At 40.6% G+C, this 504545-nt stretch overlaps 2 long non-coding RNA genes across 3 annotated transcripts; one reads left to right on the top strand and one right to left on the bottom strand.

The window, feature by feature from the left end:
* The first annotated feature begins 17585 nt into the window (after nt 1–17585).
* On the top strand, nt 17586–254765 carry LOC309378287. The gene is made up of 3 exons (XR_014171998.1): nt 17586–17677; nt 86241–86356; nt 254542–254765. It is a non-coding gene; the product is annotated as an uncharacterized lncRNA (long non-coding RNA).
* Nucleotides 93190–94451, bottom strand: LOC309378052. 2 transcript variants are annotated; one of them, XR_014171813.1, is made up of 2 exons: nt 94381–94451; nt 93190–93443 (listed from the first exon to the last, which is right to left on the bottom strand). It is a non-coding gene; the product is annotated as an uncharacterized lncRNA (long non-coding RNA). The 2 variants fall into 2 exon arrangements; XR_014171814.1 differs by having other exon boundaries at nt 93190–93440.
* Nucleotides 254766–504545: the final 249780 nt, after the last annotated feature.

The following is a 504545-nucleotide window of genomic DNA, read 5'->3' as shown; positions in this document are numbered from 1 at the left end:
ATAAGACATCTATCTCCCATGCATTCAGTGAACATGTGAATGCAGAGTGTGATCAAGCCCACTAACTCCACAACCGAATACTGAAGTGCTCACTGGCCAATCAGAATTCCCACTCACATGGAGCATACATTTATATGCACAGAGGCTCTCTTTTACAGCACTGCAATGCAGACCCTCCAAGTGTCCCTATTTTCCAGCCCCAGATTTACAGAAGCCATCCTGGTTTTTTATTTGATCCCAGAATGTCCCACTATTTCTTAGGAAGTCCCTAATTTCATTGGAGAAATGTTGGTGGGTATGGAGTTATGTGGCCTCCAAGCCAAAGAGATAAGTAACTATATAACCTTTAGAAGACATCTGAAGGCAGCCCTGTATAGGGAAGCTTTTTTAATGTTTAATGCTTTGTTATGTTTTTATATATGTTGAAAACTGCCGAATGTAGGTAGGGCAGCCCAGTCAGATGGGTGGGGTATAAATACTAAAGTGATGATGATTATGATGGAATAAGACATCCCTATTTTCATTGGAGAAATGTTGGAGGGAATGGTAATGCAAAAAGTCCAGCTGTTGGGGATGTGGAACCAGGCACACTGGCATTAGGGCATGGCAAGCAGGTATGATTCTGTTCCCTCCTCACTGAATGCATTTGGCAGTGCCTGATGAAACCTAATGACAAATTCTCATGTGAGGTCCTGCCTTATGTGTCTGACCAAAAATATAATAGTAACTCCTGAAACTAGTTTAGAAAGAGGTTTGGTGGTTGGGTGGGCTACCAAACCAACAACAAATGGCCTAGCTTTGATCCTCTAATAATGTTTAGCTGTGTCCATGAATTAAATCTTCCACAACTTCTCCACTTTTTTTATTTGACATTTTTTATTTAAAAAGTTGCAATTATGATATATTAGAATCTTAAGCAAGCCCCGCTGCTTTTGACAGGGATCAGCTTCACTTGGGATCTCATTATCAGGAATTCCCAAGTCGAAGCGAGCCCTGTGGGGCATATATTTGGCACCAAATATAGACAGCAACAAATGCAAGACCGGTGCCAAGGAACAATCAAGCTCAGATTGTGCACCCAATTGCTCCTTGGCAGCGGGTTTCATTCAGCTGCTTTCAACGGGGATTGGTTCTGCTCGCAAGCTCTGATCAGGAGCTCCCAAGTGGAACCAATCCCAGCATGGCTTGCATTCAGTGCCAAATTTAAACAGCACCAAATGCAATCCCTGCTGCAAAGGAAGACTTTGCAGTTCCCAATTGTTCCCTGACAGCTGTGACTTTACCTGTTCCAAACCTGATGTCACATAGCATCAGGTGAGTGACATTTGAGCATAGATATAGTTTTCCTCCCATTTTTCAGGATGCAAATACTTCTAAGCCAGTCTACAGGTAACATAAAAATACCTTAATGAAAGAAGAAGAAAACCATATCAAAACATGTCATCAGAAGCTTTTCCATAATGCATTTGGTGGTAGATGGCCCTGTGGAAGGTTAGTCTAATGCCTGTCTCTCTTGCACACCTGTTTTTCACCACAATGTAGTTGGTGCCAGATGCCTCAGGGGAGAGCAGGCTCTGAGTTTTCCCTCCCCAATCATGTTTTGCATGGCAAGACCCCCAAGCCGACCCCCCATTAGAATAATGAAATTCACACAGACACGGATATTTTGTTTAAGGTTTTTTGAGGGAAATTTGGCCACATTATTGACTACAGGAATAAGAGCGGTATTGGCTTAGGCATTGGCAAGACTATATCTGACTCCTGCCCGCTTTGCAGGAAGTCTGTAAGGGTAAGCCACCCAAAGGGAAACTGCTTCGGGGGAACCCGCCTGCATCTACCCTGGTAGCCCCTTAAGCAGACTTCGGACAGGATCCAGGCCCCGGATTCCTTTAACGGAATACCCTTGAAACTGGAGGGGCAGGTGATGGCCCATCCCTATTCAACAATAAGCCAATGCCTAACCACCAAACCTTACAAGATTGTGATGATTGCTAAGAGGTAGGCAAAAACCAAGTGGCCCGTACCAATTTGCCAAATGGAAAAAAATCCTACCCAGTCCCCGACTCAAGACGGGCAACCAACCGAAGTACAAAGCAAGGCCAAAGGACACTTAAATTAAAGGGAGGGTGGGCGGGTGTTTGGCAGCGCGAAGCAGGAGCCTGGTACACATCGCGCTGCTGCTTTTATACTTTCCCCCACAATCACCCTTCATAATGATTGGGCAATAGCCCTAGGTGATTGTGGTGCCACCCTGGCATAAGGGTGGGGGAAACCGGGTTGAGGGTCTGCTTGCAACCAGGACCATCTATTAAAATGATCTAGTGAAACATACCACAGGTCGTGGCAGTAGTATGCATCTCAACAGCCACCCAGTGGAGTTTGTTTTCTTTACCCAAAGGCTTGGTTGCCCAATTCTACATCATAACACCATCACAGGGAGGGTTGGCATCTGTCTACCAACAGTCACAAAGAAGATAGAATGTTGCTGCCACCTTTGCAAAATATAGGAGGTAGTGAAGAATAGCAGAAAGAGGTTAATGGCTTCTGGGTGAAAGGGGAGCCCAAACCATCCTATGGTTTTGCTGGAAGTTTTCTTTGCAGCGTGTCTGGGTCAGGATTAGCTTAAAGGGAGAAAGATTGGGGGGTTGTGCTAAGGTCACTTTTGGCCACAAGGGATGAGGACTTTTCTGTAGTGGCCCCATGATTGTGGAATTCTGTCCTGAGAGAAACAGTGAGCCCCCTCATTCCAGACAACAGATGGAAGTTATTTATTTATTTATGTATTTATTATTTAACAAGATTTATATATTGCTTGGTTGTAGTAAAACATCTAGGCACTTTAATAAGATACTGTTGCTATTATTACTGTATTTTTTGTTATTTTGTATGCTTTTAAAAATGTATGTGTTGTAAGTGTCCGTGAAAAAGAGGACATTTTGAAGAGCAGCATATAAGTAAGCTGAATGAATGACTAAATAAACTTGTGTGACACTGAAAATTCATCATACTGGAACAGGGGTATAGGGATTGAAGGATTTTGCAAAAAGCCCCTCCTAGCAATAATCACTGTTGAGGTGCAACATCAGTGTAATCTTAGCAGAAGCATGGAAGCAATTTCTTCACCAAATCAATAAAGATTTTAATCCCAGAAAGCTGTGGAAAGGTATAAAAATATTATTTAGTGCAAATAAGTTTCCTTGCAGAACATTCTAGATCCTTGCTATGCAAGCAAGTAAATGATTAGAAAAGATGTTGGCTGCTGTGTCATATACCAGTTTTGTTTGTATATAGAATTTACATTAAAATGTAGTTTCTCTTCATTCAAAATAGTACTTAGTGTACATGTCACAATACTGAAATATGGAATTTGCTTGGCAGAAAACATATGCGGTCTCACACATACAAATGTGTTGAAAAGAACTTCATTGATCTTGAACATTTTGGCACATTCAGATGCATGTCACACAACTGTGTACTGAATCATTTCATCCATATTTTATTTCTCATTTATGTATATCACTAAGTCTGCAAAATTAAATTACTGATTCCCTTGTGATCTGCCCCATTTTTTTTCAATTTTCTACAGCACCACAGTCATTGAAAACTATCATAAAATTAAAGCAATATATACAAGATAATACTATATGCTAATATATAAAACAATTCTGTATACTAATAGCAAATTCGTTCTCCAAGTATGTATCCTTATGGAGCCAAACAGCACATCATTGACAAAAGGGAGGTGTTAACAGACTTGAAGAGTGTCAAGCTTTTTAGTGGAACAAAAAACTTTAGAAAAGGACCCTCAAAGGGGCAGTGCCAAAAATAGTACAATGGGAACTGAGCATGAACATTTTGCATGGAAAGCTGAATGGTGGCTGCAGGAGGTGGGGTGGAGATGAAAAATCAGAAGGTGAATGGGGTATCCTGTGAAAAGGTATGGCTGGCTGGAAACCTGACCAGGAATGCTTCGCTGCAACATTTTGTTGCACAGTTATTACTCCAAAGCTATAAGTTAAGTTGAAAATGGTATGTATCTGAAACATTAACAGAACAGTTTCTAACTTGTTTTGACAATTTAATTTTTTCATCACCAAGTAGCATTTGGTGTTGTGACCATGATATGTGGTTCTCCAGGTGGGACAGGGCCACTATGCTAGCTTCCTGGCAGGTTAGTCATGGTTGCTTATTGGGAGGGATAGGAAGAAGTGGCAGGGAAGTCTCTATGGTGCAAACACACTGGCAGTGTGTTGGATTGGCTCTGCTGGTGTGTTTGCACTGCACCAACCTCCCTGCTGCCTTGCACATCCCCGTCTGGGTAAGCCATAGTGATCCACCTGCCAGGAAGCTAGTGTGGTGGCTCCAGCCAACCCAGCAAGTGGCATCTGGTGACCAATGCAAAATGATGAACTGATTTGCACAACAGGGCATTGAAATCCAGTCTGAAGCAGTGTACCAAGGGTAATTGCACTAGAGCTACAGGAAGATGCTATTGAATGTTTTGGGCCCCAGAAGCAGTAGAGCTTCCTATATTTTTCTTTAAGAGCTCAGTTCCTTTATTGGTTTGTTTTCTGATATCCTGGGGAGAGACCCAAAGGCCAGATAGAGAGGCCTGGGCACATTCATCACCTGGTCTGACATCAGTGCCAAGTGGGAAGGAACTTGTGTAATTATTGTGTAGAATACTACCTGTATCATTAAAGTTCTGTCTCCCTCTTTATATTCCTAGTTTCCATGTAACATTGTGAGCCATTTTTATATTTTTCAAGTAAACTTGGTTTGTTGGCCTGTGAATGTACCATATATTTGCTGCAGATGTGACCCAACACTATAGATACAGCCATGAATCAGTCAGTAAGGCCTGGTATGTTTATGAGTGTGATTTATTTAGTAAGTTTATATTCCACCTTTTTGTGACATTCAAGGCAACTATCTGTCATTTTGTCCCCCTATTTCATATACCACACAAGGTAATATAACTGCTAATTTAAACACACACAGAGGTTTCATTGCTTGCCATTTATAACATTGAACTTTGAAGCCGAGTCCTGTTTTAAAGCAATTGGAGGTGTAGGACAGTACTTGAACAATGGCAAGTTTTCTCAGGAGAGGGCGAAAGAATTACATTTTCTATATAGACACTCACTTTTATGAGATGTGCTCATCAATAGTCATCTAATTTCTTTTAGACTACTGATTAATCCTCCTAGAGATCAAAACGATTGGCAACTTGGAATAGTTTCTCTCCCAGTGGAACAGAAGAGCCTGATAAAGGCGGAGGGGGGGAGAGAAAAGAGATGACTTAAATGTCCTGGGGGATCAGAATACTAAGATTAGCAAAGATACGTAGGAGGAATGAAAATTCACATATGCCTGTTCAAGAAGAAATGAATGACATTTAGGTAGTAAATTCACGATCTATAATTATTTTCTGGACATGCTGAAACAACGGAGGGGGTAAAGGAAGCCTGCGTAACCTAATTTGATAGCCTTGGATGTTCCACAGGTAACCATAAGACTATTTTTTTTCTAATTGCAGAACAAAAGGTAAAACTCTTTTTTGTGCTTTTCTTTTCATATGTGCATTTTCTGTTTTCCTCTGAGTTCTGGGCCTCTTTAAGTTCTGTCTCTGACAGTGTGACCCTATAAAGATATCTGCTCAGAAGTTATCCCCAAGGAGTTCTATGTGTCTTACTCTTGAGTATGTTTGTATAGGATACCAGAGTAAATTGCCTCCAACTTAGACACAAAACACAAAATTTAGAAAGAACAGTAGTAAAATACTAAAGTGTGTGGTTTGCTTTGACAGTAGGGATGTCATATTGGTTAAAAACTGTTTTAGTTTAAAGGGGTGGAGCTGAGAGGGTTTGAGGCAGAAAGGGAGGGGCCATGGACTCCACCTGTGCCCAAGGGCCTGTAGAAATCTGGGCTTGGGTGGCCTGGAGTATTTACTTGTCCTCTGGAAGGATGAAAACAGGGAAGTAGTTCCTTGGGATTTCACTGTGATGTACTGGTGTTCTATAAGTATGTCTATTGATCTAGAATGTCTTCCTTTCACAAGACTAGAAGCAGCCATGACAGAATAACTTTTTGCATTTATTTTTCATTTAACAGGATTTATATTGAAACCTCTAAGCACGATACATTGAAACCTCTAAGCACGATACATTGAAACCTCTAAGCACGATACATTGAAACCTCTAAGCACGATACATTGAAACCTCTAAGCACGATACATTAAACACACAAAAAAGTTACTTATAAAATTAGATGTTAAAAACAAGTTAGTCTAAACCTTTTCAAAATAAAATCAGCAGTTTTTAAAATGTACTATGCAGTTTTTAAAATGTACTATATAAAATAAAATTATCAATTAAAATACAACTCAGGTTTACATGACTTGCTTAAGCAAAGTAAAATTTTAGCTGATGCCAAAACTTGCTTGGCTCCTGCCTAACAATGAACATTTTGGGTATAAGTTAGAGTCCAGTACAAAACAAACAAACAAACAAACAAGCAAGCAAGCAAGCAAACCCCTTCAGTTGTGATTCACTTCTGCAGCAGGAAATCCTGCTCTGGAGGTATAAATAACATTGTACCACCTTGGAGTAAGATGAACAAGTTTACCTAAGGAATTCCCCATAGTTGTGTCCTGCTGACCTGCCCTAGAATCCCAGATCTATCACTGAACATGATGAAATGATCCAAGTGGACAAGAATTATAAATATCTGAGATGCTCTAAAATTGTTCTCATGCAGGCCAGGTATTTATGACTGCTTTTCTTACTGGAGTAGACAGTATTTTTGTTGTTATTCAGGAGGCTGCTAAAACAGGTCCATCAATCATAATAAAAATGGAGCTGGGGTGGAGCTTAAATTGCAAGTTTTTATGAGTAAGGCACTGCCAATTAATTTTGCCTGACTTTGAATAATTATGAGTTTCTGTTCTTCCTGCATTATGATCTTTTATCATAAGCATGACTTCTAGGAACAGCTCCCTGGGAAAAAAATCAAAGCATCAAGAATAACTGCATGTCTTTTATCAAAAGGGGTCTGAATGATAATTGTGTCTAAAGTTCTGGAAAGTAAATATGAATACATACTAATAGTTTTTCATTCGGTATTTATTTAAACAGAGATGCTATCAATTTGTGCACTATATTTTTAGTCACTTCTGCTGCAGAGCAGGGGATAACAGTATTGGAAACTGCATCTCAGTGAATTTAGGGCAGCACAACTGGTTGCACCGCACTGGGTACCAAGCCTATGGGGTGCAGCAGGACATTACAAGCATAACATAGTGAACTGAGGAGAATGGAAGGCAAGAGGTGGGATGGCACCATATTTGGGGGCCACTGAAATTTGAAAGACCAGTCTGCCCCTGCCAAACCAAGACCAATGTTAATGAAGTTTAACTGTGTGACATCTGAATTGACTAAGCATAATTGTTTGTGTTTATCTGCCTTCAAAGACCTAGAGGAGTCTGTAGAGAAAGAGGAGTACAGGACAGACAGAAAGCGAAAGAAGACAAGTGGCTGATGCCTTTACATTTATGAGCTAAATCCCCAAAGTTTGGCTCTTAACTTATATTGGTTAACACAAACCACGATTTGTGATGATGAGTGATTTGAGCCCTTGTGCGTGTGTGGAGATGTGCACACACACACACACACGTCTCAAACACTCTTAGCTTGGCTTGAAGCACTAGGAATATTGACGGATCAGCAAACACTCCTCTTAGATTTCTTGGAGAATATTCTCAGAGTTTTCTTCCATCTTGTAATATTGCAGCATGCATACAAGCCTGTGTCTTTTTGTGAGGCTGCTTGGCAGCTGTATGCATGAATGAGAGTCACTATGAAATTCAGTCACCATAATTCCACCAAAACAAACACATCTGGGGACAAAAAGAAAAGGGTTTTGAATCTCAATAGGGAACAGGAACTGCATATCAATTTCTCTCTCTCTCTCTCTCTCTGTGTGTGTGTGTGTGTGTGTCTGTGTGTGTATGTCTGTCTGTCCAGAAGTATAGATGTGTGATAATAGTGTGGGGTTTGAAAAAAAAGGTGCTATTCCCTTTTGAGTGGGCTATCCTTTTCTATTTTATTCCGCTTTTATGAACTGCATTCCACCTTTAAGAAATTGCCTACTCAAAAACAATCAAGTCAATCCAGAGTACTCAAGCTTGCCAAGAACAATCTGATAATTTTAAGCCTGCATTGGTTTTGCTGCCTCCATTCTCATCTTAAAAGCACACCAAATATATGCCCACTTTTCTGTAGAGACTTTGTGATTAACATTGTGTACATTTCAAGCTGTCTCCTGAAATTTGTACCAGAAAGAAACTGCTCTGAGAGTTTTAAAGAACAGGACCTGATGGGTAGTTACTGTTCCAGGACAGAGTGAAACTGACAGGTGTCACATTGAACTATGCATACAGCCTAATACTTATATATAATTGCCAATGCTAATTAATATCTTGTAAATTTGGATTTTTACCCGCAGGTCCAGGATGAGTTACAACATTAGAGACAAGTAATCAGAATACTTAACAAAAGCCTAACCACTAAAGGAATGCCTAGCTTACTCCTAGCAACCAAGTACTTGCATAAATGGAAAAGGTCTTACATGTCTTCTTGAAGATTATTGGGCCATTGTTTTGGTAGACTTTGATTTCCTGATTTTGAGGAGGGGCTAATAAGAGTGCCTATGCACTTGTTATTCAGGTATTGTGTATGCAGGTAGAAACTAAATGATATTTCTTGGCTGACCATGGTTATTTAATTAATTGGATTACAGGCCCTATGGATAATCAAATATACGTTGATTATTCTACTCTACCAACTATTCCTCACTACCAAAAAATGTCAGTCTGAGTAAAAATGCCTTACACAATTGACTTTGTGTTTGATCTTCAGCACATGTACACAGAGATTTTCTGATCCAGCTTTCCTTATTTGTGAAATCACTTATTGCTAATAGGACACAATTTGCTTGACTGCTATTATCATGGCCAAATCAAGCTATTTAAACACTAGCATACATGCTGCTGCTGTTTTTTTTTTTGCAGGAAAAAAACCTTAACACGTTAATAGTCACCTTTTTGCTGTACCACACGAACAGTGTCTATTCCAAGCTAATGATTCTGTGAAAACAGATTGTTTGTGGAAAGACTGGAACCCAGCTGAGACCCTTCTTGGAATAAATAGTTGGTCTTCAGTACTTGCAAAAGTAATTAGGAAAAAGAACTCCAACAATGCTATTGACCTCCAGCAACTGATAGATAAAGACAAAAATACCTCAGAGTTATTGTAGAAGACAAGCTATAAACAAGTTCATTAGCTTATAATGAGCAAACACTGTTTTTGAAGGTGTCATAAGAAATTGGCTGATAGGCCATATCTCTGATGCATATGTATAAAGGCTTTGCACTGATCATAAGAGTTGGTTTGGATCCCTATTTGCTGATTTAGAAGACAGCCTACTTTGATCTGAAGCACCTTCGAGACTGCCTGATTCAGCTCAGAATCCAAGTCTGAAAGTCCAAGTGTGAAAAACAAAACTACATTCTCTCTCGCTTTCTTTCTTTCTTTCTTTCTTTCTTTCTTTCTTTCTTTCTTTCTTTCTTTCTTTCTTTCTTTCTTTCTTTCTCCCTCACTCCATTCTCTATTATGGAGAAATCAAAATGCATTTAGTGGATAGAATTTGCATTCATAATAGCTCCTGCATGGTGCATACATCCTACTAAATTACAAGCAAATATCCTTCCCCCCCTTCCTCTTTAAAAAACGGATTCTCCCCAGTGAACTATATATAACTTTTTTTAATTTTAGCAGAATTGAATGAAATTTGCAGGCAGGTAGCCCCATCTGATTGGATTAATCCTGCTAAACTTCAGAATAATAGCTGCAGCAGTTTTTGCAAAAGAACACTCTTTAAAGTTTAGAGGCTGGCTGAAAAAGGAATCCCTTATCCCGCCACCCCCAGTGTTTTGTGGGTAGTTGTTTTGAATATAGCAGACATGAGAAAAGTGCCTATAGCTTTTGTTTTGTTTTTGTTTTTAAGAAGCTTGTCAAAATGCCTTTTTTGCCTAGGAGTTTATAAGCTGGTTTGCAGGGAGGTGAATAAAAGGGATTCCCTTCCCTTCCTGCTAAAACCTTTGTCTGTGGGCACTGATTCAGTCGTGTAGGTGGTGGTGAGACACGAGTGGCACTGTGATCTAAACCACCAAGCCTCTTGGTCTTGCTGATCACAAGGTCAGCAGTTTGAATCTGCACAACTGGATGAGCTCCTGTTGCTCCATCCCAGCATCCCAGTTTGAAAGCATACCAGTGCAAAAAAGATATATAGGTACCGCTGAAACGGGAAGGCAAATGGCATTTCCAGGCACCCTAGCTTCCATCACTGTGTTCTGTTGCATCAAAAGTGATTGAGTCATGCTGGCCACATGACCCGGAAAGCTGTCTGCAGACAAACATTTGCTGCCTCTGCTTGAAAGCAGAGATGAGGCCACACCCCAAAGTCAAATTCAACTACACTTAACTGTCCAGGGGCCCTTTAGCTTTTTACCTTGGTGTAGGTGGCCTACGAAATCGTACTGTGTATCTAGGACACATTTTTAAAAGACTTGTAAATTAATGCAAAAAATCTAAAATCTAGAATGGTAACATCATGTGGACAGGGTATGCAAGATTTTAAGCACTGGAATTATGTGCTCTCGGTAGTCTGTACTCATCAGCAGTCTAGCTGTAGCATTTAATAATAATAATAATTTATTATTTATACCCCGCCCATCTGGCTGAGTTTCCCCAGTCACTCTGGGCGGCTTCCAATCAAGTGTTAAAAACAATACAGCATTAAATATTTAAAACTTGTCTAAACAAGATGCCTTCAGATGTCTTTTAAAGAGAAGATAGCTGCTTATTTCCTTCACATCTGGAGGGCGGGCGCCACTACCGAGAAGGCCCTCTGTCTGGTTCCCTGTAACCTCACTTCTCGCAATGAGGGAACCGCCAGAAGGCCCTCGGCACTGGATCTCAGTGTCTGGGTTGAACGATTTTGCATCATCTGGAACTCCCAGTCCAGGCCCAAAGGTGGAGCACACTGCAACCATCAAATCTTCAGATGAACAATGCATGAATCACTGCAGCCCAATATCCTTGTAAAGGAACACTTTGGTTAGTGTACCAGTTGGAAATGGTAAAAGGCATTCCAACCATTGAGACTCCAGCAACAAAGATGAATCCAAGAGCATTTTGCAAACTATGAGCTTTAAGAAGGAGTGCAACCCCATCCAGACCAGGCAACTTGCCCAACTCCTGAATATGAGATCCACCCACCCACACTATCTCCATCTCCTCAGAGTTAGTTTATTGGCCCTCATCCTGTCCATACAGCACACAGACATTCCATTTCATACCCAGCCCCTTGGACTCAGCTCTTACGGATAAATAGAAATGTATGCCTTCTGAATATGATGATACTTTGTCCCCAAGCTCCTATTGACCACTTCCAATGGCTTCATGTAGCTGTAGAAAAGTTTATAGGTTCGAGCCAATAAGAAGGCAGTGGGGTTGTTGCTCATTTAAGTGAGGATTTAGTTATGTCCTTGTAGCCCATCCCATTAAAACATCCCCATCTAGAATATAGCACACTCAAGTCTCAAGGTTAAAAAAGAGAGAAAGAGTTGAACTGCAGTTGCTAGGTCCAGACAGGGTCACAGCCCTTTTTTTTTTTGCCGGATTTTGTGGTTCATATGATGTGCCAGAGATTAACCCACATTTTGTTAGAAACATTTGGGTTCTCTTATATTTAAAAAGCTTTTTATTGTAGCTTTCTTCCCGCACCCTGCAAAACTGTGTCAATTTAGATCTATGTTGTTTTATAATGTATCAGCATGGTTGTTTTTTCATGATGATAACGCTGCAATAAAAATAAGTCACTGCAAAACAAAACCATTTTCAAGCTAATTGAAACAGTCAAAGTGAACACAATGATAAATAAACGCTAAATGACAGCTCCATTATAGGATTCTGATGTATACAGAAGGACAAATAAGGGCTAGATTTGAAAAGCTGATAGCAGAGTTTCCTATGAGTATTAAACAAAGAACTGCTTCCAACAAGTGATGCTTGATGATAAAGTGTGTACTGTGAGTACTGTAGCAGTTTATTTAGGTCAATCATAGGGCAACATAATAAGGGCCATAGTATTTCCACAGAACCAAGCTTTCCTCCACATATCTTCAAGTAAGAAAATGAAAGCTAATGTATTCTGGAATATTCTTTTGAGCTTCAAGTAAATATGCAAAATAAACGAACCATTAAAAGGCCATGTGTACCAAAATGAGGGTTCTCTACCACAGTAATTTATAAACTGGTGTAAAGTTGTTTTCTTTTATTCAGATTCCTTTTGATTGGGGCTAATCTATAAATACAGAAATAACTGCATAACAAACATGGAAATTCATTGCTAAGCACTTATAGTATCATTAAAGAGGTCAGCTTAATCAGATTGCCCTGCTGCACATACCAAAGTTCCTATTGTTGCAGAAGGGCAAATTTATTGTAACGGTGCTGGTAAAACTGTTTTATGTCACACTTTGCCTCTTGGTTGCATGTATTCACAAAGGAGACAATCCATCAAGCATTGCAACCATGCAGCTTTAGTTCACAGGGGCAGTTTTTTGTGAATTGTACCCAACGCATTTCAACAAATATGAAATATCAATCTGTGGCTTTTGATCAAAGGCTTGTCAGACTGTTTTGGAGGTTTGGAAGTTGCTCATTCCCCAAGAGCAACTGCAAACACTGAATGTCAAATTACATTACATGCAAGCAAATGTGGAATTGTAACGTTATGGTCGTTTTATAATGGAAGAACCATTTTATGAGAGGAGCACGAGGACTGGAGAAGCGGTGGGTAGGGTGCTAAACCTTCACCTGTGCACTGTTATTCCAATCCACCTGCCATGTGCCCTTTCTTCAGCAGGCTTCAAATATTCATTTGCCCTTGAAAACATGTCATGAGAGAAAAGCCACTAGGAAGAGAAGATTTATAGTGAATTTAAAAAATCAGGGAATGGGTTAAGCCATCCATTGCTAACCTGGTACCCTCCAAATGTTGGATTATAATTCCCATTACTGCCAAAGAGCATTGTTTACTGACTGGGGCTCTTGGGAGTTGTAGTCCAACAACATCTCTAGAGGGCAAGAGGTTGGCAATGACAGATCCTATTTGCCCCTGCCCTCCCTCTTACTGTCCTCTCCACACTAGCACAACCCTGCTGCTCAAGCTGGCTACAGTGGAAGGTGGGGGGGGGCAGGATGATCAGGCCTGGATTGGGCCTAATGCTGTCACATGATTGTGAAACCAGTTGAATGTCCAGTGGATACTGAGCTGGCTCAGCCCCTTCCTGCCTCCAGAACACCCCATTTGGGGGGGGGCTTTCCAGCAGTGGCGTAGCGTGGGGGGCAGGGGGGGCCGGCCGCACCGGGCACAACATCTGGGGGTTAGGGTTAGGGGGCGCAAATCCACGGGTTAGGGGGCACAAATCCATGGGTTAGGGGGCACAAATTACTTGCCTTGCCCTGGGTGCTGACAACCCATGCTACGCCACTGCTTTCCACCGATTACTGTGAGCAGATATTCATCTACAGTACGACCTACACACTCATGTCAGCCAGTTGGCAGGAAATGTTCTTACCTAGGAAACCTGGATGGAAGGACACCTCCACATAATCAAACACCCTCAGCTTGGTGTAAGGGAGATTTGGATTGAATTGTTCTGCCCATATAATATAGCTGTAAAGTGTTATTAGCCAAGCATTTTCCTCCTGGACTGAATTTTTTGCCATCTCTTTCTTAAAATTAGGGATAGAAAAGCTGCCCCCCCCACCCTGACTCAAGTAAAAACAACCGAAAGGAAATCTGACCTAAAGACAAACATACTTTGAACTCAAAGTGTTCTGTTTAGGCAAAAGATCTCTAGAAATGTTGAAGTAAATTGCTATTTATTTGCCAGGATTAAGGAACTTTCTTAAGTGAAAGTTGAGGTAAACTTGCATAATTCTACCACGGTGAAGCTTCTGTGAGTAAATTTAGGATAAATTGCTTCATAAGAGTTTCAGAGAGTTACGTATCTATCCTTACCCCACCTTCCTCAAGCTATCGCAGTGTTCTTGAATTCACTTCTTTAAAATAATGGTACTTTGCCTTGTAGAAGTTTTGGGTATAGTGAAAGAAGTCTGTAATACCCTTATAACTCCTAGCATAGCATTTCAGGAGCACAATGGGGATTCCATTATAAATGTATAGATAATTTCCCCACATATCTCCCATCTGCGCTTTGTTCTACTGATACCCATGTACTTTTCTGGCATATATTTAATTGTTTTAATCTGTTTGTCACCCAGAGTGCTCTGGTTATCATTGGTGTTTGCTAAATGAGATAATACTGTAAATACATCATAATCACTGAAAAATACTGCTCATTTGCCCAACACCAGAGCACATACCCTCATCTCACATGCTGCAGATATTAAAGAAAAACATTAAAAGGTTGGGGGGGGGAAGATATTGCATTATGCACAGCATCAAATCTTCTCATCCCTTTCCCTTAATAATACACTGTTTGTTTCATTACTAAACTAGTCCCTTAGTTCCTTTTTTATTGCTTTTGCTAGCAATTTGGATGGAACATTACTCGCCTTCTAGGCCTTCCCTATTCCCAGATATCTCCCAATTCCTGTAAATATTTGTGGTTTTCCTAACACAGATGTTGCTGTATTTAACTTTCACATGCCCTAGTGATCAATGAAGTCTGTGGCAAAGCAAGTATGCACATAAACCGAAAATGAATTCTGACAATGTGTGGGATTTTAGAACATAGGGAGCTATCTTATACCATCAAAGCCCTGATCCATCTAGCAGCTAGTACTGCCTACACCTACTGGCTGCAGCACTCATTGGCTTCAAAAAAGACCATTTCTTCATCCTGCCTCTGGATTTCAGACATTAAGCTGTAATGCATTTTCCCCCGTGATCTACCTTTGAGCAATTAGATAATTTGGGGCTTTGAACTTACCTTCTTATGGGAGATGCACTTAGATGATGGTGTATATTACTTTATTTATTATGTTTTTATATATGTTGGAAGCTGCCCTGAGTGGCTGGGGCAACCCAGTAAGATATGTGGGGTATAAATAGTAAAATTATCATTATGGAATGGGGCGTCCCTGTTTTCATCAGAGAAATGTTGAAGGGTATGTAGTTAGAGTTCTACAGTTAGAACATGGCTTAGCTTTCAGGTGCAGAAAGCAAGGGGGGGAGAACATGGACAGGGCAGATAAAACTAAAGCTCTAATTCAAGTCCAGCTCCACTTTAGAGTCAAGTAACTAGTGTTACTGAGCATCTTGAGCTTGCCAATTGGAAGAACTCCATTGCTCTGTCCCAGCATCTGCCAACCTAGCAGTTCAAAAGCATACCAGTGCAAATAGATAAATAGGTACTGCTGTGGCAGGAAGGTAAACAGTGTTTCCATGCGTTCTGGTGCTCATCATGGTCCTCCATGTGCCAGTAGTGGTTTAGTCATGCTGGCCACATGATCCGGAAAGCTGTCTGTGGACAAATGCCAGTTCCCTTGGCCTGAAAATTGAAATGAGCACCACACCTCATAGTCACCTATGACTGGACTTAACCATACAGGGATCCTTTATCTTTTACACAATAGATTATTGCTCTAGAGCTTAGAAACAGTGTCAAGTTACTGACATATATTTTGGGAAATGCTGATCTTTCAAAAGAGTTGCATAAGCTTTCTGTTTGATGGTCTTTGATGGTTGAGGTTAACTAGTGTTGTGTGTGTGTATGTGTATGCAACAGCCTGAAGTGAGAGTGAGCTGCTCAGGTCCTGAGACAGTACAATGATCTGTGAGGGTAATAGGGTCTCATCTTTTGATAATGTCTTGCATAAAAATATCCATGTAGAACAGGCCACTTACCATTTTGGCAGTGGTAGCTGTTGCTGCCCAGCATGGCCAAGGGAGAGCTGCCCTCCCCCCCCCCAAAAAAAAACATTTGCCATGTGGCTGGTGGGTAGCAATATTAGCCTCAGCTAGCTGCTGCAATTACTGGGACTTTTACTTGATTTGAAGTGAAATAGGCCAATCACAGCAAATCTGGAGAGCAGGACTTATGAGGTGGACCTGGGAGTAGCCTACCCTTGGCTGGCTTCACTCAGGTCCACCTACACTTCATCTAAACCACCTGCACTTTCTTCAAATAGCACAGTCAGCAACAGTCATCCCACCCAGTAGGTTTTGGCCCTGCCTGAAGGTAAGTGGGTAGCACATGCACCTGAGCTTGCTGTGGATTTAGCCAGTCACCATATTCAGGGCCAGGGAGGAATTCACCTGCAGACAAATTGGGCCAGTTCTGTGATCTGTCTACCTTATAACTTTGCCAACTGTCACAACTTACTGGCGGAAAAGGGCATTGTGCTGGATCCTTTGTCTAAACAGATGGAGTGGGAAGAAACCTATCCCCTTCCTCAATCAATGTATCAGGCTACCCCAGTAAAGGGGTCCAGGGGAAAGTTTTCCATCTGAATGCCCAGATGGGGGCTAACAGGCCATAGAATTCTCCAAGTGGTATCTTGGAGGGATTGTCCATACGATGATCTTTGATCCACAATTGACCCTGAAGAGATAATCAGTCAGCATTTGGACTGGTTGATTTATGAAACATATCCAGTGCCTATTCCAAAGCCTACCAACATCAGTAATCAATGAAGTTGGGGCCAATTTGAACCTAAGATGTTGTCATGTCATTATTGCTGCTTCCAGCACCCTAGCCCCAGAGACCTCAAGCTCATTGTGCCTGGAAGGGGAACTTGCATAATAGGACATGCACTGAGCCTTTCTGTCTGAAGTGCATTTTTAGTTTTGTTTTATTTTCAGGATTTTTATTCCATTTTATTAACCTGAAAGGATGTTAAAAAATGACACATGTTTACTATCTCAGGATTCTATTGTCTCCCGACCCCTGGCACACCCAGGCATAAGTCCCACTGGTACACACAGTCCTAAGAGTAACACTAGAGAGTCAGACAATCCAAAAGGTCAAATACCAGACCAAGTCCAATACAATGAGCCAAGTTTAAAGTCAAGCCGAAAAGCCAAGTTCTCACCACCACAGAAGACCCAGAATTAGAAAACCTGGGGTAAGTCCTGAAGTAGCAGTGCAATAGCATTCATGAAGCAGACATTATGCGGTCTGTCAACAGAGAAAGTTGATCAGACCCTGAGTCTCTGCCTTGCTTCCCTTGTATCTTTCCCAGTCTTGATTGCTGCAGCTGAGTTTTTCTCCAGCTGAGCAGCTGTGCCTCTCCCTGTGACGAAGCCTGTGATCCTCATCTGCCCTGAGATTAATCCAGCTGAGTTACCACAAACCTCCTTCCAGATCTAACAAACCACATGATCGCCACTTGGTCCACTAGTTAGCTGGGCTGTGTTTCCTTGCCTGCCTCAGTCTCTTGGAATGCACTTCATGCTGTTCCCGATTCCTCAGAGCTTGCCTTGTCTATGGATATGGGGACATTTCTGGTTCTGGTGATTTGTCCCCCTTCCCTGGCTCCCTTGAACTGCTGGCTGCCCCTGTAACATCCTCTGATGTCCTGTAAGTACCCAGCCTCCCCTTCTCCTGCTTTAGCTTGTCCCAGTTTGTACCAATCATGGCTAAACCCCTCAACAGGATCCCCTTCCCTTCCTCAAGTGTTCTGCCAGTTTATGACACATTGCCTAATTCTGCTTATATGTACAGGCCCGGACATCCTTTTGTGAAATGATGAATGCATATTAGAGGAAGAGAACTTTATATATTATTGCTAATTAAGGAATATTGCTGTTCGAACTACATGTGACCGAAATGTTCATCAGTAGTGAAAACCAGAGTTTGACCTATCATCAATTTCATTTATTTATTTATTATTAAATTTGTTTACCACCCTTCAACTGTAGGTCTCAGAGAAGCTCACAGCATAAAAACTATCTTTCCTAGACTGGATTTCAAAGAAATATTTTTTAAAAAATCATTATGATTTGGGTCAAAGGTTGACAACGTGATGTGATTGAACTCCTTCTCCTATCAACCTTGACCACTGTCCATGCAGGCAGAGGCTGATGGGAGTTGGAGTCCAACAGCACATGGTGGGCACTATGTCGGCAAACCCTGCTTTAGTTAATAGCTTTTGCAAACCTGTGTAAAAAATCTAACTCCATTGATGTGCCATTACTGATGATGCATCACATTGCTGGGAAGAATGAAGCTTTCTCATAAGATTTCCAAGGTTTTCCCAAGCTAGCTCTCATCAGAGGAAGCTTCATCCCATCTATTCTCAATCACTTGTGAACAACTGGGGGTTCTCAGACAAATCCTTAGGCTGCAAAATGAAATCTACTAAGAATCATATGCTGAGAGACTGGGAAGCTTGGAAGAAATATTGATTCAGGATGGATTAGTTCTTTGATGAAGTTGCCAGGGGAAATGACGAACGGTTGGGGATAGCACTTCTCATTTATTCTCAGTGGAAGACTGAGCTACTGAGAAATGCTAGCAAACACTTTTCCGGGTCTTGCAGCTGTTCAGTTAAATCTAGTTCACCCTTGAGACTTTGCTGATCATCTAGGTGTGATTCATCTAACTACCACTACTTTAGAAATGTACTCTATTGAACCATGGATGGCTAGTGCAGTCATATGCACTATGGAAATAAGTCTAATAATTTCCCCCAAAGAAATATGCAATGGAGATCAGATATGGAAAACAGCTTAAGGCTCATATTATAAACCTATCAAACATTTGGAATAATTGTATACTAGTGCCTAATCACAATCGTATTGCAGGTGCTGTGTTTGAGCTAGTTTGATGATGTTTAGAGGTGGTAACAAATTGGGGAGAAATTCAGGAAGCATTGATGGTTTCTTGAAAAAAGAATTATTGCTCACCCTTTTGCTCTATTAATTGAAATTTTCTTTTAGTTGATTAGAAGTTTTAATGTTGATTAATCAAAGAATCATACTTCCCTTTTTATTATACTTCCTTTTTTATTAGTCCTGTCACTCTGTAAACTATATTTGAAGCTTGGACAGTATAAAAATTGTGAGTTTTTGCAGAGAATATGGTGTCTGTAGGTTTTAGGCATCATTCAGTTATATCTATGCAATTGTAAATTGTTTCTAATGCCAGGGCATTGATTTAATTTTTTTAAAAAATAAACTTTAAAACACAGCTTTTCATTAAGTTAAATAATATCACATCATTACTTTTATGAAATGATTGACCCAGAAGTGCTGAAAACAGGATAAGGAAGACCTAGGGCTTTAACAGGAAAAAACATTGTGTTTAAATTTTGATGCTGAGTTATCTGCATTTAACAAATAAGAGGAGACTTATTATGACATTAAAACTTCAGTCTTCAAAAATTCTAAAATATTTTCTACTCCTCAGAGGAGAAAAATCTTACAAATTAATCATTTAATTTGTACTAATTACACAATTACTGTATCTAAATATACCTGCATGCAAAACTTCTCTAGATTACACTTCCGAGTACTAAAAACTACTTCTAATTACATCCATAAACTACATCCTGTGTGTCTTACTGTTGCATTTGAGATGCTAATTAACTGTACACCTGGCCTGGCACAGCTTTTCACCATTCCCAAAGAGAAATACAGATGTTAAAAACTATAGAGTGCTCCTACTGAAAACAGTAACTTGTGACTCATCTCCCCACATCCTTGATGAGGTCTAGGGTTGCTCTGTAAGTAAGTAAGGGTTGCTCTGTAAGTGCTACCTATAAATTCCATCCTATGGAATAGACTTGGGTTGGGAAAATCCTACTGTGATTATGTGCTGAACATCCCCGAATAGTACAGGGAAGAAAGGAGAAAAAGACATGGTACTGATGTTTTCAGTGGCAGCTTCATGTTATTCGTAGCTCCACCATTTGCCTGAGGAATGCTTATGTGGCTGTGTTAATGTCCTATAAAATGCCTCTATGCCAATTCAGTGTTTGTTTGCAGCGCTGGGAGTTTTGCTGAAAAAGCAGGTGGAGCTCTTCTTCCTACAAGGGAATGTTTGATTTAGAGATGCTGCCCAAAACAATAGCCAGGTGTTGAATTCTTCGCCTTACTGGGCAAATGGGATTCAAATACAATGATAGCAAACAGACTTCAAAGAGGCTCTCTCTCCAAACCCATCAACAGGCACTGAGAGGAGATGCTTAAGAAGAAGTATAGTGCACTAGGGGGTGGGGTATCTCCACATAAGATGTTTGGTGTTGGGCGGGCAGGTCTGGTTTGAGGAAAATGATATTGAGGTCACAATTAGGACCCCTGGTGTCCTAATTAGGCCCAAGGACTAGAGATTCCTAACCGCCACTGTAATTTTTGACAGAAATACCTATGTTGTTTTTCATGACAGTTGCATGCGAAGCATCACATCTGCTCTGCCTTCAGTGGAAAAAAAAAATCTCCTCTGCATTGAAGAGCATGGGGAGGAGTACTTAAGTGTGTGTGGAGTCCCACCCTTGGATTATTAGGCACCATCCAAACTAACTTGTGTCCCATACCCATAACAAGGAAGCACACTGTCTGACAGCTGCTATATTCCTTCCCTCTCCTAATAGATGACTTGACAATTGACTGTATCTCTGTGTTTCATGTCAGATATAATAGACAATAGGGGTTATTTTCCTAAACTGCTGTAAAATACTCTAACAAACAAGTGGACAGTGGGTATTCTATTGACTGAGGCCCCTTTGTCCTCTAGATTTCAGATAATAAGCATGTGACCAGCACTTGGGTGAGATAATAGTGATATTTTCCCATGCCTGAATTTCAGAAATCTTTACTTGCTTCAACCCTCCTATTATGTCAGCATGTATCCATGCAGAAAAACTATATTTTTTTAAGAAAAGGACAATTCCATGCTAAGTCATGTATAAAAAGGGGAAGGAATGGAACAATTACAATTTTTTCACCCACAGGTTTAGCTATTAGAAATAATCTACAGTCCAATATTTCAACACTTGAAGAAGAGTAATTTCTACTCATATTTCAGGCAGGCTAATGCACATATTTTGCTTCACCCAAGTGACATTTTGCTGTCTTCGCTCCCACTGATACTCACTTCATACTCCAATTACACTTAGTATGGAGGAGTGTGCTGAGGCTGTTATACATTCATGGGGTCATTTTTTTGTTGCCATTCCCAAACCTAGGGTTATGGGCAAATTGATTTGAACTGGTCTTTCCTTCTGCCAAGTCACTGTTGAACCATTTCACGCTATTTGTCAAATTGCTATGCAAGTAAAAAAAAGAGTATAAAACCAGTTTCTATTCCCTGCCTTCTTATTTTCCTTCTGTCCTTTTCAGGTTATCGGTCACTGTAGTAAAATAAAATCATTTGAATTTAGCAGCCTATCGCAACTGGATGAATTTTTGGGAAATGTTATCACAGGAGAATACTGTTGGAAGGGATGGGGGGTCAAAGCTACTAGACCAGCTGGTTACTTACGAGTAGCTTGATTGGCAATTAGAGTCAGTGAGCTATGGCTGGGGAAAGGTGAGACTTGTGAAAAACTGCAAGCTTCCAGATTTCTTCCAGTGGCTTATAAATCTTGGAGTGTGCCCCAAAATAATGAGGCAAGGTGGAGTAGCTTGAAGTAATGTAGGGTTGCATATTTCAAAAAGTGAAATTCCTGACAAATTGTGATTTCAGAAACCCAACAAAACTGTTGAGGTGTTTTTTTTAAGGGATAACTCCCCTCAAAATAGGGGTTTTAAGCTTTTGGAGCTGTTTCCACTGCTTTTTACATCGCATTGCCATACGTCCCTGACATTTTGCTGATTTGGCAAAATTCTTCCCAGCGCCATTTTTGCACCCCAAAACCAGGACATGTCAGGAGTTTTCCTGATGTATGGCAAGCCTGTAACAGGGGGGATGGAAAGATAAGCTCGAGACTGCTGGGAAGGGATAAGGGAATCTACATTCTGTGCCCTTCCATCATGTGGAATCTGCCTATTTCTGTCAAACAAGACTGTGTTCTTTGTCAGGAGCCATTAGATCCTGCACTGAGGAAGAAAGTGTAGCAAGTGTCATTTTAGTGAAGGGCGGGGGAAGGGGGGGTCATCACAGAGAAAACAGGCTATGACTTTGCCCATTAATTTAAATTTGACTTGTGAGTAATGTGGAAAAATGAGGAGAGTATGAAAGGTCAACCAAACTTACTTGCTTTTATCTGCCCTTTCTCCAAAGAGCTCTGCTTAACTTATGCAGATTGCCACCCGCTGTTTTATTTTTGCAAAATTTTATTCACCAGCATCTACTTTTTACTGCTTGTTTGTCATTATTACTTATCTTGTTACTTATCTGTCTGAAAACCTAGATTTAAAAATAATAATTTTGTAGAGCTCCAAGAGAGTAACAAAAGGATACAATATAATTGATATAAGCCTGATTTATTCCTCATAGCTATGCCCCCAACATAATGCCTACTTCCCTAATGGATGATAATTACTTTCCTTTATTTCTTTGTGTATTTATAGGTGCATGCCACTCTCCATTCTGAAGAATGCCAGAGTGGCATGCAAAATAATCTATATTACGACCTCACTTTGTACCAAAAACTCTCTCTCTCTCTCTCTCTCTCTCTCTCTCTCTCTGTGTGTGTGTGTGTGTGTGTGTGTGTCTAAAACTTTGAAGAAGGCAGCCCTCAGATTTATTTATTTATTTTTTATATTTCTATACTGCCCTTCATCCAAGAATCACAGGGTAGTTTACAATATAAAACATAGAAATACAAAGTAACAAACAAAACAATACCGCCACACACAATCTAAAAGACCATAGATTGTTCAATTAGCCACAGGCTCGGGAGTAGAGGAATGTATTTTTGTGGCGCCTTACATACATTACACATGTTGCATGCATGTTGATATGCATTTCTTTAAAACATGCACAAACTACAATGTAGTGAAATGAGATGTAACATGCTGAGAAATTAAAAACTATGAAAGTGACAGACAAGAAATATACATAATACATTCTAGTATTATGAGACTCTAATTTTCACACAAACACACACATGCATATGCACTAGGTGGAACATGACTAGACTAGGTAGCATTTTCTTAGCTTTTTGTTCATGAGTAGGAAAAAAAAATCTTACTATACTACAGACAAAAGTACAACTCCCTCTTATTCATTTGCTTTTTCAGTTGTGTTTTGAAATTACATATTTTACTTGATCACAATATATCTCCTTCATTTCTTTTGTGTTGCTGCTCTTTTTATTTCCTGGATGCTTGTATGTACTGACAGTTGTCACTTGCCTCATTGACACTTCCATCTACAGTATTCTCCCCCCCCCCCCCCAATCTCCCTCAAGCTCTCCTGCAAATGGTAAACTTTGGCTCATGTATAATGTGCTACAATATTTGTTATGATTTATGCACTTTTAATGTTCTGACAATTTAATAAGTATATGCCACTTCTCTCCTGCAATACCACCAAACAATAACTACACTTGAAGGTTTGAATTTTCAGCATGTTATTAAAGGGAAAGGTATGCCTCTAGGCAGTTTGTAATAATTTTGCTGTCAAAAGACTGAAATCATAAGGGACAAAATTGATCTGACACCATTTCTGCTCATGTGAAACACTAAAGGTATTAACTTTATTTGTAAGGTAGACATAATTTAAGATTAAACATTACAACCTATTATGATTCTCCCCCACCAATAAAAATTGTGTTGTGAAAATAGAAATATGAGTGGTACTGAATAAAAGACTCAGATATAAACTTGGGAATGGGATGGGATGTGGCACGATCCTGCTGCTTTTCAGGGACAGTGAAGCAAGGCTACTTTTATCAAACCATGCTTTTTCTTTTTGTCTGAAGTTTTGGTCTTTCTGTTTGAATTTACAATTAAGGCCAAAGATATTAAAGGGCATCTGTGCCCCTGAGTTGTTTCCGTAGTGCACTACATTCAGCATTTTGCCTACAGCGTCTGTAATATGTCTACAGTGGTGCCCCGCAAGACGAATGCCTCGCAAAACGAAAAATGCGCAAGACGAAAGGGTTTTTCGGTTTTTGCGTCGCTTCGCTAGACAAATTTCCCTATGGGCTTGCTTCGCAAGATGAAACGTCTTGCGAGTTCTTGCGAGTTTTTTTCCGTTTCCTTAAAGCCGCAAAGCCGCTAATAGCCGCTAAGCCGTTAATAGCCGCTAAGCTGCTAATAGCCGCTAAGCCGCTAATAGCCGTGCTTCGCAAGATGAAAAAACCGCAAGATGAAGAGACTCGCAGAACAGATTAATTTCGTCTTGCGAGGCACCACTGTATTTATATATAAAAAAATCTTGCTTCATCAATGTAGATCATGCTTGGTAACAGATTTGCTAATATTTCTGCCCCTATGCAACACATTTCCCCCCTCATCTTGTCCTGTTAAAGAGATAAGCCTATTTGATTCTCGATTCTCTGGGTCTGTACCTGGTTCCGCTATCACACCAAATCATTTACATGATTTAGGCCCTGTCCTGCCAATCAATACACTATTAAACACTATTTGCATGTGGGACAATAAGGTTTCTGATGAATTTTTATAAAAGATATTGTGGTAGACAATCTAGGTCTAGTGCTTTGTGTGGTTTGAGTTTCTTAATTACTTTAGTTAAATCCTCCAGTGCTACTGGTGTCGCTAAATATTGTTTTTGTTCATCTGTGATTTTCTTAGGCATATTTATTTCTATATATTGTTGAACTGAGTCTAGATTCAAGTTCTCCTTTGTATGTAACATAGTACAAAATAATTTAAATCCATTTCTCATTAGAGTCAAATAATTTTTGCCTTGATTTTGTTTAATATATCCCTCCTTTGAAGAAAGGAGAGAGTATAAACTCCAAGTGGGTCTTTATCTAACTCCTGGTAGGAATTGCAGTGTGGTTTCTAGCATGCTTGCTTGATATCCTTTAGCTTTTAGAGGCTTATAATAGCTGATAGGGAAGATGTAGGGTCAAAACTAGCAGATCATTCCACCATCTTTGGCAGTGATGTTACCTTCCCTCCAATAAAATGTTCTTAAGGGACAGGGGCAGTATTTCTCTGAATTCCAGTTGTTGGGAATTGCAACAGCACTATTGTTCTCATGCCCTGCTTATAGGCTTGCTGTACACATCTAGGTTGTTTGTTGTTTAGTCGTTTAGTCGTGTCCAACTCTTCGTGACCCCATGGAGCAGAGCACGCCAGGCACTCCTGTCTTCCACTGCCTCCCGCAGTTTGGTCAGGCTCATGTTTGTAGCTTCGAGAACGCTGTCCAACCATCTTGTCCTCTGTCGTCCCCTTCTCCTTGTGCCCTCCATCTTTCCCAACATCAGGGTCTTTTCCAGGGAGTCTTCTCTTCTCATGAGGTGGCCAAAGTATTGGAGTCTCAGTTTCAGGATCTGTCCTTCCAATGAGCACTCAGGGCTGATTTCCTGAAGAATGGATACGTTTGATCTTCTTGCAGTCCATGGGACTCTCAAGAGTCTCCTCCAGCACCATAATTCAAAAGCATCAATTCTTTGGCGATCAGCCTTCTTTATGGTCCAGCTGTCACTTCCATACATCACTACTGGGAAAACCATGGCTTTAACTATACAGACCTTTGTTGGCAAGGTGATGTCTCTGCTTTTTAAGATACTGTCTGGGTTTGCCATTGCCTTTCTCCCAAGGAGCAGGCGTCTTTTAATTTCGTGACTGCTGTCACCATCTGCAGTGATCATGGAGCCCAAGAAAGTAAAATCTCTCACTGCCTCCATTTCTTCCCCTTCTATTTGCCAGGAGGTGATGGGCCCAGTGGCCATGATCTTCGTTTTTTTTAAGTTGAGCTTCAGGCCATATTTTGCGCTCTCCTCTTTCACCCTCATTAAAAGGTTCTTTAATTCCTCCTCACTTTCTGCCATCAAGGTTGTGTCATCTGCATATCTGAGGTTGTTGATATTTCTTCCGGCAATCTTAATTCAAGCTTGGGATTCATCCAGCCCAGCCTTTCACGTGATGAATTCTGCATATAAGCTAAATAAGCAGGGAGACACATCTAGGAGGCTACTGCAATAACTCTCCTTATGTTCTGACATCCTTGAAATAATTTCAATACAACCACACCCTATTCAGTGGGACACCCCCCCCCCTTTAAAAAGGGAACATTTAGAGCAGCTCCTCACCTCCAACTGAAATATACCTTAGTGCCTGCAAATACAAGGAAAATATTACTGCCACATTTGCAGGGCTTCTTTGTAGACACTTGAAAGTAAGCAAGTAAACATAGAAATATATAAATGCATGAAAAGATTTGCTCTCTTTCTTATGGACTTCTCATTAGGACAAATTATAACTGCAAATTAAGCCGCCTGACAGCCTCTTACTTCAGACCTACTGAACACTTTTATCTCACAGAACTGCATTCATTTAACATTCTGAAAATCCCAAGGAAAAAAAAAGACACAATGATTCATTCCATCAGGCATTACTCATCTAGATATACACCACATATTGATGTTTCCTACATTTGAGCAACCCTGAAAATACAAATGATATACATAATAATAAAAAAAATGCTTCATGTTCTTTAGGCACAAACCAACACATGCTTCATTTCCCCTGAAATTGATGAGATTTTGAAGTACCTGTCCTTAAAACTCTGTATTGGAAAGCTTTGTATATATTTGGCATCATTTGAGCATTATGGATATTTCTGAGTAAATGTTTAAAAGTAGTGTTAATTGCTGAAGCAATAAGTTTAATTTCAACATTATGGCGTCTTCTAAAAATATTCTCATTCTGAAAACAAAGACAGAATGCTTCTAGGCTCTTGGCTGTTTTTCAGTTTATTGTCAACTAGTCAGATTTGCAACCAGTGAGTAGACTAATTTTATTATGCATTAATTTTGGTTTTCATTAATGTAGTGTGCATTAATTTAACAAGGTGGGGGGGGGAAGGTTTCCATCAGTGGCATATCGTTCCCTATGTTTAAAGGATTAATGTCACAATCTCTGACTCCACAAGCAAACCAGAGACACAGTTGGAGGGATCAAGTTGAGGGCTCTCTGAAAGCAGGAGGTCGTCAGTGGTCTGATATTCCACAGCCCACAAGGGTTTTCTGCTGCCCGATGGGAGACACTGATCCTGAGGCTCCGATAGCACCCATTGTCTGAGAGAAGCCATTGATGCTGCTGCTTCTCCTGCCACTGCTTCTTCTCTGACCCTGCTGCTTGGGAGCTATCACTGCTGAGCAACGCCACCTGGAATGGGATGGAAGAGACTCAAAAGCTGGCGGTGGCTTAAGGGCTGCCTGCAGACCCTGGCCTGAAAATGTCAGATTGTGATTTCAACATATTGAAATCATCACATTGATGCCTAAATTGCCGTTCTCTGCAAAAAGCTGGGCAATGCTAGTGTCAAAGACTAGATAGTCACTCTTCGTGGTGACAATTGCAGGCCCTTTATGAATTGATCAAGGAGTTGCTTCCCAAGTCAATTTGTGCCATGCCTCCATCCTGCACCCCAACCTCCATCAGCAGGAGAGGAGCCGTAGCCAGGCCAACTGCAGATCAAGTAAAACATTTGCTACCACCTTCCTACTTTGCACTGCTGCTGCTCCCCCCTGAAGGGAGCAAAGCGATGCCAGAGCATCCCTTGATGGTCCCTTGATGCAGGACGCACCCACAGCTGGCCTAACTTTGGGGTAGTGTAAGGAGGGTAAAGGGATAATAGTTGTGTATCTGCTAATTAGTGAGTGAGAGTATTCTTTGTTTCTTATTTGAGTATAGTTAATGCTGTCTCTTTCTATAAATGTTTTTTTTTTTTTGCCAATTGTTGAAACCCCTTGAGAACTTTTATTGAAGGACAGTCTACAATTATGATAACTTTATCGCGCTTCCAAATCTGTCAGTGTCAGTATTCCTTTTTTCCTCCTTTTTTTACATTTTAGCCATTGGTGAGAGAAACAGCCACACCCACTTCTTTCCTAGCATGCGAAATACTCGTGCACTCCAGCTGAGCCGTAATGCACACAATATAACCATGGGTTATACAACTGTGACTGAACAGGAGTTGAGGAGAAGTCATTGATCATAGCCTGATAGTATTTCAAGGAACAAATCTGTTCAGGAGTTATAAAGTTGCTTAAATTCATTTTTTTTAAAAAAATTTGGGGGTAGAATTGTATAAGCCCTATTTTTGCTTCAAGCTAATATGCTATTTTGACGGGACGCAGGTGGCGCTGTGGGTTAAAGCCTCAGCGCCTAGGACTTGCCGATCGAAAGGTCGGCGGTTCGAATCCCTGTGGCGGGGTGCGCTCCCGCTGCTCGGTCCCAGCACCTGCCAACCTAGCAGTTCGAAAGCACCTCTGGGTGCAAGTAGATAAATAGGGACCGCTTACCAGCGGGAAGGTAAACGGCGTTTCCGTGTGCGGCTCTGGCTCGCCAGAGCAGCGATGTCACGCTGGCCACGTGACCCGGAAGTGTCTCCGGACAGCGCTGGCCCCTGGCCTCTTAAGTGAGATGGGCGCACAACCCCAGAGTCTGTCAAGACTGGCCCGTACGGGCAGGGGTACCTTTACCTTTACCTTTAATATGCTATTTTAGGCAAAATACAAAGAGTGCAGCTCTTTTAAGACATACTGAGCCCAACAAGTGGAAAGAACCGTACCAACAGAACTGCAAACCTACTAACTGGCATTGCTGAAGGCCAGGTGATGAGAGAGAAAACATGCTCAGATCTGCAAGGAATAAAGAAAGGGGGAAATGAGGAAAGCAGGTGTGAAGGACTCAAATGAGATCCATACTTGGGCACTGGGAAACTTGGAGTAGGTGCCTTAATATTTACCTGCCACCTAGCAATGTGTCCATGATCATATGCATGGGTGGGTGATTTCCACTAGGAAACTGGGTGAGGCAACTGCGACCTATATAGAGCCTCTCCCACAGCGTCTATTCATTTAAAAATACAGGATAATATTGGATAATCATGGATCTCCTACTATCATCTCTGGTTTTGCCACCAGTGTGACTGATTTTCAGGTTTTCTTCAGGACATGGAGGTGCATCTAGTAAACTTAATAATGAAACCTTTATAGCTTTGCTTCAATCAGAGAAAGGCATTGTATATTGTGGTGCCACCTCTTCCCACCATTTTGAATATTGAAGAGAGAAGATATGAAATTGTGGCTTGAGGCAAGGAGACGTTTTGCTAGATATTTAGTAACTGGCATCTAAGAGTTTCTACATTCCCATCATGTTGCTGTTTTTCAGAACCTTTGTGTTAGAGACACTGAATGACCACATTTTATTAAATGGGTATCATTAAAAAACGGGTATCATTGAATTTTCTAATACTCTAAATCCATCCAAGTTTGGAAATTCGACCCTCTCCTGGCAGAGAAAATGAGAGAGGAATATTTTGGAGATAGTTTGGCAGTTTGGGATTTGGGGACTGAGAGAGATGAAGCACAGCGTTTTGGCTGAAGCTGAAGTGCCTTTGGGTATAGTGGGCTCTCTTTGGGAATCTGATACAGGAATAGTCAATCTGCTGCCTGCTGCTAAGAGTCTTATTTGATACCAATACGTTCGGCTTTATGTTTGCAACCTTTAAAGCACATTCAAAGCACATTTCCCCCCTCAGTGAATTTTGAGCACTGTTGTTTCTCCACTCACAGAATCATGGTTCCCAGCAATCCGTATCAAACTCCAGTGCCCACCCAAATTATTTGAGGGGGAAATGTACTTTAAACATGCTTTGAGTGTCAAGTGTGTTTAATACAATAGAACAAATGCACATGTCCTCTTGCAAAGAATTAGAAGTAAATAATAAAATAAATATTACAATTACATGTGTTCCCAGTGCATTTTCATCCAGAAGAAAATGAACTCTTCTGTCTTGCTCCTGCCACACAAGGAACTTAATGGTGTCCCTCATCAAGGCTGTAATCATATGCATGCTTATCTTAGTGAATGTCCTATTGAACCTAATGACTTTTGATTAAGCACACATCTGATTACATAGCACATGTTATCCAATCATCAACCTAAAAGTAAAGGCAGCAGTGCAAGTCTTCTTTAAAGATTGTTCACAATGCAGAGAAGATTATGACAGAGAGCAGAGCTGCTAATCTTCTCCCCACTAGATTATGCCAACCAAATTATGATATTTCAGCTGTATTTAGTTACAGTCTGACTGATGGATGCAGCTGGAATGAAATCATAAACTGTGGAGCAGCATTGACTAGTATCATATATTTCAATTGCACACCTCAAAAGGTATGTGGTATATGGATTGGAACCAAAATCCCTAAAAAAATGGTCCTGTAGCACATGCTTTAGCTATTGCACTTCAGTGGTTAGATTGTACAAGCATGTGAAATATGAATCATATGGTACTGTTCCTTATTTATTTTTAATTTCCCACTGGTTCCCAATTTACCAAATTTCCAAGTGAAACTATTGTTCTTATGATTGCCAGTCATTTTAAACTCTGATGGGATCAAGGTGTTGGTGTTTAAAAAAATGCTTGAAGATTAAACAATGTTGTTCAATTTGCCTGTCATTCTCTGACTACATTGACTGTGACCTGCCAGAAATGTTTGAGACTAGTAGTTGTTGACAGTTACCACATGCTTCATTGTAAGGGAGAAAGCCTTCATTGTTGCTCTGTTTCCTTTTAATCTTTTGTTGTTTCTTCGCTTCTGCTTCAAGAGCTGCCATAAATACCACACAAGGAAATAAACATGAATTTCGAAATCACTGTAGCAATATTAGATGAGGGAAATCACGCATAAGAGGTAGGACAACGTAGGGAAATTAATGCCCATAAGGAGTGGCATTACAGTGACAGGCATCACTCACAACATAGGTAAGCTCATAGGAACATCTGGATTGCTGTATACACATGTGCATGTATGTGAACAGGTATATCCAGGGAGATCTTTGTGTGTGCAGTCAGGAGCCCTACAAAGACTCGCCACAGATTCCTAATAAAATAGCTTGGGATGGAGCCTGTCACTGCAATATTGCTTTTTCTTTATGTGAATTCACTTTGATGAATAGCTGAAAAGGATAAAATGGTGGAGCTATGGATGGTAAGCCCAATGAACAGAAATATAATTTTTAGCTGTTTGGAGTAGTTTGAAGAGAAGACTGTATGTCATAATTATGCTGCAAGGTTAAAAAAAGTGTGGCTTTGCAGGGTGTGGTATTGGGCTGGTAATCCAGCTCACTTAGAATCTCAGTGTCCACTTTATTAGAAACACATTCTTAGCTATAATGGCTGTGAAAATACCCGATCCCTATGAGTTGAATATGTGAGTGGGGTTGTGTGATCCAGTCCCACCTCCATCACTAAGACATGCAGTAGCTATGCCCCTGCCATTCAGCTGCTTGGCTGGCATGGGAAGATAGTCTATGTGCACTCATCAGCACATGTATAGAAGTTGTTTATATGCCAGCCACATCTGTGGACTGCACTGGCATGGATAGATGCACACAGCATTGTGAGCCCCACCATGCTTACTTTTCATGTGTGAGGGTGTTATCTCAACCCCTTACCCATAATTGATAGTAAAGGTAAAGGTACCCCTGCCCGTCAGGGCCAGTCGTGACTGACTCTAGGGTTGTGCGCTCATCTCGCTCAAGAGGCCGGGAGCCAGCGCTGTCCGAAGACACTTCCGGGTCACGTAGCCAGCGTGACAAAGCTGCATCTGGCGAGCCAGCACCAGCGCCGCACACGGAAACGCCATTTACCTTCCCGCTGGTAAGCGGTCCCTATTTATCTACTTGCACTTAGGAGTGCTTTCGAACTGCTAGGTGGGCAGGAGCTGGGACCGAATGACGGGAGCTCACACCATCACACGGGGATTTGAACTGCCAACCTTTCGATCAGCAAGTCCTAGGCACTGTGGTTTAACCCACAGCGCCACCCGCGGTCCCATAATTGATAGTATGATCTTAAAAACCTGTGGGTTCCTTGAATGAGGTTCAAAATAACATGTGATGTGACACGCATGGAAACATTTAACAGGGAAGCTTTGTATCCTTTCTAGTATTTGTGTGGAATGGGGCAAGCAGGATCAGGATTGAAGTACATGGGGAGAATGTCTTTAACTCTGGATGTAGAACCTCAAGCCCAGGGACCCCTTAAGCTTCTCTGTCTGCAACTCTCCCAGGCCACAGACCCTCTTTGAGTGTTTTTGCCTTGCTGGAATGTGTCCCTGAAATTTATAATGCATTTTGCATGCCTGGAGGATAGAGAGGGCTATGCTGAGAGTATGCAGAGGCTAACCAACTGTATAAAGATAAAACTTCCATTTGTTTCTCTGCCCACATTTGCCTGTCCCTGGCCACCAGTAGTAGGTGACTCCTGAAAGGTTGGTCTGGAAGGAATGCAGCCGCTGGCGTCAAAATGGTTTCCAAGCCCTGATTTTAACTCATTCTTCACATGCTATGGTCTTATTTAAAGCTGCTATTGTCCCAGAAGATATTTTCCATTGGCATTCTTACTGCTATACTTTAATGCCACATGTAGTTTGGTCTAAGATTGCCAGTGATTGCAGGCAGGAATTCAGAGCACTTCATATTTCCTTGTGAAATAGGTAGAAGCTAAATACTAGCATCAGAAAGAGGGGAGGGGGCATGGAAATTGTGAGCACTCCAGAATGGATTGTGCACAATATGAGAAGTCAAGCAAATTTCCACAATATGCTTAATTGATATAGATGGTAACTTTTCCAGTTCATAATTTGGATTACCGGTACCTTTCTTTAGAATTGTAATTATCATAGAGTACACACAGCTCTAGGAAGGATGCATAAAAGTGCTCCCAGCTACTGGTTGGCAATGCACCAATCAACTATAAACCGGGATCGTATTTGCCATTTAAAAACTGTGACAGCAAATGCAAACCACAGCTATAATGCATTTGAGCAGATATGGCACGAGATTCTAAAGGGAACTCTTTGATTTTATTGTTTGTTTCACAATTTGGATAGACTGTAAGATTAATAATTTTTCCTTATGTAATTCCATCTAATTGTTTTCGCGGCCCTATTGTTTTGCCCTTCAGTAATCTTCAGCAGGACTACTTGGCACACACTTCTTAGCTGACTGGTTTAGAATATCTTGTTAGAGCTGTCTGTGTCTTCGATGGCAGCCTTTCTGATGGACATGAGCCTACGGGTGAAAAGTAATGAACTCAGAAACTTGAGTGCTAGAGAACAGCCTGTGGAAAATATATGGCAAAAAATGACCTTCAAACGTTGCTAATATCGCCCAAGACAAAAGTTTGAAAAAGGAAAAGAATTTCGAAAGTTAAGACTTAAATACAGTGGGCTAAATGAGTTCCCAGTGTACCTGTAAGTCCACAGCAACTGTGAAGATCCACAAATGTAACCTCTAGCAAGAAAAAATGGAGACCTGTGTGCAGACATCAGCTTTGAAGGCCCTTAGAGAAGGTGAGGAATCCGTGTAGGCCAAACATATACACAGGTAGTCCAATATTTAATTACTTTTGTGCGAAATACTGGGCAGAATACTCTATCTATACACACCATCACAACAGATAAGAGAGCCAGAGCACAAACTTACTGACCCCCCTCCTGAATGCAGAAAATGAAGCAGATAGGGCATCCCTGAAGAGTCCAGAACCCCCCTACTTGTGGTTGTAGCCCTGGGACTTGAAATCTAGATCTTAGTATTCATTTATTTGCTTTCTAGCCAATTCTTAATTGATTCCAATATAGGTTACAATATAAAAATGTTTACCATTTTTAATAATGAAGAGTTTAACAATGGAAATTTCCATTGAGGTATACCAAAGCTAGAAGGAGCTGTTCAAGCTTCTAGCTGGGTTAACTGTTCATGTTATCTGTTCTTTCACGTGAGTGTTTAACCTTAAATCATGTGATTAAGGTATACACCTGCAAATCACCGTTTTGAATGGAGTTGCCTTTCTCTTTTTATTTCACATGTAGTGGCAGGGAAACCTGATAATTGTTCAACTAGTACCCTGTTTAATCACATAATTTGTGCAGAAAATTCTTCTGAAGTTTGGGGAAGGGTTGTAGCTCAGCAGTAGGGTATCTGCTTTGCATGCAAAAGATTCCAGGTTCATTCCCCAACATCTCCAGATAGGAATAACAATTTTCCCTGTCTACATTGTCAGTACTGTATAATACGGAGCTCAATGGACCAATGGCCTGGTAAAACAACTTCCTATATTCCTAAGTGTGTGTGTGTGCACGCATGCGTGTGTGCATGCAGATGCATGAGTGTTTGTGTGTGTGTTTTCATACACATACCCCACCACCAGGGCATCTTGTTTTTTCATGTGAGAGCACGGTGGCCATTTGGGGTGCCATGATCTTGCATGTTTTCTTGCTGTGATATCGCCCCGAAAAAGTGTGTGGTGCCCCAAAATGTGCATGATTCATGCGGGAGTGCATCCTGGTTTTTTGCTTCAATGAATTGGAGGGTATGCATGTGTGTGTACAGTGGTACCTCAGGTTAAGTACTTAATTCGTTCTGGAGGTCCGTACTTAACCTGAAACTGTTCTTAACCTGAAGCACCACTTTAGCTAATGGGGGCCTCATGCTGCTGCTGTGCCGCCGGAGCATGATTTCTGTTCTCATCCTGAAGCAAAGTTCTTAACCTGAAGCACTATTTCTGGGTTAGTGGAGTCTGTAACCTGAAGCGTATGTAACCTGAGGTACCACTGTGTATACACACACACACAGTAGTGTATATTGACACTGTAGTAAATCAGCTTCCAACAATGAACAGAAACATAAAAACACAACCAGATAAAAGCCAAGAGCAGCAGACATGCATATTCCATTGGGAACAAAAAACATCCAGCAGTAAAAAGCCTTTCTGAATAAAAATGTTTCTAACCTGGCAGTTAAATAAAAACCATGTCATTGCCCTGTATGTCTCCTGAGGCAGCAAGATCCATAAGGTTGGATTACTGTGCTTCAACATGACCTTAGAGTGGGAAATAGGAATGCCACAACTGGGGGAAAACCAGCAGATATTTATTTATTTAAAGCCTTTGATACCATTCTGTTCTGACACAAAAGTGTAATACAATAGTGTTAACGATTCACGACTATTATAACAAACAGCAGCAGCCCAACCAAATAATTTTTTTAAAAAAAATCTGGGAAGTTGAGACAGATGTGGAACGTGATGGCAGTGGACAGGGCTAAAGGGAAAGAAATGAAGTAAAGTAGCAGAGACAAAATAGACATGGGTAACCCATGACTGATATTGTTGATGTCCCCCTGCCAATGCACATTTGGTTTTGCTACATTCTGCTACATAAATCCACCCAGGAAAACTGTGTGCTGTTGCATTTTACAACAATGGGAGATTAAAGAATTCTGCTGTTTCCCTGATTTCTCCTAGTTTTGTAGTCACAGAGTTTAAATGTTTTATGTATGCACTGACCGTGTACCATTGAATGGTGCATGAAGATGTTCTGTTTGTTTACGACCACTCTCATAGAATTTTACTAAAGTAATTTTGTCACAGTAATTTCCTGCAGTAAGAGCAGGTCTCTGAGGCTTGTTCTGACATTGTTTCATTTGATCATGACATTGTAGAATATGGTCTCAACAGACTTTCATTGACAATATGATGAGATTGTTGTGACATCTGCAAGCCTCTTACAGGGCACTGTGCATTAGAATATCTAATGCAATGCAAGTTATCTGACGTATTTGCTCTGCTGTTCTTAGAATGGGAGTACAAAAATCCACTATTTTCAACTCTGTTTGCAATTTTATTTAAATTACTGAGGAATGACTCCAATAGACATAAAGAACTAGGTCAAAATACAGGTTTGGATGCTGCCTTATAAAGAATTAGGAAAGAACTAAGGATCTAAATCCTTTGCAAAACATTTTAGAAATTTTGGGAAGTCAGCTTATTGCTTAGAAAGACAATTTTGTTATAAATTTGTGGGTGCCAGACTCCTATAATCTCAGGATTCAGAAAGTGTTTGAATTCAATCAAGACTTGAGAGTGAAAATGGGTGCCAGACTACTCTAATTTCTGGATCTAGCAAGTGTTAAAAGCTAACCCAGACTAGCTTTCTCTTGAGGTGATGGGCCATTAAGAGAGAACAAAGGGGCTTGCTGTGGGATGGGAGAGGGAGAGGTTCCCTCATCATTCTCATTGCCTTCCATGAAAGGTTTCATTGGGCACCACTTTCCTAAAGCTGGACATGTGAGGCAACAGGCTTTGGGAAGGAAGCCTGAGGGCTCAGGCAGGGTTCTAGAGCCCTCCCATCTCCTTCACAAAGCTAGGCAAGCACTAGGCTTTGGGAAGGAGGCAGGAAGCTACCCCCTCGACTTGGTGTTTTGTGAGGGGGAACTGGTCACCCTGCCCTAAATCTGCCTCTGCTGCCAATGGTTTGTGGTACTTGGAAGAAATGTTGGCTTCAGGCTCAACAAGGTTCCTCAACCCTATACTTACAGCTTCATGGCTGAAGGCAGTGGAACAGGAATGCTCAAAGGAAGTCACCGTCACAATCCTCAAGAAGAGAACCTTGGAGAAGCAATAGCAAAAGGAAGTTAAATTTACAAAAGTGTAATAGAAATTGATATGTAATAATGTTGTTTTGTTATGAAAACTGGTTTGTGAACGAAATGAGGGTAAGGAGTTAACACTGTGATTTCTAAAAGAGGCCATGAAGATAGACTGCACAGGTGGTTTTCGGTTGGCAATCGTCCAAGAAACAGTTAGGCTGATACAGTTGAGGTGATTATGTGCCTTGCAAGGTTTTCCATTATGTCAGTTGACATTAGAGCCCATTATTTTTTATAGGGGACAGTGGAATTTAGAAAAGGTCAGGCTGTGGTAGGTCCTTTAGCAGACACTCCATTTGAACTCACTGCTTCTTAGTTGAAAGGAGGGGGGGATGAGATGTTGGATTGGCAATATCTCATTTTGTGTAACTTTTGATTGATTAAAGAGTTCTGTCTGAAGTTAACAAAACAGCAGCACTGGAATGGGAGAAAGGTATGGTCAAGAATCTGAAGCTGAAGAAGCAGCCAGATGAAGAAGCTGAGACAGGGCTGAGAAGCATTCAAAGTGAAGCATCAGCTCATATTACTGTGATGAAAGGTGATTGACAAGTGGGATGGCCTGCCTACCTGTCAACTTTGGCCCGCCAGAAGTTCAGGGGATAAAGCTCTTGCCCTATGGCCAGGACAGGTTCTTCATCCCTGTCCTACAGCTTCAAGTGTGACAAACAAAACAAACAAACAATGGTCTGTAATGTGATGTTAAGTTTCTTTTTTAAAAAAATCAACATCATCATCATCTTCATTTTCATCATCAACATAATCTCACACAAAAAGCCTAGCACGTAATTCATTAACGTTGCATATTGTATTTAAGTATCTATTATTGTTACTTCGGCTATTATTCAAAGACTACAATGCTATTAGTAGAAGGAGCAATGCAGGCACTCTTATTTCATTTATACTACTTTTTCATGTACATTAATTCAAAGTGGCTAACATCAAAAACACTAAAACATCACAATATTGCAGAGCCAAAGCATGTGTGAGTGTGTGTGTGTGTGTGTGTGAGTGTGTGTGTGTGTGTGTGTGTGTGAGAGAGAGAGAGAGAGAGAGAGAGAGAGAGTAAACTCACACTATCTCACTCACACACAGACACACAGAAAAACTCAGAGAATCTTTAAAAGTTATCATCAACTAAATAAAAAAAATAATAAAAAAGAAGAAGCAATAAAAATAAACTAACCCCAAGGCTTGCTTAAAGATTCAGGATTTACATATACTGTTGGGGGTAAATGAGCCTCTCTATGGACAGATAATTCCATAATGTTGGTGGTGCCCCTTTGGAAAAGGCCAAGCACCTAGTACACAGCCACCCAAATCAGCTAGTAGGAACACATGGGGCAAGGCCTCCAGTGCACACAGGAAGGTACATGTGGAAGAAGGAAGCCCTTACATTGCAAAGGTGCAACTCATTTACCTTTTTTTAAGTAAGAACAAGAACCTTAAATTCACCCCAGAAATTCACAAGCAGCCAAACACTTAGAAGCCATTTTGGCATATAAGTGGTATATAAATAAATGAAATAAACAACAGCAGCAATAGTACATAATACTGACAAAAAAAATACACTCATTTTTCAGTCAGCAACTTGGCAAGCTATGGACTAAAATGCTGAAGAATTCTCATAAGGATTAAAAAGAAATTGCTGCAGAAATGTGGAAAACTGTTTGAGATTTGGAAAACCAGAAACTGAGAGAACCAAGATTGACAGATCCTTTCATTTAAGCTTTTGAGACTGACAGGCCCTGAGGTCCAGGGGAAAAAACTTGTTGCCTGACCCTCCTCCTTAGTTGTACCCACCAGCAAGGTGAAGAGGGAATGTTAAATCATTTAGAACAGTGATTAGAGAAAGCGCAGAAAAGCCACGAAATGGCCATGCTTACTATTTGAGCTAGAAGGGCGATAAATTAACTATTCAAGGTTTTTAGAAAGCAAATTCTTAATTTTCATTAAAACAGCATGGGGGGGAGGAGGAGATAAACTTTCTATAATTCACACATGTATTTGTTTTTATTATATGAAATATAAGAGTTTCTCCATAGAAATCTAGTCATTTCAATAAAAATCCCCATTATTATTGGGCAGCTTTATAACAAAATAGCATTACGATGGAGAATAATATATAATGGCATCATAATGTTTATCAGAGGTTCTGTCTTATCTGGTATGTAATGTATAATATTAGTCACCTTCTCAAGAGGGGCTGGAGAATTGAAAGTGATTTGAGCATGATTAAAGGCATGGCAAAATTCACATCTTCACAGGGACTGGAAAGTTTGCAAATGTTGACCTTAACAATCAGACAAATTAGAAGCGGCATAGTTATTTATGCAACAATATGTGGAACGGATAGGAAGGACACCAGCTCCAAGCCTGCCTCATCTGATAACACAAGGACAAAAGGAAATGAATTTGCAAGATGGTCAAATCAAAACACAAATGGGAAAATTATCCACAAAACACATACAATTAGATTGAAAAGCTCATTGCCATGAGATGAGGCAGGGGCAGAGAATGCATAATTAGAATGAGGCTTTCGTTGTTGTATAAAAAAAATCAGAAAGAATGAGAGTCAAACACTATTTTGCTTGTTTCAAACTATTTTGTTTGATACTTAATCTATATAATATAGGAATAGTCATAATCATGGGTTTATATTTATGTTGATGGAACACAAAAGCATCTAAACTGACCCACTGTTGTTCGAGTCCTGCAGCTGAGAATTTGCCCTCCCTCCCTCCCTCCCTCCCATGAGAATTTTCCCTCCCTCCCTCCCTCCCGCCACCAAATCTTCCTTCTCAATATAGCCTGGGGTGAGAAAGAAACAAATCATATACCTACCGTACTTCCTATGTATTTCCTATGGCTATTTTTCATATATTCTGCAAAGGAAACCCAGATTTGCTATTATAGAATCACAGAACTACAGAGTTCTCAAGGATCCCTTCCAACCTCCTTCAATGTATGAATCCCAGCTAAAGCATCCATGACAGATGGTCCTCCAATCTCTGCTTAAAAACCTCTTTTGAAGAGTCCACCACCTCCTGAGGTGTGAATCACACTAGAATAATTGGTCTAACATCTTCTTGGTAGACCATCAAGTAGGGCCTCTGACACCAATTTCCATGCACAAGCAAAGGCATGTGGGTGAATGCACTGCTTATAACACTGTGAACTGTGCCCAGAAACACACAAGTTTCTCGTAAATGGGTAAAGGAATGGTGCAGTGTGTTCATATTTCGTAGTTGGTGAGCACCCAGCTGAAGTTTCCAGAACATGTAACTAGTGCATGCATAACTTTGGTGTCCACTTTCTCTGCATAGTGTCATGTTTAAGATGCCAAAGGAACTCCACACTGTTGTTGCCACATGTGCTTCCACGGAAAGTATTGAGTCCAGAAGAACTCCCAAACCGTGAACCTACAAGGAGTGCCAGCTGTGACAAATTTCTGCAGGCATGAACTTCAAGGGCACAGAGCAGTGCAGGGTACATTTTTCAGCCCAAACATTGCTTTCCTTTATAGGGTCACGTGTCAGTGGTGAGTGGACCAAAAGCAAAAGTGAATGGAGCAATAAATGTAAATGAAACAAGGAGGGTCATTTCTATAAACACACACACCTCCACCTTCCATCTAGGCAAGCAAGGGCATTAACAGAGTTGAGCACATCTCAGGAAGGTAAAATCTGCCAAAGTGTGTGAAGCAAGTGTGTGGGTCACTGGGAAGGGTGTGTTGCCTAGAGAGGGCCCAGAGAGCCAGATAGAGACTTGGCAGGCCACTGAGGTTCTCTGCCCCTGGTCTTTAGTATAGGTAGTAGACCCTCAATCCTCCAAGTAACATACCCTCAGATTGCACAAGGTAATAAGTGAAATAACAGAGCCAGATGGAGTCCCAGCTGCATTCATCACTAACTTAAAACCTAAGCCATCTTCAGTTTTAATGTGAAAATGGTCATTAGTAACTGCACAAAGGATGGTGCAAAAATACTTTATGGTAACACCTTTGGTTACGTACTGTCCTCCTTGCGAACGCTTCAGGTAACGAGCTCCACTAACCCGGAAGTAGTTGCTCTTGGAAGCGAACTTTGCCCCAGGATGTGAGCGTAAATCATGCGCCAGAGGCGCGTGCACAGCAGGAAACCCCATTAGTCAAAGTGCGCCTCAGTATAAGAACGGTTTCAGCTTAAGAACGGACCTCCGGAACGAATTAAGTTCATAACTGGAGGTACCACTGTATAACAAACTAAACCAACCATTAGGCATGATAAAAAGCCCACCAGAAATCTATCTCCTCAGTTGTCTTAGGGCCCAGCCTCTAAGAGTATTTCTGGGAGACCTGAACTAGAACGACCCCAGAACCTGGTGGAGGAAGCCGCTGAGGCGGCATGCCCAGGGGCAGGGCAAGCCACCCATAGGGGTGGGGCGCACCGTGGAGCCTCCAGAGTCTGCCTGCCTCCTCCCACTCAGCCACCCTACAGCTGGGAGGGGCAGCGGGGCGAGCCTGCTGTTTGGACAGCGCAGAGACTGCATGCGCCTGGGAGAGACACGTGGCTCGGGCGTGCTGCAGGCCTCTCAGTGAGTGCCACCCGGCATTTTGTCACCCCCCTCAGTGGTGACACCTGGGGCGGTCTGCACCCACCGCACCCCCTTCCTCCTCCCCTGAGTGAACGCCAGCACACATTGAAAAATATGGTCTGAACCCCTCAGCATTACAATACCACAATATCCTTATCTGGTGTATAAGAGCAAAAATACACTTGTGCTTCCACAATAATTAAAAATGTAATATTGCCCTTTTCTATAGAAGTCAAACTCAGATGCATTGGGGTTATTTTTTTTTTTGTAACAAGCACTGAAGACAAAAACCTTTTTTCCCTTTGGTAAGCATAATGTTAGGAAATAAAATCATATTAATTTAAAAACTACTTAAATTAATCAGCGAAGAAAAAGAGCTCTACAAGTCATTATATTATCAAGGTTGCTAAAATAGCTGATAAGAAATGTACTGTATTTATTTATAGTATTAAATCTTAGTAATCACAGTGATTGAACTGCCTTACCTAGAGACTAATGAATATCTGATGGATGAGATTTAATTAATGACCCTATCATTAATCACCAAGATATGCTATGCGCTAAGGTTATTTTTTGCTATTATCATAAAGAGCATATTAGAATAGGGCAGATACATTTCCCCCCTTCAACACTAGAATGCCTTTGCTCTTTCTCTTCTCTGAGCTCCCCCCCCCCCCCGCCACCGCCTCTGCCACTGTGAAAAGTACCTTGTTGAGAGCTGGTCATCAAAGCATCTTTAACTTCCCAAGCTGCAGGAGAATGGCAAACCGTTTATGCATTCTTAAACCTATGAAACCCACAATGCAATGTAAAGATCTTTTTCGCAAATTCCACATTCTTTTTACCAATGGATCATAAGGAGCATATTTGAATAGGGCAGATACGTTGCTTTGCATTTTTTATTTCATGTTTACTGTTTAGCTTCATGTTTTATTATTGCATTTCTATCCCACCTTTCATCCAGGTTGCTCAAAGTAGAATACATAGTTTCTGCAACTCTCCAGGTTATCTTTGCAAAACTCAATGACGTAGGTAAGACTAGAAGAGAGTGACTCACCCAAGGTCACCCAGTGAGCTTCATGACTCAATAAGAATTTGAATGCTGGTCTCTGAGGTCCTGGTATGGACTATACTTCACTGGCTCCTGAACTCCTTTAAATTTAAGGCTACGTGTCTTAACACTTATTATCAATGAACAAGCACTGAGCACATAAATCATGCAAGTACAGTGGTACTTTGGGTTAAGAACTTAATTCGTTCCAGAGGTCCGTTCTTAACCTGAAACTGTTCTTAACCTGAAGCACCTCTTTAGCTAACGGGGCCTCCCGCTGCCGCCGCGCCACCGGAGCACAATTTCTGTTCTCAACCTGAAGCAAAGTTCTTAACCCGAGGTACTATTTCTGGGTTAGCGGAGTCTGTAACCTGAAGCGTATGTAACCTGATGCATATGTAACCCGAGGTACCACTGTACATCTGGATGTTCTTCTGTGATAAGTTCTTAGGACCAAAATTCCTCCCTCATAACATGTTATAATTAATTTGTTTTTATTTAAATAATTCTATTACAATATTGATTGATGGACGGCCATCCCTGTGGGGACAAACTACTGCCAGGATACAACTTCTTGTTTGTGGGATTTGCATTGGCTGCCAATCTGCTACCAGGCCAAGTTCAAAGTTTTGGTGCTAAATTATAAGTTTCTATAAAGCTCAGGAACAGGTTCCTCAAGAGACTGCCTTATCCCTTACCTATTGAATAGATAACTGCATTCTGCAGGACAGTGTCTACTTCAAGAGTAGAGTATAGGAAGTCTGCACTACGGTAACTCAGAGCAGGGCTCTCAGTATGGCTGCCCTTGTTTTGTGGAGCAGCACAGCATCCCTGTTGAGATACAGAAGGCACCCACTACCTGCACTTTCTAGAAATAATTAAATATTTTTCCCCAATCTGAAGGAAAGGATACAAATCCTATCAGCTTCAGCAAGCATGGCCAAAGGTTCCCACACTTATTCTGCAGAAAGCAACTTTACAGTATAAGGAATCCTTATGACACTGGGATGTTTGAGGTTCACATTACTTCCTGGTGAAGCCAAAGGACCCGGTTTCCTAATATTCCCCTCACAGAGCTACCATTTTCAGAGTGGTGGAACAAGCAATCCCCCTTTCAAGGGAACTCTGAAAATTAGAGCTCACTGGGGGGAATAGAATCTCCTACGAACTCTCAGAAGCAGCCTTAAAAAGCTACAGTTCCCAGGATGCTTTGAGGGAAGCCATGACTGTTAAAATGGTATTACAGTGCTTTAAATGTGGACGTGGCCTCTGATCCCTTCTTTTGAGCTCCAGAAATTAAACCTGTTCACATTTTAGGCATAGTAAAAATGGCAAAACAATCTAAAACAGTCAACAAAACTTTGGAAAAAGTGGCCTTAATTTAGCAGAACAATAATTTTCCTATTAATTAGATGTGTATTGATTGGAGAAAGAGCAATTATTGAAGTTTAACAAGAATCAAATAGATTAATCTATTTCTAAAGTCTATGAGGAAGACGAATGTAAAAATAGGCTTTCCAGAAAGCACAGTATTTGTAAGGGAGATGGAAGATTTATTAATAAAAGGGAGGAAATTCTATGTGGAAAATAATTAATTGAAATTTAGGTGAGAAAGTCTGAGAGATTATTGTTCTAGTATATCACTCTTTATTATTCTTTACCTTCTTCTACCACAGTTCTACTACACCTTACTAATGTTGGTTGTGCTATATTAATTGTGAGTCATATTAAGTTTAATGGAACTTAATTCAATTTCATGTAATGTTAGTCTCACATAATGAGAATCAGGGGATGCCACAACTGCTATTTGGAATGGAGCTTGAGAGGTGGACGGGCACCTAATTTTGGCATCACACAGGGCACCACTGAAATTTGAGCCCTCAAGGTCTGGCACTGCACCATACCCAGGGGCGGAGCTTCATGCTTTGGCACCGGGGGTGGAAAGCAGGCAGGGGCGGGGCTGGCACAACCCACAGGGGCATAGCGCATGTCCTGGGGGCAGGGCACAGCACCTGCAGGGATGTGGCGCCCAACACAGGTGGGGGGGCAGCCACGATGGCACCCCACTGGGATCACGCTGCCGGGGGCGGTGCGCTCCCCCCCACTCCTCTTCCTCTGCCAGTGACCATACCACCGCCCATGTTGGTCAAGAGGAGAGCTGAGACCCTGGAGATGTTTTGCTGGGAGCAAGGGTCTGCAGTTAATGGTGTAGGGAAGCATTCCTTAGAAAAATAACGCAGTGGTACCTCGGGTTCAGAACTTTGCTTCAGGATGAGCACAGAAATCGGGCTCTGGCGGCTCAGCAGCAGCAGGAGGCCCCATTAGCTAAAGTGGTGCTTCAGGTTAAGAACAGTTTCAGGTTAAGAATGGACCGCTGGAATGAATTAAGTACATAACCAGAGGTACCACTGTAATTTTATTATTTATACCCTGCCCATCTCACTGGGTTTCCTTCTGCAGTCTTCTCCATCTTAACTAATCTTAGGGTCTAAGGCTCTCAGCCATAACATGAAATCTATACTATTTAAGAACTGTTCACAAATTTAAAATAAACACATCTTGTATTATGAACGTTATGCTACTGACAACAAAACAGGAACTTTAAAGTTGGCTTGGGCAAAGGCATAGGAAAGAAAGAACAGATTTGTGATTGAAATCGGTCTTTGAAAATGTATCTTTAAATACAATTTACCAGAGAGCTGTGTGAAAGGAAATTGCAGTGAAGATGGTGTGGAAATGCAAAACAAACAAGGCTGTTTGAATATTTGCTTACTTGAAAGTTGACTAAAATTTACACCATGGAAATCTGTGAAATTAGCTAAATTTTAAGATTATTCAGAATGTGCTTCTCCCTGCTCCTGCATTGAGTTAAAATACAAACTCCCACAGATTTCAATATTGCCAAGATCTCCAGAAAAAGAGTTAGTGTTTGCTTCAAGGAGGCAAAAACAATGCAAGGAAATAAGCCTCTCTAATGAAAGAACCTATTCAACAACTGAATGTTTAAGTGGAACTTTCCACAGCTGATGATTTCAGGGGCAACCACTGCTCTGCTCTACATTCACCCTACAGACAGGCAGCAGAGAGGGGTGTATTTTTTTTCAGAAGACCATAGCTTTAAAGGGGTCACCAGCTTGGTGCCTATGGCAACCAGTGCTACCACCAATATGTGGCTCCTGTGGTACGCATCAAAGTTCTCGGTAAATAGCCTCTTTAAAAAATCCATGTTGCGCATGCCCCACCATTTTGCGTTTCTTTGTTTGACACAGAAGATGTGTCAGTGTCGGCTCCTCCTCTCCTAGGGAATAATCCTGGGACCTTCCTCATGCAAAACCTGTGTACTAGCATTGAACGCCTTACTACTTTTACTTTACTTGAGGAATTTTGTAAAAATATTTGTTCGGCAAAGTAGTCATTTATGTGCTCACATAAATGCAGTTTGAAGTAGAGGTATGTACGAATTGTCGGTTTACTTATTCTATTTTTTGTGTGATTATAATTTCATTAGCTTTGTTATCCATTCATTTGCTTTTCATTCATATACAGGCCTAATTTGGAATCAGGTCCAATTCATTTTCATTTTTTCCCCAGTGACAATTTCAATGGGAGAGCTTGCCAGTATTCTGTTACAAGAGCTGTTTCCCATCCAAATGGCATGAAATATTCAGGTACTCTACTGCCCTCCAGGGCATCACACCTGCCAAATTTTAGACAAATTGAACAAAAGGTCCATGTTTTAGAGGCAATTAAAAAGGCACATATCCCATTACTTTCAGCAGGTGATTCAGCGGTTCGTAGCTTCTGCCTGGGGCTCCCCCCCTCTTCAAAATAGGGGTGGGGAACCTGTGGCTCCCTCATCGTCCCCAACCACTAATCTTGCTGGCTGAGACTGTTGAGAACTAGAGTCCGATATCTAGAGGACCATAGGCTTTGCACCTGTCATAATAATAACGAATGTAAATGGAAGGTACCATTAAGATTAAATTAAACATTGGCTGTTGACATGACTTAGTTGGAGCAAAATATAAGTCCTCTTCAGGCATTTTCCTCTGCAGAAGCATTAAGATTCAAGGGGCTGGTTGTGAAGAAAGGCCCTGGTCTGCCCCACAACTTCTCTACAACAGCCTGTCACAGATTTCTTGCCAGTTCTCTTCAAGTATGAAAAGGGTCTTAAGATGCCTACCTGAGAGATGTGAGGGACCACCTCAGCAACTGACTCCAGATCTCATTGTTTAGAAAGAGCCAGCGGGTCACTCCTCCCAGGAGTAGGGGGAGAGATTTTAAAAGCTGAGCAGCCCTCACAGTTGCATTCCCTCCCATCAGGAATCCAGGCAGGATTTTCTAGGAAGCTGAACTTGGAAGTAAACTAGAATTATTATTATGTTGTAGTATCTAGGCTAGGATTAGTCCAGTTTTAGAGCTGTGGTTTGTTTTGCATTCTGTTTTGACCTGCTCTTTGCTTTTCCTCTACCCTTTCCTTTTGAATTTTTTTTTATATAATTTGGCCACTGAAGTGTGTGTGATTGCCAACTCCAAGGGTCCAAAATCCCTGTGTACATAGACTCCTGGAATTAATGCTACTGAAAGTTAAGGATCAGAGTTTTAAGAGACCAGAACAGTCTTCTGAGATCTGGGAGAGACCCAGGGAGTGTGGGCTGCCTTTACACTCTAAGTAACTTTTAAGGAAACTGCCTGAGAAATGCAGGGTGTGTTGGGCTCAGGGTTCCTGGGTTTTAGGAGGTTTAAGGGGGGGGGTCTGCTAAAGACTTTGATATTGGACTAGAATAAGGCAGCTGGAAGCTAGGCCTGTTCTCCCCAGCATTTTGTTTGTAGGTTGAACTGAGGAGTGCTGGGTGCACTAATTCAGAGCCTTTTTAAAAGTAATTCCTTTGGTGCATTCCAGGTCCTCTCTCGTCTGGGGTGCAAGAAGAAGTGGGAGGGTGACTGCAGCTAATAGCAGAGGGTAAGACCCACTGGCAGGGCTGTTGTGTGGCAGATGGACAAAGAAGAGAGTTTTGCATATAGGTAGGTAGATATAGTTTTGTATACACAATCATTTTTTATATGCAGTGGTACCTTGGGTTACATACGCTTCAGGTTACATATGCTTCAGGTTACAGACTCCGCTAACCCAGAAATAGTACCTCGGGTTAAGAACTTTGCTTCAGGATGAGAACAGAAATCGTGCTCCGGCGGCATGGCAGCAGCAGGAGGCCCCATTAGCTGAAGTGGTGCTTCAGGTTAAGAACAGTTTCAGGTTAAGTACAGACCTCCGGAACGAGTTAAGTACTTAACCTGAGGTACCACTGTATACAGTAATTGTTTTAAATATTCTTTTATTATATTGTAAGTCATTTTGAGATGCTGCATAGGAAGTGATTCATAAATGAAATATAATAATAATGACTAATGTTCTCAAGTGCAACTCTTTATAAAAGGAAATAAAATAAAAGTGGCATCCTTTTGAAATTACTTCCAATATGGCCATTCAACTAAAGAGCTAATGTTCTCTAAACTATATATAGAAGACAAGAGGTTGCACAAAACTGCATCGACAGTGACTTGGAAATCTGCTTTATATAGAGATAATCAGACTTACATTTATGAAGAATTTTTCTGCCCCCCCCCCCTTTATGGAGTTGAGATAGGCATTCATGATTGTTATGAATTCCTTTTTCTTTTCTTTTTTGCTTCAGGAAATGACACCTGCCATTCCTTTCACAATGCTGTAAAGCTCACTCCCACACCAAATGGGAGTGCAATTACAACATTAGGCTCTGTAACAGCTGTCTGCTATATATAGTACTTTTTGAAGGTGTTGCCATTTTGTGATCAATAAATCTACGCCGTTATCACTAAGGACATGAGTTGGATGCTTTCTCCTGTATTAGCCCTCATCAGCTTATGTATTGCTCTAAAGAGATAAGTTAGTTGCACAGATGGAATGATTCACTGCATGTCCCTAATAGCCTCCCAAGCTCAGTCCACCAATCAATAAAGGCATGCTTAGTACTTTCTGCCACTCTTCTTGATGTTCACATTCTTCTCCCAAGGAGGAATGTCCAGCTAGTTACTGTGCCGATGCTGTTATTACAATTTATTATTCATTTAAAGTGTTTAAAGCCATAAAATAGGCAATTAAACCCTCTATTTTAGAGTTCAAAGGCCAAGCGAGAGAAAAAGCCGTTAATGGATTCGTCTGTCTATTTTTCAGTGAAGCTCACCCGCCTGGCCTTTGTGTGACTGTTTCTCTGGAAACACATTTACTTACACACAAATGGAATTAGGCTACAAAATATAGAGGGTGATCAATAGGATACGATTATCAAACTGTTAACCTTAATGGTAGTTTTCAGTTCTATTTTTAAACAAAGTTTGACTTGGATAGAAATTGTGGCCAAGGTAGCAATGAACTTGACATTCTTCCTAGTGAGGGGCAACATTCTTGTCAAAAAAACTGGAGGCTGGACCCAAACTGGAATGCTTTTTAGCCATATCACTGTTGACAATGAGGAGGAGGTGTTCTGGATAGAATGAGGAAAGAACTTTTTTTAAAAAAAAAACAACACCCTCGTAGGCTCCTAAATCCTACTCCAGCAAAATGTTAGGTTTGGCCTGCTTAAGCCCTTTATATCTCTCTCCCCAGTTTCCTTTTCCTTCCCAAGTGATGCTCATCTGCACTCAGTGTCTAAAATTTTCTCATGCTCAGTACCCATTGGATTGTGATGGTCCAGCAGCTCTGAAAGGCCAGTTTGTCAGCTGTCATGCAACTTGAAGCATTATGAGCTTCTTGCATTTTATTATATGTATAGATATATCATGCAATTGCTAATGGTATGAATAGTGTCATGTCTGTGGCAATTTATTTATTTTTTGGTTACTAAATCTTACCTATCCCGAAAACAGAAAAATAATTTTCTTCTAATTTCTTCAGCTACCAGAAGAAGTCACAGAATACAATGCATAAATACTTTGAACAGCTATTTACAGCTATTACTGGGCATGAAAAGTGAAATAAGTCGGGCAAACTTTATGGGAACAGAAAAGGCTACAAGTTGAAGCGCTGTGGATAGTTGAAGGAAACTTGTATAGGGTGCACTATGTATCTGAAGTTTTCCCATCCACTGTGCCAAGATTAATTCCGCTTGTAAGTGTTTCATCTGAACCTTTAGAAAGGTTAGAAATCAGTTTCTCAAAAACAAGTCACAGTAATTGGAATTTGCCCTTTGACTTTTAGCTTTTCTCTTTCTTCTAAGGCCTGCTGTTTTGTTTTTTCAAAAAAGTAATATATGTGTGTGGCTGGGTAGTTTGTTTTCTTGTTTTGTTTGTTTTCTCACACACAGAGAGAAAATTCCTTTCATTTATAGCAGAATTGAATAAAACAATGTTCTATAGTCCTTCCCAGAAAATAAAATATCCTCCTAAGTTGGGAGGCATATGGATAATAAATCTGTTCTTATTGCCACACATTACTCAATGGTTCACTAGCGCAATGCAGTATGCACAGGCTACCCTTAGATTTAACAAAATAAGCCCTCCATGTGCATGTGTTGAAGATGCACACCCAAGCACTTTCATCATACGTTCAACATAGGAGGCACTGTATTATAGTGGCTCTGCTCCAGAATACAAACACTTGGAGAACTTACCATTTATGCTATGGGCTTCTGCAAGGTTCCATCCTGACCTCAATGCAATTTAACATCTCTAATGAAGTCATTGGGATTGACCATTAGGTGACTGGAAACAAGGTGCCATCAATATGCAGATGGCACTCAGCTCTATTTCTTTCTGAGGTGTGAAAACATAACCAGATGCCTGTGGGATACAAGGGAGCAGAATATGAGCACAAGAGCACTCTCTTATCCTTTGGTTTTCAGCAACTGGTATTTGGGAGCCTTGTTACCTCCAACTGTGTAGAGATATAGCATAGCTAGTAGCTGTTGATAGCCCTTTCTTCCATGAATTTGTCTAATCCTCTTCCAAAGCCATCCATGTATGTTTCTGGACTGGCACTGTGGTGGCCTAGAAGAAGGGCAATTAACTTAATCCTAGCAAAACAAATGCCACATGGGAAGATATGTCACAGGACGAGGAATTAGAATGGTTGCCTGTTCTGGGCAGAGTCGCACTCACCCTGAAGGAACAGGTCATAGTCTTGGGATGCTCCTGGATCCACATTTCCCTTTGAAGGTATAGGAGGCCTTCATAGCTAGGAGTGCCCATTGCCATCTTTGGCTACATAGACAAATTCATTATGCTAATGTATAAAGTCCTTTGTTGCTTGCATTCTAGATATTTGAAGGAGCATCTTCTTCTAGACTTGCTTGTGTGTTAAGATCTATGGAGGAAACCTGTCTAGTGGTGCCACAGTGATCTGAAGTGTGTTATGCAGTATATGATTGCCCAGATATTTGATGGCTGAAAGACACTCTTCCTAGGAAACGTGAGATCATTGGCTGAGAATAATTTTAACTGTTTTTAGAATGTTTTAATTGTTTTTAATGTTTTATCATTCTGTGTCTGCTGCCCTGGAGTCCTTTGGGAGTAAGAGTAGGATATAAATTGAATAAATAAACCAAGCAGTTGATAGCCATCTGACATTGCCTAACTGATCTTACTCATAATCCTTTCTCTTCCTCCTCTTTTTCTTTTGCACTATAGCCTCTCCCCTCTTGTGCATATACTCAGGTGGTTTTCTTTTTGAAATGAAGCTGATAGCTTACTGGTTTAATCTATGTCCCCCCCCTTCCTTGTTGTTTTGAAGCAGTCTCTAATTAGTGTGAAATTATTACATGGATATAATGCATATATTGCCAAGAAAGCTTTTCAAATCTAATGTCTATTAGTGATGTGATAAGTCACTGTGTGGCTTGCTCAGGGGATCAGTAACACATGAATTTTCTAATGCAGAGCCAGGGATTAGAATCCAGACAGCAGGGAAATGTGATTGTTTGTGTGAACATGCCTATGTTTTTACTATCGGAGGCAAAGAGTTTTGGCTTCAGGGTCCTTCCCTACTACACCATTTGTATTGCCCATTTCTAAGTTTAATTTACAAAATTTTCTGTGTTAAATTGTTTACAGTGAACAGTGCAGATTCACTGTACAGTAAACTGTCTATTAATGTTATCATTATTACTGGTTTCTATTGATTTGTTGGTTGGTTTGTTGCCTGCATAGGGTGTTCTGGTTTTTTAATGTTTGACAATTTGTTGTATTTTCATATGTGCTGCAAGCCACTCAGAATGGCTGGGGAAACCCAGCCAGATGGGCGGGACATAAATTTAAAAATTATTATTAAAAATTATTATTCTTACGCCTATAATATTCAAACATGCTGTGCAGGGTATGATGTCAAGTCACGTATACTTGTGCACTTTAATTTGCACTTTATCACTACAATGATCCAATGGCACAAAGGGAGGTTTTGTACCAGTAAAGCTTCTGTTGCACCCCATCTCTTACACCTCTTAGTGGGGTTGAAGTGCTTCACGATATTGTGCCATATGGCAAGCACTGTAAAGCATTACACACAATATATAAGAAAGAACAGTGAAAACATTATTTCGGTCTCAATTTCTGTCTGCATATTGGAGGTAATTATCGTCATAGAAGGATGCAATGGAAATGGATTGTGAGGTAAAGGTATAGCACTGTAATATTGGCTCTTGAAAGCCCATTTTTGATAGCTTGCTATTATGTTTCATCTCCTCTAACACTGGAAAACTGAGCTTCATGAGGCACAAAATTTACTTTTAGCGGTCCTCTGCTGAGTTGACCAGCCAGTCCTCTTAAGGAAGAAGGCAAAATCTCTTATTTTCTTTAGATATTGTGTCAACGTTACTGTGTTTCCAACAATTATACTATATATTAGATTGTACTGTGTATTTTATTGAAATAAAATAATGTTTTGAATTGTTTGATACTGCTGTTGTGCATTGCCTATGTGTATGGAGATGTTTGAATAACTACAACAATGTGTTTAAAATATATTTACAGAAATGTAGTCTCTGAATTTTGTACCTCCTTCTTTGCTAACTGAGCAGAAGAAGTAAAGCTTTGTTGCATAACGAATGAAAATAATCAACAATATTTGGGGAACTGAGTTCATTTCCCCAGCTCTTCATAACTAGAATCAATAAAGGAAAGCCACCATTAGGGACTCTTTCTGGAAGCATTGACTAAAAGGTAATATGTAGGACTCTTGGGAAATTAGTACTGCATATTATATAGCCAAGCAAAACAAAACAGGAGGGGAAAGGTGAAAGGTCATTCCGTACTATCATGGGACAAAATTGGTGACCATCACTGTCACTTTTCTTTTTGTGTTTGGCATGCTGCATTGTGAATAGTGCCCCCATCACTGCTCCCTTTCCCAAATTGATTTTGCTGGGCTGCCTGCATAAGACAACAGAGAAGAAAATTAGGCTTTAAAGATTTCTTCAGAGTCTATCTCTGTTCACTACAAACGTCAGCTGAGCTTTAATTGCATTTGTCCTTTAAGGTGTGCATTCCAGGCTGGGTTAACTGGGTGAGGTGGGCTTTTTCTGCATTAATTATGACCCAGGTTAAGTAGTGCCTATTTCAGGACTAGCACAATCTTTAGCTTCTTGGCAAGAGGAGAAGCGTTAATTCTGCCTGTAAATGAAAAGAACAAGTGTTTGCCAATTAAATCAAGCAGCTGTTTCACAGTCAGCATTACTAATAGCCACCAACAAATCACCAAGCCATTACTCTTGATGGTTTAATGAACTGCTTTCAATGCACAAACTCTCACCCCTATATTTTATAATGGTATGCAGGGATTCAACAGTATATTTCCAACAAACCATAGCAAAGTTTTAACGTATAGTCAAGTGCTACAGTAAGCTTTGCCAATATGCTTCCAGTGTGGAGACATGGTGCCCAATTAAGGAGATTAAGGCTGCAATCCTATGCACACGTGCCTGGGAATAAGTTGCACCGAGCACTGCATAATTTACTTCTCAGTAAGCATACACAGGATTGTGCTTTAACTAAGAAGTGTGATTTGTGGAATTAAAAGAAAGCCTTCCTAAAATGGGGACTGTGTAGGAAAGGGGTCACAAAAATATGCAACGGATCCTTTTGATTTGCATGATGTGAATATTGCATTTAATGAATGCTGGGAAAGTTAGGAGGATGCTTTGGAGACTTCTATCAGTTTCTGCTGTATGAAAACATATTACTATGAGTTTGGGGAGGGGGCAGACTCTCCATAATCTCTAGATTCTGTAAAGAGCTAGAATTTGAGCAAACTCTTAAATTCCTGAAGCAAGCACAGTTTGGTTACTGAAAACAAAGCCAGGTACTTTTGCATTCAGCTTAGGATCACAAACCCAGGCAACTTCACATAGCTAGCTGGGGATAACCCAAGCCGCTAACATGAAAAAAGGTGTTGACGGCCGATCTATAGGAATTTTTGGGTTGGGCAGGCAAAGGTTGACAAAGTGATGTGAGGTGACAGGAAGAGGCTGTCCTAAGCAAGGAGTTCTTGGAAGAAGGGGTAAAACAAAGAGAGATTGCCATTTTATTCTGGTAGGGTTTCATCTCTCATGTGATGCATAATGTTTTTTATGTTTGGTTTCAACTGCTAATTGTTTCTCCTTTGTCGATTGCCATATTTTAGAAATGCAGTTTTGGTTAGGAATGTCAGCTGCTGTAAGTGCCACCTTTTTCATGAAAAGCTTGGGATATACATATTTTAAAAATGAATACATAAACCTTTATTTATTCTTCTGCTAATTTTGTGCTGGAAGGTTGGGATACATATGTTTAAATGAATAAATAAGTGTTTATAGGATTGCACTATCCCGAAAGTGTTCTATTACATCAGGGGTTGGGCACATTTTTGAGTGTGAGGGCCCCGTTCCCTTCTGGGCCACTTTCTGGGCAAAAATGTGGGCAGAGCAACATTTAACATTTGCTCAGTAGGCCAGTTTCTAGATGCACTTGCAAACCCCTCTCTATCATCCATCCAGGCAAGCAAGGAAGACGCATTGCAGTCAGGTAAAAAAAGCACAAGGAGGATGTAAAACAGGTCTGCTAGGGGGTCTGCTTGGGAAAGTCCCAAGGGCCACTTGGAGAGGCTTAGAGGGCCACATTTGGTGGCCATGCCTGAAGTTCTTCATCCCTGTCCTACATACTGCTTATGTTTATTGTAGCCAGAAATTATATAGGAATACAGCAGTGTCACATTCTCACAGGACAAAAAAATCACTATGTGTTTAATTGGAATGTTGTCTGAATATGGAAGTGATTTACAAAGCAGTTTAACTCCTTGTAAGATCTAGTCCCACGTTGCTGATATATACCTACATAAATGGATGCTAAGTGTTAGAAGAATTGGCTTCCCCTTATGTATAGCTGGAAAGAGTTTGGAAAATAGGAAGTTGCACTAGAATGATCTTGGTCCTTATTGTTAGATTCTCACAGACCCAATAAAAGCCTCCAGACAGATTTCCATTCTAGATCTTGACTACAATGAGAATTTTAGCATTTGTCTTCTCTCCTCACCTTACAGAGGTGCTTTGAATTGCCTTGGTAATTATACGTTGCAGAAAGAAATTAGCAGCTTTTTCAGTTTCAGACATTAAATTACCGTCATAGGAAAAGACTGATGAACCAGTATAATTGACATAAGAGGTCTAAGCCTTTTTCAGGCATGTAGTTATCTGTGGAAAATGAGCATATATGCCCCTCCCACCCACCCCCTCACCAAGAACACTTTCTGTAAAGAAAGGTAAGCTACAGAATATTTTAATACTATACTGTTCTGTTCCATTTGGAATAGTTTCACTTAGTTTATTATTGTAATAGTTTTATCTATTTTTATAATTGTATACTGTGGTACCTCAGGTTAAGAACTTAATTCATTCTGGAGGTCCATTCTTAACCTGAAGTACCACTTTAACTAATGGGGCCTCCCGCTGCTGCCGCGCCACCAGAGCACAATTTCTATTCTCATCCTGAAGCAAAGTTCTTAACCCGAGGTACTATTTCTGGGTTAGTGGAGTCTGTAACCTGAAGTGTCTGTACTTGTAAGGTTGTGGATAAGTACTGGTTCATGTGATAGGGATGGGAGAACTGTCTTGCCATCCCTATGTGAAGGGTATTCCGTTAAAGGAATCCAGGGACTTAACTTGGTTTGGTCAACCCCTGTGAGGGGGTTGTGCCCATGTCTGAGTCCCGGGGAGCATCTGCGGAGTGAACAGAATTTGTTTCCAGGCTTTTCACCTGCCTCTGGTGTTCACCCTTGGCTGACCTATGATAGAGCTCTGGGTCAGTGCTACCTGCAAGGGTGTAGGGAGCTAGTCGAACCAGAGCCTATGCAACCACTCACTTTTCTGTAATCAATAAAGTTGTGGCCTAAATTCTGCCCAAAACCAAAACTAAAATTGGAGTCAAATGTGTCTTTATTTAGGGGGGAGGTCTCTGGGTCTGAGCACGCAAATAGATGTACAGTATTGGGGTGCTGCTAATGTGACTCTGGCTCTAGCTCCAGCAAGAGTGGGAGGGAGAAAGGAAATAAGACTTGACCCTTTCTTAAATGGCTTCAGTGTTTCTGCAATAGCAAGACAGGCACCATGGGTGCTGGGCAATTATGTTTCCACAACACTTCTAATATCCATCAATAGCAGTACTCCTGGTGCTTATTCCATGGTATAGCAGGGGATGGGTGTGGAAGATCCAAATACTAAGAACACAAGCACACTGGTGGGAGAATGTCGGCTGAAATACAGAAAAACTTATGATAGTAAAAGTTGTTAAGAGAAGCCTAGAAGAACAGAAAACTCATTAAAGAACAAAAGTTCAAGGAACCTGAATGTTGGAAAATTCAGGACCAATAAAAGAAAGCACTTCTTCACTTCTCACATATGAAACCCTGACAGACTTCTAAGGACAAAGACATTTCCAGAAATGTCCATTTACTGCCACTGAAATATTTTGAGTGCCCCAAAGATGCACACAACAGTCATTTCACACTGGTCCAATTCAAATGTCAGCTGCACAGTGCTGGAAACAATTAACAGAACTTGCATGCCTTATTTGAGAAAAACAAGAGGGGCAGGGAAGCCAGAATATTTTGTTTTTACTTTTTAGCACAACAGAGAGTCATGTTGGAGCAGAGGGAGCAAAGTAACATTTCACAGCACCTTACCCAGCCTGACCATTTTAAGCACCATTTGGAATGGGCAGAGTTATCAATATGGCTTGAATGTCAGGCAACAATATATGTGACACATCAGGAAACGATGGCGGCAAGACGTTTTTAAATGGCTTGAAGTTGCAGTTCAATATCCTGGTCAGCAGGACTTGGCTCTTAAAAGCTCTATTGATAAACTTTATGAGCAGGACCATGGAGAATTTCTAAAGTGTACTGAAAAGCTCACCAAATTTGATCAGGTTGTGAGAAAGTATGTGCTAAGAATAAACAATGTTAAATTTCACTGGTCTTATTTTGGTAAAGTTAGTAAACTAACTTACAAATCTGATTTCACATAAATTCATTAAACACATTTGGAACAGCAGAGAGAGAACAAACGCTAATCCCTGCTTGATTATACCAGGGGATATCAGTCATATGGGACTGCTGACAGTTGCCATTCAATTTGGGTCAATAGAACAAAGTGAAATAAGCACTAAGAAAATAAGTAATGGAGAAAGTTTTTTTCGGTTTTAACCGACTTCATAATTCATGCTGCTGGCCTAAGAAAAATAGTCTGTGAGAACTGAAGTCTGAAAATCCTTCATGATCATATGAGGGTCAAGCTGCACATTATACCAAAATCTTTACCTTTTTTTACCTTATTACATCAATATGCACCAGCTACAGCAGGTGTGTGTGAGAGAGGGTGAGCATAAGTATGAGGTATGTGGCACACGGGATTGCTGCTTTGGTCACAAAGAGTGACAGAGAGGAGTAATATCCTAGCTCTGTTTTGCTGCCATGATAAGGACAAAACATGCCTCTCTCATGGTTGTGAGTCAAACCGAGGGGGGGGGAGGGAGGATTTTCATTGTTTTGGTTTCTGCCTCCCTCCATACAACCCAACCATCCTGTGACCCAAGATTATAATTATCATTTGAATGACAATGAGGATGGATGGGTTGCGTGGAGTGTGGCATATGCAAAAGTACTTGGGTCCATTAAAAACTAAAGAAGTCTTATACAAATTAAGTTCTCTTCCATACATAATAAGTCCACAGGGTTTAATGGTGTTATCCATAGATCCAGAAGCTCTCTCTTCCTTCAAATATTCTCAGTTTGATTTTTTACTATAATAATCATTTCTAAAAAAGGAAAGGTTGTGGCCATCAGAATTTTAAGTATTTTGAAATATGTTCTTTGTCAATATTACTTATTTGGGGTTTATAAACCATGTATGGAGATTAGTCATTTTCCCGTTGTGCTTGATCTGGCATGTTCAGCACATTAATGGGATGTTTGAAGAAACATATCAGCAATTTGCAAATGTTTGATCTGACATGAGACTATTGGAACTGATGCTCTTCACCCATTTAGATTTGGGAAACATATGGCACTCTCTCAGACATTGCCAGAAATTATGTGTTGGGTTATAGAATTCAGCATAGCATGGTTCTGAAGTCTTGGCAAGATGACCGCAGAACTTTAGATACCTGTGGTCCATTGTTAAAGCCCTTCAAATTTATTAATGGTGGCAACTTAGTTTACTGTCATCATACCAGATCATCTTACTGTTTTAGAGAATTGGAAAGGAGGAATAATATTGCTCTTAATTTGGTATGCAGAAAGCTGTGCCAGAAGCAAGAGACTTGGCATTGGAAATTGAAATTAAACTAGTGTCTCCCTGAACAACTTCTGTGCTCCCTGAACAATTTCTGGGGGTGGAGGAAGGAGACTGCTACATTGTGATGGAGAAAATGAACCCGTTAGAACAGAGATTTGGAACAGTAATTCCATATAAATCTTGTTTAACACTGTGCAGGATGAAGCAATTCAGTCCATCACTTATAGATTTGAGCAGACTGAACAACACAGTAAACATTAAGGTTGAGCCAAAAGTTTGTATCTTTGAATTTTTGGTTCAAATTCAGAGGGACAGACCAAACAAAGAACAATTTTTGGCATGGTGGGTGATGAAGAACAGCATTTTTTTTTGTATTAACCCCTGTCTCTGCTGCAGCCTCCCCCCATCACTTTATCAGCAGTTCCAGCAGAAATTTTGTCTACAGAGGATTTGCACAAATCAAATGATCTGTTATGAGTATGATGTCTGAATGAGGTCCTAGTCCATTTCAGTAAGGAAAAGTTATTTCCCCATCCACTGAATGAATGTGAAAACCCATGCTTGGAGAACCTGTGCATTCATATTTGTATGCATACGGCAATCTGAATGAACAGTGCATAGAATTAATGTTTACCACCCTCAAAATAAATGAAGAAGTGTGGGTTTGAAGTATTTGGGGATGTGGTTGGTTTTCGGTTTTCTGCTTTTTGTTTTAGTCACAGTGTAAAAGTTGGATGTAAGAATACTTTGGGGACAATCTCAAAATGTGTCAGAAGACACCACTTCTTTCTGATAGCCTCTTTTAACAGAGGCCAGATCCATTAGAGGCGTTAACTGTGAAGTTTAAGAATATTCAGAATATCTGTGGTGTCTTTTTATTTTGCTCTCATAGATCAGTGGTGTTTAGAAGTCTACAAACTGATAAATATGTTAAGATTTATTTTCCCCACAGGACCCAGCTCCTGGGGGTGGAGGGGTTTTCACTCCCCCCATAAAATACAACTCCCCAGTTGATGGGCATTACCATTCAAATGCTGTGCATGCTCCACATCATGTGATCAATTATGCAGGGTGGGGCTTACCTGGGTCCCCCCAATATTTTATTCAAGTTGTCACCCCTGATTTCCCCCCTCCACTCCCCACATTATTAGCCAATGTGTACTGCAAGAATATTATGAGCGGAAGGTAAAGAGTCAAAAAAATAAAACAAAACAGACTACTTTCAATCAACAGCAATTCTTTTCTGCCTGTTTACTGTCTTGTGAGCAAATCATATTAGGAAAAATTACATTTATGAGTGGACCAGGAGGAAGGGAGAGAGAAAGAGACACAAACTTCTGACTTTTACAGATGGCTGTTTTTCTTAATTATATAGATAACAGTTTAGAAATACCTAATTGGTCATGCTTCAGAAGTAATAGTTTTTCCAAGATAAACAAATGTTCACATTTTTCATACTTAATCAGAGAGTTTATGTGCAAAAAATGACCAAATGTATCATCTATTCTAAACCTCCTATGCTATTTTGCAATAAACCACCATCTGTACTTTGATTTTACTGAAACTCAGTGATGACCACAAAATCTGATTACATGGCAGATGGTTTTTGGTGGAGAAATTTGATTTTTGGAAGAAGGTGGGGGAAGCAAATACAAAAAGGTCTTTTCATTACTTTCGCTATGCCCTAAAGCAAGTTCCTTTGAGCAGGTAGGTATCAGTATGCGTTGTGAATACTCACACCTTTCTTGACTTTAGCAAGGCGTGCATTTCAAATGAAAGGGTACTGTTTGTGTGCCTCACTCAAAATGCGCAGCCCTTACTTGATCTGTTGGCGGCTTCTCCTGAGAAATACACATTCAGTTTTTCAGTTCATAATCTCTGCCAATTATCTGTTAACATATTAATTTAGGAATAAGAGAGCTGTGCATTGTGTCTTTTCCCTTAAATTAGCTGTCAGTTTTATGAAACTTCAAATCTCCATGAGGGATTTCAGTTTAAATGATTATCTGTTCTAGATTCCAGTGTTACTCCTTTGATGCGGAAAATGAGTTTGAGCTGAAGCTTTTTAGGCTTTTGCACTCAACAGAGGTAGTTATTCCATCACATCATCTGATCCTTAAAATTGATGACCAACCTGGCTGTTACCTTTTCCTGTAGGTGTACAGGATGCAACAGCTAGCTGCCTAATATACACATATGTGAAGGGTTTTTACCAAAATGCTTCATTTTTGTATGTATGCCATTTTCAGTAATCTGCACATTTTAAAGTACACTTTCTTATAAGATAGGCATCTTTGTAAACTTTTTGTTTTATTTGGAAAAGTGTGCATTTCAAACGATTGATGCATTTCAGTTCACATTTCTTTTCCGGAAGTGCAAATTAGGTAAGTAAAGGTAAAGGGACCCCTGACCATTAGGTCCAGTCATGGCTGACTCTGGGGTTGCAGTGCTCATCTCGCTTTATTGGCTGAGGAAGCCGGCATACAGCTTCCAGCCATGTGGCCAGCATGACTAAGCTGCTTCTGGCAAACCAGAGCAGCACACGGAAACACCGTTTACCTTCCCGCCAGAACGGTACCTATTTATCTACTTGTACTTTGAGGTGCTTTCGAGCTGCTAGGTTGGCAGGAGCCAAATTTGGTAGAATCCCATTAAAATGAAAATTGAACTTAATTTACCCCCCTTCCCTAGTTTCTAAATTGTGTTTGTCACTAGCACTGTTTTAAACATTGCTCTTTTTGCGCTGGCAGGGACCTCTGAAGTTGAGTCCATTGTGATGATACATTTCATCCTATGATTAAACTGTGCATTATTTTATGTATACACTGGCGAGTTTTTCATATGATGGCACACAGGAGACAAACTATCAACTTGACATTTGTCTTAACTTGTGTTTATTGTTCCCTTGCTAAGCGTATTTCACTTACGTCAAATAAACTTCACGAATTCCTTTCAATATTTGAAAGGAGGTAAACATAAATCAGAAGATTCTTCCTTCTTTGGGCTCATGATAACACCTGCTTAGAGACTTGCGCCTGGACTAAGAATTAATAAGAAAAGTTAGGAGTTGTGTTTTAATAAAATGCTTTGTCATATAACTGTTTAGATAGAGCCTGTAATCACTATTTGTGCACATAGGGGAATACTTTTTCAATTAAGAGCAGACTTAAAGTGCCCACCCGTTACTTGTTCAGCGGAATGAACTTATTTACTCTTTACACATTTCTCAGCCTGAAACTCATTGGGTGATCTTGGACCAGTCAGTCTCTTCATCCAAACCCACCCACCCAAAATCAGTGAGGAGGACGAGTGGTTGAGCAATCATCCTACCAACATATATTGACAGCACAGAGCAGTGCACAGCTACAAGCCTAAAGTGAGGAGAGAACATATTAGTTAATGATTGTTTAGGGCAGTGATGGCCAAACTTGGCCCTCCAGCTGTTTTGGGACTACAACTCCCATCATCCCTAGCTAATAGGACCAGTGGTCAGGGATGATGGGAACTGTAGCCCGAAAATGGCTGGAGGGCCAAGTTTGGCCATCACTGGTTTAGGGGAATTGGTCTTGGTATATACAACATCCTTTGGGAGTATGTACGAAGCCCTAATTCCTCCCTCTCCCACACACAACATAGGTTAAATTGGATGCGCACTCAAATGAAGTTAGTCCTCACTTCATTGCTTTCATTGGCACAGGCACTCTTGATGCACATTCAAATATTACCTCCTACACTGAGTTGCCCATCCAGTACACATCCAATTGAAAGCAATGCAGTGCGGATAATAGCATCCATACTTAAATACGCATTCGGACACCATTCTAATTTAAGCACACTGTTCTTATCCAGTGATATGCACAGGGATGATGCTCCCCCATAGATTGCATCCCCCATAGACTTGGATCTGGCAGTGTGGGTCAGAGTTGGAGACGTAGGGGAAAGGGAGGGGGGAAATAAAGTTACTCTTTTTATTCTGCTCCTGCTCTTCTTCCATTTATTCTGGAATATGGCACAGCAAGAACAAGAAAATGGAACAAATACCAAAACCACAAACCTTTTTTGTGGGTCGACACTTCTTAGGAATATTATCTGTCACAATAACTACTGAATGGTTTCCACTCCTCTTGAGCTGATGACAAATTATACTCCTTTGACTTGCAAAATCACACAAACTGAGCTAGAACCAAAATGTTAAATATTCATTATGCACCAATACATGCTACAGCATAATGTAGTGACAAAGAAAAATACCTTAATGGGCAGGTAGCCATCTGGAGTTTATTGGGGGAAATTAAGAGAATAATGATCCAAGCAGCCTCTCAAAATGAATCAACAGTTTAACACAGGAAGCAAAGCCTTGTTAGCAAGGGAGATGAGAAATCAATCTATATTTAGAATAGATTTGGTGCTTTCCATCTGAGGATGTTTAGTTTATTAATATGCTATGTGGAAGCACCACAGAGATAATATTTAGTGCAAACTCTGTAGGAGGGGAAAGGATGAGTATTTGTCCTGTAAATGTCCTCTGGTAAAAAGAAACTTGCTGCCAGAGTCTTAGTATAATGCTCAGATAATACTCAGTAGCTGCCTTTATTTTTAAAATATGTTTTGTATTATTCCTTCTTCTGCCTACACATTTCTGAGGTCTTCTCATCCAACTCTATTGAGCCCCAGTGGATCATCCACACTTCCAGTGGCATTAGTCCTGCAATGTGGGAATCCCATGTCTGGCCTAATAGACAATTAAGCAACCTTGACGCTGAATCATATAACATGCAAATATAATGATATTTGTTTCCGTTTTTCCGCTGAACTACAAATGTGTTTCAGATTAAAGGCAAAATTGTAGATTTATGTACACAATTATTATGCACATTTTTCTGGAATGAACTTGGCTATAGTTGAATGCTTAATTTTCTTTCACTTAATTTTACTGCCTATGAAATGAAATGGCAAAGGATCCCTCCTTGCAACGCCATTAGGAATAATGGGTAGAATACAAAGAAGTCATCTTCTGCTTACAGAAGGGCCACTTTACAACTTATGCTAGAACTTGCACGAGAAAAGTGAAATTTGCATGAGGATCTCAATATATGAGCACAGTGGAGACATTCTTATATGGACAAAGATAGAAAGACCTATTATTGTTTAATATGGAGGAATTTTGAGATAAAGTTGATATGTTTGATTAGAGAAAAATATTGCTGCCATTTATTGATAACAGTAATTAGATAATCCCTTTTGGACTTTTTGTGTGAAAAGGAAAATGAATGAATTTGAGACATTTGGCTATGAAGTTTGGGAAAATATTGTTCACCAGAAAGCAGAACAATTGCATGTCATCCTAGAGTGAATGTTTTGAACAATTTCTTGTATATAACTGACTTACAGAAAATCAGAAGTCCTTTTTATTTTTCTTTCTTCCTTCCTTTTTCCTTTGGTGTCCTCTGCTCTGAGCTGTTAATGGGGAGGAGGAGGAGGAGAAGAAGAAGAAGAAGAAGAAGAAGAAGAAGAAGAAGAAGAAGAAGAAGAAGAAGAAGAAGAAGAAGAAGAAGAAGAAGAAATAATAATAAAGAACTGGCTGTAAAGCCATATTGAAACCGAGTTAGATAATTTTGATCATTTAGCAAGTGGAAGCATAGAAGAACAAATATATTCTATTTACACAATAGATCACATAATAAATTATTCTAGCAAGAGCATGAGAATGGCTAGAAAATATGGCTAGAAAATGCACTGCATGGATTATTATGAATAAATATTTGCAGAGCATCACTAGCACCTTCCCCTCTTCCCCCCTTTTTATTCACAATTCTAAAAAGCCACATCTTTGCCTAACCCAAAATATGGTTCTTAAACAGCCTTGCTTCCAGAGCACCAGTGGGCTCAAGGTTGGAGATCAACATAAAATTGCATTAGGTTCAGAATTCTGTATTTATTTTTTGAAGGGGGTAACTTAATCTCATTGAGCTCCTTCAGTATTTCACTGCATGTAAGTAAGTGGATTATTTATCAACCTGTCACTGTTTTATTTAGGGTTCTCATTGATATTTTTACAGCTTCTTGTCCTGTTTTGCTTTTTAAAAAAAGTTGCTAAGGAAGTTCATAATAGATAATGATTCACCAAGCTAAAACTGTTGCAAAGGCACTGAAGCTCTCATTTGGATTTCTCAGTAGTGAAACCCTACTACCATTGTTGGCCATTTTGTTATTCTTTTCTGATTTACAGTTTTGTAGAGGAGATCAGCTTGAATCCTTTGGGACAAACTGGTGAAAGAAACATTATAATTTCCCCCTACTTTTCAATCAGTATTTTTCCAAGCATGTTCTTCAGAGTCTATTTAAGAAGTTTCTGTCTTCTGGAGCTTGAAAGAAAATGTATTATTCAGAAGCCTTAGCCCTATGATAAAAAGCTTGTTACTATTTTATCAACAGAGACATTTCACAGAATAAGCTAATTTATCTTGGTGACTGCAATATATGTGTGTCTGACAACCCAAGCAATTCCTGTCCCAAATTTGGATTCTACTCAGAAGCTCCCAAGTCTTTCCTTACCATAATGCTGCTAATGCCAGTAGTTTAAGAGACCAAACCTATTGGGATAGGTCAAAACTTGCTTGAAAGATGACAAAGGAGTGTTCACAACTTTCACTATCAGGCATCTTCTATAGACTCATAGATAAGCATGGCTTTTCAGGAGAGACATAATCCACTGACGACTGAACACTAGAGCAGATTATCAAATATTCAAAAAGGAGAGATATAGTAGTCATGGGAGACATCATACATTGCCAAGAATGTAAGGTCCAACAAATTCCTCAATTGCCTCAATGACAATTTTGTTTCCCAGAAGGTGGAAGAAGAAGAAGAGCTTGGACTCGATATCCCACCTTTCAGTTCCCTCAAGGAGTCTCAAAGTGGCTAACAATCTCCTTTCTCTTCCTCCCCCACAACAAACACTCTGTGAGGTGAGTGAGTCTGAGAGACTTCAGAGAAATGTGACTAGCTCAAGGTCACCAGCAGCTGCATGTGGAGGAGCGGGGAAGCAAACCTGGTTCACCAGATTATGAGTCCACTGCTCTTAACCACTACACCACACAACTAGGGGTCATCTCTCTTGGACCTAGGCTTCACTAACAGAGAGGAACTAATTAACGAAATGGAAGTACTGTGGACCTTGGACAGAAGTGATAACTTCCTCTTTGGTTTCATAATACATAGACAAGGGAAAGCTGAGTGTAGTCAGATATGCACTCTAGACTTTAAGAAGGCCGATTTCAAAAAGCTTAAGGAAGTTCTGGGTGAAGTCCTATGATCAGAAATACAGTACACAAAGAGAAGGGAGTCCAAGATGGATGGGAGTTGAAATAATGAAGAGTATGGAAACCAAGCGTTCTGGGGTATTCTTGAGGGAATTGGGTATGTTTAAAGAGGAGACTAAGAGGAGCTATGATAGCCATCTTCAGGGCTGTCACATGGAAGATGGAGTTTGTTTTCTCCTCTTGAGGGCAGGACCCAAACCAATGGCTTCACGTTACAAGAAAGGAGATTCTAACTACCATAAACATCAGGAATAATAACTTTCTGACAATAAGAACAGTTATACGGTGGAACAAACTCCTATGATAGGTGATGGACTCTTTCCTTGGAGGTTTCTAAGCAGAGGTTGGATGGTTGGATCATACATCTTTCATGTATGATCTAGTTGAGATTCCTACAGTTGAGAACACACTGCACATCCCCTCCCAGATCAAGCTGAGCCCCGAAGCAAGTGACCTTATCACAAAACTGTGCTGTGCTGCCGAAGAGAGGCTCGGGAGAAATGGAGCAGATGACCTCAAGGTCCACCCTTTCTTTGACTCCATGGACTTCTCCACCGATATCCGCAGGCAGGCAGCTCCTTACGTCCCAAAGATCAGCCATCCAACGGACACCTCGAATTTTGATCCCGTTGAGGAAGAAGGCCCTTGGGATGACGCTAGTGAGGACAGCACCAGGGCATGGGACCCGCAGACTTCCTCCAGCGGCAAACACACGGAACATGCCTTCTATGAGTTCACTTTCCGAAGGTTCTTTGACGACAATGGATACCCGTTCAGATACCCAAAGCCTTCTGGAATAGAAGTGAGCCAGTCGGAGAATTCTGATACAGAAAGCAAAGATGGGCTGGATCAGGCAGGAGCCTGTCAACCCGTATATGTGTAAATTATTGTACAGAGTTCTACAAAATTAACCCCTTTATCCATAACTTCCATCTGAGCCTGCAGATAGAAGGACTTGCAGACCAGGTCCTAAATGCAAGCTGGTTTTGAGTTTAGGCTCTTTAGGACTGTAAATAGCTATGTTAATGAGTGCACTTGAAATCCAGATTTTCAGCATCGATTTCCAAGGACAGGCGTGTTCTTAAGCCAAGTTTTCCTTCTGGGTCAGCGTTGCCCACTCTGAGCATTTACAAGCTTCCACAGTGTTGTGCTGTTTTATTTTATTTTCAAGTGAGCAGAGAGCACTTATTTTCGTTTATAGCAGGGTTCTGTTTATCCTACTAAATTATAGGGATTAATTCAGACAAATCATGCTGCTGTTCTTTTCTACATTCTTTTTTTTTTTTAATGTCCATCGCACTTATGTCACATTTTTAGGAAAATAAGTAAGACTGAAGAACGTGTGATTAAAGGTCTCTGTGCAATAATGTTTTAATAAGAGGAGAAAAAGTCTGCTGTCCTATATTTACCAGTGCCATTTTATTCACACCATAATAATCTATATGTACTTTCAATATCCTGACATCATTTTTGAAGCTGCTTTATTTCCCTTTTTTTAATTTTTTTAATTTTAATTTAGTGTAATCAAAGTGTGAGCAAGTGGCAATCGAAGAGTGGTTTCAGTGACTGGATTTGTGTAGAATGTTGCATGGAGCTGTGATTATGTTGTTTCTTCTGTTTTGAAATGACCTATTTCTTGCCATTCACAGGCAGGTCCTGTGCGTGTACTTGTACTGAGGATCTCAGCGACCCTCAGGACTTGTGTGCTGATAATGTATTGTGTGGATGGATCATACATCTTTCATGTATGATCTAGTTGAGATTCCTACATTGCTGGGAGTAGGACAATAAAACACTCAAGGTCCCTTCCAGCTCTACAATTCTGTGATTCTATGAGAGTTCTACCCAATGACAACTTCACTTTTGGTATAGCAATATTAAATAATTTCTTAGATCATAATAAGAAGATTCCAAATATTGCAATAGTTTACGTGCTATGAGTGATATGCTTCTTTCTGACATTAGATTCCTGTTGTTTTTATTTAGAACTTAATTATGAAAAGCATTGCCCGCTAATAGGGTATAAATGGTTGGAAAGTGTGGGAAGTGGGCTAATTAATACCTAGAAGCATTCTGCCTAGGAAGACATGTACTATTGTGTGTATACATTTTCATCTAACTTTGCTGATGATCCATCTGGAGTGTATATCATTTAGTAATTGCTCTGCATGCAGTGAATTTAGAGTAAACCTCATAAAGAATAAAACCTTGTGCATAAATGAAGACATATGTTTTTGAAACGCCCCTGCTGCTTAGACTGTCTGGCTTTAGAAGCTTATGTACTTGCTGTTGCTAGAGAATAATGTAATTGCATTTTTGAAAATATGATATATATTTTTAAAAGAAAAGAACAAAAAACCCATTCATACCCCAAATTCTATTTTATATTTATTGGAACTGTTAGAAGCAACTTTCTCTCTTTGCTGTTTCACAAACATGAATGGCATGTTTCACTTTCCCATTAATTTCAATAGGGGCTGTTATGCCTACCGGCGTGGTTGCTCGAGAGCGAACAGGCAAGATCCCCACTGGTCTTTTCAAAGGCTTTATTATTGGTGCAAAAACATTTACAGTGCAGAATGTCTCAATTCCATATCTTGCTCAGTCACTAGCAGAATCTGAGAGTGGGCGGTCCTTAAACTTTCCCCAGCAGAGTAGTCTCTTGACCCCCATCTGACGCCTCCCCTCTCTGCGTGTAAACCTACTGTGCAGAGAGGGCGTGGCTAAAGGGGGACCTGCCTCCCCCCCGCTTTGCTCATGCACAGTGTCTTGGCTCTCTCTTGCATCCTCCGAGCCCTGCATCCCTTCCCCACTAGAGGCGGGGCTTCCTTCCTCCGCGGAGGAAGTGCTGCTTCTCACGATCTTTGGAGGCTCCCTGTAACCCAGCCAGTGGTGTATCGTTGGGGTGCAGGGGGGGCCGTCCGCACCGGGCGCAACATCTGGGGGGGGCGCACTCGCACTCGCAGCTCTCTGCCCCTACCTGGCTCACTCACTCTCCATGGGTTAGGGGGCGCAAATTACTTGCCTTGCCCCGGGTGCTTACAACCCATGCTACGCCACTGAACCCAGCTGCCCTTCCACCTCTCACCTCTGAGCTGATGGCAGTTCCCTGACAGGAGCCAATCAGACTTCAGGTACCAGAGTGTTACACTAACCATGTCTTCTCAGAACTAAGTCTGGCTGAGTTCAATGAGGCTTACTTCCAGGTGAGTGGGATTAGGATTGCAGCCTTGGAAAATTGAATAGGATGAGGGGGCACAGCAGCACAACTGACCCCATAATTGTTGAAGAATAAATGGATTATAACATGCTTCAGGTTTATTAAAATAATAATAATAATAGATATTTCAAACAGCTACTGAGACCCACAAAGCATTAAAATTGGCAGCACTCATTATCTATACTGAAAGTGGTCCAATGACACAGGAAAAGGGATAATACACAGCAGCTTCTCCCAGAAGCTTCTGCATAATATGCCAAACAGTACAAACTAAAGATTGTTTGGCTAAGTCTTATGCAAATTAATTGACAATCACCCTTGATCATAAGGGATAAATGACAATGAAGCATCCAAATGTAGCACACACAACACTAAAGTCTGATAATTACATAATAACCCTTCTGAGATAAAGGAACATAGTTTGGGAATAAAAATTAAACCTGAAAGAAAGGATGTCACAAACACCATTAAGAATCTATGCAGCCCTTATGGCAACAGAATGGCTGACAAATGGCAACATGCATGTTAAAGAGCTTGAATCAATTAACGTCCATTAATCTAATTCAGTGTGAAGGACATCGCAGCAAGAACATCTTATATGACAATCAGCGGACAGTATTCCTTTCCCCCACAAGGAATTCATATCTGCAGTAACAGAGGCGTTTAAAACAATGAAATTTCCAACTGGATAAAAATTCAATGAAGAACAAAGATTAAAATAAACCCCTGTGAACTTTACTTTAAGTGCAGAAAGGATAAAAATTACTCACGTTGAGCAAGTACAGTAAGAACACACTGAAATATGCAGAAGAATCTGGGGGAACAGCATTGCCTGATAAACAAAAGCAGCTGTTGAGATCAGAACTTTAAACGTTCTCTAACTAAAAATAGTTCTTTACTGGCATTTAGAGCTGACCTCTATGTTTTTTGCTTAGCAGATTTATTGGTCATCATATCTGTAAAGAGTTGCTTTCTGACATTAGCATGGCATCCTATTATGTTTGACATTTGTGGTGACCCAATTCCTTTAACAACCTGGCTGCAGGTATGAGGTGAACACGATTTGTACATTGTGATAGGTTGTGTGGAAATGATAGGGACAGTTGTTTTGAAGGCAGGGCTGGATGGAATGATTGCATATTCTTCTGTGGGTTAGCTTTGTCTTGTGCTGAAATCTTTTTGAATTCACTTGGAGAATATCTAATGGCAGAAACAGTGCATGCACCGTCTATTCTCACTGCAGTCCTCAACAGGGCTGGCCCCGGACATTTTGCCACTTGAGGCAAAGCAAGCGATAAGTTGCAGTCTCTTCTTCTCCGGCTATGTACCGTGATAGTTCAACAGTTAAAAAATGGTGCAATTCATATAAAAATGAATCTATCTTACAAATTTGATAGAAAAAAATGAAGGTGGGCATTGTAATTTATTTTGTTCATATATTGTAGTGGCACTTTTGTTCTTTTTGTGCTTTTCTCTCATTCTGTTTTTGTGAGAATATTAAAGTCTTCAGAGAAGAGGAGGCCATTTAAAAAAAATCAAAGAGAAGCAGTCTGTGTACTGAAAGAGACAATCTGTGTTTATTCCTTCTAAAGTAAATCACAACGCAGTGGGCGAAATAAAACAGGTGCTCAATGCCTAATTGCCCAAGTGAAAACCATATATCATCTGTGCATAACTCCCACTAGAAAGCTGAAGATTCCCCCCTTTTATTATATTCAATGAGTTGTTAACTTTTTATCCTTTTTATTCTTTATACAAAAATGCTGGGGGTGGGTGGGGTTTGAACAAAGCTTCACATGACTACAAATGATAGACCGATTGGCAAATCTCTTTTAGTTTGTGGGAAATAAATTTGCAGCCTGTTCATGTTTACTTGGTAATAAATCCAATTTAGTTTAATATGACTTCCCCCTAAGTAAATGTGCAAAGTGCTGAAGCCTTTCTTTGCAAACTTCAGGCCGCAGAAACTTCTCCATGCTTCCCCAAAGCAAAATGAATGAATAGTCAACTAACCTTCAAACAATTTTAAGCCCAAATGAATGAGAAGAGTGTAACCACACTGCAGAGAGAAGTGTGTAATTTACAAACTAGAATGATAGTTTCTCCCCAGTCCAGCAGCAAAAGGAAAATGCATCCATTATGCATGCTCTGATGTGCACAGACCTTGATGCAAACAACTTCTCCATGAATATCAGGACCTATTTTACACATGCAATGGTGTCATATATGGAACACTGTTACCAGATGTTAATGGGAACCTCTTTCCTTGCTCAGATATCCCTGTGGGCATTACACCCGCATGAAACTTGGATTGAAAGCCCTGTAACACCAGGAGGTGAAAATCCAAGGATACTTATATGGAACTACTGGGAGGTATTCAACTAACTTCTTTTGTGATGCTGTAAGTGTGGTTGTTTATGGCATGAAGGTTGTCATAAAACAGATTTGCCTGGTACACTTCCAGCAGAGTGAACACAGTATGAGGCAAAAGTGAGTGCAATCACCCTTAGTCTGATTGACCAGCAACACAAGAGTGTTCTAGGCAGATTACTTTATTGCCCGTCATTAAGCCTATCGGTCGCTATTTACAGAGATAGTCCTTAACGGCTGTGGATTCCCATTGCGGTAGATTTGCTTGCATCCTCTCCGCAGTCAAAATGAAAGTTCTCTCAGTTGCTCACATAGTGCAATGTGCATGTACATGATTTTACTGACTTATCGTGCTGCTGTGTGAACAATCCCACTCCACAGCCAGAGTTCCATCCTCCATGCAAAAACTCACAGAGACAGTTTTCTGACAACGAATGACCAATACTCCCAACAGTAGGGGGAGTTCCCTCATCTCCTTCCCCTCTCTCCTCACATGCCCCATGCCATTCCCAAATTTGCTCCAGATGGTTGAGGGGAAACCCAGAGCATATTTGGTGGGGGGTGGGGGAAGAGATGAAGAGAATGCTCTGTCACTCAAACATTCACTTTAGCACTATGTTGACTACAACCCATGTGCTTGAAATAATTGGAATATAGAGCACAATCTTTCTGTATGGAGAAAATCCCAATATGGGGCCAATAGTGCCTTGTTTCTTTCCTCTCGGCACCACAGCATTGAAGTCGACATATGAAGTAACTCAACAGTTCAAAAGGAAAGGCTGGGTAAAGTTAATAACTCTGGTACCCTGCTTTCATGAATGCAGCAGTAGGCAGAATGGCAGGAATGGGAAACCTGTGACCCTTCTGATATTACTGGAGTACACCCTCTATCATCCTTGACCGTTGGTCATGCAAATTGTGGCTGACCCATCCATATGCAGGCATTCTATCCTCAAAAGAGGAATGTTCATGCTCATAGTTCACTTTATTGACAGGGTGTGTCTGCTTTGAAGTAGTTTCTAGAGAGTAAAAGCTTACAATGAAAAAGCTTTTGTAAAGTTAGCTATGTTTCAAATGCAGTTTCGGATATTTTTTAAAATTTCTAATTATACACTGTGTTTTGATCACCACCCTCCAGGAAGTGCTATATCTTAAAAATAGAAATGTAACACTAAACAGTGAGTTTTGTTTTGCTGTAAAATATTGAGGTTAGTTCTTATTTTCATGTATCATTTTTATCAAATGTGCAAGCAGCAAGGGTGAAAATTAGCCCTTCTTTTGCTATTTAGGTATCTGGAAGCTGTTAAACTTTTCTGTAGAGGAATAATTATTAACAACAGACAAAATTTTTTGACTATGTAGAATTGGCTTAAAATGCTTATAATGAGAACAAAAGTAATCACATTTATTTTTATTTTAACATAATACAGTTAATCTGGGAGACTTGTTATAATTATATTTGAAACATAATATTTTGATGGAATTCTTATGTGTTTCAGCATACCCTCTTAACTGGACTGAGCACCACTGAAATAAACTGAACCCACTTCTGAATAGGATTGTGCCATAAGCTGCTATCTACCAAAAATCTTCATGCTACAACAAAGAATAAAAATAGTTCATGTATAGGGAGAGAAAAGCACACATTATTATTATTTCAATTTTTTACCAGCACTTCACCATTATGACCCTGGTTAATACTGTAATTCAAAATACAATATTAAAAACATTTTTTAAAGTACAATCAGGAGAATAGGATGGGTCCTAAAATGCTGCTTATATCAGATATTCTCATAATGTCAAATCAGGCTTGAAATTTCAAGTATTTGATTCATTCAAGTTTTTCTCACAGTATGACTACCTTACAAACACCTAGAATTGACAGACCAAGATCAAGCAAAAGGGCTCACCATCAGTCAACAAAGCATATCTATTATATTCTATATGCAACAATTTTACAACCCACTTGTGTTTTTATACCCCCTCACCCCCAAAAACCCCCTCTTAAGCTCTAATGTGAATTGGGGAGGCTGTGATGGTACTTGGTCATAGTAGGAATGCTACAACAATAACATTTATTGCATTAGTCCTTATACCATAGCACAGAGCAAGCTAACATTTAAACCAGATGGCATATGGCCTCAACCCGTGAGTGCTATTCTGATACCACCTTTCACATCTTTTGCACCCATCTTTTACCCCTCTTCAGTTTCCAAATTGTACCTTAAGGCTCAGTTTTGCTTCTTGGACAAAACAATGAAGGCAGTGAAAAGGAAATGCACTGTTGCCATCTATTCACTTCTGTGTCTTTCCAGTATATAAGAACTTATTGACACTAGGGAGCAGGTATTACAGTGGTTATGAATTATCTGTGTTCACAGCGTGAGATAACACTTCCTCGTTTGCTTTGAACACTGCTATGGCATCATTGGCAGAATGCCCCATGTTCAATCACTGACCTTTCCAGTTAGGTCTGGGAATATCCCCTATTTTAAACCTTAGAGAGTTGATGCCTATCAGTGAGTGTAGGCAACCCAGAGCTAGACTGATCAGTTGTCTCTGGACAGGTTCTTATGTTCTTTTCCCTGTTACCGCTGGAACTGGGGAGTGAGTTGTGAGGATAGGAAGTTATTATCTGGCTCTGATCACAATCCAAGATGGGAAACAGCTATCAGAAGACTGATAGTTTACATCACAATACTAGGATATTTTATGAACACACCAAGTTCATAATACAAATCAAGACATTATGAAGTTTGGTGACAGACTGATGAAAGTGCATTCATGTTTGCTTCTACTTTCTGCCTGCCTACACCTGCCACCTTCACATAAAAGTGCTAATCCTGCAATATACAAAAGGATAAACCCCACCCAACTCAAAGATCAATACCAAATAGCAAGAGAGAGAACCAAATTCAGATGGAATTCACTACTCCACTGTTGGATTTACTCTTTTAAAAAGGCATTTCTTAAAAAGAAAGAAACAATAACAATAAACCCCCCCTCAGTAAGAATGATCTAGCACAAGCAAATGTAGCAACAACAGCAAAGGAGCAAAACAGTAGAAATTCATTTAATGTCACTCTTTATCCACCATAGTGCATGATACTATGGGCCTATCTTAACTCAGAAGCTTCTCCAAGGTTTTCATCAGGGATTCTTTCCATCCCTACCTTGAGATTTCAAATATAAATCCTGCAACCTTTTACATGCACAGCGTGTACTCTCTATCACTAAGCTACAGAACACCCCCCCCATGTAAAAGTGGCCCATTATCAAATTAAAAAGTGGTTTCTCATTCTGAGGAACCTGTGTTCTATTCTGCATCCTTTAGCAACTTGCATGCCTTCTGTATATCTAGAGATTTTATTGAATTGCACAGAGTTCTGGCTTTTGAGGTAGTGCAGAACTATTTGGGGCCAGCCCTGTTAACTATAAGTGTCTTTTATTTCATTCAATTTTCCTTAACTGAAAAATAAATATTTCTAAAGTTTGCAATGCAATCCTAGTTCTTGGCTATGTCACCTACACAAAAGAATTTTCTTCACATTGTTTGAGAACTATTGAATTATTTGCTCACTCTTTTAGACATGCTGCCAGAGCTGCCAATATTTTCCCGCTATTCTTTGTGAATGTGAATTGCTGTAGTATATTTTCCTTTCCTTTCCTTTCTTCCTCCTATTTTGAAAGGGACAGTTGGTGGTCAAATATAGACATGGCTTTAGCAGCCTGCAAGTAACATTAGTCTGAGGTCTTTCTCAGAAATGTGTGATGCCTCCAGATCAAAATTAAGGGGATGAACTCCTGATTTTGTGAAAGTTAATAGACTTTTCTGTGACTTTCCCAACAGACGAAGACAGCTTTACACATTTGAAGGGCAATTAGAAAAAAAGCTCAAAATTTCAATACTTTCAGCTCACCTCTTCAAGCCTAGCATTAGAAATGCAAATCCCAGCTGTCTTAAGTGTTCAAAGGGCTTGAGCAGGAGGGGGGGAGGGTGTTTTTGTATTATCAAATAAATAAAAAAGGGTTTATATTCTAGAGCAATATTAAATCTTTGTGAGATGAATGCAAATCTGTACAAAGGCAGCTGAGATCTTAAACCACGGCTACATTCAGGGTTAAGTCCTTGGCAGGAACTGGGATTTGTGTTTGGGGGAAATGAGATAGAAAAATGGCCCTGAATCCTTCATTTAAAGATCTCTGAGTGTTCCTTCAGATGAAATTTTGGGATATTATGCAGCATTGACATATCCATACAGAACTTTCACATGTAAAATTTCACATTTACATATACAGTTGATATTGGATTCCATTCTTTATCTGACACTCAATAACATAGGCCAGAGCAATAATTGCATGCAGAAGGTCCTAGATTGAACCACTGGTGTCTACAGGAAAGACTGGAATGGATGAGATTCCTGTCTGAAATCCTGGAGAGTCCATGCCAGCCAGTGAACTAGACGGACTAAGGTTCTGGTCTGGTCTGGTCTAAGTCTGCTTCCTTTGTTCCTAATGCCTTTGTGTGCGTCAAAACATGCAATTTCTCTATGTATGCCAAACCCTGGAATGAAATAATACTTTCTTCTGAATATATTACATCTTCTGTTTAGGTATATTTCCTGTCTTATTGTGATTTTTTTACTCAGCAATTCTTATATTTGCAATTTGCAATCAGACACCTTTGTCCTGTTTTTACATGCTGAGGATTAGAAAAAGTTCAAGGAATATAAAGCTAATTGCCCAAACTTCAACATTCCATTTATCTTTTAGTCTACCTTGCCTTCCCCCTTTCACGCAGATAAAAATGCTGGCCTGGATTGACTCAATGTATCACTTACATTTTTTTTTTTATGGTTAGCTTGTCACTGTAGATTTGCGCTGTATCACTCACTGACACAATGTAAAATAAAGTTAGGAATGAAGTAATAAGATTTGGGAACTGTCAGCCCCACTCAGACTTTCAACATTTTCATTGGCAGATGAATCAGAACATTGTTCATTTTATCCCCTTAGAACAGAACAGACAAAAAAGTTAGGAAAATGCATGACATTTCAAGCATATAGTCTCAACTAGGGAGAGTTCTGTAAAACCAGAAGTGCAGAAAATATCATGGAGAAAACATGTAGTTCCTCCCTCTACCTCAGGGCAAGTCTGTCTTAGAGAAATGCAGAATTCACTACCTGCCACCTGTGTTCAGTCTGGGTGTCACATGGGGTCACATGATATGCTAATCTTTATTTTAATTTTGCCCTGTGGCAGCTAGAGGGCAGTAGCAATTCAAATCAAACTGTACACAAATGTTCTTCAAACTATAGACATCCAGCCAGGCTAACAATAATGTCTCTTCTGATGTCAGCTTTAATTAACTTAAGATTCTTGGCTAAAGCACCTTCCCACAAGCTCCAATTAATAGCCCTTTCTGAAAGCAAGTCGTGTTCCTGCCCAGCTTCCAGTCTAGGATTTATAAACCTTGCTTAGAGTATAAGCGGTTCTTAGAGTGGTCACATTAGCTCATTGGAGACAGAAAAAGAGCCAACCATTTCCCAAGATATCTGTCCAGATATTGAAACGTAGCTTCCAACCAGACTGTATGCCCAGAAGGTAAAGTAACAGGAATTGCAATGTTGTTGTGACTTACATTCAATATGCCTTCCAAAATTTGTGAGCTTTTCTCAATATATTTGTTAATTCAGAGAGAGAGAATAAGAGCTTTATAAAAAGATGCTATACATCCAAGATAGGGGATCTCAAGATCCATTGAGTATTAATTTGAATTTCCAGTAACTGCAGCTGAATAATTCTACATCTACATTCCAATCCAGCTAATTCCTGTTCTTGGAGCAAACCTGTCCAAAGAAACTGTACTTCAACAAAACAGAATACAGTGGAGCTCTTTTGCCCCCCATTTAGCTCACACAGAAAAGAAATAATGAGAGAGAGAGAGAGAGAGAGAGAAGGAAGAAAAACTGTTGGCATGTAAGTAGGTTAGCCATTAGATTCATTTGACAGATACACATATTTGCTGAGGCCACATTTTGGTATTGTCAGCATCATTCATACTATTGAAGGTCCTAATATAGATGTTCCTAGTGCTGGTTTGCCAGACTATTAAAAACATGGTACAAGCTGCAGATGAATTCCATTAAAAAAAAAATGCAGCTAGGCATTTATATTTTGCGTATCCAGTATCTCTGTGTGTGAATTGGATAAGGGAAAGAATTAAAGCATGTTGTAGCTCCACTGGCTTTAAATGTTTTTGTGAGCATTCATGTGAATAACATACAAGTCATGCCTCTCAAGCACATTGCCCCACCTATTTTCCCCTCCTTTCCCCTTCCCATAACTGTCCCTTATGTCAACTACATTGTGTCACTCCTTGAGGCTTGAATAACATGAGAAACTGCCTTACATCGTTCAATCTAGGTCTATATTGCTCATAATGGCTAAGAGTGGTTTTCAGGGTTTCAGATGTTCCTAGTGCCACTTAGAGATGCCAGGGATTGAATTGGGGACATTACTGTTGTTTACTGGAACTCCATCACTTTGATTACAAGTAAATAGGCATTTGGGTGTGTACATGTGCACACATGTGTTATGTAGATGTCTCAAAGAGCAGGGTATAGATAGCAATGGTAAGACTGTGCACAAGTCCCCCAGAGCCAATCTGGGACCCAACCCAGTACTTTGGATAAGCTCCAATCTGACCCAGGATGCTTCACATTCAACCTGAACTGGATCTGAGCCCTAGAGCAAATTGGGAGCTGCCCCATCTGGGAAATGTGAAGTATAAATCAATATATAATAATTATAATGATAACCAGAGATTTAAACATTAGTCTGTGTCCCCTTCTCCTTATTCTCCCCCTTCCCCAACACATGTTTAATGATGACTGATATGAACCTGACTCGGGCCAATTTGGTTCGGCATCTAGGCTTTGGACAGATGGTTGTACAGCCCTAAGCAGTAGCCACTGGGAAAGCAAATCACCTCCCTTTATGTACCCCACTGTATAACACTTACCCTCACCTGGCTGATCCACCTGCAGAGCTGTTCCAGATAATGGGAACTGATTGTGTATATTTGACAGGCTCCCCTTTCAGACCTTCCTCCAAATGTGGGTTGCATGAGGAAGAGACTGGCATAGATCCATATGAGAGGCAGCCTCAGAATAAGCAAGCAATGGGTGAGGGAACCCACCCAGCCAGTCCACCAGCCCCTGCTGTTGAGAACAGGTGGACAAGTGCGAGGCTGGGCAGGCAGGCAGGCAGGTGCAGTGCTGGCCTTTCTTGTGCTTGCTGTGTGCAATGCCCACCTGGGAGCTGAGTGCCCGGTGCCAAAGGGAGCCTTTCTGCCATGCAGGCCCAGCAGCGCCTGCTGCTGCCACTGCTGCCTCCCTTTGGCCAGTCTCCAGCAGGCTTCTAAGGCTGGGGGCATCCTCTTTCTAGGCCCCTGGGGGGCAGCTCAAGGAGGCATCTCTATTTGATGTGGGGGGAATCTTAGAGACCAGCGGTGGTGGCAGCTGCTGCTCAGAGGACTCCCAAGGAGAAGAGAGAGGAAAGGAGGCTGAGGGAACACTCCACAAGGGAGGGTGTTCGAAAAGGGGTGAGGGGCTGCTGGCTCTGCAGGTAAGGGGTGACACAACTGGACTTCTGAGGCTCAGAGCACATTTCCCCATAGGTGAGCCACAAAAAGAATGCAGCTGGTCAAAGGAGCCATTGACTGAAAGAGGTTGAAAACCTTTAGGTTAAGGTGTCTCTATATTTTGAAGGCCATGGGACCAGAAATGATCAAAGAGTCCATGGTTGCTTGTTTATTTGCTGGCTTGCTTCTTTAGAGTGAAACTGCCAGACGGGCCTTGATGGATGAAGACAGTTGGGAGTGGTTTGCTTATTAACTGGCACTTTATACATTACACCTGTGTTCCATAGTCTGCATTGGTTGCCAATTGATTTTGGAGTGAGCATAAAGGACTTCATTTTGACCTGACATCACTCATGCAGCTTAGTTCCTGGCAAGTTTGCAGGAAACCTCTCATCTTGTTATCCAATGCTAGCTACCTTGTCCAAAAAGGTTTACATGCATTCCTGTCCTTCCAGTTTAAATTAGAGACTCAAGCAGGATATTTTTATTGATGGAATCTTATTCACGAAAAAGCATTTTGTCCTTCAGAAAAAGCACACCCTCTAACAAATAATTTTGCCACATCCAGCAGAGGACTTAAAATATATTTTAAGCATGAAAATGCATCTCCAAATCTAATTACATTGCTGAGAATAATGAGGTAATATTAAAACATGGAAGTCCATGTGTTAATATTACTTGTTATTTATTTGCTGATAAACAGTAACAATAATCCATTGTTCCATGTCTTGAACTGGAGAGCTCTGGAATGTAAGAGAAACATAGAAGCAAGTGAAATTCCTGAATTCCGTTTATCCATATTTTGGCAAACAATTTTTTGCTCCCACACTCACAAATATGATTCATGAGGCAAAACATGGAGTGGGGAAGTACAACAACTTGGAGGAACTGCAACCCAATTAGACAAATTTGTGAACTGTGAGCAGTTGATGATTTGGGGTACATTCGGATGTGGGGATTATTATGTTAGTTTTCCATGTTATAATGCTCTCCCAGTTTCTAACATACCTTTGAAGCTACATTCTTTGTTGCATTATGGAACAGTGGCTTTTTGATCGATATACTGTTGTGTCACACTAAATTTCATTCACACCAGTGGGCATGGTGTGACATAACAGTGGATGTCATTAGTCATGTTGCCACCCTTCATACAGACGTGCTTCTGTTCCCCCATGATTCATCTTTGAAAACGCTGGGAAAGAAGCATCATTCCAGAAACCTGAGGATGTGATGCAGCCAAAGGCTGTGGATTCCAAGGTAAGGATGGGGAGGAAATGATTCCCTCTTTGCTAGGTGTCACAGGGCAAGCTGACAGTAAATCACACTGTTGAAAGTTGGAGTTAACTCTTTATTAGCAAAACACAACCTTCACAAACTTGGCTGAGTATCAGGCCTAATGAGCACAGCAGCTCATCCCTGGTACTTGTAGGTATTACCCCAAGAATCAATCGCTTAGATTAAAAGTCTTGTCTCCCCACAGCTACCTAAGTCCCTTCCTCCCCAGGGCTTTCCACTAGCAATTGGAGACTGCACATGCATGCAGCCTGTCTCTGTTCTGCCCATTTCAGCCCTCTCATGGTTCTGGAAGACAGGGGGAAGGGGAGCTTATCACAGCAGGAGGGGAAGACTCCCATGACTCTTTACCAGCCTGACTCATCTCTGTCTCTTAGCCTCACAATCCTCTCACTCACCTGCTTCTGCTTCTGCCTCTTCAGCTTCTAAAAACTCCTCTTCGCCGCCTTTTCCCTCTGCTCCCTCAGACCACTCATTGTTGTCCCGCCACAACTCCCTGGGCTCTGAGACATCTTCCTTGGTGGTTCCCCAGCTGATTCTATTCCTCTGCATCCAGCCAGTCCATGACACTAGGTGAACCTTGGGTTTGAACCCAACACACGCACCCAGGCCCTACTGTCTAGCACTCACCCAAATTTTGCATGGTAGTCTTTAAAGAGCAGCCCCAGATTATCCCCAGGTCAGATGCATGATTGAGTATATAGATATATTTCTCCTCACTTTCCTTACCTGCCCAGACTCACAACCCCAATGGGCAACCAAACCACAACATTTCCAGGTGCTACAATAATTCAAGGAGCGGATGAAAAATGAGGCAACATAAAATCAATCAGTCACAGCTCCCCCTCCCCCCACAACCCCATCCCTTAGGGTGCAACTCTGACGTTATCTTTGCAGAAGGGGAGGTGGTGAGGGTAACTGCACCTCCACTATATAAGAGGGAATAATGCCTACAGTTTATTTCCATTGTTAGCATAAATTGTTATCTGAACTCTGGCTTTCTGAACTTGCTTTTAAACCTCTGGGCTGCTGGGCAAATGAATCAATATTGTGCTGTAAAAATTATTATCATCAACCAAAAGTATTTATAAATGTAAATGTGTAAGAAAAGTAATAGATGTCAGAAAAATTATAAAGTGTTTGGGAATAAAAGAGAGTGATCACAGTCCAGTGCTCTATCGTTAAACCTCTACATTTCTTTTCTTCCCATTTTATGGTTGATCATTTTCTTGTATTCATTTCTGGCATATTTATCTTCATATTTTCTCTTCTTCTTATGCACCAAACACCAGTCATGAATTCAGACATATGATTTCACATTGCAGTAATTAGATTGCAATCTACATTTTTCTTCCATATTTCTCATCTGTATTTCTTTAAAACAGCATGGCATAATCTCCATCTATTAAAAAACCCTCAAGCCCTCCCTTTGCACAGTACCCTAATCTAGAAATTATTGTGTAAAGATAATTGGGAAAATTATTAAAAGGTCAGACATTTATTGGTCCAATCTGTTCACTTGCTAAATACAAGTACAGCAGCCTGAGAAACTCACTTCCGTTTACTACATACAAATTATCTTCTTATTGTATAACACTTAGACATATTTCCTCACATACTGATTTCTAGCATTTGGTTAAATGACCATATTATATAATGAAGCATAGATAAGACACTGGTATAGGAGACAACCAAGATAGGCTTTATATCCTAATTTGCTCTTTTATGTGTTGTTATATGCTTACCTCTCTGCCTCTGAGTCACTTCTATTACACATAAGATGGATATTTGTCTGAAACAAAATGGAGGACTTTGGGGTATGTTTTCAAGATTTTTTGGGGTAGTCGTGTGTGTGTGAGAGAGAGAGATGAACAGAACTGTTTTTTAAACTTATAACTTAGAAATGTGTAGAGTAGGCCTGCAATTTACTCTGCGGTTACATCCCAGGGGTCCACACACAAAGGCAAAATTATGCAACCAGCCCTGCCATCCAAGGTCTTGTGAGATCTTGGATGGCTCCACAAGATACCACTGGAGCCTACCAGTGACCTTGTGCAATTGTCCCAGAGCCCTGTAAGTAAGGCACAGGGGTTTAAAAGCTGTTTCTGTAAAGAAATATCCTTCGGACACCCAATGATATCTCATGAGAACTTCAAGAGCCTGGTAAGCAAGGGTCTACTGTCTCCTATCCATCCATCATCTATCTATATCTATCTATCTATCTATCATCTATCTATCTATCTATCTATCTATCTATCTATCTATCTATCTATCTATCTATATCTATCTATCTATCATCTATCTATCTATCTATCTATCTATCATCTATCTATCTATCTATCTATCTATCTATCTATCTATCTATCATCTATCATCTATCTATCATCTATCTATCTATCATCTATCTATATCTATATATCTATATCATCTATATCTATAGTTATCTATCTATCTATCTATCATCTATCTATCTATCTATCATCATCATCATTATCTATCATCTATCTATCTATCTATCTATCTATCTATCTATCTATCTATCTATCTATCATCTATCATCTATCTATCTATCTATCTATCTATCTATCTATCTATCTATCATCTATCTATCTATCATCTATCTATCTATCTATCTATCTATCATCTATCTATCATCTATCTATCTATCTATCATCTATCTATCTATCTATCATCTATCATCTATCATCTATCTATCTATATCATTAAAAACAAACAATCTTTATTACGGTCCAGAGACCAACAAAACATTACAAATCAATACAGAACTCTATGAACTCTATCTATATCTATCATTTGTGATCTGCCTAAAGCTGTGAATGCATAAGAAAAATAAGTGTGAGTTGCAGACCTACTGTACTGTTGCACACCACCCCAATCTCAAAGTGGTGTGAAATTCCAGGGGTTCCAGACACTTACCCAGGTTAGGAATGAGGCACAGTGGAGACTGTGGTGTCTTTATCATATATGCTTTATATACACAACCTTGAATTCAAACAGAAATCAAGCATGGCTCAGGCTCTTTCTCCAGCCTGCTGCTTTTCCTGCAGTTCACATCATTGCCCAAGTCTCTAAACTCTGGCTTTCTCTGTTGAGGGAGGGGACCCCACCATTTGCCATCTTGCACCTAGCCCCTTAATCACCCATCACCTCACTAGGAAGCTAGCTTTGCTTGATTAGCTTTAAATGCTTGCTGGATCTAGGGAACAAAGGGGTCTGGTGTAGAGTTTAACACCCCAAACTCATAACAGTATGTGTAAGCTGTGTGGTTAATGTGGATAGCACCCAAGATCATAATTAGTTGTACCGTGCCCACTCTGAATTCCACCCATGCAGCTCTTTGTCAAAATGGTTTCTAAAACCCTGGAAGTCTTTTGCTGCTGCTTCTCCCTGCCCAGGTCTGCACTCAAGAGCTTTAAAGTCTTGATGCTTCTTAAAGTAAATTTCTGATTAAGCTGTAAGGGTTGCATAGACACATGTTTTGCTTAAAACAGGATGGCAAATCCTAAATCAGAGTCTAGAGGAGAATACTCACAACATCTAAATTTGTATTTTGGTTTTCCCAAATGGAAACCAGGGCATTTTGAGGAGACTGATGTCACTCTGGGGTGTGTGTGTGTGTGTGTGTGTGTGTGTTCACTGGGGCTGAGAAAGGATTTCCACACACTTCACATGTTAAAAAAATTCCCTGTGATGCCTACAGCAGATGGCTGCCACATTCCAGAGCAGCTCAAGTGACTAATTGCTTTAGAGAGGCTATTTACCTTTGATGAAGTTAAAAAGAATAATAATAAAATTAAACCCCACAGGCTACTTCACACTGATGTAAATGTATTTACTTCTAAAAATGTGTCCAAGCTGGGACCCTGATCTTTGAAGGGGAGTTCAACTCCATCCAATACATGTTTAATGTATCCCTTTGTCACCTGATGAATCACCCCTACCATCAACATTTCCACCATTTCTAGATAGATTTTTCTACATGATTCTTGCACTTTACCAGTTCTGAATGGCGGCAGTTGTGTAAAGTTTATTGTCCATCAAGTGACCATTTTCACTTCTTGGCCCCTGTAAATTTCTAAAGAAGACATTCCCTCTTTGTTCCTTAGCTTCACAGAATATTGTTTTTGCCCATAAATTTTATGGAACCCTCTGAGTCACACTGAGAGAATCTACGCAGGACTCGTTCAACTTTAATAAGTTTCACAGAAGCCTACTCATTGGCTGTGATTTCTTTTTTCCAACTTTGTCCCAATATGGTCTCTGTAGCTGTGTTTGTTTGTGTTTCATCTAGAGATGTAAATATGAATATGTGTATTCCGATTTTGGGGGGAAATGCATTTTGACATTTTTTGTTGTGAAAGCTTTCCTTTACTTAGCTTAAAAGGAGTGCACCTATTTGCCTTTTAGGGTACACTGTAGGATATATGTTATTCCTAAATGCTACCCATGGGTGGCCAGTTTTAAAAAATGCATATACAGGTAATGGTCCTACGGTGTTGAACAATGCTGCAAAGCATTTGCAACCACAGACACTGCTAAAAAAAGACTCATCAACCTCATCAAAAGCTGTAGAATATACAACAATAATAATTGTGTGAACAGAGAAATCAAAGATGCCCCGCTTTAAATCAGCACATAAAATGGGGGTGGGGGGGACTCAAGAGCTAGCCAAATCGGTTGAAGTATTTATCACCAGAAGAGCAGAGGGAGCCTGCAGGATTACTGATGATCACCTCAGGCTTGGCAGAGCAGCAGGAAATTTCTCCCAGTTTTCTACCCAGCAGGAAAACTAAATTTCATACGTTGGCAACCACTGCGTTCAACTCAAAGCTAATTGTTCCATGACAAAATAGCTGCAAGTATGAGACAGGAGGCAACAAAAACCATTCAGCACTAGTGAAATATTATCAGAATGTCACATGCTGGCAAGAATAATAATTTCTGTCACTTTCCCTGAATTTTAAGAAATAGCCTCACAATTTGAAAACACTCACAGAAGTTACAGCAATAATAATAATAATCTATCCCCTTCCCTGAATTTGACTGTTTAGTCATATTCAGATTTCTACTTTGGCTAAATGCTTAGGCATCTTCTGCCATAATAAAAGTGGCACTTGGTGTCTCTGCACTAAGATTTTATGAAATGTACAAATTTGGTTGTGATTTGATGAAAAAGCTCCCAGGTAAGGAATATATTGGCTGTTTCCAGATTACTGCCTTCGAGCAGGGGTCGGCAAGATTTACCTCTCCTGGGCCGGTTCACTCCAGCAGAGATCCCTCCGTGGGCCGAATCACTTGTGGCGTGAGCATGAGCGGCCGTGATTTCTAGCATCTGTGTCTGTGCAGACACAATTTCCAGCACCGTGGAAGCGAGTTCCCATGCCATGCCACACCCGTTTAGCACAGCGGGCGGCTCGGTTTGGGGGTGCCTCATGGACTGGTAAAACGACCCCCGTGGGCCGCTTGTGGCCCATGGGCCTTAGGTTGCCTACCCCTGCCTTAGACATAGTCATGTCCCAGGTCCCCAAAGCCTTGGATAGCAACTCATTTCCACTCAATGTATATTGTGTGCATGCATTCAAATGTGCTGTCCCTGTACCATAGAAATGCAGAATAAGCGCAAAATGGCTGCTCAAAGACTCAATGTGGAACCACCTCTCATAAGGCAGTGCTTTGGATGTGTCCCCTTTCAGTTTGTTGAACAGAAATCTATTAGCCACAGTACATTCTGGGCAACTTTCTGGGACCTGCATGCCAGTGGTGTAATGTTATTTACCTGTGTACAGTAGCATACTTTCTATACACACTTCTCTATCCTCCATGCAGGAAAGCAAGAGGCATTGTTGCAAGGATACATTCCAGCTAGGCAAAAACATTACAGGAGGGTGCAAAGAAGGGCTGGTGAAGGATGTGGAGGAGTGTGGCATATGAGACCTAAGGACATTATGCATTACTACTCTCTCAGGACTCATCAGGAATAGCATTTTGTTCTACCGTTAACTCAACCTTAACGTGAGTTTCTGTGTAAACATCAGGAGACAATGCAGTTAGTAGTCTGTCCCTTTCCCCCCAAATGCTCTGGAATACACTATATAAATGACAGTCACCAGAGGGACTTCCAGGCTTTGAGAGGACTCCCAGTTAAAGTATCCCCACCCCAAAATGAATGGTGAATGGTGTGAGGACAATGAGGTCTATTTATTATGTTGACTGTTTTCTTAAAAGAAAAACTGAACTAAATTTGCTCCTGTTTTTCATTCATTACAGATTAAATTGCCATTTCTGATAGCTGGCTTTCATGTGAGTCAGCAGTTAGAGGTTCCTTTCTGCCCCCAGTTTATCTGCCGTGCTGCTGACAAAAGTATGAAAATGAGCAAAAATAGGTAAGAGGTTGCCTTTTACTGTTATAACAGCGTGTATGCATTTGACTAACTAAGAAACCCTTACCATGCACACTAATGAGAGTTTGCATACATCTGTGTCCATAGAAATTGGTGCCATGGCATACCCTTTACAATGTTACATCTTTTAATTATTTTCTGTTGAAATAAATTCAATATGGCTTGGTCTCTCACCTCTAATTGGGCCATGGTTCTGATATATTCTCCACAGAAAACATTCTAAAACATTGCACTGCAATCAGCTACTAACATCCAAATGCTCTGTTTCGGTGACCTTTGATGCTGGGATAGGAATTTATGGCATAATTAGTCAGATAGGTATTTACTTATTTGACAGTAATGTCAAGATTTGAGCTCTGTGGTTATTGTGTGCTTTAAAAGGTTTAAAAATATATTTCTCCAGATAACTGTGCTACAGTTCCATGGATTTCATTATAATGGAATTGGTACCCCCTCCCTCCCATTTCAATTAAATATGGGATTCAGTTAAAAAGTTCACTTTTCTGGCAATTACTTTGTTGACGGTTGAGATTGCTAATCATGTTTACCTTCCAATTGGTTTCAGTCACTTAAAGGTAATAAAAGGTTGCCTAGGATCTATAGCCTTTTAGTGGAAATTCACACCTGAATCTGAGTCTGAAGAATCTGAGTCATAAAAAGCATGCTTGCTATTTTCAAATGTAGGAGCTTGGCACTATGCATTATGCAGTACATATCTAGGCATGTATATCAAAAGAAAATTCCACTCAGCTCAGTGCTTTTCCCAAATTAGTGTGGCTAGGATTCTAGCCTTAGGCTGTAATCTTTACCACACCTGGGTGTAAACCCCATTAAACATGGTAGGACTTACTTCTGAGTAAACATGCACAGGATCATACTGCATAGATCATTTGCCTATGGCAATAAAAGCCAGACGCAAGCAGCTAGCTCCATGTTGCCAGCTGTAGCTGCTCAAATTTAATATGCATGTCCAATAGTGGCAATTGTGAAATATGGTGTAGGAAACAAAGTGCAACTAAGTATTGGGATCTGATATATTTGCTGCGATATTCTCATAAAAACACAACCTTGGGTTTAATTCAAGACAGTTGGCATGCTGCCTCAGTGTCTCTTCCTGCTTGAAATTCTGTATTCCCCATTCATTATGAATGGGTATCTAAAAATGACCATCACAATTTGTACTTTTGGCCAAATTGGATTAAATTTATGGGCATAGGAGTCCTTCCAGAGTTGGTTACAACAAAGGTTCAGAGTCTTTATGTGGGAGAAAAAAAGGATTCACTTTCCTCCATAACCCCCAAGGAAGGTGGGGAGCAGGGGTTTGCCTCTAACTCTTTCTTACCTTAAAATAATTAAGAGGTGGCCAAGTGGTGTATTCTTGCAGAAACATTTTAAGAACTTTGCATCTTCATCCTGGACTTTTCTTTCTGGCCTCTTTGTTTCCCAATTGGCTTTTCATGTCTAAAATGTTGCCTACAGAGTTCTAAAGAGCTCCTTTTGCTTTGCTTTGTTTAAGCATAACAACATATAATTTTTTAAACATGTAAATGAAGCTTTTAACTTTTAAAAATATCCTCTGCTACTCTGATTTAAAAACTTTTCAGACAATATTTCAGATGGCCTTATTTCTTGCAAAGCCTTAAAGAAACAGAGAACTATAGAGCTATACATCACAGAAAAGGACAAAAATGGCAGGGGTCCTGAACCCTCATGGGAAGACAGCTGAAACACACTGATTCCCTCATTATTTGGCCAAAACACAATACCCCCTACCAGTAGAAGCCATGGACACTATGTTCCACAATCTAAGAGCCACCACAGTTTGTACGAAGTTTGCATTGTAGTCTGAGATGTAGAAAATATATGATAGAATTCTACAGAATAATCTGCCTCTGAATCAAACTAGTGTAGTTTCCAGTAGAACTTTTGAGTCTCCTGTTTTTGCAAATTATTTGGTTTCATGGTCTTTAAACCTGGGTTAGTGGAAATGGTATTTCTTGCCACTAATGCTTTCAGATATAAGTTTGGTTGCGGTTTCTTTATATATAGGTTTTATGGTGCCTATTATTTCATAATAAAGAAATTCCCATGGGGTATTTGGCTGGCATTCTGCTCATGATTTCCCAGCTTTGCTACAATGCTTGAGTGCACAAGCAGCAAGCAGAGAACTGCTGTTACATTATATGGGATATTTCTTGTTGCTGGATTGAGCAAGCACAAGCAAATGCAAAACACTTCTAGCTGTGTTTAGGCATATCGTGCATTGGCTAAGGGTGCCCATGACAAGCTAATTTATCTGGGGAAAGAGCAAGACACAGTGAAGAATATGTTTCATCTTCTAAGCTGACAAGATGGATGCTTAAAGCATTATGAAAGCAAAGAAATGGGTCACCCTGGAACAAATCTACCTTCACCTTTCTTTTCTAGGCATAGTTATCCTAGACTCCATTTCTGTAGCATCTGCAATATGTGTTTTCATGCAGCGTTTCCAATACAGTTTCCAATACAGTTTCATGCAGTTGTTGTAGACTTGGCTTCTTACATTGACACACTTCTGTCTTACATAGAGGGGTGGAAGGAGAGAACAATAGTTTTGTATGTTTGAATGAAGCGGGTATTGATGGTGTTTTCTCTCTCCTGAAAAGTACGTTCATGGCTATGCCACAATCCTTTTGTCAGATGAATCCTCCCCCCACTCTTTCTGTCCACAAGCAGAGATAAGTAAACAGGGCTGCAATCAGAAATAACTCGCCTAGTGGTGGAGCACTGCAGTAAAAGCCTCCTGGTGGCAGCATTTCTGCTACATCTTAGGACAGAGAGGGACAAGGTTGTGGTTGAAGCTGTGCAGATGTATCTGCAGAGCCCTTCCACACCCACCTATGTGCTACCAGCTTTGACCTCACCCCCATCTTGAGCCTTCCCCTTGCAGTTGGTGACAGTGGTACTGTTACCATGAAGCTACTGCTGTGACTCTACCCCATCAGAGAAGCTGCTCCTAGCTGCAAGCCTATACCCACTCATCTGGGGCTAAGCTCCACTGAACTCAGTGGGAGCTACTTTTGAAAAGACAAGTATAGGATTGCACTGTAAATCATAATAACATAGGACCATTGGTCCATCTAGTTCAATATTGTTCACATTGATGAGGATTGAGGGACACTTTCTACATCCCTTCATTGGGAGAACTGCCCATTTTATTTTTATTCTCTGCTTCCTGTTCCTGAACCAGTTGCTGATCCTAACAAATCAGTGCTTGGTTAAGGAAGAAGAGTAGAAATAAATGGACAGTTCACCCAAATAAGGGATATAGAAGTTGGAGTCCCCAAGGATCAGTATGGAGGTCTGTACTTTTCAACTTGTTCATCAATAATCAAGACTTGGGGTCAGCAGTGATTTAATTGCTGGTGATATCAAATTGTTGAGGGTGGTTAAAACAAAAAATTTAAAATGATTGTTGGGAGCTCCAGCAACTAGATGATTCACCCACTCTTGAATATTCACATGACTGAACTTGCTTGATCCATGCAGAGATTCAAGAGGTAATAGAGTCGGGGCCCAAAGGCATTGCTGTTTTTTGAGCATATGAAAAGCTAGAAGCTGGTCTTGAGACTTTCTATAGGCAAATAAACCATTGGGGCTCATTTTCTCATGGCTGCTAGCCTTGCTTTTAAGGAGCTGGGACCATGACAGTTTTTATTGGATAAGTTACAATTCAAAAACACAGCAGGAATAGATGTTGTAATTCACCCATGATTTGTAAGCACCTGATGTATTATATTAATCAGTCACATCTATGTAAATGTGTGTACACAAAGATTTAGTGCCACCTCTTACAATGTAGTATAGAATTTAATTTTTAATTTTTTTTGCTTGTTTAATATAAATGGAAATAAGAAAGTCTTGACATTAACAGTAGCTTAGCAAATCTATTTTCAGAGAAAGCTTTGATTTGCAATACTGTGTAAATCACTCATTGTTCTTTGAAAGCTATTTCTTCAGCATGAGAGGGTAATATTAAATGGTGATGGAAACTAGAATATAATCATCTCGGCCATTGAGTTATCTCAGATTTTCCAGATGATGCTAATTTCCTAGCAAAGAGGCTACAGGAATGCAAACAAGGCTAGAAGCTACGCAGAGCAATATCCGCCGTTTTACCCTTTAGAAGAGAGATTAGAGAAAAGTGCAAATAAAAGGAAAATCAACTTTAGTATATTAGCAAAATGCCTGTCATTATGATGGGTGAAAAGGGCCAGAAGATCACAGGGAGCTCACGGACTGGTATTAGCTTTGACACTAATCCTATTTGATCATTCAACAACAGGAGAGTGGAGAATGAAGTTACACTCACTTGCCCTTGTCCTGTGCCTCTGTCCGATACTGCCTATGGGATGAGGACCTGTCTGGAGCAGGACAGCGTCCTGAAATATACATAATGTGTCCTCATCAGCTGTAAATCTGGACACTCATGGTTCTAATACAACCTCCTGTTAACTCATGGACAGCCTTATGGAGAGGCCAGCATAGGTTCCAGAAGTGGGGGTAAGTCATGCAAGTGTAGCCCCTTCCTCATGTGAGTATCATTGTGGAACAGGGCAATTGTCACCCCTGTGGCAAAATTGAGGGAATGCCTTGTCAGAGGCAGTAGACCAGGCTTCCTCAAACTCAGCCCTCCAGATGTTTTTTGCCTACAACTCCCATGATCCCTAGCTGGCAGGACCAGTGGGCAGGGATGATGGGAATTGTAGTCTCAAAACATCTGGAGAGCCGAGTTTGAGGAAGCCTGAAGTAGACCTCTGAATACTAGTTGCTATGAAACACTGGTGGGGAGAGTGCTGTTGCTATCACATCCTGCTTGAGGGCTCGATAGGCATCTGGTGGGCCACTGAGAGAACAGGATGCTGAACTAGATGGGCCTTTTGCCTGATCCAGCAGACTGGTAACATTGATGTGAGCACTGATGGAAGATGGCACTCTTTAGAGATTGACTGTTTCCATTCCAAGTTGGTTTCAAACATGCCTATCCCTTCTGGTTTATGCATCATTCTGTTATTCTTTTTTTAAAAAAGAATCCACATAAATATTGCATTTAGATAATATTAAATAGATATATTTTAATGTATTTTCCCTCAAAACATAAATTACTAATTTATTTAGTCAGTGGATGGGCCAGATTAGTCTCTTCTTTGCCACAATGTTCTTCTTAGGAGCAACCATCCTGTAATTCTTGGTCCCCTGGCTAACGGCAGAGGCTAAAGTGTTTGGTCCTTCAGCTCCACAGTCACAGGACGACTGGCAGTTGAAACCAAGTGATCTCCCTGACAGGGCAGAAGGCTCACTGCAACCCTCCTTTTCTGACTGATAGACAATGACAGGCTGATCTCCCCCTTGCCATGATGTTATCCTTGGAAGGCAGGGGAAGCAGCATGCTTGCAATAAATTTCTCCTACTATAATGCATTTTTATATCTTTATCGCCACTAATATATTCATTTTAACACACGTTTTTACTTAATATCTGCATTTTGGGAAACATTGATTGGAGAACTACACTGCAAAGCCTGATTAGTGCAAATGTTCATGGATGTCTGTTTCAGTTCTTGTATTGTTTTGGAAAGTGTGAATTTTATACATTTGGTTTTGAATGTGAAATGAACTGAATTTCTCACCATCCCTAGAAGGCGTTCCAAGAAGTGCAGAGAGCCTTGCATTGGCTGAGTAGCATGGAGGTTATTCGAATCTTTAAATGCCAAGGGAAGAAAGGGGGAGAACTCTCAACCACCCCAAAGGAAGTAAATATCTTTTTCCCAGCCAGAAATGATTTTTGGAAGATTTTATTTTGTCCCCATCTACCCAAAGAATTGTTGATAAATTATTATCATCATCATTATTTTTTAAAAAGTTTTTTTACACTGCTCTAATTATTACAGTATATGCAAAAAATATGGTGGAAGCCAACTTTCCAAACCACCTGTTTTCTGCAAATGGTACAATTTGTTCCCTGCATGACAGACATGATGTTGCACACAGCTCTTCCTACACAGAAATTATCTTGATGTAGGGTGGGGGGGAATGACATGAATGATCCTCTCATAATGTATGCCCTGGGGATCAGTGGAATATGATTCTACTGCGCCTCTAACTCAATGTCCACAAGATATATTGCATCTATTCATTTCATTGTATTGCTTAAGAACCACATTTTGAAGAGTTCAAGGGCCACACGATGGTTTCTGAGCTATGAGCTGGTCATTACTTTTGCTATATCATTTGTTCTCTGCATAATATATATTTCACTTACTTTAATTCTTTTACTACACAAATCTTTTTCTCGTGGCATAAAACATGAACTTGTTTCTTGACATACTTTCTGAAACCAGTAGTTAAGATTTACAATTTCCATTATGAATGATATCTTGCAAGAGAAGAAAAACATGACTGTAAGGCAAGCATACATTTTCCATCACTGCACAGCAGTTCGTCTTCAGTGACTGATGTTGTTTGTAGTTTGGGAAAGTAATATTAGAGAAACAACAAATAAGAATTATATTTTAGCAGATACACTCATTGTTCATCCCATATTTTGTTCCATTCTCCAGTAAAGTGAGAGCTTATTACTGCCAATAATGAAGATAAAAAGCCAGTAAACCTTTTCTCATAGCTTAATATAACTATAAACATTGATGAATTACACATAATGAAATAGTCATTATGACAGAATTGTCTTTTAAAATGATGTATTTAGGGGTGAAGTCTATAGCACGCAACATGCAGATAAATACAGACACGATAAATAATGGAGAGACTGAAACTGTAAAATGTGCATATGTTTCTTTCAAATAAAAATAACAGCATGTACAACTGAGAAAGAACCGAGAAAGGCTTGTTGATTAAAGTTGGGCATGGAGGATTTGTAGAGCATGAATTGAGGGTCAGGTTTTGTACCTTTGAATCATCATATGAGAACGTGTCTCTGTTAGCTATTGCAATTCAGCCGTTAAAATATCGCCTTTGAACTTAGGTCATATCCAGAATGTTGATTTTGAACCTGACCCATGTCCACATTCCTGCTGAGAGAGAAAAGGGGAGGGGAAAACATCAAGGGAGCTCAAAAAATATCGATCAGATTTTGAAATGCACTTCTCTTCAAAAACATTTTTTTAAAAGGCATTGTGTTTTGTACTCTGCAACACTACACAATACCACACTAGGGAACCAGGTGGTTTTGAGTTTTTCTCCAGTTATTGGTGCCTTGTGTCCTATGAGATCTCAAATCCCTGTAAAGCTATGTCCCAGCGATGACAAGGGACAACCACTTCATTCCAACAGCGTCTACCTATAGGACTTCTTTGAGTTATTGGTGACAGTTTCCAGCTCCTCTGCATCTAATATTGCTAATCTGATGGCCCCACCTAGTCAGAGCCTAGGATGGTGTCTTGACACCGAAAAACTAACTGCTTGCAACCTCCACAGCAGTGCCAATCCTCCCTAGGCAGTTTCTGCCTGATTCAGCCTCACATTTTCTCTTGCCACCCCATCTAGTGACTGTGTTGTAGAACATCTTAAGTGAACCTTCAAAACCAAAAATGTGTGGGATGGGTGAGCTAAAACAGGACAACATTTCTCACAATGGTAGTTTTCTATACAAATTAAGGAATAAAAGTGTTGGAATAAAAGTATGGTTCACAATAGAAGATGCACTTATAATAAAATGATGCTTTTAAGTAAGTGACATATTCACATTGCTCTTTATGTGAAATTTAGAGATGTAAGGATAACAGAAATCCAAGACAAAGGAAGTATTACAAAGTGTAACTCATATGTAGCATTGAACCACCAATTATATGTGATAATTTCTTTGAACTACACTTTAAACTTTACTTTCTCATTTTTTGAGATTTTTGCTTAGAGAATCATTATACAGACTCAGGAAAATTTCATTCTTTTGTGAAGTAGATAGAATCTAAAATATTAGATTCTGAAATATGTGGTTTGCTATTTTCTTACCTTTGTATTTTTCCACTGGGGAAAAAAGTTGAATGGCCAGGCACCTTTCATTTGTCCTAGGATAAAATAAAGTGTTTGTTCTTTTCTTTTTTCTTTTCTTTTCTTTTCTTTTCTTTTCTTTTCTTTTCTTTTCTTTTCTTTTCTATTCATCTTCTGCACTTGGTCTCAGATATTGCCCCTAATTAGGGCTTCTCATCCTTATATGGTTACAGTGAAGTATCTGAATCAAGGGATTATTAGTTTTCTAGTGTTCTTTATGATACCTAGAGATACACAATCTCCTTTGCTTCAAACAGTAGAAGAGAACTTCTCCAGCTGACCCTCTGGGCTTTACCCAGACCATGCACCCTCCTGAATTACATCTCTCACCAGCCCTATTTTGCACCCTCCTCATTTTGCTTGGCTGGAATGTGTCCTTGAACTCTGAAACTGCTTCTTAATTGCCTACATGGAGGACAGAGAGGCAAGTGAAAGAATGTGGGCCATATATAGAAGCTAACCTACTGTGCAAAAGTTAACATTCACATTTATTGCTCTGCTCACCTGTGCTTGTGGCATGTGGCCTCTGTAAGGTTGTCTAAAAGGGAATGTAGCTTTCAGGCCATAGTTGCAATAATGCCATCCACCCTTTCATTACCTCCTCATAAAATTTATTTTGAGCAATAGAATTTTGGGTTTTGGGGTGGTCGACAGGTGCCCCTTCATACTACTGAACTGAACCTTTTCCAAACTATGCCTGAACTTGCTAACTCTTTCAAGTTAGCAGATCTATGATATGCTGCCAGCGTTAAGCATTAAGTGCAAAAACTGACTTAAATGTACCTTGGAATGAGAGTGATTGAGAAGCAGTATATATACAAAGGCAAATAGGGGAATGGAATCTCAAATATAAATTGTGCTGCTCATTTTGAGTCACAGGCTATTTCATTAGTCATTGTTGTGAAGATCTTTTGGAAGACAAATGAGTAGTTTTACAAAGTCTAAGGTGTTTTTGACACCTGAGATGTGTGTTTTCAGGGCCCAACCTATATTTGTAATCTGTTTTACCCTTTTTAGTTTTGTAACCCACCCTGATACCGACTGGTGCATGACTGGTAGTAAACAAAAACATAAACATAATAAGTGCAAAGTGCTTCGTACTTGTGCTAACCTGGAGTATTTACTTAGCAGAGATAACTAACCATTTATCCTCCAGGTGTTTTGGGTTCTGAATGCCATCAACTGCAGACAGCATGGCCAATGGTTGGGGATGATGGAAGATTTAGTTCAACAGCATTTGGAAGATCACAGGCTAGCACAGGACTCTGGATTTAGGGGATAGCCAGGTAACAGCAGTGCATATTTCCACTTATGCATAGCCAGGACTTTGGGGATCTTTTCCAGAAAAAGTGGAAGCTCACAGTTAAAAGTCAAGTGAAGTGTTGGTATATTCTGTAGGGAATTGAAAGTGCTTGAAAGACTACTCTGATACTTTAAATTAGGGCTGTGTGGAGGAAAACCTGGCTTGCCACTCCCCAACTGGCTACATGCTGCTATGGTAGAAGGAGCTGATTAAATGCTTCCTACCCAGCTGGAAGGCTGCAGTGATCAAAGAGCCTGTCTGCCTCTTCTGTCTTATCAAGTGGCTCACAAATAAACAATGCACAGAACAAGAACTCTGAATACTGCAGCCTGTCTAGAAGTAAGTGTCAGAAATGTCTGTGCCATTAGATGATTTTTATTATTTTTGGAGACTTGCAGATTGCCATGGTAAATGCTGTTCTCCATTGGAAATAATGAATAGAAGAATAAAAGTTGTTCATAGGGCAAAGCTTCTAGAGTGGACTCCATACACATAAAATTTTGTTACATTTCACCCTGGATTTTTCAAGCTTTAAAAATAACCAGTGAATCATGGAACTGTAGAGTTGGAAGGGACCATGAGAGTCATCTAGTCCAACTCCCTGCAATGCAGGAATATTTTGCCCAACATGGGGCTCAAACCCACAACCCTAAGATTAAGAGTCTCATGCTCTGCCAACTGAGCTACAAGATGAACATCACAGAACTTCTGATCTGCCTTGTATTAGACATACCAAGACAGCAAAGAAAGACATTGCTTAGATATTGAATTTTTTTGACATGTCATAGGATCACATGCTCAACATGTGCTTGTAGCTAGCTAGGAGAATTTGTTGAAGTCTCCCCTCCCTGCAACAAATTTATTTGTAAATGTGTGATTATAAGCTTTTCTTGTGTTACCAACCAGTGGACTTACATAGGCCTTCAGGTGTTTACTTGAAATGGGAATTGGTGGAAGGGGAAATGGTAAGTTGAGTAACTTTAGGAAAATAACAAGCTTCATAGTCCTAGTACATGAAGTATAATTCTGTCTATACGGTATCATAAAATATTTAGTCCTCTAGCACATCGGTGGACAGATACACCTGAGGACAACACATGCCCTCTCACTACTGGATGAAAACTGACAATGCTGGAAATTTCTTTGACAACAACTCAGGTATAGCAAGCAACAAGAAGTGAGCATCTCTGCACATATCTGGCCAGTGATCTCCCGTCTGCCCCAAAGCATTGGATGCCTCTATGTTTAGCAGGTCATTTGCTTTCACCATTGTACTTGTTTGGCTTCTCGCTACATTGAATTTTATGCCATTTTAAAGTTACCTGTTGTGAAGGGTCAAGTGAGCATTTGTGTTCGATGCAGTGCAGTGAAAGAAATTACAGCGGCTTGCTGAGTTTATTTTTACACAGATAAGCAGCATTTCTGGGTGGCATCTAACAAAAGAGGTATTTATAGCTCTTCTCTTGCAGCAGTGATGGATGACAGGGTGCAGTTTAACATGTACAAGTATTTTCACAACAATTTCATTTATATACCGAAGTAGCCATAAATCAGAGAATAGATGGAAGCTAATAGGATGAAATTGAGGAGAGACATACATTTGTGTAATACACTTTCCAGTGATGTCCAACCGTAGAAACTGTTTCCCCAGTGAAGAAATAAATAGAATTAAGCACATTGATTTGGGGCATTTCGGTGGCTAGAGAGACTATGCACAGCAGCAGATGAGTGTTTGGGGGGGCATCATGCAGCTATAAAAAACTTTCAATTTTTTTTGGAGGGAGGACTTTAGGGATGATAAACATTAACAAACTGAGCTTATGGTGTATAGCTAGGAATGTACGGTAATTCAGTTAAATATATATTTTCTAAGAATAAAGTAAATTTGCAGTTGGATTTGTTCTGAAACTGACTCACATCTTAGTAATCAGTTGGAATGCTTCCCCATGGATACATCTAGGCTTTGGGTTTTTGTCTTGTAATAAAGTATTTGTTGAATTTATTTCTTTATTTTTGGTATTTCTAAGCTACCTTTCCTGACTCTGGGCTCCACATAGAGTCTTAAGACAATAACCACAATATGCAATCCCCCCCCCCCCCGAAACTACAGCAATTCATTAAAACTCACAATAAAACAACCAAGTAATAAAGTTCAATAACACATCAACCTACACCCCAGGAACATTTTATACAATAAATCCTTTCCATTAAAATGTAAGGAAAACAGTTAAGTTGTTGTTGTTGTGATGGTGGTGGTTGTTTAAAAATAAAGATATAAATCGAAGGAATCAGCCACATCTCTAGCAGGTCAAAACTAGCATTTGTGTTGGGCCCAGACACACAGTTCAGCCTGTTCAGCTATATTAGATAGGATTACTATACATTATCCAAATGCTTTTTATACAAAAGCTCACTTATCCAAACATGATGAATTAGTACACAAATCTAGCTATACACAACAAAGATTCAGATATCCAAACAGCCAGATAGAAGGTGTCATATAAATGGAAGTTGCCACCTATGCTTTCATAGACAGCAACAAGTCTTGGAAGATGTTCAAGCTATGAACTTGATTCCTTCAGGATGGTGCAACCCTGCCCATTTTGGGTTGGCTCCCTCTTAGCAGATCAGCACATTTCCGTACACACAGGATGTCTATTGTGTGGATGCTAATTTATTTAGAGATGTAAGCAAAAGGTCTGCTTCTCATACGGTATGCTCTGAACTCTCAAACAAAGATGTGCTCTTCCAAGCCCATGTTCCCAGCATGTTTGCACTCCTGTCTCAATGACATCAACGCTGACTTGGTCATGTCCACAGAATGGAAGATGACAGGATCCCCAAGGGCTTGCTTCAGGCACAAGGCCCATTGAGCAGGTCAAAAAACAAGTTGAACATTCATGGAACACTCAGGTCTTCTGAACCAGTGCAACAATTTGTACCAAAAAGCCATGGGCATTCAACAGAATCCTAGCATTTCTCATATTTTGCAGGTTTAAGTCATTAAGTTAATTACTTTCTTAAATGGCTACCTTGCTGTCCTCCCAAAATTCATGAAATCCTTTGGGACCTTTGAAATCCTAGGGATATGGCCAATTCCATACACTATCTTGCAGGTTAATCCTAGTATTTCCTCCAGCCTAAATTGTTTTACTACACAGTCAATGGATACAAATTGCACAGCCATTTGAACATATGCTCCCTTCCCTAAAACTGAAAGCATTTTGCACCACATTCTCTAACATCTTGTTTAGCTATGCCATGAGACTTTGGTGTGCCACATGCTGCAATATAACATAATGTAAGCTCCAGCAATCTGGAAATGTAACAAAATGTCGAAAAGTTATTTTTCAAGTGCACAAAAACAGGTTGCAGTATTTACAGCGTTGTGGTTGTTCTCTTTGGTTTGAGAATCTAAACATTTACTAGGTGGTGAACAAATGAGATGTGTCTAGAAAAGAAATGTGATGACTGGGATTACGTTGAAGTGTTCTCCAATAAAAATGTGCCAACTTCTGTCGGTGGTGTCTGAGCCTCTATGGATTATCAGGCGGCTGCAGTGTTCATCTGATGAAATTTCACCACATGGACAAAGTTAAAAGTAACTATTATGCTCCTTTTCTTAGGTTAAAATGTTATTTTTTCCCCAAGTATTTCCTTAAAAATTATTTTTCATAAATTCTTTAATGGGCCAGCTCTATCGTCTGGCAAAATGAAGTCATTGTCTCAGGCAGCAGGCAAATTTGTGCTCCCTGTGCCTGCTTCTTGCTTGTTCTAATAGACTACCCAGCCATTTCTACCCACCAAGCCACCAAGTTTGTATATGGTTTCCAGGAACAATCTTTCTTCTGTGCTGTTGCCATGGCTTGTTTGCTCATCTTCCTGCCCCAATTGCTTTTCACTCCTCTGTACTTTCTAGCTATGGTAGCAAATTTTTGACAGCACGGGAAATTGCTTGGGCCATGTTGTCCACCCTTCCTCAGAGTAAGAAAGATGACAGGATCAGCCACAGTCCGATGCATGGCCAGCATTTGCAGCATCAAAGCAATGGGGGCTAGAAAGCTGTGGGCTGGGAGAGGAGTAAACTGGACAGAGGGCTGGTGGCATCTACATCAGGTGGCACCATGTCTTTTTCTGGCCCTGGGGTTAATAAACTTTGGTGAGATGTTTTGCTTCCTACATTGCAAGGGATTGGACTAGATTGCCCTTGGGCCCCCTTCTAACTCTATAATTCTACTTCTAGTCAAAGATCTTACTATTAATAAAAAAATAAAACTGCACAGAATTCACTTGGGCAAATGCAAATTATTTTAAGCATAATGGCCTGTTATCTGAGAGCCCTGGATTCTTTAAAGTTGATGTAAATATCATCTCCATATTATCCCCTCCCTCTGCCCTTTAATCATATACAGGTGTATCTGATTAGTTGCAGGGTCAGAATAACTTTTAGAATGTTTTAAATATCAGCACTAAGGCCTTCTGAAGAAACAATACCCGATCAAAACCTTATCATTTCTCTGAATTGCTTCTCCGTAAACTCTCCCATACTCAAATTGTATACCAGTGGCAGTCTTTGCTTGACAGCTAGTACTGCAATAACTTCCTGTTTTCCAAGTTCCAGTTAGATGAGCATTACAGTATTAGGCCACCATTACTACAATTGCTTACTGGTGCCTGTGAGCATGTCCATGCTTAGCAAGGACCTACCTTGGTACCCACAATTTCCCTCCCTTCATGCTGAAATTAGGCTTGAAAGCAGGGTGATGTTGTAGCCAAAAACATAGGTTGTGGTGTGTGCTTGGTTGTGGTGTTTGTGTGTGATGCTCAACATAGTTTATCCATTTTGCAGATATGCCCACAGGATCAAAAAGGTTTGGGGACCTTTTAGGTCCACATTTGTACACGTATTGAAAGGTATTACCAAAGTCTTCACACTCACTTGTTTGACAACTGTTAAATGCCTTGATTTTTTGTGAATAATTTAATTTTTTTATAGTATTTTTATTGGTTTTTACACATATCAAAGACAATACAAAACAAAACACAAACCTCAAAGACATACAACAAAAATTTGACTTCCCCAAACCTTCCCTTCGCTACATCCTTATTTTGCCATTTTTTCGAGCAACTCATCAGTCAGTTTTTAATCAAGTCCCTTTTAAATTTACTTAAAGTTTAAGATTTACAGTTGTAATTCTTTATTTCTTACCCCTTTTTGTGAATAATTTCTTACCCCTTTTTTGTGAATAATTTAAGTTGCTTCCCCACATTTTATATTAAAATATGCTATATATATTTTTTCCCAGGCTACTTGTTGGTTTGGACATTTTACACTGTTAAATCTATTATAACACATATCAAAGTATTTTAACCACTTTTGCAAATTAGGATGCAGTAAAGTTTAGTGAAATGCTTCAAACGTCCATTGGATTATTTTTTAATTTAATACTTGTTAATCTGGCCCTGAATAGAGAGGCATGAAATATACAGTATATAGAAACTACCTGTTTTGCAGTACATCATTACTATAAAGAGACTCTTGGCCCCGGCAGTCAGATTTTCAGAATTACAAAGGGATATATCTTCATGACTTATGTTTAAAACCATCAGGCTTGCAGTCTAAAGACATCACACAAAAGGAAAAGGCTTGGGAATGAGGAGGAAAGAAGAAAACTCCAAGTGTACATTACAGAAATAATCTAGCACTAATGTTAGTCTTAACAGCGTTAATAAACCTAGCAACCTTTCCTAATGACATTATATTTTCAAAGTATTTTCTAAAGCAGAAGAAACAGTTCATAGAATAAGAATACTGATGGCACTCAGAAATGGAGTTTTGGACCTTGATCATTCTTGTGTGGCAGAAACTAGAAGCAGTTCAAACACAGGCCATAAATACATAATGAGCAAACATTTGCATCAGATAAATATATTTCTCTACCTCTTTCAGTGTTCAGTGGCTGAATTGCCATCTGGCATGAATTTCAGATGACTAAAGCTGGAGCACAAACAGTTGCTGCCAACATCTAAAACCTACATGTAAGATGTTCAAATGTCACGCATGCCCATCAGATAACGGATGACTAATTGGCTGTTGTGAGTAAGGCAGAGGTTGGTAAAATTCAAAGGTGTTTCACCCACTTGCCACTTTTTGCCACTTACGAGCACTTGAGCATTACGGTGCATGTTGCAACTTGATGACCATTCTCTGACACTCTTTTGTTATCTGGAGTGCAGAAACGTCAAGTTTTGGAGACCATTCCACAGATTTTCACAAAGTTAATGAATGCTGATACGTTTCCACTATCAGAATGAAAAGGGCAACTATTCAGCACATTGGATCTCCTGTATCCAAAACAAATGCAAGAGAGGGAGAAAGAGAAATAGTTCATGCACACAATTTTGAAGTTGTAGGGTGCATGGGGTACATGTCTTCTTGCAGCCATGTTTAGAACCCAGTGGTTGCCTCCCTGAGTGGAGCAGGAACATGGGGACAGTCCAATTTTGGTGTTTTATTTACAGCAGGAGTGTTGACATCATCTGCTGTCATAGTATCTGCCAGTGGTGCAAGCTGGTTGCAGGTGGGTTAGAGGACAGATGTGCCATAGCTCACAATCCCTTTGTTAGATAGGCTAAACTTAGACACCGACTAGCCCAAAGGTTACCCGTTGATTTCATGACTGAAGTAAACCCAAGTATCCCCAGTCACCATCGAACCATTGCAGCAGCCTTTCCCAGATTACTATTCTATCACTGTCAGAATAACCAGTATTGGAAGCAGTCTTTAGAGAGATAGTTGACAATTTAACTCTTTGCGGGTATAAATCTGATTATTTGATCTGCAATCCATATGAAAAGCTCTCATGCAGTTAAAAGCTGGGAGAGGTGCAATATAATCCTGTCATGAAGAGTGGTGAGTTTTTATAGCACCTTGTAAATTTATTTTCTTTCTAGGACATCCAATTCATTTTATGCACACTGTAAATGCAAGCAGATGATGGTTCTATAGCAAAAGGAGAAAAATAATCAGATCAGACAATCCTTTGCAGGGGATAATTAAACAGAAGAGAAAAACACTATAGGTTTCACAAATGGACCTATTGGAGGAAATATAAGTAAAAAATATGATGAAGAAAATAAATATTCTATCCTTTGGGGGGGAGTTTAATTATTGTGAAATTTTAGAATAATCCACAATAATCCAGACACACAATATCCCCTATAATAAGCTATACATTTCACATTGCAATTTTAATTACACAGCAGATATTAGGTGTTTACTCTTCCCTCCAGTGGCTGAGTTTGTTAAGACATTTCATAACCTTTCCTTCCTTCATGGCATCTTTGGCTTAAAGAGCCTTCCCCAACTTGGTATGCTTAAAATGTTTCATTTTACTGGCATCATCCCTGACTATGTGGCCATGCTGGCTGGGCATGATTACAATTGTAGTTCAAAGTTTCTCAAGGGCTGCAGAATGGGGAAAGCTGCAAGTGGGAGTCACACATGATTTAATGTTATTCCCCTTCCTTCCAAACATAGGTGCCAACTCCCTGGGGCCCTGGGTGCCCAAGCACCCACAAAATTCCCCATGAGGGCGCTGGGCATAGGATTGCCATACGTCTGGAATTTTCCAGACGGGATACTGCAGTTGACAGCAGTATCTGTGTGGAAATTAGCGAAAATGTCTGGGAAGATTCAGATGAATGTTGGCAGTGCCTTTGTTGCCTACAAATTTCAATGCCAGGGCCATGCACGGTGCATAGCACCCAGGGCACTAGGCACCCATGGTCGCGGGGCTAAGTTGGCACTCCTGTTCCCAAAACACACACTGTTGCTACAATATATAAAACTAATATGTCTAATTTAATATTCTTTTCCTTACATCTCTATTTGAAGGTTTTTTTTCAGGTATGAGGGATGTAGATTAGCATTTAATCAAGTGAGATCCTTGTGGCTGTCTAAACTGGTACATCCCAAACACAGGTTGAGGTGAGAACTATGCTAGTATATGCTCCTTCTGTTTTTGATTTTAATAATAATAATAATTCAACAACTCATCTGAGTTTGCACTGCATGAAAGGGCCATAACTTAGTTTTAGAGCAAAAGTCCCTACAGATTCTGGCATCTCTAGCTAAGGCTGGGAGTCTCTCTTGAAACCCTGAAGGACTGCTGTTGGTCAGTGTAGACCAGATTTTCCCAACTTGGTGCCCTCCAGATGTTGTTGGATCCCACTCCCCCATCACCCCAATCAGCATGACCAGTGGTCAGGGGGAAATAGGAGTTGTATTCCAAAAAATCTGGAGAGTACCACATTGCAGGAGGCTGATGTATTAAGTTAGGTGGATCAAGGGTTGTAGCTCCACATACCATTCAGAGCAAGCCTCTGATCACCACATGGAAGGGGGAAACATCAGGAGAGACACAGATAGTTTGGAAATAAAATGATGGACTAGACAGAATTTTGGTATGATCCAGCAATGCTCTTGTTCTTAGGCTGACCTTGCTATTGACTTACAAAAGGGAGGGACACTGATATTAACATGAATATTGCAATAATGAATTTGAAAATATCTTTATATCTGAAGTGGAACATAATGCAGTGTACTGGATGGCAAAGATGATTCAGTTGGGCTTTTTGCTCCATGATTGTGTTATTGAAATTCCTTATTTATTTATTTATTTATTTATCTTCTTTAGAAAAAAAAATGAAGAAAGAGAAAAATATTTTGTCGCAGACAAGGTCTTAGCAAGGTTCAGGAATGTTAATAGCTCATATTACCATTCTTTCCCTGCTAATTGCAAAAACATTCAGATATATGTATATGAGCAAGTTTAAAATAAAGAAGAAGCAAGAAGTGCCAATTGCAGTGTTCAATCATAGTCTCCTTTAGTTTTGCAGTCAGCAGAATATTGCCATCATTTATAATAAAGAAGACTTTGTGTTCTGAAGCTGAAAACATTAACAGTATGCAAATTGGCAAAAATGTATCAACACAGCAGTTCACACAGGTGTATAATATATCTCCGAGTTAACTTCATAATCCCTTGCACGGGAAAAAACATTCTGGAATGTTGAGGAATTCTGCATGGTTTGGATATTTATCATCAATATAAAAATGCTACAGATTTTTTAAAAAGCGTTTTTATTTGGATAGTTGGTATTAAAAATCAGTGGATAATATATAGAAAAATAAACATATTTTATATAACCTGCCTAGAGAGCCTGCTTAGAATTGTACAGCACATAGAAAGATGCTTTCTTGGTCCATCTAGTTCAGTATTGTCTACACAGATATTCAGTGTCTCTTCAAGATTTTGGGCAGGGGTCTGTCCCAACCCTACTTGGATATGCCATAGATTGAACCTGAAACTTCCTGCAGATGAGCTATGGACCTATCTTGAGGCTGTACTCCCTCAGCCTTACTTTATCCTCACTTTATCCACCCTGGCCCTCCAGACACTGTTGGACTGCAGGATCCATCATCCCCAACTATTGACCATGATGGTTGGAGGTGATGGGAGTTGGGAGTCCTTTAATACAATCCATTAGTATGTATCTTCATCCATTTGAATGGTGTGTTCAATTCTATTCAAATTATGTTCATATATATACTGTATTCAAAAGACAGCCAGCACATAAGATGATTGGTAGAATATTATGCTGAATTTGACACCTGGATGACTTTGGAAACTATTTAGAGATGCTGGACTTTGTGATACCTTGAATGAGTCTGAAATTAATTCCCTAGATTAGTGAGTGGTGGATGCCATTATATTTGAAGTATGAGTGAGCACACATAACAGCATGAAGCTCAGAAATACCAAGGTTTCCTTGGATTTTTACCATGGACCAATCAAATTAATATAATTACAGTGGAAGACATTAGAATGAAATAAAATATTTCATAAGGTCATCAAAAATTAAATCAAGGTAGCATTTTATAGCAAGAGATTGATAAATGGAAATAAATAAATAAATAAATAAATAATAAATATTATTGCTAGTCCTTTCCTTATATGTGATCATGGAATACAAGGATCTTTCACAGACACATGGGACAGCCATTTTATTATATACAATGTCCCTGGAGGAGGACAGCAGGTCATCATGTCCCGTTATCACTCCTCTAGTCATTTGCAACCCCACGTTCAATGCATCATTTGTTACGTTTTTAAAATGTAAGCCTTGGGCCACCTTGCAACCTTCACCTTGCAACAGTGCAGGGTGTGAAGATGAATGACTTCTAGTACACACATTCCACTTTGGGATGTGGTCCTGGTGAATTCCTGAAGCATCCCCCTTGAAATCCAAGATGAAAACCAAAGAAAGAAGGCAGGCATTTCCCAAAAGGTTTTTTTTTTGGGGGGGGGGAGCAAATATGCTTTAGGAATGTGGATTTATGAAAGGGATAAAAATATTTACAAATTAATTGAAATACTGAAATCAGAAAAGGTATCAACATTTAATCCTGCCAACTAGCTCAGATTTCCCCATCCCTTTGGTTATTCATTTATTTATTTTCTACCACCTATTTAAGATTATGTTTTGCTCTCCTTTTATCCAGCCATGATGACCAGATTAACACTTCTTCTGTCTCCTTTTTTTTGTGGCTTCCTTCTTACCATGTGAAATAATGCTTTGTTAGGTGCCTGGCTTTCTCCACTATCTCTGCAGAAAAGCTACTGAAACAAATATTACTCTTTCCCACTTTGTCACATTCAAAGCTTTGCTACCGGTGCTGGGCTAGAAATGTAAAATGAGTTTCTAGCACAGCACTGACACTTGCATTGTTAATGCGCCTTCAGGCATGTAATTAGCCAAGGAATTTTATCTTTTTTGCTCTGTAGTTTGATCAGAATGCATAAGCTCAGAGGAACTCTAAAGTATTGACCAGCATCTTCGATAAAGGGAAGTTATAAGAGCCACTTGAAGGTACTTTCATAAACTTGAGTGCACATCATTAGCTTTCCACAACTATATTAGAGAGGAAGTGTAGCAATAATGATGATTATTTTGGTAGTTCAGCCAGCTCCAATAATGTCATTCGTTTCTCAATTTCCCTTCATTTGCTTTAGAAATATTGTTGGCCTCCTGTTCTTGGCAAATATGTCTACTCCAGCGTTTTAACAAGCTTAGGGAAAAATCCAATATCCACTGGAAGGGCAGCCTAGGGGAACAGGATGCTGGTACTTGCCTCTCTGTCAGTGATGGGCCAGAAATGTGGAATTTGGGTATGTGTGTCAGGCACGAGTTGAGGAGATCATGATCCTAAGCCTGTTTGTTCCCTTGTCACCCCTCCCCCCCAAAAAAACCAGGCTCAGGTCACCTCCAGGCTGCTACAATTTTGACAGAGGGATTCAATCACCTACCTGAAATGTTGGTTTGTACAAGTAGGACTTTTTTCATCTGGAACTCGCCAGAACTCAGTTCTGGCACCTCTCAGGTGGATGCCACTGCCATTATAAGAGAACAAAGGAGGCATTCATGGTGAGTTGTAGCACCTCTTTTTCTAGAAAAATAGCACTGCACAGAAATATATAAAAATCTCTCTTACCTTACTGAGGTCATTTCAGTAATCTGAATAACAGTAAAGTATTCCGCTTATTTCAATATGCTGAAAAGGCATAAATTATTTGAATTAGCTACATCTTGTGTCAGGGAATTAGGGTAGCATGAATGAAATGTTAGGAGGCCTAATGTTTGTGCCCCTCCACATTAAAGGATTATTATTAGCAAGGTCTGTGTGTCTTCAGCATCCCAGGATAAACAGTAGCAAATTACTTCTTGATATTCCAACCATAATACAAATCCACACTATTTTATGTTGGTCAAGTGCTAATCTTACATCAAGGGTTCACATTGAGGCAGGTACAGCAAATATTCCAAATGCCAATAAGTGCCTACTCCAACAACACCGACCCCAACAATAGCAGCAACCCTTGCATATAATTTTGCCCAAACTTCAAAAAGTAGAGAATATGCTTCCATTTCCTGTTGAAGTAACAGTAGACATCAGCACTCAAGATGGAACATATCTTGCCATATGTGATTGATGTAGGTGGAGTGTAATCACCAAACATGAATACTGCTTTCTTATAACGTAAGGAGTTGTGGCTCTAAAGAGTGCTTATATGAACTGAGATCAGTCTGTAAATCAAGGGGAAAATATGAAGAAAATTGTTATTTTGACACATTTTTGAGTAAGTAATAAAACAACCCCAGATGTTTTATTGTTTCTTTGCCTTATATGAAGTCAGAGTCAGAGGTGACATGCAATAAACCCGTTTCCAGAATCCTGTTTACTGAGCATTCCCTGTGCATTGGAGATGAAGTGACAATGATAAAAGACCAACGCCTGTTGATTACATTAGACAAGACAGGACAAAATAGCTCAAGATGTATTAAAGTTGAAGTGAATTTTTAAATCTGCCTCTAAATGAATGCAGGCAGCATGATTATAATGGAGGAGGGCTGAAGAAGAGCTGGGATGCCTGTAAAAGGTACCAGCAGCTGAGGGGCATTGCTCATGCTATATAATACATAGGCCAAGGCTATGCAACCTGAGGACTCACACATCTGACCAGAACCTACAGTGTGCAGGTTGTTTTCCAGTAGGAAATCTGATGGAGTTTCAGTGGGACTAGAAACGGGGAACCACTTACATAGAAATAACATTTAATGACAATTAATTGCTGCCTGCCAGAACCCCTGGGGCTCCTACATAGAGAAATATAGGAAGCTGCCTTGTACTTTGTAGAAAGGGTCACATATCTGGTGATGGGGATGACATCTTCTTAAAACCCTGAACTGCCACTGCCAGTGAATGTCTCAAGGGGCCTTGAATAGTTGATCTTGAATTGGGGGGTACCAAATAGAATAATAAGCATTGTTAATGGATGCTCTGTCTGGATTGGCATCCTGGTCAAAGATCCAATTTCTGGGGTTGCACACACTAAGTGATAAATATTTCTTCATTTGGAGAGTGCAAGCCCTTAGCTTATCCTGACAGCGCCAGTGACAGTAGACCAGTGGTTCTTCAGTAAGCCTTTTGAAAGCAACAACATCAGGGCCAGCAATGCCTTGCATGCTGAGTTAAGGAGGACAAGAGACAGAGAGGTTTTATTTTGGAGGGGTGGCAAAGAAGAAGGAAAAGGGGCCAGGGGAACTATTGGAGGATATTTAAAATAAAATAAAAAGGCAAATATTTTATATGTATCAACATCATCATCATTACTATTTTTCTAGAAAAGAGGTGCTGGAACTCACCATGAACATCTCTCTTGTTGTCTTATAATGGCAGTGGCGCCCACCTGAGAGGTGCCAGAACTGAGTTCTGGTGAGTTCTGGCTGAAAAAAGCCCAGATTATTATCAATCAATAAACTGGGAATGCAAAGGAAGGGGATAAGAGAGGAAAGCTGTTAGAAGAGAAGAGGTGAATGTATAAGGAGCTGGAAAGAAAGATGACATGAAGTGTCTGGGTTTTTTCAGGAGAAGCGGGCTGCACCACCATTTTGTGACTGGCAGGCCTATGTCATTTTCAACCAGTGTGTCACCAGAGTAGAAAGTGTGAGAACCCTGGAACAGGCAATATTGTCCAGGTGGACAAATGATCTGAGCTAGCATAAGGTTGCACCCTGTGCTCCTACGCTGCCTTAGTAACATTTCAAGCCTGTAATCACTGCCTTAAGAGCCACCTTAACAAGCAGAAGTGTCAAATTGTGGAGGAGGAAAGAAAAGCTACACAACACTTTTCAGAGCAAATAATTCCCATCAGAATTATGTATTTTAAAAAGTTTGTAGGCGGCATAAAGCAATGTGCTTATTAAAGCATTTTACTATCAGGAGAAATGACGGAGAAAGTCACAGCACACCTGCACCAACTTGAGGCAGGTGTGATATTTATCTCTCCCCCTCCACTTTGCTGATGTGCCCAGAACAGTGCCATGGTTGCACAAAGTTCAAAAGCAAACATGATTAAAAACTTTTTTGTTGAACAATCGGAAACATTCATGATTGACTCAGGGATAGAATGGGTGATAAAACTCATCCTGAAACGAAGCAGAACTTTTTAAAGAACCAAGGGTATCACACCAGCTATTGAAACACTAAAATATTCAATTGTCATTTCTGAGTGTCTTCATAAGATCAAATCAGGAGACCCCAAAATTATTGACAAGGACTGTAATGTTGTTTAAATGTCACATATGCACATCACATCGCAGTAGTTACCACACAATTATATTGAACTAATATATAGCCTGAAGCTATGCATGTTTCTTCAGGAGACAGCAAAGGACTGCAGACATAGGCCAAGTTCCAAAGACCTACTTTAGATATGCCCAACGTTTTACACATACCTAGTGTCATTTTGGCAACAGGCTTCCATGCCATATCACACACTGCTTATGTGGGGCTGCCTCTCTTTAGCATATGTAGATTGTTGCACAGTTGATTGGATTGAAGCCATAGAAAACTAAGACTTATTAATACTGGGTCCTATTACGGACTAATTCTGACTAATATATAGCTTCTCATGAGCCTCGAAGTACAACATTTAGTGACGTATTGTTTACACATCAGATGGCTTTATCATAAATCTGTGTTGGATGATATTTGACACTCTGTACTTTTTAGAACCTATTGTGTGATGATGCTTTTGCACCAGATACTTTCTTCCTCTATGCCTTGTAATGTAAATTTAAGAAACTTTCAGTCTTTCTCATAGGTATCAGAAAAATGTGGTGTTTTTTAATGTTTCAAATAAGGGAGACACAAGGAAAAAGAATCTGCCTTGTATTATCTTGGAGATGTTGATAAGGTACAGGAAAATGTGTGGCCACACTCTAAGCTATGATCTCTTACAAAATACTCGTATTGGGAAAATAATCAAATCATATTCCTCTCCCAGCAATATTTTAATGTATCAATGAGTATAGCAGAATTGGTCCATGGATACTCCTTATGCAAAACTGTTGTCAAAATGCCTCTCCCTGAAAGGAACTATCTTCTAAACTTTTCATCAAAATCTATATGGCATTCTACACATATTCAACCCCTGCTGTTCTTTGTATATATTACTGTGGATTCTGGAAATGTCAACCCACGATCACAGCTGAATGGATTCTATTGCTTGCACTGGCTGGAAAATGCAGTTCTTTGATATTTGCTCCCTCATTCTACTCATCAAACCTTTTCCCCCTGCAATATGTGAGATATGACTTGCACATCTGAGACACAGTAGCCCTTTCAGATGAAGTGTTAGCATGTTCAGTGAGTGTGTGAGATGGAGCAGGGTGTCCTGATCTATGGGGATCCCTATCACCACAGATAAGTGGTGGCTCAAGCATGGGGGAGGTGCCAAGGTTCAAAGCAGACAGGAAAGTTAGATAAGTAAGGCAGGATCAGCTCAGGGTTCTTTTCAGCATTCTGCCTCCAAGGATTCCTGGCCTGGGGTCATGACATAAGGATGTCCTAACATGGATACACCCTTCTGGCTATTTGCCCAATGTCTGTGTGTCCAGAACATGTTCCATGTGGTCAAATTGAAGCACCTATGCCTATACAGTGGTGTGCATGTGGGGCCTTACATGTGATCAGGAAACCTGTTTGGCTGGACTTCCTAATCCCATGCTTGTATGTTCACAGATGTATGCGTGCGGACCTTTTCATGCATTCAGCTGAATGTATGGATGCTGGGGCATGGCCAGACATGCATTCTGATATTGGGGTTGTACACCACCAATATGGCATTGAACTACTATGTATCAGAAAACAATACATAGGACAGAAGTAATGATGATTCCAATGAAGTGCATGTTATGCTATGTATTGCCTTTGTGTTGTGAGCAGGTCATCAACTTAGCTGCAAACTAAGTTGTGTTTGAGAATCTTTTACCCAATGGGAAGCTCGAACCCACAACTCTGAGATTAAACATCTCACGCTCTGCTGACTGAGCCATCCCAGGCTGAGCTCCTAAACTTAATATTTACCATCACATCACTTTGGGGATATTAGGGATCGAACCAGGGATCAGTTTCATTCAAACCGTGTGCTCTATTACTGATCTTTGCACTTTCCCTAGTCAGTTAATTAAATGCCAACCAGTTGCATTTATTTCTTGTACTTAGAATTAAAAATTGTTTCTGTTTTTCACTTTCTCCCACTTTTAATAATACTTTTAAAATACCAGGATGAGTGATAGGGGAGAAAGTGTGCCGGGAATGATGAGGTGGTTTGGAATAAGGTCACAATCACTGCCTACTGATCTGTGCTAAATTTGATAGAAATTGCATCAGCTAACTTAGAGGAGTTGCAAGAGCCTAGCCACGAGCTGAATGCAGATAAGCATAGACTGAGGTGGCGTCTCCTTCCCCAGTAAGCGACAAGATATAGCAAACAAATCTCTCCTATATTAAAGACTGCTTCTTATGTGAGTTTCCTCGCTAATAGTTTGGAAGTGCGTTTAGAAAAGCAAGCAGAAAATGTTTGCATGTTAGCTGTAATCCACAAGTCTGAAACATACATCATAGTGCAAAGCGTGAAGGAAATTTGCTTCCATTCACATATCTTAAATGCTCATACAACCATCCCTACAAGTGATTACTCGCTAGAAATTTTTCCTCAAATCTATTTTCAATGTCAGAGGTGGAAATGAGAAGCAAAATCAAAGGAGCAAGTAGCTTTCCACATATGCAAAATGTGCTTCCACTGTCACAAAGTGGTCCAAAGAAGGGATTCAGGCAGAATCCAGTTTAAATGGTTCTATACACAGAATTTGGTGGTTCCAGTCCATTCTAGCTTTGCCTGCATTAGACCATGACTTGCATCAAACACCCACTTATATCCTAGGCAGATTGATATTCTCAAGGTTTTTTACACACACACACACACCCTCTCACTCCATATGAACTAACCTAGATCCCACAATCATCCTCTGAAGCCCTTCTTCAGTACTTTCCCTGTGAGAGGTCCAGAGGACAGCACACACATGAATGGATCTTTTTGGTGGTGGTTCCTTGCTTGTGGAACTTATTAATGATCATAGTTAACCATATGGGCCAGGTCTTCCAGAACAACAGCATATTTTGCTCAGCTGAACAAAGAACAAAAAAGAGTACAAAATGAGATTATATGATGCCAAGAAATGGTTAGGTAAATTAATGACACGGCTGCAGTTCTTTCGACACTGATATAACTAAAAGAGGCAAGGTGGTGGAAGGGAAGAGTACAACACATATTTTTTCGTGCAAATGGTTCCATGTTCCATCCACAGCATCTCCAGGTATGGTGTAAAGAACGTTTGTTTTTTTTTTTTTTTTGCATAATTTTTATTGATTTACAAGATCAGACTACAAACAAACATAACAATTCTTTACATATTCCTGAAAAGGATGACTTCCTTCAGTCTTACCACGAATCGTCCATGCTACTAATAAATAATGTTTCTGCATTTCTTTGTTTGTAATGCCATAAAACATTTCCATTTGTACCTTTCCTTTTAGGCATTACCCTTTACCCCTTACAGAGCATCTTTGAAACCCACCAGAGTTATCTGATCATCAATTAAATTTTCCAGATATTTTGTAAAACTTTCCCAGTCTTTGACAAACCTCTGGTCTTTAATGTATCTGATTTTTCCTGTCAGCCTGTCCATCTCCGCATATTCTAATAATTTCGATCTCCATTCCTCCAATGACGGCGTACCTTCTAGTTTCCAGTTTTTAGCTATTAGGACCCTTGCTGCTGTTATTGCATATTGGAATAGCTTATGATCTTCCTTCTTAATCTCCCTTCCCACCAAACCTAGCAGGAACGCCTCCGGTCTTTTAACAAAAGTATATTTTAACATTTTCTTCATTTCATTATATATTTCCTCCCAAAACCCTTTAACCTTTTGGCATTCCCACCACATATGGTAGAAAGTTCCCTCCCTTTCCCTGCACTTCCAACATTTCTTACTAGATCCGTACATTCTTGCTAATTTTGCGGGGGTCAAATACCAGCGATAGAACATTTTCATTAAGTTCTCTTTTAATAGTACACAGGCCGTAAATTTGAGATGTTGGTTCCAAAGTTTTTCCCACTCTTCGAAATAGATATTGCGACCCAGATCTTTAGCCCACTGTATCATTACTGCCTTAACTTCCTCGTCAGCTAGGTTCCAGTCCAATAATTGTTTATACATTTTGGACAGAATTTTTGTATTATTTTCCAAAATCTCAGTTTGAAATCTAGAACTCTTATCAGCATAGCCTTTGTCTTTGATATCTTTCCTGAACATTCCATTTATCTGGTGATAATGCAGCCAGTCATACACCTGGGACTTGACCTGGTCATACGGCCTCATTTTCCACTTTCCTTCCTCTTTCATTAGTAGTTGTTCGTAAGTTGCCCATTTAGCTCTCCTATCGCTCTTTTTAACCGCCATAACTTCTAGTGGTGACAGCCATTGTGGCGTTTTGGGTTCCAACACATCTCTGTACCTCTCCCACACTTCCATCAGAGGGCCCCTAAATATGTGATTTCCAAATCCTTTATGCACTTTCTTCCTCTCATGCCACAAGTATGCGTGCCACCCGAATCGATTATCGTGGCCTTCTAAGTCTAGCACTTCCGCCTCTTCTAGTTTTATCCATGTTTTGACCCAGCACAGGCATGATGCCTCAAAATATATTTTCAGGTCTGGCAGGGCGAAGCCTCCTCTTTCTTTAATATCCGTTAATAGTTTAAATTTTATTCTCGGCTTCCTTCCCTGCCAGATAAATTTAGAAATCTCCCTGTGCCAGGTTTTGAATATTTTTGTACCTTTTATCACCGGGATGTTTTGAAAATAAAATAGTAGTCTTGGAAGTACCGACATTTTAATTATGGCTATTCTGCCCCAAAATGACAGTTTAAGTCTTCCCCACGTTTCTATGTCTTTCTTGACTCTTTTCCACGTAGTTTCATAGTTGTTTTTAAATAAATCTATATTCTTAGACGTTACCCATATGCCCAGATATTTCACTTTTTTACTTACTTCTATTTCTGTTTCTCTTTGTAGATCCTCGATTTTATCCACCGACATATTTTTAGTTATTATTTTTGTTTTCCTTTTGTTTAATTTGAAGCCCGCTACTTCCCCATATTGATCAAATTCTGCCAATACTTCTTTTATTGAATCAAGTGGGTCTTCCATTGTTACAACCAAGTCGTCTGCGAAGGCCTTAGTCTTATATTCGTGTTGACCGACCCTGATTCCTTTGATTTCTTTATTATCTCTGATGGAATTAAGTAGAGTCTCTAATATCATTATAAATAATAATGGGGACAGCGGGCATCCTTGTCTTGTTCCTTTGGTTACTATTATTTCGGTCGACTCCACATTGTTTATAATTAATCTTGCTCTTTGTTCGGTATAAATTGCTTTTATCCCGTTGTAAAATTTAGTACCTACTTCCATAAATTCCAGTTGTTTCAGCAGAAATTCCCAGTTTACGTTATCGAACGCTTTTTCGGCGTCCACAAATAACAGTAAACCTTCTTTATCACATCTTTCTGTTAAGTATTCTATAATATTAATAACATTCCTTATGTTGTCTTTCATTTGCCTTCCTGGCAGAAAGCCCGCTTGGTCCTTATGAATACTTTCAGCCAAAACAGTTTTTAGTCTCCTTGCCAAAACTCCTGTAAAGATCTTGTAATCTATATTTAGCAGGGAGATCGGTCTATAATTTTTAATTTGTTCTGGGTCTGAGTCTTGTTTGGGGATTAGTGTAATCAATGCCTCCTTCCACGTCTCTGGTATTTCTCTTTCCTTAAGAATGTTATTCATCACTTCTTGTAGTGGATTCACCAAAACCGATCCCAACTCTTTGTAATATCTGCTAGTTAACCCATCTGGGCCTGGGGCTTTCCCGTTTTTTAAGTCTGTTATTATTGCACTAATTTCTTCTGTCTCGATTGGGGCATTTAGCTCTTCTTTTGCAGCTGTGGTAATTTTGTTAATATTTTTGGATTTTAGATATCTCTCTATTTTCCTCGTCATATTTTTTCCTGTATTTTTAAAGAGTCCTCCATAGAAGTCTGTAAAGGCACTCCTTATTTCTTTCGGTTTATTTATCTCTACTCCTTCCACCACTATCTTATTTATTGTACTCTGTTCTTTCCTTTTTTTTAATTGCCACGCTAGGAGCTTCCCTGATTTGTTGGCATATTCGAAATTCCTCTGTCTCAATCTTTTAACCTTCCATTCTATCTCTCTATTGATCAGCATTGCGTATTGGGCTTGTAGTACCTTAATATTTTCTTTTATCTTCTTATTTTTTGGGTTTTGACTTAATTTCTGTTCATTCTCCATTATTTGTTGTGCGATTTCCTTTTTCCCTTTTTCCCTCTTTTTATTTTTGATTACGTTCTGTTGGATAAAGAAACCCCTCATCACCGCCTTGCCTGCGTCCCAGACCACCCTTGGCTTTGTACCTTTGCCTAAATTGTCCTCAAAATATTCTTTTAGTCTATTTTGGGCCTTTTCAACTATCTCTTGGTCATCCAACAGATAGTCTTTTAACTTCCATCTATTTAATCTGCTTTCTTGTCCTTTCAATTCCATTTTTACTGGATTGTGGTCTGAGATTGTTCTAACCTGGATCTCTACCTTTTTCGATCTTAGAACTAGTTCTTTCGAAATCCAAATCTGATCTAGTCTTGAAAGTGACTCATTGGGTTCTGAATGAAAGGTATATTGTTTTTCCAAGGGGTATTTATATCTCCAAATATCCACTAAGTTACAATTTTGGACCAGGGAAAAAAAAGTTCTGGGTAACTTTCCCTCTTTGCCTTTGGTATTCCTTTGTCTATCTAACTCTAACGACGCCACGCCATTCATGTCTCCGAGCAATATAATTTTCTGATCTGCGTAGTCAGATAACGTTTCTTCAAGCCTCCCATAAAAATCTGATTTGTTGTCGTTGGGGGCATATATTCCCACTATTATTATCTTTTCTCCCTGCCAATTAACTTGGACTGCTGATATCCTTCCTTCTTCGTCTTTAAATAATTGTTTCGCTTCGATTTGTTTATTAATATAGATAACTACCCCCCTCTTTTTACTCTGATCTGAGGATATGAACTCGTTTCCTAGTCTATGGTTGATCAAAATTCTCTTGTGCTTCCTCGCAATGTGAGTCTCTTGTAGACAAATAATATCTAGTCCTTCCTTCTTCAAAATATGCTCAATTTTATTCCTCTTTCCCTTATCGTTCATCCCATTAACATTCCAACTATAAACCTTTAACACCATTTTGGATTAATTGAGGGAGAGGGAGAGGAGTGGCTGTTGTTACTTTTTTAGATTTCCTCTTCCGTCGCTCCCTCTTCTCCTTCCTCCTCTCCCGAATTCCTCCTTCCTCCCTCCGGATCCCCCTCCGCCCCCACCTCACCTCCTCCACCCCCTCCCCTTTGCGGTTTCAGTTCTTTATACTTCCTTAAAAACTTGTCTGTTTCTTCTGGATTTGTCAATTTTTGTCTCTTACTTCTATATGTAAAGGAGACGCCTTCGGGAAACTCCCACTTAAACTCAATGTTATTCCTTTTAAGTATCTGTACCAATTCTCTATAGGTATCCCTGCGTTTTAGGAGCCTAACTGGGACGTCTTTAAAGATCACTATAGAATTCCCTGCAATGTTTAACCTTTTCTCTCTATTTTTTTGGAGAACCCTATTTCTTATTTCTCTCTCCTTGAACACAACTAGGCAGTCTCCTACAATTCTTTTATTCTTTGGTGTCTTAGTTTTTAGTCTAAAAGCCGATTGCACTGCCTTTTCAACCTCTTCTATTGGTAATTCCAGCCAGGAAGCTAATTCTGTTATTACTTTCTCTTTTATATTTTCTCCCGGGGCTTCGGGTATCCCTCTCATCCTAAGATTGGACTCCTTCTGTCTTAGTTCATTCATGGCAATCCAGTCTTTCATATCTTCCTGACTTTTGTTCAAATCCAGAATCTCAGCTCTAATCTTTTCTTCCTCACGCCTTATATCTCTCACTTCTGCTTTTGTCTTTTTCAGACCTTCTTCCACTGTCTGTGTCCTCCTGAATACCTCTTTCATTTGGTTCTTCAATTCACTTACTGTTTCGTCTAGCTTCTTATCTACTTCCCCTATTCTGTGTTCCACTTGTTCTAATTTACGCTCTACATTTGTCTCACTCTGTTTTATCTCCGCAAACATTCTCAAAATCTCTGCTCTAAAATCTCCTTCTTGCTTTGACCCCTTCCTTTCCACTGGTGTTCCTCCTTCAGGTCTTTTCCCAGTGTTTGACATTCTTAATGCTAGAAGAGCTCTGGTACTTAATACTTAGTACAGCAGGTGTTATAGATGCAACACTTTGAAACTGAGATTGATTTACCCTGCTTAGTTCTACCCCACAGTTTTTTATCCGTCCTTAAATTATTCACATAAAGCCACTTATTCTTTTCCACTGTGTTACACCCTTAGAGACCTTCAGGTATGCCCACGGGATTAAAGTTCATATATATAAAAGTTCGTACGTCGGCACTGGAGAAATACCTTGGATATACCTTAAATTGGCAGTGATAGTTTTTTGAGTGATTGTTAATTATTGTTAATTATTGTTTGGTATTATTTGGGTAGGGGGATTAGAAATTTCCCCGTCAAAAGTCTACACCCCTTCTTCCTGTGAAAATCCGGAGGTAAAGCAGGGAAGAAAAGGGGAGAACAGAAGGAGAGGGGAGCGAAAAGGGGAGAAGGGGAGGGGGGAGGGAGGGAGGCGAAGGGGAATCAAAGGGTAAAGGTGTTGGGTTAGGAGTGAGAGAGGGAAAAGAAGAAAAGGCTACATCAAATTATAAATTTCTGCATGTAATAGTAATAGTCACTTTGTCCACTAGATGGCGCTCTCTGTCGTTGTATAGCTTAGTTCTGAAAAGAACGTTTGAGTTAGATGGACAAATGGTCTGACGCAGTGGCGTAGCATGGGTTGTCAGCACCCGGGGCAAGGCAAGTAACTTGTGCCCCCTAAACCGTGGATTTGCGCCCCCTAACCCATGGATTTGCGCCCCCTAACCCGTGGATTTGCGCCCCCTAACCCTAACCCCCAGATGTTGCGCCTGGTGCGGCCGGCCCCCCTGCACCCCCCATGCTACACCACTGGTCTGACGTGCTCCTTAGTCCTGAATCCGTCCCTAGAATTCTTGATGGGCTGACTGGCGACTATTACACTGACTCCCAGTCTCCATGAGACAGAGATGCTGCTGGTAGAGGGTTCATCTGCTTTCAGGCGCTTCTAAATGGGATTGCAGCCCCTCTAAAGATTGCACCTTTTTGTTGACTTCACAGTGTTATGCCATGTCATTGGTGCATACAATGGCTGACTAGCTGCTGCAATGCATATTCTAGTCACAACTATAGTAGCAGGTTGTGCAGGGAAGGAGGGGCGTATCCTGGTGAGCACTCATAGGCACTTACTTGGTGGTTAAAGAATCACTGTTCCGATTTTCCCTTCATTGTTGCATGGAGCAAGGGGATATGAGGAAGAAGCTTCCTTGGGGCTCTAGAGTCTTTAGCCCAGCAAATGCTTCCCAGTGAGAGTGAGGTGAAGCAGAGAGCCCCCGCCGCCACCACCACTGTCTTCACTGTAAGGAGAGCTGACTATGAAACTCATGGATCAGCAAACTGCTAGATCCAGCATGCTGTGCATGAATGGTGTCACTGGAATTAATATGTGGGCTCTTCCGGCTGTCTCCTCCAGTTATTGCAAGCCTGCATGGGAGTTAAAAGGGATAGGATTTCATGCAGATCCTTGTTAATAATAACATTAGTTTAGAGAATGGCTGTGACCCTTACACACAATGCGTATTCCATGCCTTTGGGGTTGGAGAGGATTAAAATTGCTGAAGACAGGAATTCTAAAATCAAAGAGCATAGCTGACTATTACTCTGTAGATATGAAAATAGCAACCCACGAGAACCCCTAGTGAATAAATGAAATAATCAAACTTTTGCCTGACTAGAGTTCTGTATAATTGCACATAAATGACTTTCATATAATAATTGCACTATAAAAAACACACCATGAAGAGAAAGGAAACTAGAAAAATTAAGATAATAACCTGTTATTGTGCATGATTTCTCTTGGGCGACAAATATTCATTTAGGTTAGTATTTCACTAGGCATGATCGATAACATACATTAACACTTTCTGATTACTATTCCAACATGATAGTAAGTTCAAAGCGCATCTGCACTGGACTTCCACCGAAAATGTACAGCTTCACATTGTATAGCAAGGGAAGAAAATAGGGTTGCAATGTTAAATTTTGCAAGGAAGTACGACAGAGGGATTTGAAGCAGAAGGCAAGTCTAACTCATTCTCCCTAGGTCTCACGTGTGTAAATGTTTTTCATGTCTATCTGTGAGCTTTTGCCAGCTGGTGAGCTTTTGCCTACAGAGCAAAGGGACAGGAAATCATCTTATACCAGCGTTAACTGCTAACAACTAGCAACATAACTATCATTGTAATCTTTTAAAAAACAAGACACTTATGTGACAAAAATTGCATTTTAAACAATGGTTTAGAGTATTATCTGTATTAAACATTTGAGATAGTTATCCTCCACTAACTTCTAATCAGTGGCAACATCCATTTTCATTAGTGAGGTGTGAGAAGATTTTCACACGGAGTGATTCCCCATTCTATAAATGTTCATATTATCCCTTCCACCCACACAGTGGAGTTATGCTCTAGATCTGTAAATTGAAGCCGTGACTCTGTTCTATAGGTTTCTGCAGTGTAGAAAATAGTATGACAAAAACCTACTCAGGGCACTCCTAGAAATTCCTCCTGTAACAGAAAGATTGTATATCACTATTGTGTGTGGTACTGGATGTTGTGGCGGCAGCTGAGCTCCAGTACTTGTTTTCTTTGCCCTTCTTTACACAGAAATGGACTGATGCAGCAATCAGGTCAATAAATATTTATTTCCTCTGTAGAAATAATAAATCATTATGGTAAAGGATTCCAGTTTTTTGGGTGGGTGGGATGTTGTAAACTCTGATATGGTGATATGGATGAAGTCAAAAACATATGAAGACCATTTAGTTGGGGAAGACTGTTCTGAAAAATTCCTACTACATCAGTTGGTTTCAGGGAAAGTGGTTTGGCCTTTTATACCCATTAATTAAGTTACATTGCCCTAACAACTTGTACTGCTACACATCCACTTGTTTCTGTTTGTTTGTTTGAGCATCATCATGTGTTAGTGTAGAGGTTCATATTATTTTTAATAATCCCGTATATTGCCATGCTACTGAAGGGATAGAAGGAATTGCACAAATATTGTTAGGGAGACAGCAGAGAGTGTCAAATGCAGGCTGTCCATGGGGAAAGGCAGGGAAAAGGTGGCTCTCAGCGACCTCTCCACATGGTGTTATATAAGAAAAAGCTGCTCACATTTTGAATAGAAGGTTACCCATTCTACTGTTTTTTTAATCCTTTCACGTTTTAACATTCTGAAGAGAATCTGCATGCCTTCAAGTGTTATCATGTATCAGACACTGTAGTTTGTCCTAATCAATTCAGCTGATGGTAAAGGGAAAGTCATAATGATGTGAGCCAAAGGTCTCCTCCACATGCTGCGGTGCTACGCAAAGGTACACAAGGTTTTCCATCAGCACTGCAAATATTTTCATATATATATATAACTTAATTAGAATGTCCTAATGTACTCTGATCTGTCTCTCCGATTTACTCAGTTGGACTTGTTTGAACCTTATTTCTCAATTATCTCTTTCGCCACCTGCTCCTGCATAGCGTTGTTTCCTTTAATGTTCCTTTCCATGATCCCTTTCTTTATTTAATAGTGTGTGCCAACATACCATGTTATTACCCTAGCGGATATTGTTTAAATTAATTCCATCTCACCATCACTCCTGCTTCCCCAATTATTTTTATGTCTAGGAAAGAAGATTTGTATATTTAAAATGTGTCTAAATATAACATGCATCTTTGAACGCCATGAGTGCACCCCAGCTCTATTAGCACCAATGGGAGTTTTTCTATTATTTTCAGTAGGAGGGAAATTGCACACCATGTTTCCTTGTCTTGCAATGTAATTTTCAATTATTTACTTTTAGTCATCCAGAGAGAATGTCACTGTGACAATAACGGGTGGTGGGGGTGTGAAATCATAGTTACTTCTTTGCATTTTAGTATGGTCTGTTGTTCAATATCTAAACACATTGGAAGCAAAGCGGTGCATCTTCAGAGATCCACTGAATGTGATGTTCAGTATGGAGCTCAACATTTTGTGCAGGATTTGGACTCTCAAACATATCAGGCTTATTATTTTTTTAAAGCAATATTGTACATCTGCTTTTGAAAACTACATGCAGACCCGCACAATCAAGTGATGCTTAATGCCATGACACCTGCCCACCTTCCCCAAACAGAGGATTGACACTGTGAATTTGGACCAGAATGGTGTATTCTCACAACATCACCCAGTTGGGTGGTATGACTATGAAGTTGGGAAGAAGAGGCTTTTGTTTGTTCCTTGTCTGCCATGCATTTGGGGTGGGGAAACTGACGTGATAATCCAGCATAATCTGAATAAGTGAATGCTGTTATTTAATTCATCTCAAGGAGGGATGTGAGAGAATTCCAATGAAAACAAAAACAGAAGCAGAAATTGTTAGTGTTTGCTGATTCATCCCGTATCAAGAATGAAAAGCTCTCATTATGCAAATGACACATAATTGGTTATGCTACCCCACCCCTAAAGGTATTTCCTTTGCATTGAAATGAATGGGATGGAATGCCACCAGGCTCATACTGGTCCCACAGAGAGAAGAATGAGGAAAAGCAGAACTTTCTGGGTGAATAAGTTAGAGGTTTCCATTCATAAGGAGGCAGCAACAGAATAATCTTGGTCAGAATGAATCCCAAAATGAAAAGAGGTTTCAGAGAGGGCAAGGTGAGGAGTGGAGTGGTCTGGAGATGTTGGATGCAGGATCTCAAGCTGCAGCCCTACTCCCTACATACAGTACTTGTTACCCTTACCCTGAATGCCCGAAGAAATCCCCTAACATCCAGTGGGCAGGGAGAGGGGTTTAAATACAAAGATATTTCATGTTTGTAATGTCTTTTATAATATAACATAACACACTGACTGCCAGCCTGTGCTTCTGGAAGAATGGAGATGCTTGGCATCTTAAAATTGTTTGTTTCATTTTAAAAGAAGGAAAGAAAACGGAATTACACTGTCCATATTACTTCCTGATTCAAAACTACATGTGGAATCTTTCTTGACTGCATTCACGATATGTTTAACATGGTAGAACATGCACTATCTCCAGTTTTAAGCATCAGAAAGAATATTACCCTCACACCAATATGAAATCTGACATGTAAAGAATTCATTGAGCAACAGAAAGGAACAAGAATGGGTGGTCTTTATTTGTACTGCAGAAGGCAAGAAAAACTTCCCAGGTGTTGTTGTTGTTGTTGTTGTTGTTGTTGTTGTTGTTGTTGTTATACAGGATAACCTAGAAAAATAACTTTTAAAATTCAGAGGTAAAGTTTAACATATTGTGCCCCAACCCCACCGTTCCATTTCTATTTTGTTTCATGGATTCTCTCTACCTTTTATTTTTATTCACTTACTGTTTTCATGCATTGGAAACCTCAATATTGTATTGCTGTAGAGTAGACTATACAGGTATGTGAGGCTGCCCTTGTACCTGGTTTGGATGGGTCAGCTGGTGCAAAACGTTGGTAGGTATAGATTGCTGCCAGAACAAAACTCCATGTTTACATCTTGCACTATCTGCTCACACTTTACCTGCCAAGGTTCAAAGTTGTTGTTAGTTTGGGCCCACATATCCAATAAGTTAAGGTCATATTGAATCCTGATTCTGTCTTCTGTAACATTAGCTACCCCTTTCAGTTTGGGGTTACCTGCAATTTTTTATGATCACTTCCTCAATTCCTTCATCCAAGGCTCCTTCAGAGGCAGTAGAACCCCTCTTAGGAACAGGCTGTATATCCATTACTGGCCTGCATTGTTTCAACTTATCAGCCCATATCAATACCCCCACTACTTCAAGGCAATAGCTTAGAAGTTCCACAACTTCCTTGGCACTATTTGAAAAGGAAAGAGAAAGAGAAAGCTGGGTGCCATCAGCATATGTCATGATTATGTAAGATGAGAGGTCCAGCAGAACCTATAGGAATATGTTCCCCATATCTATCTTTAGGCAGAGGTTGATCTGCCCTCATTCTCTGTAAGTTGTTGCTCAGCAAAGCAATAATAGGGACTGGCCAGATAACTATTGAGAATGGTGGGTGTTAAGTTGTGGGTGAACATATCAGATGACACAGCGATTCTCCAAATAGCTCTTGTTTATTCACAGGTCAGGTCAGAACAGAACTGAACTGAAGAGTTCAGCCAGCCTGCTTATATAGAGTTCTACAACACAACTGTAACAACTTTCTGTAACTATCCAATCACTGAATGTCACTTTCGATCCCTTATTTGCATATGTGGACCTGAGTAAAAACTATCTACAGTATCCCCCTGCTGGCCCAGGGTGAGAACTTCAGTACATAACACCGGGATCAAGTGAAGCCTTCTTTATCAATAGTCATCTGCTTTTTTAAATAATATAGGAGCACAGCCCTCCTTCAAAGAGGTGTATATAATCACCACCACTCACCTGACCAGTCATCCTCTGGCAGCTTTTATCAGCTGGGATGTTCAAGCGTTCAGCAAGCAAGTGATTGGCTCACTTCCCCAAGCAGCTTTTCTACATCCTCTGACTGAACAAGATGAAATTCATCCATCAAAATTAGCCAAACAGATACCTGAGTCACAATCGTGAATCCTTCTCTTAGTGTGGAGGCCAAGTCAGAGCACATGTGAGCAATTTGTAAAGAGTGTTAAATGCCCCATGAATTCTGTGTTAACTAGGAATTTTTCCAGTTCCTGCATTAGAACCATGGGTGTAACCAAGGAGGGACAGGGAGGGGCAGCTGCTCCCCAATAAATAAATAAATAAATAAATAAAAATACATAGCAAACTGAGATTCTCCCCCTCTAACAAAAGGCCTGTCCTCCAACAAAAATCCTGACTATGCTCATGATGAGAACATGCAAAGTTTGCTATGACTTATAATTATTTCAGTTGTTTTGCATCTGCCACCCTATGTATAACTGACGCACATACATAAAACACTGCAAAAAGCAATATTTTGGTCAGGAATATGATTGTGTCAAGATGGTTTCTGAGTGGTTTTTCACTGACCTGTGTGTTGGTAAAATACAACACGAGAAGAAGCTCGATACAACATCATATCAAGATTGCTTTTATGCTGTGAGAATGGTAAGGTGGAACAAATTGTTAATTAAAATCCAGAGAACTGAGGGCTTGTGCTGCTTGCCTCATTCTTATGGAACGTATTATGAGTTACCAAGGTTTGTAGTATGAGTCTTCTCTACCACCAACTGTTTAATTGTAGGTAGCATGGATTGAACTACAAAATATGTTTTCTATTACTATGGCCTTTTGGCTATGCTGTGTTTTGTTTCAATGTGAGATGCTTTGCTTTTGCCTCTCTTTAAAAGCACACACACAAAGAAAGCCCAGTTGCATTGTTAACTTTAAATGTGAAAGCAAAATACCATGCTTTGCATTTCCTTTTTATTTTATGGTGAAGCACAAAACAAAGCCATTTATGTTTCTGCCTTGGCATGAATGAGTTATTTCTGCTGTGAAATGCCTATTACAGTATACAAAAATAACAGCAAAGGGGAAGAATGGGAAATGTTCAGATAAAAAAAAATTAAATTGAATCTCTTTTTATCATTTCTACACTGCAAGATGGCACAAATGTGAGTCAGAACTAGATTTATAAAACCTTCCTGCTCTTCAGAGTTCCATAAAGCAGAATAAGAAAACACCATGTCATTTCTATCACAGGACCAAGCACTACAGAGCTGATTTACAAAAACTCAACAACGGCTTGTGCATGTGTGGTCAGTTTTTTTCCCTTTTTTAAAAAATCTCCTTTGAACATCAAGTCCCTATACCATATTGCAGACAGATGACAGTTTCATAAAAGATAGTAATTTCTGCAGGGAAAGAGGCATTCTGAAATGCTTATCAATTTCCACAAGCACAATACAAAAAGTATTTGGAAATGTTACAAAATTCATTTAAGATTGGAGAAATTGAGAAAACAGAAATTGATAGATTCATCTAATTGTGTACCGTGGTGAGAGAGGAGGGCTGTTTATTCCGCACTATAAATCTAAACCCTCTTTTGGTTTAGTTTCATACCTTGGGTACATAGAACTAATCTTTGGATCCAACTATGTGCTCTTGAATGCCTTGAAATTGTCTGGCTAATTTAAAAACATTACTAATGAATCATACAATAGTTGATTCAATAGCTAATTATTTGTTATTGGTCTTTATTATTTTATTTCACCAGGGCTGCATTCAGATGTCACCTTATTTCATTTTCATGATGTTAGCCCTCTCTCCCCTGCACCCACAAATCTGCTCTGGCGGTATGTGTGTTTATGAACATATCAGGTAGATAATCTACAAAACAATATAAGCATTTCAGGCTAAAACAACTCTTAATTAATACAGTTACAGGTGCAATGGATTTGAGACTCTTTTGACTTTAAGTACTTTTGAACTAATTCAGTAAATAATGTTGCACTGATGACTCCTGGCATGTGTAAGACTTTATTATCATCTATACCAAAGCATGACATAAACTGATTGTATGGTGGGCCTCAAAGAGGCAAATAAATGTACATAAATTAAAGTTAGTTTGCCACATGCCAGACAAATTGCACAGCAGGGTTGAAGGTTCTGAAATAGTCTGGTTTATCTGTCACTGTGTCTCCGAAGTCACCATTAGGTTGACTCAAACCATCAATCTATATATTGGATAAGGGAAATATTTCCATATAAAAGCTTTTCGTGAAGAATATCCAGTCAATAGACATTTTTTCAAATGATGCTTCCTTGCTTGTCACTTACATATTTTTGATATAACATTTATATAAGATTTAACTCTTCTACTAGTCTAACAATGAGATCAAAGAGGCTGCAGCCTCTTCTCTGACAAGATGCTTACCTGCTTTGATTGTTGCTGGAGGTAAGGAGAAATTGGGTGGGAGAGAAGCTATTCCTTCTTTTGGTGCACTCCATTCCTGGTTGCCGTGCAAGACAGGAGGTTGTTACTGAGCTGGAGTGATACTGGGGAAGCAAGTGAGTGGAAACTGGCCACAGACTAGCTACAAAGATGCGCAGAACCATCCAGGGATGTTGGAAGCCAAGATTTCTCATGTTTCCTGTGTGCTCACAGTAGGGTCCATGACAAGGATGGGGAACCAGTGGCTCTACAGATGGTATACAAATCTCATCTTCCATGACCAGTAGTCATTGGTACTCCATCCTTGGCTTGGGGCCTGAAGCCCAACCATAGTGGCTCCTCTGCATGTTCTCTGTTGCTCCCTTAAATCAGCAAGTTTGAAAAGAGAGCTAGGAAACTTTATATTCCCAGAACCTCTGTAGTCTGAAGTGCATTCAGCACGAAACTCCAGAAATATTCTGCCTTTTTTGATTCTCTACTTTCATTACATCAATGTTCTCTGTATATACCAGGATTTTCAAATGATACATTATTGCTACAAATCAGTAGCTGTGGGAGTATTTTGGGAACACAGGGATAGGTAACATGCTTCTGTATGTTCTCTCAACATACCAGATTTTATACATGCATGGAACAGAATCCATTTTCATTCAATAAATATTGCAATCTATTTTAAATGAACAAAAATGAGTATACTTTGCTTGTTATTACTGTACATGACTAACTCCTAGGAAACACTGAAGTGAGTTACGATTTAGTTATAGTTATGCTGAAAGGAATAAAAAATGAAAAATGATGATGCTTTGGGAAATGCATTATATATGATTTAAGGAAATATTATGCAAAAAAGAATACTATGCATCAGACTGAAACTGTGTGTACATTACCCCATGATGATAATTCCTGTAGTTATGTTTTATTGATATGAAAGTGAATAACACAAGCTTATGTATGATTGACTTGAAATGATATTAAATTGTCAAGTATGATAAAATATATTGATGTCTTATTTGTAAGAAAAAATAAAACATTAAGTCATGGTGAAATGGCTGCTCTTACCCAAATTTATATATTATATTTGGAATATAAACAAGTCTCATCAGCCATAATGTGTGAGGTGGAGCAGGGGGGCAGATTAGTATTTGCTCACTGGTGAGGACATGGTTCTTGCTAGAGCAGGAGTGGGCTGGTCCAAGGTGGTAGTAGGGCAAGTTTGGCAGTGGCAGCAGCCTTGAGCTCACACAACCTAACCGCCTTGCTCTGTCCTATCCCCATTCTAGCAAGTGGCATGATCTCTGGAACCACTGATGCTCTGCCCCCTCCATGCAGGGGCGGAGCTACCTGCCCTGGCACCTGGGGTGGCATGGGGCGGGATTAGCTGGTCCACTGGGCGGGGCTAGCTGCCCACACAGCGAGCGTCCCTAGCCTTCCGCGGCAGCATTGTCCCTAGCGCCCCACCACCCTCACAGCGAGCGTTTGGGGGCGCCACCCACGCAGCGAGCGTGGTGGTGGTGGTGGCGCAGCGATGTCACCTGCCCTCACGGCTGACACCCGGTGTGGAGCGCACCCCCCACACCCGCCTTCCTCCACCAGTGCCCCCATGTGCTGAGCCTAAAGTGTAATAGATTCTATTCTGTTCATGTATTACTATTAACATTTATAACCATTTTATTCATTATTTACAATGCAATCCTATGCATTGTAAAGTCAGAAATAAGGCCCACTAAGTTCAATAGACCTTACTCCCTGGCAAGTGAGCAACCCCCCCCCCCAACGTAACCCAATTAAAAATCTAACTTGAGAATCAGAGGGCTCCGCTGAAAAATATGGGATGGAGCAGGCAGAAAGCGGGAGGGAGGGGAATCATTTTAAACTAGACAGATGTTCTGTGCAATTTTGAGTCTTTCCTAACTGAACAGTCCAGCCCAAATTATTTGCAAGTGTGTGTTTCGGGGGGGCAGTTGACTTCAGGGGACAATGAAATGGTAAGCTCTCTAAAATGACCTGATCTTAGGACCCAGGCATAATATATTGGGAGGACAAATCAGGACACCCACACACACCCTGCCACCACACCAATCCCTTACATTCATTGGCTCTCTCTCCGTCTCCTCCCCCACTGAGACTGCTAATGCACTTCCAGAAGCTGGTATTGTGCTTCCAGAAGTGTGGCCCAACTTCCTGAAGTATGGCGGCGATGACAACAGAGGCCATGGTAGCAGTGGGACATCCAGGATTTCAAACAGAAGCTGGGGCAGTTTCTGCAAATCCAGGATGCCCTGTTCAAAGTCGGAAAGTTGGCTGGTATGCCATAATGCATAGCCATACCATATGAATTAAAACAACAACAACACGACAATTGTCATAGATGAATTTTACAATTGAAGAGCTTTGTCTTATTAAGACTTTGTTGAGGAAAAGGTGTAGACACTCATGCGAGGACAACTGTAACAGAGCAACCTCACAGCTCCGGAAAGCAAATAAACTCCAATTTGAAGGAGGTGGGAGTTGTGTGCAGTGGCGTAGCGTGGGGGGTGCAGGGGGGGGCCGGCCGCACCGGGCACAACATCTGGGGGTTAGGGTTAGGGGGCGCAAATCCACGGGTTAGGGGGCGCAAATTCACGGGTTAGGGGGCACAAATTACTTGCCTTGCCCCGGGTGCTGACAACCCACGCTACGCCACTGGTTGTGAGCCTATGTGTGGGGAGAGAAGGAGGCAAACAGTTTAACTGCATTTCAAGTAAACTATGTTTTACCCTCAACATGTTTTACCCACAGCATGTTGACTTAGTTGGTCTTTAAGGTGCTACTGGAAGGAATTTTTTTTGTTTTTACCCTCAACGTCTGCTTAATTTATGGGATTTACTGTCACAACGTGGTAGTGGCCAGTAGCCTGTATGACTTTAAAAGGGAATTAGTGAGAAGAAGAAAATGTGGATGATAGGTCTATTAGTGTGCCATCCCATTGCCCCTGGGATAATGTTCTATGGGGTGCATAGCACAAAGCAGATTTTCCCTTTTGCCCACAGAGAGAGAGGTCCATGGGTGGAGGGGGATATCCAGCCTTGTAAGTTACCCCACAGTGGGCATAGAAACCTTCACTATCCTGGCAGCAGTACCAGCAAAAGGGAGCATGTCAGCAGGATGCCAGGAGGTACCAGATTAGTTTTTGCATCCACTGTCTCCAAGGCATTCCCTGCATTCCCACAAATAGGAAAAATAAAATCCATAAAATACCTCATCAGATATACACTTGCCAGTGTAAGACCTGCAGGGATTTGGATTTTGTGGTTCCTACATGCATCTTCACTCCTTCCATCCCCTTTTGATTGCTCTGCTTGCTGTGATGGATACATGGGAGCTCCATCTATCCCACTAAATACTGGTTGATGGGGAGCAATGCCAGGACGTGGCTACTGCCTTCATCCTTTGTGCCAACTTTATTAGGAAAATTGAAGCAGGACAGCACAGAGAAAGACAATGATGAATGCGGATTCTGTGCTGTACTTATGTCAGCACAGCAAAAAGAAATGATGTTTTTATTACCATTGCTGGGCTCAGAAGTAGGTAATCTCTTTGCACAAAACTACACACTTGGTTGGTATGCTGGGGTCTGCCAGCCCATAGGAATTGCAAATCATTAAAACTTGACTAAAGTAACTTTACCAGCTAATGAGCGTTAGGTGTTTTTTGTTATTAAAATGATTAAAAAACTATTAGGATCATGTGTACTTAAAAGGATGCATTTAAACATTGTGCAGGCTTGCCTTTCATTATGAAACCTAGCAGCATTTGATGTGATTTACAACAAATATTATTTAAAAGCTAATATACTGTGTAAGGCTCTGTATTAATGCTATTTGCCTGTCAGTATTTTGTACCACATTGTCATTAAGTATCTAATGATTTCATACATGTTTATTACAATCAGCATGTTTTCTCCTCCTCAGATGCCCCAAAGGAAGAAATATAATAATATGCAGTGAAACCAACATTTAGAAGCCAGCCAGCCATGCTGCAGCAAGAGTTTTGCTTTGCTTTTCCCTGATCAGCATAACAAAACAAGCCAGTTCTTTAATAGCACAATCTTATGCATGCTTATTCCAAAGAAAGTCCCATTGTGTTCTATAGTGCCTACTTCCTAGTAGGTCTGTTTTAGATTGTGGCCTGAAATGCTTTCATTCTTTTCATTCTTTATCCCTTTGCCCCTTTACAGTCAGTACTTCTTGTAGAATGCAAGAAGGTTGTATAGGTTAATTATTAAGGACCATGTTCCATAAAATGAACCGTAAAATATCTTATCAGTTAACATAAAAATAATAAACTTGTTCCTAAGACACAGAATGCACATAGCTGAATCACACATCAGGGAAAGCCTGAATAAATAAAGTATTAGTCCCACTCCTCCTGTCAGTTTCCCGCTTACATCCATGAGGAACCCAAGTCAGTAGACTGGATTTAATCTTGGAGGAATTGTACCAACTGCTGTACTGCTTAAAACAGGCTGCTGATGAAGAAAGAACTATTTCTTCCCTTTGTTCTTCAGAGTACTACTGACAGGTTTAATTAAGACTGAATACATTTTTCATGTGTTAAATACATGTAGTGTTATGGCAAGTCCAAGATGGAACCAGACTTCAGCACTGCCACCACCCTTGATCCTAACCCTCAATGTCCCCAGATTCAGCTGTGCATGCGTAGATGCATGACATGATCAGGTCCCTTCTGAACATGTGGGATAGCTACATGTGAGCATCCATATATGACTTTTTAGCTGTCTATGTATTGGGAGCAGGTGAACAATGTTGAGAGCAGGGCTGGTCGATGCAGCCCCACTCAGCCTCTACACACAAGACTAAAGCATGGAGGTAAATTTCTGAATGGGGCTTATGTAGGAGGAAAGCCACAATGCTCTGGATGAGTGTAGATCTATGAATACTCTACATCACAAGTGTGCTCCCAGATGTTTCTCTTCCTAGTTAAATATAAAGTCAGGTTGGTGACCTAGGTTAGCAATGGGTTAGCAAACAGAAGAGCCTCAGCATCAGGGTTCTGCAATTCATGGGAAGTCTCTACAAGGAAAGGAGGCTCCCTGCTTGAGAATTCATTCTCCAATTCATGAAGGGTGATGGGAACTGGGAAGGGTAGGGCTAGTGCTCTCATTCATGCACCCCTCCTGCCTTGTACTTTTGTTTAACTTAGCACCTAATCAGAACTCCTGAAGACAGCTTCTGTGTTGCTACCCGACCCTTTTTACCAATACTTTTAATTCCGCTTATTAATTGCTCATAAATGTTCATGAATTTCTGTGTCACTCAAACGAGTGTGTTAGCTCATGTGCAAGTCATTAATTATTCATTTGTAAGTAATTATGCTCCTGATTTTTTTGTTTCCTATATTGCTGCTCATTAGGTAAACCAGCAATGTTAAGGGTCACTCCACTGATTCAGGGACAGGACTTAAGCTTATCAGAACCTCAGGCAAATAACTATAAATGCATTCTCATAAAAATCTAGAATAGGCACCTTTCAGGACTAATGTAAATGCAGCCCAGAACACAAGAATGTATCATGAGATATATATACAGCATTCATATTCCTAGCTACATCAGTGATGATTAACTAAATATCAAGAAAATAATAATTTTAAGTAACAGCTTGGGACAGGAAGATGGAAAGGCACAAACCACCAGTGCAGGTCTGATTGAAAGGCACAACAAGAATGCAAATGGGAATTGAGGGAACACATCCCTTCTCCTCAACTCAACTGCCCATTCTGTATGGCAAAAAATGATATTCATTTGATGTTTCTTCAGGGGATCTTGTCAATAAGTGTTGGTCCATCATGAAGCTAAATCAGGGTAAAGGCAATATTTAATATGCTTATCCTGGTACAAATATTGAAGGAGAAATGGAATGTTGTAGTTAAGAGATGGTAGTTGCCATTGCCATGACTGCAAACAGGTGGAAAAGAGGGTAAGAAAGGAGGGACATTTCTGAAAATTTCCATTTTCCCCATCCCATATGCTCCCCTCCGAAATTGAAAATATTTGTTTTAGAGCAATTGGCTCAACCACACTACAAACTGAAGAATACTAACTGGGTGTTGACATAACTTGGAGTTTTACTAATCCAATGTCCATTTCAAATGTATGAAAAACCCCACTATAGGGACACCACATGACTGCAGCCAGTTGGAGTATGTAACATATGGACTAGTCCAACTATGATGGTTCCTGGCAGTGATTTACCAGGGTGTGTAAAAAGAAAAGAAAAGTGCCATCTATTCACCCAAATCCTTATCGAGTAACAATATGATCTAATGTGCCAATACAGTCTTCCCCAACCTAGCATTTTCCAGATGTTCTGAGCTACAATTGGAGTTACAGTCCAAAACATCTGGAATGTGCCAGCTTGGGGAAGACTGTGTATTACTTTTGCTGTAATAGTGTTACATGTGGATTTTAGCACATATGAACCAGATGTACATATGAATGTTCTTGCACTCAAATCTAGTTTTGCATCATTGATTATATTTGAAAGATATCCTGCAGAACATGGTTATTTGGATTTTGCTTTGACACGTTAGCTAGTCCTGAAAAATGTACCCCCCCAAAGGTTTTATTCATGTGAAAAGAGTTCAAGCACAAACTTTGAGCACCTTGATTCCTGATTTAATACAGAAAGTTGGCACCCGGTGACAATCCCAATATTGCTTTAAAAAAATAGTAATTGCTGAGGAATAATCCATAAAGTAAAGGACTATCTAGCGACACTTAACATGAATCATGAAGAATGGCTTTAGGAAACTGTTCTGCTAGTCTAAGTGTAGGAAATGATATTTTCCTCACATTTTGCCCTTTGCTGTCCTAATCTTTCCTCTAATGCAAAATTTATCAGATTTGGGATTTTGTTGATCTCAGCAGTATATCATGTATATCTTTCTATATTTCTCTAGTAAGCTCATGCACTCACTCTTTGTATTTATTTTTCATATCTCCAGCAAACCTTATGAAGGAAATTTTTGTTTTGTTTTTGTCATCGCCATTATGGTTGCTGACCTCTATGATTTTTATATTTTCCTGCAATGGTGGATTTATAAATAACTGATATAGTATAATAAGATAATCTTGCAGAACATTTGGAACTGTGACAGTCTTACAGCACTTTCAAAATAACCCTTCTTTGTGATACCCAGTTATTATTAAACAAAGGGGGCATGGACATTTTTAAGGTGCCTCACTGAATTCATAGGGATTTTTTCTTGATAAAAATGCACAGTATTGGACTGTGTGCAATATGTATTTTTTAAAAAATAATTTTCATAATATGCACTTAAAAAAAGAATCCAGCCCCTGGTAGAGAGGCATATAAAATGCTTATTCCATACATTGTGCAGACATTTATGCCACATATCAAGAAATACTAGTCTTTGAATGCTCATGGACTGTTCAGTGGGGCTTATGCAGAAGTAAGTGCAACTTTAGAGTAGTTTAGTATAACAGTAAAAAAAGGGGGGGATGCATTGCAAGAATAAAGTTCTGCAAAATGAACCAGCTCTTGCTGCTCCCACTGGTCAGTATTGGAAGACAATGAGTGAAGTTAGAGCTGTGATTGACAAGTGATATGTTTGGAAACTTGGCAATAGGAATCCCTGGGCCCTAATGAGCTGCTGTTTTCCCCTTCCATTTAGTGCACTTTTCCTGCTTGTGTCTTATTTTCTAGTCCTTGGATCCACTTGTTTGCTGCTCTATTTACTTTGTGTTGCTGCCTACCCATCACATGGAGCAGGCAGCAGACAGTTACATGAGGATTTTAAAAAATGTGTGTGTTGTGTAGGGCCAGATTTAGGTTTGTTGAGGCCCTAAGCTACTGAAGATAATGGGGCCATTTATATGTCCAGCTGTCCTTTGTCAACAACAAATTGTCGTCGTTTTTGTGTGTTGAATATATGCTATGTGGTAATTTATGGACCTAATAGGTATCTAAAACCATTAGCACTTAACAAAATATGTATTTTATCAAAGTAATTGTTGAACTGAAATACAATTAAGAAGAATTATATTAATAGTGAACTACAATTAAGAAGAAGTATATTAATATTGGAATAATTATTAAGCTCTAACTTTTTGGGGCCCCCCCAAGAGAATGGGGCCCTAAACTATAGCTTGTTTAGCTTATACGTAAATCCGGCCCTGGTAGGAGGAGAAGTGCAGCCAATATCAAATATGCCTTTATATTTGAGATTATGTATGCTCATGGCTGGCTGTAGTAATAAAAAATATTTTCTGTATTCAGTTGCCTTTTATTTTCTAGCTGTAATCTAGAGCAGCACACCAGTCACAGACAATTTAACAACCAAGACTTAACAAGGCATGGGAAACACTGTTAACAGCAGCAAAAAATGAATCTCCTTTCCATATTTGAACCATTTTATGTTCTCATCTCTTTCCTTTTTATGCTGTTTTGGAAGTGGCATTCATTCGGTCTTAGGCCACTCCCCTAGTGGTGGCCATCTTCTAACTTGCGCCCTTGACTTTAAAGCATAATCCTACATGTCTACTCCAAAGTAAGTCCATTGGGTTCAAGATAAGTAGGTACAAGATGACAGCCTTAATCATTGGCTGTCGGAAACTTTTTGTTGGTTTATCTCAGACTCCTGTCCACTAGATGGCAATGCAGCAAGCCATTCCTATCTGAAAGCAACAGTATAGAATTCAAAGGCTGCGAAACTGGAATAAATTGCATATTGCCATAAAGCAAAACTGCAGAAAAAGATGTAAAATGGAGTGATATGTGACAGTGACAGAAACACCCCACATTTTGTTATGCTTTTATGTATTAAGGTTAGATTAGAGATAGAGATAGAGATAGATAGAGATAGAGATAGATAGTTATATATAGTTATATGAAGTTTTCTTGTAGCAACAGTATTCAAAAAGTATTATTTGGTATAAAAACTACTTTTATATAAAACTACATAGAGGTGAGCTTGTGATCTTTCTACTATTATCATGATTAATTTTGAATGGTAAAATCAAATCTATGATAAAAATCATGAATAAATATAACTATTATTGTTTAGTTAACCAATGTAGACATAGTTTTATGCGGGCTGGATTATTACACACATTATCTATTTAAGACTTTGTGAGAAAAGCCCAATCATAAATACATAAAGCTTGGGAAATTTTAAAATTTTGTTTATATGCTATAATTTGGTATGCCAGAGCAAAATTGAACAACATTGAAGATGGCCTGGAAATAGGGATGTCTGAGAATTTAAATCAAAACACAACGGCGCAGAAATTGCCTCTGTTTGCATATTTGCTCCTTTTTTGGGCTAGATTAACATTATGCAAATGTGAGCAGGCAGTTGTTGACATCAGATTTCAAAGCTGTGAAGAACTTGCATCCAAGTTAAGGTACTCCATCGAATCAACTGCAACTTACTCCTCACCAATAAGTTCCATTAAGTTATGTGGTGCTTACTCTCAGGTAAGCCTTTGCATTTATAGTCCCATTGTTCAGCACAGTGAATATCTGTTGTCTAATTATACACCATGTACAGCCTTACAGTGCAATCCTTAACATGTCTACTCTACGTTCCCCATTGAATTAATGGGGCTTACTCCCTAGTAAGTTTAGGATTTCAGCCTTAGTGTATGCATGTTCACTCAAAATTAAATTCAGGTGTGGTTTAGGCAGCACAAAATCCCTATAACAACTTAAATCTCCAAGTGAGATTCCAACAGTTCCAGGCACATACCCAGGATCCATGTTACCCTTTGGAAATGAGGCACAGCAGAGTCTGTGCTATTTTTATGATATATGGTTTATTTACAACCTGAGCCTACAATGGAGGGGCTCACAGCATTGACACTCCAAGAGGATCTGGTTCCTTCCATAGCTGCAGCCTTGGATCCAAACAGACACCAACCATGGCTCTGATTTTCTGCTGCTTCCTGCCCTTGAAAGGCTGCATCCTTTTCACCCTAGGTAATATCACTACTACTGCAGTCCTAAACTCTGGCACTAAAACGCTACTTCAGAATTGCCCTGTGTCTTCCAAACTAAATCTGGGTTGAGCGAGGGGCCCTTCTATATTTGATTTCTTAATGGCCCATTACCTCCCCTTTGTCTTTCTTAATGGCTCATCTCCCAGGCAATTACCAAACTGGCCTGGCTATTCTAGCAGTTGAATATGTACTGGATCTAGGAATTAGAAGGGAGATCCAGGAATTAGGTCCAGGCATAACTCACCAGTGTCAGAAGACTCTTTCTTGGTTTCCATAGGCTGGCATTCAGAGCATCGTACTCTCTAACCATCCTCTCTGCCATACTGTGTCCCTACGGCTGCATTTTATGTGTTTGATTTGTAGCTGTCATGATAACCTATGCTATCCATTAGCAATTATTGTGGGAAATAAATGCAATAAGTGATCCCAGCGATTTCTGCTCTCCATCAAAATAGAATATGCAAATGATTTGATCCTAAGTGTAGAATGAAACCCTTTTAAAACAAAACCAAAAGGGCCTACCTACCCCCAAGCCTGTCTTCTTAGCTGATTTACTCAAAAGTAATAAGCTGTCGTCGCAACCCCCGCTGTAAATCTATGCACATTGCATTTCTCTTCAAGTCTGTGTTCTTTGCTTTTCTGAGTCAGCAGGGTATTGAAATATACAAGAGCCTTTCTCCCCAGAGAGCACACAGAGCAGGCTTTTGCATACTTAAGCGCACTACTTGTTCACAAGGCTGCTGCAGATAGGCAGATGAAGGTTAAAGTGCAACACACACATATCCATACAAAACAAAGCACAGCTGGTATGTTTAATTTAGACTTGGTGCCCTTAAGTGGATCAAAAACAGTGCATTAATTAAGCTGCTTTTATGAGAACTCGGTGTTGTTTTTACATCTGTCCCTTTCCAGTAGGCAATGCCTTTGTTTCCTTGCAGCATGCTTAGGAGAAGTTTAAATCCAGGGCTATAAATTTATGCCATCATGCACAGACAATTTTACTGCCAAACCAGGTGTCAAGTGTGGGTCTCTGAGATGTTAATTTTCAATTCATCCATATGGTTGAATGAATCCCACTGCTGCTGCACCCCAAACAGCTCTGGTGGCAAATAGCCTTTGTGGCTGCTTTGGGAAAAGGAGTCCTGGCATCTGGCTTCAGTGTGCATATGCATTACCATGCCAAAAGTGGGCAATAGCTGTTTAAGCCCTTCCCAATCAGGTTTCGGTCTCTAGTTTTCAGGTACCCACCTTCCAGCCCTTTAATCAGCACAGGCATTGCTGGTGCCAGTTGGGGGCCCAGTAGGATTTTGTTTGCCTGTCACCCAGTTAGTCTTGCTGGTGGTTTTTTGTTTTTGGCCTACTCTGTCCTGATTTGGTGGCAAGTGTAGTTAGTGGGAAGGCAGCTGCTAAATATATTCATTGGGAACATTGTCAGGTTGTTGTGGGAAGTTATCAGACAGTTAAGGTTTGGTGAATACCCTTACTCACCTTTAAGGGTGGATGATGTAGTTCCATGCCTTGTTTTCAAGGCCATGGAACTCATTGGCAGAGTAGGGAAGAGCCATAGCTTAGTGGCATACCATCTGTCTTGCATGTTGAAGGTCCCAGATTCAATCCCCAGCATATCCAGCTAGGGGTGGAAAGGACTAGAGAGAGAGCAGCTACCAGTCAGTATAGATAATACTGAACTAGTTGGACCAATGGTCTGACTCAATATAAGGTAGCATTCTATGTTCTGGTGAGCACATTTGAGGTCAGCCTGAGCCTCCACCTGGAGCTATGGGGCCCTGTGAGGAGGTGTAGAATGGAGACTTCCCTCCTTACCTGAAAAGGATGGGGCTTAAGAGGAGGAGTCAGTGACAAGCATACCTCACCCTTGGCTGGGTTGCCTTGGGCAAGCTTGTTATGTGCATCTAGTATGCCACACCATGCTTCCCCATTGAAGATCTGTTGTGTTAAAATAAAGAAATGTGGCCCAGTTCACATAATCTTGTATCTTGGCTTTTTATTTCCCAGTGTGGTTGCAACAATTAGGAGTTTTTGTAGCAAGTGCCAGCATCTGAGATGCCAGAGGGTGGAGGAGACTTTATAACCCAGAACTGCTTGGAGAATTCAGGGCACCAAAGGAAAGGATGATGCTATCATGGCATGTTGAAAGACGCTCCAAAGAAGAGAGTAGGGGCACAATGACAATTAACTCGGGACTGCAGCTTGTGCTGGGGTTAGGGCAGAGGACTAAGACATGGTCAGCTACAGCCCAGTCCTCAAACACCCGATCCTCCAAACTCAAATATTCCTAAAGAGATGATGTTGCATTATGCTGTACCATCCTAAACAGGGCTTTTTTTCATTATTCTTCTTCTGAGTAATGAAGTATACTTCCACAAAGAATATTGGAAGTCTTTTTCACCTCTCTTTTACAGAGCTCTAACCCATTCCCATTAAGCTGCTTTTTGGCTCGGCGTCTACAATAAATTCTATCGCACCACCAAGATAGTGGGTTTCTTAGAAGTTTGTTGAGTATGGTAAAATTAAAAGGGATTAGAACTTAACAAGACACTTTCCATTAACATCTTCATTATATTCTGCAGAAAGAAGTAATTTGGATTTGAAATGCATTACTGTTTATTTGATGAATGAACAGTGTAATTTGCAAGTAGGAACAAGCATTTCTTTTTTAAAAAAAATGCACTGTAGTTATTAAAAATACTTGACTCTCACATTTCAAGATGCAGACAATTTTCTAGGTTTTATTCTAAAATGTGGGTTTTTCCACTCCTAAATTCTCAGTCTTTCCCTATAACTCTACATATGTATGTCTGTCTCTGTCTGCTTCTCCAGATAACCTGTCAGCATTCCTCCTGATTTGCTTGCTCAGAGTTTAAGTGGAAGTTACACTATGCCTAGTCCTTACTGAACATTCATTATGATTTGTTTGCAGGGAGGTTATACAACAATGTGCTCGAATCCATCCCACAAAATAGTGACAGTCAGGACTCTAGAAGTACTCTCCTTCTCCATCTCCTATTAATAAACATTTCTTTAGTTCTGGTTTACAAAGAAATAAGTTTACTTTTAGTTACCCCCAGTGCTTTTTTTAATGTTTAGGGGTACTCTCATTTTCCTACTCATATTGAAATACTGCCCCTCAATGAGGCCAAACTTAGACTCACAAAATGTTTAGGGGTATGCGTACCCCTGTGTCCCCTCAGGGGGGGGGTAAGCACTGGTTAGCCCATTCCTGCATTCAGTGGGTTGGAAGCTTGTTAGCTTTTCCTATCTTTTAAGGAGGGTTTGTGCTTCCCGGCATTTTCATTGGAATGCTCAGTTCTGCTCACATGTCCATGAGAACTTTAACCACACAAGCTCCAAAGAGCAAGTCAATTTAACCTGATGTCTCTTCATCCCAGTCTCGGTTTCCTAGACTAGAAGCAAACACACCAGTCCATCTAAAATATCATATCACCCTTTATAAACCCAATTGATAACTGTGCTCTGTAAGTGAGGACCACCTGCAGATAGTATCTCATCAGGAGGTCTGTATATATGAATTGGGCTTTTGGTGTGGTGGCATCTACTCTTCCCAGGGATCTATTCTTTCCATTACATACCTGGCAGGTGCTGCGCCTGTTGTCTTTTTAGTGCCAAGTGAAAACATTCCTTTTTCAACAAGCCTTTCAAGTGGAGATCATCATCCCAGTCTTTACCTGTATTGGATTTGTAATTGCTTTTACATATTTTAATTGTTTGTATATATGGAATTGTTTTTACGTATAAGATTGTTGTTGTTGATGATGATGTTTTTTACTGTAAAAGCACTTCTGTGGGAAGTAAATGAAATCTCAGACATATTTTGGAATCTCTAACACTGCACATATAGTTAGAATTAAAAATTTTGTGTCAGTTCAGCACCCCTTAAACTAGATGGTATTATTAGACTAATTTATTGTCAAACCAGCAAGACATTTATTAAGGAATTAATGGGGTGAGCTGGGAATGGGTGGTTAGAGAGTAAAGCAGAAAGGGTTGCACAGAAATATAATTACAGACTTTCTTATCAACCATGATGGCTAAGCCTGTATTATTAGATTCATCACTTCTCCTCTATCAAGATTGTTATGATTAGAGCGCCAACTATGTGGCAAAAATGTGAGCAAATGCAACTTGAAGTCACCATTCTTCCAAAGCTAACCTAGTACATGTGTGTGCAGTGTCTGAAAAAGATTGTACTTTGGCTTGGTTATGTGTGAAGTGTGTGTATGCAGCCAACATTGTGATTTCTACTAGTGAATCAAGAAGGGACAAGTCTTTCCCCAAAGTGCATACTTAATTGGGGATTTGAAGCTAGACAGAGCACAGCTCCTCTGAGAGAATATAGCTTCATTGAGACAGAAATTACAAGCTGTAGTGTAAGATCCTAAGGACTCCCTAAAGGAAAGGAAATTGGACAATTTCCCCCTAAAACTAGGCTTATAGTTAGCCCACCGTACAACTGGTGTGATAGCCTGGAAACCAGGGGGAAGCATTAAATCTAAACAGGTGTAGGCATTAAAGTTAATCTTGATCAGAGGTCATTTCTAAAGAGAACTACATTGATCTTACCTTACTAATTAGGCATTTCCCATAATTTTATCATGATTTAGAAAGGAGTCAAATTACAGTATTTATCCTATTTTTAAATAGAAGATTGTGTTTTCCAACATGTCTGATACATACGCAGTGTGTTTTCAAGGAGGGAGAAAGGTTGCGGTAGAGGGGGAGGCATGCTGGAAGTAGACAGGTTGATGGGAGATGGCAGGAAAGAATGAAAGTTGAGGAAGTAAATGGAAGTTGAATAAAGGGAAGTAGAGAAGAAGATATGAATAGAGGCTTGGTGAGGTGACAGATGAAGGACATTGAGGAAATAAGAAAGGTTATTGGAAGAAAGAAAGGAGGTTAACAGAAGTGTTGAGCAGCAGAAAGAGAAAGCTTCAAAAGAGGTGGCTTCAAAAATGATTAGACAAATTCATGAAGGATAAGTCTACCAGTGGCTACTTGTTATGATGGAGTCTGCCAACTGAACACCAGTTGCTGGAAACCTCATGAAGAGAGACTGCTCTTTGCCCGGGTCCTGCTTGTAGGTTTGCCACAGGCATCTGCTTGGTGCTTGAGAGAACAGAATGCTGGACTATGTGGGACATTGGCCTGCGCCAGCAGGCTATTTGCCCCTCCATGTATCTTCTCAGCAGCAAGGGACTGAGCACTTGACTTTAAATTATGGCTGGAGAGAGAGAGACATTGCTCTTAGAGTTCACTTCCAACATTTTCCCCATTGTAGGAAAGTCCTTTGAGCTGCCTCCTTGCAGCCAGCCAGGAAGCATGTGTAGGAGTAGATTTTCCCCACAGATCCCAACTGTTGCGTTGTTCCTTTGTAAGTATAAATTTCATTACTGTAAATTCCTTCAAGTCAATAAGTTGCTGACAACACTTTCTGCTGATGTGCTTATCATCATTTATAATTCATGCAGCTTACATTGGTAACACACTTACAACTTCTATTAGTGATTTCTAAAGCCTTTTCTAATGAGATAATGTACTATAAATAAAGTGTGGCAATAGTTCCTATTAAAAGCAGGGCTTGCTGTGTGGTGGAAGGGTGACATTCATATTCTCCATGTTTCAACTCCTGAGGATTATGAGCTACTACTGTGAGTGTGAAATACAGATTCAGCCAGATCTTTTCTTCTCTTTCATTTCCTCCAATTTCATTTTTTGGTTGTTGTTTAGTCGTTTAGTCATGTCCGACTCTTCGTGACTCCATGGACCAGAGCACACCCTTTGTCCATGGAGTTTTCTTGGCAGGGATACTGGAGTGGTGTGCTGGTTCCTGCTCCAGGTAGATCACATTTGGTCAAAACTCTCCACAATGACCCATCCATCTTGGGTGGCCCTGCATGGCATAGCTTCTCTGAGTTATTCAAGCCCCTTCGCCACGGCAAGGCAGTGATCCATGAAGGGGGCAGTGATCCACGAAGAGGAATTTCATTTTATGTAGAATTAATTGGCAACTTTTGGATGTGACAAACAGAAGTCCATGAAATTTACTTCTGAGTAAATACACATATGATCATGCTGCTGCAGTATGCCTCGCAATTCACTTAACCTAATATGCTCAAGATTCATGATTGGAGCATCCTCATTATCACTCACAGAATAATAAAATTCAAGCACACAGCCCTTAAGCTGGTGTGGGAAAGTTGGCTCATCACCACAACTAGCTTCACCAGAGGTCATTGCAAACTGATTCTCCAAGGTTCCATTCACTGAACCAGTGATTTTCACCACTTAGCAAAAAAATATTCCATGGAATGGGGTGAGAGTCACATAGGAGGGGCATGAGAGGCCCCCCAAAAGAGGTTATATTCCCATAATGACGTTGGCATAGTAACATAATATCCATCTGTCACACAAGCAGCGTGAACAGGTTGTGTGAACAGTCTATTTGACATGACAGGGAATGATATTTCTATTCTCTGGTGTTTACTCTCTGTGATTCCTAATCCTTTTCAGGCATTCTGAGAACAGCTGACTGAACTGAGGTGGGCTGCAGGAATAGCATCACAGCAGTAGGCTCCTTCTGGACAATTCACATTCATTTGAAAGTTCAGTTGTATGTGTCGATGGCTCTCCCCACAATCTTAGGAAGTCCATTAGAAGAGAAATTGTTCTCTTCATATCTAGTATCATATGGATGTTTCTGGCCTTCTGCAATATTCTTTATACCCAAGATCCATATTGGATTTTAAATGAAGATGATGTATTCCAAGGTAGATGTTGACAAAAATAAGTAAATATGTTGGTTTAGACCTCCCTTTGTCAACCTGGAAGGGACGCGGGTGGCGCTGTGGGTTAAACCACAGAGCCTAGGACTTGCTGATCGGAAGGTCAGCAGTTTGAATCCCTGTGATGGGGTGAGCTCCCATGGCTCGGTCCCTGCTCCTGCCAACCTAGCAGTTTGAAAGCACGTCAAAGTGCAAGTAGATAAATAGGTACCGCTCCGGCGGGAAGGTAAACGCCGTTTCCGTGCGCTGCTCTGGTTCGCCAGAAGCGACTTAGTCATGCTGGCCACATGACCCGGAAGCTGCACGCCGGCTCCCTCGGTCAATAAAGCGAGATGAGCGCCGCAACCCCAGAGTCGGCCACGACTGGACCTAATGGTCAGGGGTCCCTTTACCTTTACCTTTTTGTCAACCTGGTGCCCTCAGGATTACATCTCCATGAAAGTGTGCTGCCAATTAGTTGGGTACCATCTGGAGGTACCAAGTTGGCAAAGGTTGTTTTAGGTGATCAATGCTCATCATATTTTAAAACATTTCTGAGCACATACTAACATATACAACAATCCAATGGGCTTTTCTTTTAGTAATTCTAAGGGAAAAAGCATATCCTAAGATGAACCATAGTTTGAAGGGCTGCAAAGATAAATGTAAGAGTAAAGTAACATAAGCACTGTCACTCAAGACCAGTTAAATCAGACAGGATGTTGTTTTTGTGGTACCTGAGAGCACAGAAGTTCATACTGTTTTCTATAGTGCAATATATCTACAAACCCCAAATGAGCTGTTTTCTGACAGCAATATCAAAATGAGAAGTATATGCGGAAAACTCAGTGCAAAAGAGAACCACCACTGAGATATATTACACTTTTTAAAAGAAATCCACTTCAATGGGAAAATAAAACAAAACCCATGCATAACATTACCTCCAAATTCAGTCACGCTCATTTTACTGCTTCAGATGGGAATGGAGAGAAGTGGAATGAAAGATGGATCATTTTTATATCAAGTCATTGGTTGAGGTCCAAAGATTTACTTTAGGCTGCACATGAACATGCTTTCTAGGGAGAAATGTTAATTGAACTCAGTGGAATTTACTTCTGAGTAAACACACTTAAGGCTACACTGTGTTTCCAGTGGTGGTTTTGACTCCCTTCTCCCCATGTGAATAGCAAGGCCCTATTCCAGGTCATAAATTGCTTAGGAAACTCTCTGTAGTTTCAAAATATATTTTCCATGGAACATTAAGAGGCTGCTGTTTTGAGAAACACAAATCCCGATCAGCCTTGGGCCTTTGAAACAAGTGGCATGATCCTTTGGATCCAGGGCATAAGAAGAGATGTGGTAGAACCAGCCTACACACACATGCAGAATGGTTATCTGGTGACTGATTGCTGTAATTAGATTTAGGCAAACGATTCACAGTGAATAATTCATTTGCTGAATTTTAGCCCCCTTTCAGTGAGGAATAATTTATGAACATTTCTTAATTATGATGATCTGTCTCTTCACTTGCAAGTAAGAATTTATTCAGACATATCCCACTGCATGTGCTTCTCATGCTATGCTTCCCTGTTGTTCTTGAGACACAGTTCTAACCTTAGGCATGATCCAGACCAACTTAAACAGCCCTTTGGCCTTTGGGGAAAGTAAAAGATTTAACTTTGAATAGATTTCACCCATTCATAGGGCTATGGAGTTCATAACACTTATTACACATTAAGGGGCTTTACCTATTATTTGCAATCCCCCCCTGTGCATATAATTATGTCTAGTTTTGTACCCCCTCGCCCAACTCAGAATTCTGTGCCTACTGAGCATGTTCAGTTCTTGCTCCGCTGTTTTAGCATTCCCCCACAGTTCCCCCCCCTCTAAAAACATACTTCTGCAAAACTTGGGATTCCCCTAAGTCCAATACCATCCATTTCGGCATATATTGTATTATTCTGAATATACTTAGGGATGGGGAAAGACAATACTTTGAAAATTTATTGACTTAGAGAAATTTATTGACTAAGAGAAATCTAAAAATGAATGTCCCGGAGACCCACACTTGACACCTGGTTTGAAATATTGTTGTTTGGCAGTAAAATTGTAAGTCTCTTCACTTGCAAGTAAGAATTTATTCAGACATATCTGAATATTGTAAGTGCATGATGGCTTACCTGGGAGTAAGCACTACATAACTTAATAGGACTTATAACTGAGGGCTAAGTTGTTGAGGGGGTGCTGCTGCCATTCTATCCCACTCATGTCCTGTTATTAGGCAAGGGACTCTCCATATTGATCTCACCTTGAATACTTATAATTTGCACACCACTTCAGGGTAGTCAAAACTACAACTCCCAGGGTTAGAGGGAGAAGGGTGCCAGGGGAACACACCAATGGGATTTAAACCAGTTTACAGCTGCTTTAAGTTTGTAGAGCATTTCCCCAGATCTTGAGAATTTTAAAACCAGATTATTGTAACTCTGCGTCAGCTGGGTGCACTATTTCAGCATTGCAGCAGAACCCCCTTTGAAATAAAAGCTGAGATAATTCAAAGTTTAAAAGCATAGATTTTTAAAAGAGGTAGGAAAACTAGCAATATAGTTGCAATGGGGGTGGGGCAGAGCCCACATCTCTGAGTAAAGAATCTTCAGTGCAGTGCCTAGTTAAAAGTGACCTTCACTAGGCATCCTAATCAGGTATCAAGTACAAACATCTTGTAGAAAACCATATTCTCCAGTGCTGTATGTTTTCCTTTCTGTGTTCAGGGTAATTAATTTTAGTCATTTCACATTTTCACTCAGAATCCCTATGCACTTTTGAAGTCTGTACGTCTCAACTTTGTTTTAAAAGAATGCTATGTGTCAGTGTTCCTTTGTTTGTATATTACAATTCATTTTTTAAACAAAAAAAAAGTAGAAAGCCCTGGGTTGTGTGTTTCTGTTTTCTTTTTGGCCTTTGTTTTTGTCCACAAGAAGTAGATCATTATTTCCACAGACAGTGCTTTAATTCTTAGAGGCTTGTTTGTTTCCCATAATTGGAGGGCTGGAAATCATGGAGGTCAAGTCTTTAGTAATGACAAGCATCTAGAAAGGAAACTTAAGCAACTTAAAACTACTCATATTTATTTTCTGATAATGAACAGCACTATTCTTAGCATGCTTATGCAGAACTAAGTTACCCACCCTGAAGGTGGGCAACCATTTCTCTATTGAGGGCCAGTTTCAATTGGGGGTAATCTGTAAGGGGCCGTATGCTTTTAATGGAGGAAGCCTGATGATACAGGCAGCCATAGACAAATACTGGATTAACTAATCCATCAGTATCATTTTCAGACAAGAATTAAATTTATCTCATGCCTTTGAATACCAGTTGCTGGGGATCTGAAGTGGGAATGTGCTATTAAGTTCAGTGCCTGCTTGCAGGTTTCCCACAAGCATTTGGTTGGCCCCTGTTAGAAAGCTTTTTTCTATTATCAACATCACTATGATGTCAGCACAGAGGAGCCTAAGCATTCTAGACATTTGTTAAAATACAGTAATGTGCATTACCAAAGCCCAGGAATATTAAGTAGATATAATGCCATTTACCACAAGGTATTAGGGATGTGACATGGGTGGTGCTGTGGGTTAAACCACAGAGCCTAGGACTTGCTGATCAGAAGGTCAGTGGTTCGAATCCCTGTGCCAGGGTGAGCTCCCGTTGCTCGGTCCCTGCTCCTGCCAACCTAGCAGTTTGAAAGCACGTCAAAGAGCAAGTAGATAAATAGGTACCACTCCGGCAGGAAGGTAAACAGCATTTCCGTGCGCTGCTCTGGTTCGCCAGAAGCGGCTTAGTCATGCTGGCCACATGACCCGGAAGCCAGTAAAGCGAGATGAGAGCTACAACCCCAGAGTTGGCCACGACTGGACCTAATGGTCAGGGGTCCCTTTATTAGGGATGTACCATACAAAAATAAATAAAACAAAAGCAAATCCAGTAGCCAATGAACACTGGGAAAGTGAAACACAAAACTAACAACTTGGATTGCTAGTAGGAAATAAGAAGTATACACAGTGACTAAACCAAACCTAACCAATTAGCTGCTGCAAAAGGTTTGGATAAATGCAAATATATGTTGCAAACAACAACTATTTAGGGATGTAGGTACTTGACTGGCATGTCTGGATAGAATGTTCCAGAACCTCTGCTTCACAGAGAAGACCCTGTCTGTAACAGCCACTTACCCATCTCACATCCATAGTAAATTCAATTTTAAGATTGTTGTTGTTTAGTTGTTTAGTCGTGTCCAACTCTTCATGACCCCATGGACCAGAGCACGCCAGGCACTCCTGTCTTCCACTGCCTCCCTCAGTTTGGTCAAATGCATGCTGGTAGCTTCAAGAACACTGCCCAACCATCTCGTCCTCTGCCGTCCCCTTCTCCTTGTGCCTTCAATCCTTCCCAACATCAGGGTCTTTTCCAGGGAGTCTTCTCTTCTCATGAGGTGGCCAAAGTATTGAAGCTCAGCTTCAGGATCTGTCCTTCCAGTGAGCACTCAAGGCTGATTTCCTTAATAATGGATAGGTTTGATCTTCTTGCCATCCATGGGACTCTCAAGAGTCTCCTCCAGCACTATAATTCAAAAGCATAAATTCTTCAGCCATCATTTAAGATTGTAGTGCTATGAGAATAGACTATCAGCTTGATTCTTGAGTGTTTTAGATCAACCCAAGTTAAAGAAATTGTACCAGAGTCCTTAACATGGCACCCATCAGGAAGCAGCTGGCCCTTACTGTTCTGATGTATGAGTTTACTTAATATATGTGTTTTGTTAGCCTCTTTCTGCGAGATACCTGCTCCCTACTGGTAGCATGCTGAGACTTGAAAAGTGATGGTAGAACTGTGTGGTGATTGATGAACTGATGGTTCTCCCTTGCTATAGGAGTCTGGATAGCCTCTTTGACTCTTCCAGCTCTAATTCAGTGACATAATACAGTATTTACTATCCTTTCCAGCCTACAACAACATATTAGTTGCATATGTGTAGGGAAGCCGTTAGTGTCATTACTGAAATTAGTATTTCTTTGGGGGTTTTTACTGGTCACAAAAAAATCAGTTTGTTACTTCAGGTTGCAGCTCAATTTCCCTGTGACCTGTTCCACATGAGTCATGTTTCAGGTTCAAAGCATCAAATAAAGATGCGTTTCTGAGCATACACTGGTATGGGGAATCAAAAAGTGGCTGTACCTCTTGGCTTTTATAAAAGTGGATGAAAGCAGTTTCCATGCAGAAATTTGCAGAAATAGAAGCCTATTCAGGAGGGATTAGATCCACCAAATTATAGGCAAATACATCCAAAGGTTGTTTTCTTTTTGGGACTGGACAATTTTATATTTTAGAAAAACAAAATCTCTTATATTTTTCCCCAGAATATAATAATAAAAATATTTGTGAAAGCATGAGTCCTGCCAAATTTCAGGAGAATTTCTGCAATGGTTTTCATGCAGAGATAGCCATTATAGTTGGGTGATCATAAAAAAGCAACCATTTAGATTCAGTGTTTTGTGCCCAATTGGTATGAAAATTAGATAAGTGTATATGCCTCTGGTTGTCAAATCCCACATTTTATTACTAATTTGGGGCTTCAGACAACCAGCTTTAAGTACTTATGGCTCCATGACTTTCAGTCGAAAGGATTTCATATGTTTAACTGCGGCTGCATTGTAGCAATCTATGTAACAATGCTAGTCTTCTACAGATTGTTTATCTTGTTCAATGAAGTTAGGGAGACATCCACAACTTTGCTAGAGACATTTATACTTTAATGTGTACCTTAAAATTAATTAGATACCCTCATACTTAATTCAGTAACAGGATTCCTTTAATCACTCCCATGATGAAAATATTTAATGCTTCGTGATCTTTGGACAAGTCATAGTAAAACAAGATGATCTGCAAGTATTATAGAGATTTATTGTCTTCATTTACAAAGGATATATACAGTATGTTTTTTTTTATCTGATTCAACTAAACCAACAGAAAGTTCCTGAACACAGGTTAATTAAATTAGAGCTGATTTTCTACTGACATATGGTTTTCTGTGTAGTTTCTGAAATTATGTGTAGTCAGCCTTTTTGTGTGTGTATGATTAAAACACTTTTCTCTAAATGAAGATAAAGTAGTTCTCTCATTCATATATATATATATATATATATATATATATATATATATATATATATATATATATATATATATATATATATATATATTTGTTGTCCTATATGGCCTCTTCCAGCACAGAAATAAACCTGCCAGTTCATTAAGAGATGAATTTCCTGCCCTCCCATGCTATGCAACAAACTCTGGTCCTGCTCAGAGTTAAATGGGCAGGCCATGTGTGAGGCTTTGCTGTGCAAAGACTTCACCAGCATGCTCAGGGCCAGGGAGGAAATTTGCTGCAGACAAATTGGGCCTGTCTGAAGGTTTTGCTTACCTCATAGTAATTATAGTAATTGTTCGTGGATAAGACATTGGGTTGGATCCTAAATCTACTCAGCGGCAGGGGTTGAGGGAACAGCCACCCCTACAGGGAAATGGGGGTACTCAGATAATGGGCTCCAGGAGGCTGTGCTTCTGTCTGGATGACCAGATAGGGGCTTGTGGACAATAGCAACCCCCCAATGGAGGTCCTGGTGCGATCATCCAGATTTGATGTATATCATAGGGTGACAAATAACCCAGGTCTAAGCCAGTCTCAATAATCAACCAACAGTTGGCTTTGTTGATTCAGCATATAGACTCAATGTTTGTGCCAAAGCCTTATCTGTAATCAATAAAGTTGTGGTGTCTTTGATCCCAAGATCTTTGTCAGGTGCAGTGCTTTTTTTCTGGCGGTAGTCAATGGTACACATTACTGGTACTTTTCTTCCAAATCACATGCACATGGTTTCTCTGTGTGTTGACCTCAGCTGCACTCGTTTCTCTTCAGACTTTTAGCCTTAGAGCCAGACAACTAGCCTGGAAACTGAGAAAACAAGCAGCAGCACAATTTAGTCTATCCAGGAGCCTCTAGTAACAGCCAATGACCCTGCTCTGAAGAGTGACCATGAAGGGGTAGGAAGGACAGGTTAGGATGTGTGAATTAGAAAGAAAGTGAGAGGCACAGAGAGATCAAGCCACTTTGGTTTTCTTATGTTTGGGGACAGAAGGGGCTGGAGGGAGCAGAAAAAGGAAATGATGGGGCTTGGGAATGAGCTGAGGGCAAGAACTGGGCCAGAGAAAGAGGTTGTTGGTTTTTAAAGCTAACTGAGGGAAAGGATAGGCAAGGAGAATGAGAATAAATATTGGCATTTAAATTAGTGTTGAGAAAAGCAGGAGGAGTACAATGGTGAGTATCAACACTTTCCCCCCTAAAACAACAATAACACTGGTCATGTGTCCTTGCTGTGGGCCCTGCCAGTCATGCACTCCTTGTGATTGGGCCCACAAATGGCCATACAAACTCTGTTAGAAAACCTCTAGTGAAAGAGAGTTCATCCCCTTCCAAGGGAGCCCATTCTACTGTTGAACAGCTTTTACTGTCAGAAAGATCTCCCTGATGGTTAGTTGGAATCTCCTTTATGGTAACTTGAAGCCATTGGTTCAGGTCCTACCTTCCAGAGCAGGAGAAAACAATATTGCTCAATCTTCCATGTGACAGCCCTTGAGATATTTGAAGGTGACTACCATATCTCCTCTCGGGGGGAAGTGTGAGATTGCCAGCTGGAGTAGGCTTAGAATAGGTGGCGACCACATGCCTCATCAAGCACAAATGCTGCAATCAGCATGCAAAGTGTAAAAGGGCAGCAGAGCTGAGATGCAGTGTCTGCTCAACTGCCCATGTTGAGGGACCTTGACTTAGATGATCCTGGACCTCCATGGGTCTGTGCTTCTAGTTTGACCCTGGACTGTATCCTGACTGCTGGACTTTGGACCTGGCAACTTGGATTGACCCTGACCCTCATTTCCTGACCTTTGGACTTTGGCTTTTGGACTTCACTTGTGTGGATTGACCCTTAAACTTTGAACTGGGCATACTGACTTGCTGCCAGTTAGGCCAGGGGTTCAGGACACTGTTTATTTTATCCGTTCTATGATTTTTCCTGGCATTGATGTCAAGCCGTGGTTCAGCAGTGGTTCAAAAATTAAGGTTTTCCTGCCTCATAGGAAATTTTCTTTAGCAATACAGTAGTAAGGCTTACATGACTAATAATACAACACAGAAGCAGGGCAATATTAGGCATCTTTGCCAATCCCAAACACACACCTGAAATGTAGTTGCATGAACAGTAAGCAGTATAATTTGTGCCATTGCACAACAACATTGCTGATCACAGAGCAACACATCTGCCTTGACTTCCAAGTTCCTGGTTTTGCAGAGGTTGAGCCAACATGAGAGAGCCTTGATTCTGAGTTTAAGCCAGTTTTTTAAATCATTGAATAATTTAATAAATAAAAGCAAATGTTATAAAAGAGGGTTTTCAAAGGAACACTGTGAAACCAGCCTCCTAGTTCATTATCATATGTATGTATCAAGAACATGTATTTTGCTTGGAGCAATATTAACCCAACCTCAGTTATTTGGTGTAAGCAAGAATGAAACACTGGCCAGTTGCCTGCACAAAGCTGACTGTATGAACATTCCACTGCTTTACCTGATGCTAGGTCAATGATTGGTTTGACAGTGATATAAGTTGGCACATTTTAAAAAAGAAAGAAAATTGTGCAGGGGAGATGTGTATAATGAATTTGGTCTCTCAGCCCAGACTCTCTGATGATATTTAATTAGCTCATTAATTAAATTTTAATAAATGCACCGATCAAAGGCGTCTCAGAGCATATAGGAATAGTGGAGCAAAACAAAATAGTTTTAATTAACCTTTCCCAAAATAACCTGTTGAAGATGGACTGCTCATCATCTGCAATTTGATAAAATCGCACTCCATCACTCACTTGAATGTTAGTATATAAACATGTTAGATAAACTATAAGAGATTTCTTCATTACTTTCTTGGCCCTGTAAACTCTACTTTCCCGCTACAATCCACAGACTAGGCAAGGCTGTTTACTAGGGAGCAACTGAGTGCAATTCAGAAGTTATTTATTATAGCAGAAATCCTATATTCAATTATCTGGAAGTAAACTCCAATGAACTCAATGGGACTTGCGTTTGTACAGATCTGTATAGAATTGAACTGTAATTGTTTGTGGTGTCTTGAATACTAGATATATGGATATCATTACTGTAATATCTTATATGTTTCAACATACTCCATTCTAGGGTTGCTATACATCCAAAAAAAATTGGACATAGCCAGCATTCAGCAGCATCTGCGTGGAAATCACTGAAATGTCCAGGAAAATCTGGATGTATGGCAATTCATGTTGATAGTGTAGATTTTGGTGATTTTCTTTAAAAATAGCTCAATAACTTATGTCCAGATTTTCACTTTTTGAAATATGGCAACCCTACAAGGTGTCAATCGAGTGTGATTTGTAATAGGCTGAATTCCAACTTTTGAACAGCTAAAAAAATAATGTTCACAAGCCAGGGTTCTAGGTTACAGCTAGAACATTCATTTTTTAAAAAACTGCATTGATTATTAGGCCAGAAAATGTGCACCACTGGTGTAATCTGCTTTATAGACCATAATCACTTGCAAACACTTTGGCTGTGGCATGGAACGACCTAAGGATTGTCATCCTATGCTTTTATTTTCACTTTATTGTTGTTTTGACTGCTATGTTAATATATTGTTATTTATACTACAACTCTATGCCGACTTACCCAGGAATGCTTCTGGGTAGGCTTGTATAGGATTGCTCTCTGAATGTTTACTGATTTCCATTTATTTTCTTTGCTGCTGATGCTGCCACTGCCTTGGAAGTCTATGGTGAAAGACAGCCTGGAAATATCTTAAAATAACCAAATCAATTAAGAAATAGGTTGTTGATAAATAACAGAGTCTTCCTTGAGCTGTGTGAACTTAGCTCTGTTAAAAGGGTGCAGCTTTACAAACAGGCTTGCAAGATTTACTCTAAAACATTCTGTTTGCCATTCTTAATTAAGTGACATGTGAAATGCTCAGGCTTGTGTGTATGGGATTTACAGAGGCAGAGAAAGACTGTTTCTGAATTCTTCTAAGGGTTTGCGTTCTTCACTCCAAAGGTTGTTCTCAGTGTATACCTGGCATTCTCTTTGACCTTTCCCATCATTTGAGTTATGCCTGCAGGAAAGTCAGACTACATTTTAGTGGGACATGGTGAAATAGGCTTTGCTTTTATTTCATGTCATGCTCTTATGCAAAGCATCTGTAGCATCAGTTTCTTCTCCAACAGCCAGCTGGTTTGCTATCTTTTGTGTTTGCTTTATAGCCATGAATTTAAAAAGAACAGCAAAAAGGCAACCCTAAAGGGAACTATCTGTATTTTGTATTAGGTCGTCTCTTGCTTTGAAATAGTTTACCGATGCTTCCCTCAAATAATATCAAAAGGCCAATTTATACAATATTTTGGGAATTGTTTTCTAACAGGCAATAATAAAACATTACTAAAGCTTATAAGCTGGTAGAATTTGACCTCCCTCGAGCTGTTTTAACTATTTATTGAAAATGATTCTTGAACTTAGAATATCACTTGGAGGAAAAGGAAATCTGCTGTTGGCTGTAAAGTAGCAGAACATGGGGAGAAAAAGAATATAAACGGCAGAGTAATTTTCAACATAATTGGGGGTGATTGCACTTGTGTCCATGAGAGTTTGGAGCTGTGTTTGCAAGAGAAAAAAAAGAAATGGCAGTCATAGAAGATACATTGATCAGTTGCTCTAAGGCAAGATGAGCAAATGAAAACTCCATGTTCAGAAAGTATCCAGTGTTGTGGACAAACAGTGGGCACTGTCATCCAATTTGTGAAGGGGTCTGACTAGCATATTCATGCACCAGAATGGAACCTGAACTACATGATTTCTGGTATAATTCAGCAAAAGTGTTCTTTTATGCTTCTTTGAGATGTCTGTGAAATAGTCATTATCTGAAGTTCTCACAAGAATTTATTTGTGGATGAGAACTGATGCATTTGTGTGTGTGTGTGTGTGTGTCTTGAGAGACAATGGAATGCATCCCCTGGGGGGGGGGGTAAAGTCAAACCTCTGTGTTAACAACAGCAAAGTGACCTCCCAGGGTGCAAGCCTAGACAGTGTTTATCAAGATCCTGGGCTGCCCAGATTACCACACACCCCTTTTGCCATCGCTGATGTGGTGCAAAAGAAAGCAGAGTAATATGTTTGACACCAGCTTGACTGCAGGAGTTGCCAGAAGGTACCATACAACCGTTATAGGGGCTCCACTCTGGATTTGTGCAGGGCTTCCCCCTTAGCATTGTATTCTTCCAAAGATATCCCACAAGGCAGCAGAGGTTTAGGACCAAAGGTTTCCTCCTCCTAGATGAGCTACCTTTCTAGGTTGACAAGCTCCATCTGCCCCTCACCTCCCTCTACAGTATGGGCAGAAACAGCCTTCTTGACCATGGGACCCACTACTGGTCTTGTCCACTCAATCAGCTGGAGCCCATCTTTGCATGCAGGGGATGCCCTTAACTCATTGGGGCTTTGAGACCCATTGGCTACCCTCACCTGGTTTAGCCAGCCAGTCAAAGCCATTCCTGGGGTGTGGCCACTGTCACATGCTGACAGTTTTTAGGAGCCATAGGTTAGAGCTGGGTGCATGATGGAGACCAAAGGTCCCACACCAGAGCTACACTCCATATCGACTTCATTGGAATCACTACTTGCCCCAGTTTACCATTCACACTTTTTCTTGCATGTCACCAATTGTGCACCAGCATATCTGTGCACTGATTTAATCAGTGGAATCTTGATTTAATCAAGGAATCTTGATGCAATTGTATACCACCACATCATAATTCCTTTCTAGTCACACATGCACTTATTGCTTAAACAGCAGTGCAAAGAGAAATCCTGATGCCATTATGCAACTGCCTCAAGTTTCCTTGTTTGCATGCTTCTTTAATCAATGCATATATACTTGGTCACATTGGTAACCTATAAGGGAAAAGAAGTGTTGATTAGGAATGATAGGAAAAATGTGTCTGTAAAAGTTCTGAAATTAGTTTTAGAAATCAGGCAGAATGAAGCAGGTTGCAGCCACCTTTTGTTTCTGGGGAGGCTGTGTAACTCTTGAACAGGAGTCTGGAGGCAGTTTGACATTGATAAGGGCAAAGAAATTAAAATATAATCCAGACAAAATGTGGGAGTGAAGGCCATCTGTTACAGATTGAAGAATTCAACTGGTTCTGAATAGTGTTGTACTCCCTCTGAAAATCGAAGATCAGAGCTTAGGGGTCATCCTGAACATGATGCTATCTGTGGAATCTCAGGTGGTGGAAATGACTAGGAAACCATTTTAAAGAGAGACTCTTTAAATAAAATCAGCAAAATAAGAAAAAGTTAAAATTACCATACAGTTTTCCCAAAGGCCAATAAATTGCTATTTTTTGGTGTGTGCAGCAGCTTTGTAGGGTGAGAGGCACAAAGGAGTTACGATTTTTTGGGCTTCTGAACTAGCTGTGAATAGGTTAGTTGCACTAGATGTAAGAAAGAGCACTGAGGAAAATATATTTTTCTTTTGGGGGGAAAAAACAGCAGTGGAGGGAATAAAGACGGGGGGAAAGGAGGTGAAAAATAAATGTTACATTGCATAGGTTTCAGATGGCTGAAATAAGATCTACCAATAACATTAACATTCTCTATAGATTTACAGGGACTATCATGTCTTAATGACTTTATTTGTAGATGAATTCTACAGTATATGTTGACATAATGACTGACAGTTGATTATAATGTCTGGAAATTATTTATACACGGTGCTTTTAAGGAAAATGTTGTGACCTCTGAACTGGTATAATTTCCCTTGCAAATTGATGTGCTGCTTCTTTTCTCCTTTTGGTAATACTCAAAGCACTAGGAAATGTGGGTCTGATTACTTCTTCCTTTCAGATTTCTGGGACAATGGTAATCTGGTTTGCAGACTTCCTCATAGCAGCATCACAAGCATGTGTGTTTGTGCTTATGTGTGACTCCTCTGATTAGATTTGCAATTTCAGGAATGGCATCACTCAGGTCAGGAGGAATGCAATATTTTTTCATCATTAGTTCTCATGCAATTTTTATAAAAAAACAAAGTTACCATTCTTTTATTTTTTTTAAAAAACACACACATTAATTTGGTTCTGTGAACATTTCGCCTTTGTGTAGTGACACCTGGAAGAAAATGTACCCTTTATTCTTCAGATTGTTCTATCTTTGAATAAATTGGGGTGGAGGTGAGCTGGACATGACTGTAAGAAATCAACAACTACTGTTTGAAGTACTATAAAGACAAAGTGCATCATTAGCCTGAAGAGGAGTTTTGGAGAACTCCAAAGAATGTTCACCACTTTGGGCAGGTTTGGCCCACCCATGAGGCTGCCTCAGGTGGCAGGATCCACAGGGGCAGTAGCTCTTGATGAAGACCTATACTTGCCACTTGTCCCTGATGTAGATATTCACATATCCCTACTTTCCTGGTGGGGAAGATGGGTACTTTCTGTGGTTCACCTTGGGTGTCAAAATGTCTGTATGGCTCTGACTTTGGGTGCCTCCAGACTGTTGTGATTCAAACACATACCAGAACTTTACTTCAGTTTCCATGTGAAAACCTAAAATGTTGTGGTGCTCTAGTGCAGTGTTTTTCAACCACTGTTCCGCGGCACACTGGTGTGCCGCGGGGGTGTTGCCTGGTGTGCCGTGGGAAAAATTGAAAAATTCGAAAGATTTAAAAATAAAGTATTTTATAATTTTTCATATTTCTGTTTACTTACTATTTCATAATAAAGTAATTATAAAATACTTTCTTTTTGTTTATTTGATTCCTATTCAAGAGAATTACTTTATATATAGTCAATATAGGGACAGAGTTAAATTTTTTAACATTTTCTAATGGTGGTGTGCCTCGTGATTTTTTTTCATGAAACAAGTGTGCCTTTGCCCAAAAAAGGTTGAAAAACACTGCTCTAGTCCAACAAATTCACCTAAAAACACATAGATACTTTTTAGCAGTTAGGAAAGTGATTGGGAAATGCACTGAGGAGTGTAGGAGGGATGAATGATTAATTAATGGGAGGACATGTCAACATCACACAAGCAAATCGGTATGAATGCAGGAGGAATGTTCATTGCGGTAGAACCACCTGTAAACAAATAAGAATGAATACTCAAAAAATAATGCCACAATCTAACCACCATTTAAGCTTTGTACAAGCATATCAAGATAGATACTCAATAAACCGGTTGTCTGGAGGATCCCCTTGGCATGTTGTGAGGTTTTATTCAAGATATTTCCCTTCTGTATCATAAGGATTTTTGTCCCTAATAAACCAACATGGTCGCTTACAATTTTGAAATAAATGAGAATATGATGTTGCAATTACTGAACCACAGGAAGATCGAATCAAGATTGAAAAGTTGTGTTGCAGATGTTGTAGTACACGAGTGCAAATGTTTAGGATCGGCTTCCAGAAGAGTTTTGCTTAATGCAACTTTTGGAAGCTATCTGGTTTCTTTAAGAAACAGAGGTAATTTTGAACCTCTTCCCTTTGTTGTGGAAATTACAGGTTTTGTGTCAGTTTGATTGCAAGCTCAGCAGGTGGTATCTTATAGATTGGCTGCACTCAGCAGCAGGAGGCCACTTGTCCCATTCAGAGTTTCTCAAGATGGTAGTTAAGAAAGACAGGATCGCCTATTCCAAAACAATTTAAAGTTTTCTCCCTCAGAACTTTCAGTCTTTTTGTCTTAAAGGTGTCCATTATGCATCTCTGTGGATGCAACTTTCAAAGACACAAAGGGAAAACCTTAAGATATGATCCATGAATCACATTTGCTTCATTTTCCCCTGCTTCACCATCCGTATAGTAAATAAACATTTATAAAAATAAAATGAAAAGAAGTGAAAGTCAGAGCTCCATTGATGCCAAAAAAGACAATATCCCCACTCTATGGAGCTTCCTTCGTTGCAAAATCCTTAGTTCTCAGTGACAGAATGTCAATAAGTTTTGGGAGAAGCATATATATATATATATATATATATATATATATATATATATATGACTAGATTTTCATTTCATACTTCCTTCCTTTCTTCAAAACAGAAAACAGTTCTCTTCTGTAGAAAGAGACACTCCTTCCATTCTGTGGCTGAGCTCATATATGGAAGGGGGATGGAAATGTCCATAGATGGCTTAGCAATTACTCAACTAGAGTAATTAGAGATGTGCAGAGACTCCTACCCAAAACCTTTGATCTCACTATGACAGCACACAGTAAACCTTCACTGTGAGGGAAGGGAGACAAGCAAACCATCCAAGAAAGCCCCACCCCACCCATTCCTCTTAGCCCCATCGCTGCCACCAAGTAGATAACTATTTTTTATTTATCTGCCTCCATTAAGCAATCCTTTAACTAGCCTAATAGTTAAGCAAGAGTAACAAGACATCAGATGAATTCAAGCCCTCCCAAAAATTAGGTTTTTACTTAAGGAATTAAAGGGTTTTTATCCAGGAAAATTATTGCAGAAAAGAGTTAAATTTGGCGTTTCAGTGGTTACACATTAGAGACAGTTATACCTATTCAAGATTATTTTCCTAATGAAGCCAATACTTTTCAACTTGCATCTCCCAGTTCAGCTTCTGTGTTCCTTCCTCTTGAAGCATCCAAGTAGGCTTTCTTAAAAGGACTCAGCCCTTTGTCCCTCTTCTATCAAGTTTCTGAACTACATAACTTTCTGGCTTTTGATTAGCCCCATTTTCTAGCTTGACTTACATACCATGTCTTCCAGTCAGGAGAACAGGAAAGTCTTGGTTTAGTTTATTTGTCCTTAATTGCCCTCAGGTGACTCTTTGACCCTACTGTGCCCATATCCCCTTGTACAACTCCCATGTATGTCCCCCTGTACTTCTAGCTTTTCTGTGACCTTCTGACTCTCCTAAGAAAGAGTACATTCTAAAGCAAAAGCAACCATTTTAGAATCCAAATGTTTTAGAAATGTGAGATGCCATATTACATGGGGAGCCTCCATAAGTAGATTTGGTTTTCTGCTGAAGCTGTTCAGCCTTGTTGGATTTCCGCAAATGTAATCTAGTCAAGGATATTTTCCCAAGATGCTTCTATGAAACCCACAACCACGGCATGAACATTTGCCATCGGTCCCCAGCTAGAAATATAGAGATTTCATATAACCATACATGGAGGAAGAGAAAAAAAGCACTCTTCTGCTTCCTACAGGCACCTGAACTGCCGAGGAAGGCAAGCAAAAGGAGTATTCAAGTTGGATGTTGAGGCACAATTCTAGTTTCAGAAATTAAATACTGCAACAACTCCAGTATCATTAGGGATAAATTTAAAATATGTAAATAGGAAACATTTTCAATTGACAGGCAAATACATGGCAACAAAGCAAATCAAATACAAAAGATGCATCAATCTGAGTAAAAAATTACAAAAGCGACTTGAAAGCCTCAGACAGTATTCAGCAAACTATGAAATTCCATTTTCCACATCTCTAAATATTGTAAATATCTGTCATTCCTCATCAGCGCCATTCATTTTCATTCTTTTGTCTACATACTCTGTGATCATAATATCACAAAGAAAAGTGTGGGCAGGGGGAAATATTTTGCTTGAAGGCCATATTTATATTCCAGTTATGGATCAATGGCACAAATCAGTCAGTACATTGTATGCAAGAGCGCTTTTATTATTTATTTGCAAACAATTCTATATCACCAATACTAAAATAAAAAGCATGATGGTGCACAGCATAAACTCAACAATAAAATTACATTCATAAAAAGTACAAAATATATGAAACACTTTGGGTGCATTTCTGTTTCATTTCAAAGTGGCTTTTATTATTATTTTTGCAAGAATTGCAGTTGAAGCATACTACCTAGTTACATTGGTAGAAACGACTATGTCAAAACATACTGTATAACCACATACAGCATTACATTAAATGGCCACATAAAACCAATGGTGAGCCTTCAGTAAAAGACCATCCAAAGATTTACCTTCACCAGATCTTTATTTCCATGTGAAGGTATGTGAGTGTAACTTTCAGGATATGTGGGATGAAAGTTAAATTACTTCTCTCTGTGTGTGTATGTTTGTAATCTCTATTCCTCATTTAGGGGGGTGGTTGAGGATTATGGTCCCTCCCTGTCTTAAGGGGCAAAACATGCCACTCTACTGGCAACAAAGTGTCCATTTCCACAGAGATGTGATTAAAAATGGAGCCCACAAATCACCCGAGAAGGAACAATACTACATGACCCTGCTATGTGATCACATGGTGTTATTCCTTCTCATGTGTATTGCTGTGCACCATTACCCAAGCAAGCATCACCAATCTTCACTGCACTGGCTTGCCTTTTAAAATGGAGGGTAAAATACAACCCTTGGCCACCCTGTAAACTGTAACCATTAGACCTGTCATTTTGCCTTACCCAACCATTAGCTTACTCCCAATCTTCCAAATGCATTTTGCCCACCCTGTGGCACTGTCCCACACCTGTGTAGAGAAATTCTGCATGTGTGTGCCAGATGTTCAGACCACCCCTAGATACAGGTCTGGGGGAAACCCTGTACCAAGTAAGCTTTCCATGCACACATGATCATGTTGCTATATGTTATCAAAATTAAATCAATCTTTCTTGCTACAGTCAATTACCAGTCTAGGATGCACATAGAACATATTATCCAGATGTTTATAATGGAGTAAAATAAAACAAATAAAAGCTGTTGTTATATGTTACTATAGCTACTGGCCCATTTGTATGCTAACATTAAGGTGTTTGTCTGAACACTGTATAGATGGGACAGGAGGCATGCATAAAATACTAGAGTTGTTTCATAGAATCCCTGATCTGGACCTTGTAAAATGAGCTTTCCACTCCAAGAATGAGCCTCAAAGCTTTACTGGAGAACAGTCTTAAAACTAGTTACTTTGCTATTTTGTTCTTGGTAATATTTATACGTAACACATTGCAAGCAAGCAATACTGTTGAGTTCTTTAACTCTTTTATGCAGTTCAGTAAGCTTCCAAAGTGAGATCCTAAGCTTATTCATCACTGCAGAGCTTCTGTGCTGCTGCTGCTGCTGCTGCTGCTAGCCTCTCTGACTTCTTAAGTTTCCTCTCTTCTGTGAGAACTGCAGCTCTGTTTCGGGGCAATGAATCATTGGGTAGTTTAGTCCACTAAAATAGGAAAATATCAGTCTTCCGCTTTCACCCAGAGTGAAGCCTCTTGCTTAAGGTAAACTTCTCTTTACAGCATTCTAAATACAGTGGTACCTTGGGTTACATACGCTTCAGGTTACATATGCTTCAGGTTACAGACTCTGCTAACCCAGAAATAGTGCTTCATGTTAATAACTTTGCTTCAGGATAAGAAAAGAAATTGGGCTTTGGCGGCACAGCAGCAGCAGGGGGCCCCATTAGCTAAAGTGGTGCTTGAGGTTAAGAACAGTTTCAGGTTAAGAACGGACCTCCAGAACGAAATAAGTACTTAACCCGAGGTACCACTGTACAATGCATTCAAACTCATTAAACTTAAAACTTTAACAGGCAAATCTGGCCTCAGATTCTTTGTGCAAATCGCCCCACACTTAGTCCCTGACCTTCCCTATATTGAATAGAGGTGGTCTCCAGGGGCAATTTACTCACATGATAGAGCAGTGGTCCCAGTTGTGTGAAGGATTCTCTTTATCTTTAAGCAAATGTGAGCAACGGCCTCCTGGAGACCTTCCCTGATTAAAACCAGGAAGGTTGGAGACACAGCAGGTGCAGATCGGGATTGGGAGGGGGCAGTGCTTGCATGTGTGACCTTGCAGGTTATGTTAGTCTCTTGGTGCATTGAAAACATTTATTTATTTTAATTAAGCAAAATGCACATGTTGCTTGGTTGTTGCAAAAGCACCAAGGTTTACATTGCACTTTACTGGACCAGCACATGGGGCATTTAAACCTGTCCAGGTACACATAGAAAATCTTATAAGGTATGGGATTTCCACATGGGTCACATGCTTTACGGCACAGACCTAAGACTTCTCCATCCATCCAAAAGCAGCTCCTTGAAAAGTCCTATCATTCCCAGCCAGCATGGCCCTTGGTAAGGATTAATAGAAACTGTAGCTCAGCAACATGTGGAGCCCACCAATTGTAACAATACTCTTTTTGGAAAACAGAACGTTTGCAATACAATCGCAGGAATAAAAATACGGTGTAAAAACACACACACACACACACACACATTTTAAGTGGCATTTCCTTCTACATCTCTAAAGTTTTTAAGGGCTACTCTGCTGCTGTCAAGGGGTTCTGTAACTTAAGGCTACAGTTAGGAAAATATACAACCAGCCTAGTTATGAATTCAATTTACTACTGCCTGCCTCTGAGTTTCAGACATGTGTGAATTCAAATGACCGGTGGAGGGAAGGTTATAATGAAACAGTTACCTAGGAGTGTTCTTTTAGTTTTCACAGAGGACAAAGCAAAGGACCCTGTTTATGTAGTCAAAAGTGGTTTCATTTGCCAGGAGGGGTTCCCAGTGTGACTGGCAAGTCACAGATCCAGGTTTCCTCTGGGCTTTCTTCTCTAGTCATTATCATCTGCTTGTGAATTCCTCATCCCCTTCTTCCCAGTAATAGGTACAAAGCTATGCTGAAGGTCAAAAGACGGTGCCAAGATAACTTTGGGTTTGATTTTGATGAATTCTACTGGTATAATGTAGCCCTTGCGTTTTCCCCCGTTTCGTTTTGAAACATTGCTACAGGACAAGTGATAAAATCAACCTGGAGCATGGTTTTTAAGGATTATTGTGAAATCTAGCTTTTTAAAGAAAAGGAAGGAGGGAAAGAAAGTCAGCTCAAAAGAGAATATTTGCAAGTGCTTCAAAATAACTTTAATAGAAAGAAGAGGCACTGTTCCATCACACCAGTAGTGCCTTAAAAATGCTATTTGTCTAAGATAGGGAGCATTATGTTTCTCACTCCGGGATCCCTAGCCATTGCCCCTTATCCCAAGTCTACTGATTTTCCTGCTTAGTTGGTTCCTGAGGGCCTGACTTCTTCTCTTTAGCTGTGTACACATTACCTGCTTAAAAAGTAGCTCAGTTCTTCTTCTTTACTTGAATTGAAGCTGGTTTCAGGGGAAAAAAAGCATTTTAACACAGTTTTATGTAAGAAACAGCAGGAGAGATGGGGATTGTGGTTAACATCATGTGTACACCACTGTTCAAACCAGTGGTGGGAGTGCACTGGATGTGAAGTAAATAGGAGTGTGTACATGGCCTTGTTCTATGTGCTACCCATATCATGGATACTTGATGAAGTGCCATTGATCAGCCAAGTTATTTATTGTCATCTTTTGTTTGCCTACTCACTCTGCCTTTGTTTTTCACTGCTGACTTCCTTCCAAATCTGTGAAATGCACTGCGAGAGAGAGCATCTTTTTGTCAATAGGTTTGTGGCACTTTTGTCTTACACAATGGACCAAAAGAAAAAAGAAAAAAAGTTTTCCAGGTGCATCATCTTCACATATTTCGAAATCAAGGTGCTCCAGCTGCACACGGGAAAGGTATATCACCAGAGGGAAGGAAGAGGAGAAAAATGAGTATTAGCAACTATATGTGCTAGTTAAGATACCTTGAAGCAACTGCACAGTTCTCTCCATTTTCATATTTCTAAAATTCCAAGCTATGATCCGAAGAAGCTGATCAACCACAGCCAAGGAAAAATGGGACTATCACTGCAGCTTTCCCTCTGTGTCTCCCACAGGTGGGTGGGTAATCACAGTCTAAAATGGAAGAATGCCTTCTGTAGTACAGGAGCTATGGAACTTCCAATAGTGAAAGGAACAGTGATCTTTCGTTTTCAGAACTTTCATTTTTGTAGTACTCTGATTTGCCTTCTTTTGTGGAATTAAAAAAAATACTTCATTTACCTTAATCCTTCTGCTTTAAAATGGTTGGAGTGTACAATATTATGTCGCTATTGTTTTAAAGGATCACAGGGCATAAATATAGTAAATTCAAAACAGGTTCCTTATTAGGGTTATGGATAAATTTTGGCCTTCCAGATGTTTCTGAACAACAAATCCCATTATCTCTCACCATTGACCGTGCTGGGTAAGGCTGGAATCAAACGATGCATGGGAGATTGATCCTACAAGTACAGCATGTCAGGGTCCTGAAGGAGGCAGTCAGACTTGCTAGAGATTTTTATATATTGTTTCTATAGGCATGAAGCGTTTGTTGAGATGAATTGCTGATGTCTATGGAAAAATGGGCTATAATCTCTGTCGAGAATCCAGCTCGACATCAGTAAGAAAATCAGTAAGAAATCAGTCTCACACCAAGATGACTTGAAGGAAAAGCTTTGGCTTCAGCCGCAACGTTTATTGTGTGCAGTAAAAATGCATCATCCTCTCTCCTCCAGCACTGCGCTTGCTCTGCCTGGTACTCCAAGGTACCAAACCAAAGGAATGTGACCTCTCTTTTGCCCTCAGACAAAGAGAGTGTTATGCTGCTTGAGCCAATCATTAGTCTAGCATGAGGTGTTCACGTGCTCATCATGCTCTTAGCAGTATCTCGTGCTGTAAAATCACTCTACAATTATAAGAACGCTGCTCATGCTCTTATGTACAAACAATCATTTTCCCACAAATCTCTAGGTAAAACTATCCAGTTTCAGATGGGTGATCTTTTGATGTGTTATATTATTGGAATGTTGTATACCATCCTTGGAACCTTTGGACTGAAAGGCAGTTTAAAACTTTTAATACTACTAGTAAGGTAAAGGTAAAGGACCCCTGGATGGTTAAGTCCAGTCAAAGGCAACTATGGGGTGCAGCGCTCACCTCGCTTCAGGCAGAGGGAGCTGGCGTTTGTCCACAGACAGCTTTCCAGATCATGTGGGCAGCATGACTAAACTGCTTCTGGTACAATGGAACACCATGACAGAAGCCAGAGCACATGGAAATGTCATTTACCTTCCCCCACCTATTTATCTGCTTGCACTGGTGTGCTTTGGAACTGCTAGGTTGGCAGAAGCTGGGATTTGAAATGCTGACCTTCTGATCAGCAAGCCCAAAAGGTTCAGAGGTTTAGATCACAGCACCTATAGTCAATAAACTCTTTACTAGTGTCAGTGTGCTAGGCATGGAGTGGGAACTAAGAGGGCCAAATGATCTCTGTGCACTCTATCATCAAGAGATGGATCATGACCTTGACATGTTTATTTTCTAGCCTTTATGTTTAGTTGTAGAAACTCTTCACTTTTCTTCTTCTGCCAATGACCTTAAAAGAGTTTATGCAGATTGGAGAGTAACTAAAACAATGGATGTGATTGAAAGCTTTGTGGGTAGAGATTGCTGTTGAGCTGTTCCCAAATAACAAAATAACTTACAGAATGATAATCATTTGTTAATCATATGTAGAATGTTAATCATCAGGAACGTTGATGGTAATGCGTGCTCTCTAGTTGCTTACAGAGTACTGATTTTAGATACATAGCATGCTATAGATAAAAATATGAATGAAATTTATATTTACTTCCTAGGTTTAAATGACATGAAACAATGCAAATTTATTTTAGCTATTTCATCTTTTAAAATAAAACTAAGTGCATTTCTCTATTTTTTCATACCTCTTTAAATCGCCTCCTCTCTGATAGAGGTTTTTTCCACAATGCATATTCTGTATTTAATCTTGCCACAGATCAAAAGGCATGCATGGTTTCCAGTGTACAATAAGCTTACAAGCAAATCAATTTGCAGGCTGTTGAAAAATGATTTAGAAGCACAGGAGACTTCCAGAGCAGCTAAAACCTAGGGAAATTTACACACAAACACACACACAAACAATCATTCTGGCCAATAACCAACAGCATTGGTCATAATCTTTTTTTATAAATGCACCTAGCTTTGAATACCTAGTAAGATTTGTAAGTTAATTAGAAAACAAAACAGCATCCTATTCTTAACTGGACATACTGTTTCATCATTTTAAATGAGTTTTATGGATTATTGTCAGTGTCCAAAACAGCTTTGAGCTCCATAAGAGAAATTATGATGGATCTTTCAGATGACTTCCCTATAGATCCCTATGTGTTGTAATTCTGGGGGTGGGGGGGAGACCCATGTCGGAATAATAGTCTGAATCCATCTGTGTATCATCCAACAAAAGATGCACATAATGTATGCTGCCATTCCTGCTTGATCCTAATGAATCAGTATTTCATGTGTACCTATTCGTTGTAAAAAAAAAAATGCTTCAGAAAAAATGAGTCATGTTATGAAAGTATAGTAAGGTAAAGGTAAAGGCACCCCTGCCCGTACGGGCCAGTCTTGACAGACTCTGGGGTTGTGTGCCCATCTCACTTAAGAGGCCAGGGGCCAGCGCTGTCCGGAGACACTTCCGGGTCACGTGGCCAGCGTGACATCGCTGCTCTGGCGAGCCAGAGCCGCACACGGAAACGCCGTTTACCTTCCCGCTGGTAAGCGGTCCCTATTTATCTACTTGCACCCGGAGGTGCTTTCGAACTGCTAGGTTGGCAGGCGCTGGGACCGAGCAGCGGGAGCGCACCCCGCCGCAGGGATTCGAACCGCCGACCTTGCGATAGGCAAGTCCTAGGCACTGAGGCTTTAACCCACAGCGCCACCTGCGTCCCATGAAAGTATAGTACACATCACTATTACAAGTTTGCCTGAATATTCTGCATTTCACTAAACACAACTAAATCAGTGTGACCCAAAGTCATATAATGATATCTTGAAGCAAAGAACTATTTTCATACCACATTACATAATAGACTAGGTGTGAAATTAGTTTTACGGTGAATGGACACCCTGAAGGTTGTTAACTTTAAGTGTAGTGTGCCTTATACATAGCAAGGTTAGGTTTTCTTTGTGTGTGTGTGTAAGAAATATAACTGCATACATATGCAACACTATGTTTGTACATACACATAGGCAGACACACTTGTCAATATAAGAGAATGAATAATGTATAAAGTATATAAGTCAGATGGTTGGAATCACACTATTCGTTATTTCTGACCATGTAAGTCAGAAATAAACAAACTATCTGTTTGTTATTTATGACTCCTTACATTCTGCTGCATTTGTTAGCATTCAAACCTGGCAAAGGCACCAAAGGGGCTGGTCCAAACCAACTCTATACAAGCTCTGTAAGTTTAAAGGCCATTTTGGGTACAAAAGACTAGTACCTCAGTGGAAGACTAGGAAAGGTTCAGCTGTGAACATGGTAGAAGTTTATAAAATTGTGTATGGAATGGAGAAAGTGGATACAGAAAAGTTTCTCTCTCTCATATAACACTAAAACTCAGGAATACTCAAGGAAACTGAACACTGAAAGATTTAAGACAGATAAAAAGAAAATACTTCTTCACACGAGAGCCAATGTGGTGTAGTGGTTAAGAGCGGTGGACTCGTAATCTGGTGAACCGGGTTCGCTTCCCCGCTACTCCACATGCAGCTGCTGGGTGACCTTGGGCCGGTCACACTTCTCTGAAGTCTCTCCGCCCCACTCACCTCACAGAGTGTCTGTTGTGAGGGAGGAAGGGAAAGGAGAATGTTAGCCGCTTTGAGACTCCTTCGGGTAGTGATAAAGCGGGATATCAAATCCAAACTGGAACTCACTCCCCAGCAGGCAGTGACAGCCACCAACTTGCATGGCTTTAAGAGAGGGTTAGACAAATTCATGGAAGAAAGGACTATCAGTGGCTATTAGCCATTAGTTCAGCTCTACTTCCACAGTTGGAGGCATTAATGCTGCTAAATTCAAGTTGCTGGAAGCCATGGGAGGGGAGTGTGCTCTTGTGCCATCTACTTGCTTGTTTCCCACAAGCATCAATTGGCCACTGTGATAAAAGGATGCTGTGCTAGATGGGCCATTGACCTGATCTAGCAGACTGTTCTTATGCTGATATATCACTGAGCTGCCTAGACAGTCATATTCTTGGGCTTATGTAACCAGCCAGTAGTCCTAACAATACCTGATGGATTTTGCAAATGCACAAAATATGTGGAAATATATACTAGCCAAATGTGTCTGGAAGTGACATAATGCTTTGCAGATCCACTGTTTCATAAATCAATCCAGTCTGAGACTGAGCCCTATCCAGTCATTCCTTCACCCTCTATACAATTACTGTAAGTGGCCCTGGATGTTGGGGTTTCCTCATGTCTACTAACAAAGAGGGCACAAGAGCTGCAAGTCCTGAACCCACAGAAAAGAAGCAATACAAGAGGTAGCTGATCTGCCCTTGGTCAGCTGTACATTAGATCATTTCTGCTATTTATAACTCTGCAAAGGGTTTCCATTCAGCTATTTAAGCAGTCCGTGGTATGGCAGAAGTTGGAGTGAAGGCAATTGCCTCTTCAACAATGAGTGTTGCACAGCCTCTTCTGCATAAGTTTGAATCACAGATCATTTCAGCAAACATCTGTGCTAGCCAGAGCCTTGACAAGCTACAAGAGACCCCACCTGTTGTGCAGGAGACTGCTGAAAAGTTAGTCTCAGATGCCTAAGGCCTTGCCATAGCTGCCAGGGAACCTGTTTGCAGCAATGTCAACAGCAAAGGAGGCAGTGTCAAGACTGGTAGGTATGGCCCCAAAGGCTGCCTAGGAAAGCATAGGGATGATTGGCATGAACACTATAATGGAGTTCAGTATAAGGCAGGTGATTCCTAGTGATAAAATGATAGACATACTTGGGTTTATAATAGAGTACTACCTGCCAGTAATGGATGAAGAGCTATGTAATAACATTGCAGCTGCTTCTGTAGGTGAGAATGTATTTGGCCTCTAAGGATGTAGCAAAAGCATTTATTATCCCTCTTCCTGTATTGTACCTCATCTACTGGAGCTATAAAAGCTTGGTATGATGTGTTGTGAAGCTACCTACATGCATAATAGTTGGTAGTGTTTGATTTTTCAATGTTTACATTTTTTTATTATATAGAGATGATTTTGTAAACTCTTGTTTTTTAAAAAAATAATTGCAGTACAGGTACCTCAGTTTACGAACTTAATCCATTCTGGAAGTCCGTTCTTAAACCAAAACCGTTATTAAAACGAGGCACGCTTTCCCTAATGAGGCCTCCCACCACCGGTGCCCTTCCACCATTCGGATTCTGTTCTTAGACCGAGGTAAAGTTCACAAACCCAGGACACTACTTCTGGTTTTGCAGAGTTCGTAACCCAAATAGTTCTTAAACAGGGCGGTTCTTAAACCGAGGTACCACTGTATATAAATATATTTTTAAATGGATATATTAAATTTACCATTGTGTAAAAGCAAGGCACGGAGGTTCCCTCCCTGGCCCCTCCTCCTCCTCCTCAATTGCACAATAGTTACTATTCCCACAACCCTCCATATAATTGAAGCTAATGTTCTGCATCTAACAGTCTTTTCTGTGCATATCGCCCCCTGTGAAATTTAGAAGCCTAAGAGACGAGAGTTGCATGTCACATGGTGAGCCTAGACAAGTAGGAAAGGGAAAGGCTCCCTGTCATAGAGTTTCAGCCCCATCCACATAGGGAGCTGCAGCAGTGGCAATGGTGATGTAAGGGGTGGAGCCATCTGTAAGGGGAGAGGCCCCTGAAGAAGATTCCAGTCTCCTTTTGATCCAGCATTCTCTTTTCATTGTTTTACACTGTGGCAAAGTGAACAAAAGTAGGGACAAAAGGTGAAGAAAAAAAATCTTGCAAAGATAATGCACAATAAACTTACTGCATTAAATTAACCTTTTAAAAGTATAACCGTACAGAGTTTTTGAAATAATAGACAAGCAACTGAACTGTGAAACAACTGGGGAATTTAAAATGTCAGGTCACTAAACTCAGTAAAGGAAACATCAAAATAAATCAGGAAGAGGGGTGGCAATAATAGCAAAGGGCAGAATTAAAAATAAAAGGAGAGATTAGATACACATTCTGTCACGTTAGTTTCTGATGCCCACTTTTATTCAAGATATCCACCGTGTATCAGAAAGCTTACCTTGCACACACCAACCTTTCCCCAGAGAAAAACAGTATAAGAATTCCCATCTACAGGCATGCACATTGACAATCTAACTCTGCTCTCAACAATGGCAAACTTGAAGAAACAGCAGAGGGCCAATGTGGTGTAGCTATTATGGCCAGGATCTGGGAGACCAGGGCTCAAAACCACTAAGTCACGAACCTTCCTAAGTAACCTTGAGCAATCACTTTATCTCAGTCTATTCTGCTTCACAGGGTTGTTGTGAAGATGAAAGGGAGACAGGAGGGAAGAACAGATTTCTCACACATCCCTAGTATTTGTAGAGGAATGGAGCAGGTGAATCCTGGCTTCCTCCTAAAGCCATGTGCAGGGAAGCCATATTTGAGGAGAATGGTGCCTAGGAAGAACTCCCCATTTGTTCAAATGACAAGCAAGACTTATCTCCTAGGACCATTTCTTTCAAAACAGGCTGGGGTGGATCATTCAGATGTATCACTCTTGCAAATAGGGATGTTGGAGTATTCTGACAAAAACAGAAACAGGAGCAGGAATTGCTGATGTCTGCTTCTTTGTCCCATGTCTGAAACAGAAATCAACCCATGGTCAGTATTCACTGTAGTTGTTGCTTTCAGTTCATAGATGATACCTGATTGATTACACACAAACACCCACCCACCCACCATTGTGTTGCCTTTGTATTGAAATGGATGAGGTTGAACGATGTCATGACAATGCAAAGTATGTAATTAATTACACCCATTACATTAAGTTACATAATTTTGCAGCAGTAGATAATGAGACAAAGAATGCAGTTTTCAGTGGAAGACAAACTGCAGTGAAACAGAAAGAGTTCTGCATGTAACAAGTACAGAAAATAGTGCCTTCTTACATACCTGCTTAAAAACCCAGTGTGGCTCAGTGTGTGTCCTGTGCCAGGAGCATTAACCCCACCCAAATCTTGCCTGGGGGTGTCAGTAAGGATCTACCTTAGGATGATATCTTCCCTGGAATTGCATCTCAAACCCAGTAAGGGAGAGACAGTTTTAGAACCACTGTCTTAAATAAGAGGAGCTACCCTGCTAGATAATTATAGACATTAGAAATTCTGCATGACTTTGTAGAAAGAAATTATAATACGGAAACAAAACTACCATGCATTAGTGACAAGTTTTATGTAGTTGGAAGTCTACAGCAACCCACTAATAACAAACACTCTATATTTTTGCTCATGGGCATGCATGCAAATGCTGTAATAAATGTAACTATGTTGCCGTTTTCTTTAGATGAAACAGAAAATGCTTCCCAAAAGTTTTGAGAAGAGAACTGGAAGGGATGGGTAATATTAAAAGTCTGAGTAATCTGACTGGCTCTAAAGGGATAGGTATTCAGGAAAAAGGAGAGTGGTGAAAATAAATATATTATGAATGTGAAGAGCACAACTACCTCTCCAGTAATGTTAATCAGTTATTGTTGCTGACTTCTTATTGAAATCCTGTTGAATTCTATGATAACTTGTCTTAACTGAGCAATCAGCAAGCATAGGATCAAGCTCCTGAAAGGTACTTCTCTTCCTCAGCAACATCATATTATTAGAAACAGTACAAAGTAGAGCTTAGTACTTTCTACCAAGTCTTGATGAGATAAGAAGATTGCCGCAATCACTCTAGAATTTGGTGTTGTATCCCACATTCCATGCTCAAAGTACTAGCAGGGAATAATACTGGTGAAGATTGAAGTAATAAATACTCCTGCAGAAATACAGAGCAGCATTATGATTAAAAATCTGATTTTACTTTTGGAGATAACCCATCTATAAAAGACATTGAAATGCAGCCATTTTAATACATTTTACCTCCAGGAAATGAATGAATATGTTAATTTAATGCATTCAAACTGAGAACATTTAAGACTGCATCCAGACATGAGGTTTATTGCATTAATTTTACTGGTTATAATGCTGGAGATTTTGTCCCAGTTTCTTACTTTCCCTTTTATACTTCAGTACCTATTGGGTTGTGAGACTGTGGGGTTTTGATCACTATACTACCATGCCATGTTAAATTTTGAACAGCCGGAAAGAACTGCATACCACCCAAAATTTTGACATGTGAGTGGAAGTGGTGTGATCATGAAAACCACTGCAAAATTCCATGTCCATGTACCTTTTGAGTGGGAAGTGGAAGTTGTGGCCTAGCATAGGCCATGGCAATGCCAGGGGTTGTCTCCTGCCTCCCACACAACCAGCAGGAGGGACAACATTTCCTTCTCCAATGGCTGTGCAGGCTAATGGGGCCTGCCTGCAGTTCTTGCCAATCACGGACGGGGGAATCTGATTTGGAGTGGACTGGTGGGAAAACTGCTTCCCTTCTTGACTGGTCCACTCCTTGACTGTAAAGCCAAGCCAAGCCAAGCCATGCCCCAGACCCACCTCAGTCTGCAACTGGATTCCCCACAGTCCCACACCCACTCAGGAAGAGTTCTCTCCCCCACACTCCCAGCAAGTTGACATTTTCTCTTCAATTTACATGTTCTGACCTCAAGATGCCACATGCTTTTTCATGAGCTGTAACCAATGACATGGAATGAGATCATGGAAATGTTCTAACATAGGATATGGGTATTTTTCTCCACACATTATGAAGGAAGAATGAGGCAATGCAACACAAGTGTACTGTATTTCAGTGGTAGTCACAGGTGTATAATGTATAGTTTAATACTGAGTACTGGATGTTCTGCATCATTTCACACTGATTACTAGATATTCTGTAGATTTCTCTTCAGGTTTCAGTTGGTGAAGGCTTCACAGCTCCTGTCCTAAGTTTTATTAAGTTTAGAATATATGATTCCTAACCACACTGGCTGGCCATATCACTTCTCCCATAAAGTGGTTGTGTGATTTATTCACATGCAATGAAACTCATTTTTCCTTAACAGACAGTTTTGTTGCTATGCATAAGTAGGGCTTAAATGTTTTAAACCTTCTTAAAATACAGGAATTTATAAACTTGCATCACTAGGACCAAAGCTTGCTTTTAATGTCTTGCAAAGATATTATTCTCTGTAGTATTTCTGAATTATATATCCACAACTATGTTCATTCCTTTGAACTCATCCATTGCAGGGACTTTAAAACTAGATTATAACTCATTTACTTTCTCTTTAACCTGCCAGTGTTCAAGATTTCCAAGCATTATAGAGCACTCTTATTTTGTAAGAATGTCATTTAAAGCAGCTAGAATCCTCTGGTGGAGGAAAAAAAGCACAGTTAAAAGATCACCCACTTAACTCTAATCACAGCTGCATGACTGACAAATTTTAATATTTTGGGGGAGTTTCATTTAAAGAGGAGTCAAGGTGTTAATCCAAAGTCTAATAATTGGTATTAAGTTCTGCATTTTTAAAAAGAATCTTGCTTTAATAGAATAAACTTTTAAAATTCATGAGTTTAAAAGATATGCCTGGACAAAATAATCCACAATTAATTATCTCAGAAGGCTATTGTTGTGGTAGCATGAAACTGATCAGACAACGCATGAAGTGCCATATATACTGCCTGCTCTGGGATGGCAATATACACTGAAGAAACAGTTTCTGAAGGAAAGGTCTGGGAGTACTACTGGATTCCAACTTGTCACTAGAGTCTCAAATAGCTTTTGTGGCTAAGCATGCTTATACCCAGCTTAGACTGATTTGTCAGCTACAGGTATTCCTGGCCGGAATAGCCTTGCCTTTGTTGTCCATGTTCTGTTGACACCCCTCCCATCTGGAGTACTGCAATGTCCTGTATGTGGGTCTGTCCTTGAAGATACATGCTATATCTATTTTTTCTCCTAATTATTTAGTATATCTCCCTGCTTTTCCAAATTATCCTGCTTAGCAGAAATGTATAAATAAAAATGTTACTGTGGTGCTTGTTTCATAATGATTAGGAATTATGGCCACCATTTGGGTAGCTTTAGAACAGCAACAGCTCAACATTGCCATGAACTTGCATAAACACAAACACTAAAAATAAGCCTCATGCAATTGCACATCACCCACTCTTGTAATCAAACCAGATGGCATGGAAATCAGGTCTTTCTATCTGGTCGCCTGCAGTCCTCATACTTTATAAACTTAGCACCCATCTGTTTTTCAGGGAATTTGAGCAAAGGTCACATATATGTTTGCTCAATTCCAGCATGAGATTTCTGTTCAGAAACTAATCAGACCATTTATTTCAAAACTGTTCCTGAACAAACATCTCATGCTGAAATTGAAAAATAAGCAGCACAAGCCTAACTGTGCCTACTTAAAAGATAATAATAATAATAATAATAATAATAATAATAATAATAATAAGAAGAAGAAGAAGAAGAAGAAGAAGAAGAAGAAGAAGAAGAAGAAGAAGAAGAAGAAAATATTCCACCCACCATATTGGGTTATGGCAGCCACTTTGGGCAGCTTCCAACAAATTAAAACACAGTTTTGATTGAATTCAATGGGGCTTACCCCCAGGAAAGTGGAGCTAGAATTACAGTCTATGTTTGGCTGGTATATCAGAGGACAGTAGGCTAATCTATAGTAGGACTGTTTTAAGAACTCTTGTCTGTGTCATTGAATCATAATTGAATCATAGGATGGAAGGGACCAGAAAGTTTCCAAGTCCTGCAGGCCTAGCAGGATGGATGAAAACAGGTAGACTAAAGCACACTCATTTAGTGTTTACCTATGTAGCTGAGGATTGCAGAAGGTATTCAAACACAGGAAGGCTCTTTATAGTGAGATATATATTTGTTCACCATCTGTTGTATCTTTTGATATCTTTTACATCTTGGATGGACACTATTCAGAGTGGCTGAAGTAGTGGATTTCCTGCACTATCAGAAGGTTCAGCTAATGATCTTTGATGTCCCAACGCTTTGATACCATACTGTGTAATCTGATGACAAGTAGCAGTTTCCCACAGTACCAGGCAAAAAAAGGTAAAGATAAAGGAGCCCTGGACGGTTAAGTCCAGTCAAAGGTGACTATGGGGTTGCAGCACTCATCTTGCTTTCAGGATGAGGGAGCCAATGTTTGTCTACAGACAGCTTTCCGCGTCATGTCTAAGCTGCTTCTGTCACAACGAGACACCACGACAGAAACAAAGCGCAGTTAAACACTGTTTACCTTCCCGCCACAGCAGTACCTATTTATCTACTTGGACTGGCGTGCTTTTCAACTGCTATGTTGGCAGGAGCTGGGACAAAGCAACGGGAGCTCACTCTGTTGTGGGGATTCGAACTGCTGACCTTTCGATTGGCAAGCCCAAGAGGCTCAGTGGTTTAGACCACAGCACCACCCACAAAAGTCTATACCAGCACTTCTAGGGGGGATGCATGGAGTGGGCTTCCAATCCCCACCCCCATGCCAGATCACTATCAGGTCCCGGGTGCATGGCCACAATGCCGCCCACTAGAAAAGATGAGCAGACTTGGAAATGAACTTCCTCTCATATATCCCATTAGTTACATGTGGGTATTTAAAAAGACATAACATGTAAATTAGGACCTTGCACGCTATATTAAATATATTACACACAGAGAGACCTGTATCAGTTTAGTTTTCTCCCCCACAACCCAAATTTAATGAGGTTTCTCGACAGTCCCTCCCCCCCAACACTACCCTACCAACATTTAGATTCTAGAGATAACTAAGCATGCTCACAACTCATCATACTTTTTTTTGGGGGGGGCAAGGTTTTACCCTTGGGTGTTTTTGTTAAAGGATTTTTTTTGGGGGGGTTCTTCTTCTTGTTTCTCATTAGTTTCATTTTGGATGCACTCTTCTTGGCTTGGGAAAACCTAGTTTGCCATTAGTGGGAGTAATGTGTGTGAAACTGCAGGCTTCTTATATTCTGTTCAAATATGACGGCATACATTCTGCAGCACGTTCAATCATGGTGCTAAAGTTAAGAACAAGCAGAGAAATACTTTCCTATATAACGATTTTACACAATCTGGACAATTTAACTCACGTCTGAATAGTGTGCTTCAGTTGATCAAAGAGAATTTTATGATCAAAGGTGCTTCTGAGAGAGAGAAAGTGAGAAAATAACCTTCATGGAGTAAGCATAAATTTACTCTGCCTCTCATTACCCTTACTAACAATGGACCAAAATCTGTGCTGGAAATTAGCCTGTAGAAAGCATTAAGAAATATCTTTCATCTATTATACATAGGATCATTGAAAAAATCTTGAGGGCTAGAAAATAAAGTACTGTAAATGGATCACACTTGTAACAGTAAAAAGACAAGAGGTCTCCCACAACTGACTTACACGAGCCCCCACAGATGTGAAGAAAGAATGTTTTAGTTCTGGTTTTAGTAGTTGTGTGGATTTACCATTTAGACAACATTGAATATTGAAAAAAAAATACTAGACTGTAATGATTCTACCTAGGAAACCAATGATTGCCTGAAAGAACCTTTCATCCTCATTTCTTAATCTATTTGTTTTAGAATCCATAATTCAGGGGTTACAGAGTCACCATTAAAAGCATAAAACAGAAAATTTAGGAGCTAAAATTAATGTATGTTATAACTTGGAATGGACAAATCTGTCAATTTAGGTTTGTTTTGGTTCTCCATATTCCTGCATAAGTTTGCATTTATTTATTTATTTTTTAAAAAAGACTTCATGAGAATTTGTCAACATTATTGTGTACGTTCCTGATATGCACAATTTTAAGTGGCTTTTTCTATTATGACATTTTAATATGCTTCCCCTCAACATATGCATTTTTATGCACACTTATTTGGTTGGGGATCTCTGTCACAAAATTCAGAGCTGCAAGAACTGGCAGATGTGATCTCAGAACCACTGGCAGTCATCTTTGAGAATTCCTGGAGAACAGGCAAAGTCCCGGCAGACTGGAGGAGGGCAAATGTAGTCCCTATTTTCAAAAAGGGGGAAAGAGAGGACCCAAATAATTACCACCCAGTCAGTCTGACATCAATGCCAGGGAAGATTCTGGATCAGATCATTAAGCAAACAGTCTGTGAGCACCTAGAAAGGAATGCTGTGATCACCAATAGTCAGCATGGATTTCTGAAAAATAAGTCATGTCAGACGAACCTGATCTCGTTTTTTGACAGAATTACAAGCCTGGTAGATGAAGGGAACGCAGTGGATGTAGCCTACCTTGATTTCAGCAAGGCATTTGACAAGGTGCCCCATGATATTCTTGTAAAGAAGCTGGTAAAATGCGGTCTTGACTATGCTACCACTCAGTGGATTTGTAACTGGCTGACTGACCGAACCCAAAGGTTGCTCATCAATGGTTCCTCTTCATCCTGGAGAAGAGTGACTAGTGGGGTGCCACAGGGTTCTGTCTTGGGCCCGGTCTTATTCAACATCTTTATCAACGACTTAGATGATGGACTCAAGGGCATCCTGATCAAATTTGCAGATGACACCAAACTGGGAGGGGTGGCTAACACCCCAGAGGACAGGATAACACTTCAAAACGACCTTGACAGATTAGAGAACTGGGCCAAAACAAACAAGATGAATTTTAACAGGGAGAAATGTAAAGTATTGCACTTGGGCAAAAAAAAAAAAAATGAGAGGCACAAATACAAGATGGGTGACACCTGGCTTGAGAGCAGTACATGTGAAAAGGATCTAGGAGTCTTGGTTGACCACAAACTTGACATGAGCCAACAATGTGACGCGGCAGCTAAAAAAGCCAATACAATTCTGGGCTGCATCAATAGGAGTATAGCATCTAGATCAAGGGAAGTAATAGTGCCACTGTATTCTGCTCTGGTCAGACCTCACCTGGAGTACTGTGTCCAGTTCTCGGCACCACAGTTCAAGAAGGACACTGACAAACTGGAACGTGTCCAGAGGAGGGCAACCAGAATGGTCAAAGGCCTGGAAACAATGCCTTATGAGGAACGGCTAAGGGAGCTGGGCATGTTTAGCCTGGAGAAGAGGAGGTTAAGGGGTGATATGATAGCCATGTTCAAATATATAAAAGGATGTCACATAGAGGAGGGAGAAATGTTGTTTTCTGCTGCTCCAGAGAAGTGGACACGGAGCAATGGATCCAAACTACAAGAAAGAAGATTCCACCTAAATATTAGGAAGAACTTCCTGACAGTAAGAGCTATTAGACAGTGGAATTTGCTGTCAGTGTGGTGGAGCCTCCTTCTTTGGAGGTCTTTAAGCGGAGGCTTGACAACCAGGAGTGCTCTGGTGGTGTTTCCTGCTTGGCAGGGGGTTGGACTCGATGGCCCTTGTGGTCTCTTCCAACTCTATGATTCTATGATTTCAGTTTACATATTGTTTCCAGAACTGTAAATTAGGTAGTTTCATATTGAAATGGAAACCGAATCAAATTTCTCACCATCCCTATTTTCAACTGTTGGGAGTCCTTGAATAAAATGCAAGTCGCAGAATGCACTGCATCTGAAATTACTCCTGAGGGTAACAAAATGGGGAGGTGGAGAAAGAGAGAACTCCTTCCCCTCCCACATTTTTCTTGTCAATGTTGCTTCTGCTGTACCTTATCTACTTACCGGTAAATGGTATGGGGCAAAGGAAATGAATGTGTTTGGCTTCTGGGAGGTGGCAGAGGGGACAGGGTGACACCTTCCCAGCAATCATTTTGATGCAGAAACTTTTCCAAGGTTTTTCCTCCCACTCTGGCAGGGAACTTGTGGGGGATGCAGTGGGCGTACGGGTTGAGGAATGAGCCAAACAAAAAAGAGTGGATTCTCCCCTCTCTGTTATTATGCCCCATCTTTTCTTTGTTTCTTTTTGCTCTTGCTCTCCTCTTAAGGTTTAAAACATGGTAATTGCCTCATTAGGGACGCAGGTGGTGCTGTGGGTTAAACCACAGAGTCTAGGACTTGCTGATCAGAAGGTTGGCGGTTCAAATCCCCGTGACGGGGTGAGCTCCCGTTGCTCGGTCCCTGCTCCTGCCAACCTAGCAGTTCAAAAGCACGTCAAAGTGCAAGTGGATAAATAGGTACCGCTTCAGCGGGAAGGTAAATGGCGTTTCTGTGTGTTGCTCTGGTTCACCAGAAGTGGCTTAGTCATGCTGGCCACATGACCCAGAAGCTGTATGCTGGCTCCCTCGGCCAATAAAGCGAGATGAGCGCCGCAACCCCAGAGTCAGTCACGACTGTACCTAATGGTCAGGGGTCCTTTTACCTTTACTTTAATTGCCCCGTTAGTCAGAGCATTGCTTTTCCTAGTCAGTATTATCTACCCTGACAGGAAGTAGAAACTTTTTTCAGACTTACCTGAAGATACAGTGATTTGGATCTGGGACGGTTTGCATGCAAAGGAACAGCCTTCCCCAAAGACAGAAATTTTATTTTTCTGTCTTCTATCTCTATTTAAAAAGGCCTAATTTTACTGCTGTTACCCCACCCATCTTGCTGATGAGATGCTGCTGCTAAATTTCATGGATGAAATATGGCTGGTGGCCAATTTGACAGTATGCTTTGTGTCAGATTTTGTGGAAAATGCTCAAAAATAGTCTGATCTTCAAGGGTTGGGAAGAACTGATGCCATTATTACCTTTTAATCTACAAAACTCTAGCTTTTATGTCCAAACACTGTGCAACGGCTTACTGATTAATTCTCAACCTCTCTTTGAAAGAGATCAGTCTTCCGATTTAATTCTCAGAAGCCTCTAAGCATCTCTGTATTGCCTAGGATGCACTATGTTTTCATGAAGGGACGTAGTTTATTAGTGCTTGTCATCGGGGTGAATATGCTTTGGATATAAGGCAGAATACGGCAGAATGTGTAATGGCAGGCTTTGATGGGGTGACATCTTAAAATGAAAGGGGGGGGACCTCACACACTATAAAGCTTATTTCTCTTTCTACCATTACTATTAACTTCTTGGATTTTAAGATAATATTAAAGGCCTGACTTCTCAACATAGTTCGAAGCCACTTTAAGGAATCAATTTGGACCATAATAGACTCTTTAGAAACCTGTGGTAAATGCCCATGAAAATGCACTAGTTTGAAGTTTAAAGGGGGAGAAAAAGACTTTACAAATTGATCGGGGATAATTGCCTTAATGGATGCTTAAGGAGAAAGGGGTCAAGTGAGAAATCTAACGATACAGCAAATAACTGGGGCAGGGGAAAGAGGAATGAATTTGCACACCTTTCAGAGGCTTATTGCATCATAACCTAGTAATATAGATTATATCCTATAGGTATGATAGCCTTCATTAGCAAAAATTCACTGAGGTATGTTAGAAATAAGCACTACAGATTTAATAGTGGTCCTCTTAGCCAACATGCTGAAAAAATGTCAGGGTGGACAGGCATCTCTCATCCCAAACCTCAAGTATCCTGTGAACCCTGAAATCCCTTGTCCACCACATCTTGCATCTCAGCCAGAAGCCCTAAGGCAGCCAACTTACCTTGTATGCAACAAATGGCTACTCCCTTCCGCCTAAGAACCATGTAGAACCAAGGATTTTAATTACACACACACCCCAGTTAACATATTGCTACATTTTGAAAGTATCCGAATGGCAAAGGAACTATTAATCCAAAGGCTGACTTCTCTATTTGTGAGCATCAGAACAAGTAGAAATGTATCTTAACCTAGAATCAGATTTGAGAACATGAGCTATAGAATATTTCCTAGAAAATGTAGCATCAAAATTATTTCTGACAAGGTTGCTTAAATAAGATTAAAGCTTTTTAACAGAAGAGCCTACCATTGGAATGGATTCATACTTAATCTCGCTTAAAGTAGACTCACTGAAATCAATGGTACTTAAGTTATCCTGTTCATTTCAGGAAGCCTGTTTTAAGCATGGCTTACTGAACAATCCTTAGAAGAGCCAGGGAGTGGATGGTATTATTATTAATAGTTCCACCAGCTCCACAATGGTGCTGCTGAGGAGCCAAAGGTTTGGGTCCCTTGGGGGCTTCACAAGGCTTTGTGAATTTCGAAGTTCCAAATCTCTCTGAACTCCAACTACAACCCCACATCAAAATTCCCAATTTGGGGGCTTTCTACCAGCTGCTTCAGACAGGAGGACCACCACCACCAGCAGCTCTGTACAGCCTTCTTGGATGAAAGTGTTTTCATAATTTCTTTTCTGCAGTGGCATGCCCGCCATCATTTCTCCAATGAAAATAGGGATGTCCCATTCCATAATGATAGTTTTACTATGTCAACCCCACACATCTTAGTGGGTCGCACCAGTCACTCTGGGCAGCTTCCAACATGTATAAAAACAAAATAAAACATTAAACATTAAAAAACTTACATATGCTGTATTGCCTTCAGAAGGCTCGGGGGTCGTATAACTCCATACCCTTCAACATTTCTCCAAGAAAGTAGGGATGTCCTAAGGAAAAAGCAGGACATTCCGGAATCAAATCAGAAACCTGGATGGCTTCTCTAAATCAGGGACATCCCTGGAAAATAGGGACACTCGGAGGGTCTGCTGTGGGATTATTTATCAGTTTAAATGTGATACTTTTCTGGTGGGGGAGTCACTGGAAATTAATAATGTAATCTGATGTGAAGGCAAAATCTAACTTCTTTTTTGGGGGGTGGGGGAGGTGTTCAAAGAATTTCATCAATGGTTTACTCTGGTCATAATTTTGCATGTGGTGGGGGAAGTGCTGTAACTCTGTGCACTTTTCTTGACACCATATGACCATGATATGTACTAATCAATGAATGAAGAAAATGCAGCAGCATCTTCAATGGGTATGTAATGCTGTACTTTGCAGAAACAACCAAAATAGCACTTCTCAATAATTGTTCATTTGTTTCCCTCATAGAGAAAGCAAACTGCCTGTAGCTTGAACAAAGTGACCTATAATTTGGGAAGAATTCCAGAGCCCTCTAAAAGTCCTTTGCCTTTTAAGAAAGTCAAGGTGATGCAAATGGCAAGTCTTTAACAGATCAATAAGATATACTAATAAGGTATATTTTATTACAAATATAACACTAGTCTAGGCTTGGTTGTCTTAGCTTTGTCAAAGGGGATTTCAATAACATTCACAACGCTTGTGGGTGAAGGGTGCATATTTCAATTTTCCAGCCTGCCAGATATTAATATTGGGGTTTAAAGGGAAGAGGACTTATGCTCATGTTGAGAGCAGTGATTAATGACTACTGTAGGTATAATAGCCTGGTTTTCTTACCGGAGCAATTAAGTAGCTGTAAGCACAAACATGCTTGTTTTGTTTATTTAACCAAGCAATTACAAGCTATCCCATGCGCTGATGCCATGTTCTGTTACTCAGTGCTAGCAACAGTAGAAAGTTCCCTTTGAGGCTGATATTTCAGCAATTTATGTCCTATCGGCTGGTCAATTAATCACCAGTCCTGGGCTCACTGTCACTACTAGGTTGATGGCACTCATTTTAATTGTGCAAATATGTTTGACATTCACTTGGTAGTGCTTTCATTACAGAACTGTATTTTCCGCCTTTCCATTTTAAATCCTAGGTGGCAGAATAACATTTTGCTTAATTCCAAGGATAGCAGAAATACTAATTGCTTGATATTAGTTGGAACTGAGGAATTGTTGCTGGGCTTTCTTGTTCCTGAGCTGCAATAACTGAAAACATTTGTTATTCAAAATTGGGATTTTTATAAAGGGGGGCAACCATGACTTTACATCATGACCAGCTTATGGGTTGGTAGACCCTCATTAAAAAAAGAAGAAGAAGAATATGGTGAAAGGATGAAAGAAACTGGTTATTTGGGATAAGATAGATGTTGATTGTAAAAGGAGAATGGGTTAAGAAATTAGAGGAAGTGGGTAATATTTTAAGAGGCACGTGGGGGTGGGAAGTGAACTATTACACACAAACACATACCTTCCCCATGTCGAGGCTCTTGAGCGAAAATTCTGCCAAAAGTGTGAAAGTAAAGTATTCTGTTCATGAAACTGGCTGCACACACATACACCATAGAAATTAATCATTTCACCCCTCTATCAACTACCTGCAGCTTTTCAGTTTAGAATAATAAAAACTCTACAGTGTTATTTTTATGTCTGATGTACTTCTGCCTACCAACTTGCCCAGCTTTTCAAGTGAGAAGGAGATGTCATTTTCTATAAATAATAAAAAAACAAATCACAATTTGATGGGGAAAAAAATAAAGAAAAAGAGAGTGACCTTTAAATGATCCAAAGAGCTTTGGTTATATTCCAGTACAATTTATTTAACCTTTAAGAAAGTGCTCATTTTAGTCACTCCAGTTCATTTCTTTAAAACATGGAAAAATGAACTGTGCTACCGAAACAGTGAATTGAGCATACAAAATAAGGAATTCTGGATGCATTATTATGTGTGGTCACTTCTTATAGATTTTACCCAACAGGCATAAGTCATTCGTAGTGGTAAACATCAAACAAATTGCTCACTGCTGAGCTGAAGGGGAAAGGAGCGATTTATTGTTTTTTGTGTGTTTGTGGGGAGGTTTCTTTTGCCACACTTTTGTATTGGAAATCATTCCAGGTGAGAGGGCTAACTTTTATGCTGCTATGAATATAAATCTCTGATTTGCACACTATCTTTGATAAATGCATTTGAGATAAATGCATGAGATGCGAATAAATCTACAATAAGTACAGCGAAAGGGTTACCTTTCTGTCAGTTCACAAAGTGTCTAATCATAAATATCACATTAGCAAGAGCTCTACAGTTAGCCCTAGGTAGATCCAAAGGCTTGAATCTTAAGAAATATGTGACTGGTTTTGCATTTCCAAGATAGCTTTGTATTTGTGTCTCTCAAATTTCATCCTGTGATGGCATATGACAGTTACGGGAACCTGAAGTGAGTTTCAGAGCGGTTAGTTTTTTGGCAAAAGTACCCACTGTTCAAAGGAAAAAGTCAAAATTCTACTGGCTGCAGCAAAAGCAACTGAGTCCTTGTTAAATAGGTGTACAGGAGAATAAATCTAGGGATACATTTTTATAGCTCAGGACAACAGAGAAAATCTTTGTTAAAACCTTTTTAATTAAGGAAAGGGCAGAAGAAGGATAACCTTTGAGAGGTACTGACCTAAGGGTTGGGCTTAATGTTTGTTTCTCAGGCAGATTGGGAGACATGTATTTTGGAAATTAATAAAATCCATGACAAAATTAATGAGTTTTTTTGTAATTTACTATCATTCAGCACCTAATGAAATGCTAAAGAGTTCCAAAAAGTTATTTAATATATTAATTTTAAAATTAATTTCTTTCAGGAGGCAATATAATTTTATTGCAATACCTTTTGTCGTACCTTTATGACTTTTCTACAGTCCTGCATTGCCTTCCACATTTGTTTTAGTCACAAGGAAAGCATCTTAAGAAGATCATAGAGGAAGGAAAGTAATGTAATAGCCTCACACACACACACCCACACCCCACACACCTGGTGGACATTCAAACCCGTTGTGTGAACATTTCATTCAAAAAATAATGTTGGGTTAGCAGTACTGGGGGAATCAGAATTTGGGAATGCAATCAGTTATATATGAATACTTTTGCCAAGAAACAACTAACTGAAGTGGAATGTATATACTCAGATTCAAAATACTGTAACCAGACTTCCAAATCCTTTACATATCAGTCTTCAGAAATGAAGGAGTAGAGTTAATGTTTACACATCTCTGAATGGGGGCACTAATTTTCTAGACTTCAATTTTCACCCTTGTAATGTTCTGTTCTGTGGCGCTTCATGGCAATGGAAGTCCCAAAATGAGTGTAAGAAGCCAGAAACAAAGTAAGGCAGGGGTTCAGGCAGTGTTCTAGGAACACATAAGTCTGACATTATTCTAGCAAGGAACTATCAAAACTGAACTCTTATGCTGCTGCTGCTGCTGTAGCAGCAGCAGCCTAATTGCTAGCAATACCTGTGCTACAAGACGCTACTTTAATTAAAGGGGTTCAGCTTTGTCCAGTAATTGTTTACTGTAGCAGAGTGAGGTAGGTCTAGTCTGACTGGGTCTTCTGCTCCAGCCTCCTTTATTCAACATTATTGTTTCAGTCAATGTCATTGCCTGTCTGCAAAATCTCTACAACTGCAAATGTAAAAGTGAAAACAATCACTGAACCTAGGGAAATGCATTAATTGGTACCCAAATATAGTCCCCAGCTACCTTGCTTGACTCCTTTCCCCTTTATATGATGTGTAATGTTGACTGGGAAAGAGCTTGCTTGAAAAAAGTTCAAAAAATGAATGTAGAAATAAGTTCACCACTTAGGTAGCTCTTAAATTTGGCTCACTGTGACAGCTGTAAAAGGAAGAAGCTCAAATAAGTACTCCATAATGACTTCTTTTCCCCTTTGAGACTAATGCACTTTCAAAAACAGTTCACTAAAATAATGCAAGTTTCATCCTCTGTTAATCTTGAGAACATTGAGCAGTCACGGTTCAAAATTGGCCATCAACCAGCTTCAGAAAACAGTAGCACTGCTTTACTTAAATATTCTACTAAAGCTTTTTTTCCCTTTCTAAAAGGAATTCTAATGTTCAGTCCTTTGTTGTTTCAGTGTGAAAATTCTAGTATAACATACCAATCGTCTCATTTTTGGACATTTCGGATGAAATGTGAAGATGAAAGTTTGTAAGATTGCAAGCTCAAGATTGCAAGATGAAAGCCACAATGGCCACAGAAGAACAAAATTTTAGTAAAAATCAAAAGTCTGACATTGTGTGTGTGTGTGTGTGCTGCATTTGTCACTCATGCTTTTGAAATAGTATTATTTGAAATAAATCTAATATACAATTTTGATATATAATACACCAAAGAGATACCATTTTCATTGAAACGGATTTTAATATGAGTGTAATGTTTCCTTTTCGTTATACTTGAATGAATCTTTGCAAAGACTAAGAAAGCTTAGAAAGCTGGTCTAAACATGTTTTTTGAATCAATATTTGTTAGATTTGTTGAATCCAGGACACTGGATTTTGGTCTGACCCAGTAACAAAGCCAAACTGAAAACAGAATAAACTGCTCTTGATATTTCTGCTGGCTTTGATTGAAAGAAATTTCTAGACATTCAAGGCTAAATAATTTAGCTGCAGTGAAATCTAGAGGCATCTTTTCCACTGGGACCTTGGAGAGTCATGGTCATAGTGCCTTGAGGGGTGGCTTATGGGTATGCTTTATGTCAAGATTGTCTTGGCTTTTGTGGGTCATGGAAGAGAGGTGGAACTGGAGAAGCAAGTAGGTCAACATGTTGCAATATCTTCTCCAGAGATGAGGTGGTTGTCCATGCTGCGCTGTGTGTGTGTGTGCACGTGCGCACAAGAAAACCGTATGAGACAGACTTGGGAAGTTCCTTAAGCTTAGGTGGCAGTATCAGCTGAGTTGCACAGGCTCTGGTTTCCCTTTCCTCTTGAGGTGTATGGCACAAAGGAACTCCAAGGCAGGTCTTGTGATACTCATGGAACTCTTGCTTGGGGTAAGGCTGTCCATGGGAAATAAGAGCAAGGGTGTGACTTTGCGGCTCCTCTCTAGAAGTGGCACATGTTAGCCTGATCAGAGATAGGAAGGTGTAGAGCAGTATTGTTTAGTATTACTGATTCAAAAAAGAAGTGATGCAACTTTATTTCACTGTTGTCCTTGTCTTTCTCCCTAGGTCTGTGAGCAATTACTTTATTTATTTATTTATTTATTTATTTATTTATTTATTTATTTCTATCTGTCCTATCCTTCCTTTGCTCAAGGAAATAGCATCTGTTGCTACTCTGTCATGCTTTGCCAATCTGTCCCCAAATACAAAACTTTCCTATGCACCTGTTTCTCCGACTATTATGCATTAGAAACTGTCAATTACTTCATTTTTTTGGATACTTATACACTGTTCAAAAGTTACATCTACAAAGTCATGGTAATAAAAGGAACACTGAACAAACTGTGCTACAACTGCAAATGTTTTAATATGAATATTTCATCCAGCAATCAAATCTACTGTGCTTATTGCATTTTGTTGCGGGACAGATTGCAAAACTTGTATTCTTCTCCAGCAAAACATCAAGAAGCTATTTTTTCCAGCAGCTGCTCATAAGTTTGACTTGTAATGGTTGTTAGCACAAAGAAAGCTACTTCGGCATTGGATCAGCCTGATGAAAAGACTCCACAAATCTTGATTCACCCGGTTAGTGTTTGGCTCTCACAGGCTAAAGATGCTTAAATTGCCACCAAATGGTCTGCCAGCCTAACAGACACAAGCCAAATACACAATAAAGTGTTTTCTGTTGCTTTAATGAGTGGACACTTTAATTTGTTCCATATCATCCCCCCAATCTATCATTATAACCTTGTTTCCACTTGCCCATCCGTCAACAACTTCACTTTAAAATGTCTTATTTATTATGCTTGATTTGAATGTAGAGCCTGGCATAAGCTCCTCACATGCTTATTATTGCTTTTTGCAACACACACACTCGTAGGAACTACTGCTATTTCATTAGGAAACCGTTTTTCTAGTTTAAATGAAGTAATGTGAACTTGTTAACCCTTCACAGGTCAGGCAAGCAGTAAGTTAGCAAAGAGAAGATTTTACTTGCCATTTAACATTCTGGACCCTTGTCCAGAATTTATGATGATCTCAGTTGTCAGAGTGATTACTCAGTTCCATTACTCATTTTAAAATTCCCCACCCATGCCACCCCCACCCCCCCACCCCGTTATTGACAGCAACTAACTGCATTAGGAACTGGATTTCTGCTTATATATTTGGTTTACTCATTTGCAAGGAACCATCCATTATTAGAGTAGTTTAAGAACTTGATTTGAATTGCTGCTTAAAACTGTCAATTTAGTTATTTGTAAGAAAAATTGTGTATGTATATTAATTGTTAGTTATATAAGTAATTTATAATACAGACATATTGTTATGAGATTATTATTATTTTTTGCAGGGGCATTAGGGTGTACACAAAGACTCTCCTAACTCCTGGATCCAACGTTTTAAAATATAAGCGAGACTAACTCTCTGTTGGGCCATTAAGAAGGAGATCTGCTTGAGAAAGCAATTGGGCGGGACCCCCTCCCTGAACTTGCCTCGCTAATACTCAGGAGTGGTGGCTGTTTTACCAGTGATAGATCGCTGAGTGAAGCCAACATCTCAATATACTGGTGTTGGGCAATATATCAATATATTGCTTGGGCCTAGACACCACAGTCTCAGCAGTGCCTCATTCTAAAGGAAACATGATTCTGTGATTATTATTCTCCTCATAGCAGCTGAGATGCGGAGCCGGTTCAGTTTTAGATGTGTTGCAGATACTTTTGATGGCACATTTGTTAATGTGCCACCAAGAACAATATATGTCAACCATTTAACAATAACTTGGTTCCTCCAATAGTTATATCAGAGGGATTATGGGGAAAGTACATGCGTCAATACTCAGATTCCTTGTTGACCAATAGTGTTGAGACAGTACTATCTAGGATAGTAGTGTATTACTTTTCTGATGTACAGTGGTACCTCGGGTTACAGACGCTTCAGGTTACATATTCCACTAACCCAGAAATAGTACCTTGGGTTAAGAACTTTGCCTCAGGATAAGAACAGAAATCACATGGTGGCAGCGGGAGGCCCCATTAGCTAAAGTGGTACCTCAGGTTAAGAACAGTTTCAGGTTAAGAACGGACCTCCAGAACAAATTAAGTTCTTAACCTGAGGTACCACTGCATGAGAATATAGTGATGTAGGCGACTCCTTTATTTGTCCTTAACAAGACTGATCCTTTCGGAGCATCCCTACATGTGCCTCTTGGGATGCAATTGCAACGTATTGCTTTGGGAAAGTCTTTCTGGAGCTCTTCTTGTGCATATTAGGCAGTGCTTACTTTTCTTTAAAATGTTTAGGGGTAGCCTCATTTTGACTCAAGAAAATCACAATTTTATACTTCAAATCAGTAAAACTAAATAGAGTAAATGGACAAAAGTACAAAGATTCACAAAATGTTTAGGGGTATGCACCCCCCCCCCCGAAAAAGCACTTATAGTAGGGTTTTTGAAAAGTGGGAATGGACAATACAAAATGGCCCTTGCTAAACAAGGAGAAAACGCCTAATCAAGGCCAACGAGACCTGAAAATAATTGCTTTTCTTCTTTCTAGTAACTAGTGAGGCAATAGTGCAGAATGAACATGTTTGCTGCATGTTAGAATCGATGGAATTTTTCTGAGCTGCTATCTTGCCTTCTGCATTTCTGAATACCAGTAGTGTTATGCCGAAACTCAATTTGCTGATTATTCTAAAAAGCCCATATACTACAAATTCGTTTTTATAGATCAGACCAGATGGTGTTTTGAAGGAAAGATATGCTAAACTACTATGAAGGTATAGTTACTGGAATACTGTTTGGTGGCAGATGTTGTAGTGGTTTATGGGATCTAAAATTTACTTTATTGTAGCTTTATAGTGCTTTTAAAACAGTTTGAAACAAAATCACGCCTGTTTTGCCCAAAAAGTTTCTGTTGAGAAATTGAGGGGTTTTTTGGGGGGGGGGGTTGCTGCTGCTTACAGAAAGGGTTTAGTAGAGATGGATAGCAGGAATCAGAGCAGTGAACAAATGGCAAAAAGTTATCATCCTATTTGAGGGCAGAAAAATTGTGGGGCAGTTTTATGAATGGGAAGGAGAAATTTTCTTACAATTTCTCATTTCAACATTGTTAGGAACAGTAACACAATGACTTTCCTTTTCCAAATGTTTCCTTTCCCCTCCTTTTTACTGTGGTTGCAAAGGAAAATAGAAGAAACTGTGTTAGGAATCTGGTCACCATTTTGCATCCTCCACAACACCTCAGCCCTGGGCAGCATTTCACAACACTGCATGTGGAATGGGAGAGAATATTCACATTATTTTATTTTAATTTTTTTGCAAAGTTGCCTTATTTTTCTCATTAGGTGGGAAAAAGAAAAGCGTTCTCTGAAATAAAGTCTTCTGGGAAAACTGAAACAGCTTTAGAAGGAACTGTGATTTTTCTCTCCCCATAACTTCAGTAGAGGGTGGAGTTAAATCATTTGAGCCCACCCAAACTCTGGAGTGTATACAAGAAGCTAAAATTGCTTCTACAGTTCACTTTGGGCAGGAACAAAGAGCTCAGTGTTCATTTCAGTTGGGTTTTATATGCCTAGTGACTTTCTGATTCCCTGAGACACACTAGAGTTCCACCTCATAGCGTGATGCCCCTCGAATGCAGTGAGGAAGTGTTTTTGTTATGGACCTCTCATTGCACTGGATGGTTCTGCATTCAGATGCAGAATTCAATAAACCTCAAGGATTTCTCAGTGAGAAGCTTGAACTTCATTTGTCTATGAGATAACATACCCAACACCTCCAAAGTAGCAATGGAGAAGTAAAAACACTTCTGCAATGGGTCCAGAATACCTAGGGCTCTGGACCCACTGGAAATGTTTCTCTCTTATTGGTAGTCATGAATTCAGCATGGAGTAGAACACAGTTCCATTATTAGGTGGGGTTGCTTTATTTCAAAAAGTAAAAACCAGGACACCCCAATGTGTCCTTGTAGACACAATTTTTCAATTGACTTCCCTAAGTTCCAGGACAAAGCATTGCCTTTCGGAATTTCCCTCTGGACATCTATTCCTCCTTTGAAATTCCAGTAATGTCTAGGAAAATCTGGACATAAGGCCGCCCTATGGTTAGGGCCAGCAAAATAGTGGCTTAATTCTGGTAGAAAGAAACATAGTTGACTCCTGGGCATGCTTAGTTTGGAGATTATAAATAGGGCTGCTATAGGAATTCAGCCAAGCATGACAAAAAGGGCACTGGAAATGCCTCAGACCACCAGCATTCAAGATGCAACATTTTTTTCAGAGTTGGACATCATCATCAAATATAACTCCCCATAAAAGTAAAGGTAAAGGGACCCCTGACCATTTGGTCCAGTCATGCCTAACTTTGGGGTTGTGGTGCTCATCTCGCTTTATTGGCCGAGGGAGCCGGCGTACAGCTTCCAGGTCATATGGCCAGCATGACTAAGCCACTTCTGGCGAACCAGAGCAGCGCACGGAAACGCTGTTTATCTTCCCGCCGGAGCGGTACCTATTTATCTACTTGCACTTTGATGTGCTTTCGAACTGCTAGGTGGGCAATAGCAGGGACCAAGCAACGGGAGCTCACCCCGTCATGGGGATTCGAACCACCGACCTTCTGATTGGCAAGTCCTAGGCTCTGTGGTTTAACCCACAGCGCCATCTGCATCCCTATAACTACCCAAAGTCCTTCATAAATTGTTAGTATAATCTCATGTGAAATAGGTGTCATAAGCATCTGGAAAATGGAAATGTGACTGCATAGCATAGACTCATATTACTCAGATGTAAAAGAGCTTTCAAATTTTAGAAATAATTTGCAATTATTTTGTTCCAAGGTGCTCTATGCACCGTGGGCATCAGTCTTCTGGCCTAACTATTCCATCAGCCTCTGTGTCTTCATTTCAGTCCACTGTTCTTCAGTGGCACCAAACATGGGTCCATCAAGTGAGCAGTGAAAGTGAATGCTGTGACAGATCGTCCCTGCAAACCATTGTAGATAATTAGTTAGAAAATATTATCATTGCCACAGCCTATTTTTATCCTTATAGGAGGCAGCATTTTTCCTGACGTCAGAACAACAGTGAAGGCCAAGAAGAAATTTAGAACCTCTCAAGAGAACTAGCAATCACTATCTGATTTATTATTTTTAAATTTTAGTATTTTGAATGAAATCCATCAACAGTCAATATTTAGAACTGTATTTTTCACTGCGGGTGCTCAAATATCTCTGTTTTATGATACCTTGTGAATGGAGAGATTGTGATTCTAATGGTGCTGCCACCACATAAAGCTCATTAAGTGACAGTAAACAAGAGGGCAGAGAAAGAAGTGAGGAAAACAAAGCAGGAGAAGAAAACGTTGATTGGATAGGGAATGGGGGATGAAGAGAGGCATTTTACATTCCAACCTTGCAGCAAAAGAAAAATCCAGTTGCCAATTCTATACATCCATATCAATAGCAAAGTGCTATACTGCCAGGAAAACATATTATATCGGTATACTGTATCTTTGCAACTATATGGGAGCTGGGAAACATGCAGCCAAGCATTAAACGGATAAATATGCATACAGATTGTATTTGGCTGGGCAAGATACAGAAGGCTGGCAGAGGAGATCTTGGTGACACAACACAGTGAGCACTTTGCGTCTTGTTGGATTAAGGACTAGATTTGTGTCTCAGCCAATATAATGTCATGTTGAGTTATGTAAATCCCATCACAGAAATGCAAACACAATGCAGCAGCAGCATTCTTTGGCTTGGGCTCCTCAGCTATTTCACTGAAACCAATTTGATGTCTTGCTACAGATTGTTTTTCCCTTGCGGCTCAACGACACTGTTTGCTGAATTTAGCTCTCCCCACTCCCCTTTTTTAACCATTAGGTTTTATGAAAGAAAACACATATTTTAATAACTGGCATTCTTCTAAAGTGCATGCGGTAAAGAGAGACTTTTGCTGCTGTTACCCTAGCACCACATAATGCTAATAATCCATATTTAGCTACCTAATAAGTCATATTGTTAAGTGCAGGGAGAATATTTTCAGGTCTTGATTTTGAAGCCATTTTCAGGTGATGCACAAGAACAGTATGGGCATCAGCCCTCCAAGCCTATCTATCCAGCCCTTGGGATTTTGCCCCATGTCATGCCCTCTCACCCAGATAGTGGCCCCCTTAAAGAGCCCCATGCCTCACTGGTCCTACTCTCTATCCTCCTTGAATGCTGGCTGAAACATACAGTATGATTCTGTATCCTTATGCCTCCTCTTCTTGAAATATAAAAACATCTTTATAATATTTATCAGAAAGACTGTGCTTCTTAAATTTATATAATGAGGTATGCCTAGAAAATAAAGCTATGGTGCAAAAGCATTATTATATGATAAATTCCAAAAAGGTTTAGTATGCCAAATGTCATCCAACACAAATTTATGATAAACCTATTTAACGAATAATCAGTGCTGCTTGGGGTGGGGATGCTACCGGTACTTTGAGGATCACGAGAACCTGGGTTTTCTCTGTCTTGGAGCCAACTAACTGTGCAACTTACTTACCTCTCTTGATTAATACACTGTTTTCAAACCTGTCAAACAGGTTGTCATAAAGCCTTCTTGTTTGTTAATGTACTGGTAGAAAATAAGTTGTGATAGTATGGTTATTTAAGGACTTCCATCATGTTTTATTTTTCCCATAGGGATTCTGCAATACAAAGTTGTTTACTTGAATTGGCATCAATAGATCAATTGAAGTGATCAAAAGCTAGTTAATGTTGTATTACATATTTCATTTATGAATTCCTTCCTATGCGGCTTCTCATCATGATTTATAATACAGTAGCAAATTAAACACGCACACACACATAATCAAATAATTGCATATATAAAAAACATTGTTGTTTTTTTAAAAAAATCATCAACCTCAAACAATTACATGTAAAACAATTTAAAAACATGCTGCAGATTCCTGCTACAAAAAAAACAAGGTCAGGGAACAGCGGGATGGCGGCGGTGCGCCTCCCCGCTATCCCCCGAGCTTGTGGGGCTGGCTGATGTCTGCCCGAAGTGTGGGGCGCTATGCTTCAGGGCGTGCTGCGCGCTGGGTGGCAGGCTGCTATCCGCAGCGTGGGGAGCCCTCCCCACGCTGCAGATGTCTGCCCGGCGAGGGGGCGCTCTGCTTCAGGGCGCCCCACATGCCGAGCAGCAGACTGCGGACACCTGCGCGAAGCACGGGGCATCCTCCAGAGGGCGTCCTGTGCTCCGTGCTGCAGGCTGCCGCCCGCAAGCCTTGCGCTCCCGGGGGGAGATCCCTCGGGTGCGCAAGGCTTGCCAACACCTGCGAGAAGCATGGGGCGTCCTCCGAAGGTTCCCCGTGCTCTGCTCTGCAGGCTACCGCCTGCAAGCCTTGCGCACCTGGGGAAACTCCCCCGGCGTGCAAGGCTTGAGGATAGCTTCCTGGAGCCTGGAGCTCACCGACGCCTCTCGCTCTCCAGGCTTCAGTGAAAGCGTGCATTCGCCCCTTCATTTTTGGAGGGGAAAAAGTGTGTCCTATAGGGCGAAAAATACAATAGTTAAATCTCTTCCTCCCTGATCCCAACTTTTTCCTTCTTATTAGTGATGTTCTGTCATTGACAGGAATAACGTAGATGGCATGAATCTGTGAGTATCCCCCTTCACTGATTTTTCCACCAGGGAAGAAACACAGGCCAGGGGGAATCTGATCTTCTACTAAAATCCTGAACTTCAATTGAAAAAGTGGCAGCACCACTTTCTTGTTGTGACCAGAAGCTTCTGGGGAGAGAAGGAGGGAAAAGTACATTCCTTCCCTGTGGGAAAGACCTATTTTACTATTTCCTTAACTCAGTAACTTCTAGGGATTTAGAACAGTGCAAATTAGGGGAGACGAAGAAACCATGTATCCCCCAGCTGCCTGAGTTGACACTTGGAAAGGCAACATTTTCTAATCGACAGTTGGAAGTGAGAAAGAAGCACCAACTTTCATGCCCTTGTGAACATCCATTTAGAGAGAATGACAGCATATTTTAATCAAACCAAGAAATGAATCTGAGATTTGTTTGAAAACACACAGATACACACACAAATAGCACATGTCCCTTCTTTGCTAGTTGCATTCAAGACAAGTCTCACAAACTCATTCATCCCTAAAACAATGTGAGCAACACGAGTCATAATTGACAAGCACTTGAAAACATGATGTCCCTCATCTCTGAGCAAACGCACCTGGGGACAAGATAATTTTTTAGATTTAAATGAGAGACAACTACCTGATAAAACTCTTGCGATAAACTTTCAAGTTGAATGACACCAAGACAGCCAGCAAAATGAAGGGCTACTTACTTGAGTTGTCTGGTCAATCATTTAGTGAAGGATCCTTGGAGGAAGAACCCAACCAATTCCTGGCTTTCTGCACACGAGTCCTCCTGATTCTAAACCTGATCTAATTTGATTTAGACTAGTTTCCATAGTTTATAGAACAAGGTAAGGCAAGTGAAACCAGAGCCATAAAATGGTCTCTTAAAAGGCTCAGTGGTTTACCACATGTATATGAAATTGAGAGAAGTAATCTGGAGCTTCAAAGTTAGGTGGAATCAATGCACAGATATCACTCAGCTCTATAGTTCTCTTCAGAACTGCTTACCCATGCACTGTAATAAGAAATAGGGGTGGGCTGCAAAGCCCAGTTCTTCCAGTGCATGAGTGGGAAGAAACTAGAGTCAACTCCATTCATGTGGGCTTCATGTGTGACTGAGAACCCTGATCTTCCAGACTTCTAAGTAATTTGGCATTTCAGGCTGTCCTTGTAAAACAACTGGTTCCAAAATGTGGCAGCCAGACTGCAAACATGACCCACTTGCTACAAGTGCATTGACCATCTTGCCTTGCCATGCTAGAAAATGGATTGGCTCAGATACTCCCTGGTAAGGAAAGCATCAAGGTCCCATGCACTATGTGGACACATCATTCCACAATGGAAATAGCTTCTTTGGCTCTTCAAAGTGCCGTCATACTAGTCCTGTAACCATCTTTTCACAATAGATTCATCATCATACGAATCCAGAAGGTTTGCATTTGTTGTAACCTTAGGGGAAGCAGCCCAGACTCTTAGCAGAGCTCACTGTATGCATAATATATTTCCTTCACAGCTTGTAAACAGAATTCATGAAAGCTCCATCTCCAGGCTCTGCAATGCTCCTGAGCAGGCTTACACTAATGACAGCACATCAAGATTATAGCATAATCTTCTTAAACTATACACATACTGGAGTTTATTTTCTTTCACATAATAGCAATTATGATTAAATAGCCTATCATTGTGGAAACATGAGCTTAGCTGCATCTCATTTTGTTGTATTCTGTAGTTCCCTCCCCCCCCCCAGTATTTATTTGAAGATGGTGCATCTCCACATGGCAATTTTTACTTGTCTCCTCCCTTATTTTATTTTTCAAAGAACCTTAAATAAATGCCACTTCAGCTTTCCATAGGGTTGGACAATGCACACTTTCTAGTTTTGGATAATTGAAGCTATAATCACAAACAAGCAACCCACAATCTAAAACTGTAATTTAAAAGCATTTGATATTTGACATCTATTTATTGTTTTAATAAATTTGTATATTGCCCTTCCTCTGAAGATCTCATGGTGGTTCACAGCATAAAAATATAAAATAAAAACACAAAATATAGAATAAAAACAAGAACAAAACAAATGAATACCCCCTGACACAAACACATTTGTACCTCACAGTAGCAATAGATATACAGTGAAATCCACATCAATTATATTCAGAGCAGATCCATTGAAATAAAAGAAATCAATTAACTCAAGCTGATGAATTTCATTGGATTTTATCTGAGTACAGCTAGCATTGGAAGTCACCCATAGATACAGATGCTCAATGGAATATGAGCTGAAACATTTGAGCAGGTGTGTGCCCCCTCTAACTCTCCCTGGATGAAAACCGCAATGATTATTTTGCCTTTTACAGTAAACATTAAATCTGTTGTCTTTTCATAGGTCACTTCCGATAACATTTATTTCTGTTCAGAAGACATTGCTGTCATAGGTAGATTTGACACTAATTCTATGTAACAGTTGTTTGCAAACTTGCAATGTACTAGCCACTGAGGTCTGCAGAAGTATAATGATTGGGGAGCTGTCTAAAGTTGGCAATGGAGATTGACTGCAGATACCAAAGTGACAGCGATTAAAATGGGAAATCAAACTGAGAAAATCCAAGTTACCTTGTGAAAAGGTTGCAAAGAACTGTCATTTGAGCATTGAGGTCCCATCAGCACTATGCATTTAAAACATAGCACTATGTATTTCTTCTTCAATCTTCAAAATCCTTTATTAGGCATAGCACACCACACATAAATAACATAATACAATATAATATAAAATAATAATACAACGCAACCTGATCACCTACCATTAACAACCACTAAGTCGCCTTATCATGGCCCATTCTTTCTGCACTATGTATTTAAGCATACCACTCTAGACAGTCACAGCTTTCCGTGGAGAATCTTGGGTACTGCAGTTTGTTAAGGGTACTGAGAATGTTACAAGACTCTACCTCACAGAGCTACAGTTCCCAGACTGAGTCACCCTGAAGCGGAAATTTATTTCTTTTTCATTGTAATTGGCAGAAGGTCCACTGAATAACAATCAAGATGGCTGGAGGAAGGCAATATTCCATATTTTTTGTGCCAGTTTGATGGAGGTTGGGTAAGGGTAGACTTGAAATGCCTCCATGCCTTCCAGCTTCTTGTGGCACCTTAATGCTTTTGAGCACTGAGAGGCTCTGGAACAACATAACTTTTTCCTCTGTTTCTTTTTATCTTGCATCCAGATCACACATTCAGAAAAAGAATGTTGTTCTGGAAGTTATGGTAGTTCACTAAGGGGGATTTAATGACCTGCTCAATGTCATTGCAGGAGTGTTCACATATTAAATTCAACAAGTCTTCAGTCTGTGTAGTTGTGTACAGAAAGAGTTGTATGCTTGTATTGTTCTTTACATATAATAGTCGCTGATAGTACACAATAGTTGAGCTGTACAAATCAACAAGAGTACATAGAAACATTTGTCAATATGTAGATACACCTTAACTGTTTTCAATGAAATGAGTGAAAACTCTACTCAGATGTCTGAATCTCTGAGCTCTGCTAGCACATGGAGGGACTGTGTGTGTGTGTGTGGGGGGTTCTATCATGATTTTATAACCCCTAAATTATAGATTCAAGAAATTTGTTTGTCAACATGAAGCTCTGCTATCATAATTTTCTTTGTGATTATTTTGTTTTGTAAAAAACCGTGCCTCTGAAACAAATGTATAATTTCACATTCAGCTGAATTGCTCATTAGTGTCTTTCTTTATGCAGCCTTAAGATAAAACAAATACTGTGCCCAGTTTAGATTATCCATCTTCCTGCCAAGTGCTCTACTAATACTTGGGGAATAGTTTTAGGAATTAGTTAGTGCAACATGAAGCATTTAATTAGTTCACTTCACAGCTCAGTGTTTGAGATTACCAGATATTTTTCATAAGAAATCATGTGTCTGTTTAGCTGTGAAACATAGCACAGAGCACACAGCTATAGCTTTCGCCTCCGCAACTGTGCCTTCTATAATGAATACAGGGTTTCTTTTAAATGCCAGTGCAAAGCCAACGTTGAACTCTAGCAAGTTGTGCTAATCTTTGCTTTTCAAATTAGTCTTGCCAAACAGCTTTTGCTCTTAATTAAAATCTCCATGTGTGATTCTAGTTGTTAACATCATATGTCACCTAGTCCTGCCTGTTCAATAAATAAAGGGCATTGTTTTCTAATAAAGTTCAGGATTCATTTTATGTGCTTCGATAAAGAAATAAATGATACTTTCCCTTAATATTTGTTATTCATACTTGCCTATCTTATCTCAATGGATCAGAGCAGTATTATACATATGAAAAGGTTCTAGTTGCCTTATCCGAAGGCTTCATGAGTTGCTTTTACAAGCTGGGATGAAAAAGGAATGCTAACAAAACAAACACAAAACCATTATCTTTCACCCACAGGACCAGGGGCTGGCAACGCTGGGCACAGAAAGGAGCCATGTCAATCACTCAACCCACACAATTTCTTCCTACACACTCTGCTGAGGTTGTCGGATCTTACCGTCTTTCCCAGCTGTAATGCTTTATGACACAATACTTCATTCCAACATTGCTGGATTGGAGCAGATTTTCTGCACTTTTGCAGAATTTGCTGTACACCATCACACACACACACAGCCCTTTAAGGCAGGAGCTAAAAGTGGATTTTCATTGTGTGAATACAATGATTGCACTGAATGCATTTCAGCTGTTTGTAAAATGTTGTTTCTGAAACTACATTTGTGTGGTCTAGTGTAGTAGCATTTCTTATTTGACATTAACAGGGTGGCACATCAACCCTCACTGGTATCCAAACAATTTATTTCTTCACAGTTTTCATGTCTCAAGCCCCTTACAGCTGAAATAACTGAATAAACAGTGACCTGTAGATGTGTTTGATGCATGAGGTACATTGCTATTCTGTGCACTTAAAACCAGCCCAAGGCAATTTTCAGCAAGTGTGTTAGACGTTGCCTAAGGTTTTAATAGTAAAAGAACATCCATATGTCACTTTGGTTCCAAAAGCAGATAAGGCACTCAGCTACATTCTTTAATGCAAATCCCTCTAAAACCTTATATGCTATTAGTAGTCCGCTAGTTATTTGATGAAAGAGAAAATTAACTTTTCAAAGAGCAAGGAAAAAATAGCAACCGTGTCTATTACACCAACCAATCCAATATTCTTCACAATGAGATAGTGTTTCTTTTTACTCATTATGCTTAGCAAAAGCAATCAACACAAGCCTGAAATGATAATTGTACAGAAATGAGATCTGATTAAAAGTAGAGATCGGCAGGTACTGGGGGAAAATGACCCATCTCTGAAATGAAGAGAAAATGCAGTGTAGTGTCAGCATTAGGCTTTTAGTCCTTAAGGTGTCACTAGGTTCTATGCCTTTTTAGCATTAGAGGGAAAAAGAAAATAAAAATCCAGTTCCACATCTTACTCAAAAAAGAGTGTCATAGAAAACAATTTATATCCCAGTAAACATGGGTAGGATTCATGGAACCGTAGCCTCAATGGAATAAATTCCACAAGTCCAATGACTAGAATATTTTAGTCAGCATAGTATTTATGTAAAAGAGAGGTGAATGAATCTCAGCAATAGTCATGCTCTAGAAATATATTCCAAGTCAGGATACTCATTACTTTCTCTCCTGAAGCACAGGGGGGGGGGGGACAACAGCACCAAAGCTACAACTTTCAGAACAGTACTGATGTTATCCATATTTTTCTTAACATAAAGTCCACTCTCCTAAAAAAATGGGTGGCAGTAGTGGTGGGGGTGTGACATGCCACCATTGCCAGGTCCCCTTTTCTGGCTTCCCCATTGCCCGGTCCCCCATCCTATATTTGTACATCTGGTTCTTACTGTCTAAGTGAAGAACCTTACATTTGTCCCTATTGAAATTCATTTTGTTAGCTTGCGACCAGTTCTACAATTTGTTAAGCTCATTTTGAATTCTGATTCTGTCTTCTGTGGCATTAGCTACCCCTCCCAGTTTGGTGTCATCTGCAAATTTGATGAGCATCCCCTCAATTCCTTCATCCAAGTAATTTATAAAGACGTTGAACAACAAGGGGCCCAGGACAGAACCCTGTGGCACCCCACTTGTCACTTTTTCCAGGATGATGAGGAACCATTAATGAGTGCTCTTTGGGTTTGGCCAGTCAACAAGCTACAAATTCATCTAACAGTTACCTTGTTCAACTTATATTTTAATAGTTTCTTTGTGAGAATATCATGGGGTACTTTGTCAAAAGTCTTACTGAAATCAAGATACACTATGTACACAACATTTCCCTGATCCACTAAGTTTGTAATTCCGTCAGATTGGTCTGGCATGACTTGTTTCTCCGAAACCCATGCTGGGTCTTAGTAATCACAGCATCCTTTTCTAAATGCTCACAGTCTGTTGAATTATCTGTTCTGAGCTGTAGTCAGCCTGACTTTCCCCTGGCACCTCTTATGATTTCCCATTTCTTATACAGGCCCTTCTTAACTCTCTGCTCATTTGTAAGCTTCTCATGCAGCCACGCCAGTTTCCTTAGATGCCCTCCACTTTTCTTTCTTGTTGGTATTGTCTGCATTTGGGCTTTCAATATTTCTCCTTTTAGGAGAATTTAAACCTTAAAGCAGGAATTGAGATGTTGTTGGACTCCCATCAGCCTCAGCCAGCACAGTCAATGACACGGGATGATGAGAACTAGAGCCCAGCAATGTCTGGAAGCCAACCATTTAGGTGTTAGCATTATCAGATCATAGTAAGGACTACTTCACAGGTTTAGCATTTGACTATTGAACATTCACTGCATTCTGTAGAAACACAAAGTGGGAAGAAGCTGCAGCCAGGCATTGTATGCCTAGAAATTACCATGCACTCAAATACAGAATAGCCATTAGAATTTTATTATGTGAACCGCCCTGAAACCTCTGAGTATAGGGCAGTATATAAATTCAATATATAAGAATAAGAATAATATAAATACAGGGTAGCATTAAAAGAAAGACTGCTACCATTGTTGTCTGCTATTAGATTTATTACTCACCCTCTACTATGAGGTAGCAGGGTGCAGTCAAGAGAATGTATCAACCATATTATTATCACAAAAGGTAAAGTCTTATATAGTCAATTAATGGGGTTAGTCAATATGGCAAGAGGAAGAAACTTGAGGATTACTTTATTACTGCAATTTATTCAGGTGAATGCTGGGGTGGCCGCTTCTGCATCACCAAACAAAGACAAAAGTGCCTTCCATCAGCTTTGGCTGGTGGCCCAGTTACGCCCCTGTCTGGACAGAGATAGCCTAACTACAGTTAGAGTTGTTGTTGTGGTTTTTATTAGGTATTTTGTGGTTTTATATTTTGATTTTATTCTGTGAAACGCTCTGAGACCCTAGGGTATAGGGCGGTATATAAATTTCAATAAATAATAAAAGAATAGATTTGAACATTACCATCTTATTCTCCTGGCTTTTTGTTTTGTTGAGTGCTGACAGAGCCCAATTTACCCATCTACGTCCACAACTATCTGGCAAATATCTCCTACTGTGTTCTGTCAGTTATTCTCTATCCCACAGACCTTTCATTGAGGCCTGGATCCTAGGTTACAAATTATGGGTGTCCTTTTTTTTAACTCTGTGAAAAAGGGAACATGTAGGAAACGGAAAATGTAAATATTGTTCCACCTCGTCTCTGAACTGACTTACGTTCCCCTGGATTTAATCACAACCAGGAAATAAGTATGTCACCTGTAGAAAACAGATAAAGACTCTGGCAGATTGACTAGTACAGAAACTGAAGAACTATGTCTAAATTCAAGGAGGCATGTGGATTTTTGAAACAATATGGTAACTGCAAGAATTTTATTTTGTTAAACTTATATAAGGAAAGTATGTGGAACTAAGTAAAAGAATTATGGCTGTAGTCGGGGAGATAGGGACATGGGTGTTGCTGTGGTTTAAACCACTGAGCCTCTTGGGCTTGCCGATCGGGATGTCGGCAGTTCAAATCCGCGCGACGGCGTGAGCTATCATTGCTCTGTCCCAGCTCCTGCCAACCTAGCAGTTCGAAAGCAAGTAGATAAATAGGTACCACTCCAGCTGGAAGGTAAATGGTATTTCTGTGCACTCTGGTTTCTGTCATGGTGTCCCATTGCACCAGAAGCAGTTTAGTCATGCTGGCCACATGACCCGGAAAGCTGTCTGTGGACAAACGCCAGCTCCCTCAGCCTGAAAGCGAGATGAGCGCCGCAACTCCATAGTCACTTTTGACTGGACTTCACCATCCAGGGGTCCTTTACCTTTACCTTTACCTAGTCAGGGAGATGAACCTAGGGCTCATTCACACTTATTGCTCTGTCCCTTTCCACCAGTAAAGTGGAAAGGAAACATAGGAAAAACGTATGTTTAACACTGCATTGGAGCACACACTCAACCCACTGTGCTGCTGAAATTCCTTTCCTATTTCCTAGCCTTTTCCTGCTGGCCTTATTGTTTCCCTGCCATTCTCAGCACTAGAAGTATATGAACAAAGGCAATACCTGAAAGATGACTAGCTTTTGACAGAGAGCTATAGCCAGCATTATTCTGCTAGGAAGTGAGTTCAGGTGCCAACTGGTAAGACTGTCTATTATTCACTGTAGGAAATAGAATACTTTCTAAGAATTGCCAAGTGTTTCAGAAGAAAAAATGCTTAACCTTTCCTAAAAGAAGTTTCTATGAGCCCTTAATTGTTTTGTTACCATGTCATACAGCTTATTTTATGTAAGCATCTGTCCTTCTTTCTATCTATATCTAAGACAAAATCACATAGATATATTAGCTAATTTTATTTTATATTTTATATCTCTTAGAAGACAATGAAAAACATGGGAATGGGGCGGAGAGAGTTTGTACTTTGAATATTTAAATCGAAATTTATTACTGCTGATAACTTCAGCAGATGCCAATCACATCTGCTTTTCTCATTTATTATTTGACAATTTTTGCTTCTCTTTAAAGGTCCCCAATAGTCCCCAATAGCTTGTATTTTCAGTTTTAAATTTTTTGCTTTATGTAATTTGTGCCATGCTTTTACAAAAAAAAATTTGCACAATCCTATATTACATTTCAACTAGAGTAGTTAGGTGCTCTAAAATTATTCTTCAGGCAAAAGCACTAGTCACTGACTTCTCACATGTAGGATGCTACCAGGTGTTCCTGGAGAGGGACCACACTTTTAGCCCCTACACATTGTGAATAATTGTTTGAACAGAAAGCCTACTGTGTAAGTTCCAATTGGTGTGCAGTGGCTCTGCATGATTGGCAAACCTGCATGACGGTGCCTGATCACTCTTCTAAAAAAATAGAGTCAGGTTTGGGTTGTTTTTTTTACAGAATTTTCTCTTAATACTCTGTGTCATATTTTTGCCATGGCTGCCAACCCCATCTCCACAAAATGCTCCAAAACAATGCTAGGTCACAGGTACTGTAGAAGAAACAAAGTTTCTTTGGTTGCCACCTGCAGCAGCAGGTAAAAGAATAAAGGAAGGAATAGAGCTACGCTGCTTCCACACATAATGGTCAGCCCTTTCAGTAAAAAATTGTTGGATAATTTCACTTCCTGGAGAAATTTGGTGAAATGGTTTCCCAAATATCAGCTAGCTCTAGCTCTTGAAAAGTGAAGTTATCTGTTGCTCCCTCTGAGGCCTGAACAAAATGCTGGATTTACTTTTGGATTTATTAGAGCACCAAAATTCAGCTCAACCACAGATTGATGCTTTGTCAAGCCTTTCAAGGCTTACTCCTATAAATCTTTGTGCTGAACTTCGGCAGCTAATTTTATTTGGTGTGAACATAGGATTGTTAGATTTCTAGTTATTTCTAGACTTCTTTCTCTTCTTTTTGAAATAAGCAATTCAGACCCAATAAATACTTAAGCTTCAGTTAAACATCTGAGTGTATGTGGCGCATTTGGTTTCACACTGTGGACATAAATTACCTCCATGGGTGCTTCTAACACATTCTGCATCACTTTAAAAGTGAATGAATTGCCTCAAGACATTGAAAACACAAATAATCCATTCTCATAAGCTTCCTCACTCCCCCTGCCCCTGCCACAATGTTAACCATAGAACCCAAGCCAGTCTTTTCTCCTGCTGTTTGTGGACAATTACTCTGAACTAGAATGTGTCGTGCTACATGTGCTTCTTTGAATTTTGCATAACAAAGCAACCCATCCATTTAAAACAGTTATGGCTTCATCCCAATAATGCAAATTCATCAGGCTGTATAGTGGAAGAATCTCTATGGTGAGTGGTTGGATAGCAGAGCGATCCTAACTTCCCAGAGTTGCTACCATGGTATCCTCAGCCTGGCTGCTCATGTCAGTGGACGATAGGAAGACCCAATCCCTGAGTTACACAGGATCCAGCAGACCATGGTGTAGCTCATCTCAGCCCTGTCCCCATTCTACCTGTAATGGGAATTGGGGTTGCTCGTGCGTAAGTTGCCTCTACTCTTGGCAAAGTTGCCTGGTTAAACCTTTCCCTGGCTGCACAGCCCTTACTCCGCAGCTGTGTCAGTCACTGGCAGAATCCGTCAGTGGGCCTTTCCTGAACTTATTCCAGCATAAAAGTTCTTTGACGCCAAGTCTCCGCCTAGCCTCCCTGCGCGGACGTCTTCTGCGCAGGGTGGGTGTGGGTAGTGGAGGACCTGTGCTCTCCCCACTACTTTCTGTGGAAGAGTCCTGGAGACATCTCTCCGAAGCCCTCCCCTGCTCCCCTTTCTTCCTGGTGTCACGCTGAATTCCTTCCTCAGTGGATGAGTTCCCTCTCTCCCTGCTGGGCCCTTCTCCGGCATCGCTGGAGAGCCTTCCCTCCATTCCTGGCTCCGATGGCAGTTCCCTGACACTACCCTTGGAAAGCCAAATTTCAGAACCATCTTCAAGGCTTACTGGCAGTAATACCACCAATGGCCCCCTGCCTATCTGCATGTGACAGGTTCAGGATGGGATCTGTGGTCATAAAAGAATGCTTATGGCCAGGGGAGCCTGGTACAGCTAACAAGAGTAAGCAGAGAGTCACCTCTGACTCATCCAGATCCCCATAGCCCCATGCAATTAATTCATTGCCTGATTAATTGGAATTTTGATGATCTACCTACTATTCTGAAGGTGGGTGGCACTGTGGGTAAAACCTCAGTGCCTAGGACTTGCCGATCCTATCGATTCAAATCCCCACGGCGGGGTGAGCTCCCGTCTTTCAGTCCCAGCTCCTGCCCACCTAGCAGTTTGAAAGCACCCCTAAGTGCAAGTAGATAAATAGGTACCGCTTTATAGCGGGAAGGTAAATGCTGTTTCCGTGTGCTGTGCTGGTGCTGGCTCGCCAGAGCAGCTTCGTCACGCTGGCCACGTGACCCGGAAGTGTCTTCGGACAGCGCTGGCTCCCGGCCTCTTAAGTGAGATGAGTGCACAACCCTAGAGTCGGACACGACTGGCCCGTACGGGCAGGGGTACCTTTACCTTACCTACTATTCTAACTTTAAGGAATCTATCTTTAAAGATAAGTTTGTGAAATAGTATGTTCCTGCAGCATGAGGAAATTGTGCTGCGCCAATCTTGTGAAAGTCTTTTCATCTGAAACCTCCATGATTCTGTTCCTTCCCCATATGGAGGGGACTGCATTTGCCACATCTTCCTCACCTGAGAGAATGAATGGGTTCAGCAGACAGACTTGGAGCTGCTTGCAGAGATTCTTAAGGATCTTTGTTTCCATATCCCAGAAGTAATGCTTGTGTGGTCAGAGCTTTAGGAACTTATTATAAATATATATAAAGCAACATCTATATTGATTAAATAAATATAGATAATAAATGCCACTCATGAAATATTTCATACACCATATGCATGATGTATGAAAATAAAGCCCAAGGATGTTTTTATGTTCAGATAAAATGTGTTGTCTGTCTATCTATCTATCATCTATCTATCTATCATCTATATCTATCTATCATAGTGCTGCCCTTTCAAAAATAACAAATAAAACCTGACACTAGCCTAGTCAAACTGGGAAGCCTCAGGCTAACATTCCAAGAATCAATGGATGCCTGCACTATTTGACGACAATTATTAATGCTGTCAATCTTTTTTTATATGATTTTGAAAGACACTGCTCCTACAATGGCTGAACTATTTGGAAATCAGTCAGTGCAATGGGAGCATTGGATCCTACAGCTTGCTGAGAATGTGCCAGTGGGTGATTTCATTACTCACATGAGCAGATTCCATATACAATATAGACAAAGATCCCTTGGCAAGAACTAAATTCCTCCCACAAAGACAAGCTTCCAAGATGCTGATTCAACAAAATAAAATGCATTGAGCCTCATGAGTAACAAGGTTTTAATAGCCCAAAGAAAAAGTACTGGGGCAAATTCTACTTCTCAGACCTATGACAAGTTAGCTAAAAGGAGAATTAGACAAGACAGAATTGTGGTGTGAAGCAGAGGTCACATAAAGGCTTTGATAGATGATAATTTGTGTTGTGTTCACTGGGAGCAATCCCAATAGCAAACAGTGTAATTACAATTCAATAACAATCCCCAAAATTATTCTGCACCCCTAGCATCTTGCAATGATGCAATTGTTGTGTTTCAGGTACCAAGGAACATGGGAAATGTAATTAGTGTAGATGCAAATGGTCTGGAAAGTAGGCATCTCAGGGCTACTTGCAGCTAGAATACGTTCACAACAACATATAGCTTACTGGGGGGTAGTTGTCCATAGCATGCCTTGGAAAACTACATGTACAAATGACCAGCTACCTGGCATGCTGCCATGGTAGTAAACAATGCATGAAGGTGGAAAGCCTCATCCAGCATCTCTTCTGTTACCAGTTTAGATGAAGGTTAAGGTGATGGTTCAAGAAATTGCAGAAAGACGAGGCATCCAGAACCTGTCATGCTCATGATGACATCAATATTCACTGTGTGGTAGGGTACCAAAATATGAATTGGGATGGGGCACTTTAGTTATTTATTTTGGGGAAAACAGCTCAGTGTGCGGTACCAATTATCCATAAAATATAGAAGCATTGGATTATGATGATATCATTATGTGCATTTCTTATGACATCCTGATGCCATGGATTTCTCTCTCTTCATCAGGATAAACCATAATGTGGCATGCAGGTGAGAAAAAGAACTATGTCCTGACATGTTAGATGATCAAGACTTTGACACAGCCAGCCCTTCCTTGTCTTTCCCATGATGCCTTGTTCCTATGTGTGCATTTGAAAGTATGGAGTGGTACTGTGGGAAAAGAATAAGTGCATGCTTGATGTGATCACAAAAAAAATGAATGCCCGATTTAGAAAAATTACTTCAGAATTTTAAAATGTTTGAAATCTTTATTTTACTAACTGTCAAGATGAAAGTGCACTCCATTTAAGCTCAAACATCAAAGCCTTGAAATAAGATAGAGAAGAAATAGATCACTAATTCTTACTGAAAGCACTAATTCTTAATGAAAGTAATGATATTCGTAAAAGAATATGCTTCCCCCCTTTTTTTTTACACTTTATGGACTTGATAATATTATGCACAACGAGGGAGAAGACTACTGCTAGGGAGGGAGCTGAGAAATGCCATTTATAACCATTCTGCTTCTACAAACAAAAATAGGAAATAAGTTGACCTCTTTGCTGACAGGCAGGTCTCTTGAAAGAATTATACAGGCTACTGTATGGTTGTACTGAATGGAAAACACAAACACAGTCTTATGGGGTTTTTATTTGAATGGCTTAGAATCAAAGGAAATGATTTGTTTTTAGGCATATTCTTCTTTTGTTGGTGTTGGCATGTCATGTCAAAGAACAATTCCAGGGCCAAACTAAGTGCTAAGCAGAAAACACTGTCTGGGAACCAAGGTTTCTGCTTCTTTGCCACAAACTGGCAGGGTTAGCAAGGCTTTGCAGGTTTTTGGAGATGGTCTGATAGGTACATCTTATTCAAGCATTTCTGTTTATTCATCCTTGTATTCTTAAAAAGGATGTAGGACAGTAGCCCAAACATTAGTGTTGCCTGGATGGTACTATAGAAATAAAAAGCATTCTCTGACTCATGGTGTCCAATTCTGCCTTGGTGGGATAGAGTGGCCTGTCTGTCTGTGCCAGGAACTTTGTTCCATATAGGCAACAGTTGGATTTACCTATATCGGAGGTAGTGTTTTAAATGTGCAGACTAAGTAATGCTTCTCAGTGGATATCAAAATGTCTGCTTGCATAATTGAATCTCTATCCTGCTGGATCTAATACTCGTCTACGGCTAGTGTGTCTTAATTGATCACCAACTATGTAGATTGGCTTTGAGATGGCTATACATAAAAGAGATTTCACATTAACTTGGAGGCCAATGAAATCTAACAGCTCAATGCAGTTAGATCTAGGAGACATTTAAAACCTCTAATGATCTGCTAACTTTCCTTCATTTATGTTGCATTTGCACATTTGACTTCCCATACCTTCCATTTTCTGTCTACTGTTTTAATTTTGGCTTTTCATTATTAGTGGCATTAAACTGCTGTCTAACTGCATCGATATAGACCTACATTTTCCTAAATGAGAGCAAATGAGGTAAATCAGTGTATTTTATTTGATGTTTATGGTGCAATCAGAATGTTCGGAAGATGCTCACACAGTGTCCTAGAGACATTCTTTAGCAAAGGATAACGTAAATCAGCCCATATAGTACTAGCATCAGGAAGGCCCAATTGATTCTTCACTGAAACTCTCTAGAGTCAGCAAACTTTACACAGAAGAACATGTTGGCTCAATATCCTGTTAAATGCTATTAGATTGTTCAGCCCATTCAAGTCTGCTAAGGTTATTGACTCTCATGTTCATTATTTTATATATGATATACCCCATGTGCTGAAGTATGTAATATGCCATGCACAGTTGTTAGATTTTAAAAAAATAAATAAAGTGAAACCATTGCAATATTGCTGTACTCTGTATGAACATTTTATGTATTGAAAAACTATATATAAATACACACAAACAGGTAGCATTGTAGGCATTTCTCCTCTGGCATTTCTCTGTATCTCTGTTTTTTAAATAAAAAAATAGATTTATTCAACTGTTTAAGGTTAGCATAATAATTCATACAGCTCAGAGGCTTATCTCCTTTTATATGTAGACACCAGCATACTATCCTTAAAATCAATAGTAAAAGGCATGTTTATTTTCCAGCGCTAGACACTCTAACCTCATAATTCATATGGCTGAAAATTAATCACACGGGAAGTAAACTGTGATCTTGTATCAGAGAGAGAATAACTTTGCATTATTCAGTATCATAACTGAAGGAAAATGTATTTCTAATCCTAACAATAGGAAAATTAATTTGTTAACAGATCAATGTTAAGGGCCTCATAATATGAAAAATTAGTCATGGTTGCTGTATTGCAACCAGTTGCAAATATTGAACATATCTTTTCAGGAAACATTTCCTTATCTAGAAGCAGTTTTGCCTGGGTACCACTAGTTGAATTTTTCCTGTGAATAGGGGCAAATAATACATGCAACATAGGGTTACATCCAACTAAAGGATTGCATGAGTGAAACAACTTCCATGAGTACAGCAGAACTCTCTCCCTCCTTTCTCCCCATGATCCCTCCAAATCTGTTTTGGGAGCAGATTTGGGGTTGTAACCTACATATTTGGGTTGTTGTGACACCAAACATGATAAAGTTGTAAAATACTTGGCACAATGAAGGTTTCATGCTCTGTGCATTAAAACCCAAGCAGCATTAATAACATTGTGATTAGCTGTAGGTAAGGGATTATGCATTGAGCATTTAAACGATGTGGTATCTCAGTACAGCTTTCCCCAAATTGGTGGCCGCTTGGAACTTGGGACTACAGCTCTCATCAGCCCCAGCCAGCATGGTTGAGAGACCAAGTTGGTAAAGCCTGTTTGAGCAATTTGTTGTTTGATGTACTTTGAAATGTAGTGCAAACTCATGCCTGTTTCTCCACAATAGTGGTGAATCAGTCTTAGCAGTTGCAAAGTAAAAACAAGAATGATCTAATTTGGATACTTGCATTCCTTCTCTTTAGGACACATTTTTATCAAGGGAGCGTTGATAAAAGTTTTAAAAACCCCCACAAAAAACCTATCCACTGTGCAAATAGAAAAGCAAGGATGTAGCCTACTAGATTTCTGAAATTAAGTTCAAGGTCACAGAAGTGAGAGTTAGCAGAAGAATTCCTAGATCCTCATATACCACTTGCATTGCACTGGTCAAAGCACTTAACTGTTATTTGCCCACATTATCCTGTTCTTCACAGCAGTCTTGACTGTTACTTCCCTTCTCACAACATCACTGATTGTGAAGAATGCCTCACTAATTTTCACCTGGCATTCAAACGCTGCTGTGTCAAGTGCCATAAATAAATAAACATCAGAGAATATGCCCTGAATAAAATCCAAGAGCTTTTGAATAACTAATTGTGGGTAAATAGATCTCTGAATGGGTTCCTCACACTGACATTGCAGGGTTATTGGATTTTGCTTCCTCACTAAATCATGGCATCATGTAATTTGATTACAATACATAAACACATGGCACCAGAATTATTCTACTGTAATTAGGCAACATGGTTTTCAGACCTAGAAAATGTGTACCTGCAGCCTGATCCACTCAGCAACTGTCTGAATAAGGTCCAAGTGATTTGGATCGTTGCGCTGTTCTCTCAAACACAATTTGTTTTATGGCAGCAGGCATGGATACATTTCAATTCAAAATGAATAAGTTGTCACAGTGCCAGTGGGCAAAGCAAGTTACTGTACACACCAGCTTATTAAACATGGCCAAATGGCCCACAACCTGAAGATACAGGAAACATTCCAGTAGCCCTCAGGGTGAATACTATTGAAACAGCCATTAAAATCAAGAGTGCAATCTACCAAAACTATATGAAAATCGTTAATAACATGTACCACACAATCATTGCCTCTTTAGATGAAAAAAAGACATGGCAACTAATTTTTTTGTTGGCTGCACCTCCATCTTGAAATGTATGCTCACTAACATGGGACCTATTTGAAGTTAATAAAGTAATATGGCTGCAATGTATGATCCATTTATTTCAAAAATAACTCAGTTGAGTTAATGAAATTGCTCAGGAGTAAATGAGTTCTGGATTTCACCTTTAAAAGAATAGCTTCAGGGTTAGCTATCTGGCCAACATTGGGAAGATGGGTTCAGAAAAGTCTGCCATTTGTAAGTCCTTTGAAAGTATTGTGTCTAATCTAATATACGGAAGACTTAATATACAGAAGCTTTACTTAAATTGTTGGACACGTTCATAATCAAAAAACTATGTTTCTGTCCTCAGATAAAATAAAGAAATATAACAGATATAATTGGGATGTTTTCTCTTGAAAATAAATGTCTCTTTTGCAGTGGTGGAGCATGGGGGGCACAGGGGTGGTTGCCCTTACGCAAAATTGTTAGGGGGTGCAAAATTTCAACACCCAGTGCTGCCTCAATACAGCTGCCTGCTTCCATTGCTGGGCTCTGTTGAAAATTGCTTCTCCATGCAAACCAGGTAGTGACCTCTGCAGCCATCTCTCTGTGGCTGTGATGCCCTAGTTGACATGGACACCGTTAGGCAGTTGAATGTGCATGTGTACTCCATCCATTTCCCTCACTCTCATGCAGCCCCAGGCACTGGCAACCCATGGTACGCCACTGCCAACCCTTGCTATGCCACTGCCCCTTTGTTCTAGGTTCCAAATGAATAGTTTTCTATAACATCTTTTCTGTTTCCTTATTATGGAAAGACCGAAAATATTTTGGTAAACCTTTGTAAGTAAATAAGATTGAAGTGGCAGTTCTAAATTTGAAGAAAAGGATGTTGTGATCAATATATACCTTCAGTTGAAGGGGGATCCTTTTTTTGCTTTCTGTAGTTGTGTGTGTGTGTGTGTGTGTGTGTGTGTGTGTATGCGTGTGTTTACAATTACAGTGGTACCTCAGGTTAAGAACTTAATTCGTTCTGGAGGTCCGTTCTTAACCTGAAACTGTTCTTAACCTGAAGCACCACTTTAGCTAATGGGGCCTCCTGCTGCCATGCCGCTGCTGCCACGTGATTTCTGTTCTCATCCCAAAGCAAAGTTCTTAACCTGAGGTACTATTTCTGGGTTAGGGGAGTCTGTAACATGAAGCATCTGTAACCTGAAGCATCTGTAACCCGAGGTACCACTGTACATATTCCTAATCAAATGGCTCTTTAGCACTAAAATACTTTTAAATTATAGACTGACTTACCTCTGCTGGTTATATTATTAGATCATGGCTACAATATCCTGGGACAGCTATCTCTGAATAAACTCAGGTGAATTCCTCAGCTTTTCTTAAATGTTCAAGAGGGAAATCAGTAGCTGAAGTGAGCTGAGGAGTGTCAACAATCCCTTGAAAGAATAGGTACTTTTTGCTTACCTCTACAGCTAAGGCATCAGAGAAACTGTAGTAAGTTTGTTATCTCTATTGGGTGAAGTTAATAGATCCATAGAGAAACACAGCTACTTGTGAAGGACTCAAGGCACTTAGCAAACGGCTAGGATTAAAACTGCCAGTAACTGTTGACCACTCCCCAACATTGCTACAGAATCTTCTAGACTGACTCTACCCACTCTGGACTCCTCATGGGCAGGAAGTTCGAAAATTAACTCTGAACCATCTTAAAGTTGTTGTGTGAATCACCGTGCCTTATTTTTTATGTTGTTTTTTTTTGCTGAACTATTGAATCTCCTTGCTGCAGCAGCTGATACATTTTTTCGTAAAATATATCTGAGCAATAATGTAACTTTTATTTGTTTAGAGCAAAGCAATGTCCTCATATTAAACAAAATATAGGCTTCCTATGCTTCAGGAACAAGTTTTTCCTCAATTTTGATGTAATTAAGTGAATTTTGTTGCTCTGAAATTATAAAAAAAGAGTGATGCTGTGGGGGAAAGCATTACTGCCTTTCTCCAAAATTGAATGGAAATCTAAATTCTTATTGCTGCTTAGGTAGGAATCTTTCTGTACAATTATACAGCTGCTCCCAAAAGTTTACAAACAAATGTTATATTTCTTTAGTCACATTCCCAGCTCTTTTATGATGACCAGGGAAACCATCTCCTTCATCAAAAGTAAAACATTTTATTTATACTTTGCGAACCCATTTCTTGTTTTTTATGCTGATTTTACACAAAACAAAACCATGCACAGCTGCTCTTTGGCAGATAAAAAGAATTTAAATTGCTGTAGCAAACTTGTGAGCGGAAATGTTTTCAGATGTTTAGCGAATAAAATCACACAGGGAAAGGGCAAGTTTTATTTACTGTGGATTGTTTGCTTCTTAAAATGTTTTATCCTTTACTTGCTGCTAATTGATTATCTCTTCTTCATAGGTAGCAATTTTTCCAATTGGAAAAGGCTCCTGGTATCCAAATTGGATTTTTTTTTAATCCTATACAGGAGTGCAATGCTGTTGTAACTAATGCAGTTAGTATCTGAGCAAGTTGCTAGCTAGCTAGCAGTCAAATATCCCAGTCTAGTGGACTAAATGGAGAATGGAAATGAGGGGCTCGGATGCATGTATGAAACTCCTTGACAACAGGATCTGCTCCATTTGAGTTAATGCTAGTGAATGACCTATGTGTCTAATACCATTGACTAAGTAGCACACACATCAGACCCTCATTAACAGGAGGTGGGCAGTTCTGTGAGTGCACACTGGAGAAACTGGGTGACAGCCATTGCTTAGAACATCTGTACATTTATTGCAAGGGCTTGATAAATAAATATTGTCCTGAGAAGAAGTCAAAGAGGTCATGGTCAGAAGGTGTCTTGATCACTGTACTGTGGTCTACAGCCTAAAAAGATATATATTTAACTGAGAAAAATGTGGTGGTTTTCTGTCTCTCTCATATGTACATGACAGAGCAATGTGACAAATATTTCATAAAAGAAGCTTGGACATTTCACCTACAGGGATGAGGCTGAAATCCTGTCCCTTATATGTGGAATTCCCAGATTAGGAGAATGCCTGAACTGGGCTATAATCCATATGGCTGCTACCAAAGATATATACCAACATCTCTTTTACTTTAGGTTATGTGTTGCTATCAGCTAGTAGCCCCATTCTTACTAGCAGGCCATAATGGTGAAGGTTTGTAAGGGGCTATGGATATAAGCATGATGCTAATAACATGTTTAGTTCACTCCACAAGATTTTATTGTACATCAATTTTTCTCAGCTTGCTGTACGAATGAATTCAGGAGATAATCAGTTACAAAACATAACTGGCATTTTGATTCACAAGTATTTTAAGAAAATCACCTAACTGCTTATTTGGATGAAAATAAATTTAGACTGCCAGTAAATGTCATTCCTTTAAAAAAAATAAACTTGACATAATAAATGATTTGGTAATTAACACATTCCCTTGATGCAAAGAGTATTCACATATTGCTAATTGAATATGATGGCTGGAAGCTGCCATCAAAATCTGGTGAGTACAGAAAATATATTAACTTTAGAAAGTTAATGAGACACATAGCTTTCACTCACATGTCAGTAGTTAGTATTTTATGGAAATATGTAATCCAGAATATGCTCCAACTCAGGGAGGAATAGTGCAGATCCTGTATCTTTCTCTACAGCCACAGCAGGTGCTGTAACCTTTCAGCAGTTTGACTTTACCCACAAAGGCACACTCCTCCATTGTATCCCAAGACAGATGGAGGCCAGCAATAATTTACTGGTGGAAACTCGTTCCAAAGCTCTTGTGCCAATCTCATCAGCAATTTGAATGATTCCATCAAGAAATTTGCTGAAAGGAAAACTTGGAGAAAAATACTGATGCATGTAGGAATGATAAATGTATATTCAGAGGGAGTGCAATCCAAATGTATGATTATTCAATTCTTGAAAACTTTTTTCAAAACAAATGAGAAACTGGCATTCCAGAGGGCTAATCAAGAAGTGAAAGAGAGCTGAATTTTGCAAGGTCTCTGGCATATATATTGTATTTTTTAATGTTCTGAATTGTTACCGAAAACAATGTCAGTTTTCTTGTATATTTTGACATTGCTTTGATCATAAACCAAATTTGTGCAAAATAAACCAATTGCAGAAGAACAGAAATATTTAATTGACTATATTTAAAGGGGTAAAATGCTTGTTTCATACATTTCCTAACCTATAAAAGATTGAGCACATATACCAAAGGTGTGAGGACATTCTGATGGCATACAGAATTAAATACAAAGGACATCAGATAAGCTTGCTCCCCAATCTGCCTATTTTATAGCTGCACAACCAATCTCCTCTTCCAAGGCTCCTGTATCACGTGTATACCCCAGTTGATTACAGCATGTAAACAAGTGGATGAGTTGTCCATTTGCACCAGTGATGGACATGATGATTTATCTTGTACACTTGTTTTCAGAACACATTCAACTGAGATCCAAGTCACTAACACTGAGGAAATCAATATGACAGCCATTTGTATAATTAAAATATAATGGCGCAAGTCCAAGTCCTATGAATCTTTACTTTTATAATTAATAGACATTTGATCTGGTTCCTCAAGGGACTTAATCCAAACAGAGTATTCATATTCAAGCTTTAGTGAAATCAATGAGATATATATGGGGAAATACTAATACTGTACTTGGATGGTTAATTGAATAGCTCCCATTTATTCGAAGGGGTATTGTGGATCCTGCGAAATCCCAGTGCATTTTGCTTAGGTTTGTACATTATCATTTAGATTCTCTTAGTACATTTGAGCTGGAATGCATGCTGAGTTAGTTCAACTTTATCAATATTAATATATTTCCTTCTAATAGTAAGTTCAGGTGGTGAGTACCAACAGGATTGTAGCCAAAATGGGACCACCCAGGGAACCTCTAGGATTTGCAGAATTACTAATCTATCTCTCTCTCTCTCACCTACCCACTCAAGAGCCCAAAAAAGACTGAGCATTTTCAGTAGCCATGAAATGTTGAATAGCAATGGGAAAGGAAAGATGGGAAAGGTAGCAATGGAATGGAGTATCAGAGGAGGGCATGGCTGGCTGGATCCTTGAGCAAGAGTCCTCTTGTTGGGAGGTGATAATATTGCAACATTGCAGCTGCAATCATATACACACTTAGCTTGAAAGAAGCTCATGTGAACTCAATGGGACTAAGGGTTTGCTGTTGTTGCAGGTCCCACTTGTATTACTTAGAGGAAATACAAAGTGTAACAAACTTACATCTTGTAATAGCCAAGACCAAAAGAAGTAGGGAAATGTAACAACTGTTATCAAATAGGTAGCCGTGTTGGTCTGCCATAGTCAAAACAAAAAAAAAATCCTTCCAGTAGCACCTTAAAGACCAACTAAGTTAGTTCTTGGTATGAGCTTTCGTGTGCATGCACACGAAAGCTCATACCAAGAACTAACTTAGTTGGTCTTTAAGGTGCTACTGGAAGGATTTTTTTTTGTTTTAACTGTTATCAAAGGTAACCAACAAATACAACCCACCCAAAATCAGGGTTCTAAAGCACAGATGCAGTCTCTGGAAAAAAACATTTCCTGGGTATTTCCCCCAGGCTTCCACATCTCTATATCCTCCACAAGAGAGGGTGATCAGGATTGCAACAGGAAGCAGATCTAGCACATTCACTCATCCCCATTGCCCTCCTGATGTGTTTACTTAACTCATACTTCAAATGCCTGAAGTTAGCTTCAGTGAAGGGGATGTCTAGGATGAATTTTAGCCCATCACCCATTTTATTCCTGTAAATATTTGTCATTGCCCTAATGCTGAATTTCTCATATACATTACATGATGGAACCTAAAAGATTTGAAAGCCCTGTAAAAGATTACAGTTATAATGCTACTTTGATGGTAAAAAGTAGAAATGAGAAATATTTGCATCCTTCACAATATGTGTAGGTTGCAATCCCTGGTGTGCCTAGGAGAAGAATTCTGAGAAATAAATGTGCATTACGCTTGCAGTACCCCATTTATGTTAGGCTTTGTAGGGAAATTCTATAAGAAAAGGGCTTTAAAACATCCAGCCCAACTGACAAGAGGATGAAGGAGTCTGTCTGTATGACCACAGAAATGGCTTCAAACACTCCGTGTCTCAAGACTAACAGCTGAATGGCCCACAGGGCATCTGTGTTGTACAAAGGGGTCCAAATGCATTTGAGGAACTAGCCCAAAGCCCTTTTAATATCTCCACGGGTGACAAGCTAAAACAGCTGGTGGCATAGGTAGGAAGTAATAAACAAGCAATGAGACTTAGATAAAACATTCCCGACCATAACTATATGTGACACTGGGAATAAAGAAAAATGTCTACATAAGGCACACAGCTTTTTATCTATCCTGAATTGCCTCACACATCATCTGAGGTTTTGCTTTCATAATTTCTAGCCTAGAATTTTTTTTGTATTGTTTTGCTCTAAAGGAAGAAACCAGAACACATATTGTACAGCTCCAGCATGACTTTCCTTGAAATCAAGGTCACAATTTAACTTCACTCAGCACTAGGGGCAGGTGAAAGGGGAAGCATCTTCATCTCAGTCTGAAAATTCAGCACTTCCTCCAGGCAAGTTTCAAGACTGAAGCTAATTATCGTCTCTGCCAGGGATGAAGACACTTAAAAAAAGAAAAAGAAAAAATGAACAGAATTAACAATGGTAAAATTACCTGTCTTACAAGTGATGCTGAACAGGGTTAATTCTTTAAGTGGATAAAATCACAGAAGCGTTTTACAGACTGAGTGGCAGTGGCAGAATATAAAAAGCAGGTAGAGATGACCCTTTCTTTAAACCTTTTGCCCTGAGAATGCAAGTAGTTCACCAATTAACTTCCGGCTTTAGCATTAGAAGTATGCCAGAGTTTTAATATATGACAAGGACTCAGCATTCTGTTCTTCCTCTCCCTTCACTGAATCATTCCCCGATTTAAAATTAATGCGAAATGCATGCAGCAGGCATATTTTTTAGGATCTGACTGCAAATCACAAACAAAAAAGCATAAAGAACATTTGCTTTTGACATATTTAACAGATAAACAAATGATCTAGTTTCTGACAATATGGAGCTGGTTCTGAAGATTTTTTTAAATAGCCTTTCTTACAATTGGATCTTGCAATTTGTATAACATACTAAGCAGATGTTCATATTGTGGATGCTTTTGCTGGTCCCTAATGTATTATAGTTACTGTGGCTCTTTTTCTCCAGTGCCTCATGAGGAATAGAAAGAAAAGCAGCAACAAAACTACCACAAATATATACGATAGAAACTCTGTTTGAGTGTGGGGGCTGGGGTCTCCCCAAACCAATGATGTGATACTCACCCAGTAAATTTGCTTTAGTGCCACTACCATATTTAGTGCCACTACCATATTCTGTACTTTTTATGTACAGTGGTACCTCGGGTTACAGACGCTTTGGGTTACAGTCGCTTTAGGTTAGAAACTCCGCTAACCAGGAAGTGGTTGCTCCAGGTTAATAACTTTGCCCCAGGATAAGAACAGAAATTGCTCGCTGTGGCGATCACACAGGGTCCCTGGACATTTCACCATCTATTGATCCCTGCACCACCACTTTCTTTCTCGCTGCCACCAGCCAGGCCCTACCTGGGACAATACTGAGTCCAGTCAGGGTTACATTGAAACATAAACTTTTGTTTATTTATTGCAGTTTAACAAGTGTATGGTTTGATAAACAGTATCAGTCAATTACATTCATGGGGTGCCTATCCAGTCCTATAACTTTCGCTACCTGCTCTCACTCACTAAATCACCTCTCCAATATTTACTTGTCTGCCCAGCCTCTAACTGTTCCTGACTCAGCCTATTTCATTACACTAACTCAGCCTACCCACAACTCTTGCCCAATTCACTCCCACTCCAACCAACCAACCAACCAACTCCCAACCAACTCCTCCTTTTGCCCCTCCCAGAGCTGGCCCTGACTGGGCAACCTGTCTAACTATTTCACCTCCAGCACTCTCATATGTTAACGTCACACTCGCCAGTGGCGCAGCGGCAGCAGGAGGCCCCATTAGCAAAAGCACTTTTCAGGTTAAGAACGGACCTCTGGAACGAATTAAGTGCTTAACCCGAGGTACCACTGTACTAAACTAGACTAAAGATGGGATCTCACATGCTTTAATGTTGCACCATACAATATCCCTCCACATATAACACTAGAAGGGAAATCAAACAAGTTCTAGGCTTTATTTCACCTTGAAATCTAACTTTCTGTGGGTAAGGATCCCCACCCTGATGCTCAGTCAGTCATGCAATCTGAATCAGCACAGGCCAGGTGGAAGCTTATCTTGGTAAAAACTTAACTCCTTTCTCTGTTAGGGAACTGCAAATACAGGAACCAAATTCAAGCCCAACTCTGCAGAGGTTGATGGGCAGCAATGGGAACAAATCTTAGAAGTGCTGCTGCAAATCCATGTTTGTTGACAGCAAAGATGCATTTCTAAAAATGACATTGCTCACTGTTGTTTTGACTTAGACATAAGAAATTAATTTCACAGAACATTGTACAAGCTAATGAATATGCTCATAATAGTAACCGAAAGTCTCTCAAGCAGAGTTGGAATGGAAGTTTCCACACCTGCTCATGTCTCTTCACTGAAGTAAATAACAAGCAACTGCAGATACAATAGTTAAGGATGTCTTTGTGAGAGCACGTAGCTGATGACAGAGACTTCTGAACATAGCTGTCAACGTTTTCCCCTTTTTAAGGGAAATTTGCTTATTCCGAATAGGATTCCTTGCAAGAAAAGGGGAAAGTTGACAACTACGCTTCTGAACAATATCAGCAAATGGCAATTGCCTTTCCTACACCATTTAATGTTATTAATGTATCAGCAAGGTACAGTAATACCCTTTTCCCATTTTTGTTTGCATCTTCAGTCAGAAAAGTTGTTAGTATTCTTTCTAGAGACTGATGTTACTTCTTTGTGAGCACAAGTGTAAGGTTTTTCTACCCATAAAAAGCTTGATAAGTAAAAATGTTGGGGTGTTGTAACTTCCTGATGCAATGTATGTGAATTATCTATCATCTATCTATCATCTATCTACCACAGCCTTTCTCAACCTGTGGGTCCCCAGATGTTGTTGAACTACAACTCCCATCACCCCTAGCTAGCAAGGCCAGAGCTCATCGATGATGGGAGTTGTAGTCCAACAACATCTGGTGACCCATGGGTTGAGAACCACTGATCACAACCTATCCCTGAGAAACCAAAACTGAATAATTTGTCTATCCCTAATCATCACTGGTTGAAGATTTCAAATTTTGTTTTGATTTCACAAAATTTTCACATTTTGGCTGTGTTGTATTTTGCCTGTTGTTCATTAGTTGAATGAATCTGGTGCTTTTTGCAATGGAGAACACAGTTCCAGTATTTCATAGGCCATTGGCAGCATGGTGGTATACAGAGAACGTCTCATTTCTGTGACATATGATATCCTCTGTTACACTTCACAGGGGAGGAACATGTGCTTGATATCTAAAATTCAAGGAATCTTTTCATATTACAGAGAGGGAATGCGTTTCTTTGCTTTAATCTCCAGCTGCTCAAATAATCTAATATATTACATTAATTAAATTCCTATTTTTGAACTGTTTCTTAGCCTTGGCTGTTTATATATAAAATAAACCTTCCAAATTAAATTGAAATGTTTATTGCGAGTCCCCACCCCATTTTAAGGAACCATTCTGAGGTAATATTGACTAGAAGTAAATGGCATTGGCATGTGTTTTCAAGAAAAAAAATATTCCATTCCATTTTAGAACAGAAGGTTAATGTAATATTATATCAGCTGTTCATCATGTGGGCAGAAAAATATTTTATCTAAATTGATCACAATATGGCTTTGAGCTGCCAATACTAAGAGGCTTCAGTGAAGACTAATATAGTTTGGATATACGTAATTGCCCAGATCCAACAATCCAACCAGGAGTAAGTCAATGTGCAGAAAAGCTGTGAATCGGAATTTCTGGCATCCAGTCCTCTAGAGCTCCTGGTGGCAACATCACAAAGGGATTAGGTTCATTTGCACCATCATGCATCCAACACACTGTTGCATGAGAGATCATCTGTACAGTAGAGCCATTAACAGTCTACTGCAGGTCTACTCAGACACAAACCCATTTAGTTAAATTGGGCTTACTTCCAGGTAACTGTGAGTAGCATTGTAGTTGCAGTCTGCAATTCAATATCCACTGCGAGCAAGCTCCAATGAACTCAGTGGGAGGTCAGACGTTACTTGTCCATATTTCATTTCTAGCAGTGGCAGGAGTCAAATTGGCATTTTGATGCTGGAGAGGAAGAAATGATCTTCATTTCTTCTTTGGGAGACTCCCTGGACTAGTTTTTTGGAATGTGGCAGGGAAGAAGAGGAAATGGAAGTCCCATTACATGGGCAAAAATTCTCTCACAAAACGCTGGATAAAACTCTATAATATCTGCTAAGAGTATTGTACGCATGGTGGGTAACTGATGGCAACCATACCTCCTTCAAACATGCACATGTGGACAAGAAAAGAGACTCAAATCTGCTACTTTATAAGTTTCTTCACATTACACATTCTACAAAAGGTAATTTTGCAGTATGCAAAAGACGACACATCACATTCCATTATACAAACATCAGCTATTCAAAATCCCTGATAATTCAACCCTGAATTCCCTAAACAATATCATGCTAGTGTAATACTATGTAAAGCAATTTTGTCTCTCTGTGTGTGTACATTTCTGATTTTTTTTGGGGGGGGGACTCCTGCAGGCTATTTAGATAAGTGAGATAATACCAGTGTAACAAATACAATGTATGTCATTTCCCTCTCTATGCTGGAGAAAGATTACATACTTAGTGTATACTGTATCTACTGGCTTCCTTGCAGTTACAGTTTCATCTATAAACAATATCTTTTATAGGCTGTCTTTGGTAATGTGAGATTTCTCAGTCTTCTGGAAACATGCTTTCTGTTGACACTTTACCCTGTTTGGTCTTTGCTACTCTATTATTTATTGCAAAATGAAATGGGTTTGCCCTACTAACTTTATATTTATTCAGCTGTCAGTTCTTCTATCATGTTATACACAGTTAATTACTTCAAGGGTTCAGACTTGTATGGCTGAAGTCAGCTGAAGATCTGTCACTGGTGTCAGCTGAAACCACAGTTGTATCAAGGGGTGAAACCTGATTTTCACCAGGGTCAATCATCCTCTTGAATTAAGGAAAAATCACTGCTTTGTGGTAGGGAAACATTTTTTTAAAAAAATATCAAAGTGATTTTAAGAGAAGCATAACCAAGTTTATATAAATGTGTCTAGAATCAGCACAACTGAAATCTTTGGAAGTCAGTCTGTTGAAACACTTTGGATACCTAAAGTGCCTTTAAAAGCAAGACTTTGCCTCCTGTCTTGACAAAGATTTATACAGCCGTACCTTGGTTTTGGAACAGCTTAGTTCCCGAACATTTTGACTCCCAAACACCGCAAACACAGAAGTGAGTGTTCCAGTTTGTGAATTATTTTTGGAAGCTGAACATCCAATGGGGCTTCTGAGGTTTCCCATTGGCTGTAGGAGCTTCCTGCAACCAATCAGAAGCTGCACTTTTGTTTCCGAACGTTTTGGAAGTTGAACGGACTTCCAGAACAGATTCTGTCCGACTTCCAAGGTACGACTGTACTTTTAAAGATCTACAACCAGCAATGAATTTTACTGAGTAATGAAGGCTCAGATAAAAAATAAAACACCAGAATGCAGGGTGGTAACCAAGCCCACACCCCAAAGGGCTGTTGAAAGTCCCATGGTCACAAGCAGTACGCCCCACCTCTCTTTACAGAGATTTGGCTCTTGGGTACTAATGATCAATTCATACCTCTTAGAGTCCTGCTAGAAATTGGCATTGCTATGGCCATGATAGTACACAGAATAGCTAATATCTGGGGAATGGATCAGTCTATTTCTAGTTACTCTCAGTTCTTCAGAAGGCTTCTCTACTCCATGTTTGCTTTGATCAGTGATATCTTTTTTTTAAAAAAAGCAACAAAAAAATCACATTTAAATATGTAAATTCTCTCTCTCACACACACACTCTTACAAAATATATACCTTTCTAGACATATGTTATCTCAAAATATGCATTTTAAAATACATATTGATGCATATATTAAGTACTGAATTCATAAAAAAATTGGGAGTAGAAAATCCATTAAGGAGTCCATATTGCCGTAAGTACAGTAACAACTTGAGGCTAATATACTTGCTCCATATCAGTCTACACGACCGCTTTGATTTACAGAGATTGCACTTTTATAAGTGCTATATAATGGTAATTCCACATCTCTTAGAAGACAATTTTTTCAGTAACACAGGACCTATGCTTTGGAACTCTTTATCTAGCAACATTAGGCAGGCTCCATCATCAGACTGTTTTGGATGTGTGTTAAAACATTTATATTATTATTTAAATAAGCATATCCAGAAGTATAATTTATCATTTGCTTTTAAATTTTGCTGATCTTATCTGTCTATTATTGGTAATTATAATTATTTTATAATTATAGTTTAAAATTCCCCCCCAACTAAAATAAAGAAAGTAAATCTCTTTCTGCAATTAGACCTAGTCCATCCCACTATGCTTTTATATTTCTTAAAATAGCTTCACAATCAGGCAACAGGCTTGTGCAATATTTGTAGTGACCAAATGTGAGCTTATACTGCTACCACAAACACAATGATACCCTGAAAAATTAATTTAGCTGGACAAATAGGATGCAAATATGTACTGTCTAGCCTGGAAAGGAGACTAAGAGGAGATATGATAGCCACCTTCAAATATCTCAACAGCTGTCTCTTGGAAGATGCTGCAAGCTTGTTTTCTCCTGCTCTGGAGGGTAGGACTTGAACCAATGGCTTCAAGTTACAAGAAAAAATATTCTGACCAAACATCAGGAAGAACTTTCTGACAATAAGAGCTGTTTGATGGTGGGACAGTCTCCCTTGGGAGGTTGTGGACTCTCCTTCATTGGAGGTTTTTAAGAAGAGGTTGGATGTGTCATGAATTCTACTCATACTGATCCAGAGCAGAACTGCAACATATAGTTAGCAGAGTAAAAACTCAAACACGTTGCAGGATTCCCCCAAAATAGACCAGACACAATTAATATTTCATTCAGCAGAGCTTTACTGCTACTGAAGGCAAATGAGCATATTGGTCACAAATCCAATACATTCAGTCTATAAGAAATCCAGTTGCAGCAGACTTAACTTACAAGAACTTATAAAGTCTAAACCATAACACTATATACAGAACATCACATCAGAAAGAAAAAGAGATAAAAAAGAGTGAAACCCAGGTTCCTTCTGGCCTCTCAGACAAGCACTCCTGGGCTTCTAGCCGCCATAGCTATTGCTTCCGTCTCTCACGAAGACAAAGAGACAGTGAGTAGAACTCCTCCCACCTTCCAAACCTGACGTCAGAATGTGAGGCGTCACTCAGAACATCTTAACCCTGTAAGTTCTGAATCCCAACATAATAGTCAGCATGACCCTGACAGAAAGAGATAACAGAACCAGTTTAAGCCAGCTGCACTCAGCTTCTCTGAAGGAATAACCCAAACATCATGAACCTTCTGCTTGTTTCTTTTACACAGAGAAGCTTCCAGAACCCTACTGAATTAATTAGAATAGGAAAGATCTCTACACATTAGATCAGGCATAGGCAAACTCCGGCCCTCCAGATGTTTGGGACTACAATTCCCATCATCCCTAGCTAACAGGACCAGTGGTCAGGACCAGAGGGCTGGAGTTTGCCTATGCCTGTATTAGATCAATACTTTCTGTACCAAGAAATACAAACTGACAGGACGGCCATCTGTCATGAATGCTTTAGCTGAGATTCTTGCATCGCAGGGGGTTGGACTAGATTACCTTTGGGAGAGCATTCCAACTATATTATTCTATGACTCATTTTCCTGGGAGTAAGTCCCATTCAACTCAATGGGGCTTCTGAGTCAACATATGTAGAATTACACTCTTGATTATTATATGTATTTTCAGTACTCGGGCAAACTCATACTTTGGTTAAATCCCCAACTCCAGAATTTCCTACCTGTTAGGGAACCATGATCCTGGCCCATACATTTTGAATTACATTTACCCGAGAGGACTCAAACTGAGGACACACATGTCAGACCCACTCCCTATATCCCTAGAGGCAACAGATACCCCACTCCATTTCTGGCCTTCACACTTTGAAGGGAAAGGTCTGAAAGGGACCTCCGCATTTGTTCTGATGAGCACATACAAAACTCACCCACACCCTATGATGGGTAACCCTGTGTTATGAGGAACCTTCTAAGCACACACAGTTCGTGTATTTTTGAATTCTTCAAAGAGGTCTGTGCAGACTAAGGCCTACAAAGCCTTTGCTGGTGTCTTTTCTCTTTCCTGTTCTGTGTTAAAGTTTCTTTCCCATTAAAAGACAAAGCAAGGTGAGTTCAAACTCTCTTTGTGTAAAAGTGACTTGTAAATGCAAGGCATAGCAGTAGAACGTATGATGTGGGAATTCTTTGTTACTGTTGCTGAGTAAATATGCTCTTTATCTAAATACAGTATCTACTCTATTCAAGTTAGGTCTGCTGATTAGAGCACCACCTGGGAAATCAAAATTCATAACACATTAAGCCACTGTGTCTGTTGATGCCCTGGCTTACTTTTTAATACCGAAGGTGCCAATTCCATCACTGCTGATGGACAGAAAAATTTATTTCATCTAGAGTGGTGCTGTTGTGGTCATTGTGAGTGTTTTGATTGCTAAGCTTTCCAATGCATGCTTTGTGTTTGTGTGTTCCCATTATTTATTTTATTTAAATTAATTGCATAGTGCCTTTTATTTCCAACAAATACCAAGGTAGGCTACAGCATAGCAAGACAACAACAACAACAACAACAACAACAACAACAACAACATTAAAGCCACTAGGAGCTAGTGTTTCTCCCTAACTACTAGACCATTGAAGTTGGACTTTAGACTTCCTGGCTCAGCTCATGCTCATTGATAGCTTTACTGAGTGAAAAATCATGATCTCAGCTTGTGATAAGCTACATACTATGGATAAACTAAGAATAATTCATTACTTCTTTTCAGTGAAGAGAAATTAAATAATGTGATTACTTGCATGAATATTGGCAAAGGGAGGTATTAAATAAACAAAATAATGGTTTTATTTTTTAGAGGAATTGCTTTAAGTTCTTATAGGATCATACAGCATAAAGGGTTGTCTGTTCTGGTCCTAAGGAAGATCCTCCCAGAAACAAATGAGTAAGGCAGCAAGGTGAGCAACTTGATCCAACAACATCTGGAATCAGGTGAAAGCTTTAGATGTCTTGACATCTAGCTTTCATTCTCCTTGAAAAGTGGAACTCCTTAGAGGAGCAGGCTTCTGATATACAGCCTAGCACCCTTTCCAAGAGCTCATGCTGGTCACACTGTCTGCACCGGTTCACTAGCTCTGTGCAGTATGAAGCCATTGCAAACAAGTATTATGGGCCTCTGGACACTGGTTTGTTGTCTGCAGACCCTGGTCCAGGTCTAGGAGCCACTTACAGTGATACCTCAGGTTTCAGACGCTTCAGGTTTCAGATGCTTCAGGTTTCGGTTTACAGACGCTATAGGTTACAGATGCCGCTAACCCAGAAATAGTACCTTGGGTTAAGAACTTTGCTTCAGGATGAGAACTTGGTGGCAGCATGGTGGCAGCAGAAGGCCTATTAGCTAAAGTGGTGCTTCAGGTTAAGAACAGTTTCAGGTTAAGAACAGTCCTCCAGAATGAATTAAGTTCTTAACCTGAGGCACCACTGTACTAAATCAGGGATCTTTTACATTGTACTTATAGAGGTCTGTGGCATCCTGGGCTCAGGGATCTGACAGCAGTATTCCCCCAACATTCCCACCACAACAGGGGAAAACACACACACAAGTAAGGGATCCAGTGTTTTGATGTTGTCTTCCATTAGGACGAATGGGAGGGAAGAGTGGGGTGGGGTGAGAAAGATTAGAAAGGTTTTAGAACTGGTGGTTCCCCTTGTTGGCATCCTTTGGGGGTCGAGATGCCAGCTGGCTAGCCTCCAGCTGGATCATGCCCTTCCAGCCGTGACGATCCCCCGATCTCTTGTTGTTGTTGTTATTCGTTTAGTCGTGTCCGACTCTTTGTGACCCCATGGACCAGAGCACGCCAGGCACTTCTGTCTTCCACTGCCTCCCACAGTTTGGTCAAGCTCATGCTGGTAGCTTCGAGAACACTGTCCAACCAGATCTCTGTCCAACCCCAATCTCTGGTGTGACATAAATCAGCGACTCAAACTTCGAAGCCTGAGCACACTATATCAGCAGAGCATACTGCACAAACAGAAGTGGTGTGAGGCTTGTGGAAACATACTAACAGCTAAAGATTTATTAAGTATAAATCAGGACAAAAGAAACATGTCATCTCCCTTTCTTCTCCTTGGAGAGACAGTCAAAAAGCAAAAGCTATACACACAATGGAAGTTCCCAGCAGACTGTGCTGGAACATAAAAAGACATGTGACATGCAACAGTTCCATGTCTGTAACTAAAGGTGGAATGGAATTTTCCAACACCCCTGCCATAGAGTCTCCCTCCCATGTCTCCAGAGGACTGCTCTGTAAAATAGCAATTGTTGTAACAAAATAAAAAAATTCCTTCCAGTAGCACCTTAGAGACCAACTAAGTTTGTTATTGGTATGAGCTTTCATGTGCATGCACACTTCTGCTACTGGAAGGATTTTTTTAAAAAAAATTGTTATGACTACAGCAGACCAACACGGCTACCTACTTGTAACTAGTAATTGTTGTGTCACCCTCAGAGAGGAGAGTGCTGACCATCTGTTTAGAATGGGAAGAGCAGGGTCAGTGCTACTTCGGCACAGCCATAGATATGCTGCTTTCTGCTGTGGTTGATGATCTCTGGATTGAAGCCCTGCTTACATGTAGTAGGTTTTATAAATATATGTATAAGCTGTGAGGCTTTCATCTGCAGCCACTCAAATGCCTTTTTGGAACATCCTTGAATGTAAACATATTGAACTTGACTTAACAAGTGCCACCATGTCACAGCATTCAAACTCTACAGATCTGAATGTAAAAACAAATATTACCTGGGGGCATGCATGTCCTACAAATCCTGCACGACTGTGGCATATATGTCAGAATTTAACTTCTCTGGCAGTGTCACCTTCCCTGACATATTCATTGGTACTTGTGATTTTCTACTTGCCTTTTCTACTTGCTACAACCCCAGCTTATTCTATTCAAAGCACATGTCAGTGCAGAGCATTGCATCACATTTGCATGCTCATTTCAGCCTCAAAATATCTTACTGTTACAGGCAGTGACATTTGGTTATATTTTGCAATGTGCTGTCTTTAACAAAAAGAAAGAAGCCCTCTGACTTTTGACACGGTTCTGAAATATTTAAACAAAACCATCTGAGTTAGTTATCTGTATGTGTGAGTTTTGATGTGGGGTCACTCGTACCGCACAATTTTGTGCTTGTTGTTGTGGGATTTATTTATGTCAATTTTTCTGTTAGAAAAGTCATTTTAGACACATCTTACATTTAAGCTAAAGAAGCTTACCATCCTTTTGGACTTTTAATTAAATGGCACCCTCTGATTGCCACGTTCTCATATTCTAGGTTGGAGATCAATGATTGTGTAAGAAATACATGCAACCCAGGGAAGAGAAAAGGAGGGAAGGCAGCAATCCAGGACCAGTTGAGCTTTTGAGACAGGACTAGGGAACCGCTCATCCTCTAGATGTTGCCGGTCTACAGTTCCCTTCATTTCTAACCATTGGCCGTTATAGTGGGGATTCATAGCAGGCGAGTCATGCCACATTGGCAGGGCCACAGATTCTCAAACCGTGTTCTAAGATGCCCTAAATGTAAAAGTGTATTCAGCCCAATACATTTTAATTAAAATATTTGTCAGGGTGGGGACACTGTAAAATGAAACATCATTCTGTTTCTCATCAATGAAGTTATTAATGCACAAGTGGACACACTGTGTGCCAATTAGCAGAACTTCCCCATATGAACTTCCCCAGATCAACTGTAGAGCTTTCTGTCTTTCACTGACATTTACAGTGACTTTGAAGTCCACATATTATTCAGGGGAAAAGAAGCCTATGCTTGACCTGGACAAATCCCTGTGGGAGGAGATAAATAGGCAGTGCCGTTGTTCTTTTTTAGTTGCTTTACAGTTCAATGGTAGAGCCATGCTTTGCATGCAGAAGGTCTCCAGTTCCATTCCCATCATCTCCAAGTAAATGGATAAGGTAGCAGAGGTGTGAACTATCTCCTCCTGAGATCCTGGAGAGCTACATCAGTCCATGCAGACAATACTGGGCCTGAAAGATAAATGACCTGACTGTACAAAGCAAATCCCTACATTCTCTAAGCTATGGTAGGGGATGAAATGCAAGGAGGGAAATAAGCAAAAATGGCATCCTTTCCTGTTCTGCTGATGGAAACATCTGATGGATCATCTGGTGTTGAATACAATATATTAAGTCTAAACTTTCCCCTGCAATTTCTCCTGAATTTTTCCTTGAGTCTTGTAGGCCTTGTTGTAAACCTAGGTTTTGATGGAGGAAGATATCAGACCTACCAGAGGAACCGGACTGGGTAATGCAAGAAGTCAGTGTATAAGAGGCTAATGACTTCTTCCTACTTGAGCATATGGGATCATTGTTTTAGGTGAAGCACATCACTTTTAAAGCAGAGGTGGACAACCTCAGACCAGTGGGCCAAATGGCTTCTCTGTCTGGCCTTTGCAACTCTTCTCTGATTATGCCCCCTCTTCATTCACACAATGCCTCCCCAGGCCACACTCCTCCCCAACTCTTACTTCACACCCCCTTTGAGTTATTCTGCTTGGTTGGAATGGGTTCAACCTGTGTGGACAATTAGAGGGGATTGTGAGTTTGTGAGTCTGTGTAGAAACTAGCCTGCTGCACAATGATAAAATTTGCATTTCTTGCTTTCCCCACTTTTGAACCTGGCCCCATTTAGCACTGTTTTGTGGCTCCCAAAAAGATGCCAGAAGGAAATGTGTCCCTCAGTCTGAAAAAGTTTCTCCCCCCCCCCCCATTTTGATGTGCAGGATGATTATGTAGGAACTTATAACAAAACAAAATATGCAATACATAAAGTAGTGCAAAAAGGTACTTTTAGGGCGTATTCTTGTCCTTACTTGGCTTTGTGACTCGCTTGTTTCCCTGTGATCCTGCAGGTGTTAAATATAAACTTTCATCCTTTGCCATGCAAAATACAGCCCATCCTTGCAATAAGTTTTTGTGTATGAAGTGAAAGCTGCCACTGATTTCCCTAACTAATTAGGGGAGAGAAAAATAATCTCACCCTCTCATTCCTATTTTCTTTATTTTTTTGATGTTCTTATTTTGAAAACTGAAGAGAGAAATGAAAGCCAAGAAATGTTTCTATTTGATAAGTAAGACAAATTCTTCTCTTTGATTCTAGGAGTGCACAGCTTCCCAAACAAGCATAGCTGAGGTAGTTTTGCTGCACAGAATGAGACTGGATCAGAGATACAAATTTGTGTGTTTATAAAAAAAAGTTAGATATAAAACTTTAAATATGTTATTTTCCTTGTTTTACTTCCAAGTGAAAGAGAACTCCCTGAAATAGTTCTGAAAAACAACAGCAAGTAATCAAGTCTGTTGCTTTGGGTCTAGTAGAAGGACCTATCCAATTTTTTTTTTAAAAAATAAACATTACAATTCTTTTTTTGAATTTGAGTATTTCATCAATAAGCTATTAATAAGTTTCATAAAATTGATATATAGAAAACCTAGAAGCCGTTTGACTGCTTAGAAGGCCATCTTGGCAAATAAGAGGTTCTTAAAACAGCAGCAGCAGCAACAACAACAACTGCTTAACTCAGCGCTTTCAAGGGAGGGCTTTGTTTCTACACCAGGGATGGAGAACCTATCTTTCCAGACCAAGGACTGCATTCCCTTCTGGGCCGCCTTCCCAGAGTCACATTCCTGTGGCTGAAACTGGATGGAGCAATGGATGTCAATGTTGCCTTTGTATAGGAACCTAGTTTCTATCCACACTCACATATTCCTCCCTAACCTCAATGCAGGCAAGCATGAAGCACTATTAGCTCAAAATCATTTTCAAGTTAGGGAAAAACACTTCAGGTACAAAGCATAGTCAATAAGGAGTAAACACCAGAAGGGTTTAGAAGGCCAGATGGAGAGTCCTGGAGTGCTCAGTTTATCCCCAGGTCCAAGGATCCCCACCCCAGCTCTGGATTTGGTGATCGGCTATGTTTTCCTTACTGGGAAATGTTTTCCACCCTATCTATCCTGTGCCATTGGAGGATCAGGTTGGTAATATTTGCTTCAGCCTGTTTTGGTCAGATATGTATCTAATTACATCATAATGACTAGGTTCACTTTCAGATCTATTTTGTCATACCACATGTAGACCAATTTTTGTCCCTTTGTCCTGTGCCCCGTGTAAAAGTAGGATTTCCAACCCAGCAAATTACACATCAAGTTTGTGCTGTAACTGATGCTTACATTGAGACATCTTATTTACGTTTTAACCATGTGAGGAATCACATTCAAGCTGCCTCTATTTTAAAATTTACCACATGATAAGAGGTACCGGTAGATCACAAAGCATGGTCAAACCACATTGCTTGGCACATTCCCTTTAATGGGAGTGTGGGACTTAGCCTAACTGAAGAGCTGACCAAGTACAGGTGATTTGTTACCACAGCAGCTAGTAGTCTGCAATGTTGTTTGGAAGCAATAACATCAATATAACATATACCAGGCATGGGCAAACTCAGCCCTCCAGATGTTTTGGGACTACAGTTCCCATCATCCCTGACCACTGGTCCTGTTAGCTAGGGATGATGGGAGTTGTAGTCCCAAAACATCTGGAGGGCCACGTTTGCCCATGCTTGACATATAATATTCTGTCAAATTAAAAGTAAAAATTCTTTTTTTTTCCAGATTAAAACAAACATGAAATAATTAACAACTGATGGACTATGTAAAAAGAGGGCAGGTTGGAAGGGGGCTAGTTCCAGGACAAATTCATTGATGCTAGAAAACCCAAACATATGCATGAATGCAAATTTGGAGAATTTCCCCAAGATATCCAGGTTCAGCACAAGTTTGAGATGAAAGTCAGTGGGTGCACTCATGGGTACAATGACACCTCATATTGGTGTGCCACCACTTATTAATGTCCTGGTGGGACCTAGAAGGTAACTGCCATGAAGTGATAGCAGTATTATTGGCCACAAAGTTCCCCAGCTGAGGAGAGAATGTCACTGTCACAAGCCTTCTTGGTCGCAACTCTGAGTAGACCAGCAGTAGGAAGAAGTGGTGATAGGTAGATCTGTCCATTTCAGTTTCTCTCGGTTTTTCATTTTCCCAGTGTAGATGTTCAGTGCTCCACATTTCCACATCTCTTTGCATTCTTTAATATATATATATATATATATATATATATATATATATGAATGAAAAGGTGTTGTGGCAATTCATCAGCATTTTAGTCTGAATACCTTCTAGTAAACATATTTTTGTATGCAATTTTGCAAAGCAGTTCCCCCTAATATGCATTCCTATATATTATTTTCACCAATGTATGCATTTTGATGAGCCCTTTACCCTGGTATATGCATTTCTACACACATTACTTGGCTGGAGGATTGTATTACAAAATCTGGAAAAGCACAAATTTTGAAGGATGGCTGTGTTTTACTTCTTGCATTGTTCTGCAAAGTGTGCATTCAATAATTTTGCCTTTCAGTGCAAACTGAATTGAATCTCTCCCCCTCTCCTAAGAGGAATGACCTATATTGGAGACTAATTTGATGCTTTGAGCAGAGCAGAATCACCCCATAAAGGCAGGCAGTAGAAAACATTGCTTCCTAGACCTTACTTTGGAAGCAGATCATAGATACAGGGAATGAGAAAGGAGTGAACTTAGGCTTTCAAGAAGCTGCTGGTAAAGTTCCCCACAAAAGACTCTGGAGTAGGCTTAGCAGTTATGAAATAAGAGGACAGGTTCACCAACTGCTTAAAGAACAAGAAGCAGACAGATGAAATAAATGGACATAGATTGGATGCATAAAGCCAGCCAAGATTGCTAGTGCTGAAATCCTTTGGATTTCCACTTTTTGATGTAAGGATATTTTTGTGGGGGTTTTTTTTTGGGGGGGGCACTAGTTATTTAAGGATGTGTGCATACCAAGCAGATTTTTAAAAACCTGTTAGAAGCAACAAATATCCTATATTGTACTTCTCTAAAGTAGCCAAATGTTTACTGCTGACTACAAGAAAACTAACTTTTTGTTTAGTGAACTTTAGCTAAGATAATTGCATATTGGGAAAGTTGTACACAACTGCAAATGCAGCCCTGTAATGGGAAATGTTAGGCAACCTGTTTAAAGCTGTGAACGAGCGTATTTGTAGAACCCGTTATACGCTGATTATTCAAAGTGGTGTAATTATTTGAATTTTCTGTTCTGCAGCATCGTTGAATGAGGTAAATTGCATCTTAATTACGGACAACCCTGTCCTCAAAGTACTGCGTAAGGTGGAGAACCAGTGGTTAGAAAGGGTCTGGTACTGGCACAGTTGTTTGAGGGGAAGGGTTTTATTTCACTAAGCATCTTTGACTAACATCAGTAACGGTTCACATTTTGAAGATGAGTAAACATTTTGTACAAATAGATTAACTGGTTAGCTTGGAAGCAAGAGTCAGTCACAGGCTTTTGAGTTTGCCAGATAGTGCTTTAAGTCTTCATTCTTCACCTATAATACCAACTCTGTTGCCCCTGCTAGATCAAGGATAAGAACACAGAAAGTTGCCTTATACTGAGCCAGAACACTGGTCCATCAAGCCCAGTATTTATATTGACCAGCAGCAGCTCTCCAGAGTCTTTCCCATATCTACCTAGAGTTGCCAGGTTTTGAAACTGTGACCTTCTACATGCAAAGCAAATGTTCTTCCACATTGACAATGATATGCCCCATGCTACCCTGGGACCACTTTTAGAGAAAGCTTACAACTGATGTTAGAGAAACAAATATTTTATTTTGTTTTGTTCATATAGCATAAGAGAGCCATCAAAGTGGCTTTCAACAGGGATGGAGAACTTCAGACCCAGTGGCTAACTGTAGCCCTCCAACTCTCCCCATTGGGCCCTTGGGACTGTCCTCAGACCACATCACCTTCCAATAACTCCCCTTCTCAGCAGGCCTGGCCATTAACCTGCCCTGCTTTGTAGCTACCTTGAGAGATTTTGCCTGGCTGGAAGGTGTCCTTGAACTTTGACAACGCCGCTTGCTTGTCTGGATGGAGGATAGAGGGAGATGCATGAGTGTGTGTAGAAACTAGCTTAGTGTACAAAGGTAAAGTTAGCATTCATTGCTCCTCCCACTTTAGCCTCCATCCCTGCTCCCCACTGGCATGTCCTGCCCCAGCAGAAAGTTGGTCAGTAGAGAATGTGGGTCTCTGGATGAAAAGGGTTCAGCCCTGTCCTGAAAACAATTGCAAGCTAATTTGTCCATGAGAAAGGTTTTTGCTTGCACCCCCTTGGAAGCCCATTCGAAATGAGTTCAGCAGAAATATAATGGGTCATATCCAACTAAATCATTGTGGTATCAGAAGCTACTAGTGCAACAATTCCTGACAGCGCAATGGGGCTAACTCTTTTCTTCTCTCCTGTGCCCTCCTCAGATCTGCTCCAAAGTGTTGGGAGCACCCCCAGAACAGTGGGGGGTGGGGGAGAGGTGATATCATTGTGTTGGGCAAGCACAGAAGCTTGCACTGGCAGAACTATTCCCTTAGCTCTACTGATGATTTTAACCCAGTCTTTCCACTGGGTCTTTCTATACTTACCTTCCTCTGAATCAGGACCTTCTTTAACACTCTCCACATGCAAAATGGGAAAATCCCCTGTCTGTGTGGACCATTTTCCTTGGTTAAAGACATAAGAAAAGTAAAACCCCCATACAACTAAGGCACTGGATGTTCTCTGTATGCATAAACTAGTCTGTCACTTTTTTGGAACACATTTCCTAACTTCTCCTTTTCAAAAAGACCAGTAGAAATAGCCACTCTGTATTTCTTTGGTGTATTTTATGTTCAAATTAGTATCCTTCACAAACAAGAAAAAATACTTTAGATTCATTATTTTTCTGCCTTGTGCAGCTTTGTGTAAAGCTTGATCAAAAAAGTTTCTCATTAAAGTGTGACAGTCCTTTATATTAGTGGTACATAAAACCTCTCTGGTTATTATAGAGGAGGGAGGGGGAGCAAATGACAGTTGGTGTCAACATTAAGCAGCTCAGGGCAAACTGTTTTTTTCCCCCAGTACCTATGTAATTTAATTGAAATGCAATATTTCATGAATATTAGGAAGCTAGATTTTATTAAAAATGGCAAGGAAAAGTGAATGCCTGAGTGTTTAGAGTAACAAGCGGTACAAATTTATTCATTCAATACATCACTGAATTATTTAAAACTCGGCTTAAGCACAAGGTCACAGAATAATTTTGGAAAGTGCGCACTTGTGCATGATGCATTTCCATAATTCCACTGCACCTATAAAGTTAATCACAGCTTTGGCATGCTGGCTTTTTCATATATTAAACAGAGGCAGATAAAGGTTTTAAATTAAAATCTAGGAGTGGACTAAACTGCAGAAGACAGAATTATTTGTAAATTTCTGTACACAGGTTCCTTTTCATTTTAATAAAAATTACTAGCTTGTGAAAGGATTAAATTAACAACTCCTGGATTGTTAAATGCAGCCTCTTGCTTTGATCCAGCAGCCTTGTGTATGTCTGTGGGGTAGGGGATGGGGAAAGAGATTGGGCACAACCCAGAAAATAAAGTGATGACAATTCCTGTAGAAAGTAACAAAATGGAGATCAATTACCGTAACTTAAGTCCTATTGATTCCAGTGAGATTTCCTTCACACAGTGCCCTTTACACATTCAGGGAGACCAAAGCTGGGTTACAACTGCTGGGCCTGGCCCCATCATTGTCCCCATCATCCCACTCCCACATATTTTGTGTTCAGAGAAGATCTAAAGGAGCAGTGGATTGTATTTGGATTCAGGCATAGAGGTCAGGGTGTGGAGCCAGATTGGCGGGTGGGAATTGTAGGGCTCATGACATTTGGAATGAAGCCTACAGGCATAGTAATGATCCATGCATGAGCACTCACCTCAAGGCTTGATTAATAACTAACTTTTGGTGGATTATGACCATCAACCTACATATCTGAAAAGGCTCAATTTGTTTGCACCCATGGTGCATGCATCAATTTCTGCCACATTGAAGAATGCAAAGCAGTCCACTCCTTGCATGGGCAATGCTCTTTCTTTGAATTAAGAATTCCACAAAAGAATGAACCACACCTAATGCCTGGCCGCCACCAATGTGGTTAAAATGCTATAGGTGGGGGCTCATATAGCAGAGCACCCCTTCACTATTAAAAAACTACACGGGAGATACAGATATCAGGGAGAAGGATTTTTATTTTATTTTTTGCTATGAAGGTGCATTCAATAATGGGAAGTCCCAACTTCAAACTGAAGGATAAGGCCAAGACATTGGATGACCACCACAGCTGCTGAACAGGGCTTTTCTATGTATATTTTCTCAAAAGTAAGTCAATATGAATTCAGTGGGACTTACTCCAGGTTAAGTCCAATCTGTACAAGGGGGAGGAGAAAAGAGTTTTTGGAATATGCAGTACAAAACTAAGAACTGTGCAGTACACATGTCTGAAGAGTGATCAGGTTTCCTTTTTATGTAGCTTCAGGCAGATAGTATAATCAGGACCCAGATTTAATGGACCCCAGGCTTGATTAGCTTTCCAATTTATGATATACATCTCTGGCTGTTTTCTGATTACATAGGACTCCATTTGTAGCTTTTTATTTTATTTTGTATCATGTTTTTTTTACCTCCTTGTACCCTGGATTGTTGAAAGGTGATTTATAATCCTTAGAAAACAAACAATGTTTCAGTGGACACAACCACGATTCTTGTCATAGTATCACTTTCTTCAGTGAAGTGTACATCGTTTGTCACATTGCAACAGGTCAGGGCAGCTTTTTAAGTTAGCAGAATTTGAGATAACTCTTGCTCGATGCTTTAGACCTGGGACTTTTAGCAGATGTGGCCCTATGTAATAATTACTCATCAGGACTAGAAGATTTGGAATGGTTTATGGCTTCCTTTGAATCATCGCCCCCAGAAAATGCCCACAAAGGGGCCATTTCTGTGTCTGCCATTTTATATCTGTGAGTCGGTTAAAAGTATGGTTTAAACACCTTGTTTCCCTACTGAGACATGGTTCCAGAGCCCCTTAGCAATGAACAGATGTTTAAATATCACCTACCTCTTGTAAGACTATTGCACAGGAGAACAGAAAGCAGGAATATATAGCTCTTCTGCATTTCAACGTGGGTAGAGTTACATTCTCCGTTCCCATTAATGCTAATGGAGTAGTGTTAAATCCCTGTAAATCAAGATAAAAATGCAGAAGCACTTAAGAGGCTGTCAGCAAGTATTTAAATACACTTGATCTTTAATATTCAGTAGTGTCAGCCACCTCTTTGCATGCTGTCATGCCCAGAACCAAACTGAGACAAATTTTCAAGAGGTTAATAAGCTCTATCATGCCTAGCAAGACAACAATAACCACTAAATGGGGTGGAAGAGAGAAATGGTCAGCCCAATTCAGTGAAGTCAGACGAAGCTGAAGTTTGTTTTGTGGTCCTTAACTGCACTTCCTAATTCTGTACTCGGCGCAGAGGTAAGATACTGAGATTTGAACAGTACACAATTACAAATATGCAATGATGGAGTGATGGCATTTAAAGAGATCCTGAATTAAGAACATTTTTTGCTTGCTAAATAGCCAAAGAAAAATCAAAAGCAGGCTGGGAGGAGGCAGCATGCTTTAGAAGTGATTTTTTTTATGCCATGAGAAAGCTCAAACATAATGTGGAAATTAAAAGTTAGGGAAACATTGGGAGAACTGAATAAATTGCTGTGTGGATGCTGCCTCTTTTCACTAGCAACATCACACCAAATTTATGATTATGCCTGTATATACCAGGTGCTTTGCCATCATGTGTTTTGGATATCTTTAGGCTCCATCTGATGCAAGTGCATCTGGGGCCAAGCTACAAATTATGCTATGGATCTGCCTGAAAGTGCTTCTTTAAAACTGTCCACCAGGGCCGGTCCACCCACGAGGCCAGGCCAGGTGACCACCTTAGGCTGCAGGGTCTCCATGGGCAGCAGAGCCTGCTGTTGATCTTTCTCCCCACATACCTTGTTCCTGATGTCAGTCTTCACTCACCTCTTCTTCCCTGGTGGGGAGGGGGGATGCCCCATTTGGGGGTTTGTCTCAGGTGCCCAAATGTATTGGGCCAACCCTGCTGTCCACACTTTCTTTAATTAAAAGTAAATGTAATTAAAATTAAATGTAAAAGTAAAAGTAAAACCCATGCTTCCTTTTCAGTCTGGATTGGGGCTGAGGTATCAGCCAGAGCAGAGACTTAACTATTTCTTCCCTATGGTGTTTTCTTACTGAAAGTCACTTTATATTTCTCTCGCCCTATAAATGTGTTACACAGAAATGTGACCCTGGGGATTTGTAGAGGGAAGACCACAGTCCTGGTCAAGACTCCCCTTCCTGCCGTTGAAAGTGGAAATTTGTCAGTGAGCAGCTGAAAGTGCAAGCTCAATGTGTAGTTTGATCCATAGTGAGTATCTGATCCTCATCCAGCCAACATCAGTCATTGCAGGCACTGTAGATATGATTAAATCCATTTCAGCGTTACTTGATAGTAATTGAGTTTGCATATATCTCATTGGTTTTTAATAAGATGAAATACATTTTTCTTGCCTGTCTTTATGAAATGTTAAAAGAAGAGGGAAATGGGGGAGAATAGGTAAAGGTGGTGACCCCCTCCTTTTCTTCACAAACCCCTTAGTGTTTAATCAGATTGTGCTCTTATATTTTATCAACCCCATTAAAGGCTAGGGGCTTGTAATGGGTTCTTTGTTTCTCTCTGTGGAAACGATACTCTGATTCAGTAATAAACTCAATGGAGCTTCAAATCCAAACTGATCATTAGCTCAGTTAAACTAGAAATGCCCAACAGTACGTGAATGTCATGTAAAGCTAATTATTCTGTACAATTGTTTTATTCTGGTGTCCCTTTTTGTAGAAAAGGAGGATAACCACAAGAGAATGTCAGCCTCAGAGTCAGCTGTAAGCTGGAATAAGCTTTTAAAAAAGAAATCTAACTTACTCTGACTAAGGTACTCTGTGTACCTGCTTGAGCTATGCAAAGTATTTATGCACTTTGCACAAATGAAGAAGCTGTCCTATCTGATGAATGCTGCCCTGGCCAGCATCTCCTGAAGTGTAACTATCTATGACAGCCAGGCAACGTATTTTGCTATGCTTGGACTGGAGTGAAAGATAGACATCCCTCCCTTCTCACAATTTCAGAAAACCAACCATGGCACCCACGCACTCAAGCCACTTACACACTTCCTGGAATACATCTTTTTATTTTTATTTTATTGCACTGACATACCCTCAAGCAATGGTTGCAAACTGTGTGTTGGTATTTTGCCAGAAGGTTGGAAAAGGAAACCTGAGACCATATTGGATTCCATCCTGGTGCTGATTGGACTGGGATGGCAGAGGAGCTCTGGTTTTCACTTTTTCAGCACTGATTTTCTTGATGCAATCCATTCTATATTTCATAGGTATAGGGAGGAAGGAATCAAAACCTTCATAATAGCACAAAAAGTTCAGTCACATCCCCAAGCCCTTGCTCAGAGCTATGGAACCACCTATACGTCATAAGCAAATGCTGACATCTTTTAGTTCCTTCCTTTACTCAATTTGTTGGTGTGCCAGGTCCAGCCTGAATTGTGCCCCTCTCCAGCAAATGGGCTGGCTTAGGATCCAGTCGATTATTGGCTAGTTCTGTTCCAGTGCCATCCCAACATCAAAATGCTCTGTTTCAGGATCTTACACCAGGAACAACAATGGTAGTGGGCTTCCACAGCAGTAGACTTCTTATCCCCCAGCAATACCAACCTTAACAACCCTCCCAGAAGAGCACATAAGGGAGCACAACCTCACTGAGTCTATATGACTTTATGAACAAATATTCTGGGAAAGTTTATAAGATGGAAGATCCTGATTCCAAGCAAAAGTTTGGACTGGATCTTATGTGACGTCTGCAGTGGATTGGTCTGGCTCAGTCATTGCATTCAAGAAGCACTGTTGTATTCTACATCCACCCTTTTGCATATTTATTGTAGAGAACATAAGTTTTTCTTTCTCCTAGTGCCAATGTGAATAAGAAACACATATATGAAATACAAAAAGGAGCATCTGGATTGCTGCCTTGGTTCTATATATAGTGTAAGGAATCCTGTGTTTGTACAATTGTCTGTAGATCTTTTGACACCATAATCTTAGAACAGGGACAAAAACAAACCATTTAAATCTTTAACCTTAGTTACTCCATTTCTGTACTGGAATATATATATATATATATATATATATATATATATATATATATATATTAAAAATATATGTTTTTATTGTTTGTCACTTCTTGTTTGCCAGCCTGGGCTCCCTTGGGAGGGAGGTTGGGATACATATTTAATAAATTTGAGGACACATTCTACCGTGATTGTAAATGTGGAACATCACACACACAAACATCCTAGCTCCTCACCATGTTGGTAATCCCAAACAACCATTTGCTGGCCTGAACACTGTAGAATTTGTTGGACTGTTTGTTTGAGTGCAATTCAGTGGCTGATCTGTGAACATAACAATAAATATTGATTGACTGATTGATGATAAATTTGGTGGTGGCAGTGGTCCCATTTTTGCAGTCATGGCTCCACGGCACCCTGTCCCACTTGGCCCCACCCAATGTGGCTGGAACAGGGCAAGGTTGGCACAACATCACTGAAGGAATGGGACCATTGCCACCACCAATTCATCAGTACCATGAGTGTACCTACAAGGCCCAGCCAGGAAAGTAGCAGTGATGGTGGTTTCAGGAGGTGGCTCCATGTATTGTCTCCATCACGTGGGCCACTATCGGAGAAAGATGCAACCTCTACAGATCAAGGGAGGGAAATGAATTCCAGCAACTCTAAAAATGTGCACTGGGCAAAACATCCCTTTAAAAATATGTTTTTGATTTTGTTGTTGCTTAAGGAACTGAATGTGAAGGCTTCTCTATTCTTTTTTGAACCTGGCTTTCATTTCATAATTTGTATTTCAATGGTTGAATTCTTGTTTGCCTTTCTATTTGGAAGCCACTCTAAGCAACTTTTTTGGTGGAGGGGGAAAATCAGGGTATAATGTTATAAATAAATATAGAAATAACCAGGTTTTAGCATCCTCCTTAAGGTACATATGCGACAGAATAGATGGAAATGATTTAACAAGGGCTGGCAATGCATACAGAAAACAAAAATTATCTCTGGTAAAAAGAAATAGGGACAGCTGAAGCATATGAGTGAAGTGGTCATCAGGGCCTCCGGTTCCTTTATCCTTTGCAGGCACCTGCAAAGAATAATAGCTACGTTTTGGATGAAAGATCTGAAGGAACTGTTTGAACTGCAGAGATTTGTGCTAAGATGATGCAAGAAAGATGGCATACTGTCGCAGAGAATGGAGCAGTTCTGCAGACTCCCATTTTTATTTTATTTTATGCCACAAGGATGCAGCCAAGACCTTGACAAGCCCATCACAGAGTGAGGAACAAACATGGGGCTAGAATTCATATCATATAGCTCATTTCTACCTGAACTCTGGAGCCAAATAGGCAGAAGCTCCCTGCTAAGCAGCGCTTTGTTATTTGAAATGAGCATATATTTTGTCTCCCAAATGCAGTTCCTTTTCCCATCCTCAATCAAACAGCACCCACTCAAGCTGCCTTGGGATATGCCACATCTGTCAGTACAGAGTAAGAATTTCCCTTGTTAGCTATCATTATTTTAAATGGCTTTTTAAAAGCCTGGCCTTGTGGTTCTGCATCTGCAAATGGTGGCAAAGCTGCTGCTTTTCTTCTCCTTTTTCCCCCAGGAAAAGGCAAAACTTGTGTGGCCTTGTTTTTGGACTATCGGATTATTCCATTCATAGTTATTTTTACAGAGCTGGCATTAAAATGCACACTTGGCAGAAGCCAACGTTAAAAGACACCATCCAAAGACATGATAAAATACTATAGGCTTTTACAAGGTTAAAGTTTACATCTAGGGTTCATGATCTCTGAAGATAAGGAACGCAGGGGTGTAATAGAAAATTTGGCTGAAAATAATGCATTTACAGTATTGATAATTGCACCAGACCAAAACCTATTATCAGAGGACAGTTGATGAATCCAAAACATAAAATAAAATAGCAATAGGATCCAAATTTCAAGAAAGCTTGAGCTTTTTTAATGCTTTTATATAGCGCCTTTAAGCTGGTCTAGTAAGATTGATCCCGAGGATGTGCACGAAGCATCCATCAGTTTCAGTTTTCCAGTCAGCTGAAGAAGTCAACTCTATTTTTTCCCTTGAATAAGTCTGGTGGCTCAACTGGATTCATGGATCATTAACTACTGAAGAATATATATATATATATATATATATATATATATATATATATATATGCTTTCGTAGATTTTCACGGGTACAGGAATGCAGGTTTTGGTGTCCTCGGGTGTCTTCCCGTGTAAAAGTTGGGGTGTCTAGGCGACGTTTCGACGAGGTCTCACTCGTCATCTTCAGGCTGGTGCTTTCGGCTTCTTGTTACTGGAACAGAGCAGGATCTCAGTGTTTGAGTTCCTATAAATACTGTTGAGGGGGTGTGGTGTATAGCCTCCAATGTTCTGGGCAGAGAGGAAGTTCCCAGGCTAGTGTGCCTTTTCTTCTTTTGTTCCTTTTTTGTTCCTTAATTACTTGAGGGATATCTTGAGTGATTTCTTGAGTGATATCCTGAGTACCACTTAGGTGGGTCATTAGGTGTGGATTAGTTGCTAAAGTCTTTGTGTCTTGACCTCTTGAACTTTGTGAAGAGTTTTTCTGAGAAGATGGCTGTACTGCACTTAGTTGTGCTCTGGCTTGGCTTCGTGTATAGGGGCGAGCTGTGGTTTTGTGGCCTGTGTCAGCCAGATCTGTGTAGGGATTGCAGGGGGGTGCAGCATCCGGAGGTGCCACCATGGTTTGGCTACTGGATGGTGTCTGTAATTTATCTGTGGAGAGGGTCTGGGTTTGGGTCTGGTGTGGTTGATTGGTGATGGCGTTCTGTGTGCCTCTGGATCTGGTGTCAGTTTTTGTGGGGAGGGCTAATTTCCAGATGTCTGGCAAGCGGGATGTGTCGTCACGCTTGTTCATGTTGTGAGGGTGTTTCTCTATCTCGATGGCTTCCATGATTATTCTCTTGTGGTGATGTTCCATGTTAAAGAGCAATTTGGAATCTGCAAAATTAATTTCGTGTCCTGTTTCTTTCATGTGTTGGAAAAGAGAGGAAGTTTTTTCTTCACCACAAGAGAATAATCATGGAAGCCATCGAGATAGAGAAACACCCTCACAACATGAACAAGCGTGACGACACATCCCGCTTGCCAGACATCTGGAAATTAGCCCTCCCCACAAAAACTGACACCAGATCCAGAGGCACACAGAACGCCATCACCAATCAACCACACCAGACCCAAACCCAGACCCTCTCCACAGATAAATTACAGACACCATCCAGTAGCCAAACCATGGTGGCACCTCCGGATGCTGCACCCCCCTGCAATCCCTACACAGATCTGGCTGACACAGGCCACAAAACCACAGCTCGCCCCTATACACGAAGCCAAGCCAGAGCACAACTAAGTGCAGTACAGCCATCTTCTCAGAAAAACTCTTCACAAAGTTCAAGAGGTCAAGACACAAAGACTTTAGCAACTAATCCACACCTAATGACCCACCTAAGTGGTACTCAGGATATCACTCAAGAAATCACTCAAGATATCCCTCAAGTAATTAAGGAACAAAAGAAGAAAAGGCACACTAGCCTGGGAACTTCCTCTCTGCCCAGAACATTGGAGGCTATACACCACACCCCCTCAACAGTATTTATAGGAACTCAAACACTGAGATCCTGCTCTGTTCCAGTAACAAGAAGCCGAAAGCACCAGCCTGAAGATGACGAGTGAGACCTCGTCGAAACGTCGCCTAGACACCCCAACTTTTACACGGGAAGACACCCGAGGACACCAAAACCTGCATATATATATATATATATATATAACCCTGTATATCAGACTGGGAACAACAAGAGAAGTTATTCTTGTAGTGAAAACATAATGCTGCAAGGATGCTCTTTGGGTGTTCAAAATAGCCTCTCAAAACGTTTGTATAGTTTGCTAGATGAAGGTCCTTGCTTGACAGCTATGTGATATTTGGAGTCTACAAGCAACTGAAATCTGTGTTTGCAGGGTAACATGTACAACGTACTGAACCCCACTGAAGCAAGTGATGAGAAGGAAATACTGTTCCAGTCTAAATGTGGGCAGTGAAAGAAAGGCAGAATAACAGTGTGAATGCTGTTGCTTTTGGGAACTGATGGTGTTTTAAAGAAACGTAGTGTCCCTGCTAAGCTTTTCACATTTGCATATAGACAATGAGGGCAAGTTTGACTGAGTTTGCATTTCAAGTTGAACGCACCTAATTCACAGTTTCTGAAACAAGACAACAATGTAAACACAGCTCAAATTCAAAATTCACAATTTTACAGTGCAGTTCTCCAGACAGGTAATGTGTACAAAAATCCACATACCAGGGCATTATTGTTGTTATTTTTATTGTTGTTGTTAAAATTTATATAGTACCTTCATCCAAGGATCACAGGAAAGTCTACAATAAAAAAACACAAAATACATAAAAAGTAAAAGAAACAAAAAAAAATGCTCTCCACACAAACACATTTTAAAAGGCCATTGATTGTTTAATTAGCCTAAGGCCTAGGAGAAGAGGAAGGTTTTTGTCTGGCACCTAAAGATATGTAATGAAGGCTCCAGGCAAGGCACATGAAGAAGAGCCTCAGATAATGATCACAGGGGCTTATCAGTTAATATGGGGAGAAGCAGTTCTTGAGATATTGCATAGTGTGCATATAAATGCATATATTGTTGAAAAATTACATACAAAACGAATTGTTATAGGGAAAATTGTTCTGGAAAAAATGTGCATATTAGGCAAAATTTCTTAAAAACTACTACTAATAATAATAATTTATAACTTGCCCATCTGGCTGGGTTTCCCCAGGCACTCTGGGTGGCTTCCAACAAAACATTAAAATACAACAGTCTGTTAAACATTAAAAGCTTCCCTAAACAGGGCTGCCTTCAGATGTCTTTTAAAAGTCTGGTAGTTGTTTTTCTCTTTGACATCTGGTGGGAGGACATTCCATAGTGTGGATGCCACTACCTAGAAGGTCCTCTGCCTGGTTCCCTGTAACTTGGCTTCTCGCAGCGAGGGAACTGCCAGAAGGCCCTCGGCACTGGATCTCAGTGTCTGGGCAGAACGATGGGGGTGGAGACGCTATAGAATCATAGAACTGTAGAGTTGGAAGGGACCTGGAGGGTCACCTAGTGCAACCCTCCGTAATGCAGAAATCCTGCCCACAGCTGTCCCTGCGTAGGCTTGGACCACCAACCTTCTGGTTAAAAGCCAGATACACTGAGCTATTCCGCCACCTGTAGGAGTTCACACAAAACTGCTGATGAATCTTCATGAGGACTTTTTTTAAAACAAATCAAAACATGCAGACTGATGCAGAAATATGGAGAACTGAATTTAAGACTGGAAAAATAAGGAATGGAGAGTACTGGCAATTAACAGATTCTGCCATCCGTACAAACATATAGTATTATTTTTTAACTCGGAAATCTCCAGCAGTCTGTACCTCATACGCAAAATAGCTTGGGGAAATAATGCTTCTGTCTTTCTACACACCCTCCAATATGCCTGGGAAGACATATTTTCGCTGGTACTGTGCTATATAAAAATTTCTTAGCTAACAGAGCTGTTTCTGGGACATAGATGCCAGACAGTAGGCAACCTGGGCTGCACCTGGCCAGAGGCTAAATCCTCTGTTGACATAAGCCAGCCATATTGCAGACAAAAATTGCCCATCGTTTGCTTGACCTGAAGGCAGAAAGTTGACTTCAGACTCAGTGGAGAAATGCCTAATATCCTCCCCAGAGAGACTTACCTGGCACCTACTTTATTAATGCTTTTGGATACTTTTCTATTTACTCAGGCTTTTATAGTGCTTATCATGCTGTGGTTTAACAACATTTTAACACTGTGGTTTTATGTTTTAGCTCTCTATTTTAATTGTTGTAATGCTCCTGCTCTTGTTTTAAATTTATTTGTTTGGTATTACAATTCTGTTTTTCCTTCATTTACATGGTAGTTTATCTAGTTGTGGTTTTCCCATTGTTATCAGACAGCTTATGAACTGAATTAATTCATTATTCTAGGATAACTTATAAAGTGAATATTTTTTCAAATCATTGTAGTGTCCCAATAAGTTTTCTTGGCATCATCCTCTGCAGGAAGCTCAGCATCCCCCTTTCCTTGGAGCATGACGGTAGAAGGGTTGTGCCATATAAACTTAAAAGGTGAACTATAATCCATCAATATGTTGGAAGAGAGCTTCCATTAAGGATAATATGCCAACCAGGCATACCTTAGGGAACATACAAAAGGACTCTGTGATAAAGCACAGATGGTTCAAAATCTAGCCCAATAGTAGCTGCAGGAGCTGACAAGCCTTGAAAAAACCTCAATAAAAGGAGGAAAAGAGAATTGGCAAAGCTTCACAATAGACTAAAGCATAAAGCATACCAAAAATAACCTCAGGCATCAGTTACCTCATTTATTTACCAAATGCAGAGAGGGGTAAATTGTAATTTAAATGGCTAAAATCCGAATCATTTTGCAGCAAACCTCTGAAGATGCTGATAGTTTCAGATTTGTTTTATCCTTTATATTCTTTTAAACAAATGTATCTAGGAAACTTCCAACAAATGAGTTTGAAGAGACTTAATGCAAAGTAAATAGTCTTTAAGATATTGCTGAAATGCTAGGGAAGTGAAATAAGAGACAAAGTACCCGAAAGATTGGGAAGGACTAGAGCATGATGGATCAGAAAGGTAAGATAGACAGAATGAAAGAAGTCAGAGGAAGAGTGTTTGTTCTTAGGGATGGAAATGGGGATTCCAAAGAGGACACGCTCAATCAGCACCTGCCAGACAGGTGTGGATAGGACAGGGGTCCACTTCTGAATCAACACTGTGCCCGGGTTCCATCATAATGTGGCCAAGTATGCTAGAGTCTATTTCACATAGTATTTATAAGGTGACAGAGAGCACTCTTCCTTTTACCATCAGCTAGTGTGTGATCTTTTGCTTGCTATACAGGTTCAGTTCCCCTGGAGTAAGAGGGACTGATGACATCCAATAGCTCCCAAGAAAATTGCAGGTGGGACAAATATGGCATCATGCAACAGCACATCATCTGGTTTTCTTAGCACTTTGGTGGATATTATTTTTAATGGATTCTAATGTACTTATTTAGCACCTTAAGATGTGTTGAGAGGATTTACACATATCTGCAAAGTGTCTTTTGAAACTGATCAGGCCAGAGCTGCTTTGCAACTTGGTTTTGTCAGTTTCATCATTCCACTGACTTATAACATTTTCTCAGGAGAGTGGCAGCATGTAAGAATTAGAAACATGGCGTTAACAGTCTCGCCAAACACCAAAAAGTCTCTTCATCTCCTCTGTATTTTTTGCTCTATAGGACACACTTTTCCCCCTCCAAAAATGAAGGGGAAATGTGTGTGCATCCTATGGAGCGAATGCAGGTTTTGCTGAAGCCTGGAGAGCAAGAGGGGTCGGTGCGCACCGACCCTTCTTGCTCTTCAGGCTTCAGGAAGCTATCCACAAGCCTTCGGAGCCCAGCGGGAGTTCCCACTGAGCTTCCAAGGCTTGCGGATAGCAGCAAGCTTCGGGACCAAAGGCCGCTCCCGGACCCGTTCTGGGGGCTGGGGTCGGGGGAAGCCCGAGCTTCCCCAACCCCAGCCCCACAGCTAAAAAGGAAGCCAAGACAGCGAGCGGGATCCAAAGCCACACGCAGCCTCTCTTGGCTGGAGAGGTTGTGCATGGCTAAAGAGGAAGCCAAGACAGCCAGCAGAAAATTGTTCTTTATTTCCCCCCCAAAAAAACTAGGTGCACCCTATGGTCCGATGCGCCCTATAGAGCAAAAAATATGGTAGGTTTCAAACTACTAATATCGCATCAAGGCTATACCACAACAGTTTTCAGTAGGAAACTGTTCCAGGAAAAAAGTACTCAGTTGCACCACACAGCTAAGTATCAGTTTAAGTTCATTTGTCTTTTGCAAAAGGCAACAATGTTCATTCTAAAATTTTAGGACTGTATAAAAATATCTGATATATATGAAAAAATGTAGGGGCTAGAAACTTGATTTCTTAGGTTTCTAAACTCTGCTTCCCAAAACAAATTCCATACTTGCAAAGCACCATCACTGATGGCTCCTCGTTATATTGCATTTTACATGTATGTGATGGTTGTTTTAGTTGCCATGGCAATAAGTATTCAGAAATGTTATGTAAATAAAACTTTCTGAAATGGAACAGCTTGGTTTACAGCCATCGTTTATTAAAACATATGTATGCTATTTTTTCACTTGGAATAACGAGTCTTGAAATCTACACTCCATGACAGAAACCTTGGGTTATATCCAACAAAGATCTACCCAGAGTAAGCCCATTTAAATCAATGAAGCTAAGATAGTCATAGGCATTAATTTTGATGGATCTACTTTGAGTATGACTAACATCAGATACAACCCCTTGTTGTACAACCCCATCCCCTTTAATGAGCTAATGCAATGCAGAACTTTATACTGATCTGAAAGGCTCGTATTTAGAGAGTTCTTTGGGCATTAGCCAATTGACCCCAACATATAAACCACTAGGTGACCAAATCTAAATGCTGTGTTTCCATTTGATTTGATGTATAATGTATTTCTGTGCTGCTTTTCATTCAAATTAATCTCCAAGGGGCTTACAAACAATAAATAACAATAACATAACATCAAAAATACAGCATAAATCATATAAAATAATTAACAAATAATCTAACTTATAAAACACTATTAATAAAGCAGCAAATAGGATCCTCTTCAAGGAGGGTCCTGCTTGCGCTTGGGACCTTAGGGGCCCCATGGCACCCAGAGGCAGGGCTTAGCCCGGCGTTGCTGGGGCAGTCTCTCGATCACCCCAGTTCCAGCACCCAATCAGGTTGTTTCACAAGTTGGGGGAGGGGGAGGATTTATAAATGGCAGCACAACGTGTCAGAGCCACTTGCTTCACGCTGCCGAACACCTGCCCATTTGGGTTTCTGTGCTTTGGCCTTGCTTGGGACTTTGGTTGGTTGCCTGTTTTGTGGCAGGGGTCTGGTAGGAATTTTGTCTATTTGGCAGATTGGCACTGGCCATTTGGTTTTCGCCTACCTCCCAGCAATCATACCACTTTGTAAGGTTTGGCGGTTAGGCATTGACTTAGTTGTGGTTGGGGGAGGGGGCGGCCATCACCTGCCCCTCCTTAAAAAAGGGCATTCCGTTAAAGGAATCTGGGGTTTTTGAATCTCATCCGAAGTCCACTTGAGGGGCTAGGGCCATGCCAGGACCCCGGGAACCCCGGGGGGTGCTACAGCCAATTTGCATCAATATAGCTCCCTCAGTTGGTTTACCCTTCTTGCAGGGCAGGCAGGGGTCAGTTTTAGTTTGTCAATGCCTAAGCCAATACCACTCACATTGTGTAATCAATAAAGTTGTGCCCTAAAATTTGCCCATTAATTTTAAACTGAAATTTGAGTCTGTGTGAATTTATTTTGGGGGAGTTACTTGAGGTCCTCGAAGCACAAATAAAAATACAGTGGTACCTCGGGTTACATATGCTTCAGGTTACATATGCTTCAGGTTACAGACTCCGCTAACCCAGAAATAGTACCTCAGGTTAAGAACTTTGCTTCAGGATGAGAACAGAAATCATGCTCCAGCGACATGGCAACAGCAGGAGGCCCCATTAGCTAAAGTGGTGCTTCAGGTTAAGAACAGTTTCAGGTTAAGAATGGACCTCCGAAATGAATTAAGTACTTAATCCGAGGTGCTACTGTAAGCTAAACATCACAATCACATCATATATATGATTAACAAATCAATATGGCATTTGTAAACTATAAAACAATATTAACAACGTTAACAAAATAGCAAGTGATAAACAATAAGATGAGCACTGTTGAGTTCACACACACACATTCCACGCCCCCATGACTCATAATCTTTCACTCTGTTCAGTTCATTAGAATACACATAAAATATACATTGTGCCTTTTGTTAAGCCAGCTCAGCCAAATGGCTCACTGGCTGGAGTCCTCAGGTGGAGATGGTAGGGCTCTTGGGCCCACTGCCAGTAGTAAGGTGGATGTTGACTCTGGGTAGCTTGCCCAGGCACAGTTGGAAGTACTAAGGTATTTGGGATCCAAGGTATAACTGTATAAACAGTGATGCAGTGATCCAAACCATCATGTCCAATTGCATCTATTGTCATTTACTCTGGCATTATCACTGTTGTTTACACCAGCAGATTTCTGGCTCTTTTTTTGAGGGATAAATGTCAAAATGCACTTCTTAATGACTTCTCAGATGCCATCTTTTTCATGGTTACTTTTTCAAGAAGCTATACTTTTATAAGAAAGCTATGTACAAAGATCTCATTGTTGGAAAAGTCTAGATGAATGATAGGTCAATGTAAATTTGAGAGACGTGCTTAGCTCCTGTGCAATTCCAGTACAGCTCCTGAACAAAGAAATAAAAGATTCCTTTTGTAGGATATTGAAAGTAATAGAGAAGCTCTCATGTGCTTGGACTTCAAAAAGGCTCATCTCTGAATGACTTCTCTCTGCCCTTCTATCAGCCATGATGGATTGGGGAGACTTAAATATAGATACCACCCTTTCAGAAGAGATAGGCTGGTGTGCCTTCTTATGAGAAAACCTTTTTTATTACATTATTTATTGCATTATCCCTTTTTATTACATTGACAGTAATTAAGCAGATAGTGTAGTTATATGACATTTGAAATTAATATACTTTCAGTGCAGTTTGATTTACTCAAAAGTTATACCCATTGAGTTCAAATGGGATATACTTCCTAATAAATGTGTATGGGGTTCAGCCTACATCTAAGGATAAGTTCATCTTGTTTCTGTTTGTAAACGTTGTAATAAAGTTTTAATTGGTTACACTTGATTGCTGCCATACTATTATCAGTAAGAATCTCTCCACAGGAAACATATCTCTAATAAATTCTAGCTTAGGAAAAACAAGGAGGTGCAAATGAAAAATGTACGAGTACAGATGATTCTTGGGAGCCTGCAGTTATTCTGAAATAAAATTTCATGGGAAATTGTGGGAAAATATAGTAGTGAGAAATTTTCTGGAAAGCATCACTGTTTTAGATTCAGTTCTTTCTGTCAATATACTACACAATATTATTTTGAAGATGAAAACATTAAGCATAAATCAATATGCATTTATTGGTTAGCTTTGTATAGTTGTTATTTTTAGGGAAGTTTTTAATGCTTGATGTTTTATTGTGTTTTTAATATTCTGTTGGAAGCCGGCCAGAGTGGCTGGGGAGGTCTGGCGGGGTATAAATAATAAATTGTTGTTGTTGTTGTTATCATCAAATAAAAAGAACTACTATGCAGAGTTTTTCACAGCTTAATGCTTTAAGTGAAAACTATATGGATACATTTTTTCAATAGATCCTCTATCTATGTAGCTACTTATATGTAATTAAAACTTTATGAATATATTTATTCCAGTTATCTAATTATTTATGCAGCTAATTATTTATCTGGAAGGGTTATTCAGATATTGAAAATGGAAAATGTTGCTCCTGTTTAAATTGGCTCAGAGATGACCTTTCTTACAGAAGCTGAAAACTGAAACAGAGGTAAAAAATAACAGCACTGCTAAGATTGATAACAGTATGGCAGAACTTTCCACAGTACAGGTGTGGCTAACCTGTGGCTGTTCAAATGTTGTTGAACTCCAACTCCCATCAGCCTCAGGCAGCATGGGAAATGGTCAGAGATGAGAGGAGCTGTAATCTAACACTACTTAGTCAATCCTGGTATAGTTATTGAACACTCCTGGTACACATCAGTGTAGTCTTAAACCCCAGCTCCCCACCCATTGTGGGCTCCATCCAACCATTCAGATAAATTGTATTTTATTGTGGTTTTGTGGACTTCAGAATATGGTGAGATGCCGGTTTTGTTTTGCAAGGCAAAGAAATAAAAGTAGCTATCCTCCTTTTACTGGGTCACTTCCCATTTAAAAGCCTTGGGAGATAAGTCCTTCATAACTTGTTTCATTGATTTCAGTGGTTCAACCTATTTAAGATGCCATCTTAGGCACGTTACCCAGAAGTGAGTTCAATGGCACTTACTACCTCGTAAGGACGTATAGGATTGTCTGCAGTCTTGTTCTGGATTCAATCCATAGTATATTGGTCCTGGGTCGTAGAGAAACAGCAAATGGGGCAAATAAAGCATGGCACAGCAGTTTTACTTGAAGCTACTATTCAAATTGACTTAGAGGGACGCTTTGTCACACAAGTTGAAAACTAGCTTAGAAACCTAAAGTAAAGGTTAATGAAAAACAACAGTGCATTCAGTTTGGTGAGGAGCTATCAATTAGAGTGCCGGCAATCAATATTTCAGCATCATCCTTTCTGAATTTAGTGATCTAAGAAGTGGGATAAACAGTCTGTTAATTACATTTTCAGAGGTGATAGATGGGATGGTTGGGTGGGACTAGAAGATGCCGGGAATGCCAGCGATGACGGAAACTCATTCATAACCACGGAGGCTTCTTCCTTAATTATCATCAGACTGCTTCCAAGTTCTGGCTCATCTTGAAACTTTTTAAGATCAGCCAGTCCCACCTTCCGCAACACAGAGTCAATATATTTGTTTAAAAACCATTTTTAAGCCCAATGCAGTTGTTCATCAGAATAACATTGGGGTATTTTTGCTGTTGTTGCTGTCTTGCTGAAAGTTTATCTGTTTAATTGTCATGAATGTAACAGTATATTTGTTTCTTTTTGTGGTCATCTCAGATTTGGAGCCAAAAGCAAACCACAGTGTTTCCTAACAAGAAATCTGGCAGCCGTCATGAGTGCAGTGATACGCTTGAGACGAGACACCGTCATCAGTGACACCAAAATGAGTAAGAACCTAAGGAACAAGCAGAGTTAGTTGCAGCCACTGATGTCTTGGGAAAGAATCATGATATCGGAGGCTAGTTGCAAATGGTGAGACAATGTCACTTACTTTCTGCTGATTACTTCCAAATGTATGCCTGTGACACACATACACCGCCTCACTTAAAACAAGCTCAAGCAGGATTGAAACAATATCTGGGCTAGTTCAAGTGAAATCTACTTGAGCAGAAATAAGGAAATACATTAAAATACAGTAGAAATACCACACACACACACCTAATATATGAGTACTATATAGAATTTTAAAATAAAAATATCTCTTAAAATATTTTATACAAGTGTGACAAAATGGTTCCATGTATCCATTAAGGATGAACAAAAAAAAATGGAAATCACTCTTTTGGTGGAAATTTGTCATAGGGGGTTCCTGAAGTAGGGTGGCGCGGGGTGGGGTAGTTCAGCTGTACAGCCCTATAGGATAGGTTTGCCTTAGTCCCCTATTGCATAGGCTCACCTAGAGCCTCTGAGAAAGTAATCTAAGGCTGCTGTGATATTTTATTATCATGGACTTGAATCACACTTTGTAGCCACAATACTGTAGCAGGGAAAAGTAAAAGTATCTTTAAGAACTTCATTTTGAACAAAAATGGATGAATTCAAATTGGCCAAGAAAACTAATTTCTATTTATAGACAGCTTAATTCTGGTTTCTGCTCCATCTCTCTCTCTCTCTCTCTCTCTCTCTCTCTCTCTCTCTCTCTCTCTCTCTCTCCTCCCCCCTCTCTCTCTGTGTCTCCCTCTCTCCTTCTTTTCCCTTCTCTTATGATACAGATTATTAGTAGATGGTCTGAGTAGAAGGATTCTGCTTGAAATAAGCTCTGTGGAAAAGTGAATGATTTCAAGTGATAGCTTATGTTCATTCCAGCAACTTGTTATGGTTCTGTAAAAGATGAGAGCCAGAATCACAGATAAAAGACTCAGAAGTAAAAAAAACACACACCAAAAACACTCAGGGTGATATCTAGGCTGGGGTGGTGGTGGAGAGATGGATCAAAACTGCTGAAGGTAATTTTGTGTGCAGGTTGGTTGGTGAAAAAAAAAACAAACCAGTTTATTGAACTCCCCAATAAAAAGGAATGTATTGCACAGAATGTCTGGAAATAATGGTGTTGTCAAAACTGAAGTTTCTACTTAGCTTGTGCTTCCAATTGCTAGTGTGTTCAGTGAAGGCAAATGGAGAGAGATTAGCTTCCTATGATTGAAAATACAACTTGTGATACAAAAGATAAAGAAATTGGAAAATTACTGGACCCTCTTGAATTATTTGGCAGTAAAATTATCACTGTAAAATTATCACTCTGACTGGTAGCAGTTAATGGAAACGACAGGTAAGTGAATTCTGAACCCAACTTTACTGTCTGTAATAACTTGTCTTATAAAAATAATAATAATATAATAATTTTTTATTTATACCCCACCCTCCCCAGCCAAGGCCGGGCTCAGAGCGGCTTACAAGCAATAATAAAAACAAGATGAATGATTACAACTTAAAAACAAAAATAAAATACAACATTAAAATAATGGAACATTAAAATATTAAAATGTAGCCTCATCGCAGGAGGAGAAGGAAAAGAAAAAAGAAAGAGAGGGAGGGAGGGAATCAAATTGGCTCCAAGCCAAAGGCCAGGCGGAACAACTCTGTCTTACAGGCCCTGCGGAAAGAAATCACATCCTGTAGGGCCCTGGTCTCGTGAGGCAGAGCGTTCCACCAGGCCAGAGCCAGAGTTGAATAAAAAGGCCCTGGCTCTGGTTAAAGCCAATCTAACTTCCTTAGGGCCTGGGACCACAAGGGTGTTGTTATTTATGGACCTTGAGGCTCTCCCTGGGGCATACCAGGAGAGGCGGTCCTGTAGGTACGAGGGTCCTAGGCCATGAAGGCTTTAAAGGTCAAAAGCAGCACCTTAAATCTGACCCTTTACTCTACCGGGAGCCAGTGTAGCTTGAAAAGCACTGGGTGAATATGCTCCCATGGCAGAGACCCCGTAAGGAGCCTCGCTGCAGCATTCTGTACCTGCTGGAGTTTCTGGGACAGCTTCAAGGGCAGCTCCGCGTAGAGCGAATTACAGTAGTCAAGCCTGGAGATGACCGTTGCATGGATCACTGTGGCCAGGTCAGGGCGGGAAAGGTAAGGGACCAACTGCTTGATGCAGCGAAGGTGGAAAAATGTCGCCTTGGCTGTTGCTGTAACTTGCGCCTCCATGGAAAGGGAGGCATCAAGGATTACACCCAAACTCTTAACGGAAGGCAATGGCACTAATTGGGCCCCCGCAAGAGAAGGGAGTTGGTCCCTCATCCCCAATCCATCCTGACCTAGCCATAGGACCTCTGTCTTTGAAGGATTTAGTTTCAATCGGCTCCCACGAAACCATCCAGCTACAGCTTCCAAGCATCTGGTCAGTGTGTTTGGGGCCATCCATCAGCAGATAGAGCTGAGTGTCATCAGCATATTGGTGACAGCCCAGCCCAAAGCTCCGGATAATCTGGGCAAGGGGGCACATAAAAATGTTAAAAAGCATCGGGGAGAGAATTGCGCCCTGTGGCACTCCACACATTTCCCTCCATAGTGCCACCCTCTGTCCCCGACCAGAGATAAAAGAGCACAACCAGTTACGGGCTATGCCCTGTATCCCCACAACCAGTTACGGGCTATGCCCTGTATCCCCACCACGCGGTGGTCCAGAACATCATGATCAACCATGTCAAAGGCTGCTGACAAATCTAAAAGGATCAGCAGTCCTGACCCACCTCGATCCAGTTGCCTACGGAGATCATCTGTTAGGGCAACCAGAGCCATCTCTGTCCCAAAACCAGGATGGAAACCAGACTGAAATGGATCTAATGCTGATGTTTCCTCCAGAAACCTACCAAGCTGTTCAGCAACCGCTCTCTCAATTACCTTACCCAGGTATGGAAGATTTGAAACTGGGCGGTAATTGGATAGGTCTAAGGGATCTGATGAAGTTTTCTTTAAGAGTGAACACACCACTGCTTCCTTCAGTTCCCCTGGGAATGTCCCCATGTCAAGGGACAAATTGATAATTTCAACCAGGGGGGTCCGCGCAACATCTGGATACTCCCTAATCAGCCAAGACGGGCACGGATCAAGGAGGCAGGTGGTGGGCCTACCAACTTGGAGGAATCTATCCACATCAGTACGGAGTATCCGATCAAAATGATCCAACACTGGACCTGAAGTCAGTCGAGGGGCCTCCAGTTCAGTCACTGTATCTAAATTGGCAGGGAGGTCACGGCGGAGCAACAGGAAAAACTGAAGAGTATGAGATCTACCGTAAATAACATTCAGTAACTGAGATTCTTTAGACATGGCTAGCACAGTCTGGGTTTATTTCTAAGTGCGTCACAAAAATATGGAAAGTCTGCCTTATTGGAAAAGAGCTGTCAAAGAATCAGACTTTATCTTTGCAAAACTGAAGTGTTCATCAATGGAGATTATTCTGATTTCAGAAGTTCTGATTTCAGAACTACCAATTCTAAGGTCAAAGTCTGCTAATGAGCATTCACACTATATTATGGGTCCCTTTTGCGGGATCATGTGCAGTGCTACAGTTCCCAGGGAGCTTTCTAGCAGAAGGGGGCTGGCCTGCTTTCTCAGTGTATTATTCAGAGGTTCACGCCCAGCCTCAGATTTAAGTTTTGTTTCCTGGGATATGGGGCCAGACCCATTATAAATAGAGAAAAAAATCCGGTATTAGCCAGGCAGACGGCTGTGGAGATTCACCCTCCCTCCCCTCCCTTTGTTAATGTTTCTTGTTTACAGGTTAACTTTTCCTTCCTGTTTTGCAGGTGTTGCTACAGCCTTTGACTAGTTGCTGTTGAAGGACCGGGAAGAAATTTTCCTGCATTGGCAGGTTGTATCTTCCCCGTAGCAATTCGTCACAACTTTGGCGGTTATGGCCTTGGGTGGAATCCTTTAGTCTTTTCTTCCCTATAATGGGGGGGGGGGAGTGGTGACTGACTCCCTTGCAGCGGCGATTCCAGGGTCCCCTCTTAAAGGGGTTACATAAACAGGTGTCACTGGCCATACACTGAAAGGTTTTCAGTGAACTACCCTGCGTGCGGGGATATGGGCTCGGCTGCCTGCCTGCACTTATGTCACACAGAGCACCCCCATATCCCATTTACCCTGATGATCCACAGTTCCCCCCAGCTGGGGGGCTGGGAGGGATACATGCCCAAGGCCTAAGCCAAGGTCTTCCTACATTCAGAAGTTTAATAAAGTTGTGGCCTAATTTTAATTCCATAACATTGTCGTTTCCCACATTCCCCGGGGGCTGGTGCTGTCACGCCTGGTCACGCAATTCACCCTGTTTCCCATCAGAGACTAATCCATGAGGTTGAATGAGGACTGCCCCATTCAGACTGCCCTCAATGAGCAGACTTCCCTACCTTCCTCCTTTCAGCAAATTTAGGAGGTGTTCTGCCTCCCAGCTTTCCCCCCTTCTTAGTCTCAGTGTGGCATTTAAGCTTATAGAACTTAACAGCAACATAGATGAGGGGAAAAAAACTAGATTTAGCTAGAGTTTCCTGGGAAGAGAAGTTTATTGTTAAACTACTCTAGAAACTACAGCACTTTGAGGTGAACAGCTCTCTAATAACAAATTTCTGCTTCCAAGGTTCTTGACTGTTTGAAGTGATATAATAGTACTTTAAATGTACAATATGCATGGGGGCTGGTCTTACGTGCCTGATCCCAGTCATTCTGCGCCTCCTGTCATGAAAGCAAGGATGTAGACATTTAGACTCTTACATCACGTACAGATTAGTATCAGTGATGAAGTGGTACTGGAGCTCATCATGAAAGCACACCTCAATGGACAGTCCAAAAATGTATGCAGCTATGCTGATATATTGTACACACACTCACAGAAAGAGACAGATACACCCAGAGAGAGAGAGAGAGAGAGAGAGAGAGAGAGAGAGAGAGAGAGAGAGAGAGGGGCAGTACCTAACAAAATACAAATTCATTAGTATGAGCTGACAGTCATAGAATCGTATTGTAAACCTCCCTGTGATCTTGGGATGAGGGGCACTATAGAAATAAGAATAAGAAGCTGGAAGTAATTTCCTGGTTTTCTCTATACTGTACTAATATGTTACAAACAATAATAAGCATTCAGAGATGTATCATTCAGTTGCCAAAACCAGGAGAGACTGTCAGTGACCTTGGCAGTCTGGTCAGTCAGAAAAACATTCTAGTGCTGTGTTCTGCTGTGTTTTCCCCATGTCCTTGTTCCACTATACAGTGGTACCTCTGGTTATGTACTTAATTCATTTCGGAGGTCCATTCTTAACCTGAAACTGTTCTTAACCTGAAGCACCACTATAGCTAATGGGGTCTCCTGCTACTGCCGCACCGCCGCCATGCGATTTCTATTCTCATCCTGAAGCAAAGTTCTTAACCCGAGGTATTATTTCTGGGTTAGCAGAGTCTGTAACCTGAAGCGTACATAACCCGAGGTACCACTGTACCACTAATTAACAAATATGGGAAGAAGTGCTCACCCCCACACCCTGGTATATATGTCATGTGCAGATGGAATATGTGTGGATTGACCACTTCCTAGTCTGATTTACTCTTGTCCTCATCCTTCAGATGTATCCTATTTGTATCTTGCCTTTATCTCCAACTCCCATCAAACATACTTGAAAAACAATGGCATCAAAATGTATCAAGAGTCTTATTTACCTTACTTTTCAAATGTAGAGAGAACGGTAGATGAGTTGGTGCACAGATTTTCAAATTCATTTGCAAAGTTGTTTGAAAAAATATGAACAGGGTCCAGGGGGAATAGGGCTGTCTTCATTTGTCTTGAATGAATGGGGGAAAAAGAGTTGTTGACTTAAACATGTTTCTTAATTGGACCTTAGCAAATTGAGTCAAAGTAAAACAGATGGTGTAGACATTTTCCCTGAAAGGAGGACTTGTGCTGTAATTATCTTGAGCTATGATCTTTCACAGTTACACATACATAAATACCATTTCAATAAATTGGACTTGCAACTCCCGAACTGTGTGAAAAAGGTTGTCCCACGGGAAGAATGCTTATTTCTCCTGCTCATAATCATTGTTGGACAAATACTTATCAGTAATGGCTACCTAGTAGAATTAACTCTGTTGTGCAGTAGTACAAAACAGAGGTTTGTTTTCATCTCCCTTCAACTTCTATATTGTAACTGTAATATACGACAAGATTTGTACTGCAGCCTGATCAACAGCTTTGTGGTTCCTCAACTGCGCACAGAGAGGTCTTGGATATTTTGGCCTTCTCATTAACAACAACTTCAGTAGAAACACTGTATTTATGTTGGAGATATGTGTTCTAGCAAATGAAGTACTCAAGGTATGTCAGTTTTGCAACAGCATCAGGTATGTGCAATGTCACCATATCTTCTCTAACCAGTGCAGGGAAAGACATTTATTTAATAAAACAATTCTATTCTGCCCTTCATCAAGAACTGTCAAGAATAGTTAAAACATCTGAGTGAATAAAAAAGTTTCAGTCTTGTGCCTAATATAAAATAATGTTGATGCTATTCATGACTCCTTGGGGATGACCCTCTATAACTAGGCTGTCACAACTGAAACTTCTTTGGGAAGGCAGAAAGAGAGAAAGAGGGGAGAAAAGAGAAGTGTGTGAGAGAGAGCACACTTTTCTTCATCTTAAAACTGTTTCTGCTCTCATTTGAAGGTGAACCTACCTAATTTGCACTTCCTGAAATAATATGTGAACTGAAACAGAGTCATTTTTTGAAATTTGCACTTCTCTGAATTTTGCAATGCATTTCTCCAACCAAGTGACATCTACAGAAATGTATATATCTGGGTAAAGTGTGCACCAAAATGCATATTTTCAAGAGCATAAAATGCATTAGGGGAAAAATGCTTTGCAAAAATGTGTCTATTAGGGAGAATTGGATACACACTAAAATGCTGATGAATTGTAAGGAGGACTTTAAACAAAACTGATGTAGAAATGCAGAAATCTGAACTGGAAAAATATGGGAACTGAGAGAAAGTGCCTTTGACAGTTTTATCCATCCCTACTTACAGTAAAAGAGACCTTGAGAACGATTCTAGATGGTGACCTTAAAGGCTAATAATACAGGTGTCTACATTCCTTTAGGTACTTGAACCTTTAATATGCCATTTAGAGCTGCTTATGTAAACACCAGATTTTGAATTGGTTTTACAAGCTACTTGGCAGCTGGTGAAGTTCTGTTAGAACTGGTGAAATATGGTCTGTACAATCTGCCCCAGTCGGAATTTTGGCAACCCTGTTTCACACTAACTGACACTTCTGGACCTTCTTCAAAAGCAGCCACATGTATAACATATTGCAATCATCTGAACAGGAGACCAGAGCTTGGATAACTGTTGGCAAAATATCAAGCCCATTTTCCACCTCTGGCACATTGTGTCCTGTGTGACTACGTCTAGAAGACTGTTGGTAACAGTCAGGTAGTTTGGGTCATCTTTTCTGCACTGTCATTTGTGGCCTCTAGTGTTTGATCACTGGTAAAACTGGCAGAGATGGGGGACGCCTTGACAATGTCAACATCATTTCACTTGCTTCATCCTCCACCCATCCCTAACCCACAAATCTGATGTGTGGTTTTAAAAAAATCCAGGTTGGGGAAAACTCTTTGCATCTCATTTACCACCACTACCTTCTCATAGACCCCCCCCCATTAATTCATTCATGGGGGAGGGCAGTCCCCCCCCCCCATGAATACATATGAACTTGCATGTTTATGTGTAAGGGTTTTTAAAATCAGTTTATCAGTCGCTTATAAGTCTTATTGAGAATAACTTGATTGGTGAAAAAACTCAACATGGAATCTAACTGGCCTAAATATTGTGAAATTTTAGAACAAGATGGTGAAAAGTTGAAGCTTCAAAGTTTTGAGAAGCTAAAGCATAAAGTTCGAGATTGGTTACATTATCGTCAGATAAATGAGACATTTAAGCAAGACAGGAAACTTGGTTTTCAGAAGGAGAGGTCAAAGTTAGAAACAGAATTGCTAGAACCCAATACTAAGAATCTATCTAGAATGTATAATTTGCTGCTGAAATGGAATACACAGGATGAAACGGTGAAATCAGCTATGATTAAATGGGCACAGGATATTGGTCATGATATTATGTTTGCGGACTGGGAACAGTTATGGACCACCGGTATTAAATTTACGCCATGTAGTGCATTGAAAGAGAACATAATGAAAATGATCTATAGGTGGTACATGACCCCAGTCAAGCTTGCAAAGATCTACCATTTGCCCAATAACAAATGTTGGAAGTGTAATGAGACTGAAGGCACCTTTTACCATCTTTGGTGGACCTGCCCAAAGATTAAGGCCTACTGGGAAATGATCTATAATGAAATTAAGAAAATCCTTAAGTGGACATTTGTAAAGAAACCGGAGGCTTTTCTCTTGGGCATGGTCGGCCAATTGGTACCAAAGAAAGATAGGACATTCTTTATGTACGCAACTACAGCAGCAAGAATCCTGTTGGCAAAATATTGGAAGATGCAAGAACTACCTACTCTGGAAGAATGGCAGACGAAGGTGACTGATTATATGGGTCTGGCAGAGATGACCGGCAGAATCCGTGACCAGAGGAAAGAGACAGTGGAGGAGGATTGGAGAAAATTTAAAATATATCTTTAAAATTATTGTAAAATTGTGGACTGATAAGATGTTAAGGGGAAAGAAACAAAGAATTACAGCTGTAAATGTTAATCTTAAGTAAATCTAAAAGAGACTTGATTAAAAATTGACTAAAGGGTTGCTAAAAAAGAAAATGGTAAAATAAGGATGCGGTGAAAGGGAGGCATGGGGAAGTCAAATTCTGTTGTATGTTTTTGATATATGTGTTTTGTTTTGTATTGTCTTTTGTATGTTAAGAAAACTAATAAAAATTATTATATATAAAAAAAAGAGAATAACTTGATTGAAAGTGGGGTATATTTTTAAAAAATAAATCAATAAAGTCATATGTTGGCCAAGATCCCAGTGTGCATTGCTCCTCATTCATTTAAACCTGCACATACTTTTTTTTAAAAAAAGTAATGGGAGTACACATACACACATTCTTCCTTTTAATATTAAAAGACTGCACTAGGAATGTTGGGAATGGGTGTAATTGTGCATGGTGCCCCATTTAAAGCCTGACCTGCTTGCTTGCTAGTGCTGATCTATATCTCCATTCTAAGTCTCCTACAGCTTGCTAGTGCTCATCAAGTAAAAGCTCTTTCTTTCTTTCTTTCTTTCTTTCTTTCTTTCTTTCTTTCTTTCCTTCTTTCCTTCTTTCCTTCTTTCCTTCTTTCCTTCTTTCTTTCTTCAACAAACCATACAGGAATAAAAGGAAAATTCCCACTAATGTAAAAGCTAAAACATAGGTGTCTAATGTAAGACTGCCTTTTAAACCTAAATTTCGAGCATGCCACTTGCTTCCCTGCCCCCCCCATCTCTCCTTCTACAGTTAACATTGTTAATGCTGTCTTCAACTCAATTTACTTGGATCCTTTACATTAATTGAAGGAATGTGGAACAATGCACAGTTCGATCTGCATGAACATACGAATTAATGTCAGGACCTTTCTATTAGCTAAAAGGATAATTGATGTAATTGTGAGTATACCATCTTATGTTGATTTTTCCATCTTTAAAGAAGTATTTTAATATTCTTATTAAATGCTCAGTATTTTAATATTCACAGTACAACTAGCAAATGTAAAAGGAAATCTAGCTGAACAAAAGATATGGAAAGCTCTGGCAAACAATTTGTTCAGTGGAGAAGTCCAGAAATCAAAGCATGAAGAAAGTAAATGGGCCCATGCAACTCTAATATGAGGGTAATTCATCCTGTTTCCCATCAGAAGCTGATCTATTGGAACCTCAAAATGTGAAGGGAAAATACAGAGGAGGCAACTGTGAGAGTATCCCTAATATCGGTCATAATCTTGCAGCTCCCACCAGTTTCAATAGTCTTACAACCAGAATGGATGCATACTTACTTGAAAGCATGTTTACTTGCTAAATTCCTTCTTACTCTTTTTACTCTGGACTCATCACACACACCTATACACTGTACATACTTACTGTGCGTATAAATGTATATAGGACTGAGGCCTTAGTGAATCCTCTGAACATAGCTCAGTTGGTTAGTGCATGGGGCTGACCATTCCAAGATTGCAGGTTCAATCCCTGTATGGGGTTCCTGCATATTCCTGCATTGCAGGACAAGTTGGTCATCAGTGTCCCTTCCAACTGTATTATTCTATGTTATGGCAGGTCTCCCCTTTAGCTGGCAATGTGTGTCACTCTCAGTTAATTCAAAATGTGTTAAGCCAATCTTGAGGTGTTTCAGGATCATTGTGCTCAACGAGGTCCTGGACTTCTGCTCTGAACTCCTGCCTTGAATGCAGTGGACTTTACTTCCAAATAAGTGTCTATAGCACTATAGCCTCAAAAATGCTTGTCTGTATAGGGACATGGGTGGCGCTGTGGGTTAAACCACAGAGCCTAGGACTTGCCGATCAGAAGGTCAGCGGTTCGAATCCCCGCAACAGGGTGAGCTCCTGTTGCTCGGTCCCTGCTCCTGCCAACCTAGCAGTTTGAAAGCATGTCAAAGTGGAAGTAGATAAATAGGCATCACTCCGGCGGGAAGGTAAACGGCATTTCCATGTGCTGCTCTGGTTCGCCAGAAGCAGCTTAGTTGTACGCCGGCTCCCTCGGCCAATAAAGCGAGATGAGCGTCGCAACCCCAGAGTCGACCACCACTGGACCTAATGGTCAGGGGTCCCTTTACCTTTTTATCTCTACAAGGTGGGCAGTGTGTGGTGATGACTGAAATATGTTCTGCCTCCACTGACTGAGGCATTATGCCTCTAAATGTCAGTTGCTGGGAATCACAAATGGGCAGAGTGCTCTTGTGCTTAGCTTCTGCTTATGGGCTATTGGCCTCATCCAGCAGGCTCTTTCTTATGTTCTTAAGTAGCTGTGGAGATTTATACAAAATGTAGTTTCTTAGCATTACAGTGGTACCTCTGGTTGCAAACAGGATCCGTTCCAGAGCCCCGTTTGCAACCTGAAAGGAACCGCAACCCGAGGGGTCACGATTCGCCATGTCTGCGCATGTGTGAGTGGCGAAACCCAGAAGTAACCCTTTCCGGTACTTCTGGGTCACTGTGGGACGCAACCTGAAAATGCGCAACCTGAAGCAAACGTAACAAGAGGTATGACTGTATATTTTTTTTAAAAAATTCCCTACAATTTATGTTCCTGCCAATTAAAAACTACCTCAAGATGTTTGCTCTGTAACTGTTCTGCCATGTAGCCTGAGCTCTTGTTGTGGCACAGTGTGGTCTAGACTGTATGGGTTAGTTTGTGAGGGACTGCTGGGTTGATGCCTCGCATTATGCCTGTGTTTAATTTATTTCCTGTTCTATTGAAAGCTAAAAATGCCAAAATAATAGCATCTTAATTTCCTGTGCATGTGCACATACACATATGCACACACACACACACACACACACACACACACACACACACACATTATTCCCAGGGTGGATATATTCAGCTCACATATTCTGTTCAGATAAACAGCAAAACCATTTAATATTTACCTTTCCACAGGTCATTGAGCTGCTGGTTTGAGGGGCTTTTTTTCCTTTCAAATTTCCCGTTGGCTGATCAAAATACCTCCAGCACTGATGCTGACAGCAGGCCAGACTTCAGAGGTGGAATATGAGGCAATGCACATTCCTTCGCTTTCACTCATCATGGACTGCTTCATGTGCAATGAGAAGCAAAGCAGAGCTAGCCAAGTGAGAACCTGTCTGCTTTTGCTCTCTGCTTCAGTGCTTCTTGTCTCAGTCTCTGAAAGTTATTCCCACTCTTGGCCTATCAAGGCTGAAGTGATCAAATAATAAAGGGTAAACCGTTAATCAAGTGACAGCACAAAACCAAACAATAAGCCTGAAGGTTTTTTTCCTCCACTCCTCTCTTTCTTCAAATATTTGTTTAGTCAGATATTTGTTGAAAAGCTAATTTATTACTCACACTGGAGACAAATAGCTTCTTCTATGTCTTATCAATTGTTTGTTTTCCTGCAGGTCAGATGGCATATAACATAGCCATTTATGGGGAAGGGGGTGCTGTTATATGGAACAGAAAAATATGAATAGACCTTAATGTCTGGAATTACAAAACAAACAAACAAAAAAACATATTTTGAAGAGAATTAGAATACCCCCATACACATACAGACACACAATTGTAGCAGGTTTTCAGAATTGCAGGTACCTTAGCAAACATGACTAAGTTTGCACTATTATTGTTAAAGCCCCCCCTCAAGAAAAAAAAACAACCCAGCAACATTTCTTTGCAGTACAACTTAATAAAGCTGACAATGTTTCATAGGTTTTCCTGACCCTCTGAAGAAGATTATTGGTGGTTACAGGAGCTACAGAAGTGGTAGAGACATGAAGGAAAGGATCAGTTCTGCTGGTTGTTATATATTTGTGGGATTTCAAATCACTCAACCAGTCATTTTCCTTTTAAGAAAAGAAAAGACACTTTCCTACGCTGGCTTTTTGGTATCACTTTCCAAATCATTTAGGTTATCTGAAACACACCCATATGAGATTAAGCACAGAAACATGAGAATGGGAACTCACTATGCAGAGTGCTTCTGAATCATGTACTGGCTGCACAAGGAACAGCAGTTGACCAGTGACACCTCTTGGCAGTTTAGGCTCATACGCCAATTGCACCCTTTGCTGGAGAAGGCCAACCTGACTGCAGTCAGATGTGCCCAGATTGAACTGCTGCAATGGGTTGTCCCTTGAAAAATGCTCAGAAAGTCCAGTTGGTTCAAAATACATTGCATGGACCCTCATCTCTATTGGCTGCCAGTCTATTCCCAAGGCCAACCTGAAGTCTTGGTGGTGTCTTTGACCATTAAAATCTGTAACAATCTTGGATATCTGAAGGGATCACGCCTTCCTAAATGCACTCAGTCACACACTCTGCCCCTTATTGAGCAGCAGTGAATGGATGTGGATGGGTGAGCAGTTCTATATAGTCCAAGTGCTGCAGTTATGGAGTGTTCATGCAGTTTTATCACTTTTAAAGATCAGTTTTCCAGCTGATAATATTTTGTGCTATTTCCCCACTAAACTGAGAGGTAATTCTGACACTGAGTGTTGGCTCTTAATTAGTATGTGTGTGTGTGTGTGTACACGCACACACACACACACACACACACCAGACGAAAAGATAGATATATATTTTTTTATTAAAAAATTGTTGGCATTCACCATCGGGGATAAAGTCAAACCATCAGAGAGTTGCAATGTCTGTTGTGCCTATAGAGACCAATATGAGAGAAGCATGTTTTAGTGCAGGTGGGACAAAGGCTACTTGTTTTGCTGTTACACATGCACCATTTGTAATACATAAATGAATAAATAAGGAGACTTTATTATGTCAAAAATTATTGCACAAGTTCATCCTTGCATTGCAACCATGAATTTTACAACTAACATGCCAGGTAACCCCCAGATGTGTCTGTTTTGTAATCTTCTATTGCTGTGTGAGTTGCCCAGAGTAATATTGGTTTAGTGTTTGTTGTTTCGCTGCTAGCATTTCGAAAAATACATTTAGTCCTGCTTTGCATTTCCTTCTTTGAACCTATCATCTGGAATTTGTTAGTTCATTTAACTTAATTTTTCTTTATCTTCCCCATTTGTGTCCTCATCATGGCTCTCATTGCAAATATATCTGGATAATAGTATAGATATTGCTTAAACTGCCCACATGGTGCTGCCCAATCTGTAATAGGGAAATCATCATCCACAGAAAGGCAGATGCTTTGCCACAGTTCTTTCATTCCTATGAAACAAAACTAACATTTTGTTGAGTATTAAAACAAAACAAAACAAAACCCTCCTTTCAAAAGTCTAACTGAACTTCATGTGTAAAGGTGGGGAGCTCTGCCATTCACAGAATAGAGGGAATACAAGAAGACTGATCACCGAAGAATTGGTGCTTTTGAATTATGGTGCTGGAGGAGACTCTTGAGAGTCCCATGGACTGCAAGAAGATCAAACCTATCCATTCTTAAGGAAATCAGCCCTGAGTGCTCACTGGAAGGACAGATCCTGAAGCTGAGGCTCCAATACTTTGGCCACCTCATGAGAAGAGAAGACTCCCTGGAAAAGACCCTGATGTTGGGAAAGATGGAGGGCACAAGGAGAAGGGCACGACAGAGGACGAGATGGTAGGACAGTGTTCTACCAGCATGAGTTTGATCAAACTGCGGGAGGCAGTGGAAGACAGAAGTGCCTGGCGTGCTCTGGTCCATGGGGTCACGAAGAGTCGGACACGACTAAACAATGCCAATAGTCACTGAATGCAACCTGGATCACACCCACCATGCATTTAACACACATTTAAATCTCATGGCTTCCCCCTAAGAATCCTGGGAACTAAAGTTTACTTTCACATAGCATTGTAAGAACACCAGAAGAGCCTGCTGGATCAGGCCAATAGCCCATCTAGCCCAGCAACCTGTTCTCACAGTGTTCAACCAGATGCCTGTGGGAACCCCAGAATACAAGCACAAGAGCTCTCTTCCCTCCTGAGGTGTCTAGCAACTGGTGTTCAGAAGCATTATTGCCTCTGACTGTGGAGGCAGAGCATAGCCCTTATGGCTAATAGCTGCCAATAGCCTTCTCCTCCCTGAGCTCCAATTCCAATCCCCTATGGCCCTTCATTTGTCAATAACAGCAAAGCTTAAACCTGGTAGAGCACCTTTTTATGTGAACTTTCATATGCATTCCAGCAAAACAGCATAGGTTAGCATGCCTTTGAAACACAGATGTAAGGCTGAATAAAATAAATTGAAATGCTTGAAAGAGAACACCATCTATTTATTTATGGCATTTATACCTAGCCTTTAGCCGATTATGTTCTAAAAGCAGTTTGAAAAAATTAGAATTAAGATCACTCTTGTTCTCAGGCTGACAATTTGAAAAGACACAACACGTAAGGAAAAAGAGAGGGTAAGGAGGAGGGGGAAACAAGCTCAATGATACTGCAGACTACCCCGTGATGCTTAGATGAAGGGTGGTATCAAAGTTTCATAAACAACCATAATACAGTGCCTTGCCTTTTCTTTTTGCATGAAAACCAGATTTCCTTTTTTAAAACACAAACTAACTGATCATTTCAAATGCTGCTTATTTATTATTATTATTATTTAATGCAAAGTTGTTGCATTAAAGGTAGCAACAAATTGTTCAGAGTAAATACTACTTATGGTGAAATTATAAACAGGAGCGTAAACAGGAATGCAAATGCTGTGAAGTCAGAATGTGTTTGAATAGTGTGCCACAACTCTTAATTTATCCATGACCTCTGATCACATTACACTTTCCAGATTACATTAGAGACAGCGTCCTGGGAAACAAAAGCCATCTTTCATCTTCAAAGGGCAGAATGAGAATACTAATTTGATTGCCTTGGCTACAACTCTCTCTCCCAGTTGGGAAAGTTAACAAATCAAATCAACAACACATAGTTCAGTCAAAGGAAGAGAAGAAGCTGTTTTTGAAACAACAAAAATTCAATACAGCATCCTTGATGGGTCTCTATCTTTATACTTTTGCACTTTGTTGAAATAAGTATATATGCATACCAAGTAATATGTGTTTCCATCTTAGCTGCCTGTAGCTGAAAGATTTTATGATAAGTAGAGTGTTATTTGTGCTGTTTTACGAGATAAATTATGTATGGTTTTGCACTTGCTACTGACACTTCCTATAAACTAGGGGGAGCAGCTTAATGGACTACAGCCCATAAATATTGTACCATTCAAATCCACAATGACAAAAGGTTTACTGCTAAATAGTGTGCTTCTCAAAACGCTGCACTTCAGCTAATAGAATAAATTCAGAGGACATGTCATTTGCACCTGTTTACAATGGGAAAAACTGCTTAATGCAAAGAGTAAGGTTATTTATACTTTACATAACTTAGCACTTGTCATTCAAGGACTGAGCCCGAGATCAGCAGTGGAGGAGCACAAATGGAACCATGCACTTTGATATATAGTAATTGTTAGGAATTTTTATATGATAGCTTTATAACTATACTTTCCTGGAGTGAGGTAATGATTCTAATACTACAAAATGAATTACTTTTATTTAAACCTAGAATTTGGTTGAAAAGTTGCAGTGTCTGTGTAGGAATACTCATATAAGAAGATGAGGTAGTAATTATTGATCATAGAATCAGAAAATGGTAGAGTTGGAAGGGAGCCCAAGGAAGAACCCCCTGCAAGGCAAGAATCACAGTTAAAGGATCACTGACAGATGGCCACCCAACCTCTGTTTAAAAACCTCCAGTGAAGGAGAGTCCACTGCCTTCTGAGCTAACAGTTTCAAGCAGCTCGTATTATCTTACTGCATGATCTCTCCTGCAGATATATCTGTATGTATATTGATCTATATCTCCATATGCCTCAATATCAGGGAGAGGGAAATAAAAGACAAACATTTATTTCTCCAAACACAGATGTGTCACTTTTCTTGCTTTCCTTTTTCAGTTAACTGCTCCACTGTAATACTGTGCCCCTCCCCCAGTATCATGGCACTTATTTATTTTATTTATTAATTAATATAATTTTGATCTTTTATGGTCTTTAGGCACACCATCCACCCAAGACAGCTAACAATCAAACAAACCCTATTGTTAAAACAAATACAGAATTCTCAGTGGAAAACAATACCAACTCATGAAGCGCCAGGTGTCTGCTAAAATGGGTTCCAGAAGAGCAATCCATGATCTAGGTTAGTGGTGGGGAAACCTCTGGCTCATATTCCTAATTAGGCCCACCAGGCCAAGCTGTATCCAATTGCTCTACACTTGATGTCATATATGAGGTCAGGTGTGGGACAGGTAAAGACACAGCTAGGGCAAAGGGGGGTTTAGAGTAGGGATGATGGAGAAAGTCAATTCAGCTTACTTTGAAAGTGAACTTATCTAATTAACCCTTTACAAAACAATATACAACATAAAACATGTCCATCCTTTAAAATCAGCACTTCTCTGAATTTTGCAATGCAGTTCTTCAGATGAATAATGCATACAAAAATGCATATACCAGGGTATAGTATGCATCTATTAGTGAAAATAACATTAAAATACATTGTATCAGGGAACATTTCTTCTCAAAATGTGTATATTAGGTAAAAATGCATATAAAAATGTGTACATAAGGAGAAATCCACACTGAAATGATAAATGTTCATTAGGACTTTTTAGTTTTTATTTTAAAAAATGCAGATTGGTGTGAACATGGAGACAACTGAACTTAAGAAATGAGCCTATGATGGACATACATTCTCTTGCACATCACAAACATCTGCTGAGAAGTATGTCTGCAGCCATATACACAGAGGCTTCTATAGGACATGCATGAGTATTTCCCCCCTTTCCTACCCAGAAGATCCCCGACCTAGGGGCAAGAAGCTTGTTCCCTGTGCCTGCACTCCCTCTGATGGCTTCCTGGCATCAAAGCTATCAGAACCATACATACAGGCATCAGCAGCAGTGTAAAATACAACCAGCCACAGCCTGAAGCCCAATCTTGTAACCCTGCACATAAACTGAGCCAATAGGAAAGAAAGGGAATAATGGACATGCATAGATTGAACGGAAGATGCAGAAATAGAGAAAGATATCACAAATTAATGAGATATTATCTGAAAGTGGTAAAGAAATAAGAACAAAATACAAAGAGAGTATTTGAGCAATTGAGAGTGATGACCAAGAGAAGGGAACAAAGCACATAGAGAGAAAATGTGTGTTTGTGCATAGTGTCTCTCCTGTTAAACGTCTCCTTGCAGTTGAAGGTCATTGTTATTGCATACTTGATCTTCAATAGATTGACAGCTGTGAAGCCATGCAATGACAGAGGTCTCAATGATGGATACCACACCCATTATTTGCTGAGACATGAGAGGAGTTTCCTAAGGAATCACAAGTGGGGTGGGGGAAGAGTCTGGAAAAGAGGAGACTGAGGTGATATAAGATAGCCATTTTCAAACAGCTAAAGGGCTTTCACATGCAAGAAGGAGCAAACTTGTTTTCTCCTGCTCTGGAGTGTAGGACCTGAACCAATGGCTTCAAGTTAAAAGAAAGGAGATTCTGAACTTTCTGACAGTAATGCGTGTTGGACAGTGGAACAGTCTCCCTTAGGAGGTTGTGGACTCTCCTTCCTTAGAGGATTTTAGGCAGAGGTTAGATGGCCATCTGTCATGGATGATTTTGTTGAGATTCCTGAATTGCAGGGGGTTGGGCTGGATGACCCTTGGGAAACCTTCCAACTCGACCATTCTTTGATTCTAGGAAATATATTTTGGCATGGTACATAAATTAAATGTGCATTGGAAGGCTCTTCCACTTGAAACAAAACACTCATTTCTAAGGTTGTGGTTTATAAGAATGCACGTTTCCTTGGAAAGAAAACAATTTCTTTCTTTCCCTTTTAATTTGTTTGTTTTGGATTACAAACTAATCCTTAAATATGTGAACATTTGATGGAAATAAATTAGTGCCATTCTCTTTAATGCAGTGCTTATGTTTTCAATTTGAAGTGAAAAGTTGAAAAACAAGAGAAACAAATTATACTACTGCCTTATATTTGTGGGAAACTCCTGATGCTTAAAAAAAGAAAAACAGTATTAAGTGACTTCAATAAATTGTGTTGTTTGAAGAAAGCTCATTAGCACCTTGTGTATTTTAGCACTGCCTGCACCGTAACTGCATTTCCAGAAGAATTTACGATAGTATGAACAAATCTGTTGTATAACTGGAAACTCAAAGAGTCCCCAAAGACTTTGAACTAGAAAAGTCTTACATGGCAGTGAAGAGTATAGAGAAAATATACCGACATCGGCAGGAAGTTTTGGAGATGGTTTGCATATGCTATGTAATTTCTGAAATTGCATTGCTCATGTATGGGCACTGGTTTTGGGCATCAGATGCCAACATTCTACCAGCCTTAGCTTTCATACCATTTATATCTAGGGATGAGATAAACTCTGAATCAAGAGAAATTCATAAGGCAAACTACCCCCATGCCAACTTCAGCCTCTTCCATTAAGTTTCACCTTGAGATAGACCTCTTTGAGTTTGGGTCCTGCTCAAAATGTTTATCCTAGCCTTTGCCCTAACCCTCTCCTGCTAGTCTCTTCCTTACCAAGCAAGAAAACCTATCATTTGCAAAGAAGCAAGCATTCTCCTGATTTGATTTAGGAAGCAATGTAAGGGGGCCAGCGGAAAGCACATGACTTCTAATAGGCTGAGGCCGATGGGATTCAGTTCATGAAAAAGTACAAATTCCACGATGCCCAGAAGAAATTGTATGCTTGACCATGATCACAGGGATGGATACAGAACAAACATTACATATCTTTCAGTTCTGAAGTTTTCTGCAAAAAAAATTGCTGATTTATACTACATGGCCTGAGATAGTTTTGTCACATGTGACAACTTCACTACTAAAGAGATTTATGTTGGGCAACTAAAGGCACTGTTTAGTGAAACATGACTCAAATGGCTACTCTACAAAATGAACCTTGCCACCTGCAGAGAAAGCCTTTTCCAAAGGCTTCTGCTCTAAAGACAGCTTTGGATGAAATCCCACCTGTGAGTTATCAGATTATTGCTGCAAGATAGAAATCCCCATATTTTGTTTTTATGTGCCATGTCTTCAGCTCTCCCTGATGAAAGTCAAAGGAATGGTTTTGATCACAGAAATCTTCCATCACTGCTAGTACTAGAATTATTCTTCTTTATTCAGATGGAGGCTGATGGTGTGAATCCTGTTTTAACCTGTTTGGGAAGTTCAAGGGGTGAAGGTGGGCAAAATAACACCCCTCAGTAAGAAAAAATAATATTTCATGTTAGCTTTCCCAAAGCAATGATAATGTAGGTAGGGAAATTCTAGATGAAGGGGTATGCTGCAATTGACCAGAGTGAAGAGGGATGCTGTTATTGACCACAGAGGATTTTTAGGTATTAATGAACTTCCAATGGTGGCTGGCTGCATGGCTCATGAACCACTCACAAATGCTACTGGACCTCAGCATATGAAAGTAGTAAGTAGTGTAATGATTTTGAATTTGAGCAACTTCAGTTTAAAAACCCTACTCACTCAATCAATGGTCAACACTTTATCTTTAACTAGGCCTTTGCCTGATTGACAACTGATGCCCTTAAAAATAAATGTGTTGGCATGGAGTTATTCGGTTGCTTTCATTTTTATTCATGTTTTTATGTTGTAATTTTACCCTGTGAACCTCCCTGAGACCTGTGGGTATTGTTGGAAAAACGCCCGCCCAGGAAAGGTGCCAAGCTGGAATCCTCTGTCAGTCCAGAGAGACCGTTGATAAGTAACCCCTCCCTTCTGAGAGGAGCACACTCACTTCCTCCTGGCATCACATCACAGAAGAAAGAGGCAGTCCGTAGTCTACTGCTACTTTATTAAGACTGTACAAAACATGTGTGCTCTCCTGAACAGTACAGTACAAGAGTCTCTGACTCGACTCAGCTTCTATCCAGAAGCGGAAGAAACAACACTCAGTAACTCCACCCGGTTACACTGAGAACTGGCTGAGACTTCCTGTCTCACGCTCATAGACATCACATGATGTCAACAATGTAGCTGCTTCCTTGCAGCTGGTGGGAACTGAAATCCCAACAGGTATAGGGAGGTATACAAATTAAATAAATAAATAACTGACAAGAGAATTGCAGCTAAGGACAGAAAAAAATAAAAGGCGGTCCTATATCACCATTATTATTTGCTTTAGTAATAGGCTGTGCCCTTAGGTTGCACAATTTGAAGTGATCCACAGATACAGGGAGCAAAAAGAGAAACGGCAAAATTAAGATATTGCTGTATACAGATGATATAATGTGATCTTTGGAAAATCCAAGAATATCTGTGGCCCAGGTATTTCATCTACTAGAATCCCTGGGATGGGACCTAACTGTGTAGATAGACCAAGCAAGTTAAAGTTATAGTGGTTTGCAAGGATTAGCATAAAATGATGGTTTGCCAAGACTTTTGTTTTTGTTCATCATTTTATTCCTGTTTGTGGACTTGAGAGAATTAAAAACCTTGCAGAAAAGCTTGGGAAACTTTCTTTGGCAAGATAAGTGCCCCACTATTGACAGCATTATTATGCAAACATCAAAGCAGAAAGGAGACTTTGTGTTCTTAGCCTAGCTTTGTATTGTGAAACTGCACAGCTAACATGGTTGAAGCTATGGCTATCTCAGAAGGAAGAGGAAGATATCAACTTGAAAAGCTATTTACTGACCACCCCCTTGCAAATCTGATGTGGACATCAAAGAGGGAAAGGGGAGAGGTCTTGAAACAAAACTTAATCTCCCTTCAATTGTTAAAAACCTGGGGCAAATATAAAATCAAAACTGAGGCCACAATCACATATGGCATCCCTTATATGGCATCATAGTGGTTTTTTAAAATGAGGATTCAGGTATCTCCTGGACTGGCTGTGGACTGGGATGCCGGGTGAGACAGAGAACGTAGATAAGAGCCACATACAGATAGTAAGGAGGGATGAAGTCATCCCATGGTTCAGTGAAGGTCTGCTCCCATGGGGCATTCTAAGCACTTATAAATCTATCATTCCTTGGGGCGGGGGAAGTCCCTAAGAAATGCCATGTTGCCATCCCGACTCCCATCACACACACTGTTTGAGAGCTACTCTGTAAAAGAGATTAAGTTGTCCGGGATAGGAGAAAAAAGAAACTGAAACTCTTACTTATAAGCCATTCTTATATAACATAATGGGAGGTACTTCTAAGTAGGCATGCAAAGAATTACACTGCTTGAGAGGTCAAATTCTAACTGGATGACAAAGAATAATGAAGCAGTAAGGAAAGGATTTCAGGTTGTTGGTTCATTTTTCCATATTTCATTTATAAACAACCATCTTGATCTGTTTTGCATTTCATATATTCCTGTCCTGGGTACTCAAAACAAATATAAACAGTGAATATTATTGCATGATTATTTACCCTTGATTGTGTTTTCTAGTAAGCCTCATCTCACTGAATGACAACACGAAGCAGGAATGCTCAGTGCTGCATTCAATTCTTCCTTTTGTCTCTTACAACTGAAGCTGACAGATTCAATATACCGTCAAGTGGTTTTTAGCAATGCTTAAAATTTACAGTGGACCTATGGCAATTTGCAGATGTCTGGGAGATCTACAGTTAAGAAGGCAACATCAATAAAAGACAGCATTATTTGGTTAGCTAGAACAAGTATTCATTTTTTTCCTAGATGCTGATTAATAGGTACGGGGATTCCAGAACATTCAGCACACGGAAGATTTAAGACTGAGGCATTGATTCAGTGTCATGATCAAAGCTCTAAAATATGCATAAATTTGGCTCAAAAATCCATTTCAGCATCCTTCTCTTGCATCACCATATTTTCTGATGGCATTCCCCAACAGACTATCAACTCTCATCTTTCTTCTCCCCAATATTTCCCTCAAAGAAACTCTATGCTAAACCACTGAGAAATATTTTTACTGGGATCACAACATGCCGGGAGGTTAACACTTACCTCCACTCTAGCAATAACAATGTGCTTGCAAGTGACACAGTTAGGGTCACATGCAGTTATGTCATGAGACACATCTGTGATTAAAGTGAAGGAACGGACCAGGAATCAAGAGCAGAGTTTTGAAAATGAGGGCAAATAGCATATCAAAGTTTTACATTGAAGGGGCATGAAACATTATGTGGGTAAGGAGGCTGGGGGCTAGGGGTAATTTCGGATTCCCTTGGGGACTATCCTGCACACCTTGGTGAACACTGGATAGTGGGGTTAGACTCCACTTACCCATGGCTCACTTAGCAAGGAGGGAGACCTTCTCCCAATCCATGGCTGGGAAGTAAATAATGGGGTGAGGGATGTGTTCATCATATGCAATCATTAATATCCCTCTGCCCACACCTAGTTAATGGTTAATTGGCAGATCCTCTAATTTGTATTATATTTGAAAAAAATATAATCATTTAAAACCATTTAATAAGTTGTTTTGAGTCTTCTTTCTGGAGGTGGGAGCAATAGAGAACCATGACAGTTTAACTGACTCTGCTGCCTTCTAGTCTGCCTTTTAATACAATGTATTCCTCAAGTTCCCACCAAGAAACACTATTCAGTTAATCCATACTTAACATTCCCATGCATCGTCTCATTCAAAATGATATAACATTCTAATAATGGTGATAAGATCCTGAAGGAGGCCAGGGCAACAAAGAAATGCACATTTTTTAAAAAAAGAAAAGAAAAACTGTTAAAACAATTTAAGAACAGAAATATTAAGAATTGTTACTTTGTAGATATAAATTGTCTACAAGGACCCACTATCCTAAAAGCTCGTCATATGGTATACAATTATTTTAGAGCATGCTCAGGACCCCTGGGTTATCCTTCCAGGGACCATAGAATTTCATCCTTAATTTGATATGATGATATTTTAAAATTTGTTGGTTGTTCTCTGGATGTAATCATGAAAAATGTACATTTGTCACTAGTATCTTTCCCCTACAAATAAAATATATACATGACCATATTTTTAAAAGTAAAGTATGCAGACACACTTCACAACAGAATCAGTAATATTATTACAAGTGCTAGTATGCTCCAAATTAAAATAGTTGGAGCTTCTAGATTTCCCCTTTTCATGTGTTCTGGGTTATTTATTTTTTAGCTTTTAAGGTTCAGTATCTGTAAGTTTCAGAATCAATTTTCTTACCGTAGTCTTCTGTAACTGGCTGACATAAAATATGAAATGTATCAAGAGACTGACTCTCATACATATTTGCAAATTTCTTCATGGCAACACATGTTTTAGAATACCTTTTTAAAAAACAAACAAGCAAGCAAACTTCTTGCTGTTCTATTTGTGATACTACTTAGCTTTAAGTGATCTATATTTAAATCTTACGCTGTCATAGAACTGGAAAACTGAGAATCAAAAATGCTAAGGCCATCATATACATTGATTCGCCTTCTAGTAATTAGTGCATATTCCCATGGGTACCTATGCCAATGAATTTTCTGGTACTATTTTTAGTCTTAATATCAAGTTTCACTTAGGAAATGTACTACACACCAGAACAAGAAATATGCAAACTAAGGTTTTTCATCTTCTTTCTATTAAAATGTGAAATTCTGAAGTACACCAAGGAATATGTCAATTATATAGCTTTGAAAATATTGATTGAAGGTTGTGGTACATTTCCAACACTGAATATAAGATTCATGCAAGATTTCAACAGTCTAGGGGGAAATACTCCCAAACTCTTTTTTTGGTATTTTCTGATGAAAGCAGTAGAAAGGGAAATGACAGGAAGACCGAGATCAATCACTGGGAAGATACATTTGAAAACTCTAGTGAGGAATGTAGTTAGCTGATTTGCTTTCCAGTCGGTGCTCCCAACAGTGTATTCAACGCATCTCATTACATCTCTGCTCCTTACAGGCGCAGAAAAGGGTTCCTAGTGTTTCACAATCCCCAATCATATGATAAAATTAGATCAAACTGTTCACAAGAGTTTTGAACTGTGGAGAAGATTCTCCTTTCGTCCCAAAGGGCTTACGCTGTCTTACAAACATAAAAACAGATGTTAGGCTTGCCTTGATTTGCTTCACAGAACCTAGCATATTTTTGTGAGAAACTTGAAGATGTAAACAAGACTAATGAGAAAGGTTGCTATTAGAAGTTGACAAAATAACTTTACATATGCATATTTGGTCACAAACTGCACACACACACACACACACACACACACACACACACACACACAAATGTTCATTAACATTCTAGGAAACATGTTGGGGTTTTTTTCCATTGCACTATTGAAACCCTCCCAACAGCAAAATAGCTGCATCACAGTCACCTGAAATGCTGTTCAAGACAAAAACTTTTGCGTGCTGAGGTCCCCCAAAACACCCCTACCCCAATAATTCACATATCACTCATAAATTTTTTGTTTAAGTTTTTTGGCATAATTTTGGCCACAACTTTATTAAACATATAAATTGTGAGTGGTTGCTTAGGCATTGGTTATGACTATCTGCCCCCCCCCCCCGCCTTGGGGGACAGCACTGACTCCTGGATTCCAGCGAAAGCCAGTGTGGAGGAACAAGATCAGGGATAACTGGCGCTGCGGCACAGACCCTCAGCTTCTCCCCGCTTGCTCCCAGGGGCTTACGCGGCCTAAACCCGATTCCAGGGGTTTGGACGAAAGGATGGTAAGCCCCTGAATTCCTTTAATGGAATTCCCATGCAGCAGCAGCATTGGAGGGGCCGGCACAGCCAATCCATACCCCTCCACCAACCAATTTAAACCAATGCCTAACCGCCAACCTTACAAGTTGTGACGATTTGCTATGCAGTAGACAAAAACCAATTGGCACACACTAATCAGCCAAATGGAAAAATTCCTACCAGGCTCCCGCACCAAGGCGGACGACCCCATGACAGGCATAGCAAGGTCAAAGCACAAGCCCAAACAAGGGAGGGCGGGCGGGTGATCCGGTGCTCACAGCGAAAGAGAAAGCAGCTTGCTGTGAACCTTGTTTAAATGACCTCTGTTCCCACCCCCAAATTGGCAACATTAAATTTACACCAGCAACACCAACCACCTATCCAAGCCAGGCCCCTTCAATCTATCCTGCCTGGCAACTACGGGGTGCTTTGCCTGGCCCCATCCGCAACACGTGCTCTCCTTTAGTGAGAACACGCTTTGTCCCAGTGCAAGAAGCACCCAGTTAAACATCTTTCTAAAGGAATTGCTTTTCAGAGATCCTTTGGGGTTAAACAGACATATGTGGGGCAAGTAGTGAAATTCTGGAAGGCCGGCTCCCAATTCACAATTCACAGATCTTCATGAAAATGTAGCGATACTATTGTGCTGGGTGTATGGGGCTATCTGCAAGTTCTGCATAGATCAGATGTGGAGCCTGTCACCATGAGATCACTTCTCCCAACATGTGTTCATTGTACCCCTAGTGGGTGTCCAAAAAGGGCTCCACAGATACTCATAACACAAAATAGCATGTAGGATACCTGAGAGGCATGCAACATGTAGGTGGCTGTGCTTCAAACTATGGGGTGGAGCTGGACACTCATGATTCATGCATGGTTCTTCATATGTCTGGCAGAACACCAAAGATCACAGCAAGTAAATTAGTATCTGTGGAATAGGTCAGTTGGTCTCAGCAGCGCTATGAATGTATTTCCATAGAGTATGTCTGAGTAGCATGTAATGGGTATTAATAAAAAGGGATGAAAATTGCCATTTTGATCTACTTGTCATTCTTTAGTATAGTCACTTTTGTGCGTCCAATTGTTTGTAAACAGATCAAAGCTATTATTTATTTATTTCCTAAATTTCTATGCTGCCCTTCATTTGAGGATCATAGGGTGGTACAAAAAAATAATAGCACAAAAAATACACAACATAGTAATAAATGGGAAAATAATACTGCCCCATAGTTTAAAAGGTCCTAGATTGTTTAATGTTAAAGCTATGGTTTTCCCAGTAGTGATGTATGGAAGTGAGAGCTGGACCATAAAGAAGGCTGATCACTGAAGAATTGATGCTTTTGAATTATGGTGCTGGAAGAGACTCTTGAGAGTCCCGTGGACTACAAGAAGATCAAACCTATCCATTCTGAAGGAAATCAGCCCTGAGTGCTCACCGGAAGGACAGATCCTGAAGCTGAGGCTCCTATACTTTGGCCACCTCATGAGAAGAGAAGCCTCCCTGGAAAAGACCCAGATGTTGGGAAAGATGGAGGGCACAAGGAGAAGGGGACGACAGAGAACGAGATGGTTGGACAGTGTTCTCGAAGCTACCAGCATGAGTTTGACCAAACTGCGGGAGGCAGTGAAAGACAGGAGTGCCTGGCGTGCTCTGGTCCATGGGGTCACAAAGATTCAGACACGACTAAATGACTAAACAACAACAAAGATTGTTTAATTAGTCAAAGGTCTGGAAGAAAAGGATTTTATTTTATTTTTTTGCTTTGCACCTAAAGATAATGTGAAGGCATCAGGCCAGTCTCCCTGGCGAGAGCATTTCACAAGTGGGAAGCCTCCACAGATAAGGCCTGATCTCATGTTGCCACCCTCTCGACCTCTCATGAAGGCGGCACAAGAAGAGGGGTCTCAAATGATGATTGCAGGCTTCAGGTTGGTTCCTATGGGGTTCTACTGAGTACTGACTGGCAGCAGTTTTCCTGGGTTTCAGACTGGGGACATTCCCAGTCTTACCTAGAGACAGAGACTTTCTGAATGCAAGGCTGATGCTCTACAACTGAGCTGCAGCCCCCTCTTCTGAACAATGCCAACTGAATTGAAGCAAGACTGGAAAAAGGGTGCTCTACTTCCTCAGTGTTTGTGCCAAGGCTTGCCATGTGGTGAAGTTCATTTTCTCTATATATCACAAAGCAAATCATATATGAGCTCCAAACACAATCCTGTCAAATTGGTCATTTTTATCCAGAATGTGTAGCACATTTTAGGAACAGTCAAACACAGAAGAACGTCTAGGATAAGACACATACTATGCAAGTTGATAACAGCAGGTGGTGCGGAAGTAAATGACCGTGCATTAGCACAAACATCTCATACTGACAGAAATCTTTCCAATTATTCTATTTCCAACTTAAGGGGAGAGGAGGGAATTGTTGCATGCTTTAGCTACATTAAATTATCCACAGGGTTTCTAAAACAAACTTTTAAATTCAAAGTGAAACTTTTTATTTAAAAGTTTTGATTTCCTGAACTCAGTTGGATGATGATGCAATGCAGTATTTTCAAAACCATATATTGCTTGCCAAATGAGTGAATATCTCTTCAGTCGCTCTCATTTGGATTTGCACCTTTTGATTCAATGACACTTGAAGAATAGTGTGGTGATTGGTGCGTCAAGTTAGGTGGTCAATCTATGCCTTTTTGGTCATGCCAGTTCACACTCACATGACAGAATGGTCCCCAGTAATGTTGCTGGTGGAACTCTATACAGTGGTACCTCGGGTTAAGTACTTAATTCATTCTGGAGGTCTGTTCTTAACCTGAAACTGTTCTTAACCTGAAGCACCACTTTAGTCATGTTCTAACTAACAGCAATAACTATTGACAATTAATGACAATAACCAATTGCCATTAATTTTAACAGAGCAAGATTCCAGCCAACGGGCTGCATCTGTCCAAGTTATACTTAGAGGAGACCCTTTGAAATCTATGGATTTCAAGTTAGTAAGGATTAGCAAGACCACCGACTATGACCTAATCTGATACAACCCAATGCATTCCATTTCCTTGTTTATTGAGCATTTACCCCTACCTATAATCAAATTAATATTTGCATTTAATCAGATTGTATTTAAGCACCTTAGTCATTTCAGTGTTTCAACCTTCAAAACAACTGATCTTGCACTGTATCTAACTTGGTATTTTGAACAAGCCCATCTGTAGCTCCTTCCACAACAGATGATACAGCCCACCGGATAGCCCAGTCCTAAGGATCAGTATAAGCTGGAATGGCTCAAATAATGACTTGCACCACTGCAGCTCAACTGCAGCCTTAATCCCAAAGAAAGGGGAGAATCTTCTGCTCAGTAATTCATGAACATTACATGAACAGTGCTTCTAGAAGCCGAGGTAATAGTATTTCCAACATCCCTTCCCATTTTCTTCATTTGTTGGTGCCAATAATCTCTATGTTTACATTCTTTTGTTGTTCCTAATATAGCCCACTTTCCATTATGACTCTAAGGATGTCTCTCTGGGGACTCAGCTACATTGGCAAAGAAAAAGTTCTCCTTCTCACAACACTCTGACACCAGATGGCACTGTGGAGTTCTATTTTGCCAACCTGATTTCTCCTACAAAGTTTACAGTGTGTTTAACTGAAATGCTTCTTTCATGCATCTAGATCCAGCCTAAGATGGCTAAGCTTCTCTCAGTTTCTTATTTTTCCAGTCTTAATTTTTCAGTACAATAAAAAACCTATGAAAATTCACAGTATTTTAGCATACATATCTCAAAATATATGCTGTATTGTATGCTATTTGTCCCAATATTCACATTTTTACAAAGGATATTCCCCTAATATAAAGTATTTTTCTATTTTTTGCCCCCACTAATAAATGCTTATTCGTGCATACTTTACCTAGTCTAGGTAATTACAAGTGCCCTGTGCCCAACAAAAGCAATGATTGGCTATTTATGGGCAATCCCACCGATTCTCACAATTGTCTGAGAATCCCACCAATTTCCAATGGCTGTGAGCAGAAAGATTTTCCATGTCTCAGGGAGCTGCACCAGCCAGTTAGGCCAGTTAAGCATCTAGACTAGCATTCTGTTCTTGCAATCAGATGTTGATGGGAAGCCTGCAAGCTAGACAGTGCAAGAACACGCTCCCTTCCTGTGGTTTAGCGTGTTCTCCTTCATGGAGAGCACGTGTTGCGGTGGGGGCCACCAGGACACTCCAAAGTTGGGGGCGGGCTAATTGATCGTTGGCCACTGATGCGATTGGGGCTTCCCTTGTTGTTGGGAAGAAATTAATGTTGCCATTTATTGATTGACAGCCAGAAATGCTAAAACTCCTTGCACGAGGCTAGGGCTTCCTCTTTTCGCCTGTGCAGCGGATTGCCCGTCCCTCCCCTCCCTCCCTAGAATAGGGTTGTTCGCTTTGACCTTGCTATGCCTGTCATGGGGTCGTCTGCTTTGGAGCGGGGCCTGGTAGGAATTTTGTCCATCTGGCTGATTGGCTGGGGCCATTTGGTTTTTGCCTACTGCGTAGCAAATCATCACAACTTGTAAGGTTGCGGTTAGGCATTGGTTTATGGTTTGGTTGGTTGAGGGGCATGGATTGGCTGTGCCTGCCCCTCTAATGCTGCTGCTGCAAGGGATTCCGTTAAAGGAATTGGGGGCTAACTATTGCTTGTCCACTCTGTCAAGGGGGCTCGGGCCATAGCAATGAGCTCCTGGTTGCATTTGGGGTGAGGGCAGGTTCCCTGCTCCGCGTAACCCCCAAGTGTATTCCCCCATTCTGACTTTCGCATCGTGCGGAATGTCAGTCTGTCCCCCATGGTGGGGGCAGATAGTCGCAACCAATGCCTGGTTGCATTTGGGGTGAGGGCAGGTTCCCTGCTCCGCGTAACCCCCAAGTGTATTCCCCCATTCTGACTTTCGCATCGTGCGGAATGTCAGTCTGTCCCCCATGGTGGGGGCAGATAGCCGCAACCAATGCCTAAGCAACCACTCACAAATTTGTATTTTAATAAAGTTGTGGCCAAAATTATGCCAAAAACCTTAAACAAAAATTCTGTGTGATGTGTGAGTTATTGGGGTGGACCTGGGGACCTTGACACGCAACTTGTTACTCAGAAGCAGGCTGTCTCTGACAATGATGGTAAAAAAATAGCCATTGTGACTACTAGCCATCGATCATGGGCCTAGAAGCAAACAAACATTCACTTATTTCATGCCCAAAGTGGTGCTGTATTTTTTCGTAAAGAGAAGCCTCCTATGCAACTTTTATAGGGGGCCTGTCCAAAGCATTTTGTATTGTGGCACAGGAGTTTGTTATTCAAAGCGGAAAAGTCTACAGATTTCTACTGAGTACAAAAATGTCCTTGAGCACACTCATAAAATAGCTCTTTGGATTCTGGCCATTTACACCAAACTCTGAGTTACCCAATAAAACAGATTTTCAGTAGTTTCAGGACAATTGCAAGAAAGTGCTTCATAAAACTGATAACTTATGTAATTAATCATTTCAAGGTATTTTACGACTGCGAAAGAACATAATTGGCCACCACTTTATGATCTGTTCTTTGTTGTAAAATTGTTGCTTTTCATTTCAGAAGCTGCTCTGACCAGGAGGTTCAAAAAGTCACAGGTTGATCAAGAGTAAAGCTCAGGAATTTGATTGCTAAGGTGAAAATAAAACACAGAGAATAAAAGAAACCAAATAAATTAAGGAAAATAAAAACTCAAATAGAACCAAGGGAGTCTAATTTAACCTAAGAGGCCAAGAGGTTGAGAGCGGGAGTGGAAATAATGTATATAAGTAAAGCTGTCAAAAAGAGGTTGGAGTGCTGTTAAAAATAGAAGAGTCGCGAAATCAGAAGGGACTAGAGGGCTGCAGCTAATCCAGACACCAGCAATACTTGAAGCTGAACACTGAGAGGGCTGTTTTACATTGAAACTGTTTTCCTGTGACGTATTGACTTGAATGGGGACATCATCTAGACTAGGCCTATCTGGATACATTTTCCTATGTTATTTTCCTTTGCTTTTACATCAAACTGTTTAAAAATAAGTCCTCCCCCTCCCCCAAAAAGAGAGAGAGAACAACTTTACAACAAGTGTTTAAATAGTTGCCTTAAAAACATGTAGGAAAAGATAAAATTGGTTTGGCTTTTAACTTTGTCTGAGGGCTTGCTATTCGTACTATGCCCCATTGCCTTACTGCACTAGTCAGCACAGAGATGAATGGGTAGTTTTGTGGAGGCAGCCAGGAAATCAAGTTATGCACTTAATAGTAGCAAAAAGAAGGCAGAGGTTATGATTAGCATGCCTCCACTCCTTCTCACAGTGCATGCTATAGCTAGGATGGACTAGGGTGGTCCAACTTTGTAGAGGATCATCCTCTACTTGGAGAAATCCTCAGTTTGAAAGTCTGTCTGGTATAGGTCTGGTTTAAAGATCACTAACTGTTAAGAAGCGATAGGAATTACCTTGAAACCCCTTAGAGTTCACACACACACACACACACACACACACCATCTTTACAGCAGGCACACACGTCACCTGGTCATAATCTTGTCCACTATGGTAAGATGTATTGCATCTCTATATCAAGATGTAGATTCCTATATCAATTACAGTACATTGGTCCCATGGGTTACAAATGTTTCAGGTTACAGACTCCGCTAACCCGGAAGTAGTACCTCGAGTTAAGAACTTTACCTCAGGATGAGAACAGTAATCATGCGGTGGCACTGCGGCGGCAGGCCCCATTAGCTAAGGTCGTACCTCAGGTTAAGAATGGTTTCAGGTTAAGAACAGACCTCCAGAACAAATTAAGTTCTTAATCAGAGGTACCACTGTATATAAATCAGCTGCATAAAATCTGCATTCTTTTTTGTTGATGTGTTTCATGATGCACAAATCGCCACCATAGCTAAAGCGGCTGTTAGCTTAGATAGCTTTAAAAGAGAAGGAAAGTCTGTAAATTACTACTACTACTACTACTACTATCATTATTATTCCCCACCCTCCATGATAGAGAAAATGGATTCTCAAAAGAAGTACATTTCTGATTACTTGGCACTGGGGACAAACAACAAGGGAACACTGCCATCACCATGTCTTGAAGACGTATGCGGCTGGCAACACACTAGACAGTTTGCTAAACTAACTTAATCTTTAGTATGGGCCAGAAAAACAAGTCTTATCTGGAAATGTGTGCTGCACAGCATACAGTAATGTGAAATCTGTATATGTCACCCCCACTCCCACAACACTCTTCCATATGAATTGGCTGAAAAGGATAATCTGAATATGCAAACATATTATCACATAAAGATTGCTTTGCCATAGCAGGACACATGAATTTAAATGCATAAAATAGGTAACTTGTATATTGTGCAAAGCCTGCTTTTTAATACTAATTGTTTACCTTCAGTTTGGTGCTTTTGTTTAGTTTAGAACTTATTCAAATAACAGGAAATAACTTTTCCTCTTTTAACAGTTCACTACAACATATTAATATCTTGGGAATAAAGAATGATTGAAAGCTTCATCCTTCCATTCTCCATATGAACAGTTTTCTTTATGGGCCTGTTAAATAATTTAAATGATATCAGACCATTAAATTGGATTTTGGATGTGCTAATTTCCTTTAGGCAAACTCAAAAGCAATGATTATTGCAGCATGCATTTTACATGGCCTGATGCCAAATTCTATGTCAACAATACAAAATGCAAATCTAAAATATTTAAAATACAATTTACTTAATTTTGAAAGTCTAAAACAAGCTGATTCAAGTTGCAGAGGCAAACAGTTTCCTTTTTTTAATTTTCTTCTCAGAAATGGAAGTTTTTGAAACTCAGCCTGTCTCCATATGGATTCAGACAAAATGAAATTAAAGTCAGCCATGAAACATTTATGAAGAGAACAAATTAAAAATCCTCTAGTAATAACTCTGGAGCTATCACTAGTATTTTAAGTCATTTTCACTGTCAAAAAGGCATCTTTCTTTGTCAGCTTGAAGAAGCCTTTTAAAAATTCAGAGCACAACAAAACTTTTCTTTATCTGCTCAGATGAAAAGCAAATTAATTTATGCTGAGCAGCCAGCTGTAATAACGCTATAGTTTGCTCACATACATTATTTAAAGAAGATTTAAAATCTGTTTACCATTGTTGTCATTTTTTAAAAGGTGGGTTTTGCAGGCTTTATTATTAGCTTGGCAGTTCTGCTCTGCCACATATTATGGTGACTTCTACTTATTTTGCAGGGTCTACAGTAATTGTTTCCAGTTATGGTTCTGGGCTTCTAAATTGCTGCAAAGCACTCTGAAGTATTATCTTTCTTTGTCATACGTGGCTGCATTTTCTTTCTTCTTGCATAACTTGACTGCTTTTTCTCATCTACAAAGGAGTCAGAGCAAAGAGGAGGTGGTCATTTTACACCAAGCTGTTCTCAGCTGTTCAGGACTGTTCCAGGAAGCCCTAGGAACAGAGGAAGGTGCCCTATTACAATTCAGATTATCAGCCCATCTTTGTTCAGCACTACCAACACTGATTGGAAGCAACTGTCTGAGTGGTTTACCTTTGCACTCTGGCCATGCAAAAAAACCAGATTTTTCTACACTCCCACACCTTGACCTTTCATCCAGGCAACCAAGATGTACTAGCAAAGTTCCGTCAGGGTTGGTTCCCCACGCGACACGAGGCATGCCTGCTTGATTGGTAGTAAAGTAGATAGTTCCAAAATGACACGTGGTTCCAAAAAGATTCAGACTCTGTAAACTTCATTAGTAAAAGTTTTACTAAGGCAAAAATAAGCTTGGTGGAGCAATTCCAGATGCCTGGAACTAAAAACTCTTTAAAATCCAGTTGCAGCAAAATATACCGGTAGTTCTCAAATAAAACTTAAGCATACTATGTACACGGAGCAAGTAAAAACAGTACAAAGAAAGGAAAGAAAGAAAGAGAAGAGAGAATAACATGAGACCCCTTCAGCTTGTAATTATAGACAGTCCGAAGGCAATTTGTCCTTGAGAAATAGGTAATGCACTGAGCTCATCCCAGTTGCGTTTCTGCTCCCTTGAGAACTTTCCAGCCACACAGAACACAGGAGAAAACTCCTGTTAGATTCTATAAGCTAGTCATGGTTTCTGTACCTTCCGTACCTTAGAAACGCCATCATACCTGACAAGTTCAAGGGCACATTCCAGGTCAGCAAAACCAATCAAAGCTGATGTAGAGCCAGGCTGGTATAGTTTAGGAAAAGGGGATGAGGCCCGGGGAAGAGGTCACAGAGAGTCCTGTGGGCCTAACAGACAGGCCTGGATAGATGTACTTGGCATCTGGACCTGACATTTACAAACCCTGGCCTAGTAGCTCTCAAGGACAACAAGGGCAGTCAACTCCAGCAAAGTAGCCATCCGTGTTCCAACCACTCACTGGCAACCTCCCGCCAACATCTTCTCCCTCTCTCTTATAACCTCCACTTCCCTCAGTTGTGACCTTTCACAGATACCTGGAAGCTGCACCTCAGCCTCTTTCCTTTGTTTATGGGCTGGGAAGGAGTCAGGAGGCTGCTAAGATGGGACGAGCAACATGCTATCAATGCAAGATAAAATGCTAGAGCTATGATAAAATTCATGAATGGCTTTTGAACATTCTCATAGTTAATCCAGAATTAGGTGAAGCAGAATTGAGGGAAGAATAACTCCATGGAATGATAAATGAAAGGAATGTGGGAAACTTGCTCATCTCTAAATACATATCATTGATATCAAATCTTTTGTGTGAATGGTAATGTACAAATATTTTAAATACATTTCAATGTGAAATAAGCCAGACATATTCAGCATCAATTTGCATAGCTTTGAAAATATTTTTATTCATGCTCTAGTAGCATGTAAAGTGGACTAAATCCTTTTGTTTAATGAAAGGTGTTGCTTTGTTATGGGCTAAAAACTTCTTGCCAAAATGCTTTTATTCATTTTTCAACTCATTTGTGGATACTAACATTAATCCCTTCACATTTAAATCAATACAGAATACCTGTATATTTCAACATGAGTGAATAGTGAATAATATTGTGTTTCGATTATATTTTCACAAAGCCCGCCTTATTCCTTCCAGCAGATATTGATGAAATATTATTATTTCACAGATTGCAGTCATTAAAGTTTATTTAAAATAAATCATGCACACTGTGTGAGGGAATCAGCATGATCTCAAGTGCAGTAAGGATTCATAGTTTATGCAGGAGCATAAACTGCTTGATTGTTCTTTGCACACAGAGAAAAATGACCTCACCTTGTAGTATGTATAAAATACCATGATGACTAATTCACTATTTGCCATTTATTCTGCTCTTGCCTATATTCCTTGGTCTGCCAAGGGACCAAAGAATATAATTTGACATCAGGGAAATGGTGGTAGATACTTCACACAGCAGTTCCATTTAAGCTAATGGGACACCTTCTATTGAGTCATGTTCTTTGCACACAGCATATTCTGAATGGCAGCCATACTTCTCTTATTACAGTTAGAATATATCTAAGAATAGTTCCTAAATAACTTCAAACTAGCAACAAAAAAAGCTCAAATGATAGCAAAGAATACTAGCAAATGTAGCTATCTTGTACCCCTTGTGTCTGGATGGTTTTGAACAAGGGAATTCTTATTAATCTATTAGGAGTTATATGTGTTTTCAGAGCTTGTCCAAATGAGAAGAGTTTGACAGAGAACTAGATGATTAAAAAGGAAACTACGTAATGAAGACTTAAAGAAGAAGCAATAATGAAGCTATCCCATCCAAGGAAACCAACCAAGCTTTTGAATAGGAGTGCAGTTCTATCAGAAGTATCACACTGTTCTGTTTTATCAGGTAAATGCTTCAGTTGTTACTTAACTGATGGCAGACAGATGTTCAGAGAATTTGTTGAATTTTATGTAGCTGTTAAACTTCAAATGGAAAAAAACAGTGCTATTGCTTCCCACTTGCACCACACTAGAAATCATTATTCCTATTATAATTCTTGTTAAGATTATTCAGCACAGCATAGGCTGGAGAGTCCATTTATAAATTGCTTAAATAGTTTGGCTTGCAGAAACACACATGCCTTGTACTTTAAATTCCCCACAGTTAAAACAATGTTTCAAGTGGGGCTCTTTAAGAACTCATCCTTGGGGGGTTCTGTAAATTTCAGAGGTTGCCTGAAACTCACAAATCTCATTGTGGGGAAGATTAGGGAGTCCCACTTCAAAGATTACCTAAATTGCAGTGATCACAATTAAGGTAACAGGAGAACGGAGTCTGAGATTCATACTTTGTGTTGTAGAACAAAGAGGGAGAGGGAGAGAAAGGAATACCTCTGGTGAAGCTGGTAAGTTCTTAATAAGTGGCTTGAATTGCATGCACCGTTTTGCATTTCATGCATTGCCTAGAATTCAGTGTAGAGTTCATGGAAAGGTTATAGGGAGAGAGAAAGATCAGTGGAATTAATATATGACTGTGTAAAGATTAGCCTATGTGGGGTTTTTAAAAAGGGGGTGGTGGTGAAAAGAGTGAACTCAGTACATGAAATGGCTTTATTTAGTTCAGATAGCAACTGGGCTGTGTCTGTATACTCAATTTAATTGCCTATAAAATGGGAATACTTTTTCAGAGCTATCTGGTGTCCACTAGGAAGCAGGAAAATGGTTCCTCTTAGATCTTCTAGCTGGGCTGGTGGAACAAAAGCTGAGCTGCTCTGTGGGCTTCTGGATGCACAGCAACCCTGTGAGAGAGAGGGAGGACCCCAGTCAGTGCATGGCAGGTGCAGCAGTAGGGCACTGGGGCACCTGCACTGTGCCAATCTCCTTGCCAACTTTCTTCCACCCATCTTGGTCACTGGGAGCAACCTCAGTGTCAGGAAGCCAGGTAAGTAGTGTCACTTGACACTGCCCCACCAACTACTGCTGGAGGACAGAAGCAGCAGGCGGCAAAAGTAATGCAGATGAACAGTAGGGCTGGTTACTGCAGGTTCTTGGTAATGTGGGACTTAGCAGGTAGCCACAATGGCAACTTCCAATGTTAGCTCTGCAAACAAGTACAGTTCTTTAATAAAGAAGGTTGAAGCAGCTGTTGGAAGTAGTTGTGTTGCCTGCCTGGCCTGGGATTTAGTTTCTCCAAACATTATCACATGTAGTGAGAAGAGAAGGTATGCTTCTGCTAATCACATGGAACCTGAGCTTAGTCTAGAAGTCTGTAACAGTACTTAGTGGAGTATGTTTGCACCTGAAAAGTGTCTCCCGAGTGGCTAAAAGATTGGCTGGTGCACTGGTGGCTGCTTGTCAAACTTGTTGCAGTTTGGGCAATGCTAAGTGATACCAATGTGATGTAGCATCAGATCTGTCACAAACAGGAAGATAAAAAAGGGTTTGGGGAAACTCATTACAGTCTTGCCAGCTGCAACCAGTAGCCAGCAACAGACTAAGTTGCCGAGTGGGGAAATGAAACCAAACATTTTCCATAAAAGTTTTATGGCCAAATGAATAAATATGGATGTTGTCCTTGAAAAGAAAATGATGGTTGAGCAGGAAGACCTTTTCTTTCCACTGAAAGCTTTCATGGCAGAAGTATGCTGGAGAGGGATTAGACACTTCTGCCAAGCATCTTTCTGACATTATTTCCTCAATTTTCATAATGTGTGCTTGTTTACCGACATTGTATTATTTGAGATTCCAACATGTTCTGGCAATCTAGAATGACATAAAATGAACCGCCAGCAGATCTCTATCAAGTTAAAAATCTGGAAGGAAGCTTGGCATAGTGTGACTTAATCTGTCATTATATTGTGGTGTTTACATTAGCATTCTTAATAGCCAACTATAACAAAAACAGATGCATAATATTAGCTTTCTGATAAACTAGTTTATGACAGGACTATTCACATTCTAGACTGCTTTGTTTTACACATATCAAATGGATAAATGAAGTGAGATGGGATGTCCTCCTCACACAAAATGGATTCACACTGTGAAGAGAGGGAGACACCATGGCTGTGCACCAGCCAACTCCACTTTCACTGAAGGAGGTTTGTTCACAGCTGCTGCATCTCCCTCTTTCGTGATGGAGAGACGCAGCCTCAAGGGAGGCAGCACTGATTTGGGTGCCTTTTCAGTCAGCCATCTCTCTTGAAGCCCAGGGCAAAGCTGATCTGCCAACTGTCCAGAGCCCAGTGCCTTAGGCCTGGGAGGAAGGCCCTTTCTGGACACCTTACTCAAGGATCTCTCAAAACCTGGAGGTGCCACTGAAGTGACTGCATTTCATCAACTGTATTCATTGTATGAAACCGACATGGTAAAATAAGCTCATTTTTAACTTGCCAGTCAGGGTATAACTTCCATTTACTAAGCTGCATTTTATATATTCAGCCAGGGGCATCAATGAAATAGCCTGCAGGAGGGCAGTATTATCCTTTCACAGGAGCATAGGAAACTGCTTTATGATGAGTCAGGCCACTGGTCCATCTAGCTCAGTACAGTGGTACCTCGGGTTAAGTACTTAATTCGTTCCAGAGGTCTGTTCTTAACCTGAAACTGTTATTAACCTGAAGCACCACTTTAGCTAATGGGGCCTCCTGCTGCTGCCGTGCTGCCAGAGCCCGATTTCTGTTCTTATCCTGAAGCAAAGTTCTTAACCTGAAGCACTATTTCTGGGCTAGCGGAGTGTGTAACCTGAAGCGTATGTAACCCGAGGTACCACTGTATTGCCTACACTGATTGGCAGTGGCTCTTCAGATTTTCAGAGATAGATCTCGCCCAGCCTTATCTAGAGCTATTGGAAATTGAACCTGGGACCTTCAGCATGCAATGCACTCTACCACTGTGGCCCTTCCCCTCTCTTTTCCACCACACAGATAAATTCCAACCCACACAAGGACTTCCATATTAGTTGCTGCTCCATGAGACTTTGCCTCAAAATGGATGGAATGAAATATATGAACTAGGCCACTGTGCAAACATGTGGTGGAATCCACGCCACAGGACAAAAGCTGTGTGGACGGGAGGATCTCATTACATTTCTCCACCAGACTATTTCAGTGTCATCTCCTGATGAATGTATGAATCAAGATTAGGCAGCAAACCTTGGTACACTTACAAGGAAGTAACTTCCACTGAACTCAAGTTAAGGGTAAAGGTAAAGGAACCCCTGACCATAAGGTCCAGTTGTGGCCAACTCTGGGGTTGCGGCGCTCATCTCGCTTTATTGGCCAAGGGAGCCGGCGTACAGCTTCCGGGTCATGTGCCCAGCATGACTAAGCTGCTTCTGGCGAACCAGAGCAGCATACAGAAACACCGTTTACCTTCCCGCCAGAGCGGTACCTATTTATCTACTTGCACTTTGACGTGCTTTTGAATTGCTAGGTTGGCAGGAGCAGGGACCAAGCAACGGGAGCTCAGCCCGTTGCAGCGATTCGAACCCCCGACCTTCTGATCGGCAAGTCCTAGGCTCTGTGGTTTAACCCGCAGCACCCTTAACTCAAAAAACTCAAGTTACTTTAGAGCAAATATTCATAAGATCATGCTACATGTCTTGCTGAGGCACAGCAATGACATGGTCACTGCTTTGTTTGCTCAAACCCTTCCAACCTTTGCTTAGAGCAAATCCTCCATACTTTAATTATTGTGTAAATAAGTTCTCAGCTGGCCCTTATTGAATTTATTTATTTATTTATTATTATTATTATTATTGTTGTTGTTGTTGTTGTTGTTGTTGTTATTGTTATTGTTATTGTTATTATTATTTTATTTTATTATTATTATTTTTTACAAACTAATACTAAAACATTTGTGTTTGTCACTGGCTGTTAGGTCTGGAAGGTACATAAAAAATTCCACAAAGGGTTTTCTGCATGCGGAGCTAAAAATTAGCTCCACGACTCTTAAAACAGGGGACAAATGAAAATTTGCCACTGACAAAATGTCTTCAAATATTTATGCCAAACACTACAAAGAAAACAGCTATAAGAAGCCAACAGATTTTGAAGAACTAATATTATTTTGTTATATGAAAGAGAGTTTTAATTTAATAAAAGCCAATTTTTTCCTAACATCATTATACACAAGCAGAAAATGCTAACAACATGGCCATTTAAAAATAATAAACTGAGCATCCTGCTGCGGAAATGATGTGTGAATTTTAAATGATATTTTAAAAATAAAAGTGCTTTGTTTTCTTAGCTTGGTAAAGCTAATTAATTTACAACATGCAAAATAGGATCTTCTATATTTGACAAGCTAGTGTTCTTATACCGAATAGAGATTTTCCCTGCTTCTATCAACCATGACATAAAGCAATTGGAGTCATGCTATGTCATGTTAAGGGAAAGAGAGACTATGGAAAATGTTTCCCCTTTTTGCCAGAGGGGAAAATTTGTCACACAGAATGCTTTAAGAAATGCTGAAAGAGCCAAGTAATACTGTTTGCTATATATCTGATATCTTGTTGAATACTCAGGTCGAGGACATCTTGAGCTAAATCCACAAGAGGCTGTCTGAGAAAAATACACACACACACACACCGTATTATTTCCTTACTTTTTAAAGCTGACTCTATGACTTTTTACTACAGTCTCTAAAACTTCCTCTATAAGTTTTTACTGGCTGCCTGACATTTATAGGAAGTATCAGCCTTTCTAATTCAGATAACAAGCTGTTCGTGAGTTTAGAAATGAAACCATAAGTCTGTTTCGAGGTTGCTGACGACGCTTTGTCCCCCTTAGAGATAATGCCAAAAAAGTTAGGACTCAAGAACACAGGTCAGAGCATTCTTTAGAAAAAACAGCCACAAAAACTATTAATTTGTTGATCCCTCAAGCCAGCTGCACATCTGTACCACTTGCCAGTGGTAAAGGCAATAACAAAACATTGGGTTTCTTCTAGCCCTCTAGAAAATATTGTATGGATGTTATAAAAAAAAAAAGTCTTGCGCATTTTATATTGTAAATCAATGTCTCATTCTAAAAAAAAAGTATGAATACAAATAATGGCCAAAGGTTGACAAACATTCTTGAAGAGGTTTTTTTTTTGGGGGGGGGGATACATATATATCATATTTTATAGTTAGCTAATGAGCTGTCAGCAACTGCTGATATACCCATATCAGAAACAGAGAGCAATTAACAGATATTATCATTACAGCAGTTCTCAGAAATTTTATTGTTTCAAATGTGTCAACAAGGTTAACAGCCTTGTCATGTTCTCATTGGTCCTGAGCCAGGAAACACAGGGACATTGATTTTGTTCTATTTACTGAACACCAGATTTATGAATTTGATGTCAGAGGGCTGTTTGAACAATAGACAAACAACCTGAGATAATCCATCTGTAAATACTTGTGAATACGAGGTGCAATAATGCTGTGGAACTTGACTTTTAAAAAGGGGTGGGGGGATGTGGCCTCTTATTGAACAGAACTGCCCCTGCACAGAAGCAAGTGTCAATATTAATGTAATTACCAATAATAAAATACTACAATTTCTATATTTTCACCTGATAGCTTTAGCCGTTTACAAAGCATGGCTTGTGGATCTAAATATACATGACAAACTGAAGGCACTGAACACTCCTTCACAAATGTCATTATTATTGATGTGATAGTATTGGTAATAACTGTGACATTAAATATGCTACTGAAAAACTTCAGGTGTAACTAAATCTAACTGTTCCTATATTTGTTTTATCCTTCATCACCTCTTAAACACCCAAATACCTCTTTTCACAAGAACAGTAAAGCATAATGAGTCTCTTGATTGAATACTACTACTTACGGTTACACAAAAAAATGTGCAGTCTTCACTATAAACAGCTTCAGGAAAACAAATAAAAATGAGCACTGCAGTGTGAGATCTTTCATTTAAAGTCAATTCTTGACATGTGGAATGTTTATGTGACCTGTGTGGTGTCACCTACCTCCGGCTATTAAACCTGATAAATGCAGCTTTTCTGAAATGGTTTTCCTTCGTTTTTAAGTATATATTCTATTAAAATAATAACCATTCCACCCACCGGGCAGTGGTATTTCAGGATGAATATTATAATCAAATCCATACCTGAAACCCTACCCAAGGCGCAGTATAGGAATTCATTAATGCACTGCTTGTGGTAACTGATGGTGGAAAACATTTAAGAGAGGAAATAACATCTCGATGAAAAGCATAAAAATAGTACCATAACGAAACCTTTCATAATTTAAAATAAGGAGGGAAGCCAGAAAGATTCAGTAAGCATCAGTTTGCAAATGTCATTTTTCCTCCCCGCTACTCAATGACACAAAAATAGCAACAATGGATTTCCTTTTTTAAAAGAATACATCAAGTTTAACTCTATATTTCTTTCACACAAAAATAGCTTGAAGCAGGAAAAAAGAATGAAAATTGCCATGCCATTTCCTGGTAATCGGATATATTTAGGTCTTCTAAGTCATCATTTATCATAACCACCACACAATAAGTAAGTAAGTAAGTCAGTCAGTCAGCAAGCAAGTCTGAATTCACACCACTGTATCTGTTTGGGTTGTATTTAAATTTGTCTTTCTTTATATAAAATCAATTCTCCTTCCCTTTTGCATATTTTTTTCTTAATTTTCAGATTTCTTAGCCTGTGCTGTCTTCCAAATGAGTCATAAAAGGATAAATTCATGAAAGTCTCAAACTTTTTACCCCCCCACCCCCCCGGGAGTTAATAGTAATAGAAGTATGGAATTCCATTGGCTTAGAATGATGCTTGAGGGATCTTGACTTTAAGGGGGAACTTTTTCTTTTAATCCTCATGAGTAAACTCTCCCCACAAAAAAACTTGGAACGACCAAAGTGTGCATCTTCTTACTCTCCAAGATCTCCCATTCCCAGTGAAACATAGCCTTGCAAAAGGAAATAATTGGTGGTGAGTAAAGCTAGCTGATGAATAATAACTGGATGTCCCTGAATATCCTTAGAAGAAACCTTCTCATGTCCTTTCAAGACAGGATTCACAGGAGTTGTAATTTTGTATATTTCCCAATTCATTTAATTGTACCAGGATACATAGGAAACTAGAATTTCCATGAAGGATGCTATGAAAAGACTCTTGCGCATAACATCAAGATGTTAAGCGCAAGGCCTACAGGTTGTGAACTCACTCACCATACTCTCACCCAACCCCATGGGCAAAGGCAATAATAATAATAATAAATTTTATTTATATCCCACCCTCCCCAGCTGAAGCCGGGCTCAGGGTGGCTAACAACAATAAAACAGTACAACAGTACAACAGAACATAACTGTCAGGGGCTCAGGAGCAGAGGCACAGGAAAGGGAGGAAACGGAGAGCGAGGGGGAGGAATCCGAAGGAAACGTAAGCGATGACAGTGGTCTGAGGTCTCTGAGTCTTTCCAGCGAATCGGAAGACTCACAGAAAGGGGCTCCCAGGGTCAGAGCAAGGGGGACACCCCAGGAAGAAGGGGCCAGAGGGGACTCAGAGAGCAGCAGCTGGAAATCGGGACCAGCTTCCCCACCAAAGAGCAGTAGGGGGGAGGAGTCCCAGGTATCGGGATCAGGCTGCTCACCGCCAACGGGAGGAGATGAGTCAGGATTGGCCACGCCTCCATTGGAGAGCGAGGAAACGGTCAAGAGGAAGGTTGGAAGCTGGGCGCGTGCGCCAAGTTCAAATGTACAGGCGAGCGGCACAGTGGGTAGCCCGGATAGGGAGCCAGGTCCTAAAGCCCGCCGAAAGGAGGGACAGGAGTCAGGGGGGTCAGCGTCAGAAGAGTCCAGGAAGGAGGAGACACCGGGGGGCAGAAGGACCCAGAGGAGAAAGGAGCAACGGAAAAGGTGGAGTAAGGCTAGAGTCTTAAACTGGTGTACAGGGGGTGGAGACTCAGACAGGGCTTCGCCGATCTAGCGTCTAGACGTAGGGCTGCACGCTGCGGCTTGTAAATGGAAACTGAACCTCAATAAAGACTTTTGTACATTACTACCGGCTAGCGTTGGTCCTCTGTGAGCTGGGACCTGGAGGCAGCTCTGACAGTAACACTCTAAAATCATTCATTATAAAATTAATTCAAATCAAACCAATGACAACCATTGGGCCGGAGCTCAATGATGGGTGGAATAAACTCAAAAAGACAACCTTCTGGCTTAGGCACTAAGTATATATCCATTATCAGCCTCCTGATGGAGGTCTGGAGCTTGAGCATGGCTGGAGTATGGACCATGTCAAGATGCAGGTCAACTGAGGTGGCCGAACCCTGGCCTCTGCTGGGAGCTCTATGGTCCATCTGCCCCACATGGCTTCTGGACAGAGACTTCAACTAAGCCCCTTCTAACAGGGTACCCTGAGATTGCACCTGCTTGAGGTTGGGATAATACACCATTTCACGTCAAGCCTAGTATTCGATTAAGGATTGCACTCAATGCCTTACCTGTCACCTGGAACAGCTCCTTTTGACCTCTTGCCACAAACCAGCCTACAGCTGCAGCCAATGCCCCTATAACACATTGAGTGACCATTACTAATTTAAACAAGAGATAAATGTACACCATTGGGTATGTAAAAGTCAATTTTGTCAAATTTTATGCACAGGTGTGAAATAACACACTTACCTAGGTGCTCTATTGCTTGCCACAATGCGTTATTAACCTTCTAGAGAGCATGGTTGATGCAGGCAATGTATTAGGGAGTCCAGAAGGACCTGACAACTGTGTGTTGCTGTAGGGTCAACCAATAAAGTATAGCCTAGGTAGTGTGTGACCTGATGCAGCCCTGTCCTGTTCCTCAACTACAGGTTTCCACCTCTAGCAAGCTTCCCATGCTTACAAGGTCAACAGCATGCTTGCTCATAAGACCCATTGACTTCTGTGAGGTTTACTCCCAAGGTGAGTTGGTAACATGTGTTTTGGGGGATAGGGAGATTGGCAGGGTAGGTTGCCAGACTCAAACCCATTATAAAGTGTGCTTTGAGGTGAACTTGGGCTTGGATTGTATGGGGTTGGCCAGCCCAAACTAGAAAAGTGTATTTCTCAATTTTCCCGACTGCAATATTTCCCAAGGTCAATGGTTCTAACTAATGTTATAGGATTTCAAAATTCCAAACAACATACATGTTTTTTAAACATCTCAATGAATTTGCTCATGAATATTTTGTGTGTGTTAAAAAACAAATAAACACTGCTCTAAAAGCTTTCATTACTAATAACTGTCCTACTCGGGGTTTTTTAAAAAAAATATAAGACTCAATCTGATCATCTGCCTTATTTAACCTTTTTAATTGGCTTGACTTGTATTTATTCATTTAAACATTCTTGTTTAGAGCCAGTCTAACAATAGCATGGCACTCATATTTGTCCTAATGGCAATTTCCTAATAATGAGCAACGAAAAATCTCTTTCTACAGTGAAGGATATTTGGTATGTATTCAGGCTATTCTGAATGCCGTTGTTAAAAAATAAAATAGAATCATACCCTACTTAGCCCTCAGGTTTGTTTTCTTTTAAGAGTTCATTGACCTTGCATGTTGTTTAAAATTAATTGGTTAGACATTTGAAAAGTATTAATCAGCATGGCTCATGATTCACAGCTTGATGCAGTATATATGCAACTCTTGTTTGAGGGTGCAAGCCAAATAGTGACCAGATGTTTAGAATTCACTGACTGCCATCTAGTTTCTGCTCCTCCAATACCACATGCTCTTATATGAAATACTGGCAGTTGTGAGGAAAGGTACTTGATTTTTATTGTGTTGAAAATGACACACATTTAGAAATGTATACACTGGAGATAATAAACATCCTTAAATACAAATGTTCCATATGGACTTTTTATTTTTTTAAAAAAACAGATTGTTGTGAAATGGGATGGACCAGACATATGAACATGCTTTAGTTAAATAGATTAATCTGTCAATCTGCAAACCCCCATCCACTGAAACTGTATTTGGACTTTGTTTCCCAACAACAACCACAACAATAATTTATTATTTAAACCCCGCCCATCTGGCTGGGTCCCCCCAGCCACTCTGGGCCGCTTCCAACAAAACACTAAAATACAATAACCTATTAAACATTAAAAGCTTCCCTAAACAGGGCTGCCTTTAGATGTCTTCTAAACGTTTGGTAGTTATTTTTCACTTTTGACATCTGGTGGGAGGGCATTGTAGTCTTGTAATCAAACTTGCAAAAAGGTTGCTGGATGGCAAGAGGGCTGGAACTGGGCAAAAACCTCTGACACCATTTCTTACGGCCCTTGCAATTGGAGCTAGAAGGGTTATGTCGGGGGAGGGGAGCAGAGGAAATCCCGGCACCTCAACATTTCAAACAAGAAGATGAAACTGAGATTTGTGTTCTATGGAAAGTGTGTTTGTGTGTGTTGCGCACTCTGGCTGCCACATGTACTTCGGACAGCAAGAGAAACTCCCATTGACAGTCCCAACTGCAGTCTCCTCTCAGTTACGGTAAATCCCTCCCAGACTCACAATTTCAACAACATAAGACATATATTTATTAATTGCAAATAAAATAAGAATTTAAGGGTAAAGGCGCTCGGTTTATAAACAAAACGAAAAGTGTTACATTCAGTGAGGGTTCACATGCTGAGCCCATAATTTGTGAATTTTATCAATATCCATCAAGAGCCAGTACCATGTCAAAAGGAACTGTGACAATTTGATGGAAGTGAAGAAATAAAATTTGAGGTACTTGTGGCCACATTCAAAATCAGGACCTGCACTGTACTTACATTTGCTTCTGGCTTTGAAGTCAGAGAGTTGGCTTGCAGTGCCTAAAAGAGAAGAAAGGAAAATAAACAGCACCTGTATCTTTTAGCTTCTTCCTATCTCAAGATCCATATTATAGGAAGAAGGAAATTGGTATCTGGTCCTTATGTAAAATGTCACCCAGAGGCTATGCTCTGCAACATGGCAGGCTTTTGTGATACGGACTCAGTTCAGCTGAAAATAAGAGCAGCATTCATGTATACACTTAAAAATATTTATTCATACATACTTCTCATGGAAGCTACACTTCCAGACACAGGCAATTCCCTGGTGCTGCCTGCTTTGCTGAGCCTGCCACTGGGTCATTCATGCATATCTATGTCAGTCAAAGCAGGTCAAGGACCTAAGTGTGTACTGGGGATTTGCCTTTCCACACAGTATTGCTTGACAACTGATTTGCAAGGCATATTCCGCTTTGCCTGCTTCTTAAGAATAGATAGTAAGTTAGAAGATGGGCCCCAGAATTATAATGCTATGCAACATATAAATACAAGAGAAGAGAGGGATTTTGGGGGAGAGAAAATACTGGCAAATGTTCAGGGCAGTGACTGCCAGTTTGGACAGTGCCAGTCAGGAGTTGGGGCAAGAGAAGATGTCTGGGTGGAATCCCACAAATCACCTGTTTGTGGGATTCCACCCAGACATCTTTGCATGCCCCAACTCCTGACTGGCACTGTCAAAGCGGTTGCATCTTTTAGGGAACTCAGATATGAATCCGATCCCATATGGGACACCATGCATGCTCCGTTAGGGTGTTCCTATTGTTTGCTTGTTTTTAAGTTGACATAGCAAGTATTACATATAGCTTACTGCAATATGGCGGCGCGTGTAGATGCAGCGGCTGGTTGCTCCTCAACTCAGAACTTGGCTTTTTTGTCCTGCCAAAATAGACTTGTTTATAGTCGGCAGGACATGTTATCTATTCGGCTACGGAGTGTGTGCTGACTCCAGCTATAAAGAGGGATATTACAATATGGCCAGCTGAAGCATCCCAACAACTACAAGACTGTTTTCATGACACTGACTGGGAGGTATTTGCCCAACAGGATCTAGAGACTCATACTGAGCAAGTGTTGGACTATATCAGGTTCTGCACTGACAATGTAACACAGAGGCGCCGGATAAAGATCTACCCAAACAGGAAGCCCTGGATGACAAGGGAGGTCCAGGGGTTGCTAAAGGCAAGAAATACTGCTTTCAGAAGTGGAGATAAATCGTTGTACAGCTTAGCTAGAGCGGATCTAAAGAGAGGTATCCGTGTAGCAAAGGAGGCGTATAGACAGCGGCTGGAGAATCATCTACAAAGCAACAACACCAGGCAGGTGTGGCAAGGCGTACAAGAATTAACAGGGTATAAATCCAAGGATTCCCTGGCAGACGAGGGAGGGGCATCCCTCGCAGAGGATCTGAATGCCTTTTTTGCCCGTTTTGAAGTAACATCTGCAGCAACACCTGCTGAGGCTTTACCACCACCACCACCACCACTCCCTGTGAAGGCTTTGCCACCATCACCACCATCGTCATCATCAGTACAAAGGAATGTGGTAGTCTCTGTGGAAAAAGAAGAGATGAGGAAGGTGCTGAAGGGAATCAACCCAAGGAAGGCCACAGGGCCAGATGGGGTAGCTGGAAGGGTACTGAGAGACTGTGCAGATCAACTAGCAGGAGTTTTCACTGGGATTTTAAATCGATCCCTAGCCCAGGCTATTGTTCCATCCTGCCTAAAGTCCTCTACTATCGTTCCAATAGCAAAAAAATCTAACCCGGAAGATCTGAATGACTTTCGTCCAGTAGCACTCACACCTATAATCATGAAGTGCTTTGAAAAGCTGGTACGAAATTATGTCATTGCCTGTTTACCAGAGGGACTGGACACATTCCAATTTGCTTATAAAACGAAAAGATCGACAGAGGACGCTGTGGCGATTGCCCTCCATGCCGTTCTTGCACATTTGGAGCAGCGGGGGGGTTATGCCAGACTGCTTTTTTTAGATTTCAGCTCGGCATTTAATACCATTCTACCACAACGTCTGGTGTCTAAACTGGAAGATCTGGGGCTCCCATTATCACTTTGTGGGTGGATATCGGCCTTTCTGTCAGACCGCACCCAGAGGGTTCGGTTGGGCCCTTATACCTCTAATACACTTAAGACTAACACAGGAACACCACAGGGATGCGTACTTAGTCCGCTCCTTTATATTCTCTACACGTACGATTGTGCCGCTGCTCACCCTAGTAATAGGGTTGTCAAATTTGCAGATGACACAACCGTGATTGGGCTCATCTCTGAAAGGGAGGGTGAAACGGACTATAGAGATGAGGTGGAGCGGCTGACAGAGTGGTGCAGAGCTAACAACTTGCTCATAAATACAAGAAAGACAAAGGAGCTTGTGGTGGACTTCAGGAGACAGAAGAGCAATGTCCAGCCACTTTTGATTGATGGGGTCTGTGTGGAGAGGGTAACAACGTTCAGATTTTTGGGTATTGAATTACAAGAGGATCTGTCCTGGAGTGTCAACACAAGGGGGCTTGTGAAGAAGGCACAGCAGAGACTGTACTTTTTAAGAATCCTAAGGAAAAACCATCTTCCACAGAAACTGCTGCTTGCCTTCTATCACTGTGCCATTGAGAGCGTGCTCACTTATGGCTTATGTGTGTGGTACGGAAGCTGTACTACCCAGGACAGGATGGCGATGTGCAGAGTTGTTAAGGCAGCAGAGAGCATTGTTGGCTGCCCACTCTCCACCTTAGAGCAGATTTATGCCACAAGGTGCCATAGGAAGGCACTGGACATAGTAAAAGATCCATCGCATCCTGGTCACTGTCTCTTTGAGCTCCTGCCATCGGGACGGAGATACAGGACGATGATGACAAGAACGAGCCGTCTCAAGAACAGCTTCTTCTCCAGAGCGATCTCGGCCCTGAATGGGAAACCTGGACTTTGAAAGTCATCTAATCTTCCTTGCTGTATTATATTATATTGTTTTAATTAGTGTTTTTATAGTTCTGATTTTGAGTGGAGTGCCCTATCTGGGTGGATGGAGCAGCCAAGTAATTTCGTTGTCCCTGAGAGGGGGCAATGACAATAAAGATATTATTATTATTATTATTATTATTATTATTATTATTATTATTATTAAGTATAGAATATAGCATACCACTGGTGGGTTAAAGCTAGGAACTGGGGACAGGTTAGATTCAGTTTGCATTTAAAGGTGACTCTTCCTAATCTGCAATTTCTGAAACAGCATGAGAAGCAAACCCCAGCCAAAATTCACAGATTTCTGAATGTGTACAAAAATGCATATACAGTGTAAAGAGTGCATCAAAAGGCATATATTAGTGAAAATAACATAAAATGTTAAGGAGAGTTGCATGAAAACATGTGTTTATTAGGAGAAATTGAAACTAAAATGCTGATGAAGTTTCACATGGCTTTTTTTTTAAAAAAAAATGCACATTGATGCAGAAATGTGGAGTACTGAATTTAAGATTACAAAAATGGGATCGGAAACTGAAATTGACACCTGCTCCCATCCCTAGTTGAAACCATTGTGTCTCACTCACCCCTTTGTTTAAATCTAAAGTTTAAACCCTTTCCCTGCAGTTTGTTTGCTTTTTAAAAAACCTACAAACCCTGGAAGGTAGACACACCAGTTCATAGTTTGTTTCATTTATAGCTTAAAAGCATAGAAGCAGTTAATGATCACTTATATTTTGGCTCTGAGTGATTTCCCTGATTTCGCCTGATTGTGTGATGAACTGCTGAATGTTTCAAATAAGCAGCATTGCTGCAACAAAAGTTTATATATCTTCATTTTCCCTTCCAGGCTTGCCATCTCAGAAGAAATGTCTTGAAGAAAGCTAAATGCAGGAACAATAAAGACAGAAGGATTCTATTGTTTACATGCCTGATTATATTTTGCTTCTTTCAGGTTTAATTAACTATGATTTTCTTTCAAATTGAATTATAGGAAATCATTAGTATATAAGAGCATGGTGGAGACAGCTGATTTGGCACCATGCATTTTAAATATCCCTTACAGAGACTAAGCCATATTTTAGAGCTAAAATATTTTAAAGTGTTTATTTAACTTTGCCTGACCTTAGTTTTTCCCACAATTTATTTTTTTAAAGGCATATTGGTTAACAAAAAGTATTTCACTTTACCAATGTCAATTCACAGTGCAGACTAAAATTATGATAATGGTTTACACTAAGGGGGGTTTATCTGGAGATGCTATCAGACTGATGAAGGATGCTCTGAATAAAGCTAGGGGCATCAACATTAAATTACCTGAGCAGCCTTTGCTCACCATTATTTTCAATTCAAGCCAGAAGTACTGTCACTGAAATCTCATCCAATCATAACTCATCTCACTATCATTCATTGAACCTCTACTTCATTTATGGAAACCTCAAGGGAGGAATCACTTTTCAGTTAAAGTCCAGGGGAAAGCAAATTTATTCACTTCATCTTCCATGCTGCAAACCATGCAAAGTTTTTCCTTTACTGAAATCTCACATCACTAGGCCTCTCCCCCCCCCAACCACCATTACTGACTTAGACAATTCAGTAAAAAAAATAAATCAATCTGATTAAAATTGCATTTCTTTTGCACAGAAAATATGACCTCAAAGTTATATGAAAAATAGTGCCTTGATCTCTGATAAGGAGAATCTTTTGTGTCTGGTATGGGAAAGGTGAGAGTAGAGAAAGTTTGGGGCAGAGTAGTGGGTGATGCTTTGTTGTTTGAACATATTACCTGCTGGTTCCCAGGTATACCCTCCAGGAAAGGACAGTGAGTTTGGTCTGAGTAAGAAGGCAAGTAAGTATTAACACTGGAGTTGAGTTTTATGCCAACATATAAGGGGCTTCCCTAGTTTGTAAGGTTTTCTCCCTTCCTGCCTGTTTTTCAGACACAACTGTCAGGTTCAGGATAATTACTTTTTTTAAAAAAACCCACAGGATGTATAGATTAACCTGTCCCAGCAGAAACCACCTCTGAATGCCAGTTGCTAGAAACCCCAAGTACACAGAGTTCTGTTGCGATCAGGTCCTGATTTTTAAATTTTTCATTTATTTCAATACTACTTTCATAGAAAATATAACCAGGTTGTGTCTAATGCATTGACAAATACTACAATAACAGCATCAGTAAAAACATCAAAAGTATAATAGTAAAGTTTCAGAGGCTGAACAGTTTAGTTGTTGTTGTTGTTGTTTTAAACAACCTGAAAGAAAGCAGAGATGACTTCCATTGGCAAGGAGTTCCATGAAGCAATATTTCTTCCCTGGTGAAACCAGTCAAAGTGCATGAGCATGGGGGGAACACCCAAAGTGCCCTGTTAGAAGAGCTCATTGACCAAGGTGGAGTATCAGGTGGTGCTTTAGGCATCTGGCTGGCCACTGTGAAAACAGAATGCTGGACTAGATGGGTACAATAAGGATCTTTGCTTGTTATTTGCATGTGCAGAAATGGTAAAATGTGAAGTTGTTTGCATGGCACATTGCTTATGAACAACCAGTCACATATATATTTTGAATGTCTAGAATACACACACACACACACACGACACAGACACATATATATCCAGACATTCAAAATAAAGCTGGATTGACTCATTTAACTAATTGTTTCCTACTCCTGAAGCTGTAAGGCTGGAAAGTTATTTTCAGTCTTGAGTGCTAACCCTCCCCCGTGCTTCCCTCGTGGATTCTTGATCTAAAATAGCAAGTTTTATCACTTGCGTCTTTTCAGCATCTTCTAGAGATAAGAGACATTTGTCACATCTTGAAGAGGGTCTCACTGACAAAAGCTTCAATCATGCAGAAAGCTGTTTTCAAATTTCCATAAAACAAAGCAGACACCAAAGCAGACACCATTTACGTGATAAATTGTTCTTAAGACAAAATCTTAGCTGACTACTCAACTGCTTGATTTTGTTATCACAGATTTGTCCTTCAGTTTTTAGCAGCATGAGAATGAAGGGCTTACAACTAATTGTGCCAGGAAAACAGAGCTAATTTGTTCAGACTGCCAAAAAAAAAAATGTTTTGTAAGTCATTAGACTAGAGTGTAAATCATATCATATATAATAACATAGCATTATTAATGGCTGCATTGACCTACAAGAAGCCTTAGAAAGAAATTCTGTATTAAAGGGAGATTCTAGTTCAGAAGGATTTTAAAGGATAGAAATATATCAAATATGCAGCCTAATCGTGGACCCAGCTCTGTCTCCTATCACACTCTAAATACTGTTGTCAAACTTTAACTTGGTTGCTATAATAATTGCACCTAATATCACAATGCATTCTACATACTGTCTTCTATATTTTAGAGTAAACCAGTTTGGACTGCAAGGATTCTGCTGCACTGGTGTGTCTGCGTGTGTGTGTTTGGTGTAATCCCTTCTTGTCAAAAGAATGGCGTGTCACCCACAATTCAGCCTATCAAAGATCAACTCATGTAAATCAGATTAAATGGTAGGCATCTATGCCAGCTTTGCAAAGATGGCCCATTCTGCTACACTGCCTGAGGCAAAATGGGAAGTGTTGCCGCCCCTGCCATCCACTTGCTTACTAGGTTCACAAAGCTGTAGCTATGGCTTCCAGGTTGCAGTAAAATCTCCTGAGAGGTCCATGAGATCTAGGACCCCTTGTTGTCACTTCTTTGGCAAAAGCAGCACCTCCTGCCGAAGGAGGAGGGAGAAGGAGTGGCAGCAGCAAGATCTCACAAAATCTCATCGAAAGCCATCACTTTAATTCACTTCTCTGATGGCAGCAGCAGGGGCAGGCAGGTACCTGTGAGGGTGCCAGCCCTTGGGATTCCACTGCCTGAGGTGAAAAAGTCTTGAGTTTGACAAGGGAAAGGTGGATATATGAGGAATCTTTCAGTTTGATGGATAGGTCTAGTTTTAATTGCTGTGAATCATTTCCCCAGGATACTCCACTTATAATGAATTGAGGGAGGGGTTGAAAATTGTTTTCTTTTCACATGGATCTATTAGACAATTTAACAAAAGGTGAAAAATATTTTCCTATACTATATGTGTTATAAGGGGCGCGGGTGGCGCTGTGGTCTAAACCACTGAGCCTCTTGGGTTTGCTGATCAGAAGGCCAGCAGTTCGAATCCCCGCGACAGAGCGAGCTCCTGTTGCTCAGTCCCAGCTCCTGCCAACCTAGCAGTTCGAAAGCATGCCAAAAAGTGAAAGCAGATAAATAGGTACTGCTCCTGCGGGAATGTAAACAGCGTTTCCATGCAGTGATCTGCTTTGGGTGTTCTGTTGCACCAGAAGCGGCTTAGTCTTGCTGGCCACATGACCTGGAAAAACTGTCTGCAGACAAACGCCAGCTCCCTCAGCCTGTAATGCGAGATGAGAGCTGCAACCCCAGAGTCATCTGTGACTGGACTTAACTGTCAGGGGTCCTTTACCTTTTTTTACATGTGCTATATGCATTTTACATGTACTTATATTGAAATTCCACAGTGAATAATATCCGGGAAGGTATATTCTGTGACAACCCTCCATGCCACCTATCTCTGGAAATGTTATGCTAAAAGACCAAGAACTGCTGTGTTATACAAACATAAAGAGTTATGCAGCTTGAAACCAGTTGTGATGATTCACTAACCAAAAATCCATAGAGACATTAAAGTTTCTTCCTTAAGACTTCTTTGTGAACATTGGCTCCCAAAGTTTGTTCCACTAAAGTTTACACGTATTTCACTGCTGGCTAATAAAATGTAGCCCTAAAGACATTTTGGTGTTCTCCCCTCCCCCTTTTAAACTGACAACAACTTTTATTAATTATTTTAGAAATGTGTTCCAGAAACCACACGTATAGCCCAGTCAGATGGGTGTTAATTGGGAAGGAAGCCCCACTTCCTTTAAAAAGGCTTACTCATCTCAAGTGATTGGGAATAGGCTTGCATGACTGTTTTCTCCTCTCTCTCTCTCTCTCTCTCTCTCTCTCTCTCTCTCTCTGTCTCTGTCTCTGTCTCTGTCTCTCTCTTTCCTTTTAAGATTTCAATTTGCAATGCAAAATCAAATGAGCGGCCTGACCAAGCTTCAACACAAAGGAATTATCAAATCATTCTTCAGTAACTGACTGAACTAATGGCTTCCTGCTGAGCTTTCCAGCTGCTATTGAGTAGATAAGACACTGCTGTTGGCCATTGAAAGAGAAGCTGGCTGGTCAACAAAAATAAGTTTTTCCTCCTCTTGCAATTATTGCCTAATGTTCACCAATCTGAAAATTCCTTCACCAGAGCAAACCATAGCCCACCGATTCAATTTTGTTGTTTTTTATTTTTGTAATTATGTACCCACAGGTCTACAGCCAGGACCTCTGCAGCTTTTGCTTTCTCCCTCTCCTCCTTTCTCACTGGATCCCCCAATACTGGTAGGGATGAGAAACCTTTATTCAGCTGACGACCACATTCCTCCACTGGCAACCCTTCCGGGTCCAGAGGTAAAAGGGCAACAGTTGTGACTCTTAGCTTTGCACAGAGGGTGACATTTCAGCCACACAAGAGTCAGATACATGGTTTTCATACACAAACCATATATCCAGGCAAGCAAGAAGCATTTTCACATTTCAAGGACATGTCTCAGCCAGGCAAAGAGCATCTGGAGAGGGAGGAGAGCAGGGCCAGTCAGAGATGAAGTCTGGGGAGATTCCTGAGGGTTGGATAAAGAAGTCTCAAAGACATATTCAAATCCCTAGACCAGAGGTTCCCTCCTGCTAGGCTTTGGAAATAAACAAATGAGTGAGCAAGCATCCTCAAGATCCTCAAATTTATTCAAGCATTATATCCCCTCTCTCTTTCCTTCCAGTGGCCCAGTGTTCTTATCCATTCTCCTCCTTGCACAATGTTAATCATATGAAATGGGGGGACAGAGGGACGACGACAATGACAAAACAACTGAATAGGGCTAATGCCTAGAACAGTGCAATGGTAGTGCTGCTGTCCATGGTCCTGAAGGCAGATTTTAAACACCAGGGTTTTACATGACAGTTTTACAGCCTCTCCATGCAAGATATGTAGTTTAGGACTGAATTTAGTAGTGACAGATGAGTCATTGCTGTTGACTATTTATGCTCCCCTCCACACTGTTCTTATGCAATGTATGTTTCCAATATTCTTTCAATTAGAATGTTTAATACCAGCTATGGGTGTCTGGCTCTCGCTTATCTTCTCCATCACATGGTAAGACAGATAAAGCCATGTGGAATACATCCATTCAAAACTACCATTTAATTTCTCATGGTCAGATTTAATCATGTAGGAGAGACTTACTGAGAAATGTAAATGTCACCTCCCATAATATTGTAAGGGGGCATCATAGTGGGCCATAAAAGTAAGACTACTGTCTTAATCTCTGGTAAGCCCATTTTTCTTTTTATGTGGGTGAAGGTTGTCAAGACAGAATTAAACATTTCAGGCACATCAATTTTCCCACCCTGAAAACTAAAAATTATTAAAGTGACTGAGGTAAAGGAGGTGGGAGGGAAAGGGAGGTAACATAAAGCTCCTCAAACAATTGGAGAGATGGATATTTTAAAAATGCTTCAGGAACTGAAGGGTGACTAGTGAATGATTGATGAAATATTCACAGAATGAATGTAAGGACCAACATTATCAGTCTTTCCTCAAATGAATGCTGCCACTTCCATCCCCCATCTGCAGCGAAACATTTCATTCTTCAAGTCAAATTTTCACATTTTTCCACATAGGCTTCTCCCTCCACCCCTTTCAAAATTCAACTCATTTTCATCTCAAATAATTATGTTGCCATATTAATTCATAACATTTTAGGGACATGTTTTCTCTTTCTCCACCTGTCTTTTCCAAAGCAGTCAATGAAAATGCTAAACTAATGATAAATAAAAATGTGCAAGCGCCATAAATAAAGCGACCACCTCTTTCAGAGCTTCCTTCTTTTTCATTAAAAAGGTAAGTTGTATAGCAGCCACCTAAAGAAAAATATTGTGCTGTCCATTTGTTTGCTTTGTATTTTAAAAACAGTTGCATAGACATGTATTTGTATTCACTCATATTTCCTCTTTTAATCATCTGTGTACAAAGCCTGTTTCATTACGTGTTCTGCCTTGGCAGAAATGTCCACCTTTAGGGGGGGAAACTATTGTACAGAAAGTTAATAAATAAAAAATAAAATATACCAGCATTTATACAGAGGCAGTGATGGCTTCTAACTTCAATTACTTTAATGGAATATTAGACAAATTTATGGGAAGCAAGCTATCAATACATACTAGTCACAATTGGTATGTTCTACGTTAACTGCTGGAGGCAGATGGGACTTTCTTCTGATCAAGCCGAGTTCTTCTTATGCTCTTCAGCTTGCCCCAAATAATCAAGCAGTGAGATTGTTTCCAGTAGTGTTGATATTTTATTAATTTCAAACCCTTATCACCAGGGGCTCTTACTGATAGGAGTAGTGACACTTGTAGAAGATCTTGCAGTGTTTTTTTGAATCTAAAGCTACCAATGTGCTGCATGTTTTTTCTAGCACAGTTAGGTTTGGTCTAATAAGAGCCATGTGTGTGTGTGTGTTTTAGATCATGAAAGAAAGAAGCTCCCACAATGCTGCTCCAGTATCCAATGGAAATTGAGTCCCCTATGGCGGCTTAAAGATAGCATTGACAGGTCTCATTACAGGTTTCCTGTGTTGCATCTATTTTGTCCCTAAAGCTCTAGATAAAGGCATGTGACGTATGAAAGCCACACTTTATCTGCAACACACACACTGCACCCCTAGCTTCTAAAAATGCAATCAGTGTTTTAAATATAGCAACTTTCCCACTGATGCCAAATAAGGTTTCACTAACACCCACATTTTCCCTCTCAGAGGATATGAATCACCACTGTATAATAATCTACTACTCAGGTTTACACCCAAAGGTGCAAGGATAGCTAAGAAACATTTTCATGATTTATACAACCATGTAACAGTGACTGGGAAGAGAAAGCACTGTAGAAAGAATGTTTTACCATCATTGGAGCTATGCTGCCTGACTTGTCAAAGCTTTCCTATAGTAGTAAATATTACTTTCCCCAAGGGTAATATTACTTTCCCTAATTGTTCAGTATAAAAATAAATGTTTTATTTTAATGACCCTTTACTCATTTTATGGCAAATCTGTGTTATAAAAGACCAAAGTTTAAAGAGCTGGATTTTGTAGGACTGTAGGAAATGTAAAGGGATATTCTTACATAACAAATGGGTGACTGTGTTTCAAAAGTGATTTATGTTAAGTGTTGGTATATTTCACAATTATAACTCAGGTGCCTGCTTTATAAGGTCTACCTCTGCTTTTAGACAGCTAACATAATGTTTTCTCCATGAAAATGATTCCACACAGAAAATGCATTTAACCATAATGGGTAACACTCAGCAAAATAGTTATGCTGTCACACGTTTCTCTGCTTGCTCAATTGAACTTCCCCTCTCTCCTTTCCTCATTCACTCTTCCCAAATCTTCACTTGAGGGTTTGGGTCAGAGGGACCAAGAAAAGACTTAGAGGGTGCATAGTGGGACACATGGGGATAGGAATTGGAAGGAAAAGTTCTGCTGTGGAGCCAGAAGGATTTATGTTAATGGCACTGCTTTGTTAGATATTGTCTAAGAAGAACAACAGCTACTACGACTACAACTATGTGCATGCAACATAGAAGAAAGTCTCCAATCTCAAGGAGTTTATACTGTTTCAACACAAGGGAGTCAAACATAAGAAAGATAGAGAAACTGTGGCAGGATTGAATAGAATAAATGTATATTTCACCTACACATACAGATAGGTAGCCGTGTTGGTCTGCCATAGTCAAAACAAATTTTTTACCAACTAAGTTAGTTCTTAAAACCATGGAGACACCTGGTCTGAACAAAGACCTTGGATTCTTATCTCATTATACATGACAAAGCTATTTTTCACCTTCTCACCCCTTGCTTTTTCCTGTAAGACCTATTGCAGTCGTTAAGAGTCGTCAACAGGCTCATCACAGCTATCTGCCAATCCCCATTCCCACCACCCTTCTGAGTAATACCCCTCCCCACCTTCTCACTATATAGAAGGGTCTGGAAACTTCTGTTTCAGTGTATCTGAAGAAGTGTGCATGCACACGAAAGCTAATACCAAGAACTAACTTAGTTGGTCTTTAAGGTGCTGCTGGAAGGGGAAAAAAAATTGTTTCACCTACACATACTTAGGCTGAATCAAAATAATACATAGAGCCAAAGTTCTTATACAAAATGTGGCTTTTCATCACACAGGTCTTTTAAGAAAGACACTTAGGCAAAAGAGACAGCAATGGTAAAAGAGCAGAGGCATTTGAGGCAGCTGGTATACTGTGGACTGTTATGGGCATTAGGAGAACCCTGCTGGATCAAACCAAAGTCTTATTTGATCCAACAACCTCTTCTCAGTGGAGTCAACCAGATGGTCATGGGGACCCCAGAAGAAAGACATCAGCAGGATAGGATAGTTGGTGGAATGAAATGTGTGCCAGTCACAAACATGGATGTATTTGAATGGAAGAGGAGAGAGAGATAACTATGTCTTGGAAGGCTTTGAAAGGAAGGCTACAGTACTGGTACAAGTTGTGCGTACAGATGCAAAGTCACTTTAAGAATTTCTGGGGCAGATGCATTGCCACTGTTGGGATAAAAGAAAAATGTAGACAAAATCTATCTTTGATTCTTTGTCATTTTGAAATTCCAGATGGTAGTTAAAATTGTTTATAGTCAAGATGCTAAGGACCATTTTGTAAAGGTTAGACATTGATTGGGTAAAGCCCTAGTCATGGTTGGAGAGGTGGTTATAAGCCTTTGCCTGCTCCTCTGAGAAAACACGGTATCCTGTTAAAGGAAACCAGGAGGAGGTGCTTTTGTCTAAATGTCCAGGTAGCGCCTCAAGGCACCTCAAGGCATAGGTGCCATCTCATCCCAAAGATTGTGGGTGCTTGTAATGAAGGACTGCAACTTTGGAGCCCAGCCCAACAAATATATTATTGTGGGTGCCATGCCACTGGAGTTGGCTCCAGTGCCTTAAGGTGGCAATCTAGGCAAGGAGGCACCTACTTGATTTATGTCATAGGGCCTCCCCACCCCTGAAGAAACCCCCATGAAACAACTAACAAGCAGGTTAGTTGATATAGGATATATTCAATACATAGGACAAATCCTCTTATATTGGCAATCAATTAAGTTGTTGCCTAATTTGATCCAAATGAATGTTGTCATGTGTGATTCTTTGATCTTGGGTGCAGCGGCGGGTTTTTTTGTGCTTTGGCACGCAATATGTAAAATGTTTAGACAAAGTTTGAACAAAGTTAGAGAGATCTCCATTGCAAACAGCTTGATCACAATTAGGAAAAGCTAGTAAAATTTTCCACACAGAAACACACCACAAACACAATATTCAAGTATTCACTATACGAGTTGAATGCAGATTTGCACTGCATGTCAGATGAACTGTAGTGAAAGCAGAAGGAAGGGGAGAAAGAGAACAGAACTCTTTGGTTGATGTTTTTTTAGTATGTTTACAGCAGTTTCTTAAGTGGATCAGTTGCCTGTCATATGGATCAGTTGCCTGTCAAAGATAACACTTAAGATTAATCATGACTGCAAACCTCAGCATATGTGTGCATTAACACGTTGGAAAATAACTATGCTGTTTTAGCAGGAAGCATGTTGAGAAAATCAGTGTGGGACCCTCATTCCATGAACAGGGCACCACAGGGTGACGCTCCTTTCTTCTTTCAGCACCTGTCATAATCTGACTACAGATGCATGTCCCCCTTGTGTAATTTCAAATAACAAAAGTTTACTTTCCAATTGGCAAAGCAACAGGTAGCAGAGCAACTTGGTTCACTGAAATGAATGCCCGCCAAGGCACCATTGGAAAGCCTTCAGTACATTATGCAAGATACAGTGTGGCAGATACAATACTGCTACATGGTTGAGAAGGGACTTACTAACTGCTGTAATAGACCCAAACAATTAGAAATGGATGAGCTCTCCAAAGTTCAGCTTGGTTTAACTTGGAATATCTGAGTTCCTCCACCACAAAAAATCCAATACATATCTGGATCCCCACCACTGTCCGCAAGGCAGGAGTTCAACAAATGCTCCTGCCAATCCCCATTATCTTCACTGTCTCCAAAAACCACCCTGCCAACTCCCACTCCTCTCAGAACACACTCTCACTTCCATTCACTAGTTGCCTGAAAAGTTGTAGGTGGCAATAACAGAAGCATCAGGCATATGTGAAAAGGAGAAGACAGATGCTTATCCCTTTGCTTCATTTCACATGCTGAAGAACAGCAAAGCCCAGGGGACCGTGGGAGATGTAGTTCTCTTGAGAAATGCAGCTACTTGCAAAAGGAGGAGGACAGAACTGACAACATATCAGGCTTGCCAATAGAACTGTTTATTCTCTCGCTCTTAATACTAGAACCTGGGAATATCAAATAAAGCTAAACTTTGGAAGATTCAGGACAGACAAATAAAAGTACTTCACACAGCCCGTAAATCTATGTCCCTACTGTGGAAGAATGTGTGGATCCAGAATTGGCTTCCAGAGTCACTTACAAACTCACTGCTAAGACCATGTTTATGGAAGACATCTTACTCGGCTACAAGTGATCGCCAAAGAATAAGATACTACCTTGAGTATTAAGGGACGCGGGTGGTGCTGTGGGTTAAACCACAGAGCCTAGGACTTGCTGATCAGAAGGTCAGCGGTTTGAATCCCCACGACGGGGTGAGCTCCCGTTGCTTGGTTCCTGCTCCTGCCAACCTAGCAGTTTGAAAGCACTTCTAAGTGCAAGTAGATGAACAGGTACCGCTCCAGCGGGAAGGTAAACGGCGTTTGCGTGTGCTGCTCTGGTTCGCCAGAAGCGGCTTAGTCATGCTGGCCACATGACCCGGAAGCTGTACGCCGGCTCCCTTGGCCAATAAAGCGAGATGAGCGTCGCAACCCCAGAGTCCGCCACAACTGGACCTAATGGTCAGAGGTCCCTTTACCTTGAGTATTAGAGGTGGTACACCTCTGAATGACAGTAGCTGGGAATCAGAAGTGAGGAGAGGGTTATTGTGCTCATTAACATTTTCCAGCTTGTTCCTTCCTAGTGTCATAGAATGATAGAATTGTGGAGTTGGAAGCAATCCCAATGGTCCTCTAGTTCAACCCCCTTTCTTATGTATACATGCATAGAACTCTGCAGCAAACACTGGATTTAAAATCTGTATAATAAAGCTGTGGATAATAAAGAACCCTTTTTGTGTGTGGCAAGCTTTAAATGTTTGATCCATCTACATCACTGAGTGAAATAGAGAGAGAGAGCGCGCAAGGGGGCTTTGCTGCTTCTTCTTTTTTGTTGTTGTTGGAAGCATTACAGTGCAACATGTGCCAAGGAACTCCACTCCAGCAATCCTCTCCAAAATGGTGACCTCCCAGCTGCTCATCTTTTGGCTCCTGTTGAAGAGCACATTGATAATCATGTCAGTGAGCGGTGTAACTCTTAAAAGCATTTCCAGCAAACCATTCTGTTCTGTTCAATGTGGATTCCTTCAGAAAGCAGGAGGCAGATTTAGGTGGAGCCCAACCTGTTCAGTCACACTGGGTGTGGAGCCTCAGGGGTACCGTAGGTGGAGCCTCAACTATGATGTAGAATGGAAGGTGAGATGTGGGGTTGGGGTTGCCAAATTTTGGCATCACACAGGGCATCACTGAAATTTGAGACCCCAAGGTTGACCAATAAGAAAGCATGGCTTGCTCTCCCCATTTCCCTCAGAATTATTATTATTAGTAGTAGTAGTATAGTATACTACCCCATACCTGTAGAACTCAGGGTGATACACAGCATAAAAATTAGCATGTAATATCATGCATATCGGGACGCAGGTGGCGCTGTGGGTTAAAGCCTCAGTGCTAGGACTTGCCGATCGAAAGGTCGGCGGTTCGAATCCCTGCGGCGGGGTGCGCTCCCGCTGCTCGGTCCCAGCGCCTGCCAACCTAGCAGTTCGAAAGCACCTCCGGGTGCAAGTAGATAAATAGGGACCGCTTACCAGCGGGAAGGTAAACGGCGTTTCCGTGTGCAGCTCTGGCTCGCCAGAGCAGCGATGTCACGCTGGCCACGTGACCCGGAAGTGTCTCCGGACAGCGCTGGCCCCTGGCCTTTTAAGTGAGATGGGCGCACAACCCCAGAGTCTGTCAAGACTGGCCCGTATGGGCAGGGGTGCCTTTACCTTTACCTTTTATCATGCATATCATCATGCACTGGCATGAAATGAAGGTGGAGTTTAATATTCATCCATTACTCATCTCCCTCAAAAACAAACAAGCAAACAAAAACAAATCAAATTGAGGATTCCTGTAGCTCATTGCTGCTTCCATGCTTATTCCTTGCATTTATCATTTAGCCTTTGTATCTCTTCCAGTGACTGCTGCCATTTTGTGAATTGTATTGCACATTTTTGAAAGCAATAACTCTCCCAAGTTCATGGGTTCCAATGGGAGATTTGGAGAAAAAATCATTGGTTTTTTAAGTGCATAGTCTTACTGTATAATATCTCATTGGGAGAGTAAAAGATAATGAGGAAAGCCCAGTGTAGCTTTCTATGGGGTTCTGAGCGTTACTAAACTTTCTTCAATGGCAAAATAGCTTTCTTGGTAGTAGCTTGTCTCAACAGGCTGCTTGACAACTAGATAGCAATGAAGTATCACTGAGGTTTAAGTGGCAGATTCCATCATAATCTCGCTGTAGAGAGGTAAATTATTTCTTTCTACAACACAGAAGTCATACAAGTGGTCTGGGGAAATAAAGATGTGGCTAGGGTACATGCTTAAATGTCACAAAGTGTGTCAGTTACATAGAGAATCACAAGGTATCTTTTACCATGACAATGTGGTTTTTTGTTTTAGTTAAGAAGAAAAACAAAGAGGATTACTTTATGATAATTGAAAGTGGCATTTGCTAGCATTTTAATCTAAAGATTATTATACAAAAAGCTGCAAGGAACTGTAAACCCTTCAGGAAATGTGTGAAATGCTGACACATCTTAAGATATGTCAGAAGATTTTAACCTGCACAAAGAAAAGGTATCCTACCCCAAACCTACAAAACTAGATACAAAGATTAAGTTGGCAATAATAAAAATAAGGAAATGTGTTTCTAAAAATAAGGAAAATAAATTACAACATTAATGAGATGTAAAAGTATGCAAATAATGGTCAAAATATATAAAATTACAAAATAATATAATAGCACCACATCCTGAGCTTGATATCATTTCACTGGGGGGCACACATTTAAAATTATTATTAATAGTAAAAAGGTAAAGGGACCTTTGACCGTTAGGTCCAGTCGCGGACGACTCTGGGGTTGCGGCGCTCATCTCGCTTTACTGGCCGAGGGAGCTGATGTTTATCTGCAGGCAGCTTCTGGGTCATGTGGCCAGCATGACTAAGGCGCTTCTGGCAAATCAGAGCAGCGCACGGAAACGTCATTTACCTTCCCGCCTATTTATCTACTTGCACTATATGCTTTCTTTTCCCATTTTTTTTAAAATTCATTTTATAACACTAACACTAATTCTTCACTAATAATATTCTCGCAGCTGTTATGGCATACTGCACTTTGATGTGCTTTCAAACTACTAGGTTGGCAGGAGCAGGGACTGAGCAACGGGACCTCACCCTGTTGCGGGGATTCAAACTGCCAACTTTCTGTTCTGGAAGCCCTAGACTCTGTGGTTTAGACCACATTATTCTTATTAATAGTAGTAGTATACAAATAACTGATACAATATACATATAATAATATAAAGTTATGCTATATAATTTCTTAAAATACTAGGTTTTTTGGGGGGTGTATTCTGATAAATAACCACACCCTCAATCATTTCATTAAGGTCAAGTAATACTTCAAATCTGAGAGAAAATAGCCTGACAGTAACCCTTGCTCAATTCATTTATTTTATCTCTGCTTAGGCGGCACACTTTTTAAATCAAGATTACAAGAGAAGACAATGGGTAAATGCCCCTATGCCATGATATGCCATCTTAGTGGTACAGTGCTAAAAGTGCTAGCACATTTGCAAATCTAAGCAGGGTCTTGTGTCAGATTGAATGGGGGGCCACATGTTGAAGTTCCTGCATTGCAGGGGGTTGGGTTGGATGGCCCTTGGGGTTCTTTCCAATGCTATGATTCTAATCCAGACCAAGAAAAAAAGAAACCCATGCTTCTCTGCAGGGAACAGCTGAGCAGTGAGAGAAAGGTGCTGTGTTCCCTGTTGATCAGCTGAGCTTGCCCACCTCAGCAGAAGAAAAGGCACATTTCATGGAGAATGTGCACATGGCCTAGAGACTGTACAAAATGCAGTTGGGATTTGCACATTGCCCAGGGCCTCTTAGAGAAGATTTATACTGACCAGAAAATATGCACAAAGCCTTCTTCATAGTCAGATTGTGTGCATGTTTTCTGTGATATGTGGTGGCCTACTGTTATGCACAACTCACATTACCCCAGATATACACAGAAACACATACACACCCCAGGTAAAAGAAGATACTGTGGAACTGTTAAGAAGATATATGCTACAATGCAACAAATTAGTTATATTCACAGCCTCTCTAGTCAATTCTGTGCACTACAACACAGGCTGCTATAAATCAGGACTCCAAGCTGTGCATGGTGGGTAAAATGATCCCCTGCGCAGAAGGTCAAGACAAAGCCTATTGTTGCTGGCATGATATTTGCAGTCATCCAACTATAACCCCATGCTGTTATTTTGTGTCCTGTTTTTTAATCTCCCTGGGTCTACTCATATGATTTATCTGTCCTCATAAATTACTATCATATGCAAATGCCATTAGCCTGCTGTTTATCCCTTCTAGCTCATTAATGAAAACAGCAAATAAGCACAGGCCTTACACTGATCTGTATATTAATGCAGGAAACCTCCCCACTATTCAATGTGTTCACATTTATCAACAGTGTTTTTCTACTGTCCATCAGCCACTTTTTGGTCCATCAAAAAGTAAAAGCCAATGTGCTTATGTCTGCATTTTAAAATACTTTTGCCCATCAGATCTAAAGATTTCATTTATTTTCAAGCATGCGTAAGCATGGGGAAAGTATGTAAACATGTAAAATCTGGGCATTGCTTATCAAGCAGTCTAGATGTGTACATTGGCAAGTCAGATTGCCTGAGTGAAAAACTGTGAGGAATAACTGCAAAACCGCTGTGTGAGAAAATTTCCACCTTCACAGAACACATGTATGCCACTTCTTTCAATAGTACAGATGACAAATGGTGTCAGCCGAACTCTACATGATTCTAAGTTGCTTACAGATGGCTGGATCTGTCATGTAAAACATTGCAAATACTAAGCAAATAAACCAGTATGATGCAGGAGCAGAGTATGGTTTCATACAAGCAGACAAGGGGCAGGGAGTGATAAGTTCATTGATCATTCTGTTGCTATTTTCGGGGGGCAGGTGGGGGGTGAGAAATCTGTGCTGGGTAAGTTTCCCTATTGCTAGTCTACGATGAGATCCAATTTTTGGTGTTCTCATTTAGACCCCCGAGTTAGACGGTATAATCAATTTCCCACATTTTGAAGTGGTAACATTTGAGAAGGCTTGGTTGGCATGTTATCACTTGACAGCATGTTAAAAAAGATAATTGAGAGTCCATTGTAATTCATGTATTTTGTTAATTTTTCCTTATAAATGATATTTATTTCATGTAAAGTTTGTAATGAAAAGTGATGTATTTTTCACCTAGTGTGATAATGCTACACCATTCTGTAATTGTGCAAGGTAAAGGTACCCCTGACCATTAGGTCTAGTCACGAATGACTTTGGGGTTGCAGTGCTCATCTTGCTCTATAGGCTGAGGGAGCCAACGTTTGTCCACAGACAGCTTCCAGGTCATGTGGCCAGCATGACTAAGCTGCTTCTGGCGAACCAGAGCAGCACACAGAAACGCCGTTTACCTTCTCGCTGAAGCGGTATCTATTTATCTACTTGCACTTTTGACATGCTTTCAAACTGCTAGGTGGGCAGGAGCTGGGACTGAACAACAGGAGCTCACCCTGTCATGGGGATTTGAACCACCAACCTTCTGATCGGCAAGCCCTAGGCTCTGTGGTTTAGACCACAGCACCACCCGCGTCCCATATTGTGCAAGGTAGTACATAATGCAGTGTATATTTCATTGTTCTAATGCCAAAAATAGGTACGGGAGATTCCTCTGAAGGAATACATAAACTGGTCAAATAAGGAAAAAATAGAGTATTTTCTGGCTATTTTTGCCTGTTGCAAAATGCTGACCAATGTTTCTTGTACGGTTATGCAGTTGAGTGTATTCCTGTAGTCAACTGGATATATGAGAAGTCTTATGCTCTGCTTTGGATTTTTGCTTTATGAGTTCTTTAATATAACAACTTTTATTCCTATAGCCAATGGTGGAAACAAATACATTTCGAACAGAACTGAACAATAAATGTCAACTTTCTTCTCACTTGCTTCTAAGTTTAATTATACACATACAACCTTGCTCCCCCTCCCCAGCACAGGGTTTCTTCACTTGCTGTGGGCTTTAAAATTGTAAGTATAAAATCTGATAAGAATATAACATTGCATGCTCAGAGTTTCAGTACCTATTAGATGAGTCTTTAGACTGTCTACCAAGCACTTGCTTTGAGCCAAAAACAATTAGCTGCAATGATATTCACAATTTATTTAGCCCTGTGTTTGATGGGGAACCTCCAGACCTCCAGGTGTTGATGGACTACAACTCTAAAAATCCCTGACTGTTATGTACTGTGGTACCTCGGGATGCGAACGGGATCTGTTCTGGAGCCCCTTTCGCACCCTGAATGGAATGTAAGATGCGATAGCGCGTCTGTGCGTGCGCGGGTTGCGTTTTGCCGCTTCCACACATATGTGTGATGTCAGCAGCAAAACCCGGAAGTAACTCGCTCCGTTACTTCCAGGTTGCCACGGAGCGCAACCCGAAAGCACTCAACCTGAAGCACATTCAACTCAAGGTATGACTGTATACTGATTGAAGCTGATGGGAATTGGACCCCAACAACATTTGGAGCACCACAGATTCCCCACCACTGTTCTACATAGAGGGACAACTCTTGGAAAGGGGACGGATTTGCATCTCCTGTCCTGCCCCCCCCCCCAAAGTTATGACACTTGACAACCACTTTTCTGACTTACTCTGCACTTCTGCCCTTTCTGCATTGATTAAAAGTCTGAATAGGGAGTTAGCTCAGTTCACATAGACTATTCAACATGATCAGGAGCACCAGTTGCACAAGGCTCATGGTCATATCAAAGAGTTTACATGAATGCAACTGATTTCACCAGTTGAGTGGAATTCAGAGAGGCAGACAGCATTGCCGGAGACTGCAACAGATTAACAACAACTCTTCGCTTGTCTAAAGGTGCCCACACAACAGCCTTAACACTCTTACTAATGCAAACCTTCTTAATGCTTCAGTCCTAGTTTTATTCTCCATGTCATACCATATAAGACATTGCTGGTCTGGCTTGCATGACATAATAAGTCAAACTATGGCTTACTGGGACTGCTCAAATGGACTGGCTCCCAGAGAGGGGATAACAACCACTTGATGTTTCCTAGTTCCTTCTAGCTTAGTATGTCATCCAGGCCTAAGCTCATGGAAGCCAAACCTTAGCTGAACATAATGGGTCAGGGAGGAACAAAGTATCTGTTGTCCCCAGAAGTCCACACATCAATGCTAAGCCATGGTTTGGCTTTGCATTATGTGTGAACATGGCTATCATTTGTCTATTCAGGATCTCATTTCACTACACAGTGAAATTCAATGACTAGTGAATAGAGCTTCCCACTTCCTGCAAGTGTTCCCCGCCCCCCGCCAAACCAGCATATTCTTCAAATAGTTATAGACTTCTAATGATCCATCTCCAACTCAGTGATGAATAATAGTAGAGTCACCATGAATGTAGCAATATTTCTCAGTGAAGTGAGAGTACACTTCAGGCTGTTGAATGCTAGCACCTCTGATTTTTTCCTAAATCTCTCCTCCCCCTGCCTCCACTTTTCACTGAGGTTACTATTATTTGTTACTGACTGTGGAAGGCTGCACGTTCAGTTCTACTGCACAGACTCCATGAAAATGGGTTTATTGTTGAAATGATTATGCAGCTGCCTGTGAGTTCAAGAGCATAATATTTTGTGATTCAGTTCCCCAAAAGGCTGCCATTAGTCACAAAGGCACCTATGCCATGTATTGCAAGGTGGGAAAGCAGAAATAAGAATTTCAGGCAGCAAAAGGAAGTGACCTTTTATGATACACAAGCCATAGGTCACAATGCAGTGGAGAAAAACAGCAGCAGCAGCAGCAGAAGAAGAAGAAGAAGAGTAGTAGTAGTAGTAGTTTGGATTTGATATCCCGCTTTATCACTACCCGAAGGAGTCTCAAAGCGGCTAACATTCTCCTTTCCCTTCCTTCCCCACAACAAACATTCTGTGAGGTGAGTGAGGCTGAGAGACTTCAAAGAAGTGTGACTAGCCCAAGGTCACCCAGCAGCTGCATGTGGAAGATCGGAGACACAAACCCAGTTCACCAGATTACTAGTCCACTGCTCTACACCACCACACTGGCTCTCTTTTGCAAATATCTTGCAAAAGGCTTTTAAAACAAAACAAAACTCATGGATCCTGTGACTAAAGCAGTAAAAATAAATTTGAATAGCTTCTGATAAAGTCTATTTACTACTTCTCCAAGATGTGTAAAGATCACTGTCAAAGAAATTGTGAGAAATGGTTAACCACAGAATAAGAACAACAAAAAAAGTGTTGATGTTGTAAGACCTATAACACCTGAAAAAAATGTACAGCTGTGCTGCCAAGGCTTGAAAGGGAGCTGCAATCACAGCTGTCACTGGTCCATTCATATGAAACGTGTACAGGTCAATTCATTTAATGCTTTTCTAGTATATGAGAAAAACATCACATCACACTTCCCAGAGATGAAATATTGTGAGTCAAATATTTTGCATGAGGACTCATGTAGCGATAGTTATGACACACATGTCTTTACAGAGGGTAGAAACAGCAAATTATTCTTGTTTTCTGAAATGATGGTAGGGAAATAAAAGCTACTTGTTTAACAGTTAAGGAAAATTAAAAGCCAAATGGAGGCTATTGTATGAGAATAGTGAAAGTTTGTATTTTTTTCAGGGTGGACGTTTTGAAAGGACTATCCAGCAGGGAAAGCCTATTGGATCCATCCAAAGGTCCATTTAGTCCAGAATTCCCTTCTCACAGGGGTCAAGCAAATGCCTGTAAGAAGCCCACAAGCAGGACCTGAATACAAGAGCACTCTTCCCTTTTATGATTCCTTGCAAGTGCTCTTCAGAGGCATACGACCTCCAGCAGTAGAGGGAGAATATAACCCTTGTGGCCAACAGTCAATGATAGCCTTATGTTCCATGAATTTGTCAAATCCTCTTTTAAAGTGACCTATGTCTGTGGACTTTAGGATACATCTGGGACAGTATACTGAAGGCAATTTTGTAAAGTGTAAACTCCTTGGCTGCCTGAAACACAACCCTTTTTGGAAATTAGGAGCTATGGTAGGAGACTCAGAAAGAATCCACAACTCTCAGATTTGGAGTGTCATGCTCTACCATCTGAGCTATGTCAACAAGTTATAAACAGAGAAGATCGTGGTGGTGAGGGGCATCTCTGCATCAGGAAGCTCCAAACAGAGAATAAAAAAATCATATCTAGGAACATAGTGGTTTACAGGATAGACTACAAAGACATAAAAGAGGCATTCATTTTCATCTACATGCATTTCTTTCTAAAACCACCTACCCACAATGATGCCTATGTTTGAAAATCTGGATATAATTCTCAAGATGCTTCCAGATTAGGGCTCAAATTTGAAAACAGATCATGCAGCTATAATAAAGGCTGTGGTCAACAGTTTGCTTTTGTCTTAAAAATCAGATCTCCCATGGAAATGGTAAATCTGGATTAAATGGGTATGATGGTGTAAGGGTTGGCATTTTAATGCCAACGATGTCATGTAGACCCTGCAAAGAAATTTAGTCTCCACAACAAACACGCAGCTGGAAACACCCCCACAAGAACATAATGCTATACAAAAACGGGATGGAGAGTGTGAAAGAAAAAGTCAGAACAAAAACACCATTTCAGAATTCCAACCTTTGTGATTAGTCCAAATGAAAGAGTTCTGTGTGTGATTTATTCTTTACACTACACAGCGAAAAATCACTGGTGCCCTCGGGGTGCTACTGTTTGTATTACAGGACATTCCATTCAGAGTTCAGGCAGGATAGAATTTTGCAGCCTCTCTTTGTAGTCTCATGGCTACCTGTAATAGTACAAATACTGTAGAAGTAGCCTTGGGGCACTATATACAATGCATTTATAAAGGCAAGCAATTCTTTTGGGCATAAAGAAATTGTAAAAGAGGAAATAATTTCTCTCTCTCTCTCTCTCCCATGGTAAATAAGAACAAGGTAGCTGGCAATTTATATTGGTGGAGCTGATATTGTCGTTTTTCTAACAAGTTGAGACTTTGTATTATCTTTTCATTCCAACAGCCAAATGATTAGTCACAGCTTGAGAGATGTAGGCTATTCCTGGGGAGGTTTGTCTGCTCCTGTACACAAAGACGATTTTTTGTGTGTGTGTGTGAGCAATTTGCATTTTCTTTAATAAGAAAACAAGAACTTCAAAATAAGAGGCTGAGAAACACCATACAGATTCATTGGCTGTGCACTGCACCTCTGAGATAGGCATTAGAAAATTAGACTTAATAAATATTTAGCATTCCTTTCCATTAAAACTGGTTCAAACTTTGAAAGGAAGCTGCATTCTTTGCAGCCTTTAACAAATGGAAGCCTGTGAACACAAGCAGCTTTGTCTGGTGATAAGCATTCCACCCCCTGCAACTTTGAAAACCTAGAATAACCTTGATAGTTCTGATATGATGCAATAAAGGTTATTTGATACAGAAGCAGAGATCTATTGCCAGCAGTTCTAAAACTGTGCCGTTATTTTTTACCACAGAAGTTGAAGAAGGTGCCTTTTCTACTACTGGATGTGAAACTATGAATGATGACATTTTCTTAATACAGGAGTGCCCTTCTAAAAACAAAGGGAGTGTTTTATGCTTCTAATAACTGCAAGAGAGTGCTTTATAATCTGAGTAAGTGTTGTTTTATGGGGCTCTATGAAACTTGTTTCTGGCTTATTTTTTAATCCTTTAGTACTGCTTTATAGGCTTTTTTTATCAAGGTTATCAGTGTTGAACTCATTTCCTATATTCCACAGTCCCATGCTGCATAATTGATCCTGCAACTGTTAGATGTCCTGGACAGCATAACCTGTTGCCAAGAAGACAATGTGCTATTACAGTTCTGCATTTCTGAAAATCTACAAAAAATGGTTTGCACATTTCCATACAGTCCATACCAAGGCTTAGGATAGACCCTTTCTAACAGCCATGCTAATTATACATAGTTTTGTGGATTGCTCTTTTGAACCATGAGAACCATTCAAGACTAACACGCCCAACTTGGAATCCCTCCGCATTTTAAAGCAGTGCTGGTGCAATACATTCTATCGCCTTTCCTCCTCTATTTCCTGCATGTGTACATCACCAGACATGACCTACACATGGGCAGAAGATGCAGATATTACTTCAAGCATCAGGAGAGTAAAAAAGGTGAAGGCTTTTCCATTTATATTCTCACCATGGCTACAAGCTTAGAAGTCACGTGAAAAAGTCTATGCTGAATCACTTTATCAATTCATAAAGTAAAGTAAGGATCCAGTCTGAAAGGGTGTATGTGTGCGTGCGTGTGTGTATGCAAACCCAGAGGCAAATGAATATGCAAGTATGCACATCCACATTCCCACAATACTTTGCAATTTTATTTTTAAGAGATCTTCATGAAAATTGCATCCGTTTTTAAGAAGACCAAATTGGCCTCTACAGCCACAGTTGGTGATAGTGCACTTTTCCGCTGTTGTTCATGACGGACAGATGCCAACAACAACCATTTTAAAACAAATTTCTTCTAATACAGTGGTACCTCGGGTTACATACGCTTCAGGTTACATACGCTTCAGGTTACAGACTCCGCTAACCCATAAATACTGCTTCAGGAGCTAGAACTTTGCTTCAGGTTGAGAACAGAAATCGTGCTCCGGCAGCGCGGTGGCAGAAGGAGGTCCCATTAGCGAAAGTGGTGCTTCAGGTTAAGAACAATTTCAGGTTAAGCACAGACCCCAGGAATGAATTAAGTACTTAACCCGAGGTTCCACTGTATACAAATGTTTGCATGCAATTACTTCAAATATACACAATTTTGCAAAGCAATTGTCCCTAATATGGTACATTTTTGTATCCTATTTTCATGAACATATGGATTTTAAGGCACACTTTATCATAATATATGCATTTCTGGATTGTTGGCTGAAGAACTGCATTGCAAAATTTAGAGAAGTGGAAATTTGGAAGGGTGGTTATGTTTCCAGTTGACCACCAAGTCCAGTATGTACAAAACACAAGTCCTATATTGTCAGTGCCTTAGTACATTATTTTTCTAATTTCTTCATCTTCTTTTGTATTTTTCTGTCTGTCATATTGCTTAGAAGAGTGGCATGAAATAATCTTCTAAGTGTCTAATGAAGATGATTGGGCTGGCAAACAAAAGAACCTGGCACTGATGGATGCTGGCACAAGCAGACAAGGGGGTAAGCCATAAATAAATTCTACCTGTTGAATAGCCATTGTGATCTCTACTTAGTTTGTTGTTTTTCAAATTAGAGAAGTTCTTAATGTCTTGTTCTATCTTTTGCATGAGTTTGTCATAATCGAGCTTGTTCAGCTTAGCTTTAGTACATTCTTTCGCTTCCTCTATACAGTGGTACCTTGGGTTACAGACGCTTCAGATTACAGACTCCGCTAACCCAGAAATAGTACCTTGGGTTAAGAACAAGATGAGACAGAAATTGCGCGGTGGCGGTGTGGTGACAGTGGGAGGCCCTATTAGCTAAAGTGGTACCTAGGTTAAGAACAGTTTCAGGTTAAGAACAAACCTCCAGAATGAATTAAGTTCTTAACCCGAGGTACCACTTTAGGTACCACTGTGTCCTTATTAATCTTAACTAAACTGACTATAGATTATTCTATTATTAACAACATTAAATCATTGGAACATTTGTTGAGAATAGACACCCATTTTCCCATGAATCCTTTGTCCTCTTTGAATAGAGTAGGTGCCTTCGGGATGCGTAACCCTCTAGAAATCAAATTATTCTTAACATACTCTGAAAGTGAGGTGGTCAACTGGAAAGCTACCTTTTAATATATTATGTCAGGATGTTGATTTTGGCTCATAACACACACACAGTAGTTTCGAGTAAATAGATTTGCAATTGTTACTATATGGCCTATCATGTTTATGTGTTTTTTCAATTGGTTTTGCGTAATATAGGCATTCATATTTTTTCAGCAAGTGCCAACAAAGTAAACTTCCCTTTAAATGCAAACCTAATTGAATTCATCCCCTATCCCCAGACTGTGGCTTCCCAAACACATACAAGTGCAAAATAGAGAGCGAACCCTTTGATTCATCTAACTCTAACCTCAATAGGTGCATCACTATTTCATCACAAAAGAAGAAGTACAAAACCAAAGCAAACCAATGTCAGAGAGGAGAATCTGGCGAGAAGTTCAGAATCTAAATAAGGAGAGGCAAGAAAGGCTTGTATGAAAGCAGAACATTTGATGAAAACAGCATCCTCCATATTTGGATGGGAGGCAAATAAATGTGTTTCCTCTACAGGAAAGGAAAGCGAGAGCATGACATAAAAGAATGATCAGGACTCCCCCAGAGCTACTGTGATTCAGTTGAGAAAACGATAATAGTAGTGAAAAGTTTTATGAGAGGAAAAAACTATAAAGATCACAAAGCTTTTAAAGAGCATTGAATATGTTGCTTTATAGTTTTTTTTCTCTTTTTGATTTTGAAGAAAGCAAAAGGCAGATCCATTATAGGCTTTCTGATCATCCACTTACTAGAGAGTAGTTTTTTAAATGGATGTTAGTAAACAGAAGAGCTTCCAAGTGAGAATGTCTACTTTCTTTTACAGGCCGCAAGGACAAACAACACAGAGCCAGTCATCAAGATATTGCTTTTAATGCTTAAAATAGTCTTAAAGACTTTATCTGCAGCATATTGTTGCCTTGCTCTGTACAAACCAGCAGCAAGAGTTTGTTGTTGCAGTGTATCAGAAGAGTTTGTAATTGCGCAAGCATACCTAAATCATAGCTTTTTATGGAAATAAACTCTGATCCTTTGATGAATATAAATGCTTAAAAAAAAAAAACCTTTAAAGGTGGCCCAAGGTAAAAAGATACTTGGTTCCAGAAAGTGGTAACATCTGCAGAATACCATCGTAAGGTCTTAGTTCATTCTTTGAAAGGGTTTCCTTTTTTGGATCCTAAAAGCTTTTTTATATATAGTTCCAAAAATTGATTCAATATGATAGACTGGTTTAACAAATGTCACTTGCAAGGTGTATGAAGTCATAATACTGTTAGTGGGGGAAAGGTGAGGTGCAGGGCTGGTGTTTGTTTCCTAAGTTCATTTTTATGTCTGCGTATTACAGGTATATATGCAACCTTGGTGTATGTGTCTTTAAGTTACAGGTGGAAGAAGCAGTTGTTGACTGCAGCTGCTGGTTATATAATACAGTGGTACCTCGGGTTACATACGCTTCAGGTTACATACACTTCAGGTTACAGACTCTGCTAACTCAGAAATATTGCTTCAGGTTAAGCACTTTGCTTCAGGATGAGAACAGAAATCGTGCTCCAGCGGCACGGCAGCAGCAGGAGGCCCCATTAGCTAAAGTGGTGCTTCAGGTTAAGAACAGTTTCAGGTTAAGTACGGACCTCCGGAATGAATTAAGTACTTAACCTGAGGTACCACTGTAATAATAATTTTATTATTTATACCCCACCCATCTGGCTAGGTTGCCCTAGCCACTCTGGGCAGCTCCCAACACATATAAAAACATAATAAAACACCAAACATTAAAAACTTCCTAATACAGGGCTGCCTTCTAAAAGTTGTTATTTATCTCTTTGACATCTGATGGGAAGGTGTTCCACATGGGGGAGCCACTGCCAAGGATGTCCTCTGCCTTGTTCCCTGTAACTTCACTTCTCACAGTGAGGTAACCACCAGAAGGCCCTCGGAATTGGACCTCGGTATCTGGACTGGACGATGGGAGTGGAGACGCTCCTTCAGGATCTACCTCTGCCACAGCTATTATCATCCTTGACCATTGGCTTTACTGGCTGAAGCTGATGGGAGCTGGAATCGACATTTGGAGAACACCATGTTTGCTAGCCAGAAAATTAAAGAAGAATGGGATCATATCTGTTCATGGTCATTGACCATCTTGAATCATGTGTACATGTGTAGGCTCTTTTCACACCTCAATATTGTGTAAGAGACAAGGCCAGAATCCACAGGTGTTTGTGGCACTATTCACACGTGCACATACATTCTATTTGTGAAAAGGCTTTTGCTGAGTTTATCACAATAGAAAGCTTCACACATTGGCAAGGACTGATGCAACAGTCATCATGAGAATAATAACAATTGGGAGACCTTGAACAATCTTGGAATGTTAGAATAAGGCAATGTAGATTGAGAAACATGGTGAAGTTTTCATTATTTAAAAAATGCAGGGGAAAAGGATAATTTATCAAATTGGATGGAAGTAGAAAAGGGAACAAAAGGAGCAAAATATTAGTGCTGAGTGGTCTATTAAAGATTTGCATTAACAGAATTGAATTATTTGATATATCCCCCATCGTGTTTTGTAAGAGGGATTATTCACATGTAGTATAAAAATCATGAGCAGGAACTAAAAGGGGCTTATGACTGAGCATGTAAAAAGAAACTCTCTGGATTTGTATTTATTCCTTTCAAGCTGAAGTCACCCCCAAACCCCCCACTTTTATACCAATCCATGGAGTTCCCCATTTATCACTTGTGACTTTGGGATAAAACAGTGAAAGGGAAATAGAAAATCGCCATTGGTGAAATGAACTATGCTTTGGGTCTGCCTTGGGTCACCCAAATTCATGGATGAGAAGGCCATCAGTGGCTACTAACACTTGTCAATATATTCTACCTCCACCATCAAAGACAGTCTCTGACTACCACTTTCTGGGACTCACAAGTTGGGAGAGTGCTGTTATATATCTGGGTAGCCATTGCGGGAATAGGATGCTGGACTAGATGGGCCAATGGCCTGTTTCAGATAAGAAAAAGTTATTATAGGGCAGGGGTGGATAATCTCCATTCCCCCAGATAATTATGGACTCAACTCCTCTCCTGACAAATGGTCAAGTATGATGGGAGCTGGAGTCCAGCAACATTTGGAACGTCATGGGTTCCCCATGGATGTTATGAGAAAATTTGCTGAAGGGGTGTGCAAGCTTCCTTGAAAAGCCTTCCCTCTAGATAGGCATAGGTGGAGGTTCCATGGAGTATTCATTCCTCTTAAGCCACTTCAGCATCGCAAGGTAGAAAAATAAATTCAAAAGTTACTTTAAACTCTTTAGAGCATTACAAAACTGTTATTTCTGACATCTGATCGCCTGAGTTCAGTGCTGAACCTGCTTTGGCTTATCGAAATTACAATCTTCTCTGGACTGTTCTCCGGTAGGCTGCAGCAGCTCGGAGGTGAAACATAGCAGTGACCACTGTCAGGCTTAGCAATTTGCCGTGCTATAGAAATGTCTATCATGGGAATGTTTTTCTATATCTCTTTTACTCTTTTCCTCCGTTCGGTCCTGCTCCATCTCTGACAGCTCTGTTGTCATGGGCGCTGTGGGAACATCACCATTCTGTGGTTCTTTTTTATCACTGTCAATGCTGTCACATTTGAAGATCAGAAGCTCTGTAACCATATCTTCTATGGCAGTTTTACTAGATGAGATATCTTTCAGAGAGGAGGGGGCTGCCTCAGAATTATTGGATTCTTCTTTTGTAGATTCTTTAAGAAAATGGTGAGCTAAGTGTTCTACTGGAACCTTTGTGTTTGTCTACTTCCTAAATTCTGATATACTTTTAATGCATTATATTAAGGTTCTTGTCAGTGGGAGTTTTAATGTTCCCTATTGGACATTTAGAGTTTCCAGTTAGGTTTTTCTTTAAGTTGGCATAATGCTTACCCCCTGTTTTCTATTCTTTTTCTATACCTTTCAACAATAGGAGCTGAAATCACTAGGAGATAATCCCGCCAGGTTTCTATTGCATATTCTATTTGGTACTTCTCACTTGCATTTACAAATGACAGCGTCTTGGGTAGTAGGATGGAGAAAATATACACATTTGAATTGCGTATGTCTCTTTCAAGATGTGTGTATTTGTGTGTTCATTGTATATTGAGAATTCAAGAGTGAGGTATTTCAGCTCCTGTTCTTTTTAAAGAGAAGTGTCCTTTATTCTAGTCTTTATAGTTCAGATCCTGTGGAGATGATCACTTTTGTTCAGGAGCCCATTGCTAAACTTTTATTTTTGTAATTTTATCTATTCTTCTCTGAAAGAATTTCTCTCTTCAACTTTGCTCATTTTGCGTTGTCTTTTCTTCCCCTAATGTCCCAGCCTCCCTCTAATCTGGGCTGGTACAGAATTTTCTTTTCTTTTCCAGCAGCAAACATCATTTTCTTAATATTTACTTATTTTTCAGAAATCATATTTGCTTTTTCAGTGAGAGAACAGTACAACCTGCATTTCCCTTGCAGCCCCTTCATTACTCACTTCTTATTCTGTGCCCATGGTTATGAATCTATGGATGATGATGATGATGATGATTTCTTCAATTTATATACTGCCCCCCCTCCAAAGTTTCCAGGGTGGTATAAAACATTGAGAACATAATTTATGTAGCATAAACACACACACACATAATAATAATAATAATAATAATAATAATAATAGTAATAATAATAATAATAATAGAATCACAATAGCAGTTCCCTCACTCCATTTATCATGTCATGCCCACTAACCTGTGCTGACTTCAATGCATTGCGTGCCAAGGCCCCCAAGCCAGCCCCCGTTAGAATAAAAATTCACACTGACACAGATTTTGGTTTAAGGTTGATGGGCAAAAATTTAGGCCACAACATTATTGATTACAGCAAATGTGAGCAGTATTGGCTTAGGCATTGGCAAAGGACTATATCAGACTCCTGCCCCCTTTGCAGGAAGTCAGTAAGGGTAAACCACACAAAGAGGAAGCCACATCGGGGGAACCCGCCTGTAGCTCTCCTCAGTGTTCCCAGAGGCCTGGCATGGCCCTAGCCCCTCAAGTAGACTTCGGACAGGATCCAGGCCCTAAATTCCTTTAATGGAATACTCTTGGTCAATGGAGGGGCAACCACCCCTCCCCCACAAATCAATGAGCCAATGCCTAACCTTCAAACCTTACAAAGTTGTGACGATTCCTAAGAGGTGGGCGAAAACCAAATGGCCAGTGCCAATCAGAAAAATGCCTACCCAGCCCCCGGCCCAGGACAGGTGACCAACCAAAGTCCAAAGCAAGGCAAGAGGACACCTAAATTAAAGGGCGTGTGCATGTGTGTTCGGTAGTGTGAAGCAGGTGCCAGACACGCGTCATGCTGCCACTTTTATAACACCCCCCATGATCTCCATACACAAAAGTGAGTGGCCAAGAGGCCTGGGTGAATGTGGTGCCACCCTGGCATGAAGGTATTATTCTGCCCACGCTGGGGGAGGAGGAACTGGGTTGCTGGCCTGCCTGCAATCAGGACCATCTTTTCAGATGATCCCATTTAACAGGAAGGTCAGAACAGAGGCTACGTGCATACATATGTGTGTGTGTAAAGTAAGGTTACCAGATTTTTTTCAATGAATCCGGGGACACTTTTCAACTTCAATAGATTTTGTATGGGGACTGATTTGTAAATCTGGGGACTGTCCCCGGGAAACAGGGACGTCTGGTAACCTTAGTGTAAACACCTCTACAAGCAGTCAGGGATTACACATATTGCATGATTGCGAATTGTCCCTACTTTCCAATAAATTAATAATTGAATGATCAGGACTAGGGATGGAAGGATTGGTTAATTTCAGTTCTCTTGGTTTCTTCTTTCAGTTCTCTCAGTTTCTTATTTTCCCCAACTTTAAATTCAGTTCTCTGCGTAATAAAGCAATTTTCAATTTGTCGGAGGATGAGTAAAAAGGAGAAAGTATTTCACCCATGCCACCACTACCTCCTTCAGTTGGATGCGGAGTGGGGAGTTCAGGGGAAACTGTGGGGACAGCTTTGGTTGAACTTGAAAAACATGCCCATTTTGTGCATGCAGTAAAGTAAGGGTAGCCAACATAGTGCCCTCCAGAGATTGCTGAAGTATAACTCCCATTAGCCCAAACAAGCGTGACTAAAGATCACAAAAAATAAATGGCTTATATTTCATACCGTCCAACATTTCTCAGATGAAAATAGGAACACTCCATTCTCTATCAGTATCACTGCTTGATAATTTCCTCCTGGTCAAGTACAAAAGTTATTAGAGGAAACACACAGAACTGCAGTATTTTAAACACAGAAGTCTTTGAATTTATGTATAGCATTTAGGGAAGCTTGAGGGGGGAAAGAAAACCCCAGATCAATAAGTACGTGAAAGAGAGAGAGAGAGAGAGAGAGAGAGAGAGAGAGAGAGAGAGAGAGAGAGAGAGAGAGAGACTATATGATGTCATAATGTTCTTATGGGTATTTTGGAATCATGGTAACTTTGAAAAACTATTATTGTTGTAATTGTGCAAGTACATGACATGAGGTATCCCAATGTTTTTATAGGAGACTGTGACATAAAGACTTTTGAGTTCAGGGAAACACGAACTTCCCTTTTTTGGTGTTTCAAGCTTCTGAGCAAGTTAGGAACGTGTAAACAACTGTAGCACCCCAGTGGTGAATCCTGGATGGTTCAGCTGCACAGACACACCCCCCCCCCCAGGCATCCCCTCCACCCAGCTGCCCTGGGACTCTGATTCACCCAAATGCACAAAATGGGGAGACTCGTCAGATTTCAGAAATGTACAAAATGGAGAGACTCATCAGATTTCAGAAGGCACCACCAATTCCCAACATGGGAGAAATCAGTGTCTTTTTCCTGTCCACGTGACAAGCCAGGCAGGCAGGAGAACCCTTCCCCATTTTTCAAATCCCCCTTCAATCTAGGAATCTAGTCTGGTTCATTTGAAGCTAAAGGGGCAAGGGGCAGGATATCTCTGTATCTCTCTCAAAGCAGGAGCCAGAGAGGAAATGCCCACAATACACACACAGGTGACAGTGACTCAGTGACACTTCAGTTCCCAAACGAAACTAGCAATGAAAGGCAGTGGAGCAATGCAAAGAGTCTGGGCAGGGACCTAAGAGGTTTGGATACAGAGCAGACCCTCCCTGTTGTGTGTGATGTTGCTGAGCAGTTCATAAGAGCATGCAAATGAGGATCCAAAGGCCAGAAAATGGAAGGAGCAAAGAATGGAAAGGCAAAAAGAGATTTGGATATTTCTGAGGTGGGGGAAGGAAAGGCTTACATTTGGGAATTCAGGACTATGCATGACAAAGTGAGACGCCATGATGGCTTACGAGTTTTTGTGAAGGTGCTGGCGTGTTCATTGATATTTATCATTATGCCTTAAGAAAACTTACAGAAGCCTATTCTTCTGCGTCATAGTAATACCACAGACTGTACCTAGTTATTTTTAGCCACCAACATCTTCTTTTATTTACTCTGTCAACAGGATTTTATGCAAGATAAATAATAATAACCTCTAGAGGGCGCCACATTGGCAGCCCCTGCACTGAAGAAACCACAAGCATTAAGAACTGTTAACAAAACCTTTGGGTATAAAAAATAATAATCAAGAAATTAATGTGCCATGTATTCAGGCAAACTATCTTTGAGAAATAAAATGAGAGTTATGCGGATTTCATTATTTTGGCAATTGACACAAAGACAGCAATCCCAGGGAAAGACTAGCTAGTGCAGATTTCCAGCCATTTTGGCCTGTTTCAAACTAAGATGCAATAATTCCCTTTTCTTCAAAAAATTCCCTTCACTGATTTTATAATTGATTATATGAGTCCCTCTGAAAATAAAGAGATGCAATTTACTCTAAAGTGGCACATATCATCTTGAAATATTTTTTCTTGGAAGATTGGCTCCAGCCAGTTACTATCACTTCAGACTATTATGTATTTTACCCCCAAAATTATTTTAAACTGGCACTTTCAATATTAAAAATCAGTGAAGCAGGAAGCTAACATGGTTCTTAGTCAACATGTTTCACTTCTGATGTTCACCATCACAAATATAATAGGACCGTTAATGAGGGAATGCTTCAGCTCTGCTGCTTTTGTGGCTTTGAGATAAATCACCTGAAGTTTACCTCTAGGAAGCTTTTGGACTGCATTTAATCTCTAGGTTCCCTTGGAGACCATTTTCCGGTCTATATTGCCTCTTTTATTTAAGAGAATAAGAAGAATAAAAAAAAGTATGATTTCAGTTTGGAAGCAGGGATCCTCTTCACTATACTTGCTCAAAAACATCGCAGCACCTTAGGCAATACCATGACTTGCCCAACGTTTAAGGCTGGCACCTAATTCTCCAAAATGTGTTTTTGTAACCTAGTGCCAAAGTATATGTGGTATTTAATGACTCTTTGCATTTAAGTTCTTGTGATTTTTTTTTCCTTTTTAAATGCAAATAGCATTAGTGAAGGTGGTGATAATTATGGGAATAGAAGCAGGGATGGAACATGAAATGTAACCCTTTCATTCTCAGCTTTGATGCTGACTCTAAATGTAGTATGTGCTTTGGGTTACAAAGAGTGGTTTGAGGATTCTTGGAGTTGTGTGTACATCTGTGTGTGTGAGAGAGAAATAGGATAAATAGATATGTTATTTTATTTCTTTTTTCTGTTTATTACATTTATATCTCATTAATCCTCCTCCTTGTTGTTTAGTCGTTGAGTCGTGTCCAACTTTTCATGACCCCATGGACCAGAGCATGCCAGGCACTCCTGTCTTCCACTGCCTCCCGCAGTTTGGTCAAACTCATGTTGGTAGCTTTGAGAACACTGTCCAACCATCTCGTCCTCTGTTGTCCCCTTCTCCTTGTGCCCTCCATCTTTCCCAACATCAGGGTCTTCTCCAGGGAGTCTTCTCTTCTCATGAGGTGGCCAAAGTACTGGAGACTCAGCTTCACAATCTGTCCTTCCAGTGAGCACTCGGGGCTGATTTCCTTCAGAATGGTTACGTTTGATCATCTGGCAGTCCATGGGACTCTCAAGAGTCTCCTCCAGCACCATAATTCAAAAGCATCAATTCTTTGGCGATCAGCCTTCTTTATGGTCCAGCTCTCACTTCCATTAATCCCCCTAAAGGAGGCTAAGTGATAGAATCATGGAACTGTGAGTTGGAGTGGACCCAAAGGGTCATCTCATTTAACCCCCTGCAATGCAGGAATCACAGCTAAAGAATGACTGACAAATTGCCATCTATCCACTGCTGAAAAACCTCCAGTGAAGGAGAGTCTACCACCTTCTGAGGTAAGAAAAGGCACAAACAATGAAACAGCGAAAACATCTAAAAACAATTCCATACAGATGCAGGCTGGGAAGCATCTCTACTTAAGGCTTGTTGGAAGAGAGAGGTCTTTAGTAGGTACCAAAAAGACAACAGAGATGGCACCTAATATCTCACAGGAGGGAATTCCAAAGGATAGTTACCACAACAGTAAGGGGCCCAGTTTATATACTGTACATTGCACACATCCTGATAATATGGGTATGAGCAGGAGACCCTCACACACCTACTCTGTATCTCATCTACCTTAGTTGAGTTAGGAACTACAGGACAAAAGAACCTACAGGAAACAGGTACTTTTAAATATCCTCTATTTTTCCCTGAATTTTGTCAGCCACGTGATAGAGAACACAATTCACGAATAATTCTAAATGTTAGTTTAAAACAAGCAGAAACTCAACCAGCATTTTGATGAAGGCATGAATATACTACCACTTCAAGATGAAAGGAGCCAGAAGACAAATTTTGTTGCAGAACCAAATTTTACATCATTAAGAATTCACTACCGTGGAACCTCGGGTTACGTACCATCCTCCTTACGAACACTTCGTGTTACGAACTCCGCTAACCCGGAAGCAGGTGTTCCGGGTAGTGAACTTTGCCCCAGGATGTGAGTGGAAGTTGCGCTGTGGAGGCAAGGAGGCAGTGGGAGGCCCCATTAGCAAAAGAGCACCTCAGGTTAAGAACGGTTTCGGGTTAAGAACAGACCTCCAGAACGAATTAAGTTCGTAAACGGAGGTACCACTGTAGTTGCTTACAAGGATTATTTATCTTTGAAGATTACGTTATCTGCATGTCATTGCATTTCTTTGGAGATCTTTATAGATATTACAGAATCAGCCACCATTCTAATTTTTACATGATTACTTATTCTGGAATAAATGAAGAAATGCGAAGGGTATAATGTAACATTGATTTACCCTCCCCCCTTCCCATTTCCAAAAATTAAAAAAGCATGTCATGGTTGGTGTTTGGAAGATTGTAGTGGGAAGAGCCATTTTAAATTCTACATAACCAGGATTAGGAGGACTTTTATTAATTTTTCATCTTTTATTTCTTTGTAAAACAAATACATACAAGACACATAATTAATATCAAGAGACCTACAGTATATGCTGTCACCAATAAGTCCAAATCATAATTGGAATCAAGTCTACATGACTACACAACATTAAAAAGGAGATAAAGTATTTTTTTCAAATGTGTTCCATGAGGGGTAATAGATGAGTCTATGAATGTGATGGGTCTTCAAACATCTCCAGACTTTAATAGATAAGTAACATTCTTGCTCAAATAGTAGTTCTAATTATCCTTTAAACACTTCACATCTATGACTAATTTGCCTGTAATACATCTCTGCCAATCAAATTGTAGGCTTTCTGATCACAGCTTGAGAACCTGTCAAATGTTTGAGGATCCACCCACGTAGATTTCTAGAGCCACATTAATTATTTTACTACCTTCCCACATATTGCCAATGACTTTGCAACTGATTGGCATTAAGGAAAGTGATTATAATTGTTTTGTTTTTATATATTTTGTATAAACAAATTGTACATGATTTAGCATTGATTATAGAGAGTGCCTTATATTATTGGGAAAAGAAGCACACGTGATATGAGAGAGAGAGAGAGAGAGAGAGAGAGAGAGAGAGAGAGAGAGAGAGAGAGAGAGTTCTTTCAACCTGGGGTCAGGCACAGAATTCCTCCAGAAGGAATGTGTGGCCGGTGGGTGGCATGTGAAGCACATGCACTGAGGTTGGGGTGCGACAACAAGGCCCCTGGGAAATGATTCCCTACCACCACCACCTGATTCAAAAGCTAGAATCTGGCTGGGACATGCATTTGTGCTCCAACAATTGGGCTCTGATTCTAAGTTATACATTTCCAAGAACTTCCCTGACCCTTCACTCAAAATGAATAGGTGTTTTAAACACTAAAATACTTCTTATTTTGTTACTTTTGCAAATTCAGAATTTTATGTAGACATACAGGGCCGCCTTTAGCATATGTGCCGCTGGGGTGCAAAGATCCACCCAACGCCTCCCTAGGGCTTTTCCTAGGGAGCTTTTTCTAGGGGCACAAGTCTAAGTTGTAGAGCTTTTAAGGAGGGGAACAGCGGAAACTGCTAATGTGAACAAATCTACAGTGGCAGCAGTAACTCCACCTCCCGTTTTTGAGATAATGTGAAAATGAAAGACACCATTAGGGGGTGGCACCGGATATATTGATTCTGCAGTTCTTCCGCAAAAGAGAACAGAAATGGCCTAGTGATAGGCCGCGATTGACAGCATTCACTCGCGGTGAACCAGTTAGACATCCTTGAGGTAGATTATTAAGAGCTTAGGCAGCTTCAGCGGTGGGTGCCTGGTGCCCCCCAGAATTTGGCACCCGGGTGCCCTGCACCCCCAGGTAAAGATGGCCTTGTAGACATATGATGTTTCTTTATAATCTGCACTTTCGTTGCAAGTTTTTTTCAACTTGCATTCCATGATGCTTCCAGATTTTGACATTTGTCTTGTGTATTGTAAACTACAGGCTCAGTTCTGCCCCCCATTTCAGAGGTTTGCTGCCCAATATTTTAAATAAGAGATATGACTAAGTAAGTGAAGACAAAAACTGCACCTTGGAGTCCAAAATTCCCTTTTAGGCTGTTTTGATCCTGGTTTCTATTGTGCTAAATGGAGCAGGAAGCATCGTACTGCAGAGACACAACACTAATGATGCTCTCCCTTTAGCTTCTTTCCCCTAATTTATGCAGTATTTTGCTTTCTTTTCTAGCAGCAGATGTTTTTACAATTTTATGAGCCTTGACTTCAATGAAACAACAGATATTTACATTGAGCCTCTGCATTGATTTTATATTTTATATTGTATTTATTTATCTGTCTTAACTAGGGCTGCAAACTTAATCTGCTTAATTAGTAGAATAACTAACTAAGGGTTTAGTTGATTAACTGATGGATGGGATCAGTGATAGCAGTTTTAATGGACAGAGTGATGGGTTAAAGCATACATGTTCATATTTTAGGATCCTCAGTTGCAATGCGATAGTGTAATTGGGAATGAAAAGGAATATATTAAAGATGGTGTTTCCTGCTAATGAGTGGATTTGTTTTGCTAGACTTGAGCTGAAAGTTCTTTGTTGAACCTTTTTGGCTCAGGGCTATGGAACTGGGACTAGGGGCTGGCCCAAAACATTTTTCTGCCTGAGGTGAAACAGAAAATGGTACCCTTTTCCCTGCCTTGCCATCTGACTAGGACACTGAACAGTCATCAGGTAGGTACGTGGGTTTCTGTGAAGGCATTCTACAGCTATTCTTTTGAACTCTTATAGAAGAGATACCTTTCTCCATAGCACAAGTGGCCAGATTTCAGATGCAGCACTGCTTCATTCAGCCCCTCTGATCCTGGCTGAGAGTTAGGATTGCTTCCTTGGTGACTTGTTCCCAGATGTTCATAGACTCCAGCTCCCATCAGCCCCAACCAGCAAAGCCAATGCTCAGGGATGATGAGGTTTGTAGTCCAGTAACATCTGGAGGCATCACATTGGTTGCCCCTGGCTAATCTAATGCATGCCTCACCATGGCTTTCAAGCCAGCTTCCAGTCAAGTTAAAAACTTTGAAATGCATCAATAATTAAACCATTTTGATGACAATTGTTACCTTCAGGGATTTATACGTGATGTGGCAGTACTCATTTAGTGGCAACTCTATGCCTCAGTCTCTCTCTCTCTGCTCTTCATGGCCAGGGGAGTACAAGGGGGGAGGCAGAGTGGTGGGCCACCCCGGCACCACTCTGGGGTATATGTGACAAGATGACCCGCTGCCCCCCCAGCTGTAGAGCGGCCAAAGGCATGCATGCAGTTAGTATGGGCGCTGCTCGCATGGCGTCCATATGGGCTGCTGCTCTCGCACGCCATCCATACAGCATCCATATGGGCTGCCTCTCACACAGCGACCATATGGGCTACCGCACGTGTGCAGTCTGTATGGGATGCTGCGCATGCACAGTCCATATGGACATCATGCGTGCGCTGCTAGGTGGTTCACCCCACCCCTCGGCGTCCCAACCCGGGTGCTGGAGAAGATTCCTCCACCACTGTTCATGGCAGCCATTTTGTGCTGACGCCAATGACACTTTTATCAATATATGAATAGCAGCACCTCAATATATTAGTTCCAGCCCCCCAAAAGCACTGATAATCACAACAAGAATACTAGAGGAGCAGTGTAAATTTCTCTTTAAAAAGGAGTTTGTATTCTTCCTTCTCTTTAACTGTTCTCTCAGTGAGAACAGAACTGTAAACAAAGCATGTTCACATTTTATTTGACAGAGGTAAGTGTGTAAACATGGCCTCAGGTTCTATTTTTTGCATGCTTGTTATTCTCCTTCAAAAGAAGGGAGAATAATTTGGGGGAAAGGGTAAAAAGATCTGAATGAAACAAAGCTTTGCCCATATTAAAGGATGTATAAAAGATGAGTAAATGCAGGGCATGTGTGCATAAAAAGACGAACTAAACCTGACTGTAAACAGAATGAGAAGGTAATCTGAAGAATGCAGAAAATATCTGAATCATGTGGAGAAGTACTGTGATACTGTAAACCCCCCCCCCCAGTACCTCAGTACCTCAAAGTGATGACAAATGTAGACAACATCTAAAAAAGCAGAGACATCACCTTGCCAACAAAGGTCCATATAGTTAAAGCTATGGTTTTCCCAGTAGTGATGTACGGAAGTGAGAGCTGGACCATAAAGAAGGCTGATCGCTGAAGAATTGATGCTTTTGAATTATGGTGCTGGAGGAGATTCTTGAGAATCCAATGGACTGCAAGAAGATCAAACCTCTCCATTCTTAAGGAAATCAGCCCTGAGTGCTCACTGGAAGGACAGATCGTGAAGCCGAGGCTCCAATACTTTAGCCACCTCATGAGAAGAGAAGACTCCCTGGAAAAGACCCTGATGTTGGGAAAGATGGAGGGCACAAGGAGAAGGGGACGACAGAGGATGAAATGGTTGGACAGTGTTCTCGAAGCTACCAACATGAGTTTGCCCAAGCTGTGGGAGGCAGTGGAAGACAGGAGTGCCTGGCGTGCTCTGGTCCATGGGGTCACGAAGAGTCGGACACGACTCAACGACTAAACAACAAGAAGGAGGATTAATAAGATATAAATGTAATAAACACGACTAAACAATGAAACAACAACACAGTGTTGGATTTAGGTTATGTCATGGACTGGCTGGCTGTGGAGGAGTAATGGGAGGTACCACCTGGTGAACCCCCAAAACACTCCCCAGGGGAAAAAGTGATAGAGCCAGGGAATTTGAGGTGGGATGACAATTTGTGGTCAGAGGGAGAAGAGGGGGCAGAGGGGCAGGCCAAGTTGTCAGAAGATGAAGAAGCCACAGGGATTTATCTGTATGATTATTACTAGTTGCCCTGGTTTCCTTCAGGAGGAAAGGCAGGATATCATTAACTACGACTATTATTTGTTAGTCAAGAATGAACAGGAATGGAGGCAATTAGGAAGAGCAAGACAAAAGATAGGCACAAGGGGGCATTTCTGCCAAGGCTAGCATGGGAAGGTTTCTAAGCAGATACAGTCTTTGCTCATAGGGCTGCTGCATATTCAGTGTCATGAATATCATCTTTTGAACTGTTTAGAGGGCACAAAGTCAATGCTAGTCTTCCTGTCAGTCTGGCGTTCACCCAAGTATACAAATCTTCTGATATGGCACTTCATAAACACATTTAAGACAAACAAAACTAATATGAATAACATGTAGAACATAAAAAACAACTATAATTCATGAATTATTTTGAATCTTAGATTGATTTTATTTGAAATTATTCCATCTCATTTGAATGTATCCTACAAATCAGTAAAAGGCTTTCTAGGATTTTGTATTATTTACAAAATGTAGACATCCTTAGGGATCAGTTATCTTCAAGAATGGAACACCTCACTAAGGACCAGCAAAGAGCAGATTAAGAGGCTGCTTGCCTTTATTTTGGAGCAGAAAGCTGAGGGTCCTGACAACACTGATGAAGAAGGACAAGACAAAGTTCCAGAAGCGATGCTGGCTTCCAGTCCTTCAAATGATTATCTGACCAGAAGGAAGAAGAATACAACAAAAGTGGCAGAGATATGAGGCTGTTGTAACTAACTATTTATCCCAGTTTACTACCCTTTTGTTCTTGATTTGAAAAAGAGAGGTGCTTTGAATCTTCAAAGCTGTAGTTCTAGTTCTTTTCAGATGGCTCTCACTAGTAGACCATGGTAGAATGGAGAAACAGGAAAGCCAAGGAAAGAAAATGGAACAGAAATGGAGATATACATTGTATATGAATAAAGAAACAGTTGATTTCCATTACTTGCCTATTGTGTCCTCCTTACCAGTCAGAAGAAAACCTGTAAATATTGAGCTAATTGCAAATATACCAGTGAGAATTTCCCAATTTCTAGTTTTAATGTTATTCAAGGAACTAACATTACAAGCTTGGAGCCTAGAGTTTATATTAACACTACTGCATTTGCCTCGTAGAGATGCATGTAGTTTGAGGATGAGGAGGATACATGAAACTGAATGTATTAAAAATGTATTTTAATTTCTATGTGATGCTTATTACAAGTAATCTGATGTCACTGACAGTTCCCAGGAGACTGCTTTCCAAGATCCCCAATTGACAGGCCAATGAGCTTTGGTAAACAGCAATAATAAAAAACAAATAATTTGCACTAGGATAGCAATTATAAAGCATTTAAAAACTGCATTAACACAGTATTAACTTTTTATCACTTGAAAATGTGATGGTAGCATGGTATCAATAGGGGGCTTTGTTTGTTTTTAGTTTTGTTTGTTTTGCTCAGGGGATGAATTTCTTCCTAAATCAGACAGACAATATTAGCAAACTAATATCTTCCCAGTATGGTGGAAATTGAGTGAAAATTAATGAAGATAATAAGCTTTACTCATATTGTTTCATTACTGTCATAGTAGTATCTGCCATAGACCTTCTTTAGCTTATCATCTGTCAGAGCCATGCTGGGGCAATAGTTTGCTATCCCTGTATTTTGACCCAGAGGGTACTATCTGTTTCAGGGATCCTGGGGTCACTGGTTTCAGCTTGGAAAGCAGCAGAGCAATGAGCAGAAATAATTGCTTTGTTGACCAGGCAAATGTGTAAGGCCTGGCTACTTCAATTTAACAGAAGCGGGTCATTCTTTTAGTGTTATTTTTCAGCAATTCAAAGCAGCGGGGGCAGTAGGGAGAAAAGAAACTGGACACAGAATGAATGTGGAGAAATATTGCAGATTGGAGGTACTGAAGAAAGTTTCAATTACCTTGCTGCAGGAATCACCAACATGGTCCCATTGGCATGAATGCGCCCACCAGCACTTCTTATGGTGCCAACAAAGGTCTCATTAAATATATCTTAAAAACCACAATACATGATAAAGTGTGTTCTCATTAAAGGAGAGCACGGGTTGCGGATGGGGCCAAACAAGACACCCTCATGGTTGTCAGGCAAGTTAGATTCAAGGGCTTGGATCAGATTGGTGGATGGAGTTACTGGGGTAAAATTGATGTTGCCAATTTTAGGGGTGGGATCAGAGGTTATTTAAGCAAGGTCCACAGCTTGTTCCTTTATCTTTCGCTGTGGACACCGGATCACCCGCCCGCCCTCCCTTGATTGGGCTTGTGCTTTGACCTTGCTATGCCTGTCATGGGGTTGTCTGCCTTGGTGCGGGGGCCTGGTAGGAATTTTTCCTTTTGGCTGATTAGTGTGTGCCAATTGGGTTTTGCCTACTGCATAGCAAATCGTCACAACTTGTAAGGTTGGCGGTTAGGCATTGGTTAATTTGGTTGGTGGAGGGGTATGGATTGGCTGTGCCTGCCCCTCCAATGCTGCTGCTGCACGGGAATTCCGTTAAAGGAATTCTGGGACTTACCATCCCCTCGTCCAAACCCTTGGTGCAGGGTGCGGGCCGCGTACGCTCCAAGGAGCATGCGGGGAGTAGCTGAGGGTCTGTGTCGCAGCTCCAGTTATCCCTGATCTTGTTCCTCCACACTGACTCACGGGAGTCAGTGCTGTCCCCCAAGGCGGGGGGGGGGGACAGCTAGTCATAACCAATGCCTAAGCAACCACTCACAATTTGTATGATAATAAAGTTGTGGCCAAAATTATGCCAAAAACCTTAAACAAAAATAATGTGTGATGTGTGAGTTATTGGGTTGGGGTGTCTTGGGGACCTCAGCACGCAAAATGTTCTTCCTGTTCAGTTTCTGTTATCATTAGCTTAACTGCTCCTACATTGAAAAAACACTGGATGCCAGGATTGGACACCCACCCTCTAAACCATTCTGAACAGAGGAAAAATGCAAAGACCTTCTGCCTGTGAGTACAACTGTTAGTGTTTAATGGAACAACTCATGGGAGGCATGCTTGCACGCCCCACCCCGCCTCATCTGTGGCAGCCATTTTGTGTTATTCCAGATGCTCCCTTGGCAGCCATTTTGTGACAGCAGTTTTGAAACACAGCAGTTTTGGAAAAGCTTTGCATTGCTACGTGCAGTAGATGTGAGACACATAAGAATCTTCTAACCTTGTTGGATTTCATGCCAGGGACAGAACATGCAAAAGTTCCCAGGATAAGGCTACAAGGCATCATGGTTACGCTTTGCCTATGTCAAAGGCAGTAATGCTTCTGAATACTAGTTGCGGTAAACCACAAGAGGGCAGAAGACTCTTGTGCTAAGGTCAGACTTGCAGGTATACAGTATTTGCAAGAATACTTGCCTTGCCCTGGAAACTCGCAACCCATGCTATGCCACTGCTTTCAGTAACCATGTTTAACAAGTGTGTGAGAGCAGAAACCAAATGTACCAGCTCCTGCTTCTAAAGGGGAGCTCCTTGTGAATGAAACAACTGATTATTTGGGGTGTGTGACCAAGACGCCCAATTATCATTTGACATTGCAAGGAAATGCACCTCCTTACAAAAAAATTAATAATAAATCCTTCTGATTTCCTTGAATGTTCTTCTTTCCAAATGTGATATACTGTACGTTCTTGGCTTTTGAAATCTGTTTTGTGCTGTCCATTTATTAAAAAGAAAGATAAGGAAATGAAGAAACTCCTTCTAAGACATTGCATTATATGTTTAATGCATCAGTTTGAATATTGTGGCAGAAGAGCAGCATTTTTTGACTTCATTGGCTTTTTCCCCAGGATGCTTTGAAATGCTGTTTACTATTGGCATTGGCAGAAGAGCTATTCTGCTAAGTAATGCCCTGCTTTATCCAGAATTGCCAGACAGTCTGTTTCCTTCTACTAGCTACACTGTGCTGTCATTCATACCCTTCTCATAATATGCCAGTCTTTCCTCATTTTCAGTCTTGGGGTTTTTTTGGGTGTGTTTTTTTTAACCCATGACAATATTGTGCTGAATTTTCTGTTCCTTGCACTAGGGCCTCCCCAAATGTCTGTATTCCCTGTGTGAACAATTCAAGTGTAAGTGATATTACCAACTTCTTCTTCAGCTTTCAAGCCTAATGCTGATGGCTCTAGTCTTCCTTATAGCAATTTTCTTTAGAGCCAGGGGTTAGTCTGCCAGTACACACACACCACTCTTTATTTTAAAGCCAAGTCCACAATGAAAGGTATATTTTTTTACCCACACTCTCCCTCAAAACAGAGAGCAAATGTGGAGAATGCCCTCCAAATATTCTCTTCGATTTAACAAAAAGGGAGGAAAATGGGTGACAGCTCACAATGTCCTGGAACTATGCTGGAAAATGAGTGAAAAGGAATGGAATATAGAAACTTGCATTATATTGAGTCAGATCACTGGTCCATCTAGCTCAGTATTATCTACATTGCCTGGCAGTGGCTCTACAGAAGACTCAAGGAATTGATGCCGGGACATTTTGCATGTTGCAAGTAGTACAACAGCAGGGATCATTCCGATTGCAGCTTACGTGTTAATTCTGTTGCCATTGAGTCAGCTAGCAAAGAAGGTGGGGTGGAGGCATCACTTAGCAATTGGTGAAGGTAGCATTATATTTAGTGAGTTTGCACATGCTCTGATTAGCTGTATTTATTCTGCTTCCTTACTAAAGTGTTAGCAGGGTTTATTCTTCTCTCTGGACAACATCTGCATTATTTGGGTGACTTTGCTGACACTGTGTGCCAGCCAAATGCTCCACCTCTGAGCTATGGCCCTTCCCACAGAGGATGGGAGGGGTATTGTTCATGAACTAGGGAAGCAGACAGATGTGAAACTAGCTGTTTGATCACAATAACTATTGCTTTGGGGCCATACTTCTGTCATTGGCCCCATCTGCCAATAAATGTATATAAGGGAGGATTTATTATTAAAAATATTGCAAGGTTCCTGGATGCCAGTTTTAGGCATTCCACTACCCAGTCATTCAGCAACTGTTAGAGAGTTAGATTCCCAAGCCTGTAAAATCAGTTGCTTAGCAACTCACACCACACATCATATCCAGAAAGCTAGTTCGGATATTCAGTAGTTTTCAGAACTGTAAAAGATACTTCAGATGTGAAGGAGTAGAAGTGCAGGTTTAATGTTTGTGTGTCTTTAACACGGTTCTCCGGAAATGGCAGATGCTGAACTTAAGTGTTTAAGGAATATGTTTCTGATATTGTATGTCAGGAAATGGCAACTCGTGTGTATGGAGAGATAAAAGGGTGTGTGTGCAGACTTCACTTATACAAAACTTTATTTGTACTTGAACGTTGTGCACTTCATGTTTTGAACTTACTTCCCCCTTCTATATATTGCCTGAAATATAGCTCACTTGTCATTTTTCTAACTTTGCTTCGCTAGGATGTCCAAAGGAATCTGATTGGTTTATATTTTGTGGCGAATGATATCCCGAAAAGTGGTTTTACATTTTTTGTCTGAATTATTGTTTTTGGGAAGGAAATAAAACAAAGGAATATGGACTTGAGGAAAGTCAGTCTAGATTTCATGTTATTGATTACCACATTTTCTAATACTGGACCTTAGATGTTCTCTAATAAGGTTTGATGATACACGACTATATATTCATTGGAAATGGAATATAATGTACTAAATATGTGAAATAGCTTGAACTTATTTCAGAATTTATTTGCAAATATGTTACTTGATAATTAAAACAAACACAAAGTTATTAAAAAGAACTTTTCAGTTTTATGTAAATAAACCCCTATAAGTTCTGTAAGCCCTCTGTTATCATAGATGGGCCAAAGTTAGGTCCAGCTCTACCACTAGGCAAAATGAGGCAGCCACCTCAGGCGGCAAATGTGAGATGGGCAGAAGACAATGGTGATGAGGTGATGGAGAACAGAGCTGCTGCTGTGGAGTTAGGCACTGTTCATTTACTTGTGTTGAAGTAAGATTCAACTACAAATCTGGTCAGCTTTCATTATCCATCTCAGGAATCAAAGTATGTTGGGGAAGCCTTAGCTGAAATTCAATTCAGTGTGTGCATAGCATCTGGCTGCTCAGGGGGAACCTGGGGTTTGAATTTCCCTCCATCACCACCCCATGCTCAAACAGTTATGTTGTGTTATCGCCAATAATTTCACTGGCAGTATTCATGCACAGCAGTGCACAGCTGGATGTAGGCAGAAACTGAGCACATAACACCGGTTTACTCACAGATTTCATCATCTAGCTAGGGATATGCATGCAGATGCCTATTTTAACACCTGTGTGCCCTTACCTGGAGGGTATCCTTCTCAGTAGATCCTTTAATATTTTCAATTTAATATATTTTCATTAAGCAGCACTTCCATAGTCAGTGAGAATAAAAAAGAAATATTTTTGTCTAAATTGTAAATGGAGCCATTTCCCTCTGTTGCTTTTTCTCTCTCTCCCCACCCCTTCTCGTTTTCTGTAGGAAAAAAATAAGTCTTGAGAGTTTTAATACTGAAATGAATAAATTATTCACTTGACATCAATTTTTTGTGGGCCACTGAGTTCACTATTATTATCTGCTTTAAAACAAACAAACAAACAAACAAAAAACCCACCATAGTATTTAGAGCAAGGAGTTTGGCAGCACAGTTAACATGTGGCAGAAACGATATAACACGTCAAAAGAAATGCCAAAAAATAAAATGAACCTAGTTTCTAATTCTTCTAAAAACAAGTAATCATAGTTGTCAGCCAATGTATTTCCTTTGTATCAGAAATCTAGATTTGTTTAGTTTACTGTGTGGGTTTTTTTCTATACAGATATGTACCACTAGAGGCCATCCTACTCCTCCTTAAATAGGTAAATATGCAAATACCAAATTTTACAGTTGATGTGATTATCTTATAAATGTGAAGCATAAAAAGCTACACCTAGACTACTGTCAAGGTGCATAATATGTGCCTTTTGTCAAAATCTTTTTTGTGGATACACCACCATAGCAACTATCAACTTTAAACATTGCTTTCAGGATTATTGTCTTAAGGTGTTTCCTTCTGAGGAAGTTCCTGCCTGCATTCCAACAGTTTTCCACTGAAGAATGTACACTGGGTGTGAGTTTTCCAATGAACTGAAATACAAACAGCAGGTCTTGTTCTCTAGGAAGAGATGCAAGGCAATCAAGACAGGAAATATATTCATTTGTCAATGGGATATAAAATTCCTTCTCCTTATTAACATCTCGTAAATCTTTCATTTTAATAACAGCACTATCCCCATTCCACTTTCGTCTCGCTTTCTTCATACCTGAATTTAGTCCTGAAATTATAGTTGTGTTCTGAGGTGCCAACTTGAATGAAATCAGGGGACAGCGACTAAGTAAGTCCAACCATGCATAATCAATCACAAGATGTGATGTGCACACACCATTTGACTGGCAATGCCCATCAACTTGGAAAGGCAGACCCCTCAAATATTTTAGGGGGGTGGGGTGAAAGGACTTTGGCCCCAATGAGTTGGCTCCTATGGTTGTGTTTCTATTGGGAACACCACATTGCATAGGTGATATTCAATCTAAAAGAAAACCCATTATTTCAATAGGTCTATTCTGAGCATGGGTAATAATGGCTCTTAGTTTTAAAATGCTGATTTTTTTACATTAGTACTTATACAGTGGTACCTCTGGTTACATATGCTTTAGGTTACAGACGCTTCAGGTTACAGACTCCGCTAACCCAGAAATAGTACCTCGGGTTAAGAACTTTGCTTCAGGATGAGAACAGAAATCGTGCTCCGGCGGTGCAGCGGCAGCAGGAGGCCCCATTAGCTAAAGTGGTGCTTCAGGTTAAGAACAGTTTTAGGCTAAGAACGGACCTCTGGAACGAATTAAGTTCTTAACCCGAGGTACCACTGTACAATACTCCCATAAGGAAAATGCTCTTATTGCAAATGAGGCAGTACAAGGCAATGTCTTGAAAACCCATGATGCCAGATCGTATCTGGTGAAAAATGCTTGGACCTTTTTTAAAAAAAGTTTTTTATTATATTCAGTGATCCAAAAAGGTAAGTACACAGAAATGATAAATTATGAGATATTGTACAAACAGTGCTCCTTTACTTGTGTAAAGGCCACCAGAAGATCATATGAAATAAGCCTGAATCAAAAGATTCTAAGCTTTGCCTACTCATGCTGTGAAATATGAAATGAGACGTGTTATAAATACACAAGCACAGATAAAGTATGTGAAATCACACAGAATATTTGTGTGTGTGTGTGTGTGTGTGTGTGTGTGTGTGTGTGTGTGGAATTTCACAACCAATGTTGAAAGAAAATCCACTACAACCAAGTCATCCATCGAAACATTGTATGGTTAATTTGTGAAACTCAAGAGTGCCAAACATCTCCATAAGGGTTGTGGTGTGTACACACATGGATAAATATGTCCATCTCAGTTTATTTCCTTTTCTCATTTTTTTATTCAGTCTTAAATTTAGCTCTGCACATTTTCCACTGCAATTTGTTTTTTTTAAAACATCATGAAAATTAATTAGCATTTCAGTGCAAATTTATCCTAATATACAAATTTTGGCATGCAGTTTTGATTAATACAAACATTTTGCAAGCAATTTTCAGTAATGCAGTGCATATTTGTATGCTGTTTTCCCTAGTGCATTTTTGTGGCACAATGATTAGGCCTGGATCCCAATGGACTGATTCAGCCTTCCCTTTCCTCTGAAGACCTCATTTGGGACTTTCTTCTGGCTTCCACTGATAGGGCTCCCCCCAGTGAAACTGCTGGTGACTGCTGGTAGGCCTGCTTAGGCAGGAGAGTTTAGCAGATGGGGTGGTGATGAATTGCTTTGTAAAGTATTATCCTCTTAATGCCCTAGAAGTGAATTTTCCATCCCTAACCTTGAAGAACTCTGACTCTGCCTTATGAGTCTGAGTTATAAGTGACATTGGTGTATAATTCTTAATGGTTTTGCATACATATAAATAGAGGAACTCTTTAAAAAGTATCCTTATAGTGAGCTAGGTACCGGTAATTACTGGAAGAAGAATGGCCTTGAGTCCCAGGAAGTTTACAAGGTACAAAGGATGAGCTTATGCAAGAAAAGCAGAATCTGAGTCTCATAATGTCAGTGCTTCTCAACAATAGATGCAGCAATGTTCTGTTTCAGTTAATGGGTAGAGGTCTTTGGGAGGCTCTTTAGCAACAAAAGGAGAACAAGTCTAATGCATGTTATTTCTGTAATCAGAAACAATGACTGCTGAAATAGAATATAGTGTGTTAATAACTGCTTTCCCTAGTTTTTCCAGCTTTTTCAGCTCAAGAAATTTGAAACCTGCCAAACACAATAATACAGAAAACAGAAGGCACGCTTTCCTGCAGTAAAGTAGACAGCTTGATGGGAGGGCTTTATTCTAAGGTGCTTTTGCCTTCTGCGTCAGGGATGGGGAATCTCATGCCCAGGGACGGATCAAATGCAGACCACCAAGAAACTTCTCTAATTCCCTCCCCCAAACCACACTCCTCACTGACCATGCTTTGCAATGTAAGTGTTTTTGCCTATTCAAAATATGTCATTGCGTGTCGAGGTCCCCAAGCCACCCCCCAAATAACTCACAACGCACACTTAATTTTTGTTTAAGGTTTTTCGTATAATTTTGGCCACAACTTTATTTAAATACAAAACTGTGAGTGGTTGTTTAGGCATTGGTTAAGACTATCTGTCCCCCCGCCTGGGGACAGAACTGACTTCCGGGCACCACCGAAAGACAGTGCGGGGGAAAGCAAGTCGGGGAAGAATTGGAGCTGAGACACAGACCCTCAATTCTCATCCGCATGCTCCCCAAAGGCTTGCCGGCCCTAGTCCCATTCCAGGAATTGGACAAAAAGATGGCAAGCCCCAGGATTCCTTTAACGGAATTCCCTTTCCACAGCAACCATGGAGGGGCAGGCCCAGCCTATCCTAACCCCCCTCCACCAATTTATAACCAATGCCTAACCGCAACCTTACAAGTTGTGACGATTTGCTACGCAGTAGGCAAAAACCAAATGGCCCAGCCAATCAGCCAGATGGACAAAATTCCTACCAGGCCCCTGCCCCAACGGCAGATGACCCCATGACAGGCATAGCAAGGTCAATGCAACAACCCCTTACTCAAGGGCGGGTGGGTGGGTGATCCGTTGCACGCAGCAAAGAGAAAGCTCCAGGCTGTGTGCAGAGTATTTAAACATTTTACCCCTCCCACCAAAATTGCAACATAACTTTTACCCCAGCAACCCAGTGAACCAATCACTGCCCCAGGCCATCTTTAGAGACCCTGCCTGGTAACAGAGGGGTGGCTCAGCAGACCCCACCGCAACACGTGCTCTCCATGAAGGAGAACACGCTTTAAAGTCTAATGATGTCTCTTGCTTGTCTGGATGAAGGATATGGGGTGGGGACTTGTGAATTTGTGTAGAAACTAGCCTTTCTGAAAGCAAACTAGCCTTTCTGAAACTACTTTATGAAAGCAAAGCTTATATTTTCTGCTCTACCCACTTTTGCCTCTTGCTCCACCCACCATGGGCATGTGGTCCTCAGGAGGATTGATCAGAAGAGGATGTAGTCCTTAGGCTGAAAAAAGTCCCTCAACCCTGTTACCACAGCCTTTTATACTGTAACAAGGGTAAAAATTGGCTCCAGCAGCTGTGTGCCAAATCCTTGGAGACCACTTTGACAGATGGACAGGCGCCAAGCACCTGCTAATCACCTGAAATCACTATGGTGCTAAATGACTTTGCAGCCATGCTACCAAGGAAAACAAAGCTAAGTGAAACCTAATGTGTTACCAACCATCAGGTAATGGGTAGTCACTACAAGCCCTACTTTCTTCATGGGTCAACTGCACTGTCCAGTTCCCCATAGGAAGCTCAGTAGTGCAGCCAATCCAATCAGCTTGAATTCACTGCCTGTCAGCTGACATGCAGTGATTACAAACTCCACTTTGGGCAAGGATTGGGCAAGTTCCTCATGAGGATCCCAGTGGGCTTGTTCTATCAGCAGATTTACAATGACAGCAAGCCAATGAACAATCAGGAACACACTTGAATGTTCCTGACTTTTCATTGGCAGTAGTGTGTCTCCTTCCTCCACACTTCACCTAAGGAGCAGGTGGACATGTGCAGCAGGTGAACATGATTTTGGGGAAACAGGTCGATGAGCCAGACTAGGACCAATGATGGACCTAATTAGGCTTGTAGGCAAGAGGCTCCACTGCTATGGATGTGCATCCTCTCCCACCCAAATCAACGTTACTGTCTTTGGTGTTCAGGAATAGGAAGGGTCTTTCTAGGATGACATCCAACCTACATTTGTGATATCTTCTGCAATAAGCGAAGGAACCCTTTCCCTACTCTCCTGATTAGTCACTATGGCTCTCACTTTACTCTCAGTCATTGCATGGGATTCATCTCCAGGCCAGATCTTTGTCTTATGTTGCTACCATGGGTAGTCACCCTCCCCCATCACTTCCAGGGTTTCACTGGGCCTTCCGGATGCTGGTGACACTGATCCCACACCATTTCCAGTCCAGCAATACTCACATTCATTTGGACCAGTTCTGTGCAGAGTCACCAAAGAGCCCCTAACGAACCCCCTTGAGGATCTGGCGCATGCATGAGAGAGAATCCTTACTCTAAAACCACGATGCGTCTCAGGACAGCTTATTGTTTCCACGTCTCACTGCTTTCCTAGGCAGCTAAGAAGTAAACCACCTTAAGAGACAAATAAGTGAATAGGTATTTTACTCCTAGACTGACTGAAAGCTTAATACCAGTTATCAGAATTGTTTGCTCTAGAATAGTTTCCACACAGGAATTTGCCTCTTCAGGAGTCTTTTTGAGTATTGCTAGCTGACTCAGGATGGGGAAGCAATTTGACTGAGTTTACATTTAAAGGAGAATTTTCCTAATTCACAATTTCTGAAATGCTATGCAGACTGAAACACAGCCATCTTTTGTAATTTCCATGTCTCTGAATTTTTGCAATACAGTTCGTCAGCCAAGTAACGTGTACAAAGCTGCATATTTAAAGTATGGAATTTCAACCATATAAGTCTGAAGGCAGGCTGGTTAAAATTGTGCAAGTTTAATCCAAGCAAGGAGCAGGTCTTAAAAGCTCTTTACACACCAGGTCCACTTGGGTTTACCCCATGCGTAAAGAGCTATTAAGCTCTCCTCCTTGCAAAACTCCCAAGATGTTCAAGATTAATGGGGCTTCAAACATATATATTTTTTTCTTGAAACAATTAACACAGAAATGAGTGCTAAACTTCTGCTAGATTTCCAGAAGTGGCTTTAGCGTTGTGTGAAAGATCACATAAAATGTGAAAATTATCAGGTAAGGAAATGTTGGGGAAATTGAATGAAGTGCTGTGTGATGCAGCCATAGTTAACAAACTGATTTACAGTTCCTTATATTGCTATTACTGATGTCTAACACTCATCCTAATTGAATTATATATTTCCTCCATTATCATAGCCCAGCATCAGCCTAAGTAGATTGGATGCAGTTATATATGTAATTATGCAATTTCCCCCATTTATAGAGAAGATGGTGAACTGCCACATCCCTCCTCCCCTGGGAGATGAGGTGGGAATGCCTTAGGAGAGAACGTTTACAGCCCAAGGATGAATTTCCCAGTGGGTGGGGTGGTGACAAGCTGTTTAATCCTACTCTGTCCCACACTCTCATGTCTTATTTATTTGGCAATTGGGGAGAGTGCAACAAGTGTCCACCTATTTTAGGTGAACACCTAGGCTGAAGCCTTCCCTGGGTAAACAACATTTGTACTGTTACAGCATAGCTAGTGAGGTGGGGGGGCAGCACTTTTAAGTGATTTCACTGCCTGGAGAGTTGAGGCTTGGGCATTTGGGAGCCAGAAAAGTTCACCTGTGGGGCTTCCCCCCTTTCTCCTGGCTGCCCATTATTCTCTGTAGGAGTGTGGTGTGTCCTGGGGTCAGGTGGGGAACTCACCCTTGCTTCCTTTAATTTAATTCCTGTTTTCACTGACCTCTCCTGAGCCACACACAAGGGGTTTTTCTTTGGGGATTCCCCCCCTTTCCTAATTGTCTTTAATCTCTGCAGAAGGTGGCTACATTTGCCATTCTGGTGGGCACCCCCTTGCCTTTTCTAGCTGCTGTGGGGGTGTCACTTTGCTCTGTAAAGGGGCAGGACCCCCCACCTGGCACAAACACCTCAGAATGGGTTCTCTCCCTATATATTTGTGGGGTACAAGATTTTGCCCATCTGGTGTCTTTCTAAGGTAGAGTCTTTCCAAGTGCACAATTTATTGAGTGAAGCACTGAGATTAATATTCAAGAAAGGGGAGTTGTGTATGAAGGAACAGAATTAATTATTGTTTAATATGAGTCTGGGTTGGGGGGGTGTTAGTTTGTTCATGGAGGGGTCTGCGCTGTGAATCTTTTTCAAGTGTAGATTGGATGGAGTTATATATGTAACTAATGCATTTACAATGAGTGTGGTTCTTTGTTGGCCCTCTATCAATACCAATATTTCCGGTGTGTATGAAATCTCTTTTGACACATCTTCTAAGCCTATTGCTTTTTCTTCACACTGATTTCAGCTGACTGCTTAAGTCAAATCACAGCTAGATAACACACCAGGAGATTGTGAATTCCCTGCTTCTTTCAATAGGAAACTTGCAAATTTGCTTTCCAACCCCTAAGGAATCGTAATAGTTGTTTGTCTTGTCAGGCCTCACATCCCCTTCTGTGGGGCCTTTATGATTACCATACACTATGTTGGGGGGAAGGATACTCAGACTAGCCACTGGACAGTTGTATCAGAGCAACCTAAATTTATCTTTAGTGACCCTATTTTGGTCATTCATTGTGACTGCATCTATATTCAGTGTTTCAGTTTCTGGTATAGCTATGCATATGTTTCAAATGTGAGCACAGGGCACTTGGAGAGCTTCTTTTCTCTGCTGGTTGAAAGGCTTGTTTGAGAAAGTAACCTATTGCTGTGAAGTCTCGGTTTTTAAAAATGCACACACATATCCCACAGTGACATCTCTATCCATAAAGAAAGAGTTAAATTATTAAGTGACACTCCAGCTAGGTCATTTCTCTTTCCAGCAACCACAACATTTGACAAAGGGTTCCTTTCAGTTTTCAGCATCAACGTAAAAAAATGCTCCCAGTAGTTCATTTACAAACAACAACACAAGCCTACCATGTAGCAGTTGGGGGGCTTCAAAGTTCTGGTTTATTATATGCAGGAGAGGACTGGACAGATCTTCACCTGTGTTGCTCTTCTTTGGAAGGGAATGGTTGAGGTATGCATAGCATTGGGTGGATGGACTCAGCTCCCCTGACCACCAGTTGCTCATCTCACTAGCATGACCAGATACAAAGGAAGTGAAGGTTCCTGTACATTTAATAATTGGGCAGTAGATGGGATTTTGGCATTTGGAACTTATGATATGAGAATTCCACTACACAGTGGTCATGTTTGGAAGGGCACATAGGAATCTGCTGCGCACCAAGTGAGACCAAAGTTCCATCAAGTTCAATATGCAAGGCAGCACTGAATGGTTTCTGGTGGTTGTCTTTTCCAATCGTACGTGGAAGATAGCAGGGACCTTCCAGGACTCCTGGGACCTTCTTCATGAAAATTATGTCTTCTAACACTGTGCTATGGCCATTCATTTTCCAAAGACCTCTTTCTACATTTTAATCTAATACTTATTGGTATATATCTAACTGACAATTTAATATAGGCAACTCCTCATTTGCACACATTCAGCACAAACGTGACTGCTGACACACACACCATTTTCGGCCCCAGAAGTGGGTGGAATGGGGTGGGGCAGAATGGGGCAAGCTTATGCATTCCCCACCAACACGGTGCCTTGGAATTCAACCCCTGCACAAGCGGGGAGTTGCCTGTACAACCAACAAAATAGCTATTCTCTAAACTAGGCTTTCCCATTCTGGTGCCCTCCAGATATTCAACTCCCATCATCACTGACCATTGCCCACATTGTCTGGGGCAGAAGGCAGCTGGCGCTCAACAACACTTGAAGAACATCAGTTTGAGGAAGGCTGTTCTAAAATGTCCATTGCCATCTCTTTAAAAAAACAAAACAAAATCCCCATACCTTGTCTTAGTAATTGGATTTATACCTGTAGACCAAAGAAACATGCACTGCTCACAACTTGGTATCCAAAAACATACGGGCATTTCTGTAAGAGACTCCAAGAAATTGGAGGGATGTGTCTAGGTCTTTGCTCTTAACTGCACCTCACAGACAGAGCTGACACACAACCTGCCCCAATGAAAAGGAGATCACAGCAGGTGTGTTTCCTCTGTGCCCCAGAGGCATTTTGTATGTCTCAAACACAATGCCTCGGGGATCGCCTGCTGAGATAGATCGCCAGCAAAATGCCCCCAATTCAGCTTTCAAAACCAGGAATTGTCCTGTTTTAAATAGATGTGTTCTTTCTTATTTTACAATGTGTTTCCTCATTCAGTTTTATTCCATTCTCTAGCTCCTGAAAAAAGAAAAAGAAAAGTCATCCAGGGAGCTAACTGACACTACTAAGCCATAGCCAGAAGCCTAATAAGTCATGAACCAGAAGGCTTATCTTTCTTCCTTTCAAGTAAATGGGAACATTTTACTGCCCTCTGTGAAAGTGGGGGGAGGGAGCTAAAATCACAATTTTTATTATTGCCTGTGCATAATTTGGTCTCCATTTTATATGCAGATTGACAGAATATTAGGAATTCTCTGCATAAAATCTGAATAATGCTATGCAGGCAGCACTGCTTTTTAGGAGATTTGTTTAATTCTACCCAGAAAGTCTGGGTCAAAGAAATTGACAGATATAAGAAGCAATGAATGGCATTCACATTTAAGAAAAGTTATGTGTATAGAACAGCAGTGCTACTTTATCTTTAAAAGCTTTGTTGAGGCAGAAGTCCGATGGACAATTTCTTATCACTGAATCTCCTTCCTGGGAAAGGCACCTGTTAAGTTTCCGCCTGTCATTACATGCATGGTTAAACTTATAGAGGCTGACAGGAAAGAAAGATGTGAAGCCCTATTTGTATGGTGAATAGTTTTTGATTTAATTACTAATGCTATAATCAAATCTAGACACAGTTAACTATTTTTAAGTCCCACTGATGGTTGTGGGAGAATTAGACATGCACTTAACCTTGTCTTATTAACACCAGTGATGTTTTAATATGCAAACTCTGTCTGGAATATAGTATAAGAACCAAAGAACCAGATTCACACACAAACTTGAGTTTACACAACACTTCTGATTGAAGGACCCATAAAAACATAAGAGCCTGCTAGATCAGGCCAATGACCCATGTAGTAGTGCATCCTGTTTTCATGGTGGCCAACCCCAAGTTGGACTCAAGCACAAGAGCACTCCTGCCTCCAGAGGTTTTCAGAAGCTGGTATTCTAAAATATTACTGCTTCCAACTATGGAAGCAGAGCATAGTCATTATGGCCAGTAATGATTGATAGCCTTATCATCAGTGGTCTAATGCTCTTTAAAAGCCACCCAAGTTGGTTGCCATCAATGCCTCCTGTAGGAGGGAGTTCCATAGTTTAACTATATGCTGCATGAAGAAATACTTTTATCTGTTCTGAATTTCCAACATTCGGCTTCATTGGTTGTCTATGCAGAGTCAAACTTAGGTGAGCATCAATTGTTTGGTCACACCAGATGGTAAGCCACAGGGGACACCACAGCTATGCTATAGAATAGAAGGTGAAAGGTCGGGGTGCTGCATTTTGGCATCACATAGGGCACCACTGAAATTTGAGACCCCAAGGTCCACCAATGGTCTATGAGCTCTAGTTTTACAAAAGCATTTCTTTCTCCACTTTCTCCATGCCATGCATAATTTTATAAACTACTATCATGTTGTCTCTTCCTTACCATTTCTCTAAACTGAAAGGTCCCAGATGTTAGAACCTTTCTTCATAGGACATTGATCATGGCATTTTGTGGCCTGAGATCTTTACAGGATGATCTCCAGCACTGAAGGAAACTCAGTATGTAATCACATAAGGTCAAATGTTCTTTGTGATGTCACCCTATGTGTGGAACACCCTGCACTTACAAGTAAATCTGGTAACAGTGCTGTTGCCTTTATGGTACCAGGTTAACAATTTATTTGCCCAAGCATTTTAATTTTTGTTAAGCTAATGATGAAAAAAACAAACAACTTGCTCCGTTGTTTTTAGCTGCTTTGTTTCTTTTGGTTTGTCCTTCAAAATACATTTTTGTTTGGTTTAGTTGATTGCTTTTATTTTATGTTTTGTACTCTGCCATGGTAACTATTGATGATGAAAAACAAATCACAAAAAGCTAATATTAGCACTTCGAAGATCCTCCCCCCCCCCTCAGTATACACCTAAATCTGCGCCAGAGGGTTGGACAGATGGCCCAGGAAGACTGTGGGTGAGAAGGAAATTGACAAAATTCACCTCTGTCTTTCATTCATTGATGATAGTTGTGTCAAAAGTCCTCATATCAGCACAATGGACCCTATTGGATATCTTCCCTTATCAGAAAGGTTGTGTTCCTACTGCTTCCCATTTAAATATTTTCATGCATCTTAAATGGTGTGTGTAACATAAAACCTTCCTTTTCTGGTCTCTTCATAGTAGCCATGGCTAGCTTTAAGCAAGAGGCACCGAATAATAAATTGAAATGGATGTGGGTTTTTCTTTTTCTTTCTTTCTTTTTCAGTCTCAGAGATTGCACATGGAATTCCTAAAGAAAATCCTTTCAGTTTTCCATGTAATATAAAGTGATTTGCATCACTGAGAGAAATAAGATGTTCAGTTTAATGTATGAACAAACAAGATGGAAACTGTTCAGATAATAACAATGCCCTGATGTCACCAAAGAAAAAAAAATTAAGGCTAAATATCTGCAGAATATTGACCTACTTATGTTTAAGTAGTTCAATGCATAATATACTTATTTTTACCCTACAGTTTGGAACCAATGGAACATTGAGTTGATTATAATTACAAACTTTATATTTCTCTGCTATCATTCCAAAATGTGTACCCACTATCACCATCTGAAAGTTTTTAATATGGCTAATGTCCTCTTTCTAGTTAAAATATTTAATATTCGAAGTGGAGAACAGACAGCCTAATGACGTTAAAACACATGGTATGTTGGACTGGTCATCTGGAGGCAGCAGACATTTGACATCAGTCTGAGTTTCTGTAATGTATATTTCTGCTGAGTGTGCACACAGATCATATATGTAAGGAAAGGTAGTTTGGGGCTGTTCAATTCTTCTGCCTTCTACAAATCTTTGACTGAAATATAATTGAGGAAAACGCATTGTCTTACAAAACAGTCTTATGGATGTTTACTCAGAAGTAAGTCCCACCATGCTCAGTGGGGCATATTCCCTAATAAATATGCATAGGAAGCTCCAGCTATCCAGGTGGGGTCGAGCCACTATGGTAGATTCCTATGCAAGCACAGCAGCAGGAAAACTAGTTTCACTCTGCTGAGGTGTCTGCACTTTGCCAAACTCCCCATTGCCTCTCCACTCTCTTTCCCAGTAATTAATGGTGGCCCACCTGCCAGGGAGTTACCACAGTGTTTTTGCCAAACCAAGCAATTCCCTTCTGTCCATAGGTTTGCAGCCTTCACTTTCATATGTATTCAGTTCTGATTTTGTTCATGCCTTCAGATAAGGTTTCCTTCTGAGTGCACCTAGATTGGCTATCACTGTGTGACATGCAGTTCCTGTCAATAACTCTTAGCAACACTGGGAAATCTAATCTATATTCCTCTTCCTCCAACTAGAGCATGGCCTCTGGTTTGGAAATGTGCAAGAATGTGAGGTTTCCCACTCTTGACTAGGCTAGTATTTGATTTAGTCCAAAATGATCTCTCATGCCGTGGCTAGTGTCAGCTGCTCCAGGAAAAACAACCCATAAACCATCCATAATGGACAAGTGTGCATAACTTTGTGGCAGCTGCTAACCTTAAGCAGCTGGCAGTTTGTTCATGCTCTAAAGAATATAGGTCAGTCTCTTTTCTATACTGTATCCCATGTAGCTTCACTACTATTTATTCATATATTCAGTGTCCAAAGGGATCGCAAGAAGGTTACAGAAAGAGGCCTCAGGGCAGCGGCTGACTACATTATACATCTTGCACCTCACCAAGAACAGTGTCAACACTTCACAAGCATTAAATAAGAGGATCTAGAGATTTACAGTTGAAAGTCCTCATCCCCCCACTGTTTACCAGCAGTGCTGCAAGAGGCTATAGAATTCTGAGATTTCTTCAATATTACAAATTCAAAGACATTTGCATACATTAAAAAAAACTACAGTGGTTTACAAAGAAGTGACAGATACATTTCAGTTGCCATTTTGGAAAGAATTCATATTAAAGACGAAAACTATTTTGGTTGCACTGAGATTAGCTAAGAAAACCATGTCAGTCACTAACAGTGCAAGGGAAGGATGTCAGTTTTGGTTCCTCTTGCTTTATGTTTCAGTCTGTGACACTAGAAGTAGGTGAGAAATTGATTTGGTTTGCCTTTTGAAGCAAACCTACTTAATACATACTTTCCAAATGCAAATGAAGACACGGGAATCCTTAAAAAAAACCCCACACTTTCCTGAATTTCTGTGACAATTGTCCAACAACAAAAAATGCATGTATGCAAGTATATATTAAAGAAACATGTACATTATAATGTATGCATTGGGGGAAAACCCCTTCAAAATGTATTCTATTAGGGGAAACTGCTTGCAAAAATGTGTACATTAGGCAAACATATGTATACAAATGCATATACAATGAGAAGTCTGCACAGAAGTATGTACACATTTTTAAATGGACTTGTGTTTTGAAATATTACAAACTGATGAAATAATGGTGCAAACTGAACTTACATTTGGAAAAATAAGAACTTGAAAGAAACTGAAATCAACAAATTTTTATCCATCCGTAATTGAGATGATTATATGTGAGACAATGGAACACTTTCTTATTGCACCTGCTATAGGCTTACCAACACTAACATTCAACAAGACTAAGATGCTGAAGGCCAAACTGAGCAAAACAAGGCCCACTGCAGCACCAGACCCACTGGGTGTGGCAGAAAGCACAACAGAGCTGCATTTGAAGCAGCACAACTTGTAGCAGAGGGTGCAAATGCTGCCTGAATGCAGAGGAAGATTGCGCCTGCTCGATCCCTCTCCATCTAGGCACTTACAAATTAGGATGAACCAAACCACCATGAAGTTGCTTATTTGCCTGAATAAGGATACCCTTATCTGTGGCTGTGGTGAAATGGTTCTGAGTTATTCACCTGGGTAGGATCTAACACTTTGCTTTATATGCCAGTGGTGACACCACTGGTTCACCACCCGCCCTCTCCTTAACTATGGAAAAAGCTGCTTTCTGATAAGGCATGCCACTCCTTTCACACGATAAAATAAAACATTTGTAAAAGCCATTTGGCTATAGCGCCATTTTGCATGGTCATCCTTGGGGGCGATGGGAGGGGGGGGAAATACAGCAGTTCTCTTGGAACTGGTCTGCCTATGAATAATCTGGTCTCCAATAATAATTTGCTTGGCTTTGTATCCATGAATAACACTCATCATATTTTTTTTGCTATATTTCTTTTTCCTGAGCAGGGCATTCATTTGGAAGCCTGTGAAGAATGCAGAGCAGCTGTCTGCACCTGCTAATTCAACTCTAAAGCACCATTGCCTTCTATAATCTCTTACGCCCTATTTAACAATGCACAGGTTTCAGCCCCAAGTCAGAAGAATCTCACTTGACATGATATCTTCTGAGAATGACAAGAATTTTCCAACTGACTGGAGGTTTTCTTGGTCACTGCGATAAAAGGAGGAGGAGGAGGAGAAAGCTGTCAACAGGGAGCAATCTCTAGCCCTGCAGGAAGTCATTGCTTGTATCAGTGAATGAATTGAGACACTGCAAACAGGACTGACTCACTCTGAGTGTGTATATGGAGTAGGATTAAGAGGGACTGAGAAAGGCAGGCAGAACTGTTTGTTTGCTTTTTAAAATCAAAAAGTATATTTAAATTTATCATGGTCTGGAAATGCATCTGTATAATACAGACACACGTCTCCTGAACCTGTTTCTGTGCATAGCAAAATAACATGCTTGCTTGGAGGCTGCTGCTAAGGGCGCTTTCATGTTGTTAGCATGATCTTTTCCTCTTTTGATGCTAGTTTAATGTGCACAAGAATAATTGCTCAGGCCAGCTTTTCATCAGCCTATCGGGTTTTATGCTGACTATTTATGCCACACTGTCTCTTTTATGGCTTTCATCTTACTGCTTTTTGTATTTGACTTGCATTAATGCAAATATTGTCAGCCACCAGGAGGGCTATATTTTCCAGCAGAAAGATTGGATGGGATATTTACAATTGCATGCGATTTCTCTGTTTCCAATGGCTTGGATTCTAACCAGCTCTCCATAGATGGAAGGGGTCCTCCTGTTTTGAGAGGAAACTGGGATCCAGCATAGGCTCCCCCGGAGTGCAGGTGTTGTGTGTGGTCATGTTTTTGCCATTGAAGCATTCTGTACCACCTCTCACGCTTTAACCGTCTGGAACAGATCTGTAAGAAGCTAACAGGGAAAGAGGGACGTAAGGCTTGGTGAAAGTCACCTCTTTCCTTCCACTTGCAGGAGTGTCCTGTAAAAGGGGGGCAGAGGAGAACTTTGATTCAGTTTGCATTTAAAGGCAAACTTTCAGAAATAATATGGCAAGCCAATACACAGCCACGCTTTGAAATGTGCACATCTCCACATTTCACAATGCAGTTCTCCAGTCATGTGTACCAAAAAAATCACACGTGCACATATTAGTGAAAATATCATACAAAAAAACCAGCATTATTTTAGGTAAAGTTGGTCTGTGAAAATGTGTCTATCAGGGAAAATACTGTATTAGGATAAACTTGCACTAAATTGTGATGAATTTTCCTTAGGACTTTAAATATAAATAAGTAAATAAATCAGAAACTGATGTGGAAATGTGGAGAACCAAAGTTAAAATGGGAAATAAATGAGAAATTGAGAGAAATCCAAATTGCACTTATGGGTCGCTCCAAAGGCAAAAGTGTAATTAGGATCTTAACTACTGTGGCTAAATAACCTTTATAAAGGCAGCTAGAGTGCTGAATTGCTGCTCATTTCATTCAAATACTGATGAACACGAAATTGTACATATGTGATGCACAAGACCCACATTGTACCTCAAAATGAGATGTCAAACCTTGCTTTTGAATATGGAACGTGATGCATAATTAATCCAATTCAGGGTAATAATATGCATGCAATGTGCAGCAATAATTTCAATTTATTTATTAATAAATCCTAATGGTACAAAATATGCACTTAAACTTGATGTTTAACGTATTAACTACAGGAGGCCAGATGTCAATTAGCACACTTATCAAATGTCAGTAAATAATTTTTAAATCCTATTTTATTGCTGTGAAATTGACTTTGTCATGGGTGCTTTTTACAATGTTAAAGCATTGCTTTCCCTCAAAAATTCACCATAATAAATTTATCAAATGCAAATGTATTACTTATGCTGTTTTGACAAAACCATACAAAAATGTGACATACGTCAGCAGCAATTCCTTTACGCCATCTTTACTGTCTGGAAAACACCAGAATAGTATAGTACTTTGAATGACTGTATCTTACACATCAGGGTGGTCCCAGTTTTTCCAACTTTGGGATAGAGGTTGAGGGGGGCTCTAGGACCCTGCCAGAGCCCTCAGGCCTCTTTGCCAAAGCTGGGCGCCTCCTTACCTGCCTTTAGGAAGGCAGTGTGAGGCTTGGGAGGGCACCAAATTTGGGGCTTACTTCCCCATTCCACATGATGTGAGACCTGTAGATTCTATGCTGAAATACTCCTGTGGCCCACTTGGTATGAAAAGTTGGACCACCCTGCTATAGAGGATTTACATTATTTCTCTTTGTGTTAGCTTTAACAATGGACTACTGTTAGCAGCCACCCCAACACTCGTGTAAAACGGTTCTCATACAAATTTTAAAAATGGAAATCGGTCCATGCAAATACAAACACATACAAATAGCAAGTAGTTACAGGTAGGTAGCTGTGTTAGTCTGCTGTAGTTGAAACGAGATTTTAAAAAAATCCTTCCAGTAGCATCTTAGAGACAACTAAGTTTGTTATTGGTATGAGCTTCGTGCACATGCAAGTAGCAAGTAGTTATTCCCAACTTTGCATGCAGGAAGGTTCCCTATAATGTTATTAAGTTAAGGGTGCACTCACTGAAAATGTTCAGGAATTCACTGAAAATGTTCAGGAATTCACTTGGAAATCAGGGTTCAGTTATGTGGCCTGACCCTACAGTGTCAACGTCTATAGGAATAGATGTTTTAAGGATCCACTCTTATGCACATTAATTTGGAAGAAAGCTCTATTGAACACACTAGGCCTTGTAAGTATGCATGGGGCTAAGCTGTAGGTCTCTGTTGCCAGAGATTTCCAAAGGATCTTCAACTGACTCATGCTCTGAATTGAAGAACAGGAGTAGCAGTCAGAATTTTGCCTTGATTAACTGGAGAATTTGGTTGAAAAGGTATTGATTGTTTTTCATTGTCATCTTCTATTAACCCAAAGCAACTAGAATACAGTGGTACCTCAGGTTATGTACTTAATTCATTCTGGAGGTCTGTACTTAACCTGAAACTGTTCTTAACCTGACGCACCACTTTAGCTAGTGGGGCCTCCTGCTGCCGCTGCGCTGCCGGAGCACGATTTCTGTTCTTATCCTGAAGCAAAGTTCTTAACCTGAAGCACTATTTCTGGGTTAGCGGAGTCTGTAACCTGAAGCGTATGTAACCTGAGGTACCAATGTACAGTCATGTTTTATTTATTTGGAAAAGCTGCATTCTGCCTTTTGGCTATAAGAATATCCAAAGTGGCATACATAAATATTAATGTTTTGTTTGCACATGGGGTACTGGGTGCAAAACATAAGATTATTGGCATAATTCTGTACGTGACTACTCAGGAATAAGTCCTACGGAGTTCTACAGTACTTAGTCCTAGGTAAGCAAACAAAGGATTATTTCCTTTCAGCAGGGGTGCACAACCTGCAGTTCTCCAAATGTTTCTGGACTACAACTCCCATCAGCCCCAGCCACCATAACCTGTGGTCAGGGATGATGGGAGATGTAGTCCGACAACATTTGAAGGGCTATAGGTTGTACATATGAGATCCCCCTAAATCGAGGGTCCTGCCTGCACTCGGGACCCTTAAGACACCCCCACGGGGTGTGTTGTTGCTAGGCATGGCCCAAGCCTTGTCTGTTGGGCCCCGGGATTGTGCTTGGCTGTTTGGGCCAATTGGGGCAAGTTGGGTGATCATGGGGACCTATAAATGTGACAGCGAGATGGGGTGGGGCACTTGCTTCGCGCTGCCGAATATCCACCTTCCCTATTTTAAGTGTTGCTTGCTTTGGATTGGGTCGCCTGCTTTGGAGCAGGGGCTGGGTAGGGATTTTTCCATTTGACAGATTGGCTTTAGCCTCTTGGTTTTCACCCACCCCCTTAGCAATTATCACAACTTTGTAAGGTTTGGCGGTTAGGCATTGGTTTATAGAAATGTGTGGGAGGGGAGGTGTGGCCATCACCTGCCCCTCCAGAAATAGGGTATTTCAGTAAAGGAATCTGGGGGTGCTGGATCTTGTCCGAAGTCTGCTTGTGGGGCTAGTGCCATGCCAGGACCACAGGAACCCCGGGATGAGCTTCAATCGATCTTCACCGATGTTGCTCCCTTGAGTTTACCCTTTCAGACTGCCAGCCAGAGAGTCAGGAGACAGTTATAGTCCCTGACCAATGCTTAGGCCAATACCACTCATTTTGTTTTGTAATCAATAAAGATGTGGCCTAAAATTTTGCCCCAAAACTTAAACTAAAATTATGTGTCCATTTGAAGTTATTTACTGGGAAAGGGCTTGAGGGCCACAGGGCGCAACCCTGCCTTGCAGAGTGAGCCTACCATTAATTACAGAGAGGAAAGTAATAATCTGGTTGAGTAACTGTTGCCTAGCCATTTTTATTTTCATTTTCAGCTTCTTCAACCCTTCCAACTGTACTCCATGGGACAAACTTAATAACAACAGGCTCAAGCCTGGCATGTTTCTGTAGACATATCAAAGAACTGAAGGAACTTTTGACCTGGTATCTCCATGACCACCACTGACACCCTCTCCTGTTATGCCCTGTTTCCTTTCACTGTGCTAGGGGAACATTGCTAGTGGAGTGTATGTCCTACAGGAGATTTATGCCAATATGTTCCAGGACTTTTACCAGCAAAGTGTCATCTTACTGTCATACCTCTTCTTCCACAAGCAGAGCAGTACTTATGCCAGCTTTTGCCCAAGATTAATAACATAACAAGAGCCCTGCTGGATAGCACTAAAGGCTTATATAGTTAAGCATCCTGTTCTCACAGTGGCCACTGAGAGCCGATAGGAAGCTCTCCATTGAAAATGATATCTTCCATGAGCATAAAGTGCTTCTTTGTCTTTTTATGTTGATGAAAGCCTGTGACATGATTGAGAAGAGGTTGGTGTGTCTGTGTTTGGGTTCCTGATTTCTGATATCTTCAGCATCTCTGTCCACATGTTTTTGTTGGAATTCTCTGCCCGTCTCAGAGGTATGTGCCTATCTGTTCGGGCACCGGCTGAATTCCTTAGACCTCCCTCCGGCGACTCCCGGCAGGATAAACATACTCGAGGTCCGTTCCGGCGATTTTCCTCAGGCTGTGAGGAAAACACACCAACTGCTCCTCTCTCCCCTTTGGTGTCCCCAGGGAGGGGAAAGAAGCAGACAGAAATCTATTCACATCTTTTATTCCTGTCTTTTACTTCAGTACAGAGAAAACATGTCTGCACTCATCAGCAGTTAGAATAAACTCCACACATGTACATCCTGTACAGGTCATGTGACAAACCCACTGAGCTAACATCCGGTGCTCAGTACAGAATGGACTGCCCCTTTGTTCCCATGGCAACAGTCACAAACTTCCTGTTTGGCTTTCCAGCCACAAGCAGCAGTCTTGGCTGCTATAGCCTTTGCTTGCTGCCGCATTGCTGCTTTAGAATAACATACTCCCCCTAAAGTATCAATGCGTGCTGCGAGCAAAGCGTCATCCAGAGAAGAAAACAAACAGTTGTTATACTTATAACATTCCCCTGTTGTTTCAGTTCCACCCTTGGAACTACCCGCCACTGGTTTTACCAATGTACCTCTCTGGTTGTGTGACTTCCAAGGAATGAGTGCTTCTGCATTACCTTGGTTAACAACTCTCTGTTGTGCCTTTGTCTCTGACTCAGACACAGCTTCAATCTGACCTTGGTCGTTTACAACAGCAACAGCTAAGTTGGCAAACTCTTGTGAATACCTCTTTGGTGGTACACCCTTCGTTGCTCTCTCAGACCTACGTAAGAGGTGCTGCTCTTCTTTGCTTTCTGGTTCAGCCTTTGAACTCTCTGGAGAACCAGTACTAAGCTTAATCAGTGGTTCATCCTCCTCTTCTGAGGATCTAGACATTTTGTGAGATTTCCTCTCAATGACTGTGACAACTGAGCTGTCTGAGCTATCGCTGTCATCATCAGTAGTACTGAACTCAATAAGATCAAACTCATCATCATCATCATCAGAATCATCATCACCTGTGGGAAATGTGTGAACAATCACTCTCTCCTGTTCAGGAGCACTCTCTAGAAATTTTGTGAGAATCACCTGACCAGATTCAGACAAAATTACTCTGTAGAGACCCTTTTCATAACCCACAAAAATGCCTCTGGCATTCTTTACTCCACCTGGAGCTTCTGTTCTCACATGAGACCCAAAAACCTTGAAATGGGCAACTGAAGGTTTTCTGTGGAACAGTTTCTCAAAAGGAGAACTTCCCAACTCTTTTGAAAACTTTCTCAACCACGTGTAACAGAATGACATTAGCGACTCAGCCCAGTACTCATGTGGCAGATGCGAACTAAGCAATTGCGCTTCCATTCCCTTTTGCAATTCTTTGTTCACCCTAACACAAACACATTTGTTCCAAGCTTCTTCAGAACTAGCAATTTTGTGTCTTATCCCTTTCTTCTTCAGGAACCTCTGGAACTCCTGTAAAAGAAAAATTGGCTTCTCATCTGTGCAAAGACAATCTATGTCAGCATCATGCATGTTTTTAACCTTGTTACAAAACTCTTTAAACCTTTCTAAGGCTTCTTTCGGTCTCTCCAAAAGATAAATCCAGACAAAACCTGTGAAAGAATCAACACATATTAGGTAATACTTTGCATTGCCTCTAGATGGTGCTAAAGGACCAATCACATCAGCATACACCCGCTGAAATGCCTTGTCGACCCTCGAGGTGACCTGCTTGACGTTATTCTTGGCTACACCTGTAAAAGAGATCATGTTAGAATCACAAGAATTACATTCCATGTAATCACTTTGATTAAAAGTCAACAAATACAGTCCATCTTTCTCTTTGGCAGAAAGATACAACTCTCCATCTTTGTAGATCTCGCATTTCTCATCATCATAGGACAGTTTTAGTCCCTTCTTGGCAATCTGCGAAACGCTGAGCAGATTGTACTTCAAATCTGGAACCAAGTAAACATTGCTTATAGTCAAGTTCAGACTTTTAAGATACACAGTCCCAATTCCGGTCGCTTCCAGCTTTTGACCGTTGGCTAGTTGTACAGCGAAGCTATGCTTCTCAAACGTAGAAAATAGTCCTCTGTGTCCTGTCATGTGAACAGTCGCGCCCGTGTCTAGGACAAAGAAGTTTCCCACCTCTGGTGTGGCTTTTAGCGACATCAAAGCCTTTGCAGTCTTTGTCTTTGGCTTGGTGTGACCTTTGTCTGACGCCTCAGACTTTGTGGAGCTTGCCTTAGCTCCTCTGTTCCGACGTGGCTTCTTACAGTACCGCTGAAGATGCCCAGTCTGGTCACAATTGTAGCATCGGACAACGTTTAAAGCTTCAGCGCTTTCTCCAGTAGCAACAGCAGCAGGGGCGTTAGAACTCCGTTCTTGTCTCCCCCTGTCCTTCACTTCCAGGGCGGAAAGTCTGTCATGTTCACAAAGAACCACGGCAAAGACCCTCTCCGAAGTCAAATCATTCGCTGGGAGGGACCCCAGCTGACTGGCAACCATTTTGTAAGTCCGATTCAGGCTGTTGATCACCATGAAGCAAAACACTTCCTCATCCAGACGGAAATTGCGTTCCACCATCTGTTGACGCAGAAATTTCATTTCCGTCAGGTGCGCTTGAACATCTCCATCAGGCGCAAGCCTCAGGTTGGTCAGCTTCTCAAAATACAGCAACGCTGAAGAACCTGCATCTCTCTGATGTGTCCTTCTCAGCGTGTTCCAAACATCTTTCGCGTGGTCTAAATCTTGTATGTGGATCAACTGCGAATCTGACACGCACAGAATTATGGCAGTTCTGGCCTTCACATCCTGTGACTCCCAAGCACGCGTTGGTGCTGCTGGAATGGGATTTTCAATCACCCCAAACAGTCTCTGATTCTGCAGCAGGGCCTTCATCTTAATAGACCAGGATGCATAATTGTCACTGGTCAGGAGGTCTGGAGTAGGCAGGCCTCCCCCCTTCTTGGCATCCATTTTGAGTCCTTGCACTGACTCTCAAACACAAGCCTCTAAAATCCAATAGCTGGCTTGTTTACACTCTGTGCACCTGGCAGCTCTCAACGCTGGCTGCGTTGGAATTTTCCAAGAGCTCTTCAGACTGTGTAGTCAAAACATTCCATTTTAACTTTCACTTCTCCTCTCTGAGGCATGGCCTTCACTGAAGGGCGTCGCTTAGCAACGGCATTCCTTTTCCTTGAACAGGAAACCACAGGAATGTTTGGAATGCGGTTTCTCTTTTGACTGGAGCTGTTTTACCCAAACGTTTCTCCCTCGAAGCAGAGAATGAATCAATCTGCATTCACACTTCTAAGCCCGAAAATCTCATACCTGGGCTCCGTTGCTTGGCTTTCAGATTCTTCTGGTCAGCTTCTGGCTGCAGAGAATCAGCCTTCTCACCTCAGGCTTCCATGGAGGCCACCACTTCTTGATGCAGAGGTCGATGAAAACAGCAACCGGCATCTGCTACCACTGTTGGAATTCTCTGCCCGTCTCAGAGGTATGTGCCTATCTGTTCGGGCACCGGCTGAATTCCTTAGACCTCCCTCCGGCGACTCCCGGCAGGATAAACATACTCGAGGTCCGTTCCGGCGATTTTCCTCAGGCTGTGAGGAAAACACACCAACTGCTCCTCTCTCCCCTTTGGTGTCCCCAGGGAGGGGAAAGAAGCAGACAGAAATCTATTCACATCTTTTATTCCTGTCTTTTACTTCAGTACAGAGAAAACATGTCTGCACTCATCAGCAGTTAGAATAAACTCCACACATGTACATCCTGTACAGGTCATGTGACAAACCCACTGAGCTAACATCCGGTGCTCAGTACAGAATGGACTGCCCCTTTGTTCCCATGGCAACAGTCACAAACTTCCTGTTTGGCTTTCCAGCCACAAGCAGCAGTCTTGGCTGCTATAGCCTTTGCTTGCTGCCGCATTGCTGCTTTAGAATAACAGTTTTGTACTTTTTTAAAGTGTTCTACTCTTTACTTTTTTATTTGACCACTGACAGCCAAGAAGTCTATATATGAAACCAACATTATTCTTTGCATGATCTCCATGTGACTTTGGGAGTAGACTTGTTGAACAGTAGGCATGACTCAAGGCTGCACAACTGCCAATCTCTCATAAGTGGATAGCTGTGCTGAGTTCTATGATACATTTTTTTTAATTGTCTCACACCTAGATGCTCCGCCTTCTAAATCCAAACTCCTTTTGGGACTTTAGAAGAGCAATGTAATGAATTAATGAAACAATGATCTCCAAATTCATCAAACTTTTTCCCACCCCAATATCAAGGGTCTCCAGGTACCAGTAGAGTTTCATTACCTCTATTAGTTTACTGTAGCCGTTTGATTGTTATTACACTATCAAGTACACTATCATGGGGGAAAATATCCCCTGACTGATGTAAAGCCAGAAGATAATATCAGCACCACAATATTCCTGTGTTTCTCATTATTAAGAGACATATTTCATATACGATCCTTAGTAAATTTAGAAGTGGAGATCATCTGACTAACAACAATGGATACATTTAATTACAAGCTGCCGAAACAAAGCTTTTAGAAACTGCAATATTTTATCAGTTATTGTTGTCTACAAACAATAACCGGGAAATGAAAACTGTAACATGCAATGCTGAATCCAGTGCTGTGGCTTAGAAAAGAATTAGCTGGCTCTCAGGTACAATACATCACCTCTCTGTCCCTGCACAATGTTAGAGAAAACGTATTTAAAAGGTGAACTGAAACTTTTGTTCTCCTTTAAAGTCATATGACAAACCAGGAGGGGGGGGGAACTGCCTAAACTCCTTTGCCCACTGATACTAGTCAGAAAGGAAAATGCTCAGCATAACATGTTGAAACCAGACTAACAATGCAACTCCAACCATGAGTACTAAACAGTAAGTCCTATTGAATTTACAGGTGCTTATTCCCTAGTGGGGTTAAGATTGCAGCCCTGGCCCTACTTAGAATCCCACTGAAGTTCTCAATGGAACTTCCACTGATTTAAGTAGGTCTGTTTTAAGCATGATTAAGTCTGGAGCCAACCCAATGACACTGTGAGTCAAGCTGTATTATGTATGTATTATATAGGGAAGGACTTGGCATAGTAAAGCTAAAGGGACCCCTGACAATTAGGTCCAGTCGTGACCAACTCTGGGGTTGCGGTGCTCATCTCGCTTTATTGGCCGAGGGAGCTGGCGTACAGCTTCCGGGTCATGTGGCCAGCATGACTAAGCCGCTTCTGGCAAACCAGAGCAGCGCACAGAAACGCCGTTTACCTTCCCGCTGGAGCGGTACCTATTTATCTACTTGCACTGGTGTGCTTTCGAACTGCTAGGTTGGCAGGAGCAGGGACCGAGCAATGGGAGCTCACACCGTCGCAGGGATTTGAACCACCAACCTTCTGATCGGCAAGTCCTAGGCTCTGTGATTTAACCGACAGCACCACCTGCGTCCCTTTTGGACTTGGCATAGGGTTTTATATTTTAGGCAGTGGACATTTGTCATAGGATTGCTGGCATCTGTCTGTTTTGGGAAACAATGCAGGAGTGTGCCTTATATAACACATAAATATGTCCCAAATTTTCTTCATAAGAATACTCCTCAAGGCAAGTAAGACATTACAATAGAGGTGTGCAAATAGCATCCCACTTTCACTATTTTCCCACCCAAATAGCAGCTAGGTGGGCAATAACCTTGCTCTGTCCTCAGCCACCCCATCTGCCCTCCTTCTTACTTACAACTAGTCCAGAGGGGGTGGCACTGCCTGCTAGCTTCCTACACCTTACTCTCATCATTGTCATGTAGAACTCAGCAGGGAGAAATATGGGAACACATCTAGAATTAGTTTCTCTGCCTGCTCATGACTCTGACTCCAGCTGCTTTTGGTCTCCTTACTTCCTGCCATACCATTCCCAATGGGCCCTAGCCACCCCTGCTTGAGAGAGGAAAGTCATTGGGAAAACAGCATAGAAGGAAGGGGTGACTGTCTCCCACAACCTCTGCACTGCAGTCCCAGGAACTATCTGTAAAAGTTCAAAGGGGTCAAAAAGCTGTTCATTTTACATCTTCACGTCTAGTTTGGTATTCAGGTGCATTTATAGGAACATTCCTTTTCCCTGGCCATGTCCCATAACATATAGAGTTTCAGAAGTTCTTTCCTGAACAGTACACCAGAACGGTAATTCTACCCATACCGCTGAAGCATTTTTAATGGACCCAATAAAGAAGAGTACATAAATTTCCTTTTATTGTGGAGTTGATCATAGTTATAAAAGTTTACTACTGAAACCAGTAGTAAACTTCAAAATGCTGAAAATACAGAAAGCTTAAAACAATACACAAAAGGTAAAGCCCACTCATTATGCATTAAATAATTTCACTTAAACACTTTTGAGTGGCAGAATGAAAAATGGTTGACAGATTGGAGTAAAGATTATTAGGAAGGTGACAGTATTATTTTTTAATTTCACATGGAAGAAAGGGGGGGGAGTAATACAAATAAAAGCTTTAACATGTGTCACTTTAAAAGCTCTACTTCACATTTCAATAAGCCTAATTTGTTAACTGCCCAAGTGGTATGCATGATACAAATTCATTACAGTCATTCTACAGCAGTGATGTGTCGTAAGTGGTAATAATGTAAAAGTTATAGAGCTTCTGGTTCCCATTATATCTTAAGAAATTAGTTGGAAATTGTGTAATTGTTTTAGTAAGAGCATAATCTCTAATTGTACAAAGGTATTATAGATTTCTATTAATGATGAATTCCCAGTATCTTTTTTTTCTAATTTCCATTACTTTGATTGTCCTGCATTGATCCCCCTTTGATCCCAGAATTTAAATATTTTCACGAAACTATGTATTGCACCACTTCTGAAGTTAATTCTAGTTTACTGTAAAATTCCGGTTTCATGCCTTCAGGAAGATAACGTAAGAAGATCCCCGATAGGGCAGATTATAGGCCCATCTAGTTCAGCATTCTATTTCCAGCATGTCTGACTAGGTGCCCCTAGGAAGCCCATCAGCAGGTTCCAAATCCAATCGCACTTTCCAGCTGTTTTCTCCAGCAACTGAAGGTAACATTTAACCCACGTGGCTACTTGCAATTGATATAATTTGACAAATCCCCTTTTAAAGCTGTCAAAGTTGGTGGCCATCACTACATTTTCTGGTAGCTAATTTTAAATTAACTACTCACTGTATGCAGAACCATGTCTGTCCAGAATCTCAACATGATCCAGCTTTGTTGGATGACTCCAGTTCAAGAATTATGAGAGAAAGGGAAAAGAGCAGCACTAAGTAGCAGAAGATAACCTATGGCATTGTAGTACAGCAGTGAGCAGAGGATGGGAGCTACTTGTGTTCTAGATTCGTGATCTAAGGATGAGAGTATGAAAAGTTCAGAAGTGTGTGCCTTACTGTAGCAGTGAAGTATTGGGCAAGTATGGTAAGGCCACAAATAAAAAGAGTGATGCTCAGAATTGCCCAAATCATAGCTGAGCTCCTGCAGGGATCTGGGCTTTGCTGATTCCTCTGCATGGTAAGAAGCTGAGCTGTTAAAGGTTTGCAAGAAAACTCCTAAGAGAACTTGCAGCTTCTGCAAAGGACAATGCTTCTCCCCTCCACCACACACATCTACCATGTTTACCAATAGTTATTCATTTATGGCCCTTCCTAGTAGTACCCTCATAGGGACGCGGGTGGTGCTGTGGGTTAAACCACAGAACCTAGGACTTGCTGATCAGAAGGTTGGCAGTCCAAATCCCCGCAACGGGGTGAGCACCCATTGCTCAGTCCCTGCTCCTGCCAACCCAGCAGTTCGAAAGCACATCAAAGTGCAAGTAGATAAATAGGTCAAAGTGCTCCGGCGGGAAGGTTAACGGCGTTTCCGTGCACTGCTGTTGTTTGCCAGAAGCAGCTTAGTCATGCTGGCCGCATGACCCGGAATCTGTACACAGGCTCCCACGGCCAATAAAGTGAGATGAGCACCGCAACCCCAGAGTCAGCCACGACTGGACCTAATGGTCAGGGGTCCCTTTACCTCTATCTTTAGTAGTACCCTCTGGGGAAAGAATTATATGCTGTGATGGATTGCTGCCTCCTAGAAGTTAGACAATCTATAAGGATCATAGTCCTTTGGTTGTTTTACCCTCCATCTTGCTTTTATTTTTTGAAACTGATTTGAGTAATTTGAACTGATTTGACAGGGGCAGGGAAGTAGGATCAGGTTATGTTAGTTGTGCTTTATTTCCAGTGCAATTGATAGGGTCCTTTGAAATCAATGTGATAAGTCAGTGATGACTAATCCAGCATGGTTTATGTATCGTTGAAATATTCTATAAGCGATCTTGAGTTGTTGTTTTTTTTAAAGGGGGCTTATATGCTTTTAAACAAATAAGCCAACATATTTTATAGATTGATCCCACAATGAATGTTATTTTTTTTATAACTGCTATGAATTATAATACCTAAAAGCACCCATGCCTATTAATATATTTATGATTAGAGTCACCTAATATTCTTTGAGACACGTTGTCCCTCCCCCCCCTCCACTATATAGCAAAACTTGTGTTGATCGCATTAACTATTATCCACATGTTGACAGTTGCCTCATAGGTTTTTTAGAAGGTTGGCCACAGTAGAAAACTAGTATTTGAATTGATACAGATTTTTCTACTTTTCTCTCATATTTTCATGTGTAACTTACACAAGCATGTTCTTTTTAGATGCATCCATGATATATTTGTCTCATTGTACCATGAAAAATAGTATTATTTTCCCATCCATCCCAAACATACATTCCCTAATTTTTATTTGGTGAAATATGTACAACTTACAGGCACTGCATTCCTGGAAGGGATTTCCATTGATGGAAAGGGAATTTCATTCATGGAAGGGGTCCTATATTTCTCCTTCATTGCTTAGTTTCTTTAGACTTCTCCACTCTCTGTACATAGTTAGCACGGTTAATCAATGGCTTAATTGATTTAATTCCCTCAGCTACAAAAAATACAAGTCTTCCTACAGCCAGAAAATAAACACTTTTGTTTTCTTTAAAAACTCTTATGACTTTATTGTTAGCTCTGGTGTTTGCAATATAGTTTCTACTAGAAAAACACACATTATATTACAATTATCACCAAGAATGGGTCAAGAGAAATAATAACCATTAATATTATCCCCCTGAGAAGCAGCCTATCAAATCACAATACATCTGTAATTCATAAACACATTATATATCAATATGAGCAACAATTAATGGGTTACCAAGCATAAAGAACACATAAGGTAAAATACAACTTAGGAGAATGTTCACAGCCTGAGTTTTCCTGCTATTTAAAGTATTTGGTTAAAAATGCATTGCCAGAGAAAATTCATTACTTAGCAATCTTTTAGATTGAATTTTCTTAACCTAATTTTAAAGCAGCAGCCCTAATAGGTTTCAGATAATGTTAGTCACACCTAAGGCCTTATGTGTGAAGTTGATCAGTAATTAAGACATCTTGGTACTAAGCAGGAAAAGGTAACCTGAATGGAACACAGGCATGCAGTCGCACACATACATTTATCCTTGAAGAATAAAGGGTTTAGCTGAGGGCACTATAAAGAAGGACATCTCTTAGCCATAAACTCACTAAATAACAGACCCCTAAAAGCTTAAATTTACAGCACCATTTTAAAATGTATATATTTGATCTAATGTGACAAATATTGTACATGTTATGTATATGGAAATACGAAACTGCCTGAATCAGAACATCGGTCAGTTCATGCAGTATTGTCTATACCAAGACTGGGGAACAACAGGCCCTTCCGATGTTGTGTGACTCCATCATCCCCCAAAACCATGACAAGAATAATGGAAGCTGTACAATATCTGGAGGGCCAAAGTTTCCTAGTCTTAGTTTGTGCTGGCATCAGTTCTTCACACTTTCATATGAAAATCTTCCCCACTGTTTGGAAATGCCAAACGCCCTGCAATGCAGGAACAAAAAGCACGACCAATTACTTTTGTCCAACATGGGAATCAAATGCACGTCCCTAAGATTAAGAGTCTCATGCTCTACTGACTGAACTATAGCTCCCTATTGGATGTAAGAAAAGGGCTAGAGGAAAGAGAGAGCAGTAGCTAAGATAGCGGCACAAGTGACAACACTTCCAAAAGGAGCTCTGAAACTACCACCAGAAACTCAGAGGTAGCAGAGAAAATCTGGACAAGGTAGACTTAAATACAACTTCATAAAATAGAGGACTGTTCATGAAGTTATGGCACAGCTCTAGAGAAATGATGCTGACTGGTGAGGAAGGGGGAATGCATATGTAAAGCAGGTTTGAAGCCATAGCTGAGTTGGATCCAGGCTACATTACTTGAGCCTTGAGTCTCACAAGAACCTGTATTATAAGAAGACACTGGGCCATTGTGTTCAGCCAATATGTTCATGTGAACACAGGCAAATATTTAGAAAAAAGTCATAATTCAAGGAACATCTGGTTTTAAAATAAGATTACCAGATTTTTTTTCAAAGAATCCATGGACACTTTTTCTTTCCTTTGAAAAGAGAAAAAAAAGTTATTAAAGGAAAAGTTATTTAAAAATAATAATTAAGAAGTAATATTTTCTCTTCTGTGGTCTCCTCTGTCACGCAGTCTTCCTCTGGGTCACGGCCTGCTCTCTTGAAGTGCTAGCCACCATGGAGTAGGCTCGGGTCAGGCCTGGGCTCGGCCACGTGTCCTTGACTTCCCAGTGCCCTTCTACCTTTCCTTGGCAGCAGCAATAGCGCGGCAAGGTCGGGGCTTCCATCTTTTTTCTCCTTCCTCTTTCTCTGTCTTTCTTCTCCTCCTCCTCTCCTCCTCCTCCCTGTGTTGGCTCCAGGGTCTTCCTGGCCACAGAGTGCCATTGGGCAGTCAGCTGGGTGGCTGGGTGCTTTCGCTCCTGACTTGATTTGAGTAGCAGGGTGTGTGTGCCAGCGTTTCCCCAGTTGACGCGCCGGGCATCCCCAGTTCCCCCTCAGCAGTGGCAGCTGCTGTCTCATCAGCCTGGAGCCAGCCTGGTAGCGCAGTTGGCTCTGGCTGGCTTCAGGAGCTGCTCGCTGCTGTGGTGTCCACCATTTTGCCTCACCGGAAGCCCCCATATGATGTGTCTTGTGCCATTGAAGCAATCACAAAACATTCATACCCTACTAATAAATCTACAACACTTAAAATATAAATCCAGGAACATTAAATGAAATCCGGGGACATTCCGGGGACAGATTTTTGTCCAGTGACATATTTGTAAATCCGGGGACTGTCCCCGGGAAACGGGGATGTCTGGTAACCATATTTTAAAAGCAATACTCCCTCTGATGATTCCATCTGCCCAGTTCTATAACCCGCCTTACAAAATTTTCAAGATTCAGTAACACAACACCCAAAGGCAAAATCTTGCTTCTTGTTAACTAAGCTAGCTAACAAAGAAGCAGAAAGGGAGGTATGTGTGGGGTGTTATGGATGTAGCAAGGGAAGCTGCTTGCAGTGTATTTCGGCGGGGGGCAGGGCATCGCAGCTTTGGCACACTATGGTTCAGTAACATAAGGCTACAGTCAATAGGGTCTACTTCTGAGTGGACACAGAGGTGGAGCTAGCTGCTGTGCTGTGCACCTGGGGTATGTGTGTGTAGGATGTACATGAAGGAAGTACATTATGATATCATATACAAATACATTCAGGGGTTTTTCTCAATTCAGTTATAAAATATGTTTCCCAACCAAATTCTTTAACAGCCATATTCCAAAAACTATTTCTAGCCACCTGGGAGTATGTTTGTAAACCAAAAAGAAGAGCCCAGAAATGTATTCTTGTGTTGAATTATTGACTTTTAGATGTCACTGCTGCTTCAGAAGAAAACAAAGAAGCATGTTTAATACAGGAAGCCCCAAGACATAAAATATATAGATGGTGATAAAATGTTAGCATTCAAGCAAAAGAAATTGCACTTAAAACATCAAGTAAGTCAGGAATATTAAACCTCATCCCCTGAAATCCATAAATAACTACTTACCTTTCTACAATTAGGCTTTCTGCAATTTAGCTCTCATTCTCCCCCCACAAGCTTCTTGCTGTATCTTAGTACATGCTTTTCATTGCTGATCTTGTATCATCTTAACACATTTCCTATGTCTATGTCATCAATATTTAAAGTAAGAGTGCTATTTTATATTTCTGTGGTGATGGTGGCAACATAGTAGAGTATCTGCCTTGCAAGCTGAATTTCTCAGGTTCAGTCCCCAGAATCTGTGGAAGACTGATTGTCTGGAACACTAGAAAGCCACTACCAGTCAGTGTAGACAATGCTGTGGCTTGATGCAACAGTGGTCGGACTCAATATAAAGCAGCTTCCTAGGAACATCCAGAAGCACTGGAAAAATATGGGCTTGAATTTTGGAGACATGGGGGTTGCAGTCTCACCAGAACAGCCTATATTCTAGGATTGCCTGATCATTTGCATCTTTTCTGGATACAATTGTATTTTGCTCACTCACATCCAGTCCTTTAACAACCTTAAAGTTTTATATACATATTAGGAAAAATGATACAACATCTGCAACAAACCACTTGATATGCGGAACAGCAATTCCTCAGGACCACCTTCCCAGACCTCTAATTCAGAGACAGAGATATTCAGTTACAATGTGCCCCCAGCTTCATTGCACTAAGGCACCCTGGGAGGATACCATGGTTTACGGTATTAGGTCCAGGAGAATTAGGATGGTTGCACAGGAGAATTAGGATGGCCATACAGTGGTACCTCAGGTTAAGTACTTAATTTGTTCTGGAGGTCCGTTCTTAACCTGAAACTGCACCACTTTAGCTAATGGGGCCTCCCGCTGCTGCCGCCGGAGCACAATTTCTGTTCTCATCCTGAAGCAAAGTTCTTAACCTGAAGCACTATTTCTAAGTTAGTGGAGTCTGTAACCTGAAGCGTATGTAACCCAAGGTACCACTGTATATGTTTGTGTTTGTGTGTTGTGTCACAGGTAATCTACTAGGGTGACAAACAAATAATAATTCCGTCCTCAAACCAAGCCATAAGACAGATATATGTGGAACAAACCATCTTCAGGGGGTGGGTGGGTGTAATGCACAAATGTCCCTTTCACAGCATAAGAAGGTGGAAATTGAACCACAAGTACTTTTGCATCTACTTGAATTGCATGAAGTTGCCTTTTTGTCTAATCTCTACAGGATATTCTATAGTTGTGGAGCAGCATATCTTGAGGATGGTTTTTGCAATGTGTACTTATTGCACAGAGGCCAAAACCAAATGTTGTCCTTCTAGATAACAGAATGGAAAATTGACGTAGTGTTGATGGGATCCTAATTATATACTTCAAACTTTTGTGTACAGAAAATAAAACACCTTTCATATATATATATATATATAGAGAGAGAGAGAGAGAGAGGGAAGCATTCCTCCACTAAAGATATCGCCACAAAGCTGACTTGTCTTAAAAACTAAATTGCATCTTTTAAATAACTTTGTGTATAAAAGAAACTAAAAGGAAAAAGAATGAGAGGAGGGAAGCAGCAGGGACACAATAGGAACTATTGTATCTCAGGTCTCACAACCGAAAGATTCTTTCAGAAAGCCATAAGCCTGTAAAAGTAGTCAGCTCAGAGACAGGCACAAATGATATGCAATTTATCCCCCCAATACTCCATTTCCTCAAGCCTCTTTGGACTTTATTACAAAAGAACATTTCTTTTAAACAATGTTTTCAAAGGTCATTCAGCTTACCTTTGTGGCAGGTTCTCTTTTCAGCCTCTGACAACAATACAATCACTGCTGGACACAGATTAAACTAATTTGTTAAGATGAAAAATAAAAGAGAAAATGCTTCCTTTCATCATTTGCCATTCACTGAATGTTCTTTTCCACCTTTCTTTCTTTCTTTCCAGTTTTTCTGTCTGATTTAAAGCTCTCTTTTGCTATCAGTTTCAATACCGTTTGTCTTTTAAAAATATCAACAAATCTGTATTTTATGCACAGAAATATGCAGCATATTGTCACATTTCTCCTTTAAACATGGATACAGAAAAAAAAGATATGAGATACTAATTATTGGATGAATAAGGGCCACAGATTTCTCAAACATTGAAAGGATTTGCAGTGAGGTTGTCTGAGTGCTTGAGGTTTGCGGTCATTAATTTGCTAAAGTCACCCAACTATCTGCTGACACTTCATCCTGGCAAGACAGACGGAGTTCAGTCAAGGAGGAAAACTGATCTGGTGTTGGTTAAGTTTTCACTTTCCTTGAAATAAGTTCACTTTTTGTTTGTGTGTTTGTAGACCTAGCATTGTTTCTGGATGTCCAAATTACATGTGACCAGGAGCGTTTTCATCCAACTTAGGGTGGTGTGGAATGTGTGGAGGCTAATCAGTGACAGGGTTGTCTGGAGTAGTCTAATATGTGATGACTCTGCAGCCAACTGAACATGCCAAAGTTTCATGGTTGGCTAAGAAAAAAATTAATTGTGTGTACTTAATGTACCTCAATTCCACTTGACTGTTTCCACTTAGCCAAGTAACCTCCAGTTGAGCTGGTTTGTTTTTAATTTTTATCATCTCTTCTTGTTTGTACATTGACAGTATTTGTTTTGTTTTGTTATTGTTTTGTTTGTTATTATGTATTATTGTGTTTCTGTAGTGTAAAAAGCCCTGCGATCCTCGGATGAAGGGTGGTATAGAAATTTAATCAACAACAACAAATTATTAGGAAGATGTATAGTAAGCCAAGTGTGAGGAACCTGTGGCCCAGCAGTTGTTGTTGGACTCCCAACTCCTATCAATCCCAGCCAACATGGCCAAAGGTCAGTAATGATGGAAGCTGACAATGACATTGTTTCATGGTGCCTTTCTTCCCAGTGACTTAATGTAAGTGTGGGTATAGCTGATGGCCAGCAATGATAGGAGTTGTAGTCCCACAACGTCTGAATGGCCACATGTATGGAAGATTCCAGAAGTTTTTCCAAGTCTTTGGAAAAGGATTACAGAAGGCACATCAATACTGAGAGATGTACGAGGCATGCCTTTCTTGAGAGATCAAGGCAATAGCTGGGGGATAGGAAGCTGCTTCCTGTCTCCTGCCAATACGTGTCTACATTCAGCCAGCAGACTATGTCAATTGGTGCATGACAGGAAATTCTCTACCTGAGTTCGTCACTAATGCTTTAAAAGCACCCCTATTAAAACCATATAGGGCTAGCTCCAGCCCCAACACTGATTCCCCCATCAACCACAGAACCTATGGTTGTGTGGGTAATGGGAAGGGGGTTGTCTTATGTGCATACCACAACAACACACATAAATCTCCCCTGTGTCATGTGGGTTTCTGAATGGCCAAGATCCCCTACACATGGAGAAGGTCTATGCAACTATGATGGGTGCATGTGTAAAGTCTCTTCCTATGGTTACCAAACATGTGGGCATGGGGCAGAAGATGCATCAGAAGCAGGCATCTGGGGTAGTCCATGTGGTCCTGTGACATCCCCATGCATGCTTCTAACCCTTTTTAAACAACTGCATTTCTTGTAAAGTTTCTTTTCTCTGAAATGTTGTTGGGGTATTTTCTAATTTATCCATCTGTCCCTTTCTGTCCCTTTTCCTTTAATCCAGTTATCCAGGGGGTTAATAAGAGGAAGAAAGTAATTCCAGGAAGAAGAAGAAAACATGCTTTCCTTTTTCCTTGTTACACTCCAGAAGATTCAAACATATTCCACTGACTTCGGAACTTTCCCCCTGACAAAGTTTTGAGAATCCCTCCCTGAGATAAAGATTCCTTCAGTCATTTGCTGCTGACAGCATGCAGGAAGCTTTCTTTGACAATTCCTTTTTTAAAAAAGCAAACACATTTGAATGACATGAATACCAACCAATTCAGCCTTCTTTATCTGTGCCAGTCACATTTTTTAGATGAATGTCTGGAAGAATATAGAAGCTTACCATCACGAGTCCCTTGTCTACTCAGCTGCCTTTGTAGCCTGCTTTGCTGTAAATTGAGTGATGCTGTTAGGCAAACTTCAGAAAAGGCAACATTTCCCTCATATAATAGTTGAATGTCAGATCTTCCTTTAAACTTGGGAGGGGAAATATGCTGCTTTATCTACCACAGTGATGGGAACAACACTAACCCAAAACTGTTTGAGGGGGTGGGGAGAGAATGCAAATAGGCATCTGAAACTGTGCATAGAACTTTTCCATATGTTTTCCAAACACAAGGAGCCCCCCCCCAAACACACACTCTTCAACCCCTAAGCTCCATGGATTATAAAAAGGGATGAAGGAAAAACTAGGGATGCCATATTTCAAAAAGTTAAATTCTGAGTTGTTGAGCTTTTGTTTTAGGGGTTTGAGCTTTTGAAGCTGTTTCCGCTGCTTTTTCCATCGCATTGAGGCTTTCCCCTGATGTTTCCCCCCAAATCCCCCTGGGAAACCAGGACATATCCGGAATTTTCCTGACATATGGCAAACCTATTAAAAAACTGTTGTTTGGGAGAATAGGAGAAAAGAGTGCATAAATACATGTATTCCAGTTTATGGTATTTATGTGTGTAGAAATGCATACAGATAGGATAGAGCAGAATTTCATTTGGACCACATTTTAAGGCAAATTGATATGTTTTGTACTAGCTGCATTAAAGCATGAATCTGAACACAGTTACCCTTAGAACTGCATACATCTCTAAATTTTGCGATACAGTTCTGGGCTCCAGAAATGCACATGTGAATGCATTTTTTTTTTTTAGGGGGGTGCATAAGGATATGTATATTTTAGGGGGAAGTGCGTACAGAAATTAATATAAAATGTGTATTTCAGGGGGGAATGTGTACAATTTAAAGGTGATTTTTGGTGCAGTTTCAATTTAATAGATTTACATAGTCAAAACAAAATAAAAAAATTCCTTCCAGTAGCACCTTAAAGACCAACTAAGTTAGTTCTTGGTATGAGCTTTCGTGTGCATGCACACTTCTTCAGATAAAAGAAGTGTGCATGCACACGAAAGCTCATACCAAGAACTAACTTAGTTGGTCTTTAAGGTGCTACTGGAAGGAATTTTTTTATTTTGTTTTGACTATGGCAGACCAACACGGCTACCTACCTGTAACTAGATTTACATAAAACAAGATGGAATGGATTTAAGATGGAACACATTCAAAACTTACATGCATCAGAAGCAAGACTCAGCTCACTGGTAGTTAGAAAGGTTAAAGCTGAGAGGTGAGTTGTGTACAATTTTTTCAGGTGCAGAAGTATTGTGTGGCAAAGACAGTATAAAACTGCAATGTTCTGGTATGCAAATATTCTTCATTCATGACCACTGGGTGATATTTCAGGTCAGAAAACCAAGAACATGATAGGGTACCACTGAACTACAATTATGTTGATAAGCTCTGCATTCAAAGACTCTTCTTCAGATCACCAAAATGAAGGCCTTAGCTGCAGTTCAGACCATGCTCACAGAGCAGAGACCTCAGAGCAGATGCTTAGAAGCCCTCTTCCCACATAGAAATCTCCATTAAGGCCTTCCCATTCCATGTGGGAAGGCTGAGGAAGCAAATGCAAGACAGAGTGATTGGGGCAGCACATGCTCTTCATCCTTTCCACCCTCTTCACACACATATTGCTTGAAGACCCAGATAGGGCATATGTGTCTAGAAAATGCATGCATGCTCTGGGACCCTTTAAATACAGTGTCTCTGATTATCTATACATGGAACAATCTGGATGTGGAGAGCACATCCAGAGCACATGTGGAGAGCTAACGTGATCTCCCCCTCCATGCATTTATTACCCACAGTTTAAGAATATGTGAAAAGAACTAGAGTTAACCTAGTTCAGCCCAGACACTGAGATCCAGCGCCGAGGGCCTTCTGGCGGTTCCCTCATTGCGAGAAGTGAGGCTACAGGGAACCAGACAGAGGACCTTCTCGGTAGTGGCGCCCGCCCTGTGGAACGCCCTCCCATCAGATGTCAAAGAGATAAAGAATTACCTGACATTCAGAAGACATCTTAAGGCAGCCCTGTTCAGGGAAGTTTTTAATATGTAATGCTGTACTGTTTTTAACACTGATTGGGAGCCGCCCAGAGTGGCTGGGGAAACTCAGCCAGATGGGCGGGGTATAAATAATAAATTATTATTAGTAGTAGTAGTAGTAGTATAGGCAACATGGAAAAGAATCACTTTACTTTCAAATACTTCTATTTGTGGCCTTCATTAGACAACTGCTATATAAACCATGAGGTTTACAGGGACTCTAAACCATCATTGCTATGAAATATCATTTAAAGTCATATTTCAGCAATACTTGTGAAAAATTATTCATAGTATTTGTTCTTACTTCTGCCTTGGTGTAAACACAAAATTTGCTTGGCCCCAGGAGTGCTGACTTTGATTAAAAGAGCAATATTAAGAGTTGAGGCTATTCTCATGCCATTGGAGCTATATAAAGTTCTGGATGCAATAGCTCCCCCAGCAACAGCAGCAATTTCTCAAATCCAAATAACATATTTTTCAGATAAGCTTAAAATAAAACCAATTAAAAAAATTACAACATGCCTTACAATATTGTAAAGAGTGATGGAGTCCAGGAGTTCTGCTTTGGCATGTGGTTGATGCACATTTGCTTTAGAGTCAAGGACCACAAAGATTTTGTAGCACATCCTACCCTTAGAATATCCCAGTTAGATACAACCATCATAACTATTCATGGCCTTATTTTGGTCTAATTTGGTGGCCAAAAGCACAGCATATGCTAGTGAATGCCATACTTTCATTAAGTGCTTTGTGAAGTTCTCACACAGCATTCATTCATGTTATTATCTATCGTGTTATTTATATATCCATATTATTTTTACATCTCTATCTTTTATGACATTATTGAGGCTCAGGATGGGTAATAACATGTTATGGAAACATGGCTATAGCATCAAGTGAAATAAACCTCACATTTCTACCCCAGTAGCAGTCAGTGAGGTGCTACCAGTATTTTCGACTGTGCTCACTTGTCTTTTGAACACCAAGCATTGCTTACGGTTCCTGAGAGAGTGATGGGCAAGTCATGGGCAGCTCAGAGTGGTATGGCCTGGCAGCAGAGCCAATCCAAAGCTTTTTTGCTATTGCATCTTCACCATGTTGTGCTCCTGCTGCCTGCCATCTCTCCCCAGGAACCTGCAGCAATGCTAAACATTTGGAAGGCAAGTGAGCAAATGAACAAGGTGTGTTAAAAGGCAGTTGCCGTAAACTAAATGCTATGCTCTTTTCTTTTCTTTGCTGTGACTGTATTGTATAATAAAATTTATTTTATTTGAAATAATAAAAAGGCAGTTGGCATATATGGATGTTCTCTTCAGCTGCAGTATTTAGAGCTTTGTGAAAACACACAAATCCTCAGTCTGCCTTTGCTAGCTACCCTCCTCATAACACGAGGTAAGTTTATTATGTAAACTTACATGTAAGTTTATTATGTAAGTTTCTTTCCTCCAATCCCTCAATTAGCCCTGCTGCTGAATTTTGCATAAAAATAATCTAGTCTGGAAAAGTATGTCTACCATTCCAATATCTACCTGTCCACTTTATACTCTGTGTGTTCTTCTGACAATGTTTTCCCTCTACTCTTCACTGTGTTATTGCTCTTTACCTCACTAATGCTACTTCTCCCACTTCAGATTTTCGGTTAGGGTTGGGTTGACAAAACGATGGGAAGTTTTCACACGACATCTGCTTTCTGTATTGATTGCTGTCCTTGAGTTGTAAATTATGGTTTAGCTAGTAAAGGACTGAGCTTCTCCAGCTGCTGCCGTTTTACCTCAAGGAAAGGGAATTGTGAATTAAAGTTGTCTGCCTCTGAAAACATCTCTCTGCATCAATGGCAGAGAGACCGCTGGGGCCCATTGCTAGCAAGGATACATCCAGCTCAGCACTGAGGCAGCTTTACTGTTATTGTGTTAACTTCATGTTTGGATGACCCAGGTCTGCCACCAGTGAGGGCCTGGGGAATTTTAGTTCCACCACATCCTTGCATGTTTATCTAAGATAACAGCTAACCTGAATTTACTGCAGAGAATCCGAGAGAATCCCTCGTTTTATTATACAGCTCTGAAAGCCACATTTAAAAAACATTTTGGAATGTTTCCTGATCAAAATTTATTAATTGTTGCTTTTTTGTTGTTGTCACTGAAATTTCTAGGAGCTTCTTTTATGAACACATACTTTCAAGCACTCAATCTCTTTGTGAATTTTCAGACGCCAAGGATTGCAAAACTGTTCAAAGCTTCTTCCCAAATTAATGCCTTTCTATATTTACTGTTTATAGTGGTGTAGTTACTGGGAGGAGGTAATTTTATTTTGGGGTGTGCTCCCTCACAACATCATCATTATTCTGCCTGCATTTTAGAACAATGTACCAAATAAACAAAATCAAAATACATTTTCTTCTACTGCAAAAATAAAAACCAGGCTTTTGTGTAAGATGCCAAATGGATTTTTAATATCTTCATTTGTATGGCATGTGTATAAGCACTGACACTTTTTCTGTGAGGAGGGGTTGGGGCTGGGAGGCATGGCCTGGGAGACAACTCTGTCACCATCATTGTTTACTGCAATATTAACACGATTAGAGTATCTGAGCAGTATTTGACTAAGCTACATCACAAACACCAAGATTCTTGTTTATACTTCACTGTCCTTGTCCATGGTGTGCTTCCTCCATCCACAGTTTGAATTCTTTTCTACATAGCAATCACATGGAGACATCACAGGTTGCCATTTTCCTCTGTTAATCATAAAATGCGGGGTAAGCCAGGATGTGGTTTGCTGAGTACTCATCAATTCCCTGTGATTTGATAGAGCATTCGGGAAGGATAGCTGCCAAAATCCTTCCCAAAACAAAATCAAAACCCTCCTTCCCCCATTGGACTTATAACATCAATCACTGCTTCAGCAGAGCAACAGGAAATTGTTTGCAGAAACACTAAAATAAAATGTTTGTGATTCATTTATATTATATTATATTATATTATAATATATTATATTATATTATATCACATACACATATATAATCTCCCTTCATATAGAATTATTGAAGTTTCACATCAATCTCAGAGACACAGTGCCTAGATTACTGTTATTTTCATTTCATGTAGTATAACAGAAATAAAAAGAAAGCAATACATCTTTTTTTAACTGACTTGGTATCAAGCTTATTTGATTTGTATTCTCTACATAAATAATTTCATAAGATACAGTTTTGAAGATAAGTTTTGAATGCATGGCAAATCAACTTTAAATTCAAGATTTATTACAAAGAGAGAGAGATGAGCCATCTAGATTACATTTAGTAATCTTCTTTTAAAATTAATTTTATCGGTACTGTTGCAGTCATTGCAAATTTCTACCTTCATTTCACAAAATGCACAAAGACGACATGCATGATGGTGTACTCAGATTCTTGGATAGAAGAACTTCAACACAAACAAATATTTATATATAGAATAAGGTAGAGAAGTTATGGTGGGGGAAGGTGGGGCAGGCTGGGTTAGTGACTGTGCCACACTCTCTTCCAACCTGGGGAATTGTACCAGCCCTCAGATTTGCTGCTGCTGTTGCTGCTGCATACCATGTTGGTTCTGAATAAGGCCTCCCTTATCCATGATCTGATTGTAGATGAGGAGGCTGGTCTGGTCTGCATCACTGAGACCTGGGTTGGTCAGTTACTCTCACCCAGTTGTGCCCATATGGGCACTCAATGCAGCCAGTGGCGGAGCTGCATGTTCCGGCATCAGGAGCAGAGAGCAGGCAGGGGCATGGCTGGCACATGTCCCAGGGATGTGGCACTCTGCCCGCAGGGGCGTGGCCCATGTCCTGGGGCGTGGCTCACCGCCAGCAGGGGCACGGCCTGCATCTGGGGGTGTGGCACCCAGTGTGGTTGGGGGGGTGCGTGGCACACATCCAGGGGCGGCTGCAATGGTACCCCCCTCCCCGGTAGTGCCGGGGTCAGTGCGCTCCCCCGCCCCCATTCCTCCGCCAGTGTGTGCAGCATTGCACACTTGAGGCTCAGGCAGGGGTGTACAGAAATTCCCTCTCTCTCCTGGCTTTCCTTCCAGCTTGGCCAGGGGCTGGGGAAGTCTAGAGCAGTGTTTCCCAACCTCGGGCCTCCAGCTGTTTTTGAACTACAATTCCCATCATCCCTGACCACTGGTCTTGCTAGCTAGGGATGATGGGAGTTGTAGGCCCAAAACATCTGGAGGCCCAAGGTTGGGAAACACTGGTCTAGAGTATATGTTCTTGCTGTTATATAATACACAGTATTCTAGTGTAAGACAGGGTAGTATCTGAAGTAGCACTCCATGAACCTTCTATCTGTGCAAGGATTTCTGCTTGTGAAATGGAACATGCAGAAACAGAAATCATTGCACTGACGGGATGCATTACTTAAATGCCACCCACAATGCACACTTGCAAAATGGATACTTAAAGACCTCTGATTTAATTCTGCAAATGGTTGGAATATTGAACATTTTTCTAAGACATAGCAAGCACTCAATAAATAATAGGAAATATTGTGGGAGTTAAGGCTATCATGGGAACTATCATGGAGGCTACACCTCCATTCACCTTCGAAATTTGCATCAACTCACATCATTATTTCTGGACACTATAAATTCCCACTCTGTTTCCAACTGCTGTACTCCACAGGAGATCAAAGATAGACTGCAGCCTACAAACTGTAGCTTTGTTATTGATCTGGAGACAGGGGGGAGTCCAAACTCAGAAATATAGTTAGTCTTCTGGAAAGAGGTAGAATCCAGGAATTCTCCCACCTTTATTTTTTTCATAGTCTACAATCTTGTCTGCAACTATCAAACTGTCAGAGTCAAACTGGGCTTAAGTATTAAGTGCTTAGAAACAACCTATTGGCAACTATTGTAATTTCCAACACAACTAATTATTATGAAAGGACTGTATACTAGTCTGCAATAAAAGGAAACTATGCATCCCTCTATGTGATCAAAAAGCTTTTAGTGCATTTGGGGGGGGGGGAGACAACTGCCTGCCTATCTGCTAACAGTTCACTATTCGCACCATGATAACATAGTATCAGAAAACATGTGTTGAATGTCGGAGAGAAATGAAAGCAATATCTGCAGCTGGTATTTTTCTCTGCAACTGATTTCTCCTTCAGGATCATTCATGGATTCTCCCTCCACCTTAAGAATTTTCAGTTTGATGATTCTACAATTTAGCCCAGTTATTTTGGGCCCATGTAATCCTAATAGACTAGTCACAGAACAGCAAAAGAGAGTGATAATCTATATTAGCTGCTCAGATCTGGAAACAGAAAATGTTGTGTGTATAGTTGCCACAATATTTACCAATCTTCCACTGGGGAGTTTGAGAGTATTTTGACACACACAAACTAAGCCAGTCAACCTTATCATGTATGTTCCTTAGATACTTCGTCTGATATGGTTATGGGAGAGACAATAGACTTTGTTTTCCCTTTCCATGATGTTATTTTGTCATTAAGTCTAGAAAAGTTTGGTCTCAGGATTCACCTAAATTCCTACCCTCTGCCATATTCGTAATGACTCACATTTTCATCTTTCTAACTGTGCTTTTCACTTTTACTTCAGTAAGCATGTACTTGTATAACTAAAAGGAGAATTTGACTCCCTGGCTCACAGCTTTGAAGTTGGTACTGTAGCAGATGAAATGGCTTTTGAGTGTGAGAGATCAATACCAGATCAACAGCTGTATAAGAGGCATAAGGTGAGAGACAGCTTTATCCAATCTAAAAGTAAGGGCAATCTCACAGTGCTTTAAATTTCCTCCAGGTCATGCAGAAAAATGCCTTCATATAAAACTAGTTCATTCTAATGGAGATATGTACAGTACACGGTTTGGCAGATCCTGTATATGCTTCTCTATAAGAGAATAAATATATTTTAGTGTGCTCTTCTCATTTTATAATTCTGCTTTTTAAAATGATACTCCCATGTACATCTCTCAGACTATATAAATGATCTAATTTTAGGGTTCTTTACTTGTCATATAAGTCCCAGATAATATCAGACTCCTTCTATGACAGATAAATTAACTGAATTGCTAAAAAGGATGAACTCCCTGTGATATTTATTCATTGAAAGGGGCTCGAAAAGGGATTGTCAAACTCAACTTCATTGATATGGTGTTGCAATTTAATCTGTTGGTGTTAAAAGCTTCATTAGTTATTAAAATTTTGTTTCTCTCCCCCCCCTCCCCAGATAATGTGAATGAACTTTCCAATATCTACCAATGTAATTATATCTTAGGAATATCTGAAGTTCACTCTGGCATAAGATTCTGATAGCTAACATTTTAGTCTAATGAATAGATGCTCAATGTGCAACAGCTCCTTTTTGTTGTTGTTAAATGTATTTAGTAGAGAGTTGCTCTCAATCATGATGAGATGCAAAATACCATGTCATATTTAAAGACTTTACCCTCCTTAAAAAAGAAAAGTAAAGAATGTTTTTATTCTTATGGTTTTGGGGGTTATTTCTAACTGTATTAGAATGACTGAGGGTAGGGGGTAAACCCACTATGCATATATGGTGCCAGGTGCAAAGCGACGCCACCAAATAACATTTTAAAAAATATTTTGGAATAAATGTACTATGTAACTATTCTTGTAACACTATAAGGGAACGGTAGGATTTTTTCCCCCCTGTAAAGAAGGCTCATGACCTTATAGAAAACCTTCTGCCAGGGCTATGCCAGTGGTGGGCAGGGTCACAGGCAAATGAGGGTAGAGCAATTGACATAACTCATTGCCTTTTAACAGTAGGTACCACACTGCTAGAAACTGTGGTGTTTTTTTAATGAACCTGTGAAAGGATTGCTTAACCTCTAAAGTTTTATTCAGAACCCCCCCACACACACACCAAATGAGGCAAAATCAGTTTGCTGAAGTGTGAGCCTATTGCAAATGCCACAAGTTGTCATTATGCATACTATCTTTTATCAAATATTTCCAAAGTTTAGACCAAAGTTTTAAGCATTCTTTAGAACAGAGCAGCGAGCCATGGCAGACATTAATCTGAAGATGCTTCCTTGATGCTTAAACGGCTAGTTAAAAGGCAAGGTATCCATGGTAATATGCTGTGGGTTGCTAATAAGAGGAATGAATTTAAACGGCATGTCTTTCCACTCCTTCACAGAAACCTGCTGTGAAGAAGACTGAGAACTCCCATGGAGACCATGGTAACAAGAAGGAGAAGAGAGGTTGATAGGTGGTACAAAACTTCGCCCCTCTAATTGTAATGAACTCTGGCTTAAGCACAGAAAGTCTGAACTTTGGAATAACAAAAGAAGCAAGCAACTCCAAACATATTTTGACACACAGACTTCTCTTTAATTCAAACGTGTGGTTTGCAGTTTATAGTCTGTGTAGTTCCTAGATTGATGGGTGGATGACTAGATAGATAGAATACTATATAGAATCAGTTCTTGGGTTTTTTTATATAGAAAAAAAAGGTGCCTGTACTCACCAAGAGGTTGTTACATTAAGTGCCACACATTTTTCACTTTTGGGGAGAGGGAAGGTGTCAGTATTGCATACCCTTGAATACACCCAGAAAAATAGCACTGCATAGTACATATATTGAGGACTGAACTCTTGGAAAGATGGGTAAACAAGCTTAATCACTTTTAAATATCATTGATTTTTGTACAATAAAAAAGCACCAGCAACAACCAACCTTTGAAGATTTTTCAGTTACATAACAGCAGTATAGAAATCAACATTCCACACACTCATTTCAAACATAGCCACTAACTTTCATTTACATATTCACTTTTCAGAGTTAGTAGCGATCAAAGGATTGCAGCCCTAAGCATGAGCTTAAGTCTCACCCATTAAAATCAATAGGGGTTTAAAGGAGAGACATTTGGCTGGATTGTTTTGTGTATTGAAATAATAGTAACGAGATGAAACATTTCAGGGACAAACATTCCTGCAGTCCCTTACATGTAATGCTGAAGTGTGAATACTGTTCTGCTGTAAGCGCGGCTCTCTGTTTCATGATGAAAATTGCCTTTGGGGAAGAGTGCTTGGCAATGAGAAACACCTGTTTGTAGAGCAGATCAACAAAAATACAGAGCATGTGGCAGGGAACTTTACAAATATTGTACAACCTGATTGTGGTTTTTTAAAAGAAAACATAATTTTCTACCCCTAAATCCTATTGTGAGCTTCCTACAGAGGTTTCTTTGGTTTCCTAAATTAATAAACTCTCCATTTCTACCAAACCTAAGTTGGCAGAAAAACCTCTTTTGAACAGCAGGCAGTAGATATATATGATCAAATACAGCAAATATTTTCTATATGAAGAGCCATCTGGAATACTTGGAGATCTGAAGTGTTTCCTGCCCAATGGGCTTAGTTCCTATTTAGGACGGTCATAAATAACTTTCAACACTTCCAGCTTGATAGGAAGGAGCTGTAGATTAGGTCATTGTGGAATTATAGTTCCCTTGCTTAATAATTTTGCAAAATTGCCTGGCAATCCAACAAAGAGAAGGAGTGCAATGTAGTGAATGCCGGCTAATTAAACCAATAATTGCTTCTTGTTGTATACCCAGATAATGTGCCCCTGATAATTTTAAATGAAGTCTTGGAGCAGGCTCCTTGAATAAAATGTTGTGCTAGTTAAAGCTTCACTGACTCTCCCTGCACTTGGTTAATGGGCTACTTTTCTAGGTCTTTGGGACTTCTTAGGCAACCATTGAAATGCCATAGAAACCTGAATAGAGTTGAGTCTGCAAGACAGGAAGCAATGTTTTAGCATGATAGGGCATTTGTCTCTTCCCAGAATGCAAATTACACAGTTGTTTGGTCAATCTAAACAATGCTAGAAACGGAAACTCTGATGTGGATCACATCAGGGCAGTTGTCAAAAGTTGACAGGGTTGGGCATTTGATGAGGGCCCACAGCCCAGTGAGAAACCCATTCTCAAAAGCCCCCTGGACCTGCTACAGTGTGGAGGTAGACCCATGACAGGGTGGAGGGCTTCAATTTTGAGGAATAACACTCCAAAAATTGGCACGAAGGTGATTTCATACATTCTTATTGACCCAATTGCTGCCAATAATGCATGATAATTGCAGGCAATTCACCAAACAGAGCTCATTACCCTGCTTTTCTAAAACCTAAATCAGTTGTCAATCTAAAGACACAGCTCTGGCTAGTGGGCAGCTCAAAATGGATCTTGTGTAACCCCTATAGCTTAGATCATAAAGTAAGATATGAAAGTTTTCCATTCCCTTCCTCCTCTGAAAAGTTTCTGTGGGGGGGTCAGGAGGGACTTCTGAACCATGGGGAATGGAGTAATTATTTCATCTCTTTATTCCAGGATATCAATGCAACAAAATATCCCTACTCTTGTCAGCGAATAGGGAATTCAGCACAGCTATTCTCACAAATTTAACCAATGTATATAGATCTTCACATGTGTATTTCTCCAGAGGCATCATCTTAAAAGTAGATGTGCCCAAACACAATCATGTTGGTTTGCTCATATCATGTTGTAGGTCAGGAAGCATGAGGAAAGTTGTTGTTGTTAGACAGCAATGACCTTCACATGATTCTTCGTAACTTTCATGTTTACAGAAAATTTATTGGACCCCGGACCTTAATTGTAATTATCTTTAGCTCAGTTTTATTTAGTTTTGTTGTTGTTGATCTAGCTTCTTAAAGATGCCATGGAATTATCTGGGACCTTTAACGCTCTGGTCCTTCCTGCAATTACAACTGCCGTATATCAGAGCTATGGATCAAATGATCATACTGATGACCAAATATGGCATTCTTTTTCTCTTACAAAATGTATTTACTCCATTAGTTTATTATTTTGATTCTAAGCACATTATTTGCAGGCAAATCCTATGGTTACAAATGAATCTGACTTGCACACGATATACGTGTCCCTTGGTGCACAGCCTAAAGCTCATAGACAGCTTTGAAAAATGAACAGGAACTTTAGTACTTTTAGTATTATAAACTGATAAGTATACGTTGATGAATTGGAAAATTACCAGCTTTTTTTGTCAAAGAGAAGATTCACTATATTTTATCTGACAGCAGTTGAAGCAATGAAAGCATATTGCTAGTGAAGGTTTTATTTCTAGGAGTTTGGTGTCTTGTTAAAATCCACATATAAAACCATCTGTTTAAAAACATGTAAAATGAGGGCTGTCAGGGAACATTAAAAGCAACATACAAGAAAAATCCTATTTGATAATTCTTCAGCTAGATGTGAGTAATTCTAAGATTAGATGGATGGGTAGATACAACAGAGGAATATATATATATATATATATATATTTGCTTTCGTAGATTTTCACGGGTACAGGAATGCAGGTTTTGGTGTCCTCGGGTGTCTTCCCGTGTAAAAGTTGGGGTGTCTAGGCGACGTTTCGACGAGGTCTCACTCGTCATCTTCAGGCTGGTGCTTTCGGCTTCTTGTTACTGGAACAGAGCAGGATCTCAGTGTTTGAGTTCCTATAAATACTGTTGAGGGGGTGTGGTGTATAGCCTCCAATGTTCTGGGCAGAGAGGAAGTTCCCAGGCTAGTGTGCCTTTTCTTCTTTTGTTCCTTAATTACTTGAGGGATATCTTGAGTGATTTCTTGAGTGATATCCTGAGTACCACTTAGGTGGGTCATTAGGTGTGGATTAGTTGCTAAAGTCTTTGTGTCTTGACCTCTTGAACTTTGTGAAGAGTTTTTCTGAGAAGATGGCTGTACTGCACTTAGTTGTGCTCTGGCTTGGCATATATATATATTCTATATATATATATATATGCAGGTTTTGGTGTCCTCGGGTGTCTTCCCGTGTAAAAGTTGGGGTGTCTATGCGACGTTTCGACGAGGTCTCACTCGTCATCTTCAGGCAGGTGCTTTCGGCTTCTTGTTACTGGAACAGAGCAGGATCTCAGTGTATTAGTTCCTATAAATACTGTTGAGGGGGTGTGGTGTATAGCCTCCAATGTTCTGGGCAGAGAGGAAGTTCCCAGGCTAGTGTGCCTTTTCTTCTTTTGTTCCTTAATTACTTGAGGGATATCTTGAGTGATTTCTTGAGTGATATCCTGAGTACCACTTAGGTGGGTCATTAGGTGTGGATTAGTTGCTAAAGTCTTTGTGTCTTGACCTCTTGAACTTTGTGAAGAGTTTTTCTGAGAAGATGGCTGTACTGCACTTAGTTGTGCTCTGGCTTGGCTTCGTGTATAGGGGCGAGCTGTGGTTTTGTGGCCTGTGTCAGCCAGATCTGTGTAGGGATTGCAGGGGGGTGCAGCATCCGGAGGTGCCACCATGGTTTGGTTACTGGATGGTGTCTGTAATTTATCTGTGGAGAGGGTCTGGGTTTGGGTCTGGTGTGGTTGATTGGTGATGGCGTTCTGTGTGCCTCTGGATCTGGTGTCAGTTTTTGTGGGGAGGGCTAATTTCCAGATGTCTGGCAAGCGGGATGTGTACCAAAAAATAGCCAATATCCTCAGAAACCCCAAGGATAAAATCCAGTTGGAAAACCAAGGGGTCTATGAAATACCCTGCAAAGTCTGCCCAGCCACGTACATTGGACAAACAAACAGACGAATAAATGCACGTATCGCAGAACACAAGAATGCCGTCAAAAAAGAAGAAAAAACTTCCTCTCTTTTCCAACACATGAAAGAAACAGGACACGAAATTAATTTTGAAGATTCCAAATTGCTCTTTAACATGGAACATCACCACAAGAGAATAATCATGGAAGCCATCGAGATAGAGAAACACCCTCACAACATGAACAAGCGTGACGACACATCCCGCTTGCCAGACATCTGGAAATTAGCCCTCCCCACAAAAACTGACACCAGATCCAGAGGCACACAGAACGCCATCACCAATCAACCACACCAGACCCAAACCCAGACCCTCTCCACAGATAAATTACAGACACCATCCAGTAACCAAACCATGGTGGCACCTCCGGATGCTGCACCCCCCTGCAATCCCTACACAGATTTGGCTGACAAAGGCCACAAAACCACAGCTCGCCCCTATACACGAAGCCAAGCCAGAGCACAACTAAGTGCAGTACAGCCATCTTCTCAGAAAAACTCTTCACAAAGTTCAAGAGGTCAAGACACAAAGACTTTAGCAACTAATCCACACCTAATGACCCACCTAAGTGGTACTCAGGATATCACTCAAGAAACCACTCAAGATATCCCTCAAGTAATTAAGGAACAAAAGAAGAAAAGGCACACTAGCCTGGGAACTTCCTCTCTGCCCAGAACATTGGAGGCTATACACCACACCCCCTCAACAGTATTTATAGGAACTAAAACACTGAGATCCTGCTCTGTTCCAGTAACAAGAAGCCGAAAGCACCTGCCTGAAGATGACGAGTGAGACCTCGTCGAAACGTCGCATAGACACCCCAACTTTTACACGGGAAGACACCCGAGGACACCAAAACCTGCATTCCTGTACCCGTGAAAATCTACGAAAGCAAATATATATATATATATATATATCTTCCTCTCAGGTTTTAATTATAGTATTTCCACAGCCAAAACAGGATTAATATGACACAAGATTCCATACATTGTCATATCAATATATTGTTACTATTAACTTTCAATAATTCTTTCATTCCTAAAAAAAACCCCTATATTTTTATTCAACCATATTTTTCATATATTACAACTGTTGCAATTTTCTGTAGTCTACTCTTTACTTTTAAAATATATAAAATAAAAGTTTACTTTCAGGTTTTGGTTAGATTTTAACTCAGTGATTAGATTACTTTCAACAATGAGGACAGTTGCACTCAATTTGGTTATGTAAGCCATTACCACATCCTTTTATATTATTCCTCAGCGAATAGGCCAGTCTTTTCCTATCCGTGACTCAGAATCATTTGAGCTGCTGTTAATAAATATGCAATTCTTTCAAGGTCTTCTAAACGAAAATGCACAATAGAATAAATGTTGGGTCTAATGGGACTATTTTCAGATATTAAGACTATATGATGTATGTTATATTATGCAGATTCAAATCTGTGGAGATCTGTATCATTATGTGTACATTCCAAAATATCAGGATTTGCTTTGCTTATTCTTCTGACCATTTAGTCTGCATATGATTCATACCTTCAAAGCAGCATGAGAGCCTGACAGTTGATTAAGCCTTCAACAAATATGGTGTATTGTAAAGCAACTTTGCAGGGCCAACCATAGCATTAGGCAGAGTGAAGCAGCTACCTCAGTTGGCAGGTTCTGCGTGGAAAGGAAGGCGACCCCAGTGCCTCATGAGTGAAACCAAAATTGACAGCTTTCTCCACCTGACCCTTGCATGACACTAAAGAGTCATTAGAAAAGCAAAGTGGTATTGAGGATTTAGCACGGGTTTGAGGGTGGGTGGGTGGTAATATTTAATAGCAATTGCTTTGCATAAAATGTCACTGCAGGATTACAAGCCTCTTGGACGTGTTACTGCATAGGATCAAGCAGCCCACTTGCTAGCCTGTTTTAATTATAATTTGGCATTCATGTTAGATAGCTGACTTTATATATTTGGCACATAACTATTCCTATTTAGCTCTTGGAATTTCTAAATTATTTTATACCCTGAATATTAATTGCTTTTGAAAACAGAAAAAAAGCTGCTTAGAGAGAACAAGAGAAGAGCCTCTTACTAATCATACCCTCTCTTTTTTGTTTCAAAGAACTGATCTGAATTCTTCCAGATAGCTAAAATTTTCTGCAACTGTATGAACCACTATTATATCCCTTAGCAATGCTGCTCACCCACACACAACCCAAAGAGTTTTGACTCAGATGACTGCAATGATGCTATATAAACTTCATTTGCCAAGAACAAGAAAAAACTGTGACTTACCAACATGCAACTTAAGTTTCAATTTAGAAAGGAAGCTACTACTAAAAGCTCTTTTTTTAAGGAAAGTCACTGAAGTTCACAATTACCTGGTTTGAAATGCAAGTGTGTGCAGCACATTAAGGTGCCACCCTTAAGAAGGGACCTCAATTTCTCTCAAATGTCTATCTGTATGCTACATTTATACAGTATACTGACCACTAAGCCTCTTGGTCTGCAGTTCAAATCTGTGTGACGGGTTGAGCTCCCATTGTTTTGTCCCAGCTCCTGCCAACCTAGCAGTTCGAAGTATACCAACATGAATAGGTACCACTGAGGCAGGAAAGTAAACAGGGTTTCTTTGCACTCTGGCACTCATTATGGTGCTCTGTGTGGCAGAAGCGGTTTAGTCATGCTGGCCACACGACTGGAAAAAGCTGCCTATGAACAAATGCCATCTCCCTCAGCCTGAAAGCAGAGATGAGTGCTGCACCAACAGGTGAAATCGACTGGACTTAACTCTCCAGGGGTCCTTTATCTTTCCTTTTTTCACTGCACAAACAACATTCACTCTCTGGATGGTCCACGAATCATTTAAAGGTACAAAACCGACCAGAATTGAGACAGTAAGAAAAAAATATTAATTTTAGAAATAGAAAAAAATGGCTTAGCAGCTAGATTTCAAACCATGATAAAAACCAGCAAGGAACTATATACAATTAAAAGGCCTGGGATAACCAAAACAAGCAAACAAAAACCCAAGGCCATCACCGTAGCATGGAAACCAAGCAATCCACCTTGGTGAAGCATTCCATAAGCAGGGTGTCATCTACAAAAATGTTTAGTTGGGATTACTTTCCATGGCAGTCATCCTCCTTCATTGTCTGGTGCCTTGAACCCTGCAATATCAACATCTGAGGCATCAAGGACCCTGGGAATACCAGGATGTTCAAGCGTTTGGTATGAACATCAGGCACCTGAAATATTACAGGTTTCAGGGTTCTTTGCACCTGATGCACCTAGGAATACAATGAGTTTTGAATTTCAGAACTGGTATCAGAAATATGGTCCATCATCATCATCATCATCATCATCTCAGTTTCTCAAGTCCAGTTCTAAATAACATTAAGATTAGCTTTCCAATGGCTACTCTTTTTATTTATGTATGTATATTTATTTCCAGTATTTATATTCTGCTTTTCATCGCCATATAGCCACAAATTTAGTACCTTATGTACCCAATTCAATGAGGACAAAAAATGTTCTTAGCACAATACATCAGATTCTCGGAGCATTCAGTGTTCCCAAAGCAAAATAGTAAAGAAATATTTGGTGCTTACAGTGAGCATGAAAATGTCTAAAGAGTCACAAGAAAAAGTAGATTATCTCTGTCTTTGTACATTTTGTATATAACAGTAGAATGGCTGTCAGCTGGCATCTGTCTGTAAATCATGTTTATTTAGACTCAATTTCCATCCATGTTCTGTGCTAGCAATAAAATATGTCTCCTGTGAAGTCTGTCGAGATCAGTGTGATTCACTACATCAGTCCCTAATGAAGTGTAAATAAATGTGATGCTAGTATTTATGTGCTGCAAATGTTCTATGTGGGTCTTAAAAAAACAAAACCAACAACCACCCAAAGTTATGAATAAAGCCAACTACCATGCAGGATTGTATTCTAATGTCTGAGTAGATTTTTATTTACAGATTTACACAGCATTGAATTTTGATTGGCAGCCTGTCAGTATGAAAGTCTTTGTATTCTCTGAGTAGCCATAATAGACATCAGTAAAAACAATTAGCTAAAACCAGGCATCAAAATGTAATCAGTCAGAATGCAGTCGTGCAGAACATTTATGGGTATATTTGGGCAAAAAACTGTGTTTTGGTGTAGCCCTGCATTCATGCTAGAAACATGGGAAGAGATCACAAGTCTGACAAAGGCAGGACCCACCATATCAGCCTAAGAGATTCACTCATGAAGTCTTTTGAGTTGTCACTATAGTAAGCAATAGCCTCCCAGCTGTGGAGTCACTACTGCTTACTTAGAGGGGTGGAGATGTAGCAAGGGTGATGATATGTGAATGCACCAGTGAAGCAGATGTGGTGCTTCCACTGGTGCAACACAGCCCTGACCTCACTGTAGCCTTGGCCCTTCCTGCAATGTGGAGCAGGAATGGCCTGCTATGTATTCATCAAGTCAAAATCATCCAGAGGAGCAATCCAAAAAGTGTACCTATGGCATTCAGTCATCACTAAGTATCTTGTTTAATTTCTCAGTGAATTGCAACTGCATCTATAAACTCACTCCACTGGGACAGAATATGAAAGCTGACTTCAGTGTTTGAGTAGTTTCATGAACCATCAAGCAATGGGCTTTCATTTATGAACTCTAACTCTGTTTAAGAGCTAAGTGTCGGTGATCATTCTTAACGCATTATCTGGTACTTTACAAACCTTGCATTTATTTATTTGCAGAACACCCATGTGAGGTTGGTTTTTGGAGCTGGTTGCTTACCCAAGGGCATAGTATCAGCTTTATGCAAGGGTGAGGAATTTTTTTCCAGTTTGAGGGCCACATTCAATTCTAGGTAACTTTCTTAGGGTCATATGATAGTGGGGAGTGAGACCAGAGCAAAAATGAGCAAAGCAATACATGTAAATTTTACCTTTGTCCAGTAGGCTACTTTCTGCACACTTCTCCCCCAGTCAGGCAAAAAAGAGGCATTATCAGAGTTCAAGACCACATTCCAGCTGGGCAAAAACTCTTGGGGTGTGAAACAAAGCCAGTGAGAGATGTGGCCAGTCTCCCCTCTCCCCCTTTCTCCTTTCTGCACCCACACTGCCAAAGCAGCCCTTAAGAGTTTCTATTCAGCCAGCAATAGAAGGTTTCTCCCCCCCTGTTTTTGTAATGAGCATTTCCACAAAGGTCAAGTGCTCTCTTAGTTGTATTTGGTCATCATAGGTTATTCAGTCTCCAAATGGTGGCTAACAACAACAGGTAAATAATATTTTCCCCATTTCACCAATGATCCCAAAGCTCTGGGCCATCTCTGTCATTCCAATTATGTGCTGTATAATTTGACATACTGTGCTACCTTGGGCTAACTACAGCTATTTATGTTGAACAATGACACTTCCAAGCAACTGTGTCTTGCTTTAATTGGCTGTTTGCAAACACATTCCTAATAAACTTATAATTAGCCTCGTCTACATCCTAACCTCAGCACTATATAGCCAAGTGTCTCCTAGGCTCTCTCTTCTCTTTCCTGACTTTGTGGTTTATGAAGTGAAATTATTGGTCATGTTTCCCTTGTCCCATATAACTCAGGCCTATGAATTCTGCAACCTATAGGGGATTGCTCTATAAAGCACTCTGTTGAGGGCAACTGAATCAATAAATAAAATGTATGGGTTTGGAGCTAACAGAGGAACATTTCCATCTTTGTTTTATACTCTCTGTCTCTTGGTTTCTCAATTGCTGTGGAAAACTGCCACGAGCATCATCTAAGCATGGCGCCGAGCCACACAACAGCCTTATAAATCACCAGAAGTGAGACGGGGGAGGGGGGATTTGCTTGCAATCATCTCCTTCCTGGTCACTTTCAATGCCATATATCAAAATGTCTCGTATGTGAATGGTTCACTACAAGCTATCTTAATGTAAGAGCTTATTATAATAGCAGCAAAAACAATAAATTGCAGAAACATATACTAGGACCACACATTGTGATACTATAGACAGCTTCAAAGGAGACAACAGACACAAACTTAATCCATTTTAACAGATGGGATAATTTTTAGGCCACAATAAGAGTGTGCTTGGAGAGATATGATTTACAAAATGCAATATATATTGTATCATGTTCCCAGTTTTTGATGGAGACTCTGTATTCTCAGCTTTGTGTAGCAGGGAAGGACTTCTGTACCGAGAGTGGAATCCCATACATGTCTACTTATTTATACATCTCATTGAGTTCAGTGGGACTTACTCCCAATTAAGTAAATATAGGACCACAGCCAAAATGGCATCAAGGATGTGGGAGTCTGTGTGTGCTGGGCTTCTTAATATGAAACTAAGTGAGATGTTAGTTGTGTAAAATCATATCTCAAGACTAATGATTTAAAAGCTCTAATAAATTACAGTGAAATCCAAACTCACGGTCTACTGGTATGAGAAAGTTTTGCAATTCCAACCATATTTCCCTAGGAGCAAGTCCCTTTACATTCAATAGGGCTTATTTCTGGGCAGACATGCACAAAACTGTGCTCATTTCAATATCACTATTACCCTGGCCACATTGCAGTTCAAATTGTTGATACTTAATTAGATGGTGATATTAGTAAACCTGAAGTTTTAGTAAACGTGGACCAAGATTTCTAAAAGGAACTGTTCTGCTAAGCTACTATAAGTGGCAAGGCGTTGTAAGAGTATTTGGGTGATTTAAAAACAACAAAACCCTTTCATTCTAGATATTTGTATTCAGCCTCTCTTTCTTCTTCAGTATCAGCATGAGAATTAATGGCCCATCAGATGTCTTTCGGATATGGGAAGTGCTGATGCTGCTTTGACAGTAGGGACATGAATAGGTGGATGACTCGACATTTAATAAAGATGAACCTTCACGCTTGGCCAGCTTTTATTAGCCTTTTATTAGAAAATTATTCACATCACCATTCACCTTTTAGAAGCTACTAACCCCCTCCCTCAAATGTGAATTGTAATTATTCCTATTGTTTAAAACTGGTGTCTTATTATTTTGCTGTTTATGGTAACTGAAATGCTATAAACCAGTTTTCTATAGTTTGTGGCATGACAACCATGAGTTACCTGAGCATGCATGGAGGCTGACACAGATGAACACTGTGGAGGGTAATTATTCATTAGAGTAATACTCATGCTTTGCATGCCCAAGGTCTCAGTTTCAATCTCCAGTTAAAACAATCTCAGTTTAATGGGGCAGATAATAATAATAAAAATTGTTTGTAACTCTGCCAGTGTAGTAGATAACATTGGACAAGGTAGGCCAATGGTGTGTCTCAATATATGGCAGCTTCATATGGTATATATTCTTTATTTATTTTTTAATGATTTAACTTACCCATATAGTTGACAAAACAGTAAAATAGCAGTCTTTCCAAGTGATTATACGTATGGCATAGGGTTTGAAAACAGAAAATACTTTAAATATGGGCCTGTGCACCACACACAATAAAATACGGTGTGAGATGTACAGGCATACTTAGTCATACTCAGAGAAGACCCCTTGTTTTCAATGTGATTACTCTGAGTGTGACTAACAATGGATATCGCCCTTTGTGAATCAGAATCACAGAATTGTAGAGTTGAAAAGTCCCCCCCCCCTCTGGAAGACCATCTAGTCCAACCCCCTGCAATGAGGAATCTCAACTAAAGCAGCCATGGCCATCCAATCTCTGCTTAAAAACCTCAAATTAAGGAGAGTCCACAACCTCCTGAGGGAGTCCGTTCCACCGCCTAACAACTCTTACTGTCCTAATGTTCACTTTGAATCCCTGTATAGACATATATAATAAAATATAGATAGGATATAGATATAGATACTGTATATAAGAAAATAATAGCAACAACAATAAATAATAAGTAATAATAAGCATACAGTAATACATGTTGTTCTTTTCGTTTGGTGGTATGTGGTTTTGGTTGTACGTGGATTGGTTTAGTTTGGTAGCATGTGGGGTGGAGTCTAACTCCCATCAACCCCAGACGGCATAGCCAATGACTAGGAATGCTGGGAGTTTTAGTCCATTAACATCTGAAGGGCATCATGTTGACCACCTCTGTTAAGCAAAGAATGACACAAATCACAAGGAATAGGTACTCTGTGTGTGTGTGTGCATTTTCTCATGGCATTACTTCAATGTTGCCTCTAATCCAGTATGCATCCTTGAAGACATATTTGATCCTTTAAACCCTGGGGTAATCTCTAGAGCACGGTATGTCTGAGGCAATTTTATATCACACATCTCATTGTGTTTCCTCCAAGAATTCCCAGACAAACCTGGAAATTATACTTACATACATACACACAGAGGGAAGAAGGGAGAGAGAGACGAGAGAAATTTATCTGCAAGTTGAAAATGTGCAGCAACAAACCACCATCCTATTACCACCAGATGAAATGAATGTCTGAAGAGTTTGGTGAATGTTATCACTAAAACACAGCAGGGAGCTTTGCTGCCAATTTGCAACAGGCTAAACATGAGATGCAAAAACAGTTTGGGGCACTCAGATGCGTTTACAGCTTCGTCTTATGATGATATCGTTTTTTGCCCTTCTCCCATGGGTGGCAGCAAAGTGCTCTTTAAAGGCCATGAGATTCAAAGTCTCTCCTAATCTCCTGGCGCGTCCATTTCTTTCTGCAGCTCTCTTCTTCAGAGGTAAGGTCTGGGCCTCCAAGTCCTTGCCTTCATGCAGATCCACTGTATTTCTGTCCTTGTTTGTCGCTGCCTTTCCCTGCATGCTACTGATAAAGGAATTTTACCAACACAGACTTGTATTCCTCTGGGGGGTTGAGGAAATGCATAGAATTCTTTCATTCTTAAGTCTCTTCATTTTCTGCACATATATCTATGGCACTGCAGAATGCGCTTTGTGCAGCCCCCTCCCCCGTTGTTTTTGCTCTGATATCTAACCATTTTGGTGGGAATGTACAAATCAGGGTAACAGAAATGGAGATACAAGAGCAGTAGGATTATCTGGAGATTTACAAATGTGGAGCAGCTATTTATGCTCACATGTCTTCTTCAACCTCATGCCTAAGGCATTACCTAGAACTCAATTTGTTTTATTTTTCTCTTCCCCTGTCTGGGGGGGGGGGGGAATTTGGTATCATTCACTAATCCTTGTCCGATGATAAACTACTCCACTGTTTATTATTTTAAAAATTCCTTCTGTTTCATCTGGTTGACAAATACTGTATGTGCAGCTTTCTATTTTTTAAAAAAAGGTAAATTTCAGGCTGATATAATGCTTGACTCAAGATATTTCCCTCCTGAACTTTATTATAATAAGCAACTTAAAGAATGATTTCAAGGGGGTTGTTATTATGAATACTTGCCAGTTGCAATTATGAATACTTGGTGGTTCTGTTTGAGTGGTAGAATAAGCTTTTCCACATTTTTTAAAAAAAATCAGCAAAACATTTTTTGCTGCAACCTGGCTGAGGTTATTAAGAACAAAGCAGGCCATCGTATCATTTGTACACAAAGAGATATGAACTAATTGGCTAGTCAGATATGGAAATGAATTGGCTAGTCAGGTACATTTACAAATTGTTTAGTCCAAGAAATTAGAAATTCCCATGTAAAAGAAAATAAACAATAATGTAAAGGTTAGATATTTCCTCTACAGTATGCATATTGAGACAGAGACTAAGTCTATGCAGTTATGTTAGAGGTATATAAGCCCATCTGTTTTAACTGTCTTGAACAAATCTAGCGCTGCAGCAGGATCACTGAGTTCAGGAACGTGGCCAACTTAAATAACAGCAGCAGCAGATTTACACCCTGCCCTTCCTCTCCAAGGAACCCATCACAGCAGTTTAATATTACAATTAATTATATGCAGCATCTCTTGTGTTCAATTTGGAATTGGGCTAAGCAAACTGAGCTATTTGGGTTATAGTGCACAAACCCCACCAGACTTCCTAATAATGATCTCAAGATCACTTTGTGGCTTAAATCTATCTCCCAACAAATGACCACCATCCCTCATCAGATTTACCTGTGAGCCTCAGCCTCCATCCCACAACACCTCACTTGCTGTGATGCTGCTGTGGTGGTAGTGGCATATATTTTCCCCCACCTCCTTAGCTGGATAAATTGGCTCTGACATCAACAGAGGTGAAAGGTAGGTTGGCTTCTCCACCCAGGCATGTGTACAGCTGCTAAAGCAGTAACCCAGACAACTTCAGAAATGGGAGTTTGAAGTGAAGGACATGAGGCAGGAGTTGGTAATGCAGGTGAGCTGTGCACAGGCAAGCTGCGAGCAAGCTGCCGGCTAGCTCCGTGGAGGCTCCTTTTATTGGCACAATATGCAAAACTAGTCAGATACATTTTGGACTGTGACCTTTACACATCCTCCAATCCTGAGATCATGGGGTGGTACAAAGTTATTTTGGCACCTGTTTCCACTGCGTCATTTTCCCCTTGCAAAGTGTATGATGAAGGAGACAAAGGTCTCAGAGACAAAGGTCACAGACAGGACACGGCAGACTACTGAGACCGCAAAAGGTTAGACAGAGGGCAAGATGTTCAGACAGCTGTGGCTTTATCTGTGAGGGGGAGTGTGCTCTGCACCCCAAGGTCATGTGTGCAGACATCTGAGGCTGCCCGCAGGCGGAAGTGTGCTCCACAAGCCAGCGATCATTCCTAAAGGAGTTTTCTATGACACCTGACAGGTATCAGGCACACTGGAATAAATATTTATCAAGGCAAAGGAGAAACATGGCCTACATTCCCTGAAAGGTGGAAGACCTACCTACCATCTCTGCCACAGCCTGGTAAGTGGCAGGCGGAAAGATGTAAGTAGGAGGGCAATGATGGAATGTCAATTAGTGGTACGCCAATTAGCTGGTGGTAGAAAGAAGGGAATGTTCTTCATCTTGCACTGGAATCAAATCAAATTCTGGGCTCTCTATTGCTTTCCTTGGATTGGAGACAAGCATTGCAAGTCACTGAGACTCAAACTGATAAAACAGATTTACAAACTTCAGCAACATTGCTACTCATAATAACTTCGCAATATAACTTTAAATAATAATGTCTGGCTAAGGCCTGTTCAGTGAGCTTTAGGCTTAAGCAGGCATTTTCATACATCCAAGCCAAATAAATCTAGGCATCTAGACTCCAGCCACTATATGCACATATTTCTGTTGGTCTGTCCTTCAGATACATGTTTTGTGTTCAAAACCAGAACACACATGTCCATTGCCACTCTCTTTCAGTATTAAGAGCTAGTGTTAATGGTGAGAATTTAATAGAATTATGTTAAATTAGAGTTTTATAATTGCTATTTCTGAATTAAAAATCTGTTCTTAGTGTTGTATTTAAAGGGTGGAACATTTTAATTTAACACAGGCCACATCTGTGAAATCCTGGCGTTAACAAGGTAAAAGGGACTTGATGAAAGCATGAAAAGATAAATTGCCTTCTGTAGGTTTGTGTGTTCACAGCCAGTTTGATGGAAGCATCAGCAAATTGATCTATTGTCTGAAGTCTTGAACTTTTAGACTCATTAAAGTCAAAGAAGTGCTTGATCCCTTTGCAGAGGAGGTAACTCTTTTGATTCCCATCCAAGAGTATTGAATTAGGAGTGTGCTTTGTCTAGCTATAAAAACGTGCTTTTAATATGATGTGTTTACTGCAGACTGTCAAATGTGCCTTCACAGAGGGAAAGGAACACCAGGACTTAGAACACTTCCTGCACAAGAATAAATTTCAACTCTTTTGAAATGGGGGGGGAGGGGGGAGATTGAAAACTGAACTGAAATGTGACAATGAAACATTAATGCCACATCTCTGATATTTCAAAGGTTGTTGATAAGTCGAACAATTGTCAAAAAGAATCCCATTTTCCTCCCTTTTTTAAAATAACTGATGAGGATTAACCTCTTAGACAAGAACTTACCACCATACCAGATTTATACTGTCAGGAAATTATACATTACAACATGAGTTGTCAGTCATAACTATTAGATTCTGGGTGACCAGCTTTGATGAATGTAAAACCTCTAGACCCAAGGTCATGAGCACTGTACACATATGAGTTGAGTCAATCCAAAGTTTTGGGTAATAACTGCACACATATCATGTGGGCTGTGAGTTGTTCAACCCCATGTTTACTTTATCCCTATTTGGAAAGGGAGCTTAGATTAAATACTTTTATGAGCTATAAACACTTCTTCCATCACATACTGTGAAGAACTTTCTCTCAGGGGTCTCATAATCCTGGAACATTGACCAGTCATTATTTCTGCAAACATCACATACAGATCATTTCATTATGAAATGATTTGTTATGTCATGAAAGATTTTGCAGTATTCAAGAAATGGCAAAATTAATGTGTCAATTATGAAAGTGGCATGTGGGCAACATGTGGCAGTTAAGAGCTGTGAGGATGGCAGAAGAGAAGGAAAAGGTTAATGCAATGGAAAAGCCCAAACTCCACTCTTTACTGTTAATGTCATGTATACCAGTCAACTAAACCTCCAGCAACTAAACCACTATAAATGGCAAGTGCAGAAAGGCCCACAATCACCTAAATTTCTTTACCTCATGGCTGCAGCCCAAATTGCAGAACAGGGCCAGATGGGAAAATGTCATGGGGAATTCTGACTGAACAGGAGAAGTTAACACAGGGCTGCCATTTAAGGACATTTAAAATGAGAGACCGCTATAGTACCCAAACTGTAAGTTACTGCAATGTAGTAGAGAAAAATTGTCTACTCAAAGAAAAACATCTATATTCATATCCCTGTTCAGCTATGAAGATCACTGTCCTGGGCAGCCTTATGCCAATCATACAGTGGAAGAGAGCTTGACATGGGATTGGGATAAGCCTATGTTTCCTGCTCTAATCTCCTAGAAAGAAGTTAGGAATTTAAATATATTAAATACTAGGCTTTTTATTTCTACCAGGCCCAACTACATGGTGTGTGTATGTGTGTGTGTGTGTGTGTGTGTGTGTGCAATGAACAAGCAGCACAGATATGATTCTGTAGCTAGGCTAAACCAGTGCAATCTCCTCTGTGTTACATCACAAATACATAGAAATATTTATGGGTTCAATGTGACAATTCTTTGCTAAGCTAGCTCAGTTTTTGAAGTCCAATTCTCAGATGCTTTTTACATAAATATGCAATGGGAAAGAAGTCATATTCCTGTTTTTCTCTCCTGTTGACCTGGATGTTTTCAATAATATGTTTATTTATGAACACTTGTATCTTGTATTTCTTGTGACCTGTGAAGAAACATCCCAGCACAGCACATCACAGGACTTGATTTTTCAACTCCCAGAAAAGCCAGCATTTCAAATCCATCTTTATAATTTTTATAGAAAATTCTCACTGTACCCCCACCTTGCCAACCCACTGGCATCGATTTGTGTCAGGTGCTTCACCACGACTGTCAGTTACCAGTGAACATGCTAGTTTAGGGGAGGGAAAAACATTTCTGAATGTTAACTTAGCTTTCTCGATGGAATACTTCACATTTTCATAGATATAATTAACTTTGCCAGCACACATTACTGTCATTCCAATCTAAGATGGTTACTCAATGGCGTAAGCAAATTTGTCCTCTTTGATAATGTGTTCTTGGATATAAAACAGAGGTAGCCAACATGATGCTGTCCAGATGATGTTGAACTACAGCTCCCATTTCTCCAGCCAGCATGGCCAGTGGTCATGGGTGACAGCAGATATAGTCTAACAACCAGTAGCAGACAGTGTGCTGGGGCTGCACTAGTCACCTGTTGTCCCTTTGGCCTGTGTACTGCAGCATAAAAAGGTAAAGGACCCCTGATAGTTAAGTCTAGTCACAGACAACTCTGGGGTTGCAGCACTCATCTTGCTTTACTGGCTGAGGGAGCCAGTGTTTGTCCACAGACAGTTTTTCCAGGTCATGTGGCCAGCATGACTAAGCCACTTCTGGCACAATTGAACACTAAAACCAGAGCAGCGCACGAAAACACTGTTTACCTTCCTGCCAGAGTGGTACCTATTTATCTACTTGCACTGGTGTGCTTTCGAACTGCTAGGTTGGCAGGAGCTGGGACCGAGCAATGGGAGCTCACCCTGTCATGGGGATTCAAACCACCGACCTTCTGATCAGCAAGCCCAAGAGACTCATTAGTTTAGACCACAGTGCCACCCACGTCCCTGGTGCACTGCAGCATACTAGGGTGGAAAGGAGAGGTGACAACAAGGCCAGCATGGTGCAAATGCCTCAGGTCTTCTGCTGGCATGTTTGTACTGCACTGACCTCACCACAATCTCATGCCCCCGTTTCTATCTTTGATGTCTCTTAAAGAAAATTTGTATGAGTTGCATAGTTTGTGATATTTGTATATACTGTGCACTATAAAGTAATGAATACAACATTTGCTCTTAATGGTCACTTTGGGTCTTTACTGTCAATTATGTGGATTCATTGTATCATTTTTTTTTTAAAAAAATACATAATCTACTGATTCTAATTGCACCTTTGGAATTAGTCAGTCATGTAAAAAATATATGCTGGTGCATGTTTTGCAAAATATTAATGCAACACAAAGAGATTGCCTCCATCAGGTTTCCTTATTTGAAAGCTCCAAGGTGCTTAAAGCAATAGAATGAGGATACAATACAGTTTTACATTTTAAGCAGGTGCATTAAAATTGGTAGGATCTCTCTAGAAGCAAAAAGTAACCACTGAAGCTCATAAGGAAGCTTTTCACCTTATAAAATATTAAATCTGTTTTAAAAGTGTGTTTAGCCCAAATGAACTTGGCAGGATTTGCTTTTTGTTTTCACATCCACAAAAAAATAAAAAATAAAATACAAATTGGTTAACATTATATATGCTCAGTGTAACCAAACCCCATGGAAGAAGGGTGGAATACAAAAAGGGAAAAACAAAGCTTTGTGAAACGAGTTGTTATGCACAGGGAGACAACTGGGCTCAGAATAAATTACTCAGAAAATTGCTTAGTTTATTCTGAGCGTAATTTGGACCTGCTGTGTCCCTGGTTATGTCATTGAGAGTGCATCAATACCCCTGGTGAGTCCCAAATCCCCTTTTCATTTACCAACCTCCCTCTCTCCCCTTCTCCAAGCTTCTGTCACCTGCTCTGGCTGAATTGATTAAATAAAGGAAGGGAAGAAGATCTCCATCTTCCTATCCCTTCCCTTTCTAACCCCTGACACACCATGTTAAAGTCTGTGGTCCTGGTGTCCCAGGAATGCTGGGAAATGTAGTTTCCCCAGTGCTAATTACAGATGTGAGCCATGCTCATAAAAGTAAATAGCTCAGTTCTCCATATCTGTCACAAAGTCATAACTTCATGCTATGGCTCAGAGTGGAAAGGGTGAAGCAGTGGACTTTCTTCCACTGATGAAGCAGCAAGAAAGTTCAGGGGAGATGGGGGAAAGGTGTAGGAGTTAGGAGTAGGATTTGTGAGATCGTCCGGGAGAAAGAATAAGGAGTGTAATTATTTGGTTTATATCTAGAAAGTGTTAATTTGGGGTATACCATTAAACACAATTATGCATTTGTTTTGCACATTTCTGTCTTGTTCTTTAATCTTCCAAAGAACTGACAGAATGACATCTGTTTAGCACATGTGCAGTATTCAAAGTGTGTAGCATGCATTACATCGTCACACCTTGGAGAAGGTGGGGAGCAGGAAGCTTATAAGAATAGTGGCTTGCCTGACCACAACCAGCAATTTGAGCAGATAGCTCACTGACCCACCATGTTCCAGCACCTTTCATTTCTGCCCCAGCTTATCTTTAGTCCAAATTAATAAGCAATAATGAGAATCTATCTGTAAGAACTCATGGAAATTAAATGATATTCTTTGCATGCTTACACGAGAGTAAGAACCACTGAAATCATACTTCTAAGTAAACCTACACAAAATTGCTCTGTTAGTAAAAGTGTGTCTTGTTACCTGTTTTAATTCACAAACATTGCAGATGGTACTTCTTCCCAGGTTGGTGTTTATACTAGATTGCAGTCTTAGGAGAGTGAACGTTGTGTGAGTTTTGAATACAGTGGTGCCCCGCAAGACGAATGCCTCGCAAGACGAAAAACCCGCAAGACGAAAGGGTTTTTCGGTTTTTGCGTCGCTTCGCTAGACGATTTTCCCTATGGGCTTGCTTCGCAAGACGAAAGCCCATAGGGAAATCTCCGGGGACCTCTTTTAAATGCTGGTGGTGGGGAGCAAAGCCTTCCCCCCCCTCCGGACTTCAGAAGAGGTCCAGGAAGGCCAGCGAGGGCGAAAGGTTTTGCTCCCCACTGCCAGCATTTTAAAAGCGGTCCGGGATAGCAGGGAAGCGCTTCCCGCTATCCCGGACGGCTTTTGAAGGCAGGCGGGGGCCCGCCAGCCTTCAGAAGAGGTCCAGGACCCCTTCTGAAGGCGGGCGGGGGGCAAAAGTCTTTGCTCCCCCCTGCCTGCCTTCCCGGGAGAGCGGAAAACGCAGCACTGCCTTCCCGCTTTCCGCGGAAGGCAGGCAGGAAGTCCCCCCAACCTGCCTTCCCGGGGGCTTTTAAATCGCCCCGGGACTGTCCGGGGCGATTTAAAAGCCCCCGGATGGCTTTTGAAGGCAGGCGGGGGGGGAGCAAAGACTTTTGCCCCCCGCCAGCCTTCAGAAGAGGTCCTGGACCTCTTCCGAAGGCGGGCGGGGGGCAAAAGTCTTTGTCCCCCCTGCCTGCCTTCCGTGGAAAGCGGGAAGGCAGTGCTGTGTTTTCCGCTCTCCCGGGAAGGCAGGCAGGGGGGAGCAAAACTTTTGCCCCCCGCCCGCCTTCGGAAGAGGTCCTGGTCTGAAGGCGGTTTCCATAGGAACACATTAATTGATTTTTAATGCATTCCTATGGGAAACCGTGCTTCGCAAGACGAAAAACTCGCAAGACGAAAAGACTTGCAGAACGAATTAATTTCGTCTTGCGAGGCACCACTGTACATATGAAATATTCTCTATTTTAATATGTGATGCTGGATGGACATTATTCTCCCCACCTCACCCTAGCAAACCTTACAATAGGGTTTGAAGTCCTCCTGCCAGCAATCCCTTTGTATCCTTAATAGTTGGAGAAGCAGGTGAGTTCAGGGTCCGTTTATTAGGTACTACGGGAAGCAGTGGAAGACAGGAGTGCCTGGCGTGCTCTGGTCCATGGGGTCACGAAGAGTCAGACACGACTAAACAACTAAACAACAACATCAGAAGCTGAGTGATTATCTAGTTTGGTGCCTCATGAGTTAATCCGTTATCTAATGTGCTAAAATATCTCTATTCAATGTCCACAGGTGGGGGATGAATCAGATTCTCTTAATTGGATGGACTGGAAACTGCAGTGATTTCCAAGGTGAAAGTAAAACTGGTTCTAATTAAAGGCTAATTATATTCAGTTAGCAATTTGGTATTGGTGTTCAGAGCTACTGGAAAGTGGCCTCTAAAACAAGGATGGTTTCTGATGCAGGGTAGGAATGGTAAGAGAGAGAATACTTATGCCTGATTCTAACTGTGCTGATTTGAATCCTATCACCCATACTGCATGCTTAGGTCAAAATTGAACTGTTTTATATACAGGAGCATAGGAAGGGGGTGGGGGGGTTGATCTGCCCCAGGTGTCATCCCTGTGGGGGTGACAAAATTGCACACCCTGGGGGCAGCACTTACCACGGGGCCTGGCCTGCAGCACGCCCAAGCCACATGTCTCTCCTGGGAGTGACATAGTGGCTCGGGGCCCCGTGCTGCATGAAACAGCAGTGTGGGGCTGGCATCCACCAGGCGGACACCGTGGACAGCTCGCCACAGCACCCCCTGGGTGGATCACCATGGTGCCCCCGTGTGGGGAGCATATATGCCCCGGTCATATATGAACTCCATTGAAACTAATGGTAAATAAGCACAACTAACAGCTAGGTTGTGGTCTTTAACTTGGTTTGGAACAAAACAGTTTTGTAGCTTATGCTGTGGTCAAAACTTCATTGAAAATATCTACATTAGATAGATCTAGATTTGAATTCTTTATTCTTTTTATGTTGTAAAAAGCCATATATATTAAGAGGTGTGTGATAATTTCACAGGTCTTTTGCCTTCCTTTTCTTCTCCCCCATTTTACTTTAAGCTGCCTTTTCCACCTACTTAGTTATTTCTGTAATTAGCCTGATGATTTTACCTGTCAATAAAAGCTTATGCTAACACAAATTTGTTCATTTGTTCAAGTTGGCACAAGAGTCTTCATTGTTTTTCTTCTAAGAAGACTTAAAGCACTTTGGCACAACAAATTCACTTTAAAAATGAGAATTTGATGGTTAGGAAAATGTGTTAAAAAGTGTTGAATACTGAATAAGGTACATAGACAAAGATGTACAACCTCCTGGGCTAGGGCAGAAAGCAGTGGTGGGAGTTTTGCTAAACTTCTTGTCCCTGTTCCATTTTGAAGGCAATGGAGAAGCTTTGGATTCATCAGATTCTTTTTTGGCTCTGTCCTGACCCACCCTGAACACGCCAGTTTGAAGCCCAATGCTTGCTACAACCGGTGGAAATACTGCTGGGTATAACAAAGCCCACATCATGAAGGGAGGGTTTGTGTGGCAAGCTAGTCCTCATTGAAGAATAGCTTGGACTTCCGCCTAAGGAGTCTAAAAGCGGCTAACAATCCCCCCCCCACATACAACAAACACTCTGTGAGGTGAGTGAGACTGAGAGACTTCAGAGAAGTGTGACTAGCCCAAGGTCACCCAGCAGCTGCATGTGGAGGAGCAGGGACGTGAACCCGGTTCACCAGATTACGAGTCCACCTCTCTTAACCACGACACCACGCTGGCTCTCGGTGAGCAAGAGTGACATTCTACAAGGCAGTAGATCAGCTAGTCCACATCAGATCCCTAGAAAGATACCCTGTTATTTTACGAAAATTTCAGTCAACTCCCAGCTTTTGTTTTTTCCTTTCACTACCCATTCTAACTTCAAAAAATGTTTTTCACACAACATGCCAAGCACTCAATTTCAACCTCACCCCTACATCAGGAGACCATCCACAGCCATTAAAGAAACATTAACATTATTTTTGTCAAATCTCCAATTCTAATTGGGCAACAAGATAAACCAAAATATGATAGACACAATAACCAGACAGCAACCTCAATATAACAATATAACCCATCCTTATGTTACCTAAACTGCTAATTATCACTAGTCTAGAGTGTTACTTACACAACAAGCAAACATTAAGCCTAATTAAGGTTATACTTGATGGCTTCGAGGAAGAGATTTCATAAAAAGTTAAACTTGACTTTATACAAAATGTTAACGCTTTCTCCCTCCTGAGAAAGGATTTTCAACTGGATGGACATGGAACAAAGAAGTGATTTGGATTGCTCATGTTGGCAATATCTGGGGATTGTATCAAAGTGTATTTATTACCATTTGAACAGATTGTGAGATACAAAAGCCCACAATCTGCTGTGAACATCAAACGTCATAGATATGATATTAGACAACCATTCTCCAAATTCTTAGTGCCAGATCTGGATAACAAATTTGATTTCTTTTCAGCAAAATGCAATCCAGAGAACTGTAGAGATATATCTCCCACCAGATTTCTGTAGAATAGGACAGGACAGTAGAGCAGGAGGATGACTAGATTACAATGTGTGGCACTTCAAATTATATGATAAAGATAGCAATTTGATTGATACAAGGATAACATTTTTGGCAATTAATAAATGTACAACATCATTGCTGGAATATTCATGTTTGCCTAACATGCTTGAATGTATTACAAGAATCTATATTGATGTTAACAACTTAAAGAAGCTGAGCTTGCTAAATAAGTGAAGGCCTGATTGGATCAAGTTCCTAGGATAATATATAGATAACTGCAATATTCCATTTTCAGAGACGTTTATATAAACCACCATATTTTGTTACTTAGGCAATCAGTTCACTTTTCATTCATTGATTTCCTTATTTACCTTGTAATCCTTTTTTAAGTCTTATGAATTAATATAAAATATGTTTCCTCTTAAGTCTGACATTGTGCCTTGCTCCTTATTGACTGTTAATACCTCTAAGTCTAGGGATTCTTTTAGATTTCTTTTTCCTCAAAGAAGCTGTTCTGGTACATTTGTTCAAAAACGTTGAACTTTTCCCCAATTTCAAGTTATATTTCATAATACTAAAAATCAGGTAAAAGTCCAATTTTCACAGTCAGCCATGAACTGCCATGAATCAGAAGCTGAGGCCAGAAGACTGGAAGCTGAAGGATAAGTAGGGCAGACCTGTTCTGCTGAAGGAGTAATAGCACTCTCAGTCAAAGAATGGTCAAAGATGGAACATAAAAAGGCCAAGCCTGTTGAAGCTAAGTATAGCTAAGATAGGGCAATGATGCACAACTGAAAGGTGGGGAGAGTAACACGAGAATTAGGAAGTTTGGTCTAGGAATGCAGCAGGAAATATCCAGATAAAGAATCCCAATATAGGACTACCAAGTCAGACCACTGGTCCAACTAGCTCAATAGTGATTATATGGACTGGTGGCAGCTTTCTGAGGCTTCTAAGTCTTCTCTGGAAATAGCAGATCTACCGCTGAGCAATATCAAAAGTATCTGCCTGAACAAGTTGTTAATAATGAAGAAGAAAGTTGGTGCTCACCAGAAGCTACAGGGTTGCCCTGGAACTCAAGAGAACTTGATTCATACCACAACAATGGATAGGAAAGCCATAATTTCCCAGTTTTATTCTTTCTTTTGTAAAATAGGAGTGCATTAGCTATCTCACAAGGATGTCAGTGGTGAATAATAAATATTGTGAGCACTTTTTTTTACTTGTGATCCGTGCTGCCAGTTTTTACAGGCTAGATAGTACACAGGGTACCTGTGTGAGTTCAGCAGTATACCCATATGCCTCTGTGAAAAGAGAATCTTAAACATGTGGACAGCAGGGCCAGTTCCAGCTAGTGCAATCCTGAACCCTGTTGGCACATTCATTTGTACATTCAGAGACCTTATGCACAAGGCTCACACAGTACATTATAACAGAAAACAATTCCACTCAGTTACAGTGTGACTAAACAACTGCAACAAAATGAATATGGAACAAATCACAGCATGAAACAGGCAGTCCCGGATCTACTTGGGGGAGCAATTGGCCTTAATTAATTCACTAATAACAACATTCAGACACACAAGGAAAACTATATAAGTGAAAGACAGACATATGATTTAAGATGCTGTAAGTTGCCAATTGCTTTCTTGTTTGTATACTAATTATGTCAGTCTCCATCTACTGTGGAGATGATTCCACTCCAATCACCCAAACTTTTTTTCCTCAGGAAGACTGCAACCGGCATTCCAAATAAAAAGCCATTTTAAAATGAGCCAGAGAAATGAGGGTTTGTTTAAAGATTTCATTTTAGTTCTTTCATACCAGATCTTTTTGTTTTTTGTTTGTTTTGCATATATGTGTACACACACACCTGCTGCAAACTGAAGGCAACACTTCATGGATCTGATAAAATAGCTTCTAGTCCATGCCACAGTGATTTTATTTCCTTGCAACTCCTGACTTGGTCATATTACATTTAGATCAGCCTTATTTAGAGCAGCCTAAAATCTGAAGGTTACATAAAGCAACTTCATGTGTGGTATTGGTCAGAATTCAGTTTCTGGGAAATGCAGACTAATTTGAATGTTTTGAATACCATGTAACCCTTCTTTGTAAAACAAAGCAGCTTACTTCATGGGACCATTTCTTAAACCAACAGTTTCTTTTCTTTTTAATTCTAATGGTATGGCTGTATTAGGCCAATTTTTTAAGTGGTAAATCTGCAACCAGGTTACACCATTTCAGAATGGGGAGGTATAGAGGGGGTCACACAATTTAATAAACCTTTACTTGCTGGGGCCATCTAGATGTTTTGGACTACAAATCCCATCAGTTCCAGCCAATACGATTACACTGCCTCAGGGTGATGGGATGAGAGGTGTTGTAGCCCAGAACCAAAGAAACTCCACAAAGTAGGCTTGAATCATTCTCCCTGAGATTCAGATTTCTATGAGGAGGGAGTGTTTTGTTACATGAGCTCCATCTGCAGGTACAAGTAGTATAAACCAGACTACAGCACAGAAATCTATTAATATACTTGGAAGAAAGACTGAAAAAAAGTTGTGTACAAAGAAGGGAAACCTTTATATAGACTAATCTATTTTCTAAAAAATAAAAAATAAAAAGGTCTGTCTTTGGGTTCTAAAAATGCTTTCAGTTGTACTTGCAGGTTGGAATTCAAAGAGTAAACATATTTATCTCTTACTTCAAAGTTAAGTGCAGATCCTGTTAATGATGGCAGCATCTTCATTAGCTATTGAGCAAGCAGGCTGAAAATTTGCAAACTAAAAGAAGCTTCTGCTGCAAGCCGAACAACATATAGACTATCTAAACAATGCAAATCTGTTGTTTGTGCAGGGGTGTTTCCCCCCCTCCACTCTTTGGTATTTTTTCCAAGTGTATTTGAAAGAGGGAAAAACAGAAGGTCAAAAGGGTAGAAACAAACAGCTGCACAGAAGCTTCTGTCCCTCGATCTGAACTTTTCTTTTCTTCTTTGTAGTGTGCAGTGGAAGTGCAGGGTGTTGTTTTTTTCAGTTGAAAAACTATGTCCCATTGATGTCTGGCACAGTGTTTATTTGGACCTTCAGCTCTCAGTCAGCATTCAGCACCATGCTGATTATTTCTGTGCCATGTAATGGATTTGTCACAGTAGTGCTTCCAAAGGATCTTTCTTTATATATATACACACACACTTCCTTCCATCCCCAAACAAATACACAAAAATAAGTAGTGAATAGAATGGATGGGCTATGCCGCAAATAATATTAGAGGATATGTTATTAAATCTAATAAAGCAGGTGTCAGACGTAACTAAATAACAGAACAGATGCACTTGTGTGCTGCACAGACAGTGTCATAATTTGGGGTTTTCATAAGGTTTTCAAATACATTGCCTCTACATATACAGTGGTACCTTGGGTTAAGTACTTAATTCGTTCTGGAGGTCTGTTCTTAACCTGAAGCACTTTAGCTAATGGGGCCTCCTGCTGCCGCCGCGCTGCCGAAGCACGACTTCTGTTCTCATCCTGAAGCAAAGTTCTTAACCTGAAGCACTATTAGCGGAGTCTGTAACCTGAAGTACATGTAACCTGAAACGTATGTAACCTGAGTTACCACTGTATAGGATATGAGGAACTGAAAGTTGGTGGGCCCAATGCAACTGTACAGTGACAGGGAGTTACTAAGTCACAAGGCTGCTATACAATAGCTGGAACTGGAACGTGAGTCAAAGCTCAACTCAGAAAGTTTATAGGAATGTGAAATCACAGAATCGTAGAGTTGGAAAGAACCACAAGGGTCATCTGTTCCAACACCCTGCATGCATAAGGTGAGTAGCACCACAGTGAAGGGTCTCACTTCTGATACGTTCACACTCCTCCCTAGAATGTTTGCAAAGAATGAATGCAGCAAAACACAGAGGTCATAACTGCCAGGAAAGAGTCCTCTGTGTATCCAGCTGTGTATCTGGGGGTCAATTCTATTGCTAGGCTCAAATGACCCAGTTTAGGGAAGCTTTTAATGTTTGATGGATTACTGTATTTTAATATTTTGTTGGAAGCCACCCAGAGTGGCTGTGGAAGCCCAGCCAGATGAGTGGGGCATTAATAATAATAATAATAGTCTCCTCAAAAACCCACAATACTTAAGAAACTGTTTGATCTTCTGCTCTGTTCTTTCTTGCACTGGTTCCGTTTTCCCCACAATGAACATACCGCCTTAAACATGTCCACATTCAATTGGAGGCAAGGATTTAATTGGAGCCACCCTTCTATCTGCTCTGAACAGAGAAGAGGAGCCAGTGTGGTGTAGTGGTTAAGAGCGATAGACTCGTAATCTGGGGAACCGGGTTCGCATCTCCGCTCCTCCACATGCAGCTGCTGCATGACCTTAGGCTAGTCACACTTCTTTGAAGTCTCTCAGCCCCACTCACCTCACAGAGTGTTTGTTGTGGGGGAGTAAGGAAAAGGAGAATGTTAGCCGCTTTGAGACTTCTTCGTGTAGTGATAAAGCAGGATATCAAATCTAAACTCTTATTCTTCTTCTCTCTGTCAAGGAATATGGTGGTACCTGATGTAGGTGTGCCTTGTCCCATTGATGGGGTGACAGATGGGCAAGGCATGCCCAGATCATTTTGTGGTTTTGTCTGTTTTTCAGCTCTTAGATTTAGCAGCCATTATGTCATGCTCGCATGGCAGACATTTTATTCTATGACTGGCATCCACAGCTCATTTTCAATGTTTGAAATGTGCCTACTAGCCCCACGCCGCCCCCCCCAGGCTTCCAAAGGAATGTGTAGTGGCAGACAATCTGGCAATTTGTATACATTGAGTCAGGCACAAACAGGTGTCCTTTATTATGTCTAACATTGGGCATATTTGCCAAAGCTTCTCTTATTCTATCCTTTTATTCTGATATGAATCCTTGTCCATCTTCCATAAGGTGAAGGTGGAGTGGTGCAAATCCACAGTGCTTCACCCATCAGGGTGAAGGCAGGGAAAAGGCAAATCACTGCATCATTCTGGAGATGGTATATAGCAGTCAAGCCTGAATCAGGCCTAATACCAGCACATGATGTCCATGGAACCAGCTTGGGCTCAGCATACACACACACACCCCAGAATGCCCCATTTGGCAGCTTTCTTCTGGCTTCCTCCAGTAGAGATTCTATCCTTAGCATTTTTATTAGATGCCCCAAGGAAGCAGAGAGACACCTCTGCACAATCCTCACACACCCAGCATGCCACAAAGGGGGTTGGATTGCACCCTAAGTTAATCAATTATCTCACTAGGTGCACAAGAACAATGCCATTTGTGACTTGCATAGTTTGTAGAAATGCAGCCCCAAAGGAAGACTGTTGACCTGTCAGTTGTTGGTATCTGTCAGGGTTTCAGGGAGAGAAGAGCAGATGGGGGAGGAGACAGAGAGCGAGGGGGAAGAATCCCAGAGAGATGAGGAGGAGGATGACGATGCCCAAAGGTCGTCCATGAGTCTGACCAGTGAGTCAGAGGACTCCCAAAAGGGGGCCCCCCTGGTCAGACCAAAGGGGGGACAAGGGGGAAGCAGTGAGGAGCAGGGGAGCGAAGGGAGAAGCCCCAGTGGGAGTTGGAGACAGGAGCCGGCTTCTCAGCCGGAACGGAGTGAAGGGGGTGGAGTTACCAGTGTGTCAGAGGGAGCAGAGCAAGAAAGAGACAGGGGAAGGAGATCGGAGCAGGGCGCTCAGCCGGAAGGGGTGGAGAGCAGCACCGGGAGCAGTGTAGCGGTCGAGAGAAAGGTCAGAAGCAACGTACGCGCGCCAAGTTCAAATGTAGAGGCGCGCGGAAGTGAGGAGAGCCCTGGGGAGGAGCCCGGCCCCAAAGCGAGAAGGAGGGGGGCAGAGGCGTCAGAGGATTCAGCCTCCGGCGAGTCCCGGCGAGGGGGAACCCAGGGGGGCAGAAAGACCCTGCGGAAAAGGAAGGAGAGGAAGAGGTGGTCCAGGACTAGCCTCTTAAATTGGTGCCTCGGCGGGACAGATTCAGAGGGGACTTCAGCGGTCTAACGTTACAGACGTAGAGTCACAAAGATGGAATGTAAACGCAACCATGATCTTCAATAAAGACTTTCTGTAAATAAACCGGATCGGAGTTGGGTCTCTTGTGAGCTGGGACCAAACGGGTGGCTCTGACAGTATCCATCTGTCTTGGAACACAATGGAGGACTGTGCCTTTGGGGGGTGAAGCCAAACCACTGGAGACTTACAGCACCTGCTGTGGCTGCAGACAGGCATTTTTGTTGCAGCGGGGGCAAATGGTAACACAGCTTTTGCATGCCGTTGCCAGGCTGAATAGCTTAGCTTTCAAAAACCTTTCCTTGGGCTTTGCCATGACTGCAGAATTAGTCAGTAGGACCATTAAATGAATCCCAAGCAAAACACAGATTGGGAAGTATATGTGTGAGGGCTGTGGCTTTCCACAATCATTTCTGGAGTACAACACAACTCAGATAGTTATTACAATTTTGAAATATAGCTGGGTGTATGTGCTGGCACAATATGAATTTCAAGGGTTCCAACAAAAAGCTGTTCTCCAGTTGTCATAGGACTCTGACTACAATCAGCCCCAGGTCAATTTTTAGGGGTAGTCAATGAGGTGCCCTCAGTTTAAATCTGCCCAAGATGACTCTGCATCCAAATGCAAGAATAGCAGGGTGGTAGCTGCTAAGACTAAATGCCCCCCCAACCTCCATTCTATTCAGAGGTGGCAACTTGGGGAGTTGCCATATTGACACGTTTTCAGAGAGCAGAAAAATATCACTGCTGGTACAGAGCTCTCCATGGTAGCCGAGAGCTGGCAAGCTGTTATTTCTGCTTTCTCAAAAGCCGCCAGGAACAACACCATTTCATCATGTAGCATCACTTTCAGCAGCTGTTGGAAAAGAGAAATGGAGGCTGCTAGCCAGCAGCTAATGGAAATCTCCAGTGATAGAGGTGAGTTTCACCAGCCTTGCTCCTGAAATTTTGCAAAGAGATTCAGCACTCCTTTACCTCCTGCCCCTGAAATTCAAGCTGACACAAGTTCACCAGAACTTTCAGCTCAGTACTAGTAGGAAGATTTGATGTTGTACTGAGAAAGCCATGCTGATTGTGATTCCTTTTCAAGAAAAGAGAATGGTGTAGTCATCTATATCTAGCTTTCCAAGGAATGCTTTGGCAAATATGAGAATTCTGGCCTGTGAGACAATTCAGTCAGTCCAACCCTTCAGGGTACTGCTTTCTGGTAGGCTATAGACTCTAGCTCTCCTGTGTCCCAGGTACTTCTTCTGCATTAGAAGGGCAGTTGGGACTTGTGAAAGTAAAGAGAAGGAATAGCTATAATGGAATTGGAGGAGTTCTTTTGATAGTTAGGAAGTTATCATTGTGAGATTATCCATATCACACTTTTATTAAAGGACATAATGCATTTTGAGAACTTTTGGAGATATTTATTTAATGCTGGTGTTTATGTGCCTTTGCATTTTAGGGGGTTGAGTTGGCATTTTAAGCTTATTCAAGGTAAAGAAATAAATAAATACTAGCCAGTTGGCATTTGTCTGGCTGTGCAAAGAAATTGAATGACCGAAAAACTGCATGGTTTTCAGGAAGAAATACTGCTGTTCTTAACTTTTTTTCAGAACACCCAGCAGCATTTTAAAGATGTGTAACATTTAGATTTTGATCTCATGTTGATTTGAGATTTCAAAGAAGCTTGTTTGCACACTTCTCTTGGCTAAATTCCCTTATGAACAACATGAGACAACACATCCTTTCCCCTGCAGACTTTGAAATATTATATTAATAAGAGTCAAAAGTGATTGGTTTTTTTTTAATGTAGAAATAGCCCAAAGTTACCCCCTAAGGTAACAGTGAGCTTCTCTTATTTGCCTAAAGTGATATTAAACCATACTTCTGTGAATAGTCTCCTGTTCTCCTACCTTCATAAAGTGTATTAACAGTGAAGCTGCGGTGGGTACAGAATGTTGCCTCATATCTGCCCTCTGGTCATATCCCATCTGGGTTACTGCAATGTGCCATCTCTGGAGCTGCCTCTGAATGTGGTTCAGAAGCATCAGTTAATTCAGGGGGCAAACTAGTTCTGCTCCCGTGGATCATATGTTTCTGAACTAAACACAGACTTCGGTGGCTGCTTGTTTGCTCTTAGGACAGATGCAAAGTGATGAAGCTTACTTTTAAAGCTTTTACTTTGAGACCCATGCATGCCAATATATAAAGTGGTCATGGACACTCTTTCAGTTTAAATTTTCCACTAGGAAACTTCAAGTGGTCATTGTCTCAGACACTTATTCAGTTCACTTTCCAGAACACAATGCTGCCTTTTGAACTTGGTGTCCATGAGACTCCACACAAAATCATGGTGAAGTCAAGATTGCAGGGGAAAGCATATCCTCATTTGCTATGAAGTTATTCTTGTTTTTCAAGGTGAACTTCTGAAGTAAATTTGGAGGGTATGTTTGTTTTGCTTAGGAGAAACATCTGATGTATTTCAAAGAAAGTGAAAAGAAAAATATAGCATTTTGATAAGGCAAGCATCTACACATCTGTTCATTTGTTTCTCAGAAGTATTTATCTGTTTTTAGGCTGCAGTCCTATATGCACATGGGGTGAATCTCATGAAATTTAGTTGAACTTACTTTTAAGTAGGCATGCAATGAATTGTGCTCCTAGTATTTTTCATGAAGTTAATGGACATTCAAATACACAGATAAGTATGATGTGCATTATACAGAATATACCATTTTAAAAATACAATAAATTTTGATATAAAAATAACTGAAGCTTCAAAATCCATTTCTAGAACCCTCTCCCTCAGTCTCAAAGCACACATGATAATTTTAATTGTAACTAAGTAATACCCTGTCCTTAATTAAATTTTAAATCAATGTTTTTAAAATCCCTGAATCACATATCTCCTGAAAGCTTTTATTTCTAATTAATTATAGATAATAGATTCATTTTCTTTAAAGCTTCTATTGTCTTCCCACACGACTAAAATGTGACCATTATTTAAAAATCTTAATTGTGAAGATTTTTCTAAAAGCTGCCTTTATGTGGCTGCTTATACCATCCTTTCAAATGCTACACAAAATATATATGGAATATATAGAAGAAATACATTTGGAAATATATTGAACAAGTATAGCACCAAACCATGGCATTATCCCTTCTTCCAGCTCTTTAAAAACTTAGCTGGATTCACAACTAAAATACAGTTACCAGAAAACTGTTGCTTGCTGAAAGATTCTGTAGTTACAAGATGCTCACAAACTTGTCAAAATTGCTAGTTCTAGATTGACTGCTGACTGGTGGCAGTAGTGAATATGGAAGCTATGTGGATATGAAGTGGATATGAAGTTTTGAATTCTTTTCTGCCAGAATATTGTCCCTTTTGCTGTAATGGCATATTTTCCCCACCCACTTTCTTAAAGAAGACTACAGCAATTGACTTCCAAAAGGGAGGTGGGTTGTGAGGAGGCCCATGTGGGCACCTGATACCCAATGGGAAGGGGCTGGACCATAACTTTATAAATCCGCTACTCTGCCAAGCTCATCCTTCTTGAGATTTTCCTGCATCATCTCTCTCTCCCCCCCCCCCAATTTGGTATGGACTTTTGCTAGTTGCCTGTTAGAGGAGGATTACTTGATACACTTTAGCTTTCCTCCTTTTTTCAGCTACTTCACACTGTTGGGATGAATTAGAGAGTGGTATGGTTTGTCTGCTCTGGTTAGGTGAAGAACCTGGAGAGAAAAAGTGAGGCATAATTGAGCTAGGGCCACCCTTTAGCGCTGACGTGCATAATTGGGTGAAGACTGGACAGCAGGGCCTGGGTGTTTATATTGGGTTCATCTAGTAAGGAAGGATAAATTTATCCTTTGGCACTGCCATTTCTGAAAATCCATTGCAGAAGAATTCTGTACATCAGGGAGATAGGGTAATTGGTTGTATAATTCTCCATCCTTGCCTATTGGCAAGGGTTAAGCCCTTGAGGACTCTCAAGGGTTTTTGGTTTGCTTTATTGTCTTGATTTGCTGCTACAGCTTCAGTGATCAGTGTCAGCAGGATGTGGGAAGACCCACTTCTGGGCCCAGTTGAATGCTGAGTGCCTGCCATCAGTAGTCTCCCAGTCTATTAGCCTATCTCACCTGGTAAGTGCTGTAACATCCCACATACCCTCCCAATGATAACTTATGGAACAGGTATGAGGTACTTGGATATTATGCCAGCCAGCACATAGTCACTCAAGGTCTAAGGTATATGAATCTCCCTGACCTTCAAGCTTTCACCCAGACTCTGATGGGTCAGGTCCCTAGGTACATGCCATATGAAGTCTCTCTGGTATCACTCCCTGGAACTAAAGCGGGAAGCATTTTATCTTGCTTATGTTACTCTGCTTAAAGCCTGTTTGGCTGCTTTTTGTTCTGCATTCAAGCCGGCTACTTAATAAAAGCACTGAGCTTCTCTTCACTAGTGTTGTTATTGCCACTGAATCCAAAAAACTCTTGCATTTGGCAAAAATATATACCCCCTATGATGCCTTCCCAGGGCTGATCCTTTAATGCTATTCTTTCCCAGAATTGAACTATCCTGTGCAACTTTCTGCCTTATTAAAACATGCTTTCACTTTCTTCTTCTTCTAAACCTTCCCATCCTCACTTGACCTTTATAATAACCACATCCTCACTTAGATTTCCAGGCTCCCCCCACCCCACCCCGGCCCTTATTATCTAATGATACAAAGAGTCAAAATTGATTTCCCTAGGAGGTCTATTCTATAGTTTCCATTTTAAAAGTTTTTCATACAGCACTTGTTTTGATTTATTTAAAATCATAGAAGTCTTAAATGGCAAAACAGTTGGACAGTGACCTTTCCGAAAATCCCTGCCATGCTGGGAAACTGTAGGGAGCCCACCCAAGGTATTGCTTATGTTATAATAAAGCTTCTATAATTTTCTACTTGGAGTGCTTTGTAAATTAAAGTAGGAAAAGGTCTTCAGCTTCACAATACAAAGTATCACTATTCAATAGTGTATTATAACACGTCTGGCCCATCTTTTGCTTACTACTTCAGAGACATCTCTAGTTTGCATTGAAGATAACTATGGAAGCTTCAACCTTTATTGCAATGTATGGCAGCAAAATGTTGCAAGAACAAATCTTATGTTTAATACAAAGTAAGATTTTTTTAGAGTGAAACCTAGAGGCAATAATTGTTTCAATGAAGTCATTATAGCATTTATGCTGTTCTTTGACTGTAGTCTACATTCCAGAAAGTCCTAAGTTAATTGTAGACTGGTTCATCTCTGGAATTATAATAAACTAAAGCAGTGGCTCCCAATTAGCTAATTACTGAGGACCTCCTATTTTCCAAAAGCTAAGCCACAGACACCCTAATTTTGATAACTCTATTGTAGTTACCTCTGCAAAGCAATTTTTTGAACAAATGTGGGGGAGCCCCCAATAAGCAAAGGATTTTAGGTATACTAAAACAGGCCATAAAATTTGTTATATTACCATGCAAAAATGTCAAAAAATTAGTCGGGGAGAGGCAAGGGATAGGGCTGCAAACCCCCTGGGTATGTTCTGCGGACCCCAGGATTCCCAGACCTCTAATTGGGAACCACTGGACTAGAGGAAAGATTGCATTCTAAGAAAAATAACTACAGAGTGTTCTCCTGTATGCTTGGATGCAGCCTGAAGGCAGCCCTGTTCAGAGAACCCACCCAGAGTAGCTGCAGCAACCCAGTCAGATGGGCAGCACATAAATAAATAAAAATTATTAGAACCTGCTCTATTAATTTCTACATTGGTTTGGTTTCCTAAGCAACAAAGCTCTTATTTCTAGGACTTCCAGTTCATCAGGACACAACAGTTCCCAGTTATGCTGATATTGTGCTTACCAGTAGTGGGTGTCAGGGGAGGTGCGACTGTGTTGCTCTCCTGGCTTCTGAATGTTGTGCATCACTGCCGTTTGCCAGGTGTGAGAGGGACAAGGCAGCAGGGAATTTGACAGGTATGGGCATGGTGGTGGTGCCAATCTAATGGTCCTGTGACCCTTTCCCTCCCAGAAAGCAACAGTGATGCATGGTGTTTGCAAACCAGGAGACCAATGCAGTCTGACCAGTACAAACTCATCTGCCACTACTGGCGCTTGATTTAAAACAATATCTGCTCAGGATATGAATGAACCTCTCCACCGAAACTATTAACACAGGCCAGCTGTACAACATATGAGTCTTTTTCAGTGTAAGGTGGCCACTAGTAGTCATATCCATGGCTTCTTGAAGGTGTCATCACTGCCAGATTTCTACTGCTGTTGATTTTCTGAATGGTGGGTAAAACAAAAAGGGTTTTGCACTGCTCTGTGACAATTCAACTAGGAACTGTGCAAATTTTCCTGAGATGGCTGATCTTTAAAAAGTGAAATATATGTTGATGCCTCCTTTTTGCAGAGGAGCTATATCACTGACAAAATTCCCAAACTACATTGAACATTACATCACGTAATGAAGACTTCTGACTCATGCAAAAGCTAAGAACCTGATGTGAACCAATTCAGCAGCTTCAGGTGCAAATACTTTTAAAAATCAAGATATTGCTGCAGTGGGGAAAGATAAACATGCACACCTTAGTCCAAATATTGATCCCAAGCCCCACTGCTACATTTTAAAGCTCATGAAATGCAAGAACTCACTGATTCCCCCCCACACACAATTTGAACCTAACATAGAATAATACAAGTGAAGTTGCAAACTGTTCTAGTATCCAGTCTTGCAGATCACTGTTCTAGCCAGCCATGGCCATCTCTGCAATACAGTTTTTCATTCACACCATATTTTCCATTCCCCTTTGCTACAGCCACTCAGATTCCATGACTGCTGAGTGTCCTCAGTCCTTATCCAGTGTCTTCCCCCTAAACATTTTAAAAAGGCTGTTTAAACTTTGGCACACTTTGGGGTGGCACCCTTTGGGGTTCCTCCCAAGTCTGTTGATACCTCTTCCTTATGTGTAACTAAGGCTGTAAGAAGGTTTTGCTTTCTATTCTGCCCCATGTTTGTCACATGCAGCACTGTTTTCATTTATTGCAGTTCTTCTGCCAAAAGCTACCAGTATGTTATTTATTCTGCTGTCCACTGCAATGTAACTATGTAAACTTAAAAGTTACATAATTAAGTTACATTGTCAGTATTTATTCCACCCCATTCCTTTCACGGCCAAGGATATGCAGTGCAAATGAGGGGTGTATGTAATCAAATATGTATTCTTTGTGGACGGAAAGAAACAACAACAGTGAATACTGATCATGTTTGCTCATTTCATTTCTGCTCTGGACATGGGACAAATAATCACCACCAGCAATTTCTACTCCCATTTCTGTTTTCATCAGAATCCCTCAATGTCCCTATGTGTAGCTAATGGCATTTTGATTGCATAAGCACATCACTCATGCCTGAAGATCAGAAATAGAGGAAATAATGGAGTTTTACTTACATAGGTAAGTCCCGCTGAGTTCAATGGTTCTTACTCCTGAGAAACTTTTGGACATCTTGAGACATAGCCCAAGTAAGGCTACAGTTCTTTGCACACCAACTAAACTATTGCTACATGTATTTTGTAAGGCAGAGCTTGTTTCATTAGATATGCTAGTTCATTCTGTACCATCTCAAGTCATGCACGTTTTGGAGGGTAAATGAATACTTAGGCCAAACCAGGCAGCCTTTGTATGATTCATAATTCCACTTTCCTCTTGGGCCTCTTTTGAGGCACCCCGTCTCTTGGGAGCTAATCAGCCAGATGCTCCAATCAGCTTCTAAATAATGAAGGAAGTTCTTATGTGATTTGCCAGGCAAATTACAAAGCAATTAAGTGAAGTGAAGTGAAGCCAGGTTCTTGTCAGGAGGGTGTGAGGGGAAGCACATTTTCCTAGCAAGAAATTTTAAAGGTTAAAAAGACAGCAAACCTCAATCTACCAACTTACAAGTTACCCTCAAATTTTAATTATACCGTTTCATTGGTAAAGATCATCCCAGAAATAACTTTACACTGGAAACTTTGCTACAGCTTTAGCTATTTGCATACTTCCCAGAAGTGTACTGAGCTAAGTTGCTAAATTGTGTATGTGTGTTACATACAATGATTCTCTCTCTCTCTCTCAATCTCTGGTTGAAGAGGAACATTTTCACCTGGTGCCTAAAGTTGTATAATGAAGACACCAGGCAGACCTCCCTGGGGAGAGCATTCCACAATAGGGAGGACTTATCAGGCAGAGAGCAGGTCCCTCAAGACTCATAGCTGAGATGAGACTTGGTGTTTTGTTTCTGTTTTTGTTGTCTCTTGCCACTTTCCACAGGAAAACTTGTTGCTTACTGCTGAATCAGAACGAACATCAATCTTTGGAAAACTCAATTGACATGTGTGCTGATTCAGTGACAAACAGCAGGTTTTCCCGGGAAAAGCAGCAGGACAAAAAACAAAGAAAAAGGTGGGGTGGATGTTCAGACTGATGTCTAGAAATTACAGAGCTATGCCTAGAAATAGGTGGCACAGACTGAAGTGTGGATGAGCCCTGAGTCATCTACCAAATCATTTTGAAATGCCCATTACAAGCCATTGAAGGAAAGCAATAAGGAACTCATGGGTCTTTTAAAATTCAGATCACAATTTTCACAACAGGAACATTAATTTTACATACAGAGAGTCTGTTTAGTATTTAAAATGAGCATAAATAGGGTCTGCAAAATTTCAGTTTGCTGAAACAAATAGCTTAGTAAGGCAGTTCTGGATTGTGTCCAATTTGCTAAACATTCATTTCCTGTTACTTTCCAGTCTCAAAAGTGATTGAAACAAGTCACATGTCATTTTGTAAGAACACGTTATATGTCAAATTTGATTCTAATGCTACTTAGAATCCTTGAATTGTAAGCCATTCCTAATACATTGGGAACGATTGCAAATTTTATGAGTAAGGCTAATACCATACTCTAATTATGTTTTCAAGCTTACATTTGGCAGAACAATTTTTTGCTTGATACTGGGAATGGACATAAATAATCACACCCCCTGAGGTTCTGCAAGAACACTCTGACCAGAAAATACACACATGCAATTTGTAATATAGTTTGGGCATTTATTTCTTCATTACATTTGCAGCCCAAATTTGTGTATATAAAATTTAGTACATTTTATGTTCTCCGATAGCTTCAAAACATTCAAACCACGCAGGTGAGCAGAGATTTGAATAACCGGGGAATAGGGAGAGGTACTCCTTCAAATATTTGGATCACAGGTTGCTTAGAGGTTTGCAAGCTAATGCCAACACCCTTATGCCTGGAACTGAGACTGTTAGCATATAAACAACCAGTGCAAATCTCACAAGATGGATCTAGTTAGATATAGGACCCCCACAGCTGAATTTTTCACCAACTGAAGCTTGGGATTGTCTTCAGAGGAATGCTCATATAGAACACCAGGAGGATATTGGGGCACGGCTTACTGTGGCTAGGCTATTGTAGTCTGGGAATGGCTGGAACTGGTAATAGGCATCTCTAGCCACTGAAATCACTTCATCTAGTAACAAGTCTAGATCCAGGAGTACCATCAAGCTGTTCAAAGAACTGTATCACTATTCTTCCTGCTGTATTTTGTCAATGCACGCTAACACCAATAGAAGGACACATCTAACACAGAGTCTTGGTATGGTTTGTCTCCATTTAGGTAAGATTCTTTCTGCGGTGGTGTAGTTTGCTTGTGTGTGCATTAGTAAAACACCATACAGAAGCTTGATGCAATCAAGTGTGTGAACACATCTGCATTGCTCTTTTTAAAGGGTTTTATCAATAGGCAGGATCTGAAGGAACTGAGAGTGGTTTCAAGCAATGTGTGTTGTCTTGGTGTAGAAACTCACAAGCGAGTTAACGGTAGGACAAACATTTTTATGAGGCCTGGAAGCCTGCACAGAGTGGCAATTAACTTCTCCATCCAGGCCACACCACTTGAGTCAGCTGTCTAGGAGCTGGCCTCTTGGGTCATAACTATTTCTATTAAAGAAGTCATATGACAAATATTTAGTTGATGATGCATGGTGCAAAGCCTGTGTGCTCCAGTTCTGGAATTAATATGTTAAACTTTACTAACCATACCCAGGCATTCTTAAACTCTCAGAAGTGGTGAGGATGCAGGGCTGGATGCAATTTCAGCCCTCCTTGCAACTGGAATTTTTATTATACAGGGTTCTTAATCATGGGAACAGGACAATAATCAAGGGTCAGTATGGTTGGGCATCTGCTGGGAGCCCACACGGAGCCTGCTGAGAAGAGATAGCTGGACAAGCAACAATGAGGAAGCAGATTTATAGGGGGGGTATTTTTGTTAGAATTTTAATGAGCCACTACCTTATTTGCACTCCAGAAACAAATATGTGAACCGAAACATATGTGAAATGAAATCTTCTCTTTGAAATCCTCACTTTTCCAAAAATTGTTATGTAGTTATATAACCAATGGATAGAAAAGTGCATATATTAGTGAAAATAACAAACCAGAAGTGTACTGTATTCAGGAAAATTGTTTGTGAAAAGTATGCATAAGATAAATTTGCACTTAAATGCTGATGAATTTTCATGAAGATTTCTTTTTAAAATCACAAATTTCAGCAGAAATGTGAAAAAAATAAACCTGAATTTAAGATTGGGGGAAAATGAGAAACTGAGATAAGCAGAAATTGACAGATTCATGCAGCCATAGTAGAGTGTCTTTTGCTGAAATCTGAAGCCACTACTGAGGGGTAGAACTATAAACATATTCAAATGAATGCACTTACAACCCTTGCTTTAGAACTTTCTGCTTAATGCATGAAAGTCAGGGATGGAGAGGGTAGTGCTCATAGGAGTTTAAGAATGCTTGCAGAGAGCACAAGTTAATTGGGAATCCAGGAAGACTGAGAAATAGGGTGGATGAAACATACAGTGCTATAAAAGGGAACATCGTAGTCATCCCTACCTGGGACGAGAATATGGTTTGAAATGCTCATTCTAGCTTGAAGGAAAGTTATTTCCCCCACATGTTGTTGAACAGGTTTTCTAGTAATTTACACTGATAGTCAGAGCCTTCAAGTTCCTCACTTTTGATTTGAGGCATTCAAACTTTTTGCTAATCAAATCCAACAAATCCATACTTATTACTTCGGTTTCACAAATCTTTCATTCACAAATCTTATATTTCATTTAGACTACTAGCAAAATTATTGCTGTACTAGTAGCAGCAGCAGCAGCAGCAAGAGTAAAGACCTGTGAATTATTTTCTTAAATGTATAATTCAAACTGTCATTTTGTTCTTCTACTTCAGATGCAAAGTCTGTGTAAAGGAAAATAAGTATTTCTTTAGGATGACATTTTATGCAACATTCAACCTTACAGGAACCGGCTGAGTGCCAGAAATCAATATTTATTCCCAGAACCTTAGCTTTTTATATTACTTGAACATTACATCTTGAGAAGTATATAAAGTATCTCGTTTTAGAGCACACTGCAATTACTTAATGTGTTATATACCTAGCTGAGCTGTTTTCTAACCAATTAAATGAATATTGTATCAGAATAGATGGCAATGAAACTTGTAAAAAACAACAACTCTATGTGTTATCCATACAAATGTGGGCAACCTACAACAAATAAAGATTGCTACCTGAAGACCATGAGATTGATCCTGTATCTTCTAACCCTGAGCTTTCTAACTGAGCTTGATTAAGTGTTGTTGTTTTCTCATGATAGTAATTGTTGGGGTGCTTTTGAATTGATGTGTTTTCTGTAGGAGCTCCTGAAATTGCAATTGTTAAGCAACTATGGAAGGAAAAGAAAACAGAACCTCATAAATCTGAAACAGCAGAGACAGATATGTTAATTTATAAGAACAAAAACTCCAAGATCTTTAGATGGGCAATACTTTTGTCAGGCTCAACAAAAGGTGGCAGGATGGGATATTAATTTAATTAATAATATAAACAATAATAATGTCACAAAATAGTGGCAGGGTGTTGGACTAGATGTTCCAACTCTATAATTCTGTAGTTCTCTTCATTAGACAATGTCATGCAAAGAAGGAAACAGGGGGATAAGGAAAACAATGATGATCTCCCAACATTAGTCGGGATGTTGTAGCCATGAGATCAGCTTTTATATGATTGAGATTGCTGACTGAATAAGTCTCTGCAACGTGTTACAGATATCAGGTGGCACATCTAGGATTAACAGAAGAGCATGAACATCACAACAGAGACATCTGATCCCTCTGCAAAGAGCTTTCCTGATCTTTCGGATGGACCAGAAATCTTACAGAAAGGTCCTGATTTCAAAATCATCCTACAAACTCCCTGTATCAATATGTCCCACATTCGTTAGCCTGCTAGGCGGGGTCTGAGAGAGAATACAAGGGGGTGACTTCAGTCCCACCCAGCACCATTTTATTTGTGAGGGAATTTGTCCATTGAAAAGGGGGGGGGTTGCCCAATACAGACTTACAAATTTGTCTTGTTTGTTTTTTCTGTGCCTTGCCATCTGTTTTTGATATAGCTTGACCTTTGTGATGTTGCCATTTAATCAAAACTAATTGGCTGCATAGCATTATGATGTCATTCCTTTCACTAAGTGTTTCCCAATTAACTGGGATATCTATGTGATTTAATCAAGGGAGAAGTTCAGGAATGAAGTAGGATATCTCATCTTACCTTAAAACTGAGTACCTCAAAATCAAAGTATATATAATGTCAATATAATACTGATAAAGCACCAGTTGCCTTTGGCTTTTAATTGGTAGCCCTTGAATGGTCTCATTAAAGAAATATTGAAATAAGATAATTTTGTTGGAACTGCATTTAAGACGACTGAATAATTTCCAGTATAACTTCCATCTTAACACAAAATGTGAGAAAGAACTTGTAATCAAGGTGCTCTTGATTATTAAGATCCCATGCCTTTTCAGATGTGTCCTTTATTTGTATACTAAGGATGCTAAATGAATGGGATCTACCATTTCAGATGGGAAGAAATGATTTTATTATGCCGTTTCATAGGTAAAATAATTTTCTTTTGTAAGGAAGGGCTGCAACTCAGTGGCAGAGTATGTGTTTTACATGCAGAAGGTCTTAGATTCAATGTCTGGCATCGCCAGGTAACGTTTGGAGTGCCTTGACTGAAACCCATTTAGTATGGAGAATACTGAGCTAGATGGGCAATAAGCTGACTTGGTATAAGGCAGCTTCCTGTGTTTCTTAAGTGGGAACATAGTATTGTCAGGTCCTAACCAGTGATAGACTGCCACAGACTCCACATCAGATAAGATGAGGGTCACAAGGGCCAAGTAGAAGGCATGTCCATAAGCAGATTGAAGAACAGGCACTGGATCAGGCAAACAAGAACAGATGGTCAGAGTGTTTGCAGTTACTTGATGAAACAAGTTGCTCAAAATACCAGACCAGCCTAGAATTAAGTATTGTATGGAACCTGCTTCCTCTCCATTGATTTGGGAGATCATCTCACCATCTTCAGGCTGTAGGGTCAGCGACAGCATTCAGATCAGCACTGAATCCTACAGGGCACCTGTGCTCCATGTAGTCACTCAGGGACAAAAGAAACTGAAATGAAACTTCCCATAAAACATTGTTATTGGTCGGTTATTATTTGTGTGTGTGTGTGTGTGTGTGTGTGTGTGTGATTTAGAAACTTGGAAGCACTACTAAGGTACTAGGATGATCTGAGAAAAAAATGCTTTATAGTTGAGTAAAGTAGGGTAATGATCCAGACTAGGTTTAATTGGATGCGTTTTCCCATGGGTTGTCATATCCTAACTGTTTGTATGATAAACTAATGAAACTGTTTTGAAGTGTTTGCCCCCCCCACTGCCCTGCTTTGTCCAGAAAAAAATAATTATAACTTTTTGACGCTATTCATCTTTATTTTTTAAAGAAAACACTACATTTGTTGTTGTCTTAACCTTGGTCTGACGCTTTGATTTTCACCCAACACCTAATTGCTTTCCCACTCCGTCAAGTTCAGTGAGTTGGCTAGAATTGTGAGGAAGTCCAAAGGCAACAACCAAATTAAAGAGGATAAAAGGATGTTTCAGTGGAGGCAGCCAAGAAAAATAATGACATTCACTTGGTGGGCAGCAGGAAAGACCACAGGAGGGGATCCAATAACTGGTTTGCTCACCACCTCCCACCCTTCCATGGTATAGGCTACAGCTGGTGCAATGGCTTATACAGCATCCAATACTCAGTTTTGAGCTTAACAGTGACTCTGGAAAGGGCTTTTGTAGCAAACTGCTAAACAGATTTTCCTTTTAGAGTTAGAATAAGCAGGAAAGTAAAGCATTTATGAAACAGGTCAGATTCAGTGCAGAAATAAGGATATAAAATCATTTACTTCTGGATTTCACCTCTGCTTTTCTTGCAGGTGTTCTGGACTGATCTGGAGTAATGCCCAACTCCTACAAAAAAAAAGGACATTTCCCCTATGCTTTTGCACATTAAAATATTTTAATTTCAAAGAATGTTACTCTTTAGGATTATCAGTCATGGTTGACCCTGCCATGGCATTGACACTCGAATTACAAGTAGATGGATATGTATTTCTGTTTTGGACATAAGCCCTCCCAATTTTCTCTGATATAGCATGGGCTTTTCCAAACCCTCTAAAATCCCTAGGTTTTGTACAGAAATGTTATTTGTGGACTAACAGTTTCACTGTCAATCCCTGTGAAATTGTTGGATTTGTAATGATTCTTTCTCTTTCATACTGATACATGCCCCCCCCCCCCGTTCCCTATCTCTCCCACCTTCCTTCCCATTATATACAGGTTACTACCAGTCTTTTAAAAAGAGAAATACAGTTTCTGGCTGCAAACTACAGCACACTTATTCTATTATGATTAAGCTAAAGTCTATGGAAGTACTTCATAAAGTAAGTTATAGCTTCTTGTTTATGGTGACGAGGTTTACATGGTTGCATAAAATGTTAACATTGAGTCTTTTTCCCTTACGAAAAAAAAAGCAAGTGATAATTTCCTGAGATTAAATTTGCAGTAAATACCAGAAAGCCAACAGTGTTCAAATTCCTTCTTAAAGGAGACCTTGAATATTCCATGCTGTCTCAGTCTGTTTTCTCACAGCTCTGCAAAGTGCTAAATTTATAGCTGTTGTTTTCAAGATGATCAGTGTTGGGGGAGTAGCAGACAGCTTATCCAAAATCAGTACCCTTTGAGCAGCCTCACTGAAGATCAAAATGGTTTCACTTTGGGCTTTGATGTTCAAAATAACTTCTCACGAGGGGTGCAGATTTTCTCATGGGCCAAATTACCTTGGCCAACAGGCAAGTGATGGTAGTTATGGAGGTGCAGCAACCCTTCTACTTAGGATCATGGGGGATGAGATAAAATCTCCATCATCCTTGAATAGATTGTTAATGGCTGGGGATAGTGGGAATTGTAGTTTAACTCCCACAATACCAAGTAACAAGAAAAGGCTATCAGCAACTCCTTAACTTTTGAAAGAACCAGAAATACACAGAAGGGTCAGGTAGACTTCTCTGATTCAACAGACAACCAGTATACCATGGGAATTGCCACTACCGAGCTGTCCTACAAGGTAGGCTTTCCCTTGTGTGTGTTTGTATATGAGTAGAAACTGAGAGAGTAGTTCAAAGTCAGCTCTTCTGATTCTTCTCAACAAATTGAACCAGAACAGTTACCATTGCAAAGGCCTTCATTCAATATCTTTCAATGTTGCCATGGCACCATTAAAAATGACTGAAATTTGAAACTATCAAGGATCTACAACACAGGTGCTGACTTCTATGCCTTCTGAGTTCTCCCAGCTATGTTTTTCTTGTCCTTCAAGTTTCACCACCAAACAAAATAGCATATGCGGCTCATTTCCAGTTTATGACACATAAAGACAAAATGACCAATACATCTCCTGCCTGGGAATATGTGCAGAAAGTATTCCATTTTCCAGAATACCAATTAATCAGATTATTTCATCACACATCCATATCACACAACCTATATTATCTCATGCTAATTAATTGTCATCACAAATGACAGCAGAAAGCCAGCCAGAAATGGATAGTATTGTTCCCGCACAATGAATAAACAGAGCAATTTTGCTAATGGTTTGTAAAATTCTTGGCATGCATCGGCACGGAATGTGAAGATTTTGAATGTAACCCATGTATTCAGACTCCCAGTCTGAATCATGCAGTGCTATGCCAGGATTGCTTGAGATTCAACTTGCCTTAACACAATAGCAGGATCACCAAAGTGAACATGGTAATTTGAAACATGGAAAATTGACTTTATGTCTAACTTCCCACAGCACAAAAGTGTTGAAGTGATTTTCAGTGAGAATAACATACAATAAAAAAAATACATAGAGAGCATTCCATAGATGTAGATATACTACACAGCCACCCTCCCAACCTCCCTTGGATGTAGCAGTCAGAGTACGGCCTCAAATTTCAGGGTACACTTAGCTTCATAGGCAGAAACCATATAAGGTTTTAAATGCCCAACTTAACTGAGCCTGGAAACAAATTGGCAGCCAGTATAGTCAGACCAGAACCAATATTATATGACCTGAAAACTGGCTGACAAGACAACTCCCATATCCCTGGTTGTAGGATGGGCCAGGACAAGGTACATCACACTGTGACTGTGTGCTATCACACTTACCTGGATCGCTTCTTTCCCAAACCACACTATCCCTAGCTAACTCCTTAGACCTTCTCCAATACCACAATGCAGCTGCCTACAAACCCAACAGAAAGCCACCTCAGATGTTCTGAGGGTGGCTTGCGACCTTTTGTATCCAAAGTGGCCTCCCTCCAAAAGACTGACCCATCTTTGGGATGGCTGCTAGAGGGGTTGTGCTGCTCCTTATCAGGCCTGGCAAATATCAGCCTCTCCCAGAAAGTAGGGCTCAGTTGACCCAAGTTGTCAATCATCAAGGGGGAAAGCTCTCTCTTGGCAAAGATGTCAGCATCCTGAACAGAACAAGAATCAACATGGAGCGAACAGCTCACCTGCTCTGCAGTGTGCCAGCTGCCACACCTGCCATTTCCAGAGCTTTAGAAAAAAAGTATCAGCAGTTCTTTTATTTAATACATTTGTATACCACTTTTTAAGCTAATTTCTTCCTGAAGTTTTTTTACAAGCTGCACATCAAACATACCTGCAGGGGTGGCCACTTATACACACCAATAAATAGGAATCACAAACAAACTAAATAAATGACCTAAAAAGCAAAGAATGCAGTGTGGAATAAAATTTGTATGTGCTAATTTTCATGTATAGGACATTTGGAAATTATTCATTTAATTTCAACAGAAACACAAGTAGGGTAGGGTAATCTTTTACCCTACTAGGAAAGATTAGTGCCTGTGTGCCTGCTCAGTTTGCTATCAGGGTGCTAAGTACTGAGGAGAAATTTCACGGCTCCTGCTCACACTCCTTTCTTCGAGAGCTTTATTTTTAAACCTGACTTGGACTGGACAGATCTTTGAAGAGAGGACTCCTATGGGTTGTCCTCTCTAAAGATAGTTACACAGCCAACCTAGTAAGTGTACAGGCAGAGAAACCAGATGGCAGCATGCAGTTAATGAGACTTGAGATAGTCAACCCTATTTGGGAGCACGAATGGAGCTCCTTTTCCAAAATAAGCACCACAATTCCTAACCATGTTTAGTCACGAGTAGCAGTCATTATGTTCAATGAGGTTTCATTTCAGGTTGCATCTCCATACCTGAAGCACCCCCAAGTCACCACGTGGAGCCCAGAGGCTATGAATTTTACAGTTATTTTGTGCAGACATTAAATATCCACACTGGCCTACTTACTCTTAGGTACTGATTATATTTATTTTCAAACATTGGCTTTCCGTCTCTGTTCATCTGGCTTCAGTCCAAAGCCTGCTTGAAATCAGTGAAAATATTTGCATTGATTCACAAAGGCTGTCAGAAAGTGTGCCTATGCAGTCCTCATTCATGGGCTGGCACAGGACTGTACCTGTTGCCTACCTCTTACCAAATAGAAGCTTATCTCATCAGCCACATGCCAACTGCATGCTAGCTTTCCCTTCATTTTTAATTCATGCAGCACAAGATATTAATCTGCTTTAGAAAATTACTAAATAGACCCTTCCATGGGTGATTGTGTAGCACAACATGCCACTAAGTAAAACAGAGGTGATCTACAGGGCACTGTAAATTGCTTGGCAGCCTTAAAGGCTAATCCTGAGTAGTGTCATGCAAATTCCTATAATCATCTATTTAATTATATTACAGCTCAGCAAATCCTCCTCCCTTCACTTTTTTTTTATGCAGCTGACTTTTCCTGTCCACTTATTATTTAATAAATCCGTCCACCGCATTCAGATTTGATTTGATTCCTTTTGCAAAAGAACCCCTTTATTCCTCAGGGAATTGTGGGATATGGGGCAATGAAGTCACTTTTGGCCCTTTGTTGTGACTCACCCTAAGTGCATTTACAACATGCAGAAGGTTTCACCTAGTTCTGCTGGTTTCGGAAGTGCTGGATCCTTTCCGTGGCAGGTAAAGGCTTTATCTTAGTGTCACTCTGTGTTGTGTATGTGTGGGTGTGTGGAGACTGGTGATGTCTCGTGTATTTGTTAAACATTGATTTCCATTTTTCACAGTTTTGTATGTATGAGAATCTGATTGCAATTGATTTGAAGACAGTGCTGTGTTAAGTGATTACCAAATAAATAAATAAAAATTCCTTCCAGTAGCACCTTAAAGACCAACTAAGTTAGTTCTTGGTATGAGCTTTCGTGTGCATGCACACTTCTTCAGATACACCTGAAGAAGTGTGCATGCACACGAAAGCTCATACCAAGAACTAACTTAGTTGGTCTTTAAGGTGCTACTGGAAGGATTTTTGTTTTGTTTTGACTATGGCAGACCAACACGGCTACCTATCTGTTACCAAATAAATGTTTATGTTGGCAGCTGTCTGTCTCAAGAGATAGTGGAGGGCGCCTACTGGGGTGAAGTCAAATCGCTAGAGAATCACAGCACCTGCTGTGGCTGCAGAGACTGGTAACTAGTAAATAAATATATAAAGCAAAAAGCAATCAATAAAATGAAGCAAAGTAAATAAATAATAAAAGGAAGGAAACTCTCCCCTTTTTTTCTGATCGCTTATCTGCCAGAAAGATTGTCTTATTTTCATTCTAAATTGTCCATTGTGCAACATAATTTCATTAGTTTAGGTATAGGTTTCATACCTCTGAGTAATTACTTAATTCCTCAGTGTTTACCTTCACATTTTATTAGACAGTTCTATTCCCAACTTAATTGTTGTTTAGTCAAGCCATACATATTTAATCCAGCTAACCTTTCTTCACATGTCAGTCCCTCCAACCTATTAATCTTATCTTTCTGGTTCTCGGTTCTCTTCAGTTTGTTGACACTCAAATGATTGTGCCAAGATAAGTACTCTGCAGGGGATGAATAACTTGTGGTTTTTTTAAAAATAAAATAAAATAAAAACCCTAAACATTATCTTTTAAAATGGAATATTACGAGCTTCATTCACTTTTCACAGCAAACTATGAAGAAAGGGCTGGTCCTTCCCAACAAGGAGAAGCTGATCGATAAAGTGGAAGTACTTGGAAACTTGGGAGGAAGAGATCATGTCTCCTGGGTTTAGTGATAAAGAGGCAAGGGAAAGCTAAGTGTAGTCAGAATGCACTCTTGACTTTCAGAAAGTCAGTTTCAAGAAGCTTAAGGAACTACGGGGAGAGATCCCATGGTTAGAAAAACTCAAAGGGAAGAGAGTCCAAGATGGATGGGAGTTTCTTAAAGGTGAAATACTGAAGGTACAAATGCAGATGATTCCAACAAGAAATAAAAGTTAAAGTCATGTAAAGAAACCATTGTGGCTGCATGAGGAACTTACAGATGAACTGGGATTTAAGAAGGGCATGCATAAGAAATGGAAGAGAGGAGAAATCACAAAGAAGGAGTATACTGAGTAGTCAACAATTGCAAGAAAAAGATCAGGTGGGCCAAAGCTCAGAATGAGCTCAGGCTTATAAGAGAGATTAAAAATTAATATAAAAGGTTATAGATTGGCTATGTTTGAAGCAAGAGGGAAAAAAATCAAGTAGTAGGACCTCTGTGTAGAGAAGACAGAGAGTTGCTACTGGGTGACGGAAAGAACTGCTCAACACCTACTTTGGATCTGTCTTCACTCAAAAGAAAAGCAGTGCTCAACCTGGTAATAACAGAATAAATAATTCAAGGAGGGAGCTGTAGCCCAAGATAGGAAAAGAGGTGATCAGGGAACACCTAGCTACTTTAAATGAATTCAGCTCTTCAGAGCCTGATGAGCTGTGCCCAATGGTATTAAAGAAGTTTGCAGATATAATCTCAGAACCTCTGTCTATAATCTTTGAGAATTATTGAGAACAGGTGAAGTTCCTGCAGACCGGAAGTGGGCAAATGTCCCCTGTTTCCAAAAGGGGAGGAAAGAAGACTCAGGTAATTACCAACTAGTGAACTTGACACCGATACCAGGTAAAGTCCTAGAACAGGTGATTAAACAATCAGTCTGTGAGCGCTTAGAAAGGGATGCTGTGATTACTAAGACCCAGCATGGGTTTCTCAAAAACAAGTCATGCCAAGCAAATCTCATTTCTTTTCTTGAATGTCCACGTAGGACTAGAAAAGACATCTAAAATTGTAAAGTGTCACTGCAGTTAGTATTGACAATACCGAGCTAGATGGAGCATTGGTCTGGTTTCGTATAACAAATGTTACTTCACTGCTAATATCAGAAGACTTGTTTAAACCGTGTATTGAGGAAGAAACCCTATCTAACACTCCCCCCCCAAGTGCATTTAATAGTGGTAGTTATCCAAATACTATATATTTTCCCTATTCTTATGATACATGGTAATTCTTGCAGCTTCAATAAATCCTCATGAGCACCTTCCTCTACCCCATTTCCCCCCAGCCTGGAAATTCTGCTTCCTTTCTCACTATTCGCTTGTGAATCGATATTTTATGCTTGCTTTTGATATTAATCTTAAGCCACTTTGATTTTCATTATTTTTTAAGAAATAGTTTGAATTGTATATTCTTTATTAAAATTATTTGACACTTTTACAACAAATACAAAGCAAATCTTTCCTTCCTTTTAGTCCATACTTTTTTGGAAAAAGAAAACATACAGCATAATGACATTTGTGAATATTATGATAATATACTTGTTCATTAAACTGTTCTTACTGATACTGTGCTTTTTCTTATGTCTTGTTTGCAGTAAATATGTCAGAAGATAGTCATCTTCTGCAAAGGTGTCCATATACTGTCTGTCAGGAAGGATAGAGGTTGTTATATTGTGGCCTCAGGGTTTTCAGTAGTCTACTGACAACACTCAAGTCTGCTTCCTCAAAGAGTAGCAATAGCTTACACTAATCAATTTGCTGTCCCAGAATCCTCATTTATTTGCCTACATCAGAGGAACAGGTACAACCTATTTTTGTGGAGTGGCCATCAGTTGTTTTATTAATAGAAGGGTCCAATATTGAAAAGGGTATAGCTGTAACTACAGGGGAATTTTTGATTAGCAGTGCCTTATAGGTTTCCTCATCACTGGGAAAGAGATGTTTTCTCTGAATAAGATGGAGCAAACTAAGGGAATCTTAGACCGTTAGTAGTTTTAACAGACCCTTTTCTCTAAGATCCAAGTAGGGAGCTATTAATAACTGGAGCCATTCTACCTAGATTTAAGGCTCTGTTTTTAAGGAGACAAATATATTTTACATCCACTGCCTGAGACGATATTCTTCTGAATGCCAGTTACCATGAATCGCCAGCGGGGCATGTTATTGGCCACAGTAAGAACAGGTTACCAGGATTAGGGATGGATGCATCTGACAAGTACAACTGCTGTCAGTGGCCTACTTTTGGTTCTCCACAAAAGTTTACATTTTTTAAAAAAAGTTGCATGAAAATCCACTAGCATTTTAGTGCAAATGTCTCCTAATATACACATTTCATGTTCCTTTTTTTGCCATATATACACTTTTGCAATCCAATTCCCAGTTATGCTGGATGTTTTGTATGTTATTTTCACTAATATATGTATTTTAGCCACACTTTACCTCAGTATGTACATTTCTGTTCACATGGCTTGACTGGAAAATATGCACAGCAAACATCAGAAAAGCGGAATTTCAAAGGGATTTGCTTTTCATATTTTTCAGAAAGTGGATTAGGTAGATCTACCTTTAGATGCAAATGGAATTTAAATTTTCACCTATCCTCCCTCTCTCTCTAATGCTATGCTTCTTAATAGCAATACCACAGCCTTTCTTTCCTTTCCCACCTACTGCCTGATATGATTTATTTCCCCTATCTCCTGCTTAGTGTGGTGTGTTGCTATTTTCTGCTCTCCATGGCCTCAATTAAATCAAGATACTTGTTTCCTCCAGAAGTGGCCCAGGGACCTCTAGAGCCTCAGGAGTTCAAGGGGATGCATCCTGTGGAAAGACCAGGATCACTCTAAAGAGCCCATTTCCGCTATATAAACACTACAATTGGATGTGAGCACTCCCTATAATTTCAACCTCTTCTTGCTGTTTTGCTGGATATTAGATTCTTTTTATTTTATTTTTTATTTCTGTCTGCTAACTCGGCACAAGCAACATAGTTTAAAAGTGAGGATATGTTCTCCCTGATGATTAAAACCAAACTCTGTCCACACAGAGACTAATATGTTGCACTTTCTGTAGCCTCAAATGAAATGCGCACAATCTGCTGTATTAGTGTGTGTAAATTTTGTAATGTTCCCACAGTTCCTATTTAATTAAAATCATTTTATGCCTGGTCATTAAATAATATTAACACACACCAGTTTAATGATGTGGAAGAGTGCTGTTAATCTGTTTCTTATTAATTAAGTGATTAAGTCGGTCTCTAGTTACTGAGTTTGTTTTCTCCCTTCACTTAAAGAAGGCTAAAACTTCCTTTCTTAAGTCTGGCTGTCCACAAATGTTTCATAAGGGGACATATGGAAATTGTGTGGCGAGAATACCAAATATCCATGTTGATTCTCACTAATTTGTATATTTCTCATTCATTTGTATTTATTTTACCTCCCAACTGCAAGAGATTAGTTTGCAGGATATTCAGAGGTATTCCTCTAATTCTTCACAAGCTTCCCAGTTTTCCTGATAATGGAAGTTTATGATATGGGCAGTGGTGGAGGAAGGGTGTGTGGTGGGGGTGAGCCACCCCAGGTGTCATCCCTGAGGGAGGTGACAAAATCCCCCCGGGTGGATCACCATCACTGCGACCACCCCCTGGGCGGACACACACACCCCGGATGCACCGCATTTGTGCACTCCGTGTGCCTGAGCCGCTGGATTTGGGATAGTGATGTATGGAAGTGAGAGCTGGACCATAAAGAAGGCTGATCACCGAAGAATTGGTGCTTTTGAATTCTGGTGCTGGAGGAGACTCTTGAGAGTCCCAAGAAGATCAAACCTATCCAGTCTTAAGGAAATCAGCCCTGAGTGCTCACTGGAAGGACAGATCCTGAAGCTGAGACTCCAATACTTTGGCCACCTCAGGAGAAGAGAAGACTCCCTGGAAAAGAGCCTGATGTAGGGAAAGATGGAGGGCACAAGGAGAAGGGGATGACAGAGGACGAGATGGTTGGATAGTGTTCTCGAAGCTACCAGCATGAGTTTGACCAAACTCCTTAAGGCATGGAAGTCAGGAGTGCCTGGCATGCTCTGGTCCATGGGGTCACGAAGAGTCAGACATGACTAAACGACTAAACAACAACAACAAAGGTTGAATTTGAAGTACAGTAGTGCACATAATGTTAGATCCTTATATAAGCAGCTCATGCAGGGCTCAGTCTAAGAGTGAACTAGATGTGGCAGGACCTCTGCCGCTGCAGCACCCACAGCACCATGACCTCTCCACTACCTGCCCCGACCCAGTTTCCCCCATTGGCAATATGTGGGATAACAATACTAACTTACCTTACAGAGTTGCTGTAATCCTTTCAATAGATTAATGCATGTAATGGGTTTGAAAGTGCTATACAAATGTACAATGAATATTTTGAATTACCTTTTCTGTTAATCTGATTTTAATTTAATTTCTAAAATGAAGTTTAAACGATTAACTATATAACCATACATATGCATACTTTGTTGGCCCAAGCAGGCCAGAATCTCTCTCTATATATTTAAGTCTCTAGATATTTCTGGCAAATAAATTATCAGGTGATCAGAAGGGCCCAAACGAGACTCCATTTCCTCAGGGTCTTGTGAAAGAATAATGTTAAACAATTGATTAACTCCTTTTACCGGTCCACAATAGAAAATGTCCTTTCATATTGTTTTACAGTGTGGTATGCTGGCTTGACAGTCATGGACAGAAAGTCTCTACAGTGGTACCTCAGGTTAGTACTTAAGTCATTCCGGAGGTCCGTACTTAACCTGAAACTGTTCTTAACCTGAAGCACCACTTTAGCTAATGGGGCCTCCTGCTGCTGCCGTGCCACCGGAGCACAATTTCTGTTCTCATCCTGAAGCAAAGTTCTTAACCTGAAGCACTATTTCTGGGTTAGCGGAGTCTGTAACCTGAAGCATATGTAACCTGAAGTGTATGTAACCTGAGGTACCACTGTACAGGGGGTGGTAAATACAGCACATGATATCATGGGCTTTCTCTTGAGCCTGTAGGTGGCATCGCAATGGACCGTTGCCTTAGGAGAGCAAAAAAAATTCTCAGGGAACACTCACACTCCAGGCATCACCTCTTTAATCTTCTACCCTCGGGCAGGAGATATAGAAGTATAATCAGCTGTACCAACAGGCTAAGAAATAGCTTCTATCCGTGGGCTGTTGAACAGAAAATAATATGACTTGCGAGGTTGTGTGTTGTTTGATAAACACACAGAGTGAAACAAGACTGAGTGTTTGAGTGGGTGGGGGTGGCTTGTTTAATTTCATTGTACACAGGTTGTACAATGACAATAAAGCTATTATTATTATCAGGGATTCTGAGAGTTGTTGGAGGACCACAGGGTTCCCTACCTATGATATGTATGTATGTATAAAGAGGGGGGAGAGAGAGAGAGATGTAGGTGGGGTGGGAGGAAGCAAGTAAATTACTCCCAGGAAGGTCGGCATTGGCCTTAAAACAGCTGAGGAAGAATACTCAAGAATGCCCTTTTTAAACTCATGTATAAAAAGGGATGCAAATAACTAAAAACATGCATAATCTTCTGTGGGGCAGGGTGAGACATTCAGATACTGAGATTACTGAGGATGGAAGCACTATTCTGAAGCTTCACTGCTAAGAAGGCTACAACAATGGATACAAAACAGGAATTAGTATGCATTTTGGCTTGAGTCTATAACAGAACATTTTTTTTTTGCCCAATGTCTTTGTCATAAATAAAATATTCAGTGATAAATTCTAATTTACCGCATAACATCTGTGCCTTGGCTATGGGAGTTGCAACATTAAATTCCTATTTGACAATTGCATCATTTTTTCTAACTGGAAGTTCCTAACCATCTTTGGGAATGTTGGCAGAGAGACATGGGCAAAGAGAATAAATTAGCCTCTCTTTGAAATTCTCCTTAGTTATACTGAAGCAAACTGTTAAATACTTCTTCTGGACAGATACTGCACTTCTACTATCCAAACAATTTTTCGGTCAGAAATGTTAATTTACATATGACCATGAACATAAATTAAGAAATGACAAGGTAAGCAACATTATAGAAATTCACACTATGTCTCAATAACAAGACAACAAAAAACTCTGTGGTAAAAACTTTCTCTTGTGTTTCTGCTGCATCTTCCATGCTGCGACAATGCTTTACTTTTTGGATATCTCTTCAGTCCCAACGATGCAACTGTTCACCTTCCCCTATATTTCACGATCTGCTAAGACTAATTCCCTTCACCTTCTGTATATTTTAAATTAAATTTCAGCCAGCACTATGTGAAAGAGAATTAGTATCAGATTTGTACAACTGTATTGAAATAGATGCAGCATTTCTCCCCAATGCACCTGAAGGGGAAAGTTGTATTGTTGTTGTGTTTAGTCATTTAGTCGTGTCCGACTCTTCGTGACCCCATGGACCAGAGCACACCAGGCACTCCTGTCCTCCACTGCCTCCCGCAGTTTGGTCAAACTCATGCTGGTAGCTTCAAGAACACTATCCAACCATCTCGTCCTCTGTCGTCCCCTTCTCCTTGTGCCCTCCATCTTTCGCAACATCAGGGTCTTTTCCAGGGAGTTTTCTCTTCTCCTGAGGTGGCCAAAGTATTGGAGCCTCAGCTTCAGGATCTGTCCTTCCAGTGAGGACTCAGGGCTGATTTGCTTAAGACTGGATAGGTTTGATCTTCTTGCAATCCATGGGACTCTCAAGAGTCTCCTCCAGCACCATAATTCAAAAGCATCAATTCTTCGGCGATCAGCCTTCTTTATGGTCCAGCTCTCACTTCCATATATCACTAAAAGTTGTATTATCTGGAAGTAAGTCCCACTGATTTAAATAATTTATTTTATGTACTGTGCCTAGGCTTGGGATTTAAGAATGAGAAAGTTGAAGAACAAAATGTATGCTGCTTCTGCAGGTGGGATCAGTTGTATTTTGTAGCTGTGTGCAAGCAATTCCCACTGAATTAGGAGATACCCTGAAACTTGAAATGGGAAGAAGACTAGGGGCAGCATTCCATACACTATTCCGTCTGATTGATCTGTTGAATATGTTTTCTTGAGAAGCAAATAAAGTTTTAAGCCCAAGCTAGACAGGATACAGAAGTTATTTAAGTGGAGATCGCAGTGTATTTTCTTTTTGTTGTCCAAATCAGTAAATCAGAGATACCTATTTTGGAAAATGGTTATGATGTGAAAGAGGGAATGTAACTGTTTCTCCATTGCCAGTTCTTTCATGCAGCTGAACCACAGAATTTCCCACAGTAGGTGCCCATCATATTTCAATCAGCACTGAAATGTCAACATTTTAACATGGATACTGTGGATGGGTGAAGCATCATCAAGACAAAAAAGGGATGATGTTTCTCATCCCAGAATTTGAATACTGAACATATCCCACTATTATATCAGTGGCCCAGTTTATTGTATTAATCCAGGCAATCATGAATGCCAGCATGCAAGTATTCATTGAAAAGCTGGGGTGAATTCTCCTGCAGTGTCTTGCTCTGTTTACATTGAGTGTTCTTTTATGTGACCATGTGTCTGCATGCTCAATTTCATGAAGTCTAAATGAGGGGCACCAAAAGATTGGACTAAGTTTATTTCTTTAGCAGGATTGTGACTTCATTCATTCGATGAGAGAAGTCTCTGTTTTCAAACATGTTGGGTTCCTAATCCTACCACTTTTCACTGAAGATACAAAGACATAATACATCTGCTTCCATCAGTCTCTACATAATGCATAATTGCACTATTAGTGCAGTGTGCTGGCCATGACCTACTCAAATGAAGGTTGCGTAACAGGTTTTCTTTTCATTATAACACCCTGCTTTCACTTGCTCATTACTTCTGAAAACATTCACCTTGCAGAATGAAGTTTTGCTCTCTGCCTGCAGGTGAATTTTAATGGAAAGTTTGAGCAATGAGATGTGTGCCATTTATAACTTTGAGAAAATAAACAAATGTACCATATATATATATATATGAGAAATATATATAATGACCTTTACATTCAACAGCCTGAAAGCAGGTTTGGAATATAATTCTTTTCCCGTCTTTCCCTCACTCTCATGCCAGGTGCTAAAATGTGCTCATGTTTCAAGGCTAAAAGGTTCTATGTTGCAATTTCAAGATTTTTATTCACTGACCTTAATTTTTGCACTTCACAACCTATATCTAGTGTTCTTTTTACACTTTTAGTACTGTGTGCCAATAGCTCTGATTATTGGGATTACAGGTCTGGCATGTACAATGTAGCTGACTATGGGAAATGTGTGTAGTGTATATATATATATATATATATGCTTTCGTAGATTTTCACGGGTACAGGAATGCAGGTTTTGGTGTCCTCGGGTGTCTTCCCGTGTAAAAGTTGGGGTGTCTAGGCGACGTTTCGACGAGGTCTCACTCGTCATCTTCAGGCTGGTGCTTTCGGCTTCTTGTTACTGGAACAGAGCAGGATCTCAGTGTTTGAGTTCCTATAAATACTGTTGAGGGGGTGTGGTGTATAGCCTCCAATGTTCTGGGCAGAGAGGAAGTTCCCAGGCTAGTGTGCCTTTTCTTCTTTTGTTCCTTAATTACTTGAGGGATATCTTGAGTGATTTCTTGAGTGATATCCTGAGTACCACTTAGGTGGGTCATTAGGTGTGGATTAGTTGCTAAAGTCTTTGTGTCTTGACCTCTCTTTTCCAACACATGAAAGAAACAGGACACGAAATTAATTTTGCAGATTCCAAATTGCTCTTTAACATGGAACATCACCACAAGAGAATAATCATGGAAGCCATCGAGATAGAGAAACACCCTCACAACATGAACAAGCGTGACGACACATCCCGCTTGCCAGACATCTGGAAATTAGCCCTCCCCACAAAAACTGACACCAGATCCAGAGGCACACAGAACGCCATCACCAATCAACCACACCAGACCCAAACCCAGACCCTCTCCACAGATAAATTACAGACACCATCCAGTAGCCAAACCATGGTGGCACCTCCGGATGCTGCACCCCCCTGCAATCCCTACACAGATCTGGCTGACACAGGCCACAAAACCACAGCTCGCCCCTATACACGAAGCCAAGCCAGAGCACAACTAAGTGCAGTACAGCCATCTTCTCAGAAAAACTCTTCACAAAATTCAAGAGGTCAAGACACAAAGACTTTAGCAACTAATCCACACCTAATGACCCACCTAAGTGGTACTCAGGATATCACTCAAGAAATCACTCAAGATATCCCTCAAGTAATTAAGGAACAAAAGAAGAAAAGGCACACTAGCCTGGGAACTTCCTCTCTGCCCAGAACATTGGAGGCTATACACCACACCCCCTCAACAGTATTTATAGGAACTCAAACACTGAGATCCTGCTCTGTTCCAGTAACAAGAAGCCGAAAGCACCAGCCTGAAGATGACGAGTGAGACCTCGTCGAAACGTCGCCTAGACACCCCAACTTTTACACGGGAAGACACCCGAGGACACCAATATATATATATATATATATATATATATATATATATATATATATATATATATTAATTATAATTTATTATGAGTATTACCCACCCCAGTTTTCTGCATTCTTCAAATCCTTGATTTTCAAATCTGAAATAATCTAGTCTCTGTGTACTACTTGAATGGCAGGATATGTTTCTTATTGTGGCACCAATAGGCACAGGCAGGACAGAAGTCTAGGGCCTCATGGTCTAGGGCCTCCAGATGGCACCAGAGCAAGTGATCAGTGATGGCAGTGGTTAATGGTTGCATTAAGCCACACTGTGAGGTGTATGGAGTGTGGCTCCTAGAAGTTGTCAGCATGCAAAAGTGGCCACACTCCAGGAATGGCTTAGACTGACCAGTTAAACAAGGAGAGGTTAGCCGATGGGTCTCAAACCCTCATTCAGTTAGGTCATTCCCCTGCATGTGAAGACTGGATCTGGCAGATTGAGCAGACAAGGTAAATCATGGGTCCAATGGTAAAAGTGGTGGTTACTGGGAAGGTAGCCCATCATGAAGAAGAAAAACTGTGGTCCTAAACCTCCTCTGCCTAGCAGCTATACCCATTAATAAGAAAAGCTTAGGGATTAAACCCCAAGAAAAAAATAGGTACACACTGCCTTGCAACACCTTTTCAGGAGAATAGAGGGGTAAGGAGTAAACCCTACACAAATTGGAAGTGGAGTCCCCAAGACGTTGGGATAGCATCTTGTACTTCTTCCAGAAACCCCTGCAGCCAAGCTCATGCCAGATGTATTGCTCTGCTTTCCTTTGGACCATATAAGCTAGGCTGAGAGGGGGTCTTGTCATCTGGGCAGCCTATGACCTCCATACACACTGCCCAGGCTTGTGTCCTAGAAAGGTCACTTTCATTCTGCTAATGCAGAAAAAAACATGGGAGGCAGAAATTACAAGTTACTGATCTCTGCAGCCACAGCAGGCACCGTGATTCTCCAGCAGTTTGACTTCACCCCAGGAGACACACTCCGTTGTGTTTCAAGACAGACAGATGGCAACAACAACAAATGTCACAGTGAGGGACGCTGCAAAGCAAAAAACTGTGCTCTACTGGCCAAATCTTTACACAACACCCCATCACAGCTTGATATAAGTCAGCAACTATCATACAAAATATTGGCTGCTCCCTAGAGTGCCATTGGGGCCCTTGTGCTCTGGACCTCTTGAAGTCCATACCTTCTTGGAGGACCTTCTCTGTAGTGGTGCCCACCCTGTTGAATGTCCTCCCATCAGATGTCAAGGAGATGAGTAACTATATGAACTCTAGAAGGCACCTGAAGGCAGCCCTGCATAGGGAAGCTTTTTTAAGGTTTGATGTATTATTATGTTTCCAGGGCACTTGCTGTTTATGTATATACCATAGTTGCTTGCTGAAATGCACAGGTTTAGAAATTTCATTAGCATCCTATACTGTAAGAACTTCTAGGGTGAATAGATTTGTAATGCATCTATGCACTATGAGCTGGAGAAATTAACATTCTGAATCAGGTAATTGCAATCATTTTTGAGGAACGGTGGGGCAGAAAATGAAATAATACTACATATTTAAACAATATTCATCAGCAGTTCATCTGGCTTTTTGCCATTTCTATGTATATTCAGAACAACTTCTAACTTTGAGGAGAAAATGCACTTAATATGGTATCACTATTTGGACAGCTATATATGGCTATCTGGTGACATCATCAGTGCCAGCAGGTATAAGAAAAACAACAACAACAACAACAACAACAACATGCTGAAACATCATATTTGAATACCAGGCAGAAATGGAGGATACAGAATGTTTTAACTAACTCTTTGGCTTTGTCCCCACCCACTTTTAGCATGTGGTCCTTGGAGGGTTTGCAATGAAGCAATGTGGCACTTGGAGTAAAACAAACAAAAATCTTAATGATGAGTACAAATCTTAAAAACCAATTCTGCATATTGCTAGCTTATTTTGATAAACAATTGATAAATTATTGCCAGTGATAAACTGGTTCAAGAACAAGAAGATCGCTGTGATATAATTATGCTTTGAAATAACCTGCTGGTTCCACATTTGCTGATAACCCAGATGGTTCTCTGGCACAACAGTGGGCAACATTGCAGAAGTCATCTTTTGATGGATATAGATTTCCTTGAACAAGTAAGTGTTATCTGATTCTGAACTATATCAGCCAATCTCGAATTGCTGGCAGTTTGCATGGTGTATCAGCAGGAGTCCATTTATCAAGGCAGGTAATGAAATAGCAGCTGTGTGAAACAGAACTAATGTTAAGAGCCAACAGAAGTTCATTGTGAAGTGCCAAAAATGTTCAAATAGTTCTCAGAACAATTGCATAATGTGCATGCCAAAGCAATGAATTAGATTTATTTAGGAGTAGTTGAAAGACCAAAATAAAAAAAGACAATTATCAGTTAATAAAGGAAATAAAACTAAATGCAAAAACCACCAGCACATTTCACTGAATAAAAAACAGGTGAAATGATATGTCAAGACAATGAAAATCAGATTATTATTATCTTGGCAGTGCAAATCTCTACCTGAGAGTGTGCTCCACTCAACATAATACAACTTACTTCCAAGTAAACTTGTAAATAAAGGATTTATCAGCAAAGCTTTCAAATTCATGGTGTTTGTCTTTCTCTAACTGGAAGTATAGAATTCAACCAATATTTTTCAAGTCACTTTGGCCAATTCCTTTGCTTCAAATTACTTCTCTCCCTCCAGAATGGTAAATAAACTATTTTAGTAGCTAGCTATTGAAAGAGAAAAGGTTACAGGCACCAGGTAAAAGTGACTAATGCATACAGCTCATTCCCTGGTCAGTCATACAAATTTATGGAAAGGAATAGGTTGTGGGATAAATTCAATTCAGTTCGCATTTAAAAGGTGAACCTACCCAGTTCAGTTTCTGAAATAACACAAGAACCGAAACGTAAATTCGCAATTCATGAATATTGTGATGCACTTTCCCAACCATGTAATGTTTTTAAAAATCATGCATTAGTGAAACCTGTGCACTACAATGAATATAACATGAAAAAATGCAGTATATTGCTTCCAAATCGTGCACTTTAGTCAAAATTGAAAACAAATGTGTTTATTAAGGGGGGGAAATCACAGTAAAAGGTGGTAATTTTCATGAGCTTTTTTATATAAAAATATAAATTGCTGCAGAAATGAACTGAATTTAACATTAGAAAACTGAGAAACTTAAATAACTGAAATTAATTGATCAAGCCATCTCTTTTTGTAGGGCGGGGGGGGGGGGCACAATTGTGAATGAATATAAAAGTTTAGTCACTCTTATTCTTACGCTCCATGAGGCACAAAGATCTGTCTCTCCCCACAGCCTGTATTCCAGCCTGCTATGCAGTTTCTGGAGACTTATTTACAGCCGTCTGTAGAATCTGAGAACAAAGGACTCCAACCACAACCCTTCCAATATGGCGAATTTGCAATTCAATATCTCTCATGTGACTTAAGGTTAAAACGGCACATCAGAGCTACCTGAGAACAATATCAGTTTGTCATCAACCCATCAAGGCAGCTTGGAGAGCCCTTCTTGCTCTTAATTTAGCTTCAATGGAATCTTCCCTTTACCAATACACAAAGGCATTCCCATTTCAGCTTGAATTAAACCAATAATACTTAAGCTCTGGGATATGAACACAACTTTTGTTTGCCCAGGCATTCCCTGACCTCTGATACCAGGTTCCTGGCTACTATATTTGTGGTGTTCTCTTTTTATTTTATATGCCTCTTGTTATTGTCCATGAAATTTTCCTGGCAGGGATACTGGAGTACATTGCCAGTTCCTGCTCCAGGTGGATCATATTTAGTCTAAACTCTCGGCTATGACCTGTCCATCTTGGGTGGCCCTACACGACATAGCTCAGAGCTTCTCTGAGTTATTCAAGCCCCTTCGCCACAACAAGGCGGTGTTCCATGAAGATCAGTGGAAGACAGGAGTGCCTGGCATGCTCTGGTCCATGGGGTCATGAAGAGCTGGACACAACTAATCGACTAAACAATGTTTTTATTGAATGGTTTGTATTTTATTGCAAATCACTTTAAAAGCAACAAACCAACCAACCAAAGCAGCAGTGTCTGTGTTGCACAAAACAAGGGCACTACTACTGCTATTTTCAACAAAGTAAGCAAGCACTGGCCCAAACTGGGGTGACCTTTACTTGTCCCTGAAATAGCCCGATTTTATCCCCCATTCCCAAATATGAGTCAGAACTTTTCAATGAAATAAACAGAACGTGGGAGAATATTGTGAAGATTTCTAGTGTATACTGGCTTAAGACCGTGGCTTCTATTTATGCCCAAATATATTGTTACTGTAAATAGCACCTACAGGGATGAACTAAAGTCAGGGAGGGGAGTAACCTTGGGCAGGCCATGATCCGTGGTGGAAACAAGTTCTGATTGGGGCCTGCAACTGCCAGTGACACTGTCTTCTTTACAGATGTTTCTGTGATAATGTGTAGTTTGGCTTAGACTGCAGTGGTTCTCAACCTGTGGGTTCCCAGATGTTGGGCTACAACTCCCATCATCCCTTACCACTGGTCATGCTGGCTAGGAATGATAGGAGTTGTAGTCCAACAACATCTGGGGACCCACAGGTTGAGAAACACTGGCTTAGAGTCTTGTAGATATATTCTCTATCCCCCATGCTGGGATAAAGGTCACATGGTCTCCCAGCTCATGGTGTGGGGCTGCAGTTAGATTTTATAGTGGTTCTTTTCATATGAAAAGTGGCTTTTCAATCACAGAAAGGTAGTCTGTAGAATCATTTTTTGCACACGGGGGAGGGTTTTTGTTTGTTTTTAAAAATATGCTGTGTGCTATCCAGGGAATGCCATAATTTGAATAGTTCATAGAAGACTCCAGTTCTATTAGTGTATTCAATGAACAATATAAATATAGATTAAAATGGAGCTTTTCAAACTTGTTTTATTCATACACAATGGATTTAACAATCATCACTTTCCCCCACAAAAATAATATTCCATAATGTATACTATTTGGTTCTCTCCTCCCTGAAGAATGACATGAATCTAGTTTTATTTGAGGTACTGAGTGTAAATTGAATAGCATTCCTTGGAAACATGAAATTTAATGACTTGAAAATTTACAAATGATGATATTCCAGTGAGACAATATCCCCATGAGGGATTCAATGTCTTGTATATATTGTTGGAAATAATCAGCAGTGTCGAATAAATATGGAGTATAACAAACGGGGGGGGGGAGAATTTTATTAATGTGTAATATGAACCATGCAGCCCTATGTATGTTCACTCAAAAATAAGTCCCACTGAGTTTAATGGGGACTACTCCCAGATACCCCTTCATGGATCACTGCCTTGCCATGGTGAAGGGGCTTGAAGAACTCAGAGAAACTATGAACTATGCCAAGCAGGGCATTCAAGATGAACAGGTCATAGTGGACCTTTGGCTAGTGGACAGTCAAAAGCCTTTGACTGTCGACCACAGCAAACTGTGGCAAGTTCTCAAAGAAATAGGAGTGCTTGATCACCTCATCTGTCTCCTGAGAAATCTCTATGTGGGACAAGAAGCTACAGTTAGTACTGGATATGGAACAACTGATTGGTTCAAAATTGGGAAAGGAGTACGACAAGGCTGTATATTGTCTCCCTGCTTATTTAACTTATATGCAGAATTCATCATGTGAAAGGCTGGGCTGGATGAATCCCTAGCCGGAATTAAGATTGCTGGAAGAAATATCAACAACCTCAGATATGCAGATGACACAACCTTGATGGCAGAAAGTGAGGAGGAATTAAAGAACCTTTTATTGAGGGTGAAAGAGGAGAACCAAAATATAGTCTGAAGCTCAACATCAAAAAAACGAAGATCATGGCCACTGGTCCCGTCACCTCCTGGCAAATAGAAGGGGAAGAAATGGAGGCAGTGAGAGATTTTACTTTCTTGGGCTCCATGATCACTGTAGATGGTGACAGCAGCCACGAAAGAGACGCCTGCTTCTTGGGAGGAAAGCAATGACAAACCTAGACAGCATCTTAAAAAGTAGAGACATCACCTTGCCAACAAAGGTTTGTATAGTAAAAGCTATGGTTTTCCCAGTAGTGATGTATGGAAGTGAGAGCTGGACCATAAAGAAGGCTGATCGCCGAAGAACTGATGCTTTTGAATTATGGTGCTGGAGGAGTCCCATGAACTGCAAGAAGATCAAACCTATCCATTCTGAAGGAAATCAGCCCTGAGTGCTCACTGGAAGGACAGATCATGAAGCTGAGGCTCCAATACTTTGGCCACCTCAGGAGAAGAGAAGACTCCCTGGAAAAGACCCTGATGTTGGAAAAGACCCTGATGTTGGGAAAGATGGAGGGCACAAGGAGAAGGGGACGACAGAGGACGAGATGGTTGGATAGTGTCTTCGAAGCTACAAACATGAGTCTGACCAAACTGCGGGAGGCAGTGGAAGACAGAAGTGCCTGGTGTGCTCTGGTCCATGGGGTCACGAAGAGTCGGACACGACTAAACAACTAAACAACAACAACAACTCCCAGATAAGTGGGCATAGGATTTCAGCCTAAATAGAATGCACTATTCAGAAGTAAATATGCATAGGACTGTAGCCTTATGATGCCTTACATATAGTCTATTAAATTAGTTATTTGGGGGTTTAAATGGACAGGTGATTAGAGGAGAGCATGCATGCTCTTCCCCCCTCCCAATATATACATTTGCTCCTTTGCTAAAACTGCTTCTCCACTTTTGCCACATGGTTGCTGTTTCCTGATTTTTTCCTCTTCCCCTGGCACCAACCTGCTTGTTGGCTCACTAGCTTGGCAGAAGATAGCCATACTCTGCTCCAGAGCTGGGATCTTGGTAGCAGCCCAGGCAGCTCACTATAGATATGAAAATGGCACTTACGGGAAGCAGAGGGCAGGGATTATGCATTGTACTCATGCAGAATAGTTCATTTCCCATGTCCTCACACTTCCATGCTGCTGTCAAGATTGCTGTAAAGCTGGCACTTGGAGATATGCACCTGGATTATAAAGTGCATTTAATCATTTGCACTTTGATATCCAACTTGTGGTTTTCCTGAGAGATCAGCAGCAGCCTGGGGTTTACCACATCCAGGGTTGAGGTGAGGCAATAGAGAACTGGGTGCTTCAGTTTTAGTGGGGCATACTGGAAAGTGGCGATTGGAGGGTCAATTTCTTGGATATATCCACACCATGCATTTAAAGCACAATTACCGTATTTTTCACTCCATAAGGCGTACCAGACCATAAGGCATACCTAGTTTTGGGAGGAGGAAAACAGGGGAAAAAATATTCTGAATCCCAGAAGCCAGAACAGCAAGAGGGATCTGGCTTCTGGGATAGCCTCTGGCTGTCCAGGCTTATGGGATAGCAGCGCGCAGCCTCTCCCGGGCAGTTGGATGAAGGCTCCCCCTGCCCGAAGAGGCTGTGCACAGCTAAGGCAGAAGTCAGGAGAGGCGCTTCGCTGGAGGGGTGCTGTGCAGTTCTCCCTCTCTGCGCAGTGCCTCTCCTTCGCAGGAGAGGTACTGTGCAGAGAGGGAGAACTGCGCAGCACCCCTTCAGCGAAGCCGGAGGAGGAATAGAAGGCGCCCCTTCTGTTCCTCCTCTGGCTTTACAGGACAGGCGCTGCGCAGAGAGGGAGAACTGCGCAGCGCCCCTTCAGCGAAGTAGGAAGAGGAACAGAACGGTCTCTGTTCCTCCTCCCGCTTTGCTGAAGGGGTGCTGCGCAGCTCTACCTCTGCACAGTGCCATTCACTCCATAAGACGCACTCACATTCCCCCTTACTTTTTAGAAGGAAAAAAGTATGTCTTATGGAGCAAAAAACAAATGGTAATATGTGGAGGACATGATTTCTTCCAAATTAACTATAGTTTATCTCACAGAACCAGAGTTCATAGCACCCTTAAACTACAGTTCCCAATACTCTTTGGGGGAACTCGTGTGATTCATATACAATGTACATGTGTCCTTGGCTGTCTAATTGTTGGGAAGCAGAAAACAGGGAAGGGCTCTTGCCTTCAGGCTCTCGCGAAGGGATTACTGGTGGCTTCTGGATGGCCACAGAGCAAATTAGGAACCTGGACCAAATGATCTGATAGAGCAAGGCACTTTATATATTGTGAAAGTGAAGATTTTCTCTATTTCATGTATATAAAAACTAGGCAATTATTTATTCTAAATTTATGTCCCTTGACATCTGAGTTCTCTGTGTGCCCCAGTATTCTACCAAGCCATTATTTTTAAATTAATTGGGGAAATTAAAAACATTGCCTAAAATGCTTAGCAGCATTTGACACATCTGTCCTGAGCCAGGGGAAAACAGTATAAAATTAAAGAGAGCCACAAGACAGCATGTCCCTGTGTCTGAGGATCCAGCATTCATTTAGATAGCCTCTCAACATACTGTGACCCAAATAGGACGTTTCCCCCTTTTGAGTCAGAAGAACTTTCTTACTCTTTGCAGTTCAGGTTATTTGGTTCAGAGCACTGGAGTAGACCTAACATATCCAAATGGCCTACTCCTTTCCTCCATTCTGTTTCTGTTCTACCTCAATGGTGTTCCACATTTAGTTACCTATGCCCTGTATATGTTCCCTGCTCTTAGTACAGTTAAGTGTTTTTTTAAAAAATCTATTCATATCAGGCTTCAGAAAGAGCAGTGAACAGAAAAGGTAAAAGAAATATTTTAATTTGCAATATAATTATTAAATGGAGGGTTGCAGAGTGAAAAAGATGTACAGTGCATGGAACCCCTCCCCCCTCAGTTATTTGATACAGCGTTATTTTCTACCAGAACAAGTTCGGATAATACCTTCAATGCGAGACCATGAGGTGAAAACGAAAGGACAGCTAAAGACTATCAAATGAAAAGGGTAATGGCAACAGTACTTTGAATCAGAAGGGCTCAGAGAATTACAGTAAAATTCGGTTTTACTTAACATTTGGAAAAGGGCAGTGACCACACATTACCACCTTCTGAGGCAAGTGGCAGATTGGGAAATGAACAGCAGAGCAGAAAGTGAAATAAAGGAAAAGAACTTGGAGAGAATAAGGAACTTGGGAAAATATACTTGGTGGGGAGGGAGGACTGGATTTTAAAAAAAGACTTTAAATATATGTGCAATAGTATAGACCAGCTGCATCTAATCTTATAGTATGGAAACCATGTAATACTATACACACAGTGACTCCAGAGCAGGGGCATGTTGAATGAGAGCAGCCAAATCTATAAACATGTTCTAATTTGTAAGCCAATATGAGTGGGGTTATAGTATTTAGATGGTAGTCGAGGTATGAGACAGAAAATCGTTCTGTCAATGAATTAATCATATGTTCCACAGAACCTACTAAATCAGAGTTGGAGAATCTGGTGTAGATGGGCTACAACTCCCACCATGCCTGACCACTGGGTCAGTCAAGCTGGGACTAATTGGAATTGTAGTTCAAAACTTATTGGTGGCACCAAGCTGGAGAAGATTGATGTAGAACAACAACAGATGACTGAATGAAGATAAGAACTCTGCAAAATCCCCCCCCAAATTAGTAAAACCCCTAAATATGCTGGTGTGGTGGATGTATGATAGAGAACAAAAGAAAATCCCACTGGGTCAGGCCAATGGCCATGTAGTTCCTATTCTCAGAGCAGCCAGTCAGATGTCTATGAGAAGCTTGAAAGCACGAAATGAGTGCATGAGAACTGTTGCTACTTATTCCCAACAACTGGTATTCAAACACTGTTTCCAACAGTGGAGGTAGAACATGGGAATCATGCTTAGTAGTCATTGATAGCCTCTTGCTACATGAAATGGAAGCCATCCAGGTTGGTGGCCATCACTAATTCCTGTGTGAGCAAATCCCATACTTTAAATATACATTGGGTGAAGAAACACTCTCTTTTGCCTGTTCCAAATCTTCCAGCATCCATTTTTATTCAATGTCCATGAGTTTTCATGTTTTTTCCATACCATACGGGAGGCTGTGGACTCTCCTTCCTTGGAGGTTTTTAAGCAGACGTTGGATGGCTATCTGTCATGGAAGCTTTAGTTGAGATGCCTGCATTGCAGGGACTAGATAACCCTTGGGGTCCCTTCCAACTCCACAATTCTATGATTCTAAACCAAGGTAGCAGAGTAGCCACTACTTTCAGTGGGACCACTGTGCTTGCAGGACACTGCCAGTTCAAAGGAAGAAAATGTTAGAAGAGTCAACTGTGGCAGGAGAGCAGAAGAGATTATTCTGCTACAGATGTGAACTAAGACATTGTTTTGCATTAACACAGAAGTCTTTCAGGTACAGACACACTCAAAATCCAGATGCAGTCCTCTGAGACGGAAGCTGAGTGGAGAGACCTCATTCTTCTATGATGCTGTCAAAAGCTCCACAACAGATGCTGCTCCACAGTTTCAGGTGTCTTTGTTTTTCTGAGTTAGGTGAGATCCTGCTCCCATGCCTATTTGCTGCTTCCCTCCTCTTTAAACATCAGCATATAGGTGTCTGAGAATCTAGTCCCGATTGAGGTTCTGGGGTTTATGTGCATTAGTATTGAAAAGCATTACACGTTTCTGGTGTGCACCAGCTTTGCCCCAGTAATTGCAATGCATGGTGTTGTGACTGCCTGCTCATTCCTGCATTCAACTGATTGCATACTGCATTCCTCCATGCCCTCCCCACATTAGGTCTCAGTCTGATAATATGGCCCATACTCCTGACTGCCAGTGCATAGCGATTCTCTGTAGGGTTCATCACTGAACCGAAGAATGCCAGAATGAGGATAGATACACACTAATATGCTTCTTAAATGGTGTTCTGGTGGGGAAATTCAGTAGTATGGCACAATAATGGACCCACTTATCTAGATGCCTCCTAGCTCTATCAATCTAGGGCTGTGATACTGGGAAGAACAAAAGCTACCCACTCCCCACCCCTAAAAGCAAAATAGGATTGAGCTGGCTATATAAATAGAGCATGCTGGAGAAGGCAGTTCTCTTTATTTTGGCATGAGACATGATTATGCAAAACCACGGAGTTTAGCCTACAAAAGTAATGAAGTATTCAACCCTGTAGTGATGCATTTTGTTAACTGCTGTTAATCCTAGATATCATTCTGTACTGCTTTGAAAAGAAAAGAAATAGCTACGGTCAGTAAGCATTTAGCACTCCCCTCCTCTCCTATTATTGGCACTCATCTGATTTCAGGGGTTTTGTCTGCTGTGCTGGAGGTTGTGCTTTTCATAAACATCAACTACATCCCATCTTAAATAGTATGCAAAGCAGTGCATAATCCACATAGTGGCTCCAGGGCAGTAGCGTGCTGGATGAGAACATCCAAACCCATGAAAATGTGCTAATTTGAAGGCTAATATAGGTGGGGAGCTTAGTATTCAGGCCATCATCTAGCTATGTGCCAGATACTGTTCCAGTCATAAGTTGCATAGAATCTGATGGTTCATGGCTGGGGAATCTGTTGCCAGATGGCACAATGAGGATGCAATGGAGGCAGCATAGTATGCTCTCTTTGCTGTCTTCACTGCTGCTAGGTAGGCTCGATGATGAGCTCTCACCAGTTTTCAATTGCATTTGACTAAAGCTTTCCTCCACTTGTGTTTGAGCCGTCTCTCAGCTTGTTTCCTCGCCCTAAGTTCTAGAGAATACCAGTGAGCCAAACAGGCTACACAGAACAGGAGTGGTCACTCAGAAGCTATTGTATCAATAGCCCAAGCTATTTTGATGTTCCAGGGGTTGGTCAGGGCTTTGACAAGAGTGCCAGTCATATCAGCTGGAAAATCCTCCAGGACCTCCTGGAAACTCATTGGATCCATCAGATGATCATAATAGGTCCCCCACCTCTGCAGAGGGGAAAGGTGCTGAAAGCCTAAATCTCAAAGACTTGAGCCCACTTTCAAATCACCCTTTTCATGCCCAGTTGAGAAAACAAGGTCCAGAGTGTGTGACCTACCACATGTGTTGTGCTGATAGTGTGTTGGGACAGCCCCATGGTTGTCATGGAGGCCATGAAATCTTGGGCCACTCCAGAGCCAATCACCTCAGCACACAGACCGCAAACCAGCAGTCTAGGAGTCTGACACTGCCTCCAAGACCAGCTCTGTCAACTCAGGCAGGGAGATTGCTGGGCAGTGAGGTGGATGGTAAACCAGTAGAATCCCAGTTGAGTAAAAATAGTATCCAGTGTATGTTTGGTTGTGGCTAGCAGGTGGCTCCCACAACAGTTTCTCCTGTTTGCAAATATGCCTGTGGGTGCAAAAAATGTTGGTAGACCCTGTTTTATAGTCTCAAAATTGGTATTATCAAAATGCTAGATGGTTGTGTACAATGGAACTATTTAAACACTTAAAATATGTATATATAAAATCTATGTCACTAGCAAAAAGTTGGGGATGTAATTAAAACAGACATATTTCATATTTTGTATTTCATGAAACTACTAATTCTCTAATAAATTTCATTAAGATGATTTTTGATTCCATTTTGGCTGCCTGACAAAAAAACTAAAATTATTTGCAAGTGTTTGTTCAATTTCTGTTTTTCTCCCTATCCTAATTTCAATTTTTATAGCTTCATTTTGAATATACTGTTTTTTAAAGCAATATTAAAGGCTTGCAAAGCTTTTGTCAAAGAAAATGAAAGAGTCAAATTATTTATATTTAATTAGATACAGTTCTTATTTAGGCACAACTGCTTCTTGTTCTTTAAGATTTAATTCTTATCAAGTAAACTCTTAAATCACTCATTGCTTATTAGCCAACCCTTGTGGGGGTTTAATATTTTAAACCTGTTCCATAAAAATGAAGCTAATCTGCCATGTAGTTTCAGTTCCAAAACATCGTCCATACGTTGTTGTTGTTGTTGTTGTTGTTGTTGTTGTTGTTGTTTTGAAAAACCTTCAAATCTGAAAATTACTGTAAACTAAAAATGTGATTCCTTACCTGAACAGACAAGGATGAGGGGGTGGAGAATGAAATCAATTTATATTTGGGAAACTAAATCTTAACAAAATAAACGATAAGACAGAAAACAAATTGGCTTGAATATTGTCAGCAGAGCAATGAATGAGATTTCAATTATTTCAATGGGGTGTATTTGGGGAGGGGTTGTTACCTGTGGCAAATCCTGAGGGATACATTGATAATCCTTTTGATGCTTCCCACATGTATTCAGATAACTGATTCATTTTATTTCTTATCTCCATGGATATATACTAGGGCATTTTCAATTTAAACCAGTTTTCCCTTATGGTTGTACTTAAGATCAATGGGCCCTTCCCCACAAATTCTAGATTTCCAGTGGAATGTTCATCCCTATGTTTTTAACCCATTAAAAATGTACTTATTTGTTTGGGTTCAATGCGATATTTTAAGAACAATATTTCTGATAACATACTCTTGAATTTGTATAGCAATTTTTCAAATTCAGTAGGTTCTTTCATTTTTGATTATTATTGATCTTATTTGAACATACTTGAGCTGTGGTGGGTTGGTGTGGCTCAACATTTTTCTGGTTTCTGAGTAATCAATCATCCTATCTTGCTTTTTTCAAATTTGCCTAACTGAAAAGATTATTTGCTCTCCAAATTTTCAAACTTTTAGCCACTTCTGCACTTAACTATTTGCATTGGAGAGACTTAACCTTATAATGATCCCATATTTCAGCCAAGTGGAAATCAGCCAATTAGGGAACAAAACATTATCATCCAGGGTTTTGAAACACAACCTGTGCACAGTACATATAGCTCCTGCCTTAATGCAGTACTTTTATAAGTAATCCTTAGGGTTTCTATTAAGGATCATATTCTATTGAATTTTATAAGTTAAGCTCACAATGCACAAATAGAAATGATTATTTCAGTTATCTGAAGTAAAGAACATTTGATCTTTTGGGGGAAATATATATATGATGTGTTATCTCTTGATAACTCAAGCAGTGATCATCTACATTTCATGGTGGTGTGGGATTCAGGAGGAATCGTGTAACTTATTTTCAGGCAAGGATTTTCTTTCTGCTTCTAAATAGGATCCTGGTTGCTTTGATTTCAGCAAAATTCCCTTACAAAGCTTTTATTTCAGACATTGGTTGCTAAAATGGGATCCTAAGCTTCTGGGCTTTATTGCAGGTGTTAGGGAACATTTGAGAGGCTGAGATTCAAAGGACAAGAAAATAAATAGAGGATAAAATGCCTTCAATTTACAGCTGAAAGCACGACATGAAAAGAAGATGAAAAGAGAGAGAGGTAGTCCCCCTCCCCCATTACGTACTTTCTTTTACTTTTCTTCAGATGAATTTATTATTAACTCCAAATGTACCACTTCTGAAATTGGAATGATCTTGTATTGATTAAGGGACATAGAAAGTACACCAGAGAGTTCACAATTCAGGTAAGGTTTTCTTTATCGCTGAAAAGCCTAGCTATATGCTGCAGCAGTTCGTGTAGGAAGCTGGAGTTTTATCATGCTGAAGCTTCCCTTCCCTAACTATTTGGATCACCCCTCACCTTTGAAGGCAGTAGGGAATAGCCAGACAGAGATGGAGGCATACCATCATCTGGTGTGCCATGCACAGGGTCCTTTGCCTCCCAGAAGCAGAACAAAGGGAGACCAGGCTAGTATGTGGGATTTGCTAGGCACAGGGCAAGGAGCTATAATTGGAGAGCCTACCTCCTGTTTTGCAAAGTGTGTTCTCCTTCATGGAGAGCACAGGTTGTGGGCGGGGTTCACAAGACACCTCACTGTTACTAGGCAAATGGTTTGGCCATCCTTTAAGCAGGGGCGGGCTGTTACTGGGGAAATCTAGATGTTGCCATTTGCTGATTGACAGCCCTATTTGTTAAATACAATGCTCACAGCGAAGAACTTCCTCTTTTTGCTGCTTACTTCGGATCACCCTTCCCTAATTTTAGGCTGTTTGCTTGACCTTGCTATGCCTGTCATGGGGTCGTCTGCTTTGGGGCAGGGGCCCGGTAGGAATTTTGTCCATTTGGCTGATGAGTGTGTGCCATTTGGTTTTTGCCTACTGCGTAGCAAATCGTCACAACTTGTAAGGTTCGTGGTTTGGCATTGGTCTTGGAATTGGTTGGTGGAGGGGTATGGATTTGGCTGTGCCTGCCCCTCCAAAATGCTGCTGCTTCTTCAAGGGTTTTCTGTTAAAGGAACCCAGGGGCTCCCCATGCTTTTGTCCAAAACCCCCTGGCAAGGGGCTAGGGCCACGCAAGCCCCTGGGAGCATTCTGGGGAGAGGTGAGGCATGGTTCCCAGCCCTGTCTCTCTCCCCAGGTGACATACCCTTGCTGACTTCACGGGGGGTGCGAATGTCAGAGCTGTCCCCGTGCGGGGTCAGTTAGTGCTACCAATGCCTAAGCAACCACTCACATTGCTGTAATTTGAATAAAGTTGTGGCCAAAATTATGCCAAAAACCTTAAACAAAAATTGTGTCAATTGTGTTTTTCTTTGGGGGGGTTGTTTGGGGACCTCGACGCGCAACCTGTTTAATGGAAGGGCTAGTATTGGCTGTCTTCCTTGCCTTTTGAGGACAAGAAGGTGGAGATATTAAGGATTCTAAATAGCTTCCTATGTGAGCGGATGTAATGTGTAGCCAGACTTTTAGAGAAGTTCTTTTGTTTCTTGTAAAGGATGTAAAACAGGAACACATACAGACAAAAATGTTGGGTGTAACCCTCTCATATACCTCCAAGTGCATAATTGTCTATTAATTGCACAAGAATACAATGGAATTCCCAACTCTTTATCTTTAAAGTGTACAAGAATGAATTGGTAAAATATTATTCTCTACAGCATCTGACATGCTGCATTTAGTTCAGGCATCATTAGATCGTCTGAATCCATTAATTAGAACAACTATCCTAAAGGTCCATTAAAACAAAGAGGAACTGACAATTACCCTTGGGTAAGAAATATATGTCACCTTATTTGGTATTAACAAATACTATAGCTAACTGATTAATTGTTTTATCCCTTTAGGCTTATAAAAATAGATACACCTCTGGGTAAGTCATAACCACTAAATCATTAACATCATAACATGAAAGAAGTATGGAATTTGCAATGTAAATTGATGCGTAAAAAAACCATATCCCTTAAGGTTTTGAACCTTATTTCACAAAATGCTATTTCCCAGAACTGTAGCTCAATATACAAGAAGCAAAGACTTTATAAGTCACGGTCAAACTGATCTGCCTTAGAAACAACTTAAAAATACATTTTCCCCAAACAAAACAAATCCTTGATCATCATATGCATATATTTTAACTCTCAGTTGACAATGTCAAAGATAATTTTTCATAGAACCTTTCAGCCAGGCACAAGTGGGAGGCGGGGACAGCCAGGTGTACTTGCCCTGGGTCTTGGAGGGCTATGCTGGCTGGGGGCCCCACCAGGGACTGGCTGCTTTTTTGTATGAAGTTATAAATTTATTCTAATACTCCTACTACTCTGGCCTCAGAAAAGCTCTGCCTGCTTTCAGCTGACATTATGGCTGAAATCCTGTATAACGTTGTATATGCTTAAATCTTATTAATTTTATGCATACTAGATGGAGCAAGCTTGTTTTCTCCTGCTCAGGAAGCGAGGACCCAAATCAAGTTACAAGAAAGGAGATTCCGACTAAACATCAGGAAAAACTTTCTGACAGAGCTGCTTGGCAGTGGAACGGACTCATGCAAGACATGGTGGACTCTCCTTCAATGGAGGTTTATAAGCAGAGGTTGGATGACCATGTCATGCATGATCTAGTTGAGATTCCTGCATTGCAGGAGGTTGGACTAGATGAATCTTGGGACCTTTTCCAGCTCTACAATTCTATGATTCAAAATTTAAACCACTGGGCATGATCTAGTTTTAGATGCACTGAGTTTGTAAAAGCTAGCAATCCCAGCTAGTGATATAAGTCAGCCTGCTCTCAAGGTGTATTTTCCAGCCATATATTGAAAATAAAGGGTCTTAAAACCTGCACGTGATATGGCTGTCAGAAGAAAATGAACAAACACTTCTACTGGGCACCCCCAACTCCATCCTGTTTTAAAGCAACTCGTTGTCTTGTGACTTTTGTATTGATAATAGATTTCCAGAAATGCCTTGATCTGTGTACACTGTTATTAGTTTCCTACCATGTTGCATTACCAATGCACCTGAAACATGATGTGTATAGAACACTTGAGAAACTAGTAGACGAATGAACTCCTCTAATATCAGAAAACCAACTATTGTTAATAATGATAATAAGATGGAGAAACTGCTCCACGCAAGTCTATTTGCCAATTTGGGGGGTAATGACACCATCAGGAGTGTCTTAACCTGTTACTCTCTCCTTCCCCTTTTTCATTCGCCTAGAGTGATGTGGGATATTCTCACTGAAATCTAATCTGAATGCAGAATCTCAGGTACTTTTTTCAGATGGCAGGAAGCCATACCTGAGTCCTGAGACTCTCAGTGCATGACCCAGGATAGTCATAAGAAGGTTCCTTCCCAGGTCCAAAGCCCTGAGTGGCAAGCCCAGGGAAACCCCTTTCACCATCTTGGTGCCTTGAGCACTCACTGATGCTCTTACCTGTATTTACTTCCTGAACAGCCCCACTGTTGGGACCTAATGAACTCCCTAATTAATGTGTAAACACATCACATTATTGTCAAAAATCCTCCCTAGGTAAACATGGGGGGGGGGTATCCCTCAAGTACCAGTATGGTTGATAGGGAGAATATCTCTATTGAAGCATATATGACCACATGAAACTACATTGAAACCCAAGAGCAAACAGGTGTGTAGGAATTACAAGCATTCGGGGTTTATATACCTATGCTAGCTCTACCCCTGAGCCACCAATTGTTTACAGAGGACTCAGCTAGATTGGTAAAGAAAAAGTGATTTCCTATATACAGTATGCATTGTGTATGCATTTTAACATGTTGCCACCATTTTAACATGTTGCCACCAGATGGCAATGTGGAGTCCTGTTTTTCTCTACAGTACTTGTTTTCCCTGTTTAAATTTACAGTGGTACCTCGGGTTACACACACTTCAGGTTACATACGCTTCAGGGTACAGATTCCGCTAACCCAGAAATAATACCTCGGGTTAAGAACTTTGCTTCAGGATGAGAACAGCAGGAGGCCCCATTAGCTAAAGTGGTGCTTCAGGTTAAGAACAGCTTCAGGTTAAGAACAGACCTCCGCAACGAATTAAGTATGTAATCAGAGGTACCACTGTACAATGCTTTCAACTAAAGCACTTCTTTGGTGTGTCTAGTTCCAGCCAGGGTGTGCATTCAGGACACAGCCCCACACAAATACTTTCTGCCAGGTGGACGGAGCAGCAAACCCAAAACAGCCATTTCTGAACATTTCCTCTTTCATTTTGAGGGTGAAATTACCATTACAGTGTCATATGACAATATATCATTCTTCGCTTTCACTTCTATTTGCATATCTACATATGAAGAAAGAATCAATTTATTGCAAGTTAATAGTTGCCTTCCCTAAAGGATGGAGGTGCTTATTCTGTAGGTTTACTGCTTTCTGTAAAATACTTCCTCTTTAATGGCATAGTCCTCCTGTATTAGCTCACAGGAACTTATTGCTTTTCTTAATGTACTCAAGTGCTGAGTGATATCTTTACAGATATCTTCTGTAAAGATTTTTAAAATATATATATATACAAAACTTCGCATGTGCTTCATGCTATTTATACCAGGCATCTCCCAAATGTTTTTTCCCCTTGTCAGTGTTCTGAATAATACAAGTTCTGATTTGGTTTCATGCTCTGTACAGAAATGGTCTCACATATGCCTTCTTTGTCCATACTCTAGATGATAACCTGTGTCTCTCAGGAGTCAGAATTTATTTAATTTTGTGTTGTTGTTTTTTAAAAGTTTCAACCATTTCCCAAAGTCATGTGAGCACTGTTGGCCAAGTATCAGCAGTTTTTTGTTGCCTGAATTGTAAATAGAATGAAATAAGATAGGTGTGGAGGGTTACCAACTGTTGCTGGCATCCAGCTACATGCTTAAAGATGTCTCCATTCATTAACAGATCATGTTAGCCTGCCAAACTTGAAAATGAGATGCAAGACACAGTCTGTACATTTATCACTGTGAGGCAAGAAGCCTGCCACTGTTGGTTAGGCAAAGTGCAGTTGTAGAATTACTTGTCCAGTCTGATTATTGGACTCAATCTGTTTCCAGTGGCAACCTTCAGCGGTGACAGCATTGTCTCCATCTGTGCCCCCACCAGAGATTTTAAGTCTTAACATTTAAAGTTCTGAAATAATCTTACAGATGTAATTGCCTGGTTTCGTAGGGATTGTTCCAGCTGGTAGATGGTAGGAAGATGTACCTGCAAAAAGCACATTGGCCCTTATCTTCTGCTTAGCTGGCCAAACTTCAATTACTCAGCATTGCTTCTCATTATAATAGGCGTTTGTGAATTGAAAGATTTGCTTCCACTTGGTTGAGGGCAGCTAGATATATCGCATTGGAGTTCCATCTTCTTTGCATAGAGCAGTAAATAGCTGGTGGAGATCAACCAAACAGCGTTGGCTCGAGACATTTAGCGGCCTTAGGCACTGGAAAAAATGGCCCTCCCTCCTTATCCCTTACACAGAAAGCAGATGGATTGGCAGTTGATTCTCAGTTCAAAATTACACCGTTCACTGCACCGAGAGGCCATGTAGCACACACAGCACTGTCCTCTAGCAGAAGGGAATGCAGCCCATTCTCTGACGCTTAGGAAGAACCAGAGGAATGCAACTGCTGCTCCCCAACATTTGCCACCTGAGGTGATTAAATCACTTTGCCTAATGGTAGGGCCAGTCCAGAATGAAGCCCATGTTTAGATCAACATATTGCTGTAGAAGGAGTGATAATGTAAACAAGGTCTAAGGCTGCAACCCTATGCAGCCTGGGAATAAGTCTCATTGACGTCAGTGAGACTTACTCTTGAGTAGATAACGATAGAATAACACTAAGGACGATATCCTACCTGGGAGTACTGGGTAAACATACAGATGGATTCATTGCATGCCGAGCATTTATTGTTCAAGTGATTATCATTTGCATGATACATACTCACAGCAAGCATAATGAGACTCTCTTTCCAAAGCTTAATGCCTTTTGATTCCTCACTAGATAGCAATATAACTGCAGGTAAGCCTTGGGAGGGAGCACTGGCAACCAAATTTCCTTGAAACCCCCTTGGGATTTCTTTGGGGGTGTTTTTGTTTTCCCCTGTGTTAGAGTGTTGAGACCTAGGAGACTGTAGCCAAAAAGCAAAAGCAAACAACAGCAAAGAGGAAAATACTCTTGACTGAAGCTGATGCTCTAACTGGTTTTTGATATCATTCCACTCTTTCTTCTATGCACTCCATCTGCCTATAATTAAATCCTCTCCAATGGCTTACAACAGATTGAAACAGATGAACAAACCAAAGACTGGAAGCTAGCCACTGAGCGTAATATTGCTTCCTTGAGCTAGAGAAAGTTGAAGGACCTTCACACTACTTTGGAAAGCAAAATGGAGAAATGAAGTTTATTTATGCTTTATTGGAATGGTTGAGGTGCAAGATACAGTAAAAAAAAAAATGTTATTGGGAGAAATGTAGCTGGAAATCTTAGTTTGTTGACTCTGGAAAACATTGCAAGCATTTTTAAAATTATCTTATTAATTGGAAGACCTTTATTTTAAATATTTAAGTTATAATCATTGGGACTCAGTCACAAATACAATTGGCTGTAACATTTTAATCTGCTATTGGTAACCGCTGGATAATTATTTCTTAAGTATTTAATTGTTTTATTACAATTATAAAAGATAAAACCAAGATATTGGTCAGCATCAAGCCTTCTTTGACTACCCTCTCAGCTGACTACAGTGGCCACCAAACTTCACTAGTGACTTATTTTTTTTAGGGCTGGGGGGAGTGGAGAAAAGAACACTAAATAAATAAAACAAAAGCAACATAAGGAATGCTTCTTCTCTTGTCCTATTGGAAAACAATCTAAAAGAGGCTTCTGATTCTGTCTGACTTGAATATTTCTGCTTGTTTTATAGAATTGTCAAAGTGTATACGGTACTTTATTAAGTTTACAGAATCGTGGACCAGTACAATCAATCTACAGTCTGGAAATATTGTATGGGTGAAGCAACTCACTGATAGGCTTTTATGTATGACCCTTCAGCATGTGCAATTCAATGTATTTTGAAGCTTTCATATGCATCCCTTTTTTAACTTCAGAGGTTTTCCATTAAGAGTACATTACAGTAGTATGGGTGGCCCTGGAGTCAGAAGTGGGCAGGTTGGAGCAAAAAGTGGGGGAACCATTCTCTTTCTCTCCTTTTTCCTGCCACTCCATCTTACTTTCTCCCCAGTTTTCCTCACATTCCATTAAGGTAAAGGCCATAGGAAATTGGGCCAAATATTGCCCACCTGCAAGGGTGCCAACTTTGAATAAAATATTGGGGGGCAGATAAGCCCTATCCCACATAATCACAAGACATGGTGCATACACACAATTTGAATGGCAGTGCTCATCCATTTTTGGGGGGCCTGGCCCCATCAAATATTTATTGGGGGGTGAAGGGATATAGGCCCCTAGAAGTAGGCTCCTATACCCACCTGTGATATACAAATATATGTATGTGCGTAAGCAAGCATTGAATCTTGCATTGACTGGAGCAGATGTACAAGCTAGATTACCTTCACATACAATGGCTTAGCTCCAAACGTCCACTTGGTGAGCAGACACCAGGACTGGCTCACCCATGAGGCAGGCCGAGATTCATCTCAGAGGCAGCGCACCCATCCCACTACTATGGGAGAAGCAGCAACACCCAGTGCAATCTCATGCATTCTGCAAGATCACAGGATCTCACTGGCACTGTCATGTTGTGAGTACCACTACACAAACAAGTTAAAAGAAGCTTCAGCAATGGGGTGAGGGGGGTGGGCTTCAGCAGCAGCACCTTCTTGTCTCACCTCAGGCAATGAATTGGGGTGGACTGCCCCTGGAAAACCTACTGATCTCACAGACAGATACACCAGTCCCCCACATCTGTAATCTTTCATGATTTCCAGAAGTCACTGTGGATAAGAAAGACCCCCTTCTGGAACAATACACAATACTGTTTGTCTACAGGGAAAACTGTGTGTAGAACATCATGTGTGACAAATGCACATGCTTCTATTTCCCCGGGGGAATATACTCTGGGGAGTCATGGTCAGTTGTGTCTTTCTAGCACGCTTAAAGTGAACCAGCCTTGGGTTGGTTTGTACAACTTGAGCCTGCCAGACCTATTCACCTCTAATGGGGCTCTCACTAGAACAAGTACTGCAATGCTACTGTATAATTTTGTATTAAGCATCCAAGAGCTGTGAGATCGCCAGTAGTCACAGATTTGGCCAACTAGCAGAAGAACAAAAAATTCAGCCAGAAAACTGGAAGAGAATCCGCCCCACTCATCTAGAGACAGACCAACTAGCTCAGGGGATTGCTAATCATTTTATAATCACATGAAAAAAAACATCTCCAACAGAAGCACATACTTCATTTATCTTTTAGGAAACTAGGAATGATGCCACTCCATATGCTTGAATGCATTCTCAATATAAATTGTATTTTGGCATGCTCAACATAGTATTCTGGGGAAAGACATGTCATCTAGCATCTCTCCAGTATTTGAGAATTTAATTTGTAAACCACACATTTTCAGGGTCCTAAAATGAGGGAGGATGTCCAAGTGCACAAAAAACAACTTGTTTCAGAAGCTCATTTACAACTTGTGGAGTGAGACTGAAACAGCTACTGGGTAAAGCAGTAAGGGCTAGCATGCTCATCCCCACATCTCCCAAGCCCCACAGCTGTCAGCATTCAAGAACAGAATACCCAAAGAAGGTTAGAGAGAAGCTGGTGAGAGGAAGAAAAAAAAGTGGGGGCAGAAAGAAGAGGTGATACCATAAACGTTTAGTCCTAGATCCACCCACAATAAGTTTTGGCCCTGCCGTCCTGAACCCCTAGCCTACCTGGCAGCAAGTAAGTATGCCAAGTCCCCTGTCCACAGTCAATCCATGAGTCCAGATCTGCAGAGGTCTAGCAGCATCCCAGCCAAGGTCTTTCAATGCAGGCAGTTGTGCAGACACAGCACCTCCGCTCTGCTTCCCTTTTATACTATGCCTACTGATTGCAGCATCTGAGCTTGATAAGGCATGTGACCCTCACCTGTTCCAAGCCAGCTCCAGCTAACGAATCACACACCTCCTCCGAGAGCTAGCGAGCCCCACCTGGACTGTAGGCCCTTGATTGCCTCAGTGTCTTAGAGCAGCCTTCCTGGTGCTGCCTAAGACTCAGAGCCTGCCATGTTCATGGAGAAAGAGACTCCTCTGGCTCTGCTGATGGGTCTTCTGCACTGACTCCAACCCCCTTATCATTCTCTGTCACCCTGTGAGTACATCCTCTCCTTCCCCATCCCCAGCTTGCCTCAGTGTGTTCCAGTTCTGGCTACCCCTCTTCCTCCGCCCTCCCCCCATAGTCCTGCCAGTTTATGGCACCTGCAGACCAACAGCATGTGCATACCCCTCAACTGTTCCACTTTGAGTGGGACATCCCAGAATTGGAGAAGCCATCCTGTCTTCTGATTGGATCCTGGGATGTCTCATTTTTGCTACCCTGAGAGCGCGGCTCGTGTGTGCGCTATTGCGTGAGTCACCTGGCTCTTGCAGGAGTGCAGCCCTGAAAGATGCATGTCCTGATTTTCCTCTGCAGCATGTTGGAGGGGAGGCTTGTGGCCTTCCACCATGTTATTCCCAAGGGAATGACCCTGGGACAGAAAGCAAACCCAACTTGGATAATCATTTCTTTCTTGCTTTGGCTATCTACACCTTTGGTGGTTAGGAGGGTGACAAGTTGTTTCCTCCTAATAGAGGGTCCATGTTGTACTCGGCCCTGAAACTCTTCCCTAGCCGGCTTATGGGCGGGGCTTGCCCCGCTCCAAGCCGGTGGTGCCACAGTTATGCCAATGGCCTTTAGCCAATCAGAAGCGTGGCAAGGTTGGGGGTATTTATTTGGCAGCATGACGTAGGGACCTCCTTTTGCTTTGCGCTGCCAAACACCCACTAATTAGGTTGTGTTTTTGGAATGGGGGCCAGGTAGGAATTTTTTCCAATGTGGCAGATTGGCTGTGACCACTTGGTTTTGCCTACCTCTTAGCAATCGTCACAACTTTGTAAGGTTTGGTGGCTAGGCATTGGTTTGGGGGAATGTGGGGAGGGGAGATGTGGCCATCACCTGCTCCTCCAATGAATAGGGCATTCCGTTAAAGGAATCCGGGGGTCTGGATCTCATCCGAAGCCCGGAGAGGGGCTAGGGCCATGCCAGGACCCCCGGAAACCCCAGGGGTGAGCACTAGTCAATATACACTGATGGAGATCCCCCTGCTGGTTGTTTACCCTTCCAGGTTTCCTGCAGGCTGGGGCAGGAGCCAGATATAGTTTGATACCAATGCCTAAGCCAATACCAGTCACATTTGTGTATTTTAATAAAGTTGTGGCCAAAATTTGCCCATTAACAATTAAACTAAATTCTGTCTCCACTGTGTCTTTATTTCCATGGGGGATGGGTTTTGGGGCTTGAAGCACAAACAGAAATGTTGGTGCCTATGTTTTTACCCTTTATTGTGCCAATGAAAGACCATTTTAGTTTGCCTGGCTTTGGTTTAACTTATTCTATGATGTCTTCCTGCTGATTTTGCCACTGATGCTAGAATATGAATTGCTGCTCTACTTGTATTGCTTATTTTGCTTTGTAAGAAGCCCATGTGCAGAAACTTCTCCACAAACCTGAAACATGTTTTTAACTGTATCACTATGATTATTATTATATTTAAGTGTTTGGTCAGAATATAGAATAACTGCACTGTATGTTTTTACATCTTTATGAGGATGTAATTAGGGTTCTCTGATTCATAATAGCATTGTTCTTATAAAAATATAAAATGCACCACTTTGGGTTGTGCCATACTTTCTCTGTGTAATGTGTGAATCCTGATTCCCCCCACCTCCACTTCTGAAAATAACAAGAAATGCAGTATTTCTGAGAATAAAATTAATTCATGATCTCAAGGCATAAAGGTGCTCCTTCTGCACAGCAGTTAAGCAATTGTGTCATGATTTTGACACAAATTCTTTGAAATCATACACCCTGAAGTTCACCTTCTGTTCTTAATAACATTTCCACTCAGTGGTACACAAATAAACACACACACAGGTCAACATATGAAAGAATGTGATATGAATTTCTAAGCAGTGGTAAATTACTGACCTTTGCAATATGCTTCAGGTTTACAACTGTCAAAGTTTTTCACACAAGAACCTCCTCTGTTAGTAGATAAAGAAAGTTTGGTTAATTTGGAGCACTATTTGCATGTTATATCATTAGTCTTAATAATTTTAAATTGTAACCAGCCTTGGTGTATTGGAAGAATTGTGGTATATAAAAGCAATGAATGCATGAATAATCTCATCCAAACAAAACGGAATGGATATTCAATAAACAGCTGATATCATCTAATTTCCCTGCAAATGTAACAGGATGAATGCTCAATAAATAGGCCATTTGTAAGTCACCAATATCTTCAATGTCATTGGATATTTAGATACCTTGTTCTTTAGATATCCAGGTTAAGGCCACAACATCTAATGGATCACCTTCAAATCTCCCATTTTATAAATCTCATTTTAGATTTATTATGAAAGCGATTTAGCAGCAACAACAAAAGTTTTACATGATTCCTTATTTCCAATTACATTCAGATCTAATTTTCTGTATCCTTGCATGCTTGTGTTTGGCATGTGTCTTTCTGCAGTACACCCAATAAGAACTGGACTGCCTAGACTGTGGGGTGAGGAGTTAAATGGCCCATTCTCACAGCAGAATTAGGATACATACTCCAACTTTACCTGTGGATCCAAAGTCATGATTATAGGGTCATTTCTGGACCATTCAGTCAGAAACAGAAAAATCAAAACATATTGTTGGTTACTTACCCTTCTTCTGTTAATATCTAAGATCGAATTTCATGCTGTCAATAATAACTGTTTTTCCAGCACCATTTTGAGAATGGTTTCTCTTTCTTGCTAAAAGGGTACCCAGGAAGAATGTGCACGTCAATATAAGGTTCCAACTTAGCAATATCACACATTTTGCTTCCATTTCATCAGACATTCGTTCTGATACTCCATTCAGCACTGATAAATATGTCACTTAAATTATTTGTCTAAGTGCTGAATCCATAGTTGCTGAACAACTCCAGGCATGCCTAGAAGAAGCGGACCAGTTGGATCTCTTCCAGTCGGGATTCAAGCCTCATCATGGGACTGAAACTGCCTTGGTCACACTGGTTGATGATCTCCAGCAGGCTAGGAACAAAGGTAAGAGCTGTTTCCTAGTTCTGCTGGATCTCTCAGCGGCCATAACATCCTTCTTGACCGTCTAGAGGGGCTGGGAGCTGGGGGCACAGTGGTTCCGCTCCTTCCTCCATGTTCAGAAAGTGGGGGGGGGGGAGGATGAGTGTTCAGACCCCTGGGCTCCCACTTGTGAGTTGCCTCAGAGTTCTGCCCTCTCCCCCATGCTTTTCAACCTCTACATGCAGGTGCTGGAAGAGATCATGAGGGGGTTTGGGCTGGGTGTCCATCAATATGTGGCTGATACCCAGCTCTACCTCTCTTTCAAATCAGAACCAGTGAAGGCAGTGAAGGTCCTGTGTGAGTGTCTGGAGGCGGTTGGAGGATGAATGCCAGCTAACAGATTGAGGTTGACTCCTGACAAGACAGAAGTACTGTTTTTAGGGGACAGGAGGCGGGGTGTGTGTGGAGGACTCCCTGGTCCTGGATGGGGTAACTGTGCCCCTGAAAGACCAGGTGCGCAGCCTAGGAGTCATTTTGGACTCGCAGCTGTCCATGGAGGTACAGGTCAATTCTGTGTCCAGGGCAGCTGTTTACCAGCTCCATCTGGTACGCAGGCTGAGACCCTACCTGCCCGTGGACTGTCTCGCCAGAGTTGTGCATGCTCTACATGGGGCTACCTTTGAAGGTGACCCGGAAACTACAACTAATCCAAAATGCGGCAGCTAGACTGGTGACTGGGAGTGGCCGCCGACACCACATAACACTGGCCTTGAAAGACCTACATTGGCTCCCAGTGTTGGTGCTAACCTTTAAAGCCCTAAACGGCCTTGGTCCAGTATATCTGAAGGAGCTTCTCCACCCCCATCATTCTCCCCGGACACTGAGGCCCAGCGCTGAAGGCCTTCTTACAGTTCCCTCACTGCGAGAAGCCAAGTTACAGGTAATCAGGCAGGGCCTTCTTGGTAGTGGCACCCATCCTGTGGAACACCCTCCCACAAGATGTCAAAGAGAACAACAACTACCAGACTTTTAGAAGACATCTGAAGGCAGCACTGCTTAAGGAAGTTTTTAATGTTTGATGCATAACTGTATTTTAATATTTTGTTGGAAGCCGCCCAGAGTGGCTGGGGAAGCTCCTTCAGATGGGCAGAGTATAATAAATTATTATTATTATTATTATTATTATTATTATTATTATTATTAATTTATTTATTTATTTGTCTGGCTTCAACATGATTTGAATAGAAGCCTGCAGATCCAAATGTTACTTTTCAATTCTTGCCTTTACCCACATTTCAAAGAACAAACAGGTACAGCTATGTTCTACCAAGGTCACCCTTTCCACTTATGTTTTCTGTTTGGTATGCAGGCTTGCAAACCACTCTTTGAAGATGCAGAGTTTTCTTGCTCTAGCTAGTTCTTAAGCTTCTTTTAAAATAGAGTGAAATTCATGTAACAAGGGTCTTAATCACTAAAGGATTATTACCATACAGTGATGCTTCCAGCCTTCCAATTACATTGAAAAACAACCCCCCCCCCAAAAAAAAATTGTTCTCTAGAGTCTTAAAAGGAACTCAGATGTTCTTCAACGTTCTTGGTTGATATACATTTCCACAACTTCACTGAAATTGTTGGAGTTCAGTTCAGTTCAGTTCATTTAGAGGTGAAACAAAACATTTAGCAGCTGTAACCCCAATCACACAAAACATTGCCTATTGACATATTTTCATACCATTTCAGCAATGAACGGCTCACAATTTGGATAAAACGGAGACTCTTGTAACCACATGAAATGAAGGAGATGTTCTATTATTATTTTTATTTTTATTATTATTATTATTTAATATTTTGTATGGGAATGTTCCTTGTGTGCAGTTTCTATGCCCCAAACTTTGTCCCCACTCTCCCCCAAATCCGTTCTGAATTTTCCCCAAATCCTCCAGACCAAATTGCAAGGGTAGGAGAACAGAAGGGGGGGGGATTTCTGATGCCTGAATCAGATGACTTCATTCTGTACAACCAATTGTAATAACCTGGATGCTTTTTTCCAGGACTGATATCACTTCAGCAGCATATCCGGGTGTTTCCCTTGTACCACGTTTCTTCCATATTTGCTCACAGCACAAGCTAACTCAAATTAATGTCAGCTACGGCTTTTGATGTGGATTAATTTAAAATTCATTAGAAAAATATTTTGAGGTTTCATCTGGAAATACATTAGCTTTCAATCTCAGGACTATGGTTATTTGCAATCCACCCTCAATAAATATGAAGATTGAACAGTAAAATATTTCTCACTGTGCTAACAATAATCTTTGAAGCGCCATGAAATAGAAATCCATAAATTTGTTGAACACATTTGCAAGTAATCTTTGGCATCTAACACAAGAAGCATTTAAAACTACTTCACGAAAGAATAGAGCAGGAACTTCTGTAAAATTATAGCATGTCTCTGGATAAATGAATGAATATGGACTTCTCCTGCCAAAGCTCTGAAATACTTTTGAGGGTTGGGAAATATAGAGGGTGTGGATGCCTGGAATTCAGGATTGGAATTAGAGGTAGGAGAAGATGCTGGTCTTCATAGCCATCATCTGTGAGGTAAGTAAAGAGGATTGTGGGCTAGACAGTTAATGCATATTAATTGGGCCATGATTCAGCCAAGCTGAAATGTGAGAGTGAAGGCCAGGTTGGGTCAGCAGTTGCTGTGCATGTTACTAGACTGACATTCAGAAAATTTTTCACATAAACAGTACTTCTTATTATATTTCACTGAATCCCAGACTATTTTAATCTGGCCCCACTAATGCTGTGAAGTCTGCTTAACTTTGACTAGATCAGCCTAGTTACAGTTTTTTAAACTTTTGGAACTTTCCATTTTAGAATTTTCTCCAGAAACAGGACAATTTGAAAACCTGGTATATTATGAAACAGTGTTAGGCAACACAGTTTTTTCCAGATGTTGTTAGACTCTATTTCCCATCTGCCGCAGTCAGCATGTCCAATGGTCAGGGGTGATGGGAGTTGTGGTCAAGTAACTCCACATTGGCTATCCTGATTTTAATTGCTTTTCTCCCTTCTTTCATAAAAGAAGAGAGGGGGAAACTACACTAGAACTTCAAGCAACTGAAGAGCTGTAATCTGTGGTAATAAATGGTGATGACACCAGACTATTTTGACAGCAGCTCTGTTGCTGCTTGAAATGGTGAATAATTTTTCTGCTGTAAAATCTTAAATGGCAATTCTCCCCAACAGAATGAGTGAATTTCAGACACAGACTGCCCCTCCCCCCACCAATAAAAAGTGCCATATTTTTTGAAGGCCACTTCTAACCCCTTCTGAAACCAATTAGAAACTTCCAGGCAATTACTTAAAGCAATAATGGAACTTGAAGGAGAATATGGTGTCTAACATTGGCATATCCTCTAACATAATTAGCAAAACAAAGCACAGATTTTCCATACCTTGCCTTCATGAGAACTTTTGAAAGCTTGTCTTCTTTTTTTAATGTTTAAGTCATTTAAGAAGACACAAATTAAAAAGTGTGAAGCTGTGAACCTATACTCCTAAGCATAAAAGCTGAGAAGCCTTGGAAGCAGAGAAGCTATGAAAATGTAGTAATGTTTAGTGCTATTAGTTATATATCTTGTATAGTGACAGCAAAGCATCATAAGGGTGAACATCAAACAGCAAAGCCATAAGATGGAGGAAGAATTTAGGTTGAACCATAACTAAAGCATGACAGTTATGAAGGACTGTCAGCACTTCTTAGCAGTTTGAAAAGAGATACGTATTTCTAAGCATGAGGGGTAGGAAGAGGTCACTTTAACTTGTCTCTCAACATTGCTTTCATCTGAAAAAGGATACAGAGTTTGTCCAAGTTCCAGAGTGAGGCATCTAACCCCCCATCACTTAACACATGCTGTACTCCTTAGGGCATAAAAGAACAAACACCCGTTTTCACTTTTCTGCACAGAGATTAAGAGAGTGTAAACCGTGTTTCTGCCCTGCAATTACTTTTGTATAATAACAATCTCATCTCCTCTGAAGGATGTAGCACAAGAAAAATCCCGCAGCTTTGTGCAGCAATGTATGGATGGGTTTTTGCACTAATCCATTTGCCTCAAATCAATACGAAGAAGTTCCCCTCCCCTACACAACCTCCGACAATGGGAAACAGCACAAAGCCAGGTAATGTGCATTAGCTTTAACAAAAGAAATTCTAGTGAGTAAGAATGCATCATTTGTCTGTTAACTACTTTTGTGATAAACGCTGGATGTCTTTGAAAGAAACAATATGTATCTGTCCTAGTACATATTGGATTGATTGGATTTTCAGCTTCTGGGATATTCCAAAAATGTCTAAACATATAAAGAAGGATGCTTCCAAAATTCTATTTCTTCAAATTTCTCCTGAACTTTAGAGCTCTGGATTGCTTTGTCCTGTTCTGAAGTGGAACTGATGTATTAACAACCCTCTACCCTTCTGTGTCTTATTTCCAAATCTCGAACTATGCATGCCCAGCAGGTTACAGCTTTCAGCTCATCCAATTTATCTTTGTTTCGGTCTGCTCTACATTTTCAGGGGCAAGCATGCATTGATAAGACCCTGCAAAATTTTATGCCATTCTGTGTACCATTGTACCAAGATTCTTTGGGTTGGACATGCAGAGGAATACATTTATGTCTCATTATAAAAACTGCACAAAAAGGATTACTGGTGCAATCATATTGGCTGCAACATAGCCAATAAGCCCTTGTTGCAGCCCGGGATATTAATTGTAATTGCAACATCTTTACCTTCTGCGGTACCTTTTTAATTACTTTAAGGTTTGTACCGTGATAAGCATAACACCCTCCCCCCCCCCAATAATGTAGCTGGTATTCTCTCTGAACACTTATCTGTCCATATGTTCGGCCCACACAACAGGCAATCAATTGGTAAATCGGCAAAATATGTGGCATAGAATGAGCCACCTCATAGATGTCAAATGACTCAGCTGGCTTACATCAAGATGTATTTAGTTGCTATGGCAATGTGCATCATAGTACAGTAATGTATCTTATGAATCTGAGAAGTACTGCATCTTCTGTGAACACTTAAAAAAATAATAGTCTGATTTCAAGTCGATGAAAGAAAGTCCCAATGATTTTAACAGAGCTTATATTCTAGCATGCAAGATTTGAATTGTAGTCTTTCTCTTCTTCTGAACTCTGCAGTTGGTGGGCCCCACTGTATAGTGGTCAACCTGTAGTCTTACATATGTTTCTGGACTACAAATCCCATCATCCCTGGCTATTAATTTCACTGGTCTCCTCCCTCATTTTTCATTTTTCCAAGTGACCATTGCCTACTCATGTCAACAACAAAAAAATCAGCTTTATTTCATTCTGGCAATTTCTTTCATTCTTTTCTTTTTCCAGCAGCAGGGCTCTCATCCCCAGCATCATACCTGATTTATCAAAATGTATTTTGCTGTACTTTAGCTCAATTCCTATATTAGGGTTTTATTTTGTTGTTTTATATTTTTGTGCTGTTTAGCTTTCTGTTCTGGCAGCAGAAGCGTACTTTTGTTGTATGGATAGGATGATTGACATTTCAAGGACAGATGATATAACCACTGGAGAATGAAGGGCCACTTCCAGATTGCTGCTTGTATAGTAAAACAGGCAGTTTTGTTTCTCTGAATCTTTTGACATTTTAGGCAACCACCAGTTCTTGAAATAGCAGTATAATAAACTATCTCACTGATATATTGAAAATATTTCTTGGCCAGTTCTATAACAAACTGTTTCAAAGCTACCATTCAACAGCACTCCCCTTAAAAAGAGGAGCTGGAAAGAACATAATAAGGTTATTCCTAGATAGCCATTTTGAGAGGGGAAAGGTTTTCAGGACTTTCCAGATTAAATTTGTATCCATACATATAAATTAGTGTATGCAAAGTTTATGCACATTTTTGTCATGGACCTGGGCTCCAGGTCTTTTAAATACTGAGTGATGCACTTACTAATTGTGATGCTACCTATGAAGTATTATTAAAGAGTGTAGGAATGACTTTTAATCTGATTTTTCTTCCAATTGGGCTTCATTTTGTAACCATGTGTCATTGCCTTTTAAATTTCCCATTTTAACTACATTTCAGGGAAATCCTCTCAACCAGTGCAAAAGCTTTAAAAAACAGAGTTGGGAATTGCTGTCTTCTAATTGTTGTCTTCTATATATTATTTGACTACAACTCCCATCATCTCTGACCATTGACCATGCTGACTGAGGTTGATGGGAGATATAGTCCAACAACATCTGAAAAGCCACAGGTTCTTAATATGTACTTAAGAGGATTTATTTCACAAAGTGCTTCTGTACCATCAGAGGCAGCATGGCATACTAGTGGTGTTTTGTTGCTTATTTCCTATCAGGTATCTTTCTATTCTATTATGAATTCACTATAAGACATTTTCCCCTTTTTGCAGAAATCTGCAGAATAGCTCCACTTCTTTGCATGCAAAGAGGCAGAAATATCTTGGGAATGTGATGATGGCAAAAAGGTCATGTCTGTATTTTATTGGAAATACTTTTAGAATATTAAGTGGTTTATAAGTCATCCAATCAATATCTTTAAGTAAAGAAAAGAGTGTATATCTTTCTCTCTCACCCCGCAAGCATAGCTTGACTTTTTACAAAATATAATTTTATTACCCCAGTAGATCTATTCTGTATGTATAAGTCAACTGACAGGAAAGAAGGAAATAGCAGCAATGGAATATTATAGAATTTGATATAAGATTTATTGTGTGTACAGAAAGAATAACCCTGGTGGGAAATTCCAGCAGCTAGTCTACAACCACCAACAGTTGTTGAGAAACAACTTTTATTTTGTCAGCTTCTTTCCTGGACTAAATTCCGCTTCATCTGATCTACCTGATGAAGCAGACTAAATATTTGAAAGCTTATGCCATAAATTAATGCAATTTATCAATCATTAATTTGCCACCACAAGACTGTTTATTTTGCTGCAACAAACGCACACAGTTAACCATTTGAAAACTGGAAGTCTACTGCAAATTGCTCAGTGCTTCAACAGTAGATCCTGACATACCTTTTAAGTAGTTTAACACATCCAGTCAGCTACTGACACAAGCAACAAACAGGCATGGGTCAACTTGCAGCACGATTCCTCTAGCAATACAGGAAGGCCCAAATGCTTCAGAACTCAGTATAGGAGCCAACTCCTAGGGGCTGAGATCCCTTCAACCTCAATCACCCTAAAATACGGACATATCCATTCAAATGGGTTGTGTGTGGCACATTTTGTGGTTATCTATAAAGTCAGGGATGAGTTGACAATACCAATCGATTCTGGGATGAAAAGGTTTTCTTATAGGGTAGCTATTGATTGGGAAGAGTTCTCTCATCATTTTCAGTTTGAAAATGAAGTTATGAAAACAGACAATAGGTTGTTTATAAAAGAATAAATATATGCCCAAATGGGAGGATTTCAGAAATCAAAGAACCAAAGAGCCCCTTTGTTGAACACCTTTCCCCAGAGGTGAGAACATAACAGTTACAGAAGCTCCAGGTTTTAAATGATAATAAAGTTACTCTCACATGGAACAATTTGCTTTGACTTTGCTGGAGAAATTCTCTAAGTTTAGTTTGTTCTTTGGTGCCAGTTGTTGTTGTCTAAAAAAGAGTCACATTGGCAACAGTGGCAAGAGCTTTGCCATTTGTATCTTCTGCACATTTGTTACAAATCAGAGGTTCTTTTGATTTGTTTTTAGCTGGTTCTGAAGGAGAAAGAAACACAAGAAGACCCAGAGAGTTGAAACTCAGCAAAGCATTTTTATTGTATACATTGAAACTGCAGTCCCTAACACACACACATGCTCAGTCATGCTCACCAACTCTCACCAGTAGCTGATCAGGCTATTGGCAAGAGGACGGGTGGCAGGCGTTGCAGCGCTGGGAACCTGGCACACCTTTCCAGTGGAAATTTCCTTCTTTATATACTTTCAATCAGATATTCCATCTCTGGGGATTCACCGCCATCTGTTCCTCGTCCAAGTTGTTCATCACATTCCAGAGTTCATTGCATCCTTATTAGTCAATCTTGCTCAACACCCATCCTTTGTTATCAGCCTGTTTGTACACCAAGTCTCATGAACTCAGCACTTCTTCCCCACTTCACTTGCCAACCTTATCAGTTCCACAAGTCTTAGCAAGACGCCATTTTAGAGTGGTGTTCTTCAGCCTAAAAACAGGCCTACACTCATTCCTCCATTCATACCATAAATTTATAATGAATATGATTGTTATACTCATTACACATTTGTGGGCTTTAAGAACATATATCTTTGGAAATCAGGTTTTGGCTTGATTCAGTTATAGAAACTAGTGTTTCCATATTTTGAAAAGCAAAAAAAGAGGACACTGTGACAGCCATTCAATGTAATTTGTCTCAAAATTTACCCCTGAAAAAGAGGACATGTCCTGGAAAAAGACAACACATGGCAACCCTAAAAACTCTTTGAGCAGGAGCTTGTTCCACTCTGCACAAAACTATGGAAGGTGGAGAGGTTTGGCTCAGTTCACATTTTAATGTGAGCCACTGAAACAATACACTAACCAAAAAAAGCTGGATTTGAATTGGACACTTGTCTGGATTTTGTGATGCAGTTTGACAGCCATAATATATGTACAAAAATTCATATATTAGGAGAATATCTGCAGAAAAATGTATGTTAGGGAGATGAACATACATGTATTGTGTTAGGCAGAAATTCACCCCAAAAGTGAATATTATTAGTTATGTAGACTAAAGATTGCAAATTGAAGATTAGGAAAAATGAAAAACAGGTTAAAAATGAAACTGACAGATTCAGCCATATCTCACAAAGCCACTAATTCCACCTACTCCATGGTCAGTGCCCAGAACATCTGCATGTCTTGGTTTTAGAGGACCAACACCCAACTTGTTTGTGCATAAAGCTACCTCCTGAATTGAAAATGAATCAGAAAGTCTATTCTTGCAAGTGCAGTATGCTTACAATGAATTGCCAATGTCTGTTTCTTACTAACAAATATGCATATGTGTGATGGGATGATGAGCTGCTTGTGCGTAAAATGCAAGTCCCTCAGAGTTTGATCAGGTTTTCTGCCTGTGACGGAGCCCCTCCAGCATGGCTGCGTCAATCGCTAGTAGAATCCGAAAGTGGTTGCTTTCGGAATCGTTTCCAACATAAAAGCTCTTTAACGGAAACACGTCTTCTGGACTCTCGGCGTGACAGTTTCCGGCGAGGAGTGGGTGTCCCTATAGGAGGTCCTGAGACCTCCCCACTGTTTTCGCTGGAAGCGTCTCTGAGCCATCCCTCCGACTCACTTTCCCTTGGAGTTCTTGCTCGCCCTCTACTGGTTCCCTCTTCCGCTGCTACTTCTCTCTCAACCTCAATGAGCCTTTGCACCTCCGGTTCTTTGGATGGCAGTTCCCTGACATCCACCTCCCCTCCAGGGCCCCCTTCACCCCCTCCCGTCTCCTCCCCTATGGGCGGTGAGGAGGTAAAACCCCTGAAAGAACCTCCCTCATCTTCCGAAGTCTCGAACACTTCCCTCCACTTGTTGCTGTCCCTGGTCTCTCGATACTCTTCGTCATCGGAGTCCACTCCCTCTTCCAACTCCGACTCCACGAACCCTTCCAGTTCCTCTTCCTCGTCGGTGGTGCCGAAATACTCCCTCCTAAACCTTGCTACCGGCTGAGGTTTCCTCGGGAATCTTTGGTGGAACGTTTCTGTTAAAACCTCGTCATTGACTTCCTCTGCAATCACCCAGGTGTTTTCTGACTCCGGTTCCCCTTCCCACGCCACCAAATACTCCACCTGATTTCCCTTCCACCTGGAATCGAGGATTTCCGCTACATGGTTGCGGCGTTCCCTCTCTTCCAAGGCTGGTCCCCTGACGTGCTCCCCTTCACGTCCCCCCCTGTATGGTGACAGTAACGACCTGTGGAACACTGGGTGCAATTTCATGTGGTTGGGTAACCGGAGTTTGAAAGCCACCGGGTTGACCTGCTGAATGACCTCAAAGGGTCCCAATCTTCTGGGTCTCAATTTCTTACAACCCCCTTTGAACGGCAACCCTTGGGTTGACAGCCACACTTGATCCCCCACCCTTATGGTTTCACCTTCCCTTCTGTTCTTGTCTGCCTGCTTCTTATATTGTGCCTTGGCCCTTTCTAAGTTGAGCTGGAGCTGATGATGGATCGCTTCCATCTCTTCTACAAAATGTTCAGCCGCTGGGACGCTCCATCTCTCCCCTCCTTCCCCTGGAAATGCCCTGGGGTGACACCCGTAATTAGCCAAAAAGGGGCTCATCCCTGTGGACACATTCTCCGCATTATTATAGGCAAATTCTGCCAGCGCCAACTTTTCGACCCAATCGTTCTCTCTGTCATTGACATAACACCTCAGATATTGTTGAAGAATGCCATTTGCTCTTTCCGCCTGCCCGTTGGTTTCAGGGTGCCGGGCAGTTGAAAAATTGACTTCCACGTGCAGCAAGCTCATGAGTTTCCTCCAGAACCTGGAAGTAAATTGTTTGCCGCGGTCTGAGATCACCCTCAAGGGAGCCCCGTGCAACCTAAAGATGTGTTCTACAAACAACTTCGCTGTTTCTTCCGCTGTGACTGCATGTGAGCATGCTACAAAGTGGCACATCTTAGTTAACAGGTCTACTACTACCATGATGGCTGTTTTCCCCTTGGACTTCGGCAGATCCGTCATAAAATCTATTGATACCGCTTCCCAAGGCCGTTCTGGTGTGGGTAATGGTTCTAATAACCCTGCCGGCGCCCTTCTTTCCCCTTTGGCTCGCTGACATTGGTCACACCCTCTTACATACTCCCTTACATCTTCCCTCACCTTGGGCCACCAAAATTCCCTGGTAACCAACCACATGGTCTTGTGTTGCCCAAAATGTCCCGCCGTGGGGCTATCGTGCAACTGCTTGAGTACTCTCCCCCTCAATTCACCTTCGGGTATATACAGTGCCCCTTTGTAATACAATGCCCCATTTCTTTCTTCAAAACCTCCGGGGCTCTCGCCCTCCCCCCTGAGACCTCTGAGCTTATCCTGGGCATATTCATCATTTTCCGTTTCCTCTACCAGTTCTCGTTGCCCCACCAGCGCCGCCCCACACACCCAGCGGTCCTCAGGGATGACATGTCTCTCTTCGATCGCCCCCTCCCCTTCCCAATACTCTGGTTTGCGTGAGAGCGCGTCCGCCCTGACGTTTTCTGGGCCTGGCACATAACAAATTTCAAAGTGGAATTTGGAGAATTCCTGTGCCCATCTCACTTGTCGTTGGTTGAGCACTCGAGCTGTTCTCCAATACTCTAAATTCTTGTGGTCGGTGCACACTTGCACCTTGTGTTGTGCCCCAATTAATAAATGTCTCCACCTCCGGAACGCTTCGTGAATGGCAAGTAGTTCCCTGTCATACACCGTGTAGTTCCTCTCGGATTTATTCAGCTTCCGCGAGAAGAAGGCACACGGTCTCCACTCCGACGTACTCCTCCCCGGTTGAAGAAGTACCGCCCCTACCGCCCGGTCGGATGCATCGGTTTCCACTCTCATGGGTTTTCGTAAATCCACATGCAGAAGTTGTTCTTCCGAGGCGAAAGCCCTTTTCAGTTCTTCAAATGCTCGCTCCGCCTCTGCCGTCCAAACAAATTTCTTCTTGCTGCTGAGGCAGTCGGTGATGGGCGCCGTCAAGTGGGCAAAGTTCTTGATGAACTTCCGATAAAAGTTCCCAAACCCCAAGAATCTTTGCACATCCTTCTTGGTCTTCGGTGTCTTCCATTCCAGTACCGCTTGGACCTTGCCTGGATCCATGGCCAATCCCTTGTCTGACAAGCGGTACCCCAGGAATTCCACCTCCTTGGTATGAAACTGGCACTTCTCCAGTTTCACCCACAGCTGGTTGGCTTGCAGCCTGCCCAACACTTCTCGAACGTCCCTCACATGCTGCTCCTCATCTTCCGAATACACCAACACGTCGTCTAAAAAGGCCACACAATTCTTGTAGAGCAAAGGTCCCAGAACGTGGTTAATAAAAGCTTGAAAGCACGCGGAGCCTCCTTGTAGACCGAAGGGCATAACGAGGTATTCAAAGGCTCCCAAAGGGGTGAACATGGTGGTCTTCCATTCATCCCCCTTCCTTATGCGTATCAGATTGTACGCCCCCCGCAGGTCCAGCTTTGTAAAAATCTTTCCCTTCCTTACCCTGGTCAAAATGTCATCAATTTGGGGCATAGGGAAAGCCAGGGGTTCCGACACTGCATTCAGGGCCCTAAAGTCACACACAAGTCTCGGCTTATCTGTGTTTTTTTTTGTCCACAAAAAACACTGGGCTGCCCCCCACCGCTCGGGACTCTCTGATGAAACCTCGCTTCAGGTTTTTGTCAATGAACTCCCTCAGCTCCTGCATCTCCCTGTCTGACATGGCGTACAGCATGCCCACTGGGAGTTGGGCCCCAGGGAGTAGGTTGATTTGACAGTCAAAGGGTCTATGCGGTGGCAGTTTGTCTGCTTCCCTTTCGCTGAATACGTTGCTCAGATCTGCGTATTGCGGGGGCACCTTCCCTTTGTCCATTACTTCCATCCCGGCTAGGGTGACTCTGGGTCCTCCCGGAACCTTCCCCTCCTTGCAGTGTTCTAGGCAATGCGCTGACCCAAAGGAGACCACCCTCTGATGCCAGCCCACTAGCGGATCGTGTAGCGCCAACCAGCTCATCCCCAAAATGATGGGAGCTCCTCCCAAGGTGGCCACATTAAACGCTATCCGTTCGGTGTGCCTTGCCACCCTCATTATCATCGGGACAGTCTGTTGGCTAACTTCTCCCCCCAACAGCTCTCTGCCGTCAATCGTAGTCACCTGCAAGGGGTTACTTAAAGGCATGGTCTGTATCTGGTGCTCAGCTGCAAACTCCTTACTCATGAAATTACAGGAGCTGCCTGAATCCAAAAGCGCCTTGATCTTTAGTGGGTGTCCGTTTGGCAGTTCTAGTAACACCTCTATCACTAAAGCAGGTCTGGGAGGTTCCGGCGTGGGCACTTTCACTGCTCTTTGGCCTGGCTGCTGTGCCCCGACGGTGGCAGCCAGGCGTTGGCTTTTACTTGCTCCTTGCTTTCCTCTTCCTTTTCCCCAACTGCTCCTGCCATCCCTTGCCATTCCTTTCTTTGTGGGCAGACTCTGGCAAAGTGCCCTGGCTGTTGGCAGAGATAACATCTCTTGGCGCTCTTTCCCTCCTTCTTCCGCCCTTCACTGGGATTTGAAACTGCGCGCGCCCGCGCTGTTCCAACTTCCATCGGCTCTGCCGGCGGGAAAGGTGGCTCTGGAATGTCTGGAATGCGGAGCTCCCTCCAACGGTCTCCTTTCCCTTCCCGCTTTTCCAAAGCCCTCGCCTCCTGGCGCGCTCCTATGGACAGCGCAGATTTGGTCAGCTGATCCATAGACTCCGCCCTGGCCCCCCGGGAAAGTTCATCTTTGACGGCCGAAGAAAGCCCCTCTTCGAAAAGCATCTGGATGGGTTCCGCCGATAGGTCCCACCCCAATTTATGAATCAGCATAGTAAACTCAGTCCAGTACTCACGGACAGATCGGCTTCCCTGCTGGCAAGCCATTAACTGCCTTCGCACCACCCCCTGCTCAATGTCGCTGGAAAACATCAGGTCCATGGCACGAAAAAACTTCCTCGTGTCCTTTAGGATCTCATTATTCGCTGCCATCAGGGGTCTAACCCAGTCCTTCGCCCCCGATTCGAGATGGCCAATTACAAAAGCCACTCGCGATTCCTCGTCGGGGAAGTCATCAAACTGCAGGTTGAGAGCGTATTGCATCTCTGTTCTAAAGGCATGATAGTTCCTGGGATCCCCCCCGAATTTCTGCACCAATCCTGGCACCTTTCTGGCGAGCGGGGTGGTTTTCTCCTTTCCCTTTTCTGCATCCTGAGCCCTCCTCTCCTCAAGCCTCGCTGTTTGCAGCGCCAGCTGGATCTCCAACGCCCTGTACCTTTCTTCCAGGCTTGGACCCCCTCCAGCTGCTCCTGCTCCTCCAGTTCCGGCTGGGTTGCTCATGATGCCTCTCCCTGCACAAGCTGGCTTTCGGAGACTTTTGGATTGCTGTGATGGGATGATGAGCTGCTTGTGCGTAAAATGCAAGTCCCTCAGAGTTTGATCAGGTTTTCAAACCTCTGCCTGTGACGGAGCCCCTCCAGCATGGCTGCGTCAATCGCTAGTAGAATCCGAAAGTGGTTGCTTTCGGAATCGTTTCCAACATAAAAGCTCTTTAACGGAAACACGTCTTCTGGACTCTCGGCGTGACAGTTTCCGGCGAGGAGTGGGTGTCCCTATAGGAGGTCCTGAGACCTCCCCACTGTTTTCGCTGGAAGCGTCTCTGAGCCATCCCTCCGACTCACTTTCCCTTGGAGTTCTTGCTCGCCCTCTACTGGTTCCCTCTTCCGCTGCTACTTCTCTCTCAACCTCAATGAGCCTTTGCACCTCCGGTTCTTTGGATGGCAGTTCCCTGACAATATGAAATTGTATTCCTAACGATTCTATGCCTGATGCCTAATACTGCTAAACTAATTGCTGCAAATCCTGGAAAAAAATAGTTTTTGTGACATTCTGCAATGCAAACTAAGACCGACATTAAAGAGGAGAATAGATAAATTTAGAAAATGGGAAAGGTATAAAGTTTTCATTGATCTATTTTTGTCAGGGAAAAAGTTTTCGATTGTGTCAGTTTCAGGTTTGAGCTATGAATAAGAGATGAAATATCACCAGGTTTACATGGGTCAGAGGTACAATAGGCATGGGTCTAAAATGAAGGCTTACATTATAATGAGCTATATTACATTTGAGAGGCAATACCTTGGTTTATCCCATGAGGCCAATGACTTTGGCTGTGTGCTCATGTTGAAGTGCTCATTATACCAAAGTATTTTTTATTATTTCTTTATACAACTTGGCTATATAGAATGATTTGATAGTCTCTAATTCCTGCTTTGTTTCCAAAAGGTGATGAGACCTGAAGGGAAGGGCATCAAATATGGAAATTACATATGGGAAACTGGTTCATAGTTTAGACTTAAAATTCAGATTGCTACCTGATGAAAAGAAAAGTTTTAACTAGGTCTATAACCTAAACCCCTCAGGCCACTCTGAAGCTAGTGTTAAGTTCCTAACAGAACTAAAGATCCACCCATAAAAATGGAAAATGATGCAACTAAAAGCAAGTTCAGCAAGCATCCTAAATATTATATTTTATTGCTGAAAAACACACACATATAAAATACCATTAAATTTTAGAAGTATATGGAGGTTGAAGCACCCCCATTGAGTTTAAATGTTCCATACATGCATGTTTCCTTGGGGTGGTATCCTTCTTACTGTTAGGATCATCCTACTCATGTGTAGGAACCTGGCATGTTCTCTCCATCCTGGTTGGTCGTTCGGGAGATTCAAAAGCTTTCTCCAGCCTAAACATGACAGCGACTGATGCCGAAAGGCATTAGCACGCTTAGGGATCCTGCAGAGTATTTGCAATTTGTATAACATTACTCAGTAGCACAGCATTTTGGCTAACCTACATATAATAACTTGGAGCATTCTGATTTAGCTCCTTCCTCTTTCTCATCAGACAGCAAAGAGAAAGAACAAAGGACAATAGTCCCACATCACGGAAACACAGTAATCCAAACAGCCTGTCTCCATCACTTCCCACATTGTGGAATGAAAACATACACCGTCATGTGATAGAAAACAATCCCATGATTGCAAACATGGAACAAGAATCCTAACACTTACATCCTTGTGAGACAGATTAGGCTGAAATACAGTAACTGGTCAAAAGATACCTAGTGACCTCTATGGCTCAGAGGGGATTTGTATCTAGCTCTTTAGGTTTAAGGGCACATTCACTCCATATATTTAAAGCTCTATGATACCACTTTAAGCAGTCATGACTTTTCCCCATCAAAGAATTCTGGGAGCTGTAGTTTATTAAAGGTACTGAGATTTGTTAGGAGACTCCTGTTCCTCTCACAAAGCTACAATTCCCAGAGTTCCCTGTAAAATAGATTGATTGTTAAACCACTCTGAGAATTGTAACTCTGTGAGGGGAATAGGAGTCTCCTAAGAATTTTCACAACCCTACAGTTCCTGCAATAATTTGGGGGAAGCCATGACTGTTTAAAGTGGTATCATAGTAATTACATTTATGGTATTGTTCCACACCATCCCAATTTCCAAGTGGTGTGAGATTCCAGGGGTTCCATGTGTGCTTACCCAGGATTTGAGTTTCGTTTTGTGAATGATGTACAGCAGACGCAGTGGTGTTTTTATGATGTATGTCTAATGTACACATCATGTTCAACCTGAAGGAGGGAGAAAGGTATTCACAGCACTGACACTCCAAGTGGGTCTTGCTCCTCCAAAAGCTGCAGACTTGGATTCAAACAGAAATGGGCCATTGTGCTCTGACACTCTCTCCTGCTTGCTGCCTTTAACAACCTGCAACCTTTTCTCTCTCTCCTCTGGGTCACATCACAGCCAAAACTCTCCTTCAAACACTGTCTTTGTCTTCTGATTCTGAGGTGAGGGAGCCTCCCAGGAGGGGACAGAGGCAGTGACAGCTTCCCGGTGGCTGCAACACTGTACTTAATTGGGGCAGAGATGGGATAGGTTGAGGGAGTGGTGAGGTTCCTCAATCTAGGTTGTTCTGCAATCTAGGTGTTCTAGGTTGGCAGTTGATATTGTCGTCTCCCCAGAGCTCCCACAGTCTCATCACTTTGCCCTGTTCCATCATGATTGCAGCACTGCTGCCAGGAGAATGACATTGTCTCTGGCTTGCCTTCACAAGCCACCACTGCAACCCTGATGTATATTTGAGATTTAGTCTACACTACACAGGTTCTTTTCACACTGAACTTATAGGTCTGCAAGAAGAAAGCACTGCTGTTTTCTCTTCCTTTTTTTGTAGCTCACATAGAGTTTCTATCTGTGACATTGTTTTGTGATGAAAGCCCCAACCATTATGTTTTTATAACTTCTCATGGGCAGGTGCTTGCTCTTTGAATGGAACAGTATGACTATGGTGCCAGAAGAATACTTGTCCAGTTCTTTTTTAGAAATGACTGTTTAAAAATCTGGTTGGTACAAATAAGGTCTGAATTATCTCCCTCCTGTGGGTTATCAGGAAATAGCTTTTGTAATGTCTGTTCTGGGTTAAATGTCACTGAGAGAAGGGCTTACATATATATTGAGGTAAGCTCTGTTGCAAAAGCTGTTTAACAAAGGAGGATTTAAGTTTAATAGTTTGTTCCCTTTCAGTCTGATTTGTCCTCTAAATCCTAAGAAATTACTCATCTGGTGAATTAAATTCAACAATACATGAGCAAGAAATACACATGGAAAAGGTATTGAAATAAAACTTCTCTGCACACTACATCACACCACACAAAAGAACCTCTGTGGTAAATAAAAATGTGGGGAAATGCAATGCATTTCAGAAGAATAAATATTCCAGATACATGGCTGAACTGAAGAGCCTTTTGGATGATTATAAATGCTGCAGAAAGGTTTTGTTTGTTTCCACAGATCAAAGAGTTAAGTAAAATTCTTACACACAACAAAACAAACCAGACTTAGTTCATATGTTAATGAGCAGTGCTAATTGCAGCTTTCCCTAGGTAATCTCTGTGTCAATTATTCATGAACCATTGACAGCCTGACATGACATTTCTAACTGACAGCCTTCAATCCTTTTATTTACAAGTCTCACGTGCCTTAGCTGAAGAAAGGATCAGGAGAAAAGCATGTTGAAATTCAGAGTTTAAATAAAATAGAAGTGTATCCCTGTAAGATATAGTAATATTATATACAATACTCTCTCTCTCTCTCACTGTGTGTGTTTTTGTATGTGTGTGTGAGAGAAAGAGAGAGAGAGAAAGAGAGAGAGAGAAAGAGAGAGAGAGATTCCAACTCCTGAATTCTTTTCAGGAATGTAGTTAAAGAACTTCCATGACTTTTTGATTTTCATGAGAAAAGATATTCACAAAAGCACCAGAATGTTATCTAACATGACAAGCATATTTTGTGTACTATTCTTGCAGACTGCAGGTATAATGCTTACATTTAAGGATAAACAGCACAATGGCATCTCCACGAGTAAAATAAATGTTAGGGCTGAAAGATTAAGAAAAACAACTTGAGGGAAAGGAGGATGTGTGAAAGAGGCTGGCAGAGTGGATGAAACAAAGAAGTTAGGACCTTGAAGTTGATATGGAAATTGGAAAGAAGCCAGAGATATAAATAATGGGACTGGTTACTTGGAAGAAAAGAAAGATTATATTTAATTGAGGCATTCTGAATTCATGGAAGAGCAAGCAGTGTGAAGCAAAATTCAGTATGCTAAAGGCTACAGAGGTCTATGACTGTCTGCTCCAGAGGTGGGGAAGATTTTTCTTCCTGAGGGCCATACTTCCTAAAGGGCAACCTTCTGTGGGCCACATACCAATGTTGGCCACAGCCAAAATCGAGCAGAGCAATTGATGTGATTCTTTTAAAGTATGCTACAGTATAGCAATGCAAAAGTCAGAGAATTTTAATGCTCCCACCCCCACATTTCTTATCTATGCGGGTAAAGACTACACAGTATCATTGTCAATGACATATTGTAGCTAAGGATGGGAGATTCTGTAATGTTATGTTTCTGGCTTCAGGTCATAAAAAACAAGATGTATTTGCATTCGCTTACTAGGTCTAAGCACAGCCCTGGCCAATGACCAGTGGCCAGGATGATGGAAGCTGCATTCTGTCAACATCTGGTAGTCCATACTTTCTCCACTCCTGGTCTAGCAAAAAAAGTGCCACGTATTCAAAAATCCATACTACATGTTTTTATAAGAGATGAACAAGATTTTGATTGTTGTAGAGTTAATTCTGGTCAATAGTTCTTGCTACTACACACAAAAACTATAACATTGTTCTGATCCTATTGTAATTTGCTAAAGTCAAACTGAAAAATATCTAACTTTTTAATTCACCTAGAACTTTCCAGGAGTTTGAACTAAAATGTACAACATAGGAACATTTCAGTCAGTTATATAGAGACTATATACTGTCCTTGTAAGGGGAAAAAAATAAAATACACTCTCACTATGAAAGGTTTAGGATCCAATTCACTTTATTATAACATAAATACATGTTTAAAATGTTACTCCAAAGTGTGGACAATTTAATGCAGCAGTAGGCATTCTATTGATTGTAAGAGTTTCCTTGGATATCTTGCGCACTGGCTGTAAACAGTCGTGGTTTGGAGAAAATATGTAACAAGATGCCTGGTTTTCTACTGAAACATAAAGCATGGTGAATACCTACATTATTTTTACAGTAATGGGAGTATATTTTATAGCTTATTAACCTTTCATATGCCTGAAAGTAAGACTGGTAGGATGAGCCCTATAAAGTGTCAAGTTATGGAGTAAAACCCATAAACTTCATCAAATAACTTTTATAGGAGCAATAATGATAGCTCATGATTGATTACATTTCCTTTTGGTCCTTAAGAGCTCTAGATTATCTGCTATTTATATTTGCACTAAGTGAGAGATATACAGCTTTATAACAAAGATAAGAAAGCTGATGTCAGTTGCTTTTTAAACAATGAAACATTGTTAAGTCTCCTGTGGAATAATTACAATGCTTTTTGTTTCTAATATATTTAATCTAATATGATGAAATACTGCCAATTATCAGACACCTTACATCTGTCTTCCTCACCAACCTTGTGCATTTCAACTCTGTCCATATGACAATGGCTATGCTTTGTGGGGCTTATGGGAACTATATGGGGGCTGCCTGAAATACTATGTTGCATGAATAGCCATGCTATTCCAGTCCAATTACTGTGGAAGGGAAATGGAAACTCCAGCTGCTGGAAGCTGCCTAACACTGCGGCAACAAGAAACACCACTTCTCAGTCCTTGAAAATGTTTAGATAACCCAGTGAATCATCAAATTCTACAGTGTGCATGATTTCCTTTTCCTGACTAAACCAGGCTCCTTACTCATTACAATTAACATCAGGAAATATCAGGAAACACTCAAAAAAATACAGGATATACAGAAGGTGTTCCAGGTAGATGTGCACACAGTGGTAACTTGGTTCTTGAACTTAATCCATTCTGAAAGTCCATTCGACTCCTGAAACGTTCGAAAACTAAGGTGCGACTTCTGATTGGCTGCAGGAGCGGAAGCTGTGTTGGACGTTCAGCTTCTAAAAATCATTTGAAAACCAGAATTTTTGGCATTCAGAAGCTGATTTGTTCGTCAACAAAGCCATTTGAGAACCAAGGTTCCACTGTACTCATATCTACATGCAAATAGCTACCTGAATTACACACATACTTTAGGGTTATCATATTTCAAGAAGTGAAAATGTGGACAGAAAAGCTGTTTGCTTTTTTCGCAAAATCTCAAAAATAATTGGAATTTTTGAGCCAACAGCACTGCCAACATGGGTCATCATACGTCTGAATTTTCCTGGACGTTTCAGCAATTTCCACTATGAACTGGAAATTCTAGATGTATGGCAACTCTAAATAGTTCCAAATACAGCAAATGACACCTGTTTGTTCACATTTGAATATCTCCTTAGATGGATTAGAGTATTAATATTAACTGCTCTCCCTTGTGTTGGATTGGGGTTATTGCTCCCAGCTTATTGGAAATCCTTACTTGATAAAATATGAAATTGGGCCTATCTTATACTTCATTGGACACCCAAGTAGAATATTATTTGAAATAATAGTTTCTCAACAAAGTTCACATCAGCAAAAGACAAACAGCATGTGGCTCCAAGAATGCTCAAGAATGTGCATCATTTAAATATCATAGCAGATATTTGGGAGAGGAATATAATTCATCTGAAAAGTATTTTCAGAAAGATTCATTTTCAAAACTAGTTTGCTTATCAAAATGGGTTAATCCCCACCCAGGTTTTAAATCATTTTATCGGATTTTCTGTTTTTAATCTAGGAACTGATTTTCCTCAATGCTTTGGTTTAGGACATTGGGGTTTTCTTTTCCTCTCTGAACAAAGTAAAGCTACTGATGCTGAATCTTGACAAGTGTTAGATGTTCACTGACTGTATTATAAGTGTAAGATTAAATTGAGATGCATATTTTGCTATAAAGATTTAGGCTTGAAAAATAAAACCATTATCCTTATGTTATTGCACTTAGTCATGTTTCAGCAACAATGAAATAGTGCTGATAAATATTAAGTATTCAGTTTCACTCTGAAATTTATCCTCATCAGTGAAATTTACTCATGAGGCAGGGAACCCATTCTTGGAAATTAGTCAGAGAATCCTTCCTGTTATCCCATTTCTGAATTCTTCTTCTGGTGAGAAGCTGTAGAAGCCATCTTGGCAGCTTGACTTTTTGAGATTTTTAAGGAAACAAATTAAAACATAAAATACATTTTCTTTCCTTGGTTTTCTTAACAATTTCAGGTAGCAGTACTTTGACTCAGTATCATCACTTCTATCTGCCTTATTGAGCTCATACCAGTCAGAGGAAAGTCAAATGAAAGGATTGTTTCCCAAACCACAACTGTGAACCACCAATGTCTCACATGAAGAACAGGGCAAGTGCTTGTAAACATGCCACACAAATGAAAATATTGAGGATCCATTCCAGAAATTTCACAAAATTTGTCATATAAAAAGTGGGGTCTTTCCAGTATACTGTTCATTCGCTGAATAATGATGACATTGTGTGGCAGCATGCCAAAAAAACTGACCCCCCCAGCAACTATAACACTATAAATGGTAAATGTAGAAAAGCCCTAGGTTGGTCAGCTTTGTCTATAACTGACCTCTATAGATTAAAAAGCATGCCTTCCAATCTAATGCCCGCCTTTAGTCAGTCCCAGAACTTCATCTACTGCAAATACAAATCATATCTTCAAAATATGCTTTAAATAAGCCTTTAAAGACAGATTTTTCTAGTTTGCATTTGTATTGGAACCGTTCTAAGAAGTTTTTATTGTTTTGTCACTTCTTGTCTGCTGCCCTGGTCCCTTTGGGCAGAAGGGCAGGATACAGTGGTATCTCGGGTTACTGACCCTTCAGGTTACAGACCCTTCAGGTTACAGGCTCCGCTAACCCAGAAATAGTACCTCAGGTTAAGAACTTTGCTTCAGGATGAGAACAGAAATCGTGCGGCGGTGGCGTGGCAGCAGTGGGAGGCCCCATTAGGTAAAGTGGTACCTCAGGTTAAGAACAGTTTCAGGTTAAGAATGGACCTCCAGAATGAATTGTTATTAACCCGAGGTGCCACTGTATAAATTATCTATCATCTATCTATTTATCATCTATCTATCTATCTATCATCTATCTATCTATCTATCTATCTATCTATCTACATCTATCGGTTGTTAAAATATTTCATATTCAAATAGCATCTGGGAAGGCAATATTATTCTGAGGTAAAACCAAGTTTTAATAATTGTGTTGATAGAAGAGAATAAAAATAAGCAATTCAGCTTTGTTTGTTTAGAAAAAAATATCAAGTCCTACTTATATGTATATATAAAAGGAAGATCACATTGCCACACCAACAATTCTATACATATCTGTTCAGTGTTACGTCCCATTGCATTTGGTAGGTTTTACTCCCAGTTAATTAGGAATGCAGTCAAAAGGCAAATTCAGGCTGGTTCTAGGCATGCTCTAAGAATGTGCCATTAATATAATAAGGGTAAGGCCTGGTCAGACAGGAATAAATAAATAAAAACAGCATTGCACTGTACATGTACACACATGTATAACATTTGTATTTCTTAATTCAGCATTATTTAAAGTGCCCCCACAGATGTCACATTCCATTTTTACTGTAATAACATCAGTCTTTCAGATAGATAGTACTGGAGGTTTTCATTTTGATAATGTGCCTATTTCCTTGTTTGGAATTAAAAAGTGAAATGCAGAGGGGTGGATGGGGGAACAAATCCACTAGGGAAATGGATTACATTACCTGGCCTGCACTCAGCTGAGCCTTTGCAGCTGCTTAAACAGAATAAAAAAGATCTTTTTGTAAGTATCCCTGCAGGACTAAAAAATGCAGCTTTTGCTGGCTGCCTTAGTAATAAGCCCATACACTCAGGTCTAGCTTTGGCTATTTGCCTACATAGGCCGCTACTGTCTTCTCTGACTGGAAGCAGTTCTCCTGTGTGACCCAAAGGACTGACCTTCTGCATGCAAAACATGTTTTCTACTGCAAAGGTGCTGACCACTAGCAAAAGAAGGAGTTTTACATAAATGCAGAACCACTGTTCAGCCATTCTGTTTAGTCACACAATGGTCATCCCATGAGGGAGAGCAGAGATGTACTGCCAAACCCTGTACTCCTCTTACACATACCACATTATCTTTCTTTCCAGAGTTCCTGGGGAGGATTGGCCCCTCCTGTGGCCACGGCAGCAGCCATGTAGCA

The sequence above is a fragment of the Podarcis melisellensis genome (assembly GCF_964234715.1).
Source record: "Podarcis melisellensis genome assembly, chromosome: 9".
Classification (NCBI taxonomy): domain Eukaryota; kingdom Metazoa; phylum Chordata; class Lepidosauria; order Squamata; family Lacertidae; genus Podarcis; species Podarcis melisellensis.
Note: the sequence above shows the minus strand (reverse complement) of the source record. Positions and strands in the feature narration are given on the sequence as shown.